Source organism: Balaenoptera borealis, assembly GCF_965194805.1.
Source record: "Balaenoptera borealis genome assembly, chromosome: 10".
Taxonomy (NCBI): Eukaryota; Metazoa; Chordata; class Mammalia; order Artiodactyla; family Balaenopteridae; genus Balaenoptera; species Balaenoptera borealis.
The window spans coordinates 110,700,693-111,277,408 of record NC_138874.1 but is presented as its reverse complement, the minus strand read 5'-3'; the positions used below and the strand labels follow the sequence as shown (position 1 = coordinate 111,277,408).

Genomic DNA, 576,716 nt, shown 5'->3' with positions numbered 1-576,716 from the left:
GAAAACTAAAAAGACTTTCTGAAAATGGTGATTTTTTTTTTTTTTTTTTTAATGCAGTACTTTTAGTTGGCAGGGAAAGTGGGACATTTCAGATTTTCAAAGATGCTGGATTGGAGCTGTTGACTTGAAAATCAAGTCTGTTACAGCACAAGAGCCCATTGGCATCACTGTCCTATCTGTGGATTAAGAAAAGGCACAGCAAAAAACTAAACTAAAACAGTCTGATATTTTTAAGTTGGGTCTTTCTTTGCAGAAAGGCTCTATTGCCATCTTACTCTGTGGTCACTGAGTTTAAGCCTTTACAGTGAATTTGGACACTGGTGACATCGCAGACCCCTCACACCCTGGCTGCCCAGCACCCCACTGAGTGTCCAAGAACTGCTGATTCTTCTTCTGAGCTGTGATGCCATCTTCCCATCCCCCTCCAGGTCCAACGCGCCTTCCCACACGGCCATTGGTGGGCCGGCGCCTGCCTCTTCTTCCATCCTTGTGCCGTGCTTCTAATTTATCCTGTATACATGTAGGCGTGAGTAGTCATCCTAAAACTTCAATTGCCTCACTTCCTGCACCATTTCAGAAAAGCAAAGACCAGAAGTTCTCTAGCATGTCCATTCAGGCCTTCTGCAGTTGGGCCCTAAGATTGATTCTCTCCTCCACATTTCACTTACCCCCATCCTGGAATACTCAGTTCCAGGCAAGCAGCTTTATTCTCTGTCTTACAAAAATGCCTTTCCCTTTCTTATCATTGCCCCCCTCACCAGCAGTGAGTCATTCTTTATGAAAGTCCTGTGGAAATTCAGATGTAACCTTCATGAGCCTCCCTTGATCACCCCAGTTAAAAGGGGAAGTCTCTTCCTTTGAAATTAATTTATAGGTCACTTGTTCTTACTACTCGTTTCATTGAATTCAGGTCTCTCCTCCAATGGTCCTGCTTCAGAAAGCCTTTCTCTTTTAAAATAGCACCCCAGCCATTCTCTGTCCCTTTACCCTATTTAATCTTCCACTAAAAAGTAAGCTTCATGAGGGAAGGGCCTGTGTCTGTCTGGTTCACCACTCAGCTTCACAGCAACTAGAATAGGCCCTCAAATGTATTTGTTGAATAAATGTTTCTAGGTCCTTATCTTCTTTGTAGTGTTAGTTGTCTTTACACTGAACTGTGAATATATCTTGTCTAGATTGTGAGTTCCTTTGCAGGCGGGTGGGGGTGGGGTGATCATGTCTTACCACTTTTGCATTCTACCCCCCTTCCCTTCCCCCCTGCCCCTCCTGAAAAATAAAAAAAGAAACAAAAACAAAACCTCATGGGACCATGAACATAGTAGGCAGAATGCCTGGTACACAGTGGATGTTGAATAAAATGTTGTAATAAGAGTGTTTTCAAAAGAATATTAATCAGACTTCTGCTTCTGGCCAAGATGAAGTAACAGGTTTTACAGATTTACTGTTCCACCAGAACAACTAAAAAGCAAGACAGATTATTAGAAACAATGACTTTCAAGACATTGGACATCAAGCAATTAAGGAAAGAGATTCCCGAGAGGTGAAGAACTAATGAGATGAGTTCTATAATTGCCCCAGCTTTCTGCCTGGAGAAAGTTTCCAGGCCACAGCACAGGAGGGGGAAATCTAGGCAGAGTGCAGTGGACTCCCTGAATTGAGGAGACGGGGCAGGGAGTCCTGGGATGCCAAGGCAACTAAGAGACAGTCAGAGAGGAATACTGTAGAGGACAGAGCTGCGCAAAAAGAGTTCTGGAGCTCTACAGAGTGTCCCACTAGAATATTCAAATGAGAACTGATCAGTGCATCCATATGAGGAAATTACTCAAGGCAAGGGAAGGAGTCACCCAAAAGGGTTAGAGAGAATAGTGCCTGAAGTTAATGGAGGGCAGAGAATAGTGCCTATTTCCAACAGCTACAGTGAAAAACCTCATAATTCATGGCATATTAGAGCACTGTGAAGGGTCTTGACTCAGAAGTGGGGTTATCAATCCTGGACTAAACACATCTCTGGTTCCACCTAACAAAGCTTAAAAGCAAGACCCAAAAAGATCAAACTGTTTCCAGATAATTTAACTGGGTCCCAGATCAAAGCTCAAGAATATTTTTAGGAATGAATGAGTAAATAATTTAAAAATTACCAAGCATACAAAGAAGCCGAAAATACAATTCAATCAATTGAAACTGATGGATAAATGACATTAATGATAGAATTAGTAGACAAGGACATTAAAACAGTTATTGTGACTATATTCTATATAAAGAAGCTAGAGAAAGACTGAATATGTTAAGCATAAACATGGAAGACATAACTAAAGGACACAAGTCGAACTTCTAGGGTTGAAAACTACAACATCAAAGACTTAAAAATACACTAGATGGGATTAATGCAGGTTAAACATCAAAAGAAAAGCTTAGTAAACTTGAAGACATAGCAATAGAAACTATCAAAAAGGAAATACACAGAAAAAAAACTGACAGTAAAATGAGTGAGCATCAGTGAGCTGTGGGACAACCTCAAGTGGCTTAATTTTCCTATAACTGGAGTCTCTAAAGGAGAGGAAAGAGCAGGGAAGGAAAAATATTTGAACAGCAATAACTAGAATCTTTCCGAATTTGATGAAAGCTATAAACCCATAGATAGAAGAAGCTCAACAAACCCAAGCTCAAGAAGCATAAAACTATACCAGTGCACATCATAACCAAATCACTTAACACAAGTGATAAGAAGAAATCTTAAATAAGAAACAGAAAAAAAACATATCACACACAGAGGAACAAAGATGGATGACAGCAGATTTCTTGGTGGAAATAATGCAAGCTATAAGACAATGAAGCAAAATCTTTAAAGTACTGGGGGGAAAAGAGAAAAAAAGTCTCAATCTAGAATCTTTACCCAGCAAAAATGTCTTTCAAAATAAAGGCAGTACGTACATATACATACAAAAGCTGGAACAGTTCATCACCAGCAGACCTGAGCAACAAGAAATGTTAAAGGAAGTCCTTCAGGCAGAAGGAAAATGATACAAGATGGAAATACACATGGAAATGAAGAGTACCAGAAATGGTAAGTACAAAGTTAAATATAAAGATTTTTTTCATATTGTTTTAATCTCTTTAAAAGATAATCTACTACTTAAATAAAAAATAGCAAAGTATGATGGGTTGATAGTATATAACATATGTGAAATATATAACAATAGCACAAAGGCCAGGAAGAGAGAAATGGAAGTATATTCTTGTAAGCTTCCTATGACAAATGTGATGCAGTGTAATAACATTTGAAGGTTGACTGTAAAAAGTTAAATATATATACTATAAACCCTAAAGCAAACAGTAAAATAACATAATAAAAAGCAATAGCTATTAAACCAACAAAGCAGATAAAATGGAATGTAAAAAAACAATTACTTAATCCAAAAGAAGGCACAGAAAGAGGAAAAAGAGAACCAAGAACTGCTGGGACAACAAAAAACAAAAACAAAAAACATCTAGATGGTAGCTTTAGACTCCTAAATGGTTGAGTGAGGGTCTCAGCAAATCCTCTCCTCCCCAAAAGCAACATAAAACTAGAAAATGGTCACAAATAATCATTTCGGGACTCTAGGAATTGACCAACGACAGACAACAGATTGAGAAGTTATTCAATGAAACTACTGAATCTTGAATAGTGGGAGCCTGTGGAATTTTAGCCTACAACTACTGCCTTCTTCCCCTTCCCGCCAGCTCCACTGTGTGGTAGTTCTACCAGGATGTGGCAGAGAGGCTGCCTTTATTTCCAGCAAAGTGCAGAAAAATCTATGCTCAAGAAATACTGAAGGAAGTTCTTCAGGCTGAAAGGAAATAATAACAACTATAACTCAAATCCACACAAAGGAATAAAGAGAACCAGTAAAGGTAATTATAAAAGTATAAATATATTTTTTCTCTTATTAATTGATTTAAAAGAGAATTACACAAACAACAATTATAAAACTGTATTATTGAGCTTGCAACATATAATTATGTGACAATAATAACACAGTGGAGGTGCTAGGGAATGGAGGTATATTGGAGCAAGGAAATAACTCCAAATGGTAACTCAAATCCATATGAAGAAATGAAGAGTACCTACATGATAAATATGTAGGTTAATATAAAAGACTTTATGCATACATTTGTCTTCTTTCTTCTGTTAACTTCTTTGAAAGATATGATTATAAAAAGCAATATTTACAAAACTGTATTGTTGAATCTGTAACATATATAGATGAAATTATATGCTGACAGTTGCATAAAGAAGGGAGAAAGGAATGGGCTGGTGGAGAGAGGTGGGAGAGAAAGATTACAAAGGGGCATAAGGAAAGTTTTGGGGTAATGGATATGTTCATTATCTTAATTGTGATGATGATTTCACAGTTGTATATAAATGTCAGAAGGTATCAAATTGTACTCTTTAAACATGTTTATTGTACGTCAGTTCTGTGTCAAAGTTTTTTTTTTTTTTTAAGGAATACTAATCAACGAAGTATACTGCTCCAGCTTACCTACACCTTTCTCCTTCCCCAAAACAATTAACCTAAAGGTACTTAGTAGCAATCCCATAAATGCTCCTTGAACTTGTGAATGAGTAAAAGAATGAATAAATGAGCCCAGTTACCAAGCTGTTATTTATCCTAACATAAATTCCTCAATATTTTCATTTCCCGCTGAAAAAATGGGAACATACAGTTTATTCTTTCAGGACAATTTTCATGTGTAGCTGGACATTGATCCCAATTTCAGAACACTTACAATATGGACCACGAAGTAGCTTTACAATTTATGGCTCTAAAATTTGTAGAAAACTCAAAGTGGGTGTCACACTCAGTAATTAGAGCTATTCATTTTACCATATTAAGGTGTCCAAGAATTGCTTCTGCCTGCAAACCTATTTCTTAAATCAATAAATTAGACTACAGTTCACATAAAATTAATCCAGATGATTTGTGCTTTTATAATATTGCTGTAGTTACCTATCAGAATTTAAGGTTCTATTCCAAGTATTCTCTTAAAAATAACTGATTATGATGGTTATAAAAACTAGAACTCTAGGGGAAATAGCTATTGAACCTATGAAATATTTATAAACCACTTTTATTGTGGGTCCTTTCTACTGGATTCTAATATGCGTGTGCTATCATTTGTCCAGCTTCTTCCAGATATTGGGCTCTTGCTCTTCAAAGAGTAATAGGCGATTTGTGTCCCAGATAATTTATGCAGCAGCTATTAAGCAATCAATAGTATTTCAATTTCTCAAACAGTTCCTTAGCTTAGTTAGTTTCATAAAACATCATCACTTTCATACTACAAAAACAGCATCCTCCTTAAGAAAAGATCCAGATCATAATTAAATTGCATTGAAATTTTTACTTGCTCTGAAATTCTTACAGTGCTCTGATAATGGTGAGGTTGAATCCATGGGGTCCGATGAGAGGCTGTGTGCCTTTAGAAAAGAGCAGGAGCCTTGAACTCATGACCTGGGTTCAAAGTCTGGCTGATCTACTTGTGACCTTGGACAGATCCCTATCTGGTTTTCTCATTAGTTTAGACAGTGAATGTATATTACAAATGCCTTGCAAAGTACTTTTGAGGACAAAATAAGATAATAATTCTTAAAAAAAAAAAACAAAACACCAGCATGGTGCTTAGTACATAGTATGTACTCGACAGATCAATAAATGTTAGCTTATTTACTTATTTTCATAGACTATTCAATTTTCATTTAGCATAGCAAGTAATATTAGATCTGCCACTTGCTAGCTGTGACTTTAGATAAGCTGGGTCTCAGTTTCAGCATCTGAAAAATGAGAATAATCTTGTTTTAAGGATCAAAACTAGATAATTTACATTGAAGAGTTTTGTCAGTTGCAGAGTATTTGTAAAGGTGAGATGGTCTTTATCTCTCAAAGCTTTGGCCAGGCGTGGTATTTGCTGGAGATGGGAAAGTGTTGTAACTAAATGTCAGTGGCCTCATTGGGTAGGATTCCATACTGAGTGGACAGGCCTAAAAAAAATATTTTCACTGAAAATATACGAATAACTTAGCTTGGATCTGGGTCTGTGCTAGGCCCTGGGATCCAGTGCTGAACAAGCCAACAAAATCTTGCTCAGAGAAAGCAAGGCTGTGGACCCAGGCAGCAAAGGGCCCGGAGAGGTGGGGGCAGGGACCAGTCAAATCTGTTTCCAAGTTCTGTTGCTTTTGCTTCTAAATAACTCCTCAGTCCATTCTATTCTTTTCATCTCCATCCACTACCCTAGTAAAATTGCCCTCACTGTATATCTTTGCTACTATTTATATACATGGCACTTGCCGTTCATTTCTAAATAATAATTATGAATGATAAGAACAAATTAAAAAGTTGTGTTTTTTTTAAATTTTTATTTATTTATTTTTGACTGCGTTGGGTCTTCATTGCTGTGTGTGCACTTTCTCTAGTTGCGGCGAGTGGAGGCTACTCTTTGTTGTGGTGTGCGGGCTTCTCATTGCAGTGGCTTCTCTTGTTGCAGAGCACGGGCTCTAGGCGCGCAGGCTTCAGTACTTGCAGCACGTGGGCTCAGTAGTTGCGGCACATGGGCCCTAGAGTGCGCGGGCTTCAGTAGTTGCAGCACGCGGGCTCTAGGGCGCTCAGGCTTCAGTAGTTGTGGCACGTGGGCTCAGTAGTTGTGGCTTGCGGGCTCTAGAGCGCAGGCTCAGTAGTTGTGGCACACAGGCTTAGTTCCTCTGCGGCATGTGGGATCTTCCCCGACCAGGGATCAAACCCATGTCCCCTGCATTGGCAGGCAGATTCGTAACCCCTGCACCACCAGGGAAGTCTAAAAGGTGTATTTTTACCCTCCTTTCCAAAGTGTTTTCTTTTCTATCTTTTATTGCTAGTCAGATTTTAATGCAGTATGGGCAACAAAGGTGGCCTCTGAGATTTATGCTTTTTGGAATTTTTTTAGATTTTATTTTTAGCATAATTCATGTTTAATTTTTGTGAATGCTTTTTGGATGTTTGAAGAGAATGACAATTCTCTATTTTTGTTTAGAAAATTCTATATAGCTACTAGATCAAGCTTATAAGTTGTGCTATTCCAGTAACATTTGGGCTCACCTTTATTTTTGTCAACTTGGTCTGTAAATTTCTGAGAAATGTTTCCTGCAGCCATGATTTCCTCTAGTCTCAGTTTTCCATAAATCCTATCCCATCTGCTTCCTTTTATCCAAGAAATCACTAACATTTCTTTTTCTTCTCAATGTTATAGAGTTAATATTTTAAAAATTATTTTACCTACTATGTCTAGAGCTTGGGGGCAGGAGCAAAAATAGATACCTATACCCAATGAACCTGCTTTTCTATTATTATTATATGTGTCCAAAATTCATATTCTAGAAGGTGGCTGTGTTGGGGGTTGAGGAGGTCTGCACAAGAATTCCAGAAGTGCTACATCCACTGCAGGTCCTCTGTGCACAAGTGTGATGTGTAGAAGGCAGACTGGGGTCTAAAGCGTGGTTCTTAGCCTAGGTCTGCATTCACCAGCTGTGTCACCTTAGCAAGGTATTTCATCTCCTCTGCTCAGTTTCCTGGTCTGTAAAATGGGGATAATAATAGGAATGGCCTTACAGGGTTGTTGTGACATTGCATGAAATAATAGGTATGAGGCACTTAGAAGAGATCTGACACAGTGGAACCCCTTAGCAAATACTTCAGAGAGACAGTCATGGGTCTACAGAGCATTTCACTGAGCTGAGCCACCTCTGAGACTACAAGAACAAGAGGCAAGGTTGAGCTCTGAAATCTCTTTGTATTTGCCTAGCTCTGCACTGAATACAATTAGGTGCTTAATAGATATGTTTGATTATTAGGCTGAGTTGAAACATGGTTCTTACACTTGAGGAGTTTCCACTCTAATGGAGAAAAGAGAACAAAAACCCAAATTCCCAAGAACATAAATTAGATTTACATAAAAAGGCACAAATATATCTCACCAATTGCAGGCTGAGGGGTTGCTAGAATAATTAGAATCATCCAGACAAAAAAGGATTGGTTCTGTAAATTCACCTCCAACCTAGAATCAGTTATAGGTTCTTTTAAAGTATGAAGATGAAAGAAGGCCTGAGCATGGAATGTTATTTAATTTGTATGTTTATTTAAAACTTTCTTTTGTGAGTGTGAGAGAGAAGACACCAAAAAGGTGCAAATAAATATATTAGAACAATTTCATCATGAAGCAGTGCTCACTAAACATTGCCTGAAAGCATGCTTTGTTTAGCCAATTTTACTTTAAAAGGTTTTCCTATTGTCTTACACCAGGTTGCTTCTCAATTTCGTTGAAGCTGAAATAATACCTGGAGATATTTGAATCTGTGGCCCCTTCACAACATTCTAAAGATGCCTCCATTCCCTTTAGAACTTGTAGAATCATTCTGTTGAATATATTCAACTTATCTTAGAGGATTTTGTTTGTTTGTTTGTTTGTTTTTGGCCACTCTGCTTGCAGGATTTTAGTTCCCCAACCAGGGATCGAACCCAGGCCCCAGCAGTGAAAGTGCCAAGTCCTAACCACTGGACTGCCAGGGAATTCCCTTTAATTTTTTTTTAAACCAGAGATCTTTCAAATCAATTGTGATGAATAACAAGCATGATCAAGAAAGTAATTAATTCCATTTTGGGGTCAGAATGAAACATAAATATAATGTGATCGTAAGATCTTCTGTTTATATAGTGCTCACCATATATACTAAGCATATATAGTAATCAAAACATCATCAGTTACCTAACTACTAATTTAATTCATTTTTACAAAAGAGCTATGTGAGTGAGCTGTAGAACTGGGATTACAACAGAAGCAACATGACACAGCTTCTGTGCTCTTACCCGTGGTACTGTGTGGCCATTTGCAAGTAATTAGACTGATTTTCTTGTGTGACTCGTAAACTGGTTCAACCTTGTGACAGCGCTGGGATTCTCAACACCAGATACCATAAAACAGAGATGCCAAGTGATTGCCTTCGATTAGTGGAAATTTGAGATGGAGATTTATACTGACATTTTAAGTGCATCACAACTGGGTTTCAAGGTTATTGGGTTTCATTCTACTTTCCAGTGGTGGTTTCCTCTGGAAAAATTATTTGGCTTTTCTCCCGTTTCCTTATTTATAAAAGGCAACTAGCATCTGCCCACTCCCTACTTTATGATGATGTGAAGAATAATTACACATTGTGTGCCTGGTTTTGAAGAGCACCATGTTAGGGACATGATAGTCATTAATTATGTATTAGCCTTTATTGCATACTTTATGCTCCTTCTGAGACTATACTCTTGACTTCTTTCACTGATGTTGTAACAAACACAGTGGAATTAGTTTTCTTTGATCATTGCCTGTAGTGATCAGATAAAATTCTTTCCTGAAATATTTCTCAAGGGACACTTGTCAGAGATGGAGCAGCATGCTGGATTGGATGGAGACTTGCTCACTTCCCAGAATGAGATGGAAGCCAGGTCGAAGGACCCAGTCACCACTGAGGGAGGGGCTTTGGGGGGATGCATAAAGAGAACAGCCAAGCAACCCCAAACAGTGTGTCTGGGGGGCAACCATTCCTGCTCGCCTCAGATTTTGGAATTTTGGGGTATCCAGCCAGGATGATGGGATCCAGCAGAGACAGATCAGAAGTCTGGCAGGGAGTGGGTCATTGTCCAGAAGATCTGACCATGACCTCCGGAGTAGGATTAGGGCAGGATGCAGGCCCCATGGAAGGGAGTTTAGCAAGAGATATATGAGGCAAGTGTGCCAAAGTGCCACCCTAGAGTGAGGAACTGGGCTATGGAGCAGGGCAGCCAGCTGTCACCAAGTAGGGAAACTGAGTCAGTAGCCTATTCAGGGAGCCTTGAGCTGACCACAGTGACGGAGGAAGAAGTGTTGTGGCTCAGAATCTGCATGAACCCAGAGTTCAACCCAGGGGCAAAGGGCTCTGGGGCTGGATACCATAAAGGCCCCTCTGTACCAGTGGTATCAGTAGAGATAAGGAACTGCAGGCCAGCTCCCAGAGGCCAGCCAGAGAAGGGATGACTTGCCTCTGAGAGGGCTGGTTTGGAGGGTGGGGTGTGCCAGCACATTGCACAACTCCAAGGCCCCATTCTCACTGCAGTCTGTGTGAATTTTGTCCACTTCTCCCCCGCCCAACCCCTGCCGTCGTGCAGTGCACAGCCTGCTAGGCTTCAGGCAGCATTCCTGGGCCGTGGTTCTCTCTGGGAGAAGCCATCTGCAGACCTAATTGCTGGCAAATGGGGGAGTAAGCCAGCAGCCAGCACTACCCGTCCGTCCACAGGTGCTGTGCAGTGCCAAGTTGCCAGATACCATATTCACCCATCTTTCACTTCGTCTTATCTGGCCATAGAGTGAGGAAGGAAGAACTATGTAACGAGGAGGAAGAGGGAATATTGGGGACGTGGAAAAGGACGTATAGAAAGATGCCATGCCTTGCCAACATGATTTCCTACAGATTGAATTAGCAGTTTTCTGCTGCACATTTTTCATTATACTGATTTCTGATACACAGGTATAACATTGTAATACTGATATAACAGAGGTAGCAAGGACACTTTTCATCATGGTCCTTTTATTCTTATCATGGTCCTGTTTATTCTTATCATGGTTCTGTTTATTCTGTACTTAGCCTTTCCTTTTATTTTTAAAATAAGTCCTTGAACATGAATGGTCATGGAAAATTTCCTCTAGTATAATTGCATATAATCCCCAAACTTCATCCAAAAACAATTCCTGGGTTGCAGAGAACTGTCACATTCAATTGTGTTTCTTCATCACAACAACCTTTGGGGGGGGGAAAGCAATTTCATTTGCTTCATTTTCATACAGAGTAGAAGCCCAATTGTGCTTTTGTAATTAAGTTCCCTCATATGAAGAGAAAAGAATACATCTATGAAATGTGCATTGAACCCAAATGGAAAAGTTAATTCAAAATAAAAAGCAATGATTATCTTGTGTTTATTAATGAGATAAATATTTAATAAAATATCTGTTTCATCTTTCTATTTAAAACATGGCAATTTAAAAGCATTTTTGGACATAATAGCACATTAAGGGCTTGAGTTACTAATTGGATTAAGTACTCCGAATTTTTCAACCAAGCACCTCTTGGCCATGTCTTATATCTTCACAGAAATAATGTGGGAGTTTGAGTGACAACAACCTCATCAAACCCCCTTTGCCTGTCTTGGGATAAGGCCTTATCTGAACATTAGAGTCCTAAGGCGGAGGCTTCACAGGTTGTGCTGGGAAATCGCAGGGTATATTGATGCCAGATTTCATCAACTTGTAATTTGGAGTTTTAAAACACTCAGGTTTTGGCAAGATTTTTTTTAACCCACTTGTACCCTTGCCAGAAATCATCCCTCTCTTGACACCATCAGCCCTCAGCAGGCCCAGGAATTCTCTTGTCAGGAACCTGACCAGCATATCAGGCCCAGGGGAGGGCTGAGCCTGGTCCCCAGTCACTGCCACTATGGCAAGATAGATTCACTCCTTGTTTGCACCTTACACATCTTTATATCTCTCTTGCTCATGTGCCCATTTCCTCCTTTTTTTTTTTTTCTGGGAAGCACCATAGCCCAGTGGAAATAATATAGGTTCTGAAATCCTGTAAGCCAGAATTCAAATCCTGTTTCCCTTCAGATGGGGCAGGCCAACAAGCTGGAGACTCGGGGAAGAGTTGCAAGTCAAGTCCAAAGGCAGTCAGCTGGCAGAATTCCCTCTTGCCTGAGGGACATCAGTCTTTGTTCTATTCAGGCCTTCAACTGATTAGACCAGGCCCTCCACATTATGGAGGGCAATCTGCTTTATTCAGTGTCTACCAAGTTAAATGTTAATTTCGTCCAAAAATCCCATTAACAGAAACATCCAGAATAATGTTTGACCAATTGTCTGGGCCCTGTGGCCCAGCCAACTTGTCACATAAAATTAACCACCATGGGGTGATAGTCAAACATCCTATAACTGAGATGTCACAGGCATCTCAAGTCAGAACTGGACTCAGGCCATAACCAACCAGTACAGCTGCCCTGTGTGACTCTGGGCAAGTTGCTCAATCACTGTGTGCCTCAATTTCCTCATTTTTTAAATGGGGGTAACAATCCCTACTTCCCAGAGTCATTGAGATCCTTATATAATACAGCTGGCTCAGAGCTGAAATACATTTGCGTTCCTTTTCAGGGCACAGAGCATGTGTTTTCCCGTCTGACTGTTGCAGTTATTTAAGTTATAGTTGTTACAGTTATTTCGGTTTCTGCTGAATTCATTTGCTATTAAACACATAGTTTTGAGCACATAGTATGTGCCAGGCGCTGTTCTGGATGGGGGACCTAGTATTGTGAATAAACAAAACAGAGCTCCTCTCTCTGCAGCATACGTTCCAGTGGGATGGGGAAGGGCAGACAAGGCAAACAACAAACAAGTAAACAAAATAAAGAGATCAGTGCCATAAAGAAACTGCCTCAAGGCAGTGGAATAGAGGCAAGAGCAGGTGAGCTGGTTGGGGGGGGCCTCAGGGAAGAGGTGACATCTGGGCTGTCCTGTGAACAGGAGGGAGGAGCCAGCCTTGAGATGCTCCAGGGGCTGCATTCCCAGCACAGGGGACCACAGGTACAGAGGTCCTGAGGAGGTCAGTGGACAGCAGGAAGAGAAGAAAGACCAGTGTGGAGGCTGGAATATGGTCAGCTAGCGGGAGACTGTTGGTAGCTGAGGTCAGAGACATGGGTGCCATAGAGACGGGGGGAGGCTGGCAGCTCATGTAGGATCTTCTGGGTCAGACTAAAGGGTTGGGTTTTATTCCCAGTACACTGAGACTTAGTTTGATGGAGGGTTTAAAGCAAGGAAGTGATGCAGAAAGATTTTTAAAAGATCACACTAGCCAGTGTGTTGTACAGTACTGCAAGGGGCAAGTGTGGACACGGGAGGACTAGTTAGGAGGCTATTTCCCCAATCTAGGTAAGAAATAGAGGTAGCTGGGACCAGTTGGGAGCAGCGAGATGGAACGACATGCGTGGATTGAGGGTGTAGTTTGGAGGTGGAGCCATTTGTGTGGGAGAGACAGGTGAAAGCTGAGTAGAGAGAGAGTGAGTTGGGTTTAGCTTGAGCAGGTGGCAGATGGTGGAGCGATTCTCTGCAGTGGTAAAGGCAGGAAAAGAAGCACCTGTATTTCTTCCCTCGTATGTGATTGGTGTGCGAGTTGAGGAAGGACAGTGCAAATTCAAGAGGTCTGTGTGACCATGTTAAGTCTGAGGTGCCTGGAGGTGCCAAGCCCGATGCATGAGCCCAAAGGAGAGATCAGGACTGGACGTGTAAACCTGGTATCTCATCACCCCCAGGTAGCACTGAAAGCCATGAAGCTAGATGAAATTAGCAAGGGGGAGAGAGGTAAAGAAGACAGCCTGCTGAGACTAGGGTCTCTGGTGGAGGAGGGGGAACTAGCAAAGGAGACTGGGAAGAAGCCATCAATGAGTTAGGTGACCCTGAAGCCACGAGGAGAAAAAAGATGCTTTCAAGGAGAGAGTGGTTAACTGTTAGATGCTGCTAACAGGTTAGATGAAATGAGGACAAAAAAAGACCATTGTGTTAGACGGTTTGGAGGGACCTTGGACACCCTGATGAAAGCAGCCTTAGGGGACCATTGGGGCACCAAGCCCAGCTGGGGAGGTGGCCGAGGAGAGGATGGGATGGGAGGAGGTGGACGCACGCATCAACACTTCCAAAAAGCTTTAATGTGATGGGAGCAGAGCAAGGGGCCTGGGGAGTCAAGGGAGGGGTTTAGGTGGTGGTGGGAGATACTCATCAAACATGCCTAAGTGCTCATGGAGATGATCCGATGGATAGAGAAACTGGTCCTACAGGAGTGAGGGTGTGGAATTGCATGATGAGGCAAGAGGGGCTGGAAGGCAGAACACGAGGAGGAGAGTTGCTTTCTGTAGAAGCAAGGGCACTTCTTTCACAGTGTAAGAGGGTTGGTGCAGAGTGTGGGTCCCAATGCAGGTAACTGGGTAAATTGGCTGATGGGAACAGGAGGGTGTCTCTATTCTCAGGGAGGTAGGAGGCAATTAGGAGCTTAATGCATTTAAGGAACAGAAGAAAAACCAGTACAGCCAGAATATGGTCAGCAAGTGGGAGAGTGTTGGTAGCTGAGGTCAAAGGTGGGGAGGATAACAGATAGTGAATAGTGAATTGCTGATAGTGAACACGGAAGAGTACTGAGGGGTTTGAGAAAAGAGGAACTGTATGAAATGGTTATTTTGGAGATGAGGAAAGGAAAAATGCCAAAGAAGTTTAGAAGAATCATCAAGTAGTGTTATGTGCTGATTTTGAGGACGGACTCAATCCAAGAGCACGTTGCAGCTGTTTGGCTGTTGGCCTGGGGTGAGCAGGTGGTCAGCATCCCTGCAGTCTGTGCTTGGCCAGGCAGGTGAGAAGGTGCGGGAGTGGGGCAGTGAGCAAATGGAGCCTAAGCTGGGTAGGAGGTGTATCTGCCTCGAAAGCAAACAGATGAAGCTCAGAGAATTTAACTGGAGGAGAGTTTAATGAACGTACTCTTTGCAGAGATGGGACGGTCAAAGCAATAACAAGGAGTGGTGAAGCACTCAGAGACCAGCCGCAGTAAAAAACCATTCCCACCCCTAAAGCTTATGGGGCAAAGGGAGGGAGTTGTGCCACCGGGGCCCAGCAAGAGCTTGGAGGAGGGACCTCCCACAGCAGCTGCCACCGCAGAAGCCATCAGAACTGCAGTGAGGCAGGGGACGGGGTAAGACTTCTCCTTCCACCTACCTCTCTCTAATCTCCTGTCCATGCTGTCCACTGACCCAACTGAAAATCAGAGGGCAAGGAAACGAGGCATGTGGTCGACAGAGCAGGAGGTGGGGGAGAGCATAAGGAAAGAACCAGCCCAGGAGGAGAGAACGGGCATGAGGAACATGATGGATGATGCACAAATATTCTAGTGACAACCCCCAGCTAATAGAAGATGTGCTGCTTGAGGCTGAGAACAGTGTCGTCAGTTCATTTCCTCCCACAAAGTTTAGCACAGGGCACTTCATGTAAAGACCCAGCAAATGTTGGACCCAATCAGGTGGTTGATGTGATTAAGTGCTCTGGCTACCTCAACTACCTATGGTTAGTGATTTACGAGATAAACATCCTCTAAATACACTGTAAGTCTCAAGAGCCCTGAATTCTTACCTACTTTAAACCCAGTAATCTCATATCTCATACTTGAATCAAGTGAATATCTAAAACATATATTTAAAACCACTTAATGCACAAGTTAAGTTGCCATGTAAGTTGTAAAAGGAAAAAAAAAAGCAAACAACCTGTCTAAAGCAACAGGAGGATGCCCATATAAACTATGGAACACCCACTGAATGGAATTTTTGGAAATGTATAAAATGATATTTATGAAAGATGTATAATAACAACAGTAAAAGTATATCCTGTGATGTTTACTGACAATGCAAACTTGCATACACAAAGTCTAAATTATGGAGGGAAAAAAGGCAAAAACTGTGTATACAAGAGATGGAGTGGAGAAAGCCCCACAAAACTGAGATTGTGTAAATCTTTTCCCTTTTCTTTTTTTCTGTTTTACTGTATATTTCAAATCTTCAATAATTTTATTCTAAAAATACATCCTTAAGGAACCAATGGGAATCAGGAAGTAATGACACCTTTTGCAAAAGTGTCCATGGAATTTGGCAAATGGGACTCTTCCAGCATTTTCTCTCCCTGCCTCCATTGCTTGTGTATATACCTTGTATTTTTGTACCTAGGATTTCAATTCAGAAAGCTGTCTCATATGCATTAGAACTTGGTTGAAATAGTATTTGACACTTGAGATTCCAATATTTTGTAGCTCCAAACATGTCCACCACAATATGGTAACATCTAGTGAAAAATCTAGAAGAATTTAGTCAGCCATTAAAGTAGGTGATATCCATGTTCATGAGTTTCAGTGGATAATGCCACTGCATATTTTAAATATGACCTAATATGAGTTGAAACAGGGGTGGGATGTTTGGCCTGTTTATAGAGCTATCTCTGTTGGGTCTTGATTCTAGAAGAGACTTGCTTAGTTAGTTCAGGCTGTTAGAACAGAATACCATAAACTGGATGGCTTATAAACAACAGACATTTATTTCTCACTATCCTCTGAAGTCCAAGATCAAGGCACTGGCAGATTTGGTGTCAGGTGAGAATTTGCTTCCTGGTTCATAGCTGGTATGTTCTTGCTGTGTCTTCACATGGCAGAAGAGGTGAGGGAGCTCTCACGGGCCCTTTAATCAGGGCACTAATCCCATTAATGATTAGGTGGCCTAATCACCTCCCAAAGGCCCCACCTCCTAATACCATCTCACTGGGGGGTTAGGTTTCAACATACGAATTTTGGGGGGGACACAAACATTCAGTCCATAACAGAGACTTTCTTCCAAGAAGCACCAAGTGAGTCAGTCACATGTGGAACAGCAGGAAGTGGGCTCCTTCTTAACCTGTCAGCTTTTTACAGGCTAAGGGAACATACCAACTCCAGGAAACCCAACGCAATTTACTCTGCAGATTCCCAGAAACCTCAAGTCTCCAGGTGGTTCAAACCTCTTTTCACATTGGGTGTTGGGGGACAGTCTGAGCCTGTCAGCGGTACTGAGCTCTCATAACTTGTTCCATGCCACATACGTTAGAGTGGATGTAACTTTTTATTATTACAGCCACTTATTTGAAGGCACATGGTACCATCTGGAAGGGTTTTTCCAGGCAGTAGTAGCTGATCACTCAGGAATTCAACTATTAAAAAAATAGACATTGCTTTACTGTTTAACTCTGTCTCTCATGCTTGACAAGAATACCCCTCATTCTGTCTGTGATGTGCCTTTCTTTTCTGTATCAGTCTTAAAGAGTAAGTCTCTTTGGGTGAAAGGTGCCTATACTTCCAGAAATTTCCATTCATGCAGACGCCAAACTAACACTCGGGAAAATTACCAACGTTATTGATTGTGTATAGCCTTATTTCAGAATCACAGTAGGTCTGAAGGAGGTTCCAGCATCACGTCCACATAACTGCCACTTATTGAGCAGAGCTTCCTTGCTGTGCACCACATGCTAAACTCTTCTTATGAGTTACAGTATTTTGCCCTCATTTACCACCCCGTGTGGAAGGTATTATCCCCATTTTATGGATGAGGAGGCTGAAATTTAGAGAGGTCAAATAATTCACTAAAAGCTCACCAGCTAGTAAGTGACAGAAGTGGACCCAGGTCTGGCAGACCCCCAAGCCCTGCGTGCTACCCTGCTTCCTCAGCATCCATCCCATGAGTGCGAGGGAGCCATGAGCCCTAGATGACCAAGGGCACATCTGTAGTCAACAAAATTAGGTCTAGGTCTATTTATCCTGAGGTGGCAAGGGAGGATGTATCGCCCCCCAAAATTTGGGGACTATCTCAACAGGGAAAGATGAGTTTATGCTGGATGATTCTAAAGATGGATTAGAAAAGGGGGGCAGCTTCAGTCGCTCACTGTCAGGATGTGGGGCAGACAGCAGCTGGTATTTCACTCATCTTTGTTCTGAAGGGGAGGACTAACGTGGGACGGGGGCTGTCAGTAGCTAGAGAGCAGCAATCCCCCAGAACCATCATGCAGAAGTCTTCTGGGCTGAAATACGGCCATGGATAGAAACGTTTACGCAGTGCGGTCATGACCATTTGGAAACATTACTTCTGTTTCGTTAGGAGCATCATCGTCTTCCCATCAGCGCGACTGAGCTTCACCTCCTTCAACACAAACTCTATGGCTGACCCTCCCTGTACTAGGTGTTGGGGATGCAGCAGTGAACATGACATGCTCCTCCTCTCAAGAGGCCTAGAGGCTAGCGAGAGAGGGCCAGGGAAGGGGGTGGTTCATTACTGAAGGTGATCTGTCCCCACTTCGTAACCAGCCCTTAGTCCTGTTTGTTAAAATCTGCTGTGCCCCTTCCTACCATCGGAAACGTTTGTGATGGTGAAATTAAAAAGGCAGACACATCGACTCCAGCCCCATGGCCACTGCCCTGGTTATCAACTGAAATGGCCTCTCAGCAGAACTAATGGAACAGTCCAGCTCTATCCACCACCTATTCTCCTCCTTATCACCCCCAGAGTGAGCTTTCTAATAATCCAAATCCTCTCACCAAATTTGAATCCTCCATCACTCCCCATAGCTTTCGGATTCTGCTCTCCTTCACAGTTCCTTGCCTGAACAGCCTTAGTTCCCACGATGCTCCCAGGGGTGTCCCTTGTGCCATCATCCCGAGCCACCTGTGGTCCCCACTGAGACTCAGGCTCACATCCTTCTCTCTCTGCCTGGAAAGCCCTGCCCCAGACCATCTGCCTGCAAAGTGATCAATTATTTATCCTTCAAACGGAGCAGTGCCTCCTGCCTGAGCCCACCGCCTGGATCTTTTCCTGCCAGCATGGAGCAGGTCTTCCTGTTTGCTCCCGCTGGACCATGTTTAAAGGAAGTGTTCGGTAAGTAGTAGCTAATTATTATCATTTTTTTTTTGTTGTGCCTTCTCACCAGTCTCCTTACATTTTCTCTCTTCTCCCACTCTCCTCCCCCTAAACACACAGAAGGGTCTTAAAAATGCGCATCTGACCGTACCACTCAGCTGCCTAAAATCCCCTTGCTCCTAGAGCAAAGCTCAGAATCCTTAAACTGGTCCCTGAGGCAGCACCTTCTCTGGTCCCTGTCCAGAACCAGTCCAAAACCAAAACGAGACTCAGAAGCTTGAAGGAGTGATGATGGTGCCTGTCTACAAAATGGGATGAAACACAAAGACAGTACTAAACCCCACAATAAACACATGGCCATTCAATAAAATTCTGATTTTTCACACAATGACCACTTTGGTGTTTTAAAAAAAATTTTTTCAAATATAATTCTTAAAAACATTCTTTCTTTGGTGGCCCTGTTTTGCCAGCACTTGTGTCAGTTCCTCAGGAAGCATCCCCTGGATCCTTGCACAAGGACTGTCTCCCCATCCCAGGGGCTCACAGCACTGGCCACACTCAGCAATAAATAACTGTGGAGTCACTTATTTCATGTCTGTGTCTCATGCAGGACACCTGCGCCCCATGAAGACAGAGATGGTCTGTCTTGTCCACCACAGTCCCCTGGTGCCTAGCATGATGGGGACATTGACTGACACTCGGTTGATGCCTGTTGTAGATGAATGTTTTCCTGATTGCATGCTCATCTTGTATTTTCATCTTTACGCCCAGAAATAGCTCAGGATTTGTCACATAGTAGGTACTCAGTAACTATTTCCTATAAAATGAATGAATGAATGTTTTCCCCTTTGATCACACAGCAAGTCATTTTAGAACCATGAAAAGGGGATAAGATAATCAATCCCATGTTCTTTTACTTGAATAGAAAATTTTAATCTCTCCAGAGTTTCATAGTTTTCAAGTCTCAGTAGGCATATGAAATTTTTGGAAGCTCTACACTTTCAGTTTTCATCACAGTTCAAATCACCGTGCTCCATGTAAAATGGAATTTGTATTTCTTGATCAGTATGGGGACTCAGGCTCTCAAAAGAAAAACACAGCATCTCTCACTGAAGACGCTTTAACTCTACATCTAAGCAGAATCACTTCTCTACTCTCTGAAGGAAGTCTTTGAAAATAAGTCATTGAAATTACTGACCTAGCAAATAAACAGAGCTACCCTAGACTTAACCTTCATTACTGGGCGCATGAAGCGTGCATACCCTATTGTCTGTGAAGGCTCACAGGATGTAAATGCCCTTCCAGCTGTGAGCCCTCCGGAGAGCAGGCCTTCAGCTGTTAATCTGTGCTTTCTGCCTACCATCTCCAGCATCAAAACGCAGCCTCTGGGATATCTTGAACAAGTAAATTACTGGGGAGCTTGAGTATGTTCTTTAATAGCTACTTGCTTGAGAGAGGCTGACAGTTTTAAACTGGTGCATTTCCAAGTGACCTCATCAGGTGTTTTTTTTTTGGTTTTTTAAAAAAATTATTTATTTATTTATTTATGGCTGTGCTGGGTCTTCGTTTCTGTGCGAGGGCTTTCTCCAGTTGCGGCGAGCGGGGGCCACTCTTCATCGCGGTGCGCGGGCCTCTCACTATCGCGGCCTCTCTTGTTGCGGAGCACAGGCTCCAGACGCGCAGGCTCAGTAATTGTGGCTCACGGGCCTAGTTGCTCCGCGGCATGTGGGATCCTCCCAGACCAGGGCTCGAACCCGTGTCCCCTGCATGGGCAGGCAGACTCTCAACCACTGCGCCACCAGGGAAGCCCTCATCAGGTGTTTTAACACGATATGGGATGAAGATGTAAGAGCCCTGAGTCCGAGGAGCCCGCAGAGCGAGTGCGAGGACTACCGGGCAGCCGTGGCGGGGACACGGGGCTGACACACACCTGAAGGGAGCCCCATGGCACGGAAAATTGCTCTTTTGAAGATTTTTCCTTTAGGTTTTTCTACGATTTTGTAGAACCCTGGCTTTTCTTATCTGAGAAGTTAATATTGCTCCTAGTCAGAAGTTTTAATAAAGTGATACAGTGAGCTTTCAAAAAAGTGATCTTCTTCAGTCCCATTCTGATTTCCTCTCCTTTTTCCTTATGCTACTTGAACGTCGTGGGGTTTAATGTTCAAGATCACAGCAGGGAGAGCAGAGGCCACAGGAGAAGAGAGGGCATTTCACACAACTCTTGGGAAAACTTGAAGCTTGTTTCCAGTTTTTAAAAAGAAAACTCCTCAAAATTGCTAAGGGCAGAGAAGCCAGAAACTTCTCATCCTGGTTTAACAACCAAAACACCTTGGCTTATTCCCGTTCAGATTTAGTTAGCATTCTCTACCCGAAGAAACGGACCAGACTTAAAAACACAAGGACGAGGTGGGCTAGCCACTAACTGAGCCTCCCTTCTCTCTCCCTTAGGGTCTGAGGTTAACTGCAGATCTGCCAGGTGCTAACTAACTAACTAACCCTGCTGGTGGTGGTTAGGGTCTCTGTATCTTGGCCCAGCAGAGGGGCACAAGTGGAGAGACAACAGCACATCCCCACATCCAGTTCCTGGAGATGAAGTCAAGGAACTGCATGTGTGCAGCTGTGTCTCCAAGCCTGTGACCGATTGTCCAGGCAGTCGGTGGGCTATCTTGATTGTTCTTAGTTTGATAACACTTTGTAGAGTGTTTTGCAATATCAGTTCCTCCAGTCATTTTCAGTACTGAGTAGGGGGACACAAGAGTCATCCTATATCATTGCTTTGAAGTCACCCAAATAAAGTATTTATGAATTTCTGGTTACAGCGCTTCTAAAAGACTCTGTGATGGTCAAGGACAATTTAAAAATAAATTTCTATTCGTCCAGTCTTACTTTTGGAAAGGGGTGCTACAGCAGGTGGGCACAGTATTCATGAGCACATTTCAATGCTGTGGAATCCCAGCTTGTTACAAGGCTGTTGCTGGACACAGAGTAGCCATTCGATAAATACTTGTGGAATTGGCACTGATTAGATAGACCGCGGGTCACAACCTGTCCTGTTGCACCAGTCGTTCACAGAACAAGCGTCAGATACAGCTCTCCCAGGAGGCAGGGGTTGAGGCAACCCACTAGGGTTAAGGCCTGTTTGGTCTCCTGTGCTGAATTTTTGTTAACAGATATTCTATTCCCCACCCACTGGAGCTACACAAATTAAGAATTTTAAATACAAATAGAATAATTATGTATTATACTTGAATAATGGAAAAAGTAACTGAATAACACGTTATCTCTTAATAAATATGTTCAATCAAAACCTTAAGCGTTATTCTTTTTTTAAAAAATATTTTTAAAATTTATTTATTTTTGGCTGCGTTGGGTCTTTGTTGCCATGCGTGGGCTTTCCCTAGTTGCGGCGAGTGGGGGCCACCCCTCGTTGCCTTGCACGGGCCTCTCATTGCAGAGGCTTCTCCCATTGCAGAGCACGGGCTCCAGGCGCGCGGGCCTAGTAGTTGTGGCATGAAGGCTCTAGAGTGCAGGCTTCATGGCATGTGGGATCTTCCCGGACCAGGGCTCGAACCCGTGTCCCCTGCGTTGGCAGGTGGATTCTCAACCACTGCGCCACCAGGGAAGCCTGCGTTATTCTTATTCACTAAAAAATATTAATAACCACAGAATTCATGTTAACTTGTGCCATTTTATGGAGCATAATAAAGGGTTATATTTTTATTAACGCGAGTGACCTTGCATCTGTTTAAGAAAGTCGATCTCCTGTCCAGGATGTATAAAATTAATAGACCTTAAGGGAGAAGGTTATTAGTATCTAACTCATATGATGCAGGAAATATCACCAGTTGAATGTAATGTCCAAAAGCCAGATATTGGTTAAATACAAAATATGAAAAAGACACTTTTAATATTTAGATGTCAAACAAAATAATATATGCCGGTTGTATTTTCATTTAGTTTTCTTGCGTGGAGATGAGTTTAAAACTAAATGGAGTGAGGGTGTGGAGAGGCAATTTAAGAAAATCAACATATTAAAAGGCACCTACTATGAGTGTAGTAAATACATTATTCAGTAGCAAAATTTAGTGAGACTATATTTGCTTCTGAAGTTCTTACCATCACCAGAAAGGAATTCTTTCTCCCTTAATCTATTTTCTGCTGTCTGACTTTACCCAAGCAGTTGTGACTTATTCTACTGATCAAACAGACTGAGCAAGATAATAATCTATGCATGGATGCTTTAGTGTAAAAGACATCTCAGGAGCAGTTCAACGTTCTAATTTTTAAAAAACAAAAGGGGCAAAAGAGGGGGAGAGGAGCAACGGTGCTTAACACGCAACTAATGAAATGCTAATGTGCACAAATGAATTTTGAAGGAACACAAACATTGCTTTGAAATTAATTATACCTCTTCCATTGTCTTAAAAAAATGGAAGATTGAAACCTGTATCGCGATGTTTACTATATTTAATTTTCAATTGTTTCTTTGATGTTTCAGATAGAAAGATTTGCACCTGCAAAGAAAAAAGGTTCTGAACAGATTGCAAACACTCTGCAAACACTTCATCAGGAATGTTAGTTGTCAGCCTACCCCCAGCACAAGGGAGCCTTGATGATATCTTGTGTGCCTTTGACTCCTTTTGATTAATAAATGCAAACAATTTTTCTCAGTAACCTCTGTTGCAATCTATGCATGACAATTAGGGACAACCTCTGGTGAAGGGATGCACTGAAGTCTGTTTTCGCTTCCTCTGCTGCAGAATAAATAGTTGATGTTTAATGCTTTTTGACAATTAGAGAATGAAATCTCTGCAGCTATGCAATTTCAGCAGCTGTTTATTATTTCTGTTCCCTGCAATGAAGGATCAATGTTTATGACAATTTTAACTCCACTCTGGGTGGACAGTTTGATTATTTCTTTCCCTGAGTTTCATGTCCTAGTATTGAATTCTTGGGTGCAAATATCATTGGATTTTCACAAAACGGATTTGTGATGTTTCCGTCAAAACAATGTATTGAACTGGCATTATAAGGAAGCCACGTGTGACTCTCATGGAATATTCCATTGTTACTTCCCAAGGCAAAGACAGCGGCTGAAACTTGTGAGACAGTCGAGTTTGGTTCTGCTCTAAACCCCGTGGCCTTCCCTTTGGAGTGGATGGCAGTGCTTTAGCAAGATATGACTTTGTTGTAGGTGTCAGGGCACCGGGACACATCCAGCTTTCTGGAACTGCAGTGGCTAGACTTTTCTGCTGCCAAGGAGCCTCTGCAAAATGTGGAGATGGTGGCAAAGGAAGGGCAGGGCTGCAGCAACACACAGCTGCAGGTGTGTTGGTCCTCAGGGAATCTAGAATGGACAGTGGCCTGAGGCTGTGCAATGCACTCAGAGCTCCGGCATATTTGTGTACAGCCCGAGAGGTCACAGCATGCCAAGGAGGCCAGGGTACAGAGAAAAGAGCCTGAACCTTAGAGACACTGGCACACGTGGGTTTGGATCCAAGGGTGTGATCCTGTGGCTTCTCCAGTCATCCATTCATCTTTCCCTCGCTTAGTGATTCATTCAGTTATTCAATGCATGTTCACTGAGTCCTCCCAATGCACAAGTCACCCAGGGGCAGCTGTGGAAAGCTGGTGGCCCAGTGGAAAGGAGGATGGGTTGGCACGTGTTTTAGTCAGTTTGGGCTGCCGTTATAAAATACTACAGACTGGGTAACTTAAAAACAACAGAAATTTATTTCTCACAGTTCTGGAAGCTGTACATAAGTGCTCAGGGTGCCAGCATGGTCAGGTTAGGGCCCTCTTCTGGGTTGCAGACAGCCGTTTTCTCATATCCTTACATGGAGGAAGGGGTGAGGGAGCTCTCTGGGGTCTCTTTTATATGGACACTAATTCCATTCCTAAGGGCTCCATCCTCATGAACTTATCACCACAAAGGTCCCTCCTCCTAATAGTACCACATTCAAGGCTTGGACATATTTCTTTTTTTTTTTTTTTTGACTGCACCGTGCTGCTTGTGGGATCTCAGTTCCCCCACCAGGGATTGAACCTGTGCCCTCGGCAGTGAAAATGTGGAGTCCTAACCATTGGACCATCAGGGAATTCCCTTAGAGACTTGTATTTCAACATATGAATTTGGGGGGAGTACGTTCAGTCCAGAAGATCAGGCTGTGGCTGGGCAGTGGGCTAAGGACTAGACCAAGGCCTGCTCAGGGCAATGGAGGCTTGTTTGAGTGCGAGGAAGACGTGCTGCTCAGAGACAGGCGTGGGAAGTGCTGCACGTGCTGGACAGAGCCGCTCTGTGGCCAGAGGAAGCAGTGCCAGCTCCTCAGACCAGACAGGCCAGGAAGGCCATCAGAGCATTCCCAGGGCCTGCGGAAGTTGGGACGTTGGGCAAATTACCGTAACCCGTGTACCGTCACTCTGTCTTGAAACCAGGGACCATAATACCTGCCAGGAGACTGGTTGGGTGGCTTTAATGAAATAGTGTATATAAAGCAACTGAAACAGAGGATGTGCTAACAAATGGCAGATGCAATGACTGATGCTGTTACAATTAATTTCCACTGGACACAACACTCTTGTGAGGATCTCACTTGGCTGAATACCATATGTTCCTCTCCATCTCTGCAGTTTTTAATTTTTTAAATTTGTCTTAATGAACTTGGCATCTGTATATTTGTTACCATGAGTCACCTCAAATAATTTTTAGAAATGGATGGGGGTACATTGTAAGTAAATATAGTTATCTGGGATAATAAGTAGATTTCATGTCCTACTGATGAATTGATTCATTCATCTTTTTTTCAAGGTGTTTTCTGTTCAGAAAAGGGTAAAATATCTGGGAGAAATATAAGATGGAAGAGAGAAGAATTTCAGTTTTATTCTTTTTTAAATTAATTAATTAATTTATTTATCTTTTTATTTTTGGCTACGTTGGGTCTTCTTTGCTGCGCATACAGGCTTTCTCTAGTTGCGGCGAGTGGGGGCTACTCTTCGTTGTGTTGTACAGGCTTCTCATTGCGGTGGCTTCTCTTGTTACGGAGCACGGGCTCTAGGCACGCAGGCTTCAGTAGTTGTGGCGCGCGGGCTCAGTAGTTGTGGCTCCCGGGCTCTAGAGCACAGGCTCAGTAGTTGTGGAGCACAGGCTTAGTTGCTCCGTGGCATGTGGAATCTTCCCGGACCAGGGCTCGAATCCGTGTCCCCTGCATTGGCAGGCGGATTCTTAACCACTGCGCCACCAGGGAAGTCCCAAGAATCTCAATTTTAGATTATTACTTGTAATGGGACGAATTGATAGAAAATGTACACAAATTTTATGTAAAATATTTGTGTGATATGAATGTACTGCTGTCATTGGATAGAGCCATATTATGTTCCAGCCAGCAATCAGTGTGGCAGGGATTCAATGTGAAGAATGATTGCAGGTAATAAATACTCCATCAATTCATACACAGGGCCGATGTTCTGGCCCCAGCAACACTTTGATACACTGGTGCTTTCTAACTCATGATATCGGAATTCCAAGTGACTGTGGGAAATGAGAGGCCAGCGTATGTGAGCCCACGTGGGACCAGGTGGGGCGAGAGATGCAGTACTCTTTCAGAGGGCGGATTTGGGAGGGAATATCCAAGAGCAGGAGTCAGGCAAGCTTAAGCTTGCATCCCATCTGCCACTAGCTTTCCAGCTATGTGACCTTGCAAAGAAAGACTTTTAGCCTCTCTCAGGCTCAGTTTCCTTATCTGTAAAATGGGTGAAAATAACACCCACCTCAAAGCGTTTTAAAAGTTAAGATACTTGCTGAGCACCTCACCCTTAGTCTGGTATACAGTTAATATGTAATAAAAAAATTCTTTTGAAGAAAGATAGTGATAATAATACTCTCAAATTTGGCCTCGTTGATACAGGATTTCTACTGATATTATAAGCCTTGAAGATGCTTTTAGAAAATAAACTTTAAAGTAAATTTGGATTAATGAAATGAGGTGATAGAAGCCTAAGAGTCTGAATTAGTAAGTGAACACCCACACGTCCTTATGCAGAGGATAATTACTCAGGACGAGCTGCATTTGGCTGATGCAGGTTTGGCCTTGGCCGGGCAGCAGTGATGTGAGGTTTTGAATTTTGGCTGGGCCATTCTTGGTAGAGATTGAGGCAAGAAGGGGATCGGCAAGGACTGTGTTCTTCTACGAGATGTGCCCCCAGGAGAGAGACATGCTCCGTCTAACCCCTGGTAATAAGCCCCATGTGTACCAGGTGCTTACTCAGGTCCTGTCCTCAGGACGACCCCCAAGGGAGGAACTATTATTCTTCCCTTCTCACAGATGAAACGGAAAACAGACTCAGAGAGGCTCAAGGACACAGAACAGGTAGTGTGAGGTTTGACCCCGGGCGGGGGGCGCTCTTAGCCATTGTCCCTCCCCAGGTGGGTACTGAGCCTGTGAAGGTGTGTTATGAAGATAGAGGCAAAGGTAGCATGCCAGTGAAGGCATTCCACAGAGACGAGCTACATCACCGATTTTATTTCATAGTTACCAGCGCCAATATAGAGAGAAATAATATTAAGTGTATAGCAATAGATAAAAATTCCTTTAGAAAAGAGAAATAATCAAGAAGCAAGGCTGGAAAAAGCTGGATTATTTGAAAGAAAAATTGTTAGTATGAAAGGAGATACCCTCTGAGCAGCCAACAGAAGAGTGAGGAAAGCAGTTCTCCGGGTAGGAGGAGAATGTGCAGCCTTTGGGAAGTGTTGACTTGGGACACACTAGTAACAGAAGAGTCTGCGGCCATTATGGATTGAGCCCGCCACGGGCTCCTGGTGTGAACTTGTTATCGGAGTATTTTATAGTCCACCTGACCGAAAAGAGCAACTGGACTGTGAAATGATAGAGCAAATAAAAAAAGCCGTAAAAGAGCCAGAGTGATAGTAATGGGAGATTTTTAAGTACCTGAGCACAGAGCAGAGTGCATTAAGTGGATGAAATAAAGCTTGAAGCGTGTGTGGAAGAGGCTTTGGGGATGGGAGAGTGCGAGGTGGGGAGGAGGGTGGTGAGGAGGGAGGGAAGTTTCTCCGGAGGGGACTGTTTAACTCAGCATCTAACATATTAGTACCTAACACAGAAGGTATAATTAAAATGAGCATCTGCATTAGCACGTTTGTTCCCATGGCAGGTCAGCCCAGTCCTTTCTCTTGGCCTCTGCCCCCAAGGAAAGTCTTCTGTGCCTAGCTTTCTGCATCCTTAGAACGTTCCTGCACAACCTCCAGTTTATCCAACCCACAACCCAGGCATTTTGAGGGGGGGGGGGACTGGAATTCCAAGATCAATGTCAGCATCGATTCCTAAATTCACCACATTGCAGCCTTGTTCAAATTGCACTGGTTAGTGTATTTATTTAAAACTTAAATTACATTTCTGGATTATAGTTTTAAAACATGTTTCTGAATACGTCTCAGAGTGAGTGCTTCCTATACCAGTAAATTAATAAATGCATTTCTTCAGGATGACCGCCAGGCCAGCCGTGTGTCAAGCACCCATGTCCTGCACTGAGGGGCTCAGGCCGCAGGACAGGGTGCCCCGCCCTCACACGTGCTGAGGCAAAGGTGGGCCCAGGAAGCCCCACAGTAAATCCTCGGTGACCGGTGATGGGTGAGCAGTGAAGCAGTGAGCGTGGGGTAGTAAGGGAACTCAGGCAGGAAGAAAGCCCCTGTCATTCTCTCTGCTTTCAGGATGGTTAGTGAACTGAGCTGCCCCCGGCCCTGGGGTAAGCCTGACCTAAACTCTCAGTCTGAGTGTTGAGAAGTGGAATCCCATTTGCCAGCCCAAAGGCCCAGAAAACAGGACAGTGTGGGTAGATGCTCAGCCCAGCTGTGGCTGAGAGTGCCGTGTGTTAACACGAGTTGATTATTTGAGGGTGTAACAGAGATGCCAAATTCTGAGCTTGTGGATGCAAGAGGCAGAGTGGATGGGGAAGAGTCCAGGGTCCAAACCACCACACAGGAGCACCAGGCATGGTGCGGGAGGCTGGGGTCTCCTCGGGGGGCAGGTCTCGCCTCTGCCCTGGTCCACCGTTCCCTCTCTGAAGAGTGACGACTGGGCTCCAAGGTTGTCGGGAGGAGAAGAGTCTGCCCCCCAGCTCCCTTACCATTTGGTTCAGTTTCCTTTGTTTCTAAAGCACTTTGTTCTAACACACCAAACTCCAAAAGACTGCTTAGCTTCCCCCTTCACAACGCAAAAATAAAATGCTGGCAAAATATTTTTTTAGCTATTTGTTCTGAGATGATGCTTTCCATTTTCAGGAAGTTAATAATGGGCTCTGAGGGGATTTTTCCTGGGCCCAATAGCAATGTTATAAAATTAAACATCCATGTGAGTGAAGGAAATTGAAGTAATTATCTTGCAGAGTGGAGGAAAGCCTCTTCTACTCCAGAGCACCCTCAGCCCAAGTGCGGCAAGGTAACTCCTAACAACCTCACTCCAAAAGCGTAATTCCTCTTCAGCGTTAGGCATCCACCAACGTTTTGAAGCTTCATCCCTATACATTATGCCCCCAGTAAGCACTCTGCCTTTCCTGGTGGCCCTCCAGGGCTTTGTGAGGCAGAAGCAAGAGCAGCGCAGGGGTTGTGTGATGGACAACACATCCCTTCAGGTACCACCTGAGATGGCCCCTAGCTCCGCCTCCCATCACCTGCCTGGTGCTCACCGCTTCCCTGACCGAGGCTGCTGAACACAGAGACTGAGGTTTAGGGAAGGAGATTTTCTTGTCTTGTTCGGGCCAATCTCTAAGAATGGGCTAAACAGCAGTACCTGGAAGTGTTCAGACTGGAGACCAAACCACATTAAGGGCTTCTAAGTGGGAAGGGTGTGGGGAGTGGACCCCAGGATGGCTCACTGCACGGTAATGCACCTTTGGTCCTGGCGCGCGGAGGGCTTCATTCCCTCATTCATTCATTCACTCATTCATTCATTCAGGAGAGTCCCGGCTCTGTTTTTTACTGGCTGTGAAATCTTAGGCAGCTTCCTGAATCTGTTTCTCCGTTTCTTTTTGTTAAGTTTCAGGGACTGGTGCCTACCTCAATTGATCGGGAAAATTAGAGGAATTCACCTGAAACCCTTGGAACAGTGTTTGGTGTGTAATGAACACTCAGTAAATATTAACCATGATGATGACTATGGTGATTGTATCAGCAGGGGTCCAGTCAGGGAAGCAGAAACTACACCAGTTATTTTAACAGAGAGAATTTAATATGAGAAACTGGTTAGCAAGGATTGGTGGACAGAAGAAGTGAAAGGGGAATGCAGGTAGTAACTGCAGGAAGCAGCCACCACCCACTGGGGCTGGGGGAACATTGAGATGATTATGCATATAATATATATGTAATTATATACATTATGTGACCTGTGCCCTTGGTGGAGAGAACTTGCAGAGCTGGTACTCAGACCTCTGGGTTGGGGAGTGAATGCCTAAGGGCATGATGAAAACCTCAGGGAATGTAGAAAGGAAAAGAAAAAAGAAAACAAAACCTGGAAACTGCTTGGGAAACTCTGGCAGGAAGAGCCAGCAAGAAGGAGCAAATCCCTCCTCCCTCCTCCTGCCACCTGCCCAGGCTCCCTCTAGCGCCCCCTATTGAGACCAGCTGGCAAAGGGAGCTGGTGTTTGCAGAAACAGCCCCCGACTCCAAGGGGAGTATAGCGGCTGGGTTTGGAGCTTAGACACAGAGCTTGATAACAGACACAGTGCAGGTGGGGATGATGCCAGTGAACAGGTTATGTCAGGGAACAAACCCGAAAGGGTCTCTGCCCTTTGTGCAGTTTAGGGCTCCTGAGGTGGGCAGATATTTATACACAGAAATAAATAGGTCATTACACAGTTTGATGAGTTCTGAGAAGCACATGAAGAGTAGGACAAATTTGGATGGGGTGACCTGTGAATGCCTCTCTGAAAAGTTTGTTTAAGCTAAGATGTGAAGTTCTCCACCTACAGAATGTGGGGATAGGGTGGGGAAGGGTGTTTTCTAAGCAGAGGGAACACACAGACAAGTAGCCAGAGGTGGGAAGAATTTAGTTTCCCAGTGGGACTTGGTCTCCTGCTAGGTCCAGATGTTCCTGGTAAAAGGTTCTTGTCTCTCATGGCAGAAAGAATTCAGAGACAAGACAGGGAAGTTAAGAAACCAAAGTGAAAATTTAAGTGATAGTACACTCTTGAAAAGAGAGCAGGCAGTTTCAGGTGAATAGCTGCCCTGAGTTTCTTTGGCAAGCTGGTTATGTGGGGCGTACAAATGAAGGGGCAGAATATTCACTGGAAAGGGAGGTATTTGGGGGTTGTATTCCCTGGGTTTTATCTCACCGCCACCTTCGCCAGGGGAGGCGGGATTTTTGTCCTTATTTAGCTTTGATCGGAAGTGTCATGGCTTCGGAGCCTGATGGGCACTTCTTATCTGCAAGGCTCATTTTATTGTAATTAGAGCGTAACGAGCAGCAAGCTACACTGAGGCGCTGGCGAGTCCCCCCTTTTCCTGCCTTTCTTTGTCTGTCTCCAGGACACTTACTGCCCCAACATGTGTGGTTTCCTGTCAGTCTGGAAGTTTATGCTTTTCTTTGCCCATGGACCCCTGCTGTTTGCAAGCTGCGTGGTTTCCTGCCGTTTGGCCCCTGTGCCCCTTTCTCTGTTCATATGTAGCTACCTGCCTGCTGTGACACAGACAGAGCTGAGAGGAGGGGTGGAGGTTCTGTCCAGCTCCCCCTTGACCCCGGGGCCATCAAGGGCAAGGGACGCTTCCTGGAGCTTCGGTTTTCCATCTCTACAGAGGGCAATATCACCCTCACTCTCCTCCCAGAGATACTGTGTGTGCAGATGACATAATGGATAGAAGTACTTTTTCAAAGCACCTTGCAAATGCAAGCAAATGCAAAGTAGAGATACCATTGTCTAGAGCTCAGATCAATCCGATGTTTCATCACAGTAGTAGGGATCACATTGGAAAAGTCCATTAGTGGAGTCTTCTGTGCTAGAAGATTCCAGTTTGGATTTTAGCCCAACCATGGACAGTTGTAAGCTGTCCAGCTAGTACATACTAAATGGCCCCGTTTGCTGACTAAAGTTCGTTTACCTCGATGGCTCTTAGTTTCCACAATTGCTAATCTTTCTGCATAAAAATACCTGTGGCAGCCCTGCTCCCGGGGCCCTGCATTTATTTGCTTCATGTGGATTGGTTTTTGTCATACTTCTGCTAAGAACAGTTTGCGTAATAAGATGGAATGCTTTACTTTACTCCATGGTAACACGTCTGTTCTTGGAATCAGGATTCACTCGTTCATTTGTTTGTTCAGTAAATACTTGAGCACCCATTATGTGTCAGCACAAATTCTGAGTTATGATTCTTTCTTAATAAATCTTGTATTGTTTCTATTTCAAAATATTTTCTTAGATTCACATGTATAAAACTCCACAAATCCATTTATCAAGGAAAATTTGGGGACCAATGGTTAGTTTTCAGTCTTGGCGCTGTTGATGGATCTGTTGGATAATTTCCAGCAAGTCATTAGGAGTATCCTCTGTGTTGCATGAAGTGCTCACTGTTCGGCCACATCTATCCCCACACCAGGCAAGTTTTGCTTGGCAGCATCTTGTGAGGGCTTCTCTCCCTGGGGAGAATGTCCAGTGGCCCGCAGGTGGGTGGTTCCTGTGAACCTTACTTCCCACATGACAAATGAGTTTTGAGCCAAGAAGGACAGCTGGGACTGGAGGCCAGGTGAAGCTGGGAAAAGTCATTTGCTAGATTCCACCAAGAAGGACTGAAACCAGAGGACATTGTCAGGTGGCCACATCCCCAGGAGAAAGCCAGGGTGGAGGATGGGGAGGGGTCCCAGCTCAGCATTTAGCACTGGGGGCTCAAGCGGCGACGTTTAGAGCCAAATACATGGAGCCTGCTCTCTATCCTTGGGACGTAAGTTAATGAGGGGTGTTTATCTTATTTACTGCTATGTCCCAAGCCTTTCATGGCCACCCCATGCATATCTGAATGTGCCAGCGGTCCGCGCCTGAGTACCTCCTGACATTTAATGCATCCTGGTGACATTTTTCCCAGCAGTCACCAGATCCTGAATTGTTTTAATGAACCATTCCATTTTACCCACCAGGATGCCGCCTTACCTGAGTTGTAACCCAGATGCAGCCCTCACTCATTGTTCCAGCTCGGTGGGGACCAGTCAGCACCGCCAGGCTCTTTGTTTTCCAAATCCGTGGTCGGGGCATCTGCAGATTAGCTAATGGAGGGTGCTCCGTCTTGCCAAATGTTAATGGTGTAAAATGTGATCACTTTGCTGACAAACGTAAACAGGTTTCATTCTGACTTGCAGTAGAAATAATCCCTCAATTTTGCAACCTGGGAACGATAGATTTTGTTGATGTTGATTCCTCCATTTCTAGCTCCTTCCAGTGACACAGTGGTCCTTTCACTTGCAGCTGTGAGGTGATATGTGTGTGATGTTTTCTCATTAGCACCCTAATGATAGATACGATGAATTCCGTGTCTGTATTGCACCATCTTATAACCGCAAATAAATCTGTTAGAGCAGTTGCTGCAAAGACATTTGCTGTCTCACTCTTGCCTGCTCTGAGAAGTTTCCTTTCCCTCCTCCAAAGTCACGAAGAGCTCAGAGGTCTGTGAGATGATGCTCCGCCCTCATGCGTCACTTTCCTGTTCAGTGCAACTCACCAGGGAAATAACTTTTCGTTTTAACCTTGGGTTAGTATTAATAGTCGGGGAATTTTTCCAGAGAATGTCATTTTACACACCTCTCCACTTCTGCAAATGTATGCAAAATGTACCCTCCATGTAGCTCTCATTATGACATTTCTCCCCCAGTTTTAGTGAAAGACCTGTTTAAAATTACATGGGGATTTGGCATTAGATTTCATACTTAAGGAGCCCACTGGTAGGACTCTTTGATGGCCTCTAAATTAATAGTGAGGAGTTCATTAATTTATATTGTGTTTCTACTACTGTCCTAGGCCCTGGGGAGGCTGAGGGGAGCAAAACCCTCCTCAGGGAACATACAAGCTGGTGGGAGAGACAGAAAGATCATGCTGATCACAGCATGATCACGAAAACCTGGTGAGGGCTGGACAGGAACAGGGGCTCCAAGGACAGGTGACCAGGTACCTGAGGTCGCTGGGAATGTCAGGGCAGCTTCCCTGAGGGAATTCCGTATGGGCAGAGTTCTGAGGGGTGCATCGGCCTGACAGTGAGGGTGAGGAAGCTCCCAGGTAGAAGGTGAGCAGAGGTCCAGGGGATAGGGGAGGAGAAGGGAGAGAGGAAGACTCCGTGTGGGAACAAGCAGAGGCAGGAGGCTGGGACCATGCAAACCCCACTGGTCCTGGTGAGAACTTGGATCTCCATCCTAGGAGCAGAGGGAGGCGGAGAAGGGAATGGATGGTGGAGACACCACTAGATTTCTAGTTTGAAAACAATCACCCTGGTTTTGGCTGGAAAATGGATTGGGGATGTTCAAGATGGCATGTGGCTTTCTTAGGAGTCCAGGAAGGAAGTGGTGGTAGCTTGGACTGGGGGTTTTGAGGAAGAGGAAAAGGTACACATGGATTGGGAAGACATTTGGGAGGTAGGATGGGCAGGACTTGGTAGTGGATGGAAGAGGAAGTGTTAAGGATGGCTCTGCCGTGCTTGGCTGGTGCAATTTATTGAAATGGGCGACACTGAAAGAGGACCTGGTTATAGAGAAGGACTGTGAGTTCCAGGTGCCTACATGATATTTCAGTACATCCTTTGGTTTTCTTTATAAAGTTCTGACTCTGAAATTAGTGCAAGTAGCGTTACACATTCATGTCTGCTCCTGATACACAACAGTGGACCCTGCGGTCAGGATTCTAGCTCCCAGTGTTGGCAGGACAGGCAAGAATTCCCAGTGTAGATAGAGCTTCTACAGAGGGGTGAACCCTGGGCTCCGCATGCAGCGGGGAAGGCAGCATGGGGCACAGCGGGTGATGGTGGGTCACGTCAGTGCAGGGCCCACGTTTCCACTCCTCAGTTCCCAGAGAGAAGTCTCTCCCACACGGCAGCGGGGATGGGACAAGGAGAGCGGTGACACTCACGTGGCCCCTCTGGATCTGTCTCATCCCGTGTGGTGTGACACCTGGGCAGGTTCTACCCTGAGGAAGAGGCCAGCAGTTTGGGGAGGTAATTTTTTTGCGGGGTGGGGCAGATTTATTAGGGAGCCAGCCTGAGGATCAAGCTACGTTCTCCAGGAGGTTTTATCAACCATCCAGCTGGTATTTTGATCAACTTCAGTCGGAGTCACAGCGTTCTGTCCCTCACACTCCAGTAACACTTGGCTGCATTTAGTCCTGGGCTTCCCTCAAATCCTTCCCTCTGCCTGGAATGCGCTGCCCCCCAAGGCCCCACCTCAGCATCATGCCCTCCCGGCCCCTCTGTGGCCTCCACCCCCAGGCGGTTTGTGCGCCCACCTGCCCCCAGTGCCGACCCCTCTCGCTGAGCCTCTGCGTCGGTTTCTGAAGCTTCACGTGTGTATCTGTCACCACCATGCGTTATGGGTTCCGGAGACCGTCCATGTCACCTCGCCCTGTGCCGGCTCTCACTGTTGGCCCAGTAACTGACAGTGACCATTGCTGGAGGCACAGAGACGGGAGGACAGATTTCAGCCGAGCTGCTCAGCCGCCCCGGGTGCCTAGAGGAAGCGTCCACGAGTCCTCACGCAGTGCTGCCAGCTCCCGTGGGAATGCCCAGGGGAGAAGACGGCAGGACGGAAGGAGGGATGTGGGTGCTGACCAGGGCGGGAACTGGACGTGAGCTCTGCCCAGCACAACGTCTCCTTGCGGTTCTGGGTGGCTTGGCTGAACGAAAAGCAGAAATTAGAAAGCACGGCAAGACTTGCTACTGGTGGTAGGAGTCTCAGAAATATTTACTGGGAACATTACTACGTTCTAAACACTAAGCATCCTACAGGCATTATCTCATTTAATCCCCACAACAACCTGTGAGATGTAAAAGCCCGTTGTACAAATGAGGCACAGAGAAGTTAAGTACCTTGCCCCAGGTTACACAGCTAAAGAGTAGGAGATCTGGACTCAAACCCAGACTGCCCGGTGCCAGAGCCTGCACTCTGGTGTGACCTTCACAGGAAGGGCAGTGGCTGAGACATGTTTTAAAATGGGAAAAGCCTTGTCTCCAAGACGGGAAGCCCCTGTGTTATTAAAATCAGATTATAACTGCACAAGCCTTTCATTATAAAGGTTGACATGGTTTCCAAACAATGCAAGGCAGGCAGAGCACAGATTTCCTTTCCTGGAGAGAGACTCAGGGGTATAAAAGAGGTGAAAGAAGAGGTAAGCCATTTGGTGAGCCCAGACTGGGGACTGGGTCTGGATCTGGCAGGACGAGGCAAGCTTTCCCGGGATGAGACGAGAGAAAAGTCTGAGGGCGTCCAGGTTGAGAAGAAACGTGACGTCTGGTACGAAGCGCATGCTGGAACTGAAGGGAGGAGGCTACACAAGAAGGGTGTACGTGTTTCTAGTGTGGGCTCGTGAATGAGGCACCCGCCAGAGGGGTGGCGAGTGTCATAAAGGGAAGGCCCTGAGGGTCAGGCAAGCATGGCACCAGAGAGCATCGCCCGTCTTAATCCCCCACCTGCCCCCTTCACACTCGGCTGTGTGCCAGCCAGGCAGGTTGCACATGGCACCCTGTGCCCCCACCCAGGGACAAGGCGGGGAAAGCGAGGTCCTGCCCCGGGGAGCTTGCAGTCCAGATGCTGGGTGATTGTCAACTCATGGCACCGACTTTTGGGTGTTAACTCATCAATTCCCACAGAGAGGTAGATACTATAAAGCCCCTTCATGTTACAGATGAGGAAGCAGAAGCTCACAGAGGCTGAGTTATCTGCCCAAGTTCACAGAGCTGACAGTGGTGCAGCAAGTGGTGGATGTAGGGCCCAAACCTGCACGTCTGGCTCAGAGCCATGTTTTGAACTGCAATGCTGAGCTGCCTCCCTGCCCAGGACACGGCAGACCACCACGTTCAAATCCACCCTCCCATGAAGGCTGCTCGGGACCAGGGCCAATAAAAGGCAAGGCAGAGACTGAAATCATCTCATGGAACAACCAGGCTAATGTGACTAAACGTCGAGGTGATGAAGAGGCAGCGAATTTAACACAACAATGGAGAGGAACCATCATGAAATTCAGAGGTTTTCTTGGGAATCAGATGTTTTTCATGCTACAATATCATTTGGAAAAAAAAAAAAGAACATAGAAAACGTTCTTAAATTTCCAATTTCCTATTTAGAAACATTATGTAAAGAGCACCAGCAAAGTGAAATGAAAATGCACTTGAGAACAGGCAGGATGCTAGGCAGAGAAATTTCTTGGCAGGGGAAGGAGAGAAAAGGAGCCGATACACACGCATGTTGTGGTGCATTCGACCTGAGTGAACAGTGTTGGGAGAGCACTTAGTTCCAGGGCAGAGGTGGACATGGAGGAAAATATACCTAGAAATGAGGAAATGCTCCAGTCCCGAAGGTGAACAGGGACCTATCATGGAAAAGGTCTTGGTTGAGGAAGACAGGGCCTTCAGGTAGGAGAGGAGAGGAAGTAACACAACGCAGCTGTGGGGCGGCTGGTGAGTTAGAAGTTCCTTGGAAGAAAACCAGACGGATCTGAGATTGTCTGAAAGTACGATGCAGGTGAAGGGTTACGTTTTCACTGATGCACGATAAATTACCTGAGAGGCTTCGAGAGTCAGGACAAGTGAAGGGTGAGAAAGGACAGTGGTGGAAACGAAGGTGTGACCATATAGTGCAAAGCATGTTGCCGTGAAAGGAAGCAAAACAAGGAAGAAAGCATAAAACAAAAGCCGCCACCAGCCCAACAAAACCAAACCCAACAACAAAATAAAATAAAATGAACACTTTTTAAAAAGGGTGCATGTCCACCTCTTTTTAAAAGGTATGGGGGCTTCCCTGGTGGCACAGTGGATAAGATTCCATGCTCCCAATGCCAGGGGCCCGGGTTCAATCCCTGATCAGGGAACTAGATCCCACATGCCTGCCACAACTAAGAGTTTGCATGCCGCAACTAAGGAGCCTGACTACCTCAACAAAGACCCTGTGCAACCAAATAAATAAATAAATAAAATATTTTTTAAAAAGGTATGGGGACTTCCCTGCTGGTGCAGTTGTTAAGAATCTGCCTGCCAATGCAGGGGACATGGGTTCGAGCCCTGGTCCGGGAAGATCCCACATGTCGCGGAGCAACTAAGCCCACAAGCCACAACTATTGAAGCCCACACACCTAGAGCCCGTGCTCAGCAACAAGAGAAGCCACCACAATGAGAAGCCCGCGCACCGCAATGGAGAGTAGCCCCTGCTCGCCGCAACTAGAGAAAGCCTGCGTGCAGCAACGAAGACCCAAAGCAGCCAAAAATAATTAAATTTATTAAAAATAAAATAAAATAAATAAAAGGTTTTTTTTTTAAAAAAAGGTATGGAATAGGATACAGATAGTACTATGGAATGAGATATATATAGGTATGTATAAAACTTGAACACATGGTTTTACTTTAAAATAAGAGCTACCACAGCTGAGAGAAAGCATTTCACAACTTGGTGTGGGGGGATGAAGTTACATGACCAAGGTCCCACCCCAGTAATTTCTCTTGTTAACCAGTTTCTACTGGGCCTTTCAAGCTGCGTAACTTTGAAATGTAGTATTTAAAAGACCGATAGTTAAAATAAAGTAGCTAGATCAGGAAAAAAAGCATGGGAAAAGTTTTTAATTGTGGTAAAATATACATAACATAAAATTTACCTTTTAACCATTTTAGAATAAGTGTAATTAAGTACGTTCACGTTGTTGTGCAAGCATCACCATTATCTGTCTCCAGAACTTTTCATTCTCCCAAACTGAAACTCTGTACCCATTAAGTAAGTCTCCACTTCTACTGGTCCCTGGAAGCCTCTATTCTACTTTCTGTCTCTATGAATTTGACTATTCCAGGTACTTCCTATAAGTGGAATCACAATATTTGTCCATTTGTGTCTGACTACTTTCACTTTGAATAATGTCCTCCAGTTTCACCCATGTTGTAAGAGTGTGTCAGAACTTCATTCCTTCTTAAGGCTGAATGATATTCCATCATATGGAGAGAACACATTTTGTTTATCCACTTCCATCTTTTGGCTAGTGTGAACAATGCTCTTATGATCATTGGTTTACAAATATCTGTTCAAGTCCTTATTTTCAATTCTTTTGGATATATACCCAGAATTGGAATTGCTGGATCATATGGTAATTTTACGTTTAATTTCTTTAAAGAACCACCATACTCTTTTCCACAGCAACTTTATCATTTTATATTCCCACCAGCAATGCACGAGGGTTCTAATTTCTCAACATCCTTGCCAATATTAGTTGTTTTGTGGGCTTAAAAATATTTGTTATAATAGTCATCCTAATAGTTGTGAAGTAGAAACTTATCTTAGAAAAGCATGGAATTTAAATCTTTTAAAATCATTAGAGAGATTTTGTATTCAGATTGTACCAAATTCAATTACAGTCTGACAACCTGGATATCCATCTTACCATAAAATCTGGAAGCAATAACTAGCCTTGGGCAGAATTTTGCATTTTTCAAATGCATGGTTTTTGTGCCTGGAAAATATAATAAGGTATAAGATTGGAGCGATGGATGGAATTATTGTTATTGTGTTGTTATGGTCCTCATTTTAAAGAAGAGGAAAACTGGGGCAGTAAGAGTACACAATGACTTTCCATCGTTACATAGCTAGTGAGTGTTAGAGGCAGGATTGGCTCTCAGGGCTGTTCTGCTAGATGTCATATTCCTTCCCCGATACCACAATGTAGGTAAATCCCAACATCTAGACAAATCCTAGAAATATGGTTTGTACATATGGTAATATGTAAATATTTATAAATGACTTACATGTGCATATGAGTATACACACACACCTGTCTATTCTGAGTGCAGGGTAGGCTTTTAGATACAAGGTAATCAACCCCTCTGTCCTCAAATTGGTCAACATTCCATTAGATAGTTAAATGTATACCAATTCTGAAACAAACTTGAATAGAAAATCTGTGATGATAAGGGTGAAAGAGGCTATATGTAAAGCATGTTGAGCTTTATCAAAGGCAGCTATAAGATCATGTAAATTAAAGCATGTACGGACACCAAATATTGCTACTCACTAAGTCACCAAATCACAGACCACCACCAGGCCACGTAGCATAAAGCAAGAACAGGTAAATGGAACATAGATGAAGTACAAAATCAAAGTTTGATTGACAAGTCAGTAGCTACTTTTAATTCAGTGCTTTCACATCTTTCATTCCCTCCCTACCCCTGCCACCCCCTCTTTTCCCTTCCCCTGAAATAATAGGTGTGTACTAATGGAAAGACAACAAATTGGGAAGTTGGTGACAAGGCTAAAGGAAAAGTAGGAGATAAAAGGAAAAAAAGGCTGTTACTGTCATTTTGCAGGCATTATCTCAAGCACTGTAATTTGCAGGTCCTCAATGACTTCTTAGTTCTTTCTTCTTGGTTCTTAGTTCACACCAAGTCTCATACCTGAGGGTCCCTGCTTATTTCAGCAGTGCTGGCTGAAAATTGAGGGTTAATTTAGCTGCAAATCAACAGCATCAGTGGCACTGGATCCTGCAAACTCAGGAAGAATTTTCTTTAGTTCACTGTACCTGATTTATAAAGGCTCTACTTTGCTTCCAGGAGTGTAATAAATATTAATTAACTTGCAGTAATCTTACTTAACAGTTTTATAGTAGCTTCATAAAGCATAATTAAGATAACAGACCAAAGACTATATCAATACTAGCTATTATTATCTTGCTTCATTAATTTTCAAAAATACAGTGTCTAAGCAATATCTTAATCACCTACATAAGTAGAGTTTAGTCGTAGTACTTGCCAAGGGAAACTTTCCGAGGTACAAGGGAAGTTAGCACGTTTCTGGATTGGGAAGCAAGAGTGGAGGAGGACAGTTAGTGAGTATGTGCTCATCAGCAGCACCTCTCATAGATATTATGATGCCCAATTATCAGATGAAGAGACTGAGCTTCAGAGAGGCCACTTGCCCCAAGGTTGTGCAATGAATGAGTAGCAGAACCCATTCCTCACTTCCTGGAACACAAAATCCTGGGCTCCTGGAAAACAGTGGTTTTTCCCAGAGTGCACTCTCAACCAGAGGCCCAGGGCGCCTTTCTCTGGGGAGAAATATGGGGAAATATGAAAAGCATGAACACAAGGAGTATTTAGCTCAGTGTGCAAGGATGGAATGTGATTGAATGATCATACCTCAGGGGTATGAACGGTTATTTTACAGAAGATGGTTATAAGCTTTGCTTCATTGGCTTTCAGGAGAGAAAAGGAAGGGAATGAGAGAAAATGGAGTCATTAAGAATTTGGAGTAGATAAGGAGGAATTGGCAGTGAAATTGGGTTCCAGGGAAGTTCAAATGCCCCTAGGTAAACTGTGAAAATAAAATAGTCTTATTGGGTTGGTCCTGCCTGAAGGTATGCTAGACAAGAGGAAAAAGTTGCAGGTGTACAACTCATTTTGAGCCAAGGTCTTTGAGATTTCAAGCTAGTGGAGGAGAGAGGGAAAAGATAACCACACTTACTGCATAGGGGTGTGGGAGATCCATGGGAACAGTCCTCTGATATCCCATGTAATGATGGGATTCATAAACTCTGCCTAGTGTCTCTTAATCTTAAGCAAGAATCAGCTTATTGCTTCCTCAGCGATAGACTGTGTATGTACAACAAGGGAGGAGAACATGTAATTTTTTGGAAATTTCCTGCTTGAAGTCCTTATCTGTCCAGAAATTATTCTTACTTTTGGGGGGACACATTTGGGGAGTATAATTTACATTCAGTAAAATTCACCCCTGTTAAGTACACAGTGAATGAGTTTGGGCAAATGGACGCAGTCACGTAACCACCACAATCACGACATAGAACATATTCGTCACTCTACAAGTTCCCTGCTGCAGTCAATCCCCCGCCGCCAGCCCTGACCCCTGGCAACCTATTTGGTGTCACTATAGTTTCACCTTTTCTAGAATTTTATATAAATAGAATTGTCGGCCTATATTCTTCTATGTCTGGCTTCTTTCATTTTTTGAGATAAATCTGTATTGTTATATCTATAGCTTGTTCCTTTTCATTGCTGAGTTATACTCCACTGACTGGATAAACAACAATGTGTTTATCCATTAACCATATGAAGACATCTGGGTTGTTTCTAGTTTTGGGCTATAATGAATAATGCTGCTACAGACATTCATGTACAAGTCTTTGTGTAGACATATTTCATTTCTCTTGTGTAGACATCTACAAGTGGTATTGATAGTCATTTGGCAAGTATGTTTAACTTCAGTAAAACTGCCAAATTGTTTTTCAAAGTGGCTGCACCATTTTTTATTTTCATCAGCAGTTTATTAAAGTTCCACTTGTTCCACATGTTCACTAATACTTGATATCATCAGTTGTTGTTTAACCATTCAGATGGCTGATTAGTGGTCTCTCATTGTGGTTTTAATTTGTTTCTGTGAGCATCTTTTCATTTGCTTATTGGCCATTTGTCAGTCTTCTTTTATGGAATTTCTGTTCAAATCTTTTCCTCCTTTTTTTAAAAAAAAATTGGGTTGTTCATTTTTTTAAATTATTATTTGCATTGTAAGAGTTCTCTACATATTCTTAACACCAGCCCCTTGTTATATTTGCTTTACAAATATATTCTTTTGGGCGGTGGCTTACCTTTTCATTTTCTCAACTTTGATGAAGAACAAAAGGGTTTTTTTGTTTTTAGTTTTTTTATTTGTTTGTTTTTGTTTAGCTTTTTAAGAAATCTTTTTAAACCAACAGTCACAAATGTTTCTCTGATGTTGACTTACAGAAGTTTTATAGTTTTTAGGTCATGCAGTTATGTCTATGATCTATTTTACATTAATTTTTTAATATGGTGAGAGAGAAAGATTGAGTTTCACTTTTTCTATACGGCTATCCAACTGTTCTTTTGAAAAGACCAAAATTCACATTGAATTACCTTGTGCAAAACAATTAACCGTATAAATAAAAGTCTTGGCCTATATTTCTATCCTTATGCCAATACCATACTGTCTTCATTTCTGTGACTTTATATTAAACCTTGAGATCAGGTAGTGTGAGTCCTCCAACCTTGTTCTTTTTAAATAATTATTTTGGCTGTTCTAGGTCCTTTGAATTTCCATATAAATTTTAGTTTAGCTTGTCAGTTTCTACAGAAAGAACTGCGAAGAATTTGATCAGAATTCTGTTGAATCTGTAGATCAATTTGGGGAACACTGACATCTTCACAATATTGAATCTTCCAATCCATGCACATGTTATACCTCACCGTTTCTTTATGTTTTTAAATTTATCCCACCAATATTTTGAAATGTATAGCTCTTGCACATATTTTAGTAAATTTATGCCTAAATACTTCATATTTTTATACTGCTGTAAATGATATTTAAAATTTTATTTTTCGATTGTTCATTGCTAGTACATAAAAATATCATTGAATCTTATACTGACCTTATATTTTGGGATCTTACTAACATCACTGATTAGTTCTAGTACCTTTTTGGAGATTCCTTGGGAATAATTTTCTATGTACACAATCATGTGTCCTGAGAATAAAAAATAGTTTTATTTCTTCCTTTTTGATCTGTATGCGTGTGTGTGTGTGTGTGTGTGTGTGTGTGTGTGTGTGTGCACCCTATGTCACTTGCTAGGATTTCCAGTATAAGGCTGAATAGATGTGGTGAGAGCAGACATCCTTTGACCATTCCCGATTTCAGAGAGGAAAGTGTTCACTGTTTCATCATTAAGTATGATATTTGCTGTAGGTTTTTTATAAATTCTCTTTATCAGTTTGAGGAAGTTTTATCTTATTGCTGGTTTGCAAAGAGTTTTCAGAAACAGGTGTTGTATTTTACCAGGTGATTTTCTGCTTCTATTTAGATAATTGTATGGTCTTCCCCTTATTCTTTTAATATAATGGTTTACAGTGGTTAATTTTCTAATGATAAACCAACCTTGCATTCCTCTTATTTGTTTTGTTGTTGTTGTTGTTGCTTTAGTGGATTCGATTTTCTAATATTTTTTCTTCTGATGTCTTTCTCTGGGTTGGTGTCAGGGTAATTCTGGCTTCATAAAGTAAGTTGGATATGTTCTCTCTGTATTTTCTGAAAGATTTTCTTTAAGATTGGTATTATTTCTGCCTTCAATATTTGATAGAATTCACCAGTAAAGTCATGAGTGGCCAGAATCTTCTCTTCAGGACTGATTTTAATAGCAAATTCACTTTATTCATGTTGTTAATTTCTTCTTGAGTTCATTTGGTAATCCATGTCTTTCAAGGGATTTGTACATTTCATCTATGTTATCACACTCATTGGCATAAAGTTCTTCCTAATATCAATAATTCCTTGTTTTTTTGAATACCTGTAGAATCCCTTCTCTCATTCACCATGAAAATGGCACATTTTGCGTTTTCTTTCTTTTTTTTTGAATTTTATTTTATTTATTTTTTTATACAGCAGGTTCTTATTAGTTATCCATTTCATACATATTAGTGTATATATATCAATTCTAATCTCCCAATTCATCACACAGCCCCCCCCCGCCACTTTCCCCCCTTGGTGTCCATACGTTTGTCCTCTACGTCTGTGTCTCTATTTCTGCCCTGCAAACCGGTTCATCTGTACCATTTTTCTAGGTTCCACATATATGCATTAATATACGATATTTGTTTTTCTCTTTCTGACTTACTTCACTCTGTATGACAGTCTCTAGATCCATCCATGTCTCTACAAATGACCCAATTTCGTTCCTTTTTATGACTGCGTAATATTCCATTGTATATATGTACCACTTCTTCTTTATCCATTCGTCTGTCGATGGGCATTTAGGTTGCTTCCATGGCCTGGCTATTGTAAATAGTGCTGCAGTGAACATTCGGGTGCATGTGTCTTTTTGAATTATGGTTTTCTCTGGGTATATGCCTAGTAGTTGGATTCCTGGGTCATATGGTAGTTCTATTTTTAGTTTTTTAAGGAACCTCCATACTGTTCTCCATAGTGGCTGTATCAATTTACATTCCCACCAACAGTGCAAGAGGATTCCTTTTTCTCCACACCCTCTCCAGCATTTGTTGTTTGTAGATTTTCTGATGATGCCCATTCTAACTGGGGTGAGGTGATACCTCATTGTAGTTTTGATTTGCATTTCTCTAATAATTAGTGATGTTGAGCATCTTTTCATGTGCTTCTTGGCCATCTGTATGTCTTAGTTGGAGAAATGTCTATTTAGGTCTTCTGCCCATTTTTGGATTGGGTTGTTTGTTTCTTTAATATTGAGCTGCATGAGCTGTTTATAAATTTTGGAGATTAATCCTTTGTCAGTCACTTCATTTGCAAATATTTTCTCCCATTCTGAGGGTTGTCTTTTCATCTTGTTTATGGTTTCCTTTGCTGTGCAAAAGCTTTGAAGTTTCATTAGGTGCCATTTGTTTATTTTTGTTTTTATTTGCATTACTCTAGGAGGTGGATCAAAAAATATCTTGCTGTGATTTATGTCGAAGAGTGTTCTTCCTATGTTTTCCTCTAGGAGTTTCATAGTGCCCGGTCTTACATTTAGGTCTCTAATCCATTTTGAGTTTATTTTTGTGTATGGTGTTAGGGAGTGTGCTAATTTCATTCTTTTGCATGTAGCTGTCCAGTTTTCCCAACACTACTTATTGAAGAGGTTGTCTTTTCTCCATTGTATATCCTTGCCTCCTTTGTCATAGATTAGTTGACCATAGGTGTGTGGGCTTATCTCTGGGCTTTCTGTCTTGTTCCATTGATCTATATTTCTGTTTTTGTGCCAGTACTATACTGCCTTGACTACTGTAGCTTTGTAGTATAGTCTGAAGCCAGGGAGTCTGATTCCTCCAGCTCCGTTTTTTTCCTTCAAGACTGCTTTGGCTATTTGGGGTCTTTTGTGTCTCCATACAAATTTTAAGATTTTTTATTCTAGTTCTGTAAAAACTGCCACTGGTAATTTGATAGGGATTGCATTGAATCTGTAGATTGCTTTGGGTAGTGTAGTCATTTTCACAATATTGATTCTTCCAATCCAAGAACATGGTATATCTCTCCATCTGTTTGTGTCATCTTTCATTAGTGTCTTACAGTTTTCTGAGTATGGGTCTTTTACCTCCTTAGGTAGGTTTATTCCTAGGTATTTTATACTTTTTGTTGCAATGGTGAATGGGATTGTTTCCTTAATTTCTCTTTCTGATCTTTCATTGTTAGTGTACAGGAATTAATTTTGTATCCTGCAACTTTACCAAATTCATTGATTAGCTCTAGTAGTTTTCTGGTGGCATCTTTAGGATTCTCTATGTATAGTATCATGTCATCTGCAAACAGTGACAGTTTTACTTCTTCTTTTCCGAGTTGGATTCCTTTTATTTCTTTTTTGTCTCTGATTGCCGTGGCTAGGACTTCCAAAACTATGTTGAATAATAGTGGCGAGAGTGGACATCCTTGTCTTGTTCCTGATCTTAGAGGAAATGCTTTCAGTTTTTCACCATTGAGAATGATGTTTGCTGTGGGTTTGTTGTATATGGCCTTTATTATGTTGAGGTACGTTCCCTCTATGCCCACTTTGTGGAGAGTTTTTATCATAAATGGGTGTTGAATTTTGTTAAAAGCTCTTTCTGCATCTATTGAGATGATCATATGGTTTTTATCGTTCAATTTGTTAATATGGTATATCACATTGATTGATTTGCGTATATTGAAGAATCCTTGCATCCCTGGGATAAATCCCACTTGATCATGGTGTATGATCCTTTTAATGTGTTGTTGGATTCTGTGTCTGGATAATGTGTTGTTGGAGTTTTTTAATCACAGTTTCAATTTCATTACTTGTGATTGGTCTGTTCATATTTTCTATTTCTTCCTGGTTCTGTCTTGGGAGATTTACCTTTCTAAGAATTTGTCCATTTCTTCCAGGTTGTCCATTTTATTGGCATACAGTTGCTTGTAGTAGTCTCTTATGATCCTTGGTATTTCTGTAGTGTCAGTAGTAACTTCTCCTTTTTTGTTTCTAATTTTACTGATTTGAGTCCTCTCCCTTTTTTTTCTTGAAGTGTAATCTGCTGTTTTTGGATGGAATGTCCTATAAATATCAATTAAATGTATCTGGTCTATTGTGTCATTTAAAGCTTATGTTTCCTTATTAATTTTCTGTTTGGATGACCTGTCCATTGGTGTAAGTGAGGTGTTAAAGTCCCCCAGTATTATTGTGTTACTGTCGATTTCCTCTTTTTTAGCTGTTAGCAGTTGGCTTATGTATTGAGGTGCTCCTATGTTGGGTGCATATATATTTATAATTGTTATATCTTCTTCTTGGATTGATCCCTTGATCGTTATGTAGTGTCCTTGTCTGTTGTAACATTCTTTATTTCAAAGTCTATTTTATCTGATATGAATATTGCTACTCCAGCTTTCTTTTGGTTTCCATTTGCATGGAATATCTTTTTCCATCCCCTCACTTTCAGTCTGTATGTGTCCCTAGGTCTGAAGTGGGTCTCTTGTAGACAGCATATACATGGGTCTTGTTTTTGTATCCATTCAGCAAGCCTGTGTCTTTTGGTGGGAGCATTTAACCCATTCACATTTAAGGTAATTATCGATAGGTATGTTCCTATTACCATTTTCGTAATTTTTGGGGTTTGTTTTTGTAGGTCCCTTTCTTCTCTTGGGTTTCCCACTTAGAGAAGTTTCTTTAGCATTTGTTGTAGAGCTGGTTTGGTAGTGCTGAATTCTCTTAGCTTTTGCTTGTCTGTAAAGCTTTTGATTTCTCCGTCAAATCTGAATGAGATACTTGCTGGGTAGAGTAATCTTGGTTGTAGTTTTTTCCCTTTCATCACTTTAAATATCATGCCACTCTCTTCTGGCTTGTAGAGTTTCCACTGAGAAATCAGCTGTTAACCCTATGGGAGTCCCCTTGTATGTTATTTGTCATTTTTCCCTTGTTGCTTTCAGTAATTTTTCTTTGTCTTTAATTTTTGTCAGTTTGATTACTATGTGTCACAGCGTGTTTTTCCTTGGGTTTATCCTGCCTGGGACTCTCTGTGCTTCCTGGACTCGGGTGGCTATTTCCTTTCCCATGTTAGGGAAGTTTTGGACTCTAATCACTTCAAATATTTTCTCCGGTCCTTTCTCTCTCTCTTCTCCTTCTGGGACCCCTATAATGCAAATGTTGTCATGTTTAATGTTGTCCCAGAGGTCTCTTAGGCTGTCTTCATTTCTTTTCATTCTTTTTTCTTTATTCTGTTCCGCAGCAGTGAATTCCCCCATTCTGTCTTCCAGGTCATGTATCTGTTCTTCTGCCTCAGTTATTCTGCTATTGATTCCTTAAGGTGTATTTTTCATTTCAGTTATTGTATTGTTCATTTCTGTTTGTTTGTTCTTTAATTATTGTAGGTGTTTGTTCTTTAATTCTTCTTGGTCTTTGTTAAACATTTCTGCATCTTCTCAATTTTTGCCTCCATTCTTTTTCCAAGGTCCTGGATCATCTTCACTGTCATTATTCTGAAATCTTTTTCTGGAAGATTGCCTATCTCTACTTCATTTAGTTGTTTTTCTGGGGTTTTATCTTGTTCCTGCATCTGGTACATAGCCCTCTGCCTTTTCATCTTGTCTCTCTTTCTGTGAATGTGGTTTTAGTTCCACAGGCTGCAGGATTGTAGTTCTTCTTGCTTCTGCTATCTGCCCTCTGGCGGATGAGGCTATCTAAGAGGCTTGTGCAAGTTTCCTGATGGGAGGGACTGGTGGTGGGTAGAGCTGGCTGTTGCTCTGGTGGGCGGAGCTCAGTAAAACTTTAATCCGCTTGTCTGCTAATGGGTGGGGCTGTGTTCCCTCCCTGCTGGTTGTTTGGCCTGAGGCGACCCAGCACTGGAGCCTACCAGGCTCTTTGGTGGGGCTAATGGCGGACCCTGGGAGGGCTCACGCCAAGGAGTACTTCCCAGAACTTCAGCTGCCAGTGTCCTTGTCCTCACGGTGAGCCACAGCCACCCCCAGCCTCTGCAGGAGACCCTCCAACACTAGGAGGTAGGTCTGGTTCAAACTCCTATGGGGTCACTGCTCCTTCCCCTGGGTCCCAATGCGCACACTACTTTGTGTGTGCCCACCAAGAGTGGAGTCTCTGTTTCCCCCAGTACTGTCGAAGTCCTGCAATCAAATCCCGGTAGCCTTCAAAGTCCGGTTCTCTAGGAATTCCTCCTCCCGTTGCCAGACCCCCAGGTTGGGAAGCCTGACGTGGGGCTCAGAACCTTCATTCCAGTGGGTGGACTTCTGTGTCATAAGTGTTCTCCAGTTTGTGAGTCACCCACCCAGTGGTTATGGGATTTGATTTTATTGTGATTGTGCCCCTCCTACCATCTCATTGTGGCTTCTCCTTTGTCTTTGGATGTGGGGTGTCTTTTTTTGTGAGTTCCAGTGTCTTCCTGTCTATGATTGTTCAGCAGTTAGTTGTGATTCCAGTGCTCTTGCAAGAGGAAGTGAGCACACATCCTTCTACTCTGCCATCTTGATCCAATCTCCCTTCTTTCTTATCAGTTTAGGTAGATGTTTATTAAATTTATAGATATTTTTCCAAAAATAAGCTTTTGGTTTTAATTATTTTGTCTTATGATTTTTGTTTTCTGTTTCATTGATTTCCACTCTTCATTATTTCCTGCTTTCTACTTACTTTGGGTTTAATTTGCTTACCTAATTCTAGCTTTTTAAAATGGAAGCTTAGGTTACTGGTTTGAGAACATTTTGCTTTTCTAACATAAGCATTTAAAGATATTCATTTTACTTTATGCGCTGCTTTTACTGTATCTCACTAATTCTGATAAATTGTGTTTTCATTTTCATTCAGCTCAAAATATTGTCTAATTTCTCTTGAAAGTTTTTCCATGGTCCATTCGTTATTTAGAAGTGGTTAACTTCCAAATATTGGGGGATATTCCAAAGATCATTCTGTTATTGATTGCTAGTTTAGTTCTCTTGTGATTAGAGTATTGTTTAACATTTTTAAATTTATTGAGACTTGTTTTACAGTTTATCTTAGTAGATGTTCCACATGTCCTTGAAAGTAGAAAAGTGCATTCTGCTCTTATTGAATGGAATAAATGTCAATAGGTCCAGTTGGTTGATAGTGTTCATCAAATCTTGTCCATCTTTACTGCTTTTTTAAAATCAGTATTAAAATGGAAGTATTGAAATCTCCAACTATAATTGTGGATTAGTCTTTTTCTGTTTTTAGTTCTGTCCATTTTGCTTCATGTATTTTGTAACTCTGTTGCTATATGGACCCACATTTAGTGTAACTGTTTTATCTTCCTGCTGTACCAACCTTGTTGCCATTATGAATTATCCATCTTGGTCTCTAATAATTCTCTTTGACTTAAAATTTATTTCTTCTAACATTAATATAGTCACTGCAGCTTTCTTATTTTTTTCTGTTTGAATGCTCTATCACTCAGGGTGTGATTTTAAAACAACAACAATAAGAACCACTAAGAATGACAGAGAATATGCAATTTTTCTAAGAGATTTGACTTTAAGTAATTATAGGAGATGATCAGACAGTTTATGTCCATTTGATGCCTCTGCATCTCAGTATGGGCTTGGACCAGAGAAGCTGCAGGGACCTGGCCAGAATGATGGAGCTGCAGACCTAGCTACATCCACCCCATCAACAAGGTGAGCTGGTAAATCAGCCACAGTATGTATGAGCTACAACAGCACCTAGTGCCCTTGCATCCACCTTCCAAGTGTTAAAAGAACATGCTTGCCATAGCTCAGAAACTAGCCAAGGATTTAGACAAAGTTTGTGCTCAGACTTTAGGATTCTTCACGGCCACTACACTTCCAGTTTCCCTGCCAAGTTCAAGTTCTGCCCTCTGATGAACACTGAACTTTCGTCAGGAGGCTCGCATCAAACTCATTTCTACCCCTGAGCAGCCAGATGACTTGCTGACATCCTGACCTTCAGATTCCCCATTTGTAAAGTCAGGCATTGGGGGTGGGACCAGGTGACCCCCCACTCCCCGCCAGAGCCCTTCCAGTTCTAAGTAAACACTAAGGAAACTCTGAATAAACATGTATGCCCTCAAGATCAAGAAAGATCTCATTTCATCACCTGATGTATTAAAGACCACCTGATCCTACACAGTCTTATTTCTAACTTGCAGTCACTTCATTTTCAGACCACTCACAGTCAAAATGCAGATTGTTTCAATTACCCAAATGGATTAAGAAGACCACTGAGGTGAAAGGAAGAGATTAGCCTGAAAGATCCTTTAGGTTCAAGTGCATAATCCAAATTCCTATGGTATTTTACTACCCCAACTGTATGTGCTAGGTAGCTTTGGTCAGTTAATCTGCTATTTTGGGTCTCTGTGATTCAATAACACCCACATATCTTCTGAAAGAAATTCAGTCTTGAAACTCTATAGGGTACTGTTTTTCTCATGGCCACTGGTTAGCTGACTTTATAAATGAACTGAGTAGTATGTTCTTAACATAAACAGTACAAATTCCAGGAATCGTGTTAAGACAAACATCGTTGAGGTACACTGAGCTTTTGTGACTTTTTATATGGAGCAAGGACTTCTTTATTCCACCAGACTTCATTGTTGTATTCAGTAGAATAGAACAAAAATATCCTTCTATGGTTCTGCTGAATCTAATTGTTTATAAACAAATATACCTGGAAGCAAAGGATTCTGAGCACTTCTTGCTTGTTTGGTAATTTATTTGTAGTATTTGTGTATGTCAGGGACTCATACTCAAAAATTCCCAAACAATTCAGAAGGCCATCCACCCACTCTTCTCAAATGTGTTGAAATGACTTTTTTTTGGTAGTGCGCTGAAGGCAGAATTATGCTTAAGTTGCATGGGCTGAGAATGGGTGAACGGGAGTGGGAGGGAGGACTGGGGTGCATGGGGCTTGCCTCCTCTTTAGCAGGCTCTCTGAGGAAGAGAGTTTCTTATTCCAAGCTTTTGTAAACTTCGTATCACAGTAATCTCCAATAGGTAGCACATGAGCTTTAAAAAAGCCCAGGGCGGGGTTGGGGGGAGGGAAGGTGGGGCAGGGAGGTTTTATTTTCAAATGCAAGCCAATTTTTTGCAAGTGACAGTGCATTTTGACACGTTTTCTGACTTAGCCAATAGTTCAGGCCCATAGCTCTTTACCGGGGTTATAGTTCCTTCATGATAATTTATTAGCCCTAGTCATAAACATGTTATTTTACATTACAAAAGTTTGTAGTGTTACAAGAGCAGAACAGTACCACCAGATACTGTTAAAAACAATGAGGAAAAGCTGTATATACTGACCTGGGAAATGATATAATTTTAAAGGATGAAAATGATTTGCAGAACAATACATATAGCACAATTCCATTTTATTTATTTTTTTTAAGTGTGCATGACTATAGTCATATCCTTTCAGAAAAAATAACTAGGAGGGTACACTCCAAACTATCATCAGTGGTTATCTTTCAGGGGTGAAATTAGAAGGACTGAAGGGCTTTTTACTTCACCTATCAAGTGTGAGATTGTGATGATTTTTTTTCCCCAATGTATGGCTTTTACATATTTTTCAAATTGAAAAAAAAGATCTTCCAGAAGCAGAAAAACAGTATGTAGAGAGGAGCAAGTGTTGAGCCCAAAGAATTTGCAGCATCAGGGAGACTAAATGATCCCCCAGCTGAGGCAGTGGGTGAAGAGGGTGTGGGAGCTGGGAAGTCATCTGGATGACCTGGGTGTGAGGGGCACAGCTTGGAAAGGAAGGTTCGTGTTTGGGAAACAGAGGAGATGGGGACACTTTCAGCCAAGATGTAGCCAGGGTTTCTCAGCCTCAGTACTGTTGACTTTGGGGGCTGGATCATTCTGTCCTGTGCACCGTAGGATGTTTAGCAGCAACCACAGATGCCAGTAGCGCCCCCAACCCCAGCTGAGATGACCAAAACCATCTGCAGACACGGCCAAATGTCCCCTGCGAGACAGAGTTGTCCCCAGTTAAGAATGACTGGTGTAGGCTGTACGAATGATGGGACAGGAGCTGGGGAGAGAAGTTGAGAGTCAGAGGTGGAGATTTGGGCATCACCAGCACACAGACCTCCGGAGATTGATGAGATCACTGAGGATAAGCCAACAGGGGGGCCAGGGAGGGCCCCAGGAGCCTGAACATTTAAGAAGCAAATTTAAAATGTGTAATAGTGGGACTTCCCCAGTGGTCCAGTGGAAAAGAATCTGCCTTCCAATGCAGGATGCAGTTTCGATCCCTGGTCAGGGAACTAAGATCCCACATGCCTCGGGGCAACTAAGCCCGTGCACCACAACTGCTGAGCTCACACGCCTCAACTAGAGAGCCTGCATGCCACAAACTACAGAGCCCACGCACTCTGGAACCCGCGCGCCACAACTACAGAGCTCGTGTGCCCTGGAGCCTGCACGCCACAACTAGAGAGAGAAAACCCACACACCACGACTAGAGAGAAGCCCACGCAGCACAACTAGAGAGAAGCCCACATGACACAACGAAAGATCCCTGCATGCCACAGCAAAGATCCCGCATGCTGCAACTAAGACCCAATGCAGCCAAAAAAAAAAAAAAAAAAAGTATAATAGTGAATATAAGCTAGAGAAGAAATACCAGAGAGGCAGACAGAAGCAGAAGAGCATGGTACCTAGAAGCTAAGTGGAAGATGGTGGACACAGAGCTGTCAGTGCTGGCAGGACGGTGTCATGGACTGAATAGTGTCCCCCCTAAAATCCACATGTTGAAGCCCTGACTCCCACTGTAACTGTATTTGGAGATAGGGCCTTTAAGGTGGTAAAGTTAAATGCGGTTGTAAGGGTGGGCCCCTAAGCCAATAGGACTGGTGTCCTTTTAAGAAGAGAAAGAGACACAAAGAGTGTGCATGTACAAAGGAAAGGCCATGTGAGGACACAACGAGACAGTGACCATCTGCAAACCAGGGAGAGAGGTCTCACCAGAAACCAAACCTGCCAGCATCTTGATCTTGGACATCCAGCCTCCAGAACTCTGTGAGAATAAGTGTCTGTTGTTTAAGGCCACCAGGCTCTGGTTTTGTTATGGCAGCCCAAGCTGACTAAGACAAATGAGGATTCAAACATCAGGAGGTCACCAGCGTTCTAAAGGAGAAGACTGTCCATGGAGCTGAGGAGTAGAAGTCAGATCATCATCAGGTCAGAGGAGCGGAGGTGCAGAGAGATGGTGCATGTGGGAAGCTCAAGAAGGCTGGGTGTTTGGGGTTGACATGTCCACACTGCTATATTTAAAATGGATAACCAACAAGGACCTACTGTACAGCACAGGGAACGCTGCACAATATTCTGTAACAACCTTATTAGGAAAAGAATTTGAAAAAGAATGGATACATGTATATGTATAACTGAATCACTTTGTTGTACACCTGAAACTAGCACAACACTGTTAATCAGTTCTACTCCAATATAAAATAAAAAGTTTATAAAAAAAGAAGGCTGGGTGTAAAAGGAAGGAGGAAGGCAAAAGTTTGCAGTCATCAGCAAGAGGCAGAGTGAAGGGAAGCTTTTTTAGAGTCAGGAAGACTTGATTCTTTGAATTTTCCCACAGCTCAGTGAGGGTTCTCAAGATAACTGTCCAAGCTCTTAATCTACTGACAGTATGTACTTGTAGCCCCAATGTCCATTTCCCATTATTCTGAATATCTTCAAAACTGCCTTCTGAGGGACTTCCCTGGCGGTGCAGCGGTTAAGCCTCCACGCTTCCAATGTAGGGGGCATGGGTTTGATCCCTGGTCAGGAAACTAAGATCCCACATGCTGCCCAGCATGGCCAAATTAAAAAAAAAAAACAAATGCCTTCTGATTATAAATGTGATATATACATAATGTTTATATCACATTATATGTATGATGTATACACATATATATATATGCACACATATGTGCATTTGCAAAAGTTTTGTAAAGAAAGCATGAAGAAGAAAGAAGAATACCACCAATTTCCCCACTCAGCAGTGAAGACATACATTTCACTTCCATTGTTATCATATTAAAGATTTCCTTCCAGTCTTTTCTCTGTATATTTTAACACAAAATAGGGATCATACAATATATAGAGTTTTGAACCCTCCTTTTTTAAACTGGGCATTGAGTCATAGATATTTGCCTTTCATTAAATATTTTTCAAATTTGATTCTTAATAACTACATTAAAGACCAGCATGTGAAAATAACATGATTTAACTGTTTTCCTATTTTAGAAAGTTAGATTATTTCCCAATTTTCAGCACTATGAATGCACAACGATAAACCTTCTTTACACAAATTTTGGTGCACACCAGTAATTATACCCTTCCATTTTTACCCTGGTTATGAATCAGATGACTCTGAGAAGGCATGACTACACATTATTTTTTGCAGTTTCATCTTTAAGAACGATTCTCAATCCTTCATGCTGCAGGTCCTCAGATTGCCTATCAGAGAGAAACCTGCCGTTAAAAAAAATGTGCTCGCCTGAGCAGCCCCTCACTGATTTATTCCCTGCATTTCCTTTTCATGGTTTTTAATTAAATTTTCAACATGAGCTTGAATTAGAACCCTATCTAGAAAACCAAAACTTTTAATAGAATGTTTGAGGCATCTAAAGCACCTTGGTGGATTTCTGATCACCTGGAACTGGTTGAAACAGAACATCCTCTTTACAGATGAGCAAGGTTGAATAGTGTTCTCTGTCCCCGTCCTAAGGAATATTGCTCATGGGCACATCACCCTATGCAGCCTAATGCCACTGGAGGGGTGGGTGGTTGTTATAATACCAGGGAGGGAAAGATACTGCCTCGGCAGCCAAGGGAGTTACACACACACCCCCCTGGTAGAAGTCCCCAGGATTCAGAACCTGGTGTGAGGAGCGGGGCAGCTCCACAGAGCAGAAGCAGGTGCGGAGTGCACTGGCAAAGATTTTGCTGTTTGTTTTGGTTTGGGGTTTGGATTTGGGTTTTGGCCTTTCCCGTTCACCTCATTCCCTGCACAGCACAGCTGGGTCCCACCAGAGTTGCGAAGAAAACAGAGGAATTCCTGCTATTCCACTGCCTGTTTATACTCAGATTCCCACCACATGCTGAGAGACTCACACATTCTCTCAAGTCGCTTCTGTTTAAGGGACAGTTTTACACCTGGGGTCCTCCTGGTCCTTGAACCAGAGTCAGTAGCAGCAAGATCACAGCCTCACTGGGAGGGAGAAAGGCGAGGCCTGGGGGTCCCTGAGCCATACGTTTGCCTCTGGCAGTTTCCAGGGTTCATAGGCTCTCGTCCCCACAGACCACCTGCCCTTTGGTATCCTCTTACCTGCGTGGTTCCAAAACTGAACTTGGTCTGAGGACCTCAAATCACTATTCCTAGAAAAATGATACAGATGAACCTATTTGCAGGGCAGGAATAGAGACACAGACGTAGAGAACAGACGTGTGGACACCGGGCGGTGGGGGGAAGGGAGAATGAATCAGGAGATTGGGATTGACATATATACACTACCTTGTGTAAGATAGATAGCTAGTGGGAACCTGCTATATAGCACAGGGAGCTCAGTTTGGTGCTCTTTGGTGACCTAGATGGGTGGGATGGGGGGCAGTAGGAGGGAAGTCCAAGAGGGAGGGGATATATGTATACGTATAGCTGATTCACTTCATTGTACAGCAGAAACTAACACAACGTTGTAAAGCAACCATACCCCAATTTTCTAAAAATCACTATTCCAGATCCCCTACACACACACACACACACACACACACACACACACTCACATGTCCATATACTCACACACATGTTCTACATACATGCACACACCCATGCACACACGCCCACACAGGGGCATGCATTGCGTTGTTGACACAGGACATCTATGAACCTGAACTTTTCCACCTTTAAGGAAACCTTGCCACCAACCCCACTTTTTTAACATTAGTTGATTTACAATATTATATTAGTTTCAGGTGTACAACATAGTGATTCAATATTTTTATAGATTAAACTCCATTTAAAGTTATTACAAAATAATGGCTATATTTCCCTGTGCTGTACAATATATCCTTGTTGCTTATCTGTTTTATACGTAGTAGTTTACATCTCTTAATCCCATACTCCTCTCTTTCCCCTCCCTCCTTCCCTCTCCCCACTGGTAACCACTAGTTTGTTCTCTATATCTGCGTCTGTTTCTGTATTGTTATATACATTCATTTGTTTTTTTTTTTAGGTTCCACATATAAGTGATACCATAGAGTAGTTGTGTCTTTCTCTGTCTGACTTAGCATAATAATACCCTCTAAGCATAATACTAATTAATAATACCCACGAAGCATAATACCCTCTAGGTCCATCCATGTTGTTGCAAATGGCAGAATTTCACTCTTCTTATGGCTGAGTAATATTCCATTGTGTATATATTATATATGTGTATATATGTAATATATATATATATATATATATATATATATATATATATATATATATATATATATATGTCACATCTTCTTTATCCATTCATCTGTTGATGGATACTTAGGTTGCTTCCATGTCTTGGCTATTGTAAATAATACTGCTATGAACATTGGTGTGCATGTATTCTTTCAAATTAGTGTTTCATTTTCTTCAGTTATATACCCAGGAGTGGAATTGCTGGATTATATGGTAGTTCTATATTTAGTTTTTTGAGGACCCTCCATACTGTTTTCATAATGGCTGCACAAATTCACAATCCCATCAACAGTGTTGGAGGGCTCCCTTTTCTCCACATCCTTGCCAACATTTGTTATTTATAGACTCTTTGATGATAGCCATTCTGACTGGTGTGAGGTGATATCTCATTGTGGTTTTGATTTTCATTTCTCTGATGATTAGTGATGTTGAGCATATTTTCATGTACCTGTTGCGCATCTGTATGTCTTCTTTGGAAAAATATCTATTCAGGTCTTCTGCCTATTTTTTTTTAACTGGGTTGTTTGTTTTCTTTGATATTGAGTTGTATGAGCTGTTTATATATTTTGGATATTAACCCCTTATCGGTCATATCATTTGCAAATATTTTCTCCCATTCAATCATTGTCTTTTCGTTTTGTTGATGGTTTCCTTTGCTATGCAACAGCTTTTAAGTTAAATTAAGTTTCATTTGTTTATTCCACCAACACCAGTTTTAAGAGGTTTTATGACTAGGGGATGAGCCAGGTGTATTTATTCTGAGCAAGTACAGGCTTTTCACCTGTCAAGCTCAGGAGCCCCCACCAGCCCTTACCCTGGACATTATTATCCTCACTATTGGCCTCTGTGTTTTGGGACCAGATTAAAAACTGGTGTGAATAACAGCTAACATTTGGTGAGGACTTCTATTTCCCAGATGCTGGGCTAATCATTTTAAGTGTATTATCTGATTTAATTTTTACCCTGCCCCCAAAACACTAAGATATAGATATTATTATGATCTGCATTTGACAGCTGAAGACACTGAGGTATTGAGAAGTCAAGATGCTCAAGGTTGCACAACAAGAAAAGTGGTAGAGTTGGGATAAAAACTCAGATAAGAGCTTGCAACCACTGTGTTTTTTCACATTAACATCTGTTAGGTTTGTGTCCAGCCTCCATTTACTCTTTTCTCAGTAACTTCATGCAGTTTCCTTCTGGGGAATGTCACCCCCAGTCCATGCACTTCGGGTGGCCTTATCCACGCTCCTGGCTCTAAGAGGAGCACATAACCTAGATGTAAGCCAACTAGCGCACATTTTCCCCTGGGTCTAGGGATGCTTTGGAGATGGGCATGCAGCCCACTCAGAGCCAAGAGGGTGCATGGGGGTTTCCTCTAGGCTGCTATGTCCCCACTGGGCTTGAGTGGAGAAGCACCAAGTCCAGGAAGCTGCTGGTGGCCATCTTGGGACCCTGGGGGCAAAGCTGACCTGAGAAATGGTGGAGGAGCTAAGAAGAAGAGGTAACCCAAGTCCTGGTCATATACTGAACCCCATATCAAAACCAGCCCAAAGTAAGCTTTACTCCTGATCTGTGTAGTCATATGCACCAATAAATTCCCTTTAAATTTTTAGCTGGTTTGAATTGAGTTTTCTGCCCCATACTGCTTGGAGTCGTGACCGATTGGTGGGTCCTCTCAGCTCTCCTATAAACCACCTGTGTGACGTCACTTGGGAACTTACCTGCCTTCCTGGGGACCAGGTTTCCTCCCCCCAAAGTGGGGTGAGAGCACATCGTCCTTGGTAGGTCCTGGCAGGAGTGAAACTGGGAGGCAAGACAGAGCAGAGGCTGGTTTTTCTCCATCGAGGACAAAAACGTCATGAATTCCTTGGGTTCACCTTAATTCTTTTTATTATAATACTACTCAAATATGTGCAAACATAAATTAGGTATAATTTCCTTATGGTTATAGCTCTTATACATCTATAAAAACCAAAACAAATTTAAAGCTTAAATACAAACAAAACCATGAAACTATAGAAGTCCAATTAAAAGCATGAATTTAATGTGACAGATGATGTTGTTGTGCCAGAATTAACCCGCCTGACTCTCCTCGGGGTGCTCCTGGGCAGGCGGGGTTGGGAGTTCTCAAGGTCTTGACTCCCGAGTATCTGCCTCTGATGCCCCCTCACCTCCCTCTGTCACAGGAGCTTTTCCAAGTTCACCTCCCCAGGATCCTGCACTTGCCCGGCATGTCATGACATCATCTGGGCTTCACCTGGCGAGAGGTGTTCTTTACATGTGCCGTCCTCTGTTTGCTCATGGTTGGCCCTGACTGCAACTCCATCCTACCCACAATTACAAGGCTGGGCACTGGGCACAGCATTTGGTTACATGGCAAGTTTCTGTAATATGTTGACATGGGTTTTAGGAGAGTATTGTCAGAATAAAAGAACAAAAACTTTAACTTATCGTTGAGACTTAGAAGAATCCCAAGAATATGACCTTGAACCCCAGGTTGAGAAACACTGGGATAGTGGTGAAGAAGACGGAGCTTGAGAGACCCGGTTTGCACATGGCCACTTAAGGCTATTGGACTTTGGGCAAGTTATTGACCTTTCTAATTTCTAAGCCTCAGTTTTTCTGTCTATAAATTGGGAGTAATAAAAGTATCTGCCTCGTAAAGTTGATGAGTCATATGAAATGAGTTAATGAATTAGAGCTCTGTACTGGGTTGACTAGTGTCCCCCTAAAATTCAGGCCCACCCAGAACCTGTGAACGTGATTTTGTTTGGAAATAAGGTCTTTGCAGACATAACAGAGTTACAATGAGGTCATGCTGGATAAGGGTGGGCCCTATTCCAATGCCTGGTGCCCTTATAGGAAGTGAGAAATTTGGACACAGAGCCACAGAGAAAGACAGACAGAGAGAGAGAGAGAGAGAGAGAGAGAGAGAGAGAGAGAGAGAGAGAGAGAGAGAGAGAGAGAACGAACACCTGTGATGACAGAAGCAAAGATTGAAATGATGCTTCTACAGTTCAAAAAAAGCCAGGGATTGCTGGCAACCCCAAGAAGCTAAAATAGAGGCATGGAAGAGATTCCCCCTCAGAGCCACCAAAAAGGATGCAACCCTACTAACACCTTCATTTTGCACTTCCGCCTCTGGAACTGTGAGACAGTAAACTTATGCTGTTTTAAGCTACCCAGTTTGCAGCACTTTGTTACAGCAGCATCAGGAAACTAATATACGCACAACACAGTGCTTGACATATACAGTAAACAATGTATGGTGGCTTTTTATTAGCAGATGAGACTTTCAGGCACTTAAAGAAGTACAAGATGGTCTACAAATGCAAGTTTCTATTCTCATTTCCCCTTCAATTTCAGCACAGGGGTTTAACCCTAATGTGCAGTTTGTATCATCATCATCATCATCATTCAGTACAGTGTCACACTTTTCAGTTTACAAAGCTTTTTCCTACAGATTTCTTCAGTTAATTCTCACAGTGACACTATGGAGTAGATAAAATTAACAATTTTTGCACATTGGCCAAGGAATCTTTTAGAGCTAATTGGCTAAATGCAATGTGGTTTCCCAGATTAGATCCTGGAAGAGAAAGAGGATGTTAGTGGGAAAACCGGCAAAATTCAATTACAGTCTGTGACTTAGTTTATAGTACTGCACCAGTGATAGTTTCTTAATTTTGACAAATGCAGCATGTTTATGTAAGATGTTGTCAGTTTATGGAATCTGGGTGAATGGTACATAGAAACTCTCTATCTTTGCAACTTTTCTTTAAATCTCAAATTATACAAAATACAAAGTTGACTTTTAAAAAGTGAATTGGAAGTACTCTCCAGCTGATTTGAATATTTTGCTGGACCGTCACTGAGCAGCCCTGCCAGATGAAAAATATCTGACATATGGGGAGTTGTAACCACCCTCACCTCTGCATCCATATTTTTTCTCTTAAAAGCTATAATTATTTTCCCACTATTATTAAAACTCCATATAGGAAATTTGTAAGATACATAAAATTGAAAGGAGAAAAGAAATCTCGCCATGATCTCGCCACTGATAAACACCCACCATGAGCGTTTTGGTCTATCTCCTCACCATTTTTTGATTTGGGCATTAGGTACATGTAAGCATCCTGGTCACACCTCCCACCCCATGCCCACCTGAGCAGCTGGACATTGTTAGAGAGAAGCTCACAGTCATGCTGGCAGTGGGGGAGACTTTAAAACTCTCAGCCATAAATTTTTGTTTATATTGCAGTAAATTTGATTTACAATGTTGTGTTAGTTTCAGGTGTACAGCAAAGTGATTTAGTTATACATATACATATATCCATTCTTTTTCAGATTCTTTTCCCATATAGGTTATTACAGAGTATTGAGTAGAGTTCCTTGTGCTATATAGTAGGTCCTTATTGATTATCTATTATATATATAGTAGTGTATATATGTTAATCCAAACCTCCTAATTTATCCCTCCCCCTGACCTTTCCCCTTGGTAACCATAAGTTTGTTTTCTGAGTCTGTGAGTCTATTTCTCTTTTGTAAGTAAGTTTGTTTGTATCATTTTTTTAGATTCCACATATAAGTGATATCATGATATTTGTCTTTCTCTGACTTACTTCACTCAGTGTGACAATATCTAGGTCCATCCTTGTCACTGCAAATGGCATTATTTCATTCTTTTTTTATGGCCGCGTAATATTCCATTGTATATATGTACCACATCTTCTTTATCCATTTATCTGTTGGTAGACATTTAGGTTGCTTCTATGTCTTGGTTATTGTAAATAGTGCTGCAATGAACATTGGGGTGCATATATCTTTTCAAAGTATGTTTTTCTCTGGATATATGCCCAGGAGTGGGACTGCAGGATCATATGGTAGCTCTATTTTTAGTTTTTTAAGGAACCTCCATAGTGTTCTTCATAGTGGCTGTACCAATTTACATTCCCACCAACAGTGTAGGAGGCTTCCCTTTTCTCCACACCCTCTCCAGCGTTTATTGTTTATAGGCTTTTTGATGATGGCCATTCTCACCAGAGTGTAAAACTCACAGCGACGAATCCTAATGGGCACCCAACGTGTGCCTGCTTCATAACTTCTTCCTTCTGAAATCACTTACACACACACACACACACACACACACACACAGCTCTCCTGTCTTACCTGGTAACTATTCTTAGTTGGGGAAATAGGAGCAGTGAGAGTCATGGCCCCATCTTCCCATGACCAGCACCACCAACCCAGTGGCCCCTGCCCCCCGCCATGTGCATCCAGGCCGGTCCTTCTCCTACCTGAGCACCCTCTCAGTGACTCGCTTCTCCTCTCCTGAATCATCGGCGTCTCCCTCCTCACTCCCAACAGCATGAAAGGGCTCCACTAGTGCTTATCTCGGCCGGGAAAAGGCTTCCCCGGGCCCTGCATTGCCTGTACTTGTTACCCTGTTCTCTACTCCCATCTCATCAGAGCTTCTTGGGAGAACTGACTACAGCCTCTGTCCCCATGTCCTTGACCTGCTCCAGCCAGGCTTCTGATTTGGTGTTGGGGAGATAGATGTCTCTTACTGGTGTCCCCATCTGTCTCCGTGTTGTGAAAACCTGCTCTTCTCTGTTCTCACCTTCCTGACCCCTTGCTGCATGGCCCTCAGCTGAGTATTCCATCCCCCTCCTGGGGTCCCACATACCAGCCTCTCCTGTGGTTCCTTCTGTCTTCATCTCAGCCTCCTGCTGACTCCCCTACTAATAAGGCCTCAAAACATGGCCCTGCTTTCCTTTCCAACCTTCGCTCATAACTGTCCCCCTGGCCACTGTGCCCTCTGTCTATTCCTCAAATGATCCACCCTTGTTCCCACCTCAGGACCTTTGCACTGGCTCTTTCCTCTGCCTGGAGTGCTTGTCCCATTGGTATTGTCAGGTGCGTTTCCATATTGTAATTCAGACCTCAGCTCAGATATCCCATCCACAGAGGGGCTTTCCCTGATGGCCCCAGTCCTTTCTCTCTGTGCAGCTCTCTCACCACCTGGCATTTCTCTTGTTTGTTTATTTGCTGGCTTATTTTAGATCTCCACCCATTCCCCGCTACCGCTGGTGTGTTTCTTCCACTAGAGCTTGGAGCCCACATGCCTTGTGCATGGCTCTACTTCCAGGCCTGTAACAATGCCTGGTACATGGCATGTGCTCAAGAGATATTTGTTGAATAAATGGATTAGGAGTGAGTATGTAATTCTGCACTCTTTTTTTTTCCTGCCTGGATGTGAAACTGTAGCACTTCCACTCTTTCAGATACTGTTTCCAATGGCTGCACTATAATCTACATAGTTGAGACACTCAAATTTATTGACTCCTTTTCCTCTTTTGGACATTTATATTAATTAAAACTTTTCCCTATTATAAATAACTCTTCAGTGAACATCTTTACATATAAAACTTTTTACATATTTCGGATTATATCCTTAGGGTAGAATTCCAGAAATGAAAGCGTTCATCAAAAGGATCTTTTGCCCTTTAAAAGGTGACTCATCTATAGGGAAAAACCACTTTGTATTTTGTATAGATTCTATAACTGTTTGTTGTAAAATGACCAAAACATATGTAAAGTATATAATTGTGGAATCCTTTCTGCCCAACGCTGTGGAAGGTGCTATGAGTAGAAATAAGGAAAGAAAAAAGCTAATCTCTAAAAAGAAAGAGAAAAAAAAAACGTTAAACAGAGGAATGTGGCAGAATATAGCCATGACCTGACCTAACTTGAATATGGTAGGTACCCGCAGGGGGTCAGCACTGGGACTGACAGAAGCTGGCAACCTGTTGAGTCTAAGAGGGAGACGAGTGTGTCTGCTCTGCTTTTTCTGTAATACTTGTATTGCACTTTACAGTTTATCAGTCAGTTCCACCCCCACTTTCTCGGGTGGTCCTCAGATCTACCTAGAGAGATATTTGGGGGGTAGGTGTTGGTGCTCTCACTTGCAGAGAGAAGCTTGGAGTGATTTGTCCAGGTTCACAGAGCTGGACCCCAAGCCCAGAAGGTCTGACAGCAAGTCCAAGGCCGTGACCTCCCCCCACCATTTGCAGAGCTGATGCTCCTGTATATCACACAGAAATGGCTGGATGGATTGTCCTGAGTTTGGAGGGTGTGTTAGAGGCAGGCTCTTGTAATACTGGCAATGTAGCCCTCACACGTTCACATCAGGGGTGCCTCAAAGACACAGGACAACATCCCCCAGGGAGGCTGAAGCTGCGGTTTGCCCATGGGCACGTGTGGACAAAGAGTGCAGTGACCATGGACAGAGAAGAAGAGCAGGCGCTTCCATCAGGCCTGGAGCCCTGGGCATCCTTCCAGCGGCAGGGTCTGTGTCCAGCTGCTTCTCACACAGGCACCTCTGTGCTTCAGCCTAGTAGAGGTGGGTCAGCCTGGGGTTTGGTGAAAAGCACATGAATTCACAAAACATGAAACCTCAGACATCATCTTGTCCTACCCATTCAATGTATAGATAAGGAAACAACCCAGAGAAGCGAATTTCCAAGGCCACACAGCAAGTTCAAAGGGAGCCCAAACAATATTTTTCTTTATTACAGCATGATGCTTCTCATCCGTAGAGTATTACTAAAGAAATGCAGCTTTATGATTTTCAAGTACTCAGAGTTACACTAGAAAAAATCACCTGTCCAAAGCTCTCAGGGAAAGAACTTTAATGAACAGATAAGTTATGTTTTCTAGACAAATGAACATTCCCCCACCCGCCACCAAGGGCATTTGAAAGAAGTCTACGTATCTTTTCTGAAATCTTTCTTTCCCTGTGGATTTTCTTAGCATGCTCTCTTCAGTAATGGATGAAGGTGAGTTTCAGCCCAGTTATCATTGAGATGATCACAAACCGCAAACGATGGGGTCTAGTGAATGAGGACGTGCTGCTCCATGAGCTACTGGGCGTCATTTCTAGGTCGCCTGATGGTACATAACCGTGCAGGGAAACATGAGGCATTTCCTGAGCTATCAGACGCTTGACCTGGGCAAGGATCGGAAGACAGGGCGGTTTGATGGAATGGGAATAAGGTGTTATATAATTTTCTGTGCCGATCGAATTGCCCCTGAGATGTTTTACCCCATCTGCACGTTCCATCCATGGCACAGGGTGGAGAGGGGTGTGGGCAGTGGCAGGGAAGCACCAGTCTACTTGTCCGGGAGGTGGTGGGCAGCTGAGTATGTGGAGACGGCGTCATGGCCTCTTCCTCTTCCCTGTCATCCTGCGGTTCATTCACTGTCCCTTCAGGCCTGCTCCCACGTCTTGATCAGACCATCAGAATGGAGGCTACACATTCTTTGTTAATAATTCTTGTAAAAGGCTTTTTCAAGATACTTGCACTGATGTCACAGGACTGATTCCCCTCGGCAATTAGATGCAGTGAATAGATAATCTTTTATGTTACATTAAAGCAATCCTTTAACAGCAAATCAGATTCCTGTCTCGTCAACCTTCTCGTGATGGGAAAGGCTCAAAGAAGACTACCATTTTTAACATATCCTCTTAAAAAAAGAGGCAGGTCAGCTGGGGGTATCTGAAGGAAACAAGGGTTTCATTTGACATTTCCCCTCTCCACTCCCAAACATACTTGTTCCTGGGCATGGGGACTCATTCTGTGCCAAAATTATTAAAATCATAATGAAATAAAGAGTGAGACTAACACTGCAAGTTGTTGGCATGGTGGGTAGGGTTTTGGCAACATATTTTCTTTCTTGTCTTCCCTCCATCCACTCAATCCAAAATGACAGCCTTGAAAATTTCTCTATGATGTTCACTGTGTTCTAAAACATGACAATGACCATAATTCAAATTTACGGCTGGGTTTGTATGTATGTGAGTGTGTGCTTTCTATTTTTTTAAACTAGTAATGAAGTTGTAAATGCAGCATTTCTTTCATTACCTATTCATTAAAGATATGACATGAAAACAGAGTTTCCATGGAAATGGCTTTGTGGTTTCTGAGTACATAATAAGAATTTCATTGTTTACACTATAGCACAGATAACTGACGGGTGTTATTGTAGCTGGTAAAGTCTTATTTAGCTCCATGAATACATGTAAGGGCAAAGGGGTGGTATGGTCTGTCCTCCCGCATGCCCGTGTGAGAGTAGAAGCCTCACGATCGTCAGCGCACACACGCCTTAGGATGGAAAGTACGCGTCGAGCTATACCTTTTCAACACACTTAAATATTGTAACATTCCAAATAAAAAGAGCCAAAATAGTTCCACTCAAGGCTCAACATGAGTCCATTTAACGTAAAGAAACGTTTTTCTCTGCTAATGTTTGGGCTATGACATGAGGCTGCCTGGGTTCAAGTCTTGGCTTTTATCCTTACTAGCTGCTAATAATAATAAATCCCAATTAAGTGACTTAGCCTCTCTCCAAGCCCTAGTTTTCTTATCTGTAAAATGGGGACAACATACATACACAATACATTAGATATAATATATATGTATATATATGTGTATACATGTGTGTGTGTATACACATATACATCAGATTCTTATGGGGATTAAAAGAGAAAGTGCCATAAAGCACTTAGCAGATACGGGCTCCTATAGTGTTCCCTACCTGTGATACATTGTTGTCATAATTGTTTGCCATTAACAGGGTGGTAAAAACTGATGGGTGCTAACCTTCACCTCCTCTTCCCTGAGACTCTCCCTGGAGGTAGAAGAGCTCCCTCCCTGCCCTGAGCAAGGACAGAAGGCACCTGCCCCTCTCTTGCAGCATCTTCCAGTTCCTTTTTGCCTTTAATGATTTATGTGTTTATTCCTCTTCCTATGAGGTCATGCTCTCCTGGCAGGCAGCGGCCACCCCAGCCTTTCCTGTCATAGCCCAGGCCCTGGCACAAAGTAGAAACCTCCCAAAAGAAAAGTTTGATTTATGAAAAATTAAATTAATTAAAACCCACTGTGTGAACTCAGTTCAGGGGATGAGTTGTGTCTTTTTTGTTTTGGTTTGGTTTGACTTGGGAGATGGGAGAAGCATAAGGAGGCCAAGATTTTTTTTTTTTTTTTAATTTGAAAGAGTATAGAAAATGCATGACACTAGGCTGAAAACGCGAGTCCTTGATGACTAAGATCCACTTCGGTTTTCAAAATATTCCCCGGCCAACTGTCCTGCAAATCAGAACTAGGGTGAGGAGAGGGAGGCACCCAGGGTGCAAACTTTCATGTGGCACTCACTTTCAGGGCCACCCGATGGCTAGTACATTTTATGCTCCAGGTACCTCACAGCTTAACCCTAGGCCCAGCCCTGTGTCCTGTGGCCAATGGGGTTGGATTCTGTGTTTGTCAGATGTAGGCTATGATACAAAGCTCTCTTGGACTGAGTCACGTAAAGTCCTCTCCTGGTACTTCAGAGAGAAACATGAAACAGTAAGGACGATAATGCTTCCTAACACAGCAGACGGGAGATGTAACCGGGTGACACTGGCTGTTACACTTTATAGACAAAGTGATACCATTTGGTTCTTATTTATAAAACAGACGTTAATCCAGTTCTGCATGACTGTAGCACAATTTACTCAAAACATGCCAGGAAGTCTTCTAGCCTATTAAAATAAGTGTTCCACCGTCTTCATCTGTACCACGAATCCTGATTGCTGGCATCCAGATGAGAGAAAGAGATTCAACCATGAAGACATGGTTGACATAGACTATGACTATATAGCAAGAATTTTAATTGCCAGAAGTATTCCTTGAATAATTATACAAGTTAGGAGCAGGGGTGCAGGGAAAGAGAGAGACAGAGACACAGGTGTTTTCCCTAGCCCGTTGTTTCATGGACCAGAGGGGCTGCACTCACCACCTTTCCTAGGTGCCCAAGTAAACCAAAAATGCCTAGACCGAGCATCATGCAGGAAGGCAAGTTAAAACTGGAAAACTGACCCTAAAATTTACATGGAAATGCAAAGGACCTAGAATATCCAAAACAATTTTGAAAAAAAAAAAAGAACAAAATTGGAGAATGTACACTCCCTGATTACAAGGCTCATTAAAAAGCTACAGTCATGGGACTTCCCTGGTGGTGCAGTGGTTAAGAATCTGCCTGCCAGTGCAGGGGACACGGGTTCGATCCCTGGTCCGGGAAGATCCCACATGCCGTGGAGCAACTAAGCCCATGTGCCACAGCTATTGAGCCTGCCCTCTGGAGCCCGCAAGCCACAACTACTGAAGCCCACATGCTACAACTACTGAAGCCTGCACACCTAGAGCCTGTGCTCTGCAACAAGAGAAGCCACCGCAATGAGAAGCCCGAGAGCACCACAACGAAGAGTAGCCCCCACTTGCTGCAACTAGAGAAAGCCCGCGTGCAGCAACGAAGACCCAACACAGCCAAAAAAATAATAAAAAAATTTGTTTAATTAAAAAAAAAAAAGAGAAAAGCTACAGTCATCAAGACAGTGTGGTCCTGCCATAAACATAGACGTAGAGATCAATGGAACAGAATAGAGTCCAGAAGTCAACCCACATATACATGATCAATTGCTTTTCAAAGGGGCCAAGGCAATTTAATAGGAAAAGGATAATGGTGCTGGAGCAATTGGATTTATATGCAAAAAAGAACCCCAACACTTAAGTCACACCATATGTAAGAATTAACGTGAAATATATATCTAAATGTAAGAGCTAAGATTATAAAACTTCTAAAGAAAACATAAGTGAAAACCCTAATGATGTAGATTTGGCAAAGATATCTTAAATATAACAAAAACAAACAAAAAGCACAATATAATAAAAAAATGTATTACATTGATTTCATTAAAACTAAAACTTTTGCTCTTCAGAAGTCTCTGTTTTGAAAATGAAAAGGCAAGCCACAAACTGGGAGAAAATATTTGTAAAAATTTATCTGACAAAGGACTTGTATCTAGAATACATAAAGAACTTTTATAATTGAATAATAAGACAACCCAATTTAAAAATGGGAAAATATTTAAACGGACACTTTATGAAAGAAGATGTGCAGATGACAAATAAGCACGTGAAAAAGTGCTTAGCATCAGTACTCAATTAGGGAAATACAAATTAAAACCATGATGTGATATCATTACATGTCTACTAGAATGGCTAACAGGGAAAGACTGACCACACCAAGTGCTGGGGAGGATTTGGAAGAACTGGAATGAATCCTCATACACGATTAGTTGGAATATAAAATGATACAACTACTTCTGAAAACATTTTGGCAGTTTCTTAAAAAGTTAAACATAGACCTGCCATAGAAACCTGCCATGCCATTCCTAGGTATTTACCCAAAAGACATGAAAGCATATATTCATACAAAGACTGTACTCAAACCTTCAGAGTGGCTTTATTTATAATAGTCAAAAGCTGGAAAAAAGTACAACTGTCCATCAACACGTGAACATATTATCAAGTTGTGATATATCCATATGATGGACTCAGCAATATAATGGAATGAACTATTACAACAGCAGTGATGATTTTTTATGCTGAAAGAAGGGAGGCAAAGAAAGAATATATACTGTGATATTCTGTTTATATAAAATTCTGTGAAATGCACACATCTATAATGACAGAAAGCAGATCTGTCTGGGGATGGAGGCGCAGAGAGGATTGGGGGACAGATGACTAAGAAAACTTTGGGGGAAACAGTTATGTTCATTGTCTTGACCGTGCAGATGGTTTCATGGGTGTGTACATACACCAAAATTCATCAAATTTTACCCTTTAAATATGTGTAGTTTATTATGTGTCAACTTTACCTCAAAGTTGTTTTTTTAAAAAAAGGTGAAACAAAGCAGTAGATGAGTCAGAAAAATAGTATGAGTCATGACCCCAAAACTGTGGGAAGAGCTACACAATATGCTGAGAACCTTCCTCTTCGAAGTTTTCCCAGGACAAGGCCAACAGGAATCTGCAGGAGCATCTCCCAGAGGCGCCCGAAGGAGTGGATCCAAGCATCTCCCTGTGGACTCAGGTGGACACTGGGATCCCCCTCCCCGTGAAGGGCTGGCTTCTCTGCTGCGGGCAGTGCTGCTGGCTGACATGCCCCCACCTGTAGCAGAGCGACAGGCATCTAGCTCTGGGTTGCCCTGAAGCCCCTCTCTGGATCCCCCTTTGGCAGAGACCCTTTCATTCCCCAAGAGAGCAGGAGCCTGTGTCCCTGGCCCAGCTGACAAACACCGTATTGTCCTTGTGATGCCATCAGGAATCCATGTCTCTGATGAAGAGCTCTGCAATTCCTACTGCCAAGCAGGACAATGAGCCTCTTCCCTCCCTGCCCATGTCTCAGCCCTCACGCCTCCATCCGAGATCCTACAGTATCTGGGCACTCTCTGCACCCTCCTTGTCCACCCGTAGTTGTCATAGCAACAAATGACAACTACAGGCATGACTGAGATGTGATACTCTTAAATATAACTATTCAATAACGTAGCAATAAATAATTGATTATTATTTTATACTCCAAGGAGAACTCCGTTTTCATTATCTCATTATTTAACAATAATTAGATGATCTGTACAAAGCTACATGATTAGGGAACAGCAGAGCCAGGGTTCAAAACCAAGATTGCACCTTAGGTCTTAATACTAGTGTTTTCCAAACCTTGGTGAAATTTGTGCACCATTTGTCCTCTCAATTAATTAGAATTTTTCTTTAAATTGATTACCTTTTGTAAAATAATATGTTGTTTATTAAATGTCATGTCACTTCTGTAAATGAAAAATAAGTATCACTTGTCACAAATGGGAAAAAAAATAACTATAAAAGCAAATGCAGTGAACGCAAAAAAGTGTTATTAACAGCTGGCCTGAAGCTGTTGTCTGCAGAAGGCTCTGAGCCTGGGGCATTGGAGAGGTGTTAAAGACTAACACCCAACTGGGATTTTGTTCCTGACTGGAACCAAAGTGATTCAAAGGGAATTGGAAGGAGAATCACTTCGTCACTGAGTGAGCGCACTGGCAGTTATTGCCCGTCTTGGTGCCACCTGAAACCATCTGAGGGGCTTTGCACATCCGGCTCAGCCACCTCGCTGGTCATCTCGAGCCCTGTGAGTAGGTGAGGGAGACCATCCTACTGTGAATATTGCCATCTTACTGGCTCTGGGGCAGTGTGGCCAGTCAGAAGAGTGCTGGCTTTGTGTTTTGAAGACCCAGGTCTGAGCCCTGACTCTAGAAAGAGTCCCATGGTCCCAAGTCCTCTGTGTTACTCAGGTTCTCCAGGGAAACAGAACCAGCAGGAAATTATCTATCTCTCTGTCTGTCTATTTATCTATCTATCTATCTATTATGAGGAGTTGGCTTATATGACCATGGAGGCTGAGAAATCCCATGATCTGCCGTCTGCAGCTGGAGACCCAGGAAATCCAGTGGTACAATTCCCGTCGGAGCCCCAAAGCCTGAGAACCAGAGGAGCCAATGGGGTAAATTCCAGTGCAGTGGCGGGAGAAGATAGATATCCCGGTTCAGTCAGTGAGGCAGGAAGCGAAGGGGGTGAGTTCCTCCTTCCTCTGCCTTTTTGTTCTTCTCACCAGACCGTCAGTGGATTGGAAGTTGCCCGCCCACACTGGGGAGGGCAAACTGCTTTACTGAGTCCACCGATTCAAATGCTAATGTCATGCAGACGCACCCTCACAGGCACACCCAGCAATAACAGTTAATCTGGGCACCCCGTGGCCCAGTCAGGTTGACACATAAAATTAACCATCTTGTCCTCCAAGGCTCAGCTGGCATCTCTAACAGAAGCCTGGGTTGAGGAAGCGAGGTGCGCAGCAGCCCCAGAGCCGGCACTTCCAGACAGTGGGCAATGCTTCCCTCCTATAAGACGTGCCTGCGGCACATGCTGGCAGTGAGCAGGGTCCTGTACTGGGGCCCACCTACAACACCCTTATATCTTTTCCTAGTAGAAATCCCACCTCAGCACCCAAAGTATCCTGCATTGGGTGGGGTGAGGCCAGGGCCAGCCCCAAACTGGCAAAACACGGGGTCCCCCCAGAGTCTCTGCAACGGGCCCTGATGGGTTGGGTTCTGCTTGATTGGCACGCGTGCCCTGCTCAGGCCTCTTGGTCATGTGGCCTCGAGCTGTTTGGAGAGCCTGAAAGGCAGCACACAGGAGCACTTACTTCCACTCTCTGGCCAGCCTAAGAGGCCTCTCTGGGATGTGCCTTCTGTCTCATATCGGGAGGGCATTTGATTTGCTACAGAGCTTTCCAGCACAAAGTCTGAACGACCACTGCTCCCTCCTTGCCGTGAATAGACTTCACCTCTGAAGCTTGGAACGGTGGCGGAGGAAAATATTTCCATGCACCTTCAAGGTCAGAAAAGAAAGTGAAGAGCATAAATATGGAGCAGACATTGCTGAAGTCAAACAGACACTGACATCAGACACCCAAAAGCAGAGATTAGCTACACACAGCTGGTTGCCAGCCTTCTGCATCTCCTCATGTGTGTGGGGTTTGTGTTTGTGTTTGTGTTTTTGTTTTCTCTATGGAGCTGGCTGTCATCCTCACACTTCTTGGGTGGGGCCGGGGGCAAGATGTGATTTCTTAAGGATTTTGTTTACTGTTAGATGTTATCCGGCCCCCGAACAAAGTCTCAGGGAAGGCCACTTGTTCTCCTGAAGCTGGGGGTCAAGCAGATCCCCTCCTCGCAGGGGACGGCATCACCTCCTTCCATGGGTCACTCCCACTTGCCAAGGCTGGTCCTCCCATCTGGTCATCCCTGGTTCCTCTGGGACCAGCAGTGAAGGATTCACTCCTAGGGCTTCAAACCCACTTGTGTGAAGACACTGCCTTAGACAAGTGAGGTTTGGAAAGGCTAGGATATGGCCCTTTTCATTCTATTTTAGTGAGATTATTGTGCAGCTCACTGGGTTAGTAGGTGGGAGTTGGCTTTGTGTGGATAAAAGAGCTGGGTGGGGTAACGGGGAATCCAGCCAGCTGGGTCCTGGACACATTCACCCCCGTGACCCTGAGCAAGTCGTTTATCTTCTCAGAGGATTGGTTTCCTCATCTGTAAAAGGAAAATGAAATTGTTTCTTACTCGTTATTATGAGGCTGCAGCATCATTGCTGTTCATTCTAAAGCATAAGATGCTGTATTGAGGAGAGATTGTCTGCTCTTCCGATGATGATGGCCATGTAACAGTAAGGACGGTGGCGGGAAGGGAGAGAGCTCTCAGTCACTGGCGCCTCCCGCCAGGTTAATGTGTGATGCTGGCCGAGCCAGACACTGACATGCACCCGCATTCACAATCAGATCCTCAGCATATCCACAGCCCTTAGTGAACCAGAATTCATCTGCATTTAGTTTTTCAAACAAAACACCCCAGTGTCAGTGGTTTCACTGAAAAGAAAATAAAAACAAATGTCCCCATGGCTCCCTGTGCCCAGTGCTCCCTCAGCGGGTCGCTCCCCTCTTATGCCTGCACGCCGACTGCTGCTCACTGGCCTCTGGGGCTCCCTGTGGCAACCAGAACACCCGCTATGAGACCCAGCAGTTCTCAGCCTGCACTCTTGCACCCCCTGAGATTGCCGTCCACTTTTAAGGGCAAGTGCACGTGTCTATTTGCTTTAGAAAGGGAAAGGAAGCCAGCTTGCATCTGATTTTCCAAGGGAACAATGACCCAACAAGGTTGAGAGCCATTTTTGCTCCCTTTACTGTGCTTTTTAAAGGAAAGAGTGAAACCCTCTTTAGCCTGGAGAAGGGAAGGTTTGAAGGTGCTAGAATCCCCTCTCCCAAGGTTGAAGAGTCCTCCTGTGAAAAGCTGCTCTCTGTTGTTAAAGAGGATGTGGTGCCACGGTAGAATGCATGTCACAGAGAGGGACCTTCCGTGGCAAACGAAGACTCTAATACCAGCAACGGTTGTGCAGCCTGCCTCATAAGAGAAGAAGTGTGGGTCTCACAGAAGGTTCGAGTGGCTTCTGGATAACTATTTGTAGGAATGTTTGTTCCCTAAGAAATTCCTGCCTCGAGGGGAACCCTGAACTACACAGTTTCAGTCATCCTGACCTGCTTTAGCATTTTAAGACTTTGAAATTAAAAGACAAAAAAAATTTGTTGAAAATGTGTCTGAGTTACAACTGTTGTATCCAACATTCATTAGTGAAAAGCACAAATAGATAAATACAAGCTTTCTTCAGAATATAGATGACTGGCTTGTCTTTTTAAAATTTTTTGACTTGTACAATTTAATTTTCCAGACTATTCCCCTCACCCCACTGCCATCTCCCTGATAAATATTCCCCCACACATTCACAAATGCATATGGTAGCAAAGAGTATCATTTCCTAAATATAACTGAGTTATGGGCACTGTATATTCTCATGGCCATTCTATTTTAGAATTTAGAAAACACGCTCAAATATAAGAGTTCATGGAGTATAAAGGAACTTAAGGTCACATTATCTACTTGGTGGTGACGGGTACCATTTTTACCTGTCAGTTGGTCTCATACAGCCCATTGATTGCCATGTGAAATCTGACTTCAAGAATAATTTGATTCCTCCTGTTTTCTCAGAGAACCATAAATTGTAGTTATTTGGTATTATGTGTAATCATTTTCATAGAAGGCTAGATTTAAAAACTTATGCTGCACATTTCGTATATGTTATCTCAGAATGCTTAAATGTTTGGAAGGCTGGCATTACATAGGACTAATGGGGAAATTATTCCAAGCCCAAATTTTCAGCTCTGACCTCTGATTTGTATTCATAACTAACAGTAAAAGGTGAAATTCCACACCGTCAAGATAAAACACAGTTCACACCTAAACTGAAAACATACCTAAATCGATCTTCTAGCCAAATTTCGAAGCCTAACCTATTGAAAAGATTAGGGTTGTAGATGGTATTGATTGCTGGGGTTTTCTCTGCACAGTTTAAATAATGCTTCTTTGTCTTTCACTTTGACGGACATTCTTTGGGAAGCATAGCCGGGAAGAAAACAGTCTTCAGACCAGCTTCCCGCGGAAGTCTTCTTTCCAGAAGGGAGCCTCTGCTGGGACCCCCCAGCATCTCAGGAGAACAGCTTTGCTCTTCTGCATCTGACAAATAAGGCCAACATGATAGATCTCTCGGCTTAAGGACATCCGAAATATTTATGGAATGACATCTTTCTCCATCAAGATTCATGATCTAGATTTTCAGCTACCAAGAGGGACCTGGCCATTGTCCTAGCGAGTGTCACATAAACATGGCCTTTTCATTTTTCACATTCAGAGAGCAGAGTGAATCAAAGTCAGAGGCATGCAAATATATAGTCAGAAGACAATAAAAACAACAAAATCTTCCTCTTTCAGATTTCAAAGGCAGCAAGGCATAGAACCTGTTTCATGAAGCAAACATTAACACAATTCAGGGAGAGTTTTGTAAACAGCACTTCAAGTTATGATCCAGTATGTTTCTTGAAGACTGAATTTTAAATTAATATTCTTCTAATTATTTAGCAAACTTCTTCAAAAAAAATCAGTCTGTACTATGTTACAATTGCAAATTGTAAAAACATGATTTCCATGGTAGGTTGAGAGCTGGGAAACTAAATATTGAGGTTAAATTAAAATGTTTGATATGTAAAAATTCTGTGATAAGCCTTAGTTGTGCAATTAGGTGCAAGCACATGTTGTATAAATAACAAACCGTATCTCCTACATAAAAGTTAGCAGTTAGTATGGTCTCAGGATTTGTATCATGAGATGACTATTTTTAATGCAAATTATAGCTTACACACAACTGTTGAGTTGCTGAGCCTGGGAGACTTAATCGGTCTTATAACTGTTATTAGTAATTCATGGAAATTGATTACCTGAACAGCAGTCAGATCTTTACTATTTCGTGGCAGAGATGATAAACACAACAGTTTGTTGTCAGGGTGATTTTTTTTCTTCTTTTTTTAAAAAAAATCCATTAAAACTGCTGGAAATCATGCTGGTTAAAACAGAAGTTTGCAATTTTCCTAGTACTTTATGCCTCTTGGAGGAGAATTCATTATAATAACAGAGTACTGGGCTGACTCTATTTGTGTGAAACAATGGCCTCTTTGGAAATGCTAGATGTGTAACAAAATGAATGTACACTGCCCTCACAGAGGTAAAAATATTGATTGTAGGAGCACCACAGCCTAAAGACTACAGGTTATTGGAAAATAATGAAATCTCATCTTTCTGTTTCAGCGTCTTAACGCCCCAATTATCGCTAGAGTACTTAATTATCCAGTGAGCACATCTTCAATAATGGGCAGGGTTCTAAAGAGGAACAAGCAAAAAATTTCTTACTTGATTTTTTTACTTGCTGTTTTTTCCCCTAAGAGGTTAAAATTAAGTGACTTCCTCTCTCCTGTAATGCATTCTTGGATCAGGACTGTCAAGAAGACATGAAACTAGAGGTTAAGAAATAGTAAATTCAGGCCACCTGGATAATTGGATTTAAAATGTTCTTCCTTTCATATTAGCCAGACACCTTCTTGGTTACTAAAACAATTCTCACTTTCCTACTAGCTTCCTGGACCCATTTTGGTGTAATGTATTCTTTATTCTCAGTTGACTTTAGCCTAATTCCATTGGATTAAAAAAAAAAAAAGCAAGACCTATTTGCTCTTTACAAGAGTTTCACCTTAAATATAAAGGCTATAAAGGCATTAGTGGGTCAAAAGTAAAAGGATAGAAAAAGATATCAAAATCTTAACTATATATTATAAATTATAGGAAAACTGGTGTGGCTCTATTAATATTAAACATAAAATTAAAGACAAGGAGTGCTACAAGAGATAAAGAGGGAGATGAAAAGGGATCCACTAATCAGAAAGACCTAACAATCCTAAATTGTGTATGAACCCAATCAGAGCATGAGAACACATTAAAAGACAAAATAACTGTAGGGAGAAGTAGGCAGAAAAAGTATAGTTAATGATTTTAACACTCCAGTCTCAGTAATTGATGGACCACTAGACAAAACGTCAGACAAATAAGAGAATAGCATTATAACATAATAATAGCATTATAATAGCTATTATAATAGCATTTGCTATTATAGATAGCAGATAGATAATGCTATAGATAATAGCATTATCAAGCTTAAGTTGATGATATTTATGACAAAATTCACCCAACAACTGCAAAATACAGGTTCTTTTTAAGTGGACACAGAGGTCAAAACAAGTCTTGCTAAATTTGAAATTATGCATAGTAAGTTCTCTAACCACTATAGAATTATATTAGAAATCAATACAAATATCTTTAAAATGCTCCATTTTTCATTGAAGTATAGTTGATTTGCGGTGTTGTGTTAATTTCTGCTGTACAGCAAAGTGATTCGGTTATATATACATTCTTTTTTAATATTCTTTTCCATTATGCTTTATTATCGGATATTGAATATAGTTCTCTGTGCTATATAGTAGGACCTTGTTGTTTATCCACTCTATATATAATAGTTTGCATCTGCTAATCCCAAACTCCCAATCCATCCCTCCTCTACAACCCCCCACCCCCTTGGCAACCACAAGTCTGTTCTCTATGTTTGTGAGGCTGTTTCTGTTTCGTAGATAGGTTCAATTGTGTCATATTTTAGATTCCACATATAAGTGATATCATATGGTATTTGTCTTTCTCTTTCTGACTTACATCACTTAGTTGCATCCATGTTGCTACAAACAGCATTATTTCATTCTTTTTTTACAGCTGAGTAGTACTCCATTGTATATATTTACCAAATCTTCTTTATCCATTCATCTGTTGATGGACATTTAGGTTGTTTCTATGTTTTAGCTATTGTGAATAGTGCTGCTGTGAACATAGGAGTGCATGTATCTTTTTGAATTAGGGTTTTGTCTGGATATATGCCCAGGAGTGGGATTGCTGGGTCATATGGTATTTCTATTTTCAGTTTTCTGAGGAACCTCCATACTGTTTTCCATAGTGGCTCTACCAACTTACATTCCCACCAACAATGTGGGAGGGTTACCTTCTCTCCACATCCTCTCCAGCATTTGTTATTTGTAGAAATTTAATGATGACCATTCTGACCAGTGTGAGGTGGTACCTCATTGTAGTTTTGATTTGCATTTCTCGAATAATTAGTGATGTTGAGCATCTTTTCATGCACCTATTGGCCATTTGTATTTCTTCTTTGGAGAAATGCCTGTTTAGGTCTTCTGCCCATTTTTCAAATGGGTTGTTTGTTTTTTTTGTTGTTGAGTTATATGAGCTATTTGTATATTTTGGAAATTAAGCCCTTGTCAGTCTCACTGTATGCAAATATAAAATGCTCCAATATTTTGATATTAAACAATACACTTCTAAATAACACATAAGGCAAAGAATCACAGGAAAAATTAGAAAAATTTTAAACTGAGTTTTATTGAAAATGCAACATATCAAACTTTGGGGGTTGAAGTTAAAGCAGTGGTTAGAGAAAATTGTATAACTTAAAATGCTTGTTTTAGAAAGGAATAATAGTCTAATCTTAATGATCTATGCTTCCCCTTTAAGAATATGGAAAAAAGAAAAACAAATTAAACACGAAGTAAATGGTAGGAAATAATAAAGATATAAATGGAAATCAATAAAATGTTAAACAAATAGTAAAAAGAAATCAGTGAATCCAAAAGCTAGTTCTTTGAAAATATCAATAAAATGATAAAAAAATCATAAGTTGAACCATTTTAAGTCAGGGACTGCCTATATATGAAGGAAACAATGTACTGCTACCCTCTTGCTCATCCTATAGAAAACTTAATTTTAAGACAATACAGGAGAGGGACTTCTCTGGTGGTGCAGTGGTTAAGAATCCGCCTGCCAACGCAGGGGACACAGGTTCGAGCCCTGGTCCAGGAAGATCTCACATGCCGCGGAGCAGCTAAGCCACCACTACTCAGGGTGCCACCACTACTGAGCCTGCCCCCTAGATCCCGTGAGCCACAACTACTGAGCCCACATGCCACAACTACTGAAGCCCGTGTGCCTAGAGCCCGTGCTTCGCAACAAGAGAAGCCACCGCAGTGAGAAGCCCACGCGCCACAACTAGAGAAAGCCCGCGTGCAGCAACGAAAACCCAATGCAGCCAAAAATAAATAAATAAGTAAATTTATTTTAAAAAAAAATACAGGAGAATATCTTACCAAATATTTGTTAGCAGGAACCAAAAAAAGGATCAAACTATGAAAGAAATATTGATAAATTGCATTTCATCAAAATTTTTAACTTCTGGTCATCAATAGATACTATCAAGAAAAAGAAAAGGCAAGTCACTGAAAAATTGCCTTTTCTTTTGATTGATTAAAATAATCTTAATACATATATCTGGCAAAATATTTTAATCCAGACTGTGCAAATATTTTCCACAACTCAATAATAAAAATATAATCAATCCAATTAAAAATAGGCTAAGTACATAAACAGATACTTAAAAAAAGAAGATATATGAATGGTCAATAAGCACATAAGGTGTTTAACATCATTAATCATGAGGGAAATACAGATTGAAACCACAACAAGAAACCAACTTCACGCTCACTAGCTTGGCTAAAGTCAAAAAGACTAACAACATTAAATGTTAGCAAGGATACAGAGCACTCAAACTCTCCTACGTTGGTAGTGGAAGTGTCACATTGTATAAATACTTTGGAAAACACATAGGTAGTTTCTTATAAATTAAACATATATCTGACCTATGACTCAGTAATTTTATTTTTAGGGATTTACCGGAGAAAACAAAAACATATGTCCCCAAAAAGACTTGTACAAAATATTCTTGGAAGATTTATTCATGATCATCTGGAGGGGAAAAAAACCCCTCAAAATGTCCATTAGCAGGTGAATGAATAAACACATCATGATTTTAAGTATACAGTGAATACTTTTTAGTAATAAAAGGATGGATCTCAAAACATGCTGAGCAAAAGTAGCCAAACACGAGTACCTACTGTATGATTTCATTTACACAATGTTGAAGAAAAGGCAAAACTGATATGTGGTGATGGAAATCATAGTAGTATTTGCCTCTTAGGGGGCTGGTGAAGATTGAGTGGAAAAAGGCAGGAGGAAACTTCTGGGATCACAGAAATGCTCTATATCTTGATTGGGGTTTGAGGTATATAGGAGTATATAATTGTCAATATTCATCACACTATACACAAACATCATTCATTTCACTGTATGTAAATTATGCCTCAATAAAAACAAATTTTAAAGGTGAAACAAAAAATTAAAGCTAAGGTAAGAAATTGGAAAACAAGCTTACAGAGCAATCCAAACCAAATAAGAAGGTAAGAAATAATGAATAGAATATAATTTAATATAATTTTTAAAAATAGAGAAGATTAAAGAAAAATGAAACTTCTTTTGAAAGATTAATAAGTCTGACAGGCCTTGGCAATACTGATTGAGAGAAAAAAAGAAATGAAAAAAGGGATTATCAACTGTAAGGGACAAAATTACTACTGGCACAATGCATATTTTAAAATGTAATAAAAAAGAGTTTTGAACAACAGTGTGCAAATACATCTTAAAACTTTAATGAAATGTTAAATAAATAGAAAAGGTGTTCAAAGACCTCATCTCCCCTCCCTCAAAAAGAAGTACCCTGATGGTTTTATGAGGGTGTTGTACCAATTTTTTATAGAACAATTCTTATTTTTTTTTTTTTTGCCTGCATTGGGTCTTCATTGCTGCGCGGGCTTTCTCTAGTTTCAACGAGTGGGGGCTACTCTTCGTTGCAGTCCTCTCGGGCTTCTCATTGCAGTGGCTTCTCTTGTTGCAGAGCACGGGCCCTAGAGCGTGCAGGCTTCAGTAGTTGTGGCACGTGGGCTCAGTAGTTGTGGCTCGTGGGCTCTAGAGCACAGGCTCAGTAGTTGTGGCGCACAGGCTTAGTTGCTCCACGGCATGTGGGATCTTCCTGGACCAGGGATCGTATTCTTAACCACTGTGCCACCAGGGAAGTTCTAGAATAATTCATTTTTATCTTAAACAAGTTGTTCCAGAAGTCAGAAAAGGCTACCTACATGATTTGATGAGGCTAGTGTATGCTTGATTCCCAAACTAGATAAGAAAAACACAGGAAAAGAAAGTTGCATGTTCACTTCACTTATGAACATAGATGGACAAGTAAAATATTAACTGAACCGAAGCTAATAAATTATCATCAAGTAGGGTTTATATCAGAACTGCAAGGATGGTTCATCCTCAGAATACCCATGAATGTAATTCAGCACATTCATGAATTAAAGGAGAAATAGCAATTATCAAAATTGATGCCTAAAAATTATATGACAAAAACACACTTATTTATGGTTTTTAAAATAGTTCTTAGCAAACTAGGAATACGAGTGCGTGTTAACTTAGTAGAGGTTGTGTTTCAGAAACCTCCACCAAAACTTATACTCAATGAAGAAATTTTACAGTCATTCCCTTTAAGAAAGAAACAAGACAAGAAAGCCCACTCTTAACTAGTATTGTCTCACATCACAATAGAGACGTAGGATTAGAAGAGAAGAGATTAATCTGTCATTATGTATAGATGGCATACTCATCTACTTGAAAAGAGCAAAATTAGTAAGCAAAATATCAAATGTATAGGACAAAATTAATAGTCATAATAGAAATTTTAAATGTAATGTAATGAAAGAAAATTATGAACAACTGTGTGCAACTAAATTTTAAACCTTTGATGAAATAATTATTAAGTAACTATTTTTATTTAAAATAATCAGTAAAAGAACTAATAAAAGAGTTCAGCAAGTTTGCTAGATTAGGAGATACCAGCAATAACCAACTAGAAGATATCATTTTAAAAATAAGATACTCTTTGCAGTAGAAAAAATACAAGGTACCTAGGAATTAACAAAGAATATACAAGAGCTTTCTGGAGGAAACTTTAAAACTCCAATAAAGTGCATAGATTATAAGTTGCATAAATGGAGTGACTTTCATGCTCTTGGGTAGGATGATTTAATATTATAAAAATGTCAACTGTCCCAAATTACTGTATAGATTCAGAGTAATATCAACCAGAGTTCCATCTGGAATTTTTTAGGAACTCAGGACACTTATTCTGACATATAAATAGGAAAAAAAAATCCATGATCAGCTAAATTAACTGTGAAAAAGAAAAGTTAACATTGGTTTGAATGTACTACAAAGAAATAAAATGTGAAATTAGTCTAAGAGCAGACAACAGCCTGACTAATGCGATAGAGACAGATCCATGTATATATGCGAACCTAATATATGACAAAGGTGACACAAATCAATATGAACAGGACAGGTTATTTTATTGCATAGGATTGGGGAAATTGCTCACTATATGGAGAAAAAAAATCAGATTCCTACCTATCACCACATTCAAAAGTGAACTACAGATCAAACCTAATTGTAAATATGAAATCATAAAGTCCATACAATAAAGTATAGGACAGTGTATTTATGATCTAGGAGAAAGGAATGACTTTATAAATGAAACTTCAATAGCACAAATCGTAAAGCGTAAGATGATTTTAATTACATCAAAAGAAAGGATTTCTGGTCCATGAAAGACATTATAGATAAAGATTAAAGTAAGATGATAGCATAGAATTTATTTGCAGTGTCTAAAACCAACAAAAGATATCTGGGATAGTGAAGGAATTCCCCCAAATCTAAAAAACGGACAGCCCCAATAGAAAAATGGGGGAAAGGTATGGAAAGGCAATTTACGGAAGCGGAATCCCAAAAGGCTAGCAGGCCAATTTAAAGACACTCAAATTTATTAGAAATCAGGAGGTGACAATTAAACCAGCCATGAGATATCACTTTACATCTACGAGATTGGCAAAAATTAGAAAGTGAGATGACTTCAAGTGTTGGAAAAGACATGGAGATACGATATTTCCATGTACTCCTGGTAAGAACATAGAAAGTCACAACCATTCTGAAAGCAACCTCAGCTGTTCTTAGTCAAAGTTAGTACTACAAGTCCTATGATCCAGCAATCTCACCCTGGATACACCTCCCCAAGAAATTCTCAAACCCATTCAAAAAGGGACATTATAAGTATGTTCCCAAAAGGGACATGTAAAGGACAGGGTTATTGGTAGTGGAGGGGAATTGGAGATAACCCAGGGTCCCAGCCCTAGAGAGTGGACAGCTTACATAGAGTGGGATGATTGCACACCAAGGAATGTTTACTGCAGCCAGAAACAACAACATAGCAATGTGGATGGATGTTAACCTTAGTGAAGAAAATAAGAAATGGGGAAGTGGGAATTAGGGATAAAATAAAAGACGAAAAAAGGAAAGAGAAAGAGAAAAAAGGGAAAGCAATATGCATGAAGATATTCTATATACACACACACAAAGTTTAGATGCAACATGCACTTAACAGTCGTAAGGGAATAATCAATTATGGTACATCCACTAAATGAATTATTAAAATTATGTAGGAACTTTGTGAATGCTAATGATACTAAATGCTAAATTTTAAAAAACAAGATACAAATTATATCACAATATGAATATGACCTTTTTTTTTTTTGCTTTTTTTTAAACATCTTTATTGGAGTATAATTGCTTTACAATGGTGTGTTAGTTTCTGCTTTATAACAAAGTGAATCAGTTATACATATACATATGTTCCCATATCTCTTCCCTCTTGCATCTCCCTCCCTCCCACCCTCCCTATCCCACCCCTCTAGGTGGTCACAAAGCACCGAGCTGATCTCCCTGTGCTATGCAGCTGCTTCCCACTAGCTAGCTATTTTACGTTTGGTAGTGTATATATGTCCATGCCACTCTCTCACTTTACGACCATTTTTTTAAAAAAACAAGAGAGTGTGTACATAAGCACATAGCAAAAAAGACCAGAAGGGAAAAAAATTAAAATGCTACAAATAGTAGTGTTAAGATGGTGAAATTATGGATAATTGTTTTCCCTTTTTCTCTCTAGTTACTGTTCCATTTATGTTTATTTTCATGTGCTCTGTTTCATAATTTCTTTGTAATCTATACTCTTATTTCTCTTTCTTTCAGTTAACTGATCACTTAAAAATAAATATAGAAAAAGAACAAATTGTTACCTGAACTTAAAGTGTATCTAGAAGCTTCCCAGATCCCAAACTGACTTGAAACCTGGTCAGTTCATCAATTATAATCAGCGTGAACCCCACCTTCGATATTATAGCATGGCATGCTTCTGTCTTAGTGATGTTTATATAGTGAGGGGTGTCTTACTTTTCCTTCTTGACTGGGGTGAAGGCCTGTGGAGTACTTTGAGATTTGGAATTGTGTTTATGGGAACCTTAAGTTTAGACCTTGAAATAATTCCATTAAAAAGTTGAATCTGCCCACAATTACTTGTGGTCATCTGTAAAGGACTTTTACTACGTTCTCAAGGCCAGGCCAGTGCGGGCAAGGAGTGCAGATTAATTTGTATTTTTTCCTTTTTCCTTTCCTTTTAAATTTTTATGGTAATTTTCTTCCTATTTTCATATGGATGATGTTAGCATAGAGACTTATTTTGAGAAACTGTGCAGTAGCATCTTTGTTTTCATTCTTCACTGTTGATCATTCTAAAAGCGAGAAAGAACCGTTTCAATGGGAAAAGTGTTAAAAGAAAAAGATGATCAGGGATGACTTCAGAATAGTCAAATGTTCCAATTTTGTTTAGACCTACAGCCAGGACTATTTTGTTGCTTTCTAGTTTAAATTCCAATGGTTATATGCAGAGATGTATAAAGTATGTAGTATGAATGAAGACAAAACCGTAGAATTTAATTTGCCAAGGGATCCTTTCACAGAAGCTATACATAGCTCCAGACATCAACTTTAGTCCAGCAAGGAATCTCCAGAGAGAAGAAATAAATCTCAAATATTGTCTGCAGATGTGCAGTAATCAGAAACCACCCATATAATACGGGACTCTTCGGTTTTTTTCTTTATCCTCCTAATTTTTTCCTGTGATCTCCTCTACTCTCACTTGTTCCTGTCTCTTAAGACACATAATGAAAGGATGTCTCTGGGTCTTATCAGACATCTGTGGTTTTCCTTTCCCTCCATAACTGTCAGAAAAAAGAAAGTGGATAGTAGTTATCTGCAAAGTATCCTGTATTTCACCTTTATTATCTGTATGCTACACTATCCTAGATCTAACCCCTTGACAGTAATAAAGAGAAAATCTTTTTAAGAAATTGATCTTCCACTGCTGCCTGTTCATGAGAGGATGTGATCCTTTCGTTTATTACAGAATAATCGTCCTTATGCCAAAGCGTGTGATGCAATATGCTAAAAGCGTGTTCTGAGCCATTCGTCAGAATTAATGGCAGCGAAGCATGTGGAGGAGCTTTGGTTGTCCTGCATAGATGGGGCCAGGGAAGGGCTTAGGTCAGCTTGGGTCCTGACCACACAAAGTACCATAATACCATGTTGCATTTAAACAGAGCACTGAGGGAGGAAATCAAAGAAATTGCTGTCATTTAATTCACCTTAATATAGTGTTTTTAATGAAATATGTTGAGAGACAGGGATGATGGAAAGAGTTTGAGCTTTGAAGTCAGGTAGACCTGGCTATGGGTTGTAGCACCACTGTCCTCCAGTGTGCGACTTCGGAGAAATGGTTGAGTCTCTGTGTTTCAGTTTGCTCATCTCTAAACCAGGGAGAGGAAGATGCGGCAGGAGGTAATAATGCCTACCCTGAAGGATTATCCTGAAGACTTCAGGAGAGGGTCTAGCACAAAGTAGACATTCAACAACAGTAAAATTTTTTTTAAATTATGTTTTATAGCCTGTGTAAATAAAATTAATAATAGTGGCTATAAGCAGTGGTTCCCAAAGTGTGTTTTGGGGACCCCTGGAGGTCCCTGAGAATATTATAATAACATAAATATGTTATTTGATTTTTTTCACTCTCATTCTTTCACTAGCATATAGTACAGTTTTCCAGAGACTACATGATATGTGATAATACAATAAATTGACTGCAGAAACAGATAAGAGAATCAAGCCATCTTGCATTAAGCCAAACATTAAAGGGATTTGTAAAAATGTAAAACAATGCCACTCTATTTACTATAATATTTTTAGAAAATATAGTTATTTTTCATAATATTGTTATTTATATTACCATGTAGGTTACCAGTTAAAATTAATATACAGATAGCTTTCAATATATAGGCAATAACCAGTTTTAAAACATGATTCAAAGAAATAAAATGGAAAATCCACACTAATATCAAAAATATCATACACCTAAGAATACAGTTAGTGAAGAATGCATAGGCTATACATGAATAGCATTATAAAACTCCACTGAGGAACATAAAAATGATTTTTAAGATAGAGAAATATATTTTACTCCTAGGTAGAAATACTCAATACAGTACTTCTTTCTAAATCAAACTAGAATTCAATAGTCTCAGTCATAATGGCAACAGAACTTTTTTTGGAACTTGAAAAAATAATTCTGGAGCTCATCTAGAAGAACCATCTTGTGAGAATAACAAGAAAAAATGTTAAATACAAGAATAATGGCACACTTGCTCTGGCAAATATTAGAACCAATAATGCTGGTTTCTAAAACAATATGTACAGGCACAGCAATAATCAGACAAGTGGAATATACACAAGCAAACCTGAGGTTACAAAAGAAAATAGTGTTTAAGGACAATGCCTGAAATCAATGAGTGAAAGATGAATTACTCATTAAGTGGAGATGGGAAAACTTGCTAGCTCTTTGTAGCCTTACCTCCGTCCTTACACCAAAATAAATTACAGGTGGTTCAGAGGGTTCAATGTAAAACTGTAACTATAACTATAAAACTGTTAGAAAAAAACAGTGGGGAATATTTTTATGCTCTTGGAAGAGATCCTTTCTCAATATAAACACCAAGGCCAGAAAACTTTAGAGGTGATTGAATATTTTTTTATATAAACACTTAAATTTCTTCATGTCAAAAACATAAGATTAAAGACAACAGAAAAATATTTATAAGCTCCATGACAAAGGATTAACATTGTTAATTTACAAATTCAACAATATCAAACAATACCGAAAAGCAAAATGGGCAAAGGACTTGAATAGGTTATTCACAAAAGTACAAATGGCTTTTAAACATGTAATTCAGCTTACTGATACTTAAGGAAATGATAATTACAACTACTGTAAAATATTATTTTCTACATCAAGTTGATGAAGATTTAAAAGGGTTATAATATATAATGTAGTTAAGAGTGTAAGTTAACAGGCACTTTCATATTCAGTTGATGTGAGTATAAACTGCTGAAACCTTGTTGCACGGGAATTTAGTGGTAACTGAAATTATAATAATAACAGCACTCTTGTCTTTTATTGACTTTAATGGGCATTACTTCCAGTGTATTATTAGTAAGCAGGATATTGGCTATTGTTTTGTGTTATAAAATACACACATACCACACACACACACCACACACACACATAAAATTATATCTAGCAAGTATCCATTTATTTCTATTTTACCATGGGCTTTATAAAAATAGGAGTAGCTATTGAAACGTATCAGATGAGCTTTTGGTATCTATTGGTAATATATGGTGGAATATCTTAATAGATTTCATAATATTAAACCATCTTTACCCTTCTACTGAGACTTCCCCTTGGTCATAATTCCTTTAATATCCCATGGACTCTATATTTCAGTAGAGGATTCCAATTTTCACCTAGGTATTAAGTGAAATTGTCCTGCTGTTTGTCTGTCAGTAGTCTGGCTGGTTTGTTGCATGCTGTCTTTTACAAATTCTGGCTTTCTAAGAGGTTTTTCTTGTTTCTCTGTGGTCTGAAAGAGCTCAAAAAGCATAGAAATTATCTGTTCCTTGAAGGTCTAAATGAATTGCCCATGAAACCCTCTGGGTCTGGAACCTGTGAGGGCTAAGACTTCTTAAACTACTTCCTCTTTCCTTGGTTATCAGCCCATTTAGATCTTCTGATTATCTTTCCATTGATTGTGGACTTGGGTATTTTCCTTGGAAATCATTTATTTCATTCTTATATTTAAGTGGATTGGCATAAAATTAAGCAAAGTGGTATCTTAGAATCCTTCAAATATCATCAGTCTCCATGTTTCATTTCCCTGTGTGATTCCTAATTTTGTATATTTGGGCTTTCTCTCTTAGTTCTTGACTAAGCTAGTTAGTAGTTTAATACAATGCATTGATCCCTACCTCCCAAGAAATATCTGTTGTGTTTATTTATTAGTGATACCATTTTATAATTTATCAATATTTAGTTTTATGTATCAATTTTCTATTTCCATTTTCCTAAGGTTTATGAAATCTTTGTTTAACAGATTTTATTTTCTTTAGAGCATTTTCAGATTCACAGCAAAACTGAGCAGAAAATACAGATTCTTTTTATTACTTGACTTGGATACTTGAGTTATGTATTTTTTTCTTTTTTCTTTTATTTATTTTCTTATTTTAATTAATAGAAAATGCCCTTAGAGTCCAACTTCAGCTATATCTCAAAAGTTTTAAAGTCGTACTTTTATTGTAGTTATTTCCCAGATATTCTATAGTTAAAAGTTTTATTTCCTTTTTGGTTCAAAAAATGGTTTAGAAAGGACAGCTCGTTTGGTTTAGAGGCTTGGGGGGATTGTTTCTTGTCCACCATTGTTATGAGCTCCCAGAATATTTGGCAGAGACTGTGGTACTTTTTCTTCTTTAGGGAACACATTAAGTTTTGTTGCAGTTTAATCATGAAAAATCTGTAAGTGTACCATTGGCACCTGCACAGGTATACATTGTAAAGTTAATACATCTATTAGATCTGCCTTGTTAATTATAGTATTCAGACTTCCACATGCTCACTTTTGTTTTCTTTTTGGTCCCTAAAAAGGAGTTTTAAAGCCTTCCATTACAATTTTATTTCTCCTGCATTTCTTGAGTTTTCCTTTATATATTTCAGTGATTAGTTTTACTTAGTTAATAAAGATTATGACAATTTAATCTTAATTGTGTACTATACTTTTTGTGTTAGTGAAAACTCTTCACATTACAAGTGACAGAAAACCCAACTTGAGGGCTTCCCTGGTGGTGCAGTTGTTAAGAATCCACCTGCCAATGCAGGGGACACAGGTTAGAGCCCTGGTCCAGGAAGATCCCACATGCCGTGGAGCAACTAAGCCCGTGCACCACAACTACTGAGCCTGTGCTCTAGAGCCTGAGTGCTGCAACTACTGAGCCCACATGCTGCAACTACTGAGCCCACGTGCAGCAACTACTGAAGCCCGTGTGCTTAGAGCCTGTGCTCCGCAATAAGAGAATCCACTGCAGTGAGAAGCCCACGCACCGCATGCACGCCACAACTAGAGAAAGCCCACGCACAGCAACGAAGACCCAATGCAGCCAAAAATAAATAAATAAAATAAAAAATAAAGTAAAATAACAGGCAAAGATAAATATTAAAAAAATGCACTGGTATAATTTTAAAAAACCCAACTCGAACTTCTTTAAATAATAAATGGAATGTACTGGTTCTTGTAACTAACAAATCAAAGAGATGAGGCCTGATTAGCAGCCCCAAATGATGCTAAAGCAGCACGTGAAACATCGACCAGCTGAAACTGGTTTTGCTTCCTTAAAACAGGTTGTTGATCAGTCAAACCTGGAGTTATTTAGCAGAGACAGGATCCCATGTCTCTAGGATGGGAACTCAAAGAATAGAAATGCTGCTACTGGAGCCCTTTACGGAGAGAGAAGTCTTTCAATGAGGACAAGCTGGCTTCCAGCAGCCGGAGTAGCTGATATGGACTGATTCAAGACTAGCCAATCTAGGCTTCTGCCTCTAAGCCCTTAAAGTTTGCCCGAAGACTGAATGGGGAGACAGGTTTGCCAGGCTTGCCGCCACTCACCTGTCTGGCTTTCTCCCCAGAAGGCCTCTAGTGCTCTAGCAGATGCTGCGGGTGTGCTGCCCATGCTCCCTGAGTTTCCACCTCAACAAGCCGAAGGAGGCTTACTGCAAACACTGCGACTCTCTGCCAGGGGGCTTTAGCGCCAACCAGGGAGAGGTCTGGGCTGTGCACAGGACAAGTCAGGAGTTTGCAAGCGGGGATGCTCAGGAAGCGGCTTCAGCGGGTGACGTGGGAGGTGGTGAGAATACCCAGCTGCCAGGCCCCGTGGTTGGGTTAACTCTGAGGCACACTGCTCCCTTTTTACGGAGCTGTGCACATAGGTACTGAGCCCACCCCAGTGACTGGCTCCACAATTCCTCCTTGGTGGCTTCCTTCCCTGCCCTGCCTCACTTCCCTATGCCCCTGACAGTATTTCCTGGGATTACCTCCCAAATAACCTACTTACCCCTTCAATTCTTATCTCAGGATCTGCTTCTAGAGGAACCCAAATCAAGACAGCCCCCTAAAGAGATGAGACACTATTTAAGCTTTGCTATGAAAAACTGTTTATTTAAATAATTAAAATAATTAAATTAAGTCCCTTTAACTTCTAAGTACAGTCATCCTACTGATAATTATAGCTCCTATCTAAACTGAAACACAACAGCATGTGTTGGGCACCTTCTCTGTGCAATGTGCTGAGGTGCTGATGGAGCAGGATTGTATCTGGCCACAAAGGGCTTAGGGGAAGGAACTGAGCCATTTACAGAAATCTGACTCCTTAGCATTATTAGTGTTTACAAAAAAATGGAAAGTGTTTGGGAGTATCTTTTTCCCTCTTCTTTTGAAAATCTTTTTGTAATCAAATTTGAGTAGGTATAAAAATTATGAATTACATTTAAGATGTAAGTAACAACAATTCAGTGATCATGTACCCATCACCCAGTTTAAGAAAAAAATTTTTTCAATTATGTTTGAAGTCACTCCCCTGCCTGTCCCACCCTGATCTTCTGATTCCTTCCACTTCCCACCAAGTAACCATGGTCTTGACTTCGGTGTTTATCATTCTTATTTTTTAATAATTTTATCGTGCATTTGTATCCCTAAACAAAATATATTTTTTGTTTGTTTTTAGACTTTTTATACTTGGGTTCTTCCCTTTCCTTCTATTACTTTAGAAAGTATAAATCTCATTTTCATTATTTTAATCATTACCCTGGAGATTTTAACACGCACATTTAATTTACCAAAATGCATAACTAACAACTATCTTTACTCTCTTCTCAAACAATACAAGACCTAACAACACTTTAATTCTGATCATCCCCTCCAGACATTAGTGCTATTTTGTAAGTGTTCTTATCTTTTTATCAACTCAGGGGAAAATTGTTAATATTGTTTTATTCAGTCTATGTTTGTTAAGCTGTACATACTTTATTCACTCTTAAGTTCCTTCTTACATCTCGAACCTTCCATCTGGGCCAATTTCCTTCTGCCTAAAGTCCATCTTTTAGAACTTCCTTCTAAAAGGAAATTCTAAAAGAGCTCTACTGAGAGACTGCAAAGTCTCTCAGTTTTCTTGAAAGATATTTTACTGGTTACGTTACTCTAGATTGACTCTTTGGATGACGATGATACCATTCCACCCTGTTTGAGCTTCTTTTGTTCCTATTAAGAAGTCAGTGTGGACTTCCCTGGTGGTGCAGTGGTTAAGAATCAGCCTGCCAATGCAGGGGGCAGAGGTTCGAGCCCTGGTCTGGGAAGATCCCACATGCCACGGAGCAACTAAGCCCAGGAGACACAACTACTGAGCCCACGTGCCACAACTACTGAAGCCTGGGAGCCTAGAGCCCATGCTCCGCATCAAGAGAAGCCACCACAAGGAAGAGCAGCCTGCTCACCACAACTAGAGAAAGCCCACGTGCATCAACGAAGACCCAATGCAGCCAAAAATAAATAAAGTAATTAATTAAAAAAAAAAATTAAGATGTCAGTGCTCTGTAATGGCCTGTGTGGGAGGGGAGTCTGAAGGAGCATGGATTTATGTGTGTGTATGGCTGGTTTGCTTTGCTGTGCACCTGAAGCTAACGCAACGTTGTGGGTGAACCATACTACAATAAAAATTTAAAAAAGTAAAAGTCAGTGATCAGCCTGATTGTCATTCTTCTGAAGGTAATTTAATTCACTCTGGATTTTTTTTTTTAAGATTGTCTCTGTTTCTCTCTGTTTCACTGTAATGGGTCTATGTGTAGGATTTCCTTTTATTTATCCATCTTGCTTAGGATTCACTGAAATTTCTCAATCTCTGGATTGGTATTTTTCATGAGTTGTAGAAAATGACTGGTCATTATCTCTCCAAATATCGCTTCTGCACCATTTTCTCTCTTCTCTTGTTCAGAAACGCTAATTAGACATATGTCTCATTCCATCTTCCACATCTCTGTCACTCTTTTCCATTCCATATCTTAATCTCTCTGTGCTTCACTGTGGGAAAGTGTTTAGACCTACCTTTATTTCACTAACGCTCATCAGCTGTGTCTAACTGCTTTCCCTTGAGTTTAATAGTAATCATTCTGGTTTTCATTTTTAAAGTTCTACTTGTTTATTTTTCATATCTGCTTGGTCATTAGTCAGAAGAAACCAACCCTGCAGACACCTTGATCCCAGACTTCCAGCCCACAGATTTATGAGAAAATAAACTTCTGTTGTTTAAGCCACCCAGTCGGTGGTACTTTTTATGGAACCCCTAGCTACCTAATATAACTTTTCACCTTGATTTTCTTTATTTTTAGTGTATTTCTTAGTGCACCCAGTAAGCAAATCTGGACCAGTTGGTACCTGTGATTAGAACATAATGAGGCCAAGGTCATGGACTCAGTCATAGGGCAGAAAACAAGAGGAAAACATCTCTGTCACTGCAGAATGCCCCTAATGCCAACCAACCACTATAAATGTTTGCCTAATCCCAAAACCAACCCATAATTCAAAAAGAGACATGTACCACAATGTTCATTGCAGCGCTATTTATAATAGCCAGGATATGCAAGCAACCTAAATGTCCATCGACAGATGGATAAAGAAGATGTGGCACATACATACAATGGAATATTACTCAGCCATAAAAAGAAACAACATTGAATTATTTGTAGTGAGGTGGATGGATCTAGAATCTGTCATACAGAGTGAAGTAAGAAAGAGAAAAACAAATACCATATGCTAACACATATATATGGAATCTAAAAAAGAAAATGGGGGCTTCTCTGGTGGCGCAGTGGTTGAGAGTCTGCCTGCTGATGTGGGGCACACGGGTTCGAGCCCTGGTCTGGGAGGATCCCGCATGCCGCGGAGCGGCTGGGCCCGTGAGCCACGATTGCTGAGCCTGCGCGTCTGGAGCCTGTGCTCCGCAACAAGAGAGGCCGCGGTGGTGGGAGGCCCGCGCACCGCGATGAAGAGTGGCCCCCGCTTGCCACAGCTAGAGAAAGCCCTCGCGCAGAAGCGAAGACCCAACACAGCCATAAATAAATAAATTAATTAAAAAAAAAAAAAAAAGAAAATGGTTCTGATCAACCTAGGGGCAGGACAGGAATAAAGATGCAGATGTAGAGAATGGACTTGAGGACACAGGGAGGGGGAAGGGTAAGCTGGGATGAAGTGAGAGGGTGGCATGGACATATATACACTACCAAATGTAAAATAGATAGCTAGTGGGAAGCAGCTGCATAGCACAGGGAGATCAGCTTGGTGCTTTGTGACCACCCAGAGGGGTGGGATAGGGAGGGTGGGAGGGAGACGCAAGAGGGAGGGGATATGGGGATATAAGTAAACATATAGCTGATTCACTTTGTTATACAGCAGAAGCTAACACAACATTGTAAAACAATTACACTCCAATAAAGATGTAAAAAAATTTTAAAAAGACCAACCCAAGAGAAAGTCTGCCAGCCCGTGAGTACTTCCTTAAAAAGTGTCTCTAAAGTCCAGACCCTGCTAGTGGTAATTTCATCTTCTTGGAGTCAGCATATTCCATTTTCCATAACTATTACCTTAACGCTTCCTGGCTAGAATCTACAAAGCCAGTTCTCTTGGTACTTTCTTCCTCAAACTGGTTTGATATGCCATTGAGGATGAGATTCCAGTCTATCCCAATGATGAAGAAGAGATTTTCTCAAAACCTTTATTTTCCATGAGAAACTTTACGACTCTTAATGTTCATGCTCATCTACCACTGATCTGAATAAATCCTCCCTTGACTCAACTATGCAGGAAGCCTAAACCTTGACTCCATCTATCTCAGTGGAGACTGAGGAAAAGGAGACGTGAGAGGGGCTTCCTCACAGTGAGCACTCCTTGGCCAGTGGGTCTTATTTCCATTGGACACTGTTTTGCTGCTGTGTTTTTTCTTTCTTTTCTTTCTCCTTTCTTTTTTCTTTCTGTTCTAATCAATAACTCATGAAGCACAAAAGGGGACTTGCACTGGCTTTTGATTTGCTGTATACATTACTTGAAGTGTTACATTTTAGATCCAATATTTAAAAATCATTTACACTTCAGAGTAGAAAAATAGCAACATTACTAGGAGATTCAATTAAATTATCCCAGGTTAATGCATTCACTGTCAGCAATGAATAACCACAAGTATGTAGCCAATGAATAGACTATAAAGCTCTATTTCATTCACAGATCTATAGTCCATTTTGTGAGCATATTAAAGTGTATTTTCTAATAGAAAAAAAAAATGAGATGCCCTTTGTTTACTCCTTTTTACAGCAAGTTAGTGCCTATCATTCCCAGGACAATGGTTTCCTTAAAACTACAATAGCTTTTATCTCTTTAAGCCCCGGAGGACACTGGGAAAATCTCTCACTTGGGTTAACTTTGCTGAATATATTTAACCAGTAAATTATTTGCCTTCCCAACTGGAAGAACCAATATATATTTATGTTCTAGGAATGGTTTGTTTTACTAACTTTATGAGTGAAGACCTCAAGAGTAGCAAAGCCAAGGGACATTTAATTAAGTTATATTTGCTTTTTCATGATCTTTAGCTCTAGCTTATAAATCAAGAATCAATGAGTACTTAATTTCCTCTTATAGCATTAAAAGTAATTGCTTCATAAATTCACTTTAGTAATCCAAATATTTGCACACAGTACAGCACAAAGAGAAGTTGTTTCACTGATGAGATCCTAACTTTTATTTTATTAGTATAAAATGGAGCTTGCTCATTTTATAGCTTATGATTTTCCTGGCTGCCTCAAATTTCTTTTTGAAGCAGACAGGATATAAATTTAAAATAAATAGAATTATGACTTTGCTTGAGAAAAAAAGCTAGTCTACTTACTTAAAATATAAAAACAAATCATGGTTTTAGATAGATTTCTGCCTAGTGGAGTATAAGTCTAATGAGTAAATTCTTTCCCCCAAGCTGTGTATGCTCAGAAGGCAACAAAACTATCTGCACGGCTGGTTTAACCTTTACTTTACCTGTATATTTTATTGTGGGGCGGGAGAGGAAGGAGAAAAAGTGTTAATAAAATCGTTACCTGTGCTGCTAAGCTCTTGACTCGGTCAGAGGCTGAAATTGTTTTGTACTGTTTAACTACTCTGTTCGTAGTATTTCCCTAAATGTAGATGTGACATTACGATTTACAAAAATAATTTACAATCTCTGAGTCATTCAAGTCTCCATGAACCAGAGACCACTTTCCTGGTGGTACAGATGAGTGCTAAAGTGAGGCGTAATGAGAGCCTGGGTTCGGAGGGCAGCATGTGGCTGAGCTGGGCGGGGAAGAAACCCAGGTCTTTGCGTGGCCAGTCCAGGACTGTGACTGCCCCACAGCTACTGTCATTTGTGCATTGTTTCATTCAGCACATATGTTTTAGCACCTATTATGTGTCAGATACTTAGGGAGCTTATAGCTACAACATGAATGAACCTAGAAAACATTATGCTGAGTGAAAGAAGCCAACACAAAGACCACATATTATGATTCCACTTATATGAAATGTCCAGAACGGGCAAACCTACAGAGGCAAAGTAGATTAGTAGTTGCCTATGGCTGGGAGCATGGAGAAATGGAGAGGGATGGGATGGGGAGTGACAGATGAGGGGTGTGGGGACTCTTTTGGAGGTAATGAAAGTAATCTAAAATTGATTGTGGTGGTCGGTACATAACTCTGTGAATATATAACCGTTGAACTGTGCACTTTAAATGGGCGTATTGTATAGAGTATAAACTATATTTCTATAAAGTTATTTTTTAAGAAAATAGGCACAGGAGCTTGAGGGCCATGCCTCCTGCCGGGGAGGATGTGGATGCTAGCCTACTCCTTCCCAGCTGCGCCCTGCGTGCTGACCGCCTCTGCGCGCGGACCAAATTCCCCAAAGGCAGGACCCGCCCTGGCTTTGGGAACAGCCCTGGGGACAGCAGGAAGCTGCAAAGTTGTTCCCCCCCTCCTGCCTCTGCCACCTCGCAGCATCCGCCACTCCAACCCTGATGTGCGCGTGGGGCACTTTGGGGCACGCGAGCGTCAGCTAAGCATGAGCATCACTTTAGTGTCCTTTCATTGTCAGATGCCAGACTCCTTTAGGACCAGTGACAGCAACCCCACAGGAAGGGCATGTAGCCACGGGCCCTGGGAAGAGCGCCCCCAGTCAGACAGATGCCTTTCAGTCCCCCGGATCTTGTTACCTGCTGACCCCCAACCCCACTGCTCTAGGCTGCTGCGCCCAGCTTCAGGAAGTTCCTGGAGGTCTCCTGCAAGGCACACCCCGAGCCATGCAGGTATACTCGGCTGATCCCTAGTTTGAATGACCTCATTCCAGATGCTTAGTAGAAAAATGGCCGCTGCAATTTGTCTTGCCTTGATGAGCCACGCTCTTTCCGCCTCCTTATCCTTGTGCAGTCAGCCCGCAACCTGGCTCCTGCGCCTCCACCTGGTGAAATTTTATGTTCATCTCTGCAGGTATCACTCAGGGTCACTTCCTCCTCCACCCACCGGTCAATGATTCTCTTCTGCGTTCTCTTAGAGTCCAGGGGCACTGATTTTGTGATATGATCGGTCTTTTATGAGCCTGGGGCTGCAGGTCCAGGGGTGACTGCTTCAACTTCCTGTGGCCCCAGCCCAGGGCCCTGTGCCCAGGGAGACGCCATCCCGCTGGCATTATTCGGCTTGAATTGAGCTCAGTCATTTAACAGGCAGAGACTTGGATGGGGAGCATGTAAGCAGCAGCATCAGAGTGCTACTTCCAAAAGCCCGAAAAGAAAAACAAGCATGTTTCTTTAGTGATATCAGATGAGACAAAGGAAGGAAGAAACTGCCTGAGGTCACAGACAACCGTCAGAGTGGAAGACTTCCATCGGAGCGCAATGGAATAATCAAGATTTATTTTTTAAATATTGTTATTAAATAAACATTACAGAAACTTTTGCATATCCAACTTATTTATAGCTTAAGGCATGAAGACCCACATTAGTATGTTGAATTATAAGAATTCACTACAGCCTGCTAGCTGACAGCACATCAAATTATTTGCAAATATTTTCTGGAACAGTAACCTTGAAGGATGCCAGCCCCATTCAGTGTAACCTTATCACAAGACAGGAGCCGAGCATGGAGATGAGTTCCAAAGCAAAGGACGCTTTAGTTCCTGGAACCTCTGTCGGCTATTTGAACAAGGAGTTTATCCCCCATCTCAGCCAAAAGCCTCGCTTGTATCTCTTGGGCATTTACGTCTTTCTCCGCTGGACTTTAAAAAGATGGTATGCAGAAGGCCCCCTTGAGAAATTGTGCTCTGGGCAGGAATTTGTGAGTACGTTAGTCACATTTAAGAGGCTTTATATCCTCCAGTCTGCAGTAACGTAGTTTTGCAAAAATTACGTAATCATTTTAACAAAGAGTCTCTAATTGACATGAAAAGGCAAAATCAAAATAGAAACGAATTTCAGTGTGAGCAGTACAGGCCCTTCGTTTTTACTTGCCACCCCATGGAGTGTGGTCCAGGAGAGCAACAAACCAGGACCTCATTCGTAGCTTCTGGCCTTATGAAAACTACTGTGGCAGATTCCTCCAGGGACTGATTTTTCTTTAATGTGCAATATCTCTACCTTACAAACACCTCACGTGTGTTCCCTTTTTTCCTAATATTCAACATTATTTTCAGCACTTTAAATACCTTTCTTTCCACCAAGGAAAATATCGTTCTTTTGATGAAAAGCTGTTAGGGCCCACATAAACAACTGGGAAGTGGTTGGGTGGTTTAAAAATTATATCTAGATCATTTAGCAAGGTTGGCACAGCATCTGAGTTCTAAAATCAGCATTTTGCCAAATATTCTAGCCATATCACAGTTGCTAAGCTAACGAGAAAATGCTAATCGCTTGGCATCAACGTGGCTATGTTAAAATTAAACAAAATTGATTGCCTTCAAAATAACCTTTTGTTTTTGTCTCCAAAAAGCTGCTTTGCACATTTGGTATAGGTAAATGTGCCCATCCTGACACTAACATCTTTCATGTCTTAAACAGGTTCTGTGTTTTTCTTTGTTCTCTCATCAAGAACAATGAGCCCATACCGCACCACTCTTCAGTGAATTCAACAGTTGTTTAAGCACCTACTACGCGCTTGGCGCCATGCTGCTCGCTGTAGTAATTGCACTGTGCAGGGCCCAAGCACTAGAACTGTGATCAATTAAGTGCCACCAGGGAAACGAGCATAGTGTATCTAGTGCATTGTTGCTGAATTATAATATTTCCAAGTGACCTTACAAGCTTAAATAAGAGCAAAATTGTTTCCTGTAGCTTATCAATTCTAATAAGGTCTCAACAACATTTTTTAAAAGTAAGTCTTACACACCTGTTATCTGCATGACCCTTTGGTGAGCATAAAAGTGACAAAAGACATAGGCCCCTCCTCTGAAGGAGTTTATAAACTAGTTCAGAAGACAAAGCATTCAGTTCACAACAATGTGAATAATAATGAGCTCCATAAAAATCACACCATGGGCACAAGAAATGTATCCAGAGAAAAGCAAATAAAATTCATTTAACACCTACTATGTGCCGGGATTTCTCACACCTGTTAATGAGCATCAATCCCAGCAAATGTGGCTCCCAGTGGCATCACATGGCACACACCCAAGGGGGAAGGAGACAACGTACATGCCACAAAAAATATAAAACTGTTCACCACCAGGGAGAGGATTTTTATCATATATGTCTTTGTAATTTTTACGTTAACACATATATTTTCTTTTCAGTTAAAGCTCCTTAACCAAATGCGCATACACATACCTGAGCCTACTCCTGGTCTACTGCATTGTAATCTCCCACATTCTCCAGTAAGAATTACTAGAATATACTGATTATGCTGGTTATATTAATTGATTTAATTCTTCACCACTCAGGAAACTAAGGCTCAGAGTTGTCAAGGCATTTGCTCAAGACAACAAAGTCGGTGAGTGGCTAAGACAGGATTTGGACACAGGGTCTCTCCATCTATTGAGATAATCATATGGGGTTTGTCCTTTATTCCATTAATATGGTGTATTACATTGATTTTTATAGGCTGAACCAACCTTGCATTCCTAGGATAAATTCCAGTTAGACATGGAATATAATCCTTTTCATATGTTGCTGGATTCACTTTACTAGTTTTTTGTTGAGGACTTTTGTACCTATATTCATAGGGGATAGTGGTATGTAGTTTTTTTGTGATGTCTTTGTCTGGTTTTGATATTAGGGTAATATTGATCTCTAGGATGATTTGGGCAGTGGTTCCCCCCTCTTCTATGTTTGGAAGATTTAGTGAAGAGTTGATGCCAATTCTTCTTAAAGGTTTGGTAGAAATTACGAGTGAAGCCATCTGGTCCTGGGCTTTTCTTTGTGTGAAGCTTTTTGATTGCTAATTCAATCTCTTTACTTCTATTCAAATTTTCTATTTCTTCTTAAGTCAGTTTTGGTAATTTCTGTCTTTATAGGAATTTGTCCATTTCATCTAGGTTATCTAATTTGTTGGTGTACAGTTATTCATAGTACATCATCCTTTGTATTTAGTAGTAATGTTCCATCTTTCAATCCTGCTTTTAGTAACTTGAGTCTTCTCTCTTTTTCCCTGATCAGTCTAAAGATTTTTCAATTTTTTTATCTTGTTGGTTTTCATTGATTTTCTCTATTGTTTTTATATTCTCTATCTCATTAATTCAACTTGTGTCTTTGTTATATCCTTCCTTCTGCTAGCTTTGAATTTGGTTTTTACTCTTCTTTTTCTAGTTTCCTAAGATGGAAGTTTAGATTATTGGTTCACGATATTCCTTCTTTGTTACTATAGACATTTAGAGCTATTAAAAAAATTTTTTTTTGGCCGTACCGCGTAGCATGTGGGATCCTAGTTCCCTGACCAGGGATTGAACCTGCGCCCCCTGCGGTGGAAGCGTGGAGTCTTAACCACTGGACTACCAGGGAAGTTCTAGAGCTATAAATTTCCATCTAAGCACTGTTTTAGCTGTGTCCCATAAGTTTTGGTATGTTGTGTTATCATTTTCATTATTCAAAGAGTTTTCTAATTTCACTTGTGATCTCTGCTTTGACCCACTGGTTATTTAAGAATATGCTATTTAATTTCCACATATTTGTGAATTTCCCGAATTTCCTTCTGTTATTGATTTCTAATTTCATTACATTTTGGTTGGAGAACATACTTTGTATGATTTCAACCCTTGTAAAGTTATTGAGACTTGTTTCCTCAAGTCTTCCATTTCCTTGTTCATCCTCTGTCTGGTTGTCTTTATTATTGAAAGTTAGGTGTTGAAGTGTCCAACTATTATTGTTGAACTGCCTATTTCTCCCTTCAATTCTGTCAGTTTTTGCTTCATGCATTTTGGAACTGTTTAGATACATAAACGTTTATTATTGCTATATACTCTTGATGTCTTTTATCAGTATAAAATGTCCTTCTTTGTCTCTAGTAACAATTTTTGGCTTAAAGTCTGTTTTGTCTGATATTAGTATACAACTCCAGCTCTTTTTTGATTAATATTTGCATGGTCTATCTTTTCTATTCCTTGATTTTCAACTGTTTTTGTATTTGAATCTAAAACCCATCTTGAAACTTCCCTGGTGGTCCAGTGGGTAAGATTCCTCGCTCCCAGTGCAGGGGGACTGGGTTCAATCCCTAGTCAGGGAACTAGATCCTGCATGCATGCCGCAACTAAGAGTCCACGTGCTGCAACTAAGACCCAGTGCAGCCAAAATAAATAAATAATAAACAAATAAATAAATATTTTTTTAAAAAACAAAAAATAAAACACGTCTTTTATGGACAGCATATAGTTGAATCATTTTTTAAATCTATTTTACTATATCTGCCTTTTAATTGAAGTTTTAATCCGTTTACATTTTATGATTACTGATCAGATTTATATGTGCCATTTTTCTATTTGCTTTATATATCGTATGTCTTTTTTTCCCCTCTATTCCATCATTACTGCCTTCTGTGTTAAATATTTTCTCATGTACCATTTTAATTCCACTGTCATCTCTTCTGCTTTTTTTTAAATGTAGTTATTTTCTTAGGGGTTGCCCTAGAGATCACAATTAACATCTTAATTTACAATGATACAATTCAGATTAATATAAACATAATTTCAATATTATACCAAAACTATGTTCCTATATATTTCCATTCTCTCCCTCATTCTTTGTGCTATTATTGGCATACAAATTACATTTTTATACATTGTATGTCATTTAACACAAATTTACAAGTATTGCTTTCTGTACTTGTCTCTTAAATCAGATAGAAACAAAGAATTACAAATAAAAATACATTAATTTTGTCCTTTATATTTACCTATGTAAATACCTTTACTGGTATTCCTTATTTTTTCATATGCATTCAAGTTGCCACCCAGTGTCCTTTCATTTCAGCCTTAAGGACTCCCTTTAACATTTCTTGTAGGGCAGGTCTCTTAGCAATGAAATTACTCAGTTTTTGTTCTTCTGGAACTATTTTAACTTCATTTTCAAAGGATAATTTTCTGGATTTAATTCTTGCTTGACCATCTTTCTTTTGGCACTTTGATATTGTCATCCCACTGTCTTCTGGCCTCCATAGTTTCTGATGAGAACTCGGGTATTAATCTTATTGAGGATCCCTTATATGTGACAAGTTCTTTCTTGCTTCTTTTAAGAGACTTTCTTTGTCTTTGTCTTTCAACAGTTGGATTATGATGTATTTAGGTATGAATCTCTGAGTTTATCCTATTTGAAATTTGCTAGGCTTCTTGAATGTGTGGATGAATATGTTTCATCAGACTTGGAAAGTTTTTGGCCATTATTTCTTCAAATATTCTTTCTGCCTGCCCTTACTCTCCTCTCCTTCTGGGACACTGAGAATACATATTTTGGTGTGTTTCATGGAGTTCCACGATCTGTTTATCTTTCTTCATTCCTTTTTCTTTCTTTCCTCAGACTGGAAGATCTCAGTTGACTTATCTTCAGCTATTCTGATTCTCTCCTCTGCTTGTTCAAATCTGTGATTAGCCCCTCTAGTAAATTCTTCATTTCAATCATAACACTTTTCAAATGCAGAATTTCTTCTTGTTTTTTTTTCTCATCTCTATCCCCTTATTGATATATTCTCTATGTGGTGAGACTTCATTCTCATACTTTCATTTAGTTCTTTATACATGGTTTCCTTTAGTTCTTGAACATATTTTAAATAAACGACTTAAAATCCTTATCTAGTAAATTCAGTGTCTGGGCTTCCTCAGGAACAGTTTCCATTGACCTTTTTCCTCCTGTGTATGGACCATACTTTCTTGTTTATTTGCAAGTCTTGTGGTTTGTTTTGTTTTTGTGTTTTTGTTTTGCTGAAAACTAGATATTTAAAATAATATAATGTGACAACTCTGTAAATCAGATTCTCCCCCCTCCCTGGAGATTGCTTTTGTTGCTGTTTGTTGTAATTGCTATTGGTTTTTTAGAGACTTTTCTGAACCAATTCTGTAAAGTCTTATTCTTTGTCATCTGTGTGGCCACTGAAGTCTCTGCTCAGTTGTCTTAGCAGTCAGGTAATGATTGGGCAGAGATTTCCTTAAATGCCTGTAACCAATATGTCTCCCAGTCTTTTCTGAGAGTCTCTGTGTATATGTTGGGCACTCCTAACACTCAACCAGGCCTCAACTCCATCTTCACCTTCACTTCCTTCTTGTACAAAAACTCAGAGGTAGCCAAAGTTGAGAACTTAGTGCCTTATCAGGTCTTTCCCGAGCATATGCATAGCATGGGGCATGTTCACATCCCTAAACATGTACATGGCCTTCTAGATTCCTAACAAGACGTCAGAGATTTCCAAATCTCCCTATGGATATCTCGTTTTCTAGTTTCTCCCTTTAAACTTTTTGGTTTGTGTATTGTTTGCCCAACTGTTATCTACCACCTCAGGAAGCCGCAATGTTAAACAATTACCTCTAATTGTTTTTGACAAATTCTGTCTGCTGTTCATACAGGGGGAGCTCTGAGTCAGATCAAACAAATACAGCCTTGTGAGAGATGTCTTCCAGGAAATAACTAGACTGGCCAAACAGTGACAAATCTCTGGTAATGGGGTTTTGAAAGAGTTTCAACGCTGTTCTGACCCCTCCAGTGGCTGCCAGGCTGCTGGTTTTCATTGTGATTGCAGGCTGTTGGTTTTCAGGGTTACTGTAGAGCTGAGGACGGGACAGTGGGAACAAGACAAATAAAATTGCCATAAATCTTGCTTTTCATACTGATATTCAACCATTTTTCTTGAATAAATGCTCCTCGGGTTACTGCAAGCCTTTGGTTAATTTCCAGAATTCTAAGAAAAATTGATCTTTACCATTTCTCCTAATGTTCGCATTGCTTTTATAGAGGAGAAGATTTTCAGAGATATTTAGTCTGCCTTCTTTTGTTGTTGTTGACATCACCTCAACCCAGGGTCTCTTGAATGCCACCATCCTATGGTGACTTCAAGAGGAAAGTATGATTCATGGACCTGAAATCAACAGTGAGAGCTCTGCTCTTGAGGTTGCAGTGGGCAGGGCAGGTTTCAGAGAGCAGAGGGGACTTGAAGGGATCCTTGAAAGAAAGACAGAATTTTAAAGAGCCTACCTAATTGAGTAGGGAGAGAGAAGAGCACCTTCCAGAAAGATAAAGTGTCTGGGCATTTATTGTTTTAGGAAACTTATGATGTTTTCAGTTTAGCCAAGAGAGTCACTACAGACTGGATATCAAAAATTACAGAAAAACAATTAGATTTCCAAATCCTGCAAGCCTCTGAGCTTATCCCAGATGAGCCACCATGCTAAGGAGAGGGGCCCTATTTCTCATTCAACATATTCATAATAGCCCTTTTGTATTATTAAGCTCAGCATAGTCAAGCATAAATAAAGTCTTTCCAGACAGCTTTTGGACAGAAACCTCTCTGACTCTGCCACACAGCTCAAAGACTGCCACTGGCCAGCCTTAAATCAGTCAAGATGATTATCTACTTGTTCTACTGTTGTTAGTTTAGAAATATTTGTTCCTTCATTCATTTGCTAGCCATTTATTTATTGAGTATTCACTGTGTGACAAAGACGCCATGACAGGTGCATGGAGATACGGATATGGTCCCTCCTGTTGTAGAGCTCACCTTCTCCATAAGGTTTCATAAGCAGTGTGGGCAGAGTAACATCAGGACACTGGGAAAGTCCAAGGGAGAGATGTTCAGTGAAGCTTGGGGTAGGGATGGGATTCCCAGAGGGAGTGGCATCCTACCTGAGCTTTAAAGGGACAAATAGTCTTGCTAAGAAGTTGGTGGGGGGAGGGGTCATGTATTAGTCTGCCCAAGCTGTTGTAACAAAATACCACAGACTGGCTGGTTTAAAAAGCACAAATTTATTTTCTCACAATTCTGGAGGCTAGAAGTATAAGCTCAAGGTATCAGCAAGCTGATTTCTCCTGAGGACTCTCTTCTTAGCTTGCAGACAGCCACCTCCTCACTGTGTCATCACAGAGCCATGAGCTGGAAGGAGCCCTGGGCTCTGAGTACCTGTATTGAACTTGCTGTGAGTGAAGATTCACTTCTAGTGCATTAAGCCACTGAGATTTCAGTTTCTCTTTTATGACTACCTGCATTACCTTAATGAATACAATCACCCTAATTTCAAAGTTTTTTTTTATTTTTTACGTATTTTTACATAGTGAACAGACCATTTTTTTCATTTTTTTTAACACATACTGAAACATTTTCCATGTTTACCTGTTATCTTCATAACTATCATCTGTAGGGCCTAAATAGTATTTCACTAAACAAACTAAACCTGTCCCCAGTTGTTGAACATTTGGTTTTCTCCAATTATTCTGGTCTTTTAGAAAAAAAAATCCCACTACTATGTTTTCTTGGATAGAAGGGTGCAAGATCCCATCATCAAACAGTTTTACCATTAGTCAAGTTTGCACAGAGGGCTCAGAAGAATGATACAGACATCTACACCCTGTTCAGGGCTGGAAATGGCTCATTTTCTCTTCAGCTCACCTGCAGCTCCTCATCAGGCACTGGCCCTTGACTCAGGCTCTCAGGCCACCTCCACCCACCCTTGGGGACCCTCTCCTCCTCCTCTCTGCTTCTCACCCCTGGGGTCTTCTCCAACATTCTCTTCTATCCAGTTCCATCTGGGAGAGCCCAGGGAACACACCCCAATCCCTCGCCTCACACAGACACAAACACACAGTTGGATCTTGGCTCGTAGCCTAGACAAAGCAATCAAACAACTTCCCAAGCCATTGTATCGGTCAGGGGCTTGGCAGGAAACAAAGGGCAGATTTTAATTATTTTATTTGAGGAGAGTTTATCAAAAGGATGATATAGAAGGTATAAGCATGGAGTAGCAAAGCCACATGGAATCACACGAAACCTGGGGACTAGTAACAGCAGGGAAAGGAGTGTGTTCGGAAATTGGAGCAAGGTTCTCACCCTTAGCCCGCTCTCACCTGATCATCTCCTCAAAGCCCACCTCGAGGATCTTCTCCTTGGGGAAGCCTCCCATACCCCCAGCCTCCTCCTCCATCACCGGCTCCTTGAGGGCAGACACTGTATCACCAGAAAACTGTGTCCCAGCACCCAGCAGGTGCCTGGGCAGCCCCTGGGACATAATAGCTGCTCAATAAATACTTGTTCAATGAATGAATTCACAAATGATTGAATGACTAAAGAAGGAGGGGGAGAGATACAGAGAAAACCAGGAAAATAAACGTTTACATTTTTTTCTACAGTGTTTCTTTTTATTGAAGTATAGTTGCTTTACAATGTTGTGTTAGTTTCTGCCGTACAATGAAGTGAATCAGTTATATGTATACATACATCCCCTCCCTCTTGGGCCTCCCTCCCACGCCACCCCCATCCCACCCACCTAGGTCATCACAGAGCACCGAGCTGAGCTCCCTGCGCTATACAGCAGGTTCCCACTAGCTATCTATTTTACACATGGTAGTGTATATATGTCAATCGGATGCTGTGTTTGCTGTGTTTGATTTTTGTCTGTAAAATATTTGTTTGCAACAATAATTTTATTTTCTGTTTTGCATTTATTAAAGAGAAAAATTAATGGACTTACTACTTGAAAATGTTATAAAGCACCTATTAATCTGGCATTGGGCAAGAAAATGTACCCCCCAAAATTATCCAGCAAGATACACTACAGAGAGATGGAAAAGAGCAAACACCAGAAAAGGGGTGATTTCTATAATAAGCCCCCCAAGGGTAGCTGCCTTTGAGGAGTGGAAATTTGTATTCAATCCACATCTAACAGGTCTGTTAAATTTAAGACACGGAATTCAATCAGATATGGTCTCTAGGCTAATGAGGGCAACAGGTCATCAAATATTTAACATAGAGCCAAGTTTGAGCCCAAAGAGGCAATGTTGACATAGAAAAAACCCAAGTTTTGGAACCAAATGATGGGTTTCAGGTTGGCAGTGCCCTTCCTCCCTGGGAAGGCTCTGTTTTGTCTCTACAGTAGGACTGTACAGTCACATGCTCTTACGTGGGCAGGTAGAAATATTTGGGTAAACTGTATTTCAGCAATGCATTTGCATGCCAATACAATTTTGAAATGTTATTCAACATATCTTTCCTTCTGGATGGTTGCTGTGCTTTCCCTTTGAGTTTCCAACAGACTTTCAAAAGTCCACGCCTAGCCAGGGTTTGACAGCCAGCCTTGCCTTTGGTTTGCAAGCGGAAGGTGCTGAAGAGAGAAATGACTTTGGGGATTTCTAAAAACTTGGCTGGCCCATCCAAACTGAAACCTGGTAAATAGGGTGTGAACCACGGTGGAGGGAAGAACATGCCACCGGCGGCGTGGTTCTCCTGCCACTCCAAGAGGCTGAGGAAAAGGCTAGAGGAACCGGGAGAGGAGGCTGGGGTCCAAACACCAGTGAGGGGCCCTCTCCGCTCCCAATACCCAGGCTGGCATCTGAGACGCCCCTGACGGGTCAGAAGACCCAACATTATTCCCCACTGGAACTCTGAGAGGAAAGAGCCTTAAAGAGAATCAGAGGAGAGTAATGACTATGGAAACTGTAGGCACAGGGGACCAGCCTGTGCTTCCTCAGGGCATCGGAGCAGACAGCAAAGTCATCTCATGCCTGAGTGGAGGGGAAAAGATGGCCTGGGGCCTGGCGAGGGCCTCCCGGGCAAGGCTGCCTGTGGGCTCCCCAGCCTGGCACAGGCAGGGAGACGTGGGCCTTCCCAGGACGAGCACCCCAGGAGAGCCAGGTGGGGGTGAGGCACATCAGGAGACTGCCACTTCCCCACCCAACCCAGCCTGAGAGAATGCAGCAGGCCAGAGGCTGGTGCCCCGGAGCCAGCCATGGAGGTGGAAGGGGGCGGGTGAATATGCTGAGTTCCCTTGTATTGGCAAGATGGAATGTTCTGTCCTCAGTTGGAATTGGGGGTTTGGAAACAAGTGAACTACCAGTATACAGAAAGTGATCATATTTGCACATTCAAATTTGTGACTAAGAAATGTGCCTGCAATACATGAAAATACATGAATACTATGGGGCTTTGCATTTTGCAGATTGTAATACAAATGTTTATTACTAGTTTATTATTATTACGATTATGATTAATTGCTACAATCAAGCTATATTCACTTATTCAGTAAACATTTATTGTCTACCATGTGCTAGGCACCAATGAAGGTACTGAAGATGAAGGGAAGAAAGCAGCAAAATCCTTGCCCTCAAGGGGCTCACAGCCTGGTCTGGGGAGACAGACACAAGCGAACCCATAGGTAGGGTGCCGAGCATGTCAGCTGGTATAAGTGCTATGGAGGAAATAAGGCAGGGGTGCCAAGGATGGTGAGGGAAGCCCTCCCAGAGAGGGTGACATCTGAGCCAACCCCAGGAGGTGAGGGACCATACAGCTTTGGGAGCCAGCATGTGCTTAGTCAGAGGCACAGGTACAGGTGTCTACAAGGAGGGGTCATGCAGGTGTGTATGGGAAGCACAAGGAGCTAGGTGTGCTGGAACAGGAGAGAGCGAGGGGGCAGGAATTGGGGCCAGGGGGCCATGCTGTAAGAGATGGGGAGGGGGCAAACCCGTGGTGGGCCGCAGGCCACTCTGGGGACCCATTTTGACTTTGCTGAGTTGGGGCCATTGGAGAGTTGGGAAGGGGGTGGGGACCCCTTCCCAGAGGTGCCTTTCAGCAAGGATGCAGGTGAGCAGGAGAGCATAGAAATGAACCCTTCTTCAGAGCGCGGTGAAGTCTTCTTGATTACCATATTTGGTCTCTCCAATTTATTACAGTAGGGGAAAACAAAAGATCTGGCCTGACATCGCTGTGGGGAAAAAAAGGGGGCCACCATAATTTGTTCCTTTTATAGCTCAGGGTACACAAAAGAGCCTGAAAGATTTGCCCACGGTCATAAAATGGAACAGTGGGGGAGAGAGGGCCAGATGCCAGGCCCCATATTTCCAGCCCTGCGGCACTCACCTGACAGGTGCCACCTCCAAAGGCAGGAGGGCGGTTTGGAGGGAAGCCAGGCTCCCATCCTGCACAGGAGGCCTCGGGAGGGCAGCAGCCAGGGACGGAGTCCTTCCATCTCTCTCCTCTCCTGTCCTCTCCTCTCCTCAAGACAGTGGATGAGAACGACGAACCTCAGGCGAGTGAGAAATAACCAACAAACGGCAGGGAAGTGCTTTGTGGATGACGGAAGGATGCTAAATGACGGTAATGCAGCCAGGAAGGTGCGGCATAAAGGATGATGGAAAGAATTCTGTCACCATGACTCAAGTTTTACAAGGCCAGGGGGGAGCCCTCGCCGGCACCTGCTCGGCCCGCCTCCGGGTGATGGAGCGCAGACCTCAGCGCCCGGCCTGCGCGGAGAGGTCCCGGGCTCGGCCAGGACACCTCTCAGAGCCGCGTAGCTTCATCAGCCACTGCTCAGAGCAGAATTACAGGGCCCGGGACATCTCCTCGAAGACGGTGACTTCCTGATGGCTCCCCCCTCTCTCCTAATGGAAACAATCACGTGTGGGAAATGGATGACGGGTGCTGTGACAGTGGGCCCCCTTTCCGCCCTGTCCCCTCTCCCAAGGCTAAGCACCAGTAACGAAGATCAGCTCGTTTATCCATCACAGGGAAATGCACACTGGGGATGGAGCAGCTCTTCCTCTCCTTTTATCGTGTTACCTTTTGTAGATTGCTTGGCGCCCCCCTCCCCTTGATTCTTCACCCGCCACCTTGTTTTTACACAGATCCCTCGCCTGACCCTTATTCTCTCTCTCTTCACGTCTCTGCCCTCAGCCAACTAATTTATTGATTGGCTTTTACCTAAGGCCAAATGAAGTTCTCCTTTATTGAGACAATTTCTCAAAGTCTGTAACTTGCAGACAACGACTTCACCTCACGTTCTCTTTAATTAAAGGAGAGCCACTCATCAAGTTGGTCCGCCAGCCACAAGCATCTTAATTTCCTTTTTACCCTGCCGGCTGCGTGGTGCAAGTTCTTCCCAAAAGATAGAGACACAGAGCCTTGTTCACTCAGTTATTCACTCAGGAAGTACGTGTTGCATGAATAAGCACGACATCCCTTCCCCTTAAGAGAGGGTCTGTGGAATTTCGACACGGATGTGCTGTGGATTTGAGTCATACTTCTCTGAGTTGCACAAAATAAAATAAGGAATGATGTTTCTTGTCCAGAATTATTTTTACCTAAAGGCTCTTTGTATTAGAAAGATCCAGGTAATTGGGTAAAATTGGCGTGTGCTGAATTTTTTGCCAAACCCTGCTGCTCACCACCTCTCCTTTGTCTCTGCCTTTGAAGCTACAAGTGAGTGATCCAAAAACCCTTCCTGCGGTTCTGCTTCCTCAGTTCTAGACTTCCAAAACTCAGTTTAAGATGAGTCTCAAAAGTAGGTTGGACCACACATTTAAATCCCTTTATTTCACTAAAAACCATTGTAAGAAAACATGAGTCCTGGATTACTACATGACTTCTATTTGCTCTTTTATTAGTGGAAAGACTCAAACCACACAAGAACATAAATTCTCTCTAATCTTCCTTTGCCAAATCACCAGCTTAAGAAGGAGGGAGGGCATTCTATCCAAAACTGTACCAGTGCAAGCTAAGATGTGATACCTAATTTGTTTTAAATTATTTAAATAGCTAACACATTCACAAACATCGAACACCTTTTAATGTGAGAAGGTAATCAGGAAAAAGTCTGCTCCCCACTCAGTCTGTACCCACTTCCATCTCTGTACACGAATAACCTCTGTTTTGAGATTCTTAATGTATTTCTCCAAGCTTCTTTACACAAATCAAGCAAGTACAAATATAGATTCTTCTATTGCCCCCACCTGCCATACACACCTTTACATAAAAGTAGTATATATCATGTACACGGTTCTCCCTTGCTTTTTTCTGCATAATGGTGTGTCTTGGAGATCTTTCTTTGTCTAAATAGAGATTGTGTGGATGCATCATCCATTTAACCAGCCATCTGTTGATGGACTTGGATTTTCTCCAGGCTTTCCTGATTACGATGCTGCAATAAATAACCTGGTACATACGTCATTTTACATGTGAGCTACAGTACAAATTCCCGGAACTGGAATTCAGGGTCAAAGGGATATATGTTTGATAGATTTGCCAAATAGCCTTCCAGAAGGACTGCACCAATTTACACACCCAACAGCAACGTATAAACATACGTGTTCGCCCACAACTTCACCAACAGAGTGTTATCAAACATGTTTTTCCTCCAATCTAATAAATGAAAAATAGCGTCTCCATTTTTATTTGCCCTTCTCTTATTTTGAGAGAGGTTAAGCATCTTTTCATATGTTTAAGAAAAATCTGTATTTCCTTTTCTAGTTATTCGTATCATTTGGCCTATTTTTCTATTGAGTTTTTGGTTTGGGTTTTTTTTTTTTATCAATTTTTAGGAGCTCTTTACATATTCGGAAGATTAGTCCTCTTACTATGGTATGAATTATGATTTATCTGTTCAGTTTTCATTTGTCTTTTGGCTTTGCTTTTCAAGTTTTTTGTTTGCTTTCTTTTTTGTGTGTGATGTGGTTGTGGTTGTTTTGCCATACAAGAGACTTTTACTGTTGTGTTGCCAAATTTATCAGTGTTTCCTTGCTTTTGTCACAGTTAGAAAGGACTTCTCCACTCCAAGATTAAAAAGGAATTCTTATTTCTCTTGTAGTAAACTTATGGTTTTCTACTTTGCTTATAAATCTTTGATTCATTTAGAATTTATCCTGATGTACAGTGTGAAGTTTAGGTTATTATTTATTTTTCCAGATGGCTGCTCTCCTGTCTCATCTGGTGACAAGCATTTTTGCTGTGTCATCCAGAAAAGAAAACAAGTCATGACTGTCAGAGGTTTTGCTTTTCATCCCTAGATTCGTGTAGAGACTTGAGGATATGTTCTTGATGGTTCCCTTAACTGCTTCCCTGCATCTCTGCTACGTATTCAAACATCGTGAATTCCTAGTCACTGTGTTTGTCAAATCCATCCTTCCAATCACCCAGCAAGGTTTGTCTTTTTTATTAAACTTCTTGTTGAAATGTGACATCATACAGAAAATGCACAGGCCATAAATAGCTTTATGAAGTTTTACAAAGTGAGCACACCCAGATCACCACCTGGTTCAAGATCTAGACCATCACAGCCCCTTCAGCTCCCTCCCAGTGTCTGCCCCCTATGGATGACTGCTCACAATTTCTACCACCAAGGGGTAGTTTGTTGTTGTTTATTTGTTTTGAATTACTTAAATAGCTAACACATTCACAAAGATCGAACACCTTTTAATGTGGGAAGGTACTCCAAGTTTATATCAAGTGGATATACTGAGCATGCTCTTTTGCATCTGATTTCTTTCCCTGACATTGTGCTGATGAGATTCAACCATGTTTTTCCTGTTGTAGTTCAGTGTTCTTCTTGTTGTGTAGCATTCTGTTGTGTGAATGTAACACAATGCATTTATCTATTCTAATGATGACATTGGATTGTTTCCAGTTTGGGACTATGATGGGTACAGATGCTATCAATATTCTTGTCATGTCTTTTGATGCACCTATGTGAGCTTTTCTATCTGGTAAATACCTAGGAGTGGGATTCCTGGATCTTAGGTTATGTGTATGGTTGGCCTTATTCTCTACGGCTATACAGTTTCTAAGTATTTTTAAATTCAATTTAAGAAAAGTGTAATCAGTTCATTTCTTGGATTTCCGCTATGTTCAGATACTTTACATAAATGATCTCTCTAACCTCCCCATAACCCTGAGATGCCAGTTCTATTATTGCCCCATTTTACAGCTGAGGAAACCGAGGAGCACATGTTGTCTCGGTTAAGAAGTTTCACTGATGAATCTGTAAAATGCTGAAGCTATCATATTTAGTAAAACTATTTATCTCTTCAACAATTTGAGTTTCACTCCTCTATTTTTAAAACAGTTTTTAGAACAGGGATGTATTACTTACGAATACAAGAAGAATTCTAAGCATTAAGAGAGTTATGTAATTCAAGACAATATATATTACATTTATTTAAATTTACAGTGGGTCTTTAAGTCTACAAGTGGTTGAGTAAGAAGTATCAAAAAGATGTGTCGGACTTCCATGGTGGCGCAGTGGTTGAGAATCTGCCTGCCAATGCAGGGGACACGGGTTCGAGCCCTGGTCCGGGAAGATCCCACATACCACGGGGCAACTAAGCCCGTGCACCACAACTACTGAGCCTGCACTCTAGAGCCCATGAGCCGCAACTGCTGAGCCCGTGCGCCGCAACTACTGAAGGCTGCGCGCCTAGAGCACATGCTCTGCAACAAAGAGAAGCCACCGCAATGAGAAGCCCGCGCACCACAAAGAAGAGTAGTCCCCGGTCTCTGCAACTAGAGAAAAGCCCGCGTGCAGCAACGAAGACCCAACGCAGCCAAAAATTTTAAAAATTAAAAAAAATAAAGCTAAGTGTCCATTCATTCATTCATATTTTTCAACAATGTCACTGAGCCCATTCCAAGTGTTAGAACTGGAACAAACCTATGGTAAAGTGGTAAAGTAAAATGTGGTAAAAGATCATAAATATCCTAGACATTGGAAGCTAAGATTCTATGGGTTCCACTGAAACCAAAGCAAAAAAATCCAAAGCAATCTGACAAGTACTATCAAAGACCATGCACAAAGGGCTATTAGAATAAAGGAGGGAGTTGGGAAAGTCTTCCCAGGAATGGGACATTTGGGCTGGGCTTTAAAGGATAAATAGGAGTCTCTAGATGGATAACCAGAGGAAAGAGCTCTGGTGTAAAAAAGGTACACATTGCATAATTAGGAAATGTAATTCATGTGTGATTCAAGGGATATGAAGGGGAGAAGAATGAAGTGACAGGGAGTGAGAGACAGATGTTGATCAGGTCAGAGAGAGCCCTTGAATGACACACCAAGTGTTTAGATTTTATTCTGTGTGTACTTGGGGGTAGGGTAACGATTCAAATAGATTGCACAAAATTGTACATTTTATACATTGCTGCCAATTTAAAATACTAAATTGATATTTTAAATAACGAAATACTATTTAGGACATTGAGGAATCCTCATTGGAATTTCTAGTTTCCAGCTTCATGACTGGGGGAAAAAACTGCTTTAGGACAGAAAGATTCATAGTGGAGGCCATGGAAGTTCTCCCATTCAGTCGGATCAGGGTAGGTCAGTTGATCAAAATAGTGCAAGCAGAGAATCAGAAAAAAAATTCATAAGTACCTTAAACTCTATATTTAAATTAAAACAAATTTATATGTATTTGACAATATTCTAATATAGGTGCAAGACCTCTTCTTTGAATGTAAAGTACTCAAAGGCATTACAGATGTACTTTTTACATAGATCACACTGTTAATACATTGGCATACATTTTTATTTTGAGATACTTTATAATGAAGCAAGAACTAAAAGATATTTGCAAATAGTCTTTTGAATAATATTCTATTTTCAATTTTCAATTATTGATTCTTTAACCATTGTCTTGACCACTCCTAATTCTGTAGTAATTTTTCAATGACTCATCTATGTTGAATCTTTTCAATAGCACTCAACTCGTATTTTACAGACACATGTATTTTTCTCTGCCCCCTCACATTTCATCTGTTCATTTGACACTTAATTAAATTATGTGGTTGCAGTAACAAGTACAACTGACATAAACAGGTTTGGGAACTAACACAATAGACTCTGGGTAATCACACAACCCAGATGGTGGGGAAAATGCACAGATGTTCTAACTGAGTGATCTCTAGACCACCAACATCAACATCACCTGTAAATTTGCTAGACATGCAAATTTTCCAATGCAACCCAGACCTATTGAATTAGAAACTCTTGGGGTGGAGCCCAGAAATCTATGGCTTAACAAACACTCCAGGTGATTCTGATGCTCCCTAACATTTGAGAACGAGGGCTCTAGAGAGTAACCTACTAGTCCAAGCGTTCTACACAAACATGGACCGTGTTTCATCAAGGGAATAGAGGGCATCAGTTAATCGGATCACAGTGAAGAGAGCTTCTCATGCATGTCTTTATGTATGTGTAAACTATTTCTTTCAACCAAATTGAATCAGTCTATAGTGGACTCCTCTGGTACCCTAGGTCACATCCCCTGGACCACCCCTGATTTCAGCCCCGACTGGTGTAGGCAGGTCTGTGTGAGAGCCAACGCCTCTCACCTGTGCTGTCCATCTTTCCACCTTCCATCCCAGAGACTCTGTCTCCTGTCCTGCAATCAGGGGACAATTCTGGAGCCATTCCATACTCTTCTCAGAAGATCCCAGTTGAAACCTGCCCCTGCTGCCCACTGTTATGTGATGAAGTGCCCCCTTTGCTTTTCCTTCTTCCCTGTCTCATTCTCCCTGCTCCTTCACTCCTACTTCCTGGGATCTCATCCCCAAAACACTGCTTGTACCCACATCCTTGTCTCAGGCTCTGCTTCCAGGAAAACTCACACGGAGACATACATTTCTTCCTTTAATCTTATACCTTTGCATCTCTGCACATGTATTCTGTCTCATTGTGTAAGGATGATTGATATTGTATTTAATCCTACTGAAACAGTGCACCTGATTGGGACTTGAACCCACGTGCCGGGACTCAAACCCAGCCAAAACCCAGACTGGGACTTGAACCCATGCAGCTGGGACTCGAACCCTGCCAAAACCCACAGTCTTCCAGTTGAGATCACACATCTGGTTTCAGGACTTAATGAAGCTCAGCTTCTTGATGTCTCATCGCAGAAAGAATTCAGTGAGAGACAAAGTGATAGGTAAGAAGTGGGTTTATTTAGAGAGAAACACACTCCACAGACAGAGTGTGGGCCATCTCAGAAGGTGAGAAAGGCACCAGGGTATGGTGTTGTCAGTTTTTATAGTGGTGGGTAATTTCACAGGCTAATGAGTGGGAGGAGTATTCCAGCTATTTCGGGAAGGGGCAGGGATTTCCAGGAATTGGGTTACTGCCCACTTTTTGATCCTTATGGTTACCTTAGAACAGTCATGGCACCTGTGGGTGTGTCATTTAGCTTGCTGATGTGTTACAGTGAGCCTATACTGAGGCTCAAGGTCTAGTGGAAGTCGACTTGTCCACCATCTTGGACCCATTTGGTTCTAATCCGTTTATGTCATGTCCTCGGGCTATGTCATTCTTTCAAAAGTTGTGCCCTGCCCCCTTCCCTCCTGTTTCAATACGAATCTACTGCTGACTAGTCATCTACTAAGAGACATTTAGAGTGTTTTAAATTACAGTGTGGTGAAAATTGTTTTTAAAAAGTCTTTGAACTCCTATACAAATATAGAAAAATTTTCAAAAGCCAAATTGCTGGGTTTATAGATTTAAAATTTAATTAGTGCTGTCAGGTTTCCCACCAAAAAAGCTACGCCACTGAACTCATACCCAAAGTATGTGATACTGTCGGTTTAATTATATACTTCCCATCACTTAGTATTATCAGTCTTTTTAATCTCATAGGTAAAAATTGGTATCATGTGGTTGTTTTATTTTATATGACTTTATGAGCTTGTTTGGTCATGAAAAAAATTTAAGTTTGTACAACAGTCCATCCAATGGATGGACCCCATTTTATTTCACTTTTTGTATTTTTTGTTTCCAGTCTTGTGCTATTATAAATAATGATATAGTAAACATTCTTATCTATTGTTTCTGTGTTTATAGATAACACTGTTGTCTATAAACATTGTTACTGTCTATAGTAAACATTGTTATCTATCTCTAAACTTTGACCATATCACTAATTGTTTTTAGCATGAATTTTAAAAGTTGGGCTACTTAGCCAAAAAATATGAACATTTTAAAAGCTCTTGATACATACTAACAAACTGCTTCCAGAAATGAATTATTCTACACATGGAACTTCAGTAGATAAGAATATGACTATCTCACTCACCTGAGCATAATCATCCTTACAATCTTTGGAAATGGAAGAAATGTTATTTCATTATTATTTTAATTTGATTGCTAGTAAGACAAAACACTTTTGTTTATTCTCCATTTGTATTTTTCTTTTATCAGATTCTTATCCTTAAGCCTATTTTTCTATTGTGTTGAGCACTTTTCTTATTGGGCCATAAGAACTATTTCTATATTAATTGTTTTAACATTTTGTCTCTTTTTATTTTATATCTTTAAAGGGAAATCTACCAGAAATGCACAAGATCTAAACATGAAAAACATTAAAAAGCCTTTTAATGAGAGATATTAAAGAATAACCAAATGGAGAAAAGGCATATGTTCATAGATAAGACAACTTCTAATTTTCTCTTTTATTTTTGTAATATCTTTAAAATATGCATTTTTATTACACAAGTAGAAGAGTTTTGCTATGAATATAAAAACAATGTGTTTCTATTGGGTTGATTATCTTTTTTAAAGGACTTATAGGAGTTTTTCATATTTTCTTGACACTCATAGTTTATCACTTATCTCTTTTGCAAATATCTTCCAGTTTGTTGGCTTTCTGTTTCACTTTTTTAAAGTGTTTTTTGACTAAGAAAAAAGAAGAAGACTTTCATATTCATGTAGTCAAATATTATGATCAGCTTGTTTGGGTTTTGTTTAAGAAGTCCCTCTTGGCTCAAGATCAGAATGATATTCACCTGTATTTTAAAGTTTCACTTTTGATAGTTAAGACTAATTCTTTTGGAGTTTGTAGAGACCCAATTTGATGTTTCATATGGATGAGCAATTTTTCAGCTTCATTTATTGAGTAGTCTCTCTTTCCCCAGTGATTTCTCATGCCACCTCTGCTGTATTTCAGAGTTCCACATATGCAAGGGTCTGTTCTTGGTCTCTCTGTTCTGTTCCGTTCACAGTTTGCCCATCTCTGCACTATCTTAATTGCCATATGTTTAAAATAAGACTTTAGATCTGATAGGGCAAGTGCGCCTTACTCTTTCTTCTTTTCTGAAATACTCCTGGTGTTCTTACTGCTCCATATAAATACAGTAAGCTTGTCAAGTTTCACAGAAAACACAGAATAGAGTTGTGCTGATTCTATAGATCAGGTTGGGGAGGGGGGAGCGGATTAAAATCCTATCCAGGAGCATCAAACTTCTCTCAATTTATTTAGGTCTTCTAAATGTGTCTCATTGAGGAATTTCATATTTTTAAGATTTTGTCTTGCATCTTTTTATTTTGTTTAATTGTAGGTATTGTACGGTATTGTTTTGCTCTTATAATGATGACCTTCTTAATATTACATTTTCTAACTTTACTGCTGGTGTATAGAGAAATGCCACTGGCATTTGTCTTCTGATTTCATATTCAACCACCTTGCTAAAGTCACCTTTAATTCTAAAAATGTGTAGATTATTTGGGGTTTTCTATGTACTCACTAATATTATCTACAAATAATGATAGTCATATATTTCTTCCTTTCCAGTCCTAATGTCTTTATTATTCTTTGACAAGGACCTCTAGGACAGTATTGAATAGCAGTGGCATTAGTGGGCATCCTTGTCTTATTCCTACAAATCAATATAACAAAAACAAACAAACTATTTGAAAAATGGAAAAGCCATAAGCCCATAAATTCACAGAGGAGGAAAAAATATATATAACCTGTACATATACAAAAAGATATTCAATTTTGTTAGTACTAAAGAAGTGCAAACCAAGAACACGGTAATGCTATTTTATTCCCATTCGATTGGCAAAAATTAAGAAACCTGACGTCCTAAGTGTTGGACAGGATGTGGACCACTGGGACCCCTTAGGCCTTGCAGGTAGGACCCAGGAGATGTTGGGGGTGGGGTCTAGCACACAGGAAATGTAAGCTTATGTTATTGTTCGAGAGCTTGGGTTATTAGATGGTGGGCATAGATGCTGACTGCAGTCATCAAAGAATTAAACAAAAGGATAAATAAGAGGGACAAATTATGAGTGTGTGTCATAAACTAAGGATTATAATTAATCCTATTCTGGGCATCAAAAGTCCAAAGAATAAAAATAAAAAGGGAAATGAAACGTAAAAAAGAAAGTAAAATTCACTCACAATCCCATTACTGAGGAACACCTACCATCAACATTTTCTGAACATTCTTTCAGTCCATTTTTATGCACATTTGTAGATAGATTTGATCGGCAGATGAGAGAGAGAGGCATAAATAATACAACTATAACAAAATTGGGATCATACTATATATGCTGCTTTATAAGTTTATGGGTTTATTTATTTACAGGTTTTAAAAATTGCTGTTGAGGACACAGCGCGGGTGGGGCAGGAAGGGTAAGCTGGGACGAGGTGAGAGAGTGGCACTGACACATGTACACTACCAAATGTAAAATAGATAGCTAGTGGGAAGCAGCCGCATAGCACAGGGAGATCAGCTCGGTGCTTTGTGACCACCTAGAGGGGTGGGATAGGGAGGGTGGGAGGGAGATGCAAGAGGGAGGGGATATGGGGATATGTGTATACATATAGCTGATTCACTTTGTCATATAGCAGAAACTAACACACCATTGTGAAGCACTTATACTCCAATAAAGATGTAAATATATATATAAATAAATTTTTAAATAAAAATAAAAATTGCTGTTGTTTTTTGTGACTTAATCTAATGCTTTTCTGCTCAGAAATGTTTTGAAAGAGGAGACAATAAAAATGGTATAAGTAAATGAAAAAGCAGTTAAAGAAAAGAAAAAATTAGATTTGAGTCTAATTTTTCCTTTGTAGATAATTGAGAAAGTGGTGCTAATGACAGAAAAAAAAGAAAATTCTAGTAGGGGAGTTTGGGTGAAAGATGCTGTATATAACATTAGAGATTTTTGAGTTGAAGGTGAACATCCAAGTTGGCTATTCGGTTGAAAATTCAAGCTACAGGTTTGAATGTGAAAATAACAAGAGATGTCAGTTTGGGGATCATCAGAGTGAGGATGATGATCGAAGCCAAGAACATGGACATTAGTGATGCCTAAGGAAGAGGAAGGATTTGAAGAGATGATAGATGCTAAAAGAGCACTATTATGAAGGGATAAATGAGCAGAGACTTTGTGAAAATCTGATATTTGAGAAAGTGAAGAGAAAGAAAGTGCAAGAGCTCCAGAAAAGAAGAGGTCAGAGAGATAAGAGAACAGGACAGTGTTGATGGGAGAAAAGGCAAGACTTTGAGGGTGAGGGGGGTCCAGTGCAGCAGCAAAAATGGAGGAAGATAAGAAAGCATTGTTGGTAGAGTGTGTGGAATAGAAATTCCATTGGAAGGCATCAAGGGGAGTAAAAGAAATCGAAATAAATGAGGAGTGCCTTGAGGGCTGCAGCTCTGTGCCTTGAGCCAGCTGTGGGTAAACCAGTTAATCTCCCGGCTCCTTGGGGTGTATATTTTCATCCCTGCCAAAGAAGGGCTTGGGGAGGTTAAGGCCACACTCTTTGCAGGTAAGTACAGGATTCTGACCAAGCCCTTTCCGCTCTGCCGTGTTACCTTCTATCCTACCAGCCTTGAGAACCTCCAGCACAGACATTTCTATTTCCCCGGGGCTGAGTGCAGGCCTGGCACTAGTAGGTGCTTTTCACTGTTTGCTGGGTGAATGGAAGAATGAAGACCTTGTAAGGAAAGTTCTCAGAGGCTCCTGGTTGTACCCTGGGGAACGGTGTGTCTTTCTTCAGCACGTATTCTCATACTGTCAGAGCTTAAACACCAGGCTACTCTGATTCTGCTTAGAAAATAAATGAATGTATCCTGGCATTCACGGAGCAAACTGCTAGTGGCTAAATATTTTTTAATTTTAAATAAGTACCATGGGACTTTAGGGCTGAAGGATGAAGGCTCCTTAATTTGAACTTTAGCATCTTCATATCTGTTATTTTTCTTGAATATATGGTACAAAAATACTGACTGCGTATGTATTTGCTAACGTCTCTGAAATGATTTGAAAATGAAAAGCCTTAAGAAATCACATTTGCTATTTTCCAAAAGAAACAGAAAAAAATGTGACATCTGTAGCCTAGATTATACAAGAGAGTTATGTTTCTTTCTTTTTTTATCTGTTTACTGACAGGAAGAAAAAAATAGCAATAATGGGGAAAAAAATCTGCTTTCTGCCTAACACATGATTTGGCTGACAGCACAAAGAATCAGATAATTCTACAGAAAACTGACAAGCTAGGTAGTGATTGGGATGAAGATGTAGAGTTCTCTAAATATCCACAAATATTTCTGTCTGATGCTTAACATTCAGAAACCATTAGATCCAGCATGTATATTTATGGTTTGATAATCAGCTGTCATTAACAGATGAATAAACAACATAATGTTCATGTTTAGAAGGAATATACAAATGGGAGATATAACACCAACAACCCAAGAGCATTTACCTTATTCCTCTCTGTAAAAAATAAAGAGAAATGAATCTCTATAATTTTAATAGTTAAATTATATCTGATATTCTGTCTTAGCTGGCAGAGCTTCAGATAGATTTCTTTTTTTCACATGAAATTTACGATGTCAACCTGTCTCATCAGTTAGGAAAAGTTGTATTAAATTTACTAGATTAGAGATAATCATTCCATGGCTGTGTCTACATAGTAAACCCACAGCAGAGTCTGTGCAAATACAACAATTCAACAATGTCTTTCAAGCTGAGAGCATTATTCAGTAGTTTTAGTTGTAGCTCTTACCAGCTTAGGCAAGTCACTTAGCCTCTCTGTAGCTCAAATTCTTCAGCTGTAATGCAGAAATAATGCCATCGGCATTAGCTACCTCATGAGTTATGATAATGGACCTAGAAGAGGTATGTCAAGTAAAACTCCGGACACTGGAGTATTACATAGATGGCAATGTGATGATGGTGATGATTTCATCCCAGTGCAATGGGAAATTGGCACACAAATACATCTAACTTGGAGTTGACTGGCTGTGGATCTCCTGCATAGCAACCCTTTTACAACTCAACAGTATTTGTACACCCATGTTCATAGCAGCATTCTTCACAATAGCCAAAAATGTAGAAGCAACCCAAGTGTTCATTGATGGATAAATAGATAAATAGAATGTGGTATGTACATGAAATGGAATATTATTTGGCCTTAAAAAGGAAGGAAATTCTGACATGCTAAAACATGGGTGAATCTTGAGAACATTAAGCCTGTTAAAAAAGACAAATACTATAGGATTCCACTTATCTGAGGTCCCCAGAGTAGTCAAATATGGAGACAGAAAGGAGAAGGGTGGTTTCCAGGGAGTGGGCGGAGGGAATGGGGAGTTGTTGTTTAATGGGTGTGGAGTTGCAGTTTTGTAAGATGAAAAGAGCTCTAGAGACGGATGGTGGTGATGGTTGCACAACAATGTAAATGTACTTAACACTACTGAACTGTGCACTTAAAAATGGTTAAGATGGTAAGTTTTACGCTATATGTATTTTACCACAATTTAAAATTTTAAAAAATTTTAAACGATGAAGCTATCAAAAAAAAAAAAAAAAAAAACCTCCACAGTAGCTTTCCAGGTCAAGATTGAGCCTCAGCATTCTCCTTTCTCCTGAGACCCCATTAAAATAATACTGAAGAAATTTTAAAATGTAGGAACATGCACCAGTGAAGGGAACTGAAGAGAGCCATCAGAGAATAAGTAATTTAAATGAATTTCTAGATGATGTAAAGGCAACGGGATACTCTTGGTTATTGAAACGGAGCAGAGTGGGAAAGAACCTGGGGGGCAGGCGAGTTCAGTTGGCGTAGAAGTACCCAGAAAGTCTCCAGACTTGGAAACTGCAGACCTCCAGGGGGCAGCAGTGAGGAGTTGGGCTGAAAATAGGCATTTGTTAAAGGTCTCTATTCTGAATGGTCAAGTCCCCACACAGACTCACACATCCCTTTCTCTGTAGGCCCAACAGGGGTCGGCCAGGCATTACTACCTAGGGGGAAGAAAATGGAGAGTTCTTCTCTAAATCAATTTATTTAGTAAAAGTCTAGGGTGAACAAGGGCAGTGGTGAGGGTGCTCTTGGCCCAGAACAAAGTACTCATTCTGGCATATGGGGCAATCCCATCGCGGAAGCTGACTGACTCTTAAGTCCCCTGCACCCTAAGGAATGCTAAACCTTCAGGTCAGCAGGCCCCAAACATAGCCTCAGGCCCCCAAACAGGTATTTTTATTCCCTCTTCTTTAAATGCACCAGACATTTGAGGAAAATCTGCAACATTAAAGGGAAAGATAAATAAACAAGAGCATCAGCAAAAATAACTCTGCAAGAAACAGAGATAACTCAAGAAATAGAAAAGGAATTTTTTTTAAACTCTCTATTAGCCTCAGAGATTTGAGATTATATTGCATCATTAAAATAAGAATATGATGTTATAAAAAAAGGAACAGAGAGCAAGCGTTGAAATATATATGTATATAAACATAACAGATCTGAAATAATACATGAAATAAAAAAATAAAATGAAATAAAAAGTACAAGGGTTGGAAGATGATGTCAAGGAAATGTAAAACAAAGATGAAAAAAGGATAGAGAGACAGGACATTTAGCAGAAAAGTTAATAAATATGATGGATTAATCCAGTAAGTCCAATATTCATTTTAAAGGATTCTGAAAAGAAAGCATAGAAAAGACAGAGAGGAAGAAACTATCAAAGAAATAATGGGGGGAAAAATTCCCAGGGTAAAAGAAAAAATGAGACTTCAAATTAAAAGCATGAAAGTAAAAAGGCCACATGTAGACGTAGGAAGCAGACATCTTCTACAGCCGACCCCAAAATAATTTCCCTCTTTCTTTCCTGCTAACAGGTCTCCAATTTGGGGGCCGAGGTAGCAGGCAGACATCCTATGACATCAGGAAAGTATACCCCTTCTAACCCCAGGGAATGAATTATAATTGGTCTTAACAACTATAATAAATTACATTCTCTTTCACCAATGAATGTTGTCTTAGTGTGTTCAGATTATAACGAAATATCACAGACTGGGTGGCTTATAAACAACAAACATTTATTTTGCACACTTCTGGAGGCTGGAAGTTCCAGCTCAGGGCCGCAGCATGGTTGAGTTGTGGTGAAGACCCTCTTCCGGGTTGTAGACGGCTGACTTGTTGCTGTGTCCTCACCTGTGGAAGAAGCGCTGAAGCTCTGTGGGGTCCCTTTTGTAAGAGCACTAATCCCATTCATGAGGGCTGCACTCTCATCACCCAATCACCTCCCAAAGGCCCCATCCGCTGATCGCTAATCACCTCCTAATCATCTTGGGGGTTAGGATTCAACATAGGAATTGGTAGGGACACAAACACTCAGATGGTAGCGAGTGTCCAGGGGTCGGTATGCGGCCAGGCTCTGGCCAGTGAGATGTCGAGATGTTATGGGACAGGGTGGGTGTGGGGCTTTTCTTTCCCAGTAAGGTTCGAGCCTCGTAGAGAGAGGCGATTTGCCTCTGCTTAGTTGCAGGGTGTGGTGTGGAAGCTGTCTTCCAACCATGAGGCGACAGGCACAGGAATGAGAAGACTCCTTTCCTTCTACATCTTGGTAAAGCAGGACCCACAGAAAAGGCCCTGAATATTACCACTGAATTGGTGCCTCTAACCTGGGACCATCTACTTCTTAAGTGTACTGCTTAAGATGCTGTTAATTGGATTTTTTGAGGAGGAGTTTGGTTTAATTACAGTTAAAAGCATTCCTAACTGATATAACATAACTCTGTAAAATTTCATAGCAAGAGTTAATAAAAGAGCCTAATGGCTTCCAGAAAGAAAAAATATCTACAAAGGAAAAAGAGTTGGATTGGCATCAGACTTACCATCACCAAAATAGATGCTAGAAGGCGGTAGAGCAAGATCTTCAGAATTCTGCAGGTGTATCATTTTGAACCCAGTGCCTTGACCAAGGTCCTGGCTGGAAGCAGATGGTACACTCGAGGGATCATTGAAAAGTGTTCAACGAAGTTGTTCAAATACAAGGTGGAGAGAACTTATTCCTAATCCACTCTTTTGAGGAAATTACTTGAAGATGGAATTTCAGAAGGAGAAAAGGGGCAGCCCTTCAGAGTTGATGCAACGGGCCAGGCATTTGTACACCCACAGTGACCACCCAGTGGACGCAGGCTACCCTTAAGAGGGCCTGAGAGGGACAGAGCTGTGAGCCGTCAACAGCCCACTCATCCTGCAGCTGCAGGGATAAGTGCTTTGCTGCTGATGGGTAGCTCAGCGTTGCACCCCCAGGTCCACTCTACTCCATCCTTGACCGCTTCTTATACTGCCTAGAAATGTGTCTGACACACAATATGCAGTTGGATGTTAACCACTTTTGATGAATGAATGAATCAATGAATGAACCAACAAATGGCAGATGAGGAGGTGGGCAGCACCCCTACATGCTCCTGCACGTAAAGGGTCTTGCAGGTCCATGAGGATGGGAAGACTGGAAAATTTCTCTTAGTTTTCTTACCACCAAGAAAATGTCAGTGACTTAAGGAAGGGAGGGGCCCTCAATAATTACTAACATGGAGATTTCTGCCAGCCTGGCAGGAAGGGGGACTATATAATTCAATTTAAGGAGGAAAAAGAAAATGATATTAAGTGCCGGTCTAGATTTGTCATCTCACCTAATACTTAGAGATTGTGAAACAGCTGTACATTCCCATTTGATTTATAGGAAAGTTGAGGCTCAGAGATATGAAGCAACCTGCCTAAGGTCATAGTGAGTGAGTGGCAGAGCTGGACTTGGAACTTGCACCTGACTCCGAACTCCACTGCGTCTCACCTAACACCCTGGTAAGTTCTGTTCTGGATTCCACTCCACCATTATTTATTAAACAGGCTCTTAGGGGCATCCTGGGGATATCTTACAAAGATAACATTGTTTTGCCAGAAAGCGTATTTGAAACATGGAGTTTTTAAAAGTGTTGTGGCTCCCAAGACACGGCAGCCTATATAAAAGTTGGTGAAGCTGGTTCTGTGGGGTCCTGAGATCTGGCTGGAGGTCCTGTGTCTTCCGAATCAGGTCTGCTGGACATGGAAGGTTGGGACAGCAAAGAACCCAGAGAGCAGGATGTTCACACTATGGCACAAAATTCCCAAACGTCATCGAAAAGAAGGACAGGAAAAGAAATGGCCTTTCTTTTGCTGATCGTGGTACTTTCCTTACCAAGATGGCAATTCCTCATCTGCTGGTCCCTGACACCAGAGTCCAGAGTTCCCGGGCAACAGCCAAAGCTTCTAGTTCAATGAGACCCTTGCTGTGTCTCCCGGCAAGAGTGGGTTCCCTTTGAGAGCAAAAAACTTTCTTTTAATAAAGTTTTTATTTTAGAATAGTTTTAGATTTATAGAACAATTGTGAAGATAGTACAGAGTTCCCATATACCCACACCCAGTTTCTCTACTGTCAACATCTTTCATTAGTATGGCACACTTGTCTCAATTAATAAACCAACATTCATCCATTATTATTAACTAAATGCATTATTTCTTGAATGATAATTAAATTAAAATATAGTTAACTAAATTATAATAACTATTCAGATTTCCTTAGTTTTTCCCTGATGTCCTTTTTCTGTTCCAGGATCCCATCCAGAATACCATATTTTGTCATCCTGTCTCCTTAGGCTCCTCTGAGTTGTGACAGTTTCTTAGACTTTCCTTATTTCTGATGACCTTGACAGTTCTGAGAAGTACTAGGTCAAGGGTTTTGCAGGATGTCCCTCTGTTGGCATTTGCCTGATGTTCTTCTCATCTTAGGCTGGGGTGTGTGTTTTGACAGAGGGAGAGTGTCATTCTCATCACATCATTTCAAGGGTATATGCTGTCAATAGGACATCACTGTTGAGGTTAACCTTGATTACCTGACTGAGGTAGTGTTTGTCAGGTTGGAACTTTTTTCAAAGAGAGTCCAGAGCTGTGGAGACAGGAAGCACAAAATCCCCCCGTCAGTTACTGGGCGTGACGGTAAGCAGGGCCACACCTGCTTCCACTCCTTCGATCCTGGAACCGTGCATTCTCCTTACTAGAGAGGCAGGGCCAGCCATAGAGCGGTGTCTGATTTAATGAATATACTGTGTTCTGAAGGCTGGCACACCAGCCTTTCTAGAGTGTTGCCTCTGAGCTGGCACAGCCTTTTAGAAGGCTGTTCCAGCATTCACTGAGGCCGGCTGCTGCAGGCTGGTGCAGTGTATGATGCGAACAGTGGATCCCACAGTCAGGGGCTCAGTCCCACACCTTCCTCACTGAGAAGTGGGCCCCCTGGTTGAATGCTATAGTACGTGGGATTCCATGCCTACAGATCAGGCATTCCATAAGCCACCAGTTAATAGTGCTGGCTGAGCCCCTGTGGCAGGAAAGGTAAACCCATAACTGGAATAAGTATCTATCCCTTTGAGGATGACTCGCAGGCCATTCCAGAACGCAAGGGCCCTATGAATTTGATTTGCCACCAAGTGACTGGTTGGTCTCTTCAAGGAATAGTGCCGTATCAAAGGTTCGGCATGGGTCTCTGTTGCTGCAGGTTGGACATTCGGAGGCAGCAAGAGCTAGACTGACCCCGGGAAGTGGGAGTCCACACTGTTGAGCGCACGCATAGCCCTCACCTCTACCATCATGGCCCCTCCACTCATGTGCCTATATTGTCACTTCTAGGTGGCCAATGATGAAGTCTGGTTAATGTCAACTGGCTGAGTCATTTTTTCTCCTTTGTTGTTCAGTTCTTCGTTTGTAGTAGATGCTCTCCAGTGAGCATTAATATGTGATATAAAAATCTTCACACTTTTGGGGACTTCCCTGGTGGCGCAGTGGTTAAGAATCCACCTGCCAGTGCAGGGGACACGGGTTCAATCCCTGGTCCGGGAAGATCCCACATTCCGCGGAGCAACTAAGCCCATGAGCCACAGCTACTGAGCCTGCGCTCTAGAGCCCACGAGCCACAACTACCGAGCCCGCATGCCACAACTACTGAAGCCCATGTGCCTAGAGCCCGTGCTCCGCAACAATAGAAGCCACCACAATGAGAAGCCCACGCACCACAACTAAGAGTAGCCCCTGCTCACTGCAACTAGAGAATCTGCGCGCAGCAACAGAGACCCAATGCAGCCAAAAGTAAATAATAAATACATAAATGTATTTTTTAAAAAAACCTTCACACCTTGTGCCCATTCACATATGTCCATCCATGCGCCTCGACACCACTGCCTTGTCTTTGACCTTCCAATCCCAGCCAGCTGCCCAGGTTAGTGACCACTGCCCAGGAGTCTATATATATTGTCACTCATGCCACTTCTTCTTGCACATAAAGCAGATGGCACTACTCACTTCAGCAATGGTCCTTGGTCTGTCACCCACCCAGGAGTTAAGGAAAGGACTCAAGATGAGTGTAGTTGTCTCAGGATTGGTGGCTGTGAGAACCCATTGTGTTTTTGTTTGGTTGGTTGGATCGTTTGTGGTGGCAGTGGGAGTGGAGGGGGGAGGGAGGGCCTCCTAATGAGCCCCCGCCCCCAGATCATGGATCAGTATAAGACACATTGTACCAAAGCCAACTGAATCTCTCCATGTACCTGCCCTTAGGCCTACTATACTCATGACATGAAAGGATGTGTTCATAGTAAGCACAATATTTAAATTAACTCACCAACAGGACCTGCAACATACCACATATTATATATTGATCACTGCTGTCATTTTCTGAGGCTTTTCTATGTGCCAGGCACTGCGCTATGCACTTCACCTGCATTATCACATTTAACACTCATGGCAACCCTATGAGTTTGGGAGTTTATTATTATTTTCATTTTACACTTGAGAAGACAGAAGCTCCAAGAAGTCACCCAAGTCTGTCTGATTCCATACTCTTAACCACTGTGCTATTGGGATTCTAATATGTTCTCTTGAGAACAGTTATGCTGCTTAGAAATACACCTATGTATGCAGCTATAGATATCTGTATACAGATATACACCCAACTAGGTATTATGGACTGAGTATTTGAGAAGCTGGAGGAATAAAAATCCTCCTTGCCTGTGCCTCTCATGGGCTGGACCCAATGGGAGGAAGTTGGAAACAAGAGAGTGTATTGACACAGCCCATGTGGGCCACCGGAGCACAGAGCATCTCTGGGGTGAGGTGGAGAAGGTGGAGAGTAGATGTATAGAAGGGAACCATCACGCTGATTTGTTGTCTGCCTCCCCAACCAAGATGTAAGTTCTAAGAGCACAGAGTTGTAGGGACTTCTGTCACTGTTGTTCACTGATATATCCCAAACACCTAGAACCATTTCTGATACATAGTAGATGCATGGTTAAACAAATGAATGATTTATTGTCTGAGCTGGCTGAACAACCAACATCATCTAGGTTAGGAGTCAGCAAACTACAGCAGGGGCCAAATCCTGCCCCCTTCCTGTTTCTGTAAATAAAGTTTTATCGAAACACAACCACACCCATTTGTTTACATATTGTCTATGGCTACTTTTATGCAATAACAGCAGAATTAAGCAGGTGCTACAAGACTAGATAGCCTGCAAAACTGAAAATATGTACTATCTGGTCCTTTGCAGAAAAAGTTTGCTGACCCCTCTGGTTGTAGGACTGGACTCCAGGGAGAAAATAAGGAGAGAGTGGTCAGGAGCTATTGAATCTCAAGACCTGAGCAGCTCATGATGGGAAACCATTTCTGATCCCAGAATTCTGTTTAGTGCATTACCTCTGCACAAACCCCAAATGATCTTAAAGAAGCAAGTCTTCTTATGCAAAAGGAAACTCCTTCACAAGGACACCTCATCCATAGGCGAAAATAATGATGTCATTGGTAAATAGATGTTTTATCTGAGGAGCTTCAGGGGGTTCTCATCTTATTAATCCTGGTGACTTATGTAGTGAAGAGGTGCCTGGCGATGGTTCTACCTAAAGAGCTTCCATTTGCCAGACTTCTTGGGTCAAGCAGAGTAGGATGGTGGCAATCCTGCCCTCCTGTATGCCCTCTGCTCACCAGAACCCTCTCCTTCTAGAGTCTCCTCCGGGTTTAAGTTCAACGAGGAACCACATTTTCCCCCTCAGTTTTGGACCTAGAACCACAAACTTCAGCTCAAATGTTTAGCTTTGGGGTATGGTAAGCTGAGGGGTATGGAGCATAGGGCAGTTTAAATTTCCAAAGAACCTTCAGCGTGGCAGGATGAGGTAGGGGAACCTTTTAAATGCTCTAAGCCACCAAAGCTTAGTGTGACTGCTTCTATACTCCTCAGCCCCCTGCTGGTCCTTCACCAGTCATCCTCTTAGTCTCCCTCCCAAAAAGACATCTATAACCATCACTTTCTGTTATGGACTGAATGTCTGTGTCTCCTTGAAATCCACATGTTGAAGCCCTAACCTCCGATGTGATGGTATTTAAAGGTGGAGCTTTTGGAAAATAATTAGGTCATGATGGTAGAGCCTTCCTGACTAGGATTAGTGCTACAAGACTATATGGCTCACAAAACTGAAAATATTTGCTATGTGGTCTCGGTCATGTGAGGATACAAGAAGGTGGCTGTCAATAAGCCAGGAAGAGGACCCTCACCAGAACATAACCATGCTAGAACCCTGATATTGGACTTCCAGCCTCCAGAACTCTGAGAAATCAATGTCTGTTGTTTAAGCCCCCACCCCCCCAGGTATTTATTACAGCAGCCTGAGCTGACTCATCTTTCCCATCCTGGTGGGGTGCCTCCTGCCTCTAAACTCCAATACTACATGGCAGTCCTCTCTACAAAGCCCACCAGAATAACCAGAGACATCAGTCAGATTGAAATTCTTTGCACTCAGAGACACATTCTTTGCACCCATAAAATGGCTTATTTGTACCCATTGACTGCATGGACACCAACAGTAAGTCATTTGCATCTGGGATCATCCAGCCAAAAAGAATAACTGAGTCCTGACTCATGGGAGCAAGGTTTTGCAGATGCAGCACTTTATCCACTTCTCCTGGTGAGCCTTCACTGGGGTGAATGAATTATCCTCAAGGGTTTCAGTAACTCGCTGATCAATCTTTGTGCCTGGGGACACACCTATTATACCACATAAATTGTGGTTCTGCTAACCTGCAATGAATACAAACAACTTATTACTGGAAGCTTCCTTATATTGCCAAATGTAGCAGTAGTAATATTATTAATATTTCATTTGGAGGAGCCAAAACTGGGAACATAGAAGACTCACTCCACCCACCACTTCTCAGCACACACTTTCAGAATATATGAAATAGTTCAGAGAGACATTTGGCTAATTTGGGGTGACTTTATTGTAACCTGCACTAGTCTTGCTTTATTTCACAACATTCTGTTTTTGAGAGCCTTTGGAGAACAAGGCCCATGAAAAGGTATTTCTGGCACCGCGGGGGTTGTCTATTTGGTTGTTTGCTGTAGTAACTGCTTAAAGACAGTTGGAATGAAAGCTTAAATACTTATGTAATAGAGAGAGAAATGTACTCACATCTGTGTGTAAAATAAGCAGATAAAACGGTGCTCAAATTAGATCTGATTCTCCCCCTAGAATTGGCAATGTGTAAATGAGGCTGGCAAGTGATGGCAGGCGTCAGATGACAGCCGAGCGAGAATGGCAAAACTGCAATGCCAGCTTTGTCCAGGCGGCTACTGTCAGGTGACTTGCCCATCCATAAAGAAGCAAATGGAAAAGATCGCAAGAGTTGGGATGCTGAGATAGCAGAACAATGATTTGAGGAGTGCCAGCAAATCAGTGTTCAATCAACATGGATGTTTGTCTGAAGTCCAGTAGAACTGCAAGTTCAACATTTAATTCACTTATGCCAAATCCACCACCATCCCAGACAGGCTTAATATAAATAAGATTGCCCTGGTCAAACATGTCTCTCATAAAAGAAAATGATCATTCTTATGGGTTCCATTTTACCAGTTACTGTGGAAACTGATAAGATATTTCTGGTGCCATTCTGAAAAGTTGAATCCAATGTAGGCCGCACTGGAATGAAAACGAAGATGCTTCCTGAAGCTACCGCTTGAGAAAAAATAAAAGATGTAAGGAAAAAGCATGGATACTCCGTAGTTATCAGCTAATGCTTGTAGTAAAGACTTGGACTTATGGTTTGTTGTTTTTTTAACACTGACATCTTGGCCCTGAAGACTAATGTTTGTTCACTTGTTTAGAATAAGAAGTGGGTTTTGCTGGTTTGGAAACTCAGAATGCAGTGGGATTTTTTTTTTTTTTAATTCAGAATATATTACCTACCAGTGGGATTTGAAGGGATAAGGTCTGGCTGAAAGCAAAAACAAGCTTCTCACAAGGCCATTTCAGCAGCCTTCTTATGCTCACGTAGAAAAAGGAGAGAATTGAAAAGAAGTAGGTCCGTTAGTTTTCTCAGCGTGTGGAAGACAAAGCACAGTTTCCTCTTCAGTTTTCTATTTTGTAAACAATTTGATACAGTAACATGGCCTCCTGTTTTCATTTGACTGACTCACAGTATGAGGTCAAGTTGAAGAGCTAAAAGGAAGTCTTTGGGAGGGATGGCACTGGAAAAAGTTCAGAATTGAAGGCTCTCCCAGGAGCGGGGGTGGGGAACTGTGGGGGAGTGGGGCAGGAAGGGGTTGCTGGCCATGACCTTGGGGCACCAGACCTCAAGGCCCTGCACAGGCAGAGCGGGGAGCCATCTGAGGTCAGGCTTCTCTATGGCAAAGGAAGGGGATGGTTTGCCCTCGGTGGTTGCTAAAGCAGACCCACCCCACCTGAGGAGGCGTTTGGAAGGCTTTCTCCAGGCAGGCTACCTACCTGCCCGAGAAGCGGGATGTCTGAACACAGTGTCTGATTTTGAAGCAAGACTGACAAGGAATCGAGCCGGAAGCCGGGGAACCTCCCTCCTGCCAAAGTCGTTTCTGTGGCAGCGCCGCAGCTCTGTGATACCTGCGTCCAGATGGACACTTAGACCTTGGCCGCGGCCACTCGGGACGTCTTTTGTCCATGCTGGGCCTGAGCTTGGCTGGACTGCACGGAGGGCGGGAGGGGACGGCCATCTGGTGTGGGAGGTGCCGGCTGACAGGTGGCTTAGCGGCGGGAGAACTTTCCAGGCTGAAACGAATCTGAGGACGGCTGTGAAGCTCACAGGAACCTCACAGGTCAAGGTGGATGGTGGAGGGGGAAAGGTCAGCAAACGAGCAGGGTCACCACTACTGCCCTGGCGTGGCCCTGAGTGAAATCCCTGGACCACAAACCTGCCAGCACTCCAAGGGGAGATGAGAGGAGAAAGGGTTCTGTGGGTCGCTACACATGGACCACTGCCCACAAGCTCTTATGTCCCAAACCATGTTCAAGGTGGCCTTTGTTGACCATTCCAGTAGCTTCTTTTGGAAGGTGACTGGCTTGGCCTGATCCAAAATGAGTCGGGGTTGAGGATGCCATGAAGAGGGGGCAGTGGCACAGGGTTTCTATCCCTGGTGCTTGGGGACCTGACTCCACCAGCCTGGCGTCACCCAGAGTTGGATGCTTTGCCAAAGGACTCCAGTTGGCCACACCTGACATGGAAAACACATGGGGCATGAGCAGCCCCAGCTACTCTCACACTCACTGTTAACCTTGGCAAAGCCATTGAGCTCGCATTTATTCACCTATCAAGTGAAGGAGACGAAGCTGGTAAATTGGCTCTAGATTTCTCAGGAGGAATGAGGACTTTGGAGCCAGATAATTCTGAGTTTGAGTCCTGGTTCTACAGCTTACACATTACGTGATCTTGGGGAAATTACCTTCCTCACCTGAGCCTTCCATCTCTCATTGGTAAAGTGGTATAATAATGCATCATCTAATCTGAGGATTGAGTGAAATAGAGCTCTCAGAAGAGTGGGTGACACATAGTCAGTTAGTCTCTTTTTCCAGTTGTCCTCTTTCCTAAGGTCCCTTCAGTTTAAAACTTCTGTGATTCCATGTGTACTGGAGAACCCCATCTTAATCTGCAGCATCTTTGGGATCCTGTTCTGTTAGGGCTGACTTCATTTGCACAGGTAGGGGTTTCCATGAGGAGACGGTGCAGCTGCCATGTGATCACCTGGACTGGAGATGCTTGGGGAAATCACCTGTCCTTCCGCAGCCACGGGTGAACCCCATCAGCGATTTCCCTTCTGGCTGCTGAGCCACTAAGGGCATCTCCACAGGCCCGGCGTCCTTCTTGGCCCTGGGCTGTTTCTTCAGGGGAGTCTAGTTCTCGGAAGCTCACACCCATCTGATGTGGAAGGGGTGTGGTCTTCCCATCAGTGGCCCTGGACCGCGGGAGCACATCAGGACCACCCCAGAAGCTCTGCCAAAGGGTGGACGACCATGCCATCCAGCACTACCAGAGATTTGCAGAGGGGTCTGGGGGTCTGCTTTTCCAAAAGCTAAGGTTTCATGGAAAAAAGAAACTGAAAACTAGGGGGGTGGCAAACGGCATCAAAGGAAGTTTTTAGAAAACAATGGAGAATTCTTTAAGAAAAAGGAGGAACTTGTCTAAGACTTTATTCTGAGGTTGATTATCTTTGCAAAAAGGCCAGATGAATAATTCATTCTTTGATTAATTCAACATCAATTTATTGACCACCTAGTAGGGTATATGTCACACCATGTACTGGGGGCCCAAAATCCTGAAGCTAAATCACTCTTTGGAGATGGAAACTTCCAGACTCATGACTCGCCAGATGAAGAAAATGAGACCCAAGAAGTGACATGACTTGGCCAACGTTACACAGCCAGTGGCTTGAGAGAGCTAGAGGCCAGATGTCCACCATCCCCGACCCCTGTCCAGTGGGGACCACAGACAAGTTTTGTTTCAGCTATCACCATTCTTTTGCCAATTTCAAGGAAAAATCCAGCTGTCCATCTTTTATTAAGATCTGGCCATGTAGAACACTGAGCCTGTGTTTTCCACAGGCAGGATCTGCTGAGTCCTGCCTTCCTTCAGAGGGAACGAGGGCCTCGCTTGGCCATGGGCCTGCCCTCCACTTGACCTTTATTTGCATCTCCTGCTTGGCCCCTGAGACAGAGAGTTTGCATCCCTGCCTGGGGGAGAAGAGGCTGGAAGAAAGAGAAACACCACTGACACGGCCCCCCAGGCCCAAGGACGGGAAGGGGCAGCCAGCCAGGTGCCCAGTCAGCCCTCGGAGGCCAAACCTCCGTTAGACATTCCAACAAGAAAAGGATGGTTATGTCAACGTAAAAATGAAAAAGTATGATTGACATATTTACACTTACATTACGAACAAGATGTATGATCCGTGGGATTATAGGAACCTACTCTGCTACCTCAGCCGTCCACAGAGGGCTGCCTTGCTCTGTGCTCAGCTCCTGGCAGGCAGGAACCACGTTTTGTGCATTTGTCTCCCCTGCCCTCTCCCCACCCTTCCCCGAGCACCTTGGACAGTGCCGACCCCAAAGTAGATGCTCAGAAATGTTTGCTGAAGTGGAGAAAATGACAGAGTTTAGAATGGCAGGGAAATATATAAGAATGATGTGTCAAAGAAAGTTCGATACAAAATATTTCAGGGCCAGAGATTCCTATGGAAATTACCTTATTTGGAAGTTGTGATTTTTACCTTACTTGATTCCATTACTGTGCGTCCCTGAGCACCTACTCTGTGCCAGGTACCACAGTGTTTTAATTCTCTAGTGCTGGGTAAAAACCACCCAAACCGAATGGCTGAAAACTGGAGTCCAGGACTAAGTGAGGCCCCTAGGGCACTGGGTTTAAGGAGATACTCGTTCTCAAGGTCCAGCAAGTACAGGGTGGGCACCTCCTTCCTCCTTATGCCTGTGCCCTGGGTGCCTTCTTGCCTTACCCCAGTCACTGCCCTGTCTAAAACAACAACCATTTTATCTCCCGTGGTGCTGTGGGGTAACAGGCTCAGCGGGAAGTTTCTTCTCCTGCTCTCACCTGCGAGCACGTGAAGTTGCAGCCGATTGGCAGCTGGGTCTGGAGTCATCTGGGGGGGGCGTTCTACTGAGAAGCTGGGTCAGCTGGACCACTCTCCCTCCCCACATGGTATTGCCATGTGGTCTCTCCAGAAAGGTAGTCTCTCCTGGCAGTTCAGGCACCCCAAGAGTAAGTGTTCCAAGAGGGAGGAGTGCAGAGTCGCCATTCCCCTGGGAGGCCGAGCCTGGCACTGGTGCAGCTTCCCTTCTGCAGCATCCTTGTCGTCAACTCAGGACCAGCCGGGATCGGAGGAATGGGACATATGTACCACCTCTCAATGTGATAAAGAATTCATGGCCACTTTAACCCACCATGATGAATTAGAGAATAAGCCGTTCCCTAATTCCAGGAGAGATTATGGAAATAGGAACATTGGGTGATGTGGGCTGGAATCCAGTCTTCATCACTTTCTCCATGTTTCATTGTTGTCATTTATAAAATGGAGATACTATTACCTGCCCAACAAGTTAGATGCCTGCTGTGTGCCAAGCACTATGGCTGATACCGGAAATATGAGTGGTGAACAAGACAGATGACGCTGCTTCCAGTGAAATGATGTTCTAATGAGAGAGATTATTTTTAAATGAAACCTATCAATAAATTGATTACACATTGGAGTAACTTCTGTGAAAGAAAAGCAGAGGGTGTTGAAATAAAGAACAGATTAGGGAGGAGGATGGGGGGATTGTCCAGGACAACTGCACTAAGCTGAGACCTGAACGCTCAGAAGGGCTAAGGACCGAAGGCAGCTGAGCCCCAGGGGAGATGGGGCAGGGGAGGAGGTGGGAAGTAACAATATTTCAAAGTTGGAGAAGACTCTGGGGAGAGAAAATATTTGTTCATTGGCTTACCACTAACCCTGATAAGTTAAGTGAAACAAAACACTGAACAGTCAATTTGCAGAAACATCATGAGCACAGAATGTCAAGCAGCAACAGCTCTGGGACTGAAAAGTATTTGGTATTGACTATTTTTATTGAAGGCTTGAATGATGGACCAGAAATAATCCCCCTAATGTTTATAAGAGTAATTAAGCCTAAGCCTTGCTCTCCTCAAAGCCCTGATCTCTTGTGAATGTTCATTCCCTACGTGCCATCACCACAGGGGCAAGGATGGTGAGGGTAAAACTTCAAAACCGTCATTCCTTTACCATCATGTAACCCCCATTCTTGCTGGGCTCTTACCATCCAGCTGTACCTGCCTCAACCACGTCTCCTTACTGTCATCTTCTCATCTCCCACTTACTTCCCCTCATTCATCCAGTGCTGACAACTGGGTCCAGTGAGCCAGTCTTTCTCCCCACCCCAGACCTTTCCAACATGTGGATGACTTCATCGTCTGCATGCATGCCCCGTCCATCTCAGGCCTTATGACTTCTCAACTACCTTAGCTCCACTGACCTCCATCCACCTTTGCCATCCACTCTGATGGCTACGTTCCGGACCTCTTCATCACACTGAACTGCTCCAGTGTGGAAATACTAAATGTCAGGGCACTGCTCTCTGACCACTATCGCCTTAATTCCTCCTGGCCTTCTCACTCCTTCATCCCACCTCATAGTTTCTTCCACATTTTGAGAATTTGGGGGGCAATTGAGCTTTGATTGTGAGTCTCTTTCTGGTTTCCCTTTTACCCTAACAATTCTAGGCATCATGTGCTTCTAAGCACCACCCTGATAACACCCTCATCCTCCTGCTTACACCACACCTCCGGACAAACCCCTTCTAAATAAACCCTGTAATACTCCCAGTCCTAGTGTCCAGTTCTCTCTTAAACCCACTGTAGTCAGATGTTCACCACCAGCAGTCCATCAAAAAGGCTCTTATCAGGACCACCAGTGACCTCCATGCTGCTAAACCAGTTCTCAGTTTCCATTTACTTGACCTATTAGAAGCATTTCCTCCTCTGTGATACATTTTCCTTGTATGGCTTTCAGGATACCACTCTCTCTTAGTTTCCCTCCCGTACTGATTGCTTCTTCTTAGTCTTTTGCTGATTCTTCTCCCCACTTAATGTTGGAGTGCCCAGAGCTCAGTCCTTGGTCTTCTCTGTGTTCACACTCTCAATTATCTCACCCAGTCCCATGACTTTAAATAAAATTTATATGCTGACATTATCAAAAATATGCATGTTTCTAGTCGATCAGTAGCTCCTAAACTCAGAACTTACCGTCCAATGGCCTACTCAGCAGACATCTCAAACTCAGCATGTCCAAAACTGAACTTCTGATCTTCCTTCCCAAATCTGCATCATCCCCAGTCTTACCCAACTCAATTGGTACTGACTCTATCTTTACATATTTCTAGTTAAAACTCCTTGGAGGAAAACCAAATTTCTCTCAAGCCCCAAATTCTAACTTCAAAATATATCCAGTTATGGTTATTACTGAGAAGTTCCAATCAAATAGACTTGTTCAGATAATAAAATGTAAAAATATAATTACCCAAAGGCACTGGAGAGCAACCCAGAGTAGACAGATTCTGGAGGGGAGTGAACACCTGGAAGAAGTGAAGGACCCTGGATGAGTTTCCCACTTTTGATGGGTGTTATCCTAGCGAAGGCTCAAATGTACACCCCATGGAGCAGTTAAAAGTCCAGTAGAAAGCCTCTAGTCTTTCTCATTTGAAGAACAAGGAGAGAGAGTTCAAACAACCATACCTGATAGAAAATGAGGGGGAAAATGTTGGAAAGGGAAGAGCAATAAAGATGAAGTCCCAAATTCTGGGTGTAAACTTAATCCAAATCTCTGGCTAATGCCAAATCATATATGAAAAGGCAGATTCTAGAGGCCCAGCTGATGCGAAAAGAACTGAACTCATATTTAAGCAGCTACATACCTCAGGGCAGACAGTTCACACTTGGAATCCAACCAGGTTAAGTGCCTGCTTTTAAAAATGAGCACTCTTCAAAGGAATATAATGGAACCCAGGTTATCTACAACATAACATTCACAATATGCACGATCCGAAATTACTCAACATACAAAGAAACAGGGAAATGTGACCCATTTTTCAAGAGAAAAGACAATTTTTAAAAGACTACTTTTTTTCTGTATTTAAAAAATGTTTTGGGACTTCCTTGGTGGCACAGTGGTTAAGAATCTGCCTGCCAATGCAGGGGACATGGGTTCGAGCCCTGGTCTGGGAAGATCCCACATGCCGTGGAGCAACTAAGCCTGTGCACCACAACTACTGAGACTGTGCTCTAGAGCCCATGAACCACAACTACTGAAGCCTGTGTGCCTAGAGCCTGTGCTCTGCAAAAAGGGAAGCCACCGCAATAAGAGGCCCACGAGGGCTTCCCTGGTGGCGCAGTGGTTGAGAATCTGCCTGCCAATGCAGGGGACACAGGTTCGAGCCCTGGTCTGGGAAGATCCCACATGCCGTGGAGCAACTAGGCCCGTGAGCCACAATTACTGAGCCTGCGCGTCTGGAGCCTGTGCTCCGCAACAAGAGAGGCCGCGATGGTGAGAGGCCCGTGCACCGCGATGAAGATGAAGAGTGGCCCCCACTTGCCACAACTAGAGAAAGCCCTCGCACAGAAACGAAGACCCAACACAGCCATAAAATAGATAAATAAATAAATTAAAAAAAAAAAAAAGAGGCCCACGAACTGCAATGAACAGTAGCCCCCACTCACTGCACCTCGAGAAAGCCTGCGCACAGCAACAAAAACCCAACACGGCCAAAAATAAATAAATGAATTTATTTTTTAAAAAAGTTTGTAATAACATATAGGAAAATATTAGAAATATACATTTCCAGAATCTGATCGCATCTTACCATCTCCATTGTCATTGCCCTGTTAAAATGGCAGGTGGGGAACACTGCACTAACTTCCAAATGGATCTTCTGTTTTCATCTTTGCCCTCCCAGAGCCTACTCCCAACACAGCACCAGAGAAACCCTCTCAAAATATAAGTCAGATCATAACAGTCCTCTGCTCAAGACCCTCCAGTGGCCACCATCTTACTCAGAGTAAATGCTGAAGCCCTTACAATGGCAACTACAACTGTCTTAGTTCATTCCGGCTGCTATAATAGAATATCATATACTTGGTGGCTTATAAACAACAGAAATTTATTTTTCACATTTCTGGAGGCTGGGAAGTCCAAGATCAAGGTGCCAGCAGATTCTGTGATGGCCCACTTCCTGGTTCCTAGATGGTCGTCTTCTCACTCTGTCCTCACATGGTGAAAGGGGTGCAGCAGCTCTCTAGGGTCTCTCTTACAAGGGCACTAATCCCGTTCATGAGGGCTCCACCCTCATGACCTAATCACCTCCTAAAGGGTCCACCTTCTAATAACATCACATTAGGATGTTATGTTATCACATTCATATGTTCAGGATCTCAACATATGAATTTGGGGGCGACACACACAAATTCAGTCTATAGCAACAACCTTAAGTATTCTGGCCACCTGTCCCTCTTTAACCTCTTCTGTTGTATCTCTCCCCTTCACTCACTCTGTGCCAGTCACATCAGCCCCCTTGCTGTCCCTCAAACACTCCAGGAAGGCTCCCGCCTTAGAGCCTAGTATTCCTTCTGCCTGGACACTCTTCTCCCAGATGCCTACTTGGTGAACTTTCTCTTCCTTCAAGTCTTTGCTCAAATTTCACCTTTTCACTTTCCCTGGCACCCCTACCAAATACTGCAACCTGCTCCCACCTCCACACCCACTACCTCGGACCCCCCTCAGCCTGCTCTAGTTCTTTTTTCCATATGACTTATCACCTCCTGACATACTATATAATTTTTCTATTGTTATGTTAATTATTTATTGCTGGTCTTCCCAGCCAGAAGGACAGGAATCTTTGTCTGTTTTGTTCACTGGTATTTCCCCAGTGCCCAGCACAGTACCTGGTTCACAGCAAGCACTCAATAACTAGTGAAATGGATGAATACATTAAATAGTGCCAGAGAAAACCATATAATTATGAGGGCTGATACTACCAAAATCATGGTCAGGCTAAGTACATGCACCTGACTCTCTTACCTTGCAAGGTTCCATTGAAGTGAAAAAGAGGAGGTTTTTTTTAAAAGATTTTAGAAAGCAGTCTTGAAAAAGAAGAAAGGGAGTCTGCAGCCAAGCAGAGAGTTTAAGGAAACTCTGAAAGATAAACTGCAGGTGGGACTAGGCTGACAGTTACACAAAGCAGGTTGTCAACAGACACGTCTCCAGCACCCTCCAGGATCAGGCACTGTCCTAAGTACTGGGCAGTCAGTGAATGTCCAGCTCTCAAGGAGTGTGGGTAAAGCAGGCAGAAAGTGACCACGACACAAGTATGGTTGTATAGAGATAAGGGCTATAAAGAGAATAACACCTGCTAATTTGATGGAATACTTAGGAGGTTGGATCCCAGTAACGAGAAAAAGGAGGAGGAAATGAGATGTGCAAGGTAGACAAGGGCTGCATCCTATCTGAAACCCCGTAAGAAGGTTGGATTGTATACTAGTTGCAGTGGAAACCCATTGGATGGATAAAAACAGAGAAGTGACATGATTAGATATAGATTTTTAAAAAGATCTCTCTGGTTTCTGAGTGAAGGATGATTTGTGGGGGCAGAAGGCAAGAGTGAGGCAGGGAGATGAGTTAAGAGACAGTTACAGTAATCCAGGCAAAGGAAGACAGTGGCTAAGACAGTGAAGATGTGAGAAGTACTTTGCATTTTGAATATGTGTGGAGGTACCACCAACAGGAATTGCTGTATGTTGGATGCCAAGTGTGGGGTAAAGAGAGGAACCAGTGGTGAATAGTTTGGGGTCTGACCCACCAATGGATGGTGATACAATTTACTGAAATACAAAATACTTGGGTGGGCTCAAACACACATACCAACTGGCCTGACAAAATGTGTAGGTGCTCTCCACAACAGTTCTTTCCAGACTCTGATAGATGAGGTTTATAAACTGGCAAGTCTCTCTGCCAGTAAGAACCACTGATGTAAAGCAAGCTATTCTAGAATCTACAGTTAGCTAGGAAGGAAAATCACAGGCCAGTATCCTTCATGAGCATAGGTGCAAAAGACCTAAACAAATATGAGTAAATCAAATTCAATGATAAATTCCAGCTTCTGGTTCTGCACATCAAGAGCTTGGAAGTGGCCACTCCATCCCAACAACAAGTAAAAAGCTGAATAGAATGAAAACACAACAACTCTCCTGGGATCCATAAGAGAGGGGAGAACCCAGGGCAAACCTCTGCCCCCAAGATTGGAGACACAGACAGGTAAATACAGTGGGGCATGACTTACCAGAGCAGAGACTCAGAGCAGAAACTATGGAGGGAACCAGTGCTGGGGTAGGAAAACCTGAACCATAATTGACAAATTGCTGGAGGCTCCATGTGGACAAGTCTGAAGTTGAAAATTCCAGGGGGACCCAGTCCCAAAATATTGTCAGATTTACTTCCAGGAGCTCTACCACATTCCCAAAGTAAATATCAGAGGAAAAAAAAATCCCCTCAGGATTCCAGCAGAGGACGGGAAAAAGGAACCATGTTGACAAATGCCAGAGCACTCTGTCCATCCCTGTCCTCAGGGAAAACTGGTTAACAAGAGCTTAACCTGCTGGGGTTTCATCAGAGCCTAACTGAGTTGGGGAAGGGAAATTCCCAACTCCACTCCAGCCATCCTGTCCCACCTAAGGGAGGAGGAAAAAACTGAGAAGCGCACAGCACAGAGGCACAGGCTTACTAGAACCTGAGACCTAATCATAGGACAGTGGAACACATCCCCTCCCCCCACCTCACCACCACATTACTAAAGGCCTATTTACAGCAATTCCTTTTACCCAGTACATCATGTCCAATTTAAAAGTATAAGGCATACTAAAAGGCAAAAAACACAATTTGAAGAGAGAGAGCAAACATCAGAACAAGACATGGCAGGGAGGTTGGAAGTATCAAACTGGGAATTTAAAGCTACTCTGATTAATATGCCAGGGGTTCTAATGCATAAAGTAGAGGGCATGCAAGAACAGATGGGCAATGTAAGCAGAGAGATGGAAATCCTAAGAAAGAACCAAAAAGAAATGCTAGAGATTAAAACCACTGTAACAGAAGTGAAGAATGCCTTAGATGAGCTTATTCATAGACTGGACACAGCGGAGGAAAGAATCTCTGAGCTAGAAGATATATCAGTAGAATCCTCAAAACTGGAAAGCAAAGAGAAGACAGTATCAACAACAGCTGGACAACTACAAAAGGTGTAACATATGTGTAATGGGAACACCAGAAGGAGAAGAAAGGAAGGAACAGGAGAAACGTTTGAAACAATAATGACTGTGAATTTCCCCCCAATAAATATCAGGCCCTAAACCACAGATCCAAGAAGCTTAGGGAACACCAAGCAGGGTAAATGCCCCAAAACCTGCACTTAATCATCTCATCTTCACACTACAGAAAAGCCAATATAAAGAAAACATCCTGCAAGAAACCAGAGGTGGGGTGGGGGGTGGGGGGAACCTTACCTGTAGAGACACAAAGATAAGAATTACATCCAACTTCTCCTCAGAAACCATGCAAGCAAGAAGAGAATGGAGTAAAATATTTAAAATCTTGAGAGAAAAAGACCACCAACCTATTTGGGTTAGCCAAAAAGTTCCTTCAGTTTTTAAGTAAAAATAAAAGACACATTTTTTATTTTCACCAAGAACTTTATTGAACAACATATTCACCCTTTTGTTCCACTACCTTCTGCCATTTTTCAGGCAACTTCATAATTCCATCTTCCCAAAAGTTTTTATCTTTTTGAGCAAAGAACTGTTCCAGGTGCCTTTTACAGTCTTCCAGGGAATTGAAATTTTTTTCCATTAAAAGAATTTTGTAAAGACCAAAATAAATGGAAATCCAAAGGTGCAATGTCTGGTGAATACAGCAGAAGAATCGAACTTCCCAGCCAAGCTGTAAAAGTTTTTGCCTGGTCATCCAAGAAACGTGCAGTCTTGCGTTATCCTGATGGAAGATTATGCATTTTCTGTTGACTAATTCTAGACGCTTTTCGTCAAGTGCTGCTTTTAGGGAACAGTACCTATTGGAATTAATTGTTTGGTTTTCTGGAAGGAGCTCATAATAGAGGACTCCCTTCCAATCCCACCATATACACAACATCACCTTTGGATGAAGACCAGCCTTTGGTGTGGTTGGTGTGGTTCATTTCTCTTGCCCCACGATCTCTTCCATTCCACATTACTGTACAGTATCCACTTTTCATCGCCCGTCACAATTTGTTTTAAAAATGGAATGTTTTTGTTAGGTTTAAGTAGCGAATCACATGTGGAAATATGGTCAAGAAGGTTTTTTTCGCTTAACTTATGTGGAACCCAAACATCAAAGCAATTAACATAACCAAGCTTGTGTAAATGATTTTCAATGCTTGATTTGGATATTTTGAGTATGTCGGCTGTCTCCCGCGTGGCATAACGTTGATTGTTCTCAATTAATGTCTCGATTTGATCGCTATCAACTTCAACTGTTCGACCCAACCGTGGAGCATTGTGCAGCAAGAAATATCCAGCACGAAACTTCGCAAACCACTTTTGACGCATTCGATCAGTCACAGCACCTTCTCCATACACTGCACAAAGCTTTTTTGGGGTTTCAGTTGTGTTTTTACCTTTCTTGTAATAATAAAGCATACTATGCCAAAAATGTTGCTTTTTTCTTCCATCTTCAATATTAAAATGGCTACACAAAAATTCACCAATTTTGATAAGTTTTTAAAAATACACGCTGATATGACAGCTGTCACAATACAGTGTAACAAAATTGTTTTCAATTAAGCTAAAGACAACTAAGTGCTACTAGAGCCATTTTATGGAAAAAAACGACCAAACTTTTTGGCCAACCCAAGTAAAATTCTGTGCCCTGTAAGATTATCCCTTAAATGTGAAGAAGAAATAAAGACTTCAGACAAACAAAAGTCAAGGGAATTTGTTACAGTAGTCCTGCCTTGCAAAAACTGTTAAAAGTATTTCTTTAGAGAGAAGAAAAAGTATATAGGTCGGAAACTTGGATCTACATAAGGAAAGGAAGAGCAGCAAAGAAGGAATAAGTGAAGGTTAAATAAAAACTTTTATTTTTCTTATTCTTAATTGATCCAACAAATAACAGTTTGTTCAAAATAATAGCACAATGTATTCAATTATGTATGCTTATGTATGTTCATATGTATGTATAATCATATATATAATGTATGTTTACATACAAATGAAATGAATGACAGCAGCGATACAAGGGCTAGGAAACAGAAATTAGGGTTATTTTGTTATTATAAGGTACTCACACAACCTGTGAAGCGATATAGTGTTATTTGAAAGTGGATTGGATTATGTGTAAGTATATACTGCAAACTCTAGGGCAACCACTAAAAAATGTAGGGAAAAAAGTATAACTGATATACTAAGAAAGCAGAAAAAAATGGAAATTTATTAAAATGCTCAATTAAAACAACAAAAGGCAGAACAAGAGTAGAAGACAAACATAGGAACAAAGAATATATATATATATATAATGGAACACTACTCAGCCATAAAAAATAAAGAAATTTTGCCATTTGCAACAACATAGATGGACTTAACAGGAATTATGCTAAGTGAAATAAGTCAGACATAGAAAGATAAATTCTGTGTGGTATCACTTATATGTGGAATCTAAAAAAGACAACAGATTAGTGAATATATGAAGAAAGAAGCAGACTCATGGACATAGAGAACAAACTAGTGGTTACCAGTAGGGAGGAGGGGCAATATAGGGTGGAGGAGTGGTAAGCACAAAATATTGGGTGTAAGATAGGCTCCAGGATGTATTGTACAACACAGGGAATAGAGCCAATATTTTGTAATAACTAAATGGAAAGTAACCTTTAAAAATTTTAGAAAAAACATTTTTTAATTTTTTAAAATAAAATGCTTGAATGCTCAGGAAAAACAAAGGTTAAAAGTCACAAAAAATAGGAACAGAGAATAAGGGCAAGAAATGGAAACTGTTAGAAATCATTAATGTTTAGTGGTAGATATTAATCCAACTATATCAAATTCAACGATAGACTAAAAGGATAATACGTCATTAAGTAGCATTTATTCTAAGAATGCAAAGTTGTTTAACATTCTAAATTCAATCAAAATAATGCACCACATTGTCAAATTATATAATCATCTCAATAGATTCAGAAAAAGCATTTAATAAAATTCAATATCCATTCATAACAAAAATAATAGTAGGAAACTTCTTTAAACTGAGAAAGAGTACCCCCCAAAAGAACTAGACCAAACATCATAATTTAATGGTGAAATATTGAAATCTTTCCCCCTTGAGACTAGGAATGAGACAAGATTGCCCACTATTACTTTTGATAATTATTTTTTTTATCTCTATTGGAGTATAATTGCTTTACAATGTTGTATTAGTTTCTGCTGTACAGCAAAGTGAATCAGCTATATGTATATACTTTTTTTCAACATTGTACTAGAAGTCTTCACCAGTGCAATAAGGCAAGGAAAAAAGTTTAAGGATAGAGAAAGAAAATATAAAACTGCCATTATTCATAGACATGTTCAAATCTTAGAAATGTAAAAGATGATACAACTAAGTGAATTTAAGGTCACTGGGTATAAGGTCAAGATACAGGAATCAGTGGTAACAGCAACAAACACATAGTAAATTAAATTCAAAAGTGATATCATTTACAACAGCATCAGAAAACAGAATATCTAGGAATAAGTTTAACAAAAAGATGTTACAAAATCTTTACATACAACAAAAGGCAAACAGTATCAGTGGAAATGAAAGAAGACTTAAAGGAAGGGAGGGAGTGAGGAAGACCACATTCATGAATTTGACAAGTCAATATTATAAAGATATAAAATCTTCCCAAATTGAGTTTTAGACTCAATGCAATCCCAATAAAAATTCAGAAAATGTTTTAAATGTGTATCCAAACTGACAAGTTGATTCTAAAATTTATGAGGAAATGATAAAAGTCAAGTATAACCAAGACAATCTTGAAGAAGAGCAAAGGCAGAAGATTGCACTCCCAGGTATCAAGATTTATTGCCAAGCTGCAGCACTGAAGGCAGTGTGGTATTGGCAAATAGAGCAGTGGAGCCGAACACAGGATCCAGAAAGAGATACACACATGTACAATCACTATACTTATGACAGAGGAGACACATCAGTGTAACAGAAGAAGATGATCCTTTCAATGGATGAAGCTGAGTCAACTGAATATCCATGTAGGGAAAATGAATCATAACCACCACCTCACATCATTAGCAAAATCAATTTCAGGTTAATTGAAGATCAACTTGAGAAAAGGCAGGCAAAAAAGCTCTTAGAAAAAAATAGGAGACTATCTTCATGGCCATACAGTAGGCAGAGATTTCTTAAGCATAACATTGAGCACTAACCTTGAAGGAAAAAAATTTTTTATTTAAAAATTAAGTTAGACCACTAAAAATTAAGAACTTCTGGTCAAAAAAAAAAAAAAAAAATGACCATTAAGAGGATAAAAAAGGCAACCTGTGAGGAGGTGACAAGGGAGTCATTTCTAAAATATATAAAGAATTCCTATGAACCAATAAGAAAAAGACACAATTGAAAAGAAAACTGGGCAGGAGACTTGAGCAGACACTTCACAAAAAGAAGCTACCCACATGGCCCATAAACATAGGGTAATTTTCCAAACACATTAGTCATGAGGGATATGCAGATTAAAACCACATGAATACTAACACGTATCCACCAGAATGACATAAATTTAACAAGACGAGTACTACCAAGTGCTGGTGAGGGTGTGGAACTCTCATACACTGCTGGTGGGAATGTGATAGTATCAGCTGTGGCTGAACATTCTATGACTCAGCAACCTATTCTTGCTTAACGGTAATGTACCCAACGTGTTCCCTAAAACATGTGCAAGAATATTTATAGTAGTACTATTTTTATTTTTTATTTACTTTATTGAAGTATAGTTGATTTACAATTTACAATGTTGTGATAATTTCTGCTGTACAACAAAGTGATTCAGTTATATATATATATACTTTTTTAATATTATAAAAGTATATATATATACTTAATATATATACTTAATATTATAAAGTATATATATATATACTTAATATATATACTTAATATTATTAAGTATATATATACTTATTATAAAGTATATATATATATATACTTTTTTAATATTCTTTTCCTGTATGGTTTATTACAGGATATTGAATATAGTTCCCTGTGCTATACAGTAGGACTTTGTTGTTTATCCATTCTATATATAATAGTTTGCATCTGCTAATCCCAAACTCCCAATCCATCCTTCTCCCACTCCCCCTCCCCCTTGGCACCCACAAGTTCTTTATACCCGGCAGTGCTATTTTTAATAGCCCAAAATTGGAAACAACTTTGGCAGAATTGTTAAATAAGTTGTGATATAGCCATATAATGGAATAATATTTAGAAATGCAAATGAACAATTGATTGCTATACACGCAACATGAATTTCACCAACATAATATTGAGTGAAAGGAACCAGACAAAAAAAGATACATACCAAATGGTTCTATTTATATAAAGTTCAAAACCTGGTTAGAAATCAGAAGAGTAGTTACCTTTTGGTGGGAAGTCTATATGGGAGTACAGAGGGGGCTTTTGGGTGCTCCCAATTTTATTTTTCTTTACCTTTTAGTTGGTTAAATGGATATATTCACTTTGTGAAAATTTATTGAGTTTTACACTTTGTGTTCTATTTTGTACTTGTATGAAAAGCTTACTTAAAACAAAAATGAATATTAAGCCCATAACAAAATAGCTGATCCATCTGATAATAGCATACCAGAGAAATAAAGTTCTTAGAAATTAAAAATACTATTATCGAAAAATTCAGTGGACCACCTGAACAGTAGAATGAGCATGGCTAAAACCTGAGTTGATATTCTCAAACAGGAATCAGCAAACTTTCTCTGTAAAGGGCCAGATAGTTAATATTTTAGGCACTGCAAGCCATGCAGTCTCTGTCACAGCTGCTTAACTCTGCCCTTGTAGCCCAACAGCAGCCAAGGAAAATATGTAAATGAGTGGACAAGGCAGTGCATCAATAAAACTTTATTTATAAAGAGTGAAATTTGAATTTTGTTTATTTTCCCCTGCCTTGAAATATTATTATTATTTTTTTTTTCTCTACCATTTAAAAATATAAAATCCTTACTTAGCTCAAGAGCCATACAAAAACAGGCAGTGGACCAGATTTGCCCTGTAAGTTGTAGTTCTCTGACTCCTGGCCTAGAAGGTCAGCCAAGGAAATAGATAATTTACAGCAGACACAAGCAGCTAGAATATTAGAAAATGAGTGTATCTGCTAATGCCAAATTCCTAATTTGTCCCTCCCCCTCCCTTTCCTCTTTCCCTTTTGGTAACCGTAAGTTTGTTTTCTCTGTGAGTCTGTTTCTGTTTTGTAAATAAGTTGATTTGTATTACTTTTTCAGATTCCACATATAAGTAATATCATATTATATTTGCCTTTCTCTGTCTGACTTACTTCACTTAGTATGATAATCTCTAGGTTCATCCATGTGGCTGCAAATGGCGTTAGTTCATTCTTTTTTATGGCTGAGTAATTTTCCATTGTGTGGAGATATATATATATATATATATATATATACCACATCTTTATTCATTCATCTGTTGATGGACATTTAGGTTGCTTCCATGTCTAGGTTACAGCGAATAGTGCTGCTATGAACACTGGGGTGCCTGTATCTTTTCAAATTAGAGTTTTCATCTTCCAGACATATGCCCAAGAGGGAGATTTCCAGATCATACAGTAGCTCTATTTTTACTTTTGAAGGAACCTCCATACTGTTCTCCATAGTGACTGCACCAATTTACATTCCCACCAACAGTGTAGGAGGGTTCCCTTTTCTCCACACAAATGCTCTCCAGCATTTATTATTTGTAGGCTTTTTGATGATGGCCATTCTGACCAGTGTGAGGTGATACCTCATTGTGGTTTTGATTTGCATTTCTCTAATAGTTAGTGATGAGGAGCATCTTTTCATGTGCAGTTTAGTTATATTCTTAAGTGCACTGCTCTGATCAAGACATTTTGAGGCAATGATTAGTTGCTTGCCCTACAACCATGTCTCCCCACTCACTTTGCTAACCCCAATTTTCTTTGCTATGAGATGGCATTGTACTTCAGGCAGGCAGCTCAGAAGGGTAAATATGAGTTTAAATCATTCATGATAAATACATTCTCTTTGCCAATGATCACTTAGGGGTGGGGGTATAACGAAATTCTGGCCTATGAGATATCAAGGGAAATTTCTAGGAAGCTCCAGAGCAAGATCTGACAAAAGGAATGATAAAAGGTGATAAAAAAGGAAACCCACAAGAGAAGGCTCTTCCTCTGCTGCTCACGTTGTGTGTCTGCCCAAGGAGCTGGGCACTGGGGCACCTACTTGTAACATTAGGGAACAAGCCTTAGAACAACAGGCAACAGGAGGGTTATGACAGAATGGAAAGTAGAAAGAACTTGGGCCTCTGATAATATCTGAGCTGCTTAATGAACCCATCCTGAACCAGTCTACCTCCAGAATTCTTGGTACATGAGATAATAAATATTCTTTTGCTTAAGTCACTCCTAGTTGGGTTTTCTGTTATTTCCAACCAAGGGTCTCCGTGTATATAAGCAACGAAATAAGACTGGACAGCATTTACCCATCTACATACTTGTAAAACCGTGACCTAGACTAGGCTACCTGTGGAAGGGCCACAGAAGTGATGCTGGAGCCGCTGAGGAGATCAGGCTGCAAGCTGTGGGCCTCTTTGGTCTAGAAAAGCAAAATCTGAGTAAACATGATCAAAATCCATTAAGGAAAAAGCATCATTGATAAGGTCAGGTGGACTTGGATGCCAGATCCTGAAATGTTGGGGCAGCTAAAGCATGAGTGTGAACACAAGCCTTGCAAGAGTGGACTGAGGGTGAGCTGGCTACCTGAGCTCTGGGGAAACGGTCTCTCTGAATCCCTGAGACCTGCCAGGACTTACGGGCATTTCCATCCAGCCAGGTCTTAGAGGAGCAACAAGCTTCTCTGCACACTGTCCTATAAGAACCTGGGTGACATCCATCCACCTTCTAGGAGCTGTGCATTCTTAGACACTGCAGAACTGGGATAGGAGTGTCAGCTCCTTGTCATTAGGCCATGACTCTGGGCCCTTCAGGATCCAGTGTGACCGTAGGCTTGTGGATCAACCTCAAAGCCATTTCCTCAAGGGTCTTCTAGTGACAACTGAAGCCACTAGAAGCATTTGCTTTTTTTCTTTTTTATCTTTATTGGAGTATAATTGCTTTACAATGTTGTGTTAGTTTCTGCTATATAATAAAGTGAGTCAGCTATATGTTTACATATATCCCCATATCCCCTCCGTTTTGAGCCTCCCTCCCACCCTCCCTATCCCACCCCTCTAGGTGGTCACAAAGCACTGAGCTGATCTCCCTGTGCTATGCAGCTGCTAGAAGCATTTTCTTAACAGGTGAGCTTTGATTTTTCAGTGATGCCCCTTGAGGACTCACCAAAAGGCATGACTCATCCCTCGCCATGAAGTCAATTTGTGTTGTACACCAACCAGAGCTGTGATTCTCAACCTTGGGGGCAGATTAGAATCACAGGGAAATTTTAATTTGTCTAGAGTGGGGCCTAAGCAAAGCTCATCTGGTGGTATTGATGTGTTTCACAAAAGAAAATCCCTTTGATGGGAAATAGGCCATGGGAGTTAAGTGTGTGGGCCCGGGTCACTGAGGGTCAGTTGCTGGGAAGGCTGGGTCCTTTGGATTCCGATAGTTGTTTGGGTGGGAGTGGAGATGGGATCCTAGGTCTGCTTGGTTGTGGAGCCCATGGGCTCAACAGGTGGGATACACTTTGTCCTTGCATCCTCCTCAAACTCTCTATTTTGTCATTGTTGTTGCTGTCGATATTTTACTTGGATTTGGAAATAATCCAAAAGAGTCAGGCATAGCTGAGAAATAAAAGCAGTCCCCATCTTAGGAACAGCTGTTTTCCAATATTTTATTTTTAAGTTGGTCATTTGTTGTGTACAAAGGGTCAGCTCATGGAAAACTGCTCTTTTGATTTGTTTGTTGCTCACTTTTTCTGCTAGTCACAACTCGACAATGGAGCAGGCCACCCACACTTACTTTATCCTTCATTACTTCTTGTCCGGTTCACACAAGGGTGTGCTGAGTATGGCTTGTACCAGCTCACAGGAGCTAATTGTGTGCATCTCTTTCCAACTCTGCACTCAGTGACATTACATGAGGTTTCTGAAATTGGCCATGGTGGCAGTATTTACACCACAGACATCAGCAAATGCTACAAATCAGGGCTTGCTCCACAGAAAGCCAGTTGTTCAACATTTCCCAGCACACCACCAAATTCACATCTTCATTTTTCAAGGAGGACATAAAGCAAATGAAGAGGATACTTGCTATTCACAATGAAGAATTGACTATATGCACTTATCTTTCCTCTCTCCTGTCACTACGTCTACATCATGGTAAACAACACCAAACGAAAAAGTGTAAGTCAAGGATGACAAAGAGAATGAGAGGCAGACCATCAGCTAGAGTTGTGCGTGGGCACCTCTCAGGCACCCTAGTTCCAGCCACACCTGCACCAACCAGGGCTGGGAGGGTTTAGACCAACTTCCTGCAGACGGCACCTGACCACATCTTGCCTCTGCCTCAGTCTTCCCTATTGATGCTGAGGCATGGGATACTGCAGGACCCGTCAGGCACTCACACCCAGGCAACCCAGAAGTGTGAGGCTGTTAATGTCTCATGGGATAAATTGTTGGCCAACAGAAGATGGGAGCCATCAGACCCCTAACAGGATGGTCCTGGGGGACCAGGCAATGCACGTCCTCCTCCCCTCTGTCACCCTCCCTGTACCTGGGATTGCACTTTCTAATAAAAGGGTAGCTCATTAGCCTTTACCTCTGCTTAGCCTTAAACTAGAACAAAATTGATGGAGGGAGAGAACAGATGGCGAGGTGGTGACTGCTGGGGCCCAGCTAAGAGAACTACAGCAAAGAACACAGCACCAAGAGGTGAGAGCCCTGGAGGTGGAAGGGCTGGCCCACCTCTAAGGACCCTGGATGCTCAAGAACAAGAAACGTGTGCATGATGGAAGGTGGGACAGAGAAATAGGCACAAAAAATTAGAGAATTTAGTGCAGTCTGTAGCTTTGATTCATGGTCAGTACTTTGCTCCAGGCAACTCTGAAGATAAATATATAGTCAAATGAGACCAGGGAGGATTTACTCAGGCTATACAGAGACATTCAACTAGACAGCTAGCTAGAACTCTTCCAAAGATCAATATCATGGGAAAAAGCTAGACTTAAAGAACCCGAAAAGGAATGACAGTACAATGCAATGCGTATAACTTTATTGGATCTTGGCTCAAAAACAGAAAAACAATGAACATGTATATGACATTGGGACAACTAAGAAAACTGAATATGGAATGGATATTAGATGACATTATGAAATTTGTGTTAATTTTCTTAGGTGTGTTAATAGTCTTGTGGTTATATTGGGAAAATGACCTTACTTTTAGGAGATACATACTGAGGTATTTAGGGATAAAGTATCATGCCTGCAGCTTACCTTCAAATAGTTCAGAAAATGGTGAATACTGGTACACACATTATACACACACGCCCACACACTTATAGATGAATATATCAACCTGTTATCAATGGTTGAATGTAGGTAAAGAGTGTCCAGGTGTTTATTGTACTATTATTTCAATTTTTCTATACATTTTTTAAAATTTATTATAAAATGGGGGAAGGGGTAGACAATAGGTCAGTGGCTTCAAGATTCTGCCGGAAATGTTTTCTTTGTAAAACAAAGAGTATGTATGAATATATTCACATATGTAATTTCATGTAAATGCATAAATATGCTCATATCATCAGTGCTTTTTAAATTGTCTTATTTTTTGTTTACCTTTCTTGTTTGATTCAATTTTCTCCCTCTCCTTTTCCTTCCCACCTCTTATCCACCCTCCAACACCAACACAAGTAACCTACGTGCACAATCTCAAATGAAGCCTTTCTTAATCCTCCATGATCATACAATCATATGCAGATGTAAATATGCCCTTGTATGTACACATTTACATATATACACATACATATGTAAAGGGGTTGACAGTTTCTTTTACATGCATTATATTATTTTAATTTTAAATATTCTGGTGGGCTTAAACAATATCATATAGTTAGTTTAATTTGTAGTTCCCTTACCACTGGTTTTCATATGTTCGCTGGCTTTTCTGATTTGCACTTTCATGAACTCCCCATTCACATTATTCATCCATTTTGCTCTTGGGTTGATTCTTTCAGCTTTTTATTGTCAATTTGTAAGAGCTCTTTGTGTGTAATATATAGAAATAACCTTTGTCATCGTTATTAAACACTTTTTCAAATCTATTGTTTGACTTTGTTTATAATATCATTCACCATACAAAGGTTTTAAATTTTTATATACTCAAATATGTCTATCTTTTCTTTTAAAGTTTTAGAATTTTCAGTCTGGTAAATGAAGTCTCCTCACTTCTAAATTATACATGGAGTCTACTAGGTTTTGCTTCTTGTATTTAATTCTATAGTACACCTGTAGTTTCTTATCAAATAAGACATAAGAATTCACTTTTATTTTCATCTAGATGTATGGTGAATCATGCCAGCAGAATTTATTAAATAATCTCTTTTCCCACCAAAGTGAACCATCACTTTTCTCATTTATTAAACTCTCTCCCAGCTCTAATTTCAGATTCACTATTCTGTTTCACTGAACAATTGTCTATTCTGATATAAATACCATATTGATTTTACTGCAGTACCTTTATTGTATGGTCTGATACCAGATAAGACAAATTTCCACTCATTAAGCTTCTCTCTCATATATTCTTGATTATGCTATAACATTTATTCTTTTATAGAATTTTTAGGATTTTCACTATAAAAGTTCCAATGACATATTTTAAAAGACAACCCTAAAATTACATGGAATTACAAAAGACCCTGAATAGCCAAAGCATTTCTGAAAAAGAACAAAGATGGAGGCATCACACATCCTGATTTCAAACTATACTACAAACCTGTAGTAATAGTAATCAAACCAGTATGGTACTGGCATAAACACAGGCACATAGACCAATGGAAGAGAAATGAGAGCCCAGAAATAAACCCTCTCATACATGATCAACTAAGATTTAACAAAGGAACAAAGAATATTCAATGGAGAAAAGACAGTCTCTTCAATAAATGATGCTGGGAAAACTAGATATTTACATGCAAAAGAATGGAACTGCACCCGTATCTTACATTACTCACAAAAATTAACTCAAAGTGGATTAACTTAAATGTAAGACCATAAAACTCCTGGAATAAAACTTAGGGAAAGAGCTCCTTGACCTTGGTCTTGGCAATGATTTTATGGATGTGACACCAAAAGCACAAGCAGTAGAAGCAAAATAAACAAGTGGAGCTGCATCAAACTAAAAAGCTTCTGCACAGCAAAGGAAACCATCAACAAAATGAAAAGGCAACCTACAGAATGGGAGAAAATATTTGTAAACCATACGTCTGATAAGGGGTTAATATCCAAAGTATATAAGGAATTCATATAACTCAATAGCAAAAAAACCTAAATAATCTGATTTAAAATGGACAAAGGACATGAACAAATATTTTTCCAAAGAAAATATTCAGATGGCCAGCTATACATGAAGAGGTGCTCAACATCACGAGTCATTAGGAAAATGCAAATCAAATCCACAATGAGATATCACCTCACACCTGTTAGAATGGCTATTATCAAGAAGACAAGAGATAACAAGTACTGGCAAGGACATGGAGAAAAGGGAACCCTTGGGTGCACTGTTGGGGGGAATGTAAATTTGTGCAGCCACTATGAAAAATTATATGGCGGCTTCTCAAAAAATTAAAAATAGAACTACCATATGATCTAGCAATCACACTTCTGGGTATATATCTGAAGGAAATAAAATCACTATCTCAGAGATACCTGCACTGCACTCCTATGTTCACTGCAGCATTATTTCCGATAGCCAAGATGTGGAAACACCTAAGGGTCCATCAACAGATGAATGGATAAGGAAAATATGCTACACAGAGAGGGAGAGAGAGAATACTACTCAGCCATAAAAAAGAAGGAAATCCTGCCATTTGTGACATCATGGATTTAAATTCTACTTCGCCTGGTTTTGATACTCCAGCTTTCCTTTTTGTTGTAATTGCTTAGTATTGCTTTACCAGCTCATTATTTTCAACCTTTTTCAATCACTTACTTTTAAATATGTTTATATTGTATTAAGCTGCATTGGTTTTTAACACCTATTATGACAACCTCTGTCTTTAGTGGTGGAATTTAGTTTGTTTATATTTAATACAATGACTGATATACTTGATTTTATTGCTCTGTCTTACTTTATTATTTAAAGTATTGTGTCTTCTTTAACATTTTTCCAATGTTGCACATACAACCACCCCAGAATAATAATATTAATACTACCACCAATATGCTTACCAAAAATATTAAATATTTTATCATACACTCTCCCATTCTCCCCCTTTATGATAGTCTTACTCTATCGCCAGAGTATATAGCCATTATGCTCTAGATGTGCCCCCTCTAACCCCTCATTTAGTCTACGGTCTGTGGTTGACTGTTATTTAATGCTCACCGCCAGTCCTTTGCGATGACTCTCTAGTCATGTGGGGTGTCTGAAGTTTTCTCTCCAGGGGGTTCCTCAGGAATGCCTCATGGGAGCAATGATACAGTTTGTCCATGATCCTCATGCCTGAAAGTTAGTTTTGCTCAATATAAAACCCTTGGCTCGCATTTTCTTCTCTTGTGTTACAGTTTTGATCTGTTTCTTGAGTGTGCCTTTCTCACAGGTGTCTGTAGGGCTGTTATTCTGCTCTCCTTTTTAAATAATGATAATAATTTTGGCCATGATACTTTTCCGTTACTCATTTTTTATGGGAAATTAGTTCTCCTGAACTTTTAGAATGAGGAAGGGTCCAAAGAAAGCTTTCCTAACTTCACAGAGCTCCCTCTTCTGTTGTTTGTCTGTGGTGCCCAAAATATTGTGGCTTGTTTTCTGGGCTTTCCTGCCTCTGTTCCTCTACCCCCTTTTGACCTGGATTTTTCTTTCCCCCATTTCTCTTGTCCATATCCTGCTCAATTTTCATTATATTCCCAGCGTTTTCTCCCTCATGAGGGACCCCTTTAGTTCGTACCACAGCCCCTTGCAGTTGATTCTTACTGAGAGAGGGCAGAACCACCGCCCCCAGTCCAGCTGCTACTGCCTACTTTCCCCTCCTTCTTTCCCATGAGTCCCTCCTGGTATTTGGGGTCTCCTGTACTGAGATTCATTCAATGCCACTCCATCTCCTCCTCCACTTCCCTCCTGCACAGACACTGATAACATGCAAGTCTTATGGCTCTCGGTGTTTCTCCCACCCACCTGTATTTTGAGGTGAATAGAGACAATCTAGTGTTACCTAGTTGTGTCATAAATGTCCATGGGTTTGGGATTTTGCTATATAGTTTCTCTCACTATGTTTACATAGATTTAGGGAGATTGAAAAATCCATGTTGTATTCATGAATCCATACTAATAAAAATGAAGGATTGAATAAATAAATGGAGGAGAATAGACAAAGTTCCCGTGCAGAAAAATTCCAGACAATGTATGTATATGTTCCACTTGAATGATGTAGAGCCTGACTCCCACTAGTGAAGTGTGGGCTGCCCATGATGACTTCTTTCCAAAGAGGACAGAAAGGGAGGTGGGAAAGTCGCTTTACAGCAGAGAAACCTGATGACACGACCACAGCCAGGTGCTCAAGGTGAACATCGACAGTGATAGGTCATATTGATGGTCTGTACCCTCGATGTGATGTAATCATCATGGCACTTTACATCTGTGATATTCCTCCCCAAAGCCCATAACCCCAATCTAATCATGAGAAAAACATCAGACAAATTCCAATAGAGAGGCACCCTACAAAATACCTGACCAGTCCTCCTTGAAGCTGTCAAGATCATCAAAACAAGGAAGGTCTGAGAAACTGTCACAGCCAAGAGGAACCTGAAGAGGCATATGACTAAATGTATTGTGGTTCCAGGAATCAGAAAAAGGACATTACATTAAAACTTAGGAAATCTGAATAAAGGATGGACTTTAGTTAATGACATAGCAATATCGGTTCATTAATAGAGACAAATGTACTATACTAATGTACAAGGTTGATAATCGCAGAGACTGAGTGTGGGATGTATAAGAACTCTCTGTACTATCTTCAAGATTGTTCTGTAAATCTAAAGCTATTCTAAAATAGAAAGTTTTTTTTTAATCCAGGGGCAGGGGAGGGATTCAAAGGTAAAAGTGAGGCATTGCTCAAATATGAAGAAAAGTAAAGTGTGACATTATTTTAATGAATTGATGGAATGCAAAAATGCAGAATCCATTTGGATATTCCCTTTTGAGTGGTCCAGGAAAAAGGACATTGGAACCATTGAGAAAGAAATGCAGTCATAGTGTAAGTTCTTTTCTGAAAAATATTTGCATAATCATGCTAATGTAAATGCTTGTTATTGACTTTAATTCTATAGAGTTTATTCATAGATAGAATAAAATGCTGGCATTCCCTGCAGAACCAAAGTAAATATACAACTTGGAGAAGTTGGAAAGTGGAAGAGAAGAGGTGAGGGGTAAGGAAATGGAGCAACAACAGTCCCAACTTACAAAAGAGAAAGTAGAGAGCACTGTTTCTATGTGATGGAACAAGAGATAAAGAAATATGTCATTTTTTTATATTTTAACAGCTGTCTTGAGGTATAATTTACATACCATAAAATTCACTCCTTCAGTGTACAATTCAATGCTTATTAAAAAATTCACGGGGCTGTGCAACATTTCTATTGCCTCAGGAAGAGACTTTGCGCCCATTTGCAATTACTCCCTCTTCCCACCTACAGCTCCTGGCAACCACTAACATTCCTGTCTGTATAGATTTGCCCTTTCTGGACATTTTGCACATATGGAATCATACAATATGTGGTCTTTTGTGTCTGGCTTCTTTCACATAGCTTAATGTTTTTAAAGCTCATCCATGTTGTAGCACATGCCAGTACTTCATTCCTTTTTATTGGTGAATAGTATTTTTGTATGGCTATAGCACATCTTATTTATCCATTCATACATTGGTCTACATTTGGGTTGTTTCCACCATTTGGCTATTATGAATAGTGCTGCTATGGACATTCTCACGCAAGTCTTTGTGTGGACATACGTGTTTGTTTCTCTTGGGTAAATACCTAGGCATGAATCATTACTAGGACACATGGTAAATTTATGTTTAACTTTTTAAGAAACTGCCAAACTGTAGATAATTAAGTATAGGTACAAACTATAAAAAACTAAATGATTATAATTAAATGGGAAGGGAAAAGTGGGAATATAAAGTTAATAAATGATGATTGAATGGTTTAAGTGATTACCTCCGAGGACCAGGAGTGGGAGGGGAACAGTGGGGCAAGAGACCCCTTATAAGTCCCTCCGTACAACTTTCTTTTGTAACCATACACAAGTGTTACTTTGATTTGAATTTTTTTTAATAAAAAATCAGCGACTTGGCCCAAGAGGGAGGCCATGGGAACTATACAAAAGCAAGATGATGGGTTGGATGCTCATGGAGGAAACTGAAAGGGGACAAATTCTAGTGATCTTTAGGGGGGATATTTGAAAAAAACTGGGAAATGCAGAGTGTCAGTCCCTGCCAATTACGTTGGAAGCACACACAGCCATTGTAATTGCTTACAGTCAGTAGGTAATGCCAACACTGAGAAACCTTTCGGCTGAAGATTCAACTTTCTAATGGCCTGGGTTAATGAGAATTCTCCAGAATGAGACAAATCCTCTGGTATGGTACCATGTGGAATGAGACTCTTCAGTAGACTTCCTTTGTTATTGTTGTTTTTTAATCACAGTATCACTTAGCGTATTTCAACCCAGGCTTGTATATTCAAGTAAAGTGGCTTAGATAGGGGGTTTATTTTTCTCAAATCCCAAAGAGTGTAGGGAAACAGCCCTAGCAGTTTCTAGGGCTGACCAGTGGCTCTACGGCATCAGTGCTCTGGAACCACGCCCTGGAGATTTTCCTGGCCTGCCCCAGGGGGTCTTAAGGTGGCTGCAGCAGCTCCAGGCTTCACGTCCTCACACAATAACATTCAAAAGCAAGAAGAGAGGGGTGAAGGTTTCTCCTCACATGTCTCTCTCTCTCTCTCTCTCCCTCTCCCTCCCCCCTCTTATCAGGAGGAAAGTCTCATCCAGAAGCTTCCAGGACACTTCCCTTTATCTCTCATTAGCTAGGATGGGCCACATACTCATGCCTGAGCTGCAAGGGAGGCCAGGCTTGCCTGATGGGTGGATATATTAACATGCTAGGGCTGCCATAACAAAGTGTCACAACCTGGGTGGCTTAAGCAACAGAAATTTATTTTCTCACAGTTCTGGGAGCTGGAAAGCCAAGATTAAGGTGCCAGCAGAATTGGTTTCTGATGAGGACTCTCCCAGGCTCGCAGACGGTCACCTCCTCTCAGTGTCTTCGCGCAGCCTTTTCTCTGTGTGTGCACATTCCTGGTGTCTCTTCCTCTTCTTACAAGGTCACCGATCATACTGGATTAGGGCCCACCCTTTTGACCTTATTTAACCTTAATTACTTGCTTAAAGGCCCCATCTCCAAATATAATAATATTGGGGGTTAGGACTTGAACATGTGAATTTGTAGGGACACAGTTCAGTCTATAACCATAGACAACTAGGATCACCTGCCCACAATCACCAGATGATTCTGACTACTCTTCCTCTCTGAAATATCCAGAACTTGTGCTGTTCTTTATTTTAGTTTTATAACAATAAAGATCTTAGTACAACATTTCCTAGAGAACCAAGGGTAAGCAGTGCTTCCAGCTTTCACCACCAGAGCTATGAACTCTTCCCACTGTCTTCTCTATCCCAGAAAACACCCTCTGCCTATCACTTAAGATTGCTTACAAGGGTCTTGACTTTTAAGCAAGACAACATTCAGAGTGCACTTAAATGCCATCCATTACCATCAAATGGTGACATTTTCTTCATTTGTAATTCAGAAAAAGAGAACACATCTCTAAATACAGCAAAGAGACGCTCATATCAAAGATATTGGACCAAAACAATTGTCGTCCCTTGTATTTCAAGTTTGGAGAACAGAGCTAATAAAAGATTAAAGAGAAGGCCCAGGAGCCATAGGAACAAGTTTGAGCAATCACTTGTCACTTGAGGTTAGCACAGAAGTTATTTTAACAAGATATTACTTGCAGAATTTCCACCATAAATCTTTTATTAAGTCCAAGAATCTCAGTCAAGACATTTCCCATGCAGGATTGTCAGAAATAATGTTCGTTCATCGCTTCCTTTAAAACCTGAGGTTGAGGGACACTAAGTGCTAAACCGACTGACCTTCACATAAACCTAATATTATTATTGATTTTCTTCTACTCAAAGAGGCGAAATATATTTTTTGGAAGCAACCATTAACGAGCCTCTGTAGATAAGCCTGGAAAAAGCCAATGAGTATTTATTTTGCACTCCTATTTGCTCAGAGAGGAAGCCCCTGGGTGGGTATAATAAGCCTCAACACATTTTGAATGTTCTGCATCACCCGTGGGCACAATAAAGACAGAGCAGCAGAGGCAGCCTAGTCAGAGGGTGAAAAATGCTGTAGAATCCCAGCAACCTTAGCAGGCCATGCTGACCTTCCTAATTAGGCAGGATTTCTTATTCTTAGAGTTTTCAGGAAAGACGTCCTCGCTCCCCTCGGTAGCCCTGCTCTGGCATGTCATCCAACATTTCCACCTCCCAGCATCAAATAAGCTGGTTGTATCCACTGCAGATGTCTAGATTCTTTTTTTGTTTTTTTGTGTGCATGTGATGTCCAGTTGCTCCAGCACCGTTTGTTGAAAAGACTATCTTTTCTCCATTGTTTGCCTTTGCTCCTTTGTCAAAGACCAGTTGACTCTATTTATGTGGGTCTATTTCTCTATTTCTTCCTCTACTCTGTTGATCTAGTTGTCTATTCTTTCTCCAGAACCACACTGTTTATAGCTTTATAATAAGCCTTGAAGTCAGGTAGTGTCTTCTGACTTTTTTCAATGTTGCATTGGCTACTCTGGGCCTTGTGTCTCTCCATATAAACTTTACAATTAGTTTGTTGCCATCCACAAAATAACTTGCTGGGATTTTGACATCCATTGCAAGAGTTTTTTTCCTTTTACTTGCATCCTTTAACATGTTTTTAAAAAGGCACTTTTGGGACTTCCCTGGTGGTCCAGTGGGTAAGACTCCGTGCTCCCAATGCAGGGGGCCAGGGTTCAATCACTGGGCGGGGAACTAGATCCCACATGCATGCCGCAACTAAGAGTTCACATGCCCCAACTAAGGGTTCACATGCCACAACTAAGAAGCCTGCATGCCGCAACTAAGAAGTTCACATGCTGCAACTAAAAAGATACCGCGTGCCGCAACTAAAGATCCTGCATGCTGCAACAAAGACCTGAGTGCCGTAACCAAGACCCGGCGCAGCCAAAATAAATAAATACTTTAAAATATAAAAAAGAAAAAAATAAAAAGGCACTTTTGAAGAAAGTGCCAGACTCTTCCCATGTCTTACCAAAGCAAGAACTTTCATTGGCCTCGATTTGGTACAACAAGCCTGGGGCCGAAGTTGAGTCTCCAGAGGCCATTGTGTGGCTATCAGCTTCACTCTGACAGAACTGGGCTCATGGTTTACCATTGGTCAATGCCACATCTTATACATTAAGATCACTCTCCTGGAATTTAAGACTAATTAAAATAAAAATCCATCAGTTTAGACAATGAGGATGTTTGAAATGGAGCAGAAACAAACACTTAAAGAAATCATATCTGTAATGTACACTTGATAAATTTATCCTCTAGACCTTTGGTTTTAAAAAAATACTGCTGAATATGCTGTTAATGTTCTGACACATGACAATTTTTTTAGGTCTTCCCAAACTCTCTAAGTTGGATAATTTAAAAATATACGGTATATTAAGCAAGGCAATTATAAGAGGGGGAAAGATTTTTTAAATAAACTAACAGAGACTGAGTGGTTTATAAGATGGTTATGTTATGCCACATAAAGTGATTTTAAAATACTTTAAAATTTTAGCCATGCAGATACTTATCATGGACTCAAGCCCAACAAGAACAAAAGTCATTATCATCTGTAATAGTTACCTAAAATATGCCCTGTCTTCTGCCTGTTAACACTCACCAATTCTAAAAGCAGATACACATGATTCTTACAGGTCTCTGCAATTCCTGGAACTCAAAAAATATGTAAAGAAAATCCATCGAGAGAAGACTTAAGATTTGCATACTTTCTTACTACATATATGTAACATTACAATAAAGATGGAAAAGAAATGGGAGCTAGTGGTATGCTAGGAAATGTTTAGCAACCAACTCCCTACAGAAAAAATTTCCACCCTGATTTCTAGTCTAGTGTTTTACATATTTCTGCACCCAAGTAATCATCACCCTGATCAAGAAATAGAATGGATATAACACGGTAGGACAGGGGTCCCCAACCCCACGGCGATGGACTGGTAGCGGTCTGCAGCCTGTTAGGAACCGGGCTGCACAGCAGGAGGTGAGCAGCAGGCAAGTGAGTGATGCTTCATCTGCCGCTCCCCATCGCTCCCCATTGCTCGCATTACTGCCTGAACCGTACCCACCCAGCCATCTGTGGAAAAATTGTCTTCCACGAAACTGGTCCCTGGTGCCAAAAAGGTTGGGCACCGCTGCCCTAGAACACTCTCACATTCTCCTTTACTAGTCACACCACACACAAGTGTGAACACACACATGCACACACACAATCACTATTTTGACCTCTTCCTTTATAGGTTTGTTCTGCCTGTTCTTAAACGTCTTATAAATGGTTACATTGTATATACTCTTCTTTGTCTGGCTTTTTTTCATTCTTCCTTATGTCTGTGAGAGTCATCCATGTTGTTGCCTATAGCAATATTTATTCTTTTTCCTTTCTGTGTAGTAGTCCATTGTATATCTACTCTTGATGAACATTGGGTTGTTTCCAGTTTTAAAATAAAGCTGGTATGAACACTTCTGTACATTCTTTTGGGGGATATGTGCACTTACATCTTTTGAGTATTTACCTAAGACTCTAATTTCTAGGTCATAGAATATATGCTTGCACAGCTTTACTAGATTCTGCCAAACAGTTTTCCAAAGAGATGGGACAAATTAACTCTCCCACTAGCGAAGGAAGAGAGTTCTAACTGCTCCACATCCTCACCAACACTTAGTATTAACAGTCTTATCAGTTTTAGCCATTCTGGAGAATGTACAGTGATGTCTCATTATGATTTAAATTTGCATTTCCTGATGAGTAATGTCAAACAATTTTCACATGCTTATTTGCCATTTGAATATCCTTTTTGTGAAGTGCCTGTTCAAGTCTTTTGCCCATTTATTTATTTATTTTTGACTGCATTGGGTCTTTGTTGCTGCATTGCAGGCTCTCTCTAGTTGCAACGAGTGGGGGCTACTCTTCGTTGCAGTGCACAGGCTTCTCATTGTGGTGGCTTCTCTCGTTGTGGAGCACAGGCTCTAGGCACGCGAGCTTCAATAGTTGTGGCACGCGGGCTCAGTAGTTGTGGCTCACAGGCTCTAGAGCGCAGGCTCAGTAGTTGTGGCACACGGGCTTAGTTACTCCGTGGCATGTGGGATCTTCCCAGACCAGGGCTCAAACCTGTGTCCTCTGCATTGGCAGGCGGATTCTTAACCACTGAGCCACCAGGGAAGTCCTTTTGCCCATTTTTGTTAGGTCATCTCTTATTGACTTGTAGGACCTCTTTATATATTTTGGATACAAGTCCTTTGTTAGTTACATGTGTAGCAGGTATCTTCTTGGGTCTTCGATATGCCTTTTCACTCCCTTAACTCCCTTTACTCCCTAGTATTTTGATGAGCAAAAGTTCTTAATTTTAATGAAGTCAAATTTTGGCAATCTTCTTTTGTGGATAGCATTTGTGGGAGTGTGTGGATCCTATTTAAGATACCCTTGCCTAAGCCACGATCATGAAGATAGTCTCCTCTGCTTTCCATTAGATAATACGTTGCTTCTGCTTTCAACTGTCTCCACATTTTGTCGAATATAAGTCAGACATAAACACTTAAAATTCACAAGTTCTAAAACTATCATAAATCAGCATTATCATAGCACAAATGTAACTGTCAACCTGACAGATTTTGCATTATGGGAACATGTGCCAGGCAGATGCATTTGAATTTGCCTAGCCTTTAACTGGACACAACATATGGGTTCTGAGATTAGGTGTACACACCTAAATTCAGAAAAAGACCAGGGTAGAGCCACAGTCTCCCTCACAGCAACACATTTATTGAAAGTTCAGACCTGTGCACAGGGATAACCCCAGAAGCCTTTATTCCAGGGGCAGTCCATGTGACTGGACTGGTGGCCCCACCTGGTTAAAATTGGACCCTAACACATTTGAATGGACATGATTTTTTTTAATTACAGTCCTAAAAAACTTGTCACTAAAGTATTCCAAAGGTAAAATTTGAGTCAGATATTTCATGTACCTCTGGTGATTCTGATTTGAAAACCACAGTCCTGATATTTAAATAATTTTATAAAGTTCAGAAGAAATCTGCTGCAGTCACCCTTGGAAGCCCCTTGACTGGCCTGGAAACCCCTAATGATGACAAGGCAGATGATAGACTCCACTCCCCATGACCAATAGAAATCGTGACCCGCCTTCAAATCATGGGGAGATCTGTCCTTCTTCATTGAGATGATGTACAGAAATTCATAATGTTCTATAAAACATGCAGCAGCAATCAATACAGATTTACAGCTGCATCCTCAATGAGTCTTTAAATATTTATGCCATTGCTTTACTTAAGTTACTCACTGAATTATATTGTATGCGATCCTTATACATTCAACAAAACGTTGATTAAATATCCCCTACTCTGTTTAGCGTTAGGAAATTACATTCTTTGAGACAGCAAACAGTCAGCAAGCAAACCCACCCCAGCGAAGGCAAGATAAACTGACTTACTTCTCAGTGTCCACACACATGCTGGAGGGGCACAGAGCTGTAGATGGGAAAGGAAGTAAAGTAAGATGTATCAACCTGTTGTGTGCTATTTGTCATTTATTATTCACCCAACCTTATGAGGACGACGCTTTACTCCCGAGGAGACGGAGACTTTGGGGTGTTTGAGTAGCTTCTGCAAGATCACACGCGGTCCCTGTGTGTGGGGAGCTGGGGTCGGGAACCGTGCCCAGGCCTCCCTCATCAAAAATCTTCTATTTGTGCTTGGTGGCCACAGGCTAGGAGAAGGAAGTGAAGCTAGGGCTGCCTGGAACAGCTTGCTTTTTGTCAGCTGTTTCGAGGTGGATTTAGGTGGATTTCAGTCTGCATATACCTAGGGAGCCTTTGTTTGTGTGTCGGGATCCATAGATTTCTCTCTTGCTGAGTTTTACAGCTGAGGCCAGTATTTCTGCTGATAAATGTGCATGGACAAGCTCCTCAATTGCCTTTTCATTCCTGGAGATATTATTTAGTACATTTCTTTGATGGCTGGTGACGCACAAATCGGTTTTAATATCAGTAATGTACCATTTGGAAAACATTCAATTTCTAGGCCCGCCAAAAAAGTATCCCTCCGTGTCAGGATTTATTGAAGCCAATCCTAGGAGGCTACAGGAGAGTGGAGTTCCTTAAGCAGAAGTGTAAACAGATGGTCTTTGCAAAGTGCTTGCGTTCTTAAGCACCGAATTAGTTTTGGACAGAATGGAGTCACATATGCCAATGCTCGTTGGCCAGCGGAGTGGTGGCAGAGAGACATCAAAACCATCATGACATTCTTCAATCCTTTGGGCTTGATTTGGGCCCCAGTGATCGGAGAGAAACGGTTACAAATTGCCAGGTGCCCCCTGGGTTGGATAACGTAGGGAGAGAACACACAATTGGGAGACAGTAATGAGTAACCCCAAAGGATTTCACCACAGTTGGGACCATTTGATGTTCAGCACATCCTTCAGGACCACCTCCTCCCTAGTCAGAAATCAGTGAAGCTGTGATTGCCAGCTACTGGCCTCATCCAAAATAGCAACCCACGAAGGGAACCCACTGGCTCCGTGTGAGCTGGGTTCAGAAGGCCCTGGTTGCCACTCATTCAAGGCACCCTCCCCCCAACTCCGAATCAGCCCTTCCCCCACTGGCTCCTTCCCGCTCTCCTCTTGTTGAGGTCTTTTCTCCTCTGTCTCCAGGGATTCTCTCAATCCACCATCTTAGCACAAACATTCTCACTTGGCCCTGCAGCCCCGTCCAGGGCCGCCATGCCTGGTCTCCAGTCCCTCTGGTCTGCTGCTCCCATCCTCACCTGAAGTACCTAAGACCTGGCTTCCCTCCCCAGCCCTCCACGAAAGCCGCTTCCTCAGAAAGTGCTGAAATCCAGTAACCAGCCCGGAACTGGCATATCTCAGGAGCGCAGTAAAGATGTGGGTAATTAAACCAAGTGACCTTGTGGACAGCTTCTCTTTCTTCAACTGCTCTACCATGCTGAGCGCTGCTGGCCGCCAGCTGCCCACTCACACCTCCCTCCCCAGCTCCTGGGGCCATGAACCTTGAGCTTCCCCTTCTACTGCTCTGGCCACATCTGTGCTTCCCATTCTGGCTCCCCTGCCACCTCCAAGCCCCTGGTCACTTCTCTTCTCAATGCTCTCTTGATGGGAGCCATTGTCCCCAGGCCAGGATTCCCAGACTCCACCTTCTTTTTAATTTATTTTTAAATGCTTCGGGAGGGCTTATTAGTATTGGTGTGGAGCATGAATACAGGGGCCAAGTCTCATGGGGAGCCCACCAAGTACAGTAGGCCAGCATTCCCCGTTGTAGGCTCCTTATCAACTCAATAAGTGTTTGACTTCTTTTTTTAATCTGAAACAATTTGACAAAATGTTAACACTGAACATAGAGGATGATAGGCACCAGGGTACTTACTCTAGTCTCTAGAGTTTCTGCATGCTCAAAATACATCACAGTAATAATTTTTTAAAGAAACCAAACTATAACCCAAAAAAAGGGTGGTTATGTAAGTCTGAGACACACTGGACTGAACAAAGTTAAACTGAGTTATTTACAGCAATCCTTCTCAGGGCCTCTGGTATTCAAATGTGGGCTATGAATTTCCAAAAGCTGAATGTCGTAGGCAGCGATGCTCCAACTGATTTGGCCACAGAAACCTTCATCCAGATCGAATACTGATCAGCCTGGACCATTGTTCTGCTTTCTCAAGGCTTTACCAATATCTGCGGATATTGAGATTTTAGGCACATTCTTGTCCTCAAGAATCTTAGCCCATGGGGGAGTGGGGAGTGGAGGTGTGGGGGAGACTTACTAACAAATAATGAAAATCCAGAGTCTATCCGAATCCAGTAAACATGTGGCTTACCTGGGAGCAGGATAATTACTTGCCCTCCTTCAAAGCAACACATTTAAAATATTTGTGTAACAGAAGGGCAGAAGAAATTCTTTTCCTATTAATAAGACTAGCGTAGCTTTTTTTGATTGAAATAAGCAATTTATTGCATGTAATCAACATAATGTTACAGCTTATTTGGCACGGCCTTTCCTTCAGCCAAGTTTTGAGACCCCCAGGCTGGAAGGCATCAGTCCCTCACATGTGCTAAGGAGATGGCAACAAAGGCTGGCCTCAAATGCATTTGAAAGTTCTCATCCAGGCTTTGCTGCCAGCAGGGAGGGCATTTCTCTTTTTGTTCTTTTCTTTTTTTAACATCTTTATTGGAGTATAATTGCTTTACAATGGTGTGTTAGTTTCTGCTGTATAACAAAGTGAATCAGCTATACATATACATATATCCCCATATCTCTTCCCTCTTACGTCTCCCTCCCACCCTCCTTATCCCACCCCTCTAGGTGGTCACAAAGCACCAAGCTGATCTCCCTGTGCTATGCGGCTGTTTTCCACTAGCTATCTGTTTTACATTTGGTTGTGTATATATGTCAATGCCACTCTCTCACTTCGTCCCAGCTTACCCTTCCCCTTCCCCAAGTCCTCAAGTCCATTCTCTGTGTCTGCGTCTTTATTCCTATCCTGCCCCTAGGTTCTTCAGGACCATTTTTTTTAAGATTCCATATATATGTGTTAGCATACAGTATTTGTTTTTCTCTTTCTGACTTACTTCACTCTGTATGACAGACTCTAGGTCCATCCACCTCACTACAAATAACTCAGTTTCATTTCTTTTTATGGCTGAGTAATATTCCATGGTATATATGTGCCACATCTTCTTTATCCATTCAACTGTCAGTGGACACTTAGGTTGCTTCCATGTCCTGGCTATTGTAAATAGAGCTGCAATGAACATTGTGGTACATGACTCTTTTTGAGTTATGGTTTTCTCAGGTAACATGCCCAGTAGTGGGATTGCTGGGTCATATGATAGTTCTATTTTTAGTTTTATAAGGAACCTCCATACTGTTCTCCATAGTAGCTGTATCAATTTACATTCCCACCAACAGTGCAAGAGGGTTCCCTTTTCTCCACATGCTCTCCAACATTTATTGTTTGTAGATTTTTTGATAATGGCCATTGTGACCGGTGTGAGGTGATACCTCATTGAACTTTTGATTTGCATTTCTCTAGTGATTAGTGATGTTAAGCATCCTTTCACGTGTTTGTTGGCAATCTGTATATCTTTGGAGAAATGTCTATTTAGGTCTTCTGCCCATTTTTGGATTGGGTTGTTTGTTTTTTTGATATTGACCTGCATGAGCTGCTTGTAAATTTTGGAAATTAATCCTTTGTCAGTTGCTTCGTTTGCAAATATTTTCTCCCATTCTGAGGGTTGTCTTTTCGTCTTGTTTATGGTTTCCTTTGCTGCACAAAAGCTTTTAAGTTTCATTAGGTCCCATTTGTTTATTTTTGGTTTTATTTCCATTTCTCTAGGAGGTGGGTCCAAAAGGATCTTGCTGTGATTTATGTCATAGAGTGTTCTGCTTATGTTTTCCTCTGAGAGTTTTATAGTGTCTGGCCTTACATTTAGGTCTTTAATCCATTTGGAGTTTATTTTTGTGTATGGTGTTAGGGAGTGTTCTAATTTCATTCTTTTCCATGTAGCTGTCCAGTTTTCCCAGCACCACTTATTGAAGAGGCTGTCTTTTCTCCATTGTATATTCTTGCCTCCTTTATCAAAGATAAGGTGACCATATGTGCATGGGTTTATCTCTGGGCTTTCTATCCTGTTACATTTATCCATATTTCTGTTTTTGTGCCAGTACCATACTGTCTTGATTACTGTAACTTTGTAGTATAGTCTGAAGTCAGGAAGCCTGATTCCTCCAGCTCCATTTTTCTTTCTCAAGATTGCTTTATCTATTCGGAGTCTTCTGTGTTTCCATATAAATCGTGAAATTTTTTGTTCTAGTTCTGTGAAAAATGCCATTGGTAGTTTGATAGGGATTGCACTGAATCTGTAGATTGCTTTGGGTATTATAGTCATTTTCACAATGTTGATTCTTCCAATCCAAGAACATGGTATGTCTCTCCATCTGTGTGTATCACCTTTAGTTTCTTTCATCAGTGTCTTACAGTTTTCTGCATACAGGTCTTTTGTCTCCTTAGGTAGGTTTATTCCTAGGTAATTTATTGTTTTTGTTGCAGTGGTAAATGGGTGTGTTTCCTTAATTTCTCTTTCATATTTTTCATCATTAGTGTATAGGAATGCAAATGCATTAATTTTGTATCCTGCTACTTTACCAAATTCATTGATTAGCTCTAGTAGTTTTCTGGTAGCATCTTTAGGATTCTCTATGTGTAGTATCATGTCATCTGCAAACAGTGACAGTTTTACTTCTCCTTTTCCAATTTGGGTTCCTTTTATTTCTTTTTTCTTCTCTGATTGCTGTGGCTAAAACTTCCAAAACTATGTTGAATAATAGTGGTGAGAGTGGACAACCTTGTCTTGTTCCTGATCTTAGAGGAAATGGTTTCAGTTTTTCACCATTGAGAACGATGTTGGCTGTGGGTTTGTCATATATGGCCTTTATTATGTTGAGGTAAGTTCCCTCTATACACACTTTCTGGAGGGTTTTACCATAAATGGGCATTGAATTTCGTCAAAAGCCTTTTCTGCGTCTATTGAGATGATCGTATGGTTTTTATCCTTCAGTTTGTTAATATGGTGTTTCACATTGATTGATTTGCCTATATTGAAGAATCCTTGCATTCCTGGGATAAACCCCACTTGATCATGATGTATGATCCTTTTAATGTGCTGTTGGATTCTGTTTGCTAGTATTTTGTTGAGGATTTTTGCATCTATGTTCATCAGTGATGTTGGCCTGTAGTTTTCTTTCTTTGTGACATCTTTGTCTGGTTTTGGTATCAGGGTGATGGTGGCCTCGTAGAATGAGTTTGGGAGTGTTCCTCCCTCTGGTATATTTTGGAAGAGTTTGAGAAGGATAAGTGTTACCTCTTCTCTAAATGTTTGATAGAATTCGCCCTTGAAGCCATCTGGTCCTGGACTTTTGTTTGTTGGAAGATTTTTAATCACAGTTTCAATTTCAGTGCTTGTGATTGGTCTGTTTATATTTTCTATTTCTTCCTGGCTCAGTCTCAGAAGGTTGTGCTTTTCTAAGAATTTGTCCATTTCTCCCAGGTTGTCCATTTTATTAGCATAGAGTTGCTTGTAGTAATCTCTCATGATCCTTTGTACTTCTGCAGTATCAGTTGTTACTTCTCCTTTTTCATTTCTAATTCTGTTGATTTGAATCTTCTCCCTTTTTTTCTTGATGAGTCTGGCTAATGGTTTATCAATTTTGTTTATCTTCTCAAAGAACCAGCTTTTAGTTTTATTGATCTTTGCTATTGTTTCCTTCATTTCTTTTTCATTTATTTCTGATCTGATCTTTATGATTTCTTTCCTTCTGCTAACTTTGGGATTTTTTTGTTCTTCTTTCTCTAATTGCTTTAGCTGTAAGGTTAGGTTGTTTATTTGAGATGTTTCTTGTTTCTTGAGGTAAGATTGTATTGCTATAAATTTCCCTCTTAGAACTGCTTTTGCTGCATCCCATAGGTTTTGGGTCGTCGTGTTTTCATTGTCATTTGTTTCTAGGTATGTTTTGATTTCCTCTTTGATTTCTTCTGTGATCTCTTGGTTATTTAATAGCATATTGTTTAACCTCCATGTGTTTGTATTTTTTACAGTTTTTTTCCTGTAATTGATACCTAGTCTCATAGTGTTGAGTTTGGAACAGATACTTGATACTATTTAAATTATCTTAAATTTACCAAGGCTTGATTTGTGACCTAAGATATGATCTATCCTGGAGAATGTTCCATGAACACTTGAGAAGTAAGTGTATTCTGTGGTTTTTGGATGGAATGTCCTGTAAATGTCAATTAAATCCATCTTGTTTAATGTGTCGTTTAAAGCTTGTGTTTCCTTATTTATTTTCATTTTGGTTGATCTGTCCATTGGTGAAAGTGGGGTGTTAGAGTTCCCTACTCTTATTGTGTTACTGTCAATTTCCCCTTTTATGGCTGTTAGCATTTGCCTTATGCATTGAGGTGCTCCTATGTTGGGTGCATAAATATTTACAATTGTTATATCTTCTTCTTAGACTGATCCCTTGATCATTATGTAGTGTCCTTCTTTGTCTCTTGTAATAGTCTTTATTTTAAAGTCTATTTTGTCTGATATGAGAATTGCTACTCCAGCTCTCTTTTGATTTCCATTTGCCTGGACTACCTTTTTCCATCCCCTCACTTTCAGTCTGTATGTGTCCCTAGGTCTGAAGCGGTCTCTTCTAGACAGCATATATACGGGTCTTGTTTCTGTATCCATTCAGCCAGTCTATGTCTTTTGGTTGGAGCATTTAACTCATTTACATTTAAGGTAATTATCGATATGTATGTTCCTATGACCATTTTCTTAATTGTTTTGAGTTTGTTATTGTACATCTTTTCCTTCTCTTGTATTTCCTGCCTGGAGAAGTTCCTTTAGCATTTGCTGTAAAGCTGGTTTGGTGGTGCTGAATTATCTTAGTTTTTGTTTGTCTGTAAAGCTTTTGATTTCTCTGTCGAATCTGAATGAGATCCTTGCTGGGTAGAGTAATCTTGGTTGTAGGTTTTTCCCTTTCATCACTTTAAATATGTCCTGCCACTCCCTTCTGGCTTGCAGAGTTTCTGCTGAAAGATCAGCTGTTAACCTTATGGGGATTCCCTTGTATGTTATTTGTTGCTTTTCCCTTGCTGCTTTCAGTATTTTTTCTTTGTATTTAATTTTTGATAGTTTGATTAATATGTGTCTTGGTGTGTTTCTCCTTGGATTTATCCTATAGGGGATTCTCTGTGCTTCCTGGACTTGATTGACTATTTCCTTTCCCATATTAGGGAAGTTTTGAACTATAATCTCTTCAAATATTTTCTCAGTCCCTTTCTTTTTCTCTTCTTCTCCTGGGACTCCTATAATTTGAATATTGGTGTGTTTAATGTAGTCCGAGAGGTCTCTGAGGCTGTCCTCAATTCTCTTCATTACTTTTTCTTTATTCTGCTCTGCAGTAGTTATTTCCATTATTTTATCTTCCAGGTCACTTATCTGTTCTTCTGCCTCAGTTATTCTGCTATTGATTCCTTCTAGAGAATTTTTAATTTCATTTATTCTGTTGTTCACCATTGTTTGTTTGCTCTTTAGTTCTTCCAGGTCCTTGTTAAACGTTTCTTGTATTTTCTCTGTTCTATTTCCAGGATTTTGGATCATCTTTACTATCATTACTCTGAATTCTTTTTCAGGTAAACTGCCTATTTCCTCTTCATTTTGGTCTGATGGGTTTTTATCTTGCTCCTTCATCTGCTGCATATTTCTCTGTCTTCTCATTTTGCTTAACTTACTGTGTTTGGGGTCTCCTTTTTGCAGGCTGCATGTTCGTAGTTCCCATTGTTTTTGGTGTCTGCCCCCAGTGGGTAAGGTTGGTTCAGTGGGTTATGTAGGCTTCCTGGTGGAGGGGCCTCGTGCCTGTGTTCTGGTGGATGAGGCTGGGTCTTGTCTTTTTGGTGGGCAGGACCGCGTCCAGTGGTGTGTTTTGGGGTGTCTGTAAACTTACGGTTTTAGGCAGCCTCTTTGCTAATGGGTGGGTTTGTGTTCCTGTCTTGCTAGTTGTTTGGCATGAGGTGTCCAGCACTGGAGCTTGCTGGTCATTGAGTGGAACTGGGTCTTAGCATTGAGATGGAGATCTCTGGGAGAGCTCTCACTGATTGATATTACATGGGGCCGGGAGGTCTCTGGTGGTCCAATGTCCTGAACTCGGCTCTCCCACCTCAGAGGCTCAGGCCTGACAGCGAGCCGGAGCACCAAAACCCTGTCAGCCCCACAGATTTTGGGAAGTCTGAGGTCTTCTGCCAGCATTCAGTAGGTGTTCTGTAGGAGTTGTTCCACAGGTAGATGTATTTTTGATGTTTTTGTGGGGTGGAAGGTGATCTCCATGTCTTAGTCCTCCACCATCTCGAAGGTCCTCTCTCTTCATACTATTCAGTTTTGAAGGGTTCCATACCCACAGATCAATCAAGGAAAATCTTTGAGGGCAGATATAGGGAAATCTTCCATTACTCCTGTTGCTAGAGGTTCCACATTTCATCTGGAAAGGACATAAATCTGGCAATCTCACTTAAGGCCTAGCCCATCCACTATTTTTCCCTTTGTGCTTAGTCTGTTTCACTTGCTCATAGCAGGCCCCATGCAGAGGCCTTGCCCCCAGCCCTTCAGACCAGAGTTCCTCGTGAAACGGCTGAGCTGACCCCTCAGCTTGGGACATGTGCTGAGGCTCCTCACAGGACACTGAACTCAAGTTGTCTGTATTCACTTTTGTCTTTTAAAATTAATCAATAGACAGCACACATGCCTGGCACTTTTTTCCTAGGGTACCGCATGCAGTGGTCTTCTTCCCGGCAATTCAGACAAGAGTTCCTAGCGTGAAGTGGCTGCACCTGATTCTTGAGCTTGGCGGGCTGTGTGCAGAAACTCTGCACGTGACACCTTGGCTCAGCATGGCTGTGTTGGAGGGGACATTTCTTATACTGCTGTCATGTACGTTCTGTACGTTCTGAGATTTACCAAACCAGGCAAGTATCATTGGGGGAATGGGGTCATATTTAACCTAGAGGGTGTGGCCTGAGCTTGCTCTGTGCCTTGCTTGAGCCTGCTGCACAATTGCTCAGTGGGTTGACACTAGCAAGGAGTTTTCCATTATACTAGCTTCTTTCTCCTTTAGTGGGAATGGAACCAGGTTACATTTCACCTGTTGGGTAAGGAGTCATGTGGAAACATGCATTACCCAGCACCGATCTGTGATTGATGCCAGTGATGTTCTGAAGAAACTGCAAGTTGCCCCTATGCCTAATCCCTCCTCCTTTCACTGTAATCAAACTTTTAGCTGGACTCACAAGCACTGAGAATATGAAGACTACATTTCCCAGACTCCTGTGCAGCTAGCTAAGGTTATTTAATTCAGTTCTAACCAATAGGATGTGAGCCAAAGTAAGGGTGTATCTTAAAGGGAAGGGAGGGGCTTCCCTGGTGGCACAGTGGTTGAGAATCTGCCTGCCAACGCAGGGGTCACGGGTTCGAGCCCTGGTCTGGGAAGATCCCACATGCCGCGGAGCAACTGGGCCCGTGAGCCACAATTACTGAGCCTGCGCGTCTGGAGCCTGTGCTCCACAACAAGAGAGGCCGTGATAGTGAGAGGCCTGCGCACCACGATGAAGAGTGACCCCTGCTTGCCGCAACTGGAGAAAGCCCTCGCACAGAAATGAAGACGCAACACAGCCAAAAATAAATAAATAAATTAATTAATTAAAGGGAAGGGACAAGCTCTCCTCTTTCCCTTTACCCGCTCCTGCTAGTTAAAGTGAGGACTTGGTGGTCAGCCGTCTTGGACCATGCAGACAAGGGCAACACGTGAGGGATTGTGGAGCCACAGGAGAGAAGGAGCTTGTACCCTGACGACTTCATGGAGCAGAACCACGTTCCTGCTCAGACTTCCACATAAGTGAGAAATAGATACCTGTCTCCGTTAAGCCACTGGTATCAGATCTTTTTCACACACTGAAACCATTCCTAATAATACTGATCCCTTAGAAGCTGCCTGGCTGGTCCCCCCTTAATCAATGCACAATGGAGGCATCTTCCTGGGAGTCGGGAAGATGACATTTGAACTGGGTCTTGGAGGATATGGAGCTCAGACCAGCCAAATAGGGGAAAGGAGGAAATTGGGAGACACAGGAAGGAGAAGGGACAATTCATTCATCAGTTTTCTCTAACAGTTCTGAGCACACACACAAGTCCCCAGAGAATGCAGAAGGGATGGTGGAGGAATTCATGAGAAGCAGGAGAGCACCTACTCAGGTTAAACAAGGGGAAAAAAGTAGGGCGTGGCATCCGTTCGGAGGCTTTTGGTTGCAAGAAACAAAACCCTTGCACAAACTAGAAGTCACAGGCTCACAGGACACCAAACTCGAGGTAGATGGGATGCCAGGCAGCGTTGATGGGGCAGCCAACAGTATCACCCAAATCCGGGGTCTCCCATCTTCATCATCAACTTTATCCTCCAGGGGTTCTGGGACAGCTGACTGTGGCATTCAGAGCATCCTTTGTTCACCTTCAGAGGGAAAAAGAAATCCTGGCTCTCTCACAAGTAGGGAAGAACTTTCGCAGAAGCTGCCAGGAAAAAACTCTAGTCTCATTGGCCAGAATTGAGTCCTCGTTCACCGACAAGGGGAAACTTTCACCCCTCACCCATCTTGCCTTGATCTGGGCCAGTTCCCCACACTGCTTGCTGCTGCACCATGTGAGGGGGTGGAGTGGGTGTGCTGCACCATGTGAGAGGGAGTCACCACAGTGCACCCCTAACGTCCGCCTAAAGGACATGGGGCCAGAATTTTGAAATATCCAGTCAAATAGCTCAGGTCCTCTGAAACGGGAGAGAAAGTCTTCAGCTCAGAATCAAGACACAGAGAAGCTTAAAGATTTACCTACCATTTTCTCCCTTCTTCCATTTCAGCTGAAAATGTCAGCTTGGGGTGGGGCGGGGGGAGGGCTGAGAATTAAATGAATAAACAAGGAAGCCCTTTCCAGCAGCCCAAGGAAGAGCAGGTATTCGCCTGGAGGTAATGTCGAAGGTTAAATACAGAAAAAATAACACAGTACACAATTATAGTTGTTCATTCTTCCGCTTAAAATGGGAAGTAAAGGTCACAAATCAAATCACCGCGTTAAGTCCAGGAGTCGCCTGCCTCCAATCACCTCAGTCCCTTTGTTAGGGAGCCACAGAGGCATCCCTGTCCCGGTTAATTAGAAGGCCAGGGCCCTCTGGAGGGCGGCCACATGGCTAACAGGTGAGCGTCGCTGGGCCCTGGGGTTAATTTGCCCCATTGAAGCCACGGGCTCCGCTCCATGAAGTTTGTGATGGTTTGAACAAAATGAGAAAAGTAAAGAAGACATGCGTTCCTACCAAACTAAACGTGTTCCATAAAGAACTGTCCTCCGTTCTGGGGGCTGGTCCTTCCTACTTTCATGATGGTGGAAAGTCCCCAGTTTTCTAAAATGATGGTAAGTGGAGAAGGTGAATTGGGATTTTTAAATGTCTTCCTGACTCAAAGAAAGGAAGAGTTGGCAACTCAAGGTCAGTGCCCAGAATTTTATGTTGTTGATCAGGCTAGACTGTGAAATCCATGTACCTGGAGCCACTACCCTCGATGAGGGAGAAGCTTCACCTGTGTCCCTCTGTCCCCTGATGACAGGGGCTCTGAAATGGTTACCTTTATTCTCTGCATCTAAATGGGCCTGGCTCACATATTGGCCTATCTGACCAAACCCCACACTCACCTCTTCTCCAGACTAAATCATTCCATTCCCAGGACCATGGATCCAGGTTCTTATTTTCCAGCCCTTCCTCCAGATTCATCCTTTGCTCCCAAGGGAGCTGGAACGCCCACCGAGCTGAGCCAGCGCAGGCGCCCTGGGGTAGCACCACCGTGGGCCCCAGGCTGGCCAGTTTTGCTCCCAGGAAATGCTCCTTCCTACCCACTCCGTTGCCCTCACCATCACCCCCCAGCTCCTTCTCTGCCTCATTCTAACGCAGCCTCACAAACGCTTCCTCCTCGGCACTGCCTGAGCAGCCCTGACCCCCTGACCCATGCACCATCAGTTTGTTCCTCTCTCCCCCTAATATTCCCAGCCATCCTGGCTGTAAGGAGAAGACCTCTTAAGTGTAACTCTGCTCTCCTCAGCAATTTCCTTTAACTTGTTCAAGGTGTAGGCACAGTCTCTCAATTCTAGAAACAGCCCTACGAACCCAAGAAAAGGTTGCTGTGAATGTGCGTGTGTTCCCAGTGAGAATCCAGTTTACACCAAGGTGAGATGCACGTGGATCCTGGACTCACTGCTCCTCATCTTACACCAGTCACCTGTCAGTCACCCACTGCTCTGGTGCCACCGTAAATCACACTTCTTTCATGAATCTTAATTCCATTCCACACCTGGCAACCAAAAGCTTTTCTATGGCTCATATCTGCAAAACTCAGGATGGAAGGGAGAGGGATTATTCAGTTAACTTGCTCAGAATAGACATCTACTGAGAGTAACTGAAATCAGAACCAGTGCATGACTCAGGTCTAACGTTTGGGGCAGCGTCTTCTGGAGTGACCAGCTGAGCTGATCAGACTCCCTGGAAAATGGCCAAGGGTCTGCTTCTTTTTAAGCAACAGCCTTGTGTTTGAGTTTGGTTTTGGATAAATCAATGCTGGGTTGATAGAGTAAGAGATGAGATGAAAGAAGTATTAGAAAGCATTCTAAACCCTCTTGCCCTCTGAAGTTTATGAAAGTTGATGCAGAGACGTTGCTATGAACCTGCATTCATGTTACAGACAATGTACTCTGGCAGGTGCTAGAGCCTGTCCCCCAGCCCTGGACCCCCCCAGAAAAGACGCTTGATTTCAATACAGCTTGTGAGGGTGTTGATATCCTGGCCCAGCATAAGAAATAACCTTTTATTTTAGAAAATGCCAAAGGTATTTTTTAAAAACAGTTGCAATAGTACAGTGATAAGTGCTCATATACATTTACCTATACAACTGTGTTCATCGATTATTAATATTTAGCCACATTTGTGTGCTCTCTCTTCCTCCATCCCTCCCTTTCCCCCCTCCTCCCTCATACATAATGAATTTTTTTTTTTTTGCTGAACTAATTGAGAATAAGGTGCAGAACCATGACCTGCAACCTTTAAATATTTCAGCATAGATTCATAAGAACAAAGGCAATCTCTCGTGTAATCACAGTCTAACTATCAAATTTGGGAAATGTAACCTTGACACAATGCTACTGTCATAGAGTCCATACCCAAATTCTCAATTGTTCCAAGAATGTCTTGTGAAGCAGCATTTTTCTGACTCAGGATCCACTCTCTGGACGCGTGGTGCATTAACTCTCATGGCCCTGGTGTCCATGGCTAACCTGGACCAAATCTGCAGCCTGTCTGCCTCCCTGACACTGACAGCTTTGAAGGGAACAGCCAGTTGTTTTGAAGTGTGGCCCTCAATTGGAGTTTGTTGGGTTAGTCATTAAATTCAGGCCACGCACATTGGGCAGAACCATGACACGTGACAACGGGTCCCAAGTACCCATGTTAGCTCAGCCCTCCATGGGTGATGTTGGCACTGACCACTTAGGTAAGGCACTACCTGCCAAATTTCTCCACTGTAAAGGTACTTCTTTTTTTAAATTATGATCTATAAATAATGTGTAGCAAAATGCTTTGAGACCTCATTCAGAGTTCTCAGCTAAATAGTGGAAGGGATAAGCACGAAGCTAAATGGGTCACAATCTCTGCCATCAAGGAGTTCAGTCTGGCAGAAGACACAAATAGACAAACACTACATATGATGCAGCCTCCAATCCTTTGAGAAAGGAAGCAGGAAGTAAACAGATTCATCAACTTCCCACATACAAAACCAAACAAAATAAATGCTATGGTCGAGGTCCAAGCTAAGTGCAGGACCAAAGGACCGAACACCTAATTCCATATGTAATGACTGAGAAAGGTTTCCCAGGGACGTACCAAAAATAGGGAGAGTCTATGGGCAAAGCACCTGCAATTATAACAAGCCAAGTCACAGAAGAAAAGGTGCAAATAAACAATAAACATGAAAATATGCTCAACCTCATCAGTAGTCAGGGAAATGCATGTTAGCATAATGTTCTTAACCCATCATAGAGTGAAAATTTAAAAGTGTTGGTAATATCCAGTGCTGACGAGGGTACAAAGAAGTTGGTGAGAGTGTGAACTGCTACCTCTTTGGAAAGAAATCTTGCAGATCTACTAAAATTTTAAACATCAATGGATTTTGACCCAGGTCTCTATTTGAATCACTCCCTGAGATCAAGAAAGGCATAGATGGTAGAATTTTAGTCCATAGCAACAAAAACTCAGTAAATGTCATCATCTTTCTCTTTCTGAGTTAAATTGAATCTTGTCAGAGCCCCATGGACTGAGTTAGCTGGCGATTCAATTTCAGTCATTTGGGGAGTTCTGATCCCCTTCCTAGAGTCACCAAGGCCCTAGAGGTCTCGCATTATCAGAACATTCCTGGAAGAGCCATCTGGTCTCCAGACCATGTTGGCCTCCATGGTGCAGTTCATGGGCCCAGAAAGGAGAGCTTGGGCACAAAGGGCTCTGTATGACCCCCACAGGCACACCCATACCCCTGTCCACCCTAAGGGCCTGCCACTCCCCAGGAAGTCTGAGGGAATGGAGTCCAGGTCCCAGCACAAAACCCTTCCTAGTATCAGAGGAAACTCCCAAATGCTTCCACCCCCAGGAAGTTTGCTTCCCATATCCCCACACACCCTCCCAACCAAGCCTGGGTGGGGGCCCCAAGGTTGCCACTTGGTTACTAGGCCACACCAAGGATGCCAACAATCCTTCTTTGTGTGAATGATGGAGACAAGCTCCACTGTGAACTCCCTGAGGGTGGAGCATGTGTCCTTTATCAAGTATGGCACCAACCGAGTATGGGGTCTGGCAAGTTGTAAATCCCAGTCAGTGTTTTTGAAGTGAATGAAGAAACAAAAAGGACAGTTGGGTGGATGCATGCATGGATACAAGAATGGATGCATGGATGGGTGAATAGATGGATAGGTGGGTGAGTAAACAGCTGGATGGGTGGATAAGTGTTCATGTGGGTGGATAGATGGATGATGGATGGGTGAGTGGATGAGTGAATAGATGTTTAGGTGGATGAGTAGATAGATGGGCAGGTAGATGGGTTGATGGATGGGTGGGTGGGTGGATGGATAGATGGGTAGATGGGTGGATAAGTAGATAAATGAATGGTCAGATTTGTGGGTGGATAGATAGATGGAGGGATGGGTAGGTAGATGAATGGGTGATTGGGTGGGTGGGTTGATGGATGGATAGACCACTGGGGGGAAAAATGTGATTTGAAAGATTCCTCAGGGCACAGTGTTTTCAGGAAGGCCAGAAAAAAAGGACTTCCTTCTTTCCCCGCAATCCCTTTAGAGTAAGCAGTGATCCACTTAAAAACCCCCTTGGCACTGACCGATCTATTGTGTTGCTTGCTTCCCGAAGGCTTACGCCATTCGCCTTGGACTCTGAAGGATTCTCAGCATGGCTGGGGCCCCGTGCGCTGAGCAGCTCACAGGCCAGCACAACAGACCTCATGCAGCACATGCCTCACCCAGGATACACCCCCGCTGACAAAAGCTGCTCCATGGAGTAAGACAGGTAAGATGCATTTGCTGGATGAATGAAGGAACCTATCAAACAAAATGTAAATAATCACCCCTATTTCTGCCATCCAGAAACAGAGCAATAGTTACCAATTTTGTATATATTTTTCCATTACTTTTAATTAGCACACGTGTATTTCAGTACAAAATGGATCACACTGTGATATACCACTCTATAATCAGCCTATTTCATATAATAATATATTTTGAATAATTTCCATTTTATTCAATATCCTGCAAAAGCATAAGATGCCATTACGTGAATGTAGCATAATTTATTTAACCAGCCTCCTTTTGTTGTTTCCAATTGTTCATTACTTTAAGCTTTGCTATGATGGACAACCTTACCACTCTACTTTTAAAAACATCCAGGATTATTTCCTTAGAAGAAATCCCTATTTGTAGAATTGTTCCATCAACAGATATGCAGAATCACAAGGCTTTTCTTGAGTGTTTCCAGATTGTCCTCTAGAAAGATTGTACTAATTCACACACAACCTGGCAGAGTGACAGAATCCACATGTCCGGCACATTCACCTGCTCTTGTTTTTAAAACAAACATAGAAGCAAGTTGCAGTGCTCTCAAATATGTCTGCACAACTAAGCCCAGGGAGTTGAGGCAGCTCTTGGGAGAAAACTGTCAGCACTCCTGGTGGTTTTACTAAACACAGGATAGCCTACACCCGTTTCTTATTTCTAACAAATGATTGTCATCATAAAAGTAGTAATTTTCACATTAAAGAAAATTGTGGACGTGGGAAGAATCGGAGTGTGGGTACTTACCTATAGTTTCACTTCTAGGAACAACCAGTGTAACATTTCATAGCATTTCCTTCCAGGATTTTTTTCCTGGGCTGGATTATTTCTTTTATGTGATTGTGATAATACAGTAATGCAGCAGTGTGTCCTGATTTCTTTTTATTTACCAACATTCTATAAGCATTTTTCTGTCTTATTACAGACTCCCAGTAAGCCTAATTTTAACAAATGTATAATATTCCTTCAAGTGAATGGGACCTGGCTTAACCTTTCCCCGCAGGACACCTAAGTTACATTCAAGGTTGTTAAAAGCCACGTGGCACAAACGTTGGCATGTGTCTATATTATCTCCTTGCTTTAAACACACATGACAATAATTAAGAAATTCAGTTAGGGGGAAAAGGCACAAGTAGAGATGCTGACCCCTTGGCTGATAATCAAGTGAGGCTATAAACTGGTCACCTGTCACTTTTCTCAACACACCAGTGGATGCGATCTTGAGCATTTTTTCAGCAGGATATTGACAAAAATCACAGGGCCCAGAGCTGCAGGCCAACAGGCTAAAGTATCCCCCGGAGACTCCTACCTGAGATCCCAGAAGCATTCCTGTCTCTGCACACAGAGCGTTGGGGACTGGGCTTTCATGAACCCCTGTGCTTGCTATGGATGTGATTAGAGGGAAAAACAAACACTCCTCCTGGTTTTGTAGCGATTCCACATTTTGCTTATTAATTTCTGTGGCAACTTTGACTTTCCGGATAACCAGTATTGTACTTTTGATGGCAATCACTGGGTCCAGGGATTTTACATAGCCCCATTTTACAGCCACTGTTTCCTCTACAAGTATGCTAACGGGTGGGCAAAAGTACATAAGGAAGTAGGAATTGTTATGAAAAGTTGCCCCTACACACTCAGCATTGCTTTCAATGTGAAAAAATTTTAATGCATGGGCTGAAGAACATAAGATAAACATAAACGACTAATAAACATAAGAAAAATTGGCCAGTCTCACCAATAATCAAAACAAAGAAAAATAAAACTGTAATACCTTTATGTCTCACATCAAATTAGCAAATAGTAAAAATGTATACTGTGTAGTGAAATGGATACTTTTCTTAGACTAGACGTAGGCTAGTTTAACCTTTTTTCTCAGTCAAATATTTTTATTGCTTTATCAACAACTACTTAGATATAAATGAATCTAATGGCAATTAATATGAAAACTGAGTAGCAGGCATAGACCTCACTGTGTACTGGAAGGGCAATATTCTCACTGTTATGGGAAGGCTCCCAAGAGATGATAAGATGAACAAGTCTCTGGGTTCAGATTCCCTGAACCTAGAATCTGGTCTGGCTCCAGATTCCGAGAATTATTGAGTCCCTTTTGTGATGTCAGTGAAAGAGGCCATGAGTAATTCATGGAAGTTGGTCTCACCCCAGTCGGGGTATTAGGCAGGGTGTGGGTGTGGGCACATACTGGGGATCCAGCAGGAGTAGGTCTGGGGGGGTGGGCTGCTTTCTGCCCCTGAGGTCACCATGACTTACCCATAGCCATCAAGGAGAGGTCAAAACATGACACCTAAAAAAAAAAAAAAACATGACACCTCTGTGAAATGCAATGAATATCCTGAGCTGATGCAGGCAGCAGGGATGGTCCAAGATGCCAAACACAGGAAAGGTCCATTGGGCATCATCAGGTTTACAAGGATGAGAATCAACAAATATAGGATATCCATACAATGAAATATTATTCAACAGAGAAAAGGATTGAAGTCCATATGCCATGATGTGGTGAAACTTCTACTAACAATATGCTAAATGAAGTAAGCCAGACACAGAAGGACAAATGTTGTATGAATCCACTTATATGAGGTACCTAGAATACTCAGTTTCATATAAAGTAGAATGGAGGTTACCAGGGACTGGGGGAGGAGAGAATAGGGGGTTATTGCTTAATGGGTACAAATTTTCTGTTTGGAGTGATGGCAAATTTTGGAAATAGATAATATTGAGGGTTGCACCACTTTGTGAATGTAATCAGTGCCTCTGAAATTGTACACTTAAAATGGTTAAAATGGCAAATTTTATGTTGTGTATATTGTCACAATTTTAAAAATATTTTTAGTGCAGAAAATAAAAACATAGTGAAAGAACAGAAGTCATCTTGGTGGTGACAACCTTGCACCCTTGTCTCAACTTACACTGCTTTGCTCTGTTGCCCTCCATGTTTCGTTCTCAGCTGGGGCCCTTCTCCATCATTTGGGGTGCTCCTTTGCCTCTCTCCTTGGTACTTCTCCAGTTTTTTGTCTCCCAATCTTCCTTTATGTTAACTTTGTTATTTTGGTAAAATATAAACTGCAGCAGCTTCCTGAGAAAGGGGCATATGGGATGTAAAGTTTTTAAGACTTTGCCAGTCTGAAAATAAGTTTACTGTACTCTCAGATTTGATTGATAGTTAGGCTGAGTAGAATTTGGGGTTGGAAATCATTTTCTTGCCATATTTTGAAGGCATTGCTTGTTATCTTTTAGATTCCAGATTGCTTCCAGGCTGAGAAGTCCAAAGCCAGTCTGACACCTGTCCCTGTGAATGTGACTTGTTTTCTTATAATGGGCCTATTTTATTTCTTTTCTCTGTGACAGCTCATAGCTTGTTGGTCCTCAATTCCTTGAAATTTCATGATGTGGCTCTATTTTGATTCATGGTAAATACATGAGTTCTTTCGATCTGAAACCTGTGTCCTTTTCTGTGGGAAATTTTTCTTGAATTAGTTCGCTTATTATTTTCTCCTTTCTATTTTCTCTCTTCCTACTTTCTGAACTGGTCCACTTATCTTCTTTTTAATTTTTCATCCATTGGTTTTTTGCTCTATTTTTCTGAGATTCCTCAACTTTATCTTCCAGTCGTTATTTCCAGAAGGCGTTTAATCTCCAAGCAATTTTTTAATTGGTTTTTAATTATTGATTTGCAGGAGCTCTTTGTGTAAACTGGATAGAAGCCCTTTGTCTAATGCATAAATTGCAAATATCTAGTCCCACTCTGTGACTTACCTTTTCATTCTCTAACTGGTGTCTTCTGAAATGCCGAAATTCTAAATTTTAATGAACTCCAATTAATTTATTTTTTATTTTATAATTAGAGCTTTTTTTGTATCCTTTTTAAGAAACTTTTGCCTACCTCAAGGTCATGACAATATTCTCCTGTTTTCTTCTGGAAGCTTTATCATTGTACCTTTCATATTTAGATCTATGATTCATCTGAAACTGATTTTTGTGTGTGGTGTGAGGTAGGGGTCAATGTTTCTGATAGTTTGCTTTGGCCTCTTTCTTTAGATGTCTGGTAATCCTTGGTCACCTTCGCATGATTAAACATGAGGAACTAAAACATCTGTTTAGAAACTCTGAGTGTGTAACTAGGGAATGTCAAACATGAACTTCCCTATAAGTTCATCTAAAATATCTGTGCATTAGCGTCTTTACAGTCTTTCCCCTTGTGCTGGACAAACTCCCTAGAGAAAATTCCTTCAGTCTCCATCCTGGAGGTCCTAGCCTGGCTGTCAGTGTTCCAGGAGTTGGGGGAGGTGAGATCTGGGGGTCCCCGCAGCCACCGCATGTAGGTTCACTTAGCCCATCAGCACTCCCATCCTAGCCCATGTTGGGTCTGATGGCCCAGCGCAGAGTTGCTCAGTTTTACCTTCTGCAGAGAATAATGTCCAAGCTTCTGCAAGGTAGAGGGGTGGAGGGGATTCACTCCACACCCAGCCAACAGAGTAGGGGGGAGATCTAGGGATCCAACTGCTCTGGAACAACTTTCACCTTCCCAGAGAATCACTTGTGCCACCTACTCCTGCATGTTTTGAGGATTTGGCTGCTTACATTGAGTTGGTTTTCTGTTTTTTCCACCGCCGGCTGGGGAGTCAGTCTTCTCAAATCTGCTAAAGCAGTTACCACTCGTCCATCTGTTTCCCAGATTCCCAGATTATGCTGCTGTTCTCCTTTCATGTTCTTGCAAGTTTATGCCTTTTTTAAAAAATCCCCTTTCTGTAGTTGGGGAGAGGGGGCAAAATTAGTATGTTCAATCTGCCATCTTTACCTGGAAGTTGGTGTGAATTTTTTTTTAAAGAAAGCAATTAATGATGTGGATCAAGAACCTTAGAAATAGTCATACCCTTTAATTCCACTTCTAGACTTCTAGGAATTTATCCTAAAGAAATCACCAGAAACATGGACAAAAATTCTTATTTTCGTGTTCATTACAGTGTTGTTTATAAGGCAAAAACTGAAAACAAACTAAATGTTCCACAATAGAGAAATGGTTTCAAAAATGATGGTACATCCATATGATGAGATATTAAATATTTAATGACAAGGGAAATGTCCATAACATAATCCGTAAGTGATAAAAGATTATAAAACTATATGTTCAATTTTATCCCAATTCTGGAGCAAGAGGGATAGAGAGAGAAATGACTAGAAAGAAACACAGCCATAGAAGGAGGAGGAGGGGGAGAAGAGGGAAGATGCGAAGAAGGAGAATATACAGGAACACCAAAAATTTAACCATAGTTATCTTTATATATTTATTATTACAACAATCAGAAAAACATAATAGCTTTAAAATTAAAAATAGGGTCTTGCCTTGTTCCAGCCACCCTGTCATCCGTATTTCTCCCTAAACTTGCAATTTGCTTGCATGCCTCCATGTCATGACTCATGAAGCCCCCTACCTGGAACAGACTTCTGTTCTGGCCAACTCCTATATACCCTTCAGTTCCCAGCTCAAGCATCATCGTCTCTTAGATTCCTGTCCACTCCAAGCTGGCTTGGGAGTCCATTCTCTAATTCCTAAGCCCCATGTGCATGTCTTTATTAGAATGCCTTCCACACTATTATAACCAATGGCTTTATTTTCTATGAACTTCTGGAGGGAGAAGCACGTCCCGTTCACCTTATGTCCTCAGCCCCAAGCTGGGCACCGGGTGCAGAGCTGAGCTTCACTAAGGGTCATCATACGTGTTTGAATGGAACAGAGTTGAAGGGATCAAGAAGAGGAATGAATAACATTTTCATGGACCATCACTGGGGGCTTGGTTGTGTGCTAATCTCTGCTCTCCTAGTTCTCCATGACTATGAAAAGTCCAAACTGTTGGACCTATTGTGCCAAGCTCAAGATATCCATGTTCATCTGGTGACACCTACCCAAATTATAGTGATGAAGGTTAAGAGGAAATAATCTGCAAACATCTGTAGACCGGCCTTACAAACCAATCTCGGAGAGAAATGGCAAACCCCACAGGCCACAGCTGCCATTGACAAGAGTAGCTCAAAGCACAAGACTCTGTAATAATTATCATTATTTAACATCATTCCACAAGGAACCATTAGAGGAACAAGGCTTGAAATTAGAGTCAAATGATTCCCCTTTCTCTTCAGTCTACACATACAAGAGCCCAGCAGCACAGCGAGAGGGGTGGGAAAGCTGTGCTCGGTTATACTGTAATTATTTCTAACTCTATCCCCAACCCCAAAATACCGTCTTGTCACATGGCTTGTCATTTTTGCATGGCTCAGTCTATCAGAACGTGTCACATCTTCCCAGCTTTTATTTCAGTATTCCTGGTAGAGTAATAGCTTACGCTAGAAGAGTTTTTTTTTAAGCTGCTGAAACGTTGTCCTGCCTTTGCTCCTGCAAAGGCTTGGGAACAGTTGTCTCCTGTTTGACATGGGTCTGCTACAGCTAGGATGTGCACACTCTGCAGTGTGAGGGCACTGGAACCGTCTGGCCCAGAGCGCCAGGCCACCAGCCCGTGTGGGGCACGTGGTACTCGGGGTCACCAGGGCAAAGGACAGCCTGTCCTTGCTGCAGTACTCTGGGAACCAGGTATGGGCCACAGCCTCTCCAACCAAGTGTCCAGCTATGCTGGACTCTGGAGCAGCTCAAGGCCACCCATCTCTTCCCCTCTGTGATAACGTTCCAGTCTCCTCAAGGGAATGCACTTCACTTGTGGGATTGGAGACAGGGCTCTCCTTCCCCAAGCCAAGGGGCAGACCTGTAGCTCATGCGAGACTCTGAGACTGAGCCTTTGCTGAGCAAAAATCTTGAGCAGGGAGACAAGTTAGCCAGGAATGATTGAGATCGCAGCGTTCCTGCCACAAGGCTATTCCCACTGTTCCGATTCCATCCTCCCACCCAGCCCCAGCAAGCTTCCTTGGTTTCTGCCTACTTCTGAGCCAGGTCTCCGTTCTTCCCATTGATTCTGATCACTTTTACAATAAATTCCCTTTTGCTTAGGTCTAGAGTCAGTTTCTGTTGCTTACAGCCTGAGCACCCTGGCCGCCCGTTTGTCGCTCCCCCTTTCCGGGGGTCCTCAGAGGCTGCTGAGAAATCCTGAGCCTGGGAACGGCTGTGATAAAGCCTTTTCCTCCTGGATCAGAACTGCAGGTCCCTTCCCCTAGATGAGCACCTCCTCGGGAACGCCCCCCCCCCCACCAGGTCTCCAGTCTTTACCAACCTCTCTTCTTCCTCTCCTATCTCATCAGTGCCCACTCTCTCTACTGGCTGACGGTCACTCCACTTGGCCAGTGAATCTTGCTCAGGCTGCTTCTGCTAATAGAATGACCACCCCGATGCTGCAGGACCACCTGCCCCATAGAGCCGTTCCCTTAGACCCCGGAGGAAAATGCCCATGCCCCCACCAGCACTTCACATGCCCCTTTTGGGGTACTTAGCACGTTTGACTTCTGTTACAGCTATTTCCCCAGATGTCCCTTAAACTTCCCGATGGGAGTGATGTGTCAGCGGACTGTCAGAGAAGCCAGAATCTCCCCGCATTGTCCTGCTGCCTGCCAGCCATTGCTGGTGTGCAGCAATTCAGCTGCATCTATAGATAGACGTAGCCGGGCACGGACAAAGTCCCTGAAGCAGAAGCCAGACCTGTCCACCCCGTTACAGGATCATCTCTGTAATAACGTGTGCTTGTCTTGCTCACCTTCTCTTGCAGACCTGGTCTCTGTTTTCCATTAAATGTCAAGTCTAGTGGTCCACCTTGATCGGAAAGGGCAGGCTTTCACTGCCATTAAAAACATCTTATTGAAAAGATGGACAGATTCGATAACAGAGAGTTAAAAGGTGGTTTAGGTTCACAGTCTGCACCTGCGAGATAGGACCGCTTTCTGCAGAATAAATCTCAAAGGGCTTGGCCGAGCTTTCCTCCTCCTCCGCCCCCCACCAGTGCACACACACACATTCACATGCATATGCACACACACATCCGTGCAAACACCCACGCACACACACACAGCTAGCACCCAGCGACGGCCCAGCAGGACTGCTGCTCTTCTCACACACCCTCACACGCCTGCCCTCTGCCACTGCTTCCACTCCGTCCGAACTACCCTCTTCCTTCTCCACCCAGCAACATTCTTTTGGTCTCTCACGGCCCCCTGTGAAAACCCACCACCGCCAAGAAGCCTTCCCACCACCCCTAAGCTAGGTGAATCCTAACCCCCATTCTCCCAGTACCTTTTGTAGCCCTCTGATGGGCTTACCAGCCCGCTCCTATTTATAGGAACTGGTGTACGTCAGTGCCTCCCACCAGATCATAATTCCCAAGGGAAAAGAGAAAGGACACCTCACCTTTAGCTTCCTCATGTGCAAAATGGGTAGAATCACAGCCACAGGATTGCTGTGAGAATTAAACGCGGTAATCTATGCAAAGCACTTAAGCACCTGACACATAGCTGTGCTTTATGGGTTACTGGGGGCCTGAGCCGTATGCCTTACCTGTCTGCTCCTGGCCAGTTCTCCCAACCTTTAGAGGATGAGGAAACTGAGGCACACACAGAGGTTAAGTGCTTGTCCCCAAGTCACAGAGCTGCTGAGTGGAGTCAGGGGACTCACACCCAGGTCTGGCCGGCTCTGAAGTCTGCCTTCTCCCCATCCCACCGCACCACCAAGCCTAAAACCACCTCTGACTCATCCAGGGTCAGGCCCTCGAGCGTTGCCCTTTTGGATTTTGGGGGAGGAAATGACCATGCCAATCCACCTCTTTCTTAAAAGAAATTCTCCCAATTTAGAAGTGCAGCTTAGCTGCTTGTTGGCCTGATCTAATACCACCTTTGTGATCCCACAGCTGACTACAGGCAGATTCTGGTGCAAGATGGGGCCAAGGGGGGTCAGGCAGGAGGCAAAGACCAGTTTGGTTAATTGAAAGCACTGTGGTACTTTCTGGAGCAGGATGGGAGGGGGATGTTGCTCTGCAAAAGGAAGGCCTTCTGGGCTTCCCTGGTGGCACAGTGGTTAAGAATCCACCTGCCAGTGCAGGGGACGTGGGTTCGAGCCCTGGGCCAGGAAGATTGCACATGCCGCGGAGCAACTAAGCCCATGCGCCACAACTACCGAGCCTGCGCTCTAGAGACTGCGACTCACAACTACTGAGCCCATGCACCAGAACTACTGAAGCCCATGCGCCTAGAGCCCGTGCTCTGCAACAAGAGAAGCCACCGCAGTGAGAAGCCTGCGCACCGCAAGGAGGAGTAGCCCCAGCTCACCATAACTAGAGCAGCAACGAAGACCCAACGCAGCCAAAAAAAAAAAAAAACAACAACCTCTGCTTTATTTAAAAAAAAAAAAAAAAGGAAGGCCTTCTCCAGGAACTGGTCTCAGGAATTCCCAGAACACCAATGCTGAGTCTCTCGGTCCAGGAGATGTCCCCCTCAGCACCCACTGCCAGAGACTCCCCGGTCTCTGTAGCACCCAAAACTGCAGGGACCCGCTATTCAGCAGCCTTCTCACGCGCCTCTGTAGTGGCAGCACGCCAGGACGGGTCTGACTCGGGAAAGCAGCAGTGATGGGAGCCCAGCCAGGGTTCAGCGCCCACGGAAGGGGAGGGCTCAGTGAGTGCACGTGTCTCTCTGGGCTTTCCCTGTACTGTCCTGCAGTGCTGACGGAATGCACGCGCAGGTCCATGCAAACCCACACCCACACCCAGACCACCCAGCAGTTCCACCGCTGGAACAACACAGCCATCAGGATCTGTCTGGTTGACGTGCCCCCACGCTGGGAATTCAAGGGCAAGAGCACCAAGAGGGGCACTGTTCTTTCCCACTTCATTCATTCAGCAAGTGTTTACTGAGCGATGGCCTGCTGAGGATGGAATGCGTCCTCTGCCAGCACCTCCCCTGTTTTATCCCTGATTCACACCCCCACTTGTTCCATAGGAAACTGAGGATGGGAAATGTGACCCAACGTGCCTGATGTCACACCTTAAGTGTGTCCAGGTCTGTTTGATTTCCTGCATGTTAAATCAGTGTCCCCCAGGCCTCTTCTAGGTTTTTCATTGTGTTTTGTTCAAGAAAATCGTGTGCTTCTGTCTCTCCAAGTATATCTTGATGGAGGTTTCAAACTAGGAGAAAGCTCCTTCCTTTCAGTCATTCAGTTAGCAAGCAGTTCCTGAGTGCCAACTTTGTATCAGGTCTCGGGAATAACCTGACAAGAATACCTCCAGACACGAGCGAGACCTGTCCCCTCCCCACGCAGCTGGCAGTCCAGTGGGGATCAGTGCAAACAATAGTGACCACTTCCTAAGCATGGCTCATGAGCCACAGTTCTGGCCCCTGGACTTTTCCCTCTAACCTATCTGCAAGGTTAGAATAAAAATAATAAGTGGGTAATCATCAAACCCACATGCCACACACACACACAAGGAAACATCCCGTTGCAATGAGCATCTCATTTGCATACCTCTGTTTTGGTTTTGCTCATCACAGGCTAGGGTTTTCCTGTTGTCTTTCTTTTTCCCTCTCCTTTCCTTTCCTTATTTCCCTGATATGCCAACCCTGTTTGAAGAGCATTGGAAAATCAGGCTGGATGAGAGAGCTATCACTAGAAGCGCATTGACACTATTTAAGACAGGGCTCATTAAAACAAAATAATAAAGATCCAGATGATAGCAGGGAAAGCAGGTTGCCTGGGTGCCACGGCACAAAATACTTCATTAGTGTTCCTAATTAATACTAACAACTGTCATGGAATAAAAATATCACACACTTTAAGATCAGCCTGCCTATCAGGCGCTGTCCTAGCTGAAAAGCCCCCATGTCTGTTTCACTGTGATCCCTTTCTGAAATAATTGGTGTGGTTTGATTGATAATGTGGATTCCTCTTTAAAAGAAAACACACTATTTTTCATAATCAGAGCTGGAATGCGTAATGAGCAGGCGGGTGCTGCCTTCAGCATCAGGTCTGTCAAAGCATGCAGTTATTTCCATATTGATGCAAACTAAGATATTACACTCCCTCATTACGTTGACGTGGCACATCTTTCAACAGTCAGCTCCGAATCATACATTCCTTGCAAACAAAATTACCTTCATTTTCTCGTTTGGTTCGACAGAGTTAGTAGTTAAAATGTGCCCTAACAAGCTAATCAACTAATTTTTAGAATATGTTGGAATCGTTTAATATTCTAAAAGAAAACAAGAAAAAGTTGCTAATGGGTCTGCAAGCATAAACAGAAATAAATAGACAACTGGTTCATTGAGCATTAGCATACTTAAGTTTGAGCCAGTCACGGTGAAATTCATTTTGCAAGTCAAAAAAGCAGTATCTATTTGTATCCATAAGCCAAACAACCTCATTTACTCAGTACATACTTGAGTAGATAACCTTGTCGTGAAGGTAACAAGGAGAAAGGATTCTTTAAAGAGTGGTGTGTTCTCTGGGGGAAAAGCAGCCCAGGGGTGGAGCTGAGCTTTGCAGCCTGGGGTTGGCTTCCTAGCTTTGCCATGAGGAGACACTCAGCTTTATCTGGGGGAGTGGGGTCCAAGAACTCAGAGAAACTCCGAAGCCAAGTGCATCCCAAGGAAGAGGATGAACAGCTCTTTCTATGGTAGGCATTGGTGAAGGAGCGTGGGGAACACTTGTTGAGGGGCTGCACCTGGGGTGGCCCCAGATTGGTTGAGAGGAGTCATCAGGCCCAGACAAACCTGGTGTATTAGTCAGCTCAGGCTGCTGTAACAAAAGACCACAGACTGGAGGGCTTAAACAACACACATTTATTTCTCCCAGTTCTGGAGGCTGAAAAGTCCAAGATCAAGCTGTAGCCAATTAGGCACCTGGCAAGAGCTTTCTTCCTGGCTGCCTTCTCACTGTGTCCTCATATGCTGGAGCGACAGCAACCTCTTGCTCTTCCTCTTCCTCTAAAGCCACTAATTCCATCATGGGGGCCCCACCCTCATGAACCCATCTAACCCTAATTACCTCCCAAAGGCCCCATCTCCAAATACCAATATGTGGGGTGTTAGGGCTTCAACATATGAATTTGGGAGGGACAATTCAGTCCATAGCACCTGGGTTTAAATCTCAGTCACTGGGGTTTCACCAGCTGTTTGCCCTTGGGCAGGTGCCTCAGTGTTCTCATTGTCATGTGGGGAAAAGGTGGGTAAATGGCTCCCCTTACAGGGCTAGAGCAAGACTTTTGTTTAGTAATGGATACAAAGGGCTTAGCACACAGTATGCCCCACTTGGGTGTTAGCCATTATCTCCCACTCCTCCTTTAGAGAGCCCCTCGTACCTTGTTCTCCAGGAAAACCCAACTCCCCTCCAGTCTCCAAACATGCACATGGGGTCCCACCTTCCTGCCTTCGCTCACGCCTGCCTTCCTCCCGGACTGTCCTCCTTCCTCCCGTCGTCATCGCCCACCCACCTGAATCCTGCCCATCCTCATCTTTCCAGGCCCTTCTCGTGGACTCCCCCAAATGCTTCTCTGGTCCCCACTTCAAATCCTTCTCTGGTCCCCACTTAACACCCTCGCCAACAGGCACAGCCTCCACTGACTTTAAGCTCTGACGTCACTTTCATCAAGTTCACGTGAGTAACTGTCTCCGTCCACTGTGCTGTGAGGTCTGGAGGATGAGGACAGAGTCTTTGTCTTTTTGGTGTCAACTTTGGATGTGGTGCTTGGCACATAGTAGACACTCAGCCCATGTTTGCAGGACGGACAGATGAACGGATGAACAGACAGAGGTTTATGGATGAAGGGACAGTACTTTGCATTTTTATTAGTATGCTTCCCATCTTCTGGTTGACTGACAGACAGTGGCATATGTATTTTCATCTCTTTCATTACGATATCCTTAGGAGGCCCCTCCCACCCTGCCCCGTCCACACCTGCTGTCCCCTGGGTCTAGCACGCCCCCCTTTTCCACTGGGTACCTGACACTAATAGAACATGGGCATTACCTACATGCAGGGTGATATTCAACATCTTTAACAACACATATGGCCCCCACCTGGACACATGGGACAGATGCTGGCAGATATGCCAGATGGAGGTGGACTGGCTACTTGCCAGCCCTGCTTCTGTGTCTCCCCCAGAAGCCCAGCCAGGCCCAGGGTCAGGCTTACCTGTTCCCAGCACTGTGCCCGGCACAAAGTACGTGACACTCAGTGGAGGCTGGATGGAGCCAAGCTGCTCCAGGCTGACCAGGCCACACAGTGCCACTCCCCCTGCCCCTCCCCTGGGTACAGTGCCCGCGGCCACCCTCAGACCACACAGCAAGCACTTCTTGTCCTCAACCAGCCCAACTTCACTAGATAGCAAAGATCAAGGACTGGAAATTTTCATTCGGTTACTGATCCCAAATGGCACTTTTTAAAAAAAATCTAAAATGAAGTATAATCTGCTAATCATCACTTTCCCCAAAGACCTTAACTATGGCTCTTGGCTTAGGACTCGGTTATCTGAGAGGAATTAATGCCTCCCCTTGGCATGGCATTTTGCCATTGATTCCATCACGCTTCACATCAGACCTGGTACTCTGATCCCACTTTTCAGATGGGAGAAGCGGATGCTCCTTGATGTTGAGCAGTTTACCCGAGAACTTTACTACGAAGAGCTGGGGTCAGTGGTTGAGCCCAGTTCTTGGACAACTGAGCAGATTTACTTGTCTGTGTCCCATGTGCTTCTCTGGAGTCTGTGAAATCCACTCATCCCTTAGCAAAAAGTTCTACTCAATGGCAACCCCTGTTCTGAGAACAGAGGGGGCAGAAAGAGCCCCTAAGACAGAAAGGAGCCTACGTGTTCAAAGAGGGAAGGGGGGCTCAGGCCGCCGGAGGAGGGGCCAAAGAGAGATAGGAGGTGAGTAATGGGTAGGAAACCAGGTTGACTATAAGATCAGAGGACTTTTAGGAGGTTTGCATAATTTATTTCCTTTTGAAAACTGCCATCTAAATGTACAAGTATAGCCATGAATTTTCCTCTTTTGAAGAAAACCAATAGGCAGAAATTGCTAGCCCAATAATCCGCAGTCAAGGAGAAGTAGGAACATCTCGCACTAGCTTGAAAAGGAAATTTTCAGAGCTGATCACGCAACCACAATTTAAGAAAGTGCTTGTTTTACATAGATACCCTTTTAAAGCTATACGGTATCATTTTTTTGACAATCAAATTGGCAAAGATGAAAGAGTGAGAACATGCCATGGGCAAGTAGTTGTGAAGCTGGTGGGGTGGGGCAGGGGGCAGGGTTGATATGAGGTAAAAGGGAAACTGAGTTTTCCTTCAGCAACAGCAGGGAGCCCTGCTTCCTCACAGCTCCTCGTAGTGATAGGTACTCACTGGGAAAACCCAGAAACATTATATAGAAGGTATAATTCTATTCCCTTTATTCATATCACTAAGGCAGGGGGATCTCATCCTATTTTCACTTCTCTGATTCCTTTTTTAGAAAATGTAAAAACTAAAAGATACTTAAAGGACCAAGTTTCAGTTTTCTAGAAAGGGAGATATAAGAAATGCTATAAATAGGCCCTCTAAAACTGCACTCAGAGGCCAGAAGACAGCTGAAGTTGCTTTAGCTGGAGTACCAGCCGATACACTTTCAGATGTTATGGCAACAAAACTGTGTGATGTTACAGATGCAGGAAACATACATGTCAGTGTTTCGGGCTTGCTCCATCCTTTATGCAGCCATGACCTCAAATATCCACTTGTAAAGGGGTTGTCATGGAAACCTCACCCTCTGAACCCGTGAGACAAAATGGCCCCAGGCACCTGAGCGACCAGCTGACTGGGTGAGGATGAGGAGAGGCAGAAGCTGGGCAGGGACAATGTGACCCACAGCCCCCACCAGGACGCATCCTTCCTGGGTCCCTGTGTGAGGCGCTGGAGCCGAGGTGACCAAGAAGGAGACTGGGGCTCAGCCCTCAGGAGGCTCTAGGTCCAGAAAGAACCACTGGAGTGAGTGTGAATCACCCCGCTCAAGGGGGCATGAGCAGCGCCAGGACAGGTGTGGAGCAGAATGTAGGGGGGCGGGGGCAGCGGAGGGAGCAATGATGTCTGCGAGTTCAGGGAAGTCTTTCTCAAGGACGTGGACCCTCAGCTGGGTGCTGAGGGAAGGATGGGACCCTGCATAAGGACAGTCCAGACAGAGGGACCCACGTTCAGAATTTTGTTTCACTGCAGTGGAGTGTGTGCCAGGCGGACAAGTGAAAGCCACATCTGGAGAGGCAGATGTGCGGCTCAACATCAATAAATAGCTTCAGTACAAAAACTGTACGGATTTTTGTACAGCTAAGATTCTTGTAGAGAAAATACTTTTCTTAAAAATGCAGGTTGTAACGTTTTGAGGGGTTACTACAAAGTTAGATTATAAAAATTCTGACATTGAATGTTTCTAAATAGTTTAATGGTTCCTTTAATTTCCTGACTTGGGTATGGTAGCACAGCAAACTCTTGGAAATTATCATCCACAGTAAATTTGGAGAGTTTTAGGATGCTGCATTTGGGCGGGTTTTGATTTATTGTATAATCAAATTATGTGCATTTTTATAATCCAGATGGAATGGGGACAGGGTATCATTCTAAGAATCATTAGTTCATTATGAAAGGAGGAGCCCTCGGGATTTCCCTGTCTGTCCAGTGGTTAGGACTCCGTGCTTTCACGGCCGAGGGCACAGGTTCAATCCCTGGTCGGGGAACTAGGTTCCTGCAAGCTGCGCAACGCGGCCAAAAAAAAAAAAAGAAAGGAGGAGCCCTAGACTGGGTCATCACAGGGAGGCTCGAGCCCCTCCCGCCACGTCCTAGCTGTGGGACCATCAGCCATCTGTCTCCTGCCTGGTTACAGAGATGCTCAGAGTGACCCTCATGTGTAGCCTCTAAAGCCACGCATCTGTCTTTTCCAGGCAACTGGAAGATATTTGAGCTTGATCCAAATGGCATGTCAGAAACAACGGGACTGGATGCCAAGTCAGCTGAGGTGAAAAGAAACAGGCCTGCTCTCAGCTGAGCCCCCCTGGGGGCCTGGTCAGGTCAAGCTGCACCATTTGTGAGTCTCAGGCTGGGAGTTGCATGGTTAGGGGGCAATCTGGAGCTGGTCTTTGGGACCATTTAGAACCTCCAAACTTTCGCTGCAGGAGATGAAAAAAGTATGCTCTGGCAGTCAGGGCAGACAGGTGTACGGGTCCCATCTGGGGTACAGTGGAGAGAATCACTGAACGTGCCCAGTGGTGGGCCGGGCATCCTCCCTCCTGATTCCCAAAGCTTGTCAAGTAGCCATTGGACCAGACCCACCCAGAGCGCCTGCAAACTCGCCGAGGTCTCCTGCCCTGAAGCACTGTGGCTGCTTTGCTCAAAATATACTTATTAACCATTCTGTCTTGTATATTAATTAGTTAATATTTTCAAAATGCTTTGATGATGAAAAGAGCTGCTTAGGAGCTAAGCTTCTGTGGTTATTCTACTGTTATGGATAAAATGCTGCACAGAAAATTCTCTGCAGCCCTGTGGATGATGGTGAGCTTTAAACAAAGAACGAAGTCCTGCCCCAGCAGTGTTGGAAGATTCCAGCACAGTAGCAAAAACAAACCAAAACAAAACACCAGCAATGGAGTGCAGATGAATGAGACCCTTCTGAGCATGGTGGCTGGAAATCTGCAGGCATCTGGGGAATTACAGAGCCTCGGGCCATGCAGGAGTGGACGTGAGGAGCAGTCATTCCCTGGACTCCAAGGCATGAGAAGCATCTGAAACAAGAAGCCCTTTGGTTGCTATCGAGGCTGCTCCCCTTGGACCCCATGAAGGGCCTCACATACCAGAGTTCTTGTTCCCACAGCTTCACCTGAGTTGCTCCCATTCTTATGGATGGGAAAGCTGAGGTGAGCCCCAACCAGAGCTCTCCTTTCCTAGCCTCGTCTCCCCCCTAATAGAATGATCTTGATATTCATCCAGTTTAATGAGGCAGAGAAAATATTCTCTGGCAGCTAGCATGTGAATTTCTCTCAGGGAGACGCCCACCTTTGTTGGGAAAAATTAATTGGCAAACCCACTGGAACAGAAGCAAAGTTTCCAGGAGCCTGAAGGGCTGGAGCTGCCCCGTGAGGGTGAGAGCTGATGGAGCAGGGAAAGAAGAGGCAGGACACTGGTGGTCAGGCAGTGAGACGGCAGAGGCTGTACAAAGCGCAGTGTGGCAGCTTAGTCACCTCGAAAGCCGCCATGCTCGCGAAAAGCTTGGTGTAAATGAATCTTATATGGAAACCAATGAAAGAGGTTAAACTTGTGTACAGGTGATGGGAAAAGAACTGAAATGCAATGTGGAGATTCGAACGGGGACATGATGAAGGAAACGGGGTGTGGGAGACTCCAGATTCTCGCAGGCATGGTCTTAGAGATTCCAGCCAGGTTTACCTAAATCCCTGCTTGACAGAGGAGCCCATCCCTCATAGGGTGACACCAGGATCTGAGCTCCAAGAAAGCAGGGACCACATCTGCAAGGGAGGATTTGCCAAGAAGCCAACAAATTTTAAACTTGAGGGCTCCTCACTTGCATGGGCACCTTCTGAGGCAGTGGGACCGCTCTAGCAATCTTGTATTTGTGAGTTTGTATTCTTTTGAAGAGGGCCCCCCAAATTGGATAAGCTTCAGGTCACATAAACCTGGGCCACCCCTGCTCAACTGCCTTGTTCACCACTGTATCCCCAAAGCCTACTCGCACTGTGCCTGACACACAGTTTGTGAATTAAATCTGTATACTAGAGGGGTGGATGAATGAGAGGAAGGAAATATGAATGGATAGACAGTTGGAGAGAGGAAAGGAGGGAGGGAGGAAACACGGATGAATGCATGGTTGGATGGAGGAAGAGAGGGAGGGATGGATAGAGGAGGGATGGACAGATGGATGGATAAATGGAGAGTTGGATGAAAGGAGGGAGAGAAGCAGGATAGGAAGGAGGAAGGGAAGTGGGGAGGGATGGTAGGAGAAAACATGGCTGTATGGACAGTTGGATGTATTGATGGGTGGGTGGGTAGATGGATGAATGGGTGGATGAGTGGATGGGTGGGTGGATGGATGGATGAGTGGGTGGGTGGATGGCTGGATGGACGGATGGATGGATGGGTGGGCAGGTGGATGGATGAATGGGTGGATGGATCGAAGGGAGAAGGGGTGTAGGTGAAACAGTGATAGCCAATTTAGAACTGAAGAGAAATTGAAAGCTTTTGACTAAAGGGGAGGAGTTCCATTTTAATTTAATTGGTACAATGTCAAAAAATATCTTAGCTGAACAGGAACTCAAAACTCAGGCAGCTCAAATTCCTCCATTTCTACACATAAAAATCCTGAACTCTTCATGTAGTAGAGAATTTCCAATAAAGAACCACCCACAAAGAGAGAAATGCTTACAGAGAGTCCTCCACAGCCACAGATAAAAACGTCAACTGATATTCAAAGAAGGAAAAACAAACTACAAGTTCTGTTTATGTTCCCAGTTTCAAGGTTAACTATTTGTTCTCAAAGTTTCCATCTTGATGTGTTCATTGACCACCATCAGCAAATTTAGAAGTGCTTGAATTTCAAGAAGAGTGTTTTCTCTCTCCAGCTTACAATGGCATAGCAAGGCCTTGGGAGTCCCTCCTGTTGACATTTCTAGTAGAGCTGTAACTAACAGCGAAGAGGTCCTTGCTCACACCTGCAGCTGCATGAAGAGGTGAACCAAAAGCAGGACCTAGGATGCTTAAATATTCTTCTCTGATCATTTTGCCCATTGCCCCTTGGTTTTGAGAAGAAATCTGAAGGCTGCAAGAGGGAGGAAAGAGCCCCCATTTGGCAAGAGTTGGGTTTAATGAAGTTTTAATGGTGATCAGCCATCCAGGTTAACTTTCAAAAGCTCCACATGGGAAAATTATGCTTTAGTGTATTGAATTGTGCCCCCCAAAAGTATGTCCACCAGAACTTGAAATGTGACCATACTTGGAATAAGGGTCTTTGCAGGTATAATTAATGTAAGGCTCTCAAGATGAGATCATCCTGGATGAGTATCCTTAGAAGAGACAGAAAAGAATACACAGAGGGACTTCCCTGGTGGTCCAGTGGTTAAGAATCCGCCTTCCAATGCAGGGGACATGGGTTCAATCCCTAGTCAGGGAACTAAGATCTCACCTGCCACAGGGCTACTAAGCCTGTGCACTGCAACTACTGAGCCCATGCGCCACAACTAGAGAGCTCGTGTGCCCCAAATACTGAGCCCGCCCCCCCAACTACTGAGCCCACGCACAGCAACAAAATATCCCACGTGCCGCAACTAAGACCCGATGCAACCAAAAATAAATAAATATTTTTTAAAGAAAAGAAAAGAAGACACAGAGACACAGGGATGAAAGCCATGTGTAGACAGAGGCAGAGATTGGAGTGATGCGGCCACAAGCCCAGGAAAGCCTGGGGCCACCAGAAGCTGGAAGAGGAAAGGAAGGATGCTTCCTCTTTGGAAGCAGTGCCACCGGCCAACACTGTGATTTCGGACTTGCGGCCTCCACAACTGTGAAAGAATACATTTCTGTTGTTTTAAGCCACCCAGTTTGTGGTATTGATTGCAGCAGCCCTAGAAAACTAATATAGATACTTTCTCTTAGTTGACCCAAAAGAAAACCCTCTTTCCTCCTCCCAGAATTTCTCCTTTGGTGATAAAATACCTGTCTAAAGGGAATGGAAATTATCCAAATAGAGTGCTAATTGTGATTAAATTTCTTCTTCCTCCAAGAAATAGAATCCCCATTAGCTAGACAGATGTAAACGTTTGGGAAAAGTGGCTCTGTCCCTATCTTTGCTGAATGTTTCTATGTGGCCTTGGTCCCATTTTCATATCCATGTAATCAAGCTGATAATTGTTTGAAATGTGCATTCATATTATTGTATCATAAAACATATTCTTAGAGAGTAGTTGCATACCACATGGTACCTTCTACATGATCATTGCTCATTAATTCTTTATTCTACCAGGTGTGGTTCAAGTGATACTCACTTCAAAGATGATACCTGCCCCATCACTTTATTTACCAGGAAAATAGAGAATCTAAAATTTTAATTTAAAACTGAGGGAAAATATTTATTCCTTTGGAGGAAGACGATCTTATTTTACCAGACCCATGAGTTCCAAGTTAGAACTTTAATACTTTGATTTGGCAAAAAATAAAAAGGAAAGAAATCTGGGGATAATTTCTAAGTCATTACGCATTGGGTATATTTAGCAACGACATTAGGCTTGAAAGCAACTGTTAGAAGATTGTGATAGCAATAACAACAGTAAGCCAGTCTTGACTGAGTAGCAGTAATAGCTACTATTTTAACTGAGTGTGGACTCTGCAAAGTACAAAGCCAGACGCTCTACCTACATAAGTGGTTCACAGCCAGGGGCGACTTTGTCCTCCAGGGAATATTTGGCAATGTCTAGAGAAATTTTTGGATGTCACAACTGCAGGGTCAGGAGTGGGGGCAGTGCTAGTGGGCAAAGGCCAGGGATGCTGCTAGACGTTCTGCAATGCACAGGGCAGCCCTCGTCTCCACCAAAGAGAATTATCCGACCCTGAATGTCGATAGTGTAATGGTGAGAAACCCTGGTTTACCTGCTGTCATTTAACCTCACCAATAATGCCCAGCAGACCCAGCCTACAGATAAGGAGACTGAGTTTCAGGAATAATAAATAATGTGCCCACATTCCCATGGCAAATTTGAAAATCCTTAGTTTCCTCTATAGGGATAGATAACAAAATAGCAATCATTTACCAATAATAGGAACCTGGAAATGGGTTAAAGAAAGAACTTACAAATACTATTGGCGTCTGACAGCAGGTTAAAGCAATGCAATAATTTTCGTGGCTGTGCACGTTTCTGGGTGTTGACTGTGAGTAGATCACGGGGGGAAACATGTTCTTTATAACCTGCCGACCCACGTTTGCCTCTTCTCAATTTTTTTCTCTGCTTTATCATCCATAATTGGATAACTTTTCTCCAATTTTCTCCTTGGAACAGTGAAGATAAGGTTTCTGTTTAATCATCCTCCTCTAAGCACTTGCAATCAGGCAGGATATTGCTGCTTTTAAAATAAGACAATGACATTTAATGACTTTCATTTCTTCCTATACAAAAGATTAATTTACATGCTGGAGTCATCGTTTCATTGGAAAACTCAGCCTATTCTTTGTGAAATGCTGCAATATGATTAACAGCTCATTTTTTTTTTGAATTTTATTTTATTTATTTTTTTATACAGCAGGTTCTTATTAGTCATCAATTCTATACACATCAGTGTATACATATCAATCCCAATCACCCAATTCATCACACCACCACCCCACACCCGCCTGCCGCTTTCCCCACTTGGTGTCCATACGTTTGTTCTCTACATCTGTGTCTCAATTTCTGCCCTGCAAACTGGTTCATCTGTACCATTTTTCTAGGTTCCACATATATGCGTTAATATACGATATTTGTTTCTCTCTTTCTGACTTACTTCACTCGTATGACAGTCTCTAGATGCATCCACATCTCAACAAATGACCCAATTTCATTCCTTTTTATGGCTGAGTAATATTCCATTGTATATATGTACCACTTCTTCTTTATCCATTCGTCTGTCGATGGGCATTTAGGTTGCTTCCGTGACCTGGCTATTGTAAATAGTGCTGCAGTGAACATTGGGGTACATGTGTCTTTTTGAATAATGGTTTTCTCTGGGTATATGCCCAGTAGAGGGATTGCTGGATCATATGGTAATTCTATTTTTAGTTTTTTAAGGACGCTCCATACTGTTCTCCATATTGACTGTATCAATTTACATTCCCACCAACAGTGCAAGAGGGTTCCCTTTTCTCCACACCCTCTCCAGAATTTGTAGTTTGTAGATTTTCTGATGATGGCCATTCTAACTGGTGTGAGGTGATACCTCATTGTAGTTTTGATTTGCATTTCTCTAATAATTAGTGATGTTGAGCAGCTTTTCATGTGCTTCTTGGCCATCTGTATGTCTTCTTTGGAGAAATGTCTGTTTAGGTCTTCTGCCCATTTTTGGATTGGGTTGTTTGTTTTTTTAATACTGAGCTGCATGAGCTGTTTATATATTTTGGAGATTAATCCTTTGTCCATTGATTCATTTGCAAATATTTTCTCTCATCCTGAGGGTTGTCTTTTCCTCTTGTTTATGGTTTCCTTTGCTGTGCAAAAGCTTTGAAGTTTCATTAGGTCCCATTTCTTTATTTTTGTTTTTATTTGCATTACTCTAGGAGGTGGTTCAAAAAATATCTTGCTGTGATTTATGTCAAAGAGTGTTCTTCCTATGTTTTCCTCTAAGAGTTTTATAGTACGCGGTCTTACATTTAGGTCTGTAATCCATTTTGAGTTTATTTTTGTGTATGGTGTTAGGGAGTGTTCTAATTTCATTCTTTTACATGTAGCTGTCCAGTTTTCCCAGCACCACTTATTGAAGAGACTGTCTTTTCTCCATTGTATATCTTTGCCTCCTTTGTCATAGATTAGTTGACCATAGGTGCGTGGGTTTATCTCTGGGCTTTCTATGCTGTTCCATTGATCTATATTTCTGTTTTTGTGTCAGTACCATATTGTCTTGATTACTGTAGCTTTGTAGTATAGTCTGAAGTCAGGGAGTCTGATTCCTCCAGCTCCATTTTTTTCCCTCAAGACTGCTTTGGCTATTCGGGGTCTTTTGTGTCTCCATACAAATTTTAAGATTTTTTGTTCTAGTTCTGTAAAAAATGCCACTGGTAATTTGATAGGGATTGCATTGAATCTGTAGATTGCTTTGGGTAGTATAGTCATTTTCTCAATATTGATTCTTCCAATCCAAGAACATGGTATATCTCTCCATCTGTTGGTATCATCTTTCATTTCTTTCATCAGTGTCTTACAGTTTTCTGCATACAGGTCTTTTGTCTCCCTTGGTAGGTTTACTCCTAGGTTATTATTTTTGTTGCTGTGGTAAATGGGAGTGTTTCCTTAATTTTGCTTTCAGATTTTTCATCATTAGTGTATAGGAATGCAAGAGATTTCTGTGTGCTAATTTTGTAACCTGCAACTTTACCAAATTCATTGATTAGCTCTAGTAGTTTTCTGGTGGCATCTTTAGGATTCTCTATGTATAGTATCATGTCATCTGCAAACAGTGACAGTTTTACTTCTTCTTTTCCAATTTGTATTGCTTTTATTTCTTTTTCTTCTCTGATTGCCATGGCTAGGACTTCCAAAACTAGGTTGAATAATAGTGATGAGAGTGGACATCCTTGTCTAGTTCCTGGTCTTAGAGGAAATGGTTTCAGTTTTTCACCATTGAGAATGATGTTTGCTGTGGGTTTGTCGTATATGGCCTTTATTATGTTGAGGTAGGTTCCCTCTATGCCCACTTTCTGGAGAGTTTTTATCATAAATGGGTGTTGAATTTTGTCAAAAGCTTTTTCTGCATCTACTGAGATAATCATATGGTTTTTATTCTTCAATTTGTTAATATGGTATATCACATTGATTGATTTGCATATACTGAAGAATCCTTGCATCCCTGGGATAAATCCCACTTGATCATGGTGTATGATCCTTTTAATGTGTTGTTGGATTCTGTTTGCTAGTATTTTGTTGAGGATTTTTGCATCTATATTCATCAGTGATATTGGTCTGTAATTTTCTTTTTTTGTAGTCTCTTTGTCTGGTTTTGGTATCAGGGTGATGGTGGCCTCATAGAATGAGTTTGGGAGTGTTCCTTCTTCCACAATTTTTTGGAAGAGTTTGTGAAGGATGGGTGTTAGCTCTTCTCTGAATGCTTGATAGAATTCACCTGTGAAGCCATCTGGTCCTGCACTTTTGTTTGTTGGAAGATTTTTAATCATATTTTCAATTTCATTACTTGTGATTGGTCTGTTCCTATTTTCTGTTTCTTCCTGGTTCAGTCTTGGAAGGTTATACCTTTCTAAGAATTTGTCCATTTCTTCCAGGTTGTCCATTTTATTGGCATAGAGTTGCTTGTAGTAGTCTCTTAAGATGCTTTGTATTTCTGCGGTGTCTGTTGTAACTTCTCCTTTTTCATTTCTAATTTTATTGATTTGAGTCCTCTTCCTCTTTTTCTTGATGAGTTTGGCTAATGGTTTATCAATTTTGTTTATCTTCTCAAAGAACCAGCTTTTAGTTTTATTGATCTTTGCTATTGTTTTCTTTGTTTCTATTTCATTTATTTCTGCTCTGATCTTTATGATTTCTTTCCTTCTGCTAACTTTGGGTTTTGTTTGTTCTTCTTTCTCTAGTTCCTTTAAGTGTAAGGTTATATTGTTTATTTGAGATTTTTCTTGTTTCTTGAGGTAGGCTTGTATAGCTATAAACTTCCCTCTTAGAAATGCTGCAGTATGATTAACAGCTCAATCCCTCCCTTATATTTTTAATTTTGTAGCTTTCTCTGTGTATATTTACCTTCAGTCTAATTTAGCCTTTGCTTTAGCATTAGGATAAAATTGGCCAGTGGAGCAGAGGGGTGATACCATGGCCTCTCAGAGGGGCCCCCGGTTCCACCTTCCTCATCTCCAGATACTGCTGGTGCATTAACAAGCCAGGACCGTCATGGTGATAGACTAGAGTATTTGGGGCCTCGCTGGAAATGCCTGCCTAGCCTGACAAACCGAGGTCTCCTGTGAGTTGACCTTAACTTTCTCACCTCTTGTTGCATTGTCTCACATAATGTCATCTCTGGCCACACAAGACAGCTCCTTTTTCCCAAAATATCCAATGTATCCTCACATTTCCACATCTCTTCTCAAGACTTTTCCTTCTGCCTGAATGCCCTCTCTCTGTCTCTTCCTTCAAAACCCTATTTATCCTTCAAAGTTCATATCAAATGTCTTGTCCCTGAAGTCTTCGCCAACTCCCCTGTAGAATGACTCCCTCCTTCCTGGACCCGCACAGCCCTTGCTATTGAAGCCCTGGTTTCATTCTGCTTTTTAGGATGATGATAACAACCTCCACTTGCTGAGTGCTCTTGGTGGCCAAGCACAGGTGTTATCATGACAGCTCTGAGCTGCCAAATCATCTGTATCATTTTATAGACAAGGAAGTCGAGATTCAGAGAATTTGAGTGATGTGCTCAAGTTCACACAATTATTAAGAGGGCTTAGTGAGCTGTGGGTTCAAACACTTGGAAACTTTTTCCTCCTTATAAAACCCAATGGGGGGTACTTCCCTGGTGGTGCAGCGGTTAAGAATCTGCCTGCCAATGCAGGGGACATAGGTTCTATCCCTGGTCCGGGAAGATCCCACATGCCGCAGAGCAACTGAGCCCATGCACCAGAGCTACTGACCCTGCACTCTAGAGCCCACAAGCCACAACTACTGAAGCCCACGCCCCTAGAGCCCGTGCTCCATAACAAGAGAAGCCACCGCAACGAGAAGCCCGCGCACCGCAACGAAGAGTAGCCGCCACTCACCGCAACTAGAGAAAGCCCGCATGCAGCAACGAAGACCCAACGCCGCCAAAAATAAATAAATAAATAATAAATTTATTTGAAAAAACAATGGAAAACGCTTTGCAGTGCTGAGACAGAGAAGGGTCTGAAGTTCCCCAACAGAGGAGGGTCACCATGGCTGCAGCCTCCATGGGCAGTGTGGCCCACCTCTCCCATTCACTGCACAAAGTGGGCTGGACCTCTCCCCAGCCCCCTGTGGACCTGTTTTCTTTCAGACATTCCCACATTAAACATGCAAATGTGAAACCTTCTAAAGGTTCTAAAATGGTACCATAAATCAATATTAATAAAATGTGTTTATCCATCACTTACAACAAGATACCTCCTTCACCAAAAAAAAATAATAATAATCATGTCGCTTCATGTCTCAAGCAAAGGGAAAGTGTTCCACAGATTCTCCGGCTAAGTTCTGGTCCCAGCAACTTGCTTCTAATTCTTCCTGCTGTTAAGAGCGAGTGTGACATGTTTTCCAAGAGAAAAGATGACCTTTTGGGAATGGAGTCTTACAGTTCCTATTGTCCCTGGTGCTCACGAATGACGTGATTCATTGTGACAACCACTCGGTGCCCCCGAAACGATACATTACAGAAACTAAGAATTCTTACTGCAAAGGGTTTTGTAGATGCTGTCAGGAAAAAAGAAATCATAGTCATAACAGTCTTGCGCAAGAAGACAGACTGCCTCATCTCTGGCACAGAAAGCCCTCACCCACCTCTCCGTGCACATTCTCTGATATGACCTAACCCCATGACTTGGATAAAAGAGTGGTCTCAGCTTTCCTTCCAAGGCCTCCTACCCACCCACTCTCTATCTGCCACCAGCTGCTTTAATTCCAATGACTTAAATCTGCTGCCACCCAGTATAAAATGTGCCATCTGCCAGATTGCCTGTGCCCCAGAAAACCATGGGAGGCAAAGCCATAGATGCCTTGGAGATCATCACTTCGGTGACTCTTAACCTTTTTAGGTAAACAGCTGTGGTCCTCTCCAGAAAAATGCACATATACACAGACTTACAGTTTCAGGGAGTCTACAGACCTACAAAGCCCATCCATGAAGCCCATGGTTGAGAACCCATGATCCAGTCCAAGAGAGGCCCAGAAAACCATCACAACTGGCCAAGATCCTACAGCCAAGGGCAGAAATAAGGCAAAAATTCAGATCCTGTGTCTCTTGGGCAGTACAGGTAAATCTATGCCATGCTCCCCTGCTCTCCCCATGGTCCCTCCTGACAGCAACCCTCCTCACACTGCCCTCACACTGAATCAGGCACATCTTTCCCATGGTCATACATGGGGTCATTCATTAAGCTTTTTAATGAAGAATAATACACAGAGTGAAATGTACACAGCTCAATAAATGCTCACCAAGCGAGCACACCAACCAAATCAACACAGAGCACATTCTGATCATCCCACAGCCTTCCTTATGCCCCTGCCAGTCACCCCAGCCATGGAGATAAGCACTCTTCTGACTTCTGTCACCACCAGTTTGTTTTGCTTCGTTTTGAACTTTACATAAATGGAAGCAAATAGTACGTACCCTTTTGCATCTGGATTCTTTCACTCAAAATTATGTTCAGGAGATTCATCCATATTGTTGTATATAATTGTAATTTGCTCTTTTTCATCACTGTAGAGTGTTCCATGGTATGAATATGCCACAATCTAATCGTCTATTCTATTGTTGAGGGACACCTGGCCTATTTCCAGTTTGAGGCTATTACAAATAGTGCTGCTATGAACTTTGTCATAAATGTCTTTTGATGAATAAATATATTTAACTATTTTGAGCATATACCCAGGAGTTGAAGCACTGGATCACAGGGTATGTATATGTTCAAATTTAGTAGATAATGCCAAAATGTTTTCCAAAGTGTATGTCCCAATTTACATTTCCACCAGCAGTAAATAAGATTTTCAGTTGTTTCACACACGCTCCAAAATGTGGTAGTGTGAGTCTTTTTTTTTTTTTTGAGTCATTTTAATGTTAACCATTCAAATGGGTATTTAAATGTGGCTTTAATATGCATTTCCCTTGTGATTAATGAGGTTGAGCACCTTCTCAGATATTTATTGGTCATTTGGCTCTTTATTGCTCTTTTGTAAAACATTTATTCAAGTTTTTTGCCCATTTTTCTATTGGGTTGTTTGTCATTTTCTTATTGGTTGGTGGGGGGTTTTATTGTTTCATTTTGTTTTTTGGTAATTCTGGTATGAGTCCTTAGTCAAATATAATTATTGCAAATATATTCTCCCACTCTGAGGCATGCTTCTCACCCCCCTTTTGGTGTCTTTTGGTGAAAAAAAAAATCTTAATTATAATATAGTCCAACTTATTAATCTTGTCCTTTATAATGAGTGCTTTTGGTGTCTGGTTTAGAAACCTTTGCCTAGGCCAAAGATCAAAAAGATATTCTCCACAGATTCTTCTAGAAGCTTTATTGATTTTTCACATGTAGATCTGTGATCCACCTGGAATTGTTTCTTACACATGGTATAAGATAGGATTCAGGTTTCCTTTTTTCCATATGGATATCTAGTTGATTCAGTACCACTTGCTGAAAAGGTTATTCTTTCCCTAGTGCACTGCAGTGCCACTAACCTTTGATATAAATCAACTAACCTTATACATATGGGTCTATTTCTGGACTCTATTCTCTTCCATTGGACTATTTATTTATCCTTGTGCCAGTACCTATATTATATTGAAGTATGTTCCTTCTACAGCCATTTTAGTGAGAGTTTTTTAATCATAAATGGATGGTGTATTTTGTCAAATGCTTTTTCTACATCTATTGAGGCTATAATATTATTTTTATCCTTGTTTTGTTAATGTGGTGTGCCACACAAATTGATTTGTGGATGTTGAACCATCCTTGCTTCCCTGGAATAAATCTCACTTGATCATGGTGTATGATCCTTTTAAGGTATTGTTGTATTTGGTTTGCTAATATTTTGTTGAGAATTTTTGCATCTGTGTTCATCAGGAACATTGGCCTTTAATTTTCTTTTTTTGTGTTTTTCTTGTCTGGTTTTGGTATCAGGGTAACATTGGCCTTGTAAAATGAGTTAGGAAGCATTCCCACCCCTTTAATTTTTTTGGAAGAGTTTCAGAAGGATAGGTATTAAATCTTCTTTGAATGTTTGGTAGAATTCACTAGTTAAGCCATCTGGTCCTGGGCATTCGTTTTGGGAAAGGTTTTTGATTACTATTTCATTCTCTTTACTGGTGATCAGTCTATTCAGATTTTCTATTTTTTCATGATTCATTCTTGGAAGGTTGTATGATTCTAAGAATTTATCCATTTCTTCTAGGTTGTCCAATTTGTTAGTGTATAGATATTCTCTTATAATCCTTTGTATTTCTGTGGATATCCTCTGTATATCTGTTGTAACTTCTCCTCTTTTATTTCTGATTTTATTTTTTTGAGACTTTTCTCTAGTTTTCTTAGTGTTCTAGTTAAAGATTTGTCAATTTAGCTTATCTTTTCAAAAACTAGCCCTTAGTTTCATTGATCTTTTCTATTATTGTTGTCGTCTCTACTTCATTTATTTCCACTCTGATTTTTTAATATTTCCTGCCATCTACTGACTTTGGACTTCATTTGTTCTTCTTTTTCTAGTTCCTAGATGGATGGTTAGATTGTTTATTTAAAATTTTTCTTGTTTCTTGAGGTAGGCCTGTATCACTATAAACTTCCTCTTAGAACCATTTTTGCTGTGTCCCACAGATTCTGGTATGTCCTATTTTCATTTTCATTTGTCTTCAGGTATTTTTTTATTTCTCCTTTGATTTCTTTATTGACCCAATCATTGTTCAGTAGCATGTTGTTTCATCTCCACATATTTGTGATTTTTACAGCTTTCTTCTTTTAGCTGATTTCAAGTTTCATGCCGCTGTGGTAGGAAAAGATACTTGATATGATTTCAGTCTTCTTAAATTTACTGAGACTTGTTTTGTGTCCCAAAACATGGTCTATTCTAAGACTGTTCCATGTGTACTTCAGAAGAATGTGTATTTTGCTGCTTTTGGATAGATACCCTTATTGGTATCTTTTGGTGAAAAAAAATCTTAATTATAACATAGTCCAACTATAATTTCAAGGGAAAAAAAGGAGCACCTTTCAACAGTTGCTCAAGCAGAAGTTCTGAGATTTATGCTGAGCTGGTGAACTTGGCCAGGTGCCTGTTCCTAGGTCAGTTATGGTGATCCAGGGAGATAGCATATTCTAATTATCTGGTCTAGGTGATGTGTCATCTCCTGGATCCCAAGGGTAGGACCAACCCAATCCACACCACATAGACTGAGAGTGGGGAATAGTGGTCTTCTTAGAAAAATTAGAGAGCTGTTACCATAAGACACAGGTGGCTGCATTCTGAGAAGGCAGGAACCACAAATTCCCACTGAGGTGAGAGCCATAAGGAAATATATTGTCAAAACCAGCTCATGAATTACACCTGGGGACCCAGCTGTTCTCTAATGAATTGAAAAGAAACAGCTTTGTAGCCAACATACTGCTCACTTCGTAGTGCTGATAACCCACAGAATTCCACCCAGTGAAAACCTGACTCTGTAACCTGACTGACGGAATAAAGCATCTAGAACCTTCTGTGATCATGATTCCAACCACAGTGCTACTACAACCAGTTCTGTGCAGCAACCACTCCTTTTACAAAACTCCAAATTCCATTTCCCTGTCTTGACTGAATCATCTTCAAAAGGTAAAGAATCTTGGCTGTCCCCCTCCCCACTGAGGATTACCTACGGTTTGGGGAGAAGTTAGCAGTCCCCTCCCCGGGGAGCTGTGGCTCCTGGATCCCTTTGTCATTTTCTGTCTCTGCTCTGGAGTAGAGTCTGTTGCCAGCACTCACCTTAAGCCCTTTTTGCCAAGATATTCTACATGAATACTACCAGTGCAGCAGATTTGTCTTAAAGCAATTTGCTTCTTTTACCAAGGAAAATGCAATTTTTAAGAGGAATAAATGGTAATGTCCATGTGCATAATCTTTGACACAGTATCCCCACTTCTGAGAATTTATCTTAAGGGTTTTATAGTAGACATGCACAAAGATGCACGTTAAGAGGATGTTCACTGAAGCATCATACTTAATAGCAAAAAGAAAAGAAATGAAGAGCCTAAATTCATAAGTAGTGAAAAGAGTACAGAAACAGTGGTCTCAGCTGAGTGATGGAATCGTTTGCAGCCATTAAAAATCATGTGCTCAAATATTCGCTGACTTAGGAAAGTGGTCAAAGTGGAGTGAGAAAAAAGGGTGAAAAGTATTAAGTCCAGTTTGCTTTTTAAAAGATTAAGCTTTATGTATAAAATGCACATCAAGGGACTTCCCTGGTGGTGCAGTGGTTAAGAATCCGCCTGCCAACGCAGGTGACACGGGTTCAAGCCCTGGTCCAGGAAGATCCCACATGCCATGGAGCAACTAAGCCCGTGCGCCACAAATACTGAGCCCGCGTGCCACAATTACTGAAGCCCACGCTCCTAGAGCCCGTGCTCTGCAACAAGAGAAGCCACGGCAATGAGAAGCCTGCGCACCACATCAAAGAGTAGCGCCTGCTCTCAGCAACTAGAGAAAGCCCGTGTGCGGCAAAGAAGACCCAACGCAGCCAAAACTAAAAATTAATTAATTAAAAAAAATTTTTTTAAATAAAAAAATAAAATGCACATCAAGCAGGTCTAAAAAGACAGGCACCAAAATATTGCCAGTAGTTATTGCTGGGCAGGATAACAGTGGTTGATTTTTGGGTTTCGTGTGTGAAGAATCATCATTTCATTCCCTTCTTAGGAGATGGGGAAACATCTCACCCATACGAATAGCTAAAGCCTCGTCCACATCAACATCAGACCACAAACACATCTGTTTTCAAGAATTTGCTTCTGTTAACTGGGCTCCAAAGAACAATTGTATGTTTTAAAGCATTAATATTAGTCCTGAACATGATTTTATTGGTAGCAAAAAAAAATTTTAATGCTATAATGTTGGGAAAGCACCAACTTTCAAAACCAGAAGCAGGCTTTTGAGGCCAGCAGTCCCAGCTTGGACATAAAATTCAGAGGCAGGCCTCCCATCGGGCTGGTATCTGAGACAGCTCGTCTTCAGCTGCTAGACTGATGGGTGTTTTCCAAACTCTGAAATGCTGTTCCATTGTCTCTACAATAATACATTTCCAAAGGCTAAAATACATGTCATACATGAGGCTCCAAAGGTCCCTTCCAAGCCCAAGGTCTACTCAGAGATGATGCAAATCCAACAGAAGTTTGGCCAGAAAACAGAAGGAGGTGAAGAGGGACTCCAAGAGAATTTCGACAGCTTCGTGCATAATCTACAGGTGATGAAAGGCACCAGGCGGGAATTTCCTCCTCATTTAAATATGAGATTTTGACTCTCCCTGGATCCCTTGATTGTTTGTTTTTCCTGCTTCCTGCTACATCTTAAATTTGAGCATTATTTTAAGCAAAGTTGTTTTATGTTAATTTACTTTACCAAATACACACAGAGCCGTCTTGAGAGCTGACATGATAGATGGTAACTGCACTGGCTATTGGCCCCAAAGGCGGTAATGTGTGTTTTGAAATTCCTTAATTATATATGTACACAGTGACTCTAATAGCCCCCATAGAGGCACTGGGCCCAGCCGTAGTCCCTAAACACTGTCTCAGAAACAGGAATAAAAACTTATAAAGGAAGAGTTTTAAATCACTTATGGGAATAATTCGTATAAAAAAAATCTGTAATGTGGTACACAAGACATCCTAATCACCACATCTATAATTACAAAGAAGAGTAAATCACTAAAAAAGAAAAAATTGTGTCCTCGATACAATAAAGAAGAAGAATTACCTTTTAACTAGAAGCTGCCATCCTGATATTGGATGACTTGAGCTAGCCCTTGGGAAATGTAAGGATGACAAAGGAAATCAACTTTCAGACCTGTGAGGAGAGTGCTGGTGGCTTCCACAGGGGCTCATGTCTTATTTTTTCTTACACAGCAAGATAAATAAATGAGCCGCTAAAACGATCATGCTTGTGAGAGTGCTTCTGTGTAAATACCCAAATTTTAAAAACAAAAAGCAGTTCTGTTTTACAACATAAACTCTTGATTAATAAGTAGTATGTGTGTCTCTTCACAATGCACAAAGCGTTTTCACATAGTGCCGCTGGTGTGTGCTCCCCGAAGCCCCAAGGGCCTAGCTGGGCAGACAGCACTGCCCCATTTTACAGAAGAGGAAACCAAGGCTCGGTGGATTGCTGCCTGGCAGACAGTCCCACAGTCAGGAGTGGTGGGGCCTGGAGCAGAATCCAGTCCTCTGAGCTGTTCCCTGCAGTGCAAGGGCCTTCGGTGCCAACAACAGAAAAGGAGTCGTGGGGAGGTCGTCTGTGCCACACGGCCCTGGCCCAGGCTGGATGGCTGGTGGAGGGGCGGGGGTGGGGCCAGAGACCTGGAGCTCAGAAATGCTGTCCAGCCACCACTGGGATGGCCCAGTGAGGAGCATGCCCCGCTCCTGCTGCTGGTGCCAACTCTCCTCCAGGTGGCAGTGGCAGCTACCTGGGGACAGATCCCAGTCTTGCCATGTTTACACAACAATGTGAATATACTTAGTACTACTGAACTGACTTTTTTAAATGGTAAATTTTAGTTATGTGTATTTTACCACAATAAAAGGGCACAAATGCTATATTTTTTAAATATCTAAAAAGATTTCTAGTTCCACAGGTAAGGAGCTTGGAAGTCCCCACTCCATCCTAACAACAAGCAAAAAGCTGAACAAACTGAATCAACAACTCTTTGATCAGTAAGTGAAGTCACAGGGCAAACGGCTGCCCCCAGAACTGAAAAGACAGACAGGCAGATACAGAGAATCACAACTTAATGGAGTAGAAACCTCCACAGGAACCAGTGCCAGCCTAGAAAAACCCGAACAAATTGCTGGAGGCTCCGTGAGGGCAAGTCCAAGAGTTTAAAATTCCAGGGAGACCCGGTCTAGGAGGGACCCCTGGTCTTTGTGAATTTTGCCCCTAAGAGCTCTAACCAGGTTCTCCCAGTAAATATCAGAAAACTCCCCTCACGCTTTCACTGTGGGGAGGGGGAAATGAACTTTTATTAAATATTCAAGAGCACTCTATCCGGGGCTTCCCTGGTGGCACAGTGGTTAAGAATCCGCCTGCCAATGCAGAGGACACGGGTTCAAGCCCTGGTCCGGGAAGATCCCACATGCCGTGGAGCATCTAAATAAGCCCGTGTGCCACAACTACTGAGCCTGCGCTCTAGAGCCCGCGAGCCACAACTACTGAGCCTGCGCTCTAGAGCCCGCGAGCCACAACTACTGAGCCTGCGCTCTAGAGCCCGCGAGCCACAACTACTGAGCCTGCACTCTAGAGCCAATGAACCACAACTACTGAGCCTGTGTTCTAGAGCCCACAAGCCACAGCTACTGAGCCCTCGCACCACAACTACTGAAGCCCGCACACATAGAGCCCATGCTCTGCAACAAGAGAAGCCACCTCAATGAGAAGTCCGTGCACCACAATGAAGAGTAGGCCCCGCTCACCGCAACTAGAGAAAAGTCCGCATGCAGCAACAAACACCCAACGCAGCCAAAAATAAATAAATAAATAATTTTTTTTTAAAAAAAGAGCACTCTATCCTCTTAACAAGGCCTGCCCTGGGGAGAAACTAGTTAACCAGAATCTAACCTGTTAAGGGTTTATCAGAACCTAACTGACCTTTAGGAAGGGAAATACTCCACTCCAGTCCACTCTAGCCATTCTGTCCCACCTTAGGGGGGAGGAAAAAGCAAGCTGAGAAACACTTGTCAAGTTCACAAACACAAGCTCACTAAAAAGCCCTCCCCCCACCTCACCACCACATTACTAAAGGCCTATTTGCAGCAATTCTTTCACCCAGTACATCATGTCCGAATATCAACTAAAAAATTATAAGGAATACTAAAATGCAAAAAGCACAGTTTGAAGAGACAAAGCAAGCATCAAAACCAGACATGGCAGGGATGTTGGAATTATCAGACTGGGAATTTAAAACAACTATGATTATAAACAACAAGGTCCTACTGTATAGCACAGGGAACTATATTCAATATCCTGTGATAAACCATAATGGAAAAGAATGAAAAAAATGTAGATCTATTGGTGCATATAACTGAATCACTTTGCCGTACAACAGAAATTAACACAACATTGTAAATCAAATATACTTGAATAAAATAAATTTTAAAAATTAAAAAAAATTTTTTAAATAAAACAACTATGATTAATATACTAAGGGCTCTAATGGATGAAGTAGAGAGCATGCAGGAACAGATGGGCAAAGTAAACAAAGAGATGGAAATCCTAAGAAAGAACCAAAATGAAATACTAGAGATCAAGAACACTAAAACAGGAATGAAGAATGCCTCAGATGGGCTCATTAATAGATTGGACACAGCTTGAGGAAGGAATCCCTGAGCTTGAGGATATGACAACAGAAACTTCCAAAACTGAAAATCAAAGAGAAAAAAAATTGAAAGAAAAAAAAAAAAAAAAAAGAACAGAATATCCAAAGACTGTGGGACAACTACCAAAGATGTAACATATGAATCACAGGAACACCAAAAGGAGAAAACACAGAAAGGGACAGAGGCAATATGTGAAGCAATAATGACTGAGAATTTCACCCAAATTAATATCAGACCCCAAACGACAGATCCAGGAAGCTTGGAGAACACCAAGTAGGAAAAATACCAAAAGACACCTAGGCATATCATTTTCAAACTACAGAAAATTAAAGATAAAGAAAAAATCCTGAAAGAAACCAAAGGAAAGAAAACTTTCCCTATAGAGAAACAAAGATAAGGATTACATCCACCTTCTCCTCAGAACCATGCAAGCAAGAAGAGAGTGGAATGAAATATTTAAAGTGTTGAGAGAAAAAAACACACAAACTTAGAATTCTGTGCCCTGTGAGATTATCCTTCAAAAGTGAAGGAGACATAAAGCCTTTCTCAGACAAACAAAAATTAAGGGAATCTGTTGCCAGTAGACCAGCCTTGCAAGAAATGTTAAAAGAAGATCTTTAGAGAGAAGGAGAATGATACTTGGATCATTAGAAATTTGGATCTACAGAGAGAAAGGGTGAAGGGGGTCAAAAGGTACAAATTTCCGGTTTTAAGATAAATAAGTCATGGGGATGTCATGTACAGCATGATGACTATAGTTAATAATACTGTACTGCATATTTGAAAGTTGCTAGGACAGTAGATCTTAAAAGTCCTCATCACAAGAAAAAAAAAAACCTTTGTAACTATCTATAGTGACAGATATTTACTCAACTTATTGTGGTGATCATTCCACAGTAAACAGTAAACAGTCATCTCTCAGTGTCCACAGGGGACTGGATCCAGGACCCACCACGGATGCCAAAATCCACTTATGCTAAAGTCTTATAGTCAGCACACTGTATCCACAGGTTCTACATCTGCAGATTCAACCAACCGTGGATTGTAAACACATTTATATGATAGTATATGTTGTGGAAAAAATCCCCGTATAAGTGGACCCATGCAGTTCAAACCCATGTTGTTCAGGGGTCAACTGCATACAAATATCAAATCATTATGTTGTACCTGAAACTAATATGTCAGTTATACCTCAATTTTAAAAAATGATGTGGACCAGAGTATGAAACTACTGTATCCCCTTCATGAGTAGAAATGATGACAGCTCTCATCGTAATTTAAATATATATTTGAATTAGAATTATTTTGTTATTATGAAGTACCTGCACTACCCATGAAACAGTGTTACATGAAAGTAGACTGGGGTTAACTGTAAATAAATGTATATTGCAAAGTGGTGTAAAAATTAAAAAAAAAAAAAAAAAAAGCTCCCCCCAAAGTGTAACTGATCTGATAAGAAAGGAGGGAAAATGAAATCATGGAACATGCTTGACCACAAAAGGCGGAAAAAAGAGTGAGAGACAAAAATAGGAAAAAGAACAAAGGAAAAAATAGAAAAAAAGTAATGAATATGGTAGATATTAATTCAGCTATATGAATAATCACTTAGAATGTCAATAGTCTAAATGCACCAAATAAAAGACAGAGATTATCAGAGTGAATCAAAAAACAAGACCCAACTACATTTCATCTATAAGGAACCCACTTTATAAAAACACATATAGATTGAAAGTAAGTGGATGGAGAAAGATATACCATGTTAATACCACTTAAAAGAAAACTAGAGTAGGTATAGTAATTTCAGACAGAGCAATGAAAGTTATCAGGGATAAAGAGGTCATTACATAAAGAAAAGGGGTCAATTCTCCAAGAAGATATAACAGTCTTTAATGTGTATGCTCCTAACAACAGAGCATCAAAATATATGAGGCAAGAACCGATAGAACTGCAAGAAGAAACAGATGAATCCACATTATAGCTGGAGACTTCAACAACCCTCTATCAGAAATGAACAGATCCAGCAGGCAGAAAATTAGTAAGGACATGGTTGAACACCATCAGTCAACTGGATATAACAGACATCTACTGACTTCTTCATCCACATTCTTCCCAAGTTTATATGGATCATTTATCAAGATAGACCACATTATGGACCATGAAACACTTTAACAAATTTAAATGAATTTAAATCATATAATATCTGCTCTCAGACCACAATTGAGTTAAACTAGAAATCAATAAAAAGAAATATAACTGGAAAAATCTCAACATATGTGGAGAGTAAACAACATATTGGTCAGGAAAGAAATAACACATGGGTCAAAGAAATCCCAAGAGAAATTAAAAGTATTTTGGACTAGATAGAGATGAAAACACAACCAGTCAAAATTTATGAGATATAGTGAAAGTAATGCATAGAGGGAAATTTATAGCATCAACTGTATATACTTAGACAAGAAGAAAGATCTGATATCAATTATCTAAGCTTCTACCTTGGGAAACTAGAAAAGGAAGAGCAAATCAAATCCAAAATAAGCAGAAGAAAAGAAATAATAAAAATTAGAGCAGGAGTCAATGAAATTGAAAACAAGAAATCAGGGACTTCACTAGTGGTGAACTGTTTAAGAATCCGCCTGCCGACAGGAATAAAGACGCAGACGTGGAGGATGGACTTGAGGACATGGGGAGGGGGAAGGGTAAGCTGGGACGAAGTGAGAGAGTGGCATGGACATATATACACTACCAAATGTAAAATAGATAGCTAGTGGGAAGCAGCCACATAATACATGGAGATCAGCTCGGTGCTTTGTGTCCACCTAGAGGGGTGGGATAAGGAGGGTGGGAGGGAGAGCAAGAGAGAGGAGATATGGGGATATATGTATATGTATAGCCGATTCACTTTGTTTTTCAGCAGAAACTAACACACCATTGTAAAGCAATTATACTCCAATAAAGATGTTTAAAAAAAAAAAGAATCCGCCTGCCAATGCAAGGGACACAGGTTCGAGCCCTAGTCCGGGAAGATCCCACATGCCACGGAGCAACAAAGCCCGTGTGCCACAACTACTGAGCCTGTGCTCTAGAGCCTGCGTGCCACAACTACTGAGCCCACGTGCTGAAACTACTGAAGCCCGCGTGCCTAGAGCCCATGCTCCGCAACAAGAGAAGCCACTGCAATGAGAAGCCCCACGCACTGCAACAAAGAATAGCCCCCACTCACCGCAACTAGATAAAGCCCACACGCAGCAACGAAGACCCAACACAGCCAATAAATAAATAAGCAAATAATTTTTTTTTAATTAAAAACAAAAAACAGAAAGCACCAGGCCCAGATGTGTTCACTGGTGACATCTATCAAACATTTAAGGAAAAAAATTATACCAATTTTCTACAATCTCTTTCAGAAGATATAAGCAGAAGGAACACTTTGTAACTCATTCTATGAGGCCGGTATCACCCTCATACCAAAAGAGACAAAGACATTACATGAAAAGAAAACTACAGATCAATATCTCTCATGAACATGGATGCCAAGATCCTCAAAAAAAAAAATTAGTAAATTGAATCAAACAATATATGAAAAGAATTATACACCATGACCAAGTGGTATTTATCCGAGGTATGCAAGGCTGGTTCAACATCCAAAAGTCAATTAATGTAATCCATCATATCAATAGGCTAAAGAAGAAAAATCACATGATCATATCAACAGATGCAGGAAAAGCATTTGACAAAACCCAACACCCATTCATGATAAAAACTCAGTAAACTAGGAATAGAAGGAAACTTCCTCAACTTGTTAAAGAATATCTACAAAAGCCCACAGCTAAGATCATACTTAATGGTGAGAAATTTGAAGATTTTCCACTAAGATTAAGAACAAGGCAAGGATGTCCCCTCTCATCACTCCTTTTCAACATCATACTGGAAGTCCTAGCTAATGCCATAAGACAAGGAAATAAAAGGTGTACTTATTGGGGAGCAAGAAATATATGTTTGCAGATGACATGATTATCTATGTAGGAAATGCAAAAAAACTCAACAACAGCAACAAAAGCTTCTGGAACTAATAAGCAATTATAGCTAGGTTGCAAATACAAGGTCAACATACAAAAGTTGATTGCTGGGCTTCCCTGGTGGCGCAGTGGTTGAGAATCTGCCTGCCAATGCAGGGGACACGGGTTCGAGCCCTGGTCTGGGAAGATCCCACATGCTGCGGAGCAACTCGGCCTGTGAGCCACAACTACTGAGCCTGCGCGTCTGGAGCTTGTGCTCCGCAACAAGAGAGGCTGCGACAATGAGAGGCCCGCGCACCGCGATGAAGAGTGGCCCCCGCTTGCCGCAACTAGAGAAAGCTCTCACACAGAAACGAAGACCCAACACAGCCAAAATTAAATAGATAAATAAACTAAAAAAAAAAAAAAAAAAAGTTGATTGCTGGGCTTCCCTGGTGGCGCAGTGGTTGAGAATCTGCCTGCCAATGCAGGGGACGCGGGTTCGAGCCCTGGTCTGGGAAGATCCCACATGCTGCGGAGCAACTCGGCCTGTGAGCCACAATTACTGAGCCTGCGCATCTGGAGCCTGTGCTCGGCAATGAGAGGCTGCGATAGTGAGAGGCCCGCGCACCGCGATGAAGAGTGGCCCCCGCACCGCAATGAAGAGCGGCCCCCGCTTGCCACAACTAGAGAAAGCCCTCGCACAGAAACGAAGACCCAACAAAGCCATACATACATACATACATACATACATAAAAAGAATGTAAGCAGACAAGAATAGCATTAAAAAAAAAAAAAAGTTGATTGCTTCTTCTTTTTAATGGCAATGAACAAGTGGACTTTGAAATTAAAAATACAATACTATTTAACACCTAAAAAATGAAATACTTAGGTATACATCTAACGAAATACAGGAAAATTATAAAACTCCAATGAACAAAATCAAAGAAGAACTAAATAAATGGAGAGATATTCCATGTTCATGGGTAGGAAGACCCAATATTGTCAAGACATCAGTTCTTCCCAATTTGATCTAGAGATTCAATGCAATGTCAATCAAAATCCCAGCAAGTTATTTTGTGGGTATTGACAAACTGATTCTAAAGTTTATATAGAGAAGTGTAATACCCAGAATAACGAACACGGTATTGAAGAATAAAAACAAAGTCAGAGGACTGACACTATTGACTTCAAGACTTACTATAAAGCTACAATAATCAAGACAGTGTGGTATTGGTGAAGGAATAGGAAATAGACCAACAAAACAGAATACAGAAAGAAATAGAACCACATAAATATAGTCAACTAATCTTTAATGAAGAAGCAGAGGTAATACACGGAAGAAAAGATAGCCTTTTCAACAAATAGTGTTGGAACAACTGGACATCCAAAAAAAAAAAAAAAAGTCTGAACACAGGTCTTATGCCCTTCACAGAAAATTAACTCAAAATGGATCACAGATCTAAATGTAAAATGCAAGACTATAAAACTCCTAGAAGATAACATAGGAGAAAATCTAGATGACCTTGGGTTTGACAATGAGTTTTTAGACATGACTCCAAAGGCACAATCTATGAAAGATATAATTGATAAAAGGAGTGTCATCAAAATTCAATAATTTTTCTCTGTGAAAGACACTGTCAGGAGAAAAAAAGACAAGCCAAAGAACTGGGAGAAAATTTTTGCAAAAGACATATGTGATAAAGGACAGTTATCCAAAATATGCAAAGAGTTCTTAAAACTAAACAACAAGAAAACAAACAACCCAATATAAAAATAGGCCAAAAATCTTAACAGATGCCTTACCAAAGAAGATAAACAGATGGCAAATAAGCTTGTGAAGAGATGCTCCACATCATATGTCATCAGGGAACACAAATTAAAACAATGACGAGATACCACTACACACCTATTAGAATGGCCAAATCTGTAATCCTGACAACACCAAATGCTGATGAGGATATAGAGCAACAAGAACTCTCATTCATTGCTGGAGGGAATGCAAAATGGTACAGACGCTATGGAAGACAGTTTGCCAGTTTCTTACGAAACTAAACATACTCTTATCATGTGATCCAGCAATCATGCTCCTTGATGTTTACCTAAAGGAGTTGAAAGTTTATGTCCACACAAAAGCCTGCACATGATGTCTATGGCAGCTTCATTCATAAAACAGGGATAACAAAGCACCCACCTGAAACGTCTGTTGAAGAACCCACTGGGATTATGCCAAATTGTGCTCTGCAATTGGCAATGACTGCTATTAACTTCACCCCACACAGGCCAGGAGGAAGCTGATGTTAACCAACCCATACAGGTCCCGTAGGGCAGGGTTACCACCTGAAGGGTCACATCCATGTCCAAAGCCTGGGAAGGGAGGAGGCCTGAACAAAGGGTCAGAAGCCCAGATGGTCAGTCCAGGGCAGGCTGAGGTCAGGAGCCAAAGAAGAGGGACCAGTGAGGAGAGCCTGAAGCAAGGTTGTGCCAGAACAGACACTGAGAGAGGCCCACCGGTCACTGAGACCCTGCCAGTGCCCAGCCTCTGAAGGCTGCCATTCAGGCCTTCATCCAGACCCCTCAGCCCTACATCTCCCCACCCAGACTGGGCACACACCGACCAAGCCCCAAGTATAGTAGAAAGAGCAGTGAACATGGCCACTGAGGACCTGCGAGAACTCAAGGCCAAGGCCAAAGTCATACTCAAGTTGTTGCATAAACCAAGATCCACCCCAGCCTGATTCCAGAGTGGACATCTTCCCATTAATTGCACACCACGCTGTGCAAGCTCTTTGGCATGCACTAACCCGTCTAGACTGTGAGGCTGTGTGGCCAGGGCCTCTGTCCCTTCCTTTTGGTTTCCTTTGCACAGTGCCTGTCGCATAGAACATCTCGCCAAAGACTTGGTAAACTGAGGCGGAGCGACTTGTGCCAGAATTTGGGGGTGGGGCAGAAAGGGACCCAGCTCTGAGGCTCTATCAGGCCTCCACCGAGGCCTCTTCTCTCGTCCCACCAAAGCTTCTGGGGGCTTGGCTCCCATCTAACCCAAACCCTGAGCCGGCCCAGGAAGCAGAGTGTGCTGATCAAATTGCCATCACAGCTCACTTAGCCTAATTGTGAATCTTCACAGAGAAAGGGCTGAGGAAGGAGCTGACGTGAACGGTAAATCATTTCTGAGGGAAGGGGAGAAGCTTCCCTCGGAAATTCAGGGACGGCTGTTGACAGGCCGGACCATCAGAACGCCAGCTGCCTAATGAAGCAATAAAGGCCTTTGTTCTCCCCACTTCTCGCTGCCCTGCTCTTACATGTACAATTATTACAAAAATCAAAGAGAGGAATGTTGCCTTGAGATATGATTTCCATATTGGTATGGATTTTATTATACAAGCAGTACAATACGCTCCATTATCATTTTGATTATATGCGCCTTTCATTTGCACTATTGGACCATTATCTGCAGTACATTCATTACATTATAGGAAACTGGAACTCTATCCTTAAGATGAATTGTAAAAAAGGATTTCTATTTTTGCAGATTGATATTTCAGGGGAGAACATTAAACAGCAAACATTATTTGTAAAGTTTTTTTTTTTTTAACGTAAACTCTTAAAAAAGGAAATAACCCTGATATTTCTAACAGACAGAAAAGCCCCAGGCTAGATGCAATAAATGATTGCAATTTAGAATGCGTGTACTATTAGGGACTCCTGATTAAATTGTAAGTTCCTTGAGAGAAAGGAAGTCAAACAGATGAAGCTGGGGATTCAGCCTGCTGGTTGGGAGAGAGCAGATCTTGTACTTGGAGAACAGAAAGACGTGGCTTTAACCTTGGCCTCCAGACTGGAGATTAGATTCACAGAGAGCAAGGGAAGTTTCGGGTAGGGGGCTAGGAGGAGTGGGTGTGGGGACAGTTATCCATGAGTCTGGGTGGGATGCTTGAGGTCCCCAAGTTCTTTTCTCCCAGTTGAGACCCCCAGAAGAGGGGTCATCTGGTTGTGACTCAGGAGACCCAGCTAAGATCTCTTGGAGGGGGTCAGAGTCCCCTCTTGCCCTCCAAGGTACCCAGGGCATCGGCTAGAAAGGCAGCAGCAGGAGCACTGGGAAAGGGAAGGGAGAACTGGAGAGAAAGGAGCAGAGGGGAAGAGCCCGGTGCTTGCTCCCAAACGCAGCTCCCAGCCTCCCATCACCGGAAGTAAAGCAGAGCTCAGCTGCGGGGGGCTCCACGGGAGCTCAGACTTGGCCCTGCCAAAGTCTAGGCGCTGTGTGTCCTTGAGCAAAATCCTTTACCTCTCTGACCCTCAGTTTTCCCATTGACAAAATGCAGCTAATACCTCCTCTAACTCAGTCACAAGTTCGCCAGGGCGATCCAATAAAGCTGTGGGTGGGAAAGACCCTTGAGAAGGGTTACAAGGGTTTATTGTATTAATAACAACAATATAATAATGTAGACACTATTACAAATAGAATCACTCTTCCCAGCTCAGCCTGTCTAAATTGCAGGCATCACGCCATCATTCAGAGCCCAGCTGGAATGCCACCTCCTCCGTGAGGCCCTCCCTGAGTCCTAGCCAGAGGGTCTGCCTTCCTCTCTACTCCGCACGTAGTGCTTTCTTCCTCTCAGATCACTTGTCACTTCTTCCCCCCACCAGATCAGCGTTTCCAAACTTCTGGTCACTGTGCTTTAGTAGTGGGTCATGAGATCCATTTCAAAGGTGGCAACTAACACATTTTCTCTTTCAGTAAAATAGGCTAGAATAGAAAATGTTTTTACGCAATGTAAAAATGAATATTGTTTCATTAATTTTTTTCTGGACAGTACATGAATGTGCACTGGACCACGATGTAATATATACTCTTCTGATGGGTCACAGTTGAAGAGTTTGAAAGCCACTACATCAGAGTGGAGCTCCCTGAAGGCAAAGAGTATGCCGCGTGAGCTTTATCTCCATCCCGGTGGCAGGGAGCCCAGCCCCTGACTCACAGCACGAGCCCCACGCATGTTTGTTGAATGAATCTTTGTTATTACAGTTATCGTATTACTGCAGAATTTATAAGTTGGACCCGTTTGGGGTCAGGGAAAGTGTGCAATTACTGTCTCAGCTGATGGGAAGGTCTGGGTCTTTATTATCTGTTCCTGCAGAAGCAATTAGAACTCTTTAGAAACAGTTTTTCTGTGTGCATCAAGAATCACCCAAATACTCCTGCCTCATTAGCTGCAAGCCTTGGAGGATTACACATCCTCCTCCTCCATCACTCATCACAGCCCACTTGGCTATGGATGGGACTAACTCGATCTTTAGAAGATCCTTTTTACACTGTTATATTGATTTTTAAAACATTTTTTAGTCGACACAATGAAAAGCTCACCCAAGGGTCATCCTTCACCTTCGGAGATGAAATCCGTATCTTAACCGCTTACTGCCTGGGAACTACTTTGCCCCAGAGTGACTCTGGGGACTGCAGCAGGACCAGATTTTACTGACGTGGTTCTCTGACGCCTTTTAGGATAAATATATTGATTTTTGAATAAACATTTTCATTTACCCGTCCTCTCCAGCTTCCTAATTGCTTGACGTGGAGCCTCCTGGGGTGTGTTGCCTGTTGATCTTTACCTTATTAAAAAAAACAAAAAAAAAACAAAAAAAAGCAAAAAAAACCTGTGTTATTTTTAGAGCTCATAGCTTTTTATTCACGGGAACCTACGTCTCGAGTACAAGTTCATCAATTACTTTAATTCCCACTAAATGTGAAGCCAGATTTCGAGTGGTGCTGGAAGGTTAATGTACCCTTTTAGCTTCGTTTTAAATCTTGATGAGGGTAGGAAGTGAAGTTTCTTAACCATCCTCTCCTTTAGCCCATCGCCAGGCCCAGGCCCCAAGCCGGTGTGACTCCCTACTCCCTCGGAGAGGGCAGGGTTCGACTCAGGTACAGTCAGGGAGAAGGCAGCGCTGTGGACCACTCCACCTTTGGGGCATCTCATTCAGCTTCAGCCACTGCCTGGGGTTTCAGGTTGTGCAGCAGCCTTGCAAACAGTGTCCACAGTCTTCCAGCCTGTGCCCTACCCCTGCACCCAGCCTCGGCTCTCCAGAGCCCACCTGACAACTTCCTCTGCCCACCTGCACCTCTGTCCATCAGGCTGAGACCCAGAAACCTCAGACAGCTGGACATGAAGGAAAGATTGTTCAGAGGAAGAAGGGGGAGCAGGGGGCTGGAAGCCACTGGGTGTGGACCATGTGCCAGGCTGCGGGGACGAGATGAGAGCACGGCCCCAGCCTCCAGGGGAGACAGTCACAGGGCCCCTGAGAGTAGGACCAGTGCTCAGGTAGTGGGGAACACAGGCACCGACATGCAGTTCAGGGAGTCTTCTGGAGATGGTGACCCTGAGCTCAAGGCTGAGAACAGGACAAGGGAGGGGTGGGTTGCATCAAAGCCTCTTAGATGCTGCCGGTGGGGTGAGGACTCAGATAGGAGGGTGCTGAGTCTGAGGAGTCCGGGGTGGGGGGCTCAGCAGACCAGCTGATCTCAGAAGACATGGCGGGATCCTAGATTGGGCTCATCTGTGAGGAAGAGTTCCCCCCCCCCCACCAAGAGACTAAACGGAGGGCATCAGGAAGAGGGTCTAGGTCAGAGGCACGAAGAGCCAGCTGTGGGACAGGAGCCTGGGAGGGAGGAGTCACTGCAGCCAGGAAGAGGGACTCCTAGAAGAAGGCAGGGTTTTTTAACATCTTTATTGGAGTCTAATTGCTTTACAATGGTGTGTTAGTTGTTGCTTTATAACAAAGTGAATCAGCTATACGTATACATACATCCCCATATCTCCTCCCTCTTTCATCTCCCTCCCACCCTCCCTACCCCACCCCTTTAGGTGGTCACAAAGCACCAAGCTGATCTCCCTGTGCTATGCAGCTGCTTCCCACTAGCTATCTGTTTTACATTTGGTAGTGTATATAAGTCCATGCCACTCTCTCACTTCGTCCCAGCTTGCCCTTCCCCATCCCCGCATCCTCAAGTCCATTCTCTATGTCTGCATCTTTATTCCTGTCCTGCCCCTAGGTTCTTCAGAACCACTTTTTTTTTTTTTTAGATTCCATATATATGTGTAGCATATGGTATTTGTTTTTCTCTTTCTGACTTACTTCACTCTGTAGGACAGACTCTAGATCCATCCACCTCACTACAAATAACTCATTTCTTTTTATGGCGGAGTAATATTCCATTGTATATATGTGCCACATCTTCTTTATCCATTCATCTGTCAATGGACACTTAAGTTGCTTCCATGTCCTGGCTATTGTAAACAGTGCTGCAATGAACATTGTGGTACATGACTCTTTTTGAATTACGGTTTTCTCAGGGTATATCAAAACCGCAATGAGGTATCACCTCACACTGGTCAGAATGGCTATCATCAAAAAATCTACAAACAATAAATGCTGGAGAGGGTGTGGAGAAAAGGGAACCCTCTTGCACTGTTGGTGGGAATGTAAATTGATACAGCCACTATGGAGAACAGTATGGAGGTTCCTTATAAAACTAAAAAAAAAAAGGAAGGCAGGTTTGAGATGGCAGTTAGTCACGGGAGAGAAGAGCTGGGGAGAGCCTTGGGCTCGGCAATTAAGGGGCAATCACAGCCTGTGCTGGGGTTGTTTGAATGAAGCAGGACAGCAAAAGCCAGACTGCAGGGAGTTGGAGGGGAAATGGGGAAGGAGGATATGCAGGTGGTAAGCGTAGACAGTGCTATGAGCAGGAGGGAAGTGGGCATCGTGATTGATAAGAAGCAGCCAGGAGAGAGGAGGGAAGATACAGAGGTGGAGGGACCCCAGGGGGAAGGAAGGGCTGGCTGAGTGAGGGTCGGGGCAGCAGCAGCTGTGGCTGGAACGACGGGAGGGGGATTCCAGAGGACCACTTCCCAGACCGTGGCCCTTGGTCCTGTGAGGTGTCAGCGGGTGTTCAGTTATCAACCAAGTGGAAACAATGCCGGGATACAAAAGCCAGCCAGGCTTCTCTGTAGCAGAACTGCTCAGGACCAAGGTCAGGCCACTTTGGGACCAGTCACACTCAAAGGGCAACAGTGGTCTGACATAGGGAGGAGGGAAAGACAGAAGGAAGGAAGGGAGAGAGGGAGGGAGGAGTTTAACTCTCTACTGGAAGTCGAAGGGGCGGGGTACCTGCGGGACACGTGTGGCAAATACTCGGCAGAGCCTCCCTCTTGCCCTCTCCAGCTGCAGCCTCTCCCTCAAAGTCTCTTTCGCTCTCCTTGCTCCTCTTTCTCTGTCACCCTACACTCGCTTCCCCACATTCCGTCCCCAGTGGGCTTTCTGATCTCTTTTCCTCTTCATGAGTGTCTCTGAGCCCCTCCTAACCTCGCTCGCCTAGCTTTTTTCCAGCTCTTTCCAGTTCTAACCTCACAGTTGCTTGACAGCAGAACAGGGGAGTTGGGCAGATCAGTAGACTTTTCCTTAGACGGTGGCAGGGAGGGGTGGGGGGCTAGGACAGTGGTTTACAGGCGGTCCCGCTGAGGTGTGGGTCCCTCTCACAGGCTAATGCGTGTGTTTATGTCTAGGAGGGGCGGGGGGTGTGCAACATTTTCCAAACTGGTTGCACTAAGGATGTTTTCGCTTGGTCGCCTGTTGCTGGGGTCTAGTGTTCAGTAGACGGCAGATTTGGAAAATGCTCTTCAAGGACCAGTTAAGGCACTAGAGAGAAAGGTGGTCAAGCGTTAAAGGGGTCCCTACCTGTGGACCCCGCTTCCGCTGGGGTGAGTGGCGAGGCCTCTGTCACACTGTCAGGGGAGCCACGTGAGCTCAGTTTGGGAGAACCTGCAGCAAAGGAGGAAAGCAAACTGTATGAGCCAGAAACCACCTTGAGTGCCGTTTCTAATTCTAGGAACTGTGGGGAGATTTTTCTCCAGCAGCATTTAGCAGGGCATGAGGATGGAAGGGGTGCTAGACCAGGAGTCCAGGAAGCTGGTTTCTGGCCTCAGTTGTAACAAGCCAGTCAGCCCAGCTAGGCTGCTGCACCCCTCCAAGCCTCGGCTTCCCCTTCTGCAAGATGGGCTTAACATGTCCACCCTGACTCCTGCCAGAGAGCCTTGACCAGAATGAGACATCCCAATGGATAGAAATGTCCTGGGCAAATTGCAGAAGGTACAAAGGGCTTTCGCTGGAACTTGGGTCCTCTCCCTTTAGGTGCTGGTGGTACTTCAAGTCCAGAAACAATTCAAGTTGTTTCCAAAGGTAGTCATCCTGCCAGCATTACTGGAGAACTGACCTTCAGACCTCCTGCCTGATCACCAATCAGCGAATCGCAGGCAACTTGACCTACAGTTTGCCTGAAAGATGGGCTGCCACTCCAGTCCTCTGACTGGCCTGGGTCAGCCTCAGCCTCGGAACTCTGCCTTCACTCATTCATTCACTCAACAGGTCATTTTCGTCTATGTGCAGGGCAGCAAGGAATGGGACAGACTCAGTTGCTTCCTGCACAGAACCCACAGGCTATGGGGGTGCAGGTGGGGATGAAAGTCAAGTAAACAGGACCGTAGAGAGAGCCGGGTGCTGTGATGGAGACAGAGGCAATGGATTAACGGGCAGGGCACCCAGCTCCAACCCGAGGGACTCAGAGGAAGCTCCCAGAAGACCAGGTGTGTGAGCTGAGATGAGTGCAAGTTAGCCAGGAGGGGTTGTGTTGGAGGGGGAGGGGACGGCTTTCGGGAAGGCTCGGGTGTGAGAAATGTGCAGTATTTTGATGTCCTGGGAGATGTTCCTGAAGGCAGAAGGTGGGAGAAAGATAGCAGGAGCCATGAGGCTGGGGCAGGGAGCAAAGTGCTGGATTTTGTCCTTAGAAGATGCGGAATCAGCTAAGGGTTTTAAGATGCAAAGTGACAGACACCATCAGTGTCACATTCTTCAAGTGTCTCTTAGACCAGGGGGCAGCACACTTTTTCTGTGAAGGACCAGCTAGTCAATATTTTAGGCTTTATGGGCCAAGAGGTAAAATCAAGGATATTATATAGGGACATATATAACAAGAGAAAAAACAAAGCTCCACATTTTTTATTGATGAATTTTTGGCATATTTTTGTAACACAGGTCTACTACTGAGAAGAAAGGAATTCTTTTTTGGGAGGATAGCATTTTGCTTAACTGAGGTTCAAAGTTATTGTTCCTTATCGTCGTATTGATTGCTAATGTTCATCTGTAAAAACACTTCTCCGCTCGCACAAAAACGGGCAGCGGGCCGCTGGTTTAGAGCATGGGCAGTTAAAGATGTGAGAAAGTCCTGGCCTCTCTGGGGGAGAAGAGGCAATGAAGCTGCGATCCTGGGACAGATGGAGTGGGCCCCAAGGAGGTGCCCAGGAAGGCTTCTCAGAGGAGGAGAGACTCAGACAGAGGCTCAAGGTCAGTGAGGACAGTACAAGGTCCAGGAGGTGACCAGGGAGAAGGGACAGTTTGCATCCAGGTGCAGAGTAAGCTGGGGGTCGCAACTGGAGTGCCGGGGACTCATGAGAAGGTGACTGGCTCTGCAGAGCTCACAGAGCAAGATGGGGCCCCAGAGCCTCCTGAAGGCTGAAGGGACCACTGCCCTATTGTAAAGGGGCCCGCTCAGATGGGCATCTTGGAAAGGTCTCCCTCTAGAGCAGAGAAGAAACTGAGGGGGCTCTGGTCGGGGTGCAGGAAAGGCTGTGCCCCAGTCCAGGTGAGCAAGGGCCGTGGGACTGCAGAGGAGCTTTGTGCGAGACAGGTGTGGGCACCTCGGGGAGTGAGGAGACCAGATGCCTCCAGGCTCCAGCCGAGGTGCTGGAGCGGCGGCGATGCCAGCTTAGGGGTCCCAGTGCACACCTGGGCATGCGGGGGGCAGAAACCCAGAAGAGAGAACAAGCGAGAGAGACCCAGCCAAGTTGCAGGTGGGGAAAGAGGCAAGAGGGCCAAGAAGAGGGGCCGGCAACCAAGAGCAGCCCTCAGAGAATGAAGGAAAACCAGAAACGTGATGTCAGAGAAAGAGAACTTTGCCAGAGGAAGGAGGGGGGAGCCCAGGCCCCGCAAATACAGACAAGGTGTCCACTGTGCCAGCACCCAGGAGGCTGGGGGCGGGGGTGTCAGTGAGGTCTTCAGAGGAAGGTGAGGGACGGAATCAGGACAGGCAGGACACACGGCTCTTCCCAGAAGCTTGCCTGTGAAAGAAAAGAAAGTTGAAGGACAGGAGTAAAGCCAGGAGAGAAAGAAGAAATTAGGTGAAGGGTGAGTTGTACTTGGGTGTTACATCCTTTGCTTCGGCCAGAGGATGTTAAAGCAGCGCACCACTGCGCCCGGCCCTGGGCTGCTCGGCTTGGTAGCACTGCTGTGAAGCTAGAGACGAGTCTCATGGAAAGATGTATTTCTCCTAAGTAGTATGCCCTCCCTTTTTTTCCCCCCTTTCTTTAAACAGAGTGAATTTTAAAATTTAAAATGTCCCTCTTAAAGCAAATACCATATGCTAACACATATATATGGAATCTAAAAAAAAAAAAAAAAAAATGGTTCTGAAGAACCTAGGGGCAGGACGGGAATAAAGACGCAGACATAAGGAATGGACTTGAGGACACGGGGAAGGGGAAGGGGAAGCTGGGACGAAGTGAGAGAGTAGCATGGACATATATACACGACCAAATGTAAAATAGATAGCTAGTGGGAAGCAGCCGCATAGCACAAGGAGATCAGCTCAGTGCTTTGTGACCACCTAGAGGGGTGGGATAGGGAGGGTGGGAGGGAGACACAAGAGGGAGGAGATATGGGGATATATGTATATGTATAGCTGATTCACTTTGTTATACAGCAGAAACTAACACACCATTGTAAAGCAATTATACTCCAGTAAAGATGTTTTAAAAAAATTTTTTAATTAAAAATGTTAAAAGCCACTTCTCTCAAGTACCATTGCTAGATATTAGCTTCCAGATACAGTTGCTTCACTAGTTGTACCCAGATACAGGGTACAACTAGTGAAGACTGCACAATATATCAATACAACATTGTCAATAATGTTATTTGATACTAATGAGACTAACCAATCAATAAGGAACTAGCTCAGTTTTGGCACATTCCTTCAAAAGTATGTTTTGCAATTTAAAAAATATAGCAACTCTATATGTATTGAAATGAATAGATGTCTGAAATGTATTAATAAATTTAACAATCATATAAAAGAATATTAGAGTATGCTACAAGTTGTCTGATAGAGAAAAAAGAACACGCATACATTTATGTTTATAAACTCATAGGCTCTTTCTGAAAGAATACAAGAAACTGGCATAAGGTGTAGTCTGAAGGGGGATTAGTATGCTGAAAACAGAGGCGAGAGGGAGAATTGCTTTTGAATATATTCCATTTTGTACTTCTAAAACTTGGTACTATGTGTATATATTACTTCTTCAAAATAAATAATACATTAGAACAAAGTTAAATACATTAAAAAAATTTTTTTAAAGTCCCTCTTTTTTTTAATATTTATTTATTTATTTTTATTTTGGCTGCTGCACTAGGTCTTAGATGTGGCACGTGGGATCTTCATCGCGGCACACGAGCTCTTTAGTTGCAGCATGTGGACTTCTTAGTTGGGGCATGCAGACTCTTAGTTGCAGCATGCATGTGGGATCTAGTTCCCTGACCAGGGATCGAACCCAGGTCCCCTGCATTGGGAGTGTGGAGTCTTACCCACTGGACCACCAGGGAAGTTCCATAAAATGTCCCTCTTTTTGCTTTGGCCCCCAGGAAGCTCAGAGCTAAGTCTGCAGGCCAAATTTTAAAACTATATGGAAGAATGGAACTTGCAGATCTGAATGATTTTCTCCCCTTAGTCTTTTCCCATTCCTCTGTCTGCATTTTCTGTGATTCCCAAATTCTATTTTTCATTTTTAAATATCTGTCTATGTCCCATTGTTTTCTTCTAGCAGGGTGCTTCAGATGTCCTGTGGAATGAGGCAGTGTGCCTCTAAGTGATTTTGTTTCCAACCGGACCCTGGTCTCTGTAGTGCACTGAGGCCCCGAGTTTTTCCAGGTCACTGCAAGGTGCCAAGGTGTTTGGGATGGAGCTGTCTGTGCCCGCTTGTGTCCCCACGACCCTCAAAGCTCTCGGAGCTGAGCCGACGTTCTTCAATTACTGTTTCCACATTGCTGAGCAAAAAGGGGCAAAGCCAGTGCGATTTCTAACTAATCTTGAATAAGTCAGATATAGGATTTTTTTCCCACCTCTGGGAAGATTGTCAAATGAAACAATGTGGCTTTGAGCTTCTGACAGATGCTAATGAATTGTTGTTTACATTTTTGATTTACTGCCTAAACAAAGATAAGACATGCTCTTGAAAACACATTGAATGCACAATCCAAACACATCCATTAAATCTGTCACAATAAACATGACAGCTTTCTTCTAACCTAACAACTGGCATGCCTCATTTGCATATTAATGAGAAAACCGGGATCAGCCTGCACAAATTACTTATATCTCATGAAGAGGCTGCTCCTGATGACAGCGAAGCACTTATGGGTGTAAATACACCAAGTTTAATACTTCTGCCGTTTTGATGCCATTTCCATCTCTTTGCTTGGGCAGCCCTGGACTCCTGGATTTGTTACCTTTGCCAGCTGTGTGGGTACGGGGATCCATGATGGGGGTCATTGTGGACTCAGGAAGAGCTGGGTGGGCCTCTAATCCTGTCAACACTCCAGGGGTACTTATTGAGCATCTACTATAAGCCAGTCAGCACTTTCCAATTGAGATGCCAGCTTGATCATCAATTGTATCAGAATGAATCAAAAGAGAAATATTAGATGTTTATTGAGTACCAACTATGTATGAGGAACTTTCACCTGCATCATCACATTTAAACCTCACAGGAAACCTTCAAACAGTGTTGAAAAAAGCCAAAGTGTACATAACCTTACTACCTTCCCTCACCTGTGACAGACATGACTAGTCAATGCCAGAACTCCTTCCAGTGGAGCCTGGAATCAAACTCCAAGTCCTTTCCAACCCAAGACTCCAGGAGGCTGCCTCCATCCACAAGGGTCCTGTTCATTGCCTGTGGTATCATCCTAAGGATGATACCACAGGCAAGGAAACCTGTTGGTATCAGCCTTAGGATGGGTATGATTGTTGCCATTAGAAAAATGAGAAACTATCATCTCAGGAAGGTTAGGGGCCCACCTGGGTCACCCAATTGGTAAGAGAAGTCGTTTCCAGCTCAGTTCTCCTTTGCTGATCTTCCATGGCTTCCCAGAGCACCTCACACCCCCACTGTTTACATGGCTCCACCTGGTGCATGCTCTTGAGTAGGAATTCAGTCAGTTGTGATTGAAGGTATCAGCAACAAGGTAACTCAAATTTAAGAGGCCAGAGAAGATAATGCTTCCAGGAGGGACAGTCCAGGCACCCACAGGACACCCCCATGATCTCTTCAGGGACACCACTGCTGAAAGTCTGCAGGAAGGGACTTCCCTGGTGGCGCAGTAGTTAAGAATCCGCGTGCCAATCCAGGGGCACGGGTTCGATCCCTGGTGTGGGAAGATCCTACATGCCGCGGAGCAACTAAGCCCATGCACAACTACTGAGCCTGTGCTCTAGAGCCCGTGAGCCGCAACTACTGAGCCCGTGTGCCACAACTACTGAAGCCCGTCTGCCACAGCTACTGAAGCCTGCACGCCTAGAGCCCGTGCTCTGCAAGAAGAGAAGCCACCACAATGAGAAGCCCGCGCACCGCAATGAAGAGTAGCCCCTGCTCGCTGCAACTAGAGGAAGTCCGCGCGCAGCAACAAACACCCAATGCAGCCAACAATAAAAAAGAAAAAGAAAAAGAAAAAAAAGAAAGTCTGTGGGAAGTTCTGCCCTCCCGGAACATCTCAGATGAACTTGGGTTTGCAGTCTCACTCTGGGTGACCTTGGGTCATGTACTTCGTTACTCTGAGCCTCACCTGGAAAAGGGAAACAACAGCTCTCACTTCCTATCACTGTTGAGAGCATAAAAGAGAGTTCTTGCTCTAAAGAACTTGGCACAGAGCCTGGCACATAGTAAGTACTCAATAAATAGTGGCTTAAAAGGTGCCAAACCATCAACCACAATGGTTTTTCTAACTCATTTACTCCAACCAGCTCCACCCCAGACGGTTCTTCCTTGATATGAACCAGGGTCGAGGGCAAAGCAGGTGCTTTCAGAGGTGCCAAGCTCCTTCCCTTTCTTCCCTCCACCCTCCAGCATCTTCTCCCAGAAAGGCCTGTCCCTGAACTGCAACTTCTGATTAAAGGTAGTACTGCCTACCCGCCTTCCCCCGTTACAAGATCAGGCAACTCAGCCCTCATTTATCTCTTTAGAAGTCCCCATCCTTGTCCTCATTTGCACTTTGCAGCCCCCATGTCTCAGGCTTTGGCCTCAGGCATTGAAAGACTCCTCAAGCAACAAGTCTGTGTTCCCAGAGGCCAGATGCTCAGAACCTGCTGACAACAACAGCTCCCAGAGTACGAGGTAGAGCAGGCCAAAGGCATTCTATAGGAAAGGGATTCTCTGGGGCTGTTGCTGCTGGGCATTTATTACAGATTATTCTATCCACACCATTTCTAAAGAGAAACAAATTGTATTCCAATTGAATTAAGATGCAGATGGAAACAATTTTTGTGCTCTTCCTCTTTCCCTTTATTAATCTTCTTTAACTACCATCTCAAGATCTGTGTGCCAGACTCTGTGCGGGGTGTCACACACTGTAGTAGGACGCTCCTCAGACGGAGGAGCCCCCAAGCCCCCCAACTCCTGCTTTTCACACCCTTGTGTAATACCCTCCCCTTGAGTGTGGGCTGGGCTGGAAAGCTTGCTTCGAACAAACAGAACTTGGCAAGGGTGATGAAATGTCACTTAACCAAGGTTAGGTTATAAAGAGACTGTGGCTTCCACCTTGGGCTCTCTTCCCCCCACAGCTCACTATGGGGGAAGCCAGGTCCCATGTCATGAGGCAGCCCTGTAGAGAGGTCAGCATGGTGGGGAACTGGCAGCGGCCTCCAGCCAACAGCCAGCAAGGAATTTGGGCCTTCACTCCATCAGCTCCTACCAAGAGCTACATGAGAGCTGACGTTGCAGCTGAGCCGTGGATCCCCTCTCAGTCAAGTCTTCAGATGAAACCGAAGCCCTGGCAACAGTTTAACTGCAGTCTTGTCAGAGACCTTAAGAGAGAGGCGCCTGGATCCCTGACTCACAGAAACTATGAGGTAATAAATGTTAGTTGCTAAATTTGGGGGTAATTTATTATGCAGTAATAAATAACAAATACATAGATGGTGGAACCATATGAAATTGCTATTTTCTAATTTTAAAAATAGCTAAATATCAGCAATTTACTATGGGTCAAACTAGGTACTTTATCCTGTTCATTACATGTAACATCCCACACAGCACGCCTCCTCTGTGCAAAGAATCTTGCTGGGCACCAGGGAATAAATGAATGGGGCACAGTCACTGCTATTAAGAAACCAGAGGAGCTCTACGACAGGCTTCAAACAGAGAGAAAGCCAGAACCACCCCGAGCAGAGTCGATGTGTGAGCCCTGCCATGCCCCCATCAACTGAAGGGCAGACGTGAAACTCACAGACATCTGATGGTAATTATCTCAGAAAGATCAGACCTGTGACATTTCTGCAAGGAGACCCATTCTGCCGTGATTCCTTCCATCTATTAGTCACTATCTCACAATGATTTTGCCTTTCCTAATCAGCAAGCAGGCTTTTGAAGCCCTTTCTTGAACACATTTATCATCTCCAATACTATGTGGAGAGAATCAATTTTATTTACCCTTGCTGAGCCTATCAGGATCTCATTTGTAATTAGAGAAGTGCGTGTGAGGGAGAGGATTTTTTGTTGCTAAATTAGGTCAAATGTTCTCCTCCTTGGAGTGACTGGCATGTTTGTAACATGCCCCGGATTGCTGGCTGTGGGCGGTCTCAGGCTGCTCATCCCCCTCCTTCCCTAAATCAATATCCGACATTAGTTTTCCTGTGTCACGTCAGGAAGGGTCTCCACCGCCCACAGCCTGTCTGAGGGATTCACGGGTGGAGAGAGATTGTTCCCAATCCACTAGGATGAAATCTAAAATGGATCTTGCCAACCCTAGTAGAAGATCTACCTGCAAGAAAGAAGCCAGGATCCGGTGACCAAGGGAGATTTGGTGGCACCAGGATAGCGATGCAACATTAAGAAGCCAGGCCAGATGTGTCCAAATGGTCTCCTCCTTGGGAACCCAGAGGGCTCTTCTAATCACAGTTGGGTCTCTTGGGTAGCAGAGAGGACTTTCATTGTTGCCTTGAACCCTTGTTGACACGAGAACTCTGCTTCGCCTTGGGTGGAGGCCCCGTTCTCCAGGTGTCAAACTCATGGACTTGGAAGAGCTACTACGTCTCAAGGTTGAGGCTAACTGACAATAAGACCCGATCTGTGTTCCTTTTTTTTTCTTGGCTGCATTTGGGATCTTAGTTCCCCGACCAGGGAGGGAGCCTGTGCCCCCTGCAGTGGAAGCATGGAGTCCTAACCACTGGACCACCAGGGACATCCCCCCCAGTCTCTGTTCTAACTGCTCTCTTCTCACCATTCTAATTTCCCCATTCAGAGTGGGCAGCTGCGCTCGGGAACCACATCTCTTATGGGGCCTTTATGTGGGGAGCATTCCAGGAAGGAAGAAAGTGGGAAACATGCCCCCAGGCATCACAGGTGAGAGGATAATCCGGCAGCAGTCCCCCCAACCCCTTTTTCACAATAAAGTCATACCTGACAGCTTACCCCATGGAGAAGCCTCATAAAAATTAAGATATTCTAGATATTCTTAGCAAAATGAAATATTGAAGAATGGCTCCCTGAGCTGATAATGGTAGTGCATTTGAAAAATAGACCGGAGTGTCGTGTTTAAAAGCCTAAAGTCATAAAAGGTATTATGAATGGATGGATTGGGAACCTCTGCAAGCAGACTTCATTGATGTCACTGTAAACGATGAATGCTGTCACTCTTTCTTATATATAACAAGAAGATATGCTGCTGCATCCAGATCTCATTGTAGAAACTGTCAGGCTCACTGAAATGGCATTGCATAAGCTATTTATGACGATATGAGGGAAAATACAAGGTTAAGAGATCTTTATCTACTGTCTATGGAAATGTGCTTCCACACTGAGGCGGGTATATGAAATAACCTTCCAGATAACCCATGACATTGGGGGAGCTGTAAAGTGAGATTAACCATCAGAGGCAGATCTGCATCCCAATTATGGGTCTGCTCCCCCGATGCCTTAACCACCTGAACACACAAGTGTTTTTCAAGCTTCTTTATGCATTACCCACTTGAATTTTACAGCACTCGGTGTGACAGATTCAGAAGTGATCCGACAAAAAGTTCATCCCCACCCTCACCCCCACTGCTTCCAGAGGTAGAGAGGTGGCTGGACAACAGCCCAGCTGGAAACCACATTTCTCAGCCCCCTTGCTTCAGGCATGGCCGTGGGGTTGGTTTACGCCAGTGAAATGTGAGTGGAACTGTGGTCACTTCCAGGCCACAGTTTTTTAGAAGCAGCTGGGCTTCTTCCGGAGTCTCTCTCCCCTTCCCATGCCTGGAGACAGAGGAGTCCCATGCCCTGTGGGGATGGTGGAATTACAACACCTAAGAACCCTGAGGAGAAGGAGCCCCACCAACCTGGGACCACCCACACTGCCCTTGACATAAATGAGAAGTGAACTTCTGTTTCACTGCCAAGCCAATGGAAATTTAGTGGTTTGTTTGTTACAGCAGCTAGTGTGATCCTTACTAATACAATTTAGTACCTTCCTAAAGGTCTAATTCATTCAGTTATCCCTCATTCATTCAGTGAACGGGAGGAAGTAGGGTCCAACAGCCCCCTATAGGCCTGGAGTTATGACCTGCTTTGGCACTGACCAGTTTTGTGACTTGAGGTAACTTGGGAAAATTGCTTTCTCTCAGCTTCTATGTCCTTTATTGTGAAATGAAGATTTTAAAATTTCTGACCCTAAGCGAGGGAAACCACATGACTTTTGCTGTTTTGGAAGAAAGAATTTGGAGGAGCGTGCGTTGATGGCTGTAGTTTAGAAAGCTTAAGGCATAAAACAGAGTCAGGGAATATTGGTCTGTGTTCTGAGGGTAGTAGCCTAAGGAATCTTGGAGGAAAACTTGGGAAGACAAAAGTAGGTGAGATTTTCTAGACATTATATCTACTTTTACTTGAAACCTTCTATTATCTTAACTGGTAGTGCTAATTTATTATCCCCTTTGTGACTTACGTGGTTTTTATTTTTTTATCAGCTCTACCTAAAATCACACATTGGTGGTACATTCATACCATTTCAGCCTGTTTTATTTTATTTTATTTTTTATTGAAGTATAGTTGATTTACAATGTCGTGTTAATTTCTGCTGTACAGCAAAGTGATTCAGTTATACATATACATCCATCTTTTTCATATTCTTTTCCGTTATGTTTTATCACAGGATATTGAATATAGTTCCCTGTGCTATACAGTAGGACCTTGTTGTTTATCATTCTATATATAGTAGTTTGTATCTACTAACCCCAAACTCCCACTCCATCCCCCCCACTCCACTCCCCCTTGGCAATCACAAGTTTGTTCTCTATGTCTGTGAGTCTGTTTCGTAGATAAGTTCATTTGTGTCATATTTTAGATTCCACATGTAAGTGATATCATACAGTATTTGTCTTTCTCTTTCTGACCTATTTCACTTAGTATGATAATCTGTAGGTCCATCCATCTTGCTGCAAATGGCATTATTTCATTCCTTTTCATCAGCCTGTTTTATTATTTTAACTATTTCATCTGTTAGTTCTCTGGTTGCAATTCTTTTGCTGGATGTATCCATAATTCTTACTACTTCCATGTTCTTCTTTTCATTTTATTTCCTGTATCCCATTTTCTCATCTAGTTGTATTGTTCTCAGTCTCTGCTTTTACGTTTTCCTTTTATATTGTTTAATAAATGTTAATAAAAATTTTTTTTAAAATCCTGATCCTTATTCACAATAGCCACAAAATGGAAGCACTCAAGGTTCCATCAGCAGATGATGGAAGAACAAGATATGGTGCATTCTTACAATGGAATATTATGCAGCCATAAGAAGGAATGAAATTCAGAAGCATGCTACACCATGGATGAACCTTGAGGACATTATGCTCAGTGAGATAAGCCAGATACAAAAGGGCTAATATTGTGTGATTCCACTTATATGAAGTACGTAGAGTCCTCAAGTACATAGAGATAGAAAGTAATAGAGCTTGCCAGGGTGTGGGGAGGGGGAAACGGGGGTTATTATTTAATAGGTACAGAGTTTCTATTTAAGAAAGTGAAAAGAGTTCTGAGATGAATGGTAGTGAACTGTATACTCAAAAAGGGTTGAAATGGTAAATTTCATGTTACATATATTCTACCACAATTTTTTTTAAGATCCTGATCTTATGGGGTTCATGTGAATATTATATCAAATAATGTATGTAAAGTGCTTAGCACAGAGCATAATTAAAGCTCTTGATAAGTGGTAATTATTGTGTGCATGAAGGGCCTACTACACACCTGGCACCATGCGGAGTTTTGGGGATACAATGGCGAACCAGACAGAGATTCTCCCCCTTCACAGTGCTGGGGCAGGGGGGGCCCAGTCAGTAAACTGACGACAGTCATGTGACCTGCTCAAAACGAGGCAGCTGGTAGGGTTGGGAAGCCCCTAACTCAGCCTCAGGTCTGGATGGCTCCTGCTGAGACGTCAGCTTGTGCTCACGGGGGAGCCTGCTGCAGACAGGCGAGAGCTCCACGGCCTCCAGTTTGGGTTCAGATGTGTACGTGTCACAGGTGTCCTTCCCAGCCCTGTGTCCCCAGCCACGGCCCGGCACCATGTAAACAGTGGGTGTTCTGAAGTGTTCATCTCTCTGTTTCCTTCTCCGTCGGCCTTACAGAGATCTTGAGTTTGTGGCATTCCTTAAAAGCACGATTTAAATCTTCAAGTTAGAGCTTTAGAAGGAAAAGCCAGATAAACACATAAATGTACAAGGACACGTGGCATCCAGTGCAAACAACCTTCCTAGTTCAGAACTCAGAATCTCCTGGGAGGAGAGAGAACTGAAAGGCCCATCACTGCCGTCCACCAGGCCCTCGAGAGCTCACAGGGCAGAAGGAACAATTAAATGTCAAGGGAAAATGTCTCAAGAGAAAATGTTTCAAGGGGAAACGGGGTGCCAAGAGGGGACAGAGGAGTGGGCCCAGCCTGGCCTGGGTTGGACGGGGGTGGGGGTCGGGGAGGGCAGGGTCCTGACAGATGAACCAGCTCCCCTGTTGTCTGGACCCACCCAGCATCCTCACTTCCAGCAAGAGCACCCCAGCAGTCCCTGGGGACCCACCGACCCCCACCCTCACCCACGTGGAGCGGACTGCACCCCCGGATGCGTGATCCAAGCCTGGACAGTTAGGCAGGGAGACTGGATTCCGGAAGCCTTGCCAGGCCTGTGAGGTTATGGAGGGTCTCCTTCCACAGGGGGCGCTGTCCTCACAGGAATGCAGGCCCGGAGCTGCAGGCAGCTGTCTGTCCCCATTCATCCAGCCCTGCCTGAAAGAAGCAAGATACCTCTGCTTTGGGTTACCTGAGCCAGCCAACCCTCCCTTTTGCCTAAGGCTGTTTAAATAGAGTTTCCGTAACTTGCGTCAATATCTGTGTCTCTTCCGTCTCGATCCTGTTTCTACACCCCTGGGAACTAGCTTGGGTGTGTGTGTTCAAACAATCGTTCACATTTGTAAGGTAACCAGCCATCCCGGTTTCCCTGAGCTTCAGTGCTAAAACCGGGACAATTCCAGGCAAACTAGATTTACTCCTTTCTCTCCCTCTCACGCCATTCCCAGCTGTGGCTACGCCGCACTTCTGGGTCAAAAGGAGTGGGAAACAGGGAATGCTGAGAGGAAGCCAGAGTCGGGGCCCCGTCCCTCATCCTTGCTGCCGAAGCCACTAAATCCGTGACCCGTTCTGAGCCCGCTCCATCCCAGGGACCCACACTGGCAAGGTCCAGGACCCTGCAAAACCAGAGCCTCGCACATGTGTGCAGGGTGTGGTCGAACCTTGGCAGGGTCCCCGAAAGGAACGCCAAACCAGAACCGCTCCCTCCCACAGGTGCGGGCACTCCAGGAAGAGCACCTCACTGCAATTTCCAGGCCTACCACCAGCATCTGCACAAGCAGTCAGTGATCTTTTTCCTGATGATACACTATTTGCAATTCGAAATCAAAAGAGAAAAGGTAGTGGGCAAGAAGTTTCTAGAAGACAAGGTTCTTTCTGGCTTTGTGTTGCACCAGCCTCCACGAAGCCCTGTTGATGGTGGCGTGAGGAAAAGAGTTCATTTCACATCCTCTTCTGGATTCTTAGAGTCTCCCCCGACCATGGACCCCAGAACACAGCAGGCTGGGCTTCCATCAGATGACCAGAGGCTCGGCCTCCCAGGACCAGGAGACGATTTGTTTGAGGGCGGAAGGAGGAAAGGGCAGATGCTGTTTTGAGCAGGCCGACAGGAAATGAGTGTGGGTTTCCTGCTGGAAACCTTTGCAGTCAAATAGAGCTACGTTCCCCCCACTTTCGACGATCTCTCTCCCTTGCTTTCTCTTTCTGTCAATATGCTATTATCTCCCATGACTCCTGCCCTCCCAAGAAAAATGAGGCAGGAAATAGACAATATAATGGGAAATATGGCAAGTGCACATTTCCTGTCAACAACAGGCCTTACTAATAGATCGTCAGATGGGTATCTCATTAGAACAACGATTATGACAGCTACAATATTCCCAGAGACAGACTAGGGTGGATCTGAGTGAGAGGAATGTGGGAAGAGCTTTGCCAAGAATCAGCATGGGTCTGGGGCTTGGCTATGTGTCTGGGAGTCAGAAACCTACTCGTTCTAATCTTAGATCTGGCTCTGACCACTGTGTGGCCGTGAGCATGGACGCAGGCACTCTGTCTCTCTTCCCCTCTCTCTCTCTGGCCTGCCACCCCCAGGCCTCCTTCCCATGAGGCCTGAGCATGGCCTTGGGTGGACGACCCTCCAGCTGCTGCGGCTTCCAGAGGCGTCTGTGACAGGGAGCCTCTGCAGCCCGATGTTCTTCCTGGCTCCGGCTCCTAGTCTCAGGGTGGCTGAGCTCTGCCTCAAGCAGACGGGTCCCCTGCCACACTCCCGCTGAGCCGGGGCTCCAAGCCTGGGCCCTTCTCAGCCTGCCCGCAGCCCACGCAGATGGATCCCATCCAGGAAGGCAAGGCAGATGTCTTCAGAGTGCAGTGGGAGGGGCATGGAAAGGGCAAAGACTTTATGAAAATGCCTCTGTTGGTGTGAACCTCCTTCTGTATCCTCGGAGCACCCTGTGTGCCTCAGAAAGCAGCTGGCATCATCCCTGTTTTACCAGGGAGGAGCCCACCCACTCCCAGAGCTGGATTCAGAACACAGGCCCTTGACCTCAGGTCCACATGATCCTGTGGCGGTGCTTCCATCGTCCAAAATATGATTTGTGTGATTTGTGGTGAATGCCCCCATCCCCGAGGGACCGTGCATGTCCCCATGTCCCATTCCATGAGGCCAGAAGTCAGTTTACCTTCATGGGTCACTTCTCCCCGTAGCCCATGGCAGCACCTGGCACCTAGTAAGTGCTCAATAAATGTTTATTGAATGAATGAGTGAATGCATGCATGCAGGCACGAATGGTCTAATTGAGCAACTGCCCTGGTGTGGTTACAGTGAGGAACTGACCCACAGACAGGACAGAAATCTCACAGGTGGCCCCAACCAGAACACTCAGGATCCAATCTCCTTCCACCTCCCCAAAAAGGCAGGGTAAGGCTTGCTTCTCCCACTGCGGGGAAGACCACGTATCCAGAAATCAGTGATCTCTGTGTTTTCCCAGAGCTCATGAATGCATGAGCTGTAAGGCCTATTGCTGGGGAGAGGTGGGAAATGGTGGGGTGGTGTGGGGGTGAGGGTGGGAGGCTCGTTTTCTTCAGAATTTCAGAGAATGAACAAAAGAAAAACACACACTTGGTTGCTCCTGGGATCCAGAGCAGTGAGTGACTTGAAGCAACGACTCCGTCTCATGAGTGGAACGCCAAGAGAGCAGAGGGCAGAGAACTCTTCAAGTCCATGGGGAATCTTCATTTTCTTTGTAGCAAATTTATTTAAAATGCTTCACCATAAAGTGAGGCTTGCCTATGCATGTTCCATTTCCGACTTCACCAGATTCTGAGGCGATACAACCAGATCCATCAGGTTAGCAAAAATACAAAAATGAAAGAGAAAGGGAAGAGGGACATAGTTTGAGGGTTTTAACCAAAAAAAAGGAAAAAAGGCAGAAGTTTAATCTCCAGAGCAGTCTATAAATGGACCCCAAAGATCAGCAAGACATAAAAATAGCAAAAACAAGAGTAAGTTCTTAAAGAAAAAAAAGATTTTGTACAGCAAGCATCTACTCAATTTATGTTACCGTTTCCGGACGAGTAAATGGAATGGCCAGAATTGAGCTCCCGCCAAGGGCTGCTGGCCCCTTCCCTGGACACTTGTGCTCTGTCAGCGCCTCCCCGACACCAAGCCATCCTGCCTGTGTCCTCCCGAAAGACACAGGCACCCCAGGGCACTGGGCTGGTTTCAAACAAAGTCAACCCCGTTCTTTCAACTAGTTAGCAAAGTCCTACCATGTCCAAACATGAACTCAGCTTTCAGAGGCCCCAAAAGTGAGCTAACTAAGCCAGTGCATGTCCTTTGGGGGTTTATTATCTAGTAAGAAAATGGGGACAAGTACTCCCCAAACTGTAAATCACAGCAGGAGAATTCCTCCATAAGAGATATACAAAGCTCTGTGCTTTCTTTGGAAGAGAAAGTTTATCTTCCATCATATAGGCAATACAAATAGAAAGCTAGGAAAATACAGAAGAACATAAAGAAAAAATTTCAAATAATCTATAAACCACCAACTAGAGATAATCACCGTCCACCTTTTGAACTGTCTCCTTCCAGCCTTTGTACATACATAAAATATTTATATTTTATAAATTGCCTACATTATTCACATATCACAAGCAGTTTCCCGTGCCAATGGACACTCTTGGAAAATGCAGTTTGTAAGTGGTGCATATTTCACCATGGCTATGCTGGAGCCATGACTCTCTCCACTAGCTTCTAAAGTCTAGGTTCTAGGGAACGTGTAAGTAATATTGCAGAAAATCTCCTTATAGAGGAGCCTCTGATAGCATTTCTGATTTGTTCCATAATATAGATTCTTACAACTGGACTTACTGGGTTTAAGGAGAGAATTCTAAAATCTTCTGATATATATGCCAAATTGAATTTCTGAATGATTGTATCAAGTTAGACTCAACAGGCAACTTAAGAGATTGTCTGCTTCCTGACTGATGGCCAACTTGGAGTGCTATCATTTTTTACAATTCCTATACTAAAAATTTTTTTTTTAATTTTTATTCATTTATTTCTTTTGGGCTGCACTGGGTCTTTTTTTATGTTTATTTTTTATTTCTTTTTTTTTTCTTATTAGTCATGCATTTTATACACGTCAGTGTATACATGTCAATCCCAATCTCCCAATTCATCACTCCCCAACCCCGACCCCCCCGCCTCTTTCCCCCCTTGGTGTCCATAAGTTTGTTCTCTACTTCTGTGTCTCAATTTCTGCCCCGCAAACCGGTTCATCTGTACCATTTTCTGGATTCCACATATATGCATTAATATATGATATTTGTTTTTCTCTTTCTGACTTACTTCACTCTGTATGACAGTCTCTAGATCCATCCACGTCTCTACAAATGACCCGATTTCATTCCTTTTTATGGCTGAGTAATATTCCATTGTTATATGTACCACATCTTCTTTATCCATTCGTCTGTCGATGGGCATTTAGGTTGCTTCCATGACCTGGCTATTGTAAATAGTGCTGCATTGAACATTGGGGTGCATGTGTCTTTTTGAATTATGGTTTTCTCTGGGTATATGCCCAGTAATGGGATTGCTGGGTCATATGGTAATTCTATTTTTAGTTCTTTAAGGAACCTCCATACTGTTCTCCATAGTGGGTGTATCATTTACATTCCCACCAACAGTGCAAGAGGGTTCCCTTCTCTCCACACCCTCTCCAGCATTTGTTGTTTGTAGATTTTCTGATGATGCCCATTCTAACTGGTGTGAGGTGATACCTCATTGTACTTTTGATTTGCATTCCTCTCATAATTAGTGATGTTGAGCAGCTTTTCATGTGCTTCTTGGCCATCTGTTTGTCTTCTTTGGAGAAATGTCTATTTAGGTTTTCTGCACATTTTTGGATTGGGTTATTTGTTTTTTTAATACTGAGATGCATGAGCTACTTGTATATTTTGGAGATTAATCCTTTGTCCGATGATTCATTTGCAAATATTTTCTCCCATTCTGAGGGCTGTCTTTTCATCTTGTTTATGGTTTCCTTTGCTGCACAAGAGCTTTTAAGTTTCACTAGGTCCCATTTGTTTATTTTTGTTTTATTTGCATTACTTTGGAGGTGGATCAAAAAAGATCTTGCTGTGATTTATGTCATAGAGTGTTCTTCCTATATTTTCCTCTAAGAGTTTTATAGTGCCCGGTCTTACATTTAGGTCTCTAATCCATTTTGAGTTTATTTTTGTGTATGGTGTTAGGGAGTGTTCTAATTTCATTCTTTTACATGTAGCTGTCCAGTTTTCCCAGCACCACTTATTGAAGAGACTGTCTTTTCTCCACTGTATATCCTTGCCTCCTTTGTCATAGATTAGTTGACCATAGGTGTGTAGGTTTATCTCTGGGCTATCTTGTTGCATTGATCTATGTTTCTGTTTTTGTGCCAGTACCATACTGTCTTGATTACTGTAGCTTCGTAGTATAGTCTGAAGTCAGGGAGTCTGATTCCTCCAGCTCCGTTTTTTTCCCTCAAGACTGCTTTGGCTATTCAGGGTCTTTTGTGTCTCCATACAAATTTTAAGATTTTTTGTTCTAGTTTTGTAAAAAATGCCATTGGTAATTTGATAGGGATTGCATTGAATCTGTAGATTGCTTTGGGTAGTATAGTCATTTTCACAATATTGATTCTTCCAATCCAAGAACATGGTATATCTCTCCATCTGTTGGTATCATCTTTCATTTCTTTCATCAGTGTCTTATAGTTTTCTGCATACAGGTCTTTTGTCTCCCTAGGTAGGTTTATTCCTAGGTATTTTATTCTTTTTGTTGCAGTGGTAAATGGGTGTGTTTCCTTAATTTCGCTTTCAGATTTTTCATCCTTAGTGTATAGGAATGCAAGAGATTTCTGTGCATTAATTTTGTATCCTGCAACTTTACCAGATTCATTGATTAGCTCTAGTAGTTTTCTGGTGGCATCTTTAGGATTCTCTATGTATAGTATCATGTCATCTGCAAACAGTGACAGTTTTACTTCTTCTTTTCCAATTTGTATTCCTTTTATTTCTTTTTCTTCTCTGATTGCCGTGGCTAGGACTTCCAAAACTAGGTTGAATAATAGTGATGAGAGTGGACATCCTTGTCTTGTTCCTGGTCTTAGAGGAAATGGTTTCAGTTTTTCACCATTGAGAATGATGTTTGCTGTGGGTTTGTCGTATATGGCCTTTATTATGTTGAAGTAGGTTCCCTCTATGCCCACTTTCTGGAGAGTTTTTATCATAAATGGGTGTTGAATTTTGTCAAAAGCTTTTTCTGCATCTACTGAGATGATCATATGGTTTTTATTCTTCAATTTGTAAATATGGTGTATCACGTTGATTGATTTGCATATATTGAAGAATCCTTGCATCCCTGGGATAAATCCCACTTGATCATGGTGTATGATCCTTTCAATGTGTTGTTGGATTCTGTTTGCTAGTATTTTGTTGAGGATTTTTGCATCTATATTCATCAGTGATATTGGTCTGTAAGTTTTTTTTTTTTTCTTTCTTTTTTTTAAAAGATGTGATGAGTATTTATGATGGGTCAGGCACTGAACTCTGAAGGTAGTTCATAATCTACAACATAATTTTTTTTTTTTAATTCACGTTCTTTAATTAATTATTTATTTATTTATGGCTGTGTTGGGTCTTCGTTTCTGTGCGAGGGCTTTCTCTAGTTGCGGCATGTGGGGGCCACTCATCATCGCGGTGTGCAGGCCTCTCACTATCGCGGCCTCTCTTGTTGCGGAGCACAGGCTCCAGATGCGCAGTCTCAGTAGTTGTGGCTCACGGGCCCGGTTGCTCCGCGGCATGTGGGATCTTCCCAGACCAGGGCTCGAACCTGTGTCCCCTGCATTGGCAGGCAGATTCTCAACCACTGCGCCACCAGGGAAGCCCTGTAAGTTTCTTTTTTTGTAGTATCTTTGTCTGGTTTTGGTATCAGGGTGATGGTGGCCTCATAGAATGAGTTTGGGAGTGTTCCTTCCTCTGCAATTTTTTGGAAGAGTTTGAGGAGGATGGGTGTTAGCTCTTCTCTAAATGCTTGATAGAATTCACCTGTGAAGCCATCTGGTCCTGAACTTTTATTAGAAGATTTTTAATCACATTTTCAATTTCATTACTTGTGATTGGTCTGTTCATATTTTCTATTTCTTCCTGGTTGAGTCTTGGAAGGTTATACCTTTCTAAGAATTTGTCCATTTCTTCCAGGTTGTCCATTTTATTGGCATAGAGTGGCTTGTAGTAGTCTCTTAGGATACTTTGTATTTCTGCGGTGTCTGTTGTAACTTCTACTTTTTCATTTCTAATTTTATTGATTTGAGTCCTCCCCCTCTTTTTCTTGATGAGTCTGGCTAATGGCTTATCAATTTTGTTTATCTTCTCAAAGAACCAGCTTTTAGTTTTATTGATCTTTGCTATTGTTTTCTTTGTTTCTATTTCATTTATTTCTGCTCTGATCTTTATGATTTCTTTCCTTCTGCTAACTTTGAGTTTTGTTTGTTCTTCTTTCTCTAGTTCCTTTAAGTGTAAGGTTATATTGTTTATTTGAGATTTTTCTTGTTTCTTGAGGTAGGCTTGTATAGCTATAAACTTCCCTCTTAGAACTGCTTTTGCTGCATCCCATAGGTTTTGGATCATCGTGTTTTCATTGTCATTTGTCTTTAGGTATTTTTTGATTTCCTCTTTGATTTCTTCAGTGATCTCTTGGTTATTTCGTAATGTATTGTTTAGCCTCCATGTGTTTGTGTTTTTTACGTTTTTTCCCTGTAACTGATTTCTAATCTCACAGCGTTGTGGTCAGAAAAGATGCTTGATATGATTTCAATTTTCTTAAATTTACTGAGGCTTGATTTGTGACCCAAGATGTGATCTATCCTGGAGAATGTTCTGTGCGCGCTTGAGAAGAAAGAATAATCTGCTTTTTTTTGGATGGAATGTCCTATAAATATCAATTAAATCTTATCTGGTCTATTGTGTCATTTAAAGCTTGTGTTTTCTTATTAATTTTCTGTTTGGATGATCTGTCCATTGGTGTAAGTGAGGTGTTAAAGTCTCCCACTATTATTGTGTTACTGTCGATTTCCTCTTTTAGAGCTGTTAGCAGTTGCCTTATGTATGGAGGTGCTCCTATATTGGGTGCATATATATTTATAATTGTTATATCTTCTTCTTGGATTGATCCCTTGATCATTATGTAGTGTCCTTCCTTGTCTCTTGTAACATTCTTTATTTTAAAGTCTATTTTATCTGATATGAGTATTGCTACTCCAGCTTTCTTTTGATTTCCATTTGCATGGAATATCTTTTTCCATCCCCTCACTTTCAGTCTGTATGTGTCCCTAGGTCTGAAGTGGGTCTCTTGTAGACAGCATATATATGGGTTTTGTTTTTGTATCTATTCAGCAAGCCTGTGTCTTTTGGTTGGAGCATTTAATCCATTCACGTTTAAGGTAATTATCAATATGTATGTTCCTATGACCATTTTCTTTATTGTTTGTTTTTGTAGGTCCTTTTCTTCTCATGTGTTTCCCACTTAGAGAAGTTCCTTTAGCATTTTTTGTAGAGCTGGTTTGGTGGTGCTGAATTCTCTTAGCTTTTGCTTGTCTGTAAAGCTTTTGATTTCTCCATTGAATCTGAATGAGATCCTTGCTGGGTAGAGTAATCTTGGTTGTAGGTTTTTCCCTTTCATCACTTTAAGTATATCATGCCACTCCCTTCTGGTTTGTAGAGTTTCTGCTGAGAAATCAGCTGTTAACCTTATGGGAGTTCCCTTGTATGTTATTTGTTGTTTTTCCCTTGATGCTTTCAGTAATTTTTCTTTGTCTTTAATTTTTGCCAGTTTGATTGCTATATGTCTCAGCGTGTTTCTCCTTGGGTTTATCCTGTATGGGACTCTCTGTGCTTCCTGGACTTGGGTGGCTATTTCCTTTCCCATGTTAGGGAAGTTTTGGACTATAATCTCTTCAAATATTTTCTCAGGTCCTTTCTCTCTCTCTTCTCCTTCTGGGACCCCTATAATGTGAATGTTGTTGCGTTTAATGTTGTCCCTGAGGTCTCTTAGGCTGTCTTCACTTCTTTTCATTCTTTATTCTGCTCCTCAGCAGTGAATTCCACCATTCTGTCTTCCAGGTTACTTATCCATTCTTCTGCCTCAGTTATTCTGTTATTGATTCCTTCTAGTGTATTTTTCACTTCAGTTATTGTATTGTTCATCTCTGTTTGTTTGTTCTTTAATTCTTCTAGACCTTTTTTACACATTTTTTGCATCTTCTCGATCTTTGCCTCCATTCTTTTTCCGAGGTCCTGGATCATCTTCACTATCATTATTCTGAATTCTTTTTCTGGAAGGTTGCCTATCTCCCTTTCATTTAGTTGTTTTTCTGGGGTTTTATCTTGTTTCTTCATCTGGTACATAGCCCTCTGCCTTTTCATCTTGTCTATCTTTCTGTGAATGTGGTTTTTGTTCCACAGGCTGCAGGATTGTAGTTCTTCTTGCTTCTTCTGCTGGGTCTTTGTAGCTGCGCACAGGCTTTCTCTAGTTGTGGTGAGCAGGGGCTACTCTTCATTGCGGTGCACGGGCTTCTCATTGTGGTGGCTTCTCTTGTTGCAGAGCATGGGCTCTAGGCGCACGGGCTTCAGTAGTTGTGGCACGTGGGCTCAGTAGTTGCAGCTCGTGGGCTCAGTAGTTGTGGCACATGGGCTTAGTTGCTTTGCAGCATGTGGGATCTTTCCGGACCAGGGATCGAACCCGTGGCCCCTGTATTAACAGGTGGATTCTTAACCACTGTGCCACCAGGGAAGTCGTAAAATTTTTAAAGTAGAAGAGGTCCTCCTAATATGCTTAATCAGGAGTTTTCCTGGAGAAAGTAGGATTTGCAGTGGGTCCTAAAGAATGGGGAGGAAATCCTGGTGGAGGGAGAGAATGGAGAAATGATGCTCCAGGCAGAAGAAACACTGAGCAAAGTGTTGAGAGTGGGAATGAGCATCAGAATTCCAAGAATGGTGAGCAGTCCTGTTTGGCTTTGTTGAGGAAGGGATGCAGGATGGACTGGAAAGAAAAGCTGGACAAGTAAGAAGGGCCTTGAAGGATTTCCCTGGTGGTCCAATGGTTAGGACTCCACACTTTCACTGCCCGGGTTTGATCCCTGGTAGGGGAACAAAGATCCCACAAGCCACGAGGCACAGCTCCCCCCGAAAAAAGGGCCTCGAATGCCAGTGTAAGTGGGCAATTTGCGGTTTATCAAAAATAATGGGCAACACGAAACTTGAGGGGGCCATGCTGTGAACTGCACTTCATCCCGGTGGACTCTCACCTGGCCAGAAGTGCTGGGGGACTGGGGAGGAGAGGAGCCAACAGCACGGAGACCCATTCTGAGTGGTCCAGGGAGGAGGTGATGACAACCAAGCCTTCAGAGATGGACAGGGAGCGGGAGCGTCAGTGTCTGTGCATTTATGCCGACACAGTGCTGGATCGCTGTGTGCTGTTTTCTCTCCACCACGAAGCTGTTCGCTCCCTAGGGTCAGGGACCAGGTCTCACTCTCTTTTCCAGAGTTCCTAGCCCACGCGCAGGATGCAGCACATCCTCACTGAATTGAAAATGATCACTCCGTCTGCTTTCATTTACTCAGCGGACACGGAAGAAACACCAAACGAGCCAGACACCATACCCGGACATCTGAGGACACGGACACAGCCTGTGCCCCAGGAGCCTGCAGGGGAGATGGCATCTCAAGGCCTGTAAGTCTGCTTCTCACCCTTTATACCATGAGCTCACGACAGGCACAGGGAAGAGCAGAGAGTTGGGGAGTGATTTGACTGGCAGGACCCTTTTAATGGTGACTCTGGTCATCAGCCCTTGATACGTTCTTTCTCTGGGACAGAGCCAAGGTCAGAGAAAGGCTGTGACTCATGGAAATTTGAGAGCAGAGGGTATAGTTTGGTATTTAGTGGCCAAAGGGGTCCACTAACCGTCCTAGATGCAAGCGGTCATGTGAAGGGCCCTGAACAGCGGGGGTGATGGCAGCAAGCAGAATGGAGGAAGGCTGATGCAGAAGGAGAAAGAGAAGGTGGGAGAAGGGGATGAGCTGCAGAGAAGAAAAGGAAAGAGGAGCAAGCAGTTCTCCAGTGGAGTCAGGTTCAGGAAGGACATGGGATGTGCTGGGGACGTGGAATTCTAATGTGGGCCAGAATGACCTCAATTCTGGGCAAAGTTCATATCGCTGCCTGCCACCAACAGCAATCAGGCGTCTGCCATTTTTAATAAGGCAGGTGACATACACTCGGAGAAGCACTTTCCTGGTCTCCCGCATTGGGTCACTTCTCCAGAGGAAGCCCCGCAGGGACTCCGCTCACTGAGAGACGATGTCTGAGCCTCAGTGGACGGCCAGCCACATCTCCATCTCTCACCACCTCCTGCCACCCCTGCCTGTCACCTCCGGGCATGTCCTAGACCTGGAGCAGCCCTGCTCCACCAGCTTCCGTGTAGGTCTCAGTTCAGCGCAGCTCCTCCAGAAAGCCTCCCAGACCAGCCTTCACTCCGATGAAGACCCTGCTCCGTGCTTCTTCCCTGATTGCGGCCCTCCCACCGGAGCAGTCCATCTGCAAGGGTCTCGCCAGTCACCTGCAGAGCTCATCCCGGGCCCATGGGCTGCGTCTGGACTCTACACCTTTAACCAGCGACTCACGTGATTTCATTGGCAGCTGAAGTTTGAGAATCAGTGCAGTTTTCCCTTAAAGGCAGGATGCTGTCTTAACAATAAGAAAAGCTGGCATCTATTGAGTATCTACCATCTCCTGAGCATCGTGCTGGGCACTTCTCACATATTAGTTCCTGCGTTTTATTACCCCAATTTACAGGTGAGAGAACTGAGGCTCAAGCCAATAGCTTGAGTGAAATCATTGTGTCACATTGTGGCTGGGAAGAGATACCACTTAAAGTGGTCATTTAAGGGAATTCCCGGGCAGCCCAGTGGTTAGGACTCCTTGCTTTCATTGCCAAGGGCCCAGGTTCAATCCATGGTCAGGGAAATAAGATCTCATGAGCCGTGTGGTGCAGCCAAAAAAAAAAAAAGTGGTCATTTCAGGGGAGATTATTAAAGGAGCAACTCACACAAGTGGAGGCAAGATTTAAGGAAACCGTCTTTCGGGCTAGTGACAGCAGGGAGCCCTGACACCACTGGGCCTGAAGGAGCAAGGGGTGAGGGCCTTGGGGATCCACAGAGAGTATGTATATTCAAGAGACCTCTGGAAAGGAACTTCGATCTTCGGAGGGGGAGGAGGTGCGGGAAGATGCAAAGCCAGCCCCTGGCAACCAGTGAGGAGGGAGCTGAAGAAACACCCACCCCCCTGACTCTCCTCCCATGTCATCTCTGGTCAGTGCCTCCCATAAGCTAAAGTCCATCAGAAGCCAGAGGGCAAGGGAGCCCATGAATGTGGGCTCCGAGGGCACGGAGCTGAGTGCAGAAGGATGGAGTAAATCTGGAGAGACAGCTGGAAGGTCCAGTGCCCTCCCACAGCTAGCAAGTGGCAGAGGGGTCCAGATTTACATCCAGATCCTTCATCCCTGTCCTGTTCCATCCCAGCGTCTCCAAGAAAGTGTGGTATCTGGCACTTCATAGGCTCTCCGTGCCCCTTTGTCATTTTGATTGATTGAATGGGTGAATGAATGAATGAATCACTGACTGGCATGCACATGGATATTGGAATCAGACCTGGGTTTGAAGCTTCACCACTTAAGACTGTGCGACCTCATGTCTCTGAGCCTCAGTTTCCTCGTCTGTGAATTATGGGTAATCCTAGTACCTCCCTTACAGCCCTGATGTGAGAAGCGCATGAGATAATGTTTACAAAGTACTAGGCAGCGAGCATCAATAAATGCTAATGATTGTTATTATTGGTGATGTAGTACATAATTGAAGGCACATACTGTGTTCAAATGATCTAGACTTAGCCTGGTCATTTGTTATATTCATCTGATATATGACATAGGAGAGGCGGAGAGAGAGATGGAGAGGGGCAAATAGAAGGATTTTCCCCAAAATCAAGGGCTCCATTCTTGCTTTAAATGAAGAGCTCCTCTCACTTCATTAGTCATGAGCGTGGCATCAAGCAATAAGTTAATTTCTAACTGTGGCACTTGATAAATTTTCCGTTTACCTCATTAGTTTTTACAGCCTGCAATATTAGTGAGAACACTTCCAATTAACCATATGGGAAGCTTCAGTATGGAATCACAACAATTTTTAAAAAATGTGTTATTTAACCAAATAAGAATCACAGCCCCCAGAAGTAAAGATGCTTGGAACCAGACTTGAGTCCCAGGGAAGAGGTGCTTCCAGGAGGCCTGTCAACTGGGGTCCTGAGTCAGAGGCTCACCTAGAGGGGACCGGGCTGAGCTGGGCAATCTTCCCCAACCCATGCCCTAAGGAGCTCTGGAAGGAACCAGCAAGGGAATCCAGGGACCTGGTAGAAAGGCCAGGTCATGAAACTGGGTGTCAGGGTGCTCCGTTCCAAAACCCAACCAATAGCTGTAGGTGCTCCTCGTTGTGGTTTAGGGTTTGTGTGTGTGTGTGTGTGTGTGTTTGGCCGCACCAAGTGGCATGTGGGATGCAGGATAATTTTTTTTTTTTTGGCTGCGTTGGGTCTTCGTTGCTGCGCGTGGGCTTTCTCTAGTTGCGGCGAGTGGGGACTACTTTCCGTTGCAGTGCGCGGGCTTCTCATTGCGGTGGCTTCTCTTGTTGGGGAGCATGGGCTCTAGGCGAGTGGGCTTCAGTAGTTGTGGCACGTGTGCTGAGTAGTTGTCACTCACAGGCTCTAGAGCACTGGCTCAGTAGTTGTGGCGCACGGGCTTAGTTGCTCCGCAGCATGTGGGATCTTCCTGGACTAGGGATCCAACACGTTCCCCGGCATTAGCAGGCGGATTCTTAACCACTGCGCCACCAGGGAAGTCCCCATGCAGGATCTTAGTTCCCCGACCAGGGATCAAACCCATGCCCCCTGCAGTGGAAGCTTGGAGCCTTAACCACTGGACCTCCAGGGAATTCCCTGGTTTAGTTATTAAGCATTTCTTAACTTCTTATCTTGCTTGATGATCACAGAAAGTCTGTGTGATGGGAAGTGGTCTCCTTGTTTTGTAGCTGGGGACACCAAGAGGCAGAGAGATTACAGGACTGCCAAGATCAAAGGGCAGCACATGGTCCAGTGGGGACCCCGGCCAGGCCTTCTGAAGCTGACTCCTCTCCCTGCATCACGGACCCTAGGACAGGGGGACTGGGGGGCCTGTCCCATTCTTCATGCTTTCCCAGGGGTCATCACTGTGCTGCCTGCAAATGTTCTGGTATCAACCCCCCAGGACCTGAACTGAGTTTGTGACTAAGGCTGGGCCATCAGACCCAGTCCCCTGATGCTTCGAGTGGTCCCAGCCATGGGCATAGGATCCAAGGGTGTCCCCAAGAGTCTCCATCCTGGAACTGAGAAAGAGGCATTTGGAATTCTGACCTTTGACTAAGCTGGAGAGGCCAGCCTGGAGAAAACCGCAGCCACGTTCTTGACCATGAGAGAGAATACGATAAGATTTGATGGAGCCACCATGCAGGCCAACAGATACAGGTGGGCTGTGGGGAGGAGAGAAAGAAAGAGAGGCCTGGTGGCAACCCGAGGATGCCCTGATCCAGACACCCCTGAGACCCACTCTGTCCTGCCCGTGCCAAGTTTATAAGATGACCCAGTAAACCAGTCCCCCACCATGTAAGCTGCTGGGGGCGGAGTAGGCTTGCTGTTCCTGCAGCCAGCTAAGAAGAAGCTATGCCTCGGTGTCCTTGGCTGTAAGTGGACCAGGGTGGACTAGATTAGTTGTTTTCAAACTGTCCCCAGAGCGCTGGGAAGACCAGCAGGGCTGTAGTGTAGGATGGAGAGGGGGTACTTGGGGCTACCAACCCCACTTTGAGCTTCCAAACAAAGTCTAGTTTGATAGAGTCGCAACAAAGTATGAAAACTACTGGTCCAAAACCATCCAGTTGATGTCCTTCCTGTTTTCACAAATTGGCCCCAAGAAGAACCTGAGATTTAGCCCCATGGGCACCTTCCATCAGTGGTTCTATTTGGGGCCACCAAGCTCCCTTCCCCTTCCTTTTCCTCTCTGCTGTGAGTTACTCAGAGCAGGTTTCTCTTCAAGAACAGGGGCATGTGGCCCTTCTGCTGAATCAAGACCAGAGTTCCACTGTGACTTTCCCACCTTCTCTGCTCTGCCAGAGCTGTGGACACCTCCACCTACACGTGAACAGCAGATTCAGGTTTCTGGCCTCTGTTGTTGTCTTCCGAGGGCGGAGTCTGGACTTCGGACTGCGAGTTGGAAGACACGGGTTCAGGCTCAGGTTCAGCCGCAACAGTGAGGCTGCTTCAGTTGCAAGAATCAGATCTGTCCAAGTCCAAGTGACTATAAGGATAAGAAATTCAGCAGCAGGTGAAGTGCAGACGGGTCCATGGCTCAACGAGGTCATCAAAGGCACCATCTTCTGGCCTGCCGTCCTCAGTGGTGATAGGGTCACTGCCATCTGCTCCCATTACCTGCACTGCTTGCATTTCGGGGAACTACAGTTCCCAGGATTCTGGGGCAGCTTGGGCAGTGGGAGGCACTGATGGAGCACTGGAGGGCAGGTGGAGGGAGAGAGTTGGGCATTTCTGTGTGTGTGTGTATGTGTCCCAGGGCGCCCCTGACACTGATTGAGTCTCTGTTGTGGCTTAAGCTCCCACCAGACAACTTCCCTCTTTGCCTCCCCACCCCCAGCTCCTTCCAAGAGGCTCTTGCCATGATTCTAGATCACTTCTGGGCTCTCATAACACTCCTTACTCCTCTGTCCCTCCAGTCCTAGGAGTGTTAACAGTGTCCCATGATTCCTAACTTCTGGAGCAGGGGGGTGAGGGCCAGGTGCCACATCATTCCCTTTGGCTTGTCAGCTCTTCCATCATCTATGTAGACAATACTTGCGTTGGTTTCCTCTCTTTTAATAACTTAGAGTGACTCATGTTTCCTGGCTGGATCCCAGCTAACACAATGGTCTTCCTCAAGCTTTACTTGCATGGTTACAAGATAGCTGCTGCAGCTCCAGTCATTACATCCTCACTACAACCACACTGAAAGTCAAAGTCAAGAAGAAAGACAGTTTCTCCTTGCTTGCTTCTTTTTGCCAGGGAGGTAATCCCTTCCCAGAATTGGGCAGAATTGAGTCAATGCCAATACTCTAGCTGGAGGAGAGATTAGAAAAGTGAGTAATCCAGCATTTTTAACCCTTACAATGTGAAATGGGCTCGTCAAGCAAAAGAGAGTTGGGCAATGGCTACGGAGTGAGCAACCAACCGTGTCCACCACATTTACCTGGAGTGTGACTGTGGTCAAGTCACTTCCTCTCTCTGGGCCTCAGTTTCCTCATCTGAAAAATGGGGGAGTTTTGTGAGACCAGTAGTTTCTGTATTCTCGAGAGCTCTTGGGTTTCAAGGAGGTGCCTTAGGGGCCACTGTGTGCCCACTATGAGGTCAGGGAAGTGGGATCTGAACAGGTGGAATCCTGCTCCCAAGTTAACAAAAACAGTCTCACTTGATCTTTATGTAAATAAAAGAATTCTGCTGGATTTGCTGGTTTCTAATATCCCTTGCCGCTCTCTCTAGGACCAGGATTCAAAGTTATAGATCAATTGATAAAACTGAGGAAATACCAGGATGATGTTCTGGCTAAGAATGATCCATTAGCTCCAGGGGATATTCATAATAAACTCTGGAGATTGATTAAGCTCCTTGGCTTTTTGCCAACTGTTAAGCAGTCTGGATGATGCCACAGACCATGCTGTGGAACAGAGACATTCTCCCTGGAATGTTCTTGACTCCCTCTGTTCTCTTCAATTATAAGAGGGCAAACCTCTTACATATATACAATTATTTAAAACTATTTATCTTGCACAGAGGAATTGATCTTTGCAGGTCTTTCTCATCGGCCTTGACACTGACGAATCACCTCAGAGGTGGTCTCAGAAAGGAAGATGCGCCCCTAATAGATGGCTCGTCTCATCTTAATTTCCACCCCTCCCTCCACCAGGGTCTTCTCTTTTTGGAGTCTTTCTTGTTGCCCTTTGTGGATTTAACTCTACAAATGCCATGCCAGGGATGCCACCAACTCTATTCCTGTTGTCCCAAGGCTTCTTATGGATCGAAGGTTCAAAGGCTCACGTGGGGAAGCCCTGGGAGACCTCCAGGCCTTTGCCAGGGGAGGCTCAGTCCTCCACTGAGAATAACCAACAACTTATTGAAAACAAGCGTCTTCAAGGCATAGTCATTGAACACTTCCTCTGCGCGCACATGGTCAGAGAACACTTCTAGCCTCCTTGATTCCTGTAGCCCTTTCAAGCGTTCTCTCTTCCTTGAGGCTGTTCTGGTCTGTTCACACCTTGCACCCTGCCTAGCACAGTTAGTGCAGGTGATGGCATTCCCATTTTACAGATGAAGAACCTAAGGCCCAAACAGGCCCAGTGGTTACATGTCTCACCCAGAGTCACACAGGGAATAAATGAGACAGTCAGCACTTGAAGTCAGCGCTGAGGATTCTGAGTGAAATGCCCACACGAGGACAGATCCTAGCATGGAGTCTGACACACAGGAGACACCCCACACATCCCACCTCTTCCCGCTTCCTCTCATCCGCCTTCCCACGGCTCTGGCTTGCCTCTGTGGAGTCACGAAGATGAATGAGGCTGTGTCCAGCCTCCTCGCCAATCTCACAGCTTTTCTTTTCAATAACCCATATAAAATAGGAATACAGTCTGTCTCCACCAGCTCGGGCTATAACAAAGTACCATAGACTGGGTGGCCTATAAACACCAGAAACGTATTGCTCACAAATCCAGAGGCTGGCAGTCCAATACTAAGGTGCCCTTGTGGTCCAGTTCCCCTGAGAGCCCTCTTCCGGGTCTCAGATGCCAACTTCTTGTTGTATTCTCACATGGTGGAAAAAACAGCGAAAACAAGCTCTCTTCTTTTTTTATTTTTTATTATTTTTAAAAATTTTATTTATTTTTGGCTGTGTTGGGCCTTGTTGCTGCACGTAGGCTTTCTCTAGTTGCAGCGGGGGCTACCTCTTTGTTGCGGTGCACGGGATCTAGGCGCGCAGGCTTCCATAGTTGCAGCACACGGGCTCAGTAGTTGTGGTGCGTGGGCTCAGTAGTTGTGGCTCGAGGGCTCTAGAGCACAGGCTCAGTAGTTGTGGTGCACGGGTTTAGTTGCTCCGTGGCATGTGGGATCTTCCTGGACCAGGGATCGAAACCATGTCCCCTGCATTGGCAGGCGGATTCTTAAACACTGTGCCACCAGGGAAGTCCTGAGCTCTCTTCTTATAAGGGCACTAATGCCATTCATGAGGGCTCCACCCTCATGACTTAATCACCTCCCAAAGTCTCTACCTTCTAATACCATCATCACATTGGGGGTTGGGTTTCCACATATGAATTTTGGAGAGATGCAAACATTCACACCATAACATGGCCTCATTATGACACATTCAAATAATATGGACAAAATAATACAAATCATCATAATAATAAATAATACAAAAAATTCAAATCAATTCCCCTGAGGACATCACCTTCAGTTACAAAGCCTCCTGCCCAAAGTAACTACTGGCATTTGTGTAGTGTGGATCCTTCCAGATCTATTTGTATACAGTTATGGATATATGCATATAAAAATGTTACATAAAGAAATATGTAGTTGAGGGTTTTTTATCTGCTAGGATTTAATTAATTTAAATGGTATCATGCCCCATACACATTCTTCTGCAACTTGCTTTACAGAATGTTCTAAATCAGTGTGCACATATTGGCCTCATTTGTCTTTTTTCTGCAGCTTAGTTGTCCAGTACTTAGTATGGATGTGTTGTGGTTTAACTAGTCCCTTATTGATGGACATATGGGTTTTTTCCAACATCTCACTATTAAAAACGGTGCTGCAATGGGCATTCTGTCTTGGCTTCTTACACTCAAATGAGTATTTCTCTGGAGAATAAAGAGAGTAATGCTGTAGAAAAAAAGAAAGCATAAAATAAGTTAAAAGACAAGTCGACGGGGAGAAAATATTTGCAACATATACAGAAAAGTATTAATAATCAGATTATATGAAGAAATGCTTCAACTTAATAATATAAAGACAAACAACCCAATAGAAAATGGGCAAAGGATACAAAGAGGCAATTCGTAGAAGAAATGCAAACAGCCAGCATGCATTAAGGAAAGTTGTGTACCTCACTGGTAATCGGGAAACAGCACGTTAAAGCAACCATAAAACACCTTTTCACTCACCAGATTAGCCCGAATTTTCAGTTGAGTAACGTCAGTCATTGGCTAGAGTTTGGGGAGACGGTCCCGTCACGTGCTGTCAGAGTGCAGATTGAGCCTGTCCTTTTGGAGGGTGGTTTACAGGCATCTTCTACACTTTCTTTTTCTTTTTGGCTGCGTTGGGTCTTCGTTGCTGCACGTGGGCTTTCTCTAGTTGTGGCGAGCGGGGGCTACTCTTCATTGTGGTGCGCAGCCTTCTCATTGCGGTGGCTTCTCTTGTTGCGGAGCATGGGCTCTAGGCGCACAGGCTTCAGTAGTTGTGGCGTATGGGCTTAGTTGCTCCGCGGCACATGGGATCTTTCCGAACCAGGGATCGAACCCATGTCCCCTGCATTGGCAGGCGGATTCTTAACCACTGCGCCACCAGGGAAGCCCCTTTTACACTTTCAAATGTGCCTGCCCACCAGCCCCGCAACTTCCCTTCTTGAGTTTACCGTACAGAACAAGAGTGTTGGCAGCTTTTGCTGGTTTGTCTTAGTCGCGCACACACAAGCCGGTCGCCCAGGTCAAAGTCGGGCCTGGAAGGGCCTGGAACGGATCTGGCAGGAGCTGCGTGCTTGGTGGGACAGGCGGGTGACAGTGACTCCAGGGCTCCTCCACCGTCCCTGCACTGCGGTCCCTGGACCTTTGAGAAAAAGCAGGGGCAGTGACGTGAGGGGACAGGAGAGACGTTTCCTAGGGGTGGGTTAGGCTCCGAAGAGCCCTCACACACGATGATCTTTCTTGCGTGTTCTCGGTTGGACCTGGAATGCTGCGGTCCTGCACAAACGGCTGGACTGTGGCCAGGGCAGCGAGTAGTACGTCTGCACCCCAGACAGAGCAGGGCTCCCGGCTCCTCCGGGTGTGCGAGCCTCTCGCGGTCCCCGGGCAGTCTTCTGGGGGGTTGGCGCGATGCATCCCCGTGACAGGCCTGACATCACGCCCTACCTCCACGGACAGATGGCTTCGACTTAACGCCCCACCAGGCTCCCAGAGACTCTGTCCTCTTACAGAGGACTTGAGCCTGGGCTTTGCTACCAGACAATGCGCTTCCAGTCCTCCCCCTGCCAAGGCCCTGGAGGATGGTGGTCCAGCCTGGGGCCCACGCGGCAGTCTTACAGACCCAGTGCTCCCCTTGAGCCACATCAAACCTTAGAGAAGCTGTTTAGGGGCTTCATTATGAACTTAAGATAATTCTGTGACAGTGACGCAGGGAGCAGAGGTAGAAGCATTACTGCTTGTAAGTGTTACAGGCCTTTCCAATAGGACGGGCAAAGATAAATGCCAGCTAAGGCCATAAAGTCCATTTATGTGAGAGGAATGGCAACCCATAAAGTCAAACATGAATAAACAACTCAGAATCAACCTGAAGCTTAACAGGCTGAAGCTCTCCAGTTATGAGGACATTGGGGTACAGAATGGAAAGACGCAGGACTCTGGGAAACTTCTCTCCTGGGTCCCCAGGACTAGCCTGGGGACTCCCCATCGTGCCAGCCCACTTGTCCTGATGTTTCCACAGCCCCTCCCATCCCCCAACACCGGCCTCCCTGCTCCTTGATCAGGAAACCAGAATTCCGGATTTCAGATGTATCCTCACTGCCAATATTGGATTCTCTGTACAAACACAGTGATCTGAAATATCCCTGCAAATATTTCCTATTTTTAATAACATGGTATCAATTTGCAAACAGAGTAATGATCTCTGTTACTTTTCAGGAAATTATGTTTAATATACTTTACTAGAGCAAAGGAAGAACAATTTAATTGAAAGAGCTGCTATGAACCGTATTTAACCTCAGATGTACTAAATGGAGTGTCTCGGAGATAAGTTATGGTTTTTAATTTAACGTAAACTATTCTGTGCATAAGCACTGTGTTTTTGCCACTCTAATAATGACTGGTTTGGGTTTATGAACTATTTTTTGATCATCTTTTTCCTCTCATGAACACCACTCGTAAATGTTAAGTCCAGTCGGAGGTGTTCCCACGTAGAATTGGAAATGAAAGGCCCGGCAGGCCGGGCAGGCTCCACTGTCTGGGGGCAGCTGTGCCTCAAATGTGACCCGTCTCACAACTGGCGAGGACACCCCGGTTTTTGGGAAATGCCCATATTTCATCGCCCAGGCTGATCCTGCGCCTGGCTGGCTCCTCCACCACTCTGATGAATGGATTCCAGCAGCCACGGTACCAGCACTTTAAATGAAGTTTCGTGCTCACCAAGATTAATTGCCGAATGAAAAATATTGAAACTTTATTATTCATATAACTCATTTGAGGGAATGATCCCAAGAAAATGTATCACGTGGTTGAAGTTCATCATTTGAAGTAATCGGAGGGAAGGGAGATGGAGGGAAGCACGTGACAGCACTTCACCGCCTGACCCCCTGCGTTGCTGGGGTGCCAGCGAACTGTGGGAACTGTCACCTGGGTGTTCAGAAAGCTGTTCATTCAGCCCATCACATAGTCTATCAAGACTTGCTTCTCGGGTCCTCCCTTTTCCCAGCAGGGGTTTTGGTGAGTCCTCTGGTGGCCAGCCTGCTGCCCTGTTTTATTTTATTCATATCTCTTCTCTTATTTATTTATGTTTGCTTGTCAGAGTGGGCATTTATTGTTTTTGTTTTGTTTTGTTTTGCCAGCTGGGCATCTATTTCCCCTAAGTTGGGTAAGATGGCCAATTTCCCTTTGAGAAGCTGTGGGCTCTGAGCCTCAGTTGGGTCTCCTTGCGGCGAGCATGTGACCAGGTGTTAGCCAACGAGACAACTGCATTCCTCTGGCCACGGTGATTGACTCAGAATGGACACATGACCTCCTCAGGGCCAGGGCCACGATGTGAGTCTTTTCCTCTCCATAGTGAAGGTTGAGAGAGTGAAAGGCTGGAGCTGTGGGAGCCCTCAAGCCAGCACAAGGGAGAACAACCAAGAACCACGGGGAATGCCCAAGTGAGAGATGGGAGAGACAGAGTCCTGGTGTTATCAATTGGGGTCCTGAATCAAGCCATACCTGAGGCCAGCCCTACTTCTGAACATGGGACTTTTTAGTTACGTGAGCCATATAGTCGGTCTTTGCTTAAGCCAGTTTGAGTGACGTTTTCTCTCAGGGACCTTGAATCTTGAGTGAAATGACAAAGAACAAAAGAGGTCAGCTAGAGGGCTTTCATTCCAGTGGCTTCATGACAAGGTTACGGGTTAGTTCCTGCCTGCTCCCCAGATTCCTGAAACTGCCATTACTGTCTGTTTGTGTCTGTTCTTAAACCTGGTTCTCTAGCCTCCCTTCAATAATTTATGCTACCTGAGAGCCTGTCAATAAGTTCATTTTCTACTTAAGTTAGCTGGGTGTCGGCTTCTGTTGTTTGCAACTAGAGATGCCTGGTATAACATAGAGGCGATCAGTGAGGACAGTCCCTTGGCTCCAGTGCTCTTTCACTGCCGTCTCAGGCTGCAGGGGCCCCAGGGCCTCAGTCACCTGGTCCATCTGCAGCCCTGGATCCACAGGCATCACTGTGGACAGAGCTGAAAGACAGACAGCTGATTGAAAAAACCATGTTGCAGCATGATATCATTGATGTACAGTTTCAAAACACACAAAACACTGTAAACTGTTTACAGATGCATACATATGTAGTAAAATCACTAAAACGGAATGGGAAAGATGCATGCCAAATTCATGTCCATGGTTACCTCTGGGGAGGGGAAAAGGGGGAAAAGTGCTGGGGAGCTGCTTCTCCGAATCTGTGTCCTAATGAAATATAAAATTAAATGAAGGGCCTCCCAGCTCTCAGGTGCAGGGAGTGGTGGGCTGAGATCCTGGCTGGGCCCTGTGGGCGGGGCCTGGTGGATGCAGAGGGAAACCCTGGTCCCTGGCAGTTCACAGCACAGACACTGCAAGTCAGGCCAGAGCAAACCAGGAGGCAGGGTGTGTGCGTGTCATCCAGGAGGGCAGAGGACGTGGCGGAGCCGGGGAGAGATGACCGTTCATCACCGGAGGGTGGGCACAGTGAGTTAAGGGAAGGGGCTAGGACAAGTCCCATGGACAGCCCGATCACAGTCTGAAGGACACCTAAGGTCTGGACATGCAGATCGGTTTGCAGAACACACATAAAGACTCAGAAGCATACATATTATTCTCTTGTCTTTGTTTTAACATTGCACATTTTTAAAGTAAAAACCAAGGAAAACTAAAAAATGGGAAAAAGACAAAGAAGAAAATGACCACCCATAATCTCATCACACAGACATAAATAACCACTTTGAATATTTTAATGAGACTCCTGCTGTCTTGGCTACAAAAAATGGATTTTCTCCCTGAGTCAGGAAGTAGCATAAATAGCATTTTAAGCAAAGTTCGTGGGTTACCATTTGTGCAATGGCTTTTCCTTTGGAAACAGGTTTATGGCCATGGAGGGAACAAAAGAAATAATAGTAATAATAGTAAATAATCAAAAAAAAAATAGTAAATAATCATAATATTTACAATGGAGGGGCACTGTTCTTTTTTTTTTTTTTTAACAATGTTGTGTTTAATTTCTGCTGTACAGCAAAGTGACTCAGTTATACATATATATTCTTTTCCATATTCTTTTCCATTATGGTTTATCACAGGATACTGAATATAGTTCCCTGTGCTCTGCAGTAGGACCTTGTTGTCTATCCATCCTGTATATACTAGTTTGCATCTGCTGACCCCAAACTCCCAGTCCATCCCTCCCCCACCCCTCACCCCCGGCAACCGCAAGTCTGTTCTCTATGTCTGGGAGTCTGTTTCTGTTTCATAGATAAGTTCATTTGTGTCATATTTTAGATTCCACATATACGTGATATCATATGATATTTGTCTTTTTCCTTCTGACTTACTTCACTTATTACGATAATCTCTAGGCCCATCCATGTTGCTGCAAATGGCATTATTTCATTCTTTTTTATGGCCAAGAAGCATTCCATTGTATATATGTACCACATCTTCTTTATCCATTCATCTGTCGATGGACATTTAGGTTGTTTCCAGATCTTGGCTATTGCAAATAGTGCTGCTATGAACATAGGGGTGCATATAACTTTTCGAGTTATAGTTTTGTCTGGGTATACGCCCAGGAGTGTGATTGCTGGATCATATGGCAACTCTATTTTTGGTTTTTTGAAGAACCTCCGTATTGTTTTCCATAGTGGCTGAACCAGTTTACGTTCGGAGGGGCAATGTTCTAAATGCTTTACATATGCTAACTCACTCAGTCCTCCCAACCCCAAGAAGTAGGTTGCTATTATGAATTCCCATTTTACAGATGAGAAAAGTGAGGCTCAGGGGGATGACACAGCCTGTCCAAGGTTACATGGCTAATGTTTATATCCGGATTTCAAAACTGGAAAATCAGGCTCCAGAGGACCTTCCTGTGATCACCCCACAGTCCTGATGCCCCTCAGGGAAGCTGCTGAACGTCACTGTATGTGGCCTCAGCTCCTCCCTCTGCACAGCGGGGCACATTGGTCAGCACTATCAGCCTGCTCTGCAGGTGAGGCTCAGAGAGGAGTTGTCATTTGCCAGGTCACATGGCTGCAGGGCCAGCTTGGACGACTTCAGACCCCAGCCCTTTCCTCTGCCTGACCAAGGGGGCCCAAGGCCACGGGCTTTCTGGCCGGCCCTCCCGCTATCCGCCCAACACAGCAGGCTCTTGACTGTCACTTGAGGAATTTCCCACGCTGAGCCAGGCAGCCAGAAAGGCCTGTCTTTCTTTCCCACAGCTCCTTTATTGGCAGAGGTTTGCACAGAGGGTGGCACAGACCCCTTCATTCCAGCCGTCCTTGTGCCAGCAAGTTCACCCGAGCACAACTCTGTGCATCCAACCAGGGAATAATAAATTTAATAATTAAAGAATAATTAATTACACCTGAAACTTCTCACTTGGGGGTACAATTAGCCTCTGGCACCTTTAGAATGAGTTGCCAGCGACTAATTGTGCCCTCAAGGAGGCATTTTTAAGTACAACTAACTGTGTGCAAAACTGAACCCACAAATACTCGGGAACATAAAAGTTATTCCCACAAAAAGAGTTTGTTCAAAATCCAGGCCCTTATTTTTTAAAGAGCCCTGTAATGGGTTCCCTAGTGCAATCCAGATGTGCCAAGGTCTCCGTGGGAGGCCACCCTTCCCCCCGCACGAGAGTCACCCCGGCTCAGGGGCGCCACTGCTCTGGGAACCCCCCGGCACCACTCAGCAGAGCAGGGCATTGGCTAGTGACTCAGGTAGTTCACTGCGTAGTACAAAGTCATGGGGATGGAAGAGCAGGAAGAATGAACCAAGAGTTAAGGTACAACAAGCCTGCCTTCTTTGTCTCCTTCCAACTTCTCAGTCAAAGTCGTTCCTAATTGGAGGAGATTACCCGTCTTCTGGCTCTTGCCCTGTGGCCAGCTCTTGGAGCAGCCCTCAAATGCGGGGCTGGGAGTTGGTGTCAGACCTGCTCTGGCCATGTCACTCTCTTAATTACAGTTTCAGTGACTCCCCAGGGCCCGGAGGTTCAGTCCTGGCTCCTCAGGTGATTTCCAAGGAACGAAGGAACTCAGAGACTGCCCAGCATCTTCTCCCAAACCTCACATTATTCCCTAACACAGGACCCCCCCGAAAATGACCAACTCACAGCTGTTCATTCCCATCCTTATGGTCCCTCGCCAAATGCCATCCCCTCTGCCTAATATGCCCTTCAATTTACACACACACACATACATACATGCATACATACACAAGACGAATACACTCATGCATGCTGATATGCCCATACACATATAAACACCTGTACACACATCCATGTACACGTGCAAAGCACACACACCTATATATGCACTCACACATATACACACATGCACACATCTATATATATACACAGACGTATATAAACACATGCTCTGCTCATACACATATACACACTTGCATACACTCACACATGTATACACATACATACGTGTACACCCTTAGACACACACATGCACATTCACCTAAAAAGGCACACATGCAGGCACGTACACACCCACGCACACAGATGGCCACATGCCCTCACTTTACCCATTTCCTAGACTCGGCTCTAGTGCCACCTTGGCTGCTTTGCCTTTGTGACCCCTTCCTTCCTCCCCGAGCCAAGCTCTTGCCTCCTCGGACTCTCTGCCTGTGACCAGCTCTGACTGCCCGCCTGGGCTGGAAACCCCTCAGAACAGGGCTGGTGACAGTCCTTTCTGCACCCCTGACACGTGGCACACATTACATCCGTGTTTGGGCCATGAACAAATGAATGACAAGATGAACAAGGAAGGAGTTTGGGTCCTCGCACTTGCATAAGAGTCCACCTGGAAATCTCCCTTAGAACACACCTGTGGGGACACAGAAGCAGGAGTCACTGCCAGGGGTTGTCCCGACAAGTAGGAGGAAAGAGCAGTCGGAGAACCACAAGTTCATTCCTCCAGTGTGGGGTCCAGGGGGTGCTCTTTGTTTCCCCAGCAAAGAGGAAGGCAGCGCCCTCACCCCTGGGGGGCGCTCATCCCCGCAGGAGAGATTCCTGCAAGCAATCCAAACTTCCCTGCGATCCCACTGTACTGCGTGCTAAAGGGGCTGCCATGGTGGCTAGGACGGACCCACAGTCTCCTGGGGGAGAGGAAGCAGGAAGAACCTCAGAAGGTGTAGATGGAGGAGGAGAGCATCCAGACAGAAGGCAGGAGCACGGGCTTGGAGGAGGGAAGAGATGACCGATGAGGCCAGAAGTTGTTACACTGTGGATGGCCTGGAATGTGTGTGAGCAACTTGTACTGAGCTTGGTGGCACTGAACTGGGGAAGTCACTGAAGAATCCAGGGGAGGAGAGCAGCCCGCGCTGGAGGACTTCAATGCTAGCAGAGGAATTTGGACTGACTTCGATAGTTAGGGATCAGCAAACGCTTGGCATTCTGTTTGTGCTGTATTCCACCTTGAAACCCTGTCAGTCCTTCCAAATTCCACTCAGATGCCCCAGCCCCTGAGAAACCTTTTGCCCTTCTGGGACGGGGGGGCGCCCCTCTAGGAGTGTCTCAGGGCCTTTGGGTTATCGCACTGCTCTCCTGTGTTTTCGCCTCCAGACACAGGCTCCTTGGGAGGAAGGAATCCCTTCCTCACTTTCTATCCCCTGGGCCAACCAGTGCTTGGTGAGGCTCAGACATTTCTGACAGCAAATGTGGAGAAGAGTGCAGTCAAGGAGGGCGGCTTTCCTCTCACTGCCTGCAGCCCAGCTGCAAGGGCAGAACAAGTTTTACAAAGTCGAATGCTTTATCCAGGCTATTTTCATATTATTTCTGGAAAATGAACCCCCTTTGAGGGCACAAACATTTTGTGCCCGGGGTCTCTGGTTAAAGAGATTTACATTCCTTTATTAGATTTCCTTCTTCACAATCCCTCAGTATGCTGCACCATTGTCTTCCAGGGCTACTGTGGGGTCCCGAGGGCTGCCGATCATCTAGAAGCCCCTGGAAACTAGCCACTGAGGGAACCATTCGCCATGTTTCTTGTTTGCAGTTTCAGGGCACTGGGAAGGCTTAATGAATCCTGGGTATGGGTTCAAGTGCAAAATGGGGTCAGCCACTTACAAAAGCCTGATGTTCTGTGATGTCCTGCCGTTCACCAGACACACAGGACACACCTTTGAGATGGCAGGCCCTGGACAGAATGCTCTAGATACAGAGACGGGTAAGACAGAATCTCTCCCCAGAGGCTTCCAGGCTTGAGGGGAGAATTCCAAAGCAATAGGAGCAGTGCTGTTGGGAGGCCAGGAAGCCCCAAGCAGGAAGCACCCACCTCTGCCCAAGGAGGCAGGCAAGCTTCTCAGGGGAGATGTGCTCTGAAACGGGTTCCATAAGATGAGACACAGTGGGTGTGTGTGTGTGTGTGTGTGTGTGTGTGTGTGTGTGTGTGTGTCAGAGAGAGACAGAGAGAGAGGTCTGAGCTCATGAATCAAAACAGGAATCAGTGGTTTTGCCAACCCTCCTTCTCTTTGCCAACGGCACCATGGTTGGCTGCTGGTCTGTAGAACTTTCTTTCCTCAGTTGCTGTCTGCTTTCCCACAAAACAAAGTAGAGAAAGGAGAGCCCACAAGGAAACTTTGGTCCATGAATAAGAGACAACCACAATTTGCTGATGCTTCTAACTCCCTGTGTTGCCACCAGGACCTTAACCGGGAGGATTAAGAACAAACCCAAGGCCCAGGGCACTCTGTCTGCAAGACAAGGTTTGCTTCTGTGCACACACCTTGGAAAGGGAGTCGGATCAGAAAAGTTCACAAATCAAACCCAGCCTCCTAGGCCTTCAAGTGAGACTGTGGGAAGGCTCCTCCAGAGCTCCCAAGCCCCCCACCATCCCTCCCAGTGCACCCCCAGCTCCCCTTCTGGGACAGCTCAGTGTACCAGGGTTACATGGACAGAGGTTGCACTCAGGAGGGTAAGTCACACCTGGTCCCAAGGACCAGCGACAGCAGGTTATCAGAGGCCCCCTCCAGCCCAATGAAGGGGCGCTGCAGAGGTGTGAGCCAAGGAGCCCAGATGGCCCATTGTTCACACGGGCAGAGCAAAGGAGGCCTCCCTGTCACGGGTGGACGCCACTTGTATGTGGCAAAGCCCTAGCCTGCGTGACACAGCTCAGATCCATGCCTCTCCCTGTCTGACCCTCAACATCTCAGTTTTTAGTCTGTCTCGGAAGTCCTGCCTCATTAAGAGGCTCCGTGCTTCCTGTGATACTGGCCTTTTGGGCAGAATTCGCAATTAGAATATTGACGTGGTACTCTGTTAACTGCAAAAATTGTGATTCTTAGATTGAGTTAATTGCTAATATCTGTATGCAGTATTGCCCCAAGATACTTTACATAACAGTAAATAAACTTCCCATCTGAATTCAGAGACGTGACCGGAGGTTTGATAAATACCTAATTATATTTACGGAAAGCCAGGGTCCTCTTGGCTTCCTTCTCCAGCACCCTCTCAACCCACTCTTCAGAAATCAGCAGCTGCCGTGGTAGGTAAGCCACGGAGATTCTTTCCCATTCTTTCTCAGAAAATAGCCCAAACCACCAAACATATCCATCAAGATTCTTGGCACTACTCCTGGCTAGAAACGGCTCAGTGAAAAAAAGTAGGACATTGCAAATGGTTTTCATTGGTCATGAGACGGATTGCCACACACTGACAGCGGGAGTGGATATTATTGGTATAAGCCATTTGTAAAGTGTTTTGGTAATAGGAGTCCGAGCCTTAAAAATGTCTAAACTTGGTTTCATAAAGTATATCTCTGTACAGTGGCATACTGTGCAGCCAAAAAAAATTATATAGTCCTCTATTAAATTATTAGAAAGATGTTCATGCTATGTTAAGGGAAAATAAGTTAGAGATGAACATGTATAGTTATTACATATATATTTTTATATATATGCACATAAGGAAAGATCTGGAAGGAATGTTAACAGTAGTTATTTGTGATGAATTTGCCTGGTAATTTTCATTTCTTTATATCTTTTTTTAATCTAAATCATTTACATTGAGTGAGTATATCTTTTACGATTATGAAAAAAGCCATTTTATCTTGAAAAAAGAAAGGAAAAATATGCAAACAACATGAAATAAAATTTGACCGCCCCCCCCAAGAAAGCTGAAAAATGTGCATGCCTTTGACCTAGTGGTTTCACTTTTGGAATCAGTCCTAAGGAAATAATCTGAAGTGCACACAAAGCTGAATGGCACAAAAATATTAATTGCAGCAGTATTAATATTAGTAAAATTGCCAACAATCTCAATGGCAACCAAAGGAATAATTTATGGCACAGTCACAGAATGGGATATTTTTATACCATTTTGGAGATTTTTGAAGACTTTGTATTAACATGAGAAATATGCTTATGTCATAGTAGTAAGTGAAAAGCAAGATGAAAATAACCAAATTTGCCCTAAGAATGAAGAACCGTTTAGAAAAATGCAAAATCAACTTGATAAAGCAAATTAAATCCCTAGACAAGTTGAAAACAGACGGCTCCTTGTCTCAGATTTCCTCCAAAATGATCACAGCAAATGTTGCCAGAGCCTGAAATTCTTGTGATGTCTTTAATGGGCTCGTGATTGTTTGTTCCTTTACAGGTAAAGCCGGGGTGACCCTGTGTTGGTACAGTGAACGGCCTCTCAAGTGTGCTGACAATGCCGTTGTTAGTGAGTAATACAAAATGCTTCTCCGCGCACTTGGGCAGCACTCCAAACCCCAAACGCCTCCTTTGTCAAAACAGAAACATCACCCTGAGTTTTTTGCTGCTGAATGAAGTCTAGATTCTGGAAGTGGACAGTTGCACCCAATTATAGGAGAATGCTCCCACTGGGTGCCCTCTTCAGTGGGAGACTTGCAGCTTAATTCACTTGGGGGGTCAGGTCCTTCCCTCTGGTCCCCACTCCTCTGAGGACAGGCCCTTGAGGAGGTGCCACTGTCCAGTCCCTGCCCACTTGGGCTGTCACCTCACTTCCATGCCTCTGTGCGTAGGAGGCACCACCGCACACGCTGGCACTGACAGAACGGACAGTGCCAGCCATGGGAGTTTCTAAACCTGCACTGTTGGCAGTTGCTTTTTTTTTTTTTTAAGATTTATTTACTATTTATTTAATCTATTTAATTTATTTTTGGCTGCATCGGGCCTTAGTTGAGCTACGGGTGATTTTTCGTTGCCGCGCATGGGCTTCTCTCTCTAGTTGTGGCGCCCAGGCTCCAGGGCGCATGGGCTCTGTAGTTTGCGGCATGCGGGCTCTCTCGTTGAGGCACGCGAGCTCCGTAGTTGTGGTGCGCAGGCTTAGTTAGTTGCCCCTCGGCATGCGGGATCTTAGTTCCCCCACCAGGGATCGAACCCACATCCCCTGCAGTGGAAGGTGAAGTCTTAACCACTGGACCACCAGGGAAGTCCCGGCAGTTGCTTCTTATATTTACTCTCTTTGAAGCCATGACTCTGAAAAGACATCTGGAGGGTTTGGATTGGAAAAGAAGATGATACTGACTACACTCTGCTTTGCCTTCATTATTCTTTTTTTTTAATTTTTTAAAATTAATATCTACTTTATTTATTTATTTATTTATTTATTTATTTATAGCTGTGTTGGGTCTTCGTTTCGTGCGAGGGCTTTCTCTAGTTGCGGCAAGCAGGGGTCACTCTTCATCGTGGTGCGCGGGCCTCTCACTATCGCGGCCCCTCCCGTTGCGGGGCACAGGCTCCAGACGCGCAGGCTCAGCAGTTGTGGCTCACGGGCCCAGCTGCTCCGCGGCATGTGGGATCTTCCCAGACCAGGGCTCGAACCCGTGTCCCCTGCATTGGCAGGCAGATTCTCAACCACTGCGCCACCAGGGAAGCCCCATTATTCTTTTTAATTATAAAACTAATGTGTACATTTTTTATATAGAAAAGTATAAAAAGTACATAAAGTAGACAATGAAAGCCGCTTCTCCACCCGCCCAGTCTCAGCCCCAGAGTGTAACATAATCCTTTTGGGAATTCATTCTTACTCTTCTTTATAAACATTGCTTATTTCTGATTATAAAAGTGGTGCATGCCCACCTCAGGGAATAGAGAGAAACACACAGAAATACATAAAAGTCAACTCAAATCCTGATGCCCCAAAGATGACCCCTGTTCACATTTTGATATGTATCTTCTAGTCTTTATTCTATGCATATATGCCTAAATTATTGCAAAATTGGGGTCACGCTATAGTTCTAAGTTCTAAGGTGAATTTTTAACTTAATATGTCATGACCACTTTCCGACGCCACTAACTATTCTTTTATGACAAAATTCTTGTTGGCTACAGAGTATTCCATTGGGTGATTTATGATCATTTGTTCATCCAGTCCCCTATCGCGGAATATTTAAGTTGCTTCTGTTTTTTCATGTTGTATGTCACATTGTGACAAACTATGTGTGCAGAAGTCCTCGGGAGCTTCTCAGGATACATTTCCAGAAATGGAATTCTTTGGAGGAGGCTAGAGACATTTTTGAGACTTTTAAATCTTTTTTATTTTATTTCTTCTTGTACTTACAAACACATAACATTGATTTCTTTTGTTTGTTTGTTTTTTGGCTGCGCTGGGTCTTCGTTGCTACATGTGGGCTCTCTCTATTTGGAGTGAGCAGGGGCTTCTCTTTGCGGTGGCTTCTCTTCTTGCAGAGCACGGGGTCTAGGCGCACAGGCTTCAGTAGTTGTGGCACGAGGGCTCAGTAGTTGTGGCGCATGGGCTCTAGAGCGCAGGCTCAGTAGTTGTGGCGCACGGGCTTAGTTGCTCCGCGGCATGTGGGATCTTCCTGGACCAGGGATCACAGTCGCGTCCCCTGCATTGGCAGGCAGATTCTTATCCACTGTGCCACCAGGGAAGTCCCAAACACATAACATTTAATTTACGTGGTTTAAATTAACCATCTCAAACATTTTTGTGTCCAGTTCAGGAAAGTATATTCACATTGTTGTGCAACAAATCTCTAGAACATTTTCATCTGGCAGAACTGAAAACTCTGTGCCCACTAAACACTATTTCCTCCTTACCCTCCCCCCACCCCCCAGCCCTTGGCAACCCTCTTTTGACTTAGTGTTTTATGATTTTGACTACCTTAGAGATTTCAAATGAGTGGAACCATATGACATTTGTCCTTTCATGACTAGTTTGTCTCACAGAGCATAATGTCCTCAAGGTTCATCCATGTTGCAGTGTGTGTCAAAATTTCCTTCCTTTTTAAGGCTGAATAATATTCCATTGTAAGTATATACCACATCTTGTTTATCCATTCATCCATCATCCATCAGTGGACACTTGGGTTGTTTCCACCTCTTGGCTACTGTGAACAATGCTGCTATGAACATGGGTGTACAAATATATCTTCAAGGTCCTGCTTTCAATTCTTTTTTTTTTTTTAACTTTTGAATTTTATTTTATTTTTATACAGCAGGTTCTTATTAGTCATCAATTTTATACAGCTGCTTTCAATTCTTTTGTGTTAAATACCAAGAAGTGGAATTGCTGGATCATAATTTTTAAATTTTTTTGAGGAACCTCCATACTGTGTTCCATAGTGGCTGCATCATTTTACATTCCCACCAACAAAGCAAAGCACAGGGGTTCCAATTTCCTGACATCCTCACCAATACTTGTTTTCTGTTCTTTCAAAAGTGGCCATCCTAATGAGCATCAGGCAGTAGGTCATTGTGGTTTTGATTTGCATTTTTCTAATGTTGAGATGTTGAGAATCTTTTCATATGCTGATTGGTCATTTTTTGAGACTTTTAATACATATTACTAAAACTTCCTCCAGAAAGTGAGGCCAGTTGAAACTCCCACCAGCAATGTGAGAGCAGTTTTCCTTGCTTCTTCTAGACAACGTTCTCTGCCCCTCAGGTTTTAAACATTCCCCAAATGATGTAGGTGAAATACTAAGCAAGCCGTTCACATTTGCCTTGTGATGGTAGCAACCAAATGCTATCTTTGAAGATAAAATTTCCTTGATCTGGGCAATGCTGACCTCAATTTTCTGCTACCCGTAACACTGGGATCCAAGTCTTTGTTTTGTAGGGCTTTCAGGATCGTTTTCTTGTTCTAAACAGTTGCATTGCTCCTGAGTTTTATCGTTAAGATTTAAATGGCCCTTGGATTTGGGGCATTTTGAGCATTCACATCAAAGATTGCTCCAGAAAGAGGCCCTCAGGTTTGAGTGACAAGCTTAAGCAAATTTTGCCTTGTTATTCTTGGTCCTCCACCCCGGGGCCCATTGTCTTGCTCTGTTATTCCTGCCAACTCCTCCATAGTTCAGTAAAAATCAAAGCCTTAAGTAATAGGAGGTTATTTACAAATGGTATTCTTTTTTTTTTTTTTAAGTAGAGCGGTTCCTTGTTAATAAATGAACTTTATTGAAAACTCTTTAGAGAATCCTCATGAGTAGCAGAGGCTGGACAGTCTGTTCCCAGCTGCCAGTGGTGACAAGATGAAAAAGAAAATGGCTCTCTGTTGGCTACTACTGTTCCTCCCAAGGAACCCTCTTTTGCAAATTAGAGTTTTGCACATTTCCCAAGTGCATCTTCATGTGAACGTAGAAGTTACAACCACTTTTCAGTCTGGCCATTCACTAGGAGCTCTGTCCATACCCACCTGAGCCGAGTGAGTGAAGCTACTTCCAGAATGTGGCCAAGTACCAGGCTTTCCCTGATGGGCATTTCCAGAAACGGCAGGGTTGGAGGGTGTAAGACCCCCCCAAGAGTTCTTAAAATCGCTCAGTGACTTGGTAGCAGGCAAGGGCTGTAAGGAAAAGCCAATCACCAATTTCCATGTTATCAGCAAACCTATCATGTATTATTTGTCCCAACTCATCATGAAAAAATACGTGAGTCATATTATGGAAATTCATACAAAATATAAACACTGCACAAGGACTCTGGGTATCAGAGTCCCACCAGAAGACAAAGGCACACTCCAAATAGGATCATCTGAGGAGGGTTAATTTTTTAAAATGTGGGTGCAGGGAAACCCCACCAGCTAGTGCAGCAAACTGGGGCTAGCAGAAGCAGAGCTGTTATCACCTCTAGGCCCAAAGGGTGGGGAAAGGAAGAAGTTACTAGAACACAGAAAGAAAGATGTGTAGAGTGTCACAGGGAACCTTGAAAGGAATGAAGTACTGATACAGGCTACTACAGGGAGGAACCTTGAAAACCTTATGCCACGTGAAAGAAGCCAGACCAAAGGCCACTTGTTATATTACTCCATTTATAGGAAATGTCCAGAATAGGCAAATCCATAGACACCAAAAGTAGATTAGTGGCTACCTAGGGCTGGGGGGCTGGGGGAAGGGAGGAATAAAGAGTGACTGCTAATGGGTTCCAGGTTTCTTTTTTGGGGTGATGAAAGTGTCCTGGAATTAGATAGGGGTGATCATTGCACAACCTTACAACTATACTATAAGCCACTGAAATGGTACTTTTTACAGATGGTGACATTTATGGTATGTGAATCATGTCTCAATAAATATTTAAAAGCAGGGCAGGAGTGTGGCCTTAGGTGAAAGGCAGTCAGCCCAAGGCAACTGGGTAAGGGTGGAGGGAGGAAGGAGGGGAGGGAAGGGAGACAAGGGGACAAATACACTGACCTCCCTTTCCTCCCTCCCTCTGGTTGACTATGGCTCCCCATTGGACAAACCCAACTAGAAGTCAGTGAGTGAGCAAATATTGGCGTAGTCTATACTGGTCAGCCTCCAAGACAGACAGCTAGGTGGGAGAGGATGCAGGGTGGATCTGGAGGGCAAATGGGAGTCCTCTGGAACACCAGAATAAGAGGAAAATAAGAATCTGTAAATGAAATGAGGCTAGGACTAATTTGAGTATATAAAATATGTCCTGTAAGATACTCCCTCATTGCTAGAGTTAGTACAGACTTGGGGTATGAGTTTCCCAGCAACTAGCACAGAAAGGGAAATCTACCAGAAAGGAGATGTGGGGTGTCCATTAGGTAAAAAGAAGCTCAAGAGGAAGACATTCCACTGAAGGATGGGCACCATGTATGCTCTATGTTTACTAGGTTGCTGTGACAGTGTGGGAAAGATGCAAAAGGAAAGTGGGCAAAGAATTTGCTGCTCTTCTCTGCCAGCTCAAGAGTCATAAAGACTTCCCTCCCTACACTCAGCTGGTCAGTTGCTGCTCCCTTTAAAAGTCTTCTCAACACCACAAAATCACAGAATACCATGCTGCACTAGAAGACAGTCCAGTGCACTGTCCTGGGCTCGGTCCTGGGGTCAGACCACTTGAGCGTAAACCCCTGTTCCAACAGTTAATACTCTATGACCTGTAGAAATGGACTTAATCACCCTATGCCTTAGTTTCTTAGCCTCTAAAATGGGAATAATTAAAATCCACACTGCATAGGGTTGTTGTAAAAAAGTATATGAAATCTTGCATGACACACAGTAAGGGCTTAATAAATGTCTAGGTTGACTCTTGACTGTAAGGATGATATGAGTTGACAAGCCCTGCACCACTATCTCATTTCATTTGCTCATTTTCATAGAAAAGGAAAAGGAGGCCCAGAGGGACATGATCTATCCAAAATCACATGATCAGAAAAAAGACAAAGTCAAGAAAAGAACCCAGCTTCCAGTCTCACCGTGCCACGGTCATTCTCAGCAGTGGCTCCTGTGTTTGTATTTTGCCTGGGAACAGTCTCTGGGCAGCCCATTTGGACTAGAGAAAGCAAAAACCTCAGAACCCAGGTTGTGCTGTGCGTGTAGTAGGCATTCAATAAATGCTCCTACGAACTCTTTGAGGGCAGGGTCTGTGCCCAAACCTTCCTTGTCTCCCTGGAGCCTGACATAGGAGCCTGGCATAAATTAAGTGCTTAATAAATATTTTACATGTATTAATTATTAACATCTGAGACTATTTATAAACAGTTATGTGGGAAAAGCCCAGTTGGGATTATGGCCTGTATCAGAGGTTAAATTCTTAGCCCACTTACAAAGAGCCATGTCAAAACACGGCTGCAATCCACCCAGGAAGACTGGCTTCCTCGTAACGACATAAAAGTGAAAATGCCATTTAAGGTGACACGTGAACTGACCCCACAGGTACAAATTATCCTCTGGCCTGAGCTTACTCATTCTGCCAGTTGATCCAAGAAAAAAAACCAAGCCCCCAGTCCAAAGTGTTATGCATTTATTTTAAATAAAATTCCTCTCTCCATCTCTAGTGGGTAGCGTTGTATACGTCCAAATGATACGTTAAATTCTAACCTCTGGTACCAATGAATGTGACTTTGCTTGGAAATGGGGTGTTTGCATATGTAGCCAAGTTAAGATAAGTTCATATTGGATTAGGGTGGGCCCTGACCCCATGACTGATATCCTTATAAGAAAACAGAGATACAGATACAGACACATAGCGAGACTGAGCCAGAGATTGGAGTGATGTATCTACAAGCCAAGGATTGCCAGCAACCACCAGAAGCTGGAAGAGGCAAGGAAGGATCCTCCTCTAGAACCTTCAGAAAGAGCATGGCCCTGCCAATACCATGATTTCAGATTTCTGGCCTCCAGAACTGTGAGAGAGTATTTTCCTGATGGTTTTTTTGTGTGTGTTTTTTTAAATTTTTTTCTTTAAATTAATTTATTTATTAATTATGGCTGTGTTGGGTCTTCGTTTCTGTGCGAGGGCTTTCTCTAGTTGTGGCAAGCGGGGGCCACTCTTCATCGCGGTGCACGGGCCTCTCACTATCGCGGCCTCTCTTGTTGCGGAGCACAGGCTCCAGACGCGCAGGCTCAGCAATTGCGGCTCACGGGCCCAGCTGCTCCGTGGCATGTGGGATCTTCCCAGACCAGGGCTCGAACCCGTGTCCCCTGCATTGGCAGGCTGACTCTCAACCACTGCGCCACCAGGGAAGCCCTTTCCTGATGTTTTAAGCCACCCGGTTTGTGGTCCATCCCTGTCACACTTGCTCTTACATTTCCTGTCAATTTCTACTGAATGGGAAGCTCTGGATGGGTAAGAGAGGAAGTTATACTAACAGCCACCACTTAGTGACCTCCTATTATGAGCCAGGCTCTGAACCAGATGCTTCCACAATTTTTCTCATTGACTCCTGTCACTAACCCTATGAGCTAAGCACTCACTTATTCGTTCAACACATGTTTATAGGCCACCTACTACTGAGACTGTCTTAGCATGAGTTTCCCCAGAAGCAGAACCTCAGACAAGGTTTATTTGGGAGGCGCTCCCAGGAAGCAGGAGTGAGGGTGCAGGGAGTGGGAGTAGAGCAGCAGGAACTCAGTCGTCCTGGGAACCCTGAGCAGTGTGCAGAGCACGTTGCAGAATTCTCTGTCCACGGAGCTGGAGTTTGGAGCATTTGCCCCCTGCTCCGGCCCCCACTTATGACCGTCACTCGTGGAAATCCACCCTCACCCCACACACACTTCATTTCTCCTGACCTTCCAGGCTGTACCGCAGTGCAGGTGAAGGCAATTCTTGGTGTTGGAGAAGGCTCAGGGCAGAACACGGAAAGTTGTGCCGTGTGTGTGTGTGTGTGTGTGTGTGTGTGTGTGTGTGTGTACTGTCAGCGTAGGGGAGCCATGCTTGCACTCAACCATCCATTCAGCTCATCTGCTATTGAAATCAGAGGCAGGGGAATTCCCTGGCGGTCCAGTGGTTAGGACTCCATGCTTTCACTGCTGGGGGCCTGGGTTCAAGCCCTGGTCGGGGAACTGAGATCCTGCAAGCCGTGTGGCCGAAAAAAAGAAAAGAAATCAGAGGCAGGTCAGCTAGATTTGGGCGGGGGTGGGCAGGAGGGGGTGGGATCAGCTACATAATTTGCAGGACCCAGCACAAAATGAAAATAAAGGGTGCCTTGTTAAAAATTATTAAGAATTTGCAGAGAGCAGCCGCAGAGCATTAAACCAAGCACAGGGCCCTTCTAAGCCTAGGACCTGTGTAACTGCCCATTTTGCAGCCATGATGCTGGCCGCTGGTGGAGAGGGTGGTGGAGAGCCCAGCGGCATTTGCTCTAAGAGCTACTACGTCCCAGGCACCATGTTGAATGCTTCGCAGATGCAATAAGTGGTATTTATTTGTATCATGCCTTATATCAATCACATTAAATATTTCTCTTCAGTGGAAATGAATTTAGACAAATGCACATCCCTTCCCAGCTGAGGAGTCCCTAAGCCCACTAGGTCTACCACCTGCTAGCTGACAGCCTTGAACCCAAACCTGACAACTTCCAATTCATGTGCAAAGGAGTTTAGCCGAACCCTGAGCACTACAGATACATGTTGTTATGGTTTTCCTGATGACCATCTCTGACATCAGAACATCACAAATTTCTTGTTTAGCTGATATTTAATACAAACACAGCTTTTTCTTCCTTACCCAGTGTAACTCTGCCAGAATGTCACAAATATGTTATAATTTTTTTCCTGTCATCACGAAGACATTCATAGGAAATTTGAAAATGATTTATCAGGTCATTGGGCTTACCCTTTTATAGCTTTATGAACAGTAATTTCTGGGGGCCTCAGAGAGCTGCAGACCTGCCTGATCCAGGCAAATACTGAAGTTACTCTAACTGAGCAAGCTTCAAGTTCCAAAGAAGAGCAGGAAGATGGCTTAGTGTCTGCTCAGAGAGGCCGGCAGAGCTCATAACAACCAGATGGAGTCTGTGAACCTCAGGAGGATCCTGAGGATCCCTCAAAAAAATCTATTAAAAGACTTTTTGAACAATTGGGGAAATTTGAAAACGATCTGGGAATTAAACAGTGCTTCTCAAACTATCTGTGGTGAAGAACCAGTTGTTTGTTTGTTTGTTTTTTCGCTGTGCCACAGATGCTTTTGTAAAATATAATACAAGTGAATTTCTTTTTTTAAAATATTTTTTAAAAATTTATTTATGTATTCTTTTTGGCTGCTTTGGGTCTTCGCTGCTGCGCGTGGCTTTCTCTAGTTGCGGTGAGCTGGGGCTACTCTTCCTTGCGGTGCGCGGGCTTCTCATTGCGGTGGCTTCTCTTGTTGCGGAGCACGGGCACTAGGCATGCGGGCTTCAATAGTTGTGGCGCATGGGCTTAGTTGCTCCGCGGCATGTGGGATCTTCCCGGACCAGGGCACAAACCCGTGTCCCCTGCATTGGCAGGCGGATTCTTAACCACTGAGCCACCAGGGAAGCCCTAAAAGTGAATTTCTTGCAAAATAAAATTAAAATATACAAAAATGTAAGCCCAGATTTTTGATTATTAAACTTAAGAGATCTAAAATGACCCTGTCACATTACTGTGAAAGTTTCTAAAAGCTTGCTCTCACTTTTGGTATTTAGCTTGTTCCTGACCTGTAACAAGTAGTCTGCAGGTTGACCCCAGTGGGCTGACCACACACTGGACAGCACTGAACTGGCAGCCCTTGTATTGAGATATGGTTAATATTCATAGGTGTGATAAGATATTAGGGTTCTGTAGTAGAAGATCTTTCTTCTAGGGAGACACATGCTGAAGTATTTAGGGAGGAAACATCAGGATGTCTGCAGCTGACTCTCAAATGGTTCAAGAAAAAAAAGTATCTACGATAGAAAAAGAGAGCGAAAGCAAATGTGACAAAATGTGAACAAATTGTACTAATATTACAGGTGGTGGGCCTGTGGGTATTCATTGTACTAATTTTTTTTTTCTTAGCCATGCTGCAAGGCATGTGAGATCTTAGCTCCCTGACCAGGGATCAAACCCACGCCCCTTGCACTGGAAGTGCGAAGTCTTAACCACTGGACCACCAGGGAAGTCCCTCACTGTACTGTTTTTTTAAATTTTATTTATTTATTTATTTATTTATTTATTTTAATTTATTGGCTGCATCGGGTCTTTTGTTGCGTTGCATGGGCTTCTCTCTAGTTGCGGCGCGTGGGCCCCAGGGCACGTGGGCTCTGTAGATGTGGCACGTGGGCTCTGTAGTTGTGGCACACGGGCTTAGTTGCCCTGTGGCATGTGGGATCTTATTTCCCTGACGAGGGATCGAACCCACATCACCTGCATTGGAAGGCAGATTCTTTACCAGTGGACCACCAGGGAAGTCCCCTTCATTGTACTATTAAATCAACTTTTCTATAGATTTGAACAATCTTGAAATGAAAAGTTGGAGCCAGGGAGAAAAACTAGCAGACCACTGCTTTGTTTCTTCCTGGCACAAATTAAATGTGAGGGCAAGTCTCCAGAGATGCACAGACCTGGGGGCCAGATGCACTCACCTGTCCACATCCTGGTGAGCACTGGGCAGGCAGACAGCAGAGCCAGGGAGAGCCTGGGAGGCCCTCAGACCTGCAGTTTCATCCTGGGCTCCCCGGCCTGTCTGCTGAAAGGCTTTGGCAAGCGACCCTAATTTGCAGCCTCAGCATCCTCGTCTGGAATGCAAGGGCTGCCCTAGCTAACGTGAAATAATGATGCTTTCCTGGGACAAGTGAGTGCGCCCTGAATGGTGGGTAATGGCAAGCCTGGGCTCCCCTGGCCAGCTGACCTGATGAATATGGGCCTTATTTGTAGATTTTCAGGGATGCATGATTTTTTTTTTTTTTAAGTACAGAGTTCCCCAGGAAGGAGGAACTCACTGAAATCAGTTCCATTTTTAGGATATTTTGCAGGTGATGGAACTGCAGGCTGCATGACAAGCTTTAGACCCTAAACCCAGTTCTAGTTGGAGCTGAGTAATGCACCCTTTGATGATGGCACTCCTTTCCCTGCGTGCAACAATTCCAGGGGGCTGGCCACCCCCAGTCTCCATCCCCCCTTGGCCACTCCCAGCAGCTGCTTCACCATGCCCCACCGTGGACTGTGGGCTGAGTAACGTCAGTGGCCTGTATGACTCTGGTGTTGGTCATGATTGCTAACACGTCTGGAGGACTGCAGGTCACAGGCCTGCCCCGCTACAGGAAAACTAACATTAAAATGAACATTCCAAGGGTAGGTCCCCGGGCTGGACATGTGAGGAGGTGTCCTCATAAGAGGCCAGGGGACTTTTTAGACTCATGTTGACTCAGTTTGACTCCATGGGCCACTAATAGAGAATTCTAGACTTCCCCATCCTGTGTTCCACTGCACAAGGGTTGGGCATGTTTCATCTAGTATTTTAATCATTTTCCCGAAGTCATCGAAGTACAGTGAACTTGGAGGTTTGAAGAACCGCCCTGCACTCTAGGTCTGCCACTTGCTGGCTGAGGGACTCTTAAATAGGGCCAGCTGCTAATCTGTCAGGCCCAGTGCAAAATGAAGATGCAAGGTCCTTGTTCAAATTGTTCAGAATTTCAAGACAGCAACTGCAGAGCATGAAACCAAGCCCGGGGCCCTTCTGGGTGTGGGGCCTGTGTGACTACAGGTCTTGCAGCCCGTGGAGCTGGCTCTGCACCTAATCCTCCTTCATTGTCTCACAGACAACTGGGGGGTTTACTCCCTACCTCGAATTATGGTGAGGATTGAATGACCTAATAACTTGTGCCAGTGCGGTTTCCCTGTGATCCTCTCTCCTGGGAGGTAGGAACCAGCTCAGGTTAATCTTGTACCAAGGGTCCAGCCCAGACCAGGCACAGAGCAGGCCCTCCTTCAATGTTTGTTGAGTAGTAGTACCTCAATATGTTTGTTTATTTCCTCCGTATGTTACACTACAGATTCACTCACTTGCATGATCAGCACGCTTGTTTTTGTTTTCCTAGGACTGGAGTCACTGTTTTTCAAAGGATTCAGGCAGTGTGTGTGTGTGTATGTGTGTGTGTGTGTTTAACTAAAAACTAAAAGTGATGGGCTTAAACCCAAATGCCAATTAAATCCTGAAACTGAGAGCTTCAGCCACTTCGATTGGTACCCCTCACTGCATAGGGCGTGAGCATAGGAGTTTTAACACGTGTTTGAAAAAGGCCACAGCATCTGCAAAGGCAAAAATGTACTTGCTGATTAGAATTAATTACGAATCACATCATGATTGTATCATAGCCACAACGAGCACAGCTCTTGCACAGAATAGCGCGGCAAAATTCCCCCCTCCATTCAGGACAGCGACTGAGCACTGCAGATGCTGTGGTTCTGAAGTGAGCTGAACTCTGAGCGGCAGAGACGGGCGAGTGACAATACAGTCGAGTCCGACTCCCAGCAACTCTCGCCACACAGACCCTTGAAATACTCAAGTGCACACGACTGGTCCATTTTATTGCACAAAACAGTTACAATAAAAGAACCCACTATTATCTAGGGCCACTATCTTTTTTCTACAACCGTTGGTTCCTGGGTTCCTGGAAATGAAACAGGAGAGAGATAGGGAGGGGAGAAGTAAGGCCCTCAGTTAGAAGTCTTTGATTAAGGCAGGGCGGAAGCTGCCGCCCTGCAGCAGTGGGTCAGTCCTGGGGGCCTTTTATAGGCCCCGGGTTCCAGAGACATCAAAGCTGCTCTCAGGGAGGTACGAAGCGGGGAAGGAGTTATGCCTTCCTGTTGAAAGGCTGCTAAACGGGAGAAAATAAGTGCCTTTCAGACTCAGCACTTCACACTGCGGCTATGGATTCCATTTTTTCCACTACTTTTTAAAAAACTTTTTATTTTGAAATAATTCTTAAATGCACAGATAAGTGCATACAACCATTGCCCTGATTCACCAGTTTTTAACATGTGGCACATTCGCTTTATCTACATATTATTTTTTCTGAACTGTTTGTTGCATACATCATTTCCTTTTGCCCCTTAACTTTTTTTTTTTTTTACATCTTTATTGGAGTATAATTGCTTTACAATGTTGTGTTCGTTTCAGCTGTACAACGAAGTGAATCAGCTATATGTATACATATATCCCCTCCCTCTTGAGCCTCCCTCCCACCCCCCTTTACTTTTTTAAGTTATAAAAATAATATAACAGAATGAAGATAAACCTTTGAAGATAACCCCCAATCCTACCTCCCTAATACTATGTTCAATTAAAAATTACTTTATTCTCTTTGCCAGTTTACATACATGACTTTTGCACAGCTCGGATCTCTCTTTTTTTTAAAAATTAATTAATTAATTAATTTTTGGCTGCGTTGGGTCTTCGTTGCTGTGCGCGGGCTTTCTCTAGTTGTGGCGAACGGGGGCTACTCTTCGTCGTGGTGCTCGGGCTTCTCACTGCAAGTGGCTTCTCTTGTTGCAGAGCACGGGCTCTAGAGCGCACGGGCTTCAGTACTTGTGGCACGCAGGCTCAGGAGTTGTGACGCACGGGCTTAGTTGCTCCAAGGCATGTGGGATCTTCCCCGACCAGGGCTTGAACCCCTCTCCCCTGCACTGGCAGGCGGATTCTTAACCACTGAGCCACCAGGGAAGCCCCAGCTCAGATCTCTTTGAAATATATTCACGGAGTGATTCATTCATTCATCCAAGAAGTATTTAACCAAGCACCTCTTACAGTCCAGGCCCTACAAAGTGGATCAAACCGTCAGGTAATTTCGTGTTACAAAATGTGATAACTGCTATTGAGGGCAATTCGTGCAGTTCTGTCCAAAGAAAAAGTCCCTTGCCCCAAGTCAGGGATGTTGATAGCGTTGGGGCTTTTGTGGTATTTATTAATAGTTTCCCACCAACTTCCAAAAAAATATTTTAGGTGGTTAGATTAAAAACATATATACAACCCTACAGTTAATTAAAAAGTCAACATGGGAATCAGAAACTTCCTCCGACAGTTTCTCAGACCGGCTTCTCCAAATGCAGGAAGCGGTCCTATGTCATCAGCGCATCATCGTCAAGCAAGAAACATTTTATTGAGCTTCATTTTCCATCATATCTATCATGGAAAATACGATCAAACAACTGGTATTTTGCTGTCCAGATAGAAAACTGTTTTGAAAATATTTAATAGGCCTTCTCAACCAAGACAAACCAATCCTCTCTCGGAGCAAGTTCACAATCACTTTTCACAGAGGAAGGAAAAAGTTGCTTCCTGGAACCCGACAATAGCTGGTTGGCATCCTTGGACATAACCTTTGACTTTGAGCTTCCTATGAGCCAGGCAACAAGGAATCATGGTGGTTTACACTTTTTAATTATCTGTTAAAAAGCAAACCCTCAGATCTTCAGGAAAGATGCCATGTACGTATGTGTATATTTATAAACAGTACAGAGCAGAGATGACAGAAATTCCCATGCCCTGAGGGAGAGTCTGGACCAGCTCTTGTTGCCTGTCCCCTCCCCTCATGTGTGTAGAGGGGGGAGGTGGTGCTGAGCCAAGTGACTGGACTGGTGGCCCGTGGGAGGGGTGCTCCCGCCGCACTGTGTGACCTGGATGGAGCCCATGGCTTCTTGGTGGACACAGAAAGTACCTGAAAGCTAAGAGGTACAGTGCATCCATGGGGGAAGGTGGCCCTGTGGGAGGGGTTGGGGCGGGTCATGTGTGCTATGGAGGACAAGGCAGCATCTCAAAGGGTCAGCTGCGCCAGGCTTGGTCAGCAGGGAACAGCTGAGTCCACAGGAAAAATGTCCCTGCCCTGTCTGTGCTGAGAGCTATACACTTGCTCCCATACTGCAGCACTGGGGCTCCTCTGGGCCAGGCCCCTCCACTGGAGAGAGGACCCCTCCCCCCACAGCGTTGGGGGAAAATGCCCTTTATGCGAATCCCAAATTCGTGTACCCAGAAAGGAGAGAGGCTCCTTGAACAAGGGGAGAAATCACTCTGCTAAGGAGTTTGAACTTTAGGCGCCAAAGGAGACCTGTTAACCCAGAAGAAACAGAATCAAGCCAGAAGACACAAAGTTGCCTTTCACTGGCAACATCAAGCGGGACTGGAGGCTCCCAGGCAAGTAAATTGAGTTCCCAGAATAAAGGAAAAGCCTCTTCTTCTACAGTACATCCCAGGGCAGTGTGTACACTTCAAACTCCTCCCACTTCAGAAGCTTGATTAACAAGATTACCTGAACAAATGAAGTATTCTGGGTGATTGGATTCTTCTATTTAACCAAGATTATCAGGGAAAAAGTGACTACAGATCTTTTACAAGGCAAAAACAAAACCAAAAAAAACCCAAAAAGCAGTGTTAGATGCAACATTTTTGAACTCTTTATATTACTACTTCTTCCTTGATATGAAAGTAATATGTGGAACCCTTATTCTCAGTAACCATTTATTTTCTACTTTCATTATCACAGCTTTTGATTGTTGTTCTGAAATTGATCCTCAGGAGCCTTAAACTCCACCATGCCATACCCATCTTTGTTTTTATTTTTATTTTTATTTTTTAAATTTTATTTATTTATTTATTTATTTATGGCTGTGTTGGGTCTTCGTTTCTGTGCGAGGGCTTTCTCTAGTTGCAGCAAGTGGGGGCCACTCTTCATCGCGGTGCGCGGGCCTCTCATTATCGCGGCCTCTCTTGTTGCGGAGCACAGGCTCCAGACGCGCAGGCTCAGTAATTGTGGCTCACGGGCCTAGTTGCTCCGCGGCATGTGGGATCTTCCCAGACCAGGGCTCGAACCCGTGTGCCCTGCATTGGCAGGCAGATTCTCAACCACTGCGCCACCAGGGAAGACCCTGTTTTTATTTTTTTAACCAGTGTCTGACAGCACATTTATTTGGGGGGCTTTCCTTACTTTTTTCCTTTAAAGATTAGATTGAAGGCTTATTATTAAACAAACGAAGAAAGAAAAAACTTTCAAATAAGGAGAAGCTAAAAATACGGTTTAAAAATAACTAATTTTGCCTTTTCTGAATCTATACTAATAATGAAGATATGTGTACGTAAACAGAATCAGGCAGATAGGGGTCCAACCCCAGCTCCTCACTCACCAGCAGTGTGACCTTGGGGAAGTCACATGAAGTCTTTGAACCTCACTTTCTCTCATTTGTAAAACAGGGATAATACTAGCATCTCTCTTAAGCGGCTGCTATGAGGATTCAAGATGCATGTCAAGGGCTTAGCCCAGTGCCAGGCACCCTAGTGAGTCATGGACCAACATTTGTTGCTGCTATTATTATTTTTGTGACTCTTCTTTTTTGTGTCTTTCAAAATCCATGTTGGGACACCAGAAATTGAACCTGACCAGTTAAACAGGATTAGATGGGAAGAAGCATGGAGAGTACTGAAAAATGAGCATTTCAGTACTATATTCTATAAAGGTAACTGGCAGAGATAAAAATTAGTAAAAGGTATTTATTCTATAAATTATCTGAAATATATTTTAAAACAAAATGTTTTGTCTTTATCTTAATGTTTTTTTCCTTACTGAAAAATACCTTTAGGGACTTCCCTGGCTGTTCAGTGGTTAAGACTCCGTGCTCTGGTCAGGGAACTAACATCCCAGTTGCTGCACGACTCGGCCAAAAAAAACCCAAAAACCAACCAACAAACAAACAAACCCACCTTTATATATAGTAGTAAGTATAAACTAAGAGGTTTGTGAGACAAAAGCTACTTTGCAACATTTTTTTTTAATATTCATTTATTTATTTATTTGGCTGTGCCAGGTCTTAGTTGCGGCACTCGGGATCTTTAGTTGCAGTATGCGGGCTCTTTTAGTTGTGGCATGTGGGATCTAGTTCCCTGACCAGGGATCGAACCTGGGCCCCCTGCATTGGGAGCGCACAGTCTTAACCACTGGACCACCAGGGAAGTCCCCATTTCTTTTATATTGCAGTAAAATATGCATAAGATTTACCCTTTTTAGGTGTATGGTTCTGTGGCATTAAGCACATTCACAATTGTTGTGCAATCCATCACCATCATCCATTTCCAGAACTTTTTTCTTTTCTTTTTTTTTTTTTATTAATTAATTAATTTATTTATTTATTTATTTATGGCTGTGTTGGGTCTTCGTTTCTGTGCGAGGGCTTTCTCTAGTTGTGGCAAGCAGGGGCCACTCTTCATCGCGGTGCGCGGGCCTCTCACTATCGCGGCCTCTCCTGTTGCGGAGCACAGGCTCCAGACGCGCAGGCTCGGTAATTGTGGCTCACGGGCCTAGTTGCTCCGTGGCATGTGGGATCTTCCCAGACCAGGGCTCGAACCCGTGTACCCTGCATTGGCAGGCAGATTCTCAACCGCTGCACCACCAGGGAAGCCCCCAGAACTTTTTCATCACTCCAAACAGAAACTCTGTGCCCATTAAACAACTCCCCTTTTTCCCCTCCTCCCTGCCCTTAGTCATCTCTTTCATTTGTCTCCATGAATTTGCTTATTCTAGATACCTCATATGAGTGGAAACTTATATTTATCCTTTTGGTTCTGGGTTTTTTTCACTTAGCATAACGTCCTCAAGGTTTGTTCATGTTTAGCATGTGTTGGAATTTCTCCTTTTTAAAGGCTGTATAATATTCCATTGTGTGTATAGACCACATTTTGTTTATCCATTCATCCTTTGATGGATATTTGGGTTATTTCCACCTTTTGGCTGTTGTTATGAACATTGGTGTACAAATATTTGCTTGAGACTCTGCTTTCCATTATTCTGTGTATATACCTAGAACTGGAATTGATGGTTCATATAGTAAATTCTACATTACTTTTTGAGGAACTACCAAACTGTTTTCCACAGTGTCTGCACCAATTTATATTTATACCAGCAACGCACACGTTTTCTGATTTCTGACATCCTTACCAACCCTTATTCTTTTCTGTTTTTTGGTTTTTATTTTGTTTTGTTTTTTGATAATAGCCATCCCGATGGACATGATGTGGTATCTTTCTGTGGCATTGATTTACATTTCCCTAATAATTAGGGAAATCTCCTGTGCTTGTTGGTCATTTGTATATCTTCCTTTGAGAAATGTCTATTCAAGTCTTTGCTCATTTTAAAATGGAGTTTGAAATAACTCACATGTTGGGGGCAAAATATAGGGTACCAAGTTGAAATGAGAAATAATTTTTGGCTCCGAGGATGACTTTTTTTTTTTTTTAATAACATTCTCAAAACAAAGGACACAGTATTCTCTAAGGTCAAATTCATAATAGACATGAAAGTTGAACAAGTGATAAGAAAAGCCAGCTGACTTTCAGTGTTTTCTGGGTGAAAAGAGGGCCACTCAGAATCAAAGATCATCTGTGAAATAAGGAAGCAGAAAATCTTTATGGTTACCATAGCTTATGCCTAAGAAACATAGAAAAGCATATAATAGTACCTCAGTAGCCTGGGGGTGGGCGGGGTCAGGGTATAACCGAGAAGTATTTTAGGCGCCATGACTTTGAGGCAAAACTGCTGGGGAGAGGAGAGAGCTGGAGATGCGGGGTCGCCAGAAGACGGAGGTCACTGAGAGTGCGGGTCTGGCAGTTTTTCAACTGAACCGCAGAAGCCACTCGAGAGCCACTCAGCCGGCATGGCCGGGGCCTATTAGTGCCAAGTAGAAAACCAGCTTCGGACATTTTAGTAACCGAATTTTGTGAACTAGCGGGTGTTAAATGCCTAGTCCCGCGCTGCCATCACTTCTAGGAGGTCTTCAGTAGGGTTTTAAAATCTACTGTTGGATGATAAAGCGATCATCCGGAGTCAAGGGCCCCGCAAAGCCGGTCCCGCAGGCTGACCTGGGCGCACTTCAGCAAACGAGCAGTGCGCATTCCTTCCTGCTGTGAGCCGGCGTAGGAGTTTTTAAAATGTTAACAGACCGAGAGGCCTAGAGCAGCGCTCCTTGGGATGCAGAAAAGGGTTCAGAGATTCGGTGGTCCTTTCTCTGGCCCCCAGGCTCCAGCCTGTTTCCTCTGATTCACAGGGTGTGGTGCACTCCGGGTACGTGGGAGGCCAAACCCAGCGATTCGTCTCTGGGAATGGCAGTCCCCGCGGCCTGCAAAGACCGGACCTCACACCCCTCCCCACGCCTTTCCTGCTCAACACCTCAATCTAGTTCGTCACATCTCAATATGGTTTTTAAGCAGATCGAGACTAAGGGCTCGGTTCAGCCCACACAGGGGCCCTCGGAGGACGCGCGGCCGATCTCAGGGACGTGAGATGAGAGTTTGGGGGCTTCTGGGGAGCAGGGAGAAGAGCCCTCCCAGCCCGCAGCCGCTGGCTCCCTTCTGCAGACCGAGTTCCAACGCCGCGGGTCACGGGCATGGAAGTTAGTCTAGCTGCGGCCGGCGCTCCGCCTGGATTCCGGGTTTGGTGTCCAGACACTAACCTTGGGGCGTCGGAGCTGTGCGCAATTCCAGGTCCCCGACTCTGGGGGCCCCCCGGCCGCAGATCGCCTCCGTCCCGCGAGGCCCGGAGCTCCCACCCAAGGCAAGGCTTTAAAAATAGCCCCGACAAGATCCAGGCAAGAGGAAGGAACAATTTTTTTTTTTTTTTTAATGTGTAAAAAATGTTTTGCTTCTGGTAGGGAACACTACCGCTGCAAGTTCCAGCACATAGGGCTCCCTCCGCGCGCACCCACGGCCATCTCCGCCCCTCGGGCCAGGCGCGGGCACTGTCTCCCGGATCCGGATTTGGGGAGCGCAAGTGCCCCCTGTGGTCGGCCCGCGCCTGACCCCACGGGCCTGAGAAGACAGAAGTGGCCGGCGTAGGGGCCCGGGAGGAAGTTGGAGCCGCGGGGCCAGGAAGGGGGCAGGTCGGCGCCGCGGGCCTGGCGGGGGCCCCACTGAGCCAGGGCCACCCCGGGGCGCCGTGCCGAGGCCCGCGCGGGCTCGCGTCCCTCCACGTGGCCGGCCGCCCGGGGCCCCACGTGGAAGGGGCGGAGGAGGAAGGAGGGCGAAGGGAGGGCCGGATTCGCGGCCGCTGCAGATGGACCCCCAGCCCTGCCCGCGAGGCCCCAGCGCTTCGCTAGGGCCTCCCAGGCGGGGCCAGGCCGGGGAGTGCCCGCCGCGCCCGGCCCACTCGCCCGCCCGCCGCGCCTGTGTGCACTTTCGCGGAGCCACTAATCCCCCGAGAGAGGCGATTTGTAGTGAAGAGTATCTGTAGGGGGCGAGGCCGGCCCATGTGGGGTTGTGTCATTGGTTTGCAAAGAGAGACCCCGCCTTTGCCCAAAAAAAAAAAAAAAAAAAAAAAAAAAAAAGCGAGGAGTGAGCGAGCGGCGACCCTCACCTCGCCTCCCGCCTCGCTCCTGCGCAGCCGGCGGCCACCGGGAGACGCGGCCGCGCCGCTTCTTTCCCTTTCCTTTTCTCCGTTTTCCTCCTCCTTCGCCGGAGGAGAAAACAAATAAAGAAGAGCAAATAGCCGGGAGGCGCTCGGCTTCCAGGACGCTCCCTCCCCCGATCCAAGTTGGAATTAGCATCCTCTTGGGGGTGAGCGCGGCGCGGGGCGTGTGCGGGCCGGGGACCCCCAGCGCAGCCCCCTCCCTGCGGCCGGGCGCGGGGCCGGGACCAGGCTGGAGACGTTCGGGAGCCGGGTGGGCGGAGGAAGGGGGTGGGGTGGGTGGGGAAGTAGGAAGAGGCTCGGCGGCAAGGGGAGGAGGAGGAAGGGAAGGGGAGGGGTAGGGTGGGGAGCGGAGATAAGGGGAGGGGACGGGACGGGAGGGGAGGGAGGGGAGAGGGGAGGAGAGAGAGGGGAGGGAGGGGAGAGGAAGGGAGGGGAGAGGAGAGGAGAGAGGAGACGGGAGGGGAGACAGGGGAGGGAGGGGAGAGGAGGGAGGGGAGGGGAGGGAGGGGAGGGGAGGGGAGAGGAGGGAGGGGAGGGGAGGGAGGGGAGGGGAGAGGAGGGAGGGGAGGAGAGAGGGGAGGGGAGGGGAGGAGAGAGGGGAGGGGAGGGGAGGGGAGGGGAGAGGAGGGGAGGGAGAGGAGGGAGGGAGGGGAGGGAGAGGAGGGAGGGAGGGGAGGGAGAGGAGGGAGGGAGGGGAGGAGGGGAGGGAGGGGAGAGGAGGGAGGGGAGGGGAGGGGAGAGGAGGGAGGGGAGAGGAGGGAGGGGAGGGAGAGGAGGGAGGGGAGGGGAGAGGAGGGAGGGGAGGGGAGAGGAGGGAGGGGAGGGAGGGGAGGGGGAGAGATTAAGTTTTTGTGTGTGTGTGTCCTTGTGTGCGTGTGTCATTTTAAGGTGGCCCGGGAGCGGCCCAGAGGAACTGGCAGCGGCCGGAGGAGCGAGGGACGGAGCCGGGAGCCATGCCGCGCTGAGGGGGGGCCGCACAGCCGCCGCCACCGCCGCCACCGCCGCCGGGTGGGGTGGGAGGGGCGGGAGCCGCCGCCGCTGCTGCCGCCGCCTCCCGGGTGGGCGCCCTTCGCCGTGGACGCCGGCGGCCCGGGACGAGGTAAGGGGGGCCCCGGGGGAGGGCTGGGGCCGCCGCCGCCCCCGCCTCACCTGCGGCCGCGGGCCGGGGGCGCCGCGCCCGCGCCTCACTGCGCCACTCGGGGGGAGGAGGAGGAGGGCGAAGGACACCAAGCCGGCATCCGAGGACATCTTTGGTCTGCGTCCCCGGCCCGGTGTCCCCGCTCGGCGCTCGGGAGTGGGCGCCGGCCTAGGGTCCCTGCCTGCTGCCCTCCGCCGCCGATCGTGCCCGCTGGCCGCCGTTAGCGCCAGGATTTTTGTTGTTGTGATGAGAGTTGATGAATGCGAAGTAGGCGGTCACCTTCCTTCCCATCAGGATTGGCAAAAAAAAAAAAGAAACCCCGAGCACGGCGGCGTCCGGAGGGCAGCGGCGGCGGCGGCGTCTCGGCGACGGTTTCCTAGGCGCCCCCGGCTCCTGTTCCCGGAGGCCGGTGGGTGCGCGCGCGGGGGCCGCCCGCGACCCAGGCCGAGCGCGCGGCGCGCCGCGGGGACAATACGGCCGGATTCCCCGGAACCGGGAGTCCGAGCGCGTGGGGCCTTGCGCCTGCGGGGCGGGGGAGGGGAGCGGGGGTCCGCTGGGAAACCGGGGCGCGCGCGGCTCCGGGTCCCCAGGGAAGCGGCCCCTGCTGGCAGGGGATCCCGCGCGGCGCCCCGGGAGCGCAAGTGAAAGACGGGAAAGGATGCGAAGTGGAACCCTTTTGTTTTGCCGGCCCCGCATTGTTGGCTCCTCCGGGCAGTCGGGCCACATCTGCCGCCGCCGCCACCACTGCCGCGGCGGGCTCGGCCCGCCAAAGTCGCAGCGGGGCGGGGGCCCGGGGCGAGCCGGGCGGCGGGCGCGGGCGGGGGCCGAGCTGGCTGGGCATTTCCTCTGCCCGGCCGCGCTCCCGCCGGCACCACTTCCTCCTCACGCGCCGCCACCGCCGCCGCCGCCGCCGCCGCCGCGAACCCGGCCCGCCCGCCTCCCCCGCCCTGGCCGCACTTTTCGGGTGGGGCGAACCAAAAAGAAAAAGTTTCGCAGGAGGGGCTGGCGAGGGCGCGACCCGGGCGGCGGGGACTCGGCGCGGCGCAGAGGCAGCCGGGCGGCCGCTATCGCCTCTTCCTCCTTGTCCTCCGCGGCGCCGGACGGACCCGCGCGGCCGAGGGGAAGCGCCTTTCTTTCTCTACCTCGCGCTCTTCCCAACGACCCGGGGCAAGTTGGGCAGAGGCGCGCGGGTGCCGGGGCGTGCAGGGCCTTTCACCAGCCGGAGGCCCGCGGTGTGGCCGGTCGCCCGCAGCCCACGCAGCGCCCAGGTGCCGGGAGGCCGCGGGCCGGGGAGCTCTGCGCGGTCACCGCCGGCCACGGCGAGACACACACGCGCACACACTCCCTTCGGTGGCTCGCTTTCCGCCGCCGCGGATGGTCACGGACACTGAGTCTGCGTGTGCGCGCGAGTGTGTGTGGTGCGCCCAGCCCCCGAATACTTTTTCCGGAGGCGGCCCAAGCAGCAGTTGGCTCCAAGGGCACCCGGGTTTAGTATTTTACAAGGGAAAGGAGGAATTTTTCGTAGAAATCCCCGCTTGATCTGCGTCCTTGCGGTGCAGGCTGCTGGCAGTGGCCTGCGTAGTCATGCCGGGCTCACTTGCCCTATCCGGGGTGAACAGATCTTTATGGATTTTTCCCCCTTTTTTCTTTTTTAAAGACTAGAGATCGGGTTAAGTTCTTAGAGAGTCAGACGTGAGTGGCTTGAAGGGTAGACAAGAGAATTCTATTCTATAAATATGCATTGGGAGTTTAAAATGCTAAGTGCCTTATTTGCAATTCTGTTGGATATTGTAGAGACTGGTATATTTTTATCTGACATGGATAATTTGGAGGGGACGTTTATTTTGGTTAGTTTACTAAGTGATTCTGCCTCCCGACTTTGGCGAAATATATCAAACTCTGGTACTACTCTTTCAAAGAAGACACTCTTCTCTGCTAGCTAGGTGCTTGGGCTCAAAGGCAGTTAAAAATTTACCCCGTGTTCAGTACCTAAGACTGCTGTTCTGCCTCTAGGGTTCTCAAAGTAGAACTTTAGTTTTCATGTGCTTAGGAGAATTCCACTGTTTTGATTTTTTTTAAAATAAATTTTCTACATTTTGAAGTAATGGGACTTTAAAGCATCTTGTTTTCATAATCATTTGATTTCAAAGCATACTTCTTAAAGCAATTATAAAGCAATATTCAAAATGCTAATTAAACACTTTCAGTCAGAGCAGCTTTAATATAATATTGAAACAGGAGTTCTTTTCTCTTTTTTAAGTAAGAGGGACTGTATCCCAGAGTTGAAACACTAAATATCCTTTTGTCTAGCATCAGATCTCTGGGCTGCTCTGACACTCTCTGGTAAAAACCCCTAGTGCCCTTTCTACTGCCCCCCCCAAAGAAAAGTTAATGAGATGGTAGATTTCAAGCAAAAAAGCAGGCCCTCCTTCTTGCAAAATATGCTTCTAGTTGCCATTGAAGTTGGATGCTAGCTGTGAATGCACTTGCCTTTAATGAAACCAGTTTAATCGTTCACACTTGATCAAGTATAACAGGACCAAACAAAGGAAAGAAGCCAGCATATTTCTGTAGAGCATTGAGGGGTTTAGTGTTAAGTGTTGATGTTGGGTCGACCCCTCCCCCTACTCTGTCCCCAGTACAAGGGAGTGAGGGTTGAAGGCAAAGGGAATTTATGACACTGATTGGTTTTCTGTGCCCGAGGAGTAGGGGACCCCAGTTTGTCCCTGTAGAAAGCAGTTATTAGAGGGAATTTACAAATCTTGGGTTTGGAGCTTGTTTTGGACCTGACATGGTGCTTTTTGGTTTAATTCTTTTTCCTGTTTGGGAAGATAAAGCTAGGCGGTATGTTTTCTCCCTCCTTTCTGATTGTACATTAATAAAGCTAGGTGGAGGGCGCTCTGCGTAGCTCTGCAGATTTGAGCTCAGAGCCCTGTTATTTAGGATTTCACTTGGGATCTTTGAACATCCTGAACTGGGTGTTCTCCTGGGGGAGGGGCAGGGCAAATTGCCTTTTCTTAACTGTGGTTTAAACAACAACAACAGCAGCAAAAAAATCTCTTTGTCCCTAAAATGTATTCCTTTGCCAGGCTCGAATTGCAACTTATGTCTGGCACTTAGTCATTGACTGGGTGAAGAAATATTTGCAAAGTGTGTCTCTTTAAAGTTAAAAAAGTAAAAAAGTTTGGCTACTTAAAAACAAACACTACTAGCATTGTAAAAATACACCAGTGACATACTTTGTGAGATATTTTGGCCTTTTAAGACTCAGGGCACACCTGTTCCTGTGGAGTCGAGTTTGCTTTCCCTGGCATTGTTAATCTGGTCGTGTACACAAGACGAAACAGGAAAACTTGCTCTTCGTATAATTATTAACTAGCCATCAGTTACCCTTTCAGGGAATAATCAATAACTTTACTCTTGACTTGTAAAACTCCAGAAAGAAATCCTATTCATAAGCCCTGAAAGTGTTTTAATGAGAGACGAAGTGAAACAAACAGCCACAGCAACAACAAACAAAACTGCAAAATCAACCTGCAACTTTTTCAGTGTTCTGAGTAGCCAGCGACAAGGTAAATGAAGGATGAGTATGCAACATAGGTGCTGAGCAAGCACAGCGCTGGATTGGGAAAGGATATTATTGCTGGGAACTGTTAAAATGCTAAAGCAAAGAGAGTTCAGGATAACTCACACCGTTTGAAATCCTTGAGACTCAAAACCAAAAGGGCGGCCCCGCTGAGGTCTAGCACCAGAACGCCATTTGCCAACAATTCTCTTCCATCATGAATCATTTTTGAAGGCAAAGTTATCCCCTTTGCACTTAACACTTTCCCTAAATGGAAAAAATTTAAAGAGTTTACAGCAACAGCAGAATGGCCACCCCAGTTGTCATTTTTTACCACTGTCATTTTAATATAGAAGGGCTGTCATCATAACATATGTGAGTACAAGCCTGGGTCCCTCTGTTACTAATCTTTCTATCAGTGAAAAGCAGCAGCCCAAGTGTCTCATGTCCCTGATACAGGCCACAAATATATATATTCATATAGTACGTGATTGGGAAAGGAAATTTATCTTTTCAGCAGGGCACAACTCCTGTAATATTTCCACCACCTGGCTGGTAGTTCAATTACAGAGGGTGGAACACATTTCTGTAGTAATTTAAAAATGGGAGTGCAGTTTGCTTGGCCCTTCAAATAGAAGTTCTTGTACTTAACACCGTGTATTGAAATATCGGGGTGTCTTATTCCCCAAGAATGTTCCTGCATTTCACTAGCTAAGGAATGCTTGTGTGGACTTCCACTACTGCAGACTTTTAGTAGGCACATGAAAATGCTGGAATGGATCTGCTCTCAGAGGCTATACTGCCTGGGCAGTATCAGTTTTCTCCCTTACAGCTGGTAAGCATGTCCTAATTTACACTCCTACGGTTAAAGTTACAGCATCCTGGGAAAGAAGGAAAAATGCAAATCTTCCCCCCCCAATCAATCTTTTGAAGTTAATTTTTATTCAAGTCTGTGTTTGATGGAATATGTATCAAAAACTTATGAAAGGGTATTTTTTTTTCTTTTTTTTTTTTAAACACACCTATCTCTGGGTTTGGAAAATTACATTTAATAATTGCTAAAAACTTCAGAACCATTCTTAAGGTGTTCAGTGTTTCTTTTGATCATGATTTAATGGATAGTATCCAAAAGCCATCAGTGTGACTCTAATGATCTTCACAAATTAATGTTTGGGCTTCATCTGTAGTTTGCTTTTAGCCATCATTATTAGTATTTCAAGCCTAAATTATGGCTGCACTTGGGCCTTCAGGACTGCACCAGTGAAAAGGGCTTTGCACATTGTGCAAAAAAAAAAAAAAAAAAAAAATGGGATTCACAAATGAATACAGAATGTACAATAGGGAGCAAGCCAGGCCATTGTTTGTGTGGAATGTTGACTATGGGAGCCAAGGGGCAGTTTCGCCTTCATTCTTCTAACTGCTCGAGAACACAGAAACTTCAGGAGCTGCAGACAGGATGGGAACCAGAGTCACAATCATCTGTCTTTGCCTGGCATGGAAATTGGGGTCGCCGGCCTGCTCCCTTTCCAGACTTTTTCTTAGAAGGTGGTCTTTTCTGGACTGCTGGGGAACTCTGTGTGCTTCTTCTTCTCAGTGATCTGCTTTTTGGAGGAAAGATTCTAAAAGCAGATAGTAGGGTTCTTCTAAGAAAGTGTAAACGAAGCAGACTTTTTCCCCCCCTGAAATGCAATTTTCAGAAATCACGTTCAACGCTTACCAGAAACTGAGGCATCTGAAGTCATAGGAAGCAGTTGTGTTTATTTTTATTATTCTCCTCACATTAGTTTTTAGTCTGTTTGTGGTGTTAGGGAAAGTGCGGCTAAAACGAGTATTTGTTGGATTTTCGTATTTTGTTGCACAGGTGCTGCCATTTCTGAAAATGCTCCTCTGTATTGCATCTTCCTCCTCCATTCACAAAGCTTCCTGCTTCCACAGGGGAGCTGAGGTTCCAAAGTGGAGCCAAAACTCTATTGCTAAAGGGGCAGGCGCTCGTGTTAACTTTCTTTTTTGCCTCTCCTGGAAGTGGGATCAGTGTAGCCCTGGCCCACTGTTGGGGGCTGATGCCCCTTCTGCCTGGAACTTTGGGGGCCAGTTGATGTTTCCATCTGTATCTAGCCTAGTTCCTCCTTGAGTGAATGTTTTAGAAATGATCTGCTTTAACTGTTTCTGTAACGAAATTTAACAGATGGTTGCCTAGGGGTGGCTTAATATTCACAAAAATTGTGATAAAATGGTTGGGTTCTTTCTTATTCCAGGAGCAAATGATGCTTTTGCTTTTATGGAGAATTGTGACTTCTATCCTGGGTAATAACAGAGCCTGCATTCTCCCCAGGATCAGATGGTGTTTAGGGGATGTTAATCCCGAATAGCTGTTGTTGCCTGAACTTGGTGGGCAGCCTCACCTTTGGTTGGTGTTCACTGAGAGTCCAGAAATGTCCCGGGGTAGGGGGGAAGGCAGTGCTTTTCCACAAAACGGTGTGGTTCTTAAAATTCATCCTGCTTGTGAGATGAAAACACAAAGAAAACCTTCCTTTACACTGTTGCTTTTTCTCCCTCTCGAAAGTGCTCAGAAACCTGCTTTTTGCATTAAAATAAATCTTTAATTATGACTTGAAAGACACTATTAACTGGCTTGAAGCTTGGTTGGAAGTAGTGGCAACGTTTCTGTGTCTCATCCCAGCCCAGGTTGTGGCAGAAACTTGGAAGGGTCTTTTTAAGGAATTCGTCACATGGATGATGTGTGGGTCTTTTTCTGCAGCGCTGGGGCTGGCCAAGGGGTTGTAAACTCGCTGCTGCGCTCCAGCCATGCCTGAAATCTGGCTTCCAGCACAGGACAAACAAAAACTTCATTATGGAGTCATGGAATCCCAGGAAGTTTCTTTGGAAGGAACTGTAGACTGAGATTATAGAGGTCAGCTCCTCTGGCCTGATGGGATTGTCCCCCCCTACCCCCCAACCCCCTGCCCCAGGTATATGGCAATTTAAAAAGCCTCAAGGCTAGCTGTTGAGGCTAGCAAAGAATCACTTGTTAGGTGAAAATGACCTGAATCCAACCTGGAAGTGATAGTGTTGTAGCTGCCCCAGGTGTGTGAGTGTGTGTGTGGTAGGAGGAGCAGCTGGTGAAGTTCCTTTGCTGTAGGGGGTGGAGGCCAGGAAACGGTTTGTGCACCTTTCCTGCTGAATGCACTCTGGCTGGGACTTTATTCTTTTGCTGATGGATGTCTTTAGTGCGGTGGGTCTAGAAGTGCAAATAAAGTTTCTGCTGGTTCAGGCCCGGGTGGGTCTGGGGAAGGGGGGGTAGGGGTCCTGCCTGCACATCCTCTTGGATGGTGGGGAGCCCATAGGGTGTTGCAGCTTCCGGGCCTGCCCACCTGGACTGCAGCCGGAGCCCGCAGCGAGCCGGGAGGGCTCTCAGGAGCTCTGAAAACCCTGTCCAAGAATGGTTGAGGGGACTGGAGTGGAGCGGCCTTGCCTGGTCACGTGGGCTTGCTTTGCTGGGAGGGACGGGGTGCTGGTGACACCACGGAGGCCTTGCTGTTGGAGCTGCCAGGCCAGATGGCCTGCGTGGGCTCCTAGCACTGGCTGAGTTTGACTGACCGCTGGGCCCGGGGTGGTAGGGCAGAGCTTTCCGAACAGCAGAGACCCCGATGGTGGCCCACACTTGGGGGCACCTGCCTGCTGAGCTGAGGGGTGGGAATGCTGCGTTTTCTTCCCAGGGGGTGTGACAAATATTTTAAAAGTTTCTTTCCGGCTCTTCTTCAGACGTTGAAGTGTGGGCTGCATTGCTGGCTGATGCCTCCAGCTGCCACTGCAGGCCTGGATGGAGCAGGAGGTCCGGTGCGGCTGCCACGGTTTCTACCCATAGTCCTTAGTGTCTCAGGAGGACACAGAGATGTTCCAGAATCTTTTTTTCTCGGTGCTTTCTGCTTACGGGCTAGAAGTCACTCCAGGAGGGCAATCAATAAAGAGTATATTTTGCTGTACAGATATCAGTGTGCACATATAAGTGCCTATAAGTAAAGTCTCAGAATGTTTTTGATCTTAAAAACATTTCACAGTCATTAATCTTCACGATGCTCCTGCCGGCTAGGTAAATAGAGCAATTCCTATTTTATGCGAGGATGAAACATTGAATTGCCTCCCCCGAGTCATAAAGAAGCTGGTCTCCGCCTCCTGTTTCTGTAGCTCGAGTTCGGGGGCCTCGGGCGCCGGGAACCCCAGCGTTCCGCCCAGACTGACCGCAGGGCGACTTCCGGGCTCCTGCACGACCTTCTGCTGCGGGGAGGGCAAAGTTGGGCCTGGGTGAAGGCCAACCGCCCTACCTGGCTGCCCTCTACCTGAGGGGGCGTGGTCTGCGGCTGCACTACCCCGAATGCGCCCCGTCAGCCGGGGTGCTGGGCCTTGCTATAAGGACGGCTCTCCTGGCGTCTGGGGTTCCGGGATTCTAGGACCCCAGGCCCGAAGGTGAGGTCCCCCTGATCCCCTGGGCCCCGCGGACCTGGCAGCTCCGCTCCTCCCCTCCAGGCTGGCTCACCTGGCGGCCCCGCCCCCGAAGGCCGCCTACCTGGCGGCCCCGCCCGCCTTTTCCTTCCCCTGCCCCCCGGCTGGACCCCGCAGGCTCGCGTGTTTATCCCGCCACCCCATCCCCCGCGCTGTACCCGACTCCGCCGGAAGCGCCCCTCCCCTCGCGCTTTGCCCTTTCACTTGTAAATAGGGAGCTGCTTCCCGCCGCTGGGAATTTGTCGAGAGGTGATAGAAATGGCCCTTACCCCCACCAGTGCCCACTTCCTCCTTCCTCCCGCAGCCCATTGTGCGGGGTCCCGCCCCTCGCCGCCGCCCACCCGCGGGCTCGCCCGTGCCCCTCCCAGTCCCCCCGGCCGGGACGTGGAAGGAGCCCCGAGAGGACGCAGGACACCGAGGTGGGTCCCGAACCCGCGGCGAGGCTCGGAGCAGAACCAGGTACCTGGCTGGACCGTGCCCGAGCCACCCCAGCGATCGCGGGCTCCGGAGGTCTGAAATCTGAGTCGTGTTGTCCCTGTCTGTACAGCCCACTCCCAGCGGACAGGGAGGTTCGATGGTGGCAGAGATGCGACAAGCGGTAAACGGCCCCATCGCTGGGACTTGGCCGGCTTGGCATCCCGTCCCGGGGGCGGTGTTGAGGCCGCGGTTTCTGCCGCAGCCTTCCAATCTGGCTCTTTTACTTGTACCAATAGCGCGGTGGTAGTTCCGAGGGCTACCCCGTCCTCCCTCAGAATCTACATCCTTCTCACACTGCAGCACTTCTCCCGGCGTGGGGCTTGATGAGCCATGTGACTAGAGGTTGCAGGGGCAGTAAGTGTAGAGCCAGGATGAAACGGGGCTTTTCCACCCTGCACCCCTCTCATCCTCGGTGGAGGAATTTCTGTGTGTTCGGCTCTTTCTATCCTTGCAAACTTAAATTTGATACTCAAGAAGTCCATGCAGACCATTTAAGTAGTTCTTTTATTTTTGTGAAGGTAACACTATAACTACCCTTGATTGATCCTTTACTTAGAATCTTTGTCACTTTCACTGGTCGCTTGGCCTGTGTTGCGTTTGACCTTTACAACAAGGTGGGTGAGGTGTCAGGCCCAGGGGACACTTGGGTGACTTGTCCATCGCCCTCCCTGCCCTCCAAGTGGCAGAGCTGGGATTTGAACAGGCTCTTGGAAGTGAGGACTGGGCAGGATTCCCTGGTGAAGGAGCCGCTCTTCCCGCCGCCCTGAGAGCAGAGGGGAGGTGAGGGTTCAGGCTTGCCCTGAATCAGGCATGTTCTCCCCAGGATTCAGATGGTTTCTCAGAAACAATTATCTTTCTCAGGCCCAGAGTTGCTTTCTAGATCACATGGGACTGTGAGAAGTCTGGCTTGTTTTAATTTCCTTCTTTGATTAGTGGTCTTTTGTTGGGATCTCACAATCTAATGCTAAGGAAGGATTTCTAGATAGTTTCCTGGACCAGGCCTGTTTTAAATTCACTACACTTTCTGAGTTAATGAACAGCATGGCTCCTGATCTGAAGCCGGAGGCAGGCTCAGGAGATGGGGGGCCCCATTGGGTGCACAGGGAGAATTCTGCCTCTGGACCACAGACTGACTGTCCCGGCAAAGACGAGACACCGGAAGGACCTCAAGGGCTAGGCACAGTGCTATTGATCGGCCTCTTTGAGGTAGAAGTGATAGTCATTGTTTCACCAATCAAGAAACAGCGTGGGGGGGGGCGGGGGGTTGGAGTTCAGCAACTAAGGGAGCCAGAAGTCAATTCCACCTGGCTCTGGTTTCTCTGTAATTGATTGAGGCTTTTGGCTTTTGATTGGGACTTGAGTACATTTGGGGATGGCTTTGCTATGCTCACCAAATCAGACCCCTCTGTCCTCCTGATCTCATTTCCTCCCTTGCCTCTATCTGGGTGTCTCTGATGTGCACATCCCCCCCACCCCACCCCCAGCAAGCACACACATACACACACATGCCCTGAGATGATGTGGCTAGCTTTCACAGTGTTTAGGTTTTTTTGTTTTGTGTTTGTTTTTTCTGGTAAAATTGGGTTTAGTAGCCAGGTGCTCGACAAGCCTGTGGTCTGGATGAGTGACCTCAGTGGGAGTCTTCTCAAGTGAGCCCCCTCCGTCCTAGCATGTGCCCTCACTTGGGGGAGGGGCTGGAGGTGGATGGGGCGCTCCCCTCCCTCACTCCGGCTGCTTCTCACTTTCCAGCTGGATTCATTATGCACATCTTACAGTGGGAGTTGGTTCCTGTGTTCAACATGGGGGAATTTGGGAAAAGAGACAGGGAAGATGGTGAGGATTTCACCTAATTGGAATAGTCTGTTTGCACCACTCCTGTAAAAACTGGCGAGAAACTTGATTCTGCTGGGTAAACCTCCTTTGGGTTGCGGCCCTGCATTTGTGTTGGCCTTGGAAAGGAATTTGAATTAATACTCCCGAACAAAAGGAACAGCTTTCTTTTCAAAGAGGCTATCAGAGAATTGAAAGGGAATGGCACAAAGTTGGGTGTGTCCTGAAATCTGGAGACCGGCCCTGCCTGGGTGATTAACTCACCTGAAAGGCACCCGGAGCAGGTGATGTGGGAGCTCTCCGACTGACCTTGGCTTCCTTTAGGGTAAGGTCCCCGCAAGGTGGAGATTTTCCTGAAAAACAGGCTTTCCTTTAATTACAAGATTATCCTCCTGTCCTACCATGCTTCTCTTCCTTTCGTGAACACGTGTGTGCTTGCAGACACGTGTGTGCTTGGGAAATAAATCCCTGAAGTCTTTGCTGGTGCTCCAAGGCTCCAGTGGGCCTGGGGGGGGGGGGACACTGCAGACTCCCTCTCCCAGCCTTTGGGTTCTGCCCTGTTTCCTGGAGGTTGAGGGCAGCGCGGGGTGCGGGGTCGGGGTCGGGGGCTTTTGACCAATTAGTCCGGTCCAGCTTGGGTCATGATTATATTCTGCCTATTTTAAGTCCCCCTGCAGTTTTCACACGGGGTCTCCATTCTGCTTCACTTCCCATGGGAAAGGGTGGTGCATGGCGGGTGCAGGCACGCCAGGATTAGCCCTGGGCCAGCTCGTGCCTCTCAGGCCTCAGCAGTGCTCGTTGGGACCCGAGAAGGAGAAGCTGCTGCTTCCATGGGGGCCTTTCTGCCTGGAGGGTGGATGTGGCCGGGTCTGAAGGCATTTAAGTACAGGAATGTTCTCATGGCCCTTATGGTTTTGTTAGCCTTGGCCAGCCGAGAGCCAGGATTTGTGGGTGGTCCCAGAACCTTTTCTGGGTCTGCAGGTGTGTATCCCTGTCCTCTTCCGGGTTTAGGGATCCCTGGCTCTGCAGAAACGCCCCTGGGCTTGGCATCCCGAGTTCCTCCAGAAGGACACGGGGGAAATCTGATAGGTTTCCCCCACATGCCCTGTTGGTGCCGCGGTGAGTACACCAGGTTTCCCGAGACCCTATTTTTCTCGGCCTTGGCCTTGTGCAGAGTTCTGTTTATTCTCCCTGTTCCTCCAAGGTGCTTGCTGCTTTTCGCTCAGGGCTGAGGATTTTTTTTTTTTTCCCACACACAAACATCCTTTCTTCTCGTTTCTCAACTAAGCCTGGGATTAAGAATGTGGCTTCATCTGACAAAAGCCAGGAGATTTCAGAATTAACGTTGGAATTCTATCTGTAGTGATGTCTTCCTGAGTATTTAAGGAGGGCTTTGAACAGTGGGTAATTTTCTTCTTCCCTAAACTGGCCAGACGTGCTCCAAGTAGTGGGCAGAGAAAGCAGCTCAAAGTGGTTTGAGTTTTCTTTGCGGTAATTGTGAGCTTGCCTTACTGAGTCTCCTGTGTCCCAGGGGCAGGAAGGAGAGGGGCTGTGACTAACAGTTGTTTGGGTTGTGCTCTTGATGTGTGTCTCAGACGACCCAAGAGCTTAGACGCCCCTCAGAGCTCAGCAGAACCGCTAGAAATGCACATTGCAAGTATAACTCTGGTTCTTAAAAAGGTTTCTCTGCAAGGGAGATTAACGGGTTTTTTCCTAATTTATTTCATCTTCTGTAGCTGCAGTGGGCAGGCTGGGGTCTTGGAGGGAGAGTGAATGGTGGGAGTTGGGTCTGGGTGCCTTGTCGTTAGTGGGGAGGAGGGCAGGGTCAGTGCAGGGACCACTTTTTGGCCGTGCTTGTATCTGGGAGTTTTGCAACCTGGTGATTACTTGGCACGTCAGGCTCCAGGCTGAGATCCAGAAGCTTTTCTCTGGGCCACCCTGGAGCACTGGACTGACCTCAGTGTGACCTGGGGACTCACTCTGACGGTGAGGGAGAGGTCCCACCAAGGCAGTGAATGTCTGCCTCCTTTGCCAGGGCTGAGGCTGGGCCCAAGGAGGGACGGCCCTGCCCCCAAATATACACACGTCCCCACCAGCAGAGGACGAGGCATCAGATGGGGCAGACTGTTCTAGAAAGTGTGGGAAAAAGGAGGGATGGAACGAGACACACGATTGCATTCGGGATTTCACGAGCCCTCGCAAAGGGCTTCCGTTTCTGAATCGGAAGCAAGGGTAAGAACAGGGGTGGGCTACAAGGATTTGACGACGTAATATTTATAAAGAGTTTAGAACAGGCCCGACACGTACGTGTTTGTTGAATTTATAAAAATACAAAATAAATAAACAAGTAAATCAGTTGCTCCTGCTGGGAGGTGCTGTGTGCCCGGTGGAGCAGATTTCCTTGTGCTCCCTGGGCTTTGACTGCCTTGGTTTGTGCAGGGTGGGAAATGGGACTTGCTGGTCACAGAGATGGTGAGTGGGCCCTGTCCTAGGGGAATGCGTCCACCAGGGAAGGGAGGTTTTATCCTTTGCATTTAAACGATGGATGAGTCTTCCGGAGTCTGGAGAAGTGCCCGGTGAAGGGGGCGGGGCCCAGGGAGAAGTGTTTGTGGTGGGAGATCCAGGTCCTGGTGCTCTTAAAAGATACCTGAGTCTGCCTCACACAGGACCGGGAAGGGCCCGGGAAGGCACCGGGAAGCGCCTGGGAAGGGCCCAGGAAGGCACCGGGAAGGCACCGGGAAGCGCCCGGGAAGCGCCCGGGAAGGCACCGGGAAGGGCCTGGGAAGGGCCCGGGAAGGCACCGGGAAGGGCCCGGGAAGGCACCGGGAAGGGCCGGGAAGCGCCCGGGAAGGCACCGGGAAGCGCCCGGAAAGGCACCGGGAAGGCACCGGGAAGCGCCTGGGAAGGCACCGGGAAGGGCCCGGGAAGGGCGGGTGGACGCTGGCTTGGTTAGGGAGCAGCCCGTCTTCCCCTCCATTCCTGGGGCCAAAATGATGAACTGAAAACCGTTCAGGAGGTTGTTTTTAGACTGTGGAATGTGACTCGGTATTAGGTCACTCTGAGAAATGCCCAGTAAAATATTTACTTTCTATTTAAGACCTACTTTCCCTTCCCAGAGAAGGAAGAAAAAGCGAGGGGTTGGGTGCTGCCCTCCTTTGCCTGAGGACAGCCAGCATTAACCCGTGGGGGCCTCTGGAGTGCTGTGGCAGTGAACTTGCTTCCCAGAGAACGGTGTGTTGGGTTTGTCTTCCTGGCACGTGGTGGGCACTTGGTCAGCAGCAGCTTTGGTGACTGGCCCGGGTCCAGCTGGGTGGCCGATGTGCTGTGGGTGTTCGTATGTCCCGATCTGGGCCTGGGAAATCTTCCCCTCCCGGGGCATTCACTCACTCCCAGGGACGGCCTGGGCAACCACATAGGTGTGGACGTGACCCCTCCCTGCCGCACCCCCCCACCCCGCCCCCCGGCAGTGTCACGGCTCCCTGCTGCCTGTGGGCTCCAGATGCGAGTTGTAGGGTCAGGTGAACATGAAATGGTGAGGTGGGGCTGGGGGCCGTGTTGGGGAAGGTGTCCTTCCGAAGTCTGTGGAAGAGACCCGATTGTCGCCTTCTGGGCGGCTGGTCATTTCATGGACCAGCAGTTTCTTTGGGTTTAATTCATACCATTAAAAAATCTCACTTGGAAAGCGAGATGATCCTTGAAAATGCCCTTGGGAGGCAGCCAGTGGTGGAATGCAAGGGCATTTTGGAGGTCAGGGGCCAGAACGTCCTATTTGCACATTTGCAAATGTGCACAGTAAAGAAGAGGCTGATGCAGGTGGGAAGTGTTCAAATGTTAGCTGTTGGTTACTGTTATTATAATTAGCAGTGGTCGTGGAAGAGGAGGAGTAGTAGGAACAGTGACAGCATCAGTAGCTACGGTGGTGCTGATGTAACAGAGAATAAGTGCCCTTCTGCCCCTGCCCTGCTCGAGCCATGCACGCTGTGTCTTGCTACCTCCCTCTAGAACAGACAGTTGGAATTAGGGTCTGCCCAGGAGCAGGGAGAGAGGTCCTTTGTGCCCTGTTGTATCAGAAAGGAGCAGGTGAGTGCTAGCACCCTTCGGCTCACCCCTGAGTTGGGCACACATACTTAGTGCATTTAGTGGCAAGAAGCTGGCTGTGGGCTTGGTGGTTTTCACACGAGTGACTCACACAGTCCCCAGGGAGGGCCGGCTGGCGCCCAGGTGCTTTGAGAGGGTGGCCTGTGGAGCAGGTGGAGCCCCAGGGCACCCCTGGCCACGAGTCAGTCTCCTGGGCTCCACCCAGAGTTCCATTGCAGGAGCTCCAGGTGGGGCCAGAACACCTGTATTTTTTGCAAGCTCCTCCGGGTGGCTCTCAACGCAGCCAGCCCAGAGCCTGCCAGCAGCGCGCCGACTGTCTTTCTCTAAAAACAAACCACTCCCCGACACACACCCACACACTTGAGTCTCGTTATCGAGCATTTGGCACGATCAATGATTGAAAGATTTTATACTTGAATCCTCTCCCCCCATCTGAATGAATAGATTTGAAAGTGGAAACCTGGATTTCTGCCTGACCCGGTCTCATTTTTTGGTTTAAGGCGGGGGCTCTGTCCCCTCAACCAGCACCCGACATTCCTAGGGACTTGAGGGAACTTGCGTGTGTGCCCGTTAAAACTGGAGCTGGTTCTGTATTCGGATGCACTTGACACTTAACTTTTTCTCTTGACCCCAGTCAGCAGTGCTCATTGAGAGGAGGCTGGGCTGTGTGTCACAGCGTAGTGGCGAAGAGAGAGATTGTTTTTACAGATCATGTTTTAGTAAACTGTGAGCTGCACGCAGTGAAGCACACTTTGAAAATCTGTGTCTCCAAGTGGAAGATGGGTGCAGTGGAGTTGATGACCTTCTCCTTGAGCGCAGAGATTGGCACAGGGCACATCCACACCGCTCTGTGTAGGTGAATGGAATCTACCCCCAGGAGCTCACTTGTGCATTATTTCATCTGTGTTACCAAACGGATTTGGGGACGACACCTTCTGTTTTAGAAACGCAGGTAAACACATTTGGTGGCAAATCCTTTTTATCTTGATTGGTGAATTTATTAATTAGTAGGCTTCAGTGAGACTGGTGGCTTACGTTGCCATTTAGAGGACAGCTTACCTTTATTCTGTTTGTAGAAACACCTTGTCCTACACACGCTTATTTTTTTAGTGACAACCTCTACAGGAGAGAGTGAGGCAGTGTGGATACTTCCCAGTGGTTGGAATCGGCAGTCGGGTCTCAAGCCACATGGACGGGCTGACAGTTAATAAATGATGGCGCAGGATCTGAACAGGTTCTTTTTCACCGACACCAAGCTGCTTAAAGAAAGGTTGTGTATTCACATAACCCAGTTCTAGGGATGGGGGTGTGTGTACACATTTAAAGGTGGGGAGACGTGCAGGGTGATGCATACTTTTTTTTTTTTTTTTTTAATTTTCGGCTGCATTAGGTCTTTGTTGCTGCGCGCAGGCTTTCTCTAGTTGCAGCGAGCGGGGGCTACTCTTCGTTGCGGCGCGCGAGCTTCTCACTGCGGTGGCTTCTCGTTGCGGAGCACGGGCTCTAGGCACGCGGGCTTCAGTAGTTGTGGCTCGCGGGCTCAGTAGTTGTGGAACACGGGCTTAGCTGCTCCGCGGCATGTGGGATCTTCCCGGACCAGGGCTCAAACCCGGGTCCCCTGAATTGGCAGGCGGATTCCCAACCATGGAGCCACCAGGGACGCCCTAATACATCCATTTTAAGAGTTGGGAGCCTTTGGCACGTTTCCTGTGCTGGTTGAAGGGTGAACTTGAAAGGCCACGCACGGTGTCCTCAGACGAGGATTTAAGGGGTCTCCATCTGCTCCTTGATGTGAGGTTGGCAATTGTGGTCTTGGGCAGAAAGAATTTGCCCTTTCTGGTTTGGGTAACTGCTTTCTGGGGGCAGTTTGGGGGTGCTTTTGGAGTTGCATGCCAAGCCATTTATTGTGAGAGAAATTATAGCCATTACTTAACCTTTACTTGGCAAAGTGGCACAGAGCTAAGTGTTTGGGGCCACATGTTAAAAGGTTTCCAACTGTGCTTGAATATGAGAAGTGGGAGCCTTTGGGGCCCTAGCAGTTTCTTTTGGGGCTGCTTTTGGACTTGGGTTAGCAAAGAAATGACTTTATGATTTATGGTGTTTATGAAGACTAGCTAGCATACCTATCTATTTTCATATAGACATCTTAATAGAGATTAAATACAAAATAAAGCAGAATGCATGAACAGAGATATTCCCATAAGCAATGTTGTAGTGTTAGGCAGTGTAATGATGTTTTGTACACTTCCCAATTAAGCAGTTATGCACCACTGGAAAAACCACCTTTAAAAGATTGAGGAAAGCTTTATAACTTAGTAGATCAAATAAAAATAGATATATAATATTTTATGCATAGGGTTTAAAATTTTTACAGTATATGCTAAGGTAGCTCAATTGGGATTGATTTGTGGAAATGTATGCAGTGACATTGAGATACATTTGCTTCTTCTGAAAATTGCCTGTTGAACAAAGATCTGCTTCTTCAGCAAATAGAGCTCCTACTGTGTGCCCGATGCCAGGGCTGCAAGCAAGAGCAAGGAGGATTTATCCTGAAGTTCAGAGAGCTGGAATGGGGGTAGGGTGCTTCCCAAGTGCCGTGGTGGAGGGTGGGTCGTCTCCAGGCTGAGGGGTCAGGGAAGGACTGACAGGTGTTCTTGGTGCTCTCCCTGGCCTGAAGAAGTACTGTGTAGCACCTAAGAACAGAACCCCCCAGAAGTCCACTTCCGGTCCCAGAGCCCCCGGGGATTAGCTGAAGGCCTGGGGAAGGTCCCCACCTCCTTGTGTCCTGGGTCCTCACAGCGAGGTGGTGGGCATTCTTTGTATCCACCTCTGGTGTGTGTGAGGGGCCAGTGTGTTAATGCATGACACACCCTCAACACGCACCGCTAGTGAGTTCTCTAGTGAGTTCTCTCCCGTGTGGGCACTATTGTTATTCTCTCTTTGTAGGAGTAAAGAGTTGGAGGGGCTGGGACCGGAGAGGCCGAGAGAGGGCCAGAGGGTCACAGGGCGCCCTGAGTTGAGATTTACTGCCGCCAGACGTGGCATTTTAGAGCAGTGGTCATGGTGCCTGGGAGACCCAACCAGTGGTGGACTCACCGGGTAGGTGACAGAGACAGTGAGGGTGCCGGCTGTCGGAGGAGTGGCTGGGACTCTGACAGGGCCGGGTGCCCAACGGGGGCAGAGAGGAGGCCGGGGCCTGCTCTAGTGCATGGGGGTACATGGCTGGGTCAGTCAGTTTCACCCCAGCCTGTCTTACTCCAGAGTATGAGTTTCCATCTCCCTGTGGAGCCCCTGGGCGTGATCCCTCCGTGTCCCTCCACGGAGCAGGCCAGGTGCAAGGTAGGGCCGAAGGCTGTTTTGTCGCTTTCCCCTCTGGCCTCACATAGGTCATCTGCAGGGGCGTGCGTGGTGGCAGTCTCACTAATGGGAGGGACCAGCAGGGGAAAGCTCAGGGTTTCATCCCAGCTCTGCCCTTAGCTTGCCTCGTGACCTTGGGTGAACTCCAGTGCTGCCTCTGTTTCCCCTTCGGCGCCGGTCCCTGGGTTTTCTGGATCGAGACACAGACCCCTGGGGTCTCAGCACCACCGCATGAGGACAAGGCTGTGTGTGGCCCCTGGTGGGGGGGGCTCAGGGACTCGCCCCTTGCATGCTGCAGGCCGCAGGATGCCCATGGCAGCGAGGGCAGACGCAACCCCACCGGCTGGTGGGAGCCTGTCCACTCCCCGCTTGCTGACCAGGAAGTTGGAGTGTGGTGACGCTAATGTGATAGGTGGAACCCCAATAAGAGCAGTTGAGGCGTGGTAATGAGCAGAACCTCATTTCTCATTTCCTGGCCGCTAAACTGTTAGAGGTCCCGAAATGACCTTCCTGACAAAACTGAAGTGCCGCTGAATTTCAGGGCGTCTGTGCCAGCGTGTGTTTAACAGGATCCTTCCTGCCGATGTGCAGACCCTTCTGGGTGGTTTCCTGGGGGAAGCTGGAGGGGTGGGGCAGGTGGCAGCAGGTGACAGCCGCCCTTTTTTTGGAAAGACTGCTCTGGCTGCAGTAGGATTGCAGTTTACTGCACGGGGCACGTCATTTGTTCTTATTATTTGTTTTGGGCTTTTGAGGGGTATCAACTTTTTAAGAATGTTGTATAGATATAATCTAGGTACAGTAAAATTCACCCTTTAAGCGTGCAATTCTGCACGTTTTGCCCAACGCTGTGTAAAAACCACTTGGTTGCAGGACAACTCCGTCACCAAGGAAGGTTCCCGGAGCCCTTTGTGATTATGCCTCCATCCTGCCCACCACTGATGCAGTTTGTCCCGTTTTGATAGTAGAAAGGCCAGCCCAGGAAGTGTGGAGAAAGTACATAGATGTTCGTGTGAGGTGCCAGGATTTTCTAGGACGTCTGTCATGTGCAAGGGTTTCGCCTGGCCCGGGAGGACACTCCAGGCCACAGCAGACGGACTTGCCCGAGTGGCACCACCCATGTCATCCCAGGGATGCCCGAGCCTTAAGGAAGTTGGCCCAGGCTGGGCAGGTTGGCTCAAAGGCCAGTCACTGTGGCTGGAATCTTGTCTGCCCCGTGAATCCACGGGCCCCCAAAGGGGCCGCCCTCACCCCAGGAGTGGGCAGTTCCACGCGCACACCTTGGGCCTTGATGCGTCTCAGGCCACCATCCCGGGGCTTTCCGGGGACACACACACAAGAGCTGCTCGCCCTCCTCCGCCGGGTTCCTGCAGCCCCTCGTGGTAGGTGCCCGGGAGCAGGGACCTCCTCTGTCCACCACGGCCACTGGCTCCAGGTCCAGAGGGACTGGAGGTGACCGCCGGGCCGCTGGCTACTTCCTCTTTCCTCCGTGGGGAAGTGGCTCAGGAGAGAGCCAGGCAGGGTGTGTGCTCTCAGCGATCCTATGCGCCGCGCCGCTCCGGGTCCCTGTGCCTCCTGGGGTCCCCGCTGGGCTTCCTGCAGGCAGAGGCCGGCCACCGTTCTGTGGTCAAGGGGGGTGGTTTGCCGAAAGCCGGAGGGACCAGCGTGCTTTCCTGTGGGAAGGTCAGTGACTGCCAAGGCCAGCAGCGGGTCACCTGGGTCAGCGTCCCACCCCAGAGCCGGAGTCCTGGCTTCCACTCGTGCGCTCGCCAGCCCCCACGTGTCGCCTAGGATCCTGGTTTCTCCCGGAGCAGGAGCTGTGGGACGAGGGAGCCCGCCGCCCTCCGCCCAGAGCACATGCTTGTGAGTGGTCCCCGTTGCTCTTTGGGGAGGAGGTCACCATCGACTCACTCTCTTCCTGGTTTTAAAATATTCTCTTTATTTTCGTTCAGTCGTGGGGAATTTTAGGAAATGAATCTTGGGAGTTTTTAAACTGTTAACTCGGGATCACCGCATGTATTAGTGTTCTGGTTGTTGCTGGGAATGTCTCTTCAGTGCTCAGTACTTGCCCCCCTCCCCCCACCGCCCCGGCACTCAAGGCAGGGCGAGCACGCGCCGGGCTGAGTGGCTCCTGGTGCATTTTGCCTGCGTTCACTGCGAGGAAACCCTTTGATGCCTGCGAGAGCGCAGACTAACCCTGACCTTGATTCCTGGCCTGAAATTCCTGTCTAAGCCTCCTTTGGCCTCTTTGGGGTGGTCGTCTGTGAACTGCCACGCATGCCGAGAGTGCGGTGGAGACATGGCCACATGCTTAGAAGACTTGGGGGGCTTCCAGATGCGAAGAGATTGGGGCCCAGGGTTAGTAGCACCCAGTGTTGGCACCCCAGTGGGACAAGGGCTGTTTGAACCAGCGTTTTGAGCTGCGTGTATGTGTGTGTCTTCCGCTCCCTGGCAGTTCTTACCTGGGGGGTGGGGAACAGCGCCAGCCAGTGGGAAGACCCGAGTCCTCCTGGCCCGGAGAGGCTGCAGGACCCAGCTGCCGTGCAGTTCTGGGGCCCAGACACCGCTCTGACTACCCTGAGACCGTGTTTCCCTCCCAGTCCTTGCCCAGGGAAGAAAAGTTGCCCAAACACTGGAATTTATTACAGAAAAAGTTGAATGCTGGATTTTATTTAAGCATCAGAGAGGGGCGTGGTTTATGTCCTGAAGGGCCCTGCAAGCATCTTCAGTAGTGCCGTCCGCAGCAGTAAAGCCCCCGTGGACCTTTTCACCCAGTCTGAGCCCCGTGGAGCCGCAGCTGTGAGCACAGTAGGGCTGTGCTTCTAGGCAGCCCCAGGGCCTGCAAGCGTCCTGCCCTCGGGATGCCTCGCCAGCGCCCTCCTGGGGCTCCACTCCTGTCTCCGCAGGGTAACTCCACAGGTTGACACAGGTAACAGGTGGGAAGCCGCTTCCCTTGGGTGGATGCTGAAGTTGCAGCGGACTTGGAGGGAAGGGAGTGGGCAAGCCACTGCTGTGCCCGTGGGGTGAGCAGCTTGCCGATGTGTGCCCGGGCCCAGCTGGCCTTGCTGGGCAAGCATGCTTGAGGTGTGCAAATTGTCAAATGACTATTTCACAGGGAGCCAGTTAAGAAGGGCCTTTGCCTTCATTCGGGAATATTAGAAATACATTAATTTGCTGAGTATATAATAATAATATAGCTACTTTTTCTTGAGTACCAGGAATGTACCGGGAGGGGAGAAGATAAAAACAAATGCATTGGGTGCATCCATAATAGAAACAGCTAAGGTGCCTCTCAGGGGCTGGAGATTGATCTTCAGTGCACGAGGCTCTGGGCAGCTCAGTCACCTGCAGGGACGCAGCTCTTTGGTGATGGCTGTTGCACGGGAACCTGGGTTGGACTTGAATCAAAAGCCCGTTCCTTTGCACAGCTAACAGACTGAGTGCATCTCTGGTCGTGCAAAGTCTGTTTGGGTTTCGCTAAGTCTTGCATGTCACATCCAAGAATCAAGGTCCTGGGGGGAAGTTTCAAGGCTCCTGAAGCTGCCGGGTCTGCAAGAGGCTTGTCCTTTCTGAAAACATACAGTTTTGTTTCTATGTGGGTCGTGGTTTGCTGGTTTAAATTTTTTTTTTTAACCTTTTGGCTTGGAGAAATTTTCTTTTTGGTTGTGGTAATTATCCTTTCCTGATATGTAAGTTGATTACACATTTGATTATCCACGAGCCTCCTTCTGCCTCTTATTTAAACTTATTTTTAGCACAGTCCTTGAAACCTCAGCGTGAGACTGTCCGTCTTCTGCTGTATCTGAATGTCGTTTTAATCAGATGCCTCACAAGTCAAGTTAACATGGTGGGAACAAGTCCTGGCCTGCTGGATGAGCTGTGTGTTTGCTCTGGACATCTCGAAGCTCCGAGCTGCCTTCCTTCAGCTTGGTCAGCACGGGGATGAGTGAACTTGACCAGTAGCCGCCTGGATCCGGAAGCTTCACGACTCTGGGATTACAAGGGCGCCAGGCACTGTCATTGATGCCGGGCTAGCCCAGGTGGGAGGAAACCTGAGAGCCTGTCTGCCACCTGGATAGGACCCTGTCTCATAAGGCTTACGCTTTGCTCCAGATAGAATTGATGCCACGTCCCTGGCTCTGTTTGCAAAGCCGATTGCCAGCCTGGGTTTTTGTAAATCGGTGAGAGCAGTGTGGCAGGGTTTGGGGGTGCAGAGGTCTCCCTCATCCAGTCCCAGGGGTCTTCTCTGCGTCTGATTCTTCTCAGAGGCCACCTAAGTCAGTCAGCAGCCCCGGTGGACTCCCGGATGTTTTCTGAGCCTCACCTCGATAAGAATAAAACGTTTTAGTGCTTGATTTGATTTGTTTGCTAGAAGATTAGTACAAAAGCAGGAAGGAAAAAGAATGTGTGGTGGAGGTGATTGCTGGAGACTGGCAGAGGGTTATTTACGGATTTTTGCTGACAGTCCTTGTTTAAAGGAATTCCCTGTGAGATTTATGAAGCCTTTCCAATTTATTGTCTTTCCAAGTAAGGTAAGCAAATAAATAGGTTATTCTCTTTTATTATAAACCTAGCCAGTGTGAGATTAAAAATAAGAGGAAACGGGGCTCCATTTTTTCCAGCCCAGCGTGTTTTTGGAATTTGGAAAGCGTCTTGGAAAAGGCTTTTTGTTTTGTTTTTGGCTTCAGCACATTGTGCATTTAAAAGATAAAGGCTGACCCTTGATATCGTGTGTGCCGGTCCCCATCCTTGAAGAGAGCTGACCGCGGTCTGGCGGACAGTTGGCGGGGGGCGCGTGTGGCCCGGTGTTAAGCCCACCACAGCCAGCAAGGCCTCACAGGCCCCTTGGGAAACCAGGCCGAGGGGTTCCCAAGACCTGCTCTGAGTTCGGTCACCACTCTGGCACCCAGGAGGGACACTGTCTCTGTAGGCCCGTGGTGTAGCCCTTTGTAAAGAGCAAAAACCCATCTGGTCAAACTGAACTTTTCCTCCAAGACCTTTCTTCCTATTGTCTTAATTTCCCCATCACTTTCCCTTTTTAATCTCCTCCTCTGAAATTGTGGGCGCTTTTGATATTTTGGTGAATTGTGATTTTGGTGACATTGGTCTGTGAAGACCCAGATGGGAACTTTTTATTTCTAGGTAAAGAATAAGCAGGAACATGAGACCTTGTAATAAGATAAACATCTCGTTCCCTGGTGGTGATACCAGTGCTGAAGATTTGGATTGGGAACGTTTGGTGACCTGTCCCCTCCCCTCCCCTCCCAGCTGTAGCTCCCCCTCCCTTCCCCGCCCAGAGCCCATTTGAAGTCCTGGCTCCTTCCAGGCTGCAGACAGCACCACCGGGGAGACACCCTATTATCATTTTGGGAGAATGTGTTTTAAACCTTTTTTTTTTTTTTTTTTTAATTTTATTTATTTACTTTTGGCTACATTGGGTCTTCGTTGTTGCGCGCGGGCTTTCTCTAGTTGTGGCGAGCGGGGGCTACTCTTCGTTGCAGTTCGCGGGCTTCTCATTGCAGCGGCTTCTCTTGTTGAGGAGCACGGGCTCTAGGCGTGCGGGCTCCAGTAGTTGTGGCACGTGGGCTCAGTAGTTGTGGCTCTCAGGCTCTAGACCGCAGGCTCAGTAGTTGTGGCGCATGGGCTGAGTTGCTCCGCGGCATGTGGGATCTTCCCAGACCAGGGCTCGAACCCGTGTGCCCTGCATTGGCAGGCGGATTCTTAACCACTGTGCCACCAGGGAAGCCCTGGGAGAATGTGTTTTATGTGTCTGTCCCTAGATGTCTGTGGCCTAGTGATGCTATTTTGGGGGGACTAATGGTCAGCGTTTTGGATGGTGTCTTGTTAACAGACTGTGCGGTCTGAGCCCATCAGCCCCTGGCATGTGGGAGGTGTATGCCGTGGGTTCAGTGGATTAGTTCGGGGGGGTGGGGTCGCTGGGGTCAGGAGTGATCAGACCTAAGCAGGGAGGTTTGGAAGATGCCCAGGGCGTAAATCCTGCAAAATGGGCTCCGTGGGGTTCGTCTTCCTTCTTGCCCACTTCCTCCACGGTACCTCCTCTCTCTGATGGACCTTCTATCGTCTCGGGGGTAATGAGCTTTGGGGGGATGGCAGAACAGTGTGGTCACCACTGTGCGGGCCCTGGGGTGGTGGCCTGAACAAGCCTGACTAGATCTGGCCTGCAAGGAGCAGACCACGCAACCAGAGGGCACTGGGCACCCAGGTGAGGCAGCAGGGGGAGGGCCGCGGTAGTCCCAGCGCTGGGAGCTGGGGTCCCATCCGTACACCCAGAGGTCTGGGAAGTCCTCTTGAAGGAGGTGGGCTGTGGGCTGTGGGCTGCAGGGGGAGGGGCCGCCCTCCAGCTCTTCCTCCCTTGGAGGCTGTCACGCCCTCTTGCCCAGAACCCTCCAGCCCCATGCTTCTCATCCCCGCCTGGACCTGGGATCACCTGGGGAAGCCTTGAAGCAAGATCTAAGCAGAGCCCCACCCTCAGCGGTTCTGAGTCACTGGTCTTGGGGCGGAACCTGCCTGGTAGTTTTAAAAGCTCTCAGATGATTCAGATGGGCAGCCAGGTGGAGAGTCACTGCCCAGCCCAGCAGCCCTCAGCTGAAGCCGCTTGCCCCTTTCTGCCCATGGGCTAGAAGGCACAGGCCCAGAGAATCAGGCAAATCCTCACTTCCTGCCCCACAGGCTGGGGGCAGGGGCGGAGGGAGGCTTCCTGGGAGGCCCAGCTCCTCAAACACGTGTCCGACGTGACAGATGAGCCTCGGCCGCCGGGCCAGGTGACCAGAGCCGCTCACCGAGGGGTGTCAGGAGCAGGAGGCCCGTGTGGCCTGGCTTCCCTTCGGCAGGTGAGGGTCGGTGGGGCCGCGTCATCTCTTGCCAGGCTCTCCTGGAGCGAAAGCGCAGTCAGTTTTGCAGGACAGGTGCCCGTGAGCACGGGGAAGAGTGCGGCGGGGAGGAGGCGGAGGCGGGGGGCAGCTAGCTGCTGGGGTCCCATCCACCTCAGGGCCCCCCCCCAAAACACGAGGAAAGCTGGCGTCGCCCGCCCCTTGGGAAGAAGCTCCAGGAGCGGCAGAATTTTCCTGCCTTGGTCAGTGTGCCTCTGCAGGGAGAGGGGGTGTTGCCGAGGAAGCAAAGGTGGAGGGCCTGCCTCAGGCCTGTGGACCTCTTTGGGCTCCGTGCCTGGGAGGGAGCGTGAGCCCCGGGAATGGCACGAGTCGAGGGGGGTGGCGTGGGGAGGGTCCTGTGTGCGTTTTCGTAGGGAAAAATCCAGCGCTCAGCAGCGTCTCATGGGAGTCTAGGATCTAACGTTGCTCGGAGCCCCTGCGTGGGATTTCTTGGCCCGCGAAGGCTGGGCGGGGGACGTGTTCCGTGAGTTCACGGGGACAGGAGGGAGGGAGGGGACCGGGGGCGCTGGGGTGCGGGGAGGGGCGCTGCTGCAGGGGGAGTTGTCTGGCTTACAGTCGTCAGGTCTTTGTGGCAGGCCCTGGGGGAGGGCGGTTGGTGCCCCCAGGTAGGAGGAAGCGAACACGCGCGCTATCTGGACCCAAAAAAGGGTCTCTTTAGCCGGGCCAGGTGGGTTGGGGGTGCCCTGGGGCCCTTTGTGTGCGTTGCCATCCAGCTGCTGCCTCTTAATTATGAATGGGAATGGGTTTGAGAGTCTGAAAGTCGGTAACTAAGGTCCCGGCGGACTAAATGTTGGGATGAATCCATTGGGGGGGTTACTGTGCGGGTGGGGAGGGAGCTGAGCAGACCGGCGGGCTGGGCTGAGAAGCCTCAGCTGTGGGTGGAGCAGGAGGGGGAGGGGGCGGGGGAGGGGGAGAAGCAGGCCACGGGGGGGGGGGGCTGCGCGGCTTGGATTCCGGGTTGGGCAGGTTCAGGTTGAAGGAACCCCTCCTCTGGTTCTGTTGTTGGCTGCGTCCCTTCCTTGAGCACCTACAGAGGTGGCATCTGAGGGGTGCTTCGCCTTCGTTCCCCGTAGGTGCTCCTTGCTCTAGGGAACCGGGCATCTGGACCTGCTGTGGCAGGCGGCACAGATTTCCAGCCAGGTCTTTTGTCATCATTCTCCTCTCCCCTCGGGAGCAGGGACGCCCTCCCTCACTGAGGAGCCCCCAGCAGGGGATGGGACCAGTAGGGTCACGGGGCCAAGCAGATTCCCCAGGCCCTGCCTCGGTTGCCTGGATGGTTCCCGAGCTCAGAGCTAGAACCGTGTTGTGATGCCCCCTCTGCCCACATGGGTGAAGGGGGTGGCAGGAAGCAGAGGGTCCTGAATGCCCCAGGGGGTCTGTCTTGGAGCTTCGTCCCATTTTGCTGAATTCCTCCTCCTGCCTTGTTGGCTTCTGCAGAGTAGGTTACAGGTGGCCTTCCACCGGTGCACTTGAGTTCAATCTCTGCTTTTACTGCTGTGGAGTCTGGCGTGAGGCCCAGAGCCTCAGTCCCCCCACCCATGAGTTGGGAGTAATAATAGTTACTTGATGGAGTGGCTGTTGGAATGAAAAGAGGTAATGGGTTTAGGAGTTCGCCTGTGTAGGGCTGGTCTTTGGAGGCCCCTTTAGCCTTTGCACGCACAGCGAGTGGGAGCCCCAGGATGTGGCTTCTGAATGCTCGCCTGCCTTCCTTCTGATCATAATGCTTTTAAAATCTCACCTGTAGTCTTTTGTTTCTTTCACATCGTACAGGTGTCGTCTTAAATGCCTTTGTGTGCCTTTCTTTTTGAAAGCAAACTTCATTGCCCGTGGAAAAAAAAGAAAGCTGCTTCAGTCTTGGGGCCGTGGCCAGGAAGTGCCTGTTGGACAGTCAGAATTCAGTTAAGCGCGCTTGGTTCCCACAGGTCAGGCTCAGGGAGGACTACGGTGGGAGGGAGGTGCTTCCTTGTCCCCACGTAGCTTGCAGTCTGGAGAGATGGGTTCACTTGGGTTTGAAGGAAGGTACTAGGCTTTGGGATTCTTTTTTTTTTTTTTTTTTCACATCTTTATTGGAGTATAATTGCTTTACCGTGGTATGTTAGTTTCTGCTTTATAACAATGGGAGTCTTTTTAAAAACAACTCTGAATGTGTTAATTTTGGTTTATTATTTCCAAGGCGAAAACATCATTTCAAAAGACCAGTCCAGTCTTCTTATAGTGATTTATAGTTTACAGTTGTGTTCCAATATGTTCTAATTACAGCCTCCAAACAACAACCTTGGTTTACAGATGGAGAAAATGCAGGGCTCAGGTGAAGTGACTGCCGAGACGCCCCTCGGGAGAGATGGCTCTGCCTGCGTTCTCTGGGGGTGTCAGTGTGTTTCCCTGTCTCTTGGTCGTTGCATGCTTTTTTTTGTTTTAAAAAAAACAAAGTGGGAGTAAACTCACTGCTGAGATTTTACTTGGGTACCACTTAAGAGAGTGATGACAGGATGGAGACACAGATGAGAGGATGGGTGTGCATGTGAGCAGGGGTCTGGAGGAGTCTGGGCCCATCTTGGCCTGTATCCTACCATCCCAGACACTTCCCAAGCATCCAGATATTTTCCAGCAGTCTGCCCTTGACACTGAGGGCCATAATGAGATGCATAGACGCAGGAGCCTGCCCTGGGCGAGAAGAATTTGACCAGAAATCCGTGTGCCATCTTTTGTGGGTATTGACCCACCTGCTGTACACGTACTGGAACACACCAGGCACCTGGTAGCAGATTGTACCTGGCAGCTTGAGCAGGATCCAGAGCTCCCCTCCTTGCTGCTTCACTCATAGCCCAAGGAGCTCTGTATGGGAAGCCAGCCCAAGGCCAAGTACGGATCCATGGACCATAAGTGGACCCTTTGAATTAACTCATCCATTCTGATTTTTCTCTTCTTGTGGTATCTGTCACTTGCTGAGAAGAGTTTGTTTTCTGGGGCTGTCATTCAAAGCATCATTTTGCACCATACCATTAAAATTTTCAGAGTGTTTGCTGATTTGTGTTCATTGAAACTAGATTCATTAGGATGATGTGAAAATAGCGCTCAACTGTTTACCAAATCGGATTCTTGTTTTTGATATTTCAGTACATCATCTGTTCTCACTTGAATGTCGTGGAATTTGTTGGTAAAGTGTGATGCAGATAAAAACTCAAATTTTAGTGGAGTTTTAAAAAAATTTTGAATGCATTTATAAGAATATTATATCCGAGGTGCTCGATTTGCCATTTGAAGCAGAATCTGTATGGATGTGAGGAGGTTGGAGCTTGGCTTGGCCTTGGAGAGTTTTCGGACGTGCTGGGATCTTGACCCAGATCCAGGTGCTGAGTCAAACTGATTGGAAACCCCCCTCTCCCAACTCTGTCCCTCACTAGCTGGGTGACCTCTGGCAAGTCACCCAACCCTGGGCTGGGCTCTGTGAAATTGCAATTCCTGTGTTTTTTTTACAAGGTTGTTTGAAGACTTCAACAGGAGCATTGTTATTTCATTGGTTTTCAACATTTTCACATCTCTGGGATTGAGTTCTGTCATAAAATTGATCATATGGCATAGTTTAATTGAGGGTATTGTTTTCCCCTTTTTTTCTTAGCGGCTTATAAAACAATGCTGGGTCTAAGGTTTGATGGTATCTTAGAGTTGGTGGCCATGAAAGCATTTTGCAGACTTCAGAGTTTTAGAGTTGAGCGTTTTCCAATAAAAGGACAGTTGCTCAACTTTTTAAGTTGATCAGCGAGAGCCCAGTTGTGACCAGATTTCCACTTGGATGCCACGGCTGTGTGGCAACAAGAGAATTTAATAGATGCATTTCCAGAGTTGTTGGCAGCTCTTCTCAGATTTGGTTCAGTGGTCAGATAACCTTGGATTGTGGTGTTCAGAGAGACCCAGAGGCCTATATTGCTTCCAAAATAAGCCTGTCTTGAGACTGAGTTGGAAGGTAAGTGGGTGGAGGTGACCAGAGGTCCACCAAAGATCCGTGCTTCCCTCCTCCAGCGGTGGGGGCTTACTGCTGTGGTGGTTGCCCTGCCCCCAGCCAGGCAGCTACCGGAGGCCCCAGGACAGATGTTGCCAGTGGAACACTGGTGGGAATAGGTGTCACTTCCTGGCAGAAATGGTTAAGAAGCAAGTGTGCTTTACCCAGTTTTTCTTGCCTGGATTGTCAGCTGGGTGTGGCAAGTCCAGCTGAGAAAGCGAGGATCCTGGGCCCCTGAATCACCATGTGAAGAGCTGCTTACCCATCAGGAACACTGATCTTTTTGTGGTTTAGAAATAAGCTTATACTGTGTTGAGCTGATACTCAGTTTTGGGTTCCTTTGTTAAAGCAGGCAGTGTTAACTAATACATTGAGTTTGGCGAGCTGATTAACTTGATCATCAACCAAACCAAGCTGCGCCTCACACTCTCCTTCAGAGAGCAGGTGGAGAAGCAGGGCCCTCCTCCCGGCCCCCAGCCTCGGCAGCGTGGCTTTCACTTCTCCATCCGCCGCGTCCGTTTATTCACTGAGTCCTGGAGATCCCGTTCCCCTCCCCACTCTTGTTGGGGGGGGCCTCCCTGAAGATGAGCACCCCTGCAGGGCTTCCCTGCCTCGCACCAGACACATGACAGCCACCTACGCATTTTGGGTACGGCCAGGTGGCCCTGGCAGTCTGACTGTCAGTCTTTGGAGAAGCTCAGAAGTAAGTCTTGGGTCGTAAAAGTGGAGCAGCGACCTGGCATGGTGTGGCAGCCGTGCCAAGGCGCCTCTCTGGGCTTTTCCTTCTGGGAAGGTAATTGACTGCTGGCGCCAACGACGTTCCACACGTGGAATCCAGCCCCGCATTCACAGAGCCCGCGCTCCCACAGGCCGCTCCCAGCCAGGGCCTGAGCACAGCGGGGCTGCCAGGTGTCCGCTTGGCCCGAAGATCCCCGTGGCCTTGAACTGCACGGCAGGCAGAGATCTCTCCTTCCCTGACTCCACTGAAGGGGTCAGGCCCGCATCTCCCTCTGGCTCCTGTTTCGTGTCCCCCCCAGAAGTCTCTCGTACAGTCTCTTACTAATCTTGTCTTGGCATCTGTTTCTGGAGGAACCGAACTAACACATGTTGAATTGAAAATAAAGTGGGTCAAAGGGTCATTGCCCAGGAATTTCTTCCAGTTTGGGAAGCAAGCCATATTTCCTCTCCCCAGTTGCAGTTTGCCTGCCTCTACAGTGTGAGGTCTGTGCTTGGCGATTTCCAGGACCTACCCAGATCTGAGATCTTGGATTCTGTCAAGGGTTTAGTTCTGTTACTCTTGCATCATAGCAGTGACTTTTTTTTTTTGGCCGTGCCGCGCAGCGTGCGGGATCTTAGTTCCCCAATCAGGGAGCGAACCCGTGCCCCCTGCAGTGGAAGCAGGGATTCTTAACCACTGGACCGTCAGGGAAGTCCTATAGCAGTGACTCTTAAATGTGCTTTTTAACGTAGCTTCCCCGCCATCTGGGTGAAGCATCAGTAATGAAACTAGAGTAGATGCCGCGTTGGCCTTTTAGAGTGTCCACGCACTAGATTTTAACTGGGAGGTTGCATGTATTTTCTGTACTTAATACTTTAAAAGCCTCTTGGGTGATACGAGATGCTAGTAGGTGCAGTCTGCGTGTGACCTGCACTGGGAATGCAACTTCAGGCTGACAGCATCTAACGACAGCCGTGTTAAAAGTCACATGGCATTTAGCAGTGTGTTTCCAAATGGGCCCGTGTAATCGGCTTGCTCTTTGAGAGCTGCTCTCGGGAGTTCTGCCTCAAAGCACGAGAACCTGCAGGATGCAGATGTGACTGCCCTGGGGGTTTACTCTGACTGGGCCGGGACCTCCTGTTTGATCAGCCTGCGCTGATACACACGATCCTTAGCCTCCTTGAATTCGCGGGTCTGTTCACGGAGAAGAGTGGGTGTCACCTGGACGCACGCCGCTCCCACACTCTGATTTGGAGTGACCATCCACCTGGGCCGCTGGGGTCCCAGCTCTTGGTGGGGAGATGGCACTGGTCTCACAGGTGTTTCTGGGGTCCTCATTCTGCAGATGGAGCAGAGTCCAAGGTGCCCTGGGTGGGCACCTTTGTGCAGTGAGTACCCCCGCCCCGCCCCCCAGGCTGGGCTGTTACCTCCGTGCTATCTCCATCTCCATGCCCATCGGTCCTCTTTATTTCCTCAGTGTTTCTCAGAGGCCTTCAGACCTCACTGAGCTCCACCCCAGAGTCCTTGAGCATGCATCTCATTACTGAAGTTGACTTTCTGTGGTTCCTTCAGTTTATTTTTCCTTGGAGGTAGGACTTGGGGGAGGTATTCAGGGGGCTGGGAGGGGGGGGCATGAGGTAAAATGAAAAGCGTAGACCCTAGGCATGCCAATCCATTTGTTTTGGCAGATGCATATACCTGGGTACCCCAACTCTATCAAGATATAGAACATAACCGTCATTCCAGAAAGTTCCCTCATGGTAGTCCCCATTCCTATCTCCCTGATCATCTCAGGCAACCACGCCCCACCCCCACATGATTAATTTTTCGTGTTCTAGCATTTAATATACTACGTGATATACATATTCACACGTTATACATACATGTATATTATAGCACATATACCTTTTGGGAAAAGCTTTTTAAATTCAGCTTTTTAAATGTGTTTGAGATTTTCAGGTGTTTTAGCCTGGATCAATTGCTTGTTCCTTTTTACTTGCTGTGTAGTATTCCAGTGTAGGAATCCACCAAGTGAGTTTACCCAAGTACCTATTGATGGACACGTGGGCTGTTCCCAGCATTTGGCTATTCTGAATAAAGCTGAAGTGAACCATTCTTGTACATGTATTTTTGTGGACAGACCTATGTTTTCGTTTCTCTTGGGTAAATTCCTAGAAGTGGAATTGCTGGGTCATAAAATAGGTGTATGTTTAGTTTTATAAAGCAGTTATAATGACATTTTACACTGCTACCAATCATGTATGGAAGATGGAGCTATTTTTTAACCACTTAGCAGAATGTTGGCTTTCTGCTTGAGGGGTTTGGGGCGGGGAGCACCTTCCTCTTCCCCGTTCCCTCCGCTAGCCAGACAGATGCAGCGTCTGCACCATTTGCTGTGCTGTGGGGTGGGCTGTAAAGCTTGCCTGCTCTGGAAGAAGTAACCGTTTTATTTTGTTTAGAGGGGCCTGCTTCTCTTGGCTTTCCCGGGATGTTCAGAACAATTGTTGATTTTTCCTGGGCACGCCTCTACCTGCTCCAACCCCCAAGCTGTCTTCCTATCCCCTCCCCCACCCCCCAAATACTGCACCCTCTAGTGAAGCGTGAGGGTCAGGGCCTTTGGTTCCTGGTGTTTTCCTGGTCCTTTGTAACATCTGTGCCCATGTTTTTGCATTCGTAACTGACAGAAGTTCATTTTTGGAGCCCACTGATAATCACGTGGTAGCACATGCATTTCTAGTTTCTTTCAGCGTGGGGAAACAGGCTAAGCAGGTGTTCTGTGCAGCTACCTGGCCACCTGAAGATCAGCCACCAGAAGATCAGACACCCCGTAAGCTGGGCCACCCAGGAGCTCAGTGGTCAGGGTGTGCCGGCCTCGCTGGCCTTGGGGAGGCTGCTGCCAGCTTTTCGAAGTCTCTTTAGGGTCAGTGCTTTCAGGGATGTGGTTTATAGGACTTCTAATGTGTTCTCATGAATGGATTCTATTTTACTTATTTATATCCTGTCTCTTTGGAGAAAGTATTTTGAGGACTCAAAAAAAAAAAAAAAAAGAAACAACAAACAAAACAAACCCAGGATTGGGCTTCCCTGGTGGCGCAGTGGTTGAGAATCTGCCTGCTAATGCAGGGGACACGGGTTCGAGCCCTGGTCTGGGAAGATCCCACATGCCGCGGAGCAACCAGGCCCGTGAGCCACAATTACTGAGCCTGCGCATCTGGAGCCTGTGCTCCGCAACAAGAGAGGCCGCGATAATGAGAGGCCTGCGCACCGCGATGAAGAGTGGCCCCCACTTGCCGCAACTAGAGAAAGCCCTCGCACAGAAACGAAGACCCAACACAGCCATAAATAAATAAATAAAATAAAATTAAAAAAAAAAAAAAAAAAACCCAGGATGCTGTAAGAGGGGATGAGATTGGGGAAGGACCAGAGTTGATTAAAAAACAAAAAATGGACATACAGCAACTGCAAATTTCCAGACAGTTGGCTGTGAACAGCTCTCTTCCTGTGAGTTTAGAGACACGAGTTGTTGAGCTCGTCCTAAAGAGAAATGCTTGGACTTCCCTGGTGGCGCAGTGGTTAAGAATCCGCCTGCCAATGCAGGGGACACGGGTTCGAGCCCTGGTCCGGGAAGATTCCACATGCCGCAGAGTAACTAAGCCCGTGTGCCACAACTACTGAAGCCCACGCACCTAGAGCCTGTGCTCCACAACAAGAGAAGCCACCGCAATAAGAAGCCTGCACACCATAACGCAGAGTGGCCCCCGCTCGCTGCAACTAGAGAAAGCCTGCGTGCAGCAATGAAGACCCAACGCAACCAAAAATAAAAATAAATTAAAAAAAAAATAATAACAATAAAAAAAAGAGAAATGCTTCCTTAGAGGGAGTTACAGGGGATAGAGGGTTCTGCCATCAGCCAAGGTCTGGTAACACAGACCTGTTTGCTTGGGCCTGGGTCCACCCGGAAAGTCAGAAGCACAGTGTTGAGGGACAATTTAGGGGAAGCCATTCTAAGGGTATCATTTAATTTGGAATGGCATTTAAAATACTTCAGGGACTAGGCCAGTTGAATTGGACTGGGTCATTCTTCCAAAAAGGTATTTATCTCAGCTGGGCTTTTGCTAGGTGTTTTTAGAGATGCCGGTTGGAGTTTCACTTCTTGCCCAGGAATTGGTGTGCATTGGCCTTACTTGCCGGCCTCTCAGGTGTGGAGGTGGACAAAAGGAGGGGGCAGGCCTGGCTGGTTCCAGGATCAGGAACTTAAGTCAGGGCAGGGTCTGGGTTTGCTTTGGTTGGAGTCACGGACTCCAAGGGCGTAAAGCTGTGATGTCCATGCTTGTGGATGAGCCAAGTTTGAGGGGCGGGTGGGATGGGCAGTCAGAGAGGAGGTGTCTAGAAGGCGGTTGGTGAGGGGCATCTGGAGTTCCTTGGAGGGACCGTCGAAGAAACTGACTTGGGAGCATCTGAGTGGGAGTTTGGGCAGAGTTGCACTCTCTCCCTCTTTCATGTCTGCTTCTCTAGCACTTGGCGTTCTGTTCTTTGTTCCTTGTTGGAACTCCTTGAAGACAAGGTTATGTTTCCTTTATCTCCAAATCTCCCTCTCAGCAGTACCTGCCTCTCTGTTGGTGCAGTATCAGAATGGATAGAGTGGTGTGGGTCGGGTGTGTGGTACAGCTGGGAAGGTAGATGGCAGAGGAGAAAGGGCTGTTGGCTTTGACCATCAGGAGTCCACACCAGAGTTTTTGGATGTGTTGGGTATGTGTGTATAGGTAGCTATAGCTATAGTATGTGTGTATATATTGGGTTCAATAACCTTGATAGCAAGGCTCGAAAAGCAGCACTGCAGCCAGGAGAGTCCACTGTGCCGCGGGGGAGGCGGCCAGGCTGATGACTTCTGTGGGCCCCAGGCGTGGGGAGATGGGAGCACATGTGGCGTTAACTGGGAAGGCTCCCCTCTTAGCAGGAGGCTGGGGGTGCAGGAGCCAAGCCGAAGGTCCCCCACTACACATTTTGGTTCACCCGTGCTTTCTGCCTTCACTGTTGCTGCCACAGGTCAGTTTGCAGGATCTGGCCTCATGCGTGGTGATTACTGGCCCTGCTCATCCATCCAGTGGGGTGGAGTTTGTCACCAAGGAAGGGAATGTACATTAATCCAAAGAAGAAGAGAAGTTCCTATTATAACTCTTCTTTTTCCACACTCTCGTTTTCTTTCAAGCCCCAGTGACTAGAGAATTGGCTCCAAGTCTCATGAGTGCCTGTTTTAAATGGAATTAGAACTTGAGTTACAGAATCATGGTGGCTGGGTAGCATTCCTCTCCTGTCCCCATGAGAAGTTGGTTTCCCAGGGGCAAAGTGACTTGCCTAAGGTCACACGGTAGGACGAGGCAGGAAGGCGTCTGCAGCTGAGGTTTCCCGGCTCCGGCTTGGATCTGGGCTTTGGTTGTGAAGTGTATCCCACCCACCCTGGTCCTCTCCCAGGCCGCCCACTGCACTGTAAGTCTGTCTACAAGGCTCCCCCGCGTTGTGCAGGCACGGGCCTGGCCTCTCCTTGCCGTCCCTCCTCCAAGGGCAGCTTCCCTTTGCCAGGAGGAAGGCCGCTGGTGCAGAGTTGGGCTGCATTGGGCATCTTCTGTTTGGTCTTTCCAGCCTCTGCCGTGACGCTTCTTCAGGTGTTCTTAGGATCCTCCCCCCACATTGGTTGGGGGCAGGGTGGGGTGGAGGGGCTGACTTGCCCACATTTCATCAAATTCGAGTTAGATACAAAGGGATTGGCAGTGAAAAGTCCCCCTCTCCCGGTCTTAGACTCTGAGAGCTCTCTGTTCCTTTTGCTGTCTGTCTCCTCTACTGGCTCCAAGATTATTTGGTGTTGGTCCCGGAACGTTTGCGTCTCCTTTGGACTATGCGACATGCTTGTTACCCACCCTTAACTGACTTGAAGTCCTTTGGTCTGTTTTCTTTGTGAGCACTTGCTTTTTGCCAGGGGCTGGGGAGGCAGGCGTTACTCCACTTGCATTCCAGTGAAGATGCTGCTTACCTTTCCTTTTTTCAAAAATGACCCTTGGTACCTTCTTAGGAAAACAGTGGAGACAGGGACCATACTGTTCTCTTAAGTTCCCCAAAAAGTTGATGCTGCTGACAAGGTTTGCATTCCTTAAGTTGAGAAGGAGGGCTAGAGTGTAAGCCTATTCTGTATCTCTAAGCATTTCAGAAGAAAGATATATCTGTGCTCTGTGTTTAAATATAGCATGGTGTTTGCTACTGAGTTGGAGAAGAAGCAATTGAATATGTAGGTCATTGACTTAGGAGAATGAGTTCGGAGTTTTCTTTGCATCTGATTAACGCTGTCTTACAGTTGGGCCAAAATTGGGTTACAGAGAGTTCAACGAGATATCTGGGAGGGAAACCGTGGGGATCATACGAGGGTACCTTTGCCCCCTTAAGGCATTCAGGGGTGCGACTTGGTGTTGGGCCCAGTAGCCCGGTGCTTGGCAGCCAGCGTGGAGGCATTAGCCGCTCTGGAGTTGTGTGGGGAAGACACGGGCTGGGTGCTGCTCCCCCGGAGCGGATCCGTCAGGAGCAAGGGGAGAGGGTTCTACTTAATCAGGATAAATGCCAGCGGTGTATTTTAATACATGCTTGATTCAGAACGCACTGTTTGGAACTGCATATTTAAAAGGAAACTGCCATCCCCCTTTGAAGGTACGTGACATTTAACAGATCTGTAGCAGGAGATAGGTTTGACAGCTTCGAATTATATTTGAAAGAGTTTTTCTTTTAAGAAAGAAAATGATTACTTCTATTTTAAATGTCATCACAAAGACATAAACATGTTTAATCAAATTATATATTTAATTTATGTAGAATGTAATTTGTATTCCCGTGGAAGAGTCACTGGTTATTTCTTTATCAGCTTTGAAGCTGGGCAGTGTTTGAAAGCGCTCAGCTTTTTGAGTAAATGGCTATTTAAGGGTTTATGGAATCTGAAAAAAATAGTATTGTGATTGAAATATTTTTCATCTGTACACTTGTACCTAATGGCACATTCTGGGGAGAGGGAGGTACTTTCATTATTGTCAGTGGGAGACATTAAGGATAAACTCCTGTTGAATGGATGGAAAGAAGTGTGACCCTGAAGACAATAAAGGCAAAACAGCAAAGATGCTCCTCCTGTAATTTTCTCCTTCTGGATTCTTTGAATCAGCAGGGAGGTGCCGGGGAGTGTTAGGACTGACTGTGCCAGCTCTCCTTAAAAGGGAGGCAACAGGGGATCTTGGAGGACAGACACAGAACGCCACAAAAGACCTTGAGGTTGATACAGTGTGATTAAGCTTTGTCACAAAAGGCTGATGTGGAGTTCGAGGGCAGCCACAAGGTCCCCAGGCTGCTGGAAAAGCAGGCACGTAGCTGTGGGTTTTCTCAGACAGGTGGCTCGCTGGCTCTGGTAATCTGCTAGGACACTCCAGCTCCAGAACTTTCTCTGAGCGAGCTGGGTGTTGGAAGGTGGCCAGCCCAGTGTACAGCTGTGTTTGTCAGCCAGGGACGGTCTTGGCCTGTTCCAGCCTGCTGCCTGAGGTTTCGATTTAGCCATGTGGGATCAGGGAGTCCTGGGTTCCCCACCACTGTACCCACTCGCCCACACGGACCAGCCCCGGAGGCTGGTTTTCTCTTGTCCTCTCCGGGGCAGTTCTAGCACATGTGACCTGGGAAGCTCTGGGCATCTGGCAGCAGCTGAGCGAGAGAAACCAGTCAGTTGTGCCTGTTCCCAGGAAAGAACTTACGTAGCAAGCATCTTTGCCAGCTCCAACAGAGAAGGTCAGGGGTTCAGGAGCCGTGTGCCCTGGCAGCCGGAGGAAGCTAATCCCAGTTCAGAGTGTGAATCCTGTCAACGGGCTAGGCTCCTTGTAAACACCAATCCACCAAAGAAAGGAATTTCCCTATTTATTGGTCAACATGCACCAAACTCAACAGACAGACCAAAAGGAAAAAAAAAACAGGACAAAGCTACTTTAATTACTTTGTAATTAAACTTGTAGTTGTAAGAGAAATAAGACCAATAAGACCCTTTACCTCGTTTTCCCCCAATTGGTAACATCTTGCAAAATGATAGTGACAATAGCATAACCAGGAAATTGATACTGATACAGTCCACAGATACTATTCAGATTTCCCCAGTGTTACACACATTCATTTGGGTGTATTCCCTTCTGTGCAGTTGTATTGTTCGTGTGGATTCCATTGTGCCCCACCACAGTCAAGACACACAAGTTTCATTACCCCAAGGATTCCCCCACCCCACCGTTCCCCTTTTATAGCCACACCCACTTTAGGTGGCCCAGACAGTTCATGGCCAACATACATGGTTGTAAACGGGGCTGGCTGACTTCCAAGACCAAGCTCACTCAGAGAAAATTCTAGAGTTCGAGTGTCCTGGCTCCTTCCCTGTCCGTAAACCCTGACAACCACTAGTCTGTTCTCCATCTCTGTAATTTTGTCCCTTAAGAATGTTATAGAAATGGAATCAAATAGTAGGTAGCCTTTTGGGATGGAGTGTTTTCACTCAGCACAGTTCCCTTTGAAATTCATTCAGGTTGTTGTATCACTGGTTTGTTCCCTTTTATTGATGAGGAATATTCCACCCCAGAGATTTTTTTTTTTTTTAAACACTACATTTTTTTTGTTGTTGGTTTTTTTTTTTTTTAATTTTATAAATTTATTTATTTATTTATTTATTTTTAGCTGTGTTGGGTCTTCGTTTCTGTGCGAGGGCTTTCTCTAGTTGCGGTGAACGGGGGCCACTCTTCATCGTGGTGTGCGGGCCTCTCACTATCGCGACCTCTTTTGTTGCGGAGCACAGGCTCCAGACACGCAGGCTCAGTAGTTGTGGCTCACGGGCCCGGTTGCTCCGCGGCATGTGGGATCTTCCCAGACCAGGGCTCGAACCCGTGTCCCCTGCATTGGCAGGCAGATTCTCAACCACTGCGCCACCAGGGAAGCCCGATTTTTTTTTTTTTTTGGCTGTGTTGGGTGTTTGTTGCTGCGCGCGGGTTTTCTCTAGTTGCTGCGAGCAGGGGCTACTCTTGGTTGTGGTGCGCGGGCTTCTCATTGCAGTGGCTTCTCTTGTTGTGGAGCATGGGCTCCAGGCGCGCCGGCTTCAGCAGTTGTGGCTCGCGGGCTCTAGAGCACAGGCTCAGTAGTTGTGGCGCACGGACTTAGTTGCTCTGTGGCATGTGGGATCTTCCTGGACCAGGGCTTGAACCCATCTTCCCTGCATTGGCAGGCGGATTCTTAACCACTGCACCACCAGCGAAGTCCCCACCCCAAAGATTTTTGATTCAGTCTTAGACTGACTGGAACACTGGGTAAGAGGAAACCCATCATGGAGACCTGGGAGTTGCAAAACAACTCTTCCTTCACATGGACTCTTTCTCGATGTCGGGAGGAACAAGGCACCTCCGGCCTCTGCTAGCCTGCCCTGTTTCTCAGCAGACGTCCATGGGGTGATGTTTGAAGAAGCTTGTGTCCTGATGGCTTGGCTGGTTTGGGAAACCAGCAGAAGAGCCCCCCCTTCACCTTGTGAGTTTTGTTCATCTGTGTTGTGTGTTTTTGCACAGTGCGCATGGATTGAAACAAAACTTGGGATAAAGGTTATTGGGTTTTGATGTTTTATTAGCACTCATAACAATAACACAGGGTGTTCTGCGCTGGTGCGCAAGGAAAGTAAAGGCTGTGTGAGCATGATTTCTTTAGAGGAAGCCCTAGGCACCTAGGTGGCTTTGGCCTGCCTTTATGAGAACTGTTAAAATGACATACCCCGAGAATCTAATTTCACAGTGAGAATTTTGAGCCATTGCTCCTTCAGAAAGCACATTTATTTGCACTGTGTTTTAAACATATATGCGTGTGTATTTACACATGCATCATATCAGTGAGGACAGCATTTATGAAGTATTACTCCCATGAACATCTGTGCTAAAAGGTTGTCTATACTTTGAAAGTTAATGAAATGCAACTGAGTAATTAGGCAGTGAGGAAGTTAGTTCAGGATTCCCAGTGTTATTTACTTGATAACATATGAATCAGTAGGTAGTATTTGCGTTTTCTTTAGAAACTCTGCTTTTTTTTTTTTCTAGATCAAGCCTGTTAAGCCCTGAAAACTCCACCCGGAGCTCAGGATGGGCTCATGCAGCTGGGATGGGTTGTAGGCAGGTCTGGCCTTTGGCTTTTCTCTTCTTGTCCTGGATTCCTCTGGGTACAAGGGGGCAGCATCTGTGTCAGGGACCATCACATCCTGGTGGTCTGAACTCTGGTCGGAGGTGAAGGGGCTATCCTGATGTGTGGGTATCAGGCTGTTTGGGGCGGAGGTTCCCCATTCGTGGATGTGATGCTCTCTGAGGTCCCATCTGGCTCTGGGATTTATTCTTAAGACTAGAATTTGTTGCCTCTAAGGGGAAAAGTATTTTGGACCCATGAGTTTACTTTCCGTTACACCTTTGGGGTCTTCACTCACATTTGTGTTTGCAGAGTTTCTCTGTATTGTTCTCTGTGACGTGCCTAGCGCTGTAAATGGATTTTCAAAAGTCAAGTCATTCCTTTGGTGGCACGTACAGCAGCTGGTCCATTTGATGGCAGTGATGCGCTTCACTTTAAACTTAAACCTCCCCTGAACCTGTAGGTTCGGGTTTGAGTAAATTTGTTTGAAATAAAACTGAACTTAATTTCCTTTAGGCCTTTTTTTTCTTCCCAGGACTCTGGGTTCTTGAATTCCCCTGGTCCTGTTAGGAAAGCATTTGTTAAACGATAGAATTGTTAACAAGTATTTGTTAAACATTTGAGCGCTTTTAGTGCTGAGCTCTTTACCTGCGGCATCACATGCAGCCCCACATTCGAGGGGAGAACGGTCACATCCTGGGCTTGTCCTCCCCAGCTAGAGGTGAGGGAGCTTTTCTAGGGCCACTCGTGGTCTCATTCTAATGCTCTTCACTATTGTTTGGTCTCCAAGTTCTCTAAGATAAAAATCACATTCTGTCCCTGCCCACATGGAGCTGACCAACTAAACCAGTGACAAACCCGACGAAGCAGCGAAGCAGCAGTGCCTTCTACACACATAAAGGGGTGGGGATGGAGGTACAGTTACGGAGAGCTAGGTTTTGAGGGGCTGTTACTCGGCTGAATTAACTTTCCCCAGCTTCCTCCCTGCTCAGTATCCTGCATTTAGTCCATTGATCCGTAGTGTTGGTATCTAGATCCGGTCACTCTTCTTGTGAGTAATTTTTCAGGGCTTGCGGACTCAGCCATTTGATTCTCAAGTCATATATATATATATATATATATACACATACACACACACACATATATTTTTTCTGCTTCTCTCTACTCATTCTTCTGCAGTCTAACCTGTGGCCGAGAACGTGGCTGGAGCCTGCGAAGTCTGCCTTGCTGCAGTGTCCGTCCTCTCCTGCAGGCCCTGGGGAGCCAAGGGATCCCCACTGCATGGTGCCCTCTCCCCTGCCCCTCAGGGATTCTCCCAGGTCGATTGGCCACTGGAATTCAGATCTATGCATTGGCATTCCTAAGAGGGACACCCTGTTTCTAGATGAAACTTGCATGAGGTTGGAGGGGATATACCTTACTTCCTTTTAAACCCACCTTGGCAGTGCAGCTGTTACTTAAGGACTTAGATCCTAAATAGAGCCACTCTGCAGTGATGCTATGGCCCGGAACCAAGGCAGCAGCTGTCTCTCTGCATCCCCAGCTTCAGCTCCCTCTCCTGATGTAGAAGCCCACGTAAATTCGCTGTACATTTTCCAGATTGTAGGAAATCTGCTCGTTGCAGAAAATGGAGAAATAGAGGAAAATATGAAGATTAATGCACAATTTTTATGATCTGAAAGACTTATATTGTAAAAATCACCTTAGCATATGGAGAAATAACTTCTTCTAACACTTCGGTTGTATTTTCTGTCTCCTGCATGGTATGCATACACTAGCAAATGACATTCACCGTTTAAAGAATATTTTTAAATTTAGGTATAAGATTTGGAGTCTTATGTTTTATATTTGTTTTTCCATTTAACCTGTAAATGTTTTTCCTAAGTTGTGAAATATTTTTGAATTTTTAAAACTAAATAATTTGTTGAGATACAGGTATCATAATGTATGTAGGTATAACATGATAGCTATTTGTTTTTCTCTATAGTGTATCAGGAAGGATAGTTATCCAACTGTTTTCTGTTTCAGGGAAGCATCTTAGATGGTTTATTTTTATGTGAATCTTTACTCCTCCTCTAATTACTCCCTAGGGGTAGAATGGGGTGGGGGGGATGAAATCTAACTTTTCAGAAAAGGTGCCCTTTCATACTCCCACTGAAGCGGTGGGGGGCTGTTTGTCTCACCAACTCTTCAACATTTTGCTCTGTCATCCGTGGATTTTAGGTTACAGATTGTCAGCTTAATAAGTTTTATGTTGCTGTGCTGAGCATCGAGAGACCCTCTGCTTACTGTCTGACCCTGTGCCCCTTGTCAATCAGAGTGTCAATGGGGTGCCTAATGAAAAGGAATTCGGGGGACTTCCCTGGGATTTCGCCTTCCAATGCAGGGGGTGCGCGTTTGATCCCTGGTCTGGGAGCTAGGATCCCCCATGCCTCAGGGCCAAAAAACCAAGGCATGAAGCAGAGGCAATATTGTAGCAAATTCAATAGAGACTTTGAAAATGGTCCACATCAAAAAAAAAAAAAAAAAGTCTTTAAAAAAGAAAAGGAACTCAGCACCTCTTCTGCGCCCTCCTCTCTACCTGGGAGAAAACCGAGGCCAGGGCATTCATTTCAAGGTGCCCTAGTGGTTCGTGGTTGCTGTTAGCTGGGCTCTGCTCTTGGGCCATCTCATCTCTCTTCCACTCCCAGCAGGTTCCGGAACCTCTCCTAGAGGTGCGTGTGCCTGGGCTGATAGCTTTCTTGTTCAGTTACTATTTGAAACCACAAAAGGCCACCTACAGGTGTCTCTGATTTGACTTGTGGGTTTACACCTCTGCTGCCTGATACATTGGGCTGAGACCTCAGGGGCCAGGCTTCCCTTTGAGCCAGGCTGATTGGAAGAGGGTCCTCCCCCAGCGAGGACTCCCCACTCCTCTGGGCATTTCAAAGTTAACAGGGCGGCTTCCCAGCTTGTCTGACATTGGGACAGACTCGTGGGGGCCCAGCCAGGCTTCTGGGAACCGGGAGTCAGACTGCCCAGGCCCGCTGCCTGCACTTCCAGGGCCAGCTGGGCAGTTTGGGGTGTGGGAACGCAGCTTGAATTCACAGGATGACGTCGTTGTGTGTGGGGTTGCTGCTCATTGAACCACTTTTTTTTTTTTCTTTCAAAACTTGGCTCCTGTTGGGCCAGATTTGCAGCACCCGTTTATCGATTTGCTTTCCGTGTCCATTTTTCCAGTTGTTTCCAATTCCCTCCCCGCCCCGCCAGTCTGACAGCCTCATGCCCTTGTTTATTTCTCCATTGCTGGAGCCACTGAGAACAGAGCCTTTCCCCAGAGGAGTGAAGCCCAGCTAATGCTGCGAGGCTAGGCCATTTCTGGTCACCTAGCCGGGCTCAGATCTGCCGGCTCTGTAGGGCGGGTGCAAAAGCAGAAAGCTGAAAAGCAGCAGAGAAACAGACACATTAATTGACTACACCTGAGACAACACTGAGAAAATATCCTATTTTGTTTTCCTTAAGAAAGTGGCAGAGTTCCAAGACTTCCCTTACAGTTTTCCACTGGCTCTCCTTATATTTGAAGACAAGAGTTCTGAAATCTTGGCTGTTGGGCCTTTTCATGTTCTTAAAACTTAAATGCAGCTGAACATATTTAATATTACAAAATTTCCATAAACATTCTCTCTACAAAGACTGTATGTAAAGTTTGTGCCCAGAGGGCTTTTTTTTTATTGAAGTTGAAACTCTTGCACATGGCGGGGTGGGCAGTAATAATGAAGTGTTGATTTGACCTTAGGTGTCTTGACACCAGTGTGGCTGTATAGGGACATGGAAAGAATTAGCTTTCAGGGTCCCCCTGCCTCAATAAAGGAAAATTGTTTCCAAGCTAATTAATATGGTTTATTCACTATTAGGCAGTAGTACGTGGAATTGGATCCTGGAAAGGAATGATGCAGCTGCACTAAGGGGAAAGTATCTCAGGTCACACCGTGTTAATTCCGTCTTGTCCAGCGTTTCCCTCTTCAGAGGACGTAGTCTTTTCCTTGATTTTCCCAATGTGACAAGCAAACCAGAATTCCACACTGCTTTGTGCCTGATGGGCTAGGCCTTTCTAGGGGTGCGTTAATACTGAGAGGCTGGGCAGGCGCATACATACACATGGGGAGGGAAGGGGGGGCCCTTCCCAGGTGACTTGGGCTTGTGCCATCGCTGTGTCAGCCTGAGGTCCTGGTTAGGGGCGGATCACACATGTGTGGCCCCGAGTTCTGAGCGTGGGGAGAGGCCACATCCCCCCAGCTGCCGGCCCCTCCCACCCGCCATGTTGCTCAGAGATGCCCGTCTGTGCCCCCAGCAGCCCCCCAAGCATGCAGCTCTGGTTACCCCGCCCAGTCAGCTGAGGGCAGCCCGAAGCCATCCCGCTGTGGGTCATTATGCATCCCTGGATGTGTGGGAGACCTGCTGAGGGTGGTCAGGTGTGAACCAGGAGCTGGAGGGGGTGGGGAGGGGCCCAGGCTGCTCAGGGGTCCCGTGAAATGTATTCTAGGAGCTACGGCCTGTGGCCTTGACTTGACTTCTGGCACTTCTGTCTGGGCATGTCCCTCTTTGGCCAGAAGGACTTCTTTTTTCTGAGAGGGGCAGGTCGGTTTTAGGGGGCGGACATTTGGTTTCTCTGTGGATTTCTGGGTTCCACATCTACTCGGGACTTTTCCCCGCCTGCCACCCTTGAACTTGAGATAGTTGTGAGGCCCGGCTGTGGATACGTGGGCAAGCCCCTGGCACCTGCGTCCCATGTCCTCACATCCTTATCGTGATTCCACTGTGGAGGGTCACTCCCCTTTTACACAGATTGACACCCCAAAATGGTGCTGTGTGGCTAGTGTGTGCAGCAGGAGGGGTGAATAGGTTGACACAGGGCTTGCACACGGACCTTCAGGTCACCACGGCTCCCTTGAGCTGGGGCTCAAGTTCCGCGTCTGTGGGTCCCTCTTGCAGCAGCCCATGGGCAAGTGGCTCCTTCTGCCCTGAGGCACTGGTGGGCAGCAGGTTGCCCCGAGGTAGCTGTGGGCCCTGCAGCTGTGGGCGGACCAGCATTTCCTGGAAGGCGATACCTCATCACTTCAGCAGGGCTCAGTCTTAAATTTGATAACAACAGCTGCCCTCTTGAGAGGGCCAGCCAGCGGCGTCCGAGCCAAGAGAACACTGATGAGAGAGAAGGCTGGGGTTTCTGGATGGTTCTTCCCCAGTCCCTTGTTCCTTTTCTGAGCACAGCCATGCCACAGGACTGTCACCAAGTGGAGGGCGAGGCCACCCTGCGGGGGGAGCATGTAGGTCCCCCAGAGACGTGGTGAGGAGTATTGGACTCTTAGGCCAAACAGGAACCATTTATCTCGTGATTTGAGCAGAGATTGGTTTGGTTCTTAGCAGATGCTGATGATGACAGACTTGTCCTGTGTCCTGGAGTCGTGTGCCAAGCCTGACGATGACTGGCATTTACTGAGTACTGGCTGTACACAGGCCGGGCACCGAGCTCCCTGGGCATTACCACTTTGAAAGGACCTGATCATCTGTGAAGCAGATGCTGCCTTCTCCATCTCAGACAGGACAGAGTCCCAGGGCGTTGGTCACCTTGACCCGTGGAGCCTGGGCTGCTTCTCTGCAGTGTCCTGTTAAGTCCATGCTCTCTCCTTAGTCCTTTCCCACTAGCCCCTCTATTGCAGTAAATCTGTGAGGGCCAAGGGATGATTCTGCGGACTACTTTCTGGTTCTCTGTTAAAGTAGTAAGTGTGCATGGGGCCCCCTGGATCTGAGATGAGCCCAGCGTGAAGGAGGGCAGGTTCCAGATAAGGCCAGTGCTCTCCTCAAGCCTGGGCCTCCTGCTTCTGTCCACAGTTACCACATGAGGATCTCTCTCCTGCTAATAAATGTCCAAGCCAGGCCTCGCTTTTGCTCACTGGCCAGCCGGGAGGAGAGGAAGCAGAGGCGCTTTCCTTGGAAGCAGTGGGTGAAGGGGCCCCCACCTGCCATAGCAGGACAGAGGACGGGCGTTTTAAAGCCTAGATGACCCAAATATGAGTCAGGCAGAGCAAAGAATTCAAGTGGGGTTCAGGCAGGCCCCGGGTGGTAACAAGAGCTGACACGTCAAAGCGTTAGAGGCGTTAGAAATAATTCATGCAAGTAAGTGGGCACTTTGTGATGCCTGTCGCAGGCTGGGGGGGGAATGCCGGGGCGCCCACGCTGAGCCTGTGTGCCCCTCTTCTCTCTCCAGAGTTTGGGTGATGCAGGGCACAGAGCAGGGCGCAGGAGCCATTCCGAAAGAGGGCGAAGTTCAAGTGGGGGCCAGACTGGTCCTCCTGGAATGAGGCGGGGCAGAGTCTCTTAGGACCCCCCCTTCCAGACCTTTTTAGAGCTCATCTCATTCCGTTTCTGAAAAGTAGACTTATTAACTATAGACCTAGAAGGTAATTTTCATATGCCCGACTCGGTGTAAGAAGAAACTAAAAATCCAGGTGGTAGGAACCCTTCTAGGCGATGTGTCCTGAATTTATAAGTTTCCTATATGAAAGCCCCAGCCCTGGCTTGGACTCCACCAGGCTCTGGGTACTGCTCTTCCCTCCCTCTGTGTGTGTGTGTGTGTGTGTGTGTGTGTGTGTGTGTGTGTGTGTGTGTGTGCACGCACTCGCGCACACACCCACACCCCCTCATCGTCATCAACTATGGGTGGAACACATTTGCCAAGTGATGTTTAATAGATTCACCGAGGTTGATCATATGGGCCAAAAATAGATGCCCTTTTCCTTGGCCAGAAGCAGCGGAGTGAACTTGGAGCTGCCTGGCATTTACTGGCCGAGGCCGAGTTACTTGGTGGAACAGCCCGCTTAGCTTGCTGGGGTTGCTCGTGTAGGAGCAGTGGTGATTTTAATTAGCTAAGTCATTTCTGTGTCTTGTTGTATACTCCTAGAAGTTCTTGGAGGAATCCTGCCAAGAACATTTCCCCTGGCAAATCTGCGGGGCACTACTCCCTGTTGCACTGTCATCAAGTATCTACGGAAACAAGTGTTTTTGAATTTTTAGCCTTTTTAGCCTTTCTGTAGCTGCATTCTTTTTAAGTACTTATATCCACCTTCACGTAACAATGGGCACTTGCTTTAAAGATTCTGACAGTCTTCCAAGCTTTTTAATGTTCTTAATCCACTAAATAATAAGCTGTCACCGTTCGCTCGGGCAGTCTGCAGGCTCTTCTGAAATCTTGGCTTAAAATTCTGTGAAATGTCACCGGCCAAGTTGTCTGTTCCTTGTTTAATTACTTTGACTATGAAGTATCTCAAGGAAAGAACCTGCACCCACCAGTAAGATTAGGTAGGTGTTAACATGTTGCCTTTGTCTTCAGACCTTAGTTGAAAAGAATGTTACAGACAGGCATATGTGTGTGTGTGTGTGTGTGTATATATATATATATATATATATATATATACGCAGTTAGTTAAATGTTTGATTTCCTACTGTATTCCAGACGTGGAAGACTTTGGAGATGAATAACGCATGATCAAGGCATTTAAACATTTAGAGACTTGGTGATAGGTAGAGTATGTCACAGCCTGGCAGTCAGGAGTGAAGGTGTCACAGACGTCTAGGGTACGGGTTTTGAAGGGTGAATGAGAGTTTGCTAGGCAAGCTCTTGCTGCCTCCAAAGGCTGGTTCCTTGGCAATAATAGATGCTTAGTCAACATGAAACTACTGTGTCATTAGAGGCTTGGAACTACTGAGAGCCCGTGCCTGTCCCTCCTTCCTAGCATTTCAGAGGCTGGGATGTCTCTCTTCTCTGCACCCTCCTCCCTTGAATTGGAAAGTTTGGGGTGTAAGGTGGTGTGGAGGCACAGTGGGAGTGAATTACTTCTTGACCTTGGTTATCATGGTAGCCCTGCGCATGGAGACCACCCTGTTCCTGCTGTGAACTCGCGTAATTGTGAAGTAGGAGCTGGCTGGCGTCAGGACTTGGACACTTCCTTACATTAGAGAGAGCACAGGTTTTCTTTTGAATGGTTTGAGAAGTAGAGTGCAGCTGGGAAACTGGTTACAGTAACTTCATACATTTAAAAAAAATATTAATCAACTATTTGTATCCTGACTCATTGTAAGGTGAGCTTGGAAATGGTCAGGGTTGGCTGCAACAGTTCATTCTCACGGGACTTGAGAAAGGACTACCTTAAAACACAGACACCCTTGGTGCATAGCAGCTCCAATATTGAAATTGCGTCTGTCCTTCATGGGAAAGGCACAGAAAGGATACCTGGACACGCCTGCCGCCCAGATGTTTGCCTTTTCTGTCAGCCCCGGGGAGGAGTAACTTCCTCGTCCGCCCCCTCTTACTGCTCTGGGTGCACAGGAAGTGGTTCAGATAATGTGGATGGTCCCATGTATTTCCTCTTCGTTCCATGTGTAGTAAAATAAATGTGAGTGCTGTTTAACGTATCACCTCATTTCATATTGCCTTTGCCAAGAAAGTGCAATTTTATCGAACATTAGGATTGAATTCTTAACTGAGTAATCAATTTCAGTAGTAAGTTAAAGTGCCTTCTCTTAATGACAACTGCAACCGTTAATCAGTTACAGTGGATTAACAGTTGTCAGCATTTATGCTAATAGCACTTATAAACCGTGGGCTTCTGAATTCCATATTTCTCAAACAGTTGGTAAGACTTTTTGCTTGAAGATATTGATTGTTTTGTCCCTTTGCTTGCTACTTGGAGATGCAAAGAAGTTAAATGACATTTTCACGGCAATGACACAGTATCACCTTCTGGTTTTGCACACTTGGCTTCGTGTCAAAATAGATGGAAAGAGTTCATTTGTTCTGGTTCTCTACTGTTTAATTTGATCTGGTGTGTGACTAAAGCAAGACAAATAGTATTTTTAATGAAACCATTTAATAACCTCTGGTAGCTTAGAATCGAAGGCATTGGAAAAACGCAATTAAAGGATGGCTAGATGTAAACAACAAGGAAAAAATCACTGCTTCAGCTTCACTGATCCAATTCATTTTGCTTTCAGGGTTTCATCGCCTTAAATGGTTTTGAACCAATGAAGCTGGATTCTCTTAAAAAGACGGACAGCCCATCGTGTGAACTATAGAGTTTGTGGACAAATTTATATTGGTGAGTTATTGTAAAATATCTCCAGGTAAAAGCTCAGGGTTTTCAAAATCCCCTTTGGAATGTGTTTTCAATTTGTTGATGACTGTGGCTCGCTGGCAGCCTCTGGATGTTTCATCGGGACGTCTAATAGCGGGATCATATTGATTGTCTTTCAATTAATTGCATCTGGTATTTTCATTTATCAAAAGCAAAACACATGTAATTAACTCTGAAGCAATATAGTTCAGTGTAAAGTGATTGTCACTGCTGCTATAGAGATAAGTCAATGGAAATTACACCAGGAAACTCGAGTCAGGATGGAGCCGTGTTAGGACTTCTCGACATATTAATTACAAAGAATAAAAATGAATTAGGGAAATAGTCCACGCCACCCCGAGTGGCTTGGGCAAAATGGTAGATGGACGTCTTTAGGGAGACAGCAGCTTGCTGATGATGGCACATCTTTAATGAGCTAAGATTTTTAGACTTACCAACCTCTAGGATGTCTTGAACATAGAATGGTTTTTTTTCTGGTGGAATGGATTTAGGGATGTGGGGTGTGTGCTGAGGAGAGCCTTCAATTGTCTGCTTATTTGGAGTATGGATGAGAAAATACCAATGAATAGAGTTCAGTCTTCCCTCCATAGCAAGGACTTTTGGGGGTCCTGAGTTCATTTCAACATGCCTTTAGCCATTTTCCACAAAACCTAGATCTTAGACTCTCAAAGTGGCAACTTCTCAGAAATGATTGATTTTTATCCTGTTGAAAAAAAGGTTTTCTCCTTGAGCTGACAGTGTCATCTTAAAGCCAGAAAAAAAGAGTGTGAGCCAAGTTTCTCAGTGTTCTTTCCGTCGACCCCCAGGCTCGTTCCCTGCAGTACTGAGTAGGACAGACCCTCAGGTTTGGAGAAAGGTCAAAGGCCCACAAGGAATTTGTACAACAGGATTCGTTGCCTGAGACTCCTGGGCAGATTCCAGCACACAGGGTCTGGAATAAATAATAACACAGAAAGAACTGTTGGCCTTAAAATGCAGCCTTAGGCACGGCTTTAGCCGGTGGCCGCCAGGGAGGCCGAACTGACCCTCAGTCTCAACCCAGCCAGTGGGTGTGGCCCGGGGAAGGGTCTCACTGCCTTTTCCCATGGAGGAGGGTCAGTTGCCGACACCGGGGCTGCTGCTCCGGACCTGGGCTCACGGAGCCCACTCCCCAGCAGGTCCCTCTGGGAGGCTTTATTTGTGACGTGAGTAGTTGTACTGGGGTGGTCCCCATGAGCCCCCGCCTTGTAGAAACCCGGAAACCTTTCCCAAGAGTGATCTGAGAAGGCTGTCCGGCCAAAGGCCACAGTAGAGCATGAAGTTCACAGAGGGTTACTTATCAGAGACGACTCCGTAATCTTTGAACAATTCTAAGAATCTTTGTACTGGGGAGATGAGAAACTAGAAATATCAGTAAACCTTCTTTTGGGGGTGGGACATGGGTATATCTATTAGTCATGATGGCCACTCTCAACCGTATACACTCAACTTTGCCTTTTAAGGCCAACATTTCTTTCTTTTCTGGCTCTCACTCATTTTTCTAAAAGAAACCTTTTTTTTAAAAGACCCTGTGTGCTGGGATCTGCCCGGGGTTCTCAGGCAGGGATGTTGTTGTACACATTCTTTGTGGACCTGGGGTTGGTGGGGTGTTAATTCCAGGATTGGGTAACGGCACTGAAGATGTTTTCAGTGGGTCACAGTGATGGAAATCTGTCAGCGCCCCGCGGGTGTCCAGCTCCACGTCCAAGCACTGCAGTGCCCCATCCTCGAGTCCTTCACGGAAAGTCACCCGAGGTTCACCTGAGGGAGCATCTTGGCTGGGTAGCCAAAACTTGAGAGTGATGCTTGGTACGTTTTGCAGGCACCACGGGGTTGGAAAACTATCTCTCTAAAGATTAGAATGTGGAAATGCACAGTATAAGGATGAAATGGACTTTTTAAATATCAAGAAATGGTTACATAACAGCATTTTCATTTGACTCAACCTAATAATTGAACCACTGCGGGATCCTGTTTGTCAATGATCTCTATCTCAGAGAGAGGAACATTAACATTGCATAAATGCATCCAATACCAGAATGAAATTGCAACACAATTCCTGATAGCAAATTTTTCCCTAGCACCTAGCACGCTCACACAATTGGCCTTGTACAATGGTTCCCAGCACTTATGTGTTTTGGGTATAATTTGGGGTAACAGTTTTTGATAGCACTCTGGAAGAGCTTGAGAAGCTCGGTGTAACGTTGGCGTTGGCCCTCCTTAGAGCATGGCCGCCATGCCTGCAGGATGCCTCGTGGTGTCTGTGACCTCACCCAGATAGACTGTGACCCCGACATCCTGGCTGCTCCCCAGCACTGGGCACCCTGCCAGTGGGTTAACCTTCGCCCCTGACCACCCCCGTGTACACTCACAGGGTGTGGTTCTCGCGTGTTCGAGAAGCATGTGTTAGTTCTTGGCTCTTTTCTCTGGCTTGTCACCGTGCCCAGTACATTGTACCCCACCCGCTGGGTGGCTCCTCGCTCAGCCCCAACTGCAGTCAATGCCCAGCAACACAAGAGGGGTATCTTGAATTGCAGCCAGAGCAAGGGACCACATGTTGATTTCAACCTGGTAGCTTACCTGTTGAGATCTCCTAGACAAATCCTTTTTAATGTAGGCAGAAGAGAAGGAAATAAGACAAAAAACACAAAATTCATAAAAAGTCACAGTCTTGGAACGGCAAACCTGTGTGGTGCTAGAACCATTTATACGTCATTTTTGTCCTCTTAGTATATTTGTGCGTGCCCTCATTTAAAAGCATTATATTTCTGTTATTCTAGACCTGATAGTCTGGTGTGTGGTTTTTTTCTTTTCATAACTTCAAATCAGACATGTCAGCTTTCTCCCCCCCGTGCAAAGAGGCTCATTTGGTCATCACTAATGAATGACTACATGCTACATTTAGATCTGTTGCATTTTGTTCTGCTTTTACTATCCATTCTGTACGTCATCGCTTGTTACAGTGAAAACCCAACATGCTCCGTGGTTTGCTGACTTCTGGAACCAGACTTAGTTCTCCAGTGGTTCAGATGGGTCATTGTTTTTTCTTGTGCCATTTTGTTACTAAGCATTAATATTTGTAGCGGTACCAAGTTACCTTGTAATTTTAACAAAAGCGGCAGGGAAAAATAAGTGCTTTTTGTCAAATGTCTATAGCTAAGTGGAAATACAAATCACAGCCCTTAGCTTTTATTCTATAAAATGATGGTGGCGTAGCGGTGGCTGCGGTTTGTCAAAGACGTGACAGCGTATCCGGCTGCCTGCACCCAGAGAGGCTTGTGCACTGCTTTATTTTGACAGATTGCGATAATGATGTGGAAGCTTGACCTGCCCCACAAAGCCCCAGGGAAAGGTGATCTGAGGTTCCCCTGGTGCTGGTGACTCAGAGGGGAGGGCCTTGCAAGGTCTGTTGTAGGGTCCAGGCTGCTCCGATCTGAGTGTGGCTTTAGTGGGCCAGCGGGGTTGGGTGAAGTCATCTCTCTGGTCATTAGGGCCTCTGCCCTGTTTCTGCCAACACAGCTTTCTTCCCGCCAAAACAGAAGGGAAAGTATTGCTTTACTCCAGAAATAAATGCCTACACCTTGCAGCGAGTCTGACTTTTGATGCTTGAGCATTGGAGGGAGCTGGCTGTGGTCATGCTGGCCCTCGCGTTGTGGCCTCCAGGGTCCCCTTGAGTTCTTGGCCTGCCCTGGTCATCACCCGTCCACTGTTTCCATCCAGCCTGCACTAGGGACGTGTGATCCTGCTCCAGTTTTTAGACTAGAGGCACAACTGCCAACATCGGAAAACACAAACCAGAGCAACATACGCCGGGCCTTTCATCTCCAGGGGACTCGCTAGATGAGAAACAGCCAGGAGGCCGAGATGGGGGCGGCAGGGAAGATGTTGGTGGAGCTTCAGCCCCTGCTCTCTGCGGAGAGGGGAGGAGGGGTCCCAGCTGGAGCTCTGGGTTCTTGGTTCTTGCTTGTGTTTTATTCATGAGCCGCAGATCCAAGTTCCTGTAGGAGCCGTTCTCTGGGAGGTGTTGATTCAGCCCTTGTCCTTTCCTCCAGGGAATTTCCAGGTCCCAGCAAGGCTCCTGGACCAGAGAGATCACCCACCTAGTCCCTTTGTTCTGTTTTCAAAGTCTGTCCTTGTCCCGGTCACATGGGGGTCAGGCCCCTAGCCCCTCCATTCTGGTGGGTCATTTTCTGCTCTGCTGGTGCTGTCCCCACCTCCCAGCCCTCAGGACTGGTTCTAATCAACCAGCGAGGCCAGGGAGGCCCGGAACTCTGTCATCCATGTGTCCGGAATAAGCCAGCCTGCCTGTACTTCCTGGGGTTCCCGGCCAGGGAGGGTCTCTACCAAGCTGTGTTCCTGCTGGAGGGCTCTGCCTGGGAGGGATGGCTCCTTGCGGCCACAGGAGAGCAGCGGAGCCACGGCCCTCTCTCCTGGTGGGGCAGGAGTTGGGTCAATACTGAGCACGCCATACAGCGTTACGCGCGGACAGACTAGGTACGTGGCCCTCTCTTCCCAAGATCCTATAACCTTGGCTAAGATCCCTGTTTTATTAGCGAAGAACTTGATGCTGAGATCATATGCCAGCACATGGGGCCCATGAGTAGACCTGGGGCTCGGACACCGATGGTGTAACCCCAGGCTCAGGGTTCCCTTGGTCCCTGCTGAAACACTGCAGTCCTGTGACTTGCTTTGCCGGTATGCAGGATCCCTCTGTAGTGATGACTTTGTCGTGATGACTTCGGGGTCCTTGGCTTTCTGGGAAGCTCACGTTCTCGTGTCCATGGTGGAGTCCATGGGAAGCGGGGCTGACCGTGGGCTGCTGCCTGTCCCCAGGGGTGTGGCTGTGTGCAGGGAGAGCACGTCTAAGGCCAGCCACGATGGGAACCTGAACAGACCCCACACAGAAGCATTTCTGCCCCTGGCCTCCCAGTAGACAGAGGAACAGCAGCCCCAGGTTATGGGACAACTAGAGGCCATTGTCACTGGTCTGCTCCTTATCATTTCCCTGGGATTTGGAGCATGTATGTGTGAGAGGGAGGGAGAATGGGAGGAGTGGATGGAGGTGAGAGCCTGCGCAGGGTAGGGGCCAGGCATGTTGAAGGAAATGATATTTCATGTTTGCTGTACGTTTCAGACTGCGGATGGATGTACATGTCACTGTGTGAGTGGGTGGGGAAATGAGCTTTCTCATATAAAAATGTTTGGGTCTCAATCCAGCATTCTGGGTGTGATTAGCGGGAGAGGAAGAGCTTATTTCTTTGTATAAATATTTTTGTTTAGCATTTATATGTTACCACTGCCGCTGTAACTACTATTTCTAGAATGCATTGGGCCAATAACATCTTTTTAAAATATAATCTTAATTTTAGGTCATTTTGGTGATTATTCCATCTAGATTTTTGTGGAGGAACACATCATCTCCCCAGGTTCGAGTGTAAATCTGGCATTACTTTCAGCTTAGCCTCAAATTCCTCAGCTGCAAATGCTAAGGAAATACCCCACAGCTCAAGAAAGAGCCCACACGTGATGCGGAAAGAACCGGGGTACTTACAGAGTTCTTCATCATTTAATTTCTGGATCCTGATTTGGTGCGTTTTCCAAAGTAAGGCTTTAGGAAATGTCTGAGGATTCAGTGGTCCCTGGTGGAGGTTGTCCCCAGGACCATTGCCTGTGGCTTTCCCCTTCCCTGGCGTCCACCTAACACGCAGCTCAACACATTTGCTTTATTGATTGATTCCTTTATTTTTGGCAACCTTGGCAACTCCCACCTGGCCCCGTGCTGTTAAAAACAAAGTCTTCCTGGTTAACTGAACACATTTGCAATTCACTCTTTCTACGTAGCAATTAAGATAATTCCCTTTAACAACAACAACAAAAAAAAGATAATTCCTTTAGACTCGTACCAGTTAAAGATAAATAGGAGGTTTAAAAAGAAAATGCTTCGTAGTTCATTGGTTTGTGTGTGTGCAGGCAGATGGGTAACAGACGAGAATGTCTGCCATGAGTGGACCCCTGTGCAAGGAGGTAAAATGGAACATTTTTTCTGTACTTCTCTTCAGCAGCAGCCCAACAGTGACATTTATACATATTTCATAATGTGGTTTCTTTAGACAGAGGGAGCAAACAAATCAATTTCTCAGCAGTATACTGTTTAAAGGAAACAGCAACAACCTGTGGGGTAAGTTACAGAAGCTGTTAAAATTAATTACATTCGGCAAGAAGATAGAATGTTGGGGAAAAAATGCCAATGTGCGGGGGTGAAAAACACAAGCCACGGATGAGTAGCAGTTCCGAGCATCTGAGCCCAGTGTTTAATTTCCATTTCTTCGTATGTGTCTACTGATCAACTCCAGTGGCTCCCACCCGGGACCCCCCATTCCGTCTTTTCTCGAGGCTCGTGGATCAGATGTCCTCGTGAGCTTCCAGTCGGATCCGCTTAGAGCAGCCTTGATTTATCGGACTGTATTGTGCTGTCTTTTAATATAGGAGATTTGCAGAAAATGAGTTCGTGGCAAAGATATCTGGTTCCTGTGTCTTGTAACTCAACACCTGGTCTGTGGTCGCCTCCCTTCTTCTGGTTCAGCTATACATTGTTTAACTCAAAGGAAACCTTTGTTGGCCTGGGCAGGGTGTAACCTGCAACTCCTCGAAAAATTCAGCTGAAGCAGCGCAGGGCAGCGATCCATTTCATCAGGTCCCGGGGGCGGGGGGGCTGTTTGCTGGGTGGTGCTTTCGTTCTGGATCCCGGAGCCTCAAAACAGGCCTTCCCCCCTCTCAGGAGGAGCTTTGGGGCAATGCAGGTTTACTGGGTGCCCCTCGGTTCATCCGGTCACGGCCACCTGCGTCCCACCCCTTCTGCAGACTGAAGACAGGTGTCCACAACCCAGGAATGGAAATGTGGAAGAAGCACTGTGGGAGGGTGGGTGCTCAGTCCTGCAAGATACTGACTCAGGATGCCCTTGGCCTCATCTGCATCTCTTAATCAATATTGATAACCTACTGGGCTTGTCTTTGCTGGGTGCCCATCACCCCCCTAACGCATTAGGGTCCCCACTCATGTTCGCTGGTGCAGGAGGGTTGCCCAGTCATTATAACACAGAAACCCAGGACTTCAGACTCTTTGATGATGCTGAGGCTTCTGACGGTATCAGGTGAAAGTAGACAAAGGTTTTGTAAATGGACTCGGATTCAGGAGTAGTACTCTGTTAACATGGAATCTTCCAGAGTGAGTTTCACAAGCTCTGTGAGGTAGAGGTCATGTCCGACGCCCTCCTGGTCTCCTTGATTTTCTGTACATGGTCCGCACGTTACAGACGCCACAGGACTCTTTTTTGAATGAATGAATCCCAGGCTGCAGAGGGACCAGGGAGGAGTGGGATGGCTGGACCTGTGCAGGAAGCGTCCCAGCATCTGTCTGGAAGGAAGGGTTGCTTCTGCGTCAGCTGGGAGTGTTTTCTGCTGACGGAAGGCAAACCGGCATGGTGCGCTACCTGTTTGGAGGAGGTGTACGTGCTCTGAAATAATATGTCCTTGTTCCCGAACTTTCCGCGGCAGGAGAGCATGTCCCTGCCTCCCCTGCTTGCAGGTGGGACACAGGTGGGGTGGGGAGTTTGAATTCTGTGTGGCTTGGGGACCCAGCTGTACTCTCCTGTCCTCTGGGGTGCTGTGCTTGTGATGGCTTCCTGGGTGAGGGGGAGTTGTGATTCAGCCGCCTTGATTGCATCTGAGCTGGGATTACGAGGACCTGTAGCCCCAGGTCCCTTGGGACTGAAGGACAGATGGAGTGTGTATCCAGTTCCTTCGTGGTCCCATCATGGTGGCTGCGTGCTTTGCCTGCCTTCGGAGATTTGGAAACTGGTATTTTGTGTATGCGTATCTGATGACCCCAGTCCCGTGTTTGTTAAAAACCCTAACTTTGAGAGTACACGACTCCTGGCCTTTCATAATTCAAACCCACTTCCACTTCCTAATGACGGCAGAAGATGACCTCTAAACCACGACATAGGGTTGCAGCTTCCTCTAGGAAAGAGGGTTCTTGCTGATTTGTACTCTGATCTCCCACAGGCTTCAGTGGCAGCACTGCACGGGCCTGTTGAAGGCTGGAAAGCCTTCTGCTTGCGTGTTTAAATAGAGCAGAGTGATGCGGCCTTAGACTTGGCTGGGAAACGGCCCAGCTCTTTAGTCTGGGATTGCATCATAACAGGCATCCCTCCAGAGCCCCATTGGCTTTGGCACCGCCTTCTTGTTTTTTGTTTTTGTTTTTTTAAAATAAATTTATTTTATTTATTTATTTACTTTTGGCTGCGTTGGGTCTTTGTTGCTGCGCACGGGCTTTCTCTAGTTGCAGCGAGCGGGGGCTACTCTGCGTTGCGGTGCGTGGGCTTCTCATTGCTGTGGCTTCTCTTGTTGCGGAGCACGGGCTCTGGGCGCATGGGCTTCAGTAGTTGTAGCACACAAGCTCAGTAGTTGTGGCTCGCGGGCTCTAGAGCGCAGGCTCAGTAGTTGTGGCGCACTGGCTTAGTTGTTCCGCGGCATGTGGGATCTTCCTGGACCAGGGCTCGAACCCGTGTCCCCGGCATCGGCAGGCGGATTCTTAACCACTGCACCACCAGGGAAGCCCACCTCAGTCTTGTTTTTGCACAGGGAAGGTAAAGATTCCAGTTGCCAAGGCAAAGACTTGGCCGTGGCCTTGGTGATGGGTGGAGGGAAAGGTCCTGAAGGCAGTGCCAGGAAATGCTTGCAGGGCGTCCTGGGCCACCTCTGATGGCGTCAACCTTGGGCAAACTAAACCCCTCTGCACTTAGTGCCTCAGAATCCCTCTCTGTCAAGGGGGGGTGAATAGTAAGTAGTACTAAATCTCAGAGTAGCGGGGGTTCAATGAAACAGTCATTGAGGAGGACTTGGCAAGCTCCTGGTACATTGTAAGGGCTTAATAGAGAATGACCGCCATCATTATCATCATCGTCGTCATCATTATTAACAGCATCAGTAAATGAGATAGTCATTCATTCACTTAGCTTGGAGGGGAGCCCTGGTGACCTGCCCACGGCTGGAGGAGCTTGGACCACAGAGTGTATCTCTCCAAGGAGGCACCTGTAGTCTGGCTGATAAGAACATTGAGATGCAAGATGACTAGAACTCTAGACTTCCTTGTTCATGGCAGTTCTGTCATGTTTTCCTCCTGGGATGTTGGAAGTGGAACCCATCTCCTTTCCCACCAACCTGGTAATGATGTTTCTTTGTCAAGGAATGAAAGTTTAGGGTTCCCTGAGGCCTTTCGCACATGTTGCACGTGTTGAGTTTGAGCTCTTCATTTCATGAGGGTGAGCTGATCTGAGCCACAGCGGCGCCGAGGTGCTGGTGGCAGGGTACTGTGCCCAGGTGTGACTGGCTACCTGGATACCTGTCTAATGATGTGTGTCCTTCTCTGGGAGAGGGTCCCCATTCTCCTGTCAATGGCTCAGGTCTCTGCAATTTGCCTGAACGTTGAGTGTGACCAGCAGGGCTGAGCCCGACTCGGCCTGACCCTCCCCAGCGGTGACCGGGTCAGCCGTGGAGAGGGGCAAGCACATGGGGCTTTATCCTGAGAGCAGCGCTGGGAGAGGCCAGTTAGCACGGCTACTTCACATGAAAGGCTGTTAGATTCAGGTCACCGGGTTTGGACTCCTGCATTTTATGGCAAAGTCTAAAAATGCAGATTTGTAACAACCAATGTTAATGAATTCAGACTGTTTGAATTTCACACTGAATAATGGCTGGAATTATCAGAGCCAGGGGCTTATGAGATCCTTGGATCGGTGTAATCTTTTCTCAAGATTCAATTGATAGATAGCATGATGTAATATCACATTACTTTTATTAACAGGCCTGGCCATAAAAGAAACACACTTATTAGGATAGGAGAATTTAGTAAAAATAGTAGTAATAACAAGACAATTTGGAATGTGTAATCTATCCAGTAAATTTCAAGATGCCACATCTCATTTAAAATGCAATGCTGTGCCCATAGATGTTGAACGCAATACCTCTGTACCCTAGGGCTTCCTGTTTTTTTTTTTACATTAAAAATATTCTATTTAAATGCAGATTTTGATTTGCAATCTAGGAAGAGAAGTATAGGAAGAAGGACAACTGCATCTTTTAAATCAGTTTTGGTTTCATGGTTTCTTATTCTGCCTGTCTTTCTCGTCCCCACCTTCTCCTCCCCCAAAGGGTAATCTTTAAACATACAGGTTAGGAAAATGCATAACGTTTCAGAGGATAATAGCATTGTTATAGCCTTGTCTGTCTTAGAATTTTCCTCCACACACATCCCACCACCCCAAGCTGAAGAAACACAAAGGGCTCCAGATTTCGTCACAGGGCAGAAGCTTGAGAATTTCTCTCTCTCTCTCTCTCTTTTTTTTCCCCAGTATGTAAGTACGTATGTTACGTATGTATTTATTTAGCTAGCTAGCTAGCTAGCTAGCTGCGTCAGGCCTTAGTTGTGGCAGGTGGGATCTTCGTTGTGGTGCGCGGGCTTAGTTGCTTCGTGGCATGTGGGATCTTAGTTCCCCGACCAGGGATCGAACCCACACCCCCTGCAGTGGAAGCACGGAGTCTTAACCACTGGACCGCCAGGGAAGTCCAGAGAATTTCTCTCTTTAAATTGAGCTAATTCACAGGAAATGAACACATATCCAAGAATACACATTTGTGGTAGTTAAACTATTTTCCTTTTAGAATTTATTGCTGCTAATTCTGTGTGTGTGCATGTGTATTTATTCCCCCTGAATTCTATCCTTCCATTGCTTTTCCACATGCATTTCAAGTACCTTACCTGGAAAACTAATGGAACAGCCATATTGCAGGGCACAAATGTCAGGAAGATGTTAGGGCTTCCCTTTTGAGCGCAGAAGTGACTTGTTTGATGTTGAACTTCAGTTACCAAAGAAATGGATTTATAGCTTTTGACATTCTACTCTTAGAATTAATTAGGTGGCTAATCATTATAAATACCATTTTCTTTTGCTGTTGTCTCCATTTAATAGAGCATCTCCTGCTATATGCACTTGTCAGTTTCAAACAGAGTTGTGTTTTGGCTTTTATGCTCTGTCAAGGGAAAATGAAAGTAAATTCTTTATAATATGCTAATTGATCTATTTGGGAATTTTTAGATATAGACAACATCTGTGCTTGCCAGTAACACAGTTAATAGCTTCCAATCTTCAACATAAGAAAATGTTTTCACTGTATGTGACCTTGCTGAGACCTGCTGTGTCCTCCCCAGGGCTTGGCCGTGTGCAATTTGGGGTCCTTTCCTTGGGACCTGAGGCCATGTAGAGGATGGCCAGCTGTAGTCTTGTGCCCCCGTCCCCACCCCATCCTAGACCAGACTGGCTGGAGTGAGGGGTTCAGAGCAAGTGCCCTTGGACTCGGGCAGTCCTCAGAACCCTTCTGTCTTCCTTGGAGATGCCACCTTCTCTGGTAGCTGGGCACCTTTGTGTTTTCCCTTAGGCAGTGATTTTGGCAACTCAAAAGCTTTTTTTCTTGCAAACCTGTAGCCAGGAAGTGTCCTGTCTTTTCCTGTTGGGCGTGAGGGTTCCCTTTAAATGCTGACTCCTGGCAAAGCAGAGTTTCCCCAGCAGTTGGTGGGAAATGCTCCAGGTTGAGTTGGGGGAGGGAGGAGGTTCCTTCAGGGTGCCTGGGTGCTGGGGCTTTGCGCACAGGCCTTCCGTGGCCGTGGAGCACAGAGTTGAGAAGCCCACAGTGGTCCAGCGCTTGCCCTCAAAAGGAAGCCAGGGGAGCCGAGCGCTCTGAGCTTTCCCATCCCTCTTGGGCACACAGCCTCATTCGGTCCCATACGTGTGGCCAGTCCTGCAAAGTCGGAGGGGGGGAATCTTTATTTATTCTTATTATTTTAATGGATAATGGAGGTTAATTGCCTTCTCTGGGCTCCTGGCAGGAGCAGAGGTAGGGTTTGAACCCAGGTCTGGGTTCGACCTGCACACCCAGCCTGTTGTGCACCATCCCCATCTCCCAAAACTGTTTGGATGTTGGGTATAAATGTGGCTTGCTGTTGAGTGTACCTGACTGGCTGATTTGATGGCTGTCCTCTCACTGTAGACTCCTAAGTCTGTTTACAAACAAACATCTAAGAGAAGGCTTCCCGACCCAACTGCTCCCAGGCAGGTGAGCTTGTTGTGTTCTGTGTGTGGGGTCCAGAGCTCCATTCCCCTAGGGCCCGGCAGGGGGTGGCCCCAGACCAGTACAAGCCTCTTGGACTTTGCAGTAGCCAAGCCCCTGGGCTGGACCACTGCAGGGAGGGGAGCCCAAACCCCAGAGTGTCTGTCTGTCCTGTTTTTGTCTCTCTGTTCAGCAGAAGCAGCCTCCACGCTGGCTCGCTGGCACCGTGAGGACGAGGCTGGGCTCTGGGCAGGTCAGGGGAGAGGAGTGAACAGCAGGGTCTTCTCACCTCCCCTCCTCGGAAGCCTGGCCCTCTCATCCCCCAGGTCCTGGCCTTCCTGCAGGCTGCTGACCACAGAGACTCCAGCCAAGTGATGTATTAAGGGCCGGCCATGCCCTGGACACCGCTCAGTGCTGTTTCCTCCTGTTATCACTAATTCTCAGCCTCCAGTGATGGTGTGCGTGTAGGTGTCATCATTACAAACACAGGCGGGAAACGGGCTGTGCATTCTGAGGTGATCTGCCCAGGGTCCCACGGGCTGTTCCCTGCGCTGAACACATCCCGCTTCACACCTGCCTGGTGACTGGCAGCCGAGAAGTCACGGTGCATAGTACGTCCTTCATGAGTGGGGGTTAGTGACTGTTGCCAGTGCTGCTTTTACTGTTGGCCTCTCTTCCCTTTTGTTTGAACCTAGACACTTTGGCCAAAGGTAATCACTGCAGAGGGGTAGTCATTGAGTCTGTCGCTGAGTTACCAGCACCCGTGACCTATTCATCTCTGGCTGAACTTGTACACTCAGGCGCGCTTAGATGTACACACAAATGCACACACTCCTACACACATGCACACGTAAATGCACATACTCCTACACGTGCACACTCACACGCACACACGTGTACACACACACTCCTGCATACGCACACGAGGTGGGGGCGGGGTGTGGACCTCTTGTGGCATGTGTGCCCTGGGGGCGCCTGCGTCTGGACCGGGTGAGGGGTTTCTCGGACCCCGTCCTCCTGGGTCCTCACCTTGGCTGCCTCTCGGGACTGGCTCGGATGAGTGCAGACTCTTAGCTCCCACGGTGGAGAGCGGAGGGCTTAGACACACAGTCATCCGTCTTAACTGTTGGCTGAAATGTTTATAGAAATGGAGTTGGGGGATAATTAGACGGTGCTGCCACTTTCTCTGTTTTTCCCAGGTGGACAAGTAGGGCAGTTTAATTTGAGGCCAGTAAATTTTATAATTGGATTTAAAAGAGGGAAACGTGTGAACCTGGCACATACATCACCTTTCCCGCTGCGGCGACGGAGCCTCTCATCACGTATGGATCAGATGATTTTATGACGCCAGCATTAGTATTGGGCGCACACGTAATCTAGAGCCAGCAGGTTCATACACTACTATCTCATTAAATTTTCAGGCAAAAGCCGCAAAAATTAATTGGAGGCATGTAATAGTTTAGAATGTGAGCCAGCTTATGGTAATATAAATTATATGAAGAGAAGACAGTTTTATATACTGAGAGGGGGAAAACCGGTTTACTTTAATGAGAAGAGATAGAAATGTAGAGCTATTTTTTCATTACAGATGCACTTGAAAGTGTTTGGACTTAGTTGATGAATAGAGTTAATTCTCTGCTACAGTTCCAGTAATTCATGTTGCACAGTTTAATGACTTCTAGATAAAAACAGGATTGAAATGTTAATTTCTCTGAAGAAATTGGGGCACCCTTGTATATCAAGCTTCCCCCCTATTAAACCACTAGTTAATTTCACTAAACAAGTCTCCTGGAGATATTTCATGCTACGTAGACTTTTGTATTTCTTACCTGAGTTAGCTTACTGTCTTTCTCTAAGCCATGATGTATGCGTGACTGTCTTAAATGAGAGGATTTGTTGGGCAGAGCTGTGTCTCCACAACTTGACCCAGTAGAGGTTCCCCCACGTGGAGATTTGTAACCAAGCGCAAGATTTCATCCGTATTCTAGTGACTAATAACTTTTATTTTCTTTGCTTTTGTTTGGCTGTGGGTTTGGCTGGGTAGATCTGTTGTCCCTGTTTTTGAGCTGGAAAACAAGAAATCTTGATCAATCAGTAGTAGATTCCTGAGGCTTCTGTCCCAAATCATGCAGGAACTTTTCATCATCACCATATTCTTTTGCATTTTTGTTTTCTTTTTCACTTTTCATCATGCTGGGCTTTTTTTTTTTCCATAGAGCTGATTCAAAACTGAGTTCAGTGTCTTCTCTTCCACTTTAACCTACTCTCAGAAAAAAGATGCGCAGGAAATATTAACTGTAATAGCAAAAAGTTAAGTAGTAGTGGTGCTGTGTAATTATGGAATATTCAAATTTGTTTATTCCCAGATTTCCTACACGTATTTCTCTATGGGGTTTTTGTTGTTGTTTTGGTTTGGTTCGGTTTTTGATCTGTTTGTTTGTTTTACAATGAGGACAAAAAACCCACGAGTATTTAAAAGGGAGGGAAAAGATGACTCCAGCCCTGTTCTCCATTTTTCCAGTTTGCCTCTGGATGTGCTGTTTGAAGGGCTTCCTAGAAAGGACTCCTTTAGGGCTGAGCAAGTGAAGACCTGGCAAGACTGACTTAACTCCCAGGGGGGACGCAAGGACCCCTGCCCCCCACTCCACCCCCACCCAGTTAGACCGCTGGGCCCAGAAGAGGCTACATCCTGAGAGTGGGCTGGTGGATGCTGGTTTTTAGGTTCTTGTCTGTTGAACTTGGCTTTCTGAGACCCTCCACCCCTCTCTATGCCTTTGTCAGTTAGGGACCTTCTAACATTTGGGGATTTGGTCTTTTTTCCTGAGATCTGTTTGTAGGTGTGTGTTCCAACTTTCGCTCACGGAGCAGTTAGTGGCACGGCTGGGAAACGTAACGTGAACTTGGAGCGTGTTGAGAGACTCGCCCTAGGAGGCTGCTCTCATCCTCCAGTCACCAAAGCCCTTTGCTTTCTCAGCTTCTGCTTCAACTGCGCTGAGCTGTGGGTCAGGCACGGGGTCAGATCCTCTCCTTTGAACGCACTTTTTTCAGGACGGCATCACCCGGCCCCGCGCACCTTGGTTCCTTCTCGTGTGGCCGGGAGCTCACACTTGTCCTTCTCTGCTCTGCTCACTGGATGCACTTGGTTGATTCCCTTCTTTTATCCCCACTTGTCCCTTTCATCAGCCGCCTTCACATCAGCGATGTCTCTTCTGTCCCACATTGTGGAAAATTAACTTGTGTACCATCGACCCCAGCCATTTCTAAGCATTTCTTTTCCTTCGAAATCTCAGAAACTTCAGTTTAGGATTTCTTTAAGGGAGTTACTCAGATTTTGGCGCTGTTGACATTTGGGACCCGTCAGTTCCGTGTTGGGGGATGTCGTGTGTTGGGGGATAAATGCGGCACCCCTGGCCTCCACCCGTCAGGTACCAGTAAGCACCCTTCCTCCCCGCCCCAGTGCGACAGCCAAAGTGTGTCCGGTGTGTCGCCTGATGTGCCTTAGGTGTAAGTGTCCCCACTTGGGATCACTGGCTTTGGGGGTGGACGTCTCCTCCGTGCCTGTCGTCACACTGCTCTTGAATCAGGTGGATGCAGCGCCTGGAGCAGCCTGGAAATCACCTTATAGCCAGTTCTGCACCTTCTGGGAGACACGCGGCCTGCACACCTGTGTCTCCTGGCGCTCGCTTCCTTGTAGCCTGTTGGTCCTGGTGGTGGAGGAGGTGGCGCTTCAGCACTGGAGGGGGCCCTGCGCTGAGATGCAGTCCTGCCTCCCGCTGCCCCCCTCAGACTCACGCGGGCGTTCGCGCGTGCATCCGACAGACAGATTTGTCACCTTGTCACGGTGACATTTCGGGATGGCCTCCCTGCTCATGTGCCGTTGACACCGGGCCGTCTGAAATTGGGCCGAAGCATCCCTCAGACTGAACTGAAGGAGCCTTATCGGCGGCACCAGGCATAACTTACCGCCTGCTTTTCCCTGTTTCTTTAACTTCTAATTGAAACCATTTAGTTACCACCCCTGCTGCTAGGAATCTGGGGACAATTAGGAAAGTCCCATCTGTCCTTTGAACCACGTTATATTGCCTTTTCCTCACTACCTCTGGAAGACGGTGGGTTTGAACAGCACTGTCTTTGCTTCCCACTGGATGGTTGTTATCTCACTTGAATGAGCTACGGCAACTCTTTAATTCAATTATTTTCTCCGTCGCTGGCTTTGAGATGATTTAGTTGAATCAGACGCCTGGTTTTCCGAGGCAAAGCGGTGCCTCCACCGATGCCATGGGTGGATTTTAAAGATTTCATTTAGAGAGGAGCGCCTTCCCTGCTTGCCCCTGAGCTGCTTGGCATGAGCCCCTGTTTACCATTTCAAAACAAAGATTGGAAATGGCAGATGCCATGGGCTTTGCCAGTCTTTCCCCGGGGCGAGGAATTATCTGTCCAGTAATATTAGGTCAGTGAATTCCCACCCAGCTGTGTGTCTGGAAGAAGGGAGGGGGCGGGGCAGCGTGGGTGCTGGTCAGGAAGGACATTTATAAATCTATAAATGGGCTAAACAGGCCACTCTCCAGCTTTGCTATTTGAGTTTGAATTAAAGCGTCACGAGTGGGAGGTGTATCGTGCAATCATTTTAACCAGTTTGCTTTCTAATGTGGAAAATCTGCCTAAAATAAGACCTGCTGCTGTGGTTGTCCAGAGACAGCGGATGGGTCAAACATGCTCGGACCAGAGCAGCACGCGGGGTGACAGAGGACACTGGGGCCTGCGTGGTTTTGGTGAGAACTCTTGTTCCTGAGCTTGTCTTCTGTTTTTCTCGTGGGCCCCAGGGTCCCTGCGGATGTCACCTCAGAGCACAGGACGCAGTGAAGATTTGTTTCTCCCAAATCTTAGGGTGTTTTTAACCCAGTACTAGGGGTGTCAGATGCTTGCTGAGAAAGCAGGCCAGGTGATGATGGCTCTGACTTGTAGGTTTTTCCAGGAAAAGGCAGGAGCAGGGACACCAAGGCAGGTAAGAGCTGGCCAGCTCGGGTCCAGCAGTCCCTGGGTGCAGGGTCCATGCAGCGTCGCCAAGCTCTGGGCACCGGTCATGCCCCACCCAGAGGTCCGAGCTGGGCTGGGGTAGGCCGTGGGCCGCCCTTAAACCTCAGGAGCAGGGGCTGCCGCCGTACCTCTGCGGGGGCCGGTCCGTGTTCCTGTTGTTTCTGCCGCTGGTTTGGTGAGCGTCTCACTGAGTGTCAGTCTAGTGTGTGAACGTGGGTGTTTTTCAAGCATCCTGGCTCCTAAACATAGGCCAGCACCCTCATCTGGCGCGTGATGGGAGAAACCGGTCTGCTCCAGTCTGTTCCAGTGTGGACTTGTCCGGAGGCTGGCACCTGCCGGTGGTGTTACCACCTCTGCTCTCCTCCAAGGCCACCCAGGGGCCTGACTCTACTTCAGAATTAAACCCAGTGGGACAAGACTCTTGTCGTGTGTGTGTGTGTCCAGGCAGGTGGGCATGTCCATGTCCGTTGTGTCCATGGGAGAAATGGTAATAAGACACCATCAGATATTGTGAGTATGAAGTGATTAGAGTCTTCAGATGTGGAAACCAGTGTCGCCTTCCAAAAATTGAATGCATGCCCTTTGACCTACTAATCTCCCTTCCCCACCCAGTGCCAGAAAAGCTTTAATACACCAAGATGTTCCGCCGACGTGGTGTTATTTGATGGCAAAAAGACAGATGCCTCTAGCACCCAACAGTGGGAAAATAGCTCATTCTTTTTAAAATGATGCTTTCACAGTTTGAAATAACATAAGTAGAAGGCTTGTCTTAAAGTGGAAAGATCCAATATTGAATGTATATTTATGAATAAAGCCAGAGAAACACTCATGGGGGAATCTGATAATGAATGTTTTATAGTGCTTATCTTTAGTTGGTAGAATTTGGGGTTTTTTTTTCCCCCATTCTCCCATCACTCCAATCAATGTTCTGTAATGCATATATGTTGATTTTTTTTTTTTTTTAAATAGGGAAAAAATTGCCGGTCATCTTGATGTTTCCAGAAGGGTTAAATGCTTAACGAAGAGGGAAGAAATGCAGTACAAGATTTATAAAAGCAAAGCTAATTGTTCTAACTCAAGATAACGTCATTGTCCTTTCTCCTTGCTTTTCCTAAAAATATGCACGTTTGTGTGAACACACGGGGTTTTTCTGTTGACTTAACAAAAAGAATCCTGCTATCCCTGTATTCCCGTTTGATATAGCAGATTGTGCACAGACAAATCCAGTATTTCCCTGTGATTGTCTTTGGGCACATGTGTGGACACAGGTTTCTGTGTCAGCGGGTCTGTGTACTTGCTTTGTTTTTAGGTTTTTGTAAAACCCCCCACCCCCACCCCCGGCGCCATTTTTGTCTTTCTTGGCAGAACAGCGTATGCTAGTGTCCAGCTGCCCTTTGGTCGCTGTGTGACTTTGGGAAAATAGTTGAGCCTTTCTGTGCCTCAGTTTTCCCCCTTAAAAACAGGGGCAGTAGTGCCTATCAATAGGCTTGTAAGGACTCAGTGAGTTAACGCTCGTACGTTGGGTGAACCAGCGCCTGGACGCCTAGTGATTGATCACAGTACCAACCTGCTGTTTTTGTTGGTGGTGCCACTCTCCTCATCGTCCCAGTGTTTTCAGCAACCGGTATCAGTCCACACTCTCCCCATGTTTGTAATCACATACACACATATAACGCTTTAAAAGCATAGAGTTTAAAAGCTTTAAAAGCATAGAGTTCAGTTCATAATACATATTCTTTGCATTTAACGGCCCTAATACATCCCTATCCCTCTCCTCAGAGCCTTTCACGGATTCTCTTTTTGAAGAAAAATCCCGTTTCGGTCGCACCTGTTCCTTCCCCGCCCCACCCCACTGCACCCCGCCCACACAAGCAGATGCTCCTGTCTGTAGCAACCACAGCTTTGGTTGTGATCTTCAAGGACTGTGGCATTGGAACTGCCCCCCGGAACCAGGTGTCCCAGCACTGGAGAAATGCAGAAGTGTTCCCGGGGACAAAATGAGCGCCGACTTATATGGGGGTGAGGGTGAGGGTCTTGTGAAAACTGAACCAGCAGAGGCCAAGGTGAGAATCCTCCTACGACTCGATCCCACCCATAATGGGGTTCCTCTGAGCAGCTGATTGCAAGTCGTGATTTCTTTTATTGAGAAGGCATTTATTAAGTGCCTGCTGTATGTGTGGGATGGAGCTAGGACGGCAGGAAATGATGTGTAGATCCATTTAGGAGGCAGCCTGGCTTCAGCCTGCTTCAAACCACTGGTTTCCTTCTGTTCTCTTCCCTGAAGGTTTACAGTTTCTCTCTATTCCCTTGGGCATGGTGGGCCCGCCGGGAGCTGTGCCTGGTCCACACACTTTGTGTAGATTCAGGAATGGGAAGCAAGAGAAATGGTGACTGGGACAGTTCTGGCGAGACCTTCGGGGTGGGTGACGTGGGGCTCTAGGTTGACGAAATTGTCATCTAATGACCCTGGGTTGACTCCTCCCCGCTGGAGTCAGGCTCTCCCTGGTCAGGCTGTTGCTTTTCAAGTTCACCACATTTGGTCAGATTTTTTGAGAATAATTTCACTGATTCCATCAGGCATTTTTGTTTCCCTGATTTAAAATTTTTTTTGCGTCAACTTTCTGGTAGGTCGGAATCTCCGGTTGTTTAAAAACAAAATCTCGTTAGTTGTGTTTGCTTTTTCACAGGAGTATTGGAAAGGAAAACAATTTTTATTCTAGTCTAAAATGTGTTGTCAAGCGCAAATATCTCAAAGTTAAAAAGAGAATGTTTTGCAGCACATTATCAGGCTCAGAAATATTCTGTGTAGGGCTCGGCTTTTTTGGGGACACACATGATAAATATGCTTTGTGAGAGCCGTTATTCATATTCTATTGCATATTTGGGGGGAAGAAATTAGAGTGCGGCCTTCGGGTCTCTAATACCAATTTTATATCTCAGGACCCAAATTGATGAACCCCGGCTAGAGTAAAAGGCACATTTGATAGGCTACAAAAGTAAAATGTGTTCTCTACAGACTCGGTCGCACATCCGTTCAAAAATCGTGTGTCTCTCTTCACACTTTAAACATTGTGTGTATGTGTATGCACACACGTGTGCGTGTTCTAGGATTTGTGTGTACCGATCACAAGCTGTCACCTAACTTGTGTTCTAGAGGACGATACACCCTTGATGACTGTCTTCCTGCAAGGTGTGTACGTCAGGCTGGGAATATGGTCTGTCTTGGACAGAGTAGCCACTTTGGTGGGGATGTTGAGAGCGGCCTCCGAGGAGGGAGCTGAGAGTGGGTTGGTGGGAGACAGCAGCCTCATGAAGATCTCTCTGAGGGCCTGCGGGCAGAGCCCCTGGGGCAACAAGCAGTGTGGCAATGGCTGCGGCTGCAGCGAGGGGACAGCAGGGGGCCGGGAGCGGGTTGACCATCATACAGGGTCCTGCTCTTGACCTGCGAGGCAGTGGGAGCAGTGGTTTCAAGGACAGTGTGATAAGGTCAGATTTAAGTTCTGAAAAAAGATCCACTCCCCACCCCAAAAAAGAAAGCCCACTAGGTGTCCCTGGAAAATGGTTTGGAAAGAGGCAAGAATAGATACAAGGAGACCATGTAAGTGGGTCCATAGAGTTATTGAGATTACTCATTTTAGCCAAGAATGTCTGAGTTAACTTGGAGGAGTAGATTTCCCTAAGGTTTTCTGCTGGAGGATAACGTGTCCCCGGAATAACTTTTGAGGTTTTGGGGCCCTGATTTCAGGAGTAAAGCTACCAGCTCTGCCTGGAGTGTGAGATGGAATTGTCTCTGGTTAATGGGATCTTTAACACAGCAGAATCCCCACTGAACACTTTCTGTAACTGCTGGTGCACACGGGGTAGCTCCCCTGCCATATGTCCTCAGAGCTTTCTTTCATTGTCATTAAAGAACGTTAGACGTGCGTATGGGAAGAGGCGGGAAGCTGCTGTAATGACTTTGTCTTCACTGTCTTCTCTCAGCTGCTTAAATTGCTGTCGGGACCTGTAGGAATCTTAGACGAGGGAGTTTTCTCTGATCTAATTATGCTGTTAGTAAAAATGTTGGCGCCTTTTCTCCACTTTCTCTCTTAGCCACTAAAATAAAACTTTATATTTTAAAACTTTATCTGGGCAGCTGTTTGCAATCTGCCTCATGTTTCCTCCTTACGTATTGGTGTCCTGGCTCGGAGGATGGAAGGTGACTTCTGTCCTGGTCCTGGGGGCCAGGAGCCCCGGGATTCCGGAGCAGCTCCACATCGGGTCACCTTTGGGTTTTGCCTTGCAAGCTGTTGCTAAGGAGAGGGCTTTGTTTGCATGGAGCCTGGGGAATGTTCAAGGGCAAGTGCACTTTGGCGAAGATTTGCAGATTTGCTGACGTGGCGAAGTCAGAGCTCTCTCTGGGCATGTGTGTCCAGCACCGGCAGTAACAGGTGGCAGTAACAGGTGAAGAAGCCAGCACCTCTGGGGGTAGATTGGGGGCAGCAGTGGGGCAGTGTTTTGGGAATCACGAGGTGCCTTGGCGGGAAGGAGCCCTTATGGTCAGCAAGGCAAGGCTGAAGGAGGGAAGGTAACAGGGAGGGGTAGGCATGAGGGCGTTGCTTCCTGGGGATGGGGGTGGGGGCAGGTCAGGACCTGCCCTGTGGCCTCCCACCCTCTGCCAGTGAACAAAGGATGGAAAGGGGGAGAGGGTTGTGGGTGCTTCTGAGAGCCCCAGTGGCCTGGGAAATCCTGCCAGAGTGGGGCCACCATCACGGGCCCCCAAGACAGAGGTTGTGTGGACCTTGGGTTGGGGAGGTGGCTTCAGGGTACCAACCACTCCCAGTAGTGCCCTCCCTTCCGGGAGGGGCGGGGAGGGGAGGGGGAGGGGAAGGGAGGGAAGGGGAAGGGAGGGGCAGAGCAGAGCCTGGGGTGGGGCAGGGCTGGGCCAGGGCTGGGCCAGTAGGGCTGCAGGAACACACCCTCAGGCCAGGCTCTTGTTCCTTAGTCATCTTTCGGAGCAGCTGCTGTGGGCTCCAAGTAGAAGCATACCGGACCGGCCTCTCCTGCGGTACCTGTGCAGGTGGCCCCGCGCTGCGGGCGGGTGCAGAGTCACAGGCCACCTGGAATCCCTGCTCAGAAGGAGCAGCCGTGCAGCCCGGATCCCCTCTTCGCTTAGCACGGGTTTGGGCAGATTACTTGGAGGGCGTGGTCTTCCTCTCTCCTGCCCACAGTTTTGTTAGTGTGGCCTCGGTCATGGGCATCTTCCTCATCTTCTGCAGATGAGGAAACTGCGTCTCAAGAGGGTCAGGTCCTCACTCAGGGGCGGGGACTTGTGTGAGGCTGCCCGGCCAGGTGTCCTCCCCCACCTCCCGGCTGGAGGCTTCGTGGAGAAGCCTGCGATGGGCCTCTGATGTTTCCCCAAGAGTCTCTCCCGTCTCGTCCCACATGTCTGGAGACTCCTTTTGATCCAGAGTCAAATCGAGAGCTTTTTTCTGAGCGATTGGGTATTGTGTGCTGGCTCCGGTGGTCTTACATCTATGTTTTTGGTGTCAGATGGAAACCTTTAATTTTAAGGTGAAATACTAGTCTAACTTTACTGGTGCTAGTTTTTAGCTAATTTTCTTTATTAAATGGTGTTCAGCATCATCTCCCGGGATGCAGGGATGACGGGGTGTCCCTGCCCTCCTGGATCACATCCTTACAGAGTGGTGGGGGTGGCCACCCAGGGAGATGTTCTATGCCCTGGGTCCCAGGCAGGCACTGCCCCCCATGTGGTTCAGAGGAAGGAACACACAAATCCTGTTTTCTGGGCTCCGGGAAGCCCTCTCCCAGAGAAATAGCTTCTGAGCTGAATTTTCTAGCAGCAAGAACATGAAGAGTAGAAGGTAGTGCTGAAGCCGGCTGGCCTTGTCCTTTGAAAACCGGCCGAAGGAAGATTATCATGGACCCTTTGCCTGGCCACTGCGATCAAGTCTCGGGGGAGAGGCAAAATTAGCTGAAGATGTTACCTGAGGCAAGAGATATATTAAGTTTTTATAAGGATTGATTGAATGATGGAAAGTCAAGGTTAGTTACAGGAAAAGTTTTCTCTGTGGAAGCTACTGACAGTTTTCTGTCCTCTCCAGAGAGTGACCAGTTGGGCTGAATTTACATGGAGAGGATGTCAGTTAGCTGTGAGGAATGTGGGGTTTTTAAGAGGCAGCGTTGCCTGGGGCCTGTGAACTGCTGTCCAGGGTCAGCCCACCCGGCTGTAGCTGGGAGCCTGGCCAGGCCTTGCCCCTGGGCCACCAGGGAGGACATGTTAAGCTCTGGGACCCTCACATCCTGCCTTGAGCCTCAGCCTTGCCATTGGGCTGGTCCTGGCTTTCACTGTGGCTGTGTGGAATCGTCCCTGCCCAGTGGAGTTTGAGCAGGGAGGGAGGGTCGGTGAATTCTTGAGCCTTCTCATGCCAAGGACCTCACACACCACCTCGAGCTGAAGCCAGAGACCAGACCAGTGGTTGTGGGTCCAGAGACCACCTGAGGGGCAATGCGGGCCTGGGGTTTGGATGTTTCGCAGTCCGGTTACTGGGTGTCAGGTTCCTCGGAGCAGCCTCAGTTCGGACAGAAGGCAGGCAGTGAGGAGACGGAGAGCCCTTTCTACTCTGTCTCTCCAGGCTTTCTCAGGGCACTGCGGTTCACTTGAGGCCACTGAACCCCAGACTGCAGATGGCAGAGTGGGGAGGCCTCTCCTGCCTTTGTCTTAGCCCATCACCTCTGTGATGACAGCCCGCGGTGGGGCAGGGGGAGAACGGGATCCTGGGACCCTCGTTCCCTCTGAATCTACCTGTCTTTCCACCTAAAGCCCCTGACATGCTGTGAAACTTACTTTATTTTGGATCGTTTTATCTTTAAGACTAGTAAAATCACATTGCAATAACTTGGGTCCTATGGGGGAATATCAATCAACCCTAAAACGTAATCACAATTGCTGTGGGTATTTATGCCCATTTCTTCTTTTTTTGTCTCTTTAATTTTATATTTGATATAATTTCAGGCTTACAGAAGAGTTGTAAGAATGGGACAAAGAATTTCTAATTACCTGTCCCCTAGACACCCCCAAATGACATTTTACCATATTTGCTCAGTTCTTCTCTCACCCACACAAACACAGAAGAAGCACTGTTTTTTTGTTTTCTGGGTTCTTTTTTTTCCCCCTGAACTCTCTGAGAATTATTTGCACATATGTTAAATAAGTGTTTAGGGATAAAGAAGTTAATTTTTCCTAAGTACATTCTCTTACAACACAAGTACCAAAATCAGGAAGTTAAAACCGATGATATTATCTAATCTTTAGACCTTTTATAGATTTTGCTGGTTATCACAGTAATGTCCTTTATGGCAAAAGAAAGTTTAGTTGCCATGCCTCCTTGGTCATCTTTAATATGGAGCATTTCCTCACCTGCCTTTGGTCCATAACATGGATGTAGTTCTCAAGAACAGACCTGTCATTTTGTAGACTGTGCCTCCATTTGGGTTTGTCTCGGGTTTTCTCCTGATTAGCATCAATTTATGCACTTTTGGCAGGAGTACTTCAGAAGTGATGTGTTGTTCTCCGTGCATCGTCTCAGAAGGCACGTGATGTCAGTTTATCTCACTACTGGTGCGGCTAACTTCGATCACTAGGTTACTGTGCTGTTTCTGTTTTCTCCACTGTAAAGCTATCCTCTTTCCTTTTGTAATTAATAAACGTGTTGTGGGGAGGTGTTTTGAGACTATGTAGATATGCTGTTGAACTTCACACTTTTTCACCCACTGGTCTCAACGTCCATAGATAATTCTCATCCAAATCAATTATTATGACTGTTGCCAAATGGTAATTTTCCAACGCCATCATTTCTTCTACATACACTTATTTGTTTACTTTCTACTCTTTACAAGAAGCATCCTTTTTTTCCTTACATATAATAAGATAAAGTACTTTATCTCTCTATGTATATATAATGACTCAGGTTCTTATTTCATTTAGTGGGTTACGATCATCATTTATATTGATGTTCAAATTGCTTCATGTTCAGCCAGCGGGTGGCCGGCTGGCTACAATATTATCTTGTGTTTTTGAAATGTCTCTTTCTTTCTTTGAACATTTCCTTACTTTCTGACTCAACCTCCTTTTTCTCCCCCAAGTCATCCTGTACATGATTTTGTGTATCTTTCTCCTATATACCACATGTGGTTATGAACTGGGGGGTACGCAGTGTTGAGTATTTCTAATTTGTGGGTAGGACACATATGTGATTGCATGCTCGGGACATAAAGGTGTGCTCCTGTGCCCATGAATTCAGAGGCTGCTGTCTCGGGCTTCTCTCGGGCCAGCAGAGTCTCCCAGTGTCGACCTTTGGGGTCCAGCTTGAGACCCAAGTCTGGCCCTTCCAGATGGACCATGGCTAGGGTTCCCTCAGTTCAGTAAATAATTTATGACTTCAGCTGCTATAGGCATGGATTTCTTCTTTTTACCACTTTTTAATTTCTTGTGTGCATCTGGAGACCTTTGTGGCGTTGGAGCGTGGAGTTCATTTGAGAAAAGATCCAAAGGAGATCGTGTTTCTCATGACTACAATCGATATGGCACAGATGTCAGCCCCCATGCTGTTAGGGGTATTCCGGAGTCATCAGTGGTCAACCCCTGTCCTTCCAGAATGGTCAGGGGGCAGTGACCAGAGGCAGGGGGTGTGCACTCTGACAAGGCAGCCTGTCATAACCCGCACCTGCCCTGGCCCAGGTGTGCTGCTGGCCACTCATCCTTGGTAAGAAAAGGAAGCAGGTGCCAGAGGTAGACGACGAATTGGTTGAGGGTGTAGATGTGTGTGTGTGTTTGTTTACCCCGAAGCCAAGGAGCCTTGTGGGGTGTATTTCTCTTTAGAAGTTTTGACTGCTGTTCCCTTAAGTAGAGTTATATGGAAGCTTGATTTATCTGCTCCAAAAAATATGGGCCCCTCAGAGAAGTTAAGCAAAGGATAAAATGCCTTCATGGTAGTTAAATTTACACTCTGTTAAAATGATTTGTGCACTTTGCAGTAAGCTGTGATATTAAATGCATAAATATACAGCACAGTTAACTCGGAAGAACATTTTATTTGACAAGATCACTCAAATGCTCAGGTACAGTATTGAAACCTTTTAGCTCAGTTACTGGGATTTTAAAATTCTGCCTGAAACATTCAAAAGCAAAGGGAAAGAATGTAAGTGAGTACTGCTTCACAGGGCACTCAATACTGGAAGTGTTTTCTGTCACAGGAGAAAGGTTGTGGTTTCTAAATCAGTCTCCCTAGGTTCATCTGAGAAAATGCCTTGTAAATAAACTCACCATCGAAATAGTCACTCGTCCTTATTTTGGAACTGATTCTATTCAAATTAACAACTGTTATCGATACTTTGGCCTTCTTTTGTCAATGAGAAAAAGTTTTCCTCTGGGAACAGGCCATTTGGTTCATACTGGGACTTTGCAGAGAATTAATAATTAATGGCATGCGAGTGCATGGCCCACCCTTCTATTTGGAGCCAGGGCTGATTTAATTTTCTGTATATAATAGGCTATTTCAAAATGGTCTTTCCTCATTGTTTCTTAATATCTTATTGAAACCAGTCCACTATTTGTTTTGGGAGGAAAGCCCGAAGGGTGTGGCGTCCACGAGACTGAAGGGCTGTATCCCAAGTTTGGATCAGTTAAGGCTGGGGCACTCCCTTTCTGTGCTCCCCTGGAGGGGTGCCTGGCACTGTGGAGGATGCCGGCTGATGTCACTCAGCAGCCACTGTGGAAGGTGCTGCCTCTCTAGTTTTCTACCTACTACGGACCAGGTGACCCGACAAACCAGGAGCCCCACTCACAGCTTTTGGACTCTTGGTGGAGGGTGGGGAAAATTGACCCACCTCGGGCTGGAGCTTGGGATGCTTTTTCGCCAGTTTTTTGATTGGTCTAGAAGAAATTTTCTGGCCATGACCCATAGTAGGAACACAGAATTCAAGAAAGAATGTTATCAGTGGTGGGTGTCAAACTAAGTTATGGGGCCCGCTCCCCGAGGTATACGGCTTCTCCCGCGTGAACTAGTGCTGGCTGCAACTCCAGAGTTGCCCCCAATAAAGATGTGCTCCCCCTGCCTCCCTCCTGCCCAGGTAGTCACCATTACAGCCTGGCCTGCCTGTGCCCCCGAATCTCCTCAGCCCTTTCCCTTATTCCTGGAACTGACCCTGGTGGAACTGATCAGAACTTGGTCAAGGCACTCTGGGTTAAAACAGCTGTGGAAATCAGAAGACTCATGGGTTGGCTACAGAATATCTGGTTTGGGGTGATGGAGTGTCCTTATGAACACAGCAGGTTCAGCTGCAAATAACTTATATATTTGATAATAAGACCTTACTTCTGGCAGGCTAGGGACAAAAAAACTCTTGTCGGGCGATACTCAAGCTCTGTCCTTGCAGTAGAAACTGAGTCCTAGGTGTTCCCTTGATTGCTGATCTTAGTGCCCACGGGTGACCTTCCACAAGAAAGGCTCTGCTTTGGTTCTTGCAGGCGCTGTGATGATGAGGTCAGAGCAGGTTTCCTCCCTTGGGCTGGGGGATATACAGCATCGGAGTGGCCACCTCTGCCCCCAGCCACACATCCAGGGCTGTCACCTGTGTCTGGATTCAGACTTGGCCCTTTAAGCAGTAACCCAAGGTAACCAAGTGTTGAAACCACAGAATTCACAGAAGAGACTCCAGATGGTGGCCTCGTTTAGACAAGATGCTATAGAGGTGACTCAATGTGGATGCAGGGTACAAAGCAACAGTAAGACTGTGGAATACAGTTGACTTGGGCACAGCTGTTTCATGGGTGATTTCTGCCACTAACCTGGGTTCCCTTTCTTCCAGGGAGGCTCCCACTTGTCTGCCCCAGAGAGCCCTTTTTGTTGGAAATCCCAAGCACAGAACTTTCCACAACATGCCATTGGGCACAGCTTTATTCTTTGATCCCTTCAGAAAATTAAAAAACACCTATCAGCGTTGGCTGCCAGGCCTCGTGAAGGAGGAGAATCACTTTGTTCTCTGAGCCCATGGAGCTTGGAGGCAACGGCAGGGTGGTTTTCCGTGCCGGGCTCCAGTTCTGTCCTGTTGCTCTAATCACACCGATCAGGGAAGCGTTCCCTCTCCTACGTGTGTCCACTCTCCCACAGGTGCCTTCCTATCCCCGCAGATGCCAGAAAACTAAAAACTCCACTTCCTGTCAGCTCACACAGGCTAGAAACACTGAACGTACTTTGTACCCTCCATCTCATTCCACGTGTCTTGAAAATGTGGCTTTTCTTTATGTACATAAACCTACATTCACAGCTTTACACAATCAATTCCTTGTTGTCCCTTTACAATAGCTACATTTTGGTGGTAGCAGTGCCTGACACCCATTTTATTTTTATTTAACTTATAAAGTCTTTGGGGCGAGTGCCTCTGTAAACATATAAAAGCTTTCATGGAGAGCAGGAGCCATGACTTTGTTGTTTCCAAAAATGGAGGCGTGATGCAGCTGGCCTCCAAGCTGACCTGTTGGTTCACCCCAGGAAGTAAAAGTTTGGATGACATCACTGCAGGGTTATTTCTTGTTATTGTAATTAATGGAGCAGCAGGAAGTAGAGAGACAGATGATTCTTGGCAGAAATGATCATTTAAAGGGGGAAGGATGAGAAGAGGGTCTGGGAAGGAAGAAACCTTTCTGATGTTCAAACTCTCCTGGGAAGAAATCTGGAAATCCGCACAGACAGTCCTGAGAAATAAGCTGTTTCTGGCCAGCAGGGATGTAAGATTCTTAACCCCTGCTACAACTCAATTTCTCTTTTCTCTTCCGTCTCAAAGCCGTGCTGACCTGGCTGGCATTTGGTTTTGTGAGGTTCATTTGTGCTAAATGTGCCTTTTCCGTGCAGTCATTGGCAGGAGGGCTCGTAAAAGTGAGCTGGTGCTTTGTGGAGAGGCTCTGCCTCTCAGATCCGTGTGTTTCTCTCCTTGCGGACCGGAGGGAGCTGGAAGGATGTGGGCGAGTGACGAAAGGAGGGTAGCAGAGGCTCTGGGAAAGGGGTGACATCATGATGGCAATAGTGGGCAGGACAGAAGCTTCTAGACCTGGAAGAGAGGTTCACTCTTCCTCCATGTTAAGCTGCCCACGGTGTGTGAGCTGACCAGGGAGGGCTGGCTCTGCTGAGGACACACCAGGGAGCCATGGAGGTGGGGCTGGCACCCATGAGTCCTGCCCACACCATCCTCCCGGGAGCAACCCAGGACTCCAGTCCCCTGAGTGGACGCGGCATGGCCGAGTCCTAGACACACTGGCTCGGGGTCATCCTCTGGGCTGGGGTGGTGGGAAGTGGCCCAAATGTGGTTGCTGCCTCGTGTTGGGGATGGCGTCTGGTAATGGAGATTTGGAGCTTGGGGAAAAGAAAGAAGGCGGCTATTCACGGGAGGGAGGGCAGGAGGGTCCAGCATAAGTGGTGAGGCTCTTTTTATAAGCGGCTCTTTCTGTACATCTTTTAAAATGTTAGCGAACATAGAATGTACAAACAGTGCACAAATCTTAGGTGGGCACCTGATGAATTTACACGCCAAATAGACTATTTAACCCCCACCCCGAGGGCACGTTCTAGTGTGTTACCAGCCCCTCAGGTCTCCTGTGAAGACCCTCCAGCCCTACCTCATAGCTCCCTCTTCCCAAAGTTACTCTTTCCGATTTACCTTAGATTAGCTTTGTTTTTTACTTAAAATGGAATCAGTTTGTACTCTTTGGGTCTTTGGCATTGTGTCTGTGAGATTCATCCGTGTTTTGTGTGAATGGTAGTTCATTTATTTCCCCTGCGGTGTAATATTCCATTGTACGAATATACTTCAATTTCTATATCCATCCTACTGCTGCTGGGCATTTGGAACGTTGTAGCCTTGGGCCATCCCTGGGGTGAGAGCCCTCTCCGGTTTGAGCAGCCTCACCTGTGCAGATCTAACAACTCACCTAGTTAGCCCTCTCTGCCGCTGTGAACCTGTGAACCTGTAGCGGATGAGGAGGAACTGCCCCAGGTGATGGGGGTTGGAGCCGGTTAATATGTAGAAAGGGCCAGGGCAATAGGAAGTACTGCACAGGTGTGCTTCGAGGGACAGAAAAACCACTGTAGAATGAGGATGAACAGATTGCTGTGTTTCAGAATGTACCCCTGGGTTACCCTTACTTCAGTGTCCAAAGGGCAATGCTCGCCGTGGTCTTTATGTCACGCTAGCAAGACCCCAAATCATCCCTCTGGCTGACTGTAGGGAATCTCTCACCTCCCTGAGCCCTTCCATTATATTTCTCCCTGTGATCACTGTTTTCCTAACGAAACCTCCCCGGCATTGCTGGTGTGTGACTGCTGGTGTGTGCTGTCAGTTACTTTGGCTCGTGGCTATTATAGCCTAAAAACGTTTCCCCCGTATTTATTTATCTATCTATCCTAAAACTCTTGGCTAGGCAGGGTCTGAGTTATACCGAATATTAGCAATTCTTGCTGTATTCCATCTCATTCAGAATTACGAAGTGGCTCACAGGCTTTAAGAAAGTTACAACCTGCGAGGGCTGGAAGGAACCTTCTGGAGGCCACTGTGTCACCCTATTTATTTTCCAGATGAGACGACCGAGACCCGAAATGTGGCTTATTTCCAGGGATGCAAAAGCGTCTGAACTCTTGAGTCATGTGGCTTTACATTGCTAGCTAGATGGCTCTTTTCATTAAGATTCTCAGTGAGTCATTGGGAGGGGTATTTTGGGGAGAACAGTTACCTTCCATGTTTCCTTTTGGGGGAGTTAGGAGTGGAAAGGGGTGAGTCCACGGTGTATTGGAGGCTAATCCTCCCAAATGGTCAACCTGTCCTCAAGACCACATCCTGACATCCAGCCCCAGCTCCTCCCCACTGTCACCATGGTAGCGAGTGACATAGGCTGACCCCCGTGATGCTTAGATGATGCTACAGTCCCTGGGAATCATCAGTAGAGGACTTTGTTTTCCTCAGCCTGGGCCAAGGTGGTGTTTTGTAGATTGAACCCTTAGTCCCACAGTGTTGAAGTTGTTTTAGAAGGAAATTCTGTTGGAAGGAAAGATCATCGTCTTGCCAAAAAGTTCCACAGGGTAGAAGATATCTCTAGACCCTTGGCATTAAAAATACATGTGCGGGGGACTTCCCTGGTGGTGCAGTGGTTAAGAATCCGCCTGCCAGTGAAGGGGACACGGGTTCGAGCCCTGGTCCGGGAAGATCCCGCATGCCGCGGAGCAACTAAGCCCGTGCCGCACAACTACTGAGCCTGCGCTCTAGAGCCCGTGAGCCACAACTACTGAGCCTGCGTGCCCCAACTACTGAAGCCCGCGTGCCTAGAGCCCGTGCTCCGTAGCAAGAGAAGCCACCGCAATGAGAAGCCCGGGCACCGCAGCGAAGAGTAGCCCTCGCTCGCCACAACTAGAGAAAGCCCGCGTGCAGCAACGAAGACCCAATGCAGCAATTAATGCAGAGTGGGTTGTCCCACTCTGTCTTGAAGAGTCCTGGATGGAAGGACTAGACTGGACTTCTGCTTGGTGGGATGTCATCGTCCTCCTGGCCCCATGGAGGAGCCACAAGTGACCCTGCACGTTGGGTGTTGCCTGCCGGCTGCAGTCACCTGCCCTGGTGAGACAGGCTGGTCCCACGATCACCCATTGGTTCTCAACCCGGACACTTTAGCCCCGCAGGGTACTGATGCGATGCCTGGATACATTTTTGGTTGTTATATGGGGGTAGGGGTGCCACTGGCATCTAGTGGGTGGAGTCAGGAATGCAGCTAAACATACTGTGATGCACAGACCGGCGCCCCCCGGGAAAGAACTCCCCCGCCAAAGGTGAACAGTGCCAGGGTTGGGAAAGCCTGGAGGTGAACGGGTGATAGTCAGCGTCCTGTGGTGTTGGACAAGTTTGAGGATTAGCGTCCAGGAGATTCAGGCTGCAGGTCGGACTTAGGCAAGTCCCTGAAAACTCTCTGGAGCTGTTTCCATGAGTGGACTGTGCTTGAGAACAGACCGTCCTGTGACCTGTCCCGTGTCCTGAGTGAGAGGGCATTTCACAGCCTCCCAGCCCGGCACTCGGCCCTGGCTGGGGTGAGTGTTCCGTCTCGGGTCACTCATGTGTCACCGAGGAGTGTGGACCCATATACCGTGCCAGTAAGCCCGTTGCAGATGTCAAGTCATACTGAACCTGTATTCTAAAAGAAATGTAATCTTATCTTTCGGAAAAAAAAAACAAAACCCAAAACTGTTGTAGCCATAATATTAGGTAACCCCTGTAGGAGTCAAGGCATTTGACTTGCCACATAAAAATTGTTTGCCGTGTAAAAACTGGTTTCCAATTCCATTAATACGTTCACTTTATGTAAAAGTGCCGACATGAAAGAGATGCGGAAGCCATTGGAGAAATGCAATGCTTTTGAGCTTCTAAGTGGGTATCACCAACTTGAGATTAAGGAAAAAAACGATGTTGAAACTTAATGCAGTGGCCCCTGTAAGTGCAGAAATGGGATGGAGTCTTCAGGATAATTTTTCAGGCAGGGTTTGACTGAAGGCCAGGCAAGCCCATTTGGAGCTGTGTTCTTTTTCTGACACAGTGTTCTCGGGCTCCGGAGGTGGAGCTCAGCTGCTCGCCCTTCTGTCCTGACTCTATTTATTGCATCCAACAGTTTAAGTAATAGCTTTAACAATGATTGCCAAAACTGCAGGCAACGTTTCTGTTCATGTTTGGGGGCCTTGCTTATAAAATAAGTGGTCATGAGGCATCTATCAAGGGGGAATATACCAAATCTCTGAGACCAGCTTTTTATTGATTTGAGCTTTCAGGCCCTTCGAGGCCATGTGGGAGAGACCTGTCACTCTGTGTCTGCTCTGGTGTGTCCCTTTGGACACTTCCAGGTGCTCACTTGGCATGAGCAGCTCCACCTGGCAGCTGGTGGCGGGTGGTGGTATTGGGGGGGGCCTGCTCTGCCCACTTACCATGAAGAGTGGAAGGCTGGTGTGGGACGGACCCAGGAACTGGCGTCTGTTACTTTTCTTCTTGAACTCTTCTCCTGGTGCCTTTCCTTGCCGGACATGGGTTCTGTCCTAGTGTTCAGCACCTGGCCATAAGGCCCGGGCCCGGGCCCCATCGCGGTTGTGCGTAATGGTCCCGGCCCAGCCGCCCCCAGAGCTTGGAGAGGAGGCGCCTGTCCTGACCTCCTGTCTTGCCCCAAGTGCTCCGACTTCTGCGTCTGTACGCAGCCAACTGTTTTGGCTCATTCTCCCCAATAAATGTTGCCAGATGCCATTTCCCGCTCTCATTCTGAAGTTGCAGCATTGGGTGGACATCTTTGCAGAGGTGTGGTGTCTGTTTTGGGAAGCATTTGGCAGTGCAGTGTCCATTTCTGGGTATCTGGGAAGTTGATTTTTGCTGATCGTTTTATTGTTAAAGGAAAAATTATTGGAAAAATATTGGACTGTTCGCTCTGGTTTCAGAGATTTATTGTCTGATCTGCTAAGGGTTTTATTTTGCCGTTATTTTCCTCATGGCTCTAGTCAGCCTTGCTTCTCTGAAAGACTCTTAAAAACCTGGCCGACCAGTCCTTTCTCTGGCTCCTTGGCTGGCTGTCATCTCCATTAGCTCTGTTTTAATTTGCGTCTTGTAAGTTTTTACTGCCATCTTTCTGGTCTTACTTCACTTTTGGGGTGGGTGGGCGGGTTCCCCCCTGCCTTGTTCCAAGAATTGAAATGCAAGTCTTCAGCATGTTGGATTAATTTCCTGCTCCACATCGGTTCATGCTTACTACACAAATGACCCATTTGTCAGTGGGCTTTGCCACTTCCTCCGTCAGTGGCGTTCTGCATTTATTTCCTAGTTTTCCCCTTCATTCCCCTGCATCCCTAGTTGGCCCCTCTAGTCCGGCGCCAAGGACTGTCTGTCAGCCTCCTGCAAGCTCTCAGGTTTGCGGACACCCCTTCCCCCTCACGTGGGCTCTGCCAGCCTGCCTGCTGTCGCCCTGTTGCTGTCTTATCCCCCCGCCAACCCCCAACACACACACACACCCACAGGAGAGGGTGCTGCCCTGGCACAGCCCACAGAAGCATCTGGATGCTGATGGAACGTTGCTGTAACACACAGAGCGAGTGTGCTCAGGAGGGGTGGAAGCAGGTAATCGCTGCCAGTGTGGGATTATTCTTTACAGGAATGCAGTGTCAGGGAGAGCGGGTAACTTTTTTTTCCTTTGATTGGAATGTTTTTAAGTCTATTTTACCTTGATATTTTTTTAAGTTTTAGATTTACAGAAAAATTGAGAAGATAATACCAAGATTCCCATATGCCCTGCACCCAGTTTTCCCCATCATTAATACCTGACATTGGTGTGCTATGTTTGTTACAATTAATGGACCAATATTGATACATTATTCTTAAGTAAAAGTCCATAGTTCATTTAGAGAGGGTAACTTTTTATCTTTCTATAGCACTCAATTCCTCAGGGTGTTTTGTGTTTTATTTTGTTTTTGTCTATTTTTAATAATGCAGTAAAGGAAATAATTACACATCTTTGGTTTCTGTTCAACTTCTGGAGGGGGTGGGTATCAGGGGAGCAGGCAACCAAAATATTCTCTGTGAAAATCTCTGTTAAAAAGGAGGTTTAGTCAGCAAAAGTCTCCATTTCCTCATTAAATAGCAAAACAAACAGAAGTGACCATGTCGTAGCTTAGGAATTTAATACTGGAAAATAGAATTGCCTACATGGAAACTTTGAGCAAGGACGTGCTGGGTGAAACTCATTGTTGTTGATGTTTTGTAGATGAGACTTACCCTGATTCTGATTTTGGAATTTAAAACCTTACAAAACTGTGATGTCATCGGTCTGCGGTGCTGGTGTTGCCGGCAGAAGGGCCCCAACTCGCGGGGGAGGCCACCACTCGGTGACAAAGCAGGGGACCGGGGAGCCTCGGTCATGGGACAGTTGAGTGGAGGGGACCGCCCTTGCAGCTGTTTGCGGGGAGGCTGGTGGGCACCCGCTCTGCCCAGGCCCTTCATGGGCATCACTCCATTTCATTCTTGGGGAACAGAGAGATGAAATGCATCGTCCAGTGTCAAGCAGTGGAGTCCAGAGGAAACCCGAGCCTCGTGCAGAAAGAGACCGGCCTGGTGTGTTTGCTGACGGGGAACTGGGGTCACAGAGAAGTGCAGGCCCGGGGGCTCCCTTGTGGGCCAAGGGAGCCTGGCCTCCAAGTGGCGAGGGAGTTGGTGATGTGATGAACACCTCCCCGAAACCTGGATAGTCCCAGACTTCTTCCTCCTGCAGGGCCTGGGCCCTCGGGGCCCGAGAGCGATGGCTCAGGTCCCCTTCTGTGTGTGTGTGTGGGGGGGGTGGCTGGTGGCACCCAGCACGGCTCCTCCAGCCAATCTGAGGAGCCAGGAGAGCTACGGGGCCAGGGCCCTTGAGCCACGGGAGCCCGCGCTCTTCAGTCCAGGACGCCGGGCTTTCTCAGCACCATCTAGAGGGGAGCGTGGGACCCTCTGATGCTTACTTCTTACTGTGCTTCACGCGCCGTTGAAGCTTACAGCCTATCTTTTAGGAGGAAAGTTCTCATTTTCATTGATCACTAAACCTTAGTTATTTAAAATGTACGTAACATATTCTTTACACCCTAAAGCACCTTATTGTTTTGAGAGAAGAAGGATGGAGGGGTTGTATGTGCAAATTAACCGTTTCCTTTGGTTTCTATTACTCCTTCTGTGCATAGGTTTTGTTTTGTTTTGTTTTGTTTTTTGTAAATGCAGATGAAAGTTCAGATGCCTGAATTTGGGGATAGTCATTCTGTGGTGCTTGCCCTCTGCCCAGCAGGGGCCCAGGGAACACTGGTGGACAGGACAGACAGAAATGTCCTCCACGCACCAGGAAGGTCACTGGGGCAGGACCCTGGTTCTGCCATAAAGCGGCCCAGATCAGCTGCCGTCAGGTCGGTGGGGCAGCCTTGTAGATGACGGCAGCTGTTACCCGCACTTTTTTTTTCTGCTGCTTTGCTGAGGTGAGACACACCTGGTGGTCAGGGGTAGCAGGCGGCCCCCTGCTAGGGTAGCAGCGTCGCTGATGTGTGGGTCCTGAGCGAGTGGGCGGTGTAAGGCCTGACCAGACACCTGTCGGACGCTGATGGGGCCTGCAGCTCGCTGGCTCCTGGGGGCTGACCCTGCACTTGGTGGCTTCCAAGGTGAGGCCAAGGTGACCCGGGACAGGGAAGGCAAGCGGTGCCCCTGCCCAAGGTCTGCTCTGTGTTTTAGGACACATGCATCGTATTTTGGTGGCTAAAACACGGGGCAAGTGTTGAGATGGTGAGAAATTTGAGAGACATATGGAAGCAGTTTTTTTCCTTTTTAAACGAACATTGTTTTTTAGAACGCTTTTAGATTTACAGAAAAGTTGGGGGATGGCATAGAGTTCCCACTTACCCCGCACCATTTCCCTATTCCTAACATTTCACGTTAGTATGGTACATTTGTTGCAATTAATGAGCCAATATTGATATGTTACTCACTGAGGTCCGACCTTTATCCAGATTACCTGACATCTTTCTTCTGTCCCAGGGCCCCATCCAGGACACCACGTGGCATTTAGTCATCGTGGCTCCTTCAGCCCCTCTTGGCTGTGACCGTGTCTCACACCTTGCTTATTCTTGATGACCGTGGCAGTTCTGAGGCATGTGGTTGTGTATTTTGTGGAGTTGTCCCTCTGTTGTGGTTTGTCTGATGGTTTTCTCAGGAGTAGCCTGGGTTATGGGTTGTGTGGGAACCATTTCTTGTGTACTTTCTAAATGAAGAATGCTTTAAAGGTAGAACTGTGCCAGCAGGTGATGAGTTGCCCCATGGAGTGGGTGCACATGGGTACAAAATGCCGTCCCTCAGACCTCGGCGTGGGCTGGGCCTGACCTCGCCACCGCCTGGGTACGAGGACTTACAGGAGTTCAATGGCCTTGCTGGCGTTCAGTTCATCACTGACTTCCCATGGAGTCCGAAAGACTGTCCAGGGAGGTAGAGGCCAGTCACTGCTTACTGACCATGGACATTATTCACAGGCACAGAGTGGTCTCTTCTGGAAGCTCCTGGAATCCCCTCAGGTCACCCTGAGGCCTAAGTGAGGTGTTACTGCAGGCCGCTACATATCAGACCCTTCCTTGTTATGTTGTTGAAATCCCGGAGAGATTGTTCCTTTGATGGATAAGGAACCAAGGAGTGGACGGCTCAGGAGACAGGGTCACACAGCTCGCCAGTAAGTGGCGAGAGTCAGGCTTCTCTCCTCCCTGTGCTCAGGACTCACCCTCCTCCACCATTCGGACCTCCAGTCGTGGACAGAAGAGGTGGCGCCCGGAGGCCGTCCACGTTTCTTGCCTGTCCCCAGACCGCCCCCCCCCAGCCCCTCCAGTCCCCCACACCCACATGCATAGCAGCGTCACCACGCTTCCTAGGGCCCTTTCCCGTATCTCCCTCCCCCTTGAACTGCACCCCAAGGGCAGGGTGCCCTGCTTCCTCATCCTGTCTACCCGGCACCGTCCAGCACCACGTGTGCACCTGGTAACAACTGACAGGGCAGAGAACATTCTGACGTGAGGTTTTGCAGACTGTCGTGCCGGTCCTGGTGGTGCTCTGCTCGGGTGGGGTCTTGGCCCGTTGCTTGGTAGAGGGGCGGCCAGCTGTGCCCAGCCGCTGCGTGCTAATGCCGGCTGCGCTGCAGGCTCAGGGCTCTGACGTCCCTCTGTCAGCCTGGGGGTTAGGGGAGCTCGGAGTCACGTGGCTGATGACGCTTTTCTCACAGCCTTACTCAGCAAGCCAGGCAGGACCAGATATCCAGAGGAGGGAAAAAAGGACCTCCCCTTCTTCAGATGGAGGCTGAATGAACGTTACCTTGAGTCTTAAGCCTCAGAGGATTTCATCTCCACTGGGGCTGCCCACAGAGCCAGCAGGTGCTACTCCCGTGCGAGCCTCGTCTAACTTTGCTCCCCGTTTTCTCTGGGCCCCCACTTAGTTCACAGCTCAGGATCCACAGAATTAAAACCCAGGCAGCTGGTTGCCCAGGGGCGTGGATGTGGCATCCTTTAACTGGATCAGCTCCGTTGTTCAGCTCCTCTGGCCTGAATCTCCCCCCAGGGGCTTCCGGGAGACAGCGGTGAGACCAGTAGCCTCGTGGCAGTGGTTCCTTCTTGTATTTTTGCTGAAGTTACTTGACAGCCAGGTATGAGTTGAATTAAAATGTGGACTCTCCCTTGGATTGTTTTTAACTTTTAAAAAAGTGTGATTATGCCCACAGAGAAGTGTGTAAATCTGAACTGCCCCACCAGTGAATCATCATCGGGGCAGCGGGCCCTGCGGAGTTGTGAGCTCAGCAGAGTCCCACAGCTGCAGGGTTTCCATGTGGGTTCTGATGATGGCTTGGCCTTCCTAGAAGGATCAGACAGCAGGGTCAAAGAACATTCCAGATTGTAGCTCGTGGCAGGGAGAGTGGCTTTTCATGTGCATTTTGTTTGTGTTAACGTGAGACCCGGTTTCCCCCGCCAGCCGCTGAATCGGTGAGATCCCTGGGTGTTCTGTGAAGCCGCCTCCTGATTGATCCACAGTTTATGTAGCGAGCGGCTCCCCGCCCATGACACCGGGGACAGCTCGATGTATTTCTGCTGGCAAACATTCCGTCACCGCTCCGAGGTGCCTTCACGTCCTCAGAGCATTTCCTGTTGCACATGAAACAGTTGTGGTTACCTTTGGGGGGTGTTGGACTGGAGGATAATCGCTAGAGAATATCCTCTGCTCAGTACTAAAACCAGTGAGGTGGGGAAGCTTGTGAAAGTAATACCCTAAATACGCAAAACTTGGCCAAGAAAGAAGAAAAGAACAAAACCAGCTTTGAGCCAAGTGACCGAACCAGAAAGTTTTCATTCTTTTCTTCTTCCTGTGACCTTGACCACAAACCCGGGCTGCATCCCAGCTTCCTCACTACATGGGCAAGGAGGGGTTGAGAGTGGCAAAGGGACAAATTGGAGCTGCCAGAAAAGGGAAAAATCAACAGCCTGGATACTATTAACTTCCCTGATTTTTCGGGAAACCAGCCTCTCTTTTTTTTTTTTAATAAATTTATTTATTTTATTTATTTATTTTTGGCTGTGTTGGGTCTTCGTTGCCGCACACGGGCTTTCTCTAGTTGCGGTGAGCGGGGGCTACTCTTCGTTGCGGTGCGCGGGCTTCTCATTGAGGTGGCTTCTCTTGTTGTGGAGCACGGGCTTTAGGCGCGCGGGCTTCAGTCATTGCGGCGTGTTGGGCTCAGTAGTTGTGGCTCGCAGGCTCTAGAACGCAGGCTCAGTAGTTGTGGTGCACGGGCTTAGATGCTCCGTGGCATGTGGGATCTTCCCAGACCAGGGCTTGAACCGTATTCCCTGCATTGGCAGGTGAATTCTTAACCACTGCGCCACCAGGGAAGCCCCCAGCCTCTGCTTTTTTGTTTCACTGTCTCCTTAAGAATAAGATTCTAAAATGGATTCAGAGCCTCTGTTCTGAATATAGACAGAGATTAAACAAAGCCTGCTAATGCAGTGGGTTGTGACACTGGTGGGGTTTTTTGTTAGTTAGTTATTTTTGGCTGTGTTGGGTCTTTATTGCTGCATGCGGGCTTTCTCTAGTTGCGGCGAGCGGGGGCTACTCTTCGTTGTGGTGCGCGGGCTTCTCACTGAGGTGGCTTCTCTTGTTGTGGAGCACGGGCTTCAGTCGTTACGGCGTGTTGGGCTCAGTAGTTGTGGCTCGTGGGCTTAGTTGGTCCGCGGCATGTGGGATCTTCCCGGACCAGAGCTCAAACCCGTGTCCCCTGCATTGGCAGGCGGATTCTTAACCACTGCGCCACCAGGGAAGTCCTGACACTGGTGTTTTTTAATGTAACTTAAATTTTTGAATTTAATTTGGGGTGCTTCTCTCGAGAGTGAGAGCTTTCAAGCTCTTTGAAGAAGGATCAGTGACTCTTACAGTGTTCTCCTTGAGAACCCTCTTCCCCCAAGCATGACCCCAAAGTTGTTTTTCTCCAAAGGCCTCACTTTGAGGCATTTGGAAGAAGTGCTTGCATGTTCCACTGATTGTGGAAACTGGAAAGTAATTTACCTGTTTGTGTCTGGCCCGATTCAAATTAGAAGAAGACCAACCCATTGTGGTCCAACAAGTGTGGGATTAGGCGAGAAAGGCAGTAATAATAACCCACAAAGTAGTGGGTATACCTGGACCCACAGGAAATAACTGAACCTGGGACAAGGAAGAGCCTGGTGTTGCTACCATTTGGTTTTCGCAGCGTTGGTTTGCATCTAATGGTCTGCTCCACCATATAAGCTATTTATAGATTTATTGCCCCTGCTGAAAATAAAAAAGCAATTGGCAATGGTTTATCTCCATGCATTTTAAATACCTGGGTTCCTACAGTTCGGTGGAGTTGGATAATGAAATATTTCGCTGGGTTCTCAATGTCAGGGTGCTGAGGGTTCAGGGTGCCAGAGGGCAGCGCCCCTGGGAGGGGGTGGGGCGTGGTCCTGGTGCAGGCGCACACCCTGGGTTCCCACTCCAAGCCTGTGCTGAGAAAACTGTCCTTCCAGACACCCTCTGGCTTCGAGAATCTGTGTGACACAGCTGCAGGGGGCCTGTGTCTGCTTAGGGCCTTTGTTTACTTTGGAAGTTTGTCCTACGTGAATGAATTTGCAAAACTTTCATTCCCAGTAAAGCTGTCACTGATACAAAACACAGCAATAACTCAGGTGATGTAGTTAAACCACTATTGAGTTTGTGCCATCCAGGAGTTGATAAATCGTAGAGCTTCATTTGGTAGGAATCAGCAATTTTATGTGGCAATTAATTTTTACTCCTGGCGGGGAGCCAAGGGCCTAGATTTTTACCCCAGTTTTATGTGTGTTGAGAGGAACTTTAACAGGGTCGCCTCCGTGAGGAAGGATTCCTTTTGAGGGCTGCCCAGGGAGCTGCCGTGTTGGGTGCGCTCACTGCCTCTTACTAGTTCCTCGTGTGGCCAGAGCCAGGCTGCGCGCAGACATTCGCTCCTCACTGGGGCGTGATGGGCGTGTGACGCGCGTGTGACGCCCATGCACGTGGCTTACTGACTAGCAAGTCGCGTGAATTTCTTAGGCACGATGTTTCTACCCACTCGAGCAATCCTCCACCCTAGTTCCACGTCAGAAATAAAGATGTGCTTGGCGTGACGCGTAATCAGCTTTCCAGATCTCTTCCCAAGGAGGAGAATGATGGGATAATCTGCTCATTGTTCTGTCTGGGTTCAGCCCGTATTGGCAGTTTAGCGCTGTTCCGTGGTGGTGAACGTCCAGCTGGAGGCCGACGCCGGTGTGGGACGCTCAGCATTGCAGCAGGGGACGTCCTTTGCGCCAGGCTTCTGTCCTGCAGGGGCCTGGCCTGCTCTCTGGAGCCCAGGGCATCATCCGAGCACAGCTGTCTACCACGCTGCCCTGAGGGCCACCAGGAAAATGCAGGGTGCCCAGCCTTCCTTGTTACTACTCATGACCACCACGGCAGGGCTGCCTTTATCAAGCTCCCCCGCGTGCCGAGCGTGTGTTTCACCGTCCACGGTCCCCACAGCCGCTCTGCACGGTGGGTGACACTGTCCCCATTGTACAGATGGAGAACTTCAGATCCACAAAAGCAGAGAACGTTGTGAACCGGACACGCACATCCCCATCAGCCAGCTCGGGCAGTTAGCCGCTAAGGGCCAGTCTCATTTCCTGTGCGCTCCCCACATCCCACCTTTTAAAGCAGACCCTCGCCATCATTTCCTGGCATCAATAAATGTTTTCAGTTTATATTCCTAAAAGGTAAGGACCCCTTCGTTTCAAAATACAGCAATAATAGCGTATATAGCAATACTAGCATTATGGAGCCTAAAGAAAATTGAACAGTTTGTGACCTTGATGAGCCACTCCTGTGGCCCCCCTCCCCCTTTGGGGCCACCTTCTTTCTGATTATCCAGAGCTGAGGGGTGTAGACCGCAGGCCTCAGCTGTCCCCTGACCCAGCCCTTTGAAAATACTAACAGGTGCAGGTGAGTTTTGGCTCTGCTACAGAGGCCTGTGTGTGTGGCTAGAGCCTGACTGGGCCCAGGGTCCACCGTTCCCAGTAGCTGTGGCTCTTGAGCAAAGCTGTTCTCTGCTCTGGGCCTCAACTTTGTCATTTTAGATAATGCTAATAACGTTATTTCCTGAGACTGTTGGGAAGAAGGAGTTAATGCATGCAAAGTGCCGAGGACAGCACCAGGAACGTGTGGAGACTGGTCCGGCTCTGCTCCCGGTGATGCTTCTAACAGTTGCGGTGGCCACGAGGGGCCCAGGACCCGCTGCGGTGTGCGTGGAGCCCAGGTGTGCCAGCCTCAGCTCCTCCTGCGCTGCCAGCTCACCACTGCTACTGGCTGGGGGGTGTCGGGCCTCACTGCTCTGCTTTTGTGGACCGTCTTCTCCTCTCCCACGCCCCTGTCACCAGGTGGCTGAGTTCCAGGCCACCCCGGCAAGGACTGGGGTGTATCTTCTCCAGCAGACATAAAGAGAATTGGTGTTTGGTTTCAAACACTGGCTGTGCCTCGGGTCTGGGAGCCAGCAGGAGAGGGATCCTTCCCCGGGCTGCTCGGGGTGGCACCGGAAGCAGGAACCACCCCCAAGGAACAAGTGGGTGCCCTGCACCCCACGTCCAGAGTGAGAGCATTTTCCCTGAATGGAGTGTCTGGTCAGACGGTTCCACCAGAGGGGGCCGTTCCACTGGAAGTCCCGGCAGGAAATATTTTTACCCTGCTTGGCTGTCCTAGGAGACAAAAATAAGATGTTTGCTTTAGCAATTTACTTAGTCCTGAAAACATTCCTAGACAATGCCAAGGCCTTAGTTGAAAATAGTATGCTCAGCTTATTGGGATGGTCCCAGGAAGGATGTTTTGAGTGAAAATAAAATGGCACATACCAGGGCTGTTTGCTTCCACAGGAATCCCATGAGAGTTCAGAATTCCGAGGGCCTCGGGGAACTTGGATCCATTAGGGGGCTGGCCGTGGGGTGCCCTTGGCCACACCTCTGGGGCAGGCCGGAAGGTTCTAGAACAGGGAAGACACATCTAGAGGTGTGAGGCGGAACGTCCTCCCCTTTCACCTTTGCGCACCCCTGCCCCCATTGCTCAAGGGGGTCTCCTGACTGGGCGCCACAGTCCTGGACTAGACTCTGCCCCCTGGGTTTGGGGAGGGGAGCGTGGTTCACATCCAGGGGCAGCCCTTGCTTAACTGTGAGAAACTTCTTTATCCATCTGAAATCTCTTCTGGCTTCCTCACCCTCTTGGTCACGGTTCTGCCCACACAGGATACATTCAGTCCTTCTGCATGACTGCCCTACACGTAATTGCAGGCAGAGATCACGGCTCCAGAACTTTTCCTTTTCCCTAAGCATGGCCACTTCTTTCCACAGGGGAGTTTCAAGTTGGTCACTTGCTCAGAACCAGTCTTGCAGGTGGGCTGTGACACACACACACAGAATATCACAGCCAGTGGTGCTGAGTAAGAAAATTGCATTTCCATTTAAAGGCCACTTGTGACCTTTTCTTAAAAAAAAAAAAAGTACTTGAACTCAAATAATTTCAAATGACTTATCTTATGACCTTTGTCTCCGAGAAGGCAGCAGATAGCATGCATTGCTGGTTCGTTTTGTAAAAGGGTGAAGCCGGAGAAGCCAGAGCGGCTCCAGCGTACTCGTTTTCCTTTGTGGACTCCTTTGGCAGTGTTTCGGTGGAGTGTGAAAATAGCACACGAGGCCCTAAAATAAATGGCTGCGTGGAAAGCTTGTGTGCATCAGCTGCGTGCTGTCACATATGTTCAAATTCTCCATACTGTTCACTCCGCAGAAGAGTGACTTGGGCAAGTGGTTCGCGGCGGCCGCCGTACAGCAGCTCTTCCGTTATGAGGAAGAGGCCTCCCTGCCTTTGGCCCCTGGTGAGGAAGGACCCAAGGGTGGGTGGAGCCCAGGCAGTAGAGCGTGTTCAGGGGGGTGACAGCCTTGTGGTTCACCTGTGAGGCCTCTGGGCAAGCCTGTTTGGATCCGGAACCCCATTTCATCCTACGTGTCTCCCCCAGGAGTGCAGCAAAGTCAGACCCCACACGGGCTCCCAAATGCATCCTTTCCTGGTTCTGCAGCTCTCAGGCTGCTGATGAGCCCAGAGGCTGGCAAATTCTCTGACCCCTGGAAACCTATCCCCAGCTGGCAGGGCAGGACATCAGAGAGGAGGGCCCCTCCCTCGCAGGGTTCCCTCCAGCATCGGTGCCCTCAGGACGGTTGGCTGGCACTGTCTTAGGGTCCAGGATTCTGTGAAACAGGATGGATCCATGGTGGCAAGTCTTGGGTCCAAACTAAATTTTATGTAAATCACATTATTTTTTTGAAGTTATGTATTCTGTTTTCCCCCATTTTTCACTACAGTTGGCCACATACCTGAGATTGAATTTTTTTTTTTTTGGCTGCGTTGGGTCTTTGTTGCTGCGTGCGCGCTTTCTCTAGTTGCAGTGAGCGGGGGCTACTCTTCGTTGCGGTGTGCGGACTTCTCATAGTGGTGGCTTCTCTGTTGCAGAGCACGGGCTTTAGGCGTGCGGCCTTCAGTAGTTGTGGCACGCAGGCTCAGGAGTTGTGGCTCGCGGGCTCTAGAGCACAGGCTCAGTAGTTGTGGCACACGGGCTCAGTTGCTCTGCGGCATGTGGGACCTTCCCGGACCAGGGCTTGAACCCGTGTCCCCTGCACTGGCAGGCAGATTCTCAACCACTGCGCCACCAGGGAAGCCCCGAGACTGAATTTTAAATTCTCATTTCTTATGTGCGATTGCATGCCTCCTCATCTTCATGGACCAGCAGCAAGTTTCCTCTCCATAAACCAGCAGAATCCACCAGAATCCCAAAACAACTAGCATTTTCTACTTAAGCCTGGACTTAAAAAAAAAATCATCTTTGGGTTAGCAGCTATGTAGAAAAGTTACTTAATGCAATATACCAGACAGTTTTATATAACTGTAACATACCAAAACCTTCTTCTGCCTTCCCTAGCAGTAAAGAAACATTTTGAAGGTTGTAGAAGATCAGCGGACCTTGGGACACGGAGTGTGCTGGTGGTGGTAATGTCTCTGAGAATCTGGCTGACTTGATTCTGTGATCTTTCTGTATGCATTGTGTGGTTTCGCGTTTTAACAATGGTGTAACTATGATACGCGCTCACACTGTGCTGTGTTCGTACAGTCCTCCAGGTGCTTGGTGGTTAGTAAAGAAAAGGCAGAAATTAGTGGGAAAGGAATGGAGTTGGCTGTAGTGGGTAAGGCCTGGCATATGGGAGGGGCCTTCTAGACACAGCAGTATGTGTATAAATGTGGGTTTTGTTTCACGCATGGGGATAGCTGTATCTGTCAATCGCAGAACTTTCAGTACATTTCTTTGAAAGTTTTCTTGTGCCTGTCCTCTTTAAAGTGGGTGTCTTTGGGAAGAATGGAAACAGTAAATTCCTGGTTCCTTTTCTGCCTGGTTGGAAGAAGAAAGAGGCTCTATCTTTCAGACGTGGATGAAGCCAGGCACCCTCTTTGCCTCTCTGCCCGCTGCCCAGGGGTTAAGTTCGGGTAATAACCCGGGAGTTTCTGCCCAACAGTCAGGCCTTCTGTGTAACCCAGCTCTGTAACTGACTATAAAGGATGAACAGAACGCTAATTCCAGAAAGCCTCCACGTTTTATGCGATTCCGATGAGAAGCCTGAAACGGGCCCCCAATTCATGAAAAGCACCAGGCCTGGTTCCTGCAAGCAGCTTGGCCGGCGACCGGCCCCTCCCGAGACCCTCCTCGGAGCTTGGGGACAGGAAGCGGGCCTGCCAGCCCGCCCTGTGTGCCCTGTGTCAGAGCAACAAAGGCCACGCCAGCCTGTCACCCGAGGGAACAGGACACGGTCCTGAGGAGGAATTGGGGGTATGTTGGATCTGGACAGATTAGACCAAGAGGCTTTGGAGGCTGGGGTTTTGTCAACAAATGAACTTGGCCCTATTTTAAGGCATGTTATGTACCAAGACTTCCTGTTTTTCCAAAGAAACCTCTTGTTTTTGTTTTTGCGATGATGGATTTATTGAAACATTTGCCATTCAACTGACCCACGTTGTTTTCTAACCAAAAAGTAAAACTGGGGATTTTGGAAGAACATCATTCTCTAAAGATTACTGCTTCTTCAGGAATATTTTGGCCTCGGTGGCTGATCAGTGAGTGAACAAAGAGCTAATTGCCAGCCAGGGTCCTGGACGGATTTCAGAGCTTGGGGGTTGGCCTCTTGTTTAGAGGGGGGCGGGGCTGGTCAGAGGACAATTGAAAGGGGCTTTTTGTTCTTCTGGGCTAAGTTAAGCCATGTGCCTCTCTTTCTAGGAGTGTTGGTCTGGCCAATCAGAGCCACGTCAGTCCCACTCACTTCCTGCCGACCTTTCGACACCGACAGATGTTTTTTCTTACAAGTGTCATTAGGCCTCTCTACTCGCTGACCTCATCAAATTGTATTGAGGCCATTTTCATAAGTTTTGTTTCTAAAAATCCATTTAACCCTTGCTGAGTTCCCCTCTGAGAATAAGAACACTCCGCCTCCTGTTTCAGCCCCTCTCTCTTCTGTCCCCGGACCTGCTGGGGGGAGCTGAGCCCACCCTGGATCCCACAGAGCCTGGCGGATCCACAGAGGGCAGCAATGGCTTCCACCAAAGGGTGTAACGGAGACTCACCAACCAAAAATGCAGTGAAGGACCCAAAACGTCCCTGTGAGGGAGCCTTCCAGAGTCTTCAGGCTTTGCATCAGGGGCCACAGTGTGACTGGGAGGCAGGTCCCCAGTACGTGCACCTCCCCTGTGACCTGGACAAGCCATTCCCTGTGGCGGGGTTGGCAGGGATCAAACTGGGGGACCCAGGCCCATGGAAGTTTCTGTAGCTGACACCCCTCGTCCAAGACAGCAGACCACCATCTGACCAGAGGCTGGATCTGTTCTGGAGGCAGGAAGACGGTGTTGGTATTTTGGCCTTTACACAAAACTGACATAGAGAGTAGATCCAGGAGAGAAGGAGTTTTGAGCCACGGTACCCGACTTCTTGGAGCCCTGGGTTGTGACTTTATCTGAAAGGGTTTGGGCTTCCTCTGGGCTCACTCTTCTGAAGGTGCCCGGGGTGAGGGTTGCACCTCTGTCCTGTGAGCACCTGGGATGTTGTGGGCTTGCTCGAAGCCTCGCCCAGAGCAGGTGTGGTCACCGAGATGAGTAATTGTGCGGGGCATGTTCTCCGCAGTGTAGACGCCTTAGTTGTTGAATTCAGGGCAGCAGACCGTGTTTTCGGGCTATTGGTGTGCATGTTAGGTGAGCACTTGGAGCCGTACCTGCCACGCGTCAGGCGCTGTGTGAGTGTAGCTGCTGTTAAACTAACACGTGGGGGTGAAAACTGTACAGTGGGAGCCCCCCCGCACAGACCCAGTCCCACTCCTCCGAGGAGCCCTGCCGAGGGCTGGGTCCCTTTCTCTCTGGACTTTGATGAGTTTACCGACCAGCTTTCCCTTCTCTGTTTGGCTCAACTGTGTCTTGGCTTCCTTACGGGGCTGCTTCCTCTTTCAGGGCTGGGGGCTCCCCCGGGAAGGGGCTGGGCATGTTAGATGTGCTTCAGGACTGGGGGTGTGGCTAAACACGACGTAGGCCTGCTTTCTACCTGGCTGGTGTGCCTGGAGCCGGCTCCTGGGCTTCCGGATTTTTGCACCAACAATGCCTCTGTAGAGCGGCTGGGGTGACCTGGGAGTTATAGGGGGTGAACAGAAATACAAGCTAGGAGTTGAGTCTCGGGCTGTCTATCTGTGAGGGAGGCAGAATGTTCCAGAAATGCCATGGTTCCAAGAAACCACCACGGGCCACGCGAGCCTATGTGGACGTGTGTATGTGCGCGCGCGTGTGTGTTACGCCCCATGCCTTTTGTGCCCCTTGGATTCCGGGCAGGCTTGCTGGTATCTAAGCTCCCCTCTGCCCTTTCACATGGCAGGAAACTCTGAAACTCTTTGCCGACTGCCTTTCATGTTACCTGCCTCCTTTTTCCTCTGATTCGGGTAGCTCAACTTAAATAGTAGTTGCAGTTCAAGGACTTTTAAGAACAAGAAAGCAAGAGGGCCTGTTTATGCAGTGCATTCCCATGCAGAGGGTGGCCTTGAAGGCTGCATTCCTTTTTTTCCTTTTTTTTCTCTTTATTATTTGACTTGATCCAGAGAAATAGTTTCATTTTTAAAAATATGTAACGCTTCACAAATTTGTGTGTCATCCTCGCACACGGGCCATGCTAATCCTCTCTGTATCGTTCCAGTTTTAGTATATGTGCTACCGAAGTGAGCACGAAGGCTACATTCTTAACGTGGGGCCCCGTCTTGGATAGAGCTTTTTAATGTCCCGTATTTATGGGTGTGCATGAGTTGGAGTGGAGACCCCACGGTGCCCTAGTTAACTCTGTGCGTTGAGCGCAGCCCTGGAATTTATTGAAGCATCTGGGGTAAGTGAAAATCACAGCAGACTTTCCGTTCTCCAGTGGGCATGGTTGAGCTGCGGAGAATAGAGTTTGCCCCAGAGTTTGCAGAGCTGGATACGTCACAGACACACCTCGTGTCAGCGTGGGCAGCTGAGGATTTACAGCATTTAGACGGCTTTTTGTTAGCATTCTCTGTCCTGTAGGTAATAGAAACTTGGCACCATTGCAGTACAAATGTATCACCGTTTTGGTCTTTCCTGTTGAACTGACCATATCGGTGACCACGGTAAATTTATTAGACTGGGTTGTCTATTACTGTGTGACAAACTACCTCAAAACTTAGAGTCTTAGGACAGCAAAACCATACCTCAGAGTTTCCTAGGGTCAGGAACCCAACACAGCTCAGCTCGGTGCCCTGGCCAGGGTCTCTCATGTTGCCGTCAGGGTGTCAGCCTGAGTTGATACCTCCCCTGAAGGCACAGCTGGAGGAGGTCACGTAGGTGGTTGTTGGTGGATTTGGTTCCTCAGTGGCCACCTCAGTTCTTTGGGCCTCTTCACGAAGCAGCCCACAAGATGGCAGCTGGATCCCGGGGTTGGGGGAGATGCCCAAGACGGCAATGTCGCAGCCCCCCCCACCCCCCCCACCCCACCTGCCTGTTGTTATTATCAAGTCTGTTTGTTAGAAACAGAGAGTACACAGGACACAGATACCAAGAGGTGGGGATCGCTGGGGGCCATGTGTGTTGATTCTTTTTCTGGCTTCCATAGCAAGGATGGAATCTGCCCCAAGCAGAGAGGGGGCAGGTCATAGGCCTCTTAGGAACAGTCGTGGCTCTGAAATCCTCCATGGACCCCTGACAACTCACACCCCCTCCCCACTGTTCCCTGGGTGCCCCTATGCCAACAGTGGGGTGCTGTGCAGAGCTGACACGTCACCGGGGTTCTGGGTCTGGGTACCCCCTGCGGGAGCTGGACGAGTCACAGAGACATGCCCCTGCTGCCGTCGTGGGAGTCCTGCGCAGTGTCATGTCCTGTGCTGGGTCCTTGGTTCCTCGTGTTGCTGAGCACCCCCTAGGCAAGAAGGGCAGCCCTGGCCAGCGCCCCTGCCTCACAGACAGGGGGTCCTCCCGCTTGCATGCTGGGTTGTGTGTGTTCATATAGTCAGAAACGACCTCCGTTCAGAGTTTCCCAGAACCTTAGGAAGCGTGGAGAGGTACAGGCTGCCCCAGCACAGTTTTAACGGAGCCCATTAGAGTCACAGTGTCCAGCCTGAGTCCAGGATCCCTGACTCTGAAGGAGAAACACATCTTGTCACTGTGGATGGAACTCAGATCCCTAAGGGAGCTTCGCGCTAGACTGTTATCACTCAGACCCTGGTGCTCAAGGCACAGCCTAGTCACCTGCGTGCTGGCATCCCGAGGGGCCGTGCGGACTCCTGGGCGGATTCCCGCCTCCTCGGAAGCATGGTCCGCCGGTGCCTGACCGAGGAGAAGGGACAGGGCAGTGTGGGACCACCCTTCTCCCCACCCCTGGCATCAGGGTGGAGACATCTACCCTTTGCTAACGCAGAGGACACGGTGGCAGTGTGTCCAGAGCAATCTTTGGATTTGGGGAGCAGAACACAGTTTAAAGCAAAGTACGGTTGGGACAGTTTTCTTTGTGTCTCTCCCTTGAAAACACAGGTCTCTCTGCCTCACGGGAGGCCACTCCTCAGGAGTTACAGGAGGTTGGTGTTGTGCCCATAGCCCCTTCCTTCCCCCCTGCAGCCAGGCCCAGTGCCTGGCAGAGCAGCCCCTGGGGTACAGCTGTGGGCGTGTCCGTATTTGTTGCGTTTTTGGGGCACGTGGCTGGGTGTGGTTTGAGTTGGCGCTCTGTAATAAAGCCAGGACCCATGACAAATCACACCCCGCAGAGGCCGCCTCTTCACCACAGCCAGGCTTCCCTCCAAGGCGGTCCTGAGCTTCCCTAAGCATCACTGGTGCAAGATCCCAGAGGGGTTTCTGGGGGTGGCCACCCCAATATCATCAGTAGGCGTGACGTGGTTTGCTAGGGCTTCATAACAAAGCACCACCAACTGGGTGGTTTAAACCACAGAAATATACTGTCACACAGTTCTGGAGGGCAGAAATCTTGAGACCAAGGTGTCAGGCTTGGTTTCTTCCGAGAGCTGGGAGGGAAGGCTCTATTCCAGGTTTCTCTTCTTGGTTTGTAGATAGCCGTCTTCTCCCTGTGTCTTCGTGCGGTCTTCTGTCCATATCTCTGTCTAAATTTCCCCTTTTTAGAAGGACCCCCACTCACCTTGGATTAGGGCCTTAGTTTAACTTGATTACCTCTATAAAGACTCTGTCTCAATAAGGTGACTGAGGTACTGGGGCTTAGGACTTCAGCATAATGGGCAGTGGAGGGGGGCATAATTCAATCCATAACAAGGCAGTATGGGCTGTGGGCAGCTAGTAGAAAATGTGTGTTAGGCCTTTGGGGGTCCGTATACTGACGCTGAGCCCACCGACGGGCAGTTTGGACTCCTAAGGCAGGAAGCACGGTGCTGCAGGCAGGGGGGCGGTCCGGAGCCTGCCTTTCCCCAGGAGGTCATCCTGTGTCGTTTCCATGGGTTGTCTGGTCTGGGGACATGAACATAGTGTCCAGATGTCTGACTCCCTGGAGCCTCCTTCCCCTGTCTGTTCTTGGTCCGTATCTTGTTCTTGGTCTGGTAGGGCCCCCGTAAGTTAGCTCAGAGCAGATTTTTAAATGCCCATCACCTTGTCAGGAGTTCTTTAATAGAATTTCATGGGAAATGGGGATCCTTGGGCATTAGCACACGGTCAGCCATAATTGTCTAAACAGGCGACTGTACTCACAAGTGCCCCCATCCTCCCTAACCATCCCAGTGTTCACCCTGTCGGTGAAGAATCCAGTTGTTCATGATAGGAGTCACACCTAGAAAATTCTCACGGGGAGCTTTGCTGCCTCCTCTCCCCTGTTCCAGCAACCACTCTGCACCAAGTGAGATTTTAGCCATAGCACAGAACATTCAGGGCTGCAATCAATGCAAAAATGGCATCCTTTACCCACCAAAGCCTTGGAGGCCAGCCAGGAGTCCATAATAAAACAGGTGAAATAATTCAAGAAGACTGTTTAACCTCAGGAATACCCTGAAATTAACAAAAACAAAAGAAGCTAGTTAGCGGCTCCCTTCTTTACTTCTCGAATTTGATCAGCAAAGATGAAATCGTGTGACGCACAAGTGTCACCCGCTTCTCCTCCCCAGCCCCCAGCCCGGCCTCCAGCCACCCGCTCCCCTCGGTGGCCGGCGTGGATCCGAACAAAGCCTGCCTCCCCCTGGGTTCCGTTACATTCCTCATCCTCCACATTAAGACCGTGTTAAGCGAAATGAATGGCTGCAAGTTGTATTTCGTATTCTTAAATAGCTACATAGAAGATTAAGATTTTCCTTTCTATGACTCAGGTTAAAAAGATAAGGTCTGGGAAGAACCGCTCTTCCATCAAAAGACTTTCTGTAGCTCGGGATGTGTGATTCCCGCCTCACATTTCCAGAAAACTCTTGTGTGGGAACTGTGGGCTTCTGAATGCCTCCATGGCTACAGCCCAGTGGCTTTCCTTGTACAGAAACATTACGACAGAATTTGGATATTTGTAAAGGCCCAGACGCAGAATATCTGTTGTCATGAAACAAAGTTATTACTCTGCTCCCAAGGCCTGAGTTGGCTTTCCTGCGTGTCTCCCTTTGTGCCAGCGGCACCTCCTTGAAGTAAAGGATGGGCCGCCGCCCCCTCCCCCCTCCCCCCCGGCACGTGGAGTACTCCTGTCCCTTGCCATGCCCTAGAGTGATGCCCTGGGACCTGGGAGGTGACGGGCTGAGCTGCATGAGGGTCGTGCCCGGGTCCTGGGAAGCTCTCTCTTCCCAGCCTGCCTGCGCACCTCAGGCTAGGCTGCAGGTCTGGAGCAGGGTTGCTCAGAAGCCTTTACTGGGTTTGGTTCTTGACTGGCGATTATGTGACCTGTCCGGTACTGAACTTGGGATGCTGGGTCCCTACTCCCTCAGGCACATGGTCAGGTTTGGAGTGAGCTCTTCTGCTTGTGTTTGAGATAATCTTTCTGGACACTTGCTTTCTGAAAACAGACAGAGTCCCAGCCGTCAGTCCTTCGCATTGATGATAACTTTATCTCTCCTGGACCAGTTTAAACCCCCTCTCCTGTCAGCCTGACCTGGGCCTTACCTGCTGGCCTCTCTTAGCCTCACCTAGGCCACCAGGTAGCCCACGTGCCTCACTGGGTTGTCCACCCTGAAGTGGGCTGTACAGAGTACCCTCCCCCAGGAGGTCAATGCGAATCCCACTTAATGTGGCTTGGAACAAGATGGGCAGGGGCTTGTGGTGTCAGGCGCAAGGCAAGAAGGGCAGAGAGGCTCATCCAGAAGGCTTCCTGGAGAAGGCAGAATCCCACCCCAGGATCTCTGTGTGGGGTCCTTCCAAAGGTATCTCCTGCCGTGTCAGGTCAAGACTAAGCCGTGTGGTCCAGTGGCATCTGTTTCTATGGCACCCTTGGCTTTGAAATGGTAGTGAGAAAGGATGCTGGTCCTGTGGAGGCGTGGGGGTTGGATAGGGCGTGTGTGTCCCCTACTTCAGCACTGATGGACTGCACCAGCCCCTCCTTTACTTCTCCATCCTGAACCATTTGGGTGCCCTGCAGGTGTGGAGAAGAGAGCTGATTTACCACATCAGTGTGTCGGCTTCTTAGAACTTGGTGATCAGAAAAGACTAGACAGGTCAGCTGTCCCTCTGCGGTGGTCAGCCTGGCCTGTAGAAGCCAGCATCCATAAAGGTTGCGACCTTCAGGTTCAGGGGCCTGGAGACAAGGCCCCACCTCCCAGCCGGTGCCACTGGCCAGAATCAGTTCCTGAATAAGGTTGGAAAAATCTGTTTTTTTCCACCTTCTTCTCCAAATTAATGTCTACTGAAAAGGTTGTGTATCCTGAGGTCATACATGTTTCACAACAAACAGATCCCGGGTTGAGGAGAACTGAGCAATCGCCAGGGAAGCAGGTGTGTGTGGTGCCCCGGGAGCTGTGGTTTGTAATGGAAACCCTGACGCCCTTTGCCCAGGCCCACCTCAAGCCTTTCCTCTCTTTATAAATTACGTCTCTGCCAAGTTGTTTCATCTTTCGTCACTGTAGCTCCTTCCTCATTGATGTATCTTTACACAGGAAGCATGGATATAATGGAAAATCATCCTTCAGGGTGGCCCATGGCCTTTCTTGGATCAGGACCCCAAGCCCATGGCTGAGAGCCTCCCTGCTCCGTGACCCGCCTCTCCAGCGCCTGAACTTCAGCTCTGAAAGGGCGAACCTCAGTTGCCAGCCTAGGAGATAGACAGCAGGAGGGCAGCCGCTGTGTTCCTCTCCCTTGGCTGGTCCTGTTCCTAAGGCTAAACACCTGTTGCTTTCAGGGAGATTGGAGGTCTCTTCTGTCCCTTTTGCATCCTGAGATTGAGGGGACATGCAGTGTGTCATCCTGAAGCCATCTCAGACCTTTCCTTTTGTGGGTATCTGGTCTCACTTTCTCCAGGTTCTTGCAGAGTCCAAGTTGGGATTGAGATGAGCAAGGCGAGCCTTGGCAAAGCAGCTCAGGTTTCTGCAGCCTCGGGAAGGCCGTGCAGGGTGTACAGTGCCCTCTGCTGGCCAAAGGGCCCCATCGCTGGGCGCCAGGCCTCCTCTGGGTGGACCTGCTCCAGGGAAGGGCTTGAACAGAAGGTGGGCCCTCACCGGTGGTTTCCACTGGCTTTGGGAGTGAGTCGAGACTGCAGAGCTCATGCCGTTGCACGTTTCCAGACTGCACAGTGTCAAGAGACACATGGGCTGGGATCTCACAAGGAGAGCAAAGCAGTTGTGTCCCCTAAGGAAAGTGGACACTCCGAGTAGCCAGTCTAGGATTTAGAGCCTCCCAGTTGCAAGAAATCAAGAGGCAGACATCTTCAAAAATCTCAGGGGCTTCCCTGGTGGCACAGTGGTTAAGAATCCACCTGCCAATGCAGGGGACATGGGTTCGAGCCCTGGTCCGGGAAGATCCCACATGCTGCGGAGCAACTAAGCCCGTGCGCCACAACTACTGAGCCTGCGCTCCAGAGCCCGCGAGCCACAACTACTGAGCCCATGTGCTGCAACTACTGAAGCCCGCACGCCTAGAGCCCGTGCTCAACAACAAGAGAAGCCACCGCAATGAGAAGCCCGTGCACCACAACGAAGAGTAGCCCCCGCTCACCGCAACTCCAAGAAAGCCCTCGTGCAGCAACAAAGACCCAATGCAGCAATTAAAAAAAAAAAAAAAAAACTCACATCAAGATTTTTAAGCATTTAAGATCTCATCATAGCTGTTTGTTTGATAACCAACTAATTCCTTTAAATACAAGTGCAATTCATATATGTTAGAGTAAGCCAAATAATCCAAAGTTGCCTTTAAAATGTTAAATCTTCTTTACTCCCCACCTGGCACCTCCACCTCCATTCCATAGACTGTTTTAAAGTTTAGCACAAGTTTAACATATAACCTCCAGTTAGCTGTCTCCTGGTGGCTCCTGCCTTGGTGGCCCCCAGGTCCAAGCCCCTAGTGGCCATCAGTTATCCAAGCTTTTATTCTGCACTGGACCACAGCAAATGGATGTGGGTGCACAGGCGTTTCACAGCCTGCAGACATCACCTTCAGGTGACCTTTGGGGCACAGAGTGGCCACCCCCAAACCTCACCATGGCCAGTGCTCCTCTGTAGGCATTTTATGAGACCTTTCCAAACTTTCCGACGTTCTGGATTCTTCCTCTGTATGGTGTTCACTTTTACTGGCTCAGATATAAACTTGTTATAATAATTTCTTGCATGTAATATGTAAAAAAGGATGGGTCATCTGGTCAGGATGGAACTTCCTCTGTCCGCACAGAAATTGAGGATGCTCATCCCTTCACCCTATTCAACCAAACTTAGCTACAGATCAAAATTGCCAAAGGAGGAAAGGGTCAGAAAATTGGGAAGGGAAAAATTCATCCGTGTTTCTGTGATTCCTCAGTCTCAACACAGTGGAAATTAAAGGTGTCCTTTGACACCTCTTAATTTGGATGAAAGTTTGCTTATTTGCCTTTACCTCTTTGTTTCATTTTGTTTTGCTTTTATTTTTAAAGAATGCTTTAGTATTAGAACGAATGTATTTATTTTTAAAGCATATTTGTAAGTCAGGTGCTTTAAAAAAGTGTGAAAATCCTTACCACAGAAGCATCTTATTTTCTTCACCGACACTTAATTTTCATTATGACACAAATAAAACAGCCAATTAGGAAAATCATGAATTGTTTCTGCTCAAGTCCTCTGTTCTTGATGAAAGCTTTTAGCAAGCGAAAATATTTATAATTCTTGAGTTTTGCATTTAACACCAGGAGATGTATTTTCTAAATCTAAACCAGGCAGAAGGATTCACTCAGAAATTATTTGCTGGCCGAGGAGGTCGTCCCAGGAGGTCGTCCCAGGAAGCGTGGTTTTCACCTTGGCAGCCTCAGACCTCACAGGACGCTCCTCCACCAGCACTGGGATTCCACCTGCTAAAAGACTTGCTGTCTATGTTTCATGGCTGTCACAAGCTCAACATAAATTACAGAGTCTTCATTTTTCATTTCTTTGTCTCCTTCAAAGCCCCAGAGAATATTTTGGTGGGGGTTAGACAGAAAAAAATAAAGTCACAGGCCCACAATTCCTTAACTTCACATCCAAACTGTAAAAGGCTCTGAAAACTTTAATTCTTTGTAACCCATTTGGTGGCAGATTTTGACCTGGCCTGAATTGTTGAATTGTATATTGTGTGTGTGTGTGTGTGTGTGTATAATTATTTTTAATTTTCTGTATATTAATCCAGTTGGGTAAGCATGTTCATATGTCCTAGTATAGAAATGTCATTGCTTGGTTTGGGGGTCCATCATAACATGGTGTAAACACTGGCTTGCCCTTTTCAAATTCCATCTGAGTTCTGAAGCCTGCCTGGCCTCTGCTGTTGGAAAGGGCGGTGGCCCGGTGCTAATAGCTCTTGAGCTATCTGCACTTTTCTCTGGGACACTGGTGTTGCATCAGCCCCAGGGGATCAGAGGGTGGGGCCCGTGGATCAGATGGAGGGCATGTGACCAGGGTGTGACCTTGTCACCCTAGGGCTGGGCTGCTGGGCATTCCCTGGGGAAATATGAGCCGCCTTGCCCAATGGGGGAGGCTCCAGGAACCAGAGTGAAGCTCCGGTGTGTATTGAAGGGTCTTGCTGGTAACCCCTGGGGTGGGGGAGGGGAGCCGTCCCTGTGCACTTTTTAATGCCACTAGATGTCTGAACCATATGTTTCCCCTCCTCCCCCCAAAACCTAAATATGCCCCAAAGCTACTGAGTTATAATTAGGGAGCAGTAGTTGTTTTGGGACATTGACAAAATTGACTTCAGTAAACTCATATCCCACAGCAGATCTTCCCCCACAGCTTCTCTTTCTTCCTTAAAGTGTAGTTTTAATTATTTGTTATTAACTGGGGTATTATGTCAACCATTTAACCAAAGGCTAAGCCCATGTTTTTCCCACTGATCCCTCACCCCTGTAGAACGTTTCTTTTGTTCTATCTGGATTTTAATTGGTCCTTCAGGTATAGTTGACCAAACAAAACCCACATCCACCTGTTCAGGGGATTCTACCCAGCTTATCATCTGTTGTTCACCTTTGTTTGGCTTCTGAAGATTCTGGAAGAAGTTCTTTTGAGGTGGCCTGAAGCCCTGTGGCTTTATTTGGGACTAGATGAAGAATCAAGAGGGTTTTTTGGTCATTGGTGGGCCAGCGTTCTCAAGGCACTATGAAAACACACTAACCCTGTGAATCTGCTGGATGGCATCCCACCTGCAGGGTCCTTGCCTGTGGCAGCAGGTGCTTGGTGTTGCCTTAACCTGGATGGTGCCTCCCTGCTGGGTCATTCAGAAGTTGGTAAATGGCCCTGTTGCCACATCAGGAGAGGCTTGTAGGCCATGGTAGAGGAGACGCAAGGAGTTATGTCATTCCTTTAGGGATCCCAGGCTTGGAAAGTTGGGAGACCTCGTGCACCAATGCTGCTGGGGCTGCAGGAGCTTCTTCTACTTGCCTTGGGTCATGGGGCAACCTCTCAGACTTTAAATCTCCCCCTGATCCCCACTTGCAGGTTTAACAGTGGAACGTATTCTGAAGATTCCTGGGGTTCACTTGGAGAACTTCGGCAATACTTGCTTAACTACAATAATATTAATTTATTATCATATCGTAAAACTTGGTTTCTCTATTGACATAGTGTTTAAGTAGATTTCCTTAAAAGAATTGAAGGCTGTCCTCACGTTTAACTGGTTTTAGGGGAATTTTCATTTTGAAAGACATCGTTGAAGACATCATTTACTTTGTGTAAATTCCTTCGTCTGCCTAATCTTTACAAAGACTAGGAACCAGATTAAAGAAACTGAGGGGGTCTTAAAAACTTATTTGAGATGTTAAGAATGTAAATTAATGATGGCTGTGTTTCGGTGCACTGCAGTGCTTTGATCCTGGCAGGCGGGGCTTGCTAACGGTCATTCAGGAAAGATAATCTGCCCAGATTTTAGATGGTGATTGATGAGGGGGAACCTTTTGTTTTTCACGACCTCACTTTTGGGTGTTTTGCATTTGTTTGTAAAATGAAGTCTTCCTTTTTGTTCTCCCTTTTCTTAACTCTCATGCTTCTCTCTGAAGCCCACAAGTGGACAAATCTTCCATACCTGTATCTTCTTTCTAGTAATCAAGAATCTCTAAGTAGCTTTCTTGTGCAAGCATCTTTCTCCCCTTCTGAAATAAGTTGAATTCCCTGACACCAAACCTTTCAGCCCTAGATCACACCCCTCATTTCAAGCTAACAGAACTTTAGGTAGACCTTTCTGTGGTTTGCCCTGTGATTTTGGTATCTCTTTTGGGATAGAAGGCAGTGTTTTTTTCTTGTAAGGTTTGTCAGCGGTACACCCTTCCTATTTGTGAAAAGACCTGAATTTCCTTTTGACCTTTCTGAGTTTCCCCGAGGTTTACCTCCAGCCTCAGCAGGAGGGATGCGCCTGTGTGCCTGGGGCCCGCATCCAAGGGGGCCTGTCACCAGAGGAAGGCACGAGTGGTTCTTAGAGGCCTGCTGTTGGGCACCGAATGTTTTCCTGCGTGTTCTCCTCTGATCCTCACAGCCGCTTTGGAACATAAGCAGCAGTGTCTGCACTGTACAAACATGGAGCCTGCTAATGCAGTCATTTTGCAAGTAGGTTCTAGAACTCTCTTCCCACCCACAAATATGGTGTGGAGGTTTGCAATTTCAGTCAAAGTGAGACAGTGTAATACATCCCCCTCTGTTTTTTCTTCCCTATGTGGACCTTTATCTATTGTGGTTAAACATTGACCAGATAGTGTCAATGGATGATAGTAGTGATAACTTCCGTGGCGAAAAGTTCGTGATTTATGAGTGGAGACTGGTGTAAAGTAAAGGCAGCGGTGGGCTTCCGTTAGGGGGCCCCGCTGAGGGCGCCCAGGGCCAGTGTGGATAGCCAGGGTGCTGGCATTCTTGGCATGGACACCAGCCAGGCACCGCTGCTCACAGCTCAGCTCTGAGGAGGGCCTGTCCCTGTCCTTAGGAAGAGGGTCATGTTAATTAAGTCCTGGTAAATAGCTCGCTCCTTCAGAGGACCAAGGAGGAAAATGTCACATACATTGACACATTCTTGCTTTCTTTTTAAGCAAGAATGTCATACATTCTTGCTTAAAAAGAAATATTGGGGGGGGGGAGGATCGTTTGAGGGGAGAGGATTGAGACTACGTGAATTAGTCCGCGGTCACTGCTGTAAAGTCCAAACCAGACTCCGCCCAGTGGCCTCACGACTCTGGATGCTCTGTCAGCATGTCCAGTCAGAGACAGGGGTGGGTGCCGCAGCTGGAGGGGACCCCGTGGAAGGGCCAGCCACAGAGAGACCCCACCTCACCCCCCAAAGCCACACACACGAGTCAGTTGCCTTTTTTTTTTTTTTTTAAATAATAGGACGCAGACAATTTGTGTAAGCTGATGCCTGATCTTTCCTTTGATTGCATAATCGAGATTCTACTTATCAATTTTTCAGGAAGCCATCTAATTATACAAATTAAAATTCAAAGGAAAGCAAAAAGAATGATTATGCCTCACTCGGGGAATTGGAGGAGGAGGGTGTGAAGCCCGTCTTGCCTCAGATGATAATGCTGTCATTTCTCATCTCCAAGGCACTTCACAAATATTAACTAATTAATTCTCTCACCCTGGATGCGGCGGCTAACACGGGGTCTGTCTCCACGCCAGAGCCAAGGAGGGGCCATCCGCTGATCAGAGCCCGGGACCCGAGCAAATGAAAATTGCCAGCCGGCCTCTGAGGGTCTCTCTCGGACAGAAACCCTTGGATCGGAGGTCCTGCTCCTCTGTCTGTCTGTCTGTCTCAAGTTGACCAGTAAGAGGCCACCTTCCCCCCTTTGCATGATTACCTTTCATAAAGCCCAGCCAAAGTGAAACCAGGATTTCAGAAATCTGCCTACCCCGTCAACCCGGTGCTGCTCTGGCTTGCTTCAGGATGGCCTTCATCTCCTCGCTTGTCCAATAGGGTCATTCCAGGCGTGGGGAACGTCCCAGGTTTGGAAAGGGTTTGGTGTCTCTTGGATGTTGCATTAATTATTTATGTGATTAGAAATTGTGCTTTGTTTTTTTCCTAGCTCTTTTTAAAAAAAGCACATAATTATTGCCATAAATCTTTTCAGCCTCATTGCTGAGAAATTAGTCATTAACTTCCAGGAAGTCGCCTACCTTTTCATAGTCAGACCTGCATTCCGACCTTTGATAAAGTAACTCCCAGCGTTTTGCGTAACTGATGATCATACATAATAATCCTCATTATTAACCCTGGAGCCTCACGTTTGTCTCCTAACCCCCTCCTCATCTGCTGGATAACTGAGGACAACTTTCTGTGTGTGTGTGTGTGTGTGTGTGTGTGTGTGTGTGTGTGGTAGTAGTAGTAGTTAGTTGTTAGAATAACTGCAGTAATGAGTCAAAAGCTGTGGGACTTTTGGGGGTTACAGGTGATGATTTGTGGCCTCAACTGGTACATTGGCTGAGCAGGAAATGAAGGTCAGGGTCTCCCAAACACGCAGCCCCGACTTTCTCCACAAATTGGGCTCCCCATTCCTCAGGTGGCGTGGCATGTGGATTTGCCTCTGGAGAGGCCCAAATACCCCAACCCCAGTGGGAGACCCTTCCTCCTCTGCCTGAAACACCACGGGTGTGGGGCAGCTGCAGGCAGCCGATGCCAGCTGTGGCTCCCTCTGGATGCAAGGAAGGCTCCGGAAGGTGGCACTGGTCAAACCTTGGTTAGGTGGTGCGTGCCTTCCTGCCCCGTTCTCAGGCGGTGGGGCAAGGGGCTTGTGTGGTGCTGAGCGGTGGCCAAAGGGCAGTTTTGAAAGGTTTTGTGAACCTCCTGGCAGAAGGCCTTGAGAGAGTAGCGGCAGCTGGGTGTCTGCATCTGTCCAGAGGCCCCTGGGATGTGTTCCTAGGTGGTGTGGGTTGATCTGTGACTCTGACCCTCTGCGGTTCACAGAAGTACAGGACCAGCCCCACTGGCTATAGCTTGGTCTCTGGCATTGGAGTACAAAGTATCATGACTCAGGGTGGTCAGTAATTGGTGTTTACAGCCCCGAAGTCAAAAGCAAGAGATCCAGATGCTGCCATTTACCGTTTTCAGGAACCAAAGACAGTTGTCTTGTGCGTGTTCGCGTGCTTCCCTCAGAGGCGGGACACTGTCCCATGGACGTGGAGCAAATCCATCTCCAGCATTTGAGGAGGAGAGCAAGCGCCCAAGGGCAGGTCCCCTTGTAGCAAGTGGCAGCCAAGCCCGAATGACCTGTCGTCCTTGCCCCCAGGGTGTCCAGAGAGTAAGGCTTCTTTTCTCCTTGTTTCAGGGCGCGTAGTGGCGTAATGCCCGCAGACTCCTGCGAGGGCCCCTAAGTTCTTAGAGGACCGCTTTGCCTTTTGAATCAGAGAGGTGCAAAGTTCGATAAAGAATGGCCCTTGTGGATAAGCACAAAGTCAAGCGACAGCGATTGGACAGAATTTGTGAAGGTAAGAGCCAGCGTGATTGGCGGTTTTTAACCAAAGACGCGTAGACCCGCCCTGGAATCCTGCACCTGGTCTCCTAGCCAGGCTGCGACCCACGCCACACCCCCAGCACCTCCCACCATCCCACACCCTCTGCCGGTGTCCTTGGCGTGGTCAGTAAGCCTGACCTTCAAGTAGGCTGAGGCCCGCTTCCAGAGCAGGGGTGGGGCTAGGATGGAAGTTGGGGGGAGCAGGCCCTGAGGTCCATTTTGTCCCAAGATCATTTTGCACAAGAAAGACACTGCATATTAGGACCATCTTTTTTTTTTTTTTTCTTGCGGAAGTTTCTGGACTTTATCTGTTTCGAATTAAAAGATTTACCAGCACAAATTCTGAGATATTCCTCAGCAGCCCAGCATAGCCCCTCATGATCTGTTCACGTCCCTGGTATCTTTGAAAATGTCTGGAAGTGTTTTATTCATGAAAGGAAAAATAAACAGGATTAAAATCTAGTGGAAACCCGGGGACAGAACTCTGAGATGTGGGTTGAGCACCATCCTCTCCTCGTTAGGGAGTGGTTAGAAATCCAGCGCCAGTGGACCTGGGCTTGGCGTGAAGTGCTCCTGGCCGGCTGGTGTCCGTGCTGTCGGCTGGGTTTGGCTTGGCGTGGTTACCCGTGACCTCACTGCAGGGTTTCTCTCAGGAGGGGAGCCGCTGGGCGGGGTGGGCTCAGCAGCCCGCCCCCGACCCCCAAATATGCTAGCACACCAGTTGGCCAGCTCACTCAGGCCCAGGAAAACATCTCCCAGGAGCCGTCCATATGGAATTGTTTGTAGATGTGGCTCAGGCTAGCGGTGCGGAGGCATTAAAGGCGTGTTCTACTCTGTGACTGTCTGCCCTGCAACAGCTCCGACCTAAAAGAATTTAGGAGCACTGACTGTCCCTCCGCATCCCTGGGATTCTGCTGCAGTGTAAGGGGTTTGGGATTCAAGGATTTTTTTTTTTTTAATATTAAAAAAATTTTCAAACCTACAGAAAGACTGGTAGAATAGCACAACGGACACTGATATTCCCATCAGCTGTATTAACCAGTTGATAACATTTGTTATCGCGTGCTTTCTTTTTATAGAGATACATGTGTATGAATGGATGGAGGATGGATGGATGGACTTTCCCAGAACCATCTGAAAGAAATGTGTAGATGCAGCAGTTTATTCTTAAGTACCTATGGCATGTATTAGAGGCTCCTTTCCTGCATAAACACACCACCATCATCACCCCCAGGAAATTGGATCTCATTACAACATTATCTAACATAGATGGCACATGCACATCTCCCCCACACGTCTGTTTTAGCTGGTTTGTTTGCCTGTGTGCAGAAACCAGTCAAGGGACATATGTGGCATTTAGTTGTCATGTCTCTTTGGTCTCCTTAGTCTAAAATAATTCCCTGGTCCTTTTGACTTTCAGAAGCATTGACATCATTGAAGAGCCCAAGCCAATAGGTTTGTACAATGTCCCACAATGTGGGTTCACCTGATTGTTTGGGGGTTTTTAAATTGTATTTCTGCCCTCCTGTGGAAAGGTGCTTCATTTTTGGTACTGAGTCCCCATTCCAGAAAGCCCTAGTGGATCAACTTTCCAAGGTTAGTATCAGGAATGTCTATGGGGCCGATTCCACCCCCCACCCTCAACCCCAGTATTTATCTAGAGGTAGCACATCTGAGACAAGAATGGGATTGAAGCACCAGGGGCCTTTCCTCTCCTTGTCCAGGGTGGTCGGTGACAGCAAAACCATTGGCGGTTCTTTCGCACCCTCTCTCCCAGGCATGGTTCACCAGTCCCCAGCGTATTTTTTATAACAAATTCCAGCATCTCCTTTATCCATGAACGGTGTTCCTGAGACAGTTGCAGTGGTTTGTTTTATCTTTAATTTCTCAATAGCCACTGTCAAGATACATGCATGACATAAAGTTACTCAAGTGTAATTTATAATCCCTGATCCCAAACGTTCACTTGGTGTCCCATGAAGTATAACAGCTGTTCCAAGATGCTTCATTGGTGCTCCTTGTATTTATAAGCTGGTTTAGGGCCTTTAATGGTCAGGACAGGTGGTCAGGACATCCGTTTCCCAGGTGCTACCAGCAAGGTACAGAGCAGCCGGTGATTTGCGCCCAGGCACCCAGGCAGTCTGCTATTCTGTATTTGGGCTTGCCCTTGAATCGGCACGTGGAGTCCGTTATTTCTTCCTCCTGAAAGCCTCACACACCTCCATCCCTGGCTTTGGGTGCTCACCAGTCTCTGTTCTGTAAACCTGAACTAACTGTTCTTGAATGTTCTCCTTGGAAGTCCAGCAAGCTCAGCAAACAATTCTGTCCTTCCCACCGCCCACACCCCAGGGACTTCCTGTATCTCTCTCTCTCTCTCTCTTTTTTTTTGTTTTTGTTTTATGATTAAAAGCATGAAGCAGCCCTGCTCTGCTCCAGGCTCGCAGGAACTTTGTCTTCACGCTCTTGGGTCTGTGGGAACACACACTCCTTCAAATTCTTCCCTCCCGCCTGCTGCCAACCCCAGTGCAAATCCCTGGCTTTGGGTCCCAAGCCAGACAAGGCTTCGGATGCCCTCCAGGGTCTACCCCACCCCCACCCCCACCCCTCGAATGAACCTTTTTTCTCCAGCTGAGCCAGTGTGGTGGGATCTGAGCATCACCCCTGTGCCAGTACTGCTTCCAGAATCCCTACCTGCCTCCCAAGGCCCAGTCCCTTCCTCCCTGAAACCTTCCACAGCAGCCCTTGGGGTCTCTTCCTTCTGAACCGCAGTCCCCTTGTGACCCGGTCCATCAATCTTCATGTGCCCAGAATCTATCTGCTCCTTTGCGCCTCTAAGGGGATGCTTCTGCTCGAGATTAAGCAACGTATAGAGGATAGCTTTGCTTCTCGCCACCCAAAGTCTTCGGGACTCCATCCAACTCCGTTAGAATAATGGTCTTTCAAGCTGACTTAAAAGCCAGATTTTTTTCTTAAAGCAGTTCTTCTGTTTTGATATTTGTAATTTGTTCTCTGCTCTTTCCTGATGCCTAATATCAAATAATCCTAGAGTGCTGTTGTGTATCGGTTTTATGGAGCAGAGTCTGCTAATAGACTGGTCAGACCAAATTGCAGTCTCTTCTTTTTGTTGTATAATGTAGGTCTTGGTTTTCCCCTGTGTTTAGTTTGCTGGCATAATTGAAATATTGCATTTATGAATTGCACCAGTCAGAGAGTTTTAATATGTAACTGCATCGTGGCAGAGCTGGTTTGATTTGCCCCAAGTATTTGTTGGCCAGAGACGAGGGCTTGCTATCCCTCATCACTGCGAAAGTAACCCAGAAAAGCATTTTCTGGAGCCTAGGTTTGTAGAACTGTAATATACCACAATGGGCTTGCTGATGACTTTTGTTACAACACCTTATTGTGTGTTATGGTACAATAAATCACTAAACACCATCCTTTCCTGTTGCTTTTGAAAACGTAATTTGGAAAAAAAGTAGATATTTCATCTTACTTCATTTTGTTTGAATGTCTTATATGTGTGGAAAAGTGGTCCTGAGGATTATATCAGCTGAGCTGTGATCAGTCCCCTTCATCACATAATTCAGGAGAGGACTTCTTTCCTCTGCAGGAAAAAAAGAAATGATATGAACCTCCTTTTAAATAAACAGTCGAATTCAACATTCCTTACCTTTGGGATGTTTTCATGAGAAGAGGGAATAAAAGGCGGTGAGGAAGATGGGCGGGTTGGTTGGATGGATGTGGGAGAAATAGAGGCCAACCTCTATCGTCTACTAAATTGTCTAATAACCGGTGTCTATTAAACACATAGTTATAAATCCTGGGAATCTTTGTCCCCAAGAGGACGAGAAAAGTCAGAAAATGCTGCAGGGATGAGGTGGAAGAAAACTTTTTTCCCAGTGTCATTGTGCTCTTCTTAATGGGATGAGCTTGCCATTGTGAAAGTACGTCTCAATGGACCGTTCCCCCAAGAAAGTTCATTCATGGTCCCAGAATATTCAAGAAGCAAAGATGTTGTCTAAGAGCTTCTAGGTCGTCGAGGTGGTGGAAGTGGTGAGGGTGTCCAGGCCAGCTGAGTGCTCCCTGCGGGGAGGACTGGGGTGGGGGGCGGATCTCATTGCCTGGCTCACACCCATCAGAGCCCACAGGGCAGGATTGACCTGTATTTCCCCACAGGAAGAGCATAATCTATAGACTCAGGCCAGAATAATTTGGTCTTTTATTTGTATGCTTTTTGTTTCACCTGTCTTAAAAAAAAATGCATTATAGAATCGCTACTTGTTTTGTTTTTTAAAGCACTTGGAGCACCTTACTAAGAAACAGCGTCGAGACCTTTTATAGGCAGTCCACAATTATTTCTATTAAATGTCTTTAAATAGCCCCAAAATGTAGATCTTAAAAATGGGATTCATAATGTTGCTATACATTATAATTATATGTTTGGATCAGGCAATTATGTACATTTCCAGTAATTATGTGATTAGTGATAATTACATTAGCTATGTAAATATACAATAGTCAACCAGACATGGCTTAAAACTCTGTAGTGTAAATGAATATAATGAAGCTACGTTGTGCTCAGGTAAAGGATCAGAAAAGGCAGGGGGAATGGTCAAGTTGAACCTTCGTAGACGTTCTTTGTGAGGGATAAATACCCATATTTTGTCTATCAGGCCCTGGTTTTAAGATGAATTTGGAGAGCGGCCCCTCCCCTGGGGCTCCCGCTGCCACCTAAGGACTGGGTCCGTTGAGTACCCACACCGGCCCTCAGCTCTCTGCAGACGAGAGCCAGGTTCCATGCTGCATTATTTCTCCATCGTCACTCATCTGTGAAATGCAGATTTAAGCTACTCTTTGCACTTGTTGATTTGCCGATGGGCTCTCACCGTGGTTGGTGGATTTTTTAAAACTCCCTGCATTTTTAAAAGCAGCCTGTTAAGGCTGCTCTGTTTCCACTTTGGGGTTTGGGGTGTGGTGACTTCAGTCAGTGGCCGGGTGTGGGTGTTTGTCAGTGTCTGGGTTTTGTTTTGCGGCTGTTGCTCTGGCTCTCACGCCCACCGGGGAGGGTCACGCTCTCCCCCAGGTGGGCGACACCTGTCTCTCTGGCCTTTGGGATCACGCCTCCCGAGTGTGAGCTGCCTGCCTCGTCTGCTTTGCTCTGGGTGTGTCTCATTTTGGTCATTTGCAGCTTTGAGGAAAGACGTCTGCTCCAGGCCTAACGAACACCTCCCAGGAACCAGGGTTCCCACGCCTCCAGGCCAAGCCTCCTCTGTCAGAGTAGGTCTGAGGACAGCAGAGTGACCTGGCTTTGCAGAGCTGGAGGCCCACAAATGGTGCCCCACGTGAATTCAGAGGCTGTCCCACACAGCTCAACCCAATCACAAGTGTTTGGGGTGACTGTGATGCCAGAACCCCAAGATACACTTTGCTGCCAGCTTCCCGCCCTCTGGTCCCTTTTCCAGAACCTTACAAATGACACGAGTGGAGTGAGCCTCCTGTCCTGACTGATTTATACTCAGCTCGCCAAACCATTATTTGATGAGCGTCCTGAACATTGATTCACTCGCTTGCTCTAGAGCTCAGGTGTGCCCTCCGTCTCCAGAGAGGCCTCGGGTGGCCCTTTTGAAAGGCGGGCTCCGCTTCCAGGCCCGGGGAGTGACCTCCCGGGTACCAGCGGTGGGGCTCGGGGCTGCGCGGTAGCTGGGGGAGCACCTTCTGGACATCGCTATGCACCTGCTCGCCGCCGTCTCCACACTTCCTGTCCTTCTTGCGTGGACATCGGAGGGGCTGCAACACCCGTCAGCTTGCTTCCCGAGTCCTGGTTGGAAAGATGTATGTGCCTAGAGGGTCCTCCCTTCTTGTTCGCACCCTGGAATGGGTGAAACAGACAGCGTGGACGATCAGTCCTTTCTTGGCCTCAGAAGGTCTTTAAAGCCCATCTTCTTACTGTACAATCAGGGCCCAGGTGAGAAACAGCGCTGAGGGCCAGGACAGTGTGGGTCCCTGCCAGACAGTGTCGGACGTTGGGGGCTGTCGTCTTCCTCTGCTGTCTCTGCTCGATGCCCGCTGTGCCCAGGTCCTTGCAAGTGAGGGGCTGTGCTTGCTTCAGCCTGGACCTGGGCTCAGAGGCTGGGGCGGCCGTGGGTCAGGGCTCCCTGGTGATCGTGTGCACCTCTCTGTCCTTTTTCTCCATCACAACATAACGCTCCTTGAGGGCGAAGATTGGCTGTTGCCACCAAGTCCTGTTCCTCGTATAGAGTCCTGTTCTACAGGTCAGTTTTTACAACCCGTGAGTCAAACAAATGAGCACATGATGAATGCAGGAAGGACATGTCAGGAGGGGACAGGGCTCTGCCACCTTAGTGAGAAAACCATGGGGATGTCTCTGCAGGTGGATTCATACCCTGGATTATTTGGTACTCTCACCTTTGATAGGTGGCAGATTTCTTTGGACTGGGGACAGAGTGACAGCGGAGGATTGAGGAAGCTTCCTGGAGGTGGGTTATTTGAGCTGGACCCTGGCGGGTGGAAATGACTGGGGCATCAACCAAGGTGAGAGGAAGCCATTCCTGATATTCGGAACCCAACAGAGATGAGGAGTCATAACACAGGAGTGTGTCGGGGTGAGAGTGGCAACGTCAGGGGGAGTCAGGGGTCACCTGAGATGCTGAGACTTTGCAGGAAGAGCTGTCATTGGAGGGTTTTGTGGAGAGGACGGAAGCAGAGGTCACTGAGCACCAGCCTGAGGCAGACTTTGTGCCAGGTGCTGCCAAGGATCCAGGAAAGCCTTTGCCAGGTAGATTCTGCCCTGTGCTTTGCCCAGGCCCTGCGTCCGACCTGGGGTCTCAGCTCACACTTTCTGCTTCACCGGCACATTCAAAACATGCCATAAAAGAGATTTTTTTAATCCCATAACATGTGGGAATCAAGCCTGATTTTCATAATGCGGCTCTCATTAAGTTTTATCATCTAGTCAAGAAATCAAGTCAGGAGCAATGCGCAAGCCTTTGTTTTCACTGAAAATGGCTAAATCATGAGTTCCGGGAGGCCTGGGACTGTTCAGAGGGCAGCTCATTTGGTTGCAAGGCCCCACCTCGCGGCTTGGGTTTTCTCTGGAGGGTTGTGCTGATGACATAAAGCCTCCCGCTCCAGGTTGGAAATCAGGAGCCCAAAGCCTGCATCCAAGAGCCTCTGATGCTGCGTCGATCCTGGGATGTCTGAAATGTCTGGTCGGTTCCGCTAATGTTGTCTCTGTACTCACGTCACTTAGACAAAGGCTGTCTTAAAGCCCTGCCAGACCCTGTTTGCTGTTTTACTTGTGTACTTGGGGTTTATGTCCCCCTCTCTGATTCAGACTAGCCAAGTAAGTTGCTTTGGTAGGGGACACTGTGGGGACAGAAGGAAAGAAAACTTTTTTAAAGGCAGAAAGCTGTTTTTAAACATAAATTCTAAAGCACTTGACAGAAACAAAAACCCAACACAGCCTGTACACATTTAAAAGTAGGAAGTGGGATGTCATGGGCCTATTTTTGACCGTCTCTGCCGGAAAACAGAGTATAACCCACTAACCTCAGCAGTGTCCCCCAGGAGATGCTGCCCCGTGGGGGGCAGAGGGCGAGGGCGCTGCAGCGGCTTCATCCTGGCAAACAGCAGGCGCAGGGAGGCATCTCAGGGGCTTTCTTATTTCCGCCTTTGCTTTCAGAGCTGCCTTGGGCTCCTGGCCCCAAGGACTGGAGAGCCAGGGGATGGAAAGCCTCAGGCTAGTGCTGGTCCGGCACAGGGAAGGCCGGCCAAGTAAGGCTCCAGAGTCTCCTCCTAAGAAGGGGTAAGCATCCCTTGCCGCCAGGCGGGCGGAAGCAACACAGCTGTCAGGGGACAGGCAGTTAGACCCAGTGACCTTCGTGTGAGTCTGGCCTTGAGACTCGCTGAGTCCACCATATGCCTGATTGTTGTTGTTGTTGTTTTGTTTGTTTTAAAGAATGAAGTGAGGACTGGACCCCAGAGCAGTCCTTCTGTTTCCCATTCTTTTCAAGCAGTTTCCCAGGTCATCATGTTGATCAGAACATGAAATGTTTGTGGGCAGTCTGCCCGAGGACTGCTCGGTTGAAGGGATGGATGATCGTCCGCCTCCTGGATTTCCTTCCCTGCTCTTCTGGAACTGTCTAGGTCATCTCAGAGTTTTCAGGTCTCTACAGTTGTGAATTGATGCCTTATGTTGCCCGGGGAATTCAAGAATCGGCTTTGGGGGGATGTTGCTTATAACCTTGAGGTTCCCGTTCAGATGATTCTATAGGATCAGCTTTACCTTGGGTTTATTTTGTCTGCAAGAGAATTTGGATTGCCTGTTCCTCAATTTTCAGAAGATGGCTTTTTCCTTTATGCAATTTTCTGTAGTGAGACTCTTTGCAGGATTAAAAAGTTAAGTCTGAGAGACTCATTAATCTTTCAGAAATTGGTCCCATCTCGCTTTAATTTAGTCAACACGAGATTTTTGAGAAAATCAGCCCTTTCCTAAAGACTGCATGAACTTTTAAAAAAAAAAAAAAAAACCTGCCGGAGTGTTTAGAAAAGTGCAAGTCCAGTTACAGGTGTTTTTACCTAACACAGGAAAACATCTGTCATAATATTTGGCGGATTGCAAAGCTGAGGCTGCGTGAGTCTGGGTGGCTTCCAAGCAGAATGGGTCAGAAATTGATGGAAACGAGCTTGGGCCTCCTCGTTCTGGGGTGGAGGGTGGCGCCTCCCTGAAGCTTCTCCTGCCCACTGCTGTTCTGCCCCTGGCGTTACACCTTCGCACCTTCTCAAAAGCCTGCTCCTTGTTTCTTAGGGGCCATGGGGCATGCATGCTCTTAGGTAGTCCTGCTGAAGTGGAGGGCTCGAACTGCTTCAGTTCATTCGTAATCTGGGTGAGTTACCAACAGCTATCCCGCTGCAAAAAGATTCGGCACAGACAACTTCTGAAGGGACATGTCTGCACCACAAGTGGCGTTTTGTAGCATTAACGCCACCCCATGTTGTGTTTCTTTATGACAGGAAGGAAGAAAAAGGAAGCATCGAGATGGTATAATACTGATGACGCCTTAGGCTGGTGCCATCTGTTGGCTCAAGTCTGGGGGCCCTGACTCTGGCAAGGGCCCACTGCACCTCGTTTCGAGAAGTTGAGGCAATTGTCTGTTTAGGAGTTACTTTCTGATACTCAAGTGGTTGATTTTATAAGTGATGTATTTATATTTGGGGTTTTGGGAAACCTTAAGAAAATAACACAATTACTTTGTTAAAGAGGTTCCCCTTGTCCAGCACCAGCAGGACTGTTACCCAGGTGGGCGCAGGGAATTCCAGAAAGCAGAGCTTTGGCTTTTGGAGTTTGAGCTGGGTCCTGTGCACCGTGGCCCTGGGCCGGGTACCCAAGCTCTCCATCCCAGCACCTAGGATGTGACATAATCATTCCTGCCTGTAGAATCATTTATGGGCAAAACACCCAGAACAAGGCCTGGTACAGACTGAACAAATGTTGAAGTCCTCTAATGAGGATCCTGTAAGGAAAAGATGATGTCAAAGATGCCCTGTTTTCTGGTCACCTCGAAGGGTCAGGCAGGACCGCTGCAGCCCTTCCTGCCCAGCTAGCCGTGTTCTCTGACCAGTGGTGGAAGGGGGGGGGAGGTGGCAGGGAAAGCGACAATGGGATGGAACCCCCACTGGGAGGCCTCAAAGGCCCCTCTTGGCCAAAAGAGCCAAGACTGGGAAAGGAGGGTGACAAGGCCAGCGTGGGCTGGAGCTGCCGGAGAGGTCATCAGGTTAGTGTCTTTTCTGGAGTGAAGGTGTGTCTCTCCTGATGTGTACACCAGGCTTGTTTTCACACAGTCTTGTCTGCTTGTCGTCCTTCTTAGAAAGGTTACCGCCGAGACTGCCCCATCTTTCTCCACCCTCTCCTTTCCGGAGAGGAGGAAGCTCCGCCTGGTTCTGAACAGCGCCCCAAAGAGAAAAAAACCCGTCTGCCCAGCAGAGCCGGGAAGGGATCTGCTGTAACCAGATAGTGCTGTTCCCATTGAGTTTGGGGCTCTGACGTTTTCCTGTCCTTTTTGATGTATCTTCTAAGTGAACACATCCTCAGGCTATTGGTGAGACGTGTAAATATTGTCTTGTTTGTGGCCAGGCCCGTTGCCTCTGCCTCCTCTGCCCGGGCCTTTCAGCCCATGATGGCAAATGTGCCAGCAGAGGAATTAGAGAAATTGGCACCAGCAGGCTGCTTTCATACATGGAAACCTAACGTTGTGCAGTGTGGCTCGTTCATTTTTCTCTTTTTTTCCTGTCATGCATCCTAGGAGACGGAGGGGACTGGGGGAGGATTTGAGTCTCTTTGCCATCTGCCAGGGCTTTTTCCCAGTTCACTTGAGGCCCTATTGGCATTTTTGGGTCAGAAATAGAGGCCATGGTTTGTGTTCAAGCAGCAGCCTGGGGTCCCTGTGCTGTGTCCCCAGGCAGTGCCTGGGCCGGTTCCTCAGTAGTCAGTTGGGGGTCACAGAGCTCTGGCTTTTGGGGACCAGTGCTCTTTGGGGAGTAACATTGGTTTAAACAGAGCTTGTCCCAAAGTTTAATATGTACTGCTCAGGATGAGGGGGCACTGCCCTTTTAAACTGTCTTGCGTTACCATGTGCCTCTAGTTCCCGGAAATGGATTTGTACCCACTTTCCTCCTCACAGTAAATTTTCAGTATTGCTCATTCAAAAAAAAAAATTTCTTTTTTAAACAATTAATTCTCTTTAGCCAAAGATTCTAGTTGCATCTTCGGTTGAGGGACATACAGGTGAAGACGAAACACTCAAGTTTAATGGCTGCAAATATGCAAATTGTCCCTTTTTTTAACGTTCTAACTGCACGCAGCCCTTGTAGCCTCATGATTCCCAGCTTTTGTTTTCGTTGTGAGTTCTTTGTCGTGGAACCTGCAGTTGGAAGATCCCGGTCCAATCTGTGGTGGTGCTTCTCGGGGACCTGTCTGTATGTTTAAGAAAATGTTTTAATGCTCCTATGTGGAGCTTTCCTTTATCTAAATAACTGCTGTTCTTTGCGTTATTGCACCTAAAGTCCCCGGAGGACTATGTAAAATCTTAATCCATGGGAACATGGAAAATGATCCACGAGATCTGAGCCAGGCCAGGCTTGCTAGAACTCTGCTTTCCTCGCAGACAGATTTAAAGGAAGACACGCCTCAGACGCAGCCTCCTCCCTCCCAGCTTTGCTTCATAATGTTGGGGTTTAGTTGTTGACCTCTGTTGCCGTCCTAAAATGATAAATTCTAGATTGCACGCGTGGGTTGTTTTTCTGTCACCGTTGTTGTTTTTCCGGGCAGTATGAAAGGATCTGTGTTTTACGATAATACGGTAAAGAATACATTTGGACTTGAGCAATGTAATAACTCGTTTGATTCGTAACCAGAGTCATCTCAGAGCCAGATTTCAATATTGGCAAAGCATTGGGCTGCAGACCTGGCCCATCTCTTGGGGAATCTCATGCTCTAGAACTGTGCGAGACTTTTTCTTTTTATCCCGCCTGCCTGTTCACATTTAATTTGTTCTTAGCCGTGTGCAATGGATTAACATTTCATCAGGGTAGATTAAGAGTGAATCGACATTAAAGCAGTCTTTTTCTGTTTTCCTCCTGTCACTGTTAGGCGATCAGAGGCGGGGATGGGGGCACCTTTGGGAGGGGGAGGGAGCACCCGTCCAAAAAGTGCCCTGGTGAGGACGGGGGAGATAAGCCAGAGCTTCAGTGTGAAAATAATTCCCAGTTGCAGGTCGGGAGGCCTGGTTGGAGCCCGCAGCCGGTTTCATCAGTCTAACGAGATGTCACATGGAACAAAAGCTTTAGGGGTTTTATTTAGCTCCTAATCCGCACGCTGAGAGAGCCGAGGTCCATGTGAGCGCACCAGCCAGGAGGGGGGCCCAGCGGGCTGGATGCAGCCTCCTTTCTGGGACTGAGCCGTAAAGAAAAGACCTCTGGCGCTACCATTGGAGAGTGAGGCAAAGTTACCGTGAGTGTTGTGTTTTGTCTACTAAGGTTTCGGAAGATTAATAATTTAGGCCATACTTTGAAATAGAAAACCCACAGTTGGTTGTTCCTGCTGTCTTGGAAGGGATAGAATACAGCCAGGTCTGGTTTTGATGTATGTAATTGAAGATTTGTAAAGAAAGGCTTCCTCCTCTGCCTTGGCCGCAGTCATTTTTTTTCCCAATGCCGGTCCCCAGCAGGCATATAACTATCGGTCGATCTCAGAGCTGGGATGCTGCCGGCTGTTACGAGGGCCCCTGGGAGATCGCTGAGGCTCCGGGGAGGAGAAGCGCCCTGACGGACAGAGGCGGAGAGGGACCTTGGTACGAGCGGCCAAACCCTGGACTGCAGGATGTCACCATGCCCGGGGCCGCCGAGCCCTGCCTCTACCGGGAGGCCTTCTACAACTCGGTGGCCGGAAGGAAGAGCTCCGTTCCCGACTTTGCCTTTTACGACAGCAGACAGGCGGTGATGTCAGCTCGCGGGGCCCTGCTGCCGCGGGATTACTACAGCGACCCGGCCGGAGCCGCCCGGGCCCCCAGAGAGCCTCGGCACCATCACGACCTGGGAGCTGGCCAGCTGCTACCCGGTTATGGAGCGCTGGGCAGCAGGATGACATGGGAGCCAGTGCAAGGCCGGGCCCCTGTCCTGCAGGACACCGGTCACCTGTACCGGGATCCCGGAGGTAAAATGATCCTTCAGGGGCAGCGATCACAGAGCGGGGCCCCATCGCCTGTGCGGTACTCTGGGGAGCTGGCCGACAGCAGGTTTGGGGCGGAGGCACCCGCCTACCCTGCCAGCCAGGTCTACAGCGATGTGGGCGAGAGGCCTGTGGATTCCGCCACTGCTACCAGGCAGGCGGCCCCCACATGCCTGGTCGTGGACCCTGGAGCGGCTGCTGCTTCCGAGGTCAGCCTGGGAACAGCCCCGGGCGCCCTGAACCGAGGCTACGGACCTGCCCGGGAAGGCGTCTACCCCAGGACAGCTTCTGAGAATTGCGAGGCCGACCTGTCTGCCTTCCCGGGGCCTGGTGGCAGCAAGAGGAGCGCGATGCCCGAGTTCCTGGCCTTCCTGAGGGCGGAGGGCGTGGCGGAGGCCACGCTGGTGGCCCTGCTGCAGCAGGGCTTCGACTCCCCGGCTGTCCTGTCCACAATGGAGGACGCGGACATCAAGTGCGTGGCGCCCAACCTGGGCCAGGCCCGCGTCCTGAGCCGCCTGGCCGGCAGCTGCAGGACGGAGATGCAGCTGCGCAGGCAGGGCCGGGGAGGCTCCCTGCCCCGGACGCGCTCCAGCAGCTTGAGCCACCGAAGCGAGCTCCACGGTGACTTGTCTGGTCTGGACGCCTCAGCCCTGCGGCCCCAGCCGGCAGGGCCCGTGCAGGCGACCTCCCCCCACGCTGCAGATCCCGCTCGCCGCCCCTCCAGCGCGCCATCCCAGCATCTCCTGGAGACCGCGGCTACCTACTCTGCCCCGGGGGTGGGCGCCCAAGTCCCCCACCTTCCCTCCAACTCCGGGTACAGCTCTCCCACCCCTTGCGCCCTGACAGCGCGGCTGGGCCCTGCGTACCCCCCGCAGGCCGGGGTGGCCTTGACTAACCCGGGCCCCGCCACCCCGCTGCAGCCAGGCCCCAGAACTGCCTACTCCACGGCGTACACGGTGCCCATGGAGCTGCTGAAGCGGGAGCGCGGCGCCCCCCTGGAGCCCTCCACCCTGCTGCCGGCCAGCCAGAGCCTCCGCACGCCCCACTCGCCCTACCAGAAGGTGGCCCGGCGGACGGGGGCCCCCATCATCGTGTCCACCATGCTTGCACCGGAAACAAGTAATGCACCCCCTCCCTGCCTTTCCTCATTTGGGACGTAGTGGGGGCAGAGATTTGAGCACAGGACAGTAGGTCCTTGTGTTCCTGTTGCTCTCTGGCCGAGCCCGGAGAGACCAGCCCTCCCCTGGACTTGCTCACGCTTACACACACACTCCGCCGAACCGGGTACCACGGCCAGCTAGCAAACTGGCGAGGGTTCTCTTGGGTGAAATAGATTTGTGGTTCAGGCTGACCCACTGGGATGGCATTGCCTTCCTTTTTCTCTAGTTGAGCTCAAGCTGATTTGTGAATTTCCCTTTATGGTAAGGAAACACAACTGTGTTTATGGGAGAAACCCAGAAATCATTCAGAACAGGATGAAACCCTTAGCTCACGAGCGGTGGCAGCTTCTCCAGTTCACATTCAGTGGCTTTGGAGAAGGCGAGATATTTGTCCAACGCCTCCCATAAATCGTTCATCGTTCACTTGCCATTAGAAGTGCATTATAGCGTGGAAACGCACCTCTGAAGGGTCTACACAGTATCAGAGGTAGAATTAATCACTGCAGAGCTAAAAACGGGTATGCTTCCAGAATTGTGTGTTAAACAAAGCAAGATGTTGAAATCCCTTAGAACTCCCTGTTTCAAAAACAGACTTAGCCTCACATATTGGAAAACACGGTTGGGAATTCTGCTTACTTGTAGGGAAGAATATATTTCCAAGTTGAGGAAAGAGAGAAGGATCCTAGCTGTTCTCTTCAAAACACGAGACAAGTGTAATTGAATGCATGTGTTTCCCTGGGCATCTGGATAAAGTTCCAGGTGGACATCCTCTGAGCAACACTTAAGAATTTTTATTTCGACTCTAGAATCTTTCCTGGCCATTTAAGCTGTAAATCAGCTTTCTTCCTTTCTTTCCCCTTTCCTCCCCAACATAGTTTAGAAAACTGAATCTTTTTTTTTTTAAGTATTTTTTTAAATTATTTATTTATTTATTTATGGCTGTGTTGGGTCTTCGTTTCTGCGCGAGGACTTCCTCTAGTTGCGGCAAGTGGGGGCCACTCTTCATCGCGGTGCGCGGGCCTCTCACTATTGCAGCCTCTCTTGTTGCGGAGCACAGGCTCCAGACGCGCAGGCTCAGCAATTGTGGCTCACGGGCCTAGTCGCTCCGCGGCATGTGGGATCTTCCCAGACCAGGGCTCGAACCCGTGTCCCCTGCATTGGCAGGCAGATTCTCAACCACTGCGCCACCAGGGAAGCCCCTGAATCTTTTTTAAATGAGTTTTTTTTTTTTTCCTGAATAACTAGCATTATAGGGTGGAGATAGTGGGACGAAAATCGTGGTAAAAATAAGATGTACCTTTTTGAAAATACCCCTTAAATAGCCATGGGTGGGACTGGGAGCCTTATCTTGCAGCTCTGAGATACTGCATTAGGGTTATCTGTTACATTGGTGAAGCCGGTGATGATTTGGCTACTCATAGACTGAAATGGCTGTTGCTTTAGATGCTGACCTCCACACACGTTTCTTTCTTATTTCCAAAGGGACGCTGGTTGGATTTTTCTGTTGTCTCTCCCTGTAGATTGTGGTTTTGTCTCATGTATGGATTTTCTTTTTAAGTCTTATCATAAAATTTATTTGACTTTTTTTTTTTTTTTAATCAATGTGTGACAGGAGGGAAGTCAGACAATATTTCCCAGGCCCTGTGTCTTCCCCCTCACAGTCAAACATTCTTTCTTTGCAACCAACTAATTTGCATGGCGATGACATTTGTTGCTTCAGTAATTTCATCTGATAATGGCTGGGCTTGCAAAGCGGATCTGAAAACATATTCCTTAATTATGTGTTGCTAAGCAACGGGAGGGTTTGGTCATAATCACAGAAAGATTATCTCCACGCTGAAGTCCTGGAAAGGTTTTGCTTAAGGAGGACCTGTTAAATTGCCTTCTTTTCTTCTTTTTTTCTGTTTATTTTGCACTGCCTTCTAACAAAAACAGTCGCTGTTATTTGGGTACGGGGGTGAGGGATCTTATTTAAGTTGTTTGGAGTGTGATTGTTAACACACGGTTTTGCAGACCGAGGGATATTGATTTTTGTTTCATTTGCATGGCAGCAAGCCAGTGCCAAGAAGTCTGCAGTCGGAAGTCTGCCAGCAAAAAAATTTCTCTGTCAGATGATCTGTCCCGTAGCAGTGGTTCCTCTCATTCCTTCTCGAACGTTCAGTGTGTCATCTTCTCCCCCGAAAACAGTGTGTCAGGGACCGGGGTAGGAGCTTGGCTTCCCCGGGAGCTTTGAGCCTGGATACATGGCATTTTGTGTGGCAGATTTCATGAAGTCAATAGCCAGATTGAGATCTGTTGGAACCTACAGTCCATAACATTCACGGTTAAGGAAACCACCGCAGACCTCGGATCTAGAAACCTGAAGCTCACAGGGGCAGCCCTACCGCTGCGGCTGCTGAGCTGAAACGGTAGACTGCGATCTTTAAATCCAGATCGAGCCGCCTTGGACATTTGCGGCAAAACCAGCATGAATAAATCTTCATTCTGGTTTTCGCTTAACTCACGTGTTTCCCTCTGATCTGGAGGGGCAGGGGATGCCAGGAGGTGGACTTATCTCCTCTCTCCCTTTGGAGGGGTGATCTGAGTGTTTGCAGTGGGTGGGTTGTTTGTTTTTAAGCGCTTGGTTTTATTTTTATACGCTTTGGATATTTTAATTTTTTCATCTTTTGTACATTTTTTAAAGTGACTTTCCATTTACAGTTATTACAAAATACTGGCTATATTCCCTGTGTTGTACAACATATCCTGGAGTAGATATTTTAATTTATATTTACTTTTCTCGGTCCATGAACTACCTGCTTCATCTTGGTTGGCTTTGTTGCTATAAATACCAGGCTCCTGTTTGCTAGTCCATGGACCGGGCAGTGGAGGGTGACCAGGTGAGGACGGGCCCCAGGGCAGCCCCCAGCCCCCGTGACGCGGGATGAGTGGGGCCGCATGTCAGACCCACGGGAGCATCGGTACCCAGTGGATCTGCTGTCGTTTACACACTGACCTGCTCGACTGGGGCACAAGCTGCGGAACCTTCTGGCAGCGGCTCTAACCCAGCGATGCCCCCTCCCCCCCACGTCACATGGTGTCGACCTCGGCCAAGGATTTGCCGTCGCCCGAGTCCCCCCCCTGTGCCGGGTGCAGCCGGGTGCATCATGTGAACAGCAGTGCTGCGGCCATCTTCACGGTTTTGTCCTCCGCGAATACAGCGCCACAAACGGGCTGCAGGGGCCCCAGAGCTTCCAATGTGAGAGATGCAGCCCCAGCCCGCTCTCTTTCTGGCCCTTTTCAGTTTCCTTCCAGGCATTTTTCTCGATTAAGTGCATCCGTGACCCCCATCTAGTTGCCGGGGGCACTGCCCAAAGACCCTTCAGGACAGGACAGGACAGGGGTGTCTGCAGCCCATTTATACTGGGGGCGTGGGAGAGGCTGGTGGTGTCACAGTGTTACCTGTCACCAGAGCTGGTCACTTGCGTGGCAGTGTTTGATGTGATACTGATATCTTGGCACTGGTTTCCGGCACCGTGGGAGTGCATGCCGGGTCTCCTGGGTAGGAAGTGCCATCAGAATCAGAATGGAGGATTGTTCCTGTCAGGCCTACGCAGGCCTGGTGATTCCGCCCGTGTCCTTGCCTTTGTTTTTGAAGGTCCCTCTGCACATGAAGATCTGTGCTGGGGACTGGGGTCCAGACAATTCACTGGTTCTGAGGGTGATGACCCTCAAACCATCAGCCTGGAGGAGGCCATCATGCGGCCCCAAAGACACCCTCCCACCAAGCCAACTGGTCACACCCATTCCCCACCCGCAAAGCAGAGCCAGACCAAGAAGGGTGGGCTCAGCCAGACACCTGCATGTCAGTATGTGGGGACCGTGCCCCTGAGCTGGCCCTGCAGAGCAACGGGATGGTGACACCAGCTCTTCCGTTGTCAGAATCCTGCAGCCTGCCCAGGGAGATGTGTAAAGGAAGTAGACCTCTCCCGGGCTGCGGTCCAGGGCAGGGTTCCTGAGCACAGACCCCTGGGGGCCGGTCCCCTCAGCACTGCTCCAGCCCCTGCTGTGTTCCGGGCTTGGGGTCAGATGTTTGGTGCTCACAAGTGGATGGACCCCAGCCTGGGCTTCAGGTGCATCCCCCCACCCTCCGCCCAGTTAATACATAAGAGAACAGTTACTGCAGTGTGACACAAGGGCCAGGATCGGGACACACGTGGGGAGCCTGCAGCACCTGGGGAGGCATCCCCAAGGAGCGTGAGTGCGCTGGCAGGGGAGGCTGAGGGCAGAGCTCAAGCTCCAGAATGACCGTCAAGCTGCAAACGCTGTGGCCGGGCTAAGGGAGAGGACGCTGCCCAAAGCAGCACGAGGGTGGTCGTATGTGCAGGTGTAGCCCGAGAAGGCTGTCACGGTCCTGGCTGTTGCCCTGTGACTCTCTGGAACGGGCTTTCTTGAAGAGTGATATACCTCCACGGTCAGGAAATCCTAGCCACGTGGAGCTGGCGGGGGACTCGTCCAGGGTCACCCAGCAGGACTCGCCTCCTCCTCTGCCCGGGGCCCCTCTCCCCAACAGTCTCCCTTCCAGGTGGAGCCCGGGAAGGAGCCGTGTACTTCCAAGGTGCTGACAGCTAGGCCATTCCAAGTAAAACACCTGAAATAAGTCCAAGGTCGATAAAATCGACAGGCTTTTGTTTTGCTTTTGCACTTGGAGGGTCTTTCAGGCTGGCCACTGGATGCGTGGGTTTAGAGTCCAAGGTTGCCCTTTGGTTGGTTCACTCTTCTTCCCTTCCTCACTCAGGGTGCCCCCCTTGGCTGGGCCAGCTTTGAAAATGATGCTTTTATCATTGTCATTGTTCCTTGGTCACTTCTCAGGCCAGGAGGCAGGACTCTGGCTTTGGGGCACTCAGCTCAGAGTCTGGGCTTATCCCACAGCAATCTGTCCCTCAAAACAGCCTGCTCTGACCTTTTGGGTGTGGACTTGGTCCTTCTGTCCATGGAGGACAGCATCTAGGTAAGCTGTGGTCTGGTGGCCTGGAGGCGTCCCAGCTGCTATCTGTGCCATGGCAGAGGGCCACGCTGCCAGGCCTGAGTCACAGAAAAGCTTAACGGGCCTTTCACAGAACTGGGTATCTGGACCCTTCTGTCAATTCACCTCTTCTGTGGAACCCCCCCGTAACCCTGATGGCTCAGACCCCCTCTGCAAGGGTGTGTATCAATGATCGTACAAGGAGTGTGATCTGTGGGGACTTGGGTTTGGACCCCAGTTCTGTGCCTAATAATCTGGGAATACCCCCCTCCCCCTTACTGGTGAAATGGGCTCCTGGCCACTTGGAGGTTCTGAGGTCATTGTAGGTTTTCTGCCTAATGTGATGTGAGACACAGAGAAGGTGGTTAATGAAGCTGTTCCTTGCTGTGCTTTCCTGCGAGTTAGTTTAAAGGAACTGATCTGTGGTCTCTCGGGGGAAGATGGGGCTAAGACTATTGCTGGACACCGGCCAGCTCTGCCCGAGCTCCTGTCACCAGACCCTCTTCGTGTGGCCTGAGCAGCACCAAGTTGCCCGGCACAGGCTGACCATGCCTTCTCATCTCTAGATGGGCGTTTGGTCTTCCAGTTTTACAGAGTGGCTCTGAGTAATAAAGAGTGGGGCCTCGTCCAGCGGGGCCTCACTGGCCTCTGCCTTCAGGAAGTGGCCTGTCGGACGTGGCTTTGGTCTCTAGGTAACAGTTCTGTGTATTAGTATCTCTTTCCAACCCCAAACTCCTCCAGGGATGATTGCCTCTCTGAAATGCTTAGAAGAGGTGGCAGTCTCGTCCACGGCGCCAGTTAGATTTTCCAGGGGGCACAAGTGCCTGAGCCCAATGCACAGATGGGGTGAGCCTCGGTGCATTTATCTGCCCAAGAAAAGGCAAGGCCAACAGACCCCCTCGCCACGTTACTTCTTCACATGACCCTTGCCCTTGAGCGTCCAGTGTCCACTGGACACTGGGCTTCTCTAACTTACCTTCTACTGGGTGGACTTGGGTGGGCCATGGGGCCCAGGAAGCAAAACCCAAAGTCCTCACTGGCTTTTGGTATCAGACACCTGATTGGCAAATATTTTCTCCCATTCTGCAGTTGTCTTTCCACTTTCTTGATATTGTCCTTGAAGCACAGAAGTTTTCATTTTGATGAAGTCCAGTTTATTTTTTTCCCCCCTCTGGTTGCTGTGGTTTTGGTGTCATCATCCAAGGTCATGAAGATTTGTGCCTCAGTTTCCTTCCTAAGAGTTTTGTGTAGTGTTAGCTCTTACATTTAGGTCCTTTTGCACCATCCTGAGTTGACTTGAATCTGGAGTGAGGTAGGGGTCCCACTGCATTCTGCTGCCCGTGGATACTCAGTTGTCCCAACACCGTTTTTAAAAGAGAAAAATCAACATATATTAACGTGGAAGATTTTCAGGTGTTTGGAACCTATTTCTTGTCCCTAAGATTACGCAAGGCAAGAATTCTAAAGCTATTTGATAGGCTCTTTGCTAGTACATGGGTTTTTTTTTTTTTAAGTTTATGAAAGGGAAATAATGCTTTAATCCATAACTGATTAGCCCTTGTTAGCAATATAGAAGCTAAATGTACTTAAGTTAATGTGCTGCTGGGTGTGTTTTACCCACCTCTGAGGCTGGCTTACACAAAGGGCTTTTTTAGTTGTTTTCCATGTAAAGGGGGAAAAAAACCCAAGACTGTTGACTTTTACTTGCTCCCTCCTGCTCCGGGAACAGGAAGGCACATGGCAGTTAAATTTAGCCAAACAGTGGTGCTCAGCATATGAATAAAACACCCTTTGCCAAATTGTTAGGAGAGCATAAAATCAAACCTGTAAACACTCATCCCCACTGAGAGGGTGGGCGGTTCCTGGGGATGCGTTCTGAGTGCGGTTGAGAACTGATCCCAGGAAGAGTTTGCAAATGTGAGCGGAACAGCTTCTTGTTTAAACGTGGGAGAGCTGGGTGAGAAAACTCTGGTGCAGAGTTTGTACTAGTAAATGAGGTCTCTGGGCTGTGCTCCCGGGGGCGGGAGGCGACGGGAGGAGAGCCGGAACTCACTCTGATGCCTGCTCAGCTGTGTGCAGTGCTGGTGAGGCCGATGGGGAGCGAGTCCTCCCGATACTGGCTTAGTAGGAAAACGTCGCCCCCCGCAGGGCTCAGAGGGAGCTCCTGGCCCCAAGTTGCCCCTGATACGCCTCTTGCTCTCTGCCAGGACTGGGGTTGGAGAAGCCAGCCTTGAGTGCATCTAGGGCTTACCCAGCCCAATAAATAAGAGTAAATGTCACCATTCTGCAGTATTGGACCACAGTTATCTCATCTGAATTCCCAGGAAGACTGTAGGCATTTCCCCTTTCAAGATGAAAATTCTGAGGATCAGAGAGGTTAGCACTCTTCCCCAGGTCACACAGCAGGACAGGGATTTGGGGCCAGCCTGTCTGACTCCAAACTTGTGCTTGGTCACTGTGTCATGATGAACCACCAAGCACAGCACGTTAGGACAGCATGGGAAATTCAACAGTGGTATGAAGTCAGGGAAGGGCGGGGGACACCAGCCCATGCTGGAAACCAAGGTCCATGTCAGCAAGAGGAAGTAAAGAGGGTGATTCCAGAGTAGGAGTCCCAAGGTGCTCTGACGGTCACTTCCCCAAGTGTGACGTTGGGAAGATGGACCTACTTACCCCTCAGAGAGCTCTGAGGACCACGTCACATGGGCTGGCCCAGGCTTTGCACGTGGGTAAGCTCAGTGCTTGTGTGGCCCCAGGGGCACCTACTGGTGCTTGCCTGTCCCTAGCTGGTGCCCTGCAGGACTGCACTTGGATCCACGCTGTTCTGCTGCAGAGCCAAGCCCCTTTCCTCTCTGTACTGTGCTGCCCTCTGGGAGAGTCAAGGAAATTAATTCTTCTGTGTGATTAAATGGAATGTAAAATGTTCTTTGGTCCTAAGAGGATTTAAGCCTGGCTATCAGGAAGAGCTCTAACACACACAAGGGTAAAACTGAGTGGATGGAAAAATAAGCGCAGGAGAAGATGAAGCTGGGTGATAAGGCCAGAACTCAGCACTCCCTGAAGTCCTGTGCACAAGGACAGCTGAGAATTTCACTCTGAGCTTCCTAGCAACCAAAGTAAAGAGGGAAATGAGATCTCTTGAAAGATTCACATTGCTCCTAAGGTGGGACCAGTGAGCCCTTTGCTCAAAAAAATCCTTTTTCTGAGCAATCACGAGCTGAATTTCTCCCGCCCTCAACAACATGTCTAAAGAATCAGCATCTGCTCTAGATGTGCAGTGTTCCCTCCCCATCATGCCTCAACCTGCACCCTCCCATTCACAGGCTCTACTACCTTGTGACAACTTCCTGCATCTCATCTAAAAATTTTGTTAAAATTTTTACTAGGGCCTTATCCAGTCAAAGTTGATAAGTTCACAGGCGCAGGCTTGGGGCCTGGCTGGGCTTCTCCTGCAGCAGACAGCTGACTTCCTCTCCAGGGTGTCTGCTGCTTCTTTAGCCCAGCCCTCGGTGGGCATTGCCAAGTCCACAGGGAAGTGGCGATTCTTCTCAGTTGAGGGGGCTCTGCCTGGGGAGTTGAATGCTGTCGCCAGCAGCTCAGCCTGAGCCGGTCCCTTCCCCCTCCACCTACAGTGCTTAAAGCTCACCTCTCAACCTAACCGGCTTTCCTGCTGGGGAGTTGTCTATTAAATGCTTTATATTTGAAGAAATAAATATGACTTTGTGATGGGTTCTAGTGTTTTCCTGTGAACTGGGCTTTGAGTCTGGATCGCTTTAGACGTAAAGTTACAGAGGAAAAGAGCAGGGCGGGGACGTCCAACCAGCTGTTGCACTTGGGAGAATTAGCTTCCTGGCTGCTCTGGGGCCTAAGGGCAGCACGCTTGGCCTCTGGCCCGCCGGACAGCAAGCCTGTTAAAGGGTCCTTAAGAATCACTTTCCTTTTGGGTTTTAGAGCCACAGGAAAAACTAAGTTATCTGGAAGCCTTGTGCTTCTTCCGCCTCCATCCCGGCCTTGGTGGCTGCCATAGCTAAGAAACAGGGCGGCATTTTGTTTTTATGGGCCCTTGGGCCAGGCAGTGCAGTTCGAAAAATAAGCCTGAGTCTGCTAGGCTCTTCCAGTGGCCTTTAGGGCGAAGGGCATCTTGTCTGTTCCTCAGGGGCCCTGGTGGGGTCGGTCCATCTGATGCCAGGGGGCTAGCCAACCAGAGAGGCAGCAGCCCAGGAGGGCTCGGGGCGTGGGGCACGCGGAGGCCGACCTGCTCTCCTGGCGACGTGTCTGCTGTGGCCCCTGTCGACCTGGGCCAGGCGAGCCTGGGGGGCCAGTGTTGTTCTACTGCTGCTTCCTGTGCTTTGGAAGGAAGGGCCCTTGCAGGCACCAAGAAGAGTGGGGCGTCCTCGGTCTGGTTGGGGACCCCCTCCAAGGGGTTCCCTGGCCCCAGTCTGTCCCGGCTGTGCCGAAGCCCACCTGCTGGGTGCCAGGCCCCTCCAAATGCTCACCTGGAGAGGGGTCGGGGCAGGTGATTTATGCTGTTAGTGGGATGACTGCAGCCTCCCCTGGTCCCACCAGCCCGGCATGAGCCCATCACAAACAAGCTGGCGGCACTCAGGCCAGCGTGTGGGCCTGCAGCGCCTGCCTCTGCCAGACTCCTGGCATCCGTTTGTTCTTTTCTCATCTTTATTTCACTTTATTTGTCTTAAACATCCCCTTCTGTTGTTGCCATGGGCACATTTTTAGAACTTGAGAAATAAGTGAAATACCCAGTGGCCTCCGCTGGCCGTCCCCACGCCGTGGGCAAGGCCTTCCTGGAAGTCCCCGAGGCTCAGAGGCTCAGCCCATCCCTTCTCAGCCCCCGGCCAGGGGGAGACACCGGCCTGGGCTGCTCGGCTTCCCCGCCCAGTGTCGGGGCTCCAGGCGGGGCGCGGATTTCTGAACACCCCCCGCTTGGGGGAGGCTGTGGGTGGAGAACAGACTTTGTGTGCCTCACATGTGGTCCTTGGAGTTGCTGCTGAGTTTGGCGTTAATAAGAGAACCAGCGATTGCTCCCCTATCCGGGACGATGCTCTCAGGGCGGCAAAGCACAATTCCGAGAGGAGACGGTGACGCAGCGGTGCCAGCATGGGTGGCTTTTCCTTTGGTGTTGGCCACACACTCATGAGGACGGTCTCCCACCGCGATGCCCTGGCATCTGGCACCATTAATGAGCTAATTGTTGAATGAATCTCTGAGCAGTAACGGAAGAAGGTGACCGAGGAGGCTCTCTCGGGCAGGGCTCTGCATGCAGGCTTAGCGAGATCGCCCAGCACGTGTGGCGAAGGGCGTGGATCGGGTTTTTCCCCAGGCTGATTGGAACCTCAAGGAAACAGACATGGTAACTCCCTACACACTGCGAGTATTTTCTAGCAAGAAGCTGCTGTGAGGAGCTCTGTCCTCCCACGAGGCCTGATGGCCCGACCGTCTCTGCAGTTACTGTTTAGAAGGGACAGACTGTGTCCTCCCTCCGTCTAAGGTGGTGACTGGGTGTGAGAGGCCCGCGACACCCAACAGCTGTGGGTCACCTGGGCCCCGGCTCTGTCTTGTCCACGTGGCCCAGAGCTGGTCAAAGCTCAGTCCTCTGAGCTCATCCAGCCCCGAGGCCCTGGCCTGCCGGACAGCAAGCCTGTTAAAGGGTCCTTGAGAATCACTTTCCTTTTGGGTTTTAGAGCCACAGGAAAAACTAAGTTATCTGAAAGCCTTGTGCTTCTTCCATCTCCATCCCGGCTGAGGCTCCAGTGCCTCAGCAAGCCCTGCCTGGCCACAGGCCACCTCCAGGTTGCGCCTCGTAAGGACAGTCCTGGCTTAATCCTTTTAGGGGCAGAGCAGAGGTCAAGGGCCAAGCTGACATCTTCTGAACCAGGTTTCTTATCAGCCGGGCCCATGGGTGTAGCTGGGTCTTAGGACTTTGCGAAGTGAGTATGTATCCCTGAGAGTGGCTGGGGGAGGGGCCGTGTACTCATGGGTCACTTTCCCCCTGTGGGGGCTTTGACTTGCCTGGATGCAGCCTTCCCATCTCCATGGTTCTGAGGGCTCCACGGGCAAGCAGCAGACCAGACCTGGGGTGGGCTCTGGGCATGTCTCAGCTTGGGAGGAATGGAGGATGGAGGGGCTTTGTCTCTTCCCTGGCGCCACAGGATTACATTGCATGGCAGTTACCACCCCAGTGATTGACCCTTCAGGCCTCAAAATCCAGAGTGACCCCAAAGGGAAAGGTCTGTCTCTACCATGAGAAACAGCAGATGATGGTTCTTGATTTATGATTGATGAATTCCCAGCCGAGCATCTGTGATTGGTAGGCAAGCCAGTGCTGGGGTCAGGGGGGGACCTGAAGGCCTGCCTCGGCCCACTGAGGTGAGAGCACCTGTCTGTCAGAGTGGGCGGGCCCCAGGGCCGGGCAGGTGGCATCTGTGGCTCTGTCGGTGTCAGGCGTGTGCAGTTGGGTCCCCAGGGAGATGCAGGAGTGGCATGTGATTGTCCCCGATTGTCCGCGGTGAGCCCTGGCGTTGAGGCTGAGCCGCTGATGTGAGACAGACCTGGCCTGCCACGTGGTCGCTCTGTGACCTTGGATGAGCTTCTCTCACCGCACAGTCTCTGCGTCCTCGTTGGCAATACAGCAGTAGCTCTCAAGGAGTTTCTCTAACACAGGGTTTGAATGAGAAAGTGCCAGAGAAGCACCCAGCACAGCAGCCAGTCTAAACAGACAAGAACCAGTGGGACTGGCTTTATCTCTTCGTCCTGGTGCCCCATGGACAGTGTCCTTATACCTTCTTGCCGTCTCCCAGCTACCCAAACCTTGGGTTGCCTGCGTGGGCCGTTTTGGGGTGCGTAGGTGACTTTATAGATGCAATGAAAGATTGCAAGTCCATTAAGGAAAAACGTCTGAGGGCAGCGGTGCCAGCTGCGTGACTTGCTGCTTTGCAACTTGAGGCTGGTCTCAGGTGTTTCCCGGCTCCCAGGCACGTCACTGTCCAGTCTGGTCTGATTACTGTGGTGGAGGGACCCCCGGGCTGCAGAGAGCTGTTTTAATCTGCAGGTGACGCTGAGCCAAGGGGGGTATGTCTCTCCAGCGAGCTCCAGAGCAGCTCAGGACTTGGAAAGCCGCCCTTGAGTTCAGAATCTCAGGGTTCCTGGCTCGTGAGCTGGGACCAGAGTGGAGCCGCCACCACGGGGGAAGAGCAGGCCCTGGACGCCCACCTCACGGCCAGTCTCCGCCTCCTGCTGTGGCGCTGCTGGCCAGTGGCTGGAGGTAAGGCGGGCCCCGACCAAGGAGCAGTGGGTGAGCGTGGCTGGCTGAGCCCTGGCTTTGGGTCAGCGCCCTTGAGGAGCACTGAGACACAACATTGAGGATCCTGTCAGCGAGTGGCCTGGGAGCCCCCTTTCGCCCTTGAGAAGTTCATGCCCTATTAGCTGTGGTCTAGGGCGAGGCCCTGAGGCTCATCTCTTCGACAGACTTGGAGGAGCTGCCATAAGGAAGGAGGGCACGGGGAAGGCACAGGCCGCTGGGCTGCCTTCTGACCCCTGGCGGTCCCGGCGGAGACAGGGCAGTCCCGTAAGAGAACGAGTGCCAGGGGATTCCATCGGAGCTGTTTGTTGGAAAGGAGGTGCAGAGCATGTGTGCTCCCGGCCAGAAGGGGCAGCTGAGGTTGTCCCCCGCCCCAGGCATAAGCTACCGGTCACTTGCCCCTCCAGGGACTGTCCCCCGTGTTGAGAAGCATGCAGAGGTGTGACCTCACCTGGACGGGAAGCCAGTGGGTCCTGGCACCTGGGGATCTGCTGTTCCCCAAGCCCAGAGCCTCCAGCCCTTGCACCCAGGCCACGTCCCTTTATCCCTCCTCCGGTTCTGCAGGGCCACCCACGTGAGGCTGGGCCTTTGGGGGAAAGCAGACCATATGTCACGTTTCCCCCGAAGTAGAAGCAGGACCGAGCGTCCTCAGCTGCTTTGAAACGTGTTCCTTGGTGGCGTAGTTGCTTTTCGGTGATGCCCTGCATGGTTCTTCCTGGCCCGGTCAGTTGGGAGGGTCTTTCCCACCTGGTCTGAGTGGGTGCTGTTTGCCTTGCCCCCAGTGGGAAGCACCAGCTTTCCAGACAGAACAGCAGGCGCTTCTTCAGGGCAGAGGGATTTGCCAGGAACACAGGAGGCTCCCTTGGGACTGGGGAGGGTGAAGGAGCCCAAACACTGAAGACCAGGAGCCACCCTGGAAAGGGTGCGTCCAGCGCAGCACGGCGGGGGCATGTGGACTCCAGACAAGCCCGCCTGGCCAGCGTGTGAGTGTCTAAGGGAGTGAGTTTAAACAAGTGATAAAGGGCTCTGGTTTTGTTTTTAAGCTCTGCTGGGCAAAGGAAAAGTATCTGTCACTTTTCTCTGTTCCCGTTGCCCGGTGTGGTAGGGACCCTGCACCGTTCGGGCTGCCGGGACAGTTTCCCTGGGCAGCTCTAAGGAGTCAGTTAAAGTATAACAAATGCTTGTCTTTCTGGAGGCTCAGAAGTTGTACTTTTTTTTTAACTAGATGATGTGCGTCCCACAAGTCACACCTCGTGCGTGCACAGTGGGTTAGCAGTGTGCGCCCAGCAAGCCTTGAGTGGGGAGGGGGCAGCGGCCTGGGCGCCTGGGAGCTGCCTGCTGGGCCGGCTCTCTGTCCAGCTCTTACCTGAGCTACAAGCGAGATGGCCTGAGAGCATCTCACTTGGAGGCCATGACTCGTTAAGATCCATGTTGTATTTAAGAAGCTAATCTACTTGTCAGGGCACTCTGTAGCCATCTGTGGACCGAGCCTCCAGCTGCTTTTGCAGAGGACACTAAAATCGGGGCTGAGGAGTGGCTTCAAACCAACCGCCCCCCCAGCCCCTGCCCCCATGGAGCACACCCAGCCTTCCGGGAGCCCCCTTAGTGTGGGTCACCCCCAACAGCCCAGCCCCTGGGTGCTCAGAGGGCCTGGTGAGGCCACATTTCCCCACACTTGTGTTTTTTCTTAATAGCTTTATTGAGAGGTATAACTCAAACGCCTATACCATTCACCTCTCAACGTGCCAGTGTGGTGGTGGTTAGTATATTCACAGCTAAGTAGAGGAACCCAGCTTTAGAAGACCAAGTAGCATTCAAGTTGCCGATAGCCCTAGTGAGGAGAGGGCTGCGTGTGCAGTGACCGCTGGGCTTCCTTCCTACCTGGCTGTACCACTCATCACGGGGGCCTGTGGGCAGTGCCCGCACAGGCATACTTCAGAACCCAAGTTACCCATAACTTGGGTTCTGTGCCAGACCACCACGATAAAGCAAATATCGCAAATAAAGCAAGTTATATGAACTTTTTGGTTTCCCAGTGCGTATACAAGTTATGTTTACACTATACTGTAGTCTGTAAAGCGTGCAACAGTGCTGTCTTTAAAAACAGTGTACGCACCTTAATTTAAAAATATGCAGGAAATGGTGACAGTAGACTTACTCAATACAGGGTTACCACAAACCTTCAGTTTGTTTTTAAAGAAAAAAAAAAAGCGGTATCTGCAAAATGCAATGAAACGAGATGTGCCAGTAGTTGCTGATACACACAGTGATGGCACGGCCATCTGCACTTCCGTTAAAAAATATTTCACTCCTTTTTATTCCCCAGTGCTAGTTTTAAGCCAGGTTGTTCTGTCTTCAACCTTTAATCCTGCTGTTTTTCTAGTACTTGACTTGGGGCTAGCGCTCAGTCAGGGTCGAGTGAAAGTTTCCTGCTGGGCAAGGTTCTAGATGGCTGGGTGTGTTGACACTGCAGAGCTCAGGTTAGCTGGCCTGTGCTCACCCCTCAGGCGCCCCAGGAACCCTGTCACCTTCCCAGGCCTTGGTGCCCTACCTGCAGAGTGAAGAATAGAAAACTTCCTTCCAGAGAGGGAGAGACTGACACGAGACTCCCAGTGACCAGGCCGTATGATTCAGCATCTCAGATAGGGCTTCTAGGGTGTTCCAGGGGAGAAGTCTCAGAGCTGGGGGTTCATTCAGGAAAGTGAGGAGAGAGCTGTTTCAAAAGGCCACACCAGAATCCTGAAACCTACAGTTGGCCAGGCCTTGGAGAAGGGCCCTTGCGAGTGCCGTGGGGAAGAAGCAGCCTAACCCATCACTGGGGGAAGGAGAGAGGGGCTCCAGCCCTGACATAAGGATGCCTGTGACAGCGAATTCATCATTACTGAACTGTCCACAGCTTGGTCCCTGCTTGGGGCACCTACCCTGCAGAAGTCCCTCCCCTCTGGGATCTCTCACCTTGATCTGTCCTGGCAAGGCCTGGGACAAGCCTCTGGGGGTTTCTGCAGCACTGGCGATGGGTCCCTGCTGGTGGAGGAGAGGTGGGCTCACCGCCTTGGCCTTGCCTTGCTGGGCACGTCAGCTAGCTATTGCTGTGTGGCCGGTCACTCCAGAACTTCCTGGCTTCTAGGCAGCTGAGCTCAGCTGGGACTGGACAGTCTGTGGTGGCCTCCCCACCTCAGCTGGGATGGCTGGGCCCCGGCCCCAGGGTCCTTCCTCCCAGTGCCTCCCAGCTCCCAGCTAGTCTCAGGTTCCTGTGTGAATTTGGATGGTGTGACGCTGACCCCAGAGGCCCAGCCTTGGAAGAGGTGCCGCAGCACCTCTGTCACTCTGTGTGGGTCAGACTGAAGTACAAGGCCAGCACATTTCCTGGGGCTGGGGAAGTGGACCCCCCTCTTGGCGGGGGGAGCAGCAGAGTCACATTGGGAAGAGGGCAGGTGTCACAGGCCATCGGGAACAGTGCCAGGTACAGGTGAGGTCCTTGCTGTGAGGGGGTGGGTGCAAACCCAGGCACCTGCCACAGAGGTGAGCCCCACTCTGGGGTCTCTCTCCCCTTCCTCTCCAGAAGCCCACCCTTCTCAGCAGAACAGAGGGCTCTCCCGGAGTGACTGAGGAGGTCTGCGGTCTGCTCCTGGCTGCGGGGACCTTGCATCCTTCCCCTGGGGCCTCCCTACATCTCCCCGCTTCTTTCCGTGCTCACAGTATTGGTGGAATGTGTGCAACATTGACCTTCACCTTCCTTTACCCATTCCAAGAGGAGGTTGAGCGCACTTAAGCTTGGCCAGCAGACGTCAGCTAGCCTTGCGGGGCAGCCCTCAGGGCATTGGGGTCAACAGGGACTCTGAGGCCAAGAGTGCTGGGATCAATTAGTGATGCCTGCCATGAGCACAGAGGAAGAGTGGTTGCGGATCTGCATCCGTCGTCCAGGTTTGCTTTACTTTCTCCTCTTCCTCAGCCCTGAACACACCAAGGTTCATCACGGCCATTCAGCTCCAGCCTGCATTGAATTTCAGGATGTTCCGATTTCACTTGTACTGTATTAGACAAGTTGACTTCCACATCTCGGCGCTGATTGAAACTGACTTCACGTTCCTGATTTTGTTTTAATTTTAATTTAATTTTATTTTTTGGCTGTGCCGCGTGGTTTGTGAGATCTTAGTTCCCTGACCAGGGATTGAACCTGGGCCCCCGGCAGTGAAAGTGCCGAGTCCTAACCACTGGACCGCCGGGGTATTCCCTCATGTTCCAGATTTGAAGTACCTTGAGGAAAGCTGTTTCTTCCATAAGCCAGATTCCCTGTGTGTTTAGAGGTCCCTGAGGGAGCGTCCACGTCTGGTTCCTCGTTGGGTCCCTAGAACCAGGCCAGGCTCTCACATGTCAGAGCTTGGAGGTAAGGAATTGGGAAGGAATGAGGATGGATTGGGTCTGAGGGTCCGCTTTGGAGAGGGCAGCCTCAGCCTACAAAGCTGGAGAGCAGCTGAAAGCCCGTGGGCCGACGTCCACTTCAGTAAATGCCCTTTACTTGTGCCTTGGCCGGGAGCCACGCTGTGATTCTGTCAGGTCCTCAGCCTCCGGGCTGGACGTACACTGTTCCTTGGTCATCACCTCCGTCCCGAGACGTTTCTGCCCAAGATCCTGGGCCAGCAAGAAAAGGCTCACTCCCCCTCGGGCCAGGCAGGGCACAGGCAGGAGGACGCCCCTGGAGCGGGGAGCTATTGGGTGCAAAACAAGACATGAAAAGCGAGGCAACCTGAGAAAAATCGGGTTCTCTGCTGTGCGGGGAGAGCATATCTGCACTTGACCGAGTTTTCAAAACCAAACTGCGGCCTGGCCACATCCCAGACTGGCCCGGAGGTGTGGGAGGGAAGTGGACGCGGCTCCCTCGGCCTGGGAGAGCTGCCCAGGGACACCGCAGAGAGAAGAGAGTTTGCCAAATGAAAAGGCAGATAGCAGTGTGGGAACAAAGATGAGATTTCCAACGGTAACTGCATTTTTTTTTTTAACCTTAAAATAGTGCCACACTTAGCAGTACACATTTTTTAAAAAATATCTTTATTGGAGTTTAATTGCTTTACATTGGTGTGTTAGTTGCTGCTGTATAACAATGTGAATTAGCTATATGTATACATATATCCCCATATCCCCTCCATCTTGCATCTCCCTCCCACCCTCCCTGTCCCCCGCCTCTAGGTGGTCACAAAGCACCGAGCTGATCTCCCTGTGCTATGCGGCTGCTTCCCACTAGCTATCTGTGTTACATTTGGTGGTGTATATATGTCAGTGCTACTCTCTCACCTCGTGCCATCTTACCCTTCCCTCTCCCCTCCCCCCACACCCCGTGTCCTCAGGTCCGTTCTCTCCGTCTGCGTCTTTATTCCTGTCCTGCCACTAGGTTCATCAGTACCGTTTTTTTAAGATTCCATATGTGTGTGAGCGACACAATCTTATTGCGAATCACTGCCTCGCGGCCGCTCGCTAGACCACCCATCCCCTTAACCTGCCACATCGTCCCTCCCGTGAAAGGCGAGGGGAGCTGCTGTGGGGTGGGCACCTCCCCGGGGTGTCTGGGACAGTCATTGCCTTCCCTCACTTTCCAGAACTGCTTTCTGAATCAACTCCAGCCAACTGCAGAACATTTGTTGTTGACAGTTTAGAACAGTTTTTATAACGTGGATGAACATGTTCACAAAGCAAGGGAGATGTCTCACCCCAACATGAGGCTCTGCAGCCTCCTTTCCCAGGCAGGGTTCTGCCATCGCAGGCCCTAGGTGGCTGGGTGGACCCCTCAACACAGCCACGTTTCCGAGTTGAAAGCCGAGCCTCGGACAGGGGCTCATTTATGTTCCAAGGTCAGCATCTGGTTCCCGGTTTGGCCCCAGTCATGAGTTGCAGCTCTAGGTCGTGGAAATGCAAGCCTGTGAAATATGCCGCTTATCGGACCCTAGATCTGGTTCTGTGTCTGGCCTTCTGGGGATCAGACTGCTGAGCCCAGCCAGTAAGGGTTGAGCTGTGCTGCTTTGCAGGAAGTGGCCTTTTAATTGGGGGAGCAGCTGCATTCAAGGGGAAGCTGTTCTTTGGGTGGCAGGAGACACGATCAGACCCTTGGGAAGCGGTTCAGGCTAGAGGGCTGCCGGTGCGGGCCTGGTGTGTCCTTCCCGGCCCACTCCGGACCACGCTGGGCTTTGTGTGGCCGCGTCTCCGCTCCCCGCTTGGCCACCTGCACGTGGGGATGGGAGCTGTGCATGCTGCCTTCCAGGCCACCACGCCGGTCCTGGGGGCTGAGGATCCGTTTGACTGATTGCCTCCAGAGCCTCGTGCTAAGTGCGCAGGGCAGTTTGCCGTTTGTCTCAGGTCTTTCTAAGGCCTGCATGGGTCTCCCATCTGTGGACCTTTCCAGGTACTTGTTCTGGCGTCAGCTGTCTAGACGACTGGTGCCGCCCAGAGGATCCTGGCAACTGCCTTTGGGCAGCAGTGAAGATCTTTGGGTGGACTTGGGCTGTGTGGTGGGAGATCCTTTTCCCTCAGTGGTCCCAGCCCCACATGTGTGTCCTTTGGGGGCCTCAAGGGGTAGTCCCGCTGTACTTGGCCAACCCCCGTCAGGTGAGCAAGGAGGTGACCCTGCACAGGTGTGGCCATCTGCACATGTGACCGTCATCCCGTTATCCTAGCCAGCCTAGCATGGGGGTTTTGAGGCTGCTGTGGTGTTGGGATGCTTCATAAAATCTGGTCCATAGTTAAAAGAGGGCTTTCTGGGGACTTCCCTGGTGGTCCAGTAGTTAAGACTTTGCCTTCCAATGCTCAGGGGGTGCCGGTTCGATCCCTGGTCAGCGAGCTAAGATCCCATGTGCCTCGTGGCCAAAAAACCAAAACATAAAAACAGAAGCAATATTGTAACAAATTCAATAAAGACTTCAAAAATGGTCCACATCAAAAAAATCTTAAAAACAAAAACAAACAAAAAACAAATAAAAGAGGCCTCTCTGCCTGCTGGGTCAAACACGATTATTGCAGCCACTTTCCTTTGGGGTAAAACTGCTCAATAACTGAAATCTGAAAGCAGCAAAATCATGTCCCTGAGACAGTTCGGTTCTTGAGTTGCAAGCAACAGAAACCGACTCAGACCTTAGAAAATGACGCATGGTTCTGTAGGAAGGATGTCAGCTGAACTCACACGGTGTCCAGAAAGGCCAGAAAATGGGTCTCAGAAACACCACAGGGCAGCTTTGCAAGGCAGGAGTACGTCATCCCTTTTGGCCAACAGCAGCCCTTTCAGCCTGTGTCGCCTGGGGAAGGAGCAGTTCCAAGAAGAAATATGGTGCTGTTATCCAAATAAGGTGGCATCAAGCCTGGGTGGCCAGAAAGTTACCGAAGTCCTCCCTGGGGCCCACCACTTTCCACCTTGGAATTCATGAGGGCTTTGCACTTGGCATTCACTGGACCGCTGGCCACTCTTAACAAAACTCCGGCATCTCAGCCCGGCGTCATCTTTGTTTTCCACTGAGTGTGTCTAATTGCACAATTATTTGTGTGCAGCTGCAGCTCTAAGCAATACCGGGTCCAGGGGCAGACGTCAGAGCTGGCCCCGAGCTGGGGCTCTGCGTCCCTGCTTGTGCCAAAGCGAGCCTGAAACCAGCAAGTAATTGACATCAGGGGAGTTCGCTGAGCTCTCTGCCCTGCAAAGTTAATGCTGGACAAGTTGTTGAAAGCAGTGCACTGGTACACTTTCCTAGGTGTGTCCAGTTGCAGCTGGAATTATTCTGAAATGGATAGACCAAGTTCATCAGTGGAAAGGGGATTGTAGAAAGGGAATGGTCATTTTGACTACAGGGCCACCAGGACCCTCTGACCCTCATTGGCAGGTGTTTCCTCGGACTCTGCGGGGTCCCTGGTGCTATTTGAGGCAGTTCTCCTTGTTCCCTTAGCTTGTCTCCTTGACTGTAAAATGGGAATAAGATCAATCAGCGTTGTGTGATTCTTATCAGTCTTGGAGTTTGTGGGGCTTCTTTCTTGGGGTCCTAGCAGTGTCTAGTAGTTGGTAGCCTAGCTTTTGATCACAGACCCGTTTTTCATGACTTCTCATTAAACGTTGTGCCTTGCCTTTCTCCCCTAAATTCCCTTGACCATAGAGGAAATAGGGCTTCTCCCTCCAGCCTGAGAGCCAGCCCCTGAGTTGGTACCCCATTTTCCATAGTCTCTGAAAGGGTCATTTGCCATCTTAATACATACAGCTCTTAATCCATAATGTGTCAATTCTGTTCTAATACACTAAAAATTTTTCAAATTGTTAGAAGCACTGAAGGATGTCGATTAACGTGAGGTGAGATAAAAAGTCTAATTGCAACTTCATCTTCCCAGCATTTCCTGGGGTCTTCTGGGTACCTCTGCCCCCGACTCCAGCAAGACTGTAGGGACAGAGGGTGCTGGGCACGGTGGCTTGAAAGTAATTGGATTCCAAGGTGTGCAGGTGGCTTAGTCCCTTCTGGAACCAAAGGAGCATGTGTATACGGTATGGCCTCTTTCTTTGTAGAAGCAGACCTTGGCAGTGACCTGGCTAAGCTGTCTCTCATCCTCAGTGCTGGGGGGGTCTCACGTGGTCCCCGTAAAGCCTGATCCTCAGCAGGCCCACACTATGGTCCCTGCACCTCATGCAAAACACCTGTAAATCTCGCCCACTCCCACCACCCACCCAGCTGTCCCCACTCAGCATCCTTCCCCACCCTGAGCACCTCTGAGCAGCATGGTCCCTGTTGTATCTCCATCTCCTGCCTTACCATAAAGAGCCTGCAGCCGGTATCCAAGCCTCGGGCCTCAGGAAGCTTGGGGTCTTGTGGACCAGCCTCAGCTGCATTCTGCATGCCCAGCCTGAACGAGGGCAAAGGGTGGGTTTCGCCAAAGAGAAAGGCGACCCAAGTGGGGGAGGGAGGCGATCGCTAGGCAACCCCGAGTTTGTTTCCCAGGTAACGGGATGCATGCATTGATGCTGTGGATGGACATGTTGTGGTGACGGCCCCTCAGCCTCTCCAGACGCCTGCCTTGTGCCCACTGTCGTTTTCCCATGTGGCTGCTTTTTAATTAACAACTCGGACTTCCAGTCGTGATCATGAACTTTAAAAACGTTGTCTGATTAACCCTCCTGCCAGCAACCCCCAGTGTGAAGTCGGGGTGTTCTTCACCCTGTGGGAGGGGCAGCCCGGGGCAAGTGAGCACATCTGCTCACGGGGTCCTGCAGGAGCCCAACCTTGGGCTCTGTAGGAGGCGTGTGGGGCGGGGGCAGACTCTGGAGGAGGAGAATGGATCCTTGGGGGTGTGGTCATCTCACTTGGCAGAGAGGGCAGGCGTAGGAGCTTTTGTGTGTGGTCCCCGAGTTGGCACAACCGCTGCACCTTCCAGCTGCTTCCTCCGGTGAAGTACTTTCCACCTTGTGCCTCCGTTTCCTCTTCTCTAAGGGGGACGGTGGTGCTGTCTCAAGGGTGAAGTGAGAAGGTGTGGGACCCATGCGAAATTACTGCTCCCCCCCTTCTCCCTCCGCGGGGTCTCCAGGGCTCCTGTCTGAAGCTGTCAGCCTTGGTCTTTGGGGGAACCTCCTCCCCATGTGCACACAACACCTCGGCTCTCGTGGACCTGTCAGTTGGGCAAAAGCAGGATGCTAGTAGGGCACTCGCGAGCCCCCCAACAGCCAGCCAGCTTGGTGCCTGCTCCCCGCCTGCCGTGTGAGTTGAGGGCTGGTGAGGAAGCGGGGTAGGGGATCCCTGTTCCCACTCAGGACAGAGAATGTTGAGGCCCAGCTTCGCTTGGGGATCCAGGTCCTGAGGAGGCAGAAGGGCTTTGGCTGCCGCTCACGGGCTGGGAGGGACCATGATCGCCTGCGAGGCCCAGCCCGGGGCCGCCCAGAGGTGGCCTGCTCTCCCCTGGTCACCCCAGCCTGTTCTTCTGAGACCAGGACAGAAGCCTCTTCTCTGCTCCGTATTCAAAGAGGTGATTGTCCCCCGATTCTGCAGCTGTGGCGTGGGAGCGCTGTCTGGGGCGGCGGTCGTGTGGGCATGCGGGATGCCCACCCCCTGCCCTGTGCAGCGCCAGTGGCACTGTGGCCACAGCACCAGACGGGGAGCTCCTCTTTGAGCATCTAGCCCAAGAGTGTGGCTGACTGGGTCCCGAGCCCTGGTGGCTAAGGAGGGGCCCCACCCAGTCTCAGGGCTGCCAGGAGGGGAGCCCTTGCCAGCCGTTCTGAGCTGTGAGGCAGAGGTCCTGCAGATAAGCGTGCCAGCGGCTCCCGCTTTGGCCTGCAGGAGCCCGATCAAGCCCAGTGGCCAAGATGGCCACCAGAGGAGAGGATAAATAGATTCTGTGTGTGGGGAAGGAGACAAGATGGGCTGAGCCGGGCCTGGTGCAGTGGCCACGATCAGAGTTCATCTGAACATCTGAAAACCTCAGATGCATGGAAAGCTGTCTTGTTGTGACTTGTGCTCTGTGACGTCAAACACTTGTGATTTGATGAGAAAACGGGAGGTGCCCTGTCCTGGCCATCTCAGTGCTGCGGTATCTCCCGAAGCCCAGGGGTGTTTCTCCCATGCCCAGGGCGGGGGGGGTCATGGTGATTCAACATCAGGGCCAAAATCCAAGACCTTCCCATGTGAATTTGAAAGGAATGGTTTTGTGGAGAGGATGAATTGCCCTGGGCTGGTGCGTGTGCCGCTCGTGTGCCCCTTGTGACGGGTCCCCGTGGCGGAGGGCGGACACTCCTCCCTCGTCTGGGTTGGAGGCGCTGCAGCTGCGCTGGGCTGGAGAACCAGCACTTAGGCAGCGTGCAGGGAGGCCCACCCCCGGCCTGTGCCCCCCGAGCTGTGCGGTCGAGCATCCTTTGTCTCCATCAGAAGCACCAAGACATGAGACGGCCCTGGCTGGTCTAGGCTGCTGACAAACATGCTTACTCGGTGGTCCTTTGGGAAATTCCGTTTGGTCTTTTGAGTCCCCGGCAAGCCGCTTGGCCTCACACGCACACCTTCTCCAGCACCTTGGACTGGCTTCCTCTCCTCACCTGGCGCAGGTGAGAGGGCCCCTGAGCCGTGCCCAGGGCGCCTGTCCCCCAGGGGTTTCCTCCAGGAAGCTCCCATGCGATGCTGGTGCCTCAACGTGTCCCATTTCATCTTGGACCCTCTGGCGTGTGTGTGGAAGGGCAGTGGGAACAGGGAGGCACAGCGGAGGGAGGGGCCGAGGGGCGGAGCCTGCTCCAGCCTGGGGAGCCGTGGGCCAGGCCCCGCCTGCGTCCCAGAGGCCTCTGGGCCTTGGTGGTCTAGGCGCATACAGGTAGCCACCGTGCTGGCCCTGGTGGCAGAGGCAGGTGCGGGCCTGCCCGGGTTCCTGGGCCCGAGTCCCACGTGGCGGTAGAGTTTGCGCCGCAGCGCTGCCTGTTGGCTACATGTGTGCGAATGGAGGCATCTCAGCTCCTGCGGCAAGGGGGCTGCGCAGATGTTGCCGCTCGGTCTCCTTGGCTTGTCCCAGAATCCTCCCCGGAGGGAGGCACGTGGACGGCGGGGCGCGGTACCTCACTGGGAAGCATGGCCGGTGCGGGAGGCCCGGCCCCTCGCTGCGCGGTCCCGCCGTGTGTGGGGCGGGCCGCTTCCCTCACCCACCCCTCCCGTCCTGTCCCCACCTCCCAGGTATCCGCCCCCAGATCATGAACGGCCCCTTGCACCCGCGGCCCCTGGTGGCGCTGCTCGACGGCAGAGACTGCACCGTGGAGATGCCCATCCTGAAGGACCTGGCCACCGTGGCCTTCTGTGACGCACAGTCCACTCAGGAGATCCACGAGAAGGTGGGCCCCCTCCTCACCCCGCCCGCCGCCCTGGCCCCCCCAGGTCGGGTGGCAGCCGCTGGCATTCTGCGAGCAAGTGCTTGGTGCCGCCACCGCCCTGACGGGTCCCCCGCCTTTCCACCCTCAGGTCCCTGCTGGCCAGTCCCTCTCACCTCCGTGGGCCTCCCTGGCCACGCCTCCACTCCCCCCATCCCCCTGGCGTCGCCAAGCGGGCCCCTGAGCACAGCCGGGGTCCACTCGCCTGCGGGAAGCTGTCAACACCCAGGCCGCGTCCTAGCTGGCTGCTTTCCCGCTGGAATCCTCTTTTGCGTGTTCAAGGGCAGTGGGGGCCTCCAACCTGTGCTCTGCTCGCCCCGTCACAGGTGTTAAATGAGGCTGTCGGCGCCATGATGTACCACACCATCACCCTTACCAGGGAGGACCTGGAGAAGTTCAAGGCCCTGAGAGTGATCGTGCGGATAGGCAGCGGCTACGACAACGTCGACATCAAGGCTGCAGGCGAGCTCGGTAAGTGCCTGGCGGGTGCCCAGTGAGTGCCCAGTAAGCGCCTGCTGGGGCAGAGGCAAGCCGGAACAGAGGGCACACAGTGCCTGCTCCCGGCTGGAGGAGGGGGGCTGGTTTCACAGGGAACCTATCCAGGCACACCTCCAAATACACAGGTAGAAGCGTCCTGCTGGGTTCAGAGGCCCCACCCACCTTGGGACCTGTGGGGCTGGGCCAGGCTGTGTCACTTGGGAAGGATGCTAAGCCAGACAAGCCACAGGTCCTTCCGTGCAGAGGAGATGGTGAGTGGCCACACCTCTGTGCTGACTGGCCAGGACCCATCAACCGGAAATTACTTGCGCTGGGTGCACAGCTCAGGGTTTCTGGGTCTCCTCCAGTCCTGGGATGGCGCTGTCTCCCCAAGGGCTGCTGTCCACACAGGAACCTTCCTAGGTCAGGGCCAGTGCAGGTGGACCACTGCACAGCCCCTCCTGCCAAAGAAGAGCAGAGGCAGCAGATGGACCCCCAAAGGCAGGGCTCCCGGCCGCTTTCCAGACCCCGGGCTGCAGGTGCCCTGAGGGGGGGGGCCTTGGCGTGGCGGCCTCCCTGTCCCAGCACCTGGCGTGGGCTCTGAGTGCGTGGGGCATTTGCAGAGGCTCAGGGGGCCACGCTTTGACAGCAGGAGTCCCCAGGCTGCCCTGCTGTCTTTGGAGGGGCCAGAAGGCTCCTTCTAGACCAGCCCCTCTCCGGTGACTGTCCTTGTTGTCTTTGAAACATGCCGGCCCTGCACCCAGTGCGTGGGGCTGTGATCTGCCCGGTGCCCTGCAGCCATGAGGCTGAGAAGGGGTACCTCAGGATGGTCAGGAACCCAGGCCTCTACGCCCCTGCCTGCTCCCGCCCCAAGCCAGCTTCTCGGCCCCTACGGAGCCAGTGCTCCGAAAGCAGGCCAGGTGTATGCGGTGCCTTGCCCGGTCAGCTCAGCACCATACCTGTGTGTGAACACCCACAAGCATGTGGTGTGACGGTTCCGCCGCAGCCCACAGACACCCACCCGCCTGCTGCTGCTTCAGCCCAGGGCACCCCAGTGGGCTGCGGCCTCCCCCCCACCCCTTGAGGTCCCAGCCCGGGGGCTTGAGTGAGGGCTGCGGATTTGTTTTAGCAGTTAGTTCCCTTGCTTGCATCGGGGCTGCACCCAGTTCCTGAACCACGGGGTAAGTCTTGTGGGCGCGTGCGGTGGGGGGCACCAGGCCCCCCTCGGGGGGCCTGTACTGAGTGGCGCTGGGTCTGGTCTGATTCTTCGTGATGGTGCCGGGCTGCTCTGCACAGCGGCAGGTGGCCTGGGAGTGGCGGCTTCGGCAGGTTGGGCTTGCCTCCCGGGTGAAGCCCAAGGATAAGGCAGGAGGTGGTCATTGCCCCGCAGGTGCTGTTCTTCCCCTCCCCTGTCCCGAGTGGGGTGCTGTGCAGAGGTGGCTCAGAAGATGGATCCTGGTTTTTCTGGGTCACCCCTGGCCAGTCTCCTTTGTCTCACCCCCTTCCTTGGGGGGTCGCTTGAGCCTGTACAAGAGGAGGAGGGGTTATGACAGCGGTGGCTTCCCACGTGCACCCCAAGCCTTTGCTTCCAGCCTCAGCATCACTCTGAGCCCCGCTTTGTCGCCACGGAGGAACTTGGGAGGATGCGAGTCTTCAGAAGCACGTCTACTGTAAACTACAGCTTTCCAGTTTTCCCCGGCACCGGGAAGAATGTATTTGTTTGAAGACAAACGTTCTTTGTGCTCTTGATAGGGCTGAAATCCCAAGTTCGAGCAGAGACAGAGAATGTGGCTCGACACCCCCGGTGACTCCGGATCCTTTCCCTTCACCTACCTCCGTCTCTGCAGCATCTGCCCCTCTTGACACCGCCACCCGCAGTGTGTGCGACATTGGGCTTCCTTGCCAGGACCCGGCCACTTCTCTCTGGGGGGTGGGGGAGGGGGGAGATGGGATGGGAGGTGCCCGCGAGGGAATGTCCCATCTCCGCAGTTGTAGAAGCTGCCTCGCGGGCAGACCCACGGCCTGGGTGGGGCGGCCATGTCCCCAGAGTCCCCCCACAGAGGCCAGCCGGGGGCCTGCGATGTTGAAAGATGTAAATGGCATGTCCGCGGTGGCCTTTTCGTTGATCCTGGTCCAATCTGATAAGGGAGCTGCTTCGGGGACATCTGCTGGGCCGTTTTGAAGGCAGTTTTCAAATGTGGACTCTGCAGAAGGAAAATGGGCCCCTGTCCAGCTGTCCTTTGTCTCCAAATGCACTTCGCAGCTCACTCGGTCAGCTGAGCTGTAATGAGGACGGAAGAGCAGGTGGCTCAGGTCTCTGTCCCTCCTGATGACGTCCGGGCCCACGGCGTGTGTTCCCGGGGGGGCAGCTCCCCTCCAGCGTTCCCTGGAGCCCATTCCTGAAGGCTTCGGGGCCCAGAGCACCTCGCCTCCGGCCCTGACACGATGGGCGAGGTGCTTCCTGTTCAGAGCAGGGAGCGGCTCTGGGCCACCCACCGCAGGCGAGGACAGCGCCTGGGCAAGTAGAGGGATCCTCCCCATTTGTAGTGTCACCCCAAGATCCAGGAGGAAGCAGTGGGAGGTTGGAAGGCTGCTGGAGGGAGCTAGGGCCCAGACCGAGCGCCAAGCACTGTCACTCTGTGAGCCTTTCTGGCCAAGCTCGTTAACCTGGTGTCCAGCCTGGTCCAGTTCAGAAGGCGATAGAGCAAAGAGCAAAAGCATCAGCTGAGGGGACAAGCAGCTCAGCTCTTGGGCTCGGACTTCGGGTCCACGGGGGCTGCAGTCTTGCTCTGTGGGTGCCAGCAGCTTGTCCTGATGGCATTTGGAGAATCACCCTGAAGGTATGAAGAACAGATTAGAAGGAGTTTCCCCTCAAGAGGGTGGTCAAGGCTTTAGAGTTTCGGCCATCAGGGCAGGAGGTCTCAGGGGATGCCAACAGCACCTCCTCCCAGGCCTTGGGGCACCCCAAGCCCATGTATCCTCTTTCCCAGGCCTTGGGGCACCCCAAGCCCATGTATCAGCTTTCCCAGACCTTGGCCTTGGGCTCTCCATACAGGCACAAGAGCCAAGGAGCTAAATTTCAAAGTTCTAGTGCGAAGGCGGAGAGATGGCCCCACTGCAGTCCCTCGTCCCCTGGGCGGGCTGGTGCGGTGCTTTCTCTCTCGTGGACGCACAGATTCTCTCCTCCAGCCTCATCACATCTCGTCCCACCTCCCAGGGCGCAGGGGGGGCCCTGGGCCTGGGCAGTTGGCTGCGTCTGCAGTAGAAGGTCCACACTCGGCTGTTCTTCTGCTGGACCTTCCCCCTGGGCTTCAGGCAGAACAGATCAAGCCCCACGAGGAATGGAAATTGTCCCAGCTGCCAAAAGATTTTCTTATACCTCTGGCATCTGCCTCCGTCTCTCCAGACTGCAGTAATCCTGACTTCTAGTCTAGCCCCAGATCCTGTGCTTGGTTATTTCAAATGAAGTGGGTGCTGCAAGACGACTGACTTGCAGCTCGTGGAAGGTTTGTCGGCCTGGATCTCAAAACGTCATCCCCCGACAGCTGGGGCAGCACATGGATGCTTTCACCCTGGGGGCTGTCTGTCCTCCCGAAGGGGTCACTGAGACCCTGGACCTCAGGGCAGCCCTCGTGGGGTGGCGATACAGCCACTAGGAAGGGGTGCTCCACGCACTTGGTCCCGTTTTCTGTCTGGTGGAGCTGCAAGTGCTCTCTGACCCGAGAAGATAGAGGAATGCAGGCGCCTTACAGGTGGTCTGGCCCTGCATCCCTGGCTGTGACTCCTGGGGTCCCAAAAGGGACGTTTTGAGCTGGGCCAACATGCTCCCTGGACACCTGTGACCCTCCTTGGAAAGCTGCTTGACTGGCGGACCCCAGGCCTCGCCAGGGGAACAGGGCTGGATCTAGGCCCACTGGCCCTCTGTGTGCCTGCCCCTCCCACATCTGGCAAACATTCTCCCCCAAAACACCCTCCCACTGAGGAAGGTCAGAGCCAGGGCCCTTCCTGCCTGAGACTTGGGGCAGTTCTCCCTGCAGTCCTCAGCTGCCAACCTCCTGGTGCTGGGAGACTCTAGCCCTTCCTCTCTTCCTCACACAGAGCCTGAGGGATCATCTTCACCGGCTGCTCTCAGCCCTGAAAGCTCTTTCAGAAAGCAGGGCGGGCACCTGTCTGCTCTGTTGTCTTTCTGTCAGAGCGGGAGGGTGACCAGGGTCCACTGAGCAAATGTGGGGCTGGATTCAGACACCGGCTCCGTCCTGTCGCAGCCCACGGGCCTGGAAGATGTTACTTTCTAATTCTTCTGTCTTGCCTTTTTTTTAAAAAAGAAAAGAAAAACAAGTAATAACATGTTCATTGCATTAGACTCTTAAAATACCATAAAACAAAAGGCCGGTCTCCATTACCCCAGCCCCGGCCTGGGAGGAGGATCCAGGAGGTTGCATTGCAAAGAGCCTCTGGTCTCCTGGACCCCAGAGACCATCAGGAGGGGGCCCTACACGCTAGTTTCCTGGCGCTGGACGGGGATGGTGGATGGAGCTGGACCACTGCTCGCTTCCCAGGGATGTGGGGCCTGAAGCACTGGGTGGGCAGGACATGGGGTCAGCAGGGGGCTGGGGGGTGAGCCAAGCCCCGGACAGAAGTCCTCCTGGGATGGCTACGGGGCTGGAGGTCCCTGGGCATCAGAGCCAGAGGGCTGTGTCCCCTAGGTGACAAGCAGGCCTCAGAGACCCTCACCTGCTTGGGGCCATACACATAGTCTGTGGCTGAATGGGCCGCCTTTGCCACCCCTGCCCCTCAGCTGGGTGCACTGGGAGCCCTGGCGCTTCCCCACAGAACTTGGGGTTCTCATCCCAGTGCCTGGCTCTTGTTTCCAGGGATCGCCGTATGCAACATCCCATCCGCGGCAGTGGAAGAGACGGCCGACTCCACCATCTGCCACATCCTGAACCTGTACCGGCGGAACACGTGGCTGTACCAGGCGCTGCGGGAAGGCACGCGGGTGCAGAGCGTCGAGCAGATCCGGGAGGTTGCCTCGGGGGCAGCCCGCATCCGCGGGGAGACGCTGGGCCTCATTGGCTTCGGTACGTGCGCCTGCTCCGCCGGGGCCGCCGCAGGGACCGCCTGGGGGAGGCAGGCCTGGCCCTGGAAGTCGGGGTGCGCAGCGGCCGTGCCTGCGGGAGGAGCTCACGTGAGCCGGAGGAGGGCCCTTGCCCTTCGCTGAGCTGCCTGGGGTGGGAGGTCAGAGGTCAAGACTGACCAGGGAACTCGCCCGGAGGTAAGATCTGGGCTGCTTCTGGAAGAGTGGGTCCGACGTGGCTGGGTAGGGAGGATGCGGCGGGTGGGCACCCCCAGGAAGGCGCCGTGCTCCCTAACTGCCCCGGGCAGAGGGGAGGGGCCGGTGGCTGAGTGGAGACCCAGGCAGTGGGCAAGGCCCAGCTGGAGGTGCCAGGCGGGGGTGGCAGTGAGGAGTCACTGAAGGATTTTTGCGCCAGAAGGTGGCGCGGTCAGGTCAGCAGCTTGGGAAGCTCCCCCAAGAGAGGGGGCGTGGTGAGGCCTCCCTCCGCGGTGGCACAGCCGGCGGCCCTGGGAGCGCCTGGGGCAGGCTCCTCGGCAGGAGGTGCGCCGGGTGGAAAGCAGGCTGCCTGCCACGGCTGTTGGCAGCGCTGGGCCCCGGGTCGAGCCCCGACTCGGCAAACGGGAGCCGGCGGGGCGGGCTTGCTCGTCGCTGAGTCTCAGTCCCACCGCTCGCCGGCTCTGTGACCTTGAGGACAGGGCCCGACGCCTCTGCCTCAGTTTCCAGTCTGTAAATTGGGGGTGAGCGTTGCACGGTTGCTGCCGGGAAGCACCGGGGCGCGTTGTGACTGCAGTGCTTGGCTCCCAGAAGCCCCCCGGCTGCCAGTCAGCCGTCAGCTCGGGGCTCTGTGCTTCCGAATGACTGAGGGCAGGACCTCTGGGACGGCCACACTGCCTCCTCGTCCCACAAGCTCCCGGCCAGGAGGCCCGGGTACCGGCTGGAACAAGTAGGAGGAGCTGGGCTTCTTCCAGCAGCGCACATCTTTCCAGCACCCGGGTCTGAGTGCTAAGAGCCCAGGTTTCAGGGGTGATCGCACTCAGGGAGCTAATCCTTTCGCAAAAGAGTCTGTCTTCATTTCTCTGGAGTGGAAGATACAAAATGACTCAGAAATGCTGGTGCTCTGTGAGCCGCAGCGCCCTCTGCTGGTGCCCGCGGGGCTTCCCCGCGCTCTGGGAAGTGGGTCTTGGAGATGGTTCTTAGAACAACGTGCCTTCTTATGCCGATGCACAGGCCTCAGGTGGGCTCCGGCCAGGGTGCAGAGCCTCACCTTGCGAGTGGCCCGGCCACGTGGTAGAACACTTGTTTCCAGGGCGTCTGACCGCAGCCATCACAGCAAGTTCTTACGGGGGACGTTTCTTCGGCTGTACCTTTTGCCATCCATCTTTTGAAGGCCAGTCCCGTGATTCCAGCCCTGTTTACTCAAGACTGTAAGCCAAGCATTGCCACAGTCCCGGTGCCCCCCTGCACACTAGGTTTTTCTTTGCCACCTTTCCTGGTCTCTCTGGAGCCTCGCAGAACTGTAGGCAGAGCTGAGGCAGGAGGCAGCACGGTCATAGGCGGCCTCACGCCCCTGCTGCCGCCCTGTTAGGGGCTGAAAGCCTCCGCTTGCCTAAGAGTCGGCCGAGAAGCAGCAGCAGAGCCCGGAGTGTGGAGCAGGTTCCGCCAAACCCAGTTCATGCCGCCATGCGGGGGCCTGGACGGGGCGTTGTCGCAAGCTTGACCCCAGCCCGGGCCGGTGGTGGGTACTGCTCAAGGCCAGCCTCCGAGTTGGGAACGAGCATGAAAAATCTGAAGGGAAAGCCTGCCAACAGTGACACAGTATTTTTATTTTATTTTTTTTTAAGGCCAAGGCAGTTGGGTTCTCCTCTCTGAGGCTGGGTTTTGATCAAGTCAGTAAGAGAGTTCATCATCAGGTCTTGCAAAATTTAGTCAGGAAAACCCCATGGCTGAAGTGGAGCCAGTGGAAAGATGAGGGTTTGTGAATTTATGAAAAGCAGAGCCATGGGGAAGGCTCTGCTGACTGGCCGTGACTCTCTGCCCCGGGCACTGCCGCCGGGACCCCATCTCCCGTGAAAGTGTGTTAGGACGCGGGGGGAAGGAGGGCAGCTAAGGGCCAGCAAAGCGGGGGGTGGCGGGTGTGCTGGTGTTGGCCGTGAGCTCCCAGCCGCTGCGTGGTGGGGCGCTTGGTTCCGAACCTCAGGTACATCAGAGGGGGGTCCTCGGGTCACTGCTGCTCTTCCCGCCCCTGCCGTCGGGCTGGCTCGTCTGCAGTGTGGCTGTGCTTCCTGGCTCACCATGTCCAAGTGGTGACACTGAAGAGGGATGGCACGAGGGGTGTGACCGCGGGCGACCCTGCAGCTGTCCCTCCTGATCAGAATGGCCTCATCAGACCTTGGCCTCCAGACCATGGCGGTGGTGTAAGTGCCGCCCATTTGGATTGCAGTTCAGCAGGAGGTGGAGGCGGTCCGCCACCCCACTGCCCTCCCGCGCGCCTCCCTTCTTCCCTTCTTCCTCCTGCACATTTGAGCAATGGTTTTCGAGCCAGATTTATTCTGCGCTCTCCCCAAATCAGCCCCTCCAGGTATCATTCACACCATTTTGTGTTCAAGCTGAAAACTGCTCTGGGAAGCAAGAGGCGCCGTCCATGGGGGTCAGCGGGTTTGCGCAAATGACGGCCACTCGGGAGTCAGGGAAGCCTTCGCGTCATTAGGCGACGTCGCTTTCTAACTTGTTGGAGGCCTGACCCGCGCTCCACGCGTGCTCAGAGCCCCGCCTCTCAACCAGAGCACTTCCCCACATCCATCGGTGCTCAGGCCAGACTGCAGTGGTCAGGTTCGATCACCGTTCATGAGCAAACCCAGTGGCAATTACACAAGAGAACAGTCCCTGTCCGACACTTGAGAGCAATAAAGAGATGAAGCTCAGGTTAAGAAGCCCACTGTATAAGCAAACAAGTAGGGGAAGGAGAAATAGGAAGGAGATAATACCGGTGACGGTTGGGAGCTGGCACGTGGAGTTCTAGATTGTTCTCTCTAGTTATGTCTGTGCTTGAAAATGTGTATAATAGGAACTTGAAAAAAAACCAGCTACTCTGGTAGCAAGTACAGGTGGTAAGCACTGCCCTGCTCACCCAGGAGCGTTGGCCCGGCTCCGGCCCCAGTGACCTGGGGAGAAGTGCTGGACTCAGGTGGCACCAAGCCCTGGGCATTCGGTTCTCCCAGCACCACCACAGGTTGGGTCCAGCCGCCAGAAGTGCTAGAGGCAGCAGGGCTGCGGCTGGGCACCACGCAGGTCCCGGCCTTGGGACGAGCGTCGGCGGGAGGGGCGGGGGCCTCGCTCACCTGGACGCTCTCTTTCTGCACAGGTCGCACGGGGCAGGCGGTTGCCGTTCGAGCCAAGGCCTTTGGATTCAGCGTCATATTTTATGACCCCTACTTGCAGGATGGGATAGAGCGGTCCCTGGGCGTGCAGAGGGTCTACACCCTGCAGGACTTACTGTATCAGAGCGACTGCGTCTCCTTGCACTGTAATCTCAACGAACATAACCACCACCTCATCAATGACTTTACTATAAAGCAGGTAAATTGGAATAAATGGTCTCAGACCCTGGACACTTCTGTCAAAACCGAAGGGGGAATGGGAAACGGTCCCTGGACGCACCAGTGAGCGGGGAAGAAAGTCCCCCGAGACATCAGCAAGGAGCTGGGCGGGGCCCCCTCCGTGAGATGGGCCGTGGTGAGCGGGGAGGGGCAGGAGCTGGCCCAGGACCCAGCAGGGCCCTGCTCTGACCGGGCCTGGCCTCCAAGACAGCCAGTCGACAGCTCACGGCTCCCGCCGCCCCAGCTTGCAGCCCTCTCTCGGGATCAGCGGAGCGGCCCACCGGCCCCCGCCCCCCCCCCCCCCCGCTGTCACCGAGGCTCTGCACTCCCTCCCCCCGCAGCCGCTGTGCACGCGTCAAACGCCCAGACCCACCGCCATCCACTGCCGCGCGGCTCTCTTCTTCAGACCCCGGTGCGGGCTCCTCCCAAGGCGGCAGCGGCGGCACCCGTTTACCAGCTTTTCCCTCCCCCTCGCAGATGAGGCAAGGAGCATTCCTAGTGAACGCGGCCCGCGGCGGACTGGTGGATGAGAAAGCCTTAGCCCAAGCCCTCAAGGAAGGCAGGATACGAGGGGCGGCCCTCGACGTGCACGAATCGGAGCCTTTCAGGCAGGTTTGGTAGCTCAGGGCTCGCGCAGGAACTTGCAGGAGCCCGACTGTGAACTCGGGGCAGCTTCCCAGACGGGTCCTGGGTGGGCACCTGGAGACCAGGTATACAGCCTCTGCTCTTCTAAGGTCTGTGCTGTATTCTCACCAAGTATAAAAGGGCCAGAAGTTCCCCCAAAGATGATCAGAAAGGGGAGAGGCAGAAAGAAAAATGGTGGAGAAGAGCAGGCTTTTTCTGTACTCTGGATTACTCTGGTTGGAGGCAGGCTAGTCGGCCCTCCCTAGAATTGTTCCTTCTTTCCGAGTCCTTGATGACGCCTGACGCTAATTACAGTTTTATGAGTATGTTCTTAAAGTCCCAACCCTTAGGAAACAGACTGCAGAATCCCCCTCTGTTTTATCTGTGTAGCTAGCATTCCACACGGCCAAGAGCTCCCTTTTGACGAGCAGGGCAGGGAGTGATGTGCGTTGTTTTTCTCATTTACTGTGTTTTTTGTATACTCATCTAGCTTTGCTCAGGGTCCCCTGAAAGACGCACCGAATCTCATTTGTACGCCCCACACGGCCTGGTACAGTGAGCAAGCCTCACTGGAGATGAGGGAGGCGGCCGCCACCGAGATCCGCCGGGCCATCACAGGTGAGCCCTCCGCCGCGCTGGCCACCTCCGATCCCGGTGACGGACACGCGGAAGGGGGCGTGGGGCTTTGCTGCGGGCAGAGATGGTCTCTAGGCGTCAAGTTGAAGAAATTCGGAATGAGTTGGGCCCCGTTTCTTCCAGAGGAAACCAATTCCCTTTTGTATTAGCCAGTGCAAGTCTCGCAAACCTGGAAGGAGAGCCCCAGGGGGAGCCGTGGGCAGCTCCCTCCTGTTTGGCTGAAGCCCAGTGTGGTTCAGGCCCTGGAACAAGTCATATGTTGTGGAAATATAAGGGCCGGCCCTTCCTATCAAAGAGTGAGAGACTTGCATTGTAGCTTGTTCCCGCATAACAGAGGAGTATAACATTTAAGTCATTGTGACCTTGAAAAATACATATGATTACTTTTAATCATCTTATTCCAGGTCGCATCCCAGAGAGCTTAAGAAACTGTGTGAACAAGGAATTCTTTGTCACAACAGCTCCCTGGTCAGTAATAGATCAGCAAGCAATTCATCCAGAACTCAATGGTGCCACATACAGGTGAGGAGAGGAATGGGCTGAGCCCTGCTCCCTGGGGGAGGGCGGAGACGGGGGACTTGGGGACGTTAAGCCAACTTGAGCACTAGTGGGAATTACATACACTGTCCCCTCCTCTCAGTTCTTCCATTCCTCATTTCCATGGAACAAACATAGTTTGGGGACAGAGCCGAGAATTGGAATTCCTATTTTAAAGGGGGTGCGGGGTATGGTGGGTTGTGCATTCCCCAGCAGGTCTGAATCACTGTTCATTCTGAAGCTGCTTGAAAACCAGAGGGTTTCTAGATGAAAAGGTACAGAAAAGGTCAAGGAAAAGGGCCTGATTTTGTTTTCTAACTCGAACCTTCTGTCCAAGGAGAGCATTCTGGCCAAAGCCCAGTCCATTGGACTGGGGGGCGGGGGGTGTCTTTGTTTCTCCGTGAAGCAGGAAGTTTGACCCCAGGGGCACGTGACAGTGACAGAGTTTGGGTGTGACTGAGGCAAAAGAACCTGCACTGGGGACACGAGCCAGGACCGGGGGTTTTGTCTGTGGTAGTTCCATGGTTCTCTTCCCCCAGCGTGGCCGGTTGCAGGGAAACAGCTCCTCCCGCATAAAGGAGAGAAGCTGCAGCGTGGAGTGCCAGAAGGGAACTTCCGGTTTGCTTATTACTCTGACCCAGGACTGCCCCAGCTTGGCAGTACTGGGCCAGATGTCCCGTGCATTGTAGGAGGTATAGGGGCAGCCCTGGCCCCCACCCCGCTAGATGCCGATAGCACCTCCCACTCCCAACGGTGACAACTAAAAACGCCCCCCAGACATTGCCCGAGATCCCTGGTTTTGAACCACTGCTCTAGGGGGTGATTAAATATAGTTTGTGTAAAAGGACCCATACATGAAAGCTCCTACTCTGGGCAAGGAAGCTAAGCGGTTTCTTCCCAAGTCACATGGCTTTATGTACATGCAGCATGTTCTATTAAAGTCCCACTTGTGTTTTACCCTCATAAGCATTTTCAAGCATCACTTGAGCCCAGCACAGCACCAGATTGGATTCCCCTGTTTGTTTGTGTTGGTGGCCTACCCTTTAAGGGCCGCGTCCTAATTATTCCTCTGGACAGAGCAAGGCTCCTTGGCCCCTTGGAAAACTGCTCGTGCTGGAGGGTTGCAGCGCGCAGGGGTCCTGTTCATCAGAGTGCTCCTGGACAGTCCCTGACCAGCGTCATTGTAACAGGCCATAGGACGGGGGGCAGCGTAGCTTCCACAGGGAGAGACACCGTCCCCTTTACCGCCAAGTGTGAAGGGTTTAGTAACTTGGAGAGGAAGACTAATTCTAAAGCCCCCTGCTTCGTAAGTATGTTTTGTCCTCAGTGTTTAAATATACTGAGTCACATCTGTGCATAATGTCCGTGTGCTCGGGCGTGCGCGCGCACACAGCCATTCCTGTGCCTGCAGGATAAGTGAGCCCACGTCCAGGTGCCCTCCAGGTGTCCTCAGAGGGCAGGCATCCAGCCCAGCACCAGCTCACCATCTCCCCTGCCGCTGCCCTGTCCCCTCCCACATCTCAGGTTACGTACGGGAGCAGGTAACTAACCAGCCTAGGAAGTCACACTTAGCAAGCATACTTCATGCCGTCTGTTAGGAAATCATAAAAGCCTTTGATATAACTGATGAATACTTTCTAACACAACCGGAAAACTTGGAGTTTATTTTGTCCAAAACGTTTTCCAAATGCGACATGGTTTCCCCAGACACAAGTAGTATAGTCTATTGCTGTTGCCTAAAAGCTACAAAATTAGTGCTTTGATTGGACTAAATAGGCTTTGTTGTTTATGAATTAGATGTCCGTGTTTAAATTTTCTATGTAGCTTTCTCCTTGCTTTGGAGGTAGGAAGTATGACAACCCATTCCATAAAAAAGGCAGAGCAAGAGCTTGGCAGCTTCTGGGCCCTGAACTTAACCAGCCCTTTCTCTTGTGCCCGCCCTCCCTAGATACCCGCCAGGCATCGTGGGCGTGGCTCCGGGAGGACTTCCTGCAGCCATGGAAGGGATCATCCCTGGAGGCATCCCGGTAACCCACAACCTCCCCACGGTGGCACACCCCTCCCAAGCTCCCTCTCCCAACCAGCCCACAAAACACGGGGACAATCGAGAGCACCCCAACGAGCAATAGCAGAGAGTGACGGAAGGTCATCATTCAGAACACCTGGGACCAAGAGACAGTGAAAACTAGATGAACTACGAGGAAAGGAATTTGACCATCTTTTTAACTGATTCTGGACATACGCATCATTGACGTTGCAGTGTTAAAAATACAAAAGAGCTCGAAGCCGAGACGCGGGAAAACTGAAGATGTCGTCTGCTTGCGGAAGCGCTGAAAAAGACTAGGACGTGATTTATTAACGACCAACTTCTGTTATTGTGTGTTAAGTTTTTCATCTGTGCATCAAATCACAAAGAATAAATGATCTTTTTCCTTTATCAGTCCCTTGGACACAGCAGGTCCTGAACACCTTACTCTAGAATGTTGCATCAGGAGTTCCAAACAAACATCAAAATAAAAAATATTAAGAGGAAATCCCCACCCTGTGACTCTAGTCCCTTCGGTCCTCGGGGGCTGGTGACCTCTTTTGCTAATAGGAAGATGATGATTAAATTACTACAAAATGGGGAGAAAACTGTTTGCCTGTGTTAGACAACCGCGAGCATAAGAGTGAAGACAGTACAGGCTCCTGTACAGAGAAGTCTCTCCCATCTGAACTGCATACTGAGCGGGCAAGTTGGTTGTGAGTTCAGTAAAAACCCTCTGATGATGCAAAAAAAAAAAAAAAAAGTATTAAGTTTCACAAGCTGTTTGTACTCAAATATATTTTCTCAGTTTCAGATCCTCAGCTATTTTATTGAGTGGAAAGTCTTGAACTGAAAGCGTTCAAGAAGAATAATGTTGCATTTCCTTATGTCTCAGGAAACACTTTTTATGGTAACTTGTCAGATTGTCTATGAACAAACCCACTTTTTTAGACATTGATAAAGTCTTCTTTTCTTCACGTGATATTTTATACAAGAACACTTCAGGTGTGTTATTAGATGTGACTGATTTTAACAAATCCTATTAGATTTGTATCAACTAGTTACATGTTATATTCATAGTCTTTTGTGAATCATCGCCTTTTTGTTTAAAAGATGGCCTATTTTGAGCCTTTGTATAGGTACATTCCTGTTTTTGTGACAAAAAAAAACCTTTAAAACTGTCCCAAACAGAAAAATAATGGCTATCAGAAATATGTTTTGTTTTAGTGTGAGTTACCGTTACTGTATTTGTTTATTGTAAAGGTGGACATTTAGCGTTCAGTGCAGTTTTCAATAAAAAGTAATAAAAATTTCTGTTAAGCTCTGAAATTCAAGTACAACTCACCAGTGTAAAAGTTCTCTCCTTGAGATGTTTAAAGGCAACTGCATTTTCAATTAGCCAGTTTCCCAACTCTTGTTATTCCGAGGTTCAAATACTTTTCTATCAATCAGTCATCTACCTTTTCCATAACCAGACGCAAGAATGCTGATAATTACTTCATGTGATAGTTTAATTGAAAAAATCAAAACTTCACATAAGTCCATCCTTATCAAATCATGCCATCCTTAAGATGAAATAGTGGGTTAGAACTAAGTCAATTCAAGAAACAAAGTTGGTCAAGTTTTAGAATTTTGATTTTAATTTACCCAAAAGCAAAATTATCTGGCTCAAGCATTAATGCAGGAAGGGAGGTGAATCTCAAAAAAAAAATTTTTTTAATGATATTTACAAAGAAATGTTGCAAAATAATTAACATCAGCCATTTCCATAGGTTAGGAACTTTCAGTTGATTTTATGGGTCTTCCTTCTTAAATAGCATTAAACCCCTTACTACTAGCGGTATCTGCAAATGTCGGTCACGTCCAACAATTCCAGGTACTGAACTCCTTTTCAACCGCCTCCCCCCACCCTTTCCCATTTAAAATTAAGTCATGGCAACTTAAAGCATCAACCTCCTCACTCATTTCAAGGTGGTGGTCCCATCCCAGCTCGCCCAAGAAAAATTACACTGAAACCACCCGACACGGATAGAGGTATCCTGGACAGAGATGGCGCAAATGGTTACTGACCTATCACTCCGGGGAGCAGAGTGGCCGCTCAAGGTCATCTTCACAACCACTTGTCAAACAGGCAATCAGTGAGGGGGTGACGTATGCACAAAAAGGAGACCCCAACCGCCTATGCACAGCAATAGTCCCTTAACACAGATTAAGTCTGTGACACGATGAGCCTAAAAACCAAAAACATAAAAAGGTCCAAATCCATGGTGCACCTGGGTTTTAATTGACAGAAAACACCACACTGTATTCTCCCTAGAAAAAGAACCATGAAGTCCATACAGTTAAAGGTATTACTGTCTGGAGTCAACCAAAGGACATACAGTATCTGTCACCCTGCCATATATCATCTGAGAAAGGACTGCAAACTATCTTGGGACAACAGTTATGGCTGTTTGATAGTTCAAGAGCTTAACATAGCATTGATTCACCAAAATGTTGGCCTTTACCAGCCAATCTGCTGTGAAAACCATTTAAAGCCCCATCCCTGTCTGGAGCCTAAGAAATGGAGTCATATATATATATATATAATTCTTTCCCACAGGGAAGAATGCTGTACCTGTTAAACTAGATGTGGTCAGGGTCACTGATCTATAAATAAATAAATAAAGAGGCACCTCAGGGGACACACCACGCAGCAAACACAACACACGGAGGCTAAAGACCGAGCCTGCAGTTTTCTAAACAGCACTGACTGTAATGTAGACCCTAGCAACTAGATGCTTTTCCTTCAAACATTTCTCTTCGGCTTCTTCAACTGGGAGAGCAGTTTTTGCTTAACAGCAACTAGAACAGGATGTCTGGCCACTAAAGAATTCTCCCCCTATATATGGAGGAAAGTTTATAGGGATGCTGTGCTATGTAATCAGAAGGGCAGCCTTCTAAAAACTTAATTAATTCTGTCCAAAATGAAAGCAAACCATAGAGTCAATTTGTAAGAAAACATTAACCATTTGAAACAGTAACACACCATTATTACATCAAAATTCATTCATATGGAATCTAATTGCAAATATTTTTCCTGCAAGTTCTAGCATGCAGCAAAAGCGATCATCCTGGGAACACATTTCAAGGAGTGTTCAGAGAGGGAAGAAAGAACTAAAGATACGACATCTCATAGGTAATTTTCTATTTTTAGTATTCCAGCATCAAATCTGAGGTTGTGCACATTTCAATAGCATCTAAACAGAACTTAGAAGAAAACAAGAAGCAAATATTTCAAGGTTTTCACAGCCTTTTCATCAAAGGGAAGGAAAATTGTGTGTGTGTGCGCGCACGTGTGTGTTTGTGTGTGTGTAGGGCTTCTTTCCAAATTCCTTGCCACATCAATAGTCTACAAAGTGCTTACCAGGACACTAAGTCTTTTTGTGTTCCTGAGTTAGGTCTGAAATTTTTACCCAGTTTTGAATGTATACCTGAAGTGGTCAAATAATACTTTTTGTAGAAAGTTCTCCTACCTAAGATTATAGTTTTAACTTTAAACAAGAATGGCCACAATTAACCAACATGCAAAAATTCTCAGACTACTCACTGAGAAATTCATTATACAATGCATTTACCACCTTACTGCGTTCTTAAATCTTTATTCTATACTGAACTGATATTCCCAATTAGCCCAAGCAAAGGCATGCCTTTCTAACACAATTTGCTTAAAGCAGAGTTGATGATAAAAGACAGTAAGAATCCACAGACCCTATGCATGGCAACCTGGGAGAGTATAACATTGTCAACAGGGTCAAGTGGGCAAATTTCACACGATTCATTCAGTTAGGGGTGGGCCGGCTCCCGCCAGCACTCCCCTCACTTACATCCACCGAATAACTAACTATTCAGAGAGAGACTGCTGCCCAGAGTCTGGTAGAAGAAGCCCCATCTTAAGGGCACTCTTCCAAACAAATAAATACCTAAACACTGAAAAGGGGCATATCAGAAACTTTTAAAAAGACAAAATAATAGAAACCAAAACCCTTTCCAAAACAAGGGAACGATGTCTATGCAAAGTTCACTCAATAAAAAATCCTTACTTTTCTTACAGTTTGTTCCTTAAAGATTTGATTTTATTTGATTGGGCACAACAGGAACTAAATTATTAATAAAAATAAAAGCTTGTTTTTATTTTTATGTTTTGCTGTGGATAATTTGTACAAAAAGTTTCCAAATCTCTAACGAGCTCTAGTGAGACATAATGTAAAATGGATCTTTTAAGACGGAAGTAGAATGCCAGGTTCTGCTTAAAAAAGAATTATCTCAAAGGAACAAAGAGTGATCTGCCATGTGCTTTTGGAGGTGCCCATGCTGGAAAAAACTTCTCAATAATATGAAGATGCTGGTACAACTTTTCCTATTACACAACTTCTTACACAACCACATGCGTTTACATATATAGACAGATTTACAATTTGAAAGGAAAAAAGTTCTGTCTTAATAAAATTCATTTTTTACAAACTGTAGTCCAAAGTTCTGTCTCCTCACACAGCAGATGCATCACCTCCATTGGGTGTGGATCAGAAAAACCCTTCCAAGCAGATCCTGCCAGATTTGCTTCATTTCATGCCATGCACTCTGCTTGGAGCACCACGGTAACGTGGAGGTCACACCAGAGAGCTGATACCTTGCTCTTCTGCTCTTTGATTATTTTCATTCATCTTCATCATCTTCGTCTTCCTCCCCATCAGACAGGGATGTGCAAGGCCGGATCTGTCGGTAGCGGTCAAGCCATTTTTCTACCATTTGCGTGACCAGAGGGTGATTTCGCCGCCGAGAGCTCTTCTGCATGGCCACGAGAACTCCTCCCTCAGTCACACAGCACTCCAGCCACTCCCTGAGCAGCTTTTCTTGCTGTTCCTCATTACCTAGCTTTTAGAGGAATGTGAAGAAGAGGCAAAATAATACAACAGATCAGAGACTTGACAGGAAAAATTTAACAGAAACCTACAGCTGGTATGATTAATGAAAAAGGCCAGAGCAACGAAGTGTTTCAACATGGTTTCCACCTCTCATCAATTTTATGTTTAAAACCCAGTTTCCTGCGGTTAAATAGAAAAAAACATCAATGGGAAAATTCACAGAAAAACCTAGAGGGAAGAACAGCCTACTAATAAGTTAATTTGTTTGATATAATAGCAAAAAGCAAATGTTATCTAATAAGCTGATCCTGGCAAAGAAAAAGCTAGAAAGAGAAAGTTGCAGCTTCAAACAGAACAAGGTAAGTTTACTCAGTAAGTTATGTATATAGGCTCAAGTTACAAAAATTATCTATGAACTTTTTTCTTAATGTCACGGTTATAAAAAGTTTATAATTACTATTACTAGTATATTAAACAAAAGACCAATAATTTTATAAGAATATGGGGTTTCTGAGCGTGTTCTTTTACACATTCTCACCACCTCCCCTGCCTGGCGTGCACCACCGTCTCCCCTGCAGCCACAGGGACCTCCCACCTGGCGTCCTGCTCCTGCCCCCCCACTGCCCAGGGAGCTAGTCTCAACTGAGTTGCCAGTATTCCTCTTCTGGGCAAACCGGCCGTTGGCTCCCCAGCTTACCCAGAATAAAGCCAAAGATTTAAAAGACAGTTGACGACCCCATGCCACCCCTTAACCTCTCAGCCTCGTCTCTCCCCGCCTGCCCAATCCCCACAAACCGCACTGGCTTGAACTTCCCTCTACCTACAACTCTCTTCCCCCAGATTCTGCAAGACTCCATCCTCTTTCAGGTCTCAATTCAGGCGTCACCTCCTCAGTGATGCCTTACCTTGGGCCCCCGTTGGCCCCCTCATCCCTCCCTTTCCCCCTCACCCCATCTTTTTACTTTTTCTCCTCAGCACTCAGCACTACCTGAGGGCCAGGACTTTGGTCTTCACTGCTTTATCTCTGCACAACACATCCTACACAGCAATTCTGAAAAGATAAATTTCAAAGTCTGTCTGACCCGTATTTATAGAAAGTGACAATTACTACAACCAAATTCAAAATTGTAAGTGGCAGTACAGATAATACCACACCTGAAAGACACACTAGGCTGGGTTCTGGTACAGCGCTGCTACTTTAAGTAATTAATACAAGAAACAGGCTTCTTACCTCCTGAGCAGAAAGAAAGTGCACATGGAGTAACTTCCTTTCACTGTCAACCAGAGGCAGAAATGTAATGGTGACATCGTCATCGGTGTTCAGGTTAGCACCAGCACCTCGGTTACCATAGCCATCATTTTCCATGGCAACCAAAGCAGAGAAGTGGCCCCTTGTATAGCCCAGAGCAATCGGACTTTTCCAACAAAAACTCTGTTCCCACAACAAAGGCAAATACACACCTGGAAAGAGGGAAGAAAATCACAATGAGATTTTCAGGATGTGACTGCAATGTGCATTAAAATAATAAACAAGAAAGTTCCAAAATACTCACGATAATGGCTTACCTTGAAACCGAGTATATCCTAAAGTTTCTCCCCGGAAACTTTTATAATATTTTACTCCATAAACTATAATTGGTCGTCTAAGAATATGTGCAAGTACAAAAATGTGGGTCTGTTCCAAACTTGCTCCAGGCTGTACAGAACAAAATAAAAGAAAGCAAATTCTCTTTAAAACATTTATTACCACCCCGGAAAACTGATGTGTATAACACAATGCTACCCTCCTTCATTACACTATCTCAATTCATTTTAAAAATATAGTAATACTACTGTCAAACTAAAGAGTTTGATTCCTCAAATAACAAAGTCCAATAAAAGAAATCTGCAAAGTTTATGTACAGGTATCCTTCATTATCCAAACTCAAGAACTGAACAGATTTGGTTAAATACTGATTTCAGAAACAAGAGATTCAGACAGCAAAGGAAGCTTGATTTATATAACTGCCTTCTGGTTAAGTTACTTGTGAAAGTACTACCTACAACAAGGTCCACCCGAAGTGAAAAGATGAGCTTCGTTATTTCACACAAACATAAATGGCTGCAAATGGCTGCATCACCTAAGGCAAGAATATGCAACAGGTCTCCGTCCCCCTATAACGATTCTGACAGCACCTTTACAGGAGGTACATGTCTCAGATGTAAAACAGTCACTGTGAACCCTGCCCAAATGGCCCAAAGACAGAAGGTACTTCCCTCAGAGGGTACTAATGAATTATGATGCTTTCTGCAAAGAAAACAAGTGGTTTGTTGTGCATATATTTGAAGTTTACAGTTTAGTATATTAATATGCTTCATAAAATAAAACTAGCATGAGTGTGAGGGACAGCCCTACACAATACATCTGTAAAAGTTCATTCCCCAGTTAGTTAATCATTCCTGTCCACGGCACCTTCTCCTCGGCCTACGTCACGTGGACAGAGCCTCCTCGCCTGGGGAGCCTTATGAGGGTCACAACTGGATCCTCAGGGGCCTGACAGCTCGGCATCAGCACCCACTACCAGCACAGTGATCTTGGGCAAGTGTCCCCTCGGACACAGAATGGGAGCTAACCCGTAGGTAGGTAAAACAGGCATAAAGCCACCATTTTTTTTAAATTTTAATTTATTATTTTTTTAAATTTTTATTGGAGTATAGTTGATTTACAATGTTGTGTTAGTTTCTGCTGTACAGCAAAGTGAATTGTTATACATATACCTATATCCACTCTTTTTTAGATTCTTTTCCCATATAGGTCATCACAGAGTATTGAGTAGAGTTCCCTGTGCTACACAGTAGGTCCTTATTAGCTATCTATTTTATATATAGTAGTGTGTATATGTCAATCCCAAAAAGCCACCTTTCTGAGAGGACAATATAACCGAAGAGCAATCTGAGGAAATATTTAAAAGGTTAGAATCACCAAGTACAACTTTCATTTGGACAGTTGTTTAATCACTTAATATAAGAAACATGTTGCCCTCCCTGTTCTGCAGCGAGGACTTGCCTATGGTCCCAGAGCTGATAAACAGCAGTCACTAGAACCCAAGTCACCTGCTGCCAAGTCAAGCGCTCTTCCCTTCATGCCACACTGCCTCCAACAAGGTCTTCATGTAAACCAAGGCATTTAGACCAGCTGCCTCACTCTTCTCATGGAGCAACATGCCCTGAAGCATTCTTACCTGACTAGCAAGAGAGAGTATAAATGCCCAGTCTTCTTGCCACTGTTCTTCTCTCAAGGAAAAATGTAAACCAAAGCTCTGAGAATACCAGGACTCCCAATCTTTCCAACGCGTATAAAACCTAAAAGCAACAGAGTAAAAAAGAAGCCTTTCTATAAACAGTTCATTTAATGTTCCAATCATTTATGTAATGTAGTCTTTAAGCAATTCAAATGCAGAGATTAATAATTAATTTTACCTGGCTTGCAGTATATTTTTCAAATTAAAAATGCCTCCTTTCTGCTAGCAGACACCTTTTAACATATCCTCAGACATAATCTGATTCACCACCCACCAAATTTTCATCAAAACTACAAACACTAGTGATGAGAACAGCTGATTTCAACTGTCTACTATTGGTTTACAAATTAAAAATAAAAACACTCAAAATCATCTGAGAGGCTGGATAAAAATCAAAGACACTACATTTCTCCACTAATGAACAGTATCCACTACTTGGTCACAGACTAGAAATAGCCCATGTGTTTACAAGAATATCAAAATCACTTCCTTGAGACTTCATTCATTAAATAAAATTTTTGATTATCACATGACAATCCAAAAAAAAATCACTGTAACTACAAGAACAATCCCTTCTTCATGCTTAATACCTCTTTAAATACTTCGGCCTAATAAATTATGAAGATTAAAAATCAAACTAGGCCACTGGTAGACTGAATTACTAAAAGCAAAACATTCTTTTTCCTTAGATCAAGTATACAATTAAATAAAGCCAGATATAATTATGCTCAAAACTGTGATCCACTGTCTTACAAAACAAACCAGCAAAGACCTCTGAGGACAGACATTTAACCTGTTTGTAACATTACAGTCCTCTCACATGTAGAGAACTATCAGAAATCCCCAATACTTTTATGTATTTGAATTCTAGGTAAAAGAATCAAAAGATCAGAAAACATTCTTTTGCTGTTGTTGAAAAGTTAAGGTATTAAATGTCTTAGTGTCACACGTTTCTTTAGAGTAACTTAATGCAGGGCTCCGTAAAAAGTAAATTAATATATTTTAGATTTAAAAAAGAATGTTACAGAGGCTTAACTCGTTTGATTAGAAAAAAAAACTTTTCTATGCCAGATAACCATAGGTTTTTTTCTTTTTAAATCAGGAATGTAAGTTTCAATGCCAAATGTTTAAAAATAAAATATGGATAGTCCTCTTTTAAAATACCTAAGATACACAGAAATATATTTCAATGCACCAATGACAAAATACATTGTTTTAATAAGTTCGAGGAGAAATATCATGAAACACAGAAAGTTGCTGCAGTTAAGAAATTTCTTGGTTACTGCCTAGGATCACATTTTATGAATGCGATAGCTAAATTTGCCAGAAATCAAATGATGACTTGACTCAAAACTCAAGAAGACTGCAGAATAAGGGTGTTCAAAAAATATATTTTAAAAATAAGCATGTTCAAATAATCACACCCACCACACAAAGACCTAAACACTCAAGCTACCTGGCTCACTGAGAACAGACAAGCAAACCAAATCCAGGAATACAAGACCAAGTGAGACAGCAAGTTTGGCTTTAACATTCAAAAGTCAATTCCGGGCTTCCCTGGTGGCGCAGTGGTTAAGAATCCGCCTGCCGATGCAGGGGACATGGGTTTGAGCCCTAGTCCAGGAAGATCCCACATGCCGCAGAGCAACTAAGCCTGTGGGCCACAACTACTGAGCCTATGCTCTAGAGCCCGCGTGCCACAACTAATGAAGCCCGTAGCCCCCGCTTGCCACAACTAGAGAAAGCCCGCGAGCAGCAACGAAGACCCAATGCAGCCAAAAATAAATAAGTAAAAATAAATAAATTTATTTAAAAAAAAAGGCAATTCCACATTCATGGATGAATTCCACATTCAGTGCAATCTCTATCAAAATCTCAGAGGACTTTTCTGCAGAAGCCAGAACCTAAAATTTATCTAGAAATCCAAAGAATTCAGAATAGCAAAAAGAATCTTGAAAAAGAAGTACAAAGTTGGAAGACTTATACTCCTGATTTCAAAACCTACCACAAAGCTACAATCATCAAGAAAGTCTAATGTCGGCATAAGGACAGACATACGTATCAACAGGAAAGAACTGAGAGTCCAGAAATAAACTTTTACTTTTATGGTCAAATACTTTTTGACAAAAGTACCAAGGCATTTGAATGGGGAAAAAAAATAAACAGTACTGGGACAACTGGATATCCATGCAAAACAGATGATTTTAGATCTTTACCTCACACCTTCAATAAAAATTAGCTCAAAATGGGTCACAGACTTTAAATGTAAAAGCTAAAACTATGAAATTCCTAGATGAAAACACAGGAATAAAACTTTAAAATTTTAAATTTAAAAACTGTAAACAACTATAATAAATATGCTAAGGGATCTAATGGAAAAAGATAGCATGCAAGAACAGATGGGCAATGTAAGAAGAGAGATGGAAATCCTAAGAAAGAGCCAAAATGAAATGCTAGAGATCAAAAACACTAACAGAAATGAAGAACATTTTTGATAGGCTTATTAGTGGACTGGATACAGCTAAGCAAAGAACCTCATGAAGATACATCAATACAAACCTCCAAATCTAAAAAGCAAAGAAAACACATATAGAAAAAAAAGAAGTGAATTTCAAATAACCATGGGACAACTACAAAAGGTATAACATACAAATGACAATAATAGAGGGAGAAAAAAGAAAGTAACGGAAGAAATATTTGAAACAATAATGACTGAGAATTTCACCAAATTAATGTCAGACACCATACCACAGATCCAGGAAGCTCAGAGAACAAGAAGGAAAAATGCCAGAAAAACTACACCTAGGCATATCATATTCAAACTACAGAAAATTAAAGAAAAAAGTCCTGAACGAAGACAGAGTATAAAAAACACCTACCTGGGACTTCCCTGGTGGCGCAGTGGTTAAGAATCCTCCTGGCAATGCAGGGAACACAGGTTCGAGCCCTGATCTGGGAAGATCCCACATGCCACTGAGCAACTAAGCCCGTGCGCCACAAATACTGAGCCTGCGCTCTAGAGCCCATGAGCCACAACCACTGAGCCTGCGTGCTACAACTACTGAAGCCCGTGCGCCTAGAGTTCGTGCTCCACAACAAGAAAAGCCACTGCAATGAGAAACCTGCACAATGCAATGAAGAGTAGCCCCCGCTCGACACAACTAGAGAAAGCCCACGCACAGCAACCAAGACCCAACTCAGCCAAAAGTAAATAAATAAATAAATTTATTTAAAAAGAACAAAAAGCACTGCTTATGTAGAAACAAAAGATAAGAATTATATCCGACTTCTCAGAAACCATGCAAGCAAGAAGAGAATGAAGTGAAATATTTTAAAAGTTGAGACAAAAAAACCACCAAACTAGAATTCTATATCCTGTGAAATTATCTTTCAAAAGTAAAAGAGAAATAAAGTCTTTCTCAGACAAACAAAAATAGAGGGAATTTGTTGCCAGAGACCCGGTTCACAAGAAATGTTAAAAGAAGTTCTTTAGAAAGAAGGAAAATAACATAGATCAAAAATTTTGATCTACATAAAGAAAGGAAGAGCATTAAGAAATAAATTGAAGATAAAATTTAAACTTTTTATTTTTTATTCTTAATTGATCTAACAGATAATAGTTTATTCAAAATAATAACAATATATTTGATTATGCATGCTTATGTATATATATATAGTGTGCATATGCGCACGCGAGCGTGTGTGCAGGTATGCGCTTATGTATGCTTACATATAAGTGAAATGAATGACAATAAAGATACAAGGGACAGAAAGGAGGAATTAGGATTATTTTGTTATTATGAGGTAATGACACAACCCATGAAGCAGTACAACGTTATCTGAAAGCGGACTTGGATGAACTGTAACAATATACTGCAAACTCTAGGGAAACCACTAATAAAAGTTAAAAAAAGAAGTATAACTGATATGCTAAGAAAGTAGAGAAAATAGAATCATAAAATGCTCAACTAAAAACACGAAAGACAGTAAAAGAGTGAAAGACAAGAACAGGGCAACAAATAGAAAACAGTTACAAACATGGTAGTTATGAATCCAACTATATCAATAATCACTTTGAATGTCAATGATCTAAATGTAATAATGCTGACAACATCAAATGCTGGCAAGGATATGGAGCAACAGGAACTCTCATTCATTGCTGGTGGGAATGCATAACAGCACCGCCACCTTGGAAGATCGATTGGCAGTTTCTCACAAAACTAAACACATACTCTTATCAGATAATCCAGCTATTATGAACTTTGGTGTTTACCCAAAGGAACTGAAAATCTATGAACACACAAAACCCTGCATATGGAAGTTTACAGCAGCTTTATTCATAACTGCCAAAACTTGCAAGCAAAGTGTCCTTCAGAATGGATAAAATGGGTACATCCAGACAATGAAGTACTTTTCAGCATTACAAAGAAATGAGCTATCTAAGCCATGAAAAAACAGAGGAACCTTAAACGCACATTACGAAGCGAAAGCAGCTGATCTGAAATGGCTACATATCATATGACTCCAACCACATGACAGTGTGGAAAAGGCAAAAACAACAGAGACAGTAAAAAGACCAGTGGCTGCCAGAGTTAGGGAGGAGGAAAGGATGCACTGGCAGAGCACAGAGGATTCTGGGGCCTTGACAATACTCTCTCTGACACTGTCATTGTAATTCTCTGTTCAACACTATCAATATAATGGTGGACACATGTCATTACACATTTGTCCAAAATCGCAGAATGTATACTAAGATGAACCCTAATGTGAACTACGGACTTTGGGTGATAAGGATATTGCCAGTGTCGGTTCATCACTTGTCACAAACGTACCACTTTGTGGGGGATGTTCATAATGGGCGCTTACGCGTGGGAGGACATGGCAAACAACAGTGCCTTCCTTTCCATTGTGCTGTGAACTAAAACTGCTCTCAACAAATTAAGGTCTAAAAATGTATACAGAGAGGCACAATAATAAGTTATCCAAAGATGATATTTCTAAAAGAACTGATTTTTCACTGATTTTTTCCCCCTATTTACATTAATTACTCCCATTTGGCTCTCTATTTGGATTGACATGTCAATCAAAGGCAAGTACAATATTCCATCTCGAGCACTTGAGCCGGTTCAAATCATAGACACCCTACAGAACAGCACAGCTACCACCACAAAAAAAATGTCCTATCTTGAAGTGATAGGAGGAAGGGTTTAAATAAAATAAAATTACTTTCTCAGTTCTCATTTAGATATTTTATGACTTAAAAAAAGTCCCATCCCACCTGATTCGGATTATGAGCAAAGGAAACCCTAGCAAAAAGCTGATTTAAAAGGAGACTGGGGCTTCCCTGGCGGCGAAGTGGTTGAGAATCTGCCTGCTAATGCAGGGGACACGGGTTCGAGCCCTGGTCTGGGAATATCCCACATACCGCGCAGCAACTAGGCCCGTGAGCCACAACTACTGAGCCTGCGCGTCTGGAGCCTGTGCTCCCCAACAAGAGAGGCCGCGATAGTGAGAGGCCTGCGCACCGCGATGAAGAGTGGCCCCTGCCTGCCGCAACTAGAGAAAGCCCTCGCACAGAAACGAAGACCCAACACAGCCAAAAATAAATAAATAAATAAATTAATTAATTAAAAAAAAAAGAAAAGGAGACTGCACAAGTGATATACTGGCTGCTCCTCTCCTGACCTAGGACAGGGCCCTCTCATTCTACCTTCTAATAGTCATATAAGAGCCCAGTCAACAAACTTGTCACAACTCAAAATAGTCAACAATTTAATCGTTATTCAGTAAGGTTAATAGCTAATATATTTGACCCACATCATTGATGCCTTGAATCTATGGCAACAATGCCTCCTCTCTCCCCATTTGATAATCTTCATCCCCTCTCCACCCCAAGATACTGAAAAAGATGTCTATGTGATCACTACAATCCTTGCAGCTTCCTATGCCTTAACTGTAAAACATCAGGTGAAGACCCTGTATGGTAGGGATTGGAGGAGGTGGTACCAAGGTGCTCTTTATTTTAGAAAGCCTGTTCATATGCCAGCTGAAGCATCCTTTTAGAACCAAGGCCTCCATTACCAAACGATCTGCTACAATAGCACTTACCAGTGGCTGCACTCATACAACCTAGGTCCTTCTCACTCTTAATAGCCATCTTGCCCATTTTCTACCTCAGATTATGGCAATCTCTTTCTTTTTCTCCCTACTTTCACATTAGACTTTTGAGACTTCAAATGACTCAAAACTAGAATTTCAGTGCTAATACAAATGTAAGTGACAACTCCAATCCAGAGGATCACCCACTGCCAGCTTTGAGAAGCAGGTAGCATGAAGTTCCCAAACTATTATTATTAATAGCCACCGATGTCTTTTTTTTTTAAAGCCCTCACAGCTAGGAAAAGTAGATATCACCTGCTGAAATTTACAGTACACTTTCAACCTTACAACAGGGTCAGAATATTACCACCAGAGGAAAGGCTAGAGCTGCCTTTTAAAAAGGACTTGCAAAATGGTAGCTTTACTAAGGTTCAGATCTAGTTTCCAGGCTGAGCAGCCAGATCTCATCCACACCCAGAGGACAGATCTATCTTTCCAAGGGCAGAGTCACATTAACTAAACCTACAAGGCAGACCTGTAAAACCACAATATCCAAAACGACTCTCATCCTCTTGGTGTGGGCAGGCCCACACAAACAGCCAAATCATCATTAGGATGTTGTTTGATGAGCAAGTAATCCAATCTAGAGAGGTCAGACAGACTGAGCATTTAATGACATCAGGCTTACCTGGCCTGATGAATCCACATCACAAAAGGAATGGTATTGCCCACACTACCAGATCAATCCAGAGAAATCACCCTCCACTAAAAGGCACAAAGTCCTCTCCCCTGGACAAGGGCTGAATGTCTAAACCATCAGTTCTGAATGACACATTCTTTCTTTAGCTATCCAATCAGGTTACCATCTGAATTTACAGTTCAAGACTAGTCATATACTTGATTGACTACTGGATTTTTTTAAAAAAAAGGATATTTTTGAGACAAGCTGAAAGTGTGATTTGGACTGTATGCTAGATAACTGAGTCAATGTTGATTTTCTTAGATGTGGTAATGAGGATGTGGTTGGGTAGGAGAGTATCCTTGTTCTTAAAAGATGCATGCTGAAATACCGAAGGGTAAAGCATCAGGATGCCTAAAACTAACTGGCGAAGGGGAGTGCTTAGGTGCATAGAGATGCAGCACCTGTGGCAAAATGTTAACAATTAACAACTGGTCGATCCAATGAAGGAGATGTTGGGGTCCCTTGCACTGATTTTTTTTTTTTTTAACTTTTCTGTGGATTTGAAAATTTGCAAAATAAAACGTGGTCTTAAGACTACCTGTCTCAGGAAGAAAAACTCGTAATACACAATCAATATAATCTCTTAAAGTTGAACAGAAATACGAAATCAAAGCTACTTTAAAATATGAGCACCAGAGCTGACCGACACGAAATACAGTGTACATATATGTAGTTTAAAATTTTCCACTAGCCACACTAAAAATAAACAGGTGAAACCAAAAAAATAAAATATGAGCAAAGACCTTTCTATATTTAAGACCACTACTACAACTTCAAATGTTTCTATTTTAAAGCTTAGCAAAAAGATATAAAAACCACTGAGATGTTCAAAGTGTCTCAGTGTCAAAAACCAAAGTTTTTTTCCCCCTAGCTTCCAAAGAAAATATAACAGACAAAAAGTATCCCACCACTGTAAGGAAATGATTCAGCCAGTGCACTCCTGGATTTAAAAAGGGAAGGATGTCAGCTCACCAATGTGAACAGTCATGCAGGCTGTCATGCAGGGCTTTCCGAAGCACCGAGTCCTTGTCATAAATGCCCCAGGTAGCTTGTAGTACTGAATCAAGTAAGCAGTCTCCTGCAGTCCGGTTCCAAAGTGCATACAGTCGACTGTCCAAACGTGTAGCCAATTCCAAGGACCAGTTTATAATTGGAGATTCTTCTTCTAACTCTATATGAAGAATTTAAATAACATGTTCATATAAAACATTAATAAAGGAAATTGAAGATGATTCAAAGAAATGGGAAGATATCCCATGCTCTTGGATTGGAAGAATTAATACTGTTAAAATGGCCACACTACCCAAAGCAATCTACAGATTTAACACGATCCCTATCAAATTACCCATGACATTTTTCACAGAACAAAACAAATAATCCTAAAATTTACATGGAACCATAAAAGACCCAGGATTGCCAAAGCAATCCTGAGGAAAAAGAATAAAGCAGGAGGTCTAACCTTCCCAAACTTCAGAGAATACTTCAGACAATTACTACAGTAATCAAAACACCATGGTATTGGCACAAAAACAGACATACGGAACAATGGAACAGAATAGAAAGTCCAGAAATAAACCTGCACACCTACGGTCAATTAATCTTCAACAAAGGAGGCAAGAATATACAACGAGAAAAAGACAGTCTCTTCAGCAAGTAGTGTTGGGAAAGTTGGACAGATGCATGTAAATCAATAAAGTTAGAACACACCCTCACACCACACACAAAAATAAACTCAAAATGACTTAAAAGACTCAAATTCAAGACATCACACCATAAAACTTCTGGAAAAGAACACAGGCAAAAACATTCTCTGATATAAATCGTACCATTTTTTTCCTTAGGTCAGTCTCCCAAAGCAATAGAAATAAAAACAAAAATAAACAAATGGGACCTAATCAAACTTACAAGCTTTTACACAGCAAAGGAAACCATAAACAAAACAAAAAAACAATCTGTGGAATGGGAGAAAATATTTGCAAATGATTTGACTGACAAGGGCTTAATTTCCAAAATATACAAACAGCTCATACAACTCAACAACGGAAAAACAAACAACCCAACTGAAAAATGGGCAGAAGACCTAAACAGACATTTCACCAAAGACATACACATGGCCAACAAGCACATGAAAAGGTGCTCAACATCGCTAATTACTGGAGAAATGCAAATCGAAACCAGAATGAGATACTACCTCACACTGGTCAGAGTGGCCATTATTAAAAAGTCTACAAATAACAAATGCTGGAGAGGCTGTGGAGAAAAGGGAACCCTCCTACACTGTTGGTGGAAATGTAAGTTGGTACAGCCATTATGGAAAACAGTACGGAGATTCCTCAAAAAACTAAAAATAGAGTTGCCATATGATCCAGCAATCCCACTCCTGGGCACATATCCAGACAAAACTCTAATTCAAAAAGATACATGCTCCCCTGTGTTCAAAGCAGCACTACTCACAATAGCCAAGACATGGAAATGACCTAAATGTCCATCAACAGATGAATGGATAAAAAGATGTGGTACAATGGAATGCTACTCAGCCATAAAAAAGAATGAAATAATGTCATTTGCAGCAACATGGTTGGGCCTAGAGATTATCATACTAAGTGAAGTAAGTCGGAAAGAGAAAGACAAATACCATATGATATCACTTATATGTGGAATCTAAAATACGATGCAAATGAACTTATCTATGAAACAGAAACAGACTCACAGACATAGAGAACAGACTTGTGGTTGCCAAGGGGGAGGGGAGGAGGGAGAGGGATGGACTGGGAGTTTGGGGTTGGTAGATGCAAACTCCTATATATAGGATGGATAAACAACAAGGTCCTAATGCAGAGCACAGGGAACTGTACTCAATATCCTGTGATAAACCATAATGGAAAAGAACATAAAAAAGAATGTATGTATAAGTATAACTGAATCACTTTGTTGTACAGCAGAAATTAACACAATATTGTAAATCAACTATACTTCAATATAAATAAGTAAATAAATAAAATGTTCATTTTCATGCTTCTGCAATTAAGAAATATTCAGTGGAAGAAAGAACCTATTCTCTAGAAGTTAATAGATTTATATGTAATTTATTAATAAACACCTAAATAATTCTGATCAATTGAAATATAAACCTTTTGAGTAGTTGAAACACCTTAAGGCTCTAGAATAATTTACTCCATTTTTAAATTCTTCACGATTTATTTTCTAAAAATTTTTAATATGAAAATATACTCATTCTAGAATAGGAAACAGAAAACCAAGGTTTAAAAATTTTTATACCTTTATTCACTCTACCACAGTTAAGAGCTATGAATGAGCACTTTTAACAGCACAATACAACACTGTTCTTAAGGACTTTATATTTTCAATTTAAAGTAGAAATAAAATATGCTGAGCATACACCAAACTATTCCAAAACTTACAAAGCAAAGCAAAAAGTTTATTGAAATCAATAAAAGATAAATTATACTCATTAATTCCATGCTTACCTTTTTGAACATCTCTATCAAGCACCTCATCAAATAATTTTTCTTGGACTGTTGGAGGCAAGTCTTCAATATCTACAAAGAAAAACCAGATTTAAAAAATCTTTATATGTCTCATAACTTAAAAAATTTGATGCCAGCATCTAACAGTAACTTCCTCTAAAATAACTCCCTTTCCACTGAAGGCTGTCGAGTAGCTTCTTTTAAAAAACATGCATGTATCTCGTGTATGTGTGTGTGTGTATGAGGTGTAAAATATTTCCTTTCTGTACTTCATTATCAAAACTGTGATCTATCTACAAACAATAAAAAGAAAATCATTTGGACCAGTAATTATATACAGCTATTATCAAACCAACAAGAGATAACAAATGTTGATGAGAATGTGGAGAAAAGGGAACCCTTGTGCACCAGTGGTGGGAATGTAAACTGGTGCAGTCACTATGGAAAACAGTATGAAGGATCCTCAAAAACTTAAAATAAAACTATCATATGATGCAGCAATCTCACTTTTGGGTACACAGCCAAAGGATATGACAACAGGGTATCGAAAAGGTATTTGTACCCCCATGTTGGTTGCAGCATTAGTCGCAATAGCCAATATATGAAAACAACCTAAGTGTCTATCAGTGGGTGAATAAATAAAGTAGATGTGATATATCTATACAATGCAGTATTATTAAGCCATGAGAAAGAAGAAAATCATGCCATGCAACATACGGAAGGACCTTGGAGACATTATGCTAAGTGAAATAAGCTCAACAGAGAAAGACCAATATTGCATGGTATTACTTACATATGGAATCTTAAAAAAAAAAAAGTCAAACTCATAGAAACAGAGAGTAGAAAAGCAGCTGCCAGGGGCAAGGCAGGAAGGGATAGGGAGAAACTGCTAAAAGAGTACAAACTATAAGCCATAAAATGAAGACAGCTAGGATTAAATGCAAAACATAGTAACAATAGTCAGTAACGCTGTATTGTACAATTGAAATTCACTAAGAGAACAAAACTTAATGTTCTCACCCAAAATATAAATAAATTGATAAATAAATGTGAGGTGATGAATGTGTTAATTAACTAGACAGGGGGAATCTAGTTAATTAACAGTTAACTTTCACAATGTATGTATAAATCAAATCACCACAAAGTACACTTGAAATATTTTACAATTTTCTTTGTCAATGATAATAAAGTTGAAATAAAAGAAAAGAAAAAAGAACAGAGCTATCTAATATTCAAGTTAAAATAACAACAACAACAAACAAACAAACAAATTTTTGTCTGTTCTCTTCCCCCCCCACTCTCAACCTCTGCTCAGGACTGTTATTTTCAGACTTTAGAATCTCCTTATACAAGTTACTGAGCCATTCATTTTGGCACGCAGATTTCTGTTTTCCTCACCTTCTCAAATTCTCTATGCTCTGTTCAGTTTACTAATTGAGTAGTCTAGAGCAAGAAGCATTACCCTTACAAAAATGTTTTAAACTTACAACTATTTTCAACTTAAAATCTAATCATCACTTGAAGTACTAAGTTTAAATATACAGAGTGCATTTCAAATGAAATTTGTCTGATTTTCAAAAGCTTAGTTGTTATTTTCTACCACTTTGTAAATACCTCTGTTCATATCGCAATATAAAAAAAGCTCAAAACACTCAAAACCAAAATGTAAGTTTTATTTAGAAACTTTTGGTGTTTAGTGCATTTATTCAATGCCAACTGACAAAAAACAGCCTGGAAGACATTTCCACTTGTCATGGAACTGAAAAATAAAAAGTTGCTTCACAAATATAGTAGAAATTAATGTAGTAAGTGAAGAAAGTAATGACACTTTCAAAAGAATGCCAGTATCTTTGACTCAAATAACTTGACTCTACCTATCAAAAACCCATGTTCTGATCTTATCTCCTAATATCAGGTAACCCATAGTTATCTATGAAAAGAAAAAGAAAAAAAGCAGACTGATAATATTCTAAAATAAAAACAAAGAGAAAAATAAATGGATAAAACAGACTTTTTTAAATATCTGAGGCCCACAAAGAAGTCACTTATTATCAGCTGCTGTCTTCCTGTCAGCTCTAAGGCATTAGTTTATAAATGGCCCCTGTACTGGTCACTTCCAGTAAAACAGGGTAATCAAGTAATTTAAGATCCACATATAGTAGCTAAGTTATCTGTTTTCTAACAAACATTTTCATTCAGACATTAAAAAATTATAATAAAGTGGAAATTTGTTCTCACACAGAGATTTGGAGTTACCTGCTGGCAACGTAAATGTTACAAGGTCAGTTAGGAAATAGCAAGCAAAATCCCCCTTTCTCTGATGAAGAGAGGCAGCTATCTCACGCCGGATTTGCTCTGTCAGTTCAGGACACACCATTGCTGGAATACACTTTGCGGCTTGTTGAGACACCTTAAATACAAAAGAAACTTTCCTCTACATCTCATTTATCATCAGTGGAAGCAGAAAAAAACAGTGTATAAAAGAAATTGCCAAAATTTCCCAGTAACTCAAGGTGTTTTTGTTTTTGTTTTAAATATATGAGGTACTGGGTGTGATTTCCTCAGTAGTATAAGTATATATCAGTACAACTTCCCTGGAAAACAGTGATAAAAATGCTTTGCCCTCTCAACTCAGTAGTTCTACTTTCTAGTGGAGTTTATCCCAAGGAAATACACAAAGATGCATATAAAAATTTATGTAAAATGGAGTTGTTCACAAACGTTCATCATAGGAGGGGGAGGGAGGACAGAAAACAAAGTAAGAATAACCATCATGCCCCTAATAAAAACATTCTTAAAAAAACAGGGAATTTTAGCTCACGGAGAAAGAGGAAAGTACAAACACTCTTCTCCTGCTCTGTTAAGAATATTTCAAGTAACTTGACTTAGAATAAAGAAAAGCATGATTTTTTTTTTAATAAATTTATTTATTTTTAGTTATTTTTGGCTGGGTTGGGTCTTCATTGCTACACGCGGGCTTTCTCTAGTTGCGGGGACGGGGGCTACTCTTCATTGTGGTGCGCGGGCTTCTCATTGCGGTGGCTTCTCTTGTTGCAGAGCACAGGCTCTAGGCACACGGGCTTCAGTAGTGGCTCGCAGGCTCTAGAGCACAGGCTCAGTAGTTGTGGCGCACGGGCTTAGTTGCTCCACGGCATGTGGGATCTCCCTGGACCAGGGCTCAAACCCGTGTCCCCTGCACTGGCAGGCGGATTCCCAACCTTCAAAGGGTTAGTTCCCAATGACTTCAAATCCCTCCCCACTTGTTACAATTCTGATTTTTTTTTTTTTTTCTATTTTTGGGCAGCACCACACAGCATGCGGGATCCTAGTTCCCCAACCAGGGATCAAACCCGCACCCCCTGCTGTGGAAGCGCGGCGTCTTAACCACTGGACAGCCAGGGAAGTCCCTATAATTCTTAATTTTTTAAAAAAGCATCCGGTTTCTCCGAGTGTAGAACAGACAACAAATCTCTGAAGTAGTACAATTCAACGGGAATGAAATCTGAGCACCGGTGCAGTGAGCACTACCACAGAGAACCTCTGAACAAGGAGGTGGCTGGAACTTTCCTGTCCTTTTTGAATGATGAATAACAACAAACGATGAAAAGACATTATCCTACATTTAACTTGTACTCCTTTTGTGGAGCTCAAGAAATCTATATACAGAGAATTCTGAAATCCAAGGTGAGTATCTGCTAAAGAGGAAATGAGTCTGGTGTGACCCTGAGCGAGCCAGTTAGCTCTGTTCTCTGCTGTCACTACAGACGCAGCCACTAACCTGGACGACCTTCCTGAATGCAGACTTCCAGTCACAAGTGGGGCTTGGAGCAGCAGATCTTCCAACAAGCCACACAAAGAATAAGTTTTACTGATAATGTCATCTACATAACACACGTGGACAGCTTAACTGTAATTACTATTAAGGTAAGTAAACAGTATTTCAAAAACCCTGCATACCCAACACAACCATTAGACATCCTATTCTGAAAACTACACAAAAATTCAATTCTCCTAAACTTTACTAGCCAGGATTACCAGTAACAATGAAATTGTCACCACATCTTATCTCCATGAGCCCAATCTAAGCAACACTAAAACTGGGGAAAACCAAATATTAAATATTTTCAGAATATAACAGACTATTTATCAAGTCAAAGCATTAAAAATGGATCTCAAAAGTAAATTCAAAAATAGCTTATCCCAATGTGCTAACCCTCGGCCCCTTTCCAAAATCCTGGGAAGATTTTTTTCAAAAACAACTTGGACTGAAACCTGAATACTGCAAACACCCCAAGAGAAACCTTACAGCTGGTGAATGGCCTCTAAGCTTCCTTCTCCCCCACCATCCTTAAGCATACATCCCTGAGGCCTGCCTCTCATCTTCTAGCCCAGGGGTCCCCAACCCCCGGGCCGTGGACCGGTACCGGTCTGCGGCCTGTTAGGAACCGGGCCGCACAGCAGGAGGTGAGCTGCGAGCAAGCGATGCTTCACCTGCCGCTCCCCATCGCTCTCATTACCGCCTGAACCATCCCCCCACTCCCGCCTCCCCTCCCCCAGCCCGTGGAAAAACTGTCTTCAACGAAACCGGTTCCTGGTGCCAGAAAGGTTGGTGACTGCTGTTCTAGCCTCTTCAACCTCATGAGTCTCAACCATCTCCTTAGGCTACTGGTTAACTTAGGGTCCATGAACTTGGGAAGGGACCATGAATTAGAATAGGGATTTCAATTAAATTTAAATCTTTCATTTTCACTAACCTCTTGCCTACATTTAAAATGCATTTTCTTATACATCACATATATTTAATATTCTGATAACTATTTCAATATAACCAATTTCCTCTGTAATCCTATTTTTTATTTTATACATTTAAAAACAGTATTTTGAAAAGAAGTCCATAGGTTCCACCAGACTACAAACAGCATCCATTATCTCAAATCCAATTAACCCCCCTGGCCCAGACACATATTCCCAAAATATAATGTTCTCCTGTTCCCAGCCCAAAAGTACTTGGCTCTGTGCCCTGTCTGCAGACGCATCCCTTAGTCCAGACTCATACTCTCCCCCTTCCAGTCTCCCTGATGGCCCCTTCAGTTCTGTCCTGTAGAGTGCCTACTCCATTGAGACCAAAGTCCATCACTGATTTTGTTCTTTCCCTAGAACAAGCCTCCTTTCCACCTCCCCCATCTTGTAGCAGGGTGGTCTATGTGTACCACAGAATATAGCAAAAATTATAGTATATCACTTCCTACATTAGGTTATATAGAAAAGACACTACAGTTTCCACTTGAACCATTCTCTCGCTCTCTCCCTCTCTTGGATCACTTGCTCTAGGTGAAACCAGCTACCACATCACAAGCAGCCCTACTGAGGGGCCCACGTAACAAGGATTTGAAGCCTCCTGCCAACAACTAGGTGAGTGTACTTGGAACCAGATCCCCTAGTCCCCGTTGAGCCTTTTGACAACTGTAGCCCTGGCAGTTTGTAACCTCATGAGACCTTGAGCCAAAATCATTCAGCTAAGCTGCTCCTGGACTCTTTACTCTCAGAAACTGTGATAACAAGTGTTTGTTGTCTTAAGCTGTTAAGTTTTGAGGGGATTTGTCACACAGCAATAAATAATAAATACACTGGGGTTCTACTGTCTTCCTGCTGTTAGTCCCCAGAATGCTCTTAAGAGGTCAGTGACTTACACCAGTCCCTCCAGAACCTTCTCACAGTCCTCTACCAGCCTGAGAGAAGCCTATGGATCCCCTAACGACTGGAGCCTTGGCTCACAGCTGCCTTCCGTCTCCTGTCTCCAGCCACCACCAGCAACTGCAACTCCACACGGCAGCCCTTCCACTACACAACTGGGCATCACAACACAAACGCAGCCACGGGAACTACTTCTTACTGTTCCATCCCATGTTCCAGAACTCTGGTCTCTCTAATCACACAGCTGCTTTTCAAACAGTCCCCTTCTCCCTTATCCTCAGTAAGCCTGTCCTTTGTTTTCAGCATGACTGTCTCTCAAGCCCTCCTTTGCTCTATCAGGTGCCCCTGCTTACAACGGACTCTTACCAAACTAAACACATGGCTAGCCGTCTCAATCATGCTTTCATCTAACGTTCATATTTATTAATCCCCTCACCCCATGCTTTGTACATCAATGTTCCCAGATATTGGCGCACTTAAATGTGCAAGTAAGCATACACAGGAGTATACTGACCAAATTGGATTTGAATCCACAACTGATCTAACTCTCTGCAATTTTACCCTATTTCTCTTATCATTAAAAAAAAATTACCTGGGGAATTACCTGGTGGTCCAATGGGTAAGACTCCACACTCCCAAGGCAGGGGGCCCAGGTTTGATCCCTGGTCAGGGAATTATATCCCACATGCATGCTGCAACTAAGAGTCCGCATGTCGCAACTAAGAGTCCGCATGCCGGGGCTTCCCTGGTGGCGCAGTGGTTGAGAATCTGCCTGCCAATGCAGGGGACACGGGTTCGAGCCCTGGTCTGGGAGGATCCCACATGCCGCGGAGCAACTGGGCCCGTGAGCCATAATTGCTGAGCCTGCGCGTCTGGAGCCTGTGCTCTGCAACAAGAGAGGCCACTATAGTGAGAGGCCCGCGCACCGCGATGAAGAGTGGCCCCCACTTGCCACAACTAGAGAAAGCCCTCGCACAGAAACGAAGACCCAACACAGCCATAAATAAATAAATAAATAAATTTAAAAAAAAAAAAGAGTCCGCATGCCGCAACTAAGAAGTCCGCATGCTGCAACTAAAGATCCCGCATGCCGCAACTACGACGTGGAGCTGCATGAATAAATAAATATTTTTCTTTAAAATTACCTGGATAATATAGTCACATCCTAATTCATTTGCAACCTCTGTCCTTTGTAACATGTCCCTAGTTGTCTAATCCAGAAACCCCAGAATCAACTCTGACCCTTAACTCACCATTACTCCCCATGGCCAATCTATCCACTTAGTTCTGCCTACATCACCAGCATCTCTCTCAAACCAGCCCACTTCTTTCCTTTTCTGTTGCCACTACTGTCCCAGCAGAGTTCCTGCCAGCATCACTGCAGTGTCCTGCTAACCAGGCTTGCCCCTCTCTAAAGTGAGCAGCCAAAACACACTCTGATCTTGTCACTCCCCAGCCCCTCTACCTAACCCTTTTTAAAGCCTTATTCTGCCCTCAGAATAATTTTCAAATTCTTTGGCCTAGAAGATCCTTCACACTGCATCCCCTACTTGCCTCTCTCACTTCCCCTTCGCCATCACAACCCTGCTGAGCTACCTGCAAGTTCCAAATTCGCCACAAATACCACCGCCCTTGCCTCTGAATAAAATGTTTCCTCAACTCCCTTCTCTCCACCTACTGTTTGAGGCTAATTCCTCCTACTCCTTCACATCTCAGCTAAAATGTTACCTGCTACAGGTAAGAAGGTAAGATACCTCAAAACACCTTCTCAAGCACTCTCCACAGCACCTGGCATTTACATCTCTGAAACTGCACTCTGGGGATTTCCCTGGTGGCGCGGTGGTTAAGAATCTGCCTGCCAATCCAGGGGACACGGGTTCGAGCCCTGGTCCGGGAAGATCCTACATGCTGCAGAGCAACTAAGCCCGTGTGCCACAACTACTGAGCCTACGCTCTAGAGCCCACAAGCCACAACTACTGAGCCTGTGTGCCACAACTACTGAAGCCCGCGCGCCTAGAGTCCATGCTCCGCAACAACAGAAGCCACAGCAATGAGAAGCCCGCGCACCTCAACGAAGAGTAGTCCCCACTCACCACAACTAGAGAAAGCCCACGAACAGCAACAAAGACCCGAGGGAGGGAGGGAGAGGGAGAGAGGGAGAGGGAGAGAGGGAGAGAGAAAGAAGGAAAGAAAGAAATTTTTTTTGAAAAAAAAAAAAACCTGCACTCTCTACAGAATAACTGTACCTGGAGATTCATTGAAGGAAGAGCCAATGTCTTCACAATTATACCCCTTTTATGCACAGTACCTGGCATATAGTAGGTACTCAATGTTAGCTGAATGAATGACAGATACATCCCAGTTTTTTTTAAATCAAACATATGACTCAAATATTGTAGCAAAATATCCTGTTTTAAAAACACATATCCTTAAAAATTATTTACTTCTGTTGAAGTCTAAGTTTAATGTCATTTTAAAAAGAGGATAGAAGATTGAATCTAAAACATTTAAGAACTGAGAAACATTATAACATCAAAAATGAAAACTAAAGAACACATTTCCTTCATATAAAAGAATGTTTAATCAAAATGCCACACTCACCTCTGTAAGCAATATTGCTAGCATATCCTGCCTCTGAAAACGTATAGCCAGATGTACCAGAGTATAGCCAACATCGAAAGCAGAAGGACGGTTCAGCAAGCGCACTTCATCTGCAGTGAGCTGACGGGCAATGTCCCCTCCTGATGATTTGTATGCTTCTATAGCAGCTAAATCACCTTCTACAACCCCTAAAACAAGCATCAAGACAGAAAAAAGTTCAATTTTATTTTTCTTCAAAAAGCATAAACCTGTAGCATTCACTCTAAACTCTGATTCTCTGTGCTTCCTGGATCCCGGGGCATCATTTAAATGTGCTATAGAATATAAGGAAAATTACAGTGTATTCCTTTCCCTTTCATTTCCTTCCAGAACTAGAACTGCCTAGTTAGGCACTTACCATCACATTAGTGCTGGTTCCATGCTCTGGTAATGTTTAGAGAAATTATTAGAATATATTAATTGGATCAAAGATTAACAATCTAGTGTGAGTAACTAGACTTCACAAAAGACACTAAGTTCCTGTTCTGGTCCTGGCTCTGCAGAAACCAAGGAGACAGGGATGTGCTTCCCATTGGTGTTGGGCTGCTTTTGCCCTTTATTCTGCCTTTCTTTTTTTTTTTTTTTTTTTGGCGCACCAGGCAGCTTTGCGGGATCTCAGTTCCCCGACCAGGGATCAAACCCAGGCCCACAGCAGTGAAAGCACCAAGTCCTAACCACTGGACTGCCAGGGAATTCCCTAGGCTGCATTTTTAAAGCTGGATCAAAACAAATGCTGAGCCTTCCACACTACTGTTAGCTTGGAGACAATTTAGAGCAGTCAAAAACATTTTTAATGTAAGTAAAAGTTAGCAATATTTTGATTTCAGAATTTCTCATAGCCAAGTCTTCCTTACACCCATTAAGAATTATTAATACAGTAAAACTTGAGCTAGATGACTTTGAACAGAAACAGGCTAAAATAAAACACTATAAACCAGGTGGGGAGTAGAGATACAAAACAAGTATCAATTTTTCCAAATCTATAAAGAACCTTCCATTCCCACTGAACCATGTTATTATTCTTAACACAAATTAATGTTAGGTAATGACAAATATCCTATTTACTAAGCAGTACAGTACATCTATGGATAATAAATAGCCTTGGCAAAAAATGAAGGTGTAGGTTAGCTTCAAATTTACCACAAATAGTATTAAACACACACACACACACACACAAGACTGTAGGACTAAATAACTTTGTTTCCTAAATTTCATCAAGAAAAATTTGTTACATAAAATGTTACTACCAGCTAGAAATATTCTTAGGGTATTTTAAAAAAAGCCTTTTAAACTGCTATCTTGAATTAGGAATTAGATAAATAAGACCTATTCCTTAGAGTATTACAGATTGGTACAATGCAACAAGTTCCCCTGTTATTAAAAATAACAAAGCTTTAAAATGATAATTTCCACATTCACCGAATGGCCATGACACATAAAGCAATATACTAGGCACTGTGAGAAACATAAAGACAGTAACATGATTCCTATACTCAAAACAGTCCTTCATCGCATTTGTGAGCCATAAAAAGCCAGCTTCCAAGTTTTCCAACTCTGGGATCAAGATCCCTTCTGCAAAACTAGATCCTCTCACCAGAAAAATGACCCCCTCCCCTTGAAACATATATTTTTCAGGTTAACAATCCATGATTTCAAATGAGAATACCTTATAGAAATTTTTATTTTCACAGCAACGTAGGTCAATACATTCCTCATTATAAACACCTAAGGACAGCTGTAGCCCCCACTGAAATACATAAAGGACTTCAACACACCCTTACAAGGCTTAGTGCCCTGGAGAAATCATCAAGGCTAAAATGTAATATAGTTGGCATGAGATAAGGGGAGGTGAACCTTCTCAAAAGGGCAAACCTGAAGAACAGACACACAAATGCTTGTTTTAATGAACAGATGAGAATAATCTAGTAGAGCTCATAACTTTTTGAATAACTTAATGCCGTATATTTTTTTCAAACTGAACATGCCCTACTCCATTTCCTTTTGTGTGTATATATTTCCTTACAAAGGCAACTACTGTTCACTTCAGTTCTATCAAAGCTATTAATAACTATTTCTAGGTGTGTGCAGTATCACCACACCTTTTACAGTTTTTAGCTTCAACCTAAAAATATATATTTATAAAATTTCTTTGTATGATGTAAGAAATGTTCTAGGCACTTCCAAAAGCAACACAAGGACCAAAAAGTCTGATCAATTTACCTGAAAAGATAAAGAGGAAGACCTGCACAGTGTATGTATATGCGTGTGTGTGTGTGTGTAAATACACACATATATTCTTTTGTTTCCCAAAGACAAAGATGAAGTAGTCTAAAGGTAAACGTCAACTAACTTTGTTCTTTTGGTTGGAGGAAGGGGAGATCTTCTAAATCACTGTCTTCACTATTTTTAGCTAACTCATCAAATAGCTGATGTCTGAAAGAATCTCATCTTAGAAATACTTGCTTAAGAATTCATTGTCTCTCTAATGTTTCTGAAGGGTTTCTGTAATTAGAAACTAATTAGCTAGTCGAAGGTGGGGAGGGGTACAGACCAAACAGCACAACAAAGTCAGCAACTGTGCTTTGGAATTATGATTTACAGTCTGCCTTCAAACTAAATGTTTTTTAATAAAAACAGAACTTCAAATGATGAACTGCATGGTACGTGAATTATATCTCAATAAAGCTGACATATACACACACAAACTGGACTTCTATTTGGCCTAATCCAAGACATCAAAAACAATTATTTCCCCTGACCACAAGCTCTGCACTAAACTGCAAATAGGGAATCCTGCCGCCCCTAGCATGGAATATACACAGGAGGGCAGAAAATGAGGGTGAACAGAATAGGGATTCTGTTCTCTATTCATCACAGCATAAAAAACCTCCAAAATTCCCAGAACATGAAAAACACAAATTTAAGTATAGGGACAAAATAATATTTAAAAGAAAACTATTTTATTGTCTAATGTTTGGGAATATATAATTCCATTCTTTTCATTAACCATAATTAAGAGCTCACAGTTTCAGTAACTGCTGAGTTTTTGGCTACAAAGATGAGTAAATTTATTACAAATCAAATTTCATGAGAATGTCAATGAACTGTCCTAGTTTTTGTTGTATCTCTATTGCACACTGCTCAAGAGGAGCCAGTGATTAAAGTTTCTTCACAGATGGGCTTTCACTGTAAACATGGCGCCTAAAGGATGTGGCCTATACTGAGATAATTTAAGTTTCAGCTACCACGTGTTTTCTACTTGCGGGGGGGAGAAGCATCAGATTATATGCAAAACAACTTAGAAAATGTCTTTGAGTTCTTCACATAACATTACATTTTTACCACCTTTTAAGATAACGGAATAAAACGGAAAGCAGAAAAAAAGTAAAAGAGTTGACAGGGAGGAAAATACAGTAAATAAATCTAAGTGGTAAAACCTCAATGTAACAAAGATCAGGAAAAAGCAGGAAAGTTCCAGCAGAAGAGAAAGAGGTGATGGTGACATACACATGCTTTCTAGGTTACTGACATATCACACTATCTCCAAGAGTAACTAAAGCATCTTTCTCTTAATATGTTGTTTTGAAAATTTAACAAACGTTAAATATTACATGTTCTGTCCCTTCCTCTTCCATGTTATGAAGGCAATTTAAAAAGACAGCTGAAAGCACTCTAAGAAGATTAACTTTATAAAACTAACCTGCAGTATCAATGTACATTCAGAATTGACTGAGTGAAATACACAACTAGCTAAGTGGTGGTGCATAATTACAGATAAAGGAAAGTTAATATACTTTTAAAAACATAAAGATCTGAGAGTAAGTGAAATTAAAAAAAAAAAAGCTCATATTGTTCTGTAAGCTGGGCCAGGAGTAGAATTTAACATGTTTTGAAGTCACGGGTCACAACTCAACTGGGGACACTTCACAGCTACTATGGAACTCCGTTGGTTAGAATATGGAGCTGGCTCATAGATGTTTAGAAAACAGACTTGTTTTTTCCCCCATATATGGCACCGTTTTCAAAGTTTTGCCTTGTTTCTTTTGACATAAAACCATAATGGTAACTAACTTTGAAAAGAATGCCAAATGGTAAAAAAAAAGCCAGGACTTACCTGAGCCCACATGGGCCAGCTCAACACTACCCTGGAGTTCTATGGTAGCTGTGACATCACAGCATGGTTTATGCTGTGGGGTCAGGGTGGACTTGGAGTCAGCTGGCACAATTTCAGGAGCCCTTAAAGAGAAAAGTTAGTTTTAAGTGGTAATGTTCAGAATGTCCTTTACCATGGTCAGTAGAAAGATGCAGATGTGGGTGGCTACGAGGTCTGGGTAGTTTTCCTCTACTCAGAGTTTAATTCACTTAACTGTCTTTGCATATTAAAAAGGAAACTATACCACCCAGTTATACTTTTTCTTCATACTCCTAACCATTTGGCTATAGTTCAAAGACAAACTTGGCTTAGACAGACACAGCAATCTCTTTCAATACTCAAACATGACCTTCTTTTCAAATAAAATGACCTCAATATTTTTAAATGTATCTTAAGTAGACACAAGCTATGGCAATCCCAAAAATAGTTTGAGCAGACCAAACAAATCACCTCCCAGATGCATTTTTTACATAATAACCAAAGGCAACAAGTTAAAATCTACCATTTCTATTCCTAGAATAGTGCTATTGAACAATAATCTTTTCAAAAAAACCAAGAGATGAAAATCACAAATTGGAAATAAATTCTTAATCTATACTTTATCACGATGGGTTTCTATTCAATTCATTCAATAAACTTACTCCATTATGAAAACATTTATTGATTGACTGATTGATTGCCACACCATGCCGCTTGCAGGATCTCAGTTCCCCAACCAGGCATTGAAAGCAGTGGAAGCCCAGAATCCTAACCACTAGGCCACCAGGGAACTCCTGAAAATATCCTCTTCAGAAAATTAAAAACTCAAATGATAGGGAAGTCAAAATAATCTCTAAATAAGGCCTTTAAATGTTCTATTATTAACCATGACAAATTACGCCAAATGTAGCTTATACTGTGGTGCTCTTACCTCCTTAAATCTTTGATCAGATTGTTACCAAACTGCTGTGAAAATATAAATCCCCAAAGTCATCAAAAAAATACCTGAATTGATAGAGTACCTTCATAAGAAAGAAGATCTTGCCATGCAGGAAGAATTACTGCTAAAAGCACAATGGAAGGATATGAAGGAACATGTCACAAAGTTATCTTTGGGAAGGTGATCAGAGATGAGGACCAGTGTTAATGGGTTAAAGATGAATGTGAGTTACAATCAGAAAGGTTACTTAAGATATTCCCAAAAAGTCAACTGAAGGGATATTAAAGTTCTTAAAATCTGAGGTTCTGGTCAAATGAAATAGTGTATGTCAAAACCACATTCTGCACTGAAACCAAGTCCCAAAAGTTTTTGACTTCAGGTAAAAATTTCATCTGTCAAGTTATCCTGGCCAAATTTGAAACCAAATATTAGACTTTTAGAATTATGCTATTTTAGATTGGCCTTCTAAGAGGAACTGAATAGTCTAGCCACTCTCTTTTACCAGTGAGAAAATTAGAGGGTAAATAAGCATTTTAAAAGGGACGGACAGATAAAAAGAAAACCTCTCATAACATAACTTTATACTATTCAGATTATGTCCATATAACTCTTCTTCTAGCCAAAAATACTGATAGAATTAAGACAGAGAATCATCAAATTGGAAGAGATATTTAAAAGTTAGCGCATCTTGATGTGGTTCCCAAGTAGAAGCACAAAACAAGAAAGTCCCTATAATTCGCTACTGCAAGAGAAGGTTCCACAGCTTCCGTTAATGCTCATGGCCCCACAACTATCCACATAAAACTATGGATCTACCACCGAGTGGTAGATGTTTCCCCAAAGAGTTTCAGGCCCATATATCCAACAATCCATCAGAACCCTCACTATGGCATGTCTAAAACTGATCTTCATGTTTTCTTCGTTTAGGAAAAAATGATACTGCTATCCAACCCAAGTGTCCAAACAAAAAACCTGGGTATCTTTCTTAACTCTCCCCTCATCCCCAATATCAATTCTTCCAAGTTTTATCCATCCTACCTTTTTAAAGTCTCTCTCAAATACATCCCCCTTACCCCATTTTCCACTGCCTGCACCTTAGGTCAAGGCCACACTCTTTCTCACCTGGACTGCTATAATTTCCTCCTTAAAAGGTCTGCTTGCCTCTACTGCTGCCCCCTCCCAATCTAGCCTCTAGGCTATGACCAGAGTGAGCTTCCCAAACCACAAATCAGATTAAGGCAGTCTCCTTCCAAATGTTTACCACTGCCCTTACATTAAGAGCTAAAATCTTCAACCAGATTAACAGGCCTTGAAAAGCCCAGCATTACCCTGCAGCTATTTCTCACAGCTCCCATTCTATACTCCAGCCCTGTAGACTTCTTTCAGTTGAAAGGATGGGCCATGCTCTCTTGCCTCTAGAGTCTTAACAAATGCAATTCCCTCTGACAGAAGCACTCTTTTCCCTCTTCTAAGGTTTTGGCTTAGATGTCACTTCTTCCTGAAAGCCCTCTCCAAATGTCCAAATGCGATTAGGGTGCATACTCCTCCTCTAACACCCTATACTTCCTCTCCTGAACTTATCACACAATTACTGACCTGTTAAATTACTTCTTCACTGGACCACAAGCTCACTGAGAGCCCTGACTTCTTCCCCGGGCTTGGAAGCACACTCAATCATCGTCTGAATGCATAAATGAATGGACGAACAAACAAACAAAAGGTGAAAATGAAGACAATTCTGAAAAGCAAGTGGAGGGTGGAGCAGGTTGGACATTTTGCCTTTTGAGATTTTTAAGATATCTAATAAACCCATAACTGTTTAAGCAAAAGTGTGATACTGATGTAAAAAAAAAAACATCAAAATAAAGAGCCTCAAAACAAATGAAGCAGAATCATTTTATATATGACAGAACCATCCAAATCAATGGGGAAAGAATTTATTTAATAAATCATATTAACGGAAATTATCTGTAAAAAATATTTTAATCCTTAGTTCAATCCAAAAAACTGTGAAAAAGAAAGATAAAATGTTATAACTCTCCCCACAAAAAAAAGGTAAAGAAAATGTGCAACAAATATGTCTGGTATATATCTGTAATATATACATTATTTATATTCATATAGACTTGATACAACTTGACAAAATCACAAAGGAAAATGGACAAAAGACATAAATCAACAATTCACAGAAAAAAATACAAATGACTAATTAAATGAGATAGCTTGCCTCCCTTAATAACAAACATCAGCAAAGATACAGCTACACAGGTACTCTCTTACACTGATAATGAGAATATAATCAGTACAGTCCTTCCAGGCAGCAATTTACCAACATGCACAAAATACCTTTGACACGTTTCCATCATTTGATCCTCTTACCCCATTTCTGGGAACCTAAGAAAATCATTAGAAATGCTGACGATTTTGTTCATCAAAACACTATCAGAATAAAACATTTTCAAAAAACCCAAAGGTCATTAATAAGGGCTATGTTAACTTAAAGTACAGCAACTCGAAGTCATATTACACATTCATTTTTTTAAAGATGAAAATATTTTAACTACTTCAAAATGTAAAATTCAACAACAAAAAGAATGTACATTATTTCAGTTACATAAAAATATTAAAAAACTGAAAATACAAATATGAGATTTCCTCTAGTGATATTATAAACTATATTTTTTCATAGCTTTTCTTACCTCTGACATACTCTGCAATGAGTATGCTCTGTTTTTATTATTTAAAAATGAATTAAACCCTTATATACTGTTATAGGAAGTCAGTATATAATGCCAAATTTGATAAAACAAGAAATACTGCTATGTCCATCAACAGATGAATGGGTAAACAAAATGTGGCATATAAATAAAATGGAACATTATTCACACTTAAAAGGAAGGAAATTCTGACAGTTACAACATGGATAAACCTTGAAGACATTACACTAAATGAAATAAATAAGCCGGTCACAAAAGGACAAACACCACCGTATGATTCCACTTATATGAGGTACCCAGAGTAGTCAGATTCACAGAGACAGAAAAAAGAATGGTGGTTGCCAGGAGCTGGGAAAGGGGGACTGGGGTGTTACTGTTACTGTATACAGTTTCAGTTTTGCAAGGTGGAAAAAGTTCTGCACACAGATGGTTGTTATTGATGGTTACACAACAATGTGAATGTACCAAAGCCACTGAACTGCACATTTAAAAGCAGTTAAGATGTCAAATTTTGTTATGTATGCTTTACTACAATTAGTTTTTTTAAAGGAAAAAATGATAAAAGGACATTATTCAGAGATATTAGAGGTCCTGCTTCAAATATCACCTATGTAGTGCTCCTCCCTCGCACGAAAAAGTAAATGTTTAAATTTCGTGTAATCACATCCAAATTGAGACTTATTCTGTAAAATGAATGGCCTGGCCTCTGAAAATGTTAATGACATGAAGAGTGAACAGAAAAAACAAAACAAAACCCACCTGAGGCACTATTTAGATTAAAAGAGATTAAACAGATAAAACAACTAAATAAAACAGATAATCCTTGATTGAATGGGGTTGGAGCAATAGCTATTAGTGAAACTACTGGTGAAATTGAATATATGGACCTCAAATATTAGAGTTTCTGGATAATTATATTGTGTGAATATGTAGGGAAAATGTGTTTTTAAAACATACAATGCTGAAATATTTAGGGGCAAAATGTCATGACATCTGTAGCTAACTCTCAAATAGTTCAGGAAAAACTCCTACAGAAAGACAAACAGAGCTCGCAAATCTGGCAAAGTACTAACAATCGGAAAATCTAGGTCAAAAGCATTTGGTGTTCAATGTGTTATATTTGTAACTTCTCTACTGTTTTTGAAATTTCTCAGAATGAAAGGCTGATGGGGAACAGCCTGGTTACCTCCACAGATAAGGACTGAAGGTGGAGGGAAGAAAAAGAAACTTGCTTTTCTTTATAAACTCCTTCTGTAACTGCTTGATTTTTATAACCCTGTGCATAGTTTACTTTAATTAATGTTTAAAATTAAAGTTATTTTATGGTAAACAGTAAAGGTCTCTGGAGTCTAAATACATCTTTTTATACTTAATATTTAAACGATACTTTTGGATTTCATAATTCAATGTGTTCATTTAATATAGTGCTTTTAAAAAATGAAAGCCTTTACTCAATCAATGATGCATATTCAAATGTCACTATCATACAATCGAGACTCACCAGACAGATTCCCTTTCTCAGCATTAGGAGGCACATTATTAGTTGGCAGGCCTGTGTAATCAATCATTTCTAAAAGTCAGGAATTATGTCTCAGGCAGACTAAAGGCAACCAGAAGGATACTGCAGGGGCTCTATTTCTGCCACTGCTATCCATTTGCCTTGACACACTCATTCCTGGAAGCTTCTTTCATATCCCAGATGTCAGGAAGCACTTTGAAAAGCCAGACTAAACTGGCCAGGGGGAATAAAATGTGTGTGTATTCTCTACAGATTAGAATCTTACATTGCTGAGAATTCCCACAATTCACTTAAAAACCATGACATAAAATGTTATTTTAAATCCAGAGTTCCAAAAGCACAAGAGGAAATCCTTTGAAACTTGAAAACAAGATAGAACTAGCTGAAGATAACACTCCTTTCACAGTGCTAAAAATAATTCTATTACCTGTAATATCAACTACCTTGGACAGGAAGGAGACTAACAACCAAGAATGTGTATGGAGTGAAAAGGCACCGCAGTTTCTATAGCTACACGCACACATCCCGTGTAAGAGTATCACACAAAGTTAACCAAGGACATACAAGGCATCGCCAGCATTCTAGCAGCTTATCTTCCTTTTATGGATGCAGTGCCAAAGATTTGCTGCAGGAGTCCACATATATTTTGGATTCTATTAAAAGCTTTTAATAGAATATTTTAACTCAAACCTTTTTTTTTTTTAATGTTTTTAAAAAGTGCGATGGTTTTAAATGTCAAAGACTAAGAAGACTTTTTTTCAGGCTCCACATTCATTCATATGTAAAGCAATATATGAAGGGAAAAGGGACACTAAATAGGAGTATCTTTTAGTAGAACAGTCTGGTATCAATATAAAATCAAATTCATAATCAAACAAAATGGCCCAGCATACAACCATAACTTAAAATGAAGCAATTCTACAGGGCAGGAAAAATTCTGAAGATGGAAAATATTGTCCAAACAGCTAAGGTATACCAAGTATAAGCAAACACAAGTAAAGCAAACAGAACAAATACTAGAGAAATGCCATACTAAAAATCAAGCCCAAATAATGTGGCTTCGCTATGGAATGATGAGAATTATTAGCAAGTGAAGATTACCTTGGGAACAGCAATCAACTTCACATAGGCTTACTTATTTAGTTGACTTGGAAAAAAGGACTGAAAACATTAATATTCATAGGCATCAAACATCATTCAAAAGTTCCAGTAACAGTATTCCTTGCAACCGTATCAAGCAAGAAAAACCACTGTGGATAAAAAATATATGGTCTTCACCTACTGTTCCTGGCACATACCTCCTAAAACCCTTGTAATTTCCTATATAAGAGCCATAAGGGTGTCTTTTGTTATAATATTTAGTTTTGTTCTCAGTTCCTAAATAGCTCCAGAATGATAAAGATGAAATAAATAGGAGTCTTTTGTTGCTCATATAGCAAGCCCCCTTCAAGCATCTCTGAGTTTATGTTAATGAGGTAACTTCTGGAAAGCCCCTAAGGATGGAGGCTGGTTACCAGGGGAACAAACCCAGTGATTAGAAGGTTGTAACTTTCAGCCCCACACCACCCTCACCTCCTGGGAGGGCAGAGGGGCTTGAGGTTCAAACAATCACCAATGTCCAATGGTTTAATCCATCTTGCCCCCATAAAAATCCCTGATATGGGGTTTGGAGAGCTTCCAGGTTGGTGAACATGTGGAGGTGCTGCGAGAGTAGTGGCCAAGAGAGGACACGGAAAGCTTGCCCTATGTGCACCTCTTCCACCTGGCTGTTCCTGGGTCATATCCTTTTATAATAAACCAGTAATCTAGTGAGTAAAATGTTTTCCCGGGTTCTGAAAGCTGTTCCACCAAATTATTTGAACCCAAGGAGGTGACTGTGGGAACCTACGATTTATAGCCTACCATCAGACACACAGGTGACAACCTGGACCAGCAACTGGAATCTGAAGGGGTTAGGGAGGAAGGGAGGCAGTACTGTGGGACTGAGCCCTTAACCTGTGGGATCTGATGCTACTTCCAGGTAGAGGCAGAACTGAGTTAACTTGTAAAATGCCCTGCTGGTGTCTGGAGAATCTGAGAACAGCTTGGTTTGGGAACCTGCCCCGCCCCTCCTGCCTTCCCTCCCGAAACACACACATACATTTGGTGGCCATTACTGCTATGAATGTAATGTAAGCCTAGAGACACAAAGAAGTGAGTTTTTACTTACAAACACACCTATATACCACCTTTGTCTAGAAAAGGATAACAACATGGCTACATCACACTGAGTCAGTAAGCCTCTGTGCCTCAGCTTCTCCCGTTATAACAAAACAATGACTCTTGTTTTGTCATAGAACCAGTGAAGGTTAAGTTAAATTTTTCTGAAATTGTCAAATTAAGATGCTATTTGTAATTTTTTTTAAATGTTATTTTTAAATAACATTAAATAACATTAAAATTTAAATAACATTAAATAAAAATTAAATAACATTAAATAAAATTTAAATGACATTAAATTATTAATGCTATTAATAACTAATTATAATTATTAATTAATAATTATTAATTAGTTATTAATAATTAATAAAATTAATGTTATTAATAACATTAAATTAAATTTTTTAAAAAAATGTTATTTGTATTAATTTCCTATTGCTGCTTCAAACAAATTACTACAAATTTAGTGACTTAAAACAATACAAATTTTTTATCTTAAAATTTGGGAGAGGTCAGAAGTTCCACATGGGTCTCACTGGGCTAAAATCAAGGTGCACTCCACAGGGAGGCTCTAAGGGAGTTTTGCCTTTTCCAGCTTCTAGAGGCTGCCCACATTCCTTAGCTAAGGGTCCCCGCATAACTAAAACCTCTGCTTTTCCACCGTCACATCTCATTCTCCCATCTCTCTCCTTTGCTGATTAAGGACCCATATTACACTGGGCCCACCCGGATAATCTGGGATAATCTCTCCATCTCAAGGCCCTTAATTACATCTGCAGAATCCCTTTTGCCAAGTAAAGTAACATATTCATAGGTTCTGGGGATTAGGATTTAGACATTTTAGGGGGCCGGAGTGCAATATTCTGCCTGTCACACTATTTAAATCAGTCATGTAAATCAGAGAAAACCCAAAGCGGGTGGGGAGAAGCGCCTATAAGGAAGTCAAGTACTGGGCAAGTAAAAAATACAAATTTGGACACTACCTCATCATTAATATTGTATTTTTCAAGATACCTAATGTTTTGTGTTTTCAGACAAGTCATCAATAAAGTACCTCTGTGGAGCAAATTAATAATTTTTAAGGCTAAAGGAGTACTTACTGAACTAGAAAACAAGTTTCTTCTAATTTTTTCTTTACAATAACTTATATGCCCTGAGTTACCTTTAAAGTTAAAAAGTCAGCCACAAAGATATCTGAATAAATGGATAAAATCACCATTATGTCTTATGTCAAGAATTTCCTTTTCTGTTTTGTCTTGATGTGGTAGTTTTCTTGGTATAAATCAACTTATTATCATTCCAGTACACAGTACTACTACCTCTCAAAAACTAACCTTCTATGACTTTTTCTTCCATTGAAGTTAATTTGATTTTGTTTGGGTTAGTGCACAACACTCCTTTCATTTGACCAGACACTGTATCTCAAAACTAGGAATTTAAAAAGTCATCGTAGAAGATTGCACACTGCAACAGATTTTTCTAGATGCAATATTGTGATTTATAGGAAAAATCATCATTCAGATGACCAAATACATATATTTGATCTTCATCCACAATTCCTGGCTCACAGCTTCCCAAAACCCTTAGAATTTCCTGAGTGATAAAAGTAGTGGGATAGTATCTGGTCTCTGGTCCTCAGCTCCTGAAAACACTTCAGGGAAGGTGACTTTTGGATCCCACCCCCAGGGTGGGAGCTGGTTGCCAGGGGATTAGAGGGTTGGGACTTTCAGTCCCACCCACTATGCCACCCTGACCTCCAGAGAGGGGAGAGAGGCCAGAGATCGCCAGTGACCAATGATTTAATCAACGATGCCTATGTAATGAGGCCTCCATAAAACCCCAAAAGGAAAGGGTCTGGAGAGCTTTCAGGCTGGTGAACACACAGAGATCTGAGGAGAGTGACACTTGGAAAGAGCATCATGGAAGCTCCATGCCCTTTCTCCAAACCTTGCCCTCTATACATCTCTTCCATCTAGATGTTCATCTGTATCCTTTATCATACCCTTTTATAATAAACCAGTAACCTAGTAAGTAAACTGTTTCTCTGAGTTACGTGGGGCGTTCCAGCAAATTAATCAAACCCAAGGCGGGGGGTCATGGGAACCTCTGATTTATAGACAATTGGTCAGAAGTACAGGTTAACAACCTGGGCTTGTGACTAGCATCTGAAGTGGAGGGAGGTCTTGTGGGGCTGAGCCCTTCACCTGTGGAATCTGATTCTACCTCCAGGTAGACAGTGTCAGAATTGAGCTGAATTCTCGGACACCCTGCTGGTGTCTGCGAATTGCCTATTGGTATAAGGAAGCTCACACACACACACACACACACACACACACACACACACACACACACACACACACACACACACACACACGCTGGAACTGGGCCTGGGAACCCTTTTCACCAGAGGAAGAAAAATAATACTAATACAACCTTAAAAATTTACTTCCTGAGAAAAACCATCCATATACATGATTTTTAATACCAATACCAAAGTAAATTGAAAAGAACATTTTAAAATGTAGTAAGCCTATACATTGCTAATTTTGGTTAAAATGAAAAAAGTGTTAATGAAACCAAATAAACAAATATCAATACTTTCTGACATGTTTAACACCATGCAAGTTTTAGGTATTTCTACAGTTACATCTGACACTCTGGAGTGGACACCTATACATAACACTGTATACAGCTTTCCAGTAAGGGGGCCAAAATACAATTGGCATCAATACAGAAAACAACTGCCACAAATATTAATTTTCAACAGTTATGAGAAAGGGGGAAACATTAGATCAAATATAACAATATTTTTGGAGACCAATTGCAAGAAAAAGTTAATTCTAATGTACTGCCTACGTTTTAAGAATCATATAAATTTTTAGACACATCAAAATCTTGCTCAGTAATACGACTACAATCCTCATGACTCCATTTCAACGTGCTCCTTGATAATGAGATTCCGGTTAAGCTCGTAAGTCAGTGATTCTCAATAGGGTACACCAGTACATACTGTGCCCCCCCCACCCAAAGCTTGGGAGCAATGGAGATGTTACTAATTCATATGTTCTCTATAATGCCACAGCCATGGGGCAAACTGAACATTTCAGCATAAAAATTCCAGTTTCAACATGTACTTGTTATATGAGCATGGTTCTTTTCCCCCTACGCCTTCAACAGCACTCCCTCCCGCTGCCCCCCAATCTCAAACCCTTCCCATCTTTGTTAGCAGGATCACTAGACAAGCTAAATGGAAGAAAGATGCAGCTATTTAAGGCAAAATGCCAAATAGGAAGCAACACGTCCAATGACAACTGAATAAAAACTTTTCAAGTAAAAACTTTATTTGATTTAGGACTCTACGTATAGAAAACATTACGATTTTTTTCCTTATATATTCATCAAGTTATCAAATATTCATCAGGAAGACAGAAAAATTAAATATAAAGAAATCTGACTTTAGACTCTTCATATCCACAGACTGCCTAGTGATAAACTGAGGTCTCTCTACTCTTTCCAATAAAACCCTATGGGACCTACTTGCTCTGTCTTCACCTGACAGGAAGAGGCCAAGTTGGCTCCCAGTGGGTTGAGTTCCAGGTAATCTGTAAGGTGAGAAGTACAGAAAGCTAGGAAGAAGGCAAAGAATCAAGAAATTTAGGAGAAAAGCAAAAAGGTTTATTTGTCTTTGGAAGGTCTATTTGTCTATTTGTCCAGATTCCAGTTTCCACAAACGTTTATTCACTGATTAACAAAAATTTCAATGTCTGCTATGTATCAGGCAATGTTTTAGGTACTAGCAAACAGCTGTGAACAAAACAGACAAAATTCCTGGCCTTCAGAAAGCTTAAGTTCTAAGCAAGAGAGAGACAAATAAGGTGACTTCTAATAAGTGTATTAGGAGGTAACAAGTGTTGTGAAGAAAATTAAAGTTGGGGGAAGAGAGGACAGGACAGGGCTGAAATTTGAGGCCTCACAGAGAAGGTGACATGTGAGAAAACACCTGAAAGAAGTAAATTAGCTAATCCTGCAATCTAGAGAAAGCAATCCGGGCAGAGGAAAGAGCAAGTGCAAAGCTTGAGGCTTATTTGCAGACAAGAAAGGTGGCTAGAGGGCAGGAGTGAATGAGCGAGGTTGAGAGTAATAGATAAGGTTAGAGGGAAACGTGTGTTTGTATAAAAGTGGGGAAAGCAGGCGTGGGATAGAGAGCAGAGAGAGCCTGTAAAATTGGCTTTTACTCTCAGCAACACAGGGAGAATCACTGGAGGGTTCTAAGCAAAGTTTTAGAAGAGTAGCTCCTGTTCAGAGAACAGTTTGTAAAGGAGGACACGGACCGAGAGGGGATCATGGCTTGGACCAGTGTGGTGAGAGGTGGCCAGATTCTGGGTATATTTTGAAGACAAAGCCAGTGAGAATGGAGTATAAGAGAAAAAGAAGAAAACCAAGGATGACCAAGGCTCTGGACACAGCAAATAAAACGATGAACTTGCCATCAACTGAGATGGGGGAAGTGAGGGAATTGATTTGAGAGACCAGTTCAGTTTTTTGGCCTCACTGAGTTTGAAATGCGTTTGAAATATTACGTAGTCAAGAGAAGATGTTGGATAGGTGGCCGCTGGATATCAGAGTCCAGGGTTCAGGCATACAAAAGTTATTATACAGATTTAATTTGAGATCCTTATCTGACCCTGTATCTTTTCAAGGGATCAACTTGGGGTCATAAGTTTAAATGTTCTTCTAAAGGGCAACTGATTCAATACAACAGCAGAACTAAAACGGTATGTTAGGTAGTGCTGCCTTATCTCTAGAGACGACATCATCTGTCCAGTGGGAAAGGCAGACCATGATTAGCACTGACATGACCTCCCAGAAAATAACCTGGCACCAAACTGCAGACACTCCAGAGACAACAGCACATTTAAATTCACACCTCTGCCGTTACCATTTCACTCCCACTACCAGATTCCATTTTTACTGATGTCAGGTTTTGGCACCAGTAAAACGTTGGACGTTGGACGTCCCCAACGTCCTCTCATCACGTAAGATAAAGTGACCTATGTGAAACTTATACCCAACAGTTATGTAAAAGATACTTACTTAATACTGTGGAAGCTTTAGCTTTACCCTTCTCAATACTGAATCTTCCTCATTCCCATTTTACCAGGTACAAAGCTGAGGTTGAGATTTTTTTATTTCAATTTCAAATGGGAAAGTCTCACATTTTATACTTAGTATAAATTTTATGCACAGTATACATTTTATACTTAGTGTATGTACTTTGGAGATGATTTTTTAAGTATATGTGCTGCCAGAGCAAACACTAAGATGGTTTTCTTAAATGCCTAACATCGATAAACCATAATATACCATATCTAATGAAATCTGGAGAGCATAAGACAGGTAACAAGGGAGAAGTAAAGAATAATTTTCGGGGACTTCCCCAGCGGTCCAGTGGTTAAGACTCCGCCTGCCACTGCAGGGGGCGCGGGTTCGATCCCTGATCGGGGAACTAAGATCCCGCATGCCACACAGTGTGGCCAAAAAAAACAAAAAAAAAATGATTAATTTTCAATACTTGTGGACTTCCGTTAACCCAACACAATATAAACAACTAAAAGTTTTTAACATATTTCAAGGATATTTACAAATCAGGATATGACTACCCAATAAAGACAGAGCAATAATCTTTCTACAACATTTGAGAACCATATTATGCAGTGAATAGTCAAAAATATTTGCTGATAGAAAAGACAGAATCCACATTACCAAGAACCAATTACAATCAACCCTTGGCCCTAAGAACCTAGAAACTCTGGAGTATGTGGGAATGCGGATTTAATGACAAAGAAACTGTTTTATAAATGAAACAAGACCAAATTTAATATTGGTCCTACTGGGAGAAGTTTTTGTTCAGCTGTAAGAATGCAAAGAGGTACAAGGATGGTTAACCAAAAGAAGTAGATATATGGAAAGAAATAAAGGCAGCACCAAGAAGACACAATAGTCACAAAGACAAGAAATAATAGCCATAAAGACAAAGATATATTGATTGGTCTAACGTGTGTGCCAAGGGGAGAAAATATTTCAAAGCAAGAGTCCTTATCATAAGATCCACTAACTTGAAGAAACAGTGACCCCAAAAGAGGTTAAAAATCACTGCAGTGTAGCTCATTACCATCTATAAGTTTACATGTACTGTAACACCAGCTTGTAGTTGGCATCTACATAGTACGCTACTGCCTGCAAAACTAATTTTAAGAGTGTTCCAAAAGGCATACAGGTAACTAAAGGACAATCACACCTAGATACAAAAGATCACACAATGTAAGATTCCATTTATATGGAACATTCAGAATAGGTATATCCACTGAAACAGAAAGCAGACTGGTGATTACCAAGGACTTGGAGGAGGAGAAGATGTGGAGTAACTGTTTAAATGGGTATAGGGTTTCCTCTGGGGTGATGAAAATGTTTCAGAACTAGACAGAGGTGGTGGTTGTACAACACCGTGGATACACTAAATGCCACTGAATTGTTCATTTTCAAAATGATGAATTTTATGTTATGTGAATTGGACCTCAATTTTTAAAAATTCATAATAAATAAAATCCTTTTGTAGCTCCTGGTTTAAAAACAAAAAAAAAAAAGACATTCACACCATCTGTGGTACCTCAATTTGGGGAGAGAAAAAATCAATGGGATGTAATGGGACAGCACAGATGGCTGAAGACAGCTCAGTGTGCTTTCATCCCTCGTCCTCAGGACAGCAGAACACTGGAGCTAACAGTTACTAAGTGCCTGCTGTGTTTGGTGTTCAGAAGGGCTCATCTGCTGGGACTTTTTTTTTTTTTTTTTGGCCAGGACAAAACTAATATAAAAAAACTGAGATTTCTTGAAATCTACTCTTAGGACTTGCAGATTCATATAGTTATGTATTCCATATTCTTGGGGCTATATTCAGGGTGATAAACAAAAGAAATTAGTACTGAAAAAAAATATATATACAGCTAAGCCATGTTGAAGGCTTAACTATTGTTCCACACAAGATTTAACTTTAGTAGTTACTCAAAATTTTCTTTACAAAACTTAAATGTCAAAGTAAGCACCCCATCCAAATAATTTAAATCACATAATTCAAATAGCTAACCGATTCAAAAAAAGAGAGAGGGAGGGAAAAAAATACAGAGGAGTCAAGCAACTGCTTTTGTGAAGTACATCACGAATAATTAACTCACAAGGTCAATAACTGGAGGAAACCTTACTCTCTCAACACGTCTCTGTCCCTGAACAGCTCTGAGCCAGAGACTGAGACCAATATCCAAAATTTCCTTAGGAAAGCACTAAAACACAAAACACACAAATCATAATTTGAACTATGGAATCAGCTGGCCACGTGTAATCAGTTCCATAAAGTTTGCAAATATTCACTACATGACATTCATGGTAAATTAACATCAGTATTTTCAAGGTCAATATTATGTTTGTTCAACTTCTTGGAGTCACACATTTTTGTGATATTTTTAACACCTGACTAAAGCTTCTATCATCACAAGATGCTCACACTGTTTACAAACACTCTGAAGCAGCAGCTGGTGCTCCTCAGTCACATCTTGTTACAATAAATAGAGTAGCAGTTTTAAACTCCAGGTATACGGTTTACTACTAATATGTAAAAATCTTTGCTATAACTTAAAAGTTTTTCTCTCTAATGTTGGAAAGACACATGCACAATGAAATGGGAGGCAAGTTAAGACAACATTATGACAAGATCACAAATACAGAGATTCTTATGCATGCATACTGGGAGTATAGTTATCATGCTGAATGAACTAAACGCTAAATAATACTGACCTTCCTTATATCTTTCATGTCATTTTTAATATCTTTTCCCATCCCATTCAAAAAATGAAGAAACTTACCCACACAAGCATTGAGGAATAGCCAATCAGTCTTCTTCATCCTGTTTTTAATTTGCTTTAGTTTTTTGAAGTCCACTTCAAGTTCCTCCTTGCTGCCAACAGCACCAGCCAACTCAATCCTCTGAAAATCCATTTTCATCTCAGAGTCCCGTTTCGTAGTCGGCGGTGATCTTCTTTGGCTGTTGCCACTGCTACAGCTTCCTCTCCATCGAGCTCTGTCTTGCTCATTTATTATTGAAGAAGCCTCTTCTGTCTCTGCCAACTCGATTGCTTCAATATTATTAGGTCTGGGATGATCGCAAACAACACATTTTTTAGCCTTGGCCCAGTTTTCATATGTGCAAATAGAACAAGTCCAATGCTGGGTCCTTGTGTTCAGTTTATTTCTATCATTGTATTCCTCGCAAGGGTCAACAGAAAAAGCAACTGGTCTTGAGCCAGATCCTGAGGATTGAGGAGATTCTGTGGGACTCCTGGTCCTACGCTGGGATAAACACTGAGTGCATCTGATTGCTCTTGGCCAGTTCAAATATGTGCACATGTGGCATGACCATTTATTTGCATTTTCCATGCTGTACGAAGACTTAACCCTTGGTCTTGCACTAGAGTCTGGACATATCAAAGGACTACTTCCTCCTTCGGTGCCAGAAGGATCCCAATCCCTACCGACATCACTTGAACCACTTTTAAATGGATCTTCTGTAATAATTGTTCCACTAGGTCTTTGGGCACGACACATAGTACACTTGATTGCAGATGGCCAGTTTTCATACGTACAGTATTCACAAGCCCACTTAATTCCACGTTCTGACATTGTGCACTTCTTGAAGTGAGTTATGTCAGGCAGGAAGCTATAAATAATTAGGACATGGTTATTAAAACAGTAACTACATAATCCCACCCCTGAAAACATGCCCAAAATATAAAAGTACCCTTCAACTTATAAAACCTCAATTTCTCAAAAGATGCATGTAACATGTCACACTCAACTACCTTTTCTTAAAATTTCCAGAGAGATACTGGACATAAGTTCCCAAAGAAAAATCTTAAACCTGGGGATTTAATGAAACTGTACTTTGGAATGCAAGAGAAAAGGCAGAAGATAAAGGGAGGTTTATTCTAAGAGGGAATGAGGTTAAATCAGGAATCCTCTAACAGAAATGTTTAATCTCAGCCAGGTCATCACCATCAATTTAGAAAAATAACCAATAGTTAAAAGATTCAAAGGGAAGGGACAGAACACAAACCAAGTATCTTAAACACATAACCATTCTCAAATTATGAGCAACATAGATTATTATGCTATCTAGGTACAGTACCACAATGTTTGATTCACTAAAGAATTCAGAAAATCAGTCAATTCTATCATTCTTGCTAAGGGAAAAAAGCAGCCTAAATGTGCTAATTATCCACTGCTCTTAATAAACACAGGTAGAAAAGAAAGATGTTAAGTAGTAATCCTTACAATTAACAAAGTAACACTGTGAAACAGAGATAAAGTTCCTTGATAGCCTATATCCTCAAAATCTTGTTCTGTCTAGAGTGCAGAAAATAAAAACTGCACATCACCTATAGCTGGGACAATCAACTGATGAAACATCCTTGAGATAACTAGCATAATCGCTCCAATATAATTTTGAATATTTATACTCAAAATATTCAATATTTAAAATATACTCAAAATTCAATTCATATTAAAAACATATTAACTATTTAAAAGGCTCCTAGGATTCTACACTGGGCTTCCTAACACTGCAATACAATGAAGACTATTATTTAATGACAACTAATTTATAAATGAAGCAACTTGCACAGCAAATGTAATAATAATTTTTTTAAATGGCTTGAATTTAGACACTGGCCACTAAAGCCAGCCTCTCCATTTTCTTAAATCCCTTCTCAACTAAATCAGTATCAACCTGCCACCTATTTGTAACCAGAAAAGTGAAAGAAATTCTAGGCAGAGTAATAGAAGCTTCTCCTTCTCTTTCTCAGGGATTTTTCCTGAACCTGGAAAGCAAAATCTTTCACTTTATAAGCGTAGTATTATGTCCCTGCTTGCCAAGTCCTCACCCCTTTCATAGTGTAAACTTTGTTAAGAGGACAAATTCACTGTAAGAGTGGCTACTATTTAATAGCTAAAATAAAAATCACACTTACTAAGATTTTAGTTTCCATGCTATAGCCTCCACCTTGAACATGGTCAGAATAAAAGTACAGCTTATAAATCAGACCAAAGACAAGATTCAGTCGTCATGCTGGCTCAGATTCTGACTTCCTCAGGAGATACTGCAAAACATGATAAGTGGTTCTGTATGACTGTGAGTAGCTATTCCTGTAAAGGAGACCAAAACTGAATTTCACTTGAAGCCTGTTACTTTATCCAAAAGTATTTTTTTAAAGGCTTTATTTTAATAAATTCCCTATTTTACTCCTACTCATTTATTTTAATAATGGACTACTATATTCAGAATTTTAATTTAACACAGCAATAAAATCAGCTGATTGGGTTGGTCAGTCAAATCAGACATAGGAAAGATATTTTCCCCTAAAACTTTAAACATATGTGTGTGTGCACGATTATCACCATTAATCTTAAATTCGTAGTCCTAATAAGTTAATTCCTACTGAATTACTTGTTATTATTGAAGGGGGAAAGGGGGCATAAACCAAGTAAATAGAAAAAGCAAAAAAATATAGCTTATATTTAACTTTGAAGTCTTTTTCTCCTTCAGCAATTTTATTTTTCTCTAACCCAGGTAATTTATATTTATCTGCTTAGATTTTTCACTTTAGTTTGTACATACTGATTAAACACCATTTGACAGCAATCCGAAAGTGTGTTGAAGGGCAAAGACTATAATCATAAAAGCAACCATTAAATGGACAATTGAGATTTAATGGCAACTTTCATATTCATTAGGCAGTTTCTTCCTTTGGTTTCTCAGGAATGAAATATAAATAAATTACTTGCTCATGCTACTGGAAACTAAAATGAGCAAGCAGAAACTTATCATGACAAAAACAAATGACATAATGAACATATCCAAGGCTGTAAGTAATTTCAGTATTTCATTTAAAATATTCACATTCAGGGCTTCCCCGGTGGCGCAGTGGTTGAGAATCTGCCTGCTAATGCAGGGGACACGGGTTCAAGCTCTGATCTGGGAAGATCCCACATGCCGCGGAGCAACTGGGCCCATGAGCCACAACTACTGAGCCTGCGCGTCTGGAGCCTGTGCTCCGCAACAAGAGAGACCGCGACAGTAAGAGGCCCGCGCACCGCAATGAAGAGTGGCCCCCGCTTGCCACAACTAGAGAAAGCCCTCGCACAGAAACGAAGACCCAACACAGCCATAAATAAATAAATTAATTTTAAAAAAAAAAGAAAAAAGAAACAGCACTCCCACAGGGATTTCCTTTAAAAAAAAAATTCACAGTCAAAAATTCATGCTTGCTTTGTTAAGTCTTACTTTGATGTAGGCTCAACTAAATAGTTTGTGGCCTTACATTAACTAATCTTCATGGAATTAATGTGCCAGCATAACATACTTAAATGTCCATGTCTGACAAAAAACAAACCTGTCATTAAAAAATAATCATTGTCATATATGCCTGGTAAATAGCCTACCCCTCCCCAAAATTCAGGTAACTAAGCAATACCAAAACCAAGCTCAAGAGTTTTGGGACTTCCCTGGCGGTCCAGTGGTTAAGACCATGCGTTTCCAATGCAGGGGGCACGGGTTCGATCCCTGGTGGGGGAACTAAGATCACACATGCTGCATGGTGCGGCCAAAAAATTAAAAAAGAGTTTTAAGATAAGTGCATTATATTAGATAATGATGTACACGGTACCAACTCTAGGGGGAATTAAGACGTTGTTTTAAGAATATTGTTTTTTCATAACCAAAAGCTAAAATTCATTGGAGAGGGTTATCTGAAAGAGTCATCTGTACCTGTGGTAACAGTAAATGGAATGGAAGAGTAAAGATAACATCAGTTCAACTATATGATTTTGCATTATTGAGGTGAAATTAACACTGAGTACACTTTTTCTACCAGATGTCAAAAAGAACATGAAGGGGCTTCCCTGGTGGCGCAGCAAACAGCTCTAAGAGTTAATACTGTGCATGGAAATAAATAAAACAATTACTAAATATCTTTCAAGTTAACATATATTCATATACCCAAGTAAATTTAATTTACAAGTCTACTTCTGCATAAAATACAGATTTCCAAATTCTAGCCAGTGAATCATACTTGAATTAATCGGTACACAAAGTAACAATAAAATCTGTATAACATGGATCTTCTTTAAGCAGAGCCAGACACAAGTGCTACTCTTAAACCAAATATTCCGGGCTTCCCTGGTGGCACAGTGGTTGAGAATCTGCCTGTCAATGCAGGGGACACGGGTTCGAGCCCTGGTCTGGGAAGATCCCACATGCCGCGGAGCAACTAGGCCTGTGAGCCACAACTACTGAGCCTGTGTGTCTGGAGCTTGTGCTCTTCAACAAGAGAGGCCGCGACAGTGACAGGCCCGCGCACCGCAACTAGAGAAAGCCCTTGCACAGAAACAAAGACCCAACACAGCCAAAAAAAAAAAAAGCCATGTAGAAGAAACCATAAATATGTTCAAAATAAAACCAAAAAACAAAAAAAAAACAAAAAAACCCAAATATGCCTTGGTTCAAATGCAGTACCAGCAGTTCCCATCTTGTGGACCAAAGAGTCCATGAATCTATTTATACATCAACCTCTACCTGTAGACAGACTGAATAATGTCTCCAAGTATAGCAACCATTTTCTAGTATTAAATTCATAACTGCTTTTGATTATATACTTCCCAGTTCAAACAATAATAAAAGCATGAGCATTACGATGTATGGCTTAATGGCTAGGGAAAGGGAGGGGCTCATAACTGAACACTTTTTATACTGTCATGCTTAGTAGTGAATTAATTAGACCATATTTGTGAAGCATTACTAAACAATGTAGAATAAATATACCTATTCTGAAGTCAATTACTCAAAATTGTAGCTACACTACAAATTCCCCCAACCACCTACTAAAATCCTCTGAGAGAGAGAACTAGAGAAGTGAAATGATCCTCACCAAGCACAAACTCCTTGAGAAACAAACTGAGAGAAGTTCAGTTGCCAGTTAGTGTCAAATGATGAGCAGTTATCCAAAGGAAGGACTGACAGTCTTTCGGTTTTAATATTAGCTTTATTAATATTGTCTATATTTAGTAATATAAATATTAATTTATTAATATAAATTGTTGATATAAATATTAACATAAATCTCTGGAAATTTAAAAATGCTCAGAAAGCATTTTAGGGGAATAAAGATGAAAGCTAAAACTAGAAGCGGGGCTTCCCTGGTGGTGCAGTGGTTAAGAATCTGCCTGCCAATGCAGGGGACACGGGTTCGAGTCCTGGTCCGGGAAGATCCCATATGCTGCGGAGCAACGAGGCCCATGCGCCACAACTACTGAGCCTGCGCTCTAGATAGAGCCCATGCACCACAACTACTGAAGCCCACGCGCCTGGAGCCCGTGCTCCGCAACGAGAGAAGCCACCGCAATGAGAAGCCCGCGCACCGCAACGAAGAGTAGCCCCCGCTCGCTGCAACTAGAGAAAGTCCACGTGCAGCAACAAAGACCCAATGCAGCCAAAAATAAATAAATAAATTTATTTTTTTTTAAAAAAAGAGCTAAAACTAGAAGCACTGGTGAACCCTCTATATCTACAAATCTCACCTCATTTCCGGGCTCCAATATCTTGTCACATCCTATATTAAAATCCTCTTATCTTCCTCTCACAACAAACCCCTAGCCTGACTTCTCTCTCCAGTTTCCATTAAGGACACCACTAATACTACTGCACCCAGCATAGAAACTCAGACTTATCTTGAATTCTGCCTTCTCCTCATAGATTCTTTCTAGTGGTTTCTGTCCAATCAGTCCTTTTCTTTCCATTTCAGCTGCCATCAACCCTTTTGCAGTTCAGGTCAGAACTACTATAATAGCCTCCTAAGCGCCTTCCCTTTCTAAATCCATCCAGCTCACCGTTACCAAAATAATCCTCCTAATAACAAGTCCCTCTTTCTGAAGCTCTTCTGTAACAGTATAAACTCTCAACTCCTTACCAGCATACAAACACACCACACACACCCCAGACTCATTCAGGTACCACCATCCCTCCACAATACACACGTGAAGGCACCACCTTAGAAAAACAAGCACAACAGACACACACTCAGTTCTGGCGAATCCTACCCATCCTTTAAGGTTAGGTTCTAATCTCATCTCTCTCGTAAAGCTTTTTCAAATCATTTCAAGTACACTCCAAGCAACCATACTTCTATCGACATTTGGCACCTACTGTATGTCTTCTTGGGGCTAGTTTCTGGAACACTGACTTGTGTGTCTTCCCCATATCATTTCCTCCTCTCAATTTTCAATCAGGTAGCCAAGCTTTCAAAAACTTAGGCTCAGGGATTTCCCTGGTGGCACAGTGGTTGAGAATCAGCCTGCCAATGCAGGGGAAAACGGGTTCGAGCCCTGGTCCAGGAAGATCCCACATGCCACGGAGCAACTAAGCCCGTGCACCACAACTACTGAGCCTGCACTCTAGAGCCCACGAGCCACAACTACTGAGCCTAACACGCCACAACGACTGAAGGCCGCGCGCCTACAGCCCGTGCTCCACAACAAGAGAAGCCACCGCAATGAGAAGCCCGCGCGCCGCAACTAGAGAAAGCCCGTGTGCAACAACGAAGACCCAACAGCCATAAATAAATACACACACACATACATACATACATACATACTTTGGTTCAGGGATTCTAGTGGCATGGAATGTGGACCAGCCCTATGTTTAGTAAAATCCAGAGAAGAGACCATGTTGAGTGACCTGAACAAACAAAGGAGTGGAGCTTTTGAGCAATTTCAAGAAAAAGGAGAAATTCTAGAGGATGGGATCCACTCCTGTGGTACGACCTCAGTACAAAGTGTCTGCCTCTAACACCTAGGTACCAAGCCATAGGCACGCATTAGCTGGTTAACTATTTAAGTCCTGTGGTGTTAAGGGCACAAGCGCACAAACCTTTGTGATCATTAAATATCCTCTGAAAGTCCTAAATCTTTGTGAAATTATGTATACATGATTAAGAATCAGTGAGACCCAAAAATATGCTGACCTTCCTCCCATAGAGAGATCACTGTTATCTATGTCATCTGCATCTAATAAGATTTGCTCAGAAGGCCCCTTCCAAGGAATGTGTGGACAAGCTAGACAAAATTAATTTGGTTAAAATAATAGTTAAAATAATAACAGTTAAATAACACCTGTCATGGTGACCTTGGCCTTACTGGCACTAGGCCTTAATTAACTAAGGCAATTACCAGTACAACCAGTACATCCAACTTCATTCCACCAAACCTAGTCCTTAAAATATAACAAAAAATATAAAGTTTACATTTCAATAAGTCAACATGGTGTTAATTAGGAAAACTAGTAACAGCTACAATGCTAATGGTTTTTCTTTAAACCGCTGGATAAGTAGTAATCCACTGATTCGAATGGAAGAAGATATATAGACACAAAATTAACTTACAGTGTGTCAAATCTCACACAAAATTGTAATGCTCCTTTTTAAAAATCTATCTTCTAGTCATTTCTGGAGGAATTCTACCTCTTTATATACTAGGGCTTTATCTGTAATTTCATCAACTTCCTCTGTACTCTCCAGTTCCTAGACAGTAACTAGAAAGGAAGGAGGAGTAACAGATAGATAGATACATAGATAGATAGATCCATCTTGAGCTACCGTAGAACCCATCTTAGCATGATTCCTTTACACAGTTTCAGAGACATCACAGGTCAATCATGTACCCCAAATTACAATCCCAAACAAAACTAATTTAACGTTAACAACCTATGACAAGTTACTGAAGGTCTACTACGCACTCAGAAACGTGGAGAGATATAACTACGTAGATAAAATACTGTCCTTGTACTCAGGACACCTGCAATTTAAGTAGATGAAAGATGACTACAGCTTTCTTAAACGTACATGGAAATGGGGAGATTACCTCCAAGACTGCATATCAAGCCAGCATTTAAAATATAATAAAACAACTTTCGCAAAAGCTGTGACCATGCTACTTCGTTCAGAATTTGATTTCTTTTATCATCTTATCTATTCTCTCTTCACACTGAACAAATTAGTCCCTATTAACTATATCCACAGGAACCAACCAACAGTCACTACTAAACCTAGTCCAACTAAAGGCCACCTTTTTAACCAAACACTATGTTATCAATGTGACAGAGAAAGGAGGGGCAGAAATTTTTAAATAATCAGTGAGTTCTAATACAAAAGAAAGAAAATGATTTGAAAAGCAGGCACAAACAAATGAATGAAATATTCCAAGGTAAAACCAACTCAGAGCTACTCTCTTGTCCAAAAACATCTTGTTCCCAACGCCTCGACTCTGTTCAAATTTCTTTGTCATTTTCCCTAACATCTAATCCCCTAAACTTAGTTGAATTAAAACACTTATTTTATAAAGACAAATTATTTACAAGTGTTATTTATTAATAGTGTGAAGTCATTCAATTAGATTACTTTTCTCACAATTCCTACTGTAATGAATAACAGGAAAGTAGGGTGGGATTTTTTGAGTTGGATTTTCACTGCAGAGACAGGGGGAACAAGTAGGCAAAAGTTTAGCAAAGGGCAACCTGGGAAGGAATGCCAAAGACAGCAGCAGGTTGAAAGGACTGCTTACCCAACCATTAGAGATGGATGTATGTCCAGGCCAACTTTGTTACTTCACAACTCTGCCAGGGTCAGCCTTGTCCAACTAAGAAAAGAAAACAGCTAACACTTAAGCATTTACTGTATGCCAGGCACTGTTCTAAGCACTGTACCTATACATCAGGTAATCTAATCTTCAGAACCCTATGAAACAGGTACTACTACTATCTCCAATTTTTAAGACTGGAAACAGGAAAAGAGAAGTTGAGTAACTTGCCCAAAGTCACAAAGCTACTAAGTGGCAGAGCCAGGATTTGAACCTGGGCATTCTGGCTCCAAAGTCTGTACTAGACAGACAATGTAACAAAAATACATTTATACTGCAGCCCATAGTCACTTATTCCCACTATCCAGAATCTGGACAATTAATAAACTGCATGTAGTGCCTCACTAAATAGTCTTTCCTAGATAACCAATAACATACAATATCTAAACAAGCAAACTTAAAAAAATAAAAAACTTGTTAACACATTTTGCTCACATTTTAGCTTTTTAAAATTACACAGAATCTTCCCAAAGCTTATCTAGATTGAGAACTACTGCAAAATGCCTAAAAAGTTAAGTAAGCAGGACCTAAAAAGTTACTTATAAAACAAGATATACTAAATTTTCCATGTAAAATTGAGTGGGAAAAAAAAAAAAAACAATCTGAGGTATTTATCATGACTTTAGACTATAAAATGCCTTAAGTATTTTTTATTTTGGAGGCAATCCCTGGGGAAGAAAATATTATTCATAAAAGTCAGCCTGACTTCTCTTAAACCAATACACTAATCCAGATTACTAAAGAAACCACTGTACGTCAATTAAAATAATAAAGCCCTCCATTTGCATTGAGACAACTGAAAAAGGGAAAAGTCTCCCCAAATGACAGGTGTGTATTAATCACACTACCTATACATGACCTTGTGTTAAAGAAAAGCAAAGAATGACTATCTGTGAGATAGTTAATAAATCATTTTTATCTCTAAGAGCCTCCATTTTCTCATCTGTGAAAAAATAAATGAGTTAAACAAAATGATCTCCAGAATCTCCACCCCATGCACTAAACTCTAACTTGCAAAGTCTCACATTCTTCTATGTAAAGACTCACTTTAGGGGGGACGATAAATTGGGAAGTTGGGATTTATATATAGATAGTAAGAACCTACTGTAGAGCACAGGGAACTCTACTCAGTACTCTTTAATGGCATATATGGGAAAAGAATCTAAAAAAGAGTGGATATATGTATAATTGATTCACTTTGCTGTACACCTGAAACTAACACAACATTGCAAATCAACTATACTCCAATAAAAATTTTTAAAAACTCACTTTAAAATCTTGTTTATTCAATTTATTTTGCAAATACTCTACTTCCAAAGTTAATTAAAATATTTTTTAACTTTTCCCTGCTCCATCTGTGACAAGTGACAAGCTCAAATTTTAAAATATATACTTAATATTAAGTTAATGATCACTTAATGTATCGAAGCAGTAACAAAATCCTATTTCTAAAACAAAGCTATACCATACATCCATACATCATACCACCTATGAATTATCTGTGCCAAATAATAGTAACAGTTATCAAACCTGAATGTGATCAAGCTTCTAGATCTAACTACCAGTTTACAGGATCACAGGGAATAGAGGAGAGAACTGATTTCCGTGGAGATGCAATCAGCAAATTCCTATGGGTGTGTGTATGTTAAAACTTATATACATGTTAAAAACTAATTTGAACAGTGATTTGATATTAAGAAGTTATTAAAATGTTAAGGTGTGATTAACAGTATGGTACCTATTTTTCTAAAAGAGTACTTTTCCCTTAAGAGACACATACTGAATTATTTACAATGTTATAAGATGGCTTGAAATTGCTTTAAAATAATCCACTGGGAAGAAGCAAGAAGAATATAAATGAAACAAGGCTGGCCATGAGTTGTTAACTGGGTGATGGATACATGAGAATTCATTCTCCTAGTCTCTCTATATGTATACATATTTGAAATTTTTCATAATGAAAAGTTTTAAAAATCTATCAAGAAGGTAACAAATGCTATTATAGACTAATAATTAAGGCTTAGATTGCTAAGACTAGAAAAGGAGCAAGAAGCAGTATACTGTATATTGTTAACAGTGTTACTCAAAACTTGGTCCAGGGCCCTGTGATATTCTACAAACTGTTTACTAGCCTGTAGAAAAACTGAGAATAAGCATTTACAAACTTTTATAGCAATTTTACAGAATAATTTTATGATTGCTGAAACTACTAGTAAAACATCTGAGCTTGTATTTAAGACGCAATGTTAAAACATTTGGAAAACATATGAATATAGCTTCTTTTTACAACTCGCAGGTATGGTTCATTAAAGAGAAAAAATATATCAAAATATGAACCGAAGTGTCTTTCATGCTAAACTTGAAAATGAATATCACACATCAGAAAACCAAGAGAGACAAATTGAAATGATAAAAATCTGTCTTTTCAATGTCTCTCATGAACACAGAGGCAAAAACCCTCAACAAAATATTAGCAAATCAAATCCAACGATATATAAAAAGAATTCTACACCACAACCAAGTGGGGTTTATTCCAGATATGCAAGGCTAAGGCTAGATCAATGTTCAAAAATCAATTAACGTAACCCATCCTATCAACAGGCTAAAGAAGAAAAAAACAAACAAAAAAATCACATGATCACATGCATACATGCAGAAAAGGCATTTGACAAAATCCAACATGATTTTAAAGAAAAAAAAATACCTCTCAGCAGGTTTCATGGGAACCTTCTCAATGTGATAAAGAGCATGTACAAAAAACCTACACCTAACTTAATGGTGAGAAACTAGAAACTTTCCAGCTGATATCATAATGAGGCAAGGATGTCCCCTCTCACTACTCCTTTTCCCTGTCAAACTGGAAATTCCTGCTAATGCTGTAAAACAAGAAAAGGAAATAAAAAGAATACAGATTGGAAAGTAAGAAATAAAATTGTTTTTTATTCGCAGATGACACGATTGTCTGTGAAGAAAATCCAAAAGAATCGACAAAACTCCTGCAGCTAATACAGGATTATAACAAGGTTGCAGGATACAGGTTAAATAAGTAAACTACTTTCCTATATACCAGCAATGAACAAATGGAATTTGAAATTTAAAACACATCGCCATTTACATTAGCACTCCCAAAACTGAATTACGTAAGTATAAATCTAACAAAATACGTACAAGATCTATATCAGGAAAACTACAAAACTCCGATGAAAGGAATCCAAGAACTAAATAAATGGAGAGACACTTCACGTTCATGGATAAGAAGACTCAATACTGTCAAAATCTCAGTTCACGTTCATGGATAAGAAGACTCAATATTGTCAAAATCTCAGTTCTCCCCAGCTTGATCAAAAGATTCAATGAGACCCCAATCAAAATTCCAGCAAGTTTGTGGGTACTGACAAACTGATTCTAAAGTTTATATGGAGAAGCATAATATCCAGAATAACCAACACAGTAAGAATAACCAACACAGTACTGAAGAAAAAAAAAAAAAAACAAAGAAGACTAACTACCCTGACTTCTACACTTACAACTACAGTAATCAAAACACTGGCAAAAGAACGGACAAACAGATCAATGGAATAGAACAGACAGCCCAGAAATAGACCCACATATATAGAGTCAACTGATATTTAACAAAGAAGTAAAGACAATACAAAGGAAAAAAGAAAGTCTTTTCAGGGGGCTTCCCTGGTGGCGCAGTGGTTGAGAATCTGCCTGCTAATGCAGGGGACACAGGTTCGAGCCCTGGTCTGGGAAGATCCCACATGCCGCGGAGCAACTGGGCCTGTGAGCCACAACTACTGAGCCTGCAAGTCTGGAGCTTGTGCTCCTCAACAAGAGAGGCCGCGACAGTGAGAGGCCCGCACACCGCGATGAAGAGTGGCCCCCGCTCGCCACAACTAGAGAAAGCCCTCGCACAGAAACAAAGACCCAGCACAGCCAAAAATAATAAAATAAATAAATTTAAAAAAAAAGAAAGGTCTTTTCAAAAAATGGTGCTGAAACCACTAGACATCCACATGCAAAAAAAAACAAAAAACATAAAAAGGACTCTTAGACATAGACCTCATACCCTTCACAAAAATTAACTCAAAACGGATCATAGACCTAAATGTAAAATGCAGAATTATAAAATTCCTAGAAGATAACATAACAGGAAATCTAGATGACCTTGACTATGCCAATGGCTTTTTAGGTAAAACACCAAAGACACAATCCATGAAAAATATACTTGATAAACTAGATTTGTTAAAATTAAAAAGTTCTGTTCTACAAAAGACATTATCAAGAGAATGACAAGCCAAAAAAATAGGAGAAAATATTTACAAAAGACATATCTGATAAAGGACTGTTATCCAAACTATACAAAGAACTCTTGAAACTCAACAATTAAAAAAAATAATAAACAACCTAATTAAAACATGGGCAAAGACCTGAACAGACACTTCAAGGAAGATATACAGATGGCAAACAATACCTCATTAGAGAACTGCAAATTAAAACAGCAATGAGATACCACTATACACATATTAGATTGGCCGAAATCCAGAACACTGACAACACCAAATGCTGACAAAGATGTAGATCAACAAGACCTCTCATTCATTGCTGATAGGAATGCAAAGTGGTATAGCCAAGTTAGGAAGAGAGTTCGGCAGTTTCTTACAAAACTAAACATACTCTTACCATATGACCTAGCAATTGTGCATCTTGTATTTACTCAAAGGAGTTGAAATTTTATGTCCACACAAAAACCTGCACATGGATGCAGCTTTATTCATAACTGCCAAAACTTGCAAGCAACCAAAGTTCATTATAAGTGAATGGATAAATAAACTGTGGTACATCCAGACAAGAAAATATTATTCAGCACTAAAGAGAAACGAGCTAGCAAGCCATGAAGAGACATGGAGGAACCTTAAATGCATATTACTAAGTGAAAGAAGCCCATCTGAAATGGCTATATACTGTTTGATTCCAACTATATAACATTCTGAAAAAGGCAAAACTATGGAGACAAAGATCAGTGGTTGCCAGGGGTTGGCGAGGGGGAGCGATGAATAGTCCGAACACAGAGGATTTTTAGGGCAGTGAAACTATTCTGTATGATACTGTAATGGTAGATACATGTCATTATACATTTCTCAAAACCCATAAAGTGTACATACCAAGAGCAAACCTTAATGTAAACTATGGACTCTGGTTGATATTTATGTGTCATGGTAGATTCATCAACATAACAAATGTATCACTCAGTTGCAGGATGTTGATAGTGGGAGAGGTTATGCATGTGTGGAGGGAGGGGTATAAGAACTCTGTACTTTCTGCTCAATTTTGCTGTGAACTTAAACTGCTCTAAAACCTAAAGATTATTTTTAAAAATCTACTTCTTAATGTTTTTTAGTCACTAATATCCAGGAAACATTAAAAAAAAATCAGTTCTCAAAGAATGATGGGAAGTTTTAAAAAAAGGACACAAGAACTTTTGGTGTGAACCTAAAACTGCTCTAAAAAATTAAAATCAAATCTGAAATATGTTCACACCTAAAAGTTTAAATTAAAAAAAGACACAGAAATTAGCATGAAGAGCTCACACTGGCCAAATCTGGATCAACTCAAGCAACCACATAAATAATAACAGTAAAGGATTTTTAAAGCACTGACTAAAACAAATATACAAAAGTCTACACACAAACTAACAGATAAATAATGGAGGAGAAAGTTCTTCCTTACAATAGAAATCAAACTAATAAATGCGAAATGAGTAACTGGATTAGAAATTCACCATTTGGCAATCTCTACAAGAGATTCAGAAAAGAATCATCAATAAATGTTAAAACTAGTGGGTGAAAATTTGAGAATTAACAGGATATTTAAATAGTCTCCAAGTATCTCCCAACAATAACTGGTATGTTACAAAACCTGGTAGACACCTTAACCAAGTAATCAAAGTTAACCACACCAGTAATGACATCATTTGCCTCTTGATATGTTGTACTAAGAACAAAACATCACCTCTGTGGTATTCTTGCTAAAAAGTACATACTCTGACTCTGATCACAAGAAAATATCAGAAATGCCAATATTAAGAGACCTTCTACGAAATTACTAGTCCTATATTCTTCAAAAACATCAATATCATGAAAAACAAGGACTTCTTTGTTCCAGTTAAAGGAACCTATAAAAAACATGGCAATAGACTGCAACTCATGATCTGAAAGATTTTCTTTTGTCTTTATAAAGAATATTAATGGAACAACTAACAAAATTTAAATAAGATTTATAGAATCTTATAAGAATTAATCATGCAATGTTAATTTCCAGAGTTTGATAACTCTATTGCGGTTACATAAGAGAAAGACCTTGTTTTTAGCAAATACACACTGAAATATTTAGAGATTAAGGGGTATCAAGTCTGCAATTTACTTTCAAACAGTTCTGGGGGAAAAATATATTTGTACTTATATATGTCCACATCACACAATAAACCTTATAATTTACAAAATACTTTCACATACATCGTTATTCTGATAAAAACCACGAAATAGGTACACAACAGTCCTTTTATATGAGAGTAAATGTGGCCTCCTATATCTAAAAATTTCTCAAGAATTGTCTGTTCTTTCTACCCCTACAACCAAGCCCTAGTTCATCATTTCTCTCAAATATTTTATTTATTATCCTAACTGGTCTTCCAACCTTCATACTCCACATCTCTGCCAGAGTAATCTGTCCAAAAAAAAAAAAAAAAAAAAAATCTCATGTTGCTATTCAGCAGCTTTAAAAATTTCAACACCCCAACACTAAAGTGAAAAATCCTAAACAGGACATAAAAGAACCTTCCAAGCACAAACACACGGGTGTGTCAAGAATATCCTACAATATTTCCCTTCAGTGATTTACTGCCTTTCACCAAAGCATTATTAAGGGGAAATCTACTTTATTTTACCATGGGAAGATCAGTTCCATCTCTTTTTATTTCATATAGAGAAAAATGTACTGCACTTTTTAGATGTGAGTTCATGTCCCTCTCCACCTCTTACTAAGTCAGGGATATTGGCCAAACCCTTAAGATCCAAGCCTCTTCATCTGAAAAAATTATGGTAATGCCTTACCTGTCCTTACACAGGGGTTAACACCAATAATGTCAAGATCCACATCCAATAATTAATATTATGAACAAATATCAGCGTGATAACACCACCTTATATTTTATATGAAGCTTTAGGTCAGAGAACACTTCTATTATTTCACTTCATCTTCGGAACCCTCAGGTACTTTCCTGTAAGGTACCCCAGAATCCTTCTGAGGTACAAGTATCTTCATTTTAATGACAAGGAATCTGTGGCTTCAGGAAAGGTGAAATGACTTGCCCACAGTTACAAAGCTTTAGGAAGTAAAGCCCAGATTCTGACTCCTGTTTTCTCTCACAAATGCACCACAGCCTTCCAGAATTACAAAAACATATTTCCCTAGAACAAAATGTGAATATTAGGTTACAAGATGGACTGACTGTATAGTTACTGTCTCTAGCTACAACAAGACACTACCTCCAAAACAAATCCCAAAATCTGAATTTTTCTCCAGATTACCCTACCATGCCCCTAGTCCAAGCCACCATCAACTCTCACATGGATTACTACATAACCTCCCCACTAATCTTGCTGCTTCTATTCTATCCACCATCCTCCCATGGAAGCCAGATGGATCCTTTAGAAACATAGACCAGGTCACAACACAAGGACTTAAAATCCTCTAATGGCTTCCCAACCCACTCAGAATAAAATTAAAATTCCCCAGTCTTTCTTGCAAATCTTTACATAAAAGCAGATTTTGTTCTGTTCCTTTTACAGGCAAGCTCTTTCTCACCATAAGAGTTTTGTATTAGAAATCTCCTCTGCCTAGAATTCTCTTTCCTCATATTTTCACATGGCCAGCTCTTGTCATCAAAAACTAGGTTTAAATATCACCTCCTCAGAAAGATTTTCCCTCACCAGACTGATGTCATTCTCCACCACATTACCCTACTTTCATTATATTACCTGCAGAGCACTTATCACTACCTGGGTTTGGTTTGGGTTTTTTGTTCTTTGTTTTTATTTTTGTTTTTCCTTGTTTGCTCTCTCTCTATACTAGAATGTAAATACAAGTAAAAGAGACAGTCTTGTTTGTAGGGTTATCTCAACATCCAGTACAATTACTTTCTAAAATGCTTAACAGTGAACAAGTAGTTACTAAATGTTTTAACTTGGTAGTCTTTGTAACAGTATTTTATGTAATCTACTTTTTTGAAAATCCTAAACAACCTCAGATCACACAGCAGGTGCCCAACAATTATTAACTTAATTTGAATGAATTTCTATATAAACAAGGCCTTCGGATTTTAAGCTTAATACAACAAATATCCCCAAACATATCCCCCTACACACACACACACACACACACGGAGACAGAGAACCCTTCCCTCTTCCCACCTGTAAAGGTGATCCACACTGAAGAGGATCACTTCTTTCTATTCCCCAGCTCCTTGACAATACTAGCTCAAGGGGAAAAGGAAGATCAGGGACTGCAGAAGGAATGAGGCATTCATATCCAGGTGCTATGAGAGCCATTCCAACCTCATCCACATGCTTTAGCCATACTGTACCCTCTGCTGGTCCTTATACGTGGCATGTAATTTTCATGTCTCCATGCCTTCACTTATGATTGCTTCTGCACACGATGTTCTCTCACTCCCACCTCCCATTCTTACCTGGTTCTATATATACCTAGAAACCTGTTACTCCTTCTTCAAAGACTAGCTCAAATGTTCCCACTTCTGTAAAACCCTTCTTGACCCAATCCTAATCTTGTGCTAAATTAATTTAGTCACTTCTTTACCACTTCATAGTACTTTGTTTAGTGGAATAAGGTTTGTTTCTAATGACCAACTGTGAAAAATTCACGTTTATGTCTCTATAAACAGTGTTTGCTATACAACAGTTGCTCACTAATCATTTAGACAATAAAAAGCAATTCAATATTCTCCTGGTATCAAAGGATAGTATTCCAAAGATTAGTCTAAAGTTCTACAAATTCCTGTCGTTCCCCTCCTTAAACACAAACTTTAACTTCATTAAATACCAAAAAATTACCCACCCCAACCAGAAAAGGATTTAAAAGTGGTTTGTTAAAAATTACAGAAATGATAGGCCTCACGGTGAGGCAAAAAAAAAAAAAAAAATTGCAGAAATGATGTGTTGCCTTCAAAATTCCAATCACAAGCGTACTGCTGCAACTTAATGATCAACACTCAGTAGAAATCCTTTTCTCCATCTGCAAAGTAAGGATAATTTCTTCATACATCCAGGGAATGCTGTCTTGCAATAATCAATTTATAGCTGAGAATAATTACGTTACTAAAGCTAACTAAATTTCAGCAAATGATGCTGGGACAACTAGACAGCCCTCTGCAAAAGAATAAATTTGGATCCCTATCTCATACTATATATAAAACTTAACTCAAAATTATCAAAGACCTAAATGTAAGAGCTAGGAACTGTAAAATTCTTAGAAGAAATGCAAATCTTCTTGACCTTGGATTACACAATGGCTTCTTAGAGATGACACCAAAAGCAAAAGTGACAAAAGAAAACAAATAAATTGGACATCAAAATTAAAATCGTTTGCGTTTCAAAGGACACCATCAAGAAAGTAAAGAGATAAACTACAGAATAGGAGAAAGTATTCGCAAATTATTTGCAAGTCATCTGACTTGTATCCAGAATATATAAAAAAACTCTCACAACTCAACAATAAAAAGACAAATAACCCAATTGAAAAATGGGCAAAGGATTGGAGTAGACACTCTCTAAAGATACACAAATGACCAATAAGCACATGAAAAGATACTCAATACCACCAGCCATTAGGGAAATGCAAATAACAACTAGGAGATTCCACTTCACTAAGACAGCTATAGTAAAAAAAGACAGACAATAACAAGTGTTGATGAGGATGTAGAAAAATGGAACCCTCATACATTGCTGGTATAAATGCAAAAATGGTACAACCACTTCAGAAAACAGTCACAAAGTTCCTCAAAGGTTAAACACGGAGTTACCATATGACCCGGCAATTCCACTCCTAGGTATCAATATACACCCAAAAAAAATGAAAACTTATGTCCACACACAAGTTTGTACACAAATGTTCATAGCAGCATATTTCATAAAAGCCAAAAAGTGGAAACTACTTAAATGCCCATCAATCAATGAATAGATAAATATAAACAAAATGTGGTATGTACCCATACATGGAATATTAGTTATTCAGCCATAAAAAGGAATGAAGTACTGATACATGCTACAAGATGGATAAACCCTGAAAACGATAAGTGAACAAAGCCAGACACCAAAGGTCATATACAGAAAGTTCCAAAAAGCAAAACTTGAATTTACACGCACTGACAATTATTTATACAGCATTTATGTTATATTAGGTATTATAAGTAATCTAGATATGATTTAAAGTATACAGGAGGTTGTGCGTAGGTTATACGCAAATACTTTGCCATTTTATGTAAGGGAATTGAGTATCCCTGGATTTGGGGATCCAAGAGGGATCCTGGAACCCATCCCCCACAGATACCAAAGGATGACTATATTGTATGATTCCATTTATATGAAATGTACAGAACAGGTAAATCCATAAAGACAGAAGTAGATTACTGGTTGCCAGGAAGTGGGGCAAAGAGGGAATGACTGCTAATGAGTACAAGGTCTCTTTTGGGGGTGATGAACATGTTCTGAATAGTGATGGTTACATAACTTTGTAAATACACTAAAAACCAATGAATTCCACACTTTAAAAGGATGAATTTTTTGTTTTATGAAATAAACCTCAATTAAGCTGTTATTGTTAAAAATTAAAAAAAGACAGATATATGCAACTGATTTCCAACAATGCCTCATCCACTCGAATATCTTTTATTTATGTAAATTCAATCCACATAAAAATCTGACTTGCCAAACAGTACAAAATAAAAAGCCAAAAGTGTGTTGTGCTGGCTGAGAGGGGGTAGGGCAATTTTCCCTCAATAAATAAATTATAAAAATAAAGGAAATTAGTTTTTTCATTACTAAAAAGTTCAATTCACTAGGCACCTGAAAAATTAATTTTATGTTCCTGACCAACCTCCAATTTAAAATTCAAACTAATGACTCTTCTCAAAAATTTAATCTTAACCAAAATACCACCCTCCCAGAGAGCAAAGAATGCTTACTGATCCAGATTTCTCAAGTGGTGAAATTACTGATGTAATTCTGTGAAAGTCCCTTCTACAAATGCAAGTAGCCTAAGTAAAGATGCTTAGTATTTCTGGAAAATTAACAGATTAATTTTAGCTTCAATTATGCTAAAAAGGTTTCTGAAGCTTAAAAAAAAAGTTTTTATGTAAACTAGTTTCTAAAAACCAGTCAATTTCAGGGGAAAAAAAAATATTTTGATGAACTGGAGGAAGAACACAAGTTTCCACAAAGATGCAGTGGATAAATCAAGATGAGTTACTGCTAGGAGACTATGTATCCGTAAAACATCAGGCCTCCCACTCACACATACAACACAACAGGAACATACACACCTGTTCTCCAACTTCATCAGCAACCACCCATGTGCTACATAATTACACGTAATTATCCTTGGGATACAAAAATACTATGGATGGGCTTGTTTGTGTTTCTTCCAACATTGTTGACAGGTAGCAGTGAATCACACATTCTCCTGAGTCTCATCTGCCTCATGATCAATGACACATGCTGCCAACATGTGAGGTTAAGGATGCAAACTGAGACTGCAGATTACTGTCTCCTGCCCATGATGCTAAATGTTACCTATGTATAAATATGGAATGACAACACTTAGTGTCACTGGTGCCAAACTCAAACCAAAGTAACCGCCCCAAACTCAAATCTGAAGTAAACTACAGACCTGTAGTACTTATACCATTATCAAAATGTTGAGCATCCTCTACAGAAAGAGAACCATGCTGATAATAGATATAAACATACTGGCCGAAAAAAACTTTTTAGAGACAGCCATGGTTTCAAATATTTTGTCTCGTTAAATCATCAAAGCCCGGGCTTCCCTGGCGGCGCAGTGGTTAAGAATCCGCCTGCCAACGCAGGGGACACGGGTTTGAGCCCGGGTCTGGGAAGATCCCACATGCCACGGAGCAACTAAGCCCGTGCGCCACAACTACTGAGCCTGCGCTCTAGAGCCCGCGAGCCACAACTACTAAGCCCGCGTGCTACAACTACTGAAGCCCGCGCGCCTAGAGCCCATGCTCCACAACAAGAGAAGCCACCGCAATGAGAAGCCGGCACACTGCAACAAAGAGTAGCCCCCGCTCGCCACAACTAGAAAGCCTGGGCGCAGCAACGAAGACCCAACGCAGCCAAAAATAAATAAATAAAATAAATTTTTTAAAAAACCCATCAAAGTCCAACTTTGAAATCAGCAACTCCAATACTTAGAAGAGTACAAACTTCATATTCTAGAACACCTCTATAACCAAAATACTTTGTCAATGTATTCACATTTTCAGTGCTTAATATATGGTCTCCACAGATACAGAGTTTAGGGTTCATACCCACTCCTCAAAGGTCTTAAAAATTTAATTGGGAAGCCGAATAAAAACATAAAAAGATAAACTGAAATCCAGGCTAGCATATGCTAAGAAAAAAAAAAAAAAAAGAAAACAGTCCCACACAGGAAAGGTATGAATAGATCCCTTGGGGTTGAACTAGTCAAAAAGGCTTCTCAAGAGACAGGTCTGGGACTCAACTGGGCCTAGAGTAAAGGGAGTATCCGTGAATACAAGCAGAAAAGAGTTTCAAACAGAAAGAAAGGCACAAAGAAAGGCCAAGAGGAGCGACTTCACAGGAACAACAAACAAGTTAGTCTGGCTGGACCTAAAGATTCACAAAGGGAAGAAATGAGTTAAGACTGAAGAATGGATCAGGGCCAGATTACAGAGAAACCTGAAAACCACACCAAGGAGCTTAAACCTTACTTTGCATGTAACAAGGAGCGTTCCGGAACTTTTTATGTTGTGATGTGAGAAGGTGAGTGTTAAAATGTGCAAGATATTATTTACCCAAGGCATTAGCAGAGCACAAATATTCCAGGTGAAACACATCACTGGGAGAAAAACGTATTCAAAGCCCAGGTGCAAAGGCTTATTATTGGGGAAGGTGGGAGGGAAGTGAGCAGCAATGCTCAAATAATAACACTGAACCAAGTTAAATAAAAAGCTACAGTGGTCTACTTTTGCAGCTCCCGTTTATTTAAAGCCTCCATCTACTATAAAAGCGATATAAGTATAAAGCACATTGAAGAGCTCTCACTGTATCAGTTACACACAGGAGGCAATTTACCTCAAATATCCTACATCTGGATCATGAGTTCCAAAACTACGCTAATCCTCAGACTTTAAATGCAATATGCCAAACCCTTATCAGCATACAGAGCTGGATCAAGGCCATAAACTACCATGAATGAGTTCATCATACTAACCCAAGCACATTTCAAGAGTAAATAAATGGGTGTCTCAATTTTCTGAAGCATTAACAAAAAGTGTTGAAACATCAACAGAAATAAAAATCCCTCATGACATTCAAATAATATCCTCCCCAAAGATTAAAATGTGCCATTACTGTCCTCTCAGTCCCCCTGACAGCCTATAAAAACAATGTTATGAAACTTTAGTATAAGAAGGTGACTGCATATCATAAGACCCAAAAATCAAGGGGGAAACAGGACTCTAGATTTCTTTACAATTGCCTCATTTAATTAATATTAATAACCAGGAGGAGAGATCCAGCTTAATTTTTCACAAACCTAGTTTAATGACTTTCCTAAGGCCCCTGGCACAAGCCAAGATCAATATTCCTTATGGTTTCCCCTGGCTTATGGTTTGAATACTGAGTCATCCACGTTTGATCAAAACATGGGTACCCTTGAGGTCGCACAAGTGATAAAGAAATCAACTAAAAAAAGAGACTTCAGATAGAAAAAACACTCATAACGTTTCCAAGGGTAAAGATTTCTCTTCAACTGTACATTAAATTTATTGACAACAACATAACAGATCATACGGTGAGCAAACAGACCAAAATACTGGATAGAGGGGACGGCGTTTAACCTGATAGCCTACGGAATTATGGAATCAACTGACTGAAGTACCAAATTCTCAGCCACAGTTTCAAAACACCAGTGTTATCTCAAAGATAATGGGCCGGTTCAAACTTCCAGGCTGAACCTAAACTGCTGGTCCCTTGTGCTTAACGCAAGTATTCATTACAGTCCTTTTGTCTGTGAAACGACCCACACCAAACCACAGCGGAGAAAATAATAGAGAGTTGCACGGAACCATCGTTATCGCGAGCGAGAGAGCTAGACGATCTTGCCACGAGTTCCAGCTCCTCCTCCCCAGCCCACTCCCGTCGCCCCCCATCTTTACTTTCTTAGAAAAGGCAACAAGGGAAGGCCACCGCGGGAGGCGAAGAGGAAGCGGCCAAGGGACCGAAGTTTGGGGACCAGCACCAACTTGTGGGGATGGACCCAAGTATTTAGGGCCTACCACAGAGCGCGAGCGAAACCCCACTCCCCAGCCCGGAGGTGGCAGGAAAAGAAGTCGGGGGAAAGGGGAGTCATCTGGCGGAAGAGAGGTGGCAGAGCAGGCGGCGCGTCCAGCCGCGGCTGATCCGTGGTCGGTAAACAAGCCGAGCGGACCCACCCTCCCACAGCCCCGGGCCTGTCCCCGCATCGGGAAAGCCCAAGATGGAAGCGCGGCGGGGCCAGACCTTGCCGCCTCCCTTCTCCTCGCCTGCGACGCCTCCCCGGGGGTCGCTGGCGGACGGCCCGGGAGACCCAGCGGCCTGGGCGCCATCAGGGAGCGAGGGGCCCGGGCAGGCCGCGGCGGAGCCGCGAGGGGCCCGCAGCGGGGCGCCCTCCCGGGGCCCAGTTACCTGGCGGCGGCGGTGGCTCTTCCTCCAGCTCCTGCTCCTCCTCCCAGTCCGACGCTCGGCGCCCGGCGGCCGCGGCGGCGGCGGCGACTCCCCGAGCAGCCCGCGGCGACGAGCCGAGCCCGGCCCCTCTCCGCCTCCCTCCGCACCGCCGCCCGCCCCGCTGCTGCCGCCTCCGCCCTCTCCCCCCAGTCAGGACATGGTCACCGCGGGCCCGCGCGCGACTCCCGCTGCCGGAGGCGGGGGCAGAGGGGCGGAGAGCAGGCACGGAGGCGGGGGGACGCAGGGGGGAGGGGGGAGAGAGGAGAGGGGGGCGGCCTCGGGCGCAGCGGGCTCCTAATGGCGGCGGTGAGGGGCCCCGGAGCCAAAAAAAAACCCCACGGCAAGCAGCACAACGTCAAGGCCGGACCCCGCCGCTCTTCGCCCTGTCATTGGCCCCGAGGCCGCCAGCGGCGCAGCCAATGGTCGGCCGCCTCTTTCCGGGCGCAGGAGGCGGGCCGCGGAAAGGGGACGTCACGCCGGCGCCGGCGCTGGGCCCCGATTGTGAGGCGGCGGCGCGCGCCGGCCCCCGGGTCCCGCCCCCTGTGCAGCGGCCGGTTGGCTGGGGCTGCGGGACTTCGGCGACGTGCGGGGCACGCCGGGAGGCGACGGCGCGGCGTGTGCGGGGCACGGGGACGCAGCCGGGGCGGCTCGGAGGGCGTTCTTGCTGCTGCACAGCTGCTAGTGCCCGATCTCTGCTGCTCTTACAGCGGACTTCTAAGTCAACCCCCAAGTCTCACCAAGTGAACTACTTAGTGACAGATTCTGCGTCACTTTTTCTTATACAGCTTCAAACTCTTGATAAGACACCAGGGAAGATAAATGTGTAGGTTAGATAATTTCATTTTCATATATCTTTTTTTTACAATGTCTGTTTATTCCTGTCTTCGAGGCAGCTATCCATTTATATTTGTGAATGTGTAAATTCATAATGTATGTATTACCTAAGTACATGCATATATTCATGATGAAAAGCCATAGAGTTGTATGCCAATTATATCTCAAAATTAATTTTTAAAAAAAGCCATGGATACTTCGCTTTTCGCTCTCTTTTACTACTTCCTAGCTCTAGTATTGGGTAAACCTAATTTTCTAATGGTTTGCTTTTACTGTAAATTGTAACTGTAAGGGAGAGATTAAATTATAGCCATGGGGGAAAAAAAAAACTGCCGGGAGAATTACATGAGCCAAAGTTCTAAAGAGAATATGTTATATGGTGATGTTTCATATATTTCTTTTTTTAATATAAATATAGCCAAATAGTCTAAGTCATTTACCCAATTACTAAAACCCCATGAGTATGTCATATTTTTCCGGCTGGAGAGCTTTGCTTTTCTCAATGAGACTTTGCCTTGCATTTTTCATACTTCAAATTTTATTTCAAGAATTCGAATGAGCGTAAAAACACAGAGAGTCTTTAAAAGTTGTAAACCTTTTAGCACTGTCAAAAAGCACTGAGGCGTCTGAAGTTTCGGACGCTTCAGCTTCAACAGAAAGAATGTATTATTCAGAGTTTAACTGGATTTTTAAAACTCGGATGGTGACTTCATTTAGTAAAACTATGCCTGGTATTCTCATAGCTTCACTATGGCCACTGAAGAGAAATACCTTATATAGCTTCCTCTCATCAACAACCTCTTTCCTAATCAGTGGTATATTTTACCCTTGCAACCATTCCTGTGATGTAGAGATTTTTAATAACCACCATCTTCCCAGAGCAACATTATTTGCTCAAGGACTCATCAATAGAGTTTAAACTGCAACAGTCATTTGCCTACAAAACTTAACACACATTCTCGAACATATAATTAACACAATTGTAGATAAAATTAAACCACGTTATTATGTAAGAACAAATGGTTCCACCAACATTTCACTTTGAAAATACTTTAAGAGCCTCTGAGAACCTCCAGTTTTCCCTTCCTGAAGCTCACCAACAAGTTACCAAGAAGCACAGAATTAGGTGTTTTTGTTTAGTTCGAGTTGTAATTCATTTTGTTAAGGAAAGGGGATATTGTTTAAGTAAGCTTATTAATTCTTCATGAAGTTTAGCAAACTTAAAGTCCATGTGTCAAGGAATAACAAGCACACAAAGATGAGTAAGACACATTCTGTGTTTGCGGGAACTACAGCATAGGAAAGAAGACAAGACAAAAATAACCATAATTACAATAGGAGGTAGAATGTGCTGAGTAAATTCAAACGAAAACCATCTTGTAATTGAGAGGAAGAGCAAATCCAAAAATGACTCTATGTTAAAGCTGAAAAGGCACTTGTTACCAAGCCAGTGGTTCTCAGCCCTGGCTACACATGAGGAGCTTTTCAAAATATACCTATCTGGGCCCTACCCAGACCTACTGAAACCATCCCCAGGAGGAGAGTTTGCATTGGCTATGTTTTAAACACACTCCCCAGGTGATTGTAATGTGCAGCCAGATACTGACATTGTCCCAGCCCCGCAGTCTGCAGCTGTGGAAACTAATGCCTAGAGATTTTAAGTGACTTACCAAAAGCCAGGCCATCTAGGTCTAAAATTAGAACACAAAGCTCTTGATTCCCCAGTCAAATCTTCCCAATGCACCACATTTGAGTAAAAAGGATGTCAGCAAATGCAGCAGACAGCACTGTCACAAAGAAGGATGTAATTCGTGCTGTTTGGCACAGAGATTAAATTATCATCCTCCTTACATATATTTCTGAGAAATATTTCATTTGGGAAAAAAGTATCCACTGTTGCAAAAAAAAAAAAAGTGTTCTTTTTCTTACAACCCTTTTACTAAAGTGTAGGGACATTATAGTTTTGTTGACGACTAGTTTGTTTGGAGTTTTATTTCAAGTGTTTTTCAAACTACCTAGAGAAGATAAAATTCCATTTTACTTTTCCTGCCTTGCTGTGAAGGTCTTGAATGCCAAACTGTGGCTCTGTACTTAATTCCTACACTAGTAGAAAGCCATGGAAAGGTTCTGAGCAGGCAAGTGCCAGTACTTACACCTTAACCTGGGATACCTGTGGGACAAACCAGGGTAGAACTAGAATCAAGGAAAGAGAAACCAATTAAGAGTCAAGAACCCAAAACCAAAGTAGCTGTGGGAATGGAAAGGAAGGTTCAGAAGTGAAATAGGGTGACTGTAGAACTTCAGGGTTTTCCGGTGTCTGAATCTGGGGCAGAGGAAAGAATTGAAAGAATCAAAGCACAGGAGAGGAACTAAATAAGAGGTGATGTTGACCGCTGGATGAGGTATGTTGAGATGCTGGGCTCAGGAGGAGATGTGCAGTAAGCAGGGGGAAATGCTAAAGATTTGATAGGCTGGACCTGGAGATAAACATCAGAGAGTTATCTATGTAGAAATTGCCACTGAAGCCACAGGAGTGGGATAGAAAAAGAGAAACTCCCAAAGGAGAAAAAGATCAGTCAGAAAGCCAGGAGATGAAAAGGTGTTCTGGAAGCCAAGGGGGAGGTGAGCCTCAAGAACATGGTAACAAACAGTGTCAGATTCCACAGACTTAGGAATTAGAACAGAGAAAAGGTCGCTGGATTTGACAAGAGTCTTAGGGACCTTCCAGAGAACAGGTCTCAGTAGGATGGTGGAGACAGAAGCCAGATTCCAAAAGCTGAAGGCATGTGTGGGCATTGAAGCAGTGATTACAGACCAGTCCAAGACATTTGGCAATGAAGGGAAGGCAGGAGATATAAGAATAGACACAGGGAGTAACAAGAATGAGGGAAAGGTTTTGTTTTCTTTTACATACTTCTTAAAATGAGCATATCTGAGCACTTTTATAAACAGAGGAGAGAGGATGGAGAGGGGAAAAAATAAAGGATTGAAATCCAGGAGGAAGGTAATCCAGAGCAGACTGATGGCGTCTTAGCTAGCTAAGGGAATGGGGAGGGGGCGATTTCTTTCCCAGAAACAGGAAAAGAGGAAGATGTGAAAAATAGAGTTGCAGAGAAATTCTGATGGGAGAACAGGTGATGGAGTGGACTTCATACCCTTTCTCCTCCTGGGGGAGTCAAGTGCAGGTCACCTGCTAAGGGCTGGGCTGGGAGCTGGAGGATAACAGAGGGACTTTGGGACAAAGTTTGCGGGGAAGCAAACCAAGAAGAGTGAAGAAAGAAAAGCAAAAGGAGTCACTTTTTCCAACATGGTTCAGCAGCCCAGAGTCAGGCGTGGAACAGGGGGGCCAGATGGCAGAGGCAACTTAGAGGCGGACATTTCCAAATCAGGGAAGTTAAAGGCACTTAGCTGAAGGAAATGACAACAGGTCCAGCTTGCCCAGGGACTGCTGGGGGAATCTGTGCTTTTATGAAGCAAGTTGTACAAAATTGGTGAGCTTCCCTCAAAAGAAAGGCTAGAAACTTCAGTTGTTACGAGAACAAATTCTCAGCTGTATTGCAGAAAATGTCAGTTCTATAAACGACAAAATATCTTCCACTTACTGTACATGATTATACATGATTCCTCAGTGGAAAAACCTCTTTGCAGCAGAAAATGCAATATGATAATGTTGCAGGCTTCCCTGGTGGCGCAGTGGTTAAGAATCCACCTGCCAATGCAGGGGACACAGGTTCGAGGCCTGGTCCGGGAAGATCCCACATACCACGGAGCAAGTAAGCCCGTGTGCCACAACTACTGAGCCTGCGCTCTAGAGCCCGCGAGCCACAACTACTGAGCCCACACGCCTAGAGCCTGTGATCTGCAACAAGAGAAGCCACCGCAGTGAGAAGCCCGCACACCGCAACGAAAAGTAGCCCCCGCTCGCCGCAACTAGAGAAAGCCCGCGCACAGTAATGAAGACCCAGCACAGCCAAAAAAAAAAAAATGATAATGTTGCCTGATCCATTCTCGTGCCATAAATGCCACTGTTTTGTGGAATATAGGATCCTCCTGTGACCCCCCCCTTGAGGCCAACCCAACCGCAAAACTGCCTGGGACAAAATCTCTCACGAAAGGGCAAAGTATGGGTGTTAAGGCATCAGACAGAATACAGCTTGCTTGACTTACCCAAGTCCTGGTCTGTTCTAGGACAGTCTTGCCTGGATGGGTAGGAATTTATGCTCATAGTAACAAGATCATATAGATTAAGACATTGTCACAAAACTTCAACAAGATATCCCTATAAAGTAGACTTGCTGAGTTATGAGAGAATTGTTGAAATTCTACTGAGTCTTTTTAAGAAGTTTGGAGACAACAACTATCTGAAATAACCTCATCTGTGTTATTCTCCGGACCCAGACAAGTTTTGTAAGAGGCAACAATATGAGGTGGAAACGACATGGACTTTGGAGTCAAACAGACCTGAGTTTAAATTCTGCTCTGCCGCATAGCTATCCTCTGAGTCCCAGTTTCCTCGTCTGAGAAAGGTAATATTTCCTGGCAGTTAACTGAAGATTCACTGAGATAAGAGGTGATGAGCCCTGGCAATAATCATAAATTGGTTTCCTTGCTTTGCATTTCACTTAATTCAGATGTTTGTTGAGGAATTATTCTATGTCAGACACTGTGCTAAGTGCTGGCTGTGCAGGGACAAAAAAAAAAGCCTGTCTCTGCATCAAGGGGCTTGCAGTCTAGTGGGGGACAGTACCTAATCTGGGGTCTCCATACCCTCTAGGGGTCTGTGAACTCAGATAGGAAAAAATACATCTTTATTTCCACTAACTTTTAACTGCAATGTAGCATTTACATCAATTATCAACACAGTCAACAAACCACAGAAGTATTAACAGACCTGGTGGCTTTGACACCCAAAGAAATCACAGATTTCTTAGAACACATTACAGTTGTAGCTGTCTCAAAATACGGCTTATCTTCATCATGACTACAAAATCATTGTGGCCATTAGACCTGCCACTAACTTGTTATTTCATGTGTTATTTTGAAAGTACTTAAATGAATATTATAGATTTTTAAATACTTTGAGAACTATATTTCAATTTAATTGGTGTCCTTATAATCTCATTCATTTTATGCACTTAAAAAATTATTCCAAAGCAACCACAACACACACATACACACAAAGATTGAGACCCTAATCTAATTAGTGGAAGGTTGAATTTTGTTCATTTCTCAGGACAAAAAGGCAAATTTCATGTAAGAAAATCAGATTACTAATGTTGCAATACAGAGCACAGGGTAGCAAGTGATGCAATTCCCTTGGAAAGTAGGAATGGGAAATAAGGGTGCGTTTTGCAGGTAAATATGATTAGCTGAGCAAGGAGAGAAGAAAAAAAGAGGCAGGAGGTAGCAGGAAAGATGGGTGACTCAGTGAGACAGAAAATGTCTCAACTAGGAAACCCTGAAAAAGTGAAAAGCAGGGCTGATACCCAGTCAACCCCAAATATTCTTTAAGCCTAACCCCATGTGAACAACCTCAAAAGGGATATTTACCCCATTTATTGTTTTTAAGAAATACACCTCTTCCCATTTCAGTGCTGACAAGGTGACACCTCCACTACTACCCCCAACACACACACATACACACACACACACACACACACACACATACACATACACACACACACACACACAAACTCTCACAAACAGGAAAAAAAACATTCTGACCTAAATTTTTTTTTTTTTTTTAATAAATTTATTTATTTATTTATTTATTTTTGGCTGTGTTGGGTCTTCATTTCTGTGTGAGGGCTTTCTCCAATTGCGGCAAGCGGGGGCCACTCTTCATCGCTGTGCGCGGGCCTCTCACTGTCGCGGCCTCTCTTGTTGCGGAGCACAGGCTCCAGACGCGCAGGCTCAGTAATTGTGGCTCACGGGCTTAGTTGCTCCGTGGCATGTGGGATCTTCCCGGACCAGGGCTCGAACCCATGTCCCCTGCTTCGGCAGGCAGACTCTCAACCACTGCGCCACCAGGGAAGCCCCTGACCTAAATTCTTATACTTTACTACATGTCTTATTATATAATGCTCATGGAATTGAAAATATTCTGCCTTTTTGCCAAGCAGTAAAATGATAAATAACCCACGAAGTTAGGAAAGCCACAATACTTTTCATTCCTTTCCTTCCAGTCATTTCAGAGACACATAGTCTAAAAATATTTCAGAATATTTGAAAGTATTCATGTCATTCAGGTATTTCTCAAGTTAGAGTGATTCACGCAAATGATCTCATTTGCTTCAAAAACAATATGTAAATTCTAACTGTGGACCAAAGACAGTAATCTGTGTGGTAGCTTCATACCTGGGATGAAACCATTAAGTTCACAATATTTTGTTACCTTCAATGTGGAAGATTTATAGTAGCTATAAATTTATTTTTTAATTTTAATTTAATTTAATTTAATTTTTATTTATTTATTTTTGGCTGCATAGGGTCTGCGTTGCTGCACGCGGGCTTTCTCTAGTTGCGTCGAGCGGGGGCTACTCTATGTTGCAGTGTGCGGGCTTCTCATTGCGGTGGCTTCTCTTGTGGCAGAGCACGGGCTCTAGGCGCGTGGGCTCAGCAGTTGTGGCTCGTGGGCTCTAGAGCGCAGGCTCAGTAGTTGTGGCACACAGGCTTAGTTGCTCCATGGCATGTGAGATCTTCCCGGACCAGGGATCAAACCCGTGTGCCCTGTATTGGCAGGCAGATTCTTAACCATTGCGCCACCAGGGACGTCCCGAGCTATAAATTTAAAACATGCAAACTAAATGTTAAGAGAGAGCTGATCAGACAGAAATGTAGTTTTATGACCAATACAAAATTATTTAGTTGTTCCACATAAGGAGTAAAGCATGAATTGTGTAACTAATGGACTCATTAGCTTCCAGGATTCATACATTACCTGGAGCTTTAACAGTTTTAGCAATGAACAGAAGGTACCACCTCTGTATTTTAGATATTCTGACTGTGTGATTCACTAGTGTATCCTAAGCACTTAGAATGTCCCTTGACACATACAGGTGCTCAATAAATATTTATTGAATGAATTAATTAACTTAGCTTTCTTGATTTTATACTTCAGGATCTTTTCAATCATCATTATTCTAGTTCAATAACCTAATGCATTTAAATTTTGTTCAAGAACTTAGAATAGTTTGATACTTCCTTTTGATTCTTTTTCTTTTGGTTTGTAATTTATATATCTTGTGAAGAATTTTAAATGTCAAGTGTTATAAATGAATGCTGATGAAAATCATATCTAACACATTAACTTTTGCATTTAGCAATCTTTAAAAAGAAAATAAGATGTATTTTATGAAGTTTTTCCAAGGATTGATGGACTTCAGAAGATCCATGGATGCCTTGAAATTATAAAAGAAAATCCTCTGATGGCTTGTACTTTTCTGGAGAGAGGGTCTGTAGATTTCATCAAGTCTCTAAAGGCATTAATCACCCAAAAAAGGTTAAAAACCACTGTTTTAGACTACATATTTTTAGGCAACAACAGTAATTTCTGTTTTTAGAATCTTTAAGTTTTCAAAGCACTTTACTATCCTCTATCTCATTGTATTCTTATCAGTTTTGTCAGGTAGGTGTTACCTCCAATGATTGAAGGGAAAGCCAAGGGACAGAGAAGTTACAGGACTTTCTTTTTAGGAATCAGGACACAGGCTCTCAATGTCCATGTAACCCAGTGACCCTTTCCCCGGGTTTTTTCATCTATCTATCTGGGACCCAGAATACACACAACTTACAGATGTTTCTATAAAAAGATGTGTGGAATAAGCCTAAATATCAATGCCTTCTCTAATTTTATGATTTGTTTTTTCAAGAAGTAGTCCTTGCTAATAGAATTTATCAGAAGACCACAATTTCCTGACCTCATCACACTTGCGAAATAAGAGTCATCCATCCCCAATTATGGGGAAAAAGAGAAATGGCGTAAGTAACCAACTTGAAGCCAAACTCTTTCAGTGATGAGCCTGAAAAAAGACTGTGCTCAAAATGAGTGAACTTCTCACCCCACCTTTTAGGACAGGTGATTAGCATCAGCTTCAGAGCACTTTGTTTCAGGAACTTTGCCTGAGTTCTCTTGAAGTGTTAGAGTCAGCACTCAGGAGGGTAATGGGGTAAGGAAGCAAGCAGGTAAGGGAATTAGCAGGCGTCCATGCTCCCTGCAGCACAGGTGGGTCCAGGAAAGAAGATACTGCCGAGATGAGGGCTCACTCGGTACCACATTCATCTGACCCTGGGCCACGGTGGTAAAACCATCACTTGACAAGCCTCTGGGAGCTCTAGCAAGATGTCAGCAGCCCGGCTTGAGAACTGGTTGAATTGTACATATACCTTGCAAAACTGCATCCTTCCTCTTTTACATTCTGTGAGAATGTAAACAATTTACAACTCTAGTAGTGAAAAACCAACAGCAGGGAGTGCTTAAATGGTCCACAGCCTTGCTGTAAATTCTATTCATGATGAAAACGTTTCCAAAAACAAGTCTGAGGCAAAATAACCACTCTCACCATAGAGGTTGTCATAAGAAGACTTGCGTATCTGTGTCCCAGGCAGAAATACATAGCACACACAAATGGGAACATTGCAATTCTTTACACAGGTGTGGGCAGAAGAAAACCAACAAGGATGGCGAAACAGCCCTGAGCTGGCAATAACTGAGAGCCATTACCAAATCCTGGAGAGAGAGGAGTTGTTGTAGGGAGGGCCACCTGGCAGGAGCTAGAGAACAAGCCAGAGTAAACATCCTGAGCCCTCTGTCCTCCCTCCAGTCTTTGGCAGGACCTCCCACTGGCCAAACCAAACTGGTGACCATAAGGCTAGGGAGACATTGAAGCAGTCCCTACAGGTCAGTCTGCCCCAGGGGCACAGAGCAAGGGGATAACAGGTCTGGAGGGACAAATGGAGGTTCTCCAGCCAACAGAAACTCCAGTAGAACAAAAGTAAAAGAATGGATACTTCCAGAGCTTTCCTTGGAGGCAACAACTATTGCCATTTTGAATCCCTTTGCCTAAGTAAAGACTACTCCACCCAAAGATAATGTATTTTGAGAAAATCTGAATTTTCCTTTTTCTACTACAACATGTTTTTATGCCAAAAGAAGGAATTATACTAATCCATTCTATAGCAAAACTCAGAAAAGATGGATGTCAGAGGTGGTACAGAAACATTCCAGTGAAATAATGGAGCGTCATCAAGAAAAGTCTTCCTAAAGCGATAGGAAAAAAGTTTAAGTCCATAAACTGATAGGTTATCTCTTTCACAGTGTCTCTTTGGAATGAAGTGATTTATTACAAAAGGGAAGATTTGTTGGAGCCTAGATTGAACCTAATGCCAGTCATCCTCATATGTTAAACAATTAAACTATATTTCCCCAGCTGGGGGATATAATAGACTTTTCTTTTATGATTTTGTCAGATGGTATAGTTTTGAGTCTGCAGGATTTCCAGCACTGAAATCAGGATTAGAGACAAGGAATCTTTTATATTATTAAGTAGGAAAGAATTATGTTAAGCCAGCTCTAACTCAGTGATAAATACATTTTAATAAAGCAGAGAGATTCACAAATGACATGTAGCTTTGTGTTAACACAATATTCCTGAAAGCTTCTCTAATTATAAAGGAAAACCCCCCCACGAATAAAATATTAGCGGTCTAGTCCCTGGGTCACCATGCGCAAAGGAAAACTGACATCGTAGTGGCCCAGAGTCATTGGAACTGAAACATGACGTTTTTCTTGTGTTGCTGTGCTGGCAGACAACGTCTGTCACCATTAGAAGGAAAGAAAATGAATCTTCAAGAGGAAGGCGTATTCGTGCTCAAGGGCTCACAAAATAGACCTCCTTTTTTTTTTAAGCAAAAAAACATTAGCTTTCCATCAGAAAGCCACTCATACTGTATAAAAACTGCCTGAGCCGATACTGCATTTTGGCATGGGTCAACAAGAGAAAGATGTTTTCTTTGTTGGCGATTATTTTCAACAGAAAAAAAAAAAAAACATAAGATGTCCACTTGGAAATATTTTCTTTATAGTGCAGAACTTAAACTCATACCGCAACAATCAACCCAGTACTATTATTTCCTTTCTCAAATGCAAGTTTTAAAAAATTATTTTGTCCTCTAAAGCACAACCGTGAAATCTTCTTTCATTTGACTGCTTATCTGTGCAATTCCAAAGCAGGTGAAATGGTAGACTATTGAAGTACACATACAAAAATAATAAAGATGACAGAATCTAATTCCCCATTGGAGTTTTTCATCTGAATTTTTAAAAGTTAGGGTGAGAACACCTCAGAATGTAGCTTTTCAAGGCCCTAGGACTTAGGTATTGATTTATTTTCCTGAGAGTTATAGCCTTCATTAACTTAAAAAGAAAATGACGCTGGTGAGTGTGGCAGAACTTGCTAGAAACTCTCCCCAACATCTATTCTCTTCTCCCTCCCAAGCAACAAAACGTCAGTTTCTAACAAAACTGTTACCCAGCTCAATGTTTTTATTGATTTTCCAAGTCTCCATTATAGTTGGATGTGGCCATGTGACTAAGTTCCAGCCCATAATGTTATAATGTTATATACGGATATAACATTATATATATATGTAAGTGTTGTGAGGGATTTTATGGAAATTTTCCTTAAAAGGCAGGGAATGGGTCATTCTGCTAACCTATCTTCCTTCCTAGGGTATGGATGTGATGGCTGAAGCTCCTGCGGCCATCCTGAACCATGAGGTGATTTTGAGGATGGTAGAGCACAAGGTTGGGAGCCTGAAGCCCTGATGATAGCCTGGAGCCGTTACACAGGCCGTGCATGGACTGCCTTACCCCAGACATCTTGTACATGGGAAAGATACATCTGTCTTATTTCAGCCATTGTTATTTGGGGATTTTTCTTTTTCAAATACCCTGTTAAAGTAACACTCCACTTCCTGACGTGGAGGAATTGCTTTTTCTTTCTCCTCATCCTGTGGCTTTACATTTTTATTACTTAACACTCTGCTTTTGTGAGAAGAAACCCTGCTGAGCAACCAAAAGAATGAGGGGGGAAAAAATCATTGCAGGCTGATGCTAATCCTAATCCTCAGGAGATGCCAAAGATAACTTTCCCGAGTCTCTAAAAATATGACCGTCAATGAAGTATCTGCTTCAAAGAAAACTGAGTTCATAAAGATTACAGGGAAAAAAAGGGTTTCTAACCAGCATATTTTTTTTTTAATTTGTTTATTTATTTTCAGCTGCGTTGGGTCTTTGTTGCTGCACATGGGCTTTCTCTAGTTGCGGAGAGCGGGGGCTACTCTTCGTTGTGGTGCGCGGGCTTCTCATTGCGGTGGCTTCTCTTGCCGCGGAGCACGAGCTCTAGGCACGCTTGCTTCAGTAGTTGTGGCACACGGGCTCAGTAGTTGTGACGCACGGGCTTATTTGCTCTGCAGCATGTGGGATCTTCCCGGGCCAGGACTCGAACCCGTGTCCCCTGCATTGGCAGGCAGATTCTTAACCACTGCACCACCAGGGAAGTCCCAGCATATTTTTAATATGACATTTCCAATATTTAAAATGACTTTTACTAAAATTGAATGTTATGCAGGCAACTTCTGACTGAAAAGGTGCTGTTGCAAAATACTTACAAATCCTTAGGACCCTGATTGGTCCTTAGGTAGTATTTATAAGGAAGAGAACACAGAGTAAAGGACAAGTGTATTACCTAGTCTCTCCCTCCCTCACCTCAGGTGAGGCAACCTGCTCACTTTCCCAAACCCCAGCATCTAAAATTCTAACTCTAATTCATCCATCCTCTGTCTGTGCCACCCCTCCTGACACTTTCTCTCCCTCTTAAATCTCTCTTCTTACCACCTACCACTAACATTCCATATTTTTTTTTTAATTTATGCCTCTTATTAGTTGCCTATGTCCTGTGCCAGATGGTAAGCTCCATGAGGGCAGGGAGCTTTTTTTGTGTTTGTAACCCTTATATGTAGCAGAGTGCCCGGCCCATAGCATTTGCTCAATAAATATATGGTGTGCTATAAAAAGGAGGACTATGAAAACAAACCTGCTCTCTAACTGGATTGTAAGTAGATTGTAATCCCCATGGTGGGTAGAACACCTAGGTTCATACAGCTCCAGCCCAGGGAGGCTTCAGCTGCAAAGGGACTTGGTGGCCTGGGTGCTGCCTGGGCTCAGGGTGAGCTTCAGAGCGTGCAGCTGAAGCATCGCCAAGGGCCACACACTCAGGAGGTCCCATACTTGGGGTCCAGCGCTCCACGGTTGCTTGCTCTCTTCAATTTATTTCTTAGTAATTTTATCTTTGAATTTGTGTTTTGTAAGTGAAGTCTGATGGGTCAATGGAGCATGCACCTGGGCATCAGAGCCTGGGTTCATCCAGGCTCTCACCACCCGCCACCTCCCTGCCCCCCCCCAGAATGGGGGCTCAGCTGCCCACTCCCCTGCTGCGATGCAATGACCACAGCTGCCCTTGCTCCGAGAGGGGTCCTGGGCACAGGCATCTGGGTGGGTCACGCACACCTGTGTGCTAAGTCACCAGGCAAGATCCCAGGCAACACTGGGATATTGCGTTCACCCAGCAAATGTCCTCAAGTCCGAGAGAACATGACATTAAATAACAAATAAAGAACACCATGACAGATGGAGAAATCTCAGGTGAAAAAAGGAAAGGCTTTTTTTCTTGCTTTTGAACAAGGATCCCCATATTTTCATGTTACACTGGGTCCCACACCTGACACAGAAGTGAAAGAGGCCATGGAAGAGACTCTACCCAGGACCTGTGTCCAAGCCTACCTCGCCTTGCTGCAGGAGTGCCAGGTTCTCCTAGATGCCCTTGAGGCACTGCCCACCCCACCCCTGCCTGTGTCCACCAAGGGATGCTGAGTACTGGAAACAGAGCCATTAAGCCCTTTCTTGTCCCAGTTTCAAGTCAAGGGGCCCCTCCATCATCCATGCCTCAGGTTCACCTTGATGCTCTTTTGAACCAGGCCACGTGTAGATGTAAATGCTTGGAGGTAGTGGTGATCAGGTAACAACAAGCTCTCTGGGGATGGGTGCCCTGCTGTGTAATGTTTGCTGATTGCCATGGTGTACATATTCCCACCAGGGCCAATGTGGATCTACCAATATTTGGTAACCAGTTGGCAAAATTCTAGAAAATGAAACAATTGGATCTCATAAGCAAACGCAAGCAGGCTGCTGCACATTACTGCTTGGAGGGAAGAGGAAAGAGAAATCACTGTGATTTCATCTGTAATCTGGAACAGGAAACACGCAATTCACAGGAAAAACCAGAAAATGTGGAAAATATGCTCAAAGTGATTAGGATAATGCAAATGAAAGCAAAGAGGAGATATACCACTTTAAAAAAATCAGGGACTTCCCTGGTGGTGCAGTGGTTGGGAATCCGCCTGCCAATGCAGGGGACACGAGTTCGAGCCCTGGTCTGGGAAGATCCCACATGCCACGGAGCAACTAAGCCCGTGCGCCACAAGTACTGAGCCTGAGCTCTAGAGCCCTCGAGCCACAACTACTGAGCCTGCGTGCCACAACTACTGAAGCCCGAGCGCCTAGAGCCCGTGCTCCGCAGCAAGAGAAGCCACAGCAATGAGAAGCTGCACACTGCAACGAAGAGTAGCCCCCGCTCGCCACAACTAGAGAAAGCTGGCGTGCAGCAATGAAGACTCAACACAGCCAAAAATAAATAATAAATAAATAAATTAAAAAAAAAAATCAGATTGATAAAAATGTTAATTCTCAAGTTTTGGTGAGACTGGGGGGAATGTCATTTTGTTCAGGCACATTGGAGAGCAATTTGATAGTATTCAGTAAAACTGTAAATGGATATAAGCCCAGCAGTTCCTCTTGTGGGTAGCTGAGGGCAGTTCCCACCTGTGTACAGGATGTTCCCTGCAGGCTTATGATCATGAGCTCCAGGACCCATCCTCCAGCTTCAACAATTACCAACTCATGGCCAGTCTTGTTTCAATTTTATCCCTATCTGCTTCTCTACTTCCCATATTACTTTGAAGTAAATCCCAGACATCATATCATTTCATCCATAAATATTTCTGTATCTCTGAAAGTTAAAAAACAAAACAAAGAAAAAGCCTGGAGTAGGCTTTTGTTGGGTATGGGGAGAGAAATCCCAGCAGAGTAATCAAGGAAGGGCAGATAAAAAGGCAAACATACTTTTATGAGCCCTCTGGAGTCTGGTTAGTTTAAAAGTAATGTTTCAAGTGCGTTCCCTGAGGAAATTGTCCCTGTTCCCTACCAGAAACAGCAGGCTGAAGGGACAGCCTTCTGGTGCTTGGCAGATTTTGAGGTCAAATTGAATCTGTACTAGCTAATCAGCTTACTGGATAATAAACTAACAACTGACATTTGCATCATACTTACAAATCTCCAGTGCAAGGGGTTGGTTCATATTACCCTAGTGGCTCCCTTGAATATTCACTTTATCATCATTATTTAAAAATATGTGCCTGATTAGTTATACCCAGTAAATAAAAATATCAAATGTGTAAATAACCACATGAGAGGTCTTTAAAATGACAGTGGCCTTGCTAAATTCACTCTCAGCTCTAAAATTTTGTCTCAATGTATTATTTCAGACTGAAAAAAAGTCATGCTAATAGCAATGATTTTTCCAGGTTGTTTACCAACATTAATCAAAATAATTCCCCTTTCCAAGTTGCTGCTTTGGTCTGTGCTTTGTAGAAGGACCTTTAGAATTTTGTTTTAATCTGAAAATAAATCGGCCAGAGATTGAAAAGTAGAAAAGGAAAAATAGGAGACACTTTTACATTTTAAGAGATGCTGTATCAAAATCTTAGTAAAATGCTCTATACATAGTTTCAGTTAAGGGCTAGAAAATGTCCAGAATACAATAGAGAACATTATCTCCGCATGGAATATGGTTTTATAATTCCTACACACTACAGGTACTTCTCCCAAATTGTTTCCTTACTCACTTTCACTCAGTAAGAATCATTACTCATTAGATTTGACTCATTAGATTTCAAGCAGTAAGCAGCTGGCAGGGAGGGCAGAAGAAAGTTAGAAGTGCAAAAGAACACTGTGACTGATTGGATTTTTTTTTTTTTTTTTTTTTTCTGAATTCTGATTAGGACATTCTGAAAGCCCAGGGATCTGGTTAGTTTTTCAGTAACAGTAAGTCAGCACCTCGTGCTGGTACCAGATTGAACCTCCATCTAGTGCAAGGCTGAAATGAAAGCCTGGGATGCAACATTGTTAGATGATAAACATCAGCTACTCTGAGAGCAAGAAGGGCAGAACTGTGGCGTCCACAACGACAGAACGAGAGGCATTATCCTCATGGAACTGTCCCAATCATGCCTCCAGCCCTTAACATCGTAACTTTCCTCTTGATAATCTGTGATTCCCACCCCACTTCTATAAGTCCCCAAACATTCTCTTTATTTTTAAATTTTTTATCTTTTGACCACACCGCGCAGCTTGCAGGATCTTAGTTCTCCGACCAGGGATTGAACCCGGGTCCCCGCAGTGAAAGCTCGGAGTCCTAACCACTGGACCGCCAGGGAATTCCCAACATTCTCTTTATTGATTCATTTAGTTTACTTATAAAGACGTTGTTTTGTTTCAAATTTTTAACATGACATTTAAAGCCAGGATAAAAATCATATATTTTATGGAAATAGGTGTTTGTCATGTACCGTGGTTCATCTCTTCGGGGTAGGGAATGGGACTGCTGTTGACCCTCCCTTCACGGTTTCTGCCTGGACAACAGGACAGTGTGATGGTCAAGAGTCTGGGCTCTGGATCACCTAACACCAGTTTATGATATGCAGCCAGACGTTGCATCAAGCAGCCTCTGTTTACTAATCTGTAAAATGGAATAATAAGGCACCTACCTTGTAGGGTTGTTGTGAAGACTACATGGGAGAATGCATGTCAGCCCTACCTTAGCAGCATGATGGAGAAGCTAAGCACGAGAGGGGCTGTCCCTCAGAGAAGCTGCTTCAATTCCTCCTCAAGCCCAAACTCCACCTCCAACTCCTCTGCGCAAGGGCCAACAGCTACTTCTCTCTAAGCCTCTTTTATAAAATAAGTGGGTAAGACAAGATCATATATAAATTCCCTTCCAGACATAAAATTCTATCAACTCCTTTTGAAATGATTGACTCACCGTCCTTTGTTTTTAACAAAACAATATGCAAAATCCTATATCAGAGCCCCTCCTTCCTTACGTGAAACCTACACATGGGAAATCCACTCCAAGGGCTCTAAAATGAATTAACCCAGAAGGGGCTGCTGGATCTCTTGATGAAAAACAGGGTTTCTGTTCATGAAGCCAGGAAGAATCATCCTTTGTTTCATCCGGTGAAAAAGGATTTTTTTCAGGAAATTGCCATAGTGACCTGTGAAAATCCACTGTTACCAAATGTGTGTGTGGAATGGACAGTTTTCCCAAGAGGCGTAAAGTGGGTAAACCCATGTATCCATCAGCTGTTATTTGTACCACATTTGACTGTTTGCAAAGCATTTTCACAACCATTATCTGACATAGGGAATTCATCCTGAGTAAACCCTTTTCCAGAAACTCAGCTGTCCTGGAGAATATGAGGTCCTCTAGTCCATCAAAGTTGAAGCCCCTCAACTGGGGATTCCACCAAAAGATGATCACGACAGTTTTTTTAATTTTTGATTTTTATTTTTGGCTGCGTTGAGTCTTCGTTGCTGCGTGCGGGCTTTCTCTAGTTGCAGCGACTGGGGGCTACTCTTCGTTGCGGTGCGCGGGCTTCTTATTGTGGTGGCTTCTCTCGTTGCGGAGCACGGGCTCTAGGCGAACGGGCTTCAGTAGTTGTGGCTCACGTGCTCTAGACCACAGGCTCAGTAGTTGTGGCACACGGGCTTAGTTACTCTGCGGCATGTGGGATCCTCCCAGACCAGGGCTCAAACCCGTGTCCTCTGAGTTGGCAGGTGGATTTTTAACCACTGCGCCACCAGGGAAGTCCGATCATGGCAGTTTTTGAGAATGCAATTTCCATCTACATCGTTGAATCTTTTATGTGTGTGTGTGTCTGTGAGTGCATGTAAGATGCCATGTTTCATGGAGTTTAAGATGTGCTTTTTTTCACATTTAATGTCTTTAAATTCGGGATGCATCTCGCAATGGAATCTTAGCTTTCTGTCTTAACCCTGTGTATTAGGCTCAGTAATGTCCCCCCAAAATTCACATCCATCTGGAAACTCGGAATGTGACCTTATTTGGAAATAAAATCTTTGTAGATTCAATCAGTTACGATGCGGTCATACTGTATTAGGATGGCCCTAAAGCCTACCTGACTGGCGTCCTTATAAGGAGAAGAGAGGACACAACGAAGACAGAGGAGACACAGGGAAGAAGACCATGTGACAACAGAGGCAGAGATTAGTGCTATGTCTGCAAGCCAAGCAACACCAAGGATCGCAGGCAACCACCAAAGGCTAGGAAGAGGCAAGGACTAGAGCCGCTGTAGGAAGCATGGTCCTGCCAGTGCCTTGGTTTCCACCTGTCTGCCTCCCGAATAATGAGAGAAGACATTCCTGCTGTGTTAAAACAGAGTGTGGTGATTTGCTACGGAAGCTTTAGGAAACTAATATAGGCTGCAAAGTATGTACACTTATGCACGTATGCACACCCATACACACACACAATATGCACATAGGTTTGGTTGGTTTTCATTTCTTTTTCCTCATTTACATGAGAAGGAGGAAAGGAAGGAACAGCCTCTGAGCTGCCAGGTGTGTGCTGTGTGAGCCGCCCTCCTAGAGGCCAGGCCAGCTCGTGGAACTTCTGCAGCCCCCTGCCGTCAGCACCCATTTACACACAAGGAATCTGCGCACGTGGAGGCTCTGCTGGGCCTGACCACTAGGCGAAGCCGGCACGGAGAAAGTCACGTATCGTGAAACGGAAGGACATACTAGGCAATCACGACATCAGTCTTCTCCTACAAGACAAATGTTAGTGTCCCAGAAATTTTTCTTAAATTCAATTTGTTCACTGCTCTGAAATTGTCTTAAATGATAAACCTTTGGCTCCTCTGCCCCAGCAGTCCGAGGGAAGGGTCAGGAGTGTGGGCAGCAGTGGCAACAGGAACCAAGCATCCTTGGATCTGAGCTTCACCTGGGATTCCTGGAAAACCTCAAGAGGCTGAATGCCCCCAAGTCTCTCTTGCTAACCAGATCCCAGGAGCCTGGTTCTCCTGAGACTGACCCTTCTCCTGCCGGTCAGGGTACCCCTCTCCAGTGCTGTCCTGGTGGCCTTAGGGCACAGTGGTTGCAATGTTACTATTTGCATGTGGTCCCTTTTCAAAGAAGGAAGGAGGGAGGGAGGGAGGAAGGGCTTAGCACAGGACCTGGAACCTGGCAGGTGCTCCCTTGTATCTGTCACTCCACTCTCTACAGGAAACAGAGCTGCTTTTACATCACCAGAGAGGGGTCTTTCCCGGACAGCACCATGTTTACACCCAGGCAAGAAAGGTCGCTTCCATGTGCCTCATACCTGACAAACACACACACAAAGCCCGCGGATAAAGAGCACGTGGGTGTTTGGCCACCTGGGATCCTGTGCTCAACACTGGAAACATCCACACCCAGGGCTAATACTTGTCAAGGCTCAAGGGAAGCTTTTTCCACAATTCTTGCCCTCTGTCCTTGAACAGAAGGTGTCTGTGTCTGATCAATCAGGAGATTTGTGATTGTGCTGCCACCAACATTGGAGATGGACAGGATTTGGCCTGGAGGAGGTCTTAAGTAAGAGAAGGACAGATTGATCAATTTGCCAAATCCTCAAAAAGCATAATAGATTCTTGCATAGAGAAGCATCATTTTCGGGCTTCCCTGGTGGCGCAGTGGTTGAGAATTTGCCTGCCAATGCAGGGGACACAGGTTCGAGCCCTGGTCTGGGAAGATCCCACATGCCGCGGAGCAACTAGGCCTGTGAGCCACAACTACTGAGCCTGCGCGTCTGGAGCCTGTGCTCCGCAACAAGAGAGGCCGCGATAGTGAGAGGCCCGCGCACCGTGATGAAGAGTGGCCCCCACTTGCCGCAACTAGAGAAAGCCCTCACACAGAAACGAAACCCAACACAGTCATAAATAAATAAATAAAATAGATAAATAAAATTAAAAAAAAAAAAAAAGCATTTTCTGGTAGCTCTATGTGCCTTTTTTTTCTTCCTTTCATGTTCTAATTCACGACTGGAAAGTATTCACAGATAAGTATGGTTTTCACAATAGTTGCACATGGTGGCCAAGGAACACTGTGCAACATTACATGATTCATATTATACTTAAATGTGTCCATAAGTAGGTCTCGATGTAATACGTGTGAAGCATAATGCCAGTTATTTGCTATGTTACTCTATGGATCTAGATATTGCTTTAAGAGATGGGGAAAATTGCAATTCAAGTGATAGTAATCTATATGGTAAAATTCAGTATGTTATAATATTTCCTGCAATAAAGATAATTTGTCATATATCAGAAGCAAACATTGTAATGGGGTTCTGTATGAAATCCATGGTTCATTTCTGAATCTAAATATTGCTTTAATAATTTTACCGACAATTCCAGTTGCTATTGCTTCAATTGACTGAAGTTTCTCCAAATTGAAATTAATAAGAAAAAACTATCTAAGAATTACAATGACTCAATAAAAGTCATCTAATTTGTCATTGCTGTCAACAGGACACAAATTATGCAAAAAATGTTGCCTATAACAACATAGTGACTTTGCCATAATGCAAGAAAGAAAAATAAATATTGGGGTACAAATATAGAATAATTTATGAATTTTATATACCTTTACTACTTACGCAAACATCACCAGCGCATTAACAAAGCACCTAGACATTTACAATAATCATTAAAGTCAGTTGTCTTTGATATTTTGCTGACTATCAAAAGTTCACAAATAGATGTATTTTGTTGTTTTCTCATTACGAAGATATCTTCATCAAGGTAGGAGAGTAGAACATATTTTTATGTATCAGTTGGGGGATTTGATTAATGATTTGTAAACACTGTGACACATGGCATGTGGGCCTCCATCGCCACTCCCGCCCTGGGCCCTGCCCGTGGTTAGGGAGGGCCTGTGTCCAGACCTCCATTTTCAGCACATGTATGATGTGAGTGGTGGACAGCTCCATTCTGAATCATAAGAGCTCTGATGGCATCTCTACTGGAGCAGCCCCTTTCTTTGGTCATGATTAGGAAGAGCTAGAAGAACCCAGCCAGGGGGCACAGTGGGTAGAAGCCATTCCCCAGAGGATGCATTTTTTTCTGTTGGTCCCTCTCCTCCCTCTGGGTCTTTGTACAAGTCACTCCAAGGCCCTGGTTACTGGCCCTTAAGCCTTAAGAAAGAGTAGGGCCAGGAGTTGGCTAATGAGGGGCTGACCAGAGCTAGGATGAGCATCCTGGAGGGGGTGAGGGTGGTACAACACCATGGAGGGCCAAAGTGGAGTAAGTGGATGGGGCAAGTCCCTTGGAACATACTCGGGGACCTGCCCAAAGCAGATGCTAGGAGGACCTGGCATACCCTTCAAGCCTCAGAGGCACGAGCAAGGGTGTAATGGGTGGGGGGGAGGGGCGTCAAGAGTGGACCTGAGGGCTCCCCTGGTGACACAGTGGTTGAGAATCTGCCTGCTAATGCAGGGGACAAGGGTTCGAGCCCTGGTCTGGGAAGATCCCACATGCCGCGGAGCGGCTGGGCCCGTGAGCCACAACTACTGAGCCTGCGCGTCTGGAGCTTGTGCTCCGCAACAAGAGAGGCCGTGATGGTGAGAGGCCCGCACACCACGATGAAAAGTGGCCCCCACTTGCCGCAACTAGAGAAAGCCCTTGCACAGAAACGAAGACACAACACAGACAAAAATAAATAAATAAATAAATAAAAATAAAGGAATTCCTTTAAAAAAAAAAAAAAAGAGTAGACCTGAGTGGAGAGGCTCCACAAGAGTGCTAACCCCTGACACAGCACTGGGGCCATTTAACTCAAGCTCTGGATGGAACTCTAGGGGGTCCGATCCGCTCAGCAGGGGTGAGGCATCTCATTCCATCACCCTTGACTGGGGTGAGATCACTTAATGCAAACAATGAGCTTGTCATCCAAATGCTGCAGCCACTTCTTTTTCTTTAGGTCTCAGGCTCAGGGTTTAGAATCCTCAGATGCTGTCACATGTGGTGCAATATGGGTTGCCAATTGCAACCCCTATATACCAATATAAAGGTACCTAGTTCCACACCCTTGACCATGGCCTTGTGGGCACAGCCAGAGAAGGACGCATGAGGGTGCCGCCAACATGTCCATAACAAGTATGTCTATGACAGGGACTTCCCTGGTGGTCCAGCTGTTAAGACTCCACGCTCCCAACGCAGGGGGCCCGAGTTCGATACCTGGTCAGGGAACTAGATCTCATATGCCGCAACTAAGACCCGGCACAGCCAAATAAATAAATATTAACACACACACACACACACACACACACACACACACGTCTACGACAAGTGGTTGTCCGGTTGGCTTAGAGGTGACAGGTCGGAGAGGGGGTATTTGGTCCTCTAGTGCTCCTTTCCTGAGGCTGCTTAGCTGCCCCCTGACCGAGGGGGAAGCGTGCTGAGCAGGGCTGACCATGGGGTCAAGAACAGAAGCGGCAGGAGCTGGGGGAACAGAAGAAGAGCTTAGCAGGTGGCAACGAGTTCTTGGAGATTTACAGTCACCAGCCCGAAATCCAGAGGGACTTCTCAGCTCACTCCCCAGCGGCAGCAGAGTTTGTAAATGCAATGAAAAACCAGGCCAGAAAAGGGCGTCACCCAGCAACTTAGAATTCGGCTGTTTTAATAATTGATTGTATCTCAGCCAATTGACAGAGTCAAGAGGGTGATCAGATTAGGATCTGAAGCTGATACAAACAATCAAATCACAACTTAGATGTCACCGAGCAGCTTAATCAACACGTGACTCAAATCTACACATAACACATCACCCTCTCTCTCAGGCACCAGGGAAATCGCAGGATTTCATCATTTACAAGCCATTTCCAGCTCCATGGCAACCCAGATTACACAACACAGGACGGCATCTGGAGATTCTAAACCCTGAGCCTGAGGCCTAAAGAAAAAGAAGTGGCTGCAGCATTTCGATGACAAGCTCATTCACTGAAAGAATGAAAATTAAGAATTTAAAACACAAAGCCTTGATAAATAATTGACTTGACAATTTTCTCTCATGTATTCTAGAAGAGGAGACAAAAGGGAACTAACTCTGGTCTCCATTTTGACCAACAGGAGGGACTAACCAGTGGCAGAGAAGAAACAGCAGTATCATGCATGTGCGAGAGGGGGTTCCTTCAGGGTGGCCAAAGACACAGAGAGAGGGCCCCTTCAGGGCGGCCAAAGACACAAAGTCACGACCCAGATGTGAATCCTGGACCCTTAAGAAAGTGGCTTCCAAAAGGTGTAGAGAAGGGACTTCCCTGGTGACGCAGTGGTTAAGACTCTGTGCTCCCAGTGCAGGGGGACTGGGTTTGATCCCTGGGCGGGGAACTAGATCCCACATGCATGCCGCAACTAAGGAACCTGCGTGCCTCAACTAAGGAGCCCTCGAGCTGCAGCTAAGAAGCCCGTCTGCCAGAACTAAGACCCAGTGTAACCAAATAAGTAAATAAATAATTTTTTTTTTTAAAGGTGTAGCGAAAAGGTGCATGTGTCTCCAGGGTCTGGAAAATTCTGACTCTGCTCTTACATCATTCTCATGAGGAATGGTGGAGTCCAGCAGCAACAAGGCCACACCGGGACTTAAGGATGAGAGCCGTTGCCAGGAGGAGGGGGGCCAAGGAGGTCAGAGGGGTTGTGACGTGGCCCTGTGTGCCTGGGCCGCATCAGTCTTGGGCCACCACGGGGCAGAGGGAAACCGCAGCAGTCCAACTCCGAGCTGCTAGCTGGAAGATGCCCACTCCCCAGATCATCTCTCTTCCTCGGCCCTGGGTGGCTCATGCTTTTCCCTCGCAGCTACTGCCTCTGCCTTCCCGTTCTCTGCCGGTGACTTGGTGACCTTGAACTTGTGCTTCCTGTATCCCTCCAGGCTGTGGCTCTTTGAGGCTCTGGCTTCTGCTGTTCTCACTATTGTGGGTCCCAGAGGTTACAGAAGGGTTTGCCAAGACGATTATATACGGCCCTGTATAAGGCAGCAGGCAGAGAAGCCTGCCATGCTGAGCGGCAACAGAGACATACACAGAGAAGGTGACCCAAGGCAATGTTATCGCTACCGTGACTGTGTTTTCCAGTGTGTCTGTGACTGTAAAGCTTGACCCCATGGGATTGGCACACTAATGACTCCAATCCTGTCCGTACACGAGGCTCAGGCTCTCTCGATAAAGCCCTGCTGCTTCCCTCTCACCTGCCCACGGCATGGCTACATCCTCCACCCCCGACGTTTAGACCTCATCTGGTTCTTTGAATCTGCCCCATTGTCTCTCTTGCTGGCCCCTTCTGGCATTGGAAAGATTATCTGGCTTTCCGCTGTGACACTTCCCTACCATCCTGCCTTTCAGATTGCTTTTCAGGGTCCAGGTGGACAGCCCACCGAACCCTGGCTTCTCAGGGCGCACCCCCTGGTTCTCTGGGAAGAGCAAATCAAACAGAGCTAATATTTATTTCTTACAGAAGACCTGGAAAATACAGGAAGGAATAAAGAAAAAAATTAAAATTACCCATAGACCCCAAACCAAGAGAGCTAATCACAGATAACATTTTAAAGAATTTTCAGAAATATATAATTTGAATATATCATTACTGAATTCGGTGTGTATGTATGTATGCATATTTAAGTATATATATATATATATTCTTTACTCACATTTATCATTTCCCTCTATAATTATATATGTACATATGAGTGTGCACACCACATCACATAGCATACAAATTCTTAGAAGACGTTTTATTAAATAACTATATAAGATTCTGGGGCTTCCCTGGTGGCGCAGTGGTTAGGAATCCACCTGCCAATGCAGGGGACACGGGTTCGTGTCCCGGTCCGGGAAGATCCCACATGCCGCGGAGCGGCTAGGCCCGTGAGCCACAACTACTGAGCTGGCGCGTCTGGAGCCTGTGCTCCACAACGGGAGAGGCCGTGACAGTGAGAGGCCCGCGCACCGCGATGAAGAGTGGCCCCCGCTTGCCGCAACTGGAGAAAGCCCTTGCACAGAAATGAAGACCCAACACAGCCAAAAATAAATAAATAAATTTATTAAAAAAAAAAAAAAAGATTCTGTTTTATGAACATTCCGTAAGTTAGCCATTCCCCTCCTGCTGGACTTTTAGGTTGTTTCTGAATGCTGCCACGGGTAGGAAGAAAGAACATCTACGTCTTCTCCCGTGTTCTTGCCTCAACAGCACAGGAGGGCGCCTCCCCCGAGCTCTCCCTCCACTCCCGGCATCGCCACAGGGAGACCCAGTGGCTAATCCCGCTGCCAGATTTTGACCCTAACATGGATCCGCGTTTCACTAATGGTCAGGGTTACCATGCCTCCCACGTGGGCAATTCCTGTTTCACAGCCTGGTTCAGACGTGGGGGGTCATCTTGCCTGTGCTGCTCCAGCCCGTCCCCTGACAGAAAGACACCAGCAACTGTCATCCGCGTAGTGGTTGGGAGAGTGGACATCAAGTCGGTTCTACCTTATCTTTCTGCACAGCGTGCCTGAGCCTGCAGAGCTCCGCACCTGGATTTGACATAGTGGGAAGGAAGAGGCCTCCTTCGCTGCAGGTCTAGACAAGATATTAGCAGAAAGCTCTGCCTTGGGGTTACGGGCTGACTACCCAGGGTAGTGATTTAACAAGATGGTGAATGCATGGAGAGACCGACAGCACCCGCGGTCCCTAGGCTGGCAGCCCTTCCCGGCGCATCCTCTCTCTGGGGGTGGGGTGGGCGGGGGACGGTGGCAGGACACGCTTGTCGAGCCAGCTGGCCCCTCTCTTTGCTGCTGCCCTGATGCATCCCATTCCTTCCTCTAGAATGTGGGGACACTTGTCACTCACCAACGTCACTTCCTAGACGGAAAAATCTGCACAAGCACATGAGACTACATATCAATCAATGGCTGAGAATCACTTGACAGAATTCGTCCCAGAAAGAGGTTTTGTTTTGTTGTCGTCGTTGAGGTTGTTTTAATAGCTGGATAAATAAAACGCAGAGGAAAGTGGCCCAAAGTGGAGATTCCACATAAGTGTCTGTGACTACAGAATTCTGTTCTCATCAGCAAGGGAGGGGAAGGAGTCAAGTGGGCAAAGCTGAGCGGGAGACCTGTCCCACAGGTCCAGCTGGACGGGAGGGCCGGCTGGAAGTGACCAGGAAGCTTTGTGCCAGGACTTCCTGGAGCAGGGAGCTGCGGTGAGGCCCTGCTGAGCCTGTCCCAGGACTGAGGCGGCAGGTGGAAGTGCTCTGTCTGTGCTGAAACCTCACTGGACAGTCCTGGGTCAGGCCTGGTATGCAGCAGGTGCTGGAGAATTCTTTGGGTCCCACGTTAACATTACTTTTCAGACAAGAGAAATTTCTGTACTATGTGTTGTTTCTAAGAAACTTCATACAATCACTATGACGACAAAGCAAGACTTTTTTTCTACATTCAACATGAATTTTGAAGCAAGAACATTAAAAATTCAGTAATGTTGGGATAATATTTTACAGCTCAGGGGGCAAACTTTATGTTTTAAAATTCTGCTAGGTTTGCCATATAAGCATAGAAGAAGAATTGGGACATCATTTTATTCAGTTCTTCATTAAATAAGTAAAAGAGGGACTTCCCTGGTGGCGCAGTGGTTAAGACTCCGCGCTCCAAATGCAGGGGGCTCGGGTTCAATCCCTGGTCCAGGAACTATATCCCACATGCCTGCCGCAACTAAGAGTTCGCATGCCGCAACTAAGGAGCCAGTGAGCTGCAACTAAGGAGCCTGCCTTCTGCAACTAAGGAGCCCACGTGCTGCAACTAAGAAGCCGGAGAGCCGCAACTAAGGAGGCTGTGAGCCGCAGCTAAGGAGCCCGCCTGCCGCAACTAAGACCCGATGCAACTAACTAACTAACTAAATAAATATTCTTTAAAAAAACAAGTAAAAGATATTAGGAGCACTTGTGGGTTGAAATGGTGGATTGAACTCATGCATCTAACTTCATTTCCTCCTGAAATCTACAATGAAATGATGAAACAAACACAAAAATAGAAACCAACAAGGACAGAGGGAACCAGAGAGGAAAATACCAACAACATTTTGGAAACTGGAAATCAAATGAACTGGTGGTAACTGATTAGGAGACCCAGGAAAGTCAGTTCCTACACCAGCAGTGAGGAAAGCTGGGAGCCCTTGGTTTACACTGCAGAACCTTGAAAAGACACAGGAGCTGGCAACACCCAGGGCTCCCTTGTACACTCAGTCACGAAACTACTGGCCACCATGGATGAATAAAGTGTGGTACATCCAGACAATGGAATATTATTCAGCACTAAAAAGAAATGAGCTATCAAGCCCTGAAAAGACTTGGAGGAAACTTAAATGTATATTACTAAGTGAAAGAAGCCAATCTGACAAGGCCACATACTGTATGGTTCCAACTAATGTGACATCCTGGAAAAGGCAGAACTATGGAGGCATTAAAAAGATCAGTGGTTGCCCAGGGTTGTGAGGGAGGGTAAGAATGAAAATGGGGCACACAGGAGATTTTTAGGGCGGTGGAACTACTCTGAATGATACTATAATTGTGGAGATGTGTCATTACACGTTTGTTCCAACCCACAGAATGCACAACACTAAGAGTGAACCCTGACATAAACTATGGACTTTGGTTGATATGGACTTTGGTTGATGTGTCAGTGCTGGTTCATTGATTGTAATAAATGTACCACACTGCTGCAGGGTTGTTGATGGTGAGGAAGGGTAGGGAGGGGGAGAGAGGGAGTATGGAGGAGAGGTTTATCGGAAACTGTACTTTTTTCTCAGGTTTTCTGTGAACCTAAGACTGATCTAAAAAATAAAGTTTATTAGTTTAAAAAAATGTTATATTATGTTCTATTTAGGCAGTGCTTTCCCCACTTTGAATGTACTCCTAGTATTTTTACGGTTTTAATTTTTACATGGTAATCCTTTAGGAATTTATTTTGGTTAATAGAAATCAAAACAGTGATTCTGTAAGGGATTCTGTAAGGGAGAGGGGAGAGGGCAGGAGATCAGTGAGAAAGGAGCAGTAAGAACTTACTAGGATGATGGAAATGTATACACATCTTCTAGGGTGGTGGATATACACCTTTATAAACATTTATCAAGCTGTACATTTAAAATCTGTGCATTTTATTTAATGTAAATTATACTTTAAAAATTTCATTAAAGACATTTAATAGAAGGTTTAGAAGATAAAATTGAAATAATTTTCTAGAAAGTCAAGTAAAAAGACAAAGAAATAAAACTAGTCAAAAAAGGATTAGAAAATCAGAGGACCAGTCCAAGAGGCACCACTTACAAATAACACAGTTTCCCCCAGAAAAAGAGAACCAAGAAGATAAAGGGGATGGAATCACCAGATAAATAATTTAAGAAAAATTTCCTGAAAATATTCTATATATGCATTGTAAATCTTGACTTTTCACTTAACCTCACTGCTTGGGGATCATCCCTAATGTCAGTACTTAAAAACCTGCCTCATTATAACCACCACGTGGTGTTCCCTTATGGGAGAGCTCATAATTACTAACGGTCTTCTAATGGCTGTCAGTTTTGCAGCTTCCAATCTTTTGACATTATAAGCAATGTTGCTAATACCATCCTTGTACCTTCATCATTTCCTATGTAAGAGTGTATCTCTAGGAAAAATTCCTGGAAGTGAAATTGCTCAGCCTAAGGATATATGCACTTTAATTTTAATTGGTGTTGCCAGACTGCCCTCCCTAGAAGTGGTACAATCCCACCTTGATATGAGCACCATTTCCCTTAATCTCACTATTATGCTGTATGGTAGCTTTTTCATCTTAGTCTAATTGGTGAAAAACACTATATCCCACTGTATTTTAATTTTCATTTCCCAAATTGAAGTTTTTAAAAGGTGTTTAATATTTGGGAACAACATGAGCAATAAACTAATTAATATTGGATTATAATCCAAAGAATGAAATAAATAGCCATGAGTCCATATTGATATAAATGATTAACTGAATAAGTAAATACGTAGGAGAGAAGTGACCGCTCTTCCTTACAGAAGAATCCCAGTTAATAAACGTAGAAGGAATGGGAGACTGGTAATAGACGATCACCATTAAAACATCCGAGTAATAACTGCTGCAGGCAAAATTCACTCATGGATGTTAAAATTCGTGGGTAAAAGTTTAAGAGCAAACAGGATATTGCATAGTCTCAAAAAATATCTCACCCAAGATATTTAATAACTTCAAAGGGGAAAATAGTAAATTTACAGTGAACAATCGGCAGACACCACTTCAGCCAAGCCATCAAGGTTAACACATCAACATCACGGACTCCTGATGATGCACTGGGAAGGTACCTCACCCCTAAATCTAATCAGGAGAAAATACCAGACAAACCCGCGCTGAGGGACATTCTACAAAATATCTGGTCAGTACTCTTTAAAAGCGTCAAGGGCATGAAAGACAAGGAACTATCTTGTTGAGGCACTATCGCAGATGAGGAACGAGACTAAGGAGACAAGATACTAAACACAAAGAGGGGCCCTGAATCGGATGCTGGACCAGAAAAAGTACTAGTGGGGAAACTAGTGAAACACGAAGAAACTCTGTACTTTAGTTAATAGTATTGTATCAAATTTAACTCTTAGTTTTGATAATTGTGCTATGGTTATGTAAGAAGTTAATATTAGAGGAATCTAGGTGAAGGGTACCTGGAAACTGTATTACCTTTGCAACTCTTCTGCAAGACTACAATTATCTCAAAATAAGGCTTTTTTGTTTTTTTAATTAATTTTATTTATTTTTTTTGGCCATGCGCGGTATGTGGGATCTTAGTTCCCTGACCAGGGATTTAACCAGAGCCCCCTGCAGTGGAAATGCGGATTCTTAACCACTGGACCGCCAGGGAAGTCCCAAGGCTTTTTTTTTTTTGGCTGCGTTGGGTCTTCGTTGCTGCGTGCAGGCTTTCTCTAGTTGCGGCGAGCGGGGGCTACTCTTCGCTGAGGTGCGTGGGCTTCTCATTACGGTGGCTTCTCTTGTTGCCGGAGCACGGGCTCTAGGTGAGCGGGCTTCAGTAGTTGTGGCACGCGGGCTCAGTAGTTGTGGCTCGCGGGCTCCAGAGCGCAGGCTCAGTAATTGTGGTGCACGGGCTTAGTTGCTCTGCGGCATGTGGGATCTTCCCGGACCAGGGCTCGAACCCGTGTCCCTTGCATTGGCAGGCCGATTCTTAACCACTGCACCACCAGGTCCCCAAGGCTTTTTTAAAAAGGTATTTTTATTCTCTTTTCTGTAAACTATCTGCTCATGCATTGTACATTCATTTTTTTTAATTCGATTTTTTGTCTTTTACATAGAGATTTCTAGGAATTCTTTCATACATTAGAGAAAATGGGCTTTTGTCATATGTGCTGCAAATACTTTTTTCCTGTCATATGTCTCTGATTTTGTTTCTAACAAGTTTTAAGGCCAAAAAATTGTTTCATTTGTACACAAATTGATTAGCCTTTCCTTTATGGTTTCTGTGTCATATCTAGAAAGTTTTTCCCCCTCAGAAAATTTTCTTCTAATATTTTTATGGTTTTATTTTTTGACATTTAAATCTTTTTTCCTTCTGAAATTTATTTTGGGATTTTTTGGCTACCTAGTTTTTTCAATATTTTTACTAAATTATCCACCTTTTTCTCACTGATTTGAAATACTAGCTATATTATGCATACAGTCATTCCAAATGCTGATTTTTTTAAAATTAGACAAACTGCTTCTGAGGTTTCTATAAGTAAACAGTCAAGAATAGTCAGGAAAATTCAGAGAAGGAAGAATTAGGAGGGCAGAACTAATCCAACCAGGTATCAAAGTGTGTTACAAAGCTACTAGTAATTCTAATAATTTGTTTACTAGGCTGTTAGCTCATTGACTGCCGGACTGATTCATCTCTGTGCGTAACACAGTCCTGGTGAGAGCAGGGAATTGATAAATGTTTGTTGAATGACTAACTGACTGAATGAATGAGTGACACGATTAGGAGAGGTGAAAGAAACGATGTTGCTGAGAGCCTACTCTGTCTCAGGTGCTTTACATTTGTGTTCTCCTTTTACCTCCCTTTTTTACCCCCAGCCTACTCCTGAGCAAACAGGCTCAGAACAGTTGGGCCAGGATACTCAGCTGCGGATGAGGGGTGGATCTAAGATTTGGCCTTGACTAATCGCCCCCCCAAGCTCCCCAGAGCCTTGGAGAGGCCTCACCTGCAGCCTCTAGCCTGGCCCAGGGCTAACAAAAGCCAGTGCCTGTTTGGAGCTGGGTCCCCACCTCCAGAGTTGCTGCCCACCCTGTTGCAGAGTATGAAGTGGACCAAGTCTCAGCTCTGCTGACAGGGGCTGGCCTCTAACCCAGGAGCCTGAGGCCCCAGCTGTCAAGGGGAGTAGCTGCCATGCCCCGGGGGTGGACCCAGGAATTTATGTGGGTGCACAGAAACCTCATGGGCCAGTTCTGGGAGCCAGGGGACCAGGTCTCAGATGGGCATGGACTAGGGGCTGGGCAGGTGGGGTTCTAACCCAAGCCCAACTGCTGTGTATCTCGAGCAAACTGTTAACCTCTCTGAGCCTTATCTATATGGTGGGGATGTTTCCCTTTATTGAGGGAAAATGTACAAACTGTGAAATGCACAGACTCTTCAGCACAATTCAGTGAGTTTTGACAAAGTATAACCAAAACCTGAATCAAGATATAGAACATTTCCATAACTGCAGTAAACTCTCTCAGTCAGTTCCCTGACCCTCAACCCCTTCGACACTCACTGTCACCAGAGATTCATTTTGCCTTCTTGGACTTCCTATAAATGGAATCATACAATATGTACTCTTTGTGTCTGGCTTCTTTCAGCATAATATATTTCCAAGATTCACCCACATTGTTGCATGCACCAGCACTTCATGCCTTTTGATTCATAGCCGTTATTGTATGGACATACCACCCATATTCAACCATCCACCCATCTGTAGACGGTTGGGTTGTTTCTAGGTGGTGATTATAATAAAGGTGCCAAGAGCATTTTCGTTTAAGTTTTGGTGGACATATAATTTCCTTTTCTCGAGTACGCACTCATGTGCCACAGAAACACACTGCTTGTATCTCCTCTGAGAGAACATACAGCTGGGGGACCAGATGGCCAACACTTCAGCACTGCCCCCCAAGACCCACATCTGCCAGCTGCTCCCAGCCAGCGTCCGAGCACAGAAGGTGAGGGGCCATTTGTGTCTGCCCATTCCTGCAGGACGCAGGGCTCCCCCCGCACACTGGGGTTCAGGGCATCCCGTCAGCCTGGCCCAGACTTTTCTAAAGCTACGCTGAGGCCTAAGGCTCTTCCCAGCTCTTATGGGCTGCATTGTGTCCCCCCACATCCATACGTTGAAGTCTGAACCCCCTCTACCCCAGGATGTGACTATATTTGGAGACAGGGCCTTTAAAGAGGTGATTAAATTAAAATCAGGTTATTAGCATGGGCCCTAATACAATCTGACTGGTATCCTCATAAGAAGAGGAGATTAGGGCACGCAGATGCATGCACACAGGAAAAACCATGTGAGGACACAGCAAAAAGGTGGCCGTCTGCAAGCCAAGGAGAGAGGCCTCAGAAGAAACCCAAACTGCCAGCACGTTGATCGTGGACTGATAGCCTCCAGAGCCGTGAGCAGATTTCTGCTGCGGAGCCCGCAGTGCGTGGCATTTTGTCTGGGCGGCCCTAGCAGACCAAGAGGCCGTCAAACCCTCCCCCCCGGCCCCTCTTGGTGCTGATCACTGAGGGCTCCTCACCCTCTAGCTCCCTCCCCGTCATCCTTCCAATAAATCTCTGCAAGTCTGACCCAGTCCTGGGTCTGCTTCTGGCGTCTGGCACAACGTAGGTCAGGTGCTGCCCGCATTTTGGGGGAGGTCGGGGAGTGAGACAGTGCCTGGCACACAGTGGGTCCTCTCTGTGGTCTGCCACACGGAGGGGCTTCTGGTCCAGCAGGGCAGGGAGGTGGTCCACAATGCTCCCTTGCAGCCGGAGGGGAGCCCAGATCCTTCCTCTCTTGCTGAGGCAATGCCACCCAGGAAGCAGCAGGAAAGCCCTGATTCAGGGGGTTCTCCTTCCCTCAGTCCAGGACTTGCCCCAGCAGCAGGGCAAGAGCAGCAGTTCCAGAGCGGGGAAGGGCCTCGGGGGAGTCTCTGAAACGTGGGGAAACCGGGGCCAGGGTGGGGGCTCTGCGATCCAGGGCACACGGGCCCCGACGGGTGCCGCAGCGGGCCCAGCCTTGGCCGACACAGGGACAGAAGTCACACCCCCAGCAGCACCTCCCGCCTGCCTTCGAGGTGGTCCTGCGGGGATGTTCTGCCCCCGGCCAGGCTGCCTGAGCGGGGCCTCACCCCCCCCCCACCACCGGCCGCGACCCCGAAACCTCGGGGGGCTGGTCCCCAAGCAGGAAGGCGCTGCCGTGGGTGCGCCGTGATCAGCGGACTGCAGCGCTGGCTCAGGGCTCCTCCGAGCTGCCATCGGGAGAGGAAGGTGGAGAAGCGGAGGCTCTCCCAGCGCGGGTCAGGGGCGCTGCTCTCAAGCGGGCGGGGCGGGCAGGAGGGGCGGGGCGGGCAGGAGGGGCGGGGCCTGAGGGGATTTAATGGCAGAGAGAAGGAAGGAGGACGGGAGGGGGAACGAGGGAGGGAGGAAACACTGACACATCATCTCGCTCTTTACAGGTTATGAAACGCTTTCCCACACATTCGCTTTTTGATCTCACAACCACCCCATGAAGAAGGCAGCTGATTATCCCTGTTTAGCAGGTGGGAAGCTGGGGCTCTGGGGCGAAAGGTTTGGCAGCCTGTGCGGATCACACGGCCTCACCTCAGCCTTCAGGCTCTGGCCTCTGGCCTGTCCCGGCTCTGACCTGGCCTCTGTCCCCCATACCCCGCCCCCCACCCCAAGCTGGCTTTTCCCGCCACTATGGGCTCGCTGGGAGCCCCTAGTGCCCACTGCCCAGGTTCACCGGCCTTGCTTCAGAGCCCTGGCGTTCTGGGCTGGCCCAGCTTTACAGAGGCGCCCGGACACCGTGGGCGCTGAGGCGGTGCTGAGCAAGAGCGGTTTGCTCCCAGCATCCCGCAGCCCCTTTACTGCGGTTTCCAGAGCTGTGGCCCAGCGTCTTACCCTGGCCATTTGTTCAGTCGTTCCTCTCGAGTTCTCACTGTGCACCAGGCGTTTTGCCGGGCCCTCGGGACCTGTGGTGACCAAGACCAGGGTCCTGCTGGACAGGATGAGGGAGCTGGGCCCACCGCCCGGGACCCAGAGGCAGCACCACACAGCTGCCTCCCCCTGGTCAGCCTTCTCCAGACAGACTGTACCGTCGACCCTTGCACAACACGGGTTTGAATTGCAAGCGCCCACTAAGAGGCAGATTTTTTCCAAGAGATATATTGGAAATTTTTCTGGAGATTTGTGACAATTTGAAAAGACTCTGACAAACAGCGCAGCCTAGAAATATCCAAAAAAAGAAAAGAAAATATGTGGAATCTAGAAAAATGGTATATACCTTAATTGCCAAGCAGAAATAGAGACGCAGACATAGAGAACAAATGTATGGATACCAAGGGGGAAAGGGGTGGGGTGGGAGAAACTGGGAGATGGGGACTGACACACATACACTTTTTTTTATAATTTAAAAAAATTTTTTTAATTTTTATTTTTTGGCTGCGTTGGGTCTTTGTTGCTGTGAGCGGGCTTTCTCTAGTTGTGGCGAGCGGGGGCTACTCTTCGTTGTGGTGCATGGGCTTCTCATCGCAGTGGCTTCTCTTATTGCAGAGCGTGGGCTCTAGGCATGCGGGCTTCAGTCGTTGCAGCGTGAGGGCTCAGTAGTTGTGGCTGCGGGCTCTAGAGCGCAGGCTCAGTAGTTGTGGCGCACGGGCTTAGTTGCTTCACAGAATGTGGGATCTTCCCAGACCAGGACTCGAACTCGTGTCCCCTGCATTGGCAGGCGGATTCTCAACCACTGCGCCACCAGGGAAGTCCCATTGATACTATGTATAAAATAGACAATTGATGGGAACATACTGTATAGCACAGGGAACTCTACTTAATGCACTGTAGTGTTCTAAATGGAGGGGATATATGTATATGTATGGCTGATTCATTTTGCAGTGCAGTAGAAGCTAACACAACATTGTAAAGCAACTATACTCCAATAAAATTAAATTTAAAAAAATAAAGAAAAAGTTAGACATGTCATGAATTCATAAAATACATGTAGATACTAGTCTATCCTTACATAGGCATAAGGTAGGTGACATTTAATATAAGATTAATACTGTGTTAGTTTTCTTAGTGCATTATAACTTGACTTTCCAAGAATTACCTTATCATGCAATATGCCTCTCTTGTAATTGGAGAAACTGTTTACCAGCCTATTGTCTCAGATAAGTGGTTTTTTAAAAAATGTAACAATGTTTCCAATATTGTATTATGAATATCACTGTAATACTGTATGCTGTAAAAATTTTGTAACAATTCATTTGTTAGTGTACAGTCTAGGCTACCATGAAGCAATCATATTGCTGCATCTTCATTATCAGTGCAGGAATCGTTGTACCTCTAAATAAGTATGAATTTCTTTTTCACAGTATCTTTTCATTTTTGAGGTCTAGTATTAGTAACATGTATAACATCTATCGTGTTTTGTGTCATATAAGATTATATTTTGATGTAGGTACTGACAGATAATCCATCTGATAAACAGATGACATAAATTTACGGTGTGATAAATACACTACAGAGCTGCAAATGTATTTTCTCTTCCTCATGATTTTCTTAATATTTTCCTTTCTCTAGCTTACTTTATGATAAGAATACAGTATATAATATATGTAACATACAAAATATGTGTTAATCAGCTGTTTATGCTATCAGTAAGATTTCAACAGCATGCTATTAGTTAAGTTTGGGGAAGTTCAAAGTTATATGTGGATTTTCGACTGCAGGGGTGGGGGAAGGATCAGTGCCCCTAACCCCTGCATTTTTCTTTTTTTTTTTTCTCAATTAATTTATTTTATTTTTGGCTGCTTTGGGTCTTGGTTGCTGCGCGTGGGCTTTCTCTAGTTGCGGCGAGCGGGGGCTACTCTTCGTTGCGGTGCGCAGGCTTCTCATTGCGGTAGCTTCTCTCGTTGCAGAGCATGGGCTCCAGGTGCGTGGGCTTCAGTAGTTGTGGCATGCTGGCTCGGTAGTTGTGGCTCACAGGCTCCAGAGCCACAGGCTCAGTAGTTGTGGCGCACGGGCTTAGTTGCTCCGCAGCATGTGGGATCTTCCCAGACCAGGGCTCGAACCCGTGTCCCCTGCCTTGGCAGGCAGATTCTTAACCACTGCACCACCAGGGAAGTCCCTAATTGATGTAATTTTTTAACCAACTAATCATACCACGTTTGTCTCATTTGCTGGTATTCTTAAGGAAGTGTTCATAAAGTCCTGGGCTTTTATTTAACAATTTTTAAAAGCTTCATTTATCAAAATGACACATGTTTATTATAAAAAAATAAAGAAACATTCCAAGAAAAATGTGGAAATTATCCAAAATTCCATACCCAGTGATAACGTCAATGATCATTTTGGCAAGTATCTTTGTTTTGCACAAACCCAGTTATTTTTTAATTGATTTTATTATATTTTTAGTGAATTATTTTTGGAATTGGCTATATAGTCACAAGGTTCAAAATCAAATTTCAAAATATGCAAAAGGATATATGTGTAAAAACTGAAAAGTGCCTCTTCACTAATAATCGATCTTGCTGCTTTTCGGTAAATATGTAAATATGCCTAGGTCTTTAGAAAGGTGGGACCATATTCTATGGTACAGAGGTACCATAATTTATTTAATTCATCCTGGCTGAAGGACATTTTGTTGAAGTAGTTACACTACTCTCAGTCTGTGAAAGTACACAGCCCATGAGGAGCTCTCCAAAGTACACCACCGAGACCTTTGCTTTTAAACTTTCCTGAAAGGGAACCTCTCCCTGTCCACTTTCAGTCCCCCTTTGCTTCATCAAGCCTGGCTTCGTGCATTTTAGTGAAATGCTATCTTTTGTAGGACCTTGATATCTGCTTTCCAATTTAGTACAATGTTTGAGAAATAAGTTGACAAGAAAGAAAAGTTCAGGTCTACACATTTCAAAGGTTTTTTTTTTCTCTCAGTGTCTTGCCTCCCCATGAGGTCAAGGCCCTTACAGTGTAAGTTCCAGTGAGCAGCACCTCTCACTGGCCTTACAGACGGTAAGACACACACTTGCATCTTGCAAGCTCATGACAAATTGGATGGGGAAAAATCCAGTTGGGCCTGGGTGTGCCTGAAATTGTTCAGACATCTAAGCACCTTAGTAATGATCTTTTCTGGAATGTTGGCTTCCCTGGTTCAAAAGAGTAATCACTGGCATGTTATGTTGTGGTTTTGCCCTTTCTTTACCACCCCCTTCCCCGAAGCAGCAATCTCGTCTGTTTCCTTGACTAAATATTTCTTCCTGTCTTCCTCAAGGGCACATGTGTCCACACACATTTGTATTTGCGGGCCACTCCTATGCCCAGGCTGGATTGATTGGGGTTTGGAAAGATCCAATAAGAAAAAAATAATGTGCACATCAAAGATTCCTTGAACTTTCTGGAGCTGATGGAAGAGCTGAAGGGGCCTTGGATAACATATAAGGCCTCCTGTGTGGCTGGCACAGGAGAGGTGCCCTCAAGCCTATGTGTAGGACCAAGAGCAGGAATAGAGCTGAGCAACAAGTGCCCGGCTGAGAGATAGGAGATGACAGCCACTCATCCATGTCTGCCGACACTGGTGATGTGTCCACGCTCCCATCACTCACGTTTTCCACCCACACAGAGGATGTTTTCCAGAACAATCTCTTCCAGAGTCACGGGAGAAGGACAGCGCATGGGTGATCCACCCATTTCAGAAGGAACTGGGTGTTCAGGGAATTAGTCATTGTACCCCTTTTAGGAAGGCAGTAAAACAGAAGTCAGGGGACACCTGGGCCTAGGGAGGGCCCAGCATGCTGCTTTGGGGAAGGCCATTTCCCAGCTTGGATCACCTTGTATTTCTCAGGGCGGCCCCATGACTTGGATTGAACGACAGAGTGGTTAAGGCCACAGGCTTGGAGCCAAGCTGCCCGAGTCAGCTGCCTGCCTCCACCCTCCACTTAGAAGTCCTATAGCCTAAATTCATGCCAGTTACCTAATCTCTCGGTTTCCTTAGCTGTACAGAGAGCTAATGATAGTAGCTGCCTCCTAGGCTGTTCTGAGGGTTAAATGAGAAAACCACGTGCAGCCGGTGTCCAGCTCTCCATAAGGGCTTGACAGATGTTAGCAGCGGTTACCATCCCGAGAGCACCACCAGGGACTGGCCAGACCTGTCATCATCACAGTATGCCAGGCGTAAGTGGGCAAGAGATCCCAGGTCAGGTGTGCACTGTGCAGCCCAGGGCACTGCTGCCGTCCCTGCAGACGCAGAATGTCAGAGCCAGAGGGCCTTGGCGGTCAGCTGGCCAGGAGTTCAGAAGAGACTGAAGAACTTAAAAGGCCAACAGACCCAGGAGCTCTCCAGGTGCTCCTGATGGGTGGCCAGGCTCGGGGACAACAAAGCTAGTTCAATCCCCTCCCTTCACAGCTGGGGGATTGGAGACTCAGGGTGGGGAAGTAGCCAGTCCAGGTCCTGCAGCCAGTCAGTGGCCAGGCCGGGGCTGCGATCTGGTCCTCAGAGCCCTCAGTTCTCTCCTTTCCCACAGGGGCTCCCTGCAGCCATGAGGCCGCATGGGAAAACCAATCAGGATGCCTCATGTTCTTTGAAGCATTTTTTTTTTAACCCAGAAGAAAGACGAGTGCATTCCCTGCCAATATACGTAAACACTTTCGTTTCAAAGAAAGCAGACTCCATGATGTTCGGATGTACCTGAATCTGAGTGGGAGTCTTCATCTCACTAGTGGACAGAGGATCCGCTGGTTGGTGGGCTGTGTAGAGACCTGTTTAATTTAGAGAACCATTTCTCTGCAAATCAGGAGGATGTGTACTCAGCTGTCTGTTTAAGAATTCACTTTTTTCAGAAGATAAATATCAGTCTGTCGTTTTGAAAGGGAGCATATGGGCATCAAATGACCACCATTATCTTTTAATGGCAGACATGTGTTAATGAATATGTAAACGTCCAGAGGTGAGGCTGGGAAAGCTTGGCCGTCACTGGGCAGGATTTTGTAGAAATATTTTTTGCGTGAGGACCAGATGGTGTTTGGGCTTCCAGAGACAAAGGGTCAGAGGAGCAGTCTTCACTCCTCTCTCCTCACCCTCCGGGGGGCAGCCTCAGGGAGGGGCCTTATTATCCAACTTCTGTGCTCATGGGCCTCCTTGGGAGGGGGGGTTAAGGGACACACGCAGGCCTCCATGTTGGGATGATTCCTCCCCCCATGGCCTCAGCCAACTGGACCTCACTTTCATCACCATGGAGCGTGGATGATGCCACCGGTGTGATGTATAAAGTGCCCAGAGCCTGGCAGACGGTGGGCATGCCGTGGGTGACACTGACTATGGTCACCCAGGCCTGGACTCCACCCACCGGCCTGAGCTGGTTTGGGCCGAGGTGCTGGCTCACTGCCATGCTGTGCTCTAAAAAGGGAATGTAGGGCTTCCCTGGTGGCGCAGTGGTTAAGAATCCGCCTGCCAATGCAGGGGACACGGGTTCGAGCCCTGGTCTGGGAAGATCCCACGTGCCGCGGAGCAACTAAGCCCGTGAGCCACAACTACTGAGCCTGCGCGTCTGGAGCCTGTGCTCCGCAACAAGAGAGGCCGCGATAGTGAGAGGCCCGCGCACCGCGATGAAGAGTGGCCCCCGCTCGCCGCAACTGGAGAAAGCCCTCGCACAGAAACGAAGACCCAACACAGCCAAAAATAAATAAATAAATAAATAAATTTTTTTAAAATTAAAAAAATAAATAAAAAGGGAATGTAGTCAGGCTACGCCGTGGTGTGGCCAGGGCAGGAAGTGGAGCCTCTTTGCCACCCTGTCATTACCAGTCCAGGAGCTCCTCCCCGGCCTGGACCGAGGTGCCCTGGGGCCCCTCCTGCCTCAGTGGGCTCACACATGGATGGCTGTGCAGACTGCTTGTTACAATCACCAGCAGAGCTCTTTAACGCTACCAGTGGCCCCAGTCCAGACCAGTTAGATGAGAGCCCCAGCCGTGGGGCCTGGGTGTTGGTACTGCTAACACTCCCCAGGGGATTATAAAGTGCAGCCAGGGTGGAGAACCACTTAGAGAACTGATAGTTTGGACTCACAAATCCAAGGCCAATGGTGTTCAGGTGTGAATTCGGCACAGCTGAGCCAACTAGCCCCATCCCTGCCACGGGGCCAAGTTACAGGCTGTTACACGAAGGCAGGACTTCAAAGCCCAGCCAGCAGGGCCTGTGCTGCTACCCTAGTCTGGACGAGGTGGGACACTTGCCCAGGTGTCCATTGAGGTCAGAGGTCGGGCATAGCCTGGGCTGTGATCCTGGTGGGGCTGCATTGCACATGCCCACAGGCTGCCCCTGAAAGGGTCCTGGTCCAACAGCACACCTACCCGTGGTCTGGGAAGGGCAGCCCATTGGGGGATGGGCCCAGCCTCTTTCTGGCACCTGGGCCAGCCAGGCAGCAGCCTTACCCCTTCCAGATCCTTGGTGGTTTGCAAAATGCTAAGGACTGAGGTTCAGTGATTTGAACAATAATAACTTCATTACCATCTGTTTCTTGAGGACTGCTCCAGGTTCTGGCTAGTCCTACCTACTTCACATGCATTAGCCAAATTCTAATCCCTACAGCATCCCAGTGAGGAAGGGGGTATGGTCCCAATTTCACAGATAAAGAAGAAAGTTTGGTAACTAGTTCAAGGTCTTACCAAGACTAAGCTTGCTAAGCTGGAATTCACTCCCTCATCTGATGGGCCCAATTGCCCCTGATCCTTCTGCCAAATCACCCTGCCTCTTGCTCCCCAGGCGGGCCTGAGACTGCGGGGTAGGCAAGCCCACTGCCCAGGCTTGCATCTTGTCAGTGCATGTAAAGCTGGGGTTCAGGCTCTTCACATTTCATTCTTTCAGCCGCTTGTAGCAAAGCTCAGTTTAAGAGACGGTCAGAGAATTCTGCTTCCAGCTATAAGGCAGTAGCGTTTTCTCCACTGAAAACAACTAGAAAAACTGGGTAAAACTCTCTCTCTCTCTCTCTCTCCAGGTACATATGGCTTCATCAGACAATTCTTTCAAACAATTTAGGAAAAAGTAATTCGAGTCTTACACAAACTCTTCCAGAAAATAGAAATAAATGGAACACTGCCCAACTCATCTTGTAAAGTCAACATAACCTTGATTTCAAAACCAGATAAGGACTTAACAAGAAAGGAAAATTACAAGTGAATCTCTTTCATGAACGCTGATGCAAAATCCCTTAGCAAACTATTAGCAAATTAAATCCAGTGATATATGAAAAGGATAATACCACACAAGAAAGTTTATTCTACAAATGATTGTTTTAACATTCAAAAAAAATGTATTTTACTATTACATTTAATAAGGGGCAAAATCATATGCTTTTGATCAAATCCAATATTCATTCATAGTAATAAAAAGAAACTCTCAGAAAACTAGGAAAGAAGATTACAGAAAGGTAACAAAACTTCCTCAATCTGATAGAATATCTGCAAAAAAGCTTCTTACTAAATGTGAAATATTGAAAGCTTTCTCTCTGAGATCAGGAATGAGACAGGATGTGCCCTATCAACACTTCTATTTAACATTATATGGAGGTACCAGCAAGAATAAAAGGTCAAAAGAGGAGTAGCAGGTATCAAGAATGGAAGGGAAGAAATAAGACTGCCATTATTCATAGGAAACATGATTGTATGCATAGAAAATCAAAATAATCTGTAGATAAACTCTTAGAATTAAATGATTTAGCAAGATTGCTGAGTACAAGGTCAATATCACCAAAAATTAATTGTATTTCAATATACTACTGACAAATCAATAAAAAATGAAATGTATAAATATTAATATTTATAATATTATATGTGTGCTTGCACACACCTCCCACACACACACACTTGCACACACACCCCACATTAAATGCCTTGGAACAAAACTAATGAAATATATGAGAGATGTCTACACAAAACAAAAGTCAGTATGGCAAGAAATTAATAAAGCCTTAAATAAATGGACAGATATGTCTGGTTTATGGATTAGAAGACTCAATATTGTAAAGATGTCAATTCTTCCCAATTGATCTATGGAGTCAATGCGATTGAAATCCCAAGAAGATTATTTGGGGAATGTGGAAATTAACAGTCTGATGCTAAAGTTTGTATGGAAATGCAAAGAGCCAAGAATGGACAAGAACAAAGCTCGAAGATTTACACTGCCAGATATCAATAGTTATTATACACTTACATTACAATAAATAGGCCACTGGAACAAAAGAATTCAGAAACAGACCTGCATTCGATTTATGACAAATGTGACAATGGAGTGCTATGGGGGAAAGGATTATCTTTTTTTTTTTTTTTTTAAAGCACTTTTCTTTTTTTTTTTTTTTATAGCTACTTTATTTATTTATTTTATTTTATTTTTGGCTGTGTTGGGTCTTCGGTTCATGCGAGGGCTTTCTCTAGTTGAGGCAAGTGGGGGCCACTCTTCATCGCGGTGCGCGGGCCTTTCACTATCGCGGCCCCTCCCGTCGCGGGGCACAGGCTCCAGACGCGCAGGCTCAGTAGTTGTGGCTCACGGGCCCAGCTGCTCCGTGGCATGTGGGATCTTCCCAGACCAGGGCTCGAACCCGTGTCCCCTGCATTAGCAGGCGGATTCTCAACCACTGCGCCACCAGGGAAGCCCAGGATTATCTTTAATAACTGTTGCTGAGTCAACTGGATAGTCATAGAGAAAAGACAAATTTTGACCCTTAGGTCATATAACATACAAAAATTTTGACCCTTATTTCATAACATATGCAAAAATCAAAATATGAAAAGTAAAACAATAAAGCTTCTAGAAAAAAAACTCAGCAGAAAATTTTCATGACATTGTAACAGGTTAAGATTTCTTGAGAATTCCCTGGCAGTCCAGTGGTTAGGAATCTACGCTTTCACTGCCAAGGCCCGGGTTCAATCCCTGGTGGGAGAACTAAGATCCCACAAGTCATGTGACACAGCCAAAAACAAAAAAAAATATTCCTTAAACCAAATGCAAAAAGACTTAACCATAAAGGAAAACAATTGGTAAGTTATATCAGATGAAAATTTTAAATTTCTGTTCAGCAAAAAACACCTTTAAGAGAATAAAAAAAGATAAGCCATTGAACTGGGAAAAGAATATCGTTTGGGCTACATATATGTGTATATGCATACATACAACACACATAGATATACACATACACACATATATATTTTTATTACTGTCTAGAATATATATGAACTCTTACAAACCAAAAAGAAAAAGGCAGGGACCTCCTTGGTGGCGTAATTGTTAAGAATCCACCTGCCAGTGCAGGGGACACGGGTTCGAGCCCTGGTCCGGGAAGATCCCACATGTCACAGAGCAACTAAGCCCGTGAGCCACAACTACTGAGCCCGTGCGCCACATCTACTGAAGCCCACACGCCTAGAGCCCGTGCTCTGCAAAAAGAGAAGCCACCGCAATGAGAAGCCCGTGCACCTCAACGAAGGGTAGCCCCTGCTCGCTGCAACTAGAGAAAGCCCACGCGCAGAAACGAAGACCCAACACAGCCAAAAATAAATAAATAAATCTATTTTAAAAAAGTGTTTCTGTATCTATTGGATGATCATGTATTTCATGTATTTTTTTAAAAAAGAAAAAGGAAAAAGCAGACAACATAACAGAAAAATGAGCTCAAAAAGAACTTCACAAAAGAAGTTATTCAAGTGGCCAATAAACACAGAGAAAGGTGCTCAACATCACTAGTTTGCAGGCAAGCGGAACTTCAAACCACAGTGATCGCCACTCACACTAACCACAATGGCTAAAACATTTTACGCTGACCATACCAGGTGCGGGTAAGGATGGAGCTCCCGCAACTCTTATATCTGGCTATTGGGATTATGAGTTGGGGTGACAACAATGGAAAAGTGTTGACTGTATCTACCAAAGCTGAACAATTACACACCGTATGACCAGCAATGCACTCAGATATGTACCCAAAAGAAACATGGACGTAGGTTTACCAAAACACATGATGAGAATATTCCAACCTGTGTTATTTGCTGCCCCACTCCCAGGAAAGTCTCAAACACCCATCCACAGTTAGACAATCGCTGCCCTCAACAGCATGGATGAATCTCACAAACATAACGTTGAGTGAAAAAAGCAGACACGTTTGTAAACAGACAAAATTAATTCATGGTGAGTGTCTTAGCTTGGGCTGCTATAAAAGAATGCCATAGACTGGGGGGTTTATAAACAACAGAAATGTATTCCTCACGGTTCTGGAGCCTGACATCTGAGATCAGGACTCTGCTGAGGATCCTCTTCCTGGTTTGCAAGATCTCTCCTGTCTGCTCTTATAAAGACCCTAATTCCATCATGAGCGTTCCACCCTCATGACCTAATCTAATCCTAATGCCTCTTAAAGACCCCGCCTCCAAATACCATCTCACTGGGGATTAGCGTTTCAACATATGAATTTTGAGAGGACACAAACATTCAGTCTATAACAATGAGAAGTCAGGAGAGTGGGAGTAATACGGAGAGGGGACATGAAGGGGTGTTCTAAGGCACGTTTTCTTAATTGAGATTAAAATTGACATGTAACATTATATTAGTTTCAGCTGTACACATCACGATTCGATATATGTACATATTGGGAAGTGATCACCACAATATGAGTATTTCTTGACCTTTGTGCTGATTTCATAGGTACGTTTGCTTTGTCAAAAATTCAACAATCTATGTATTTATAATTGTGTCCTTTCTGTATATATGTTACGTTTTGATTAAAAATTTAGTCAAACAATAGAGAAGGGAAGGGGAAAGCGGGAGAGGAGTGTAGAATAGAAAAAGAGGGAGGGGGGGAGGAGAGAAGATGCCACAACCTCCCCAAGGAAATGGGGCTGACAGTTGGTCCCGCCAGGTCTCCAGGAGCCCAGAGCACAATTTCCCAGCATCGGCTGTGGCAAAGCACACTGAGGCTGGATTTGGTAGGGAACAGATGGCTAGAGAAAGGTGCCAGCGATCTTGCGCCGTCCTCCTTCTCCTGAGGGCTTGGATGTTGTGCAGCCTCGGTCAGCACTCTGTGCCCACTCTCCCTAGGTGGGCGGAGATTTGAGTGCCAAACTCTGGATGAAGAACAGGGATTAATTTGATCCTCCACCTGGGTACCTCTGAGTGGGCAGGCCTAGGGAATGGGGAGGCAGGGTGTGTGCGTGACCTGCGATGTGGCTGACCTCCACCTTGGTTCCACTCTTCCAGTCCGAGCTGGGGCAGGGGAGGGAGTGTGAGGGTCAGGACAGGGGTCGCTGAGATTGCAGCTGCCCGGAAGAGGTCTCCTGACCCCTGCCCGGCTCTGGCCAGGACGCCACAAAGGGCACTGCAGGCTGAGCCAAAGACAGCCAAGCCTCCTGAGCTGGGAGCCAAACTCCACAGGGGCTCCAGAGTGAATGCTCCAGCTTGTTCTTTGTTTCCTTCAATCTGGGACATAAGTTGCCCGAGATGATCCCTACTGGGCTGACGTTCTGAGTCTGCGATGGTCTGGAGCAGACCAGCTGAAGGAGAAGGCAGGAGGCCTGGGCTCTCGTTCTTTTACTGGCTTTGTGGCCGGGGGCACATCACAAGGCTGCCCTTGCCTCGGTTCCCTCCTCATAATGGGTGAGCGTCCTGTGCCGCCCATTATGGTAGCCACTGATCACATGGCATGTGGCTATTTAAATCTAGATTCAAATTAGTTAAAATTGAACAAAATGAAAAGCTCAGTTTTTCCACCGTGCTAGCCCACAGCGTGGCTAGTGGCTACTGTATTGGACAATGCAGGTGTAGAACATTTCCATCATTACAGAAAGTTATAGGGGGCAGGGCTGGGCTAGACCAATCTGTGGTTTCATGACCTTTTTATTACCCAAAGACCACTGTAGTCAACAGATACACTGAGGAAGAGGCGACCAGAGCCCCCAAGGTTCTTCACATTTCACAGTGGCTCCCAGGCTCTTGCATGGGGCCCCATCTGAGGGAAAGCTCCCAGCACCAGTGTTTGCTGATCTATTAGCTATAAAACTGTGTGTCTGGGATGAAGACGTAGTTTGAGACAATAGTAGCCACAGGTTATGAGTATTGGTTTCTTTCCAGGCTTTGTTTTCAGGACTTCATATACTCTATTTCGCTTAATCCTCACAAAAACCCTATGAAAGGTATTACCATTCATCTCCACCTACAGATGAGGCTCAGAGACTTTGAGTAACTTGCCCTAGGGCACACCATTAAGGAATTCAAACACCAGGAGATTCTGATTCCAAAGACGACCTCATAGCGCTGTCTTAAGCTTCTTTCCAGGCCTAGCAGATGTGGCCAGAAAGGCCCTGCGGTCACTGTTCCATGGGGGTGGGGGGGTCTCCATCACCACGGGACAGGGAACAAGTTCGTGCAGAAAGCCTGAGTGCTGCCCTGAGACAGCTGGTGCGCTGGGGGAGGGGGCTCAGGAGAGAAGCCGGGACTGAACAGACGGGGAATCCTTCCAGCTGGACCAGAGCTGATGGCCTGGACCGGTGGGGGGAGCGGGGAAGGGGTGTGGGTGGTGCAGAGAGAGTGCCTCCGCTCTGAAAGGAACGAGCATGTAGGGGTCACTCCTAAAGAGCAGCACGCGGCAGGTGAGGTGGTCCTGATTGTTTGGTGGACCCTGATTGGTGTAAGGCATCTCATGGAGGCCAGGACTGCTCTATTCTCTCTTCTCCCACCCCACCCCCAGTGGACTTCTCCCCTTTGGTTTTCCTTTAACCTGAGGTCACTTCATCCAGGCATGTTCGTTTCTTCTCGTTTATATAGCCTACAAGTGAATACATTCAACCTAGAGTTTTGCTAGCCCTGATTGGCCCAGGATGCAATCAGGTTTGCCGATTTTGCCCCCAGGAGGATCAGGCTGTTAAGGTAGGCTGGGAAAATCACAAGAGATTTGTCGGGATAGTGATCTTACAAAATCACCAGCTCTTAAAATGCCATTTGGATCCTGGAGTTCAGTTTAGAGACTAGTGGTAGGGTGACCAATCATCTTAAGGAGTTTCCACCATGTGAGAATTTCAGTGCTAAAACTGAGAAGTCCCCTGGCACACCAGGATGAGTCAGTCAATTAGTGGCTCCCCTCCAGGAAACTCACCTTCTCTTTCTAAATGCTGCTGGTCCCGTGGGACTTCAACACCTGACGTCACTCTGAGAATTGTCAGTGATGGGAGCTTTAGCTTGGCATGCAGGCTGTACTGCCAGAAACGTCCATGCCATCAATATACGTGAAAATGCCCACTTGGGAGCTTGGAACCTTTCAGTCAAAAATGAGCAGTTGCTGAAACAGGAGGGGAAGGGTGGAATCGCCAGCCACGGAGCAAGCCAACCGGCCAAGGCTCATGCCCACCCGGCCAGAACTGGAGGGATGATTCTGGGGCAAAAAGAGCCGAGAGCCAGAGTACTGTTTATTCTAGGGCAGCCGAGAGGCAGATACACTCCTCTTGGCCTCCTGCTGGGCCTCACGTGTTCAAAGCCACCTTCTTCAGGAAGACACAAGCCTCACCCTTCTGTCTCCCCCAGGTAGCAGGGGACATGCTGTCGCCTCCCGTCTCACACTGGACAAAGTGGAATGGGGGATTCAACCTGGGCAAAGATCAGGATTTGGGTTGCAGCTTCCCATTTATTTGTAATGCAAATAATACCCCAATATATGTGCAATGGGCACATGAAAGGATGATCAACATCACGTGTCACTAGGGAAATGCAAGTCAAAACTGTAGTGGAGGGACTTTCCTGGTGGTGCAGTGGTTAAGAATCCGCCTGCCAATGCAGGGGACACAGGTTCAAGCCCTGGTCCGGGAAGATCCCACATGCCGCGGAGCAACTAAGCCCGTGCGCCACAACTACTGAGCCTGTGGTCTAGAGCCCGTGCTCCACATCAAGAGAATCCACCACAAGGAGAAGCTCGTGCACCGCAATGAAGAGCAGCCCCCACTCACCACAACTAGAGAAACCCCACGCGCAGCAACGAAGACCCAATGCAGCCAAAAATAAATAAATTAATTAAAATGAATAAATAAAATTAAATATTTTTAAAAAGAGGAAAAGTTATGATACTAAGTGGAAGAAGCCAATCTGAAAAGGCTACAAAGTGTATGAGCCCAACTATGTGACATTCTGAAAAAGGTAAAACTATAGAGACAGTAGAGAGATCAGTGGTTACCAGGGGTTAGTGGGAAGGGAGGGATGAACAGGCAGAGCACAGAGGGTTTTTAGGGCAGTGAAACTACTCTGTATGATACTGTAATAGTGGATACATGTTGTTATGCATTTATCAAAGCCCATAGGATGTACAACACCAAGAGTAAACCCTAAGGTAAACTACAGGCTCCGGATGAAAATGATGTGTTAACATAGGTTCATCAATTGTAAGAAATGTACCACTTTGGGGGACTTCCCTGGTGGCACAGTGGTTAAGAATCTGCCTGCCAATGCAGGGGACACAGGTTCGAGCCCTGGTCCAGGAAAACCCCACATGCCACGGAACAACTAAGCTGTGCACTGCAACTACTGAGCCTGCACTCTAGAGCCCATGAGCCACAACTACTGAGCCCATGAGCCACAACTACTGAAACCCACACGCCTAGAGCCCGTGCTCCCCAACAAGAGAAGTCACCGCAATTAGAAGCCCGCGCAACGCAATGAAGAGTAGCCCCCACTCGCCACAACTAGAGAAAGCCCACGTGCAGCAATGAAGACCCAACGCAGCCATAAATAAATAAATAAATAAAATTTAAAAAAAAAAAGAAATGTACCTCTTTGGTGCGGGATATTGATAGCGGGGTAGGTTATGCACGTATAGGAGCAGGGGGCCTGTGGACACTGTATTTTCCACTCAGTTTTATTGTGAACCTAAAACTGCTCTAAAAAATAAAGTTTGTTAATTAAAAAAAAAAAAAAAAAAAAAAACTACTGGTCACCCACTGAGCACACAAGCCATTTTCCTGTCTCCTAGGCTTTGTACATGCCACCCTTCCCCTCTTGTTGGCCTGGAAATCTCCTCTCCCATCTTTCAAACCTTGCCTGGATGTACTTCCTCCCAAAAGCCTTTCCTGACCCACCTTTGTGCTATTCCCATACTTTGAAGATGTGTTTATTATTTCACGTATCGCATTGTATTCTGATAATTGATTTCACAGCCATTGTCTCGTGTGCTCACCCTCAAGGCCTAGACTAATGCCCAATGCACTGGAGTCCCTCAGGGTTTGTCTGCGGGTGTCCTAAACCATGCTGCCTCTCCCTAGGCACTTGGAAGATCTTCTGAAACCTCCCTCTGCACCCCCTCCCCATCCCAATTATTCACTGATTTATCCTTTACCTTCCTACCAATAATTAACAAAGTGACTAACGTTTACTTACCATGCAGGTTTTGGGGGGCCTGTGATAGGTGCTTTTTGGAATTCTAGACTGGAAACTCCTTGAAAGTTGTGTATCAGCAAGGGTTCTATAGTCGCAAGGAATAAAAACTAACCTTTTCTAACTTCGGCAAGAAGACAGGATTTCCTGGGAGGCTTCAGGGCCAGGCTGGGTGGAACTAGGACATCTCTGGGGATCTCAGGAGAAGCAACACCTTGAGGCCTCTCTCCAGCTCCAGCCACCAGGTAACAGCTCCAGCCACCTTCCAACTCCTCCCAAGATTCAAATTTCTAGATTGGCCTAGCTTCGGTCACGTGTCCATCACCATGACTGGGGTGACTGGGGGCTCAGGGTCCTCTGAGAGCCCTTCTAGAACCACATGGAAGGGGAGTTAGGGGCTCCCACTAACACAGAGAGCATGAATTGTGCACTTAACACAGCCTGAC

At 45.1% G+C, this 576,716-nt stretch overlaps 4 protein-coding genes across 18 annotated transcripts; 2 read left to right on the top strand and 2 right to left on the bottom strand.

Moving 5' to 3' along the window:
- Positions 1 to 290,356: 290,356 nt before the first annotated feature.
- LOC309635757 (uncharacterized protein) lies at positions 290,357 to 294,892 on the bottom strand. Its single transcript, XM_082407378.1, has 4 exons — positions 294,497 to 294,892; positions 293,294 to 293,386; positions 292,395 to 292,501; positions 290,357 to 291,325 (listed from the first exon to the last, which is right to left on the bottom strand). The coding sequence occupies exons 1-4, from the start codon at positions 294,593 to 294,595 to the stop codon at positions 291,322 to 291,324; spliced, it is 303 nt and encodes a 100-aa protein (XP_082263504.1). The 5' UTR covers positions 294,596 to 294,892; the 3' UTR covers positions 290,357 to 291,321.
- Positions 293,218 to 458,260, top strand: CTBP2 (C-terminal binding protein 2). Of its 9 annotated transcripts, XM_082407343.1 has the most exons (13): positions 294,307 to 294,446; positions 343,166 to 343,269; positions 405,107 to 405,266; positions 406,713 to 406,747; positions 442,386 to 442,558; positions 443,172 to 443,326; positions 443,689 to 443,833; positions 448,714 to 448,920; positions 452,278 to 452,492; positions 452,990 to 453,120; positions 453,627 to 453,754; positions 454,177 to 454,294; positions 456,258 to 458,260. In XM_082407343.1, the coding sequence occupies exons 6-13, from the start codon at positions 443,189 to 443,191 to the stop codon at positions 456,436 to 456,438; spliced, it is 1,263 nt and encodes a 420-aa protein (XP_082263469.1). In that variant the 5' UTR covers positions 294,307 to 294,446; positions 343,166 to 343,269; positions 405,107 to 405,266; positions 406,713 to 406,747; positions 442,386 to 442,558; positions 443,172 to 443,188; the 3' UTR covers positions 456,439 to 458,260. The 9 variants fall into 9 exon arrangements, with proteins under 9 accessions (XP_082263471.1, XP_082263472.1, XP_082263469.1 ...); XM_082407339.1 differs by lacking the exons at positions 406,713 to 406,747; positions 442,386 to 442,558 and adding an exon at positions 431,269 to 431,481; XM_082407342.1 differs by lacking the exon at positions 442,386 to 442,558.
- On the top strand, positions 294,732 to 302,098 carry LOC309635627 (uncharacterized protein; the record flags this gene model as incomplete). Its single annotated transcript, XM_082407116.1, has 3 exons — positions 294,732 to 294,752; positions 294,866 to 298,057; positions 301,813 to 302,098. The coding sequence occupies 2 exons, from the start codon at positions 294,732 to 294,734 to the stop codon at positions 295,874 to 295,876; spliced, it is 1,032 nt and encodes a 343-aa protein (XP_082263242.1). The 3' UTR covers positions 295,877 to 298,057; positions 301,813 to 302,098.
- ZRANB1 (zinc finger RANBP2-type containing 1) lies at positions 457,953 to 526,951 on the bottom strand. 7 transcript variants are annotated; one of them, XM_082407348.1, is made up of 11 exons: positions 526,491 to 526,951; positions 504,768 to 504,942; positions 502,608 to 503,458; positions 483,146 to 483,333; positions 477,088 to 477,259; positions 474,850 to 474,921; positions 472,334 to 472,532; positions 464,461 to 464,581; positions 462,806 to 462,935; positions 462,471 to 462,700; positions 457,953 to 461,249 (listed from the first exon to the last, which is right to left on the bottom strand). In XM_082407348.1, the coding sequence occupies exons 2-11, from the start codon at positions 504,806 to 504,808 to the stop codon at positions 461,031 to 461,033; spliced, it is 2,223 nt and encodes a 740-aa protein (XP_082263474.1). In that variant the 5' UTR covers positions 504,809 to 504,942; positions 526,491 to 526,951; the 3' UTR covers positions 457,953 to 461,030. The 7 variants fall into 7 exon arrangements, with proteins under 7 accessions (XP_082263474.1, XP_082263473.1, XP_082263475.1 ...); XM_082407347.1 differs by having other exon boundaries at positions 504,768 to 504,896; XM_082407349.1 differs by having other exon boundaries at positions 477,106 to 477,259; positions 504,768 to 504,896; positions 526,491 to 526,944.
- Between the last annotated feature and the right edge of the window lie 49,765 nt (positions 526,952 to 576,716).

Excerpts from the sequence above, each read along its gene's own strand:
- LOC309635757 (XM_082407378.1), bottom strand. The coding sequence starts at position 294,595 with ATGTCCTCGGATGCCGGCTTGGTGTCCTTCGCCCTCCTCCTCCTCCCC. Across the intron at positions 293,387-294,496 it reads CCCCCGGCCCGCGGCCGCAG|GAGGAGGAAAACGGAGAAAA; the intron begins GTGAGGCGGGGG and ends CCTCCGGCGAAG. Across the intron at positions 292,502-293,293 it reads GGAGCGAGGCGGGAGGCGAG|CCTTGCCTTGGGTGGGAGCT; the intron begins GTGAGGGTCGCC and ends CTATTTTTAAAG.
- ZRANB1 (XM_082407348.1), bottom strand. The coding sequence starts at position 504,808 with ATGTTCAAGGTGGAGGCTATAGCATGGAAACTAAAATCTTA. Across the intron at positions 483,334-502,607 it reads ATTCCTCAATGCTTGTGTGG|GGGTTGTAGAAGGTGATTTA; the intron begins GTAAGTTTCTTC and ends TGCTTGTTTTAG. Across the intron at positions 472,533-474,849 it reads TGATAGAGATGTTCAAAAAG|AGTTAGAAGAAGAATCTCCA; the intron begins GTAAGCATGGAA and ends TTCTTCATATAG.
- CTBP2 (XM_082407338.1), top strand. The coding sequence starts at position 417,521 with ATGCCGGTCCCCAGCAGGCATATAACTATCGGTCGATCTCAGAGCTGG. Across the intron at positions 419,157-443,171 it reads CATGCTTGCACCGGAAACAA|GTATCCGCCCCCAGATCATG; the intron begins GTAATGCACCCC and ends CCCACCTCCCAG. Across the intron at positions 454,295-456,257 it reads CTCAATGGTGCCACATACAG|ATACCCGCCAGGCATCGTGG; the intron begins GTGAGGAGAGGA and ends CGCCCTCCCTAG.